We start from the raw sequence: 576,716 nt of genomic DNA, 5'->3' as shown, positions 1-576,716 counted from the left end.
CAGCAACGGACCACCTGCATCCCTTCAAGCTTGATGTCTTCGCCGACGGTGATGTCATCTTTCAGCAGTATAATTGTCCATGTCTCAGAGCCAGAACCGTGACGCTGATATTTGTTTACGCGTTTCGATCATAGCCCATCATCAGAACATCTGCCAAAAACAACTTAATTGTCATGAAAGTACAAGCGCAACTTATAGCTCACATTAAGAGTAAACACTCAAACTCACTGACAGAAATAATTAATAAAATTAATCATTTGTATCTCTATTTGTAATGTATTCATTTGGCTACGATATACGCTTTTACTGATTTCATATTGTGTATTAAAAGCTTAACGACGTTGGTTTGCGTCGGTCGATAGGTTTTCTTTGTATTTGAGTTTTTTCCTACGAAATGTTTTTTTTTCCCTGAGAGACAGAAGAATTTTTGGAATTTTACGTCAATGACAGATCTACGCGTTGCAATCTGATTTTTACGCATACCAAGCAACAACGAATTTACTTGGCTATGATATACGGCTCTGCTTACTGATTTCGCGCTGTGTATTAAAACCTGAAGACGTTGCTTTCCTTCTTTCGATAGGTTTTGTTTATATTCTTTGCTAGGAAAAACGAATTTATTAAATTTTGCTTTGTGATTTGCTTTTTGATTTCGTTGTGTTTACAAGTAAAAATGCCTAATAAACGGTCGAGTCTTTCTGAATGCATGGGATCAGTTAAAAGACTGAGGAGTACACGGTTTCAAGAATACAATCCAGGTCGTGTGGGAAGACTTGCTGCGCCTCAAAAACATCAAGTCTTAAGTCTTAACTTGTTCTGTGAAATCTCCTACTGAAAGGGAGGCGTGGCGTAACTCCGATGGAGAGCATCATGCATTATCTCGCTCCTCAGAACCCTCCACTCGCAGAGGCTTAAACTTACATCTCTCCAAAGTAACACCATAAAGCAGAAATTCTGACAGGAAGTGGCGCAGGTGGGCGAGTTTTTATACCCAAAGCCGACGTATTACTAATAGTTCACCTTTTCGCTTAAAACGTGCACAATTCCCGGTCAGCTTATGCCATAACCATAAACAGAGCGCAAGGCTAGACGCGTGCGTGTTGCAGGCGTGTACCTCAGTATCGGTCGCTTTTTGCACGGCCAGGTCGACATGGCTCTCTCCCACGTCAGTGAAACAAACTAGCCGTTCGCTCATGTCCCCAATCATACTACTTCAAACGTTGTATACAAAGAAGCTTTATAAGCCAAAAATAAATTCCTTGTGGAGTCTTGGACACAGATATAAATAAATACATGGCCAACGCTGGGTTTCTCAGCTAGTCGTGAATATGATCTATGTAACAAGTAGCCCACTTAGGAGCTTACCTTAATCAATAAGCTTCTTTACAAAAGTATTTTTGTGTGAATTCGTGTCGTAAAAATGCGTGCTGTTTCGTTTATCTGCAGTAGTCACCATTAGTGAAAGCACTACTCATTAGTGTACAGAACTACAAAATTTTTATTCATCACGTGTTTTGAAAATTGATATCCTAATTCGTCCTTCGACACAAAACGTACTCTGGTATTCTTCCACTCGGCTCCCTTCGAACAAACCTCAATACTGCTCTCTCTCATTTTATTCGCGGAGCGCGCGTCTGTACGCTTCATTAATGTCGAAATGATTCATCTGCCTTTAGTACTCATTATCACCGTCACTTCCTTCCGCCTTCAGGAATTTCACAGTTCTTTGATTTTCTATAAGGTAGGACGTAACAGGCCTTTCATTTGCCGTAGGTAACTTTTTATAATGGGCGCGAATCTAATTCAGCGAGACGCAACAAAGGTCCCGTCGCCGTCCCTTATGCACGGGCTACATTCTTGCCGATGCAATGTAACCAGGGGCGTAGCCTGCAGAGGAAATGAGGACGGGACGCGATACGCCGCCAGCCGCCAGCCGGTAATGGAAGCCATTCCGCGCTCCGTGCCGGAATCACTGCCTCGAATTACGCCGCCTTTTATTGTCTTCGCCGCTAATTACGTCTGACAATTAATTAAACTACATCGGCGTGCTGGGCTCGCTCCACAGTCTAATTCTGCCCGAGGCGACACTCTCTTACCACCCCTTCCTTCTCCACTACCAACTCCCACCTCTCCCTCTACCTTGTGCAACCCCTGCTCTAACTGCAGGTCTTCATTGAACTAATTTGCCTTTTCTGCCGTTACTGCAGCCCACTAACTGCAAGTGCACTCTTGGAGTCCCCGTGCAGTAAACCGTTGACTGCTGAGTCACAACTCTTACGACGGACATTCACCATGCTGTTCTGCGCAGCCTCTTGGAGCCAGTAATGGTCACATGAGCGTGACGTGCAGATTCTAATATGTTCTCTCTGTAATGGACACTGCTGTTATACACACATTTCCGTAAGTTGAAACATCTTAGGGGTCGACGAAACACGAGATGCGGAGAAAACATCCCCTACCAATACCAATATTTTGACGCGTGGTACAATGATGCGGTCCAAGACGTGCCAGAAAACCGACCAATAACTGTGAGTGACTCATACATCGTGTGATGTCACACCACTGACATTGTACAAACAATTTGATGGCCTCGTAATACAGGGCACGCAATGCATAAAGTAAGCAAGATCACCAGCATAGCTTGCGTTCGCGTTTTCCGTTGCTCGACAAGCACTATTCAGGATGTCCCAGGAGGAATGGTCAATATTCAGAGATCTAACAGGAACGATCACTGGAAGCAAAAAAGTACAGTAAACACGGACTCTAAAATGCTTACCTTAAGAGCTACGAGCACTTCATCTTCGACACTGTGACACAAATCTCTTGTACTGCATATTGCCATTTTTTGTGAGGAAGTAGTATGGATCAAAAAAAGGAAAAAAAGTTCAGTAAACCTGGCCTCTGGAGTGTAGCGCTATGAGCACATCTTCATCTCCGCTACAATGAAGCACCTACCTCGTACTGAACAAGTGCTCATAGCTCTGAAGGTATGCATTTTGGAGCTCATGTTTGCTAGACAATTTTGTCTTGTTTTGGTCAGTACCATCTCCTCCCAAAATTTGGGAAGCAAAGAGCTTGCAGTAGAAGAGATTTATTTTACAGTATCGAAGGTGAAAAAGTACTCACAGCTCTTAAGGTATGTATGTGCAGCATTGTTCCCAGAGTTGATCGGCGTCCTGTGATTTGGAGCCGAGTGGATGGTCTCAATCAAAGGCTTCGTCGACTCTGTGACGGTCTTGACTGCAGATTTCTAGACCTGCGTTATCGGGTGGGGACTTCTAGGATTCCCCTTGGTAGGTCGGTTGTGCACTACACGAAGGAAGCAGCTACTCGGCTAGCAGAGTACTTGTCGAGCGCACAAGAGGTTTTTCAGGCTAAACGGTAATCTGAGGTACTCTGATGAATACTCACCAGTCACACGCAGCAAGGGAAGTCCGTGTTCAGAGTAAAGGCACATCGACTGTCAAAATTTTATCAGTAAACTGTCTTAACAAAGATCCAGAATTTAGTGCCCTCCAGGAAAGCTCCCGCGCTCAAATTATTCTTAGGGCTGACAGCTGGCTGAAACCCGGAGTGGAGAGCTCTGAGATAGTTAATGAGTCGTGGAACGTCTATCGCAAAAACAGATTAGAGGCCATAGGAGAGCGCGTGGTCATTGCAGTTGACAAAAGTATTGTTCTATTGAGGGTGAAGTGGAGAACGATAGTGATGTTATCTGGTCGCGTATAACAGGTGTATGTGAAACCAAGATAACTGTTGGATGTTTTTACAGGCTATTCGATTCTGTTGTGACAGTTCTAAAGTCTAAAGTGAGCAGCACTTAAATACCGAGATCATGCAACACTAGTAGGAGGCGACTTTAACCTACCAAGTATAGACTGAGATGTCTATGGATTCACTGCACGGTGGGTACAAACAGACAGTCGTCTGAAATACTTCTGAACTCGTTTTCTGAAAACTTTCGTGAGCAGCTAGTAGCTACAAATAAGGCGGATCTTATCGACAATGTCAGTATAGAAACGGGGATGAACGATCATGACGTTATTATAGAAACTATGGTTACGAAAGTTAATAAATCAGTCAAGAAGGCTAGGAGAGTGTTTCTGTTAGATAGAGCATATAAGCAGTTGTTAGCATCTCACCTGGAGAATGAACTGACGTCACTTAGTTCCAGTAAGATGGACGTAGAGGGATTATGGGCAAAGTTCAGGCAGACTGTAAATCGTGGTCTGGAGAGTTATGTGCCTAATAAGTGGATAAAGGATGGAAAAGATCCACACGATGGTTTAATAACGGAATTCGGAAGATGCTGAGGAAGCAAAGGCTGTTGCACTCTCGGTTCTTAAGAGAAGGCACAAATGACGACAAGCAAAGGTTAGTATAGATTCGTGCGTTTGAGAAAAGATCCAAGCGCGAAGCAAACAACTACCACCGCCATCCCTAAATTATGGACCTATGTAAAATTGCTAAGTGGGTCTAAGGTTACATTAAGTCTCTTGTTGATCAGTCTGGTGTGGCAGTTGGAGACAGCAAAACGAAAGCTGAAGTTTCAGATTTCGCGTTCAAGAAATCCTTCACAAGGAGAATCGTACAAACATACTGTTATTTGATCATCGGACAGACTCCCGTATGGACGACGTAGTAGTAAGCATCCCTGGCGTTGAGAAACAACTGAAAGATCTGAAAGCAAATAAGTCACCATTTCCCGATGGAATCTCAGTGCGCTTTTACAAAGAGTCCTGTACGGCATTGGTCCTTTATCTAGCTTGCATTTATCGCGAATCTCTCGCCCAGCACAAAGACCCAAGCGACTGGCAAAAGCTCAGGTGACTCCTAAGTATAAGAAAGGTAAAAGAACAGACTCCCAAAATTACAGACCAATATACCTAACTTCAGTTTGCTGCAGAATCCTTGAACGTGTTCTCAGTTCGAATATAATAAATTTTCTTGAGACTGAGAAGTTCATGTCCACGAATGAGCATGGTTTTAGAAATCATCGCTCGTGCAGAACTCAGGTTACCCTTTTCTCACATGATATACTGCGAACTATGGATGAAAGCCAACAGGCAGACTCGGTATTTGTAGATTTCCGGAAAGCATTTGACACGGTGCCCCACAGCAGGCTGTTAACGAAGGTATGAGTACGAGCTTATGGAATAAGTTCACAGGTGAGTCGAAGACTTCTTAAGTTATGGAACCCAGTATGTTGTCCTCGAAGGCGAGTGTTTATCAGAGACAAGGATATCATCAGGGGTGCCCCAGGGAAGTGTTATAGGACCGCTCTTGATCTCTAGATACATATACGGTTTGGCGGAAGTAGTGGGCAGCATACTGCCGTTGCTTGTGATGATGGTGTGGCGCACGATAAAGTGCCAGAGTTGAGTGACTGTAAGGAGATACAAGATGACTTAGGCAAAATTTCTAGTTGTTGTGATGGATGGCACCAGCTCCCAATTTTGGGAAAAAGTAAGTTAATGCGGATGAGTAAGAAAAATAAGCCTGTAATGTTCGTATACAACATTAGTAGTGTACTATTTGACACAGTTACGTCGTTTAAATATCTGGGCCTCACAGTCCAAAGTTACATGAAATGCAACGAACACGTGAAGAGGGGGGTAGGGAAGGCGATTGGTCGACTTCGGTTTATTAAGAGAATCTTAGGAAAGTGTGGTTCATTTGTAAAGGACACCGCAACAGGACGCTGGTGCGATCTACTCCTGAATACTGCTCGAGTGTTTGCGATCCGTACCAGGTCAAATTGTAGGAGGCCATCGAAGCACGTGAGTGTTACGGAGATGCTTCGGTGAACTCAAATGGGAATCCATGGAGGGAAGGCTGCGTTCTTTTCGATAAAAAATATTGAGAAAATTTAGAGAACAGGCATTCGAAGCCGACTGCCGAATAATTCTTCTGCCGCCAACATACATTGAACGTAAGGACCACGAAGATAAGATACAGAAATTAGAGTTCACACGGGCATATGGACAGTCGTTTTTCCCTCGCTCTATTTGCAAGTGGAACAGGAAAGGAAATGACTACTAGTGGTACTGGGTACTCTCCACCACGCACCGTAAGTTGGCTTCCGGAGTATCTATGTACGTGTAGGTGTAGATACTTTAGAGCCCCTTTTTATTTCCAATGATCGTTCTCGTCGCATCCCTAAACGCTGATGTGACGGTAAGTCACATAAATATTGACATTTTTAGCGGTTGTAAATCGTAGTTTACGTATTTTATGAATATAATTAGTGTAAAAGATATAGTTAATGTTCTTGAAACAACTGATATGCAGCGATAGCATCTTTATTTAATGTCTATGAAATAAAAAAGGATCGAAAGAGACGCGATTGTACGGCCGAGGAGGAAGGACGCATTTTATGAGACACACACTGTTATGTTTCGCTATACGGAAGGCAGCCATTGAGCGGCTACAAATATTTTATGTAAGTTATTCGTATTTCCACTTAAATAAACTTGTTATTATTATTAGAAACTGAATTTCTTTGTAATAGTTGTCACCTCAAATGCTCGCAGTGGCTAATTATTTTTAATAAGCATTTTTTCAGTAATTTGCGCTGCGAGAAGCTCATCTTCCGATGCAGCCTCTGGTCGGCCATTACGCGCCGAAATATTAATTTATTTTCCAGTGTTAACAGTAACTGTAAATGCGAGAGATTTCGTTATAAGAACCTTTTTAAATTGCAACAGATAATTAATTTACGTTAAAGTTCATGTTTTTAAACTATACAGATACCATGAGTTCAGTAAGTTTTATCTTGGCCGCTCCACGGCAACAATCGAAATTCTCTCAAGCCTTGCTTTGCAGTCAATAAATAGAAATTAACAAAATTACATTCAATTCAGTTAACGGCAACTATATTTTAGTCATCACGTCCAAAATCTAAAGTTGGTACATGAATAACTGAGAGAAAGAATCATGCCGATGAATTAAAAAATAAAAAATATATAAAATATATACGTAATAATTTCCTTTGTATGTGACGAATCCGAATCCTCAAACTGATGTCACACTGACCACTCTTCCTGACCAGCATCGGTCGGGATGACAGTCCGGATCGACCCTTCGATGCAAGTTAGGATACGCAACCAACACAGTTTCAGTCCACACCAGTCTGCACCAAGCTTCCGTGGAGGTCGGTGCGGCAACAATGCTTCCCTTCATTCCACGAGAAGACCCCTCCGACATTATACGTAATCTTTGTAAACGTTGCCAAAAGTTTGGCCAGACTAACTGACAAGGGGAGTCCGCGACGTTGGGATCACAGATTTACTTCAAACTATGTACACCTTTAGGTAGGCCATTTAAACTACACGATGTGCAAGTAGTAAGTTGCACTACTCTGGCAATTCCAAGAAAATCGCAAAAGAAGTTTTATGTCCCTATTAAGCAGGTTATGGATCTGTGAGTAGGTGCCGGTCGTTAAGAGTTCATGGTGGTCACGTCATTAGCGTTCGAGCTTCGTAAGACTCCCGCTCAAACTTAATTATTAATCTGTTTTTTCATCACGACATATTATTTAATTTATATGATATTTGAGAGGTAATGTAATGAAAAAAACACATGTATTTTCATGAAGTTTCCGTTTACGTTTTCAATATCTGTATGACAATACCATCCTGCAACGTGTGATGACGAGAGCAAATGTACCTTTCTCTTGTGGTATGGCACATTGTGACTTACTATATTACTGATTGTGAATAACGCCATTTGCATCATTATTTGTCGAGGTTTGACGTGGGTTTTCCAAGTCTGTCCCTTGTCCTTGAAAATTTAAATGCAGATAGTAAATAGTCAAATAACATGTGAAATTCACTACAACTTCATGAAAATGACCGTGGTTTTTTTCATTATGTTACCTCTCAAATGTCATATAAATTAAATAATGTGACCAGTGATGAAAAATATAGAGATTAGAAAATACATATTAGCAGGATTCGAACCGTTGTCTCGAGCACGACCTTCTCGTAAACTGCGAACGCTAGACATTCAACCACGGTGACTTATTATGGCCGGTAGCTTCGCACAGATAGATCACTTACTTAATAGACGCGTAAAACTTTTCTTGCGATTTTCTCGGCATTGCCAGAGTAGTGCACCTCTCCACTTGCAGATTGTTGTTTTAATGGCCTACTAATGATGTACAAAGTTTGAAGTAAATCCGTGATCCCAACGTCGTGGTCTCCCCTTGTGAGTTTTACTGTGGATGCAGATACTAGTGTTTGTTTCTACGTTTTGTTTGTTTTACAACATAATTTATCGAATTTTTTGACGTAACCAGTACATAAGTCCACACCGAGCATCTGAATTCAGGACTTGGAAAGCAATCTGCCATGCTCGTCGTCGGGATAAATGAGATGTATTACATTTACGGTTAAATTTCTCTCAGTGGCAGAAAATAAAGAGTGAATAACACATGGTAGAATGAATGGAGGTATCGTACAGACATGTTACCAATTTAAGAGGGAGAATTCATGTCGGACAGTACGTGGAGGGATCCAGATGGAAAGAAATTGTAGAGAAAGAATCCAGATTGTGCAAGATTATCATGAAAAGATTCGTGTCATGGCTAATGGCCCGGTCATTTTGGCTGGCACTATTCGCTGTAGCCTCTTTGTAGACTTGGCAATGTAGAAGGTTCAGACAGCCGACACAAAATACGACTTCTGAGACTCACGACCCACCACCACCGTTTTAGACCTACGTTACATAGAATCGCAATTGTTGATCGTGCTAGTATTTTAGTGCTTTTTCAACTAGACAGCATCGCCAGCATTGTTGTCTGGATAATGAAACCATTCTCAAAGTAAACAAGATAGAATATTATCTGTGCCGCCACAGTTAGTCAACACTTCGCGACGCCAAATAAGAATTTTTGCAGTGGAAACTCAGTTGGAAGAGCATGGCAGCTTAATTCGTGACTTGCTGTAAATTTTATGCCTTAGGCATTGCTGGAGACATGCGTCAGTCCGCAGTAAAAGGTAACAGGGGTTTTCAAACACACCAATCGTTGGAGAGTTGCTGTTTCCTGTGCGCAAGGCCAAGACACGCTTAAATCACGGACTGCCATCGGGGATGTTACTTAACGAAACAGGCGGTAACCCTGACCTGATTCCCACCAGCTTTCTATTTCGCATGCGGAACGCACGGAAAAGCACTAACTTGTGTAATAAGCATTGCAGGGAGAAATTCAATCATCACGACACCATCACCTCCGTTTTAGATCCACTGTATACAGAATATCAGATCAGTGATTTATGGGCTCTTCGAATGCAGGAAGACAAGTGATTCCCAATGCGAAGTAATTCAGTTTTCCTTCTTGTTTTTCGTAAACGACTTTTCCTCGCGCAGGAAGGGAACAGTTCATAGCTGACGTACAGAATGTGGCAGATGAAACAGATGGGAACCCTGTGAAAGGAGACTTCAATTTTGATTGATAAATTACTGCAGCCATTCGATAAAGAAAGCAGATCGTAAAAACTTACGGTACATCAAGAATTATTACCGTTTGTTCTTACCTCAATTGTTCCCCTCACATTTCGTCTGCCTCCCAGATTCACTCCCTATTTTGACGCTGACTGTGTTGTACACGCCCACAGTGTCGTGTCCACTAATTATCGTGCAGCACCTATGTTGTACTTTATTTGTTGACACGAGTACAGTCTCCGGGCTACACATTTGTTAGGAAGAAGAATCTGTTTTTTTTAAAGCTTTCGAGAATGTGTAGGGAATGAACCATTGTGTTTTTCACCTTAATAATTGGTTTGTTCTGCTCTGCACAACATTTGTTTTCTATTCCAAGATGTCGGCTGAGTGAGCAATATATCTACTTTATTGTGATTCATTTTACAGTATTTCCTCTTCTAATGTGTGCTTTGATGGTGATTAGTTTTCTTTGTTTATTGCTCCAGAAGAAACCAAAATACCAACTTTCCGGAGAATGAATCCATCAGCAGTTGCGGAACCAACGAATATCTTTTCGTGAAGCGCTAAGTGAAACCACTTAAAAACCAGTTATCGTATTACGCTGCATGCATCTTGTAGACGACAACGTAGTATCACATTCTCTGCTCCGTTCGGTTAGATCTGCATCTCTGGCTGCGAAGTATTCGTTATAAACTTGCACTCCATAATGCCTTCCGTACTTTTCTTTGTATGACTTACATTATTCATACAGCGCCCTGTACATTCGCCAACTCATGCTTCGATACAGTTTCATCTTAGACACAACAATCTGAAGTTAGTTCTTAACCACCAGCCCGGACTGTGAGCTACTAGTACTGAAACAGTGTATCATTATTGGACCCATCAACACACACGCAGTCCATAACCCTCCGTCGTGTCCACAGTATTACATGGATATCAGCCGCTACACCTACTGAAAAACATGTACGTTGCACATCCGTCTGCCAGATAAATTACAAATATCTAAATGGGGGTTGCACTACTTGTCTTTCATTGTTGCACTTGCCTATATGCTGTTCTATTTACCCTTACCATTACCCTTTGAGTCCGCCGCTCGTGGTCTAGTGGGTAGCGTTGCTACCTCTGGATCCCGTGATCCCGGGTTCGATTCCCGGCCGGGTCGTGGATTTTCTCCGCTCGGGGACTGGGTGTTTGTGTTGTCCTCATGATCATTCGAGACGTGGCGAGAAGCAAATGGAAATATTGGGAACTTGGCTGGCTCTGAGCACTATGGGACTTAACATCTATGGTCATCAGTCCCCTAGATCTTAGAACTACTTAAACCTAACTAACCTAAGGACATCACACAACACCCAGCCATCACGAGGCAGAGAAAATCCCTGACCCCGCCGGGAATCGAACCCGGGAACCCGGGCGTGGGAAGCGAGAACGCTACCGCACGACCACGAGATGTGGGCTATATTGGGAACTTGTTACGGGCACTGATGACCATGATGTTGAGCGCCCCACAAACCAACATCATCACCCTTTGGCTTTTCACTGCGTGTGTGTGTGTGTGTGTGTGTGTGTGTGTGTGTGTGACATGTCTGTCGCGGTTCCTTCCTAAAAACTTACCGGGAAGGCAACATTCGTTATAACGGCACGAAATAATAAACATCCAGTTCTCCAAAAACTTGTTATGTAGGCACTTATTCTGCGTTCTTCGAATCTCTTGCGTTGGTAAACTGTTACCGGAAGCGTTTTTTGTCTATCTGCAATGCTGTCGCCTTCACTGTGCGAATTTTGTCAACTTTATCGCTAACGTAAGAAATGTTCCAAAAATGTATTTTTTCCGTTAATGAACAGACGAGAACGGTTTTCAAAAGTGTGTTCTGAATAAGTTGATAATCTTTCATCTGCATCGGAAAGCTTACCAACAAGTGCTTTCTGTTGCGTCTGGGATCAGATAAATTTTCCGATAAGTATTATACCTTACCTCGTTTAACGGCCAGTCATTACTATTTTTTGAGTAAATATTGTCCTTACATTTCTACCAATTTTAGATTGTTGAAAATATTATAACCTCGTAAAATTACGTTCTGCACTTTCCTTTTTATGGTTCCTTGCCTCAGTCGGTAATGATGAACCCTTATAGAATCGCTTTGTCCGCCTGTCCGCCGACTGTTAAAAACACTTTTTCTCAGGAAAGAGCAGAAGTATCAAGTCGAAATTTATTTCACATACTGAGGTGTACGGCCACTTGGCGGTGTAAGAAATTGAAGCTTTTAAGTCAGTGAAATCAAGAGATGCTACCATTTATGTCATATATTTTAAAACTCGCAAATTCACTCGTCAAAACCTGTAGGGTACTTTCCGTTGGCCTAGAATCATGAAACTTGGCAAAAGGAAGGTTTCACAGTGCAATCAAAGGAAGAATAACGAAAAGTGTATATTTGTAATTATATCACACGAGAAAAAACATTTCTTGCGTCATTTGTTATACAACGTCGAACTTGAAATGAAAACAGTCAGCAGTTCTGCATTCAGGCTGACAGGCTCGCAATGATAACAGTCAAACATCTAGCAAGGAATGACTTTTAGCTCATATTACGGAATATATCCCTCATCGGATATCCAGGAGCGATCTCTTGGTGTTTGACTTTTACCTCTGCTAGTCTGTGAATGTTTGTTTCAGATACAACTTGGAACTCCAAATCTACGTCCAGTAGTCGTCCCTGGACATCTGATGATGGATAAATTCCGAAACACTTCATTTCAGCGATTAAGCCATTCCTTTCTCGATGTTAGTTTGACTTTTACAACTGCGACTCAGTCACCTTGAATGCAGAACTCCTGATTATTAGAATAATGGTCGCCTGGCCCTTGCATGATTTTATGCCACACGTATGTTATTGAATTTAAAACATTCTGGTGAAAATCTTGGAATCTCTGGGACTGATGTCTTTCCAACATCAATGTCGAAGGGTGCCAAAAATGGTTGACATTCTCGATCTCAGAATGGATGATCTGTCTATATAGAAAAGTTCTCGGAATCACCACGAAAGGTCAACGCTAGCGCAACGAGTTGTTTACGTGATATTCATTGGACTGTTGCCTGAAATACGTGCCACGTCAATGCTCTTGGAAGAGAGCTGTGGCGGTGATGTGGTTCTGTTGTCGTTCCCGCGTAGTGATTTGCGAAGACGGAAAAAATCGAGCTTCGAGCAGTGATTAAGTATTTCGTAATGAAAGGTATGAAAGCAAAGGACATTCGTGCCGATTACCAGAATACACTAGGGAACTCTGCTCCTTCATATTCAACTGTTGCCAAGAGAACAAATGAAATTAAATTTGGTCGAGATGATCCGCGTAGTGGTCGCCCAAGATGTGTCACTACTCCAGAAATCATTGTAACAGTGCACAAAATTGTCATGGTGGATCGCCTACTGAAAGTGCGAGAAATTGCTCACGCTTGCCAGATGTCATCTGAAAGGGTATATCACATTTTAACTGAAGAATTGGAAATGAAAAAATTATCTGTAAGATGTGTGCCGCGATCAGAAACGCTTGAGAATGGACATATCAGAGCAATGTTTGGCCCGTTTTAGGAGAAACGAACAAGATTTTATGCTCCGGTTTGTGACCACAGATGAAACTTAGATACACTACTATACCCCAGAGACAATTCCTTCGGCGGGAAAGGTCGTGACATCAGTGTTCTGGAATACGAAGGGGACTCTGTTTGTAGATTATCTCTCCACTGGGCAGACAATTGCTGGAGAATACTATGCTAACCACCTGGGCAAATTGCAACAAAAGATACGCGAAAAAAGGCTAGTTTTAGCAAGGAAGAAAGTCATCTTCCAATCAAGACAAGAGGGCCCGCACGCAAGTGCCGTCGCCGTCGCAAAATTACACGAAATAGGGTATGAATTGTTGCCACACCCGCCTTATTCACCTGATATGGCTCAGTCAGACTACCGTCTCTTCCCAAAACCGATAGTTTTTCTTGGTGGACGAAGATTCACTTCTAACGAAGAATTGATAGCCGGAGTTGACAACTACCTTGCAGGCCTGGAGGAAACTCATTAATCTACAAGGAGACTACATTGAAAAATAAAAAAAGTTTCATTGATGTAAGTACTTTTTTTCTGTTCCGTTCCGAGAACTTTTCAAACCACCCTCGTATATAATATTGTACGGAATCCTCAGAGCGCGAGCCCTACTCACACCTGACCAGTTTCTTTTCCTCGCAATTTCGTTCACCGGCTGCAGTCTTCATTAATTTAATTTTTAAGATGAACGTTGGATTAGTTTTATCCCAGTCAGTAACTTTACATGTGTGTTGTTTCTTAATCGTCGTTAGTTTGAGAGGTTGGAAAAATGAAAATATGAACACTTGTCATCTTCGTTCTCATGAACTTCCATTAGAACCGAACAGTAATTCAGTTATATCCTTAACGTTGACTCCTTATGTTGGCGAAACGTTTGGTTTATCGCGGCGATTTTATAATTTACTTTACTTTCGGTGACGCTTAAACACAAATCAAACGCTTGTCCTTACAATATTTTATACTGCTCTATTTGCTTCTAGTTTTTTCGACTTTAAGTGGTCTTTCATTATTTCACAATTGAACATTTTAAAGGTTAAGAAATCATAGCGTAGTCCAATATAAGGAGAGAAAATTGCAGAATCAGTCACAAATTTTCTAACAGAATTTCTGTTTTTACGCAAACGAGGGAACCCAAGATGAATGACGTAATTGTTTGGATGATGCTCAGTTTTTCTCCTGTATTTTATCACTACAACGAGCAGTAACTTAGGAAACGATGTTAATGGACGCAACGAATCGAAGCGCAATAAAAAATTGTTGTTAAAAAAGTGTTAGCAAACTTTACTTTTACAAGAAATTGTGGGATATTAAAAGTTAAAGACGTGATTGGTAAATAGCGGGCCTACAGTGAGAAACAGTGATGACATTGAGTATGGTAAACGAGCTATAAAAACTACCGAAGTTGACAGACATTAAGACGTAATTAGTAGTGCGTAAGATAACAGTACTAACTGTAATCTGTGGATTCTCTGCATTCGGATGAAAGTGAAATTTAATAATTATGCCACTAACTGACAAAGTGCGTTTACATACTGATGAAACTATCGTAGGATCTCTGTGCCTCACTTGAAAGCAAGGTGGAGTACAAGTAATACCTACAAGACTGCACGTGACGACCAATAAAGTCCAATGTAAAGTTAGTTACATCGGTTGTCAGTCTAAGTACAATAATGTTGTTAGGATATCTTCATAGGTGCATTACGTTATGGGACTTCTACATTTTTGGTTATTTTGGAGAAGAAAAAAAATGAATTAGTGCGTGTTGATGTAAAACTAGGCCCAGCTTTTGAGGTACATGGAAGTCATTCGTGTTCAGCTGATCGAGTTGCTAATTGTTTGCTTCTTTATGTATTTTAACTGCTCTCTATGTCGAAGCAGCGCCATTACTATGAGAATGTTACTCAAATTTGAAACTGCCCTTTCTGGCGTAGTACATTGATGGTAACAAAAAGTGGCAAGCACAACTTCTTGAATAAATGTGAATGAAACACATTCAACAATTTCCCATGAAGAGTTTTACAACTATTATGTTTTGTGTGCTCTCTCTAAGCTTAGTGAATTGCCAATCTGAGCGCGCTCGCACAAGTGGCAACTCTAGCGTAACTGTGTTAATTCATTAGCATTCGCCGCGCGGAAATTGTTCTAGAGCGTCCACGGAGGGACGGAGAACCGTGGCGAAGAATCCGTCCCATTTATACGGCGTAATTAAGCTCTTATTTATAGAGAGGCCAGCTAATGAAAGCAGCTAACGAGTTTCGGATTTCTCTCGAGACTGCGCTTCAGTGGAAATCCTCAGGACGCCAATCAGGAATAACGAGGCTTGTTATTCAAGATGTGACGACGTCCGTTTCCCTTCTCCAGAATCAACACTCCTGCTCTGCGCAGTACACATCCCGATAGTTTCAGTGAAATTTCCTTGATTCACCTATTTATGAAATATACTGAATTGAAATCTCTTTTTAGTCGTCTGCTGCATTACTTGAGATATGCATCACGGTAGCTACCTCATTTCTTGGTTGACACAACGAATCTGGAAGCTTTAAATTTGCGACTGACCAGAAAGAATTATTTACAACAATTTAGTAATGTTAGCTGCATCTTTCACTTGCAGAACAACTGCAGTTCTTGGGTTCTACAAACTTCTAGTACATAAACGAAGGCAGATAGCACCAAATCTTTAACCACACGGCGTGTATCCCTTGTAAAGTAGGTGGACATCGTCTGAGAGCTCTAAGCTAGCGATAAGTAAGAATACACAGGTATCCCATAGAGTAATAGCCGATTTCGGTCCTCTCACGTGGACAACTGTCTGCTAGGTACGTGGCCGTGCATGCAGCTGACTCGGCAGCTACTACCAGCTGAGATTACTGGAATGCTTCAGGATATCTACCCATTCCCCTCTGTGGTGTACCCTCAAAGTACTGACTCATGAGCATAGCCAGAAACCAATAACACACGATTAGAACATAGGCTACATTTACATATGCTCGCTCTAATGTACATAGGACAAGCGGAAGCTCAGCTTGTGCAAGCTGTTCGACACGGTGATTGGGCGTTGATGTTCTTGATGGTCACCCTTTTCAATATTCGGCGATTCTCGTCACTCGATGTAGACAATTACTAGTCCGCTGTTATTCTAAATTGCTGATATGTTGCCACAGCGCGTATGTAACGTGCTTGTCTACAGCATTGATGCTTCTATGATCGTCTTACACTGCCAGTCCTCGTTGCAATCATTTCAGACTGTAGGACCCCCCCCATTTCCCCCCCCCCCCCCACCACCACCAATAATCACTGGTAGAGTTAGAGAAGTTCTCAGTGCTGCTTCGGCTTTGTTGTGCCGTACGAAAGTATATTCACCAAACAACGTTGGGTTCTTTTGTTTGCTCTGGGAGGAGACTGAATGGAACTATAAGATGTAAGATATTGGATCACTTTATTATAATGCAGATATGAATAAATGGTTCAAATGGCTCTGAGTACTATGGGACTTAACATCTTAGGTCTTCAGTCCCCTAGAACTTAGAACTACTTGAACCTAACTAACCTAAAGACATCACACACATCCATGCCCGAGGCAGGATTCGAACCTGCGGCCGTAGCAGTCACGCGGTTCCGGACTGAAGCGCCTAGAACCGCACGGCCACCGCGGCCGGCAGATATGAATATTTACCTTAACTCTGTACAATCCAGTTCCACAGCAATGTTCTATTTACAACTGTTTCTGAATGTTAAAGTATCATTAATGCAGATAAATTTATGAGAATCTTCACTTGAGGAAAACTGACGTAGTGTTCACATTAAGTTCTGCCTCAGACATTTAATACACTGTGGGTCTACCTAAGACGATGGTGTCGTCTTGGTCGTTGACTGACTGCGAACTGGGGCGAACATTTCTCCGCCCAGTCGTAAGTACATCATCAATCGCGGTGGCGTAGCAAAGCTCTAGGAGACGTGCCTACACCGGTGTTTCTCACTGGTCAAAGACTGTATACTTTTCTGTGGTATTGGTGCGAGGCGCCAACCTTGCTTTGCACATCGCTCTTCGGACGACACAACACGTTCATCTGCACATCATATGGTTAACTGTATTGTTACGTGAAGCTGTACAAATTCTACAGTAGAAATGTCTCGCCATTGTCCCATTTCATTGATGTCATCTCCATTGATCTCATTTCACTGAATTTGATTCAACTGATGCATTTCACTGTGGTAGTGTAAGTCAAGGTGCCGTGTTATATTTGTTACGTTGATGTTGCTGTTTCCAGAGGCAGAGCAACCTGTGATTGTTTGTTAGAAAAATAGAAAGAAACTGTAAATGAATGATGGGCCGTGGAGGCACACTCAGACGATATAATTGGTTAAGGCGATTGCTCGAGACCTGGCTTCGAGTTAAGGCATAAATTTACATGTGTCGTAAGGTGTGTATTAAGGGAAAAAGTTGTTAAACTCTGTGCTTATTCCTTTCTTCTCACAGTACTTACATCAGTATTGTATGATCATGCTATTTCAAATGGTTCAAATGGCTCTGAGCACTTTGGGACTCAGCATCTGAGGTCATCAGTCCCATAGAACTTAGAACTACTTAAACCTAACTAACCTAAGGACATCGATTCGAACCTGCGACCGTAGCGGTCGCGCGGGTCCAGACTGAAGCGCCTAGAACCGCTCGGCCACACCGGCCGCCCATGCTATTTCTCCTTATTGCAAGAGACTAATTTCATGAGAAGGGTAGTCGCTTGTAAACTCTTTTCCACTCAGTTTCCAAATCTCTTATTCTCGTGCCAGCTTATTCTCTTCGCTGAAAAGTAGAGGAGACTGCTTAATTTAAATAATACCAGTAGGAGGGCCGCTGTTTTTCAACACTGAATTCCTTCCTCTACTACTTTCCTCAGAAATTATTACTGTTTAGAATTCTGTGACTTTTTTAATGAATATTAGACTTTTTTGAACACTGTAACTAATTCTTCATGAGCGCTTGGGTAACATTTTCCCAAACATAAGAAAAAAGTCACTTAATTTGCAAACAGTGAAAGTCATTTCCAGTTTTTATTTACAGAAGGATAGAAAGAAGCCGATCTCGGGAAAGAGTAGTTTGGGTCCAGAGAAATGTAGGTACACGCGAGGCAGGAGCTTGACTAAAAGAAGGAATCGGTTGATAGCAAACATCCTGCATCGCCAAGTAGTCGTCATTTTGGTAATGGAGAAAAATTTGGGGGGGGGTAAGAACTGTAGAGGGAGGCTAGGGCTTGAATACAGTAAGAAGATGCATGCTGCAGTAGCTGCCCGAATATAAAGAGACATGCGCAGGATAGACTAACGTGGAGAGCTGCATCAAACCAGTCTTCGGACTGGAGATCAAAACACTTTTTACTGACGATGTATCACACGTTTTAAAACAATGAGCGGAAAGAAAATTGGATCTTTGCATTATACAAACAACAATAATGTTTTATTTTGTCTTAGATGAAAGCGCATAATTAATGCCTTTTTCTCTTTGTTTCAGGTAAGGACCTACTTTGAGAACGAATGCAGCGATCAAGACCACATCACAGTCGCTCTTAGTAATATCTGAACCAACGATATGGTAAGATAGTGACTTCCACTACTAAAATCCGTTACGCAAATGATATTTTCGGCAACCACTACACTTTTTTGTAAAATATTTAATGACTTCTTCCAATTTTATAAGCATAAATGTATGCTTCATATTTGAGGTGTGATCAAAATGTAACGGAAATTTTTGTTTCTCTTAACGAATTTTTAATTAATCGTCAACTTTGTCTCATTCAAAGCAATGCACTTGTGCTAGCGCTTTTTCCAATCTTGGAAGCACTTCTGGAAATCACTTTTCGTTATGGTGTTCCGCTCCTTTAGCGAGTCTGTATTTATCCCAGCAATAGTGGATAAATGACGTCTTTTCATGATTCTCTTTAATCTCAGAAATAAAAAGAAGTCATAGGGGTCCATGTCTGGCGAATACGATGGCTGAGGCAACACAACTGCTTAGCTTTTAAACAAAAAAATTACGAACAATGAGGTGTGAGCGGAGCATTATCGTGATACAATTTCCACGAGTGGTTTTGCCACAGTGCGTTTTATACGGATTGCTTCATGCAGACGGCCCAGAATTTCCAGTTGGTATTCCTTATTGACCGTACGACCATAAAGCAGGAACTACTGAAGCACTATCTTATTATAATCGAAGAAAACAGTGAGAAGGACCATATGTGATCGAACTTGTCGAATTTTTTTTTCGGTCTTGGCTCTTCAGGCAGTTTCCACCGGGACGATTGGTGCCTTGTTTTGGGCATCATATCTGTATACCTATGTTTTTTAGAAGTTCTGGATCGTTGTCGGCCTCTTTCAGGAATACCTGAGCGATGTCTACGCGGCGTCATATTTGGTCGAAATTCAACAGTCAAACTTTGGTGCTACACGTTTTATGTTCAAAACATCCGAAAAATAGTTTGGGATGGGCCAAAGGATATGCACACGTCATCAGCTACCTCTCTGATGGTGATTCGGCATTTTCCATAATCCTTTTCTTTATTTCCTCCACATTGTCGTCAGTGATGGATGTGCTACGGCGGCCAGGGTGGTCGTCGTCTTCAATGTCTTCTTGACCCTCTTTGAAACGTTTACATCATTCATAAACTGTTGTCTTCCTCATAGTAGATCCGCCAGAAACCATAACAAACATTTCGAATGCGGTGCTGCACTCTGCTCCATTTTTCAAGAAAAATTTAATGCAGGTTCTTTGATCCATCTTTTTAGAGAGTAAAATATCGCCGAGCATTCGAAAACAAGTATTCCCGTTTCGACTGTCAACAATAAACCAAATACTCAAAACAGTTGAAAATGCAAACAGGTATCAGAAACATGTGTGCTAACGAGATAAAAAATATTTTTAAATATCGGATGTATAACGCTCGAGAAATTAATAAAATGCCGTTATTTTCTGATCACACCTCGTACACCAACCATCATAATATGCGCAACCACTTCGTACAGCATTTTTCAGACATCGGGTTTTCGCACAGAAGGAATAAAATTTGGCCATTACTCCCTTGACATATAATTTATCTCTGGCATAATATTACTAGTTTTTTATGCGCAAAAGGTAGGTTCTGAACTACAAGGAAATAGTGACGGTAATTGGTGGCACCTGCTATGAGTCTCCTACAGCCACAAAGCTAACAGGCATGGGATGTAGTCAAGTAAGTCGTCCTGTGTGAAACGGCACTAAAAGAACTAAAATTTTCAAGAGCACACAGGGAATGAATCAGGACATTTGCTTGAGACAACGGAGATAGTAATATCATGACAGTGATCGAACGATTTGTAAGAGGGGGAAAAAAGATTTTCATTGAGAGTTTCGTGGTGTTGAACAACTGGAACCTAGCAGAAATTTTTGCACCTAAGCAACGGAGAACAGTATCCAACACTCTGCAAAATTCACCACTATTTTGAATTGCAGCCTATGTCACACAGGAACTGCTCTCTGGAAGCATTTAGGCACTTGTGCACTGATGTAATCTTTTGATTTTTATATTTGTCAGTTTTTTAATTTTTGCTGGTACGAGTTGGCAAATACACCATAGGTTTCGTGAAGTATTTCTGCCACAAAGTTTGGATGGTGCTGGTGATGCAGAATAGCGTTACGTGATCATCTGAAAGGTGTATCCCTTGCGTTAACTGTCTCTTTTTGTATAAAACGCGAAGACCTTGAAGCCGAGCGGGTATTTCCAGCTTCTGCTTCACCAGTCTCCTTCTGCAGCCTGCATTCCCTCTGCATCCATGTTTCCGCTACTAAAGCATGTGCTGCATGCACCGGTCTACATTGTTCCGCTTAGCGTGTTACAATTTGCACCAAACAATCCTTAATCTCCCACCTTACACATTCTCTCCCTGAAGGTAGACTTGGAATCTGTTTCACAGCAGCGATAAACTGCACAGAATCGCAGCGCCTACTGGTACGAGACTGACTGGAAAATTGATCTCGCAGTCCTCAGCTGGTTTCCATTACCTGCGGAGCCAAATAAGTGTCGTAAAATATTAAGTTCCTCCTACAAGCAAAGACTGACGGATGAGAGCATAACATATGTGACTAAGCTTATAGATGAAACAGGTTACGTCGTATCATTTTAAGAAATACAGCAACCAGCAACTTTTTTATTGTAATTTATGCAAATACGCATTTCGGGCTTTCACCCATCTTCAGGTGGCGTAATACATATTTCAATCGTCAGTTAGTACATCACTAACACATCGGCACCAATTTGGGTGTGTGGCTGGGCTGTGCGGCATTTAAATTGCTGTCAATGTTTCAACTATGTTGTACCAATGGAAAACTCAAATATGTATTACGCCAATTAAAGACAGGTGAAAATCTGGTCGCGTATTGGCGTCAATAAAAGCACATAAAAAGTGGCTGGTTAGCGTATTTCTTAAAATAATATAACCCAGAGCCACGGAGCTCAACAACGAATAAAATGGATAAATTAAGGTTACGTTCCTGCTTGACTGTAGTCTCGAAAGAATACAGAAATATGGTATTAATTTCATGATTTATTTGTAACCCCTGCAAATCAGATCTCTACGCAAATGTTCTGTTGGAATGAATAAGAGATGACACACCTAAAATTATTATTGTCTCCGAAAACCAAAGGAGGATTGACAGAAAAGTTTACTTGCAACAGTGCACACTTCAGTGGCCTACAAGCTATCTGTTACCATTGTAAACCCGATTTTTATAGCGCTCCGACTGAAATAACTTTGTGATTGACATATTGCAATGGCGGCGGCAGTGCTGTCACCGTGCAGCCAGCCGCGGTAAATAGGGCTTCTGCTTGTCCCTGCAAAACAGGCAAGACAGCGAACACATGACGCTCAAGAAACAGCTACCATTGGATGGCAGCTGCCTCCGGACACTCCGCTCACTGAAAAGTTATTTTACTCGCAGTGTACGGTAGAATCAATGAAACCCTGGAGTAATTTACGTTGCAAACCTAGTCCGTCGCGCCAGAATGAAAAGCCAAACATTCAGATACTGAAAAGTTGGCCTCTCCATCGAGCGCCTGAAATACGTGATGCCTGTACAGTACCTGTTCGCAGCCATTTAACTTTCAGTCTCTCATGTGACGCCGACACTGTAGCCACTCCATCAGCTAATGGTAGTTCTCTTAGTAACATTTGATCTCTGTGTTCAAGTCCATCCGTCAGTGAGCGAGCCGCCCATTCCCTGGCTACGCAAGGCGAAAGCACCGTTACTAAACATGTAGTTATGTTTTTGATGGAGTTATGTGTAAGAATGGTCCAAAACAGAACATTATCTAGAAAAGCGTAGTGCCACCTCTTCCAAACTATTTAAGTAGTTAAAAAAAAAAAGGTGTGGAAGAAAATTTTGGCGTACAGATCGCCATCGACCTTCGTGCGGTACTAAGGGCATTTGGAAGGAAGGCTGACTAAATATTTTGCTAACGTCGAACGACAAAAATTGTAGAGCACAGAAACATCTTAACGTAACAGAAGACCAAAGTCATATTATCGATAGCCGGCCGGTGTGGCCGAGCGGTTCTAGGCGCTGCAGTCTGGAACCGCGCGACGGCTACGGACGCAGGTTCGAATCCTGCCTCGGGCATGGATGTGTGTGATGTCCTTAGGTTCGTTAGGTTTAAGTAGTTCTAAATTCTAGGGGACTGTTGACCTCAGAAGTTAAATCCCATAGTGTTCAGAGCCATTTGAACCATATTATCGATATTTTAGTGCAGCGAGCCGGCCGACGTGGCCGTGCGGTTAAAGGCGCTGCAGTCTGGAACCGCAAGACCGCTACGGTCACAGGTTCGAATCCTGCCTCGGGCATGGATGTTTGTGATGTACTTAGGTTAGTTAGGTTTAACTAGTTCTAAGTTCTAGGGGACTAATGACCTCAGCAGTTGAGTCCCATAGTGCTCAGAGCCATTTTTTTAGTGCAGCGAATAATTTGTACATGATAATCGCATGTGCGGTAAAGAGAATCTGCGAATAAACATTATTCTTTGTAAATAACGAAAATTCGTAATTTGTAGTGCCATTATAGAGACGGTGGAACACGAGAGTGAATGTCGATGCCTCTCCCGGCTCAGTAAAATTTTCGATCTGAATGACACGTCGATCTTTTGGCCATTTTAGAATAGATGATTCGGTGCAAGTTGGATTCAGATAATCACTCAGATAATATGTTCAACACAGAATGAATAATAGCATAAAATTACCCTTGGAGATATTCACATTCTATTTTGCGACGAAGTGCAACTGTAATAATAGCGGCACAACACCGTAACCTTCATGTCGTTCGTTGTTGACATAATGATTATTTGTGACAGGTGAAAAACCTGTATTAATCTGGACTCAGACCGTGACTCCCTTCTCTGCAGAATCAGGAGATAGTCAGGAGGAGCCAGTGGCAAGTTTGTTTGCGGGGTGTTCTCGGGTGGCCATGTGGAGTATCTATTTGCGTTTGAACCACGGTATTTCTCTGTCTTCTACCGTGATAAGGGTTTTCCATTGATATACTGTACTTCTTCCCCCCCCCCCCCCCTCCTCCTTGTCTGTCTATTATCTCATTTCGTAACTTTATTTTTGCACTCAATTTTTAATATCCTACAGCGCTATCAGTTTCAGTTTCTCTGTTAGACAATACTCGTGCACGTTCCTCTTCCACAAAATTCTGTGCTCTAGATGCCCCATTTTCACACCGCAGTTGTAGGCTAGTAGCCAGCACCAGCGAATATCTTTTCCTCGCGTAATCTCTTTTCATGTATTTTTGTCTGAAAAGAGAGCAATACTGAAATTCGTGAACTGTGGGTGTAGCGGTATGCACGTGCAAGATCTGTCAGAAAGCGCCGCTGAGCGGGCGGATGTGTGTCCTCGCACCTTCCGGTGTCCTGGGGGTACGTTAAACGCGCCGAGCCTGGACAGCGGGTTATCGTGTGGAAGCGGCTGTGGTGTTAGGTCCAGCTGCCAACCGCGACAGTTACTGTCCCGCGAGTAATGGCGCGCACGCCCTCTGCGGCAGGAAAACGCTCCTCGTATTTAGTGCGCCGCGCCGGGTGACATCTTGCGCGCTATTAATTACGGCCCTTGTTTGATACAGCTTATTTATGGGACCGGCACGAACGCGCGCGGCTCGTGATTAATGATACGCTATTTACATGGCGCAGCAGCACGCAGGAGTCCCTCCGCCGAACACTACTGCTCCTCGGAACCGAGCGTGAAAGTGTTGAGCGATTAAGTCTCCTAGCAGGAAGCTTGGCGTGGTCTTCACGAGGCGGTCGATGGGCTGAGGGACCAGCTGCGCTGGTGGGTGGCTCTGGGATTTGGCTTCTTGGCAACCGTAAAGAAAAGTAGCTTTCCTCTATGACTGTGAGGAGGCGGGACGACGAACCCTTACTGTATTTAGTTACATTCCCCTTGCTAGTAGTACTGAACAGTAATCGTTTAGAGCCTGACCAGACCGTGTGCGACGTAGAACGTAAATGTCACCATCACTGGCACTAATGATACGTATAATCGACAAACGAAACCGAACATTCATTTACTACGTATTTACTGTTATATAATCTGTTTAAAACCAGTGCATCTACACTGAGAACTACGTAACCTGTCTCTGGACTAATTTTTGCAGCATAGGTAATTGATATGTAAATACTGAAAACCATTTGATACCCACATTTTACTTTCCCTTTCTACGTAGTTGGAAATATCGATACTACTTAACTTTCAACTAGTGGTAAAAATTAAGGGAACATCTCTACATGTTTCGTCTTTCATAGGTTCCAGTAGTATCTCTACATCTTCCAAATTTGTAAATTGTGAACATATACCGTATTTCCCGCTGGCATAACCTCTCCCTCTCGCCAATCCTGCATGAAACTGACTGGCCAGTCCTTGCTGTGTGAAGCTAAAGCAAAGCATTTAAAACGATTACGAAAAGTGTATCTGAATATTACATCATTCTCAGTCTCACTTGCGAAACCACAGAAGTTTTCCTCATTGTATGACTTCCGTGACAGTAACTCAGAATTCCCTACGTGGAGCCAAGAGATAAATTTTCTTTTATTTATCGTTTAATTAATAGAAATAGACCAGTATCAAGAGAAATGTACTATGCAGAGTAAGTTCGCAACTCCATCCGAATATAAACGTGGATGGCTTGAAACAGATTATGAAACAAATATTAAATAAAAAATTGATACAAACATTTCATTTAAATTGGCCATATTTAAAGCACGTCACGTCAACTCAAAATAAAAGAACATCTGATGTCCATACAAGTGCATCCCGAAAAATTTTTCCTTCACATACTAAGCTTACTACGAAAATAGTGAAATACAAAGTTCCAGATGTGCAAATCAGAAGGTGCTTCCTCCCGTGTTTGCACTTAACCACACAAGTGCTACACTGCAATAGCAAAGAGCCGGAAGTGCTCCACTAGTAATTTTGTTTAGCTGTTGATTACTGATGGTCACGAAACGTCGCAGCGGAAGCGACCAGATTGGTAAGAAGCTTAAAATATAATTTTCCTCTTCAATATATCAGTCCCTTGGAAATTGGTGCTCGGAAAATATTAAAATGTAAATGTCGTGTGACTAGGGCCTCCCGTGGGATACAACGTTCGCCGGGTGCAAGTCTTTCATTTGACGCCACTTCGGCGACTTGCGCGTCGAGCCGGCCGCTGTGGCCGAGCGGTTCTAGGCGCTTCAGTCCGGAACCGCGCTGCTGCTACGGTCGCAAGTTCGAATCCTGCCTCGGACATGGATGTGTGTGTAGTCCTTAGGTTAGTTAGGTTTAAGTAGTTCTCAGTCTAGGAGACTCATGACCACAGATGTTAAGTCCCATATTGCTCAGATCCATTTGAAACATTTGCGCGTCGATGGAGATGAAATGATGATGACTAGGACAGCACAACACCCAGTCCCTGAACGGAGAAAATGTCGAACCCGGGCCCTGAGGATTGACGTTCTGTCGCACTGACCACTCAGCTACCGGTGGCGGACTCGGAAAATATTGCACCGTTTTGATGTGGTTCATCGAGTTCTTGAGATGGAACGCCCTGAATCAGCTCCTGCTCGCATTCTGCTTGAGGTTCAAAAATGGTTCAAATGGCTCTGAGCACTATGGGACTCAACTGCTGAGGTCATTAGTCCCCTAGAACCTAGAACTAGTTAAACCTAACTAAACTAAGGACATCACACACATCCATGTCCGAGGCTGGATTCGAACCTGCGACTGTAGCGGTCTCGCGGTTCCAGACTGCAGCGCCAGAACCGCGCGGCCACTTCGACCGGCTTCTGCTTGAGGTGTTACATTCGAAGTATTTCCAGTACCCTCAGTATGCCCGCCCGGTTAGTTGTGGGTCTAATGCACTGCTTTCCAGTCGGAAAGGCGTGCCGGTCCCCGGCACGAATCCACCCGGTGGATTAGTGTCGAGTTCCGGTGTGCCGGCCAGTCTGTGGATGGTTTTTAAGGCGGTTTTCCATCTGCATCGGCGAATGCGGGCTGGTTCGCCTTATTCCGTCAACACTTTCTCCACGTACGCGTACACCATAACTACTCTACCGCGCAAACATTGGGGCCCGAACCGCACAATAACCCTGGGTTCGGTGTGGGGCGGCGGTGAGGTGAGTGGACTGTTGTAGCCCGTTGGGGGTTCTGTACCACTGCAGGCTGCGGCGGGGTCGAAGCCTCTCCGTCGTTTCTAAGTCCCGAGTTCCATACAACACAATACAATACCCTTCGTATTCTCTCCTGAATCTCGAAGCTCGAGCCATGGACGTCCGCTGGCGTACGTATTACCCACATTAATGAAATGTGTGATGATATTTGGGGGTGGGGGTGGCCTTTCCCATGAATATTTAACAACATACTACGCTCAGCTATGCTGATGACGACGTAAAACATTTTGTTTTTCAAGCAGGCGTCCATTGATAATCTTAACTGATAATATCGTGTCACTTCAGTTCACGATCTATGGTTCATATGCTGCGAATAATCGATAAAACACCAGTTGTCCGTACCGGATGAGGTGCAGAAGTGCTTACGGCACTGGATTCTCCCGAACGGAGGAGAGCTCGAATCCACGTCAACACATGCAGATTTAACCTTTCCGTGGTTCTCTATAGGCGAATGCCCGAGTGATTCCTCTGAAAAGATTAAAGATGATTTCTTACCTCATCCCAGTTCAGTGCTAGCGTGTGCTCAGTCCCTTAATGGTCTCATCGTCCATGCCGCGTTAAACTCTGCTTTGTGTTCTCTCAGTTCTTCTTCTCAGGCCCTTCTCAATAAACTGGATCATCAGCTGACCCTGCACGATTTACCAGGAAGGAAACAAAAGGTATATAGGCCTCTTTCTTCAGTAAAAACAAAATAAAAGATCTTTTGCAACGCAAAACGGAAGCACCTGCCAATCTCCACACTGGGGGGTGCGGCATAGTGTAAACAGCTGAAACGGGAAGGACAGTTAAAGAACGTATTAAGTAATGCGAATGCCACATGCCCCTAAAACAAATTGTGGGAGTTGGGGTAACGCAACATCACGAAGACTGTGGTCTTGACACTGATTTCAGTAACATACGTCTGCAGGGTAAGGAAACCAACAATTATAGAAGAAAAGTCCGAGAAGCGACTGAAATAGAGCGGACGGCTATGGGCTTCCGGCTTGGCGGCTCCCCACCATCAAGGAAGTAAATACGCGGCCGCCGTATGCGAGCAATACAAACAGCGTCTCAGAAACCACCTCTCCGGATCATATTATTTTTTGTACACATACGCTCTCTCTGGCTCTGCCCGTTGCGCTTCTATCCAATGACGGTGGCCAACCTGTAGCAGTAAGAAGCATTTTAACTCTTAAACGGCGTGATCGGAAATTTTAACACTAAATGCGCTGCGGAGTCCTGGGGACCCCAAAACAAAACATGTGTATTGTGCCTGGTAAAGATTTTGTTGTTGTTGTTTTGAGACTTACACGTAATCAAAGGCGTACAAGGAAACAAAATTCTTTTTATGTACAACCAGTTTAGGAACAAACCAAAGGGAAAATGGAAATTTTTTGAAATTTGTGGTAAGGTCTTATGGGACCAAACTGCTGAGGTCATCGGTCCCTAAGCTTACGCACTACTTAACCTAATTTAAACTAACTTACGCTTAGGGCAACACACACACCCATGTCCGAGGAACGACTCGAACCTCCGACGAGGGTAGTCGGACAAGGCGCCTCAGACGGCGCGGGTACTCCGCGCGCGGCCCCAAAGCGAAAATAATCGGAAAGTAAAGGTATTGCAAAAAGAGTCAGTTATATTTATTTTCCAAGAAGAGCTGACTAATAAAAATGTCTGAACTATAAGAAAAGAGCACAGCCTACATTTATTTCTATAGGCAAACTGTAAAATGTCCACAACGGTTCGTCTTGACTTTCAGTAACATGTATCTCTTCTTCGTCATCAGGCTTGTCCCCGGAAAGTTCACTTGCTGTTTCGTGATCGCTTGCAATACTTTTTTCGACGGTAATGTTGCCCTCCTCACAGGATCGACATTTTAAGCTGAACAGTCAGCATCACATTCACTAAAGTTAGGATTTGTAGCGGCAACTTTTTATTTATTTATTTATTTTTGCTCAGTAAACTGACAATATTACACTATTCATTCGCCTGTGCACGCAACATGTCTCCCCACCCTAAGAAGGAACTGAATAGGGCATGGTCTGTGATCAACAAATACGAAAGTTACTACAATTTCATACTTGGTTCAAATGGCTCTGAGCACTATGGGACTCAACTGCTGTGGTCATCAGTCCCCTAGAACTTAGAACTACTTAAACCTAACTAACTTAAGGACATTACACACACCCATGCCCGAGGCAGGATTCGAACCTGCGACCGTAACAGCAGCGCGGCTCCGGACTGGAGCGCCTAGAACCGCACGGCCGGCATTTCATACTTCCCTGGAGTCCTACAGACTACGCAACTCCGGTTAACGGTTGAGGCTCTTCTCAAGCGTAAGCGCGGGAAAATTCCCTTTCCATCCAGTGACGATGGCCAACCAACGGTAGCCACAGGAATTTTACCCAATAATCACACTTATTCAGCACAAGCGCAGAACCCGACGCTGCTCCTTGACAGCATTCAGTTAACCGTGGACGCCACGAGATCCTGAAGAAGAGCCCAGCAGAGGGGTCGAAACATCAACAGAATAGAAGAAATCACCCTAGCAAACTAGAAGATTTACCTCCAGTGACAACGGCCACGAAATCCTGTGGACTTACATGGGAACATACTCGCCAGTGAGAGAGCTGGCGTTCCACTATATCAGCTATTCATGTGAGTAGGAAGCGTTCCAGAGTACTGAAAGCAGCGATTCTAGGAGGAATTATCCCGAGACCCGTGGTTTCATTTGGTCCGCCAACCACAGATGTGCTTTCCGTACCGGTCCAAATACTTACTTAGTGTGGTGTCGTCCGATGAGCCAGGTGCCAAGACTACGTTGGTACCTTGCAAACAAACCACAAGTAAACATAGTCGCTGCCAGAAGCAAATACGAAAGACAGACGCCCACAAAAGTATCCATACGCCACCGAATCGGCTCGCTTACTTACGTCTGAGCTCAGTACCATCAGCGATCATCGCTTAAGACGAAAACATCGTCTCGCTACCGAGCCAGCAGTGCATAGGTTCTACTAGAAAGAACTGTCGATGAACGTTTATCGTTAATTGTACTCAGTGCGAAGAGACCAGTTTCGCATTCTGTATCAAGCGATACATTAATGTTCCATGACACAATACATTAATGTTCCATGACACAAATAAATAGCCTATTCATGACACGGTAGTAGACACAAATTGTTACAAAGTTAAGTACATCGTCTTGATTATGTTATAATAAAGTGATCTAGTAAACTGACCCGAAAAATATCGCAACATTAAAGAAAAAATTACTGTAGAGTAATGAAATTTCGGGAAAATATTTAAGTAATTAACCTTACAAAATCACAGGTAATGTAAACGCGAGGTAATCGATTGCAAATGTGAAATGCTGGGACATTAGTAACCCGTCTAACCACCAGACAGTTGAATGCAAACATGGAAAATGCATGCATTGTGTTGCACAGGTGGTGGATGGAAATCCATGCATGTTGCACTTGGTAGGTCAGTACAAGGACGATTAATGCTGTTTGTGGATGATGCTGGAGGTTTCTTGCGATGATGTCCCTTGGGTGCTCGATTGGAGACAAATCTAATGATCAAGCATGCCAATGCAACATGTAGACACGCTGTAGAGCATGTTGGCTTGCAACAGCGGTATGTGGGCGAGCATTATCCTGTCGGAGAACACCCCTTGGAATGCTGTTAATGAATGAGAGCACAACAGGTCGAATTACCAGACTGACGTACAAATTTGCAGTCAGGGTGCGCGAGACAACCACTAGAGTGCTGCTGTTGCCATAAGACAGCGCACCCCAGACCATAACTCCAGGTGTAGGTCCAGTGTGCCTAGCAGGCAGACAGGTTGGCTGCAGGTCCTCAACTGGCCTCTTTCTAACCAACACACGGCGATCACTGGCACCGAGGCAGAACCAGATTTCATCACAAAATCCGATAGACCTCCACCCTGCCCTACAATGAGCTCTCGCTTGACACCACTGAAGTAAAAAAATGGTGGTGGTTTGGGGATCAGTAGAATCCACGCTACAGGGCGACTGACTCGGAGCTGTACTTGAAGTAACCGATTTGTAACAGTTCTTTGTGTCAATATGGTGATGACCGCCGCTCAGATTGCTGCTGCAGGTGCAGTACGATGCACCAGAGCCATACGCCTAACACGATGGTCTTCTCTCTCGGTAGTAACAAGGGGCCGTTCTCAGCCCAGGCTTCTAGCGACCGTGTATCCTCCTGACCACCGCTGGGAGCGCTCATGTACAGTGGCTGTATTCCTGCGAATTCTTTCTGTAGGATCGCCAAAGGAACAATCAGTTTCTCGGAGCCCTATTGCACGACCTCGTTCACACTCGGTGACGTGTTGATAATGGTCTTTTTCACCTTAGATGCGTTCTTACTTACATCAACTCACCACGTACAAACTAACGCTCAACATCGTTACAGCGCGCATTTAAAGCATATCTGATTTGCATCCTCATAGATGCGCTATTAGCGCCAGTCTTATTTGACTGACGCAGAATTTCAATAGACATCATCTGTCAGATGTAAAAACGCGCCTACCAACTTTCGTTTATGTCCCACAACTACTTGTTGGTGTGGCGATTTTTTTTCCGTCAGTGTATCTTATGTGTCGTAGTATCAACTTGACCACTCCAGGAGTAAATCTGAGAACCCATGACTGTATCGACTAGAGTTATTTCGTCCGGTACACACTCAGTTTTCAGATATCCAACATCTTCAGCTTTATTACAAGTTCGTAGGATTCCACGGACGGTGTCGATTTGAATAAAATACTTTTGGGTGTTAGGTCGCGTCCTTATAAAACTCTGAAGCAGCTACACAACCGACGTTTCGACAGTCTTTGCAGCGGTTCTGCTCAGGGAACTGTGTTTTATAATGACGCGGCCGAACGCCTAAGTAAATTGAATCAAATTGCCATAGCTGTTTAAGTTTACAAGTTGCTAATAGTATACCCTCGCTGGCTCTGAGCACTATAGGACTTAACATCTGAGGTCATCAGTCCCCTAGAACTTAGAACTACTTAAACCTAACTAACCTAAGGCCATCACACACATCCATGCCTGAGGCAGGATTCGAACCTGTGACTCTAGCGGTCAAGCGGTTCCAGACTGAAGTGCCTAGAACCGCTCGGCCACACCAGCCGGCATACCCTCGCTGGCCTCCGAGATGTAGTGAAGTGTTGCTTTCCTATCAAATTGTGGTAGCAGACTGGAGTCCCCCCACCCCCTCCCCATTTCGTCCATGGACGCATGCTTTAAATGTGCGATTATTGGGCGTATCTATAGTAAACGATAGCTCTGTGTGTGTGTGTGTGTGTGTGTGTGTGTGTGTGTGTGTGTGTGTGTGTGTGTGTGTGTGTCCGTATTAACGCTAGTAAGAGTTAAGTCTAAGAGTGATGAATATATCCAAGGATGTGCTAACTGTGCACGCGAGTGGAGAAAAAACGCTGCCTCCAGTTTAGAGGTAAAGAAAACTGCTCCTGCTCCGAGAAATTGATATTCTCTGTTCTGATGATGTTTTCCTCCATCATCACGCAGGGACTGAATTTATACTCAGTCTACTGCCGCCTCCGTGAAGTCGTCCTTGGGCTTTGAGGCATCCCCGCGTAGGAATCTGCGGCGGCAGACTTCATCAGATAAGAACGGTCTGAGACTCCGGAGGCGGAATGTTTACACGGTGCTCGAGACGGGCGGCGCCGTCGTCCGCCGCACTCGAGGCTCGGTGGGACTAGCGAGGTCTCTGGCGGAGGTCCCATTTGCATCGCCGGTAATGTAGCCGCCGCCGCCGCCACCGCGCTGGCCGAACGAATTACGAATAAGTCGGGCGGGCGCAGCATTTGCATGCGTCGGTGCGCCGCGCCGCGCCGTCGCTCCCGCACGCTGCTTGCAGGCTGCGGTTAATGCAATTCGGTGACGCGCGCCGGCATAATTCCGATGGCGGCTCGCTCCGGCCTGTATTGTTGTTTGGAATTAGTTCTTGTTAATGCTCGCCTGTCGGTAATTTAGTTTGCAAATTTCGCGCTATAAACCGCGCCCGTACTCGGCTTTCTGTACTTCTATTCTCTCTCTCTCTCTTTCTCTCTCTCTCTGTGTATTACGCTCTGCGTTCGTTTGAGCGAATGAGCGAACGTGGTCTATTGTGTACCAGTCTGCGTCTGTGCTGTGGTCGTGCATGTATGTGTGTGACTCTGTGTGTGTGTGTGTGTGTGTGTGTGTGTGTGTGTGTGTGTGTGTGTGCGCGCGCGCGCGTGCGAGAGAGAGACAGAGAGGGAGGGAGAGTGTGCGCACAGAGGTGAAACGCCTAGAGCCTGTGTATTTTGAGCGACAATAGGCAGCTTTCAGTCTTAGTGAAATATTGTTTCAGCGTAGAGGCAGACGCGATGACTGCGGACAATTATTTTCCATAACCTCAGAGCAGCCTCGGCCTAGTCGATAGCCAGCGCCGCGGCCTGCTGCGTTAGACTCTGCCTGGTTCGCCGCTGGTCGGTATCTGGCCTCTGCATCTTGTGTAACTCTTGCGTTCGTTGCGCGGGATTAGCTGAGCGGTCTTAGGCGCTGCAGTCATGGACTGTACGGCTGATCCCGACGGAGGTTAGAGTCCTCCTTCGGGCATGGGTGTGTGTGTTTGTCCTTAGGATAATTTAGATTAAATAGTGTGTAAGCTTAGGGACTGATGACCTTAGTAGTTAAGTCCCATACGATTTTACACACATTTGAACAATGCTGAAGATGTTTACAGGTGGCGTCAGAGGCGACGGAGACAAAGATGTCGCTATAGATGGCGTGAAGGGTGGGTGGCGGCTGCACATGTGTTAAAGTACCTAAAAAATATACGTAGCACAGTATAGAAAAGACTGAGTCCCATTTATAAAAAAAGCTGAAAGAGGGCAATTAAAATACAAAATATTATAAAGCCTGAACGGTAATGCAAATTCCCTCTTTCACGAATATTATACCGTATTAGTGGAAAAACGCAAAAGGCTGATCTGGGAATCTAAAGACCAATGATAATAAAATAATGCGGCCTATGACAATAAAACACTGGGCACTAGGACTAATGCGTATAGTTTGTACCGAACGCTGCTGTAAAAAGTAAACTCTTAAACTTCCTCCAGCACCTGTTAAAATCAGACAAGTTTGCGTCTTCTTGTTTTTGCGATCTTGAGTCCGAAGATTAGATTTCTGAACTCCTCCACCCTAGTCTGTCCTGTGCAGACCTCTCCATCTCTCAATAATCACTACAACCTACATCCATAGGAGCCTTCTTACTATGCCTAGGACTCCCCTACAATTTTTTACTCCACCTGTTTCCTCCATTACCAAACTGACTATTCCCCCCTCCTCTTTTATTCAAGTTGTGCAATAATTTCTTTTCTCCTTAATTCACTTCAGTAACTCTTCATTATTCTTCTGCAGCTCCACTTTTCAAAAGCTCCTACTAGGGCTATTCGGGAAAAAAAACATTTGAGTGTGCGTGAAATGGAAACTACATCGAAAATCCCAAGAAGCTTAGCACAGATGTGTTGGGCAGTGTCTCTAGTATGCCCATCTTCTGCGTCACGTTGCTCTTTTCAGTTCTGTGCGCACAGTGAGCACGTAAAGATACCTAGAAAACAGTGTCTTCCACCAAGTTTGAGGATCTGGTGAGAGATTTCGCTTGAGGTCATGCACCCTGCGTAACAAAGGTCTCATGCGTTCCCTTCTTCATGACAATATTCTCGGCCGCAGTCTGCAGGGGCAATGAAGATGCCTCTGCAGCGTTTCCGATGGGAAGCGTTTGATCACCCACAATAAAGCCAATGGGTACCCCCTGAGTTTGATCTCTGCTCACATGAAGCGCTCGCTATGAAGACAACATTTTGTATTCTGATACAGACAACGAGCTGTAAACCAGCTTAGAGAATTGACGGAAAGCACAGGCGGCTGCATTCTGTGAGGAGGGTATAGGAAAATTGGTACAACGCTACCACAATGTCTAAGTCGGAGTGGAGACTATGTAGAGAAGTAGCTGGAAGGTGTAGCTCACTGTTCCAAATAAAATATTTCTTATTTTCGCAGTGGTTTCCATTTCGTGACCGATCGGACCGTACTTTCCGAATAACCTCGTGTTATCTTCTTGAGTCAAATGTTTATCGTTCATGTTCAACTGTCATGTCACATGCTGTTTTTCAAAAATGTTTTTGTTGCTATTGCGTCTCAATTTTATATTCTCTTTACTTCGGCTGTCGTCAGTTAATTTGCTGCTCAGGCAGCAAAAATCATCGACTATTTTTGTACCAACGTTGGGATTCGAACCTGGGTCCCCTGCTCGCTAGACAGATACGCTAACCACGACGCCATCCTAGCACCGTGGCTTCGCAAAATTGCACAGACTACCCTAGCATGTCACCCTCCTCAATTCAAATTCCCATTCACGCCTCAGCCCGCTTGAAAAGGTCTCTGGAACCATTAGTTTCATTTGATTAAAGCACCTACGCCTGGGTTTCAGGCAAGATCCCCATTTCGTTCGATGCTGAGGTGCTATTGCAATACAGCTGGAAAGCCTCTGCATTGCGGTTCGAGCTTAGGAGGAATACTAAATCGACTGAGGGGTGAATTGCAATTTGGATTGAGGACAGAGGTGTGCTAGGGTAGCAACGCCACTGTGCCAGGGTGGCATAGTGGTTGACACATCTGCCTAGTGAGCAGCAAACTTTGGTTCGAATCCTCGCCTTGGTGCAAATTTTCATTCATCGCTTCAGCCTGTAATTACACATCAAAATTTTTATTCTTCTCCCTGAACTCTAATTCCCATTCCTAATTTTTTATTCGTTTCCTTTACTGCTTGCACAATTTACAGATTGAATAACGCCAGGATAAGCGACAAGCCTTTCTCATTCTCTTCCCAACTACTGCTTCTTTTCTAAGCCGTTCGTCTTTTACAGCTATAGCCCGGTTTCTGTACAAGTTAACCAACAATTCACAGTCGTACTTTCAGTGTACGCTGGTATGTCAATATGTCTCCCTGCTTGTAACGAGTCTCTTTTAATTCCGGCGATCCAAATTAGGTTAGCTACGTAAACTGCGTCAGGCTGCGATGATTCCTATGGAACGAATACCGCCGATGTCTTTCCTCATCTTTCCAAAAAGCGACGGAACATTCAGCCCTTATCATCTATCCTTCTTCCTCTTTAAGCTGACGCTCATTCAAATATTCCTCTCTTAATCCATCATTTTTGGGCAGGTACCCTGTACTTCAACTTCTAATAAGCCTGTTGAAGCCCTTCCAGCCATCATCTGGGCGGGAAAAGTCCTAACAATCACACAATCCTTTCTTCAGTGCTTAACTTGCAGCTTCACTGGTAAGCTGTATCTTGGCACCGTATCTTGGCACCGTAGAAGAGGTTGCTAACACACGCCAGTTTGGCAGCGTTTGTCTCCTCCGTACCCAACCCCCTGCATATCCTTTTGCTTGGAGAAATTTGATCAAAAATATTTTTCCATCAGGAGCAGGAGAACTACGGTCCAAAATGTGGATCAGCACCTGAAAGAAACACCTGACTTCTACGCAATGTGTCACAGAGTGAAGAGGGCATATAAATCGGATGGAGATGTTAAGCTCGGCGGTACCTATGATGATATTCTAAAACAGTAAGCAGTAAGCTATATACTGGCACCGGTCTTCCCTCCCACTTTTCGCTTTATAGTCAGCAACCAACATTATTTTGCACAAGTAGTCATTAAGTTTCTGGAACCACGTGTATGGTAAGTTCTGTGAGTCCCAAGTAGTCACTTAGAATAACGCGGCATTGATAGGGAATATAGGAACCATACTTTTAGTATTCACGACATTTTAGGCGTACATCTTTTTGAGATCCCGTAGTGGTGTCATGGAACGAGATGGAATGGTTCGTCATAATTTATATTAGACACTAGTCACTCTTCACTTCGCAGACAACAGGTTGATATAACAGATGGCGATAGGTGCTCACGTTTCTGAAGCGCTCCAAGACAAACTTAACACTGTTCAGTTAGTACCTACTGTTTACTTTTGAGGTCATCAGTCCCCTAGAACTTAGAACTACTTAAACCTAACTAACCTAAGAACATCACACAAATCCTTGCCCGAGGCAGGATTCGAACCTGCGACCGTAGTGGTCGCGCGGTTCCAGACTGAAGCGCCTAGAACCGCTCGGCCACAGCAGCCGGCTACTGTTTTTTAAAACATCCTGAATTTCTCTTGTGATACACTCAAGTTCAAACAACTGAGTGTTACCATGAAAAACGTCGGTTCATTGTACGTAAGTTGGCAGCCTGCTAACTGACAAAACGGAAGGAAGAAAGATCACAGTGTGACTTATCATCGATGGTGAGGTCGTTAGGGACGGGGTATAGGATCGTATATAATCAGGATGTGTACGGAAATCGGTCATGGCATTTTGAAAGAACATTTTTCTTAATGGGTTTATGGAAATCGTGAAAAATGAAGTCTCGATATCTCCATGAGCATTTGAAACTGGCTTATTCTGGATTTGAGTCCAACGGTTTAACCACTGCGCCACGTTGACATATCTAACAAGCTTTGAAAAATCTTGCTTCTTCATACTAGTACCTCTCTCGCGTTCGTTATTAAAGAAGCTAAATTGTTTTAAGCACATTTGTTTCACTCCAATAGTAGATGACATTTGAATGTTGCAACGTTGACTGATTTTCCATTCTGCTATTTAAAGGTATGAATATCAAGAATGCTACCCTACCCGGCCGAGTAGTGGTTAAAGTTTTGCAACTAAAGGGATGCATCATCTCCCTAAAACTGTGTCAAATGTTTCGTCGTAGTGCCTGGTGCCTTTTATCCTAAATGGACGCCATTTTTGCGTTATCTATTGTAAAGTCTAGGGAAGTTATTTCCGATTCATCCAAATTGTGTATGGGTATTATTTGTACAGCGAGAGTTCGATTGTCAGTAGTTTAAAACATTGAGAAATAACTTAATTATCTGTTGCTGTAAGGAACTGGTGGTACTCCATTCAACTGTATCGACGAAGGGCGTTCAAATAACGCAACACTTTTTTTTCCTCGGCTAATTTCAGTTGAAAAAAATACGGAATTTGTTGCGGTAAATGGTGTAATATTCCCGCTTCATGAAGTTCCAACAGGTGCCGGCGCTATACGTAGTCTGAAAATGGCTTCGACAACAGATGTGCGTTCCAAGCAGAGAGCTGTTACTAGGTTTCTTATGTCAGAAAATCAGAGCATCGCAGAACTTCATAGGCGCTAGCTGAATGTCTGTGGAGGGCTGGCAGTGAACAAAAGCAGGGTGAGTCGTTAGCGAAGCGTCTCATGATCGGAAGACGGTTGCTTAAACCTGTCCGATCTCCCGTGCGCCAGCCGGCCGCAGAAAGCTGTGACTAAAAAATGCGGACACTCTAGTTCGAGTTGATCGACATATCATGACAACGCAAAGCCTCACAAAAGTCTGCGCACCCTAGAGGAGCTTGACTGTTCTTCCTCATCCACCCTGCAGCCCGGATCTCGCACCTTCCGATTTCCTTTCTTTTTGGCTGAATGAAAGATGCACTGCGATGGAAGCAGTACTTGTACGATGGGGAGGTTCTTGTGTAGCTTTACAGTCTCCTACGTGGACCAGCAGAGTGGTACCACACAGGCATAAAGTCCCTCCCAGTAAGATGGCGTAAGGCCACCGCATTGAACGGGGTTTGTTTTGAAAAATATGGTTTTTTAGCCAAAAGAGTGGGGAATAATATGGTGTATTGGAATCCTAAATAAAACTAACTTGCGTCAGAAAACGATAACACACAACAGAAAAGAGCGTGGAGGTCTGTCTTCATAAAGAGCGTAACCAACAGTGCCGAAGCATTACAAAGAATTTTATTGGAGATGACGCGGTACTGGAAACGAGAAAACTCCACGTCGCGAAGTGTGAAACAGCGCGACAGCCTGGCCGCGCCGTATCGCCCGCATACAGACGTGCGCCACATGGCCGATGTGAAGAATTCGCCCACTGAGAAACGACTGGCGGCAGCATCCGCTCTATTTCGCTCGCTATGTTTGAAATGTAGAGGCGGGTCCTCTTGATAGCCGCGGGCGGCGTTCTGCTGATATATCTCACCCCTGCCGCGGTCCCGCGGGCATGTCTCCGGCGTTATTGGTCTCGTGCATGGAGTCCCATTTGTGATTCGACTGCCGGCGCACTTTCTCATCTCGCCGCGAGGGATGACGGCCTGCGCGCGGCGATAGCAGTCCCGTCAGAGATGTCGCATTTCCGCCTGCCTTCCCGCGCACACGTAGAACCTTTCTGTCGCAGTTGCTGGGGGTCCTGTGCGACTGCAAACAAGCACACCGCAGTGTACTTTGTGTGAAACTGTTATCGTCAGAGTAATTAATCATTCGTGTGTTCTGTGTTTTAAAATCGGATGAGGGAATATCGGTTTGAAATTACTATCTTCGCGTCGTGTTACTGAAGGACTTACGACGTCAATTTTGTTCAAGCAGTTGTGTGAATCGGAAAATCAATACGGCTTAACACGGCCGCCACAAAACACAGACTGCAACACAACAAATATTACGTTAAATTACGTTTTTCTGGGCCCGCAGCGTGATGTAAGTCTCGTAATGACATTATAAGTATGAATCCAAGTCCGCTGCTTCAAATGAATTTCTTTATTAGAATTGCCCTATTTCGGCTGTATTTTTTGTATTTACATGTTATGGCTGTATTGTGTGTGTATACATTGGTACTTACGTTTAGTTATTCTTGATTTCCATTTCACATCGATGGATACTGTCGCTTATCAAATTGCTGTCTACCATTTTGTGATCAATGTTTGTATTTTAGCGAATTTGTGACAGCCTATTTGTCCTTTTTCACATCAGCGGATGCTGTTCAGCGTGTTTTAGTTTATATTTATATGGTAACGAATTTATGGCAGCAGTTTTTCACCATATAGTTTCGTTGATGCAACTGTGAAACTGCTATCAGAAATTCGTTACCAACAAACTAAACCAAAATACGTTGGACAGCATCCACTGACGTGAAAAATGCCCAATAAGCTTTCACAAATCCGCTATTTACAAACAAATATAACAGAATCATAGAGATTAATTTAATAAGCGACAAGGAAGTCAAGAACCACTAGACGTAAGTACCAATGAATACATACCCCATGTGTCAAATGGTTCAAATGGCTCTGAGCACTATGGGACCTAACATCTATGGTCATCAGTCCCCTAGAACTTAGAACTACTTAAACCTAACTAACCTAAGGACAGCACACAACACCCAGTCATCACGAGGCAGAGAAAATCCCTGACCCCGCCGGGAATCGAACCCGGGAACCCGGGCGCGGGAAGCGAGAACGCTACCGCACGACCACGAGCTGCGGACCCCCCATGTGTCCATAACATGTAAACACAAAAAAAAATTTAAGCAAGTAATGTATTATTCGCAGATAGTTTGACAATGGTATTTTTGGTAGGAACGGGCCTTTCACAATAAAGAAACAACTGAAGCGGCGAACGTGGATTCATGTTTACAATTTCATTACAAGAAACACTACATTCGTACTGACGGAAGGTAGGAGCGTTGGAGTTTGTCCCATCTGCATGAATGCCATTAGGGAAGGAGCTGTAACTTAAGTGGAGAACGAGGGGAACAAATCCGTCGTGGTCTCATGGGTAAAACTATCCGAGCATTTGGCTGAAGCGACTTAAGAATACAACGAGCGACTAAATCTGGATGCCCGTTAGACACCTGAATCATGGTCCTGAAGACCAAAGTACTGTACACTCTTGTTCGAAACTCAATTACAACGTGACAAAGATCCATTACATAAGTAAATATGGGTAATTACAGTTGTTTATAAACCCTCTGGAATTTAGTGCGAACTTATAATTTAGTAGTGGTAGGATACTACTATCGAATGTAGTCTGACGTGGTAACTCGTACGCCTCACGCATCGCTGGTTCTCTGGGACTTCCGAAGCAGCGCACTTTTCGTCCGGCAGAGGCATTCTTTGTTTTACCATCAGCATTGTCCACGCGCTACCGAACGCATGCCAGTATGCGAAGACTGTCGTTGTTCCGGTTTTCTGAGGAAGGGCCTACCAGATTAATTGAACAGTTTACTAAAACGATAAATCATGAGCTGGAAGTATTAAATCGATCTGTGGATTAATAGTGAGTTATTATTCGGTTTATTCGAGGAATCTGTGCGTAATTACCTATTGAAATCAATAAACGGAACAGTACTGTCCTTTTTAACCAGTGGCTTCCATTGACGGACATATTATTATTTGTAATGATATAAAGAACAACCTACCGTGGACAGTTACAACACGACAGACTGATTCTGAAAAGCAATACAACAGTAGCAAACCTCAGTGTGAAAGTGGAATACGTTTAAGTTAATACGAGCATGGTAGTGTCAAGGCATAGATAGTGTTACTTGCAAAAAGTCAGTACACGAAGTAGAACGATGAATATTGTTATTCTTTTAAAGCAACATTTTCCACCTGAATTTCAGAAACTTATATTCATAAAACAAAGAGATACTGTTTATCTTTAGGCAACACAGTCGCATTCATTTAGCAACGATGTCTCTGTTAACCATCCCGCACCCATGCCCGATCATCACAACTGAAAATAATTATGAGGAAATGGCGGTTACAGTAGCGATAAACTTCTGTCGAGATACTAAAACCTGCGCCAATATTTCGAGACGCGGACGTCAACAAATCTGCCCACATTTTTGGCACTCAAGATCTGTTCTTGTAAGATATTTCCTCGTTTTCTTTAGTATCATCGTCACATTTCTTTAAAGTATAAAACAGTACTGCGTACTCACACAAAGAAAGTATACACCATAAAGCGAAAGCTATATCTTGGTCTTCTTAGTTCGTTGTGAACTTAGCGGATACTGTAGTAGGGTGCATGTGCTGTTACTGATATTTAGTATCCGTGCCTCTAAATTCACGAAAAAGTTAATAAACGGTAACTGTGGCAAAAATTTTTGAACAATAGCAATATGTCTCGTTACATGAAATTGTGAGCACGCAATGGTGTACTGAAACAACAAAGCGTCTAACTCGTTCTGGTTTTAATCATGGCAAAACAGATGCTAAGGTATACAGGGCAGTATCAAAAGCTACCAGTTTAAGACTCTTCATGACAGTTACAAATTAACGTTAGCACTTCCGATGTAATTCAAACTGAAGGTAAAGAAGCTTGGAATGACCGTCCAACGAGATTACACTAAACAATATCATCGTTGTTTGAGGTAATAACCTAAGACAAAAAGTATATTTTAAACTGTTGTTTTTTAGCTCGTCATCCTACGCTGCATTTGTACGAACTGCTAGAGAGAAGGAGCTGATGAAGCGAACGGAAAAAGCGTCGTATGTGTCTCGCGAAGAGGAAAATTAATGTCTTAAAAGAGTCTCATTTCCTTTCTGCTATACCCTTCACAGAGATAGTTCAAGATCAAAAGCTTTGTCTTTAATTAGTATCACATTTCGAAATTTTTGGGCCGTCACCTACTATTTGATCTTGTATCAGAGATAGCTGTCCTTTATAAGATCTTGGAAACTGAATTCCTTGTTTCTAGTCAGGGAGACATGAATATCTGCTTTCGCTTGTAAAACTTTGTAGATATAACCGAAAATTTACAGTTTGAAGGAAGAAGCATTTATCACAATCCTTAATGATTGACGTGTAATTCCGACTGTATTTATGCTACTCACGATTTCTTACCGATTAAAATTTCGGAAATTATTGACAAAATCGTCTCTGTGATTTTTTTTCTAACTTATAAAATGCGTTTTTACTCTTTATGGTCTATTTGTTAACCAGCTTGTCAATCAAAAGTATCGAAATGTTATCTCACTTATGAATAAGTAACACTATTTACAGTCATTTTCTAAGGAATACATACTGCAGTACAGATCTTATTGCAGGAACAGTGACAATGGCACATCAGAAACCAAAAGATCAACAATAGGCAAACTGACATTTTATATCTGTTATTCAAAAAAATTGTATATCATTATCTTTTAGCTTGTTAAAGTAATTCCATATACCCATTTAGCTAAGCCAAATTTAGAAGCAAACCTATTCTATAGAGGCCAATCACCATTACCTGTTTCTGAGGTTAAAAGTTGGGGATATTTTTACGAACAGTTGAATCGTTATTTTTTTAATTTATAACCTCCTGTCAGGACTTTTACGTACGTCGCCTCTGCTACGACTAAAGTCCAGTGCAGAAAGTCTTTTGATAGATTTTTCTTTCGTCCCAATACACATCCCATGTTCTGTCTTGTAACAGCCCTTTCTTATTTTTGTCATTAAATAACCCAAAGAATTGTGGACTCCAGGTTACAGGTGTGGGCAATTGTTTCTCCTCTACCTCATAGTATGAGAATATGGAATATTTCCGGACAGTACGAACGGTACTCACCATTGGAATTCGCGCTGGGCTACACACAATTCATCATATTTGTCCAAAGCAGGCGGGATACGCACTTAATCCTCGCGGAGTTCGCCATACGTCAATATATGCAATAACTGCCTGACAGGTTAATCCGGGCCGCCGCGAATTAGTTATTGCGCACAATTGGCGACTCTTTTATTGGGTATATGACATCCGCTCTTGGAGAGAGACTAATGCGGGTATGTGAAATGAGAATTTTTGTATTGCGCTTGTATCTCTATGTCGGTGAGCAATACAAAATAGCAATTACTGTGCAAGCCTTCACAGCTGTAGAAACAACTGAAGCGCGTTAGCTAAATTAAAACGTACGGCCGCGACTACATTACATCTTTTAGCATAGTATCCACTTGCAATAGGATTACAATGAGTCTTCACTGAAACAATATTGCAGTAAAATTTATGCACTGTAATCAGTTTTACAGAAAAATAACACAGATGTTCATGGAACGGGACTTTCAGATGTTTTTGAAACCACGAGACGTTCATAAACATATCGTTCCCCATAAAAGAGGATAAAGATACAATCATTAGCTCTTCAATATGTCTCTCAGATGAAGCATTCGATTGTTTATTTTTTATAATATTACGCGATATTCTAAAACCATTTAGTGTATTACGCTTTTGTGAGGAGATACCGAGATGGACAATGCAATGTCAGGCAATGTTATTAACAAAGTTCAAAATATAATTCTGTGATGAATATTTCTGAAAATTTTTCTAATTCAACGTTGTTTATATTTACGTGTCGTTTCATTCCCTTTTTTAAAAAATTTGGGAACAATTGTGCTCATCAGTTCATATCGATGAAATAATTACTACTTCGCACAGTCTTTAGTCCCGAATTTCACATACGTATGCGGCCTCCAGTGAGTGTTTCAATTATGTAAATCTGATACACCTCCTGTGACAGTGGACATCCGGTCGTTTGTGCGTATTAAGGTCCGTTCTCATGCCCTTACGTCGTCAATTAATTACATAGTTTTTGTCTCCATACTTGCCGATACATTTCGAGAGTCGCTATCGTACCACAGTGTAACACCGGTGTAACAGCTGTACAGCATTCATATTCTGTTTACCAACTGAGTCTGCACAATTTGTTTCGAGTAATGCCTTCCCCATTCTTACGTTCTCTTCAGTTTCTGAATTTGTATATCGATCCAGCTGTATCACTTTACAAGATTCTTCCTGCTACACTCAGCGTCAAACTCTTAAGCTGATTTTCTTATTTCTCACTCGATATACATAACGTATAACAGTTACATGAAAAACCTACTATGCAGCGTTTTAATCTTTTATCAGATATTTCTATTATTGAGACGTTTAGTAACTTACAGTCCTTTACCTATGCTACACTCAACATCTCTTTTGCACTTAGATTTTTTCTCTGAAATTATTCAAAGGATTACAGTTCCATTATAGATTACTACAGTACGTCTGATCGAATTTATATAGTTCTCATCTGTTCACAAAACACTTTTTTTCTAAGGTAAGCCTCATTTCTTTTTAAGACACTTAGGAAAAGTAAAAAGTGAACAGTATGAAGCTGTGGTCCCAGACACCGTTACCTAAGTTGTACAATTTATACCAGATGTGAATAATTATAACCAGAGCGTCATACGCCTGTGAATGGATGATCTTGCTCGAGAGTTGCAGTATCTCGCACAGTCTCGTATACCTACAATGAAGTCGTACAGTCGTGCTTACATACGATCATATAAGTTCAAAAATGGTTCAAATGGCTCTGAGCACTATGGGACTTAACATCTGTGGTCATCAGTCCCCTACAACATAGAACTACTTAAACCTAACCAACCTAAGGACATCACACACACCCAAGCCCGATGCAGGATTCGAACCTGCGACCGTAGCGGTCGCACGGTTCCACACTGTAACGCCTAGAACCGCTCGGCCACCCCGGCCGGCGATCACAGAAGTGTCGGATGTCATTTTATAGATGCTGTTTAACTTTACTTGTACCTTTTGTCGTAACTGGTGAATGGATGCGTCTCTACCGAGAGAGAGGACGTACTGTTTAAGACAATGGACTCGCATTCCATAGGACGACCGTTTAGATCTCTGTCCGATCATCCTGATTTGGACTGTCCGTGATTTCTCTAAATCGATTAAGACAAATGGTTCCTTTGAGAAGAACACTGCGGACTTCTGTGTCCTTCCCTGCCTAGCCCGAGCGATGTAATATCATAGTCTTCATTCCTTCCCTTACTGGAATTTTGTACTCAGAGTCCGTCCAGACATTCTAGGAACGGCGACAAAATTGACTTTGCATCTAACCTGTACTGTAGAATGTTCTCGCAACAGATGCCGTAGGTGTAAGAGCAATGGTAGCCTGTGAGTCCGCGCACCACGATGCCAGAAAATGGTCTCACTGCCTAAAACCAGCCGGTAGTTGCTGCTTTGTTGTCCGACGCCACACTAACACATCATCATCACTGATCCCAATGCACACTTTGCTCTAGTCGCTAAACATGGTTTTGCACAGTTCATCGCGAGCTGTTGCGCCTTGCGTCTCACCACCTCACAAGGCAAGCACGGTGATGCAGTTTGAAAGGAAGCCTGCTAAGCGACACATCTCTTCGTAGTCCCCTTTCCAACAGATGGTTCCTTATCTCTTTAACTGACACGCTAGTTGCAGCAGTGATTTTCATGGGACCGCAGCAGAAAATAGGACCAAGCCGAACCAGTCCGAACCGAGCGAGGTGGCGCAGTGGTTAGACACTGGACTCGCATTCGGGAGGACGACGGTTCAATCCCGCGTCCGGCCATCCTGATTTAGGTTTTCCGTGATTTCTTTAAATCGCTCCAGGCAAATGCCGGGATGGTTCCTTTCAAAGGGCACGGCCGACTTCCTTCCCCGTCCTTCCCTAATCCGATGAGACCGATGACCACGCTGTCTGGTCTCCTTCCCCAAACCAACCAACCAACCGAACCAGTCCGACCACGTGTTTAGAGCGAATTAGTCCACGGTTGTAAGGCAGTACAGCAGTGATTCTGCATGACATGAATTCGACAAGGCCTTAATAGTTTTGTGGAGGTATGTGGCGCCAGATATCTAAGCCCAGATCACACAATCCCCGTAAATAACGGTCCGGCGGTTTGTGGGTGTGGAACTGTCGCCAGGTATTGTCTCATATGTGATCCATCGGGTCCAAATCAAGCGAATTTGGTAGACAAGACATCGACGTCAGTTCATTATCGTGGTACTCAAGCCAGTGCAACACGAATTTAAGCTTGTGAGACGGACAGTTGACCTCTGGGAATGTACTATAGCCATCAGGAAAGACATCACTCATAAAGGGATGCTGGTACTCCACAGGTCCACAAGTCCCATGGATGCCCAAATGGATGTCATCAGAGCACAATACTGACGTCAGCGATCTGCGTCTGTTGCACGTTGCATGTTTCGAGCAGCCGTTCGGCTGGGGTGACGGCGTATCCGGACACGAGCATCGACCTGGATTAACAAGTTCTCTTTAATCCAAGATCCAATCGCAATGATCCTGCGCCCACTGCAATCGTAACTAACGATGTCGCTGCCGAACAAGGATTATCTGCTGCGGAGCTCCATGTTCAACAATGTGTGCTGAGCGGTGTGCTACGAATCACCTGTCTCTACACCAGCACTGTACTCTGTCGTTAAATCTCCCACAGATCGCCACCTGCTCTGCTTTATAGAGCAAGCAAACCTCCATCTTTCCATAGATGCTCACGACAATAGATCCGAACAACCGAGCGGCTCCGCCGTTTCCTGAAAAATATTCTAAAGTATTTTTTAATGTGCTCAACACTAAGTTACAAGGAAACGGGACGATACGATACGAAGGGAGCCTACTTTTAGAGGAAAGATAGACATGTTCAAAAAAAGATACTGGAAATCGAGAATTCACTCACTTTGCAAAAATACTTGAATATAAAATGAAGAATCCCGAAATAAACACTGTAAAGTTTTTATGTTTCATATCAAATTTCTGAATATACCCTTGGTTTAGGGGTAGTGGCTTTGATTACTTTCTCTGTCACGGGTTCGAACCCCGCTACCGCTTAAATTTTGAATAAAAATTATCGGAAATGGCGGCTGAAGACTTCCGGGATAAGAACTCGCTCACATCCTGCCAACGGCCTTGCCAAAGAGAGCGGAGGAGCGAAGAGACGTTTAGAGCACTCTCTTGCCCTTGGGGTGGGAAACTGTCCCTAGAGGCGGAACAATCAGCAGTGATCAACGACATGAAAGGCAGATGGTAATGGATACCACTGCATTAAGGACACGTAACGTGTATCCACAGGACATGTGCTCTGTAATAAAAAAGTGCCATAATGATCTCTCCGCTGGCAAAAGATTCCGGAATAGTCCCCCACTCGCATAACCGAAAATGAGAAAAAGACTGAATAACATACGAAAGAGCAATGTTCTACCAGTCGGGGCGTGGAATGTCAAGAGCTAGGAAATCTGAAAAGGGAAATGCTAGAGCTCAATCTAGATATATTGGGGGTCAGTGAAGGGAAATGGAAAGAAGACAAGAAGTTCTGGTCACATGAGTATAGGCTAATATCAAAAACAGTAGAAAATGATATAACGGGGGTAGGATTGGTTATGAATAGGAAGGTCTGGCTGACAGTGTCTGTGAACACTTCAGTCATAGGGTTGTTCTCATCAGAATCGACAACAAACCAGGCAGCCCGCGGTGGTCTCGCGGTTCTAGGCGCTCAGTCCGGAACCGCGCGACTGATACGGTCGCAGGTTCGAATCCTGCCTCGGGCATGAATGTGTGTGATGTCCTTAGGTTAGTTAGGTTTAAGTAGTTCTAAGTTCTAGAGGACTGATGACCACAGATGTTAAGTCCCATAGTGCTCAGAGCCATTTGACAACAAACCAACACCGACAACAACAGTTAACACGTGTACACGCCGACGTCGCAAGCCGAAGACGAAGAGATAATGTATATAAGGATGTTGAACGGGTAATTCAGTACGTAAGGGGAGATAAAAATCTAATAAGTCATGACGGACTGGAAGACGGTTGTAAAGGGAGCAATATAGAAGAAAAGAGTACGGGCTTGCTACTAGGAATGAAAGGGGAGAAAGACTAATTGAGGTCTACAACAAATTTCAGTTATTAATAGCGGATACACAGTTCAAGTATCACTAGAGAAGGGGGTATATTTCGAAAAGGCCGGGAGATACAGGAAGATTTCAGTTGAATTACATCAGAGATTCCGATACCAGACGTTGGATTGTAATGTTTACCCTGGGGCAGATATAGACTTCGATCACAATTAAGCATTGATGAAGAGTAGGCTCAAGTTTAAGACATTAGTCAGAAAAATCAATGCGCAAAGAAGTGGAATATGGAAGTATTAAGGAATGAGGAGACGAAGTTCTCTGAGACTGTAGATACTGCGATAAGAAATGGCTTAGTAGGCAGTTCAGTTGAAGAGGAATGGACATCTCTGAAAGGGGCAATCATAAAAGTTGGACAGAAAAACATAGGTACAAAGAAGGTAACTGCGAAGAAAGCATGGGTAATAGGAGAAATACTTCAGTTGGTCGATGAAAGAAGGACGTACAAAAATGTTCATAGAAATTCAGGAATACAGAAATGCAAGTCACTTAGAAATGAAATAAACAGGAAGTGCAGGTAAGATAACGCGAAATGGTTGAACGAAAAATGTGAATAAACCGAAAATGAGATGATTGTCAGAAGGACTGACTCGGCATATAGAAAAGTCAAACGAACCTTTGGTGAAGTTAAAAGTAATGGTGATAACATTAAGAGTTCAATGGAAATTCGTCTGTTTTAAATGCAGAGAGAGAGAGAGAGAGAGAGAGAGAGCAAAAAGGTGGAAGGAGTACACTGAAGACCTCTTTGAGGGAGAAGACTTGTCTGATGTGATAGGAGAGGATATAGAAAAGATAGGGAATCCAGTATTAGAATCAGATTTTAAAAGAGCTTTGGAAGACTTTCGATAGGACAGCCAACATTCCATCAGAATTTCTACAATCATTGGGGGAAATGGTAACAAAACGACTATTCACGTGTGAAGAAGAATTAAGCGTCTGCTGCATGGAATGAACAGTATAATGAGTACATATTGTGGACTGAGAGTAAATCGAAGAGATACGGAAGTAATGAGAAGTCGCAGAAATGAAAACACCGAGATACTTAACATCAGGATTGATGGTCACGAAGTAGATGAAGTTAAGGAATTCTGCTACCTAGGCAGCAAAATAACCAATGACAGTCGAAGCAAAGAGGACATCAAAAGCAGACTGACACTGGCAAAAAGGGCATTCCTGGTCAAGAGAAGTCTAACACAGGCCTTGATTTGAGGAAGAAATTTCTGAGAATGTACGTTTGGAGCACAGCATTGTATGATAGTGAAACATTTACTGTGGGAAAATCAGAAAAGAAGAGAATCGAAGCATTTGAGATGTGGTTTTACAAAAGAATGTTGAAAGTTAGGTGGACTGATACACTAACAAAAAGAGGGGACAAGATGGTAGAACGTCTGTTAAGACATCAGAGAATAACTTCCATGGTACTAGAGGGAGCTGTAGAAGGTAAAAACTGAAGAGGAAAACGGAGATTGGAATACACCCAGCAAATAATTGAGGAGATACATTGCAACTGCTACTCTGAGATGAAGAGGTTGGCACAGAGGGGCATCTGTGGCAGGCCATCAAACCATTCAGAAGACTGATGACGCAAAAAACGAAAAAATTTTGGCAAAAAATTTGCCGAAAGATTCGAAGACTTTTCAATGATACAGAAATTTTGGGATAAAACGTTTCGGAAAAGTATACAAATGGCAAAAAAACTAGTTTTTATACGTCTATTATGTTTGGCTCCATATAAGTATGTGAAACATTTTTCTCAAAAATGAATTTTTTTAAACATAAATATCGTTCAAGGTTAAAGAACACCCACCGTGATGACGCTCTTCGCTTAACTTGCTCCCCCAAGAACTGAACTTTAAGAAATTGACTCAAGACCGAATATGTAGTTCCTCGCATTCATTTGCTAATCTGTCTCTTATAATATTTTTAAGAATAAAAATAAAAATTAAAAACCTATCTACATCTCTAATATGAACAACCATAAATAGACTAAAGTCATTTTGGCAAACGAAAATTTACCTTCACTTGAATTTTTTTTCGTTTTTCTCTGGACCTTGATAAAATTTTATAAAAGCATCCGGGCCCTAATAACATGTACTTGCCGACGCTTGATTTTATATGATATACATTGATGTGCCAAAACCTTATGACCACCACCTAATTACGTGAGTGTTTCTGTGTGGCAGGGATGAGACATATCCGTATTACGTGTTCGGAGGTATGTGTTACCAGTCATAAACGCAAAAGTCTCGCAATACCTGTTGAATTACGGCATGTTGTTTTTTAGGGTGCAGAGTTGGCTACCAGTGACGTCCCAGCGGTATCAGGCGAATTTGGTGGCAAAGAAAGCAGCGTTAGTTTATTATCATCATGCACCTCAAGTCACTGTAGCCCGATTCTGACACTGTGACATGGACAGTTATCCTGCTGGAAGATGCGAACGCCGTCGGTCAGAAATATGAAGCATGAAACTATGCAGGTGGTCTGCAATAATGTGAACGTAGTCTGCAGCTGCCTTCGATTACTACCACAGTTCCCATGTCAACTCAAGTGAATGACCCATATAGCATGATACTGCCTGCGTCAGTGGCCCGGTGCATATTTTGACAACCTCTTCGCATGCGGACACGACTATCGACCTGGTGTAATAAGAAATGTGATTCGTCTGACCAGGCGTCACGTTTCTGTTGATCTGCTGTCCAATCTCGTGTTCACTGGAACATGTTCTCGCAGCCAATTGTTCAATAGTGTTCGGTGTGCCTGCACCAGCTTTATAGTGTGTCGTCATGTACGTAACGAGCCCGACCTCCACGTGTTGTGTTGTGTGATCGTCCAACACCTTGTCCCCTGCTCACGGTTCCACCGTCCTTCAGCCACCTCCCATGGATGCTCTTCACACTAGCATGTGAACGACCGATCAGCTCGCCGTTTCTGTGATGCTAGTTCCCAGGCGCCGGTCATAAAAGTCTGCCCTTTGCCAACGTCGATTTGTCAGTCGATTCCCCCATTTGCGACCGTATCGTAGCTAGATCGATTCCCCATTCATCTCTGCTCCACTTACACAGGTGACTCCGTGATTATGTTACAAACTTTTTAGCATGACGGAGAAGGGTAAATGTGTCAGTCCGAGGTAACGGACCATGGTCTGGGAACGACCGAGCCTAAGGTTATAATCGTTCTGATACCTGTGACATTGGACCTGTTCTACTGCAAGCTCTGTGCTGTCCACATTTTGGGAGGAGGCTAGAACGGACCAAAACAAGAAAAAATGCCCCGTAAACGTGAGCTCTAAGTGTGTACCTTAAGAGCTATGAGCATCTGCACATTTTCGTTACTTTGAAACATCTCTTATACTGCATAAGCGGTCATAGCTCTTATGATGTGCTCTTTAGAGCCCTTGTTTAGTGGACTTTTTTTCATCTATTGGTCCGTACTACCTCTTCCCAAAATATGGAAAGCAAAGAACTTGCAGCAGAAGAGGTCTGCTATCAGAGGTAACAAAACGATTTTCGCTTATAACTTTTCGACTCGACCGTTTCAAGACCAGGTTCTCTTACTTCAAATTGATACTTTAACCTTCTCCATCATCCGTGAAAGTTTCTGACATCATCACGGAATCACCCTGTATATTTTCCTTACCGCGCGAACAACTCGCAGCGGAATCAGGTGGAATCCAATATCGCGGCGGGTAGTGGTCGTAATGTTTTGGCTCTTCTGTGTATGTAGGATGGATGGATGGAATATATGATTTAATAGCTGTTGGTTTACGTGACAGAAACCAATAAATTTGAAAACCAATATCTTCAGAATATCATCTTGTACTTAAATAAGTGCGGTGTTGAATCTGGTTTCTAATTGCCACTCTGGATGCAATGTGGCCGGAGACTAGCAAAAGCGTCCTGTCTGATGCGGCGGCATGGGACGGGTTTGTATGCGATCTCATCTGTATCTAAGACAACGAGCACGTTGTGCCATTTGTTTGGGCCATACGAAAGATTGACACACACCACACTTCAGTTATATGATCACTTCTTTGGAAGGACCATCCAAACTTCCGGAGGCTTACAGTATAACCGTTTCGAAATTGAGTTGATTACAGGAACTGCTTTCCTTGGGTCAATCGTAGCATGTCCACAACGTTTATCTATTCAGTCCCGATGTGCCTGCTATATTTACTAATCCAGTACAGTCCCCTAATCAACAAGCACTCGTTCAGCAAGTCAAGTGCAGCTGTTATGGGCTCACAGTTCCCACACTCAGTTCACGCTCAACAACCCTTTCGCAGCATAATGCTTCGAAAGGTTGCGTTTCTGTCAGCATTTCAAGAAAATCTGGCTCTGCTACGACACGTCTTTACAAGTACTCCCCTAGAGTAACTTTAAGACATGCTGATAAGTATTTTCTTTAACCACTATAGGTGCCAAATGGTCGCTCGTAAACAATTATGTAAAGAGAATCGAATTGTCTCTGCTTAATTCGTTAGGCATTCTGATACTTTTTGTCAGTTTTGTTTTTGCAGCTCCATTTTGATTGTTATTTCTTACCATAACATTGGCTCAGTGGTTTGGTGCTATTGTTCCAACCGGACGCCAGTTGGGCTGCTTGCGTATCACTGTGATACCCTAGTTATCCAACAGGGGAAAGGGTACCTACAGTTTAACGTGGAATGTGCACTACGTCAGGCCTGGAGGTCCAGCGCTAATTTAGTGCGAGCCTGGAGATCAAAAGATAGCGGGACCGAATCCCTGTCGGACCGCGGATTTTTCAGTTCGCCTTTAACCTGGTATCACCAGTCACTGCTGTGTAGGTATACCAGAAATGGCACGTGGTTCCAATTCTACGTTAAACTGTGGATCCTCTTTCCCCAGTTAGATTACTAGGGGATTGCTAGTCGCCGAAATGTCCTCCAACTGAAATACTTGCACTAGGTAATTGGGCCACAAAAAGTTATTATTGTTACTGTAACATTCACGTCTTTAATATTATAATAGTACTGAAATACTAATTATTTTAATAGTGCGTTGCTGATACTAAGCAGGTGTTTCCCTAACACAGAAAAGCCCCATGTGCACGCCACACGTACTCTGCTACCCGATTAGCTGCTTCCTTTATGTATCGCATGCATGAACTAACCGAGCAGTGTAACGCAATGGTCAGCACACTGGACTCGCATTCAGGAGAACGAGTGTTTGAATCAGCGTCCGCGGCCATCCTAATTTAGGTTTCCCGTGACTTCCCCCACTTAAGGCAAATGCCGGGATAGTTCCTCCGAAAGTGCACAGCCGCTTTCCTGCTTCATCCTTTCCTAATCCGAGCTTGTGCTCCGTCTCAAATGACCTCGTTGTCGACGGGACGTTAAGCACTGATCCCCACCTCCACGCCTAAACTACTGAAGGGAGCTATACAACACTCCACCTGATAGCGAACGTCGAGACATTCGCTTCCGAGAGCGACGCAACTTCGTCTGAGCCCCCGCTTTAGGCTTCCTCTAGGCTCCAGACCACCATCGGTTCTGGGAACGACGCTCCAAATAATTAGGCGTGCTTCCGCCTCGTTCAGGAGACTGACTGGTTGTTTTCAACAATTCAGCCAACCGTCTAAAATCTAGAGGACCCGAGAACAGTCTCAGAACCCAGGAGACAATTATCATTCATGCCGACGTGATTTAAGATTTTTATTTTCTGCAATTGCGAAAGTACACTGTCTTTTATTTATGCAGGTGTTTCTATATGAGAAACTGAACGAAAGAGAGAGTTTTATGAGACTTAGGAGCGTTAAAAGAACTTAAATCCGTTATTGATTCAAATTTTTTGATCGCTTTACTTATTGTTATTTGCAAATATAAAGCAGTGAAGTGGATTCAGCTGCTCAACAACTAATCAAAATGTCAACCACTACCCTCGATGCAGAGAGAACGTGCACAAGTTAGTTAGCCGTCAATTGTAAATACTTGTCCAGTATTTTCTCTCACTCAAATCTCCTAGTTCAAAAGACATACTAACTAATTGCATTAGCAATGGAATAGCTGCTGTTACACCTATCAGAAACTCAAATTTCATTTCAACTTTTCTCGTGAATTGTTCACAGTAATCATTTTTCTGATAACTGTTGCACAAATACGTCGCGCAGTGTAGACAACGCCAGGCCCTGAAGACGACAGTAAGCACGCAGAAACCGAAGTACTGCTCGTAGCGTGGCGTGATTGTGATCTTTAGGCAGACTTATGCGGAATGTATGTCACGAAAGCTCGGCCGCTTCCGCCGTTGCACGAAGTATTTCTGAGTTAAAAAGGAAAAAGAAAAAAAGACAGAGTTGTAAACAGCCTTGTTCTATTTGCTCGACCCGGCGAGCGCACTGCTGCAACTTTACTCGCGCGGCCTCGCGTGTTCCGCACCCATCGTGGCTCTCCGAATAAACCGGTCGCCCTCGCTGAAAATACAACGGAACAGGGAGGAAGAAGCTCCGCGCTTTCGGAATACAATTAACTCATAACGCGGTCACGGTACGTCGCAAGAACATCGATCTGCATAATGCTCGCGCACGTCGCGGCACTGCTAAACACTTTACTGCCTTCGTCACGCAGGTGTAGCCTGCCTCCTATTGCAGGTGCCTGCGTAGGTCCGGTAAGCCCAGAACCCTCAGTCGACTCTCGATAATCTGAAACTAAAGGGACCAGGGAAGAAGTTCAAATTACCGAGAATTCAAACAATCGAGAGGGACGGAGGAAAAACTCAAATATACGAGAGTTTTATTCAAAGTAAATTTTAGTATGTTCATCTTTATTTTAATAATAAGCAAAATAATACGCACAGTCTACATACAGTATATGAAAAACATACCAATAAAAGCGTTACACGTCATTCTGAAAAATAGTCGGCGATTTGCTTTCGAGAGAGCGACTTGCGTCTGGTATTGTCCAGTGAATTTTCGATGGTGGTGTGAGCTGAGAAAAAAATCTTCACTCGTTACCGTTCTCAGGGCGTAGGAGCGTACGGTATGGACAGATGGGCTTGCCTCGCTCTGTGTGACTGGAGTTGGCGGCTGTTCTTCTTTATCTTCCTCGTCCTTATCCTGACAGGCCAACAGTTCGGCATCGGTTAGAACACCATGGACACCGATGTCATCGTCAACACGAACTAAATCCTCAAAAAGATTAACTCGCCACAACCCCCCCCCCCCCTTCCCCCTCCCGACTCTTGTGGCTGTTTCACGCTTTCTTTTTGCATTACAAACCTGCACTTCCTGAAACTGTTATAAAGAATTGTAGGGCTGACATTTTTCCAGGCCTTATCAATCACTGTTGTAGCGATCAAAACTGTTTTGTTTGCCTGCTCACCTTTTCCAGTGCTATTCAGCACAAGCGAAACAATTTCTCCGCCGTGGAGAATTTTAAAATTTTGTGGTATGCCCTATTTCAACGGTTTCAATCTTGATGTATTGAGCGGGGAAAGAATCAATTTCACGTGATCTAATGATGGTGGGTTGTTATGTATTGTGCAGTTATCCAAAAATGGTAGAACTCTGCGTTCCTCCTTTGTCGTATCAATGTTTCCGACATCATCGATTCATTAAACAATTCTGTAGTCATCCACGATTTTTTCGTTCGAGCGGTAACTTGGAGGAAGCGACTTTATTTCCTTGAAGGAGTGTGGTTTCGCAGATTTCCCTACTATCAGTAGTTGCAACTCCTGAGAGCCGTCGAACTTACAGGATAGAACAGTTACTCTGTTCTTGCTAAATTTTCCTCAGAGACACTTTTCGTGTTAGAATGCTAAGGTGCGATCAGGAAGACATTAATATAAAATGTCCGCTTTCGTCTGTGCTGAATGTGTTGCGTTGAATACAAAGGAGACTTCCCACGCTGGCACTCTCTCCGCAGATTTTTTAACATCATGGCGTGGTATTTTTTGACATTTGAGAACCATTTCTGACTTGCCGCAAATCCTTCTGTCACGACAGACTGAGCAAAACATTTGGCGTCTTCTGCAACATGAAACCACCCACGGAAACGTTTCGTCCTCAGCACTGATTTATCCATTTAAGCAAGCATTCCTCAAGACGTGAAAATTCGCTCTAGTTCATGTTTCTCCCTGTGTGAAAGACATTTCCGGTGAAACGATCTTTACTTTTTTAAATTATCTACACATGCACCTGGTAAAATAACGAACTTTTTTGCAACATCTTCTTTTTTTGGAAAATCCACTTTCTACATCTTCAATAACAAGCTTTTTCATTAACTGAAAAATACTTCTTCCTTCTAACATTCGTAGTGTTTCGCAGTTTGAGGAAACACGAATTGACTACTACACAGTTGGAAAGCAGACTACAGACTGAACGGGAAACAGGTCGGAGAAACAAACGACAGTTGGTCCGAGCTTGTACTTGTAATCAGAGAAGGAGGGGGCTTCAAGTTATAGATTGTGCGGGAACTGTGACTTTAAATTACAAAGTGTTGTCGAGAGGCCCTCACCACACAAGTTACGAGGAAACCAAAACGCCTTGATTTCTTTTTTTCAATTTATCAAGTCATTTTCAACGAATTGGGAAAAAATTTCGAATTACTAAGAGTTTGAAATTATCGAGTGTTGACTGTAGTTTTTTTATGCTTCCTTGATTACAATGCTTTTTTTTAGATTTGGAGCAAAAATTGTTTCCGGCTGGTGGTGCTTGTTTTTATCAAGATCTTTTGGCAAGTCTGTCTCGGTTTCCTCTGTAATGGACAGATAACACGAGCAGACTGGGGCGTCGGCCGTTTGCTTACGTTAGTTTTGTACAGCGTTGCTTTCGTAGCAAAATCTCAACTTTCATACCCGTCGCATACGGATTTCCCAAGCTTAAACAGTTAATACGGCTGCTCTCTTGACTCATGCGAACCACAGCGTATTAGGGGGGATAGCGCAGTGAGGAAAATAATTCTTAGTAACATTAAACAAGTTAAGAAGTGGCTAGTTTTTGCTTATAGTGCAGTAGCTACAATTACTCAATATTTAAAATGTTTTATGTCACCTATTGAAAGATAGAAGCGCTTGTGCAAAAATTTGCCTTCCACGACTTTCGAATAAGCCATTTATAAAACACTGGAGACAAGAAAGTGTGGTGTCCTCTATTCCTCCCCGGCCCTCGAAACGGCACATGAATCAAGCTTACGCTTTATTTTTTTCTGTAAAAATATACTTAGAGAGTTTCTTAGTTCTGGACTGTAAAGCGAAAGGAACAGCATTTTAAACCAGCGAACTTCAAATTATCAGTATCAATGAGCAACCGTGGGTCTGTATTTGACACAGCAGGGGTCGTACATAGAAACTGATTATTAGTCCGTTTCATTTATCAAAACAGAGGCCGTATTTAACAATATGAAACGCCTTCTGTTATTTATAACTATAGAGGGAACTCATCTATGCTGGCCGCTGTGGCCGAGCGGTTCTAGGCGCTTCAGTCTGGAACCGCGCTGCTGCTACGGTCGCAGGTTCGAATCCTGCCTCGGGCATGGATGTGTGTGATGTCCTTAGGTTGGTTAGGTTTAAGTAGTTATAAGGTCTAGGGGACTGATGACCTCAGATGTTTAGTCCCATAGTGCTCAGAGCCATTTGAACCATTTTTTCGCTATTTGTTCCCTGTTAAAGAGGAAGTCACAAAAAGAGGCAGCTAGCGATCTATCGTCGCAAACCTTTAAAACTGAATGGGAATCACAGAGGAGAAGGATGAGAGCTCTCAGTATCTGTTACGTAGTCGCATAATCGACGGGTACCGCAAATTACAAGATCATGCAGAAAGAATTTAAAGAGTTAATTGTCGATGAAACAGCTAAAAAGTGTTGCAATCGATTGACAATTTGTACGTGATTCATTGTTCTGTAGATCGACACGCATTTTGTGTTAATTACTTAGGCATGGACATTGTGATGGAACAGGTGGTGTAAGTAGTAAATTTTCTGAAGTCGCATGCATTATTACATCGTCAGTTGCAACAGTTTTTGATGTAAGTGAGACGTTACATGTTAATGCAAAGTACGTTGGGTTGGTCAAAGCACATGTCTGGAACTAGTTTTCGATTTAAGACGCACTGTTTTATTGAATTTATTAAGGAAAAAGAAAAGCAAGGATAGAGATAAGAAGAACCAGAATGGATTGCAGAACTTGCATTTTAAATAGAATTGACTGCAGACTGCCCTCAGTTAGACGTTGCAAGGCGAGAAGCAACTTAGCGGAAGTGAATGCATTTAACAAGAAAATTACTTTGTAAAACAGACAGCTTCTCATGAGGAACACCATTCGTTTCTTTAAGCTCACTGGCAATACAGGAAAAGCAAAATTTGAACAATCCATTGTGGCGTCGAAAGAATAACAGGGATTGCTTTCTAAACGTTTGAGGACAAAGGGACGATTACATCTATTTTCGAGCGATTTTTGCCGTTTCAGTTGAAACACACCTATGAATCTGCAGAAGAAACTGGTCGATCTGTAGTGTAATTCCCATTTAAAAGACAAATTCTATTTTACGTTAAAACTATCCAGGAATTTTGTGCTGTTTTCCTCAGGAAGAGTTTTCGGGGTTCCATATTGAGGTTGCAAACGTGATATCAGTGTTTCTATCAACATATGTGCATAAAAGACAGTTTCTGATTATGTAACTAAGTCATGATTACGTGGCAACCTGAGTGATGAAAGTCTGTGAGTTGTCTCACCTGCCGGTATACGGGCAGTTTGTGCCAGATATAAATTTGATTACGTCCTCAGCACGCCAAAATTAATTAAATAATACTATAAATTCGTTTGGTTGTGGTCTGTGTTGTTGAGAAAAATGAAATATGAAACAAAGCGGCACGCGGTGCTTTCGCAGTTTCCTCTCGCTTCCCCCGCTTTCTGCTCAGACAGCGTGGCGTGGCAGAGGCGGAAGTGAGCACTCGGGCAACAGAGACTGACATGCGGGCAGTGTTTTTGGCTGCCCTGGTTTATATCAACGGCCTTCAGAAACTACCAGTGGCCGGAACAATACAACAGTTCGCAGATGTCGGAACAAGCAGCCAGTTGAGAGACATCCTCGCTTGTGCTGACTAGGAAACGAAGGCCACATTAACTGGAAGGCAATCACCGTGTAGAGCTACTAGCCAAGCCCACAGCAAATACAGTGTCTCCAAAGCTAAGAGCCTCTTTCGCTTGGTTCGCTATTGAAACTTTACATACATTTTGCGGTCACTGTGCTTCATTTAGTCGAAGCAATACCTCGAAATTTTACACTGTGATCATTCTACGCATATATCAGTTTTCTGACCTTGGAATTCGTCGTATGTGAGCTACGGAAAGTAGTGTACCTCTGTGAATATTGGTTCAAATGGCTCTGAGCACTATGCGACTTAACTTCTGAGGTCATCAGTCGCCTAGAACTTAGAACTAATTAAACCTAACTAACCTAAGGACATCACACACATCCATTCCCGAGGCAGGGTTCGAACCTGCGACCGCAGCGGTCGCTCGGCTCCAGACTGTAGCGCCTACAACCGCACGGCCTGAATATTGGTCTGAGTGACAAATGTTACGTAACTTATCGATTATTTCCAGCATTATCTGTACGGACACATCCAACAGTCACCGAATATATTCCGGATGTATCACTCGCTTTAGTGTCTCTATTTTGTTCGGATAACCATATAATCCCTTCAAAGACAAACGTCCCCACAGACTTGGAAGATCCGCTCCTCGTGCTACTGGAGACACGTAACTCTTCAGGCAAATGGAAAACCCACAGATGATAAAATGGCGTGCTTTCCACTAATGGAGGCCAAGATACAAAGTGTGATACGCGTATGGAGTACGGACAACATAAAAGGCGTCGATACGTAGGGGCATAGACGACAGGTAGAAGGAACAGCCTCTGGACGTGTGGTGCATTACTGTTAATTGCGACAGAAGGGAGTGCGGCGTCTTCGGCATAAGGAGATGAGGCTGCAGTCGTTCCCGTCCTCGGCCCAATACTGTTAATGCAGCCCAGAGTGGAGATAGCGCGCGCTTGCCGTAGGGCACAAACACCGACAGAGCAGCCGATGGTGCTCCCGCGTCTGTATCTTACTTCCCTATCTTCCGAGTCTCCTCCGTCCTATTTGCACCGCACAGGAACGTCATTCTCACTCTCAAAGTAGCCTTCCCTTGTTGCCGAATGAGCCTCCTTTCGGACTATTCTAACAGATAAAGCCGTGGGAATTATTTTTTTTTTAGTTTCTGTACCTCATTTCTTCGACTAACTACTGTCATTTTTGTCGAGTTGTTTATACGACGACCATCATTCTAATGACTAACACAAAACATGCATTTGAGTTGCAGCAGTAAGATCACTACTGATGCCAACTGGAGTTGAAGGTTCAGTTATACGTTGTATTTCGATTAGCCACAGCTTTAATAGCTTATGTGCCATGTTCGTCAACTTCTAACTCTTCGATAAATTTCTAACATACACAAACATACACAAAACTACATTTATAATAGTAAGACACTAGTGACCTTGTAGTGTTTAGTAGAAGGTAGAAGATTCATATTTGAGATAGCGGGGTTCAAATCCCTGGTTGGCCAGCAAGATTTAGAATTTCGTGGTTTCCCTAAATCGATTAACAAGGAGGCCTGACAGAGAGAGCCTCTTCGATTTCCTCCACGCGTTAAGATTTAAAGCTCAGTCCCAGGAAGTCAGTACGACGCAATTCACATTTTTAAAAAACCGAAAAAATAGCCTTTGAAGATGACAGGATTTCCGAGTGTTGTTAAGTGCGAACCTTTCTAATGCAATAGAACAGTCGCCGACAGGTGAAAGAGTGTCGTACATCTCATGTAACTGTGAAAATGCCACTTCGATTCTCATTAGTAGCATTTCTTTAAAACTCTCTTCTATATTAATTATCAAATGGAAATGTCATTTAACAAATATTGAATCGTAACTTTTAACACTGACCGTATGAAAATGAATTAAAATTCGACAGACACATCCGAAATTCGCCCCGGCAGGGTAGCCGAGAGCGCTAACGCGCTGCTTCCTGGACTCGAGTAGGCGCGCCGGCTCCGGATCGAATCCGCACGGCGGATTAACGACGCGGGCCGGTGTGCCGGCCAGCCTGGATGTGGTTTTTAGGCGGTTTTCCACATCCCGCTAGGTGAATACCGGAATGGTCCCCACGTTTCGCCGCAGTTACACGCGTCGCAGACATTTGAAACAAGTCCGCACTCTTTCACGATTTACACTAGACGCAGACAGTTGGGGTACACTGATTCCGACCTGGGGGTACGGGGTGGCGGCAGGAAGGGCATCCGGCCATCCCTAACACTAACATTGTCAACTCGTTGTAACCACGCCGACCCTGCAATCACTGCGGGACTATGGCGTAAGCGAAAGAAAGCGAAAGAAGAGACATCCGAAATTCGTTGTTAAATAATTACATAAATAAATATTACTGTTCAATCTCTGGAAATAAAACAGTATTTTATTTTCTATTTGATGCTTCACATTTTTATACAAATTCTTAATTCGTTGTGAATGCTCGCATTTTTCTTGTGATTAGCAGTTGACAATAAAGATGTTACTTTTATCAAAAATATGATTCAATATTTGTCACTTAAAATTTTCGTTCGTATATAAATATGGAATATCAATAAAAATAAAAAAAAAATTCTACTAGCGAGATTCCAACAACTGATTTTCCGATTACTAGACTCTCACACAACGTACTACGTTTGTAAATTAAAAAGTTTTTGTATTTAAAAGCGCTGTGAAATGTTTCTATCTGAAAAGAAGACTTTTTCGAGGCTTTTTCTTTTTAATACTTGCGGCGTACTGTTTTACGAAACTGGTGTCAGCGCACTGAGCCCATAAGTATGAAGAAAGTCGAAGAGGGCCAATGTATAAGGTCTCTTTCTAAGATGAATGACTGGTTCCCCTGAGAAAGACACGGCCCATTTTCTTCCTTATTCTTGCCTTATATGAGTTTGTTCTTGAGACTGAATGGCGTCGTTGTCTACACAGCGTTAAACTGCAATAGCGCTCTAGTAGCACTTGTAATCGCCCTGTTAAATTGTTGGAAGCTTAGTCAGCCGGTGTCGCAATCTTGAAATAAGAGTTGTTATGGTGGTCGCGTAATAAGTATTTCGCGTGAAGCGCCGTTGCGACACAGGCAAAGGTCAATTGTGGAAACTAAGCCACTGGATGTTACAAGTAACGCTATTATAGAATACTCCAGACTGACTCCACAAAATAAGAAGGCACGTACATTCGCGAGTGAGTGGTTCAAAATAAGAATTAATACCGTAAAGGAAATGGGTCGTAAATATAGTTCCGTCAGTACACACTCAGTTGTATGCGAACGTACGATCAGGATAGAGGCACGTACGTTCTAAGTATTATCATTCCCCGTAGCCTAAATGAAAAGAATTGTGATGAAATTGCATTTATTCGTCTAAGAAGGAGAATTATTGGGATTCCAAATTAAATGAAAAGAAAGACTGCAGGTTCTGAATGTCGTGGCAAATACATCTAAACTGACATTGGCGGCCACGAAGGGAAAGAGATGAATACATTCAAGTACCTCTATTGTTGAACAGCGCCGTCGTGAATATCGTCGCCGCCATCTAAATTCTCCATATAAAATTAAAATAATAATGATCTCCCAGAGTTACAGAAGCTGGGATCCGTGGTATCGTAAATCAGAAAATATATTGACTATGAATTGCCTTCATTGTATAACACCATTTCACTTTAAAATTACACAACTCGCCTTATCACCAGGAGAACAACGAAAGGTAACTAACACTAAAACTAATAAACGAAGAGCGTAAAGCTTCTTTTGTCCATCAGTGTCAAATATTTTTCACATTAATCTTTGGTAAGAGAGTCGAATAACTATCTGTCTGTTTATCAATAAGAAAAAAATTATCAAGTTCCTTTACACACTGTCGTTTTGCTCGGTTTTTACCCCACTGCAGTTGACACGCGGTAGAAATACAATCGGTGCCCTTTACATAAAGCAGTATTGTTCTTATTTTACCGTCACGGTGTTCAAGAGAGAGGTATATATTTGAACTATTTAATTAGAGATTTCTGCTACCTTAGAGAGAGAGAGAGAGAGAGAGAGAGAGTCGCCACAGCGAATGGAATAAGTCGTCGCGCCACGTGGCTGTGATGTCTTCTGATCTAGCACTGGCTGTCGGCGTGACAGCGGAGTGCAGTTTCGGCAACTCACGTGGTATCAGCGCATTTGATCGTGATCCGGTAGTTGGTGCCCGGTGCACGGGACACTACACTCTCAAGGTCGGACAGAAACCGGGCTGTTCACATGGCACCTTGTTGATTAGAGAGCGCACAAGGACACCAGCACAGGACGCTCGAACCGTGGAAATCGTCGAGTGACGAGAGGCCACACACTTCAGTGTGACTTTCCGAATAGTTATTACTCTTAGATGTAGATGAGATGATGCGCGTAAGTTTGTTCACCTACCTTCCCCCCCCCCCCCCCCCCCCCAAGTGACCTGTACTTAACTTTCAGCAAGGCAACGCTCCCAAATTTTGTTTCTGAATGGTTTGATGAACACTTGACGCACGTGAGGGTGTTTGTGGAGCAATCCAGGCCACCCGATATCGCACCGATTGGGAAGATCTGAGACGGTATTGAGAGAGGTGCATCTTGCATTCGACTCCGAACTATGGCCGTAGGCTGTCTCTGAGCCGCCTCAACGCTTTCGGAGTCTGATGGAGTGCATGCTTCGACACGGTACCACGGTCACCACGCCACAAATAAGACATCTTTAATTGCTCGTGTTTTTGTTTAGGAGAAAATTACATGTTTTTGACTCTTTTTAGAACGAAATGAACGTAACTTCTTTTGAGCACACTTCACTCTAAATTTCACAATGATAGATAATTCTTAGTGAGCCAAATAGATCCAGTGTAGCTGGATAGAAAATATCTGTAGATCAATTTTACGTACAGTCTTCATTCTCTGAATGTCTAATACAAGCCGCTGCCAAAGGGTGTAAAAACTACTTTTCTTTCAAAAAGTGTTATCAGCAGACTTGGAAGCGATGCAGGAATCACATTATTTTCCACATATTTTGCAGCAATAAAATGAACGTCATAATGACTGTAACTACATAACTTTGCAAGGATTATTAGCTAGTAGTTCTGATTCGATCCGTGAAATGAGCTGAGGCGATGCGATATACGTGTTCGAAACTTGGTTAATAGACTGGTTACGTTGTGACCCCCCTCTTCGTTGCATTTTCGTAGTTGATCATAATATACACGAATATCCTTTATGTGGGAAACTACGTTAAATTCGGCGCAAACTTAGATCGAGCTACGCTATAGAGCAATCCGATAGCACAGCCGTATCTCGCATCCACTTTCAGAGGCTTCGCCAGCTCACCTAACTTAGCTTAAAACCTCGGGCTACGCTACACACCAGTAGGCCTCCGCTGTCACAACAACCAAGGATTCAGGAGAGGAGAAGGGCGACAATATGACACTCTAGCCAAGTACTCAGCAACAGAAGTAGTTGGAAATAGGAGAAGAGTTCATAAACTATTTACTAATCATATTATAGTGATACTGACTGGCCCATGTAGGCGGAATGTCGAATCAAAGCAGGCGCGTTGGGCGTAAGCAAGAGCAGCTGACCTCAGCTGCGTAGCAGATTCGTGTCGCGTCACAGAGTTACGTCGTAGCCCAAACATCCTGTTTCGCGAGCAGAATGGGCGGGCCTGCACGGTGACACACTGGCCGTGTTGCACCAGTTCTAAGTTAAGCGCCGACTGACTGACTGACTGACTGACCTTCCGCCGACGCTAGGCGTCTGCAATAGCTCACGGGCGCGCGGCAACAGAAATGCGGACCAAATCTGTTGTCCGCACTGCTGTGAAAGGACCTTTGCAGCAAGCTGAAAGGTTATAGAACCAGGGACACAAAAAAAGTACACACTATGCAATCACTTGGACGCCTCCCAATACTGATGACACACTATTGGTGAAATGTTGGACCTTATTGTCGCATAATTTCCTTAAGCTGCTTGGTAATCGCCGGGCGACGGTCGTAAACGTTAGCTTTTGGATTCCACCACGCAAAGAGATCAAATGGTACAGTGACATTCTCGAATATGAGCATGGGACGCCTCCGTGGTCGGGATGTACCGTCACTGCTTCGTAAAGCGGAAGTCTGCTGTTAGTGAGGGTTGGAACGTGTACCGGAAAGACAGATTAGACGCCATAGGAAGTGGTGTCTTCGTTGCAGTTGTCTACTGAGGTCGAAGTAGAGTGTGACTGTGAAGTTATCTGGACATAGGGGAAATGAAGTTAATTGTGGGGTGTTATTACCGGCCACCGGGTTCCACCGTGACAGTTCTAGAATCATTCAAAGGGAGTCTACATTCTGTATCGCAGAAGTACCCGGATCATGCTGTATTAGTCGGAGGCGACTTCAACCTAACTAGTATAGACTGGGATGTCTATGGATTCATTACAGGTGGTACAGACAAGCCGTCGTGTGAATTACTTTTGAACACATTATCCGAAAACTGTCTTGAGCAGATAAATCGACAGCCAACGCGTAATGGAAATATTTTAGATCTGGTAGCCACGAACAGACCAGACCTCATCGACGGTGTCAGTGTTGAGACAGGGATTAGTGATCATGATGTTGTCATTACGACTATGGTTACGAAAGTTAAAAAGTCGATCAAGAAGGCTAGGAGAGTATTCTTACTAGAAAGAGCAGATAAGCAGTTGTTACTCCATCCCACTTAGTAAATGAATCGACTTCATTTACTTCCGGTACGATGGACGTGGAAGAATTATGGGCAAATTTTAAACACATTGTAAATCACGCATTGGACAACTATGTGCCGAAAAAGTGGGTTACGGACGGAAAACACCCACCGTGGTTTAACAGCGCAATTCGGAGAATGCTCAGGAAGCAAAGGCAGTTGCACTCGCGGTACAAGAAAGATCGGGAGAATGAGGACAGGCAAAAGTTAGTAGAGATTCGTGCTGCTGTAAAAAGAGCGATGCGCGAAGCATTCAACCACTACCACCGTCATACCTTAGCAAAAGATCTTGCTGAAAACCCAAGAAAATTCTGGTCTTACGTAAAATCGGTAAGCGGGTCGAAGGCTTCCATCCAGTCACTCACTGATCAGTCTGGCCTGGCAACGGAAGACAGCAAAGCGAAAGCTGAAATTTTAAATTTAGCATTTGAGAAATCTTTCACGCAGGAGGATCGTACAAACATAGCGCCGTTTGAGTCTCGTACAGATTCCCGTAGGGAGGTCATAGTGATAGACATCCCTGGGGTTGTGAAGCAGCTGAATGGGTTGAAAATAAATAAATCGCCAGGTCCTGATGGTATTCCAATTCGGTTTTACAGAGAGTACTCTACTGCATTGGCTACTTACTTAGCTTGCATTTATCGCGAATCTCTTGCCCCACGTAAAGTCCCGAGCGACTGGAAAAAAGCGCAAGTAACACCTGTATATAAGAAGGGTAGAAGGACGGATCCTCAAAATTACAGACCAATATCCTTAACATCGGTTTGTTGCTGGATTCTCGAACATATTCTCAGTTCGAATGTAATGAATTTCCTTGAGGCAGAGAAGTTGCTGTCCATGCATTAGCACGGCTTTAGAAAGCATCGCCCCTGCGAAACGCAACTCGCCCTTGTTTCACACAATATCTTGCGAACCATGGATGAAGGGTAACAGACGGATGCCATATTCCTTGACTTCAGGAAAGCGTTTGACTCGGTGCCCCATTGCAGACTCCTAACTAAGGTACGAGCATATGGGATTGGGTCCCAAGTATGTGAGTGACTCGAAGACTTCTTAAGTAATAGAACCCAGTACGTTGTCCTCGATGGTGAGTGTTCATCGGAGGTGAGGGTATCATCTGGAGTGCCCCAGAGAAGTGTGGTAGGTCCGCTGTTGTTTTCTATTTTCATAAATGATGTTTTGGATAGGGTGGATAGCAATGTGCGGCTGTTTGCTGATGATGCTGTGGTGTACGGAAAGGTGTCGTTGTTGAGCGACTGTTGGAGGATACAAGATGACTTGGACAGGATTTGTGATTGGTGTAAAGAATGGCAGCTAACTCTAAATATAGATAAATGTAAATTAATGCAGATGAATAGGAAAAGGAATCCTGTAATGTTTGAATACTCCATTAGTAGTGTAGCGCTCGACACAGTCACGTCGATTAAATATTTGGGCGTAACATTGCAGAGCGATATGAAGTGGGACAAGCATGTAATGGCAGTTGTGGGGAAGGCGGATAGTCGTCTTCGGTTCATTGGTAGAATTTTGGGAAGATGTGGTTCATCTGTAAAGGAGACCGCTTATAAAACACTAATACGACCTATTCTTGAGTACTGTTCGAGCGTTTGGGATCCCTATCAGGTCGGATTGAGGGAGGACATAGAAGCAATTCAGAGGCGGGCTGCTAGATTTGTTACTGGTAGGTTTGATAATCACGTGAGTGTTACGGAAATGCTTCAGGAGCTCGGGTTGGAGTCTCTGGAGGAAAGGAGGCGTTCTTTTCGTGAATCGCTACTGAGGAAATTTAGAGTGCTAGCATTTGAGGATGACTGCAGCACAATTTTACTGCCGCCAACTTACAATTCGCGGAAAGACCACATAGATAAGGTAAGAGAGATTAGGGCTCGTACAGAGGCATATAGGCAGTCATTTTTCCCTCGTTCTGTTTGGGAGTGGAACAGGGAGAGATGATGCTAGTTGTGGTGTGAGGTACCCTCCGCCTCGCACCGTATGGTGGATTGCGGAGTATGTATGTAGATGTAGATGTAGACTCAAACTTTGGGCAGTGACATTGATTTTAAATGTCGTGCTGTTGTGCATATGTCCTACACTGACACCGAATATTAAATGTAAACAATGGTAACGTGCGATGCATGAGAGAGTTCAGCCATCACCACTGACGCAATGGCTGCAAAATGCGGTCACCAGTGCGTAAACTGGTTTGATGCTCCTGTTCAGGATCCACGCGTCTCTCCATTATCACAGTGACTAAAAGCATCGAAAACGTGTAAATCTGTGCTGTATTATTGTCTGCGAGACATCATGGGCAGTTTAAGCCGCCTGTCAGAAAGATGCTCTTTCTCGCTTTGCCGGCCAAATACTAACAGTAAGAATTTCATCCACTAGCAGGTTTGGAACAGGCTTAAGCCCGCTGCTCAGGGGTGCACTAACGACCACGGCTGCTGAGGTGGGTAACTAATCACGATATGTCCTACCAATCTATCGCTTCTTTTAGTAACGCTGAGCGATAAAACTCTTTCCTCCCCAATCGGATTCAGTACTTCTTCATTAGTTCCTCGATAGACTCATCTGATCTTTCCTCTCTAACCCCTTTCAAAAGCCTCTTTCTCCTCTAGCCTATATTGTTCATCGCCCTCGTTTCAGTACCGTATAAGGGCACACTTCGGATAAATACTCGTACTTTGAGAAAAGACTTATATGTCGGCAGATTTCTTTTTTTAAAGAACACATTTATCGGTATTACCAGTTTGCGTTTTGTATCAACTTTATTTCTGCCGTCGTCACTTATTTCTCTTTATACCACTTGATTTAATTGAGCGACAGACAAATACTTTTAGTTTCAAAATGTTCATATGTGTGTGAATTCCTAAGGGACCAAACTGCTGAGGTCTTCGGTCGCTAGACTTACACACTACTTAAATTAACTTATGCTAAGAACAACACACACACCCATGCCCGAGGGAGGACTCGAACGTTCAGGGGGTGGGGCCGCGCAGTCCGTGCATGGCGCCTCAAACCGCGCGGCCACTCCGCGCGGCTACTTTTAGTTTACTTTTTTTAATGTCAGCCACAAAAATTCTGTAATGTGGAGGCATACTGTTTGTGTTTGCATTGCAGATTTGTTGTATATGAATTTCTTTCATTGGTGAACCGACGGTACGCGAAAGATCAAGATTTCCTTCGATGAAATAGGGGCCTATAATTCTGTCCTTCAGAATCCCGGCCGGCCAGAGTGGCCGAGCGGTGCTAGGCGCTACAGTCTGGAACCGCGCGACCGCTACGGTCGCAGGTTCGAATCCTGCCTCGGGCATGGATGTGTGTGATGTCCTTAGGTTAGTTAGGTTTAAGTAGTTCTAAGTTCTAGGGGACTGATGACCTCGGTAGCTAAGTCCCATAGTGCTCAGAACCATTTGAACCATTTTTTTTTTCAGAATCCCACACCATACATTCACCGGCGACGGTTTTTGATGTGCAAGTTGCCGCAGCCAACATGTATTTTCATGTTGCCCCAATAACGCATGTTATGCAAATTAACATTTTCATGTTCCGCGAATGTAGCCTCGTCAGTAAATAAAATTAAATTAATAAATGTGTCATCCCTCTGAACCTGAAGTTGAGCCCATCGGCAGAATTCAATGCGACGCATAAAATCCGCACCAGTTAATTCTTGGCTGTGACTGATATGGCAAGGATGATATTTATGGCGATGCAGAACACAAAGAACACTACTCTGGCTCATGGGATTGGACGCGAACTAACGGAAGGATTTCGAACCACAGTGGCAAGAGTGCCAATTTCCGTTTCCTCGCTAGTAACTTTCCTTTGCCGGGTATCTTCCGATGCGTTAATGATCCAGTTGTTCTGAATTTATCATACACATATTTAAATGTACGACGTGTGTGGTGAGTACGTTGAGGATATCTTTCAGCGTATAAGTCTCTAGCTCTCAATGAATTTCGTTGGCATTCTCCGTAAATGAGAAGCATATCGACTTGTTCTTAAAAGGAATATATCATTCACATTCACCTGATTCGACGATACTAGTCTCATCATTCCTATTAGTGTTGTATTGCGAAACCGTCGAATGGTGTTTACATGTCAATGGCGCGTTAGATGGATACGCTGTGTTCGACGAATATTTACTACTTGCACGAAATACGACAGAGAGCTGTCAGAGCATGTGCTTCGATAAGTGCCGAAGTGATGAGGAATACCACTCAATCCATGAGAAGAAGATTGCAACAGTGCACTGATACCAATGGTCATCATTTCGAACACCTCCTGTAAATGGACGTTCAAGCCACCTTTGTGACTTTCGTTGACCTTCAAAGACCTTACCGTTACACGTCATTGGATTCGTCTCGATAGCCGCTATCAGAAATAAATTCTAAAGTATAGCATCCCATATAAAATTACGAAGTTGACCTTCATATCTCTGATGCGATCACACCTAGCAACAAAAAACCAACGTCATATTAAGGCCCCCGATGTCCCATGCAACATTTGTCCCACAAACCTTTCAGCTGCTATCACACTTTCGGAGTTAGTCTAGGTGGCAATAGTTAGTGACTCACCCTGTATATCTGTAATGGATAAGCTTAATCCACTCCTATTTTTCTCGGAATTTCGAATATCTTGCACTGTTTTATATTGTCGAAAGCTTTTTCTAGGTCGACAAATCCTATGAGTATGTTTTCATTTTTCTTCAGTCATGTTTCCATTATCAAGCGCAACGTCAGAAATCCTCGGCCTCTCTGGTGCCGCTGCTATACAGCACATAAAGGTCCGCAAAGTGGTAAACCAGATGGCGCATAAACGCGCAGTACGCGCTTTACGCCTGCTTTTCACCGCCCGCGAGCCCACTGTAACGACTAGGCATGCAGCGCATAAACAAGACAGGCGCCTACTTCACGCCGCTGCTGGTTTCTTCCGCGGCGAGTAAAGGTCAGCCTGCATAACGTTCTGACCCTAGCATTGGCAACGGTGGCGTGTAGAACCTCCCTGTGCCTTTCCTCATATTTCTCCCGTCTCTGCAAAAGGTGTCAATAGCTTTGCTGTCGTCCTGAGGCGTAGCATTTAATCAGCAGATGCAAATACCGGGTTTGTATTCCACGGACGCCAGACAAAAGTTGCGAATTTATTGACATTCGAATCCAGCAGCTACGAGTGTTGGTATGTTACAGCTACGAGTGTTGGTATGTTATCTACTGTTTGGTCTTGCGCACGCAGATTCGTCGACAGAAGATCCAGCAGTATAGGCTCTTTAGGGAACAGATTTAGTGTCTGCATTGCACGCCGTTGATCAGTCTGTCAGTACACGAATGATATGGTAGCTTTTCGTCTTCCAATAAGTCACAGATGGCTTTCAGAATGTCCGAAGATTCTGAAAACCCTTCGCTTTTCTTCGAGAGAAAGTACGGGAACAAAATAAAAATGTAGAGTACTCCGCTAGCAGGTATGACAGCTGTTTCAGTAATGCGCTACTGAAACAAAGTAATGAGCTTCCCTCCTTATCGTAACGATCCCGGAAGGAAACGAAGGACTTCCAGATAGGGTGATGTTTATGTGTGTGAAAGGACCACTAAAAAATCTCATTTGTTTCGAGCAGCACAAAGACAGAAGCAGTTTTTTTTAATGGCTGAAGCAATTGACTGACGCAATTGGAGATGCCAGCACGCTGCCATCTCTATGATGGCAGCACTCTGCTACAATATAAGGACAATTAGCTTAAAAATGACACTATCTCATAAACAACTCACTGGTTTTTGCTCTGTTCAGGGGCGGAATTCTTTGTAACTACAATGCTTGATCGTGATTGCTGTGTAAATGGGAACCACGTTTAGCTCTGGTAAAGCAGAATGTAGTAGTGAGCGAAGAAACTTTTATTATTGAAATTTTCTATGTGTATGTGTAATTTTGCTTTTTTTTCTAAGTACCCCCGTAATTTCTTGTCAGTAATAGTATGTTTTTGTGTTACCGAAACATAAATGTCAGTTTTTATTTCGGTTTATTATGCAATTTGGACTGATTTTTCCTGTACGGTATTTACGTTTTGTACGCTACAATGGCATACAGCACGGAAAGCAAATTTTGTGTGTGTGTGTGTGTGTGTGTGTGTGTGTGTGTGTGTGTGTGAAATCTTATGGGACTTAACTGCTAAGGTCATTAGTCCCTAAGCTTACACACTACGTAACCTAAATTATCCTAAGGACAAACACACACACCCATGACCATGGGAGGACTCGAACCTCCGCCGGGACCAGCTGCACAGTCCATGACTGCAGCGCCTGAGACCGCTCGGCTAATCCTGCGCGGCGGAAAGCAAAGAAGATTGGAATTTAACATCCCCTTGCCCAAGTCGCGAGACACGGAAGACAAACTAGAAAGGACAAAGATGACAAAGAAAAGTGGTTTTATCGTTTTCAAAGGAAATATTTGCTTTAAATGGTTTAGGGAGGCGATGGAAAACCTACATAAGGATGACTGCACGAGGATTCGAAACTCGGTACTACCGAGTGAGAGTTCAGCGCAGTTCAATAACTGTGTTACCAAACTAGCTCAAAACAGCACAAGAATTCCGCACTTGGAGTTCGCATCGTGGAATAAATTATACGATATAATTCAACGTTGCTAGATCTTTGTTTTTAGTGTGCTGGTTCACTTTTCTGCATTCAGGGCGAGCATATGTTGTCAGGCTGCCCGCAAGGATATAAGTTGGAAGGACATTTCTAAGAAATTGTACTGACGTAGGAGAGATGGAAACTTAGGGGCAAATGTTGTTGCTGCTATCATTATATAAGTTCTCTGGACGCGTTCCCAGCACGGTGAGTCAGCATCTCCCCACTTCCTTGTGGAAGCCCCGCCTTACAAACGAGCATTGATTTTCTGCACCTATATCCGTATTCATCAACTTAATCCACAGATCATGGCGGAGGGTACATCGTACCAATATTACCAGTTTTGTTTCCTATTCCATTTTCGCGTACTGAGCGAGAGAAAAATATTTATCTATCTGCCTTACACGAGCTCCCATCTGTGTTATATTTTTCTCTTATTCCCTACTTGAGATATTTGAAAAGTCGGCGTGGGAAGCGTTCTAAGTGCTAAGTCTGACACTTGACAGGAGGATGAAAAAACAACGTAGCTCTGTTTGTATGTAACTGATTTGTATCCAAAAGACTGAGAAGGTAATCACCACAGAATTATGCTCTGTTTACCGCATCACCGCAAAAAATAATGTGACAAATTAGAAAATAAATAGGCCTACTCTATTAAGAGCGCTCGAAGAGGCAGTCTTGGAAACTATCTGGCTCTAATTGCCAATAAGAAAGTTTTTACTTGCCATCCAGGCGCTGATAATAATGCTATTTATGTACAAGAATAGCACCGTTACCGGTTTTGAACCGACATGTTCATCTTCAGACAGTTCTTCATGTCTACATTACACTTGCTATTGTCTACATTAGTGGTTAGCTGTTTTTTTTCAAGAACTGATGTAAAGAACAACTGTAATATAAACGAGAACAGCCGTCACAAATTGAACCTGACGGTTGGAAACTGGAAATGGCGCTATTTATGTACATAAATAGCATTCTTTAACAGCGGCTTGTTGCTGCTTTCTTCTTTGCAAGAATTAACTTGCATTTTCTATACAACCGCGATGTCAAAAATGTCAGTTTTAGACAAAATAGCAGGAAGAAAGTTTGTGATCCAAGTGCTATTAATACTGAGGCCCTACGTTTTACTTGTAATATTAAAAGCTCAGAATATTACAAGCACAGAAATACAACATTAGCTTTTTCGTTACTAGAAATGTAATCAACAAAAATAACTTTTCGCATATTTTAAATTTTCTAACTCCAGAGCGAAGCACAGCTTGATACAAAGACAATGCGGCATCAACTAATGCATGTTGGAAAGACTTTCTCTATGTTTTCTCACTTAGATCAAGTTTAGGGACATGCAACAGAGTATCTTGAAAATAATAGCACTGAGGAAGCGCTTTGAGAACAAACTGCACTTAGAACGTGTTTCATTTTCCACCTTTCAGAAGACGGCAGCAAAAGAATTATCGCACTGTCTTCCTCGACTAGTAGAGGTATAACTTTGCAACAAGAATGCGCAGGAACAAAGTCGCGTTGCTTCCAAAGTTCTGCGATTATCTCTGTTATATTTTCATACTGTCTACGCCGATCTGTCAAGGTCCTACACAAGAATCCCAAACGCTGGAACGGTGCTCCAGAATCGGTTGCAACAGCGCCTTGTAAGCGATTTCCTTTGCAAATGTACCGCACATTCCCACAATTCTTTCTACAGATCGTCTTCCATGCGCCTTCCCACTACTGATTTTCCATGTTTAGGCCAACATCATTTAGCTTCTTAGTATAACCACTAAATGTATTCATCTTGCAGCGTGCTCACGATTTCACCACGAACCTTATAACTGGATACGATCAGTTTGTTTTTCTTTGCTGTGCTGATTATCTTGCATTTATCCACATTTTGACAGAGCCGTTATACATTACATCGAAGACAAATTTTGTCCAAGTTTTTCTGAATTTCGTCCAAAGACGATAGACAGCTTCTTCAGCGAACAACCTAGCGGTGGTACAGACCAAATCTGACTCCCATCCCCGCAGCCGACGTCGCTGACGCACGCCTGTGTGGTAGCGCTCGATGCGAAAGTACGCCAGTTCGAGTCCTGGAGGTAGACGAAATTTTCACTGCTAATAGGCCTATTTGGCCTACAAGGGAAGGAGAACTGGAGTAGTGTTAATGAAGTGAGGGCATGTGACACTGTTGACGGTGATCCGAACGATGAATGAAAACGTTAAGCTCGGCGGCCCCCTATGTGGTATTCGCGAGGAAGAAGGCGACAAGCTGCTGAAACCACCCCGTGAAGCATCCCAGCCATCAGTACTACACGAGATTTACAATTGTTTACCGTGTATGACAAGTCGTTTTCATATATTTAAGAATAAAATTCAGTCGTCATTGCACAGATATTTTTACTTCGCTTTACCGGTTTCGACAAATTAATTTGTCATCTTCAGTAGCCTAAAAAACTGAAAACATTACCTGTTGTGACGAAAGAGAAATTCCGACATCAACTGCAATCGGGGAGAATGGAATAGAAGAGGCGCTGTAAGGCATGGGGTTGTAGGTGAGGGAGGCAGGAAGAAATGGAGGTTCCTTGAATCCTTAAAAGCGCTGTGTAGATGACGAACGGATCAAGTAAATAAGTAGGCCTGTGTAAGTAGTATCACCCGTCGCAATGCACAAAGTGAATTCGCGGCTACCAGTTCCACAAGGCTGGTGCGGCGCAGTACGTGCAGTATTTGTACGGGCCGGAAGCGGCCGCTCCCGATGTCCCATTGTGAACGCAGGCCTAACTGACAACTGCCCTCTAGCCCAGCGGGCTGCGAGTGCGCAACGCTTTAGCGCGTACCGTGTTTTCCGTCCGTCAAGGATGCCTGCCTTGCGTAACCCGCCGGCTCGTAACTCATTTGTGGCTTTCGAGTGGGCGTCCTTTTTACAAACGGCAAGTTTCATAGCCAGTATTACTTCAGAATTGTGGAGGACGCACGCGAACGCTACAGCCAATGTAACACTGTGCACTGTCGAGCTTTCTCGCCAGGAGTTCGTGCTTGGGTGCCGTTTATATTTAACACAGGAGGCTGTTTCTCGTGTTTTTTTAAACTTTCCATGCGGATCACATTACGCTCTGAAGACATACAAATCCAACATCTGGCATTTTCCCTACTCATTCGTCTCGAACGGTAGCCTTCGGTATACAATCACTTTTATTACAATCACACTTCAGTTACGTAAATCCAAAACCGATCTCGACAAATTCTTTTCTGTGCCAAGTTTCACAATCCTCGCATCTCCCCATTGAATCTGCTTCGCCCGCATCGGTCAACGACATCGTCACAGTAGCTTCAAACTAGTAGAACTCCGTAAGTTGAACGTAGAGGGATGAAGATAGACCATTAAGGCTATCTTACGGCGACTCGGATTAGTGCAGTGCAGTGCAAGTCTGAGAGCAATAGCAGCGTTTTTATTAAAATTGTGTTTAGCTTTGCTCTTTGCTTTTATGAACACATTGAGCCACGAAATGCGTATCTTGATTTTTACGTCTGTTGCGCGGTTTGCACCGCACTGGAAATTCAGCACGACAAGGAACTGCATGCTACTGTATGTGAGAGCGTACTGAAACACGGTTCGGTTAAAGTTCGGTTTTGTGTCCACTCTGCTCAGTGGTCGCACCAATGATGCTTCCTCAGCTTCAAATCACATTGGCGGGTGTCCGCCTGCATGGTAGCTCAGCGTTAGATGCCCTTTGTAATAAAAAAACTGAGTTAATGGATAAATTATGAACTTGAACATCCACCCCAACAAATTGAACGATCAGTAACGAACAAAATGAGATACAAAAAAAGGGCTAGCGTTGCTGCCTGTGGATTCCGGGATCCCGGGTTCGATTCCCGGTGGTATGGGGATTTTCTCTGCTCGGGAGCTGGGTGTTTGTGTTGCCCTCATCATATCATGATCATCATCGTCATCATAATCATTCGTGGCAGTGGCTAAATTGGATTCTGTAAAAATTGGAGACTGTGTAAAAATTGAGACTTCGTACGGGCGTTGATGACCACGCAGTTGAGCATCCCACAAACCAAACATCAGCAAACATTGGCGGGGACTGATATAAGTAGTACACTATAAGCCAACACGACGCACCACGAAGGAATTAGTCGAATGGGCCGGAAATCGATAGATGCGTTGTACATTTACAAACAACCAAATGACTGCAGTTTCAGTAAAATTGGATGATTTCAAATGGTTCAAATGGCTCTGAGCACTATGTGACTTAACTTCTGAGGTCATCAGTCCCCTAGAACTTAAAACTACTTAAACCTAATTAACCTAAGGACGTCACACACATTCATGCCCGAGGCAGGATTCGAACCTGCGACCGTAGCGTTCTCGCGGTTCCAGACTGTAGCGCGTAGAACCGCTCGGCCACTCCGGCCGACTGGATGATTTATTCAAGAGAAAAAGCTTCAAAAATTGAGGAAGTCAGCACTGGTTCACCTCTGGCCCTTATGTACGCTGTTATATGCCTTGGTATTGATTGGTAGAGTTGGTGGATGTCCTGAGGATACTGCGCCTAATTCTGCCCAATCGGCGCATTAGATCATCAAAATCAAGAGCCGACTGGAGGACCCTGCCCATCATGCTCCAAACGTTCTTAACTGGGGAGAAATCCAGTGTCGTTGCTGGCCAAGATTGGGTTTGGCAAGCACGAAGATGAGCAGTAAGAATTCTCGCCGTGTGTGGGCGGGCATTATCTTGCTGAAATGTAAGCCCAGGATGAAGGGCAACAAAACGGGGCGTAGAATATCGTCGACGTAGCGTCGTGCTGTGCCTCGGATGACAACCATAGGGTTGCTGCTATGAAATAAAATAGTACCCGTACCACCATTCTTGGTTGTGGGGCGGTATGGGGCACGACAGTCAGGTGGGCATCCCAGGGCTGTCCGGCGCGTCTCCAGACGCGTCTTCGCAGGTCACCGGGGCTCATTTCTAAACGGGACTCATTACTAAAGAGAACTCTAGCCAGTGAGATTCCAGGCCGAAGACGTGTCTGGAGAAAGACATGCGTGGACGACGGTTTCAGTCGGACGAGGAAGTGCAAGAACGGATGCGCTTGTGGATCCGTCAGCGCGCGACCACGTTCTATGAAATAGGAATTTATTGCCTCGTCTGTCAGTGATATGTAACACGTATGGTGATTACTTTTGAATGGAACCATTCCTCGGCCCCACTGTGGATGTTTTCAATTGAGTGCCCCTCATATGTTGCAGCTGACACCAAGTGGAGGCTAACAGAGCTAATTACTCGCGCCACGTACAGCCGCAGCACTGATAATTTTTTAAGGCCGCGACACGCGCCGCCAGAGCCGCCGCCCGCCTCTGTGCCCCCGTCAGCTGGCGGCCTCGCGCCAGGCGCGCGTCTGCGCCACAGCTGCGGCGGGGAAGCGGAGCGGCCGCTGCTGCGCGGGAGGTCTGAGCACAGCTCTGCCCGCCCCATTCGACCCGACACAGCTGCAGCCTTGCGTACACAGTTGCCTGGTCAGAGAGCCTTACTGCTCTTGCAGTCTGACTCTGTCGCTCATTACCCTAACCGATTTTGGCCTTAGAAATAATATAATATGTAGCCAGACACAGTCACGATTTTATCTGTCCCTCACTTCCTTACACGCGTCTTCTATTGCCTGCAGAACCCCCTGAAGCACTCTATGTAGCAACGGCTGTCGTTATCCTTGCTCGCAGCACTACATCGTGCAGCAGAAAAATGCGTTTGGCGTAACGACACTTGCAACTGTGTGGGGGCCAGCTCTTCCGTCTTATCTCTCAAACTGCTAGTCTAGTGGCGGAATTGCGAAATCCCTCGACTTTTGTTGTACTACTCTCATTCACCTGTTTCAAAGCGCCGTAATAACGATTACAGAGTTTTCATGGTCGGCCGTTGTGGCCGAGCGCTTCTAGGCCCTACAGTCTGGAACCGCGCGACCGCTGCGGACGCAGGTTCGAATCCTGCCTCCGGCATGGATGTATGTGATGTCCTTAGGTTAGTTAGGTTTAAGTAGTTCTAAGTTCTAGGTGACTGATCACCTCAGAAGTTAAGTCCCATAGTGCTCAGAGCCATTTGAACCAGAGTTTTCATGTAACTTCGTAAAACGAGCAGCCGCAGCCGCTAAACTTCCCAATGAATGGATGTAAAATTGACCGCAAACCAGCTATAATTGCGATTGTCACAACCGGTTTCGCCGCATTAAAACAGCATTCTCAGGTGAACTACGTAGGAAGGAATATTTTTGTAAACCATACAAATTATTTAAACCGCCAGACAAAATCAAAATTAAAACGTACTTACAACAGTGTCACATTAGCGCACCAAGACGCCCCCAACGTTCGTAGTCAAAAATGAAACCCCTGGAGAGGGGAAGTCATCAAAGTAAATTAAACAGGACATCAGGGCGAATAGTGCGATGCCGCACTACGAGAAAAATCCATATGTGAGAACAATGAGTGAAAACGAAAGACATGAATAAGGAAAGATTAAATTGGGCCCCCCAGCGATCTAAATAACCAACCCCCCTCTCTCCCTCCCCCACCCCGTCGTTTTCTCACGCCCACCCCCCTTCGCTCTCCCTCACATCATTATGAACAAATGTCAAGATCGTAAGACTGATTGCTCAACAAGCCGTATGGAATCCGTATCTTGCAGGACACTAAATTAAAACCGCAACATACTGACAGTTATTGACACGCTTTTACTGTCAGCCAGACAATATCAACTGAAAGAGCACCTAACGGTGACATATTTAACACAGTATGATAGCAAAGGACTAAGATGTCTTGAAGTAATATAAAAGGAGAAGCTACACACACCCTGCGTTGGTCGCAAGGGTACGGCACAGAAGGTGGTCAGGTGTGTACTAACACAGAATGTTGACATACGACGGGAGACGCCAGTGAGCGAAGATCGCGACAGAAGGCAAACGCGGCGGGATTTTTGAATACGGAAGGCTGAGGAGCGTCCTAACAGTGAAAGAATATATTCAAAGACAGAGCAATAAAAAGGTTAAAGATAAAAATTGCTTATTAAACGAAAGGTAAATATACTGGTGAAAAAAGTAATACAAGTAAAAATAAATAGAATTACAAAGTAGATGAAATTAAAATCCACTCTTTAGGCATATGAATTGTTCATTCAAGGAAAGATAAATGAATAATATAATGATGAAAATAGTAACACACGTACGAATAAGTAGAATCACAAAGTAAATGAAATTAAAATCTAGCTTTTAGATAATCGAAGTTATTCAAAATACCGCAGTGCATTAGTTCCACCTGGTTATTCAGTGCGAAACGGAGATGGGGGATGGGAGGTGTTCTTACAGCTGTCTTCCGGTTCAATTTACTTCCATTCACTATACAGAGTTTTCACCTGCTTTCGATTCTTCAGCTTAACTTCCATCGGTTGCAAGGGATCCCTTAACTTTATACCGTCTTAGACGTCATCTACAGGAAACGAAGATTCGAAATTCTGCGAGAAAAATATGAAACTGTGATTAACTGGCGCTAACGTAAGATTACTACTCTTCTAATTTCGCTGCGATCTACAGTAATTACCAACTTACTCATTTACAGTTCACGAATACTTCAAACTTATGGATAGTCCTATTCTGGGACTAGATCCCAAGTGTTCCTACAGCATTCGAATCCTTCAGAGTTTTCGTGTCCAAAAAGGATTCAGGGTATCTACGGCATTCAGTGGGCCCTTATTTTGTTGGTATCAGCAGATAAAAACGTTACGAAATCAGTAACGATTGAAATTTGGGCTTTAACATTTTGTTGTTATTACTGAGGTGTTACACAACTTACAACTTTGTTTAGTACCGTAGAGCGTTCACTAATCAGTTGACTAGTCGGACATCTGCAACAACCCAATATTTCTCTGAAAGTAACTGACGGTTAACGTAAATCGCTTCAACTGTAATCGATTTAATATTTTGACGGGATAACATTGACTAGTAATTAAAGTCGAAAACCAAAACTCATAATATTAACAAAAAAATATTTTTTTCCGTCGGCACCGTTTTCTCAAAACATTTTCTATTTTGAGGTATGTAATAAATTAAGACGTACTGACAATGGCACATATGTGCTGAAACATGGTCAGGTAAGAAATTCTGGTATTTACGTGATGCAGAAACAGCCTGTCATCTTACTGCAATCACTTTACAGCATTACGCGCGAAAAAACAGTTTTTGGTTGGTTGATTTGGGGGAGGGGACCAAACAGCGACGTCATCGGCCCCATCGGATTAGAGAAGGATAGGGAAGTAAATCGGCTGTCCCCTTTCAAAGGAACCACCCAGGCATTTGCCTGAAGAGATTTTTGGAAATCATGAAAAATCTAAATGAGGACGGCCCGACCGGGATTTGAACCATCGTCCTCCCGAATTCGAATCCAGTGTGTCAACCACTGCGCCACCTAGCTCGGTCGAACAATTTTTCTCATCGCTTTCATCCACAACTATATCTCCAGTGATCCATATCTTGGCTGCATGGCCTCGAAGACGCGTACTGCAGGAAACAAGCTAAATTTTCACGAAAACTGGAAGCTTACTCTTTCTTTTGAGACTAGCCTAAAGACTTGTTTCCTTTAAGACAGAAGGGACGTTGTTTGCCCGTCCGTGTGGTCACTGTGTTTCTGAAAATCTACCAGACGCGTTTCGTGCACTGCCTGCTCAGATAAACCGCCCGACGTCCGCAGCTGTAGATTTAGCTTTGCCAAAGTTTTCTCATACTACAGAAGTTTAATGGGTTTTTGGGACTCCGAACTACGTCAGCGGAAGCAGTGTGCAGCAGGCTTGCGGATTCTCGTGGAAGCGCGCTCACACGAGCTCCGCTTTGCCATGCCAGCCCTTAATACCCTCCAATTAATCATAGCCATACACTGTGTATAACTGCTGCTACGTGCTGTTGTCCAAATAATGCGTCACAGTTAAGTGCTGTAAATAAACCGGCATACATTTCCTCCAAGCTGTCACCCCTCTCTCGTACTCATACGCTGTCTATGTATAATATACAAAAAACCACTTAGACGCGCATAGATATTCATTGTATTTTTTGTACTCATCATTAAGACATTGTTACATTGAAATATACACTAGCATTGTTCCAATGATCAAGAGTCGTTTCTATTACTCTCTCGTTCGATAAGAGGCAGATATAACAAGTGGTTTAGGATCATTCACTTAGTTTTCGGTGCCACAGGAAACGAAATACATCTGAAGTGAGATTATTTATCCTGTTTCGTTAGTATCTCTCTCATTATTCCCATCACTTCTTGCCTCTTTCATCAACAAATATTTTTCGGTAATTAACACTTGAGATGGAATTCTGTCCTCCTCCTGCATTTTGTCTACTCAGTGTCCCATAAAATGCGTCGTTCTTTATTTTTTCTAGTCTCAACACATTTTCCTACCCAGCTCTTTGTTGTTTACGAAATTAACCTTTCCTCATGTATTATTTCTCTTTCTCGATGACGTATCCAGATGGTGCAGTGGTTAGCACACTGGACTCACATTTGAGGAGGACGATGATTGGCCGGCCGGAGTGGCCGTGCGGTTCTAGGCGCTGCAGTCTGGAGCCGGGCGACCGCTACGGTCGCAGGTTCGAATCCTGCCTCGGGCATGGATGTGTGTGATGTCCATAGGTTAGTTAGGTTTAATTAGTTCTAAGTTCTAGGCGACTGATGACCTCAGAAGTTAAGTCGCATAGTGCTCAGAGCCATTTGAACCATTTAGGACGATGATTCAAATCTCCATCCGTCCTTCCAGATTTAGATCTTCCGTCTTTCCCTACATCATTCCAGGCACATGGCGGGATGGCTGCCTTGCAAAGGCACGGTTATTTCCTTCCCCGTCCTTGCAACAATCTGCTCTGTCTCTAATGACTTCGATGTCAACAGGACGTTAAACCGTAATTTTCCTTCGCCCCTTCCTTCTTTCCGATTGACAAGCTTCTACCTTCTACAGACACGCTTGTTAAAATGTCTTGAAAAGTTTTCTTTAGATATTGCGTGCGTCTTTGTTCCAGCACTATACAGGACTACTCCTAACTTCATGTTTAAGTGATTAATCAAGTGTCTACACAGAATGTTGCTTTCTTGAAAAGCGTCCTTCTCTACTACTACGTATGTTTTCAACCGCGCGGTCTAAAGCGTCTTGTTACGGTCCGTGCGGCCACCGCCGTCGGAGGTTCGAGTCCTCCCTCGGGCGCGTGTGTCTGTTTTAGTTTACGTTAGATTAAGTAGTGCGTAAGCTTAGGGGCCAAATTTCCAAAAATTTGTTTTCATATTTTCGTCGCATCTGATGACATTGCTTATTTTCGATTTCAGGAACCTAAAATCGTCTTTCCGATTTACTGCTTAACTCGCAAACAAGAATTGGGAGGTTTATTCAACTCTTTGCCTTGTCGCCAGCATTTTTACCTATATTTTTTCCAGCTTTTATCCACCTCCTTCGACGCACTATTGTTTAATTGTCACTGGATGATAACCAGAGAGCATTTCACAACCACCAGCATCTATCTGACTAGAGCTTGCTTCCGAACAGCTACAGTAACTTACGGGATATGATTTCATATCAACAGGAACATCCGTACCCTTCACATGACGATTACCAATTTGGACCACCCTGAAAGCAAGGAATCGGAGACGCATATGATCAAGAACGTTCCTGAAAACAAAGCTTCGCAGCGATGTTCCAGACCAGTGATAGGATCATTCTGGCTTCTAAAAATTGACGAATTTCTTACTTCACGAAATACATCAAAACACACAAAACACATTTCTTAATCTGACATTTGATGGAGGTAGTAATGTGGTCACAAATTAACATGTTCATCATTAATTAAGCTTTACATACCTGGACCATTGTGTATTAGTTAGTCACATGTGTCATAATTTCTGAGTTTTTCTGAATTTTTTGGCACATTGCTACAGAATCACACTTGTCGCAGAGGCGATCTGTATTTTCGCTTCGAGTCGGGTTTATTGCTCGAACGGTTGGACCCTCGGCCCTTCAAGTGGAGACAGCTTGTTATTACAGCTTTCATTCCTGCTCCCTGACGTTTTAGAGCACTTGGGGGCGCTCACTTTCTGTCTTCTTTCGACTCTCCTGTTAAGAGAGCCATCTTCCCGACTATTCATTATCCAGATAAATAAAACTTTTAACTGTCTCTTCACAGTGAATGCAGCGCTTGTTTTAAACAAACTTACAAAGGAATAAACGCGGCATCACCAACGTTCGATTACTTCGTGATATTTTCTTAGAAATGCAACAGACGTTTACTGTTCGTTTATAGATCAATATATATTAAAACCACTATTTATTTTTCCTTTCAAGATACAAACATTGCTGAAACAACGTGTGAATTCTCTGATCCAAAACGGAAGCGACATTTATCTTAAACAAAGAAATGTACGTTTCAAGACAGTAGTGTAACACTACGCCTTACCTCTTCCATTTACAATTGCCAAAGAAATTTCCAAGAATTCTGAAATTGCTTCCGACGGTATTCGAGTCATTTATGTCATAATGAAACGAGAATATTATGTCACCATTACAGCGTATTAAGTAAACCAGTGTCGTAAGAGGAACGAGTAAACGAAGAAAACTAATTATCCTTCGTTGCAAGAACTAGCCCGGATGCGAATCGAAAGGCAGCATTTAAGTTTAATTGTTCTGAGCAACAGCTATGATGCGAAAGCCATGTAGAACACTAAAAGTTTGTGAAACAATATACGAGTGAACGCTTAATTTCTCTACGGAGAACAGTAATTGTCAGTTACGACATACACGCAAGCTTTCTCTCGTTCAACTCAATATCTAAGCAAATAAATCTGTTAAGTGCCAAATCATTTTCTGCTACGACAGCGTAACGGAAATTAGATATGCGAGAAAACTTGGGTCCTGGTTAACGCATCACCTTCCTGGTACTGTGCGTCGTTCTGAGTTGCGAGCAGGGTCAGGTTGGCTTTCATTCCACGGATTACCACGTGCTACAAGGAACATCCACACCTTTCGAATCGTTTGTTTCCTACTAATGTTTCGCGGAAAATTCATTGCGGCTTATAAACTGGTGTGGTACTGCTTGCTGACGATTTCTTTGGCAAAAGAGGGGGCATAAATTTCTTCTGTTTTTTATTCATGTCTGCAACAGATTATTCGATTCTGATACGATTTTCACAACATATCATAATCATCTTACTCAATAAGTTATTGTTGTTTCAAGAAAGCTTCTGGGGTGTCTTTCCCTATCTGTTGCTTTGTCCTCGTGCTGTCTGTTCCAGGACGAAGATTCAAATAACAAATGAAGGGCGTTCAGTAAGTCACAACACTTGTTTTTCTGTGCCAATTTCGGTTGAAAAAATGCGGATTTTGTTATGGGACATCGTGGGATATTCCTGCTTCACCCCGGTAGTTTGATGAAGTTCGACAGGTGACGGCGCTAGCCATCAGAACGGTGTCTGTAACGGAGGTGTCTTCCAAGCAGACAGCTGTCATTCAGTTTAATTTGGCGAAAAATCAGAGCATCGCAGATATTCATAGGCGCTTGCACAGTGTCTACGGAGATCTGCCAATGAACAAAATCAGTCGGCTACACACAGCAGTGACTCCTGCAATGTCGGATGTTGGAACGTGTGGACAATCTCATTCGAAGTGATCGACGTATCACAATCAAACGCCTCGCTGCACTACTGGACGTCCCTGTTGGTAGTGCTGATACACTCGTCCACCAGTTTGGGTACGCAAAGGCGTGTAGCCCTTGGGTTCCTCGCCGCCTAACAGAGGGCCATAAAGAGCGGCGAAGGACCAACTGTACAGAGTTATTTGCGCGTAACGGGGCTGATGGTAACAATTTTTGTCGAACACCGTCACAGGAGGTGAAACATGGGCTCATCACTTCGAACAGGAAACGAAACGGGAATCCATGGAGTGACGTCACACCACCTCTCCTACGAAGAAAGAGTTCAAAGCCGCACCCTCAGCCGACGGTCTTCTGGGCCTCTGCTATCTGATGACTTCCCTCATGGGGCAAATATCAACTCTGATGTGTTCTGTGCTACCCTCAGGAAAGTGAAGAAAGGACGTCAGCGTGTTCGTCACTACAAAAGTGCAAACGAACTTCGGTTCAAATGGCTCTGAGCACTATGGGACTTAACAGCTGTGGTCATCAGCCCCCCTAGAACTTAGAACCACTTAAACCTAACTAACCTAAGGACATCACACACATCCATGCCCGAGGCAGGACTCGAACCTGCGACCGTAGCAGTCGCACGGCTCCGGACTGCGCGCCTAGAACCGCGAGACCACCGCGGCCGGCAAACGAACTTCGGCCACACTCATGTGTGCGCACGGGAGAGGATCTCGCAAAACTTCAATGAACTGTTCTTCCTCATCCACCATACATCCCCCCCCCCCCCCCCCCGGGATCTCGCATCTTCTGATTTCCATTTGTCTGGCCTAATGAAGGATGCACTCCACCCAAAGCAGTACGTGGATTATGTGGAGGTTATTGATGCAGTAAGACGTTGGTCCCGGCGGTGACCAGTAGAGTGGTACGATACGGGCATACGGACCCTCCCAGTAAGGTGGTGTAAGGCCGTCGCATTGAATGGAGATTATGTTGAAACGTATGGTTTTGTAGCCAAAAGAGTGGGGAATAATGTGGTGTATTGGAATTCTGAACAAAACCAACCTGCCTTCAGAAAAAGTTTTGCATTACTTGTTGAGCGCCCCTCTCTTGAAATTTCTGACTGGAAGTAGGGAGGTTAAGTTTGAACAGTTCGTCAACATCGAGGTCACTGTAGGTGGGATGGGGAAAGGAAGTGGACTAACCATTCCTGAGTTCGCTTCAAGGGATCTGGAAACCCCGGGGAAATCCAGTCGGACTGTTTTAAATTGCGATCTAAAGTTGTGCTTGACGCATGCGTCCATTATGTGAATACTGAGCACGTCTTTTTCACCTCTTAATTTGGTCTTTGCATTAGCTATACAGAGAAAAGAGATGCGCGTAGAACATACTAGCATGGAGAGCTGTCTCTTACGACTCTTCGGACTGACGACCACACAGCCCACTTGTTAAAAATTTATTTATTTTCAAATTTCGGGCTCAACCCATTGCCACATAAGATGAAAGGATCTAATACACAGCGTTGTTTCACGTGATTTCATTGTTAACATTGAGTACGAATGTGATACGCTACTGTTATTAAGTCCTTTTATCTGATGAGCTATGCCAGAAAAGCGTAAACAAAGTGGACTGTTGTTATCCGCGACCAAATAATGCAGGGAAGAGGACTTTCTCAGTATTCAAATCAGAATGACCTCTCTTTCTTGACTAAGCTTACTATTCTCTCTTTCTTGAGTAAGCTTACTATTCGTTAAAGGGCCTCGCCGCGCTTGAAGCAATATACCTAAAACGCGCCACGGCTTGGGTTGATCGTGAAGTAATTGAATCACGCTTGCGCCTGAACAAAATGACTGCCGCATCAATGGCTGTTTCCTGGGCTACACTAGGAAGGGAACGGACGAGGGCGGCGCCGCGGGAGAACAACGAAGATGTCTTTCCGGCGTAGCGGTGACTGACACTACCTGACGGAATACTGGGCAGCCGTGTACAGCTGTGATGAGTCAACGTTCAGCAGTGTGACAGTGGCTCTTCAACGGTGCCGGTGACACCAGAATGGAAACGCTTGCGGGCGGGGAAAACCCATTAGGACTCGTGCGTACACTGTGTCGCTTTGATTAATGTCTGGCAAACACGTAGGGCAGAAATGCGCTTCCGTCGATACGAGAATGGTGCACGAGCTGTAGCCACGAGCTGTCGATCAGCCGTGACAAAGCGTGCCCGCTGCAGGGGGGAGGGGGAGGGGAGGAGCCAGTGTCAGACGCCGCCACCTGCGCCAGCATCGATCACTCGGTGCCAGGCGCCACGGCTCCCAACAGGTCGCCGCGGCCTTCTCTAACTTTTCGCTCCTGCTAACCCCGCACTCTTCCACCAACAACCGAAGGCTACTGCCGCTTTGGAATAACTGTACTGGAACAGGCAGTGCACGGTAAAACTACTTGCGGTGCTGCTCTTGACCAAGATGCGGGTAGTTGTAAAACTTATAAATTGCCTTTATTTCCAAGTGATTTAACACAGACTTCTTATCTTCCCCATCAGCACATATATTTCAAAAACATTATATCGCAGGAGACTTCAGTTTGTTGCTTGACAACATTTTACCCTCAACAATCAAAATAGACGCTCCATAGCCTGTGCCGCGCGGGATTAGCCGAGCGGTCTTGGGCACTGGTCCCGGCGGACGTTTGAGTCCTCCCTGGGGCACGGGTGTGTGTGTTTGTCCTTAGGATAATTTAGGTTAAGTAGTGTGTCAGCTTAGGGACTGATGACCTTAGCAGTTAAGTCCCATATGATTTCACACACATTTGAACCTTTTTCCACAGCCTGTCACTTAACTTCATATTTATTACTGAAGACGAGTTTTGGAGGCTTACGTTCATCTTCAGTGACTTGTTTGCATCTCGGTCCGTAATCATCGTTCTCAGGAATGTAATACCATTAGTTCTTCAATTTAGTCCACTTTCTCAGTGAATTTGGATGAATCTGAAATTCTCACTTCGCCACCTAAACTAGAGGAAAACATTGTTGAAGTAAACGGCAACCATATGCACAAAAGAAATTAACGGTTTCAGGCACCTAGTCCCCTTCTTCAGAAGGCTATACAGAAAAATATACCATAAATAAGTAGAAAAAAGGTAAGAATACAAGTGGCAACTTGTATCAGTCGCGATAATTACACTGAAGCGCCAAAGAAACTGGTATAGGTATGCATATTCAAGTACAGAGATTTGTAAACAGACAGAATACGGCGCTGCGGTCGGCAACGTCTATATGAGACAAAAAGTGCCTAGCGCAGTTGTTAGATCGGTTACTGCTGCTACAATGGCAGGTTATCAAGATTTAAGTGAATTTGAATGTGATATAGTCGGCCCACGAGCAATGGGACACAGCATCTCCGAGGCAGCGATGAAGTGGGGACTTCCCCATACGACCATTTCACGAGTGTACCGTGAATATCAGGAATTGGGTAAAAAATCAAATCTCCGACATCGCTGAGCCGAAAATATCTTCCATGAAAGGGACCAACGACGACTGAAGAGAATCGTTCAACGTGACAGAAGTGCAGCCCTTCCGAAAATTGCTGAAGATTTCATTGCTGGGCCATCAACAAGTGTCAGCGTGCGAACCATTCAACAAAACATTATCGATATGAACATTCGAAACCGAAGGCCCACTAGCGTGCCCTTGGTGACTACACGACACAAGGCTTTACGCCTCGCCTGGGCCCATCAACCCCGACATTGGACTGTTGATGACTGGAAACATGTTGCCTGGTCGGACGAGTCTCGTTTCAAATTGTACCGAGTGGAGGCACGTGTACGGGTACGGAGACAACCTTTTAAACCCACAGACCCTACATATCAGCAGGGGCTGTTCAAGCTGGTGGATGCTCTGTAATGGTGTGGGGCGCGAGCAGTTGGGAGTGATATGGAACACCTGATACGTCCAGATACACCCTGACGAGTGACACGTACATAAGCATCCTGTCTGATCACCTGCATCCATTCATGTCCATTGTGCATTCGGATGGACTTGGGCAATGATTGTAGTGCTTTGTATTCAGTTCCTGATACACAGTTAATTTCTCTACTGCCTGTAACTAATTATCGGAACCTGCCAACGGTCGTAGGTTGAATGTAATTACTTAGTAAGCCACAATTAGTGCCACAATCGTACCATTACCGTTGTAATTAGTAGGGTACACTCAGTAAGTTGCAATTCGTATGTTATTTTCAATAGTTTACAGAAAGTTGGTATAATCATGTAGCAATTAATTATCACGACTGATACAAGATGTCAATGTATTCTTATCTAACTTCTACTTATTTGTGGTACATTTTTCTGTTCAGCCTTCTGAAGAAGGGCATTAGGTGCCTGAAACCGGTAAAGAAATAAAATTTCTTTTTGCGACTAGTTGCAGATTGCTTCAACAAACAGAAATACAGTTGCTGAAGACGGATAAAATTCCGAAAACATCTTTGGCGCAAAAGATATCATATTAAATGTTCTCCAGTTTTCATCAATCAGTTAGACCTTGTTGTGTCTCACTGCAAGTCGGACTAACTTATTTCAGATTAACAGTGGAAATAACTTGCGTAACCCGACAGCAGTTCTGTGTGTAATCGCGTGCCTACTGTCCCCATACATCAGCTGGAGTCTGAGAGTCAGTTATCTTTGCAGATTACAGTATCACCCAGCAGACTTACTGAAATAACATGCCACAGGCTTGTTTTGTGTTACAAAACGTACGCACATATTCAGACTTGTATCAAAGAGAAGGATTTATTTCGTAATGTCAAGGTATTATTCGTAAAAGATGAACTTTGCTGTAGCAGGAATTAACTGCCACGCTGCAGTTAAAGTAGTGTGCATTGTTACTTGGCAGCACAAGCACGGAAGGTGACCGCGGAAAACGTGTTCGCGGCCTGCGCAACGGCACGCAGTGCACGTTATTACATCCGTCGGCGATGAGGAGGCGGAGGGAGTGATCGTGCAGACGGACAAGGCGACGGAATGTGCACCCAGAATACTGATGCTGAGCAACAAAATCGTTTGCAAATTACGAAAGGACGGAAGCGAAGCTGAACGGAGTGGAATTCAAGTTTCTAGGCCACAAAAGAAAGAAGGAGAAGTAAGGGGCTCACAATAACTATTCCATTTACGATATGCATGAAAGTGTTATCAGCCCGCAATTTCTGCGTTAATACGTACGATATGAAGAAATGCGAGAATTATACAGCTCTTGTCACACAGAACAGACTTTCAAGGCTAACAAAGAAACTGTTAGAAAAATAGTTCTGCCAGTGGGATTTGGTTTTAAGGGGTTCCACAAGAAATGTATTGTTACGCTTGAACGAGAGGGCATAATTGCAAAACGTACATATTACAGTAGATTTTTACGGGAGAATGAAGCAGTAGCCGGCTGGAGTGGCCGAGCGGCTCTAGGCGCTACAGTCTGGAACCGCGCCTTCACTACGGTCGCACGTTCGAATCCTGCCTCGGGCATGGAAGTGTGTGATGTCCTTAGGTTAGTTAGGTTTAAGTAGTTCTAAGTTCTAGGGGACTGATGACCTCAGGAGTTGTCCCATAGTGTTCAGATCCATTTTTTGAAGCATTAGAATCAAAGCAGCTAGGGGCTTACTTGGATTGGAACTTGAATTTACGCTCAATGGACGTAAATAAATTTTGGTAAAATGACGGTGTGCGAGTAGTACTGTCGAACTAAAGTGTCGGTCAGAGGTAAATTGATGGGCATGTAGACGGTGACACAGGTTTCATTACGGGTTCGCTTATCATATTTAACTAAAAAACCAAAAAGTCGAACTATCAGAAATTGACAACAAATTTTTAAAAAAGTACACTTTCAGGCTATACCTGATATATCTCCAAGAAGTACTGTCGTTTTTAATTATACTCCATATCATCAGAAGCAAAAAAATTAATCACCTTCCTCTACTTCTCTAAAAAATGAAATGTATGTTGGCTGGCCAATAACAATATTCTGTATGAGTTAGTTCTACGGAAAGCCGAACTTTTGGCATTAGTTAACGAGCAACGGCCGACTCCTGTTTATTGCAAAAAAATGGTTCAAATGGCTCTGAGCACTATGGGACTCAACTGCTGAGGTCATTAGTCCCCTAGAACTTAGAACTGGTTAAACCTAACTAACCTAAGGACATCACAAACATCCATGCCCGAGGCAGGATTCGAACCTGCGACCGTAGCGGTCTTGCGGTTCCAGACTGCAGCGCCTTTAACCGCACGGCCACTTCGGCCGGCTCCTGTTTATTGCATACCGGCAGACAAAATTTTGCAAGACAGTGGATTCGTTCCGCTCCGCTCCGCCTATATCAGTTGGCATTATTTCTTGTCAAGAGTAATTATAGTCAGTGACTGAATCGTCAGATGAAGAATCGACGCCTGACGAACACAACGAGATCATCGTAGAAAGTGGTTCTACGCATACTGCCACCGACGTTTCGTGAGCAGCTGAGTTAAGATACAATTCGTCCTGGATCCGTAAAGTGACGCCAGCTGATGAGCTGGCCGTGCTACGTGCAGTACCAACAAAAAAAACCAGCTCAACAGTTGGGGGTAGGCAGCGTCAAATCGGGCATCTGGATCTGTCGTGAGGGTGTAGTAGACACGTGAGTGTGTAGTAGACACGTGCATGTGCAGCCAACTGCAAAGAGAGCGATTCCCATCTCCTAATGATGGAAATTCATGTGGGCGCCCGCCGACTGTTCCAGTCAGAAATTTCTAGCGCAATGCCCAAGGCATGATAATTACGACACATATTTAGTGACTCCTGCAGAGAAGCGACAAGGAAATTCTGTACTTCTCGAAACAGTCAGATCGATATTCTGCAGAGCACTGGCGTGTATGAAATACACTACGATTATACGGGCTCCCACATTCGGTTTTCTGTGGATCGATTTTCCAATACCGCTTCTGGTCGGCCATGTGAACATGCCGACATCGATTCTGGAAAGACTCTATAGCATTTGAATTGAGATTGGGTTGTCAGGTTGCTACTTGCTTCTTGAAATATTCACTGTTTAGATGATTTTATGTGCAATGAAAATCTGGTGACCATGAAGCCTTTTCTTTATTTTTTTGAGGAGAAACACATTTTATCTTTCTTTCACGAAACCAGGTACACAAATGCTGAGGTCGTCTTCTTTTTCCCTGCCTTTATCCCTTATCTTCACGAGGTCGGCATATCAAATTTCGGGTTTGGCGGAGGGTAATTTAGTAGTAGAGGGTGGCCGGATGCCCTTCTTGTCCCCTCCCCCCCTCCGCCTCACCTTCACCCCTAGACGAAATTTGTGTATTCTAACTGTCTGCGTCTAGTGTTATCCCGTGCGAAATTTTTCGAACGTTTTCTAAATGTTTTCGATTCTAATAGCTGAGGCTGGCGTGGGCACCAGCCCGGCATTCACCTAGTCGAATGTGCAGACCGCCTGAAAACCACATCCACGCTGGCCAGCACACTGGTCCTCGTTATTATCCTGTCGTACAGATTCGACCTGTAGCCGGCGCGCCTCCCCGAATCCTAGGAGAGGTGTGGTAGCGCGCGCGGCTGTCTAATCGGTCATACGAATGCTGAAATAGTTTCTGGATTAGTAAAACTAAACTAACAGACAGCTACCGTTATATACTTCAGAACAGGTTAATTTATTAATTATTATACCCACTTTCTCTTACTGGCAAACGCTCGTCTAAACAATGATTTGCTGGTGACAAAATACTTGCTCTTTCGGTGTACAGGAATAGGAAAATGTCTTCACCCATTCGGAATATTGGTAGGCATTCGAAGAGTCCATATCCAGAACTTTTGCTTACAGTAGCCTAATGTTCAACCAGTAATCACTTCGTATTTTTTTTCTTGATGCACTTGATCTGGCAGGAGTGATAAAACAAAAAGATTTTAAGTTTCTCTTCTTAAGCAACCTTCTTTCTGTATTAAAAGACTTACGAAGGCATTAACAAACTTACACCAATGAATTGGCTAAGTAGGAGCAGCTGATTTACAGAGCTCAATCGTTTTGGGTGACACTGGGAAACCGACGTGTAAACACGACAGCGAACATCGCATTGGATTTGGAAATCAGATTTTGGTTTTCCTCAAGCTGTGTCGCGGGTAACCGTGGTGATAGATAGGCGGCGCGTGATAGAGCCCCGCTTCTAAGAATTCTGTACGCCAGCACCCCCCCCCCCTCCCCCCCCCTCCCACACACACACACAAACACACTCCCCGCCTCCCGACAGTGGCCAGTAACCAGTTTGGTTCTTTGGATGTCGTTTATGTATCCATACATTTAGCCAAACACATATCAAAGAAAAGTATTTGTCTTGTAATGCGAAAGTATTTTGATATGATTTAAGTTTATATTGTCCAGTGACATTAGCGTGACCAACTGTCAAAAACCTTAATAACCACCTATTGCTGCACAGACGGCGGCGAAAAGTGCAGGAGGAGAGTCAACGAGGTTTCGGAAGGTACCGATACGGTTATGCAGCTATGCCGACTCCAGTGCGTGGCCAGCTGTGCTAGATTTCTGATCCATGACGCGAACAGCCAGACCGCGACGTGGTCCCACAGATTGTCGATTAGGTTTCAATCCGGGAAGTTTAGTGGCGAGGGGAGTACGGTAAACGCACCCTGGTGCTATTCGAACCACAAACTTACGCTGCGATCTGTGCCACACCTTGCATTGTCTTGCTGGCAGATGCCATCGTGCCGAGCGAACGCAAACTGCTCGTAGGGATCGTCGTGGACCCCAAGGATAGATACATACTTGTGTTGATCCATTGTGCCTTCGGGAATGACGTGATCGCGCAGGGAGTGCCATGAAAACTTTCCCTAGACCATAACACTCCCTCCTTCGGCCTAGACTCTTCCGACGACTGCGGCAGGTGCTTGCTTTCAGTTATTTCACACCAATTGACGGGATACCAATTCGATTCTACACAGAGTACGCTAAAGAACTTGCCTCCCTTCTAACAGCCGTGTACGGCAAGTCTCTAGAGGAACGGAAGATTCCAAATTATTGGAAAAGAGCACAGGTAGTACCAGTCTTCAAGAAGGGTCGTCGAGCAGATGCGCAAAACTATAGACCTATATCTCTGACGTCGATATGTTGTAGAATTTTAGAACATGTTTTTTGCTCGCGTATCATGTCGTTTCTGGAAGCCCAGAATCTACTCTGTAGGAATAATATGGATTCCGGAAACAGCGATCGTGTGAGACTCGCTTTATTTCCGGAAGGCGTTCGATACAGTTCCGCAGTGTCGCCTGATAACCAGAGTAAGAGCCTACGGAATATCAGACCAGCTGTGTGGCTGGATTGAAGAGTTTTTAGCAAACAGAACATAGCATGTTATTCTTAATGGAGAGACGTCTACAGACGTTAAAGTAATCTCTGGCGTGCCACAGGGTACTGTTATGGGACCATTGCTTTTCACAATATATATAAATGACCTAGTAGATAGTGTCGGAAGTTCCATGCATAGAAAGAAGGATCCTTTATTGTATGATTATAAGATGCGGAACAAACACTGGTAGCAGTTACTTCTGTAAAATATCTGGGAGTATGGGTACGGAACGATTTGAAGTGGAATGATCATATAAAATTTTTGGTAAGGCAGGTGAAAGGCTGAGATTCATTGGGAAAGTCCTTAGAAAATGTAGTCCATCAACAAAGGAGGTGGCTTAAAAAACACTCGTTCGACCTATACTTGAGTATTGCTCATCAGTGTGGGATCCGTACCAGGTCGGGTTGACGGAGGAGATAGAGAAGATCCAAAGAAGAGCGGCGCGTTTCATCACAGGGTTATTTGGTAAGCATGATGGCGTTACGGAGATGTTTAGCAAACTCAAGCGGCAGACTCTGCAAGAGAGGCTCTCTGCATAGCGGTGTAGCTTGCCGTCCAGGTTTCTAGGGGGTGCGTTTCTGGATGAGGTATCGAATATATTGCTTCCACCTACTTATACCTCCCGAGGAGACCACGAATGTAAAATTAGAGAGATTCGAGCGCGCACGGAGGCTTTCCGGCAGTCGTTCTTCCCGCGAACCATACGCGACTGGAACAGGAAAGGGAGGTAATGACAATAGCACGTAAAGTGTCCTCCGCCACACACCGTTGGGTGGCTTATAAATGTAGATGTAGATGCAGAAAACGTGTCGCCATTTCCAGTGTCTTGGCCTACTAATTCCAGCCTTCGTCGTCGACGATGCAGAGGCTCATAGGTAGCAGCGTTCGCTGAACGGTCGTTACGGAGGCACAGTTGGTAGGCCCTTGGTTCATCTGGACGGTCAATTCCAACGACGTTGCACGTCTATTCGCCCGCGACATCTCCGCAGCCGCCACTCACACCCATCATCTAAAGCCCGCGGTGCACCCAAGTTGCCGGTTTTGGATAGCGATGTTTGGCCATGCACGGTATACTTGAACTGCGGTGGCACGCGAACATTTTACAAACTTACTAAAATTAGCTATTTCGGAATTGCTTCCACCCTTGGTCCGACACGCAATGATCAAGCCCTTTCGGGCGACAGATAAATCGCTCCGTTTCTGTATTACGACAACGACCACCCTCCGTCCGCGTTCCCCCGACACCCGTTATGCTGTATACCCTCCACTGCTAACGATGTCACCAGCCATCTTTGAGTGGTTGTTGCCCGTTGACATCGAACACATTAATGTGACTGGACGTCTTTCGTAATACATAAAACCATTGATGCAAATGGTGCCCGCCTGAAGTAGAGATGTTTTTTTCTAAATCGTGAACTCCGTTCGATACGTTTTTCAAACTTCTCTTTAGAATTTCCCGGTATGTGCAAAAGAAGTCAATCGAACGTTGTTGCATCAAATGATCAAAATATGTGGATGGAGTTTTCCTCTGACTTCTAAAACTTGTAACCCTGACGTGCGGAGACATTGAGAGATTAGGCCTCACCAGATTTCACAACGTCATTAATATTGTTATTATTATTATTATTAGTAGTAGTAGTAGTGGAAATGTCACTTTTATTGTTTTCAGTAGGAAAGGATGAGAGGGAAGATAATGACACCCAACAAATCGAAGTAGCAGCACTGTTTCACGTGCGGTAGAACACCTTTCAAATTTTTTGTGGGCTGAAGCGCCACAGTGACGGGGCAAGAGCAGTCGCAGTTGTACACCCAGTTATTTGATGTTTGTGGTTTTTCTAATTGCATTACAATATTTCGTGGATTATATGTGCTTATTGCAAAAGCGTTTCACATTCGGCTTCTCCGCTTAAAAAGTTGTTACACGGATAATATTCCTTACTGACAACTAATCTGGGTCGTTGAGATTACAATTTCCTTCACATAATACCATCAAAATAATCAGTTTCATTCGAAAATGGTCTTGCCATCGGGTACATCAGCATAAGACTTCCATCACATTGGACTTAGTGACTCTATTACAAAAGAACACCTGAGAATATCGTCAATGAGAATATAGTCAAATAAAGAACTTTCCTTCGTGTATTTGCAAATTTGCTCATGTTATTAGAAACCTTTCCGCTGTGTTCTCATGGCTATCTGTATGCTAACAGATCCGCCATAGTAACTGTCGTGGAAAGTTACACTATGTCGATCCATTTGACGTCAAGAAACTTTGCTTTGAAGACTGACAATATTATCACATAATTAAGTCTGTCAGGCTATCCGCGTTGGTTGCAGATGAGCTTCTGGATTGTATGGTCGTGGTCCATGAAAATTTTCTGTTCCTAACGTTTCGTCTAGAGTTGCACTGGACATCTACAGAAGTGCTCCAGATTCGGCAAACATCAACGGAGCCTGGAGCACCTAAACGCAGAAGTTTCATGGACCACGACTGTACAACCCGGAAGCTTCTCCAGCTGATAATATTACGTTAACGTGACGATGGTGCTAATGATGGAAATTAACTGTCGCACTGAACGTTATTCGCATAACAGCATCTTAGAATAAAAAAGACAGTAGGAAGGAAGTAGAATAGAACTCCTAAATTAGAGTTCTACGTCACTTCGACGATGATGTCATTTGAAACGGAGAACAAGTTCGGACGGAAGAAGGAAATCAGATGTAGCCAGGCAAAAATTCAAATCTGGATGTTGTTGATTCCGCAGCAGTAATAATCTGGAACATTTGAAATATTTTGTTATAGAGAAAAATGGTTATAAATTGTTATTACTTCTTTTCTTTCACTCATCTGTTTATTGTTTTCATTTATTTGCTATCAGTGTCGTTGTGGTAATACTGTCTATATGCGGTAATAAGAGAACAGCCTTTACTCGCCATAACAAAACCAAATGTGGATGACTGGATAGGAATTTGAACGGCCCGTAAAGCGAGTCCATAATTTCCGAGTAGTGCTGGAACAGTTGGTCGTACGGTATCAGAAAATAATTATATATAATTTACAAAAAAGATGAACTACATGCATGTGCGGTATCGTTGCCACGTGAAAAGAAGCGGCGACACATCTGAGGTCCCGGGGCAAGCTACAGAAGTGGCATTAATTCTGAAAACTTTGTTGGAATGTTCATTTACTTTAACATCACGAGATGTAAATAAGTTTTGGTATACTAAATTAGTAAATTATGCTTTTAGGTTTTGTTTATGTTACATCTTACTGAATGTTTATCATTTTTAGAGAACGTGATGTTATATTTCTTTATTAAAATGAATAAATAGACGTAAATGACAACGATTAAATAACTTCACTATGTTAACTGCATGAGCAGCTGTTTGTGGTCCGACAAACCAATCAACGGATGCGTGATATTACTGCTTAATCCTCAGAAAAAAGCGTTCTGAACATTGTTGTAATTCGAGAAGCAGCAGTACACTGTTAATTTTGTAGTGTAAGGTTTCTTTAGTGTGATCTGAGTTGAGACGGATAACTGATTCAAAATGATGTCTCCTATAGCGAAACGAGCTGATTGGTCAGTAAGTAAACGGAGTAAAGTATTAACACTCCATGAAGAAGGTTATACGTATGCAGAAATGGCAAAAAGATTGGGTCGAGGCGCTACAGAGTCGGGTGTGAGGAAAATTTGCAACTGATATGAAGAAACTTGGTGGATCAAAACGCTCCCAGAGCCGGTAGAAGAGCAGTCTCGACTAATAAAAACCATCGAAGTATCTGCTGTCTTTCTTTGCAAGGTCGTCGGCGTACTGCAAAAGATGCAAATGCCATATAGAAGACATCAGGGGCTGAAGGTTCTGAACGCACCGTCAAGACAGAAACTTTGCGAAAATGGTTTGCAACGGAAGACTTAAAGGAAATGGTTCAAATGGCTCTGAGCACTATGGGACTTAACATCTGAGGTCATCAGTCCCCTAGAACTTAGAACTACTTAAACTTAACTAACCTAAGGACATCAGACAAATCCATGGCCAAGCCAGGATTCGAACCTGCGACCGTAGACTTAAAGGAAGAAGCGTTATCTGAACAGAGTGCAGGGGCAGAAAGGTGTGCAATGGGCATCAGCACAGAGTGAATGGACACAAGCAGACTGGGAGAGAGGCATTTGGAGTGACGAGATTAAGTTCGTTCGTCGTCGACCATGCGAGGACTTACTGCCTCAGTGCATCACTGACACTATGAAGCATCCCATCAGGGTCATGGTGTGGGGCATCACGGCAACTCATGGCGTTGGGCGTCTGGCACAGTTACAGGGTCACACTACCGCAAAGAAGTACTAAGACGAAGCGTGAGTGTTGAATTTGCTTGTCTCCGTCCGCTATTTCTTTCAAGGTGACAGCCATCAGTCGACTTTTCAGCAAGACAGTGCGCCATGTCATACCGCGAAAATCAATAAAAAATGGTTTGATGACCATCAAATTAGTGTTCAAATGGTTCAAATGGCTCTAGGCACTATGAGACTTAACATCTGAGGTCATCAGTCCCCTACACTTAGAACCACTTAAACCTATCTAACGTAACGACATCACACACATCCATGCCCGAGGCAGGATTCGAACCTGCGACCGTAGCAGCAGCGCGGTCCCGGACTGAAGCGTCTAGAAATGCTGTGCCACAGCGGCCGGCCAAATTAGGGTGCTGCCTATTTCTTGGCAACAGGTCCGACCTGACCCCAGTAGCGAACTTGTCGTCTAGGCTTAAAACGATGGTTTCCCAATGGAGCAGTAACAAGAAGGAGCTCCAAGAGGCCATCGCCAATTCATCGTTCAGAGTGATCAGACCAGAAGATCTTCGACAGTTGGTGGACTCTATGCCGCCCAAATTCGAAAAAATGGTTCAAATGGCTCTGAGCACTATGGGACTTAACATCTATGGTCATCAGTCCCCTAGAACTTAGAACTACTTAAACCTAACTAACCTAAGGACATCACACAACACCCAGTCATCACGAGGCACTGAAAATCCCTGACCCCGCCAGGAATCGAACCCGGGACCCCGGGCGTGTGAAGCGAGAACGCTACCGCACGACCACGAGCTGCGGACCCCATATTCGAGGCAGCGATTAAATGAAAAATATGTCCCACAAAATAAGAAGCAATATTGCAATAAACTTTGTGCCAAATAATTTGTAACTGAAATAGTTGGGTTGTGAGTATTTTGTTCGATTTTTATATTTTTATTTCATGTTTTTTATATTGAATTCTGGTTTTCAAATAGTGGACATTAACGCATGTTTTCCGAAAATCTGTGGTGAATTATTTTGTGTATTTGAAATAGAAAGACTACTGAATGCAGTTTTCAATGAATCTCTACAAAGCGTCCGGAAGTAAGGCTACTGTGTGAGCAGACTGAAGTGTGTGAGCGTGCTAGTAACTGATACATCATGGCAAGAACGCCTGAAACCATTAAGGACCTCCTGCGTTCAACACGAAGTGACGCGGTGAGTAAGCCACTTTACATAGTGGAAACATCGTATTTCTGAGTCACAAACAGTTACGCTTTCGACGTAAAACTAGGAGCCTTCCAGAGGCAGTCGTTTCTGCATGTCCGTCGAAGTTAGAAGGCGCTTCCGTCGCTCTCGGTGTTGGTAGAAGGCGACGTAAATGTTGAGGCAGTGGAGAGGCGGCGCCTGGGACGTATTGGCACTCGCGGCATCCCCGCGGTGCCATCCATCAGCGCGCGCGGCTGATAACTGAGCGGCGCAAGGTGAAGGCCGGCGGTGGTGGGGGGCGCCCCTCCCCCTGCCCCACCTCCTCCTCCCGGCGGGCCGCGCCGCGACCAGGCCGGGCCAACACTTTCACCTGGCGGCCGCGCCGCTGCTCCGACTCTGTGCGCGCTACCAGACGCCGCCGCAGCCCGCGCCCGCTCTCGTCTCGCCGCCGCCGCCGCCGCCCGCGCTAGCGCCAACCATGTTCCGCGCCTTCGGGACCGCGCCCGCCGAGACTCCGACTGCCACCGACCCCTTCTACCCGTGGGGCGGCCTCGGACTCTTCTCCACGACGCCCGTCACAGGAAAAGGTGAGCTCACGCTGCCCGGTGACGCCGAGACGTCTACGAGTGTGACTCTGCGTGTGTAACTGTGTACAACGGGACTGATACTCCACTGTGTACGCGAGTGGTTTGAAACTGGCGCCCGCTCAGGGCGATTCGCCCGAGAGGTGCGCTACACGCGTGCCACGATTTTTGTAAATGGCACGCAGCTAGTAATTTTACAGATACGCGGCTTGTTTATAACGACACATCGCACGCCATTCGTGAATGGACGCACGCCATTCGTGAATGGAACGCGGAAGGGGGGAGAAGATAATGACTCTTGCGGACTACGGTCGTAGATTTAGTCACAGAACGAGTACAAAGCAACGTTTATATTGCTACTTGCACATAAATTACGTAAAATAACTGACAGGCCGCGGAAACATCAAAATCGGTCTTGCTTGGACTATGCATAGCGCAACAATAGCAAATAGTAGAATGACAACAACTCGCGACCGTGGCCATTTTGGAGGATTATGATGTCATTTTTAGGAACATCTGATCTACACTTCTGAATAATGTTGTCATCCTTGCTTAGAGGTGTTATGAAGATGAGTAATATTATTGTGCATCTATGTTTGCCATGAAAAAGAAAACAATGTAACCTGTTGAAAACCCACAATAACATCATCCAGCTGAACTTAGGCGATTGTTGTAGACCAAATACACCTGAAGATCGGTTATTAACTCTCGAAATGTATCGCGCAATACCAATAAAGTAGAGACTGGTCCCGATCCTAATTTTTTTGTTACTATAAAAGCGTAATATTGCGTTATATTAGCATAATTTAAGCACCCTTCTCACAATACAGACATCACTCTTCTCTACTTTTCGCACTCTAGGAAGACATCAAAAAAGCAACAACCACTAATACTTGTGAATATAATATCATACATATTTGATAAGATTCATGTCTCGTAAAAATTCCAGGACATCGTCTGGTAAAGCGAAGAGATCTCACAGTTTCTTTCCTTTATTTTTTTTATTCTCACCCGCAGATGAATTTCATTCGCAGTAGTGTACCAATGAATCAACACTGGATACCTGCTGGCCTACGGTTGAACTCGTGTGATTTTCAAGTCGAGTGGAGTGCTCATTCCACGTGTTTTCTACAGTACTTTAGAAGTAATCACGTCTCTGATTCGCTGCAAGTGCAATGGATTATACGTTTCTATAGATGTAAAGCGACATCAGCTAGACATCAAGCAGTAATCTTGCTGTTTCTGCTGTCAACACGTATTACACGTAACGTCTGTGCGTCTATTTGTTGCGATTCTAACGCAACACGCACTGTTTTTACATTTGGTCACTCGGCTGGACACGTTCATGCACGATGACAGTGATTTGTAATGCAGTGTGAAGTAGCCACTAAGCAAGGCCTGCCCGTCAGTTACAAACTCAGTGGTATTTACAAACAAGCTTAAGGTTGAGCCCGTTCTGGCAGGAAGCCAGTAGCCTTCGCATCAGCTGACTGCCCACACTGCGCGATCGGACAGCGCAGCTGCGCTATATCGCTGAGATATCTGTACTGATAACCCCAGTTCGCGACGGTTTTTGTTCCAAAAACGCTCTCGGAATCGTGCGGGTTTGGTAGCATACGGCTGCCGGACGGAGCAGAAATAGCAGTTGGCAGTTCGTCAGGACTTGGGCCGTGCAGGCCACGGCGCTAACGAGGAGACGGCCGCTTCTCGAGTTAGCGGCCGGTTAGCGTCTCCCCTGCAGGTTACACTTCCACAAGGCCCTGCTGCATGCGCAATGGCACGTGGCTTGCTCGCACCGAGCGCGTAAAACTATTCCGCTCCATTTCCACACGTATCTGCTTCAGTCACACGCCCCCACTTGTACACTTCCACTGAAAAAAATAAGCATAGATGTTCGGAAAGGTCAGAACTTGTTGTTACGACTATAAAAATTTGTTATAAACCTATGTATCTTTTTAGTTCGATATGCATTTGTGCAGAGAGTACGCTACGCATAACAGACATTGCAAAACGTTAGACTTATTCTTATGTTTATTGTGTGTCTTTCAATCGTATCAGAATTGCAATGTACCGAGCTTAGCGGAACAGCGATGGGACTATTTCTGGAAGAAGGATATTCAAGCCCTAGAGCGACGTTTCCGGTCCATGTTCCCCTAATTTATTTAAACTGCTCCCGGGACGGTTCACTAAGTGAGGTTACGTCCAGTCCTCCTGCCAGCCGGCCGCGGTGGCCGAGCGGTTCTAGGCACTCCAGTCCAGAACCACGCGGATGCTACGGTCGCAGGTTCGAATCCTGCCTTGGGCATGGTTGTGTGTGATGTCTTTACGTTAGTTAGGTTTAAGCAGTTCTAAGTCTAGGGGACTGATGACCTCAGATGTTAAGTCCCATAGTGCTTAGAGCGATTTGAACCATTTTCCTTCTGCCATCCTCATCCGAATCTGGTTGTGCTTAGTCGCTAATGCTCAACTCGCCTTGACCTTTCGAAATTCGTTCCGTAAGAGCAGTGCAGTTCGCGTTTCTTGACGACTGCATATGTATGTCTTCTAAGTTCCAAGCTGCAGCTTTTCTGCAGAAGTTTCATTACATATGCTGTCATAAGTAACGAGTGACGAGTAACGAATGACGAGAGGTGCTTGTTATCCAATAAAAGAGGTAATGGCGTAGGACCAGTCCTCCCAGTAATTACCTGGACGTACGGCTTACTGGAAATTTAAACACTTCCTTTTAAAGAAATAAACATTTCTCGCTGATGGTGGAATCTGAATCTGTGAATCACAGCATTCTGCTAGATAAATTTTGTTATCGGATTGATGGTATAGCCAGTTAATGGGTGTCACACCTAACCAAAAGAATGCAGAAATTTGTACTTAGTAATTCAGCCAGTATAGTCTGGGAGCATAATTCTGACTAGGGAGAAACCACGGAAGGGTTTCCCCAACGTTCAATCTTAGGTCCACTATTGTTCCTCGTATATGTAGACGATCTTCCGTCTAGTATACAACAAGCAGAATTAGTTCTTTTGCAGATGACTTTTGCTGATGACACTAGTATCGTAATCAATCCAAACAAATGTACAGAAACAAAAGAAATGGTAAACAAAATTCTTGAAAGTTTTCCGAATGGTCTCACTTCAGTTTTAAAGACACAACGTATTAGTGATGTCCATTTAGAAACATTTCAGTCGTCTAGTTTCCAAACTTATTTTATTTGGCTTCCAGTTTCAGCGATTTATTATGACATCTTCAGGCCCCAGACCGACATGTAGGAAGATTCCACTCAGTTCTGATAAAAAACGGGGCCCACAAAACTCGTATTAGTATATTTCTGCTTGCTGTAGCCATACCTTCAACCATCATCTGTCGGCAGATGATAGTTGAAGATATCGCTATAGCAAGCGAGCATCTGCCGACAGATGATGGTTGAAGGTATGGCTATACCAAGCAGAAATCTACTAAAACCAGCATTTCAGCCCATATTTTGATCAGAATCGGGGTGCAGTCTTCCTACACGCCGGTCATAGGCCTGAAGATGGCGTAGTGAATCGCCGAAGCTGGTGGCCAAATAAAATAAGTTTGCAAGCTAGACGGCAGAAAGGGGATTAATTTGACATCCTGTATCAAACAGCCGAGCCCTGCAACCATCTCCGATAAGACGGACATAAAGAGACAACGTATCAGTTCTGCACATCTCGGAGTACTAACATCATGATAAGTGTAACAAATGGCGAGGAAATAATAAATAGGGCGGAAGCTTCAAAATTCCTAGGTGTCCATACTGATAAGATCCTAAATTTGGAAAAGTACATTTTGGAACTCCTAAAACAACTTAGATCAGACACATCTGCACTTAGAATCATTGCGAATCTTGAGGAGAGACAATCAGTAACTTGACATTTTTTGTATATTTTCATTCAATAATGTCATTTGGAATAATGTTCTGGGATAACCCATTTTTATGAAAATAAGTCTTCATTGCGTAAAAATGTGCTGTAAGAATAATATGTGGTGCTCATCCATGATCGCCTTGAAGATATCTGTTTAAGGACTTGGGAATTCTGACTACCCCTTCACAGCATATTTACTCCCTCAAGAAGGCTGTTGTAAATAATCCACTACATCCAGAATGAATAACGGTGTACGTAATTAGAATACCAGAAGGAAAAATGTCATTCATTACTCCAAATTAAGGTTATCTTTAGCATAAAAAGGGGTTTACAATGCTGCAACAAAAATTTTTGATAATTTTCCAAGTGATCTAAAATGTCTGACAGACAGCAAAGTAAAATTTGAAAACAAACTGAGAAAATTTCTCCTTGTCAACTCCTTCTGTTCTGTAGAATAATTCCTGTTACTGTAATGTGTAGATGGTGGTGGATAGTACTTACTAACTCAGAACATCTGTATGTCTTTCTTTCTTTTGACGAATTTTTTTTTGAAATGTTCAGAATGTAACCATCTGTACAAATTAATTGCCATGTGAATGTAAAATGACTCGTTCCACATCATTACGATCTATCGCAAAAAATTATCCATGGATGCACGGTAGCGTGTTCTAAGTAAGGAAAGATCTGGCGTTCGCTTCCTGTGATATTGAGGGAGTATGGGGACAACTATTGCGAGCAACGAATCAGAAAGTTTCACGAAGAATGAGGTTTAGCTATTACCGGGAAAAGCCAATACGATAAATTTGCGGTTTTGGCCTCTAAGATGCTCGACATGTATACTTTAAGTAGATAAGAAGGAGCAATCACTGCTCTTCCAGAACACGTTATTATAGATCGGACGGTGCAAGAAAAATCATTTGTGAGAGGGAGATGGAGGAAAGGTGAGAGGGAGAGAGTGTGAGGGGTGCGGGTGGAGAGAGAGAGAGAGAGAGAGAGAGAGAGAGAGAGAGAGAGAAAGAGAGAAAGAAAGAAAGAAAGAAAGAAATCGTTCGTTCGTTCGTTCGTTCGGCCAAAGCGATACGTTGCGAATTGTGCCTTGTTTATCGTAAGGAATTGCGGAAGGAAGCGACCGCCGTACTGGTCAACAGTACTTTCCGCTGCCGCAGTATCTGTCAGCCTTGACTCACATCGGGCCGTGACTGCTTAACGACAAGGCTTATCTGCGGTACTCTTTATTAGACAAGCAGAGCCGTGAACTCGTTATCGCGGGGAGTCAGACTCGAGGTAGTGTGCAGATGGCAGCTAGCTCAGCGCACGGTGTGCAGCGCAGCACGCGTGGCGCAATGGCTTTTTTTTTTTTCTTCTTCCATTGCACTGCGTCAGCGGCTCGGGCGCGTGTTCCCCCGCTGCTGCTACTGCTGCTGTTGCCAGCGCCGCTTCGTAAATATTTAGGCGCTTGTCACGGACGTTAAGTATTCAGCAGGCCGTGTCGTCGCCCGCAGGCTAGAGCGAGTTAATGTCGCCAGCCGCCGGTTGGGCAGGGGGCGAGCCACTACCGCTCCTTGTCGCACAAAAAAGGACGGGACCCTTACTGCCTCCTGTTACCCCCGGCCGCGCGCGGAGCAAGGCAACGCTAAACTCCTTCGAACAGACTGAGAGCCACTTGCTCCTGAGGAGTTCAAAAACTTTGTAGGACAACGACAAACCTAACTGGATTTATTCTCTCTAGTTCCATTCTGACATCGTGACTGCAGATTCAACCTCAATTGCCCAGTTGTTTGTTGCTCGCACTTGTTGATATTCGCTGAAGTACCTAGTATGGCTACGAACAATACCAGTCTGTTCTTCAGATGACAGCACCAGACTAGCCTTATTTTCGCTCTAGTTTGGGAACAGTTTCGTCGTGGTTCCACGTGTCAGCTTCACCTCCGAAATCCCGTTCAAAATCGAAAAATAAACTTTATTTTTCTAGCACGATTACATTTCAAACTTGTCAACCGATGTCTTCTAAAAAAAAAATTAAAAAAATAAAAAAAAAAAGAGAGAGAGAGAGGCTCTGAGCACTATGGGACTTAACTGCTGAGGTCATCAGTCTCCTAGAACTCAGAGCTACTTCAACCTAACTAACCTAAAGACATCACACACATCCATGCCCGAGGCAGGATTCGAACCTGCTACCGTAGCGGTCGCGCAACTCCAGACTGTAGCGCCTAGAACTGCTCGGCCATTCCGGCCGGCGATGTCTTCTACATTTCCTTGGCTTTAATACCTCTAAAGTTCCTTATAAGCCAGCTTTGATTATGGACAGTTGAAGTATTCGTTTTTTTAAATCGTGAGTAAGACAATTCTACAATGGCTGGATCTTCTCCCTTTGCTTTAGAAAGGCGAGAAAATATTAATATCGCCTCTTGACACTTTCTTGATACAAAGTTGCCAGCATGAAGCAATATTTGAGAGAAAAGTCCTCCGGTTTTCATACCATTCTACCTAGAGCAATGGAGCATGATACGAGTGCATCCCTAGAGCCTCGAAGTACAGGGTGGTTACATTTAAACATTGACTACTAGAGCCGGTGTAAACGGAAAACTACTGACCGTATGAGTACCCAGCTTTACACGAGTGATGTTCAGACTGTGCGCTGCAGGATTTACGTTGTTATATAGTAGTGTTATTAGCGTCCTGAATTGCGGTTAGGCGCCGCTATACGTACAGTAACGTAAGGTTGAAGCACAAGCATCAGTGTGCATTACAGCTGCAGGTAATCAACGTGGGTCTGGTAGAGGTAAGCAGGGCTTTACTCGTAAAGCTGTTTGATCAAAACAACGGCAGTAGTCTGCTGGTCTTCGCGAGTATCGACGCAGCAAAGAAATACGGAGAGGTCCTCTTTCCGCACCGGGGTTCAAATAAAGTGGCGATTTGGGAATCGCTCCTGGGATAGGCCGACAGCTCACTGCACTACAAATTGTTGAAGCGTTACTGGTGCCATGGCTGAGAATTCTGGACGCTATGTGCGATCTTCAAGCAGGACACGAACTATCACGCAGCTAAACGTTCTCTGGCACATCGTTCGAAAAGTCCTGTGAGATGATACCTGTACAAACTTCCAGGCTGTCGTGGATGCAGATCGAGCAACATTTGTAAACTGGAACGTAAACATGGTATGCAATTTAACACATGTTACAGTCTTTCGTCAACATTAAAATGTGTCTTTCAACCGTTTATTCATTATTTCTCTTCCGCATTTCGTTACAAATGTTTCAACTAAGGTTTGCCATCCTACGATCAACCGGTTTTGATGGGGGCCGTCTGAAGTGGCGAAAGTTTAACTATAACCGTCCTGTGCATCCCGATCGGGTCACTACGTATTATGAACTCTTTTATGTATTCAAATTCTGAGTCTCTTATGAAACGCGTAAAGTCCCAAAGCAGTACGTAACCGCACAGGGCCGGAAAAAGTGCCCTCTTGTAACGCAAGGCGTACTGAGAGTTAGTCCTAGAACACTTTAGATTATTTCGGATGACTTTGGACACCTAGCAGCATTCCAGAAATTATTATGTTTTTATGTATTTTGGCGAAGCACTTTGGCTAATGCCACTTTACGAGACTTTTAATTCCATCATTACCTACCACCGTGTCCTTATTTTGTCCACTCACATCGTAGCACTACGAATAAGAGATCCACTTTCGATAGCGTTTGTAATCTAGGTACAACTGTGAAAAGTAGTACAGATTCGAGTCTCTTTTTTATTGGCAGCATTCTCATCTCTCCATAGTTAGGCAGTCCGCTTGTTGGCAAGGGGAGGAGAAAGTACTGCCAAGTGCAGAATCGGTTGAATTGGGCCGCATCGGTAGTGGCTAAGGCCACTTGGCTACGAACTTTCTTGTGTTACAGTTGTTAAAACTGTAAAACAGCTAAAGCTGTTTTTGGTTTGAATACCGCATTGCTTTACTAGGCATTGTCTACAGGAAATTGCGTGTCGTGCCTTCCTTCGAACTTCGGAAAATAGTGCAGTATGACTTCGTATTTTTCTCATTATTAGAGATGGAAGAAGCAATAAGTGACAAATAATTCTACGTCGGATGAGGGATCGAAATCCAGGCCTTTATCTCCGTTGTCTGCAACTTAACCCTCTGAGCCACAGAGACAAACAGTTGCATCACATATTAAAAGAATAGTATTCATACAGAAACTGCGCAGAGACGCAAGAGCAAACACTGATTGTGAGTGATAAGAGTGCTACTCGAGTTCCAAACAAAGACAATGCGGCGATATTCTACGTTACTCGTCATGTAAGTTACAAGTAATAAGTAACAAATAATTGTTTGTATACGTCGAGAGGAATAATCCCTTTATTCGCGAATATTTTTTTATAAATCATCTATTTATTCTAGAAAGGAACTCAGTGGCATAAGGCTATCTCTGCTACGACCCCATGCACAGTACGTATTACATGTGCCTCGGTATGTAATACACAGATGGAACCTGTGGTTTTTCATGGTAACTGGTGCGATGTTAACCGTAGAACATTAAGGGAGGAAAACGTTACATTGCTGCTAAATCATCATGAAGTTTACTACTTCACATTTATTCAAAGGAAGTCATAAATTATAGATTATGCATTAGATAGTTACCGTTATCAGATCTCTAATATATGTTACATACAAAATGTCCTGTTTTATACCCTACTACAACCATAAATTTTACGAGGGTCTAGTGTTACTGAGTTAATGAGAGATGCCACAGTTCCGCAAGGCCCCAGTGCGATTCTGTTTGATGTAGGCCTGTTTTTGGACACTGCCTTCTCAAGGCCCACACAGTCTCCTCACCTTCTAGGGAGCACATGTAATATGTGGGGTACCCCACTACATAGCAGTTCGTCTCAACAGCAGTTAGAAGAGACCCAGGTAGCATCGGGAGGTTTCGCCGTTTCCACGCATGCATCGTTTCTTGTATGGAGCATCTACTTGGCGACCTACAACTCTGCTGCATGTAACTCAGCAAACAACATTTCTATCGTATATATTCATAAAAATATTCTGACTATGGAAATTACCCCCCAGTTCTTGAAGCACCCTGCACGCTCTCCACTTCTACTCATAAAACTGTGGCGATATCTGAACACTACGCTGGAGGCGTTGGGAAGAAAGATAATCAGACACCTAAACTAGAAACCAGCTGCAGTTAGAAGAATATGTCTATATTCTGACTACGGTGAATCTGAATAACTGAAACGAACAGAAAGCAAAACTGCATAATGTCCACACAGTGTCCCCTCACCCCGCTTCCTCAATTTCCATTAACTCTTTATTTCTCACGATGTACCCAGTAGTTAAAAACTACAGTTACCATTTCGTTTTGTCTGACTCACAAGTGAAATGAAGCTGCTTTGGTTTTTTCTCCCACGTTAAGCCCCAAAGAAGTCGGTAAAACGTTCATCAAAAGGAGAAGTACACACACACGACTCCGATAATAATCGATTAATTACAGCAATGAGTTAATTAAATCAAGTTTGATGAGTCAACATGAGACATTATCTGGCGGGTTGTACAGTCACTCCAGCTAAAACGTTTGTAAGGACAAATTTCTCTTTTTTGACGACGTTACTCTGTACGAGATTAAGTTTTCGTTCATCGCATTAATGTACCAACAATGGATGAAGAGCATCCGTACGATTCTAAAAAGCTGATTCTAAGCGCATTCAATGGCGGTTGTAGTCTTCTGTGAATGTCCGAGACATACTTTGGTTCGCTACTGATGTCCTCCGCGGATGGAGACGATACACGGGATTTCTCTAAGAAATTCATCCTACCGCCGTATAATAGGCCGCAATATATTGACAAGTATGACATGTTCGGCCATGAAAGGTAACATTTTACAGTGTTCTGAGCTGGGGACGAGTGGAAAACAGTTGGGTGCACTGTACAAAACACGCATATCACCGGTCTGGTAGATGAAGCTCGGGCAATCGAGTAATATTGATGTTGGCACAGCACACGTTGCATCCCCCGCCACAAAGGCTGCAATTATATAACCAGGGGCTGTCACCTGCTGCAAGTAGCAAGTTTATACCCTAGTGAAAATCGAGTTCTGCGAGAGATTGGAACCACATTAAATAAAATTTTATTCAATATACACATTATAAACAGCATATGATCATATTACCGGGGCCATACATTTACGGCCAGACAGTTTCGGACGAACGTTTTGGTACTTTGTACAGCCTCCTCATAGGGCGATGTAGTCCCGGTATTGTACACACAGATGGTAAGGGAGGTGTCTAATGTCAGTCTGGGAAGTAGCGTTCCACACCACTCCTACCTGTTGTCGCAGTGGATCAAGACAGGTTGGCAATAATGAAGTGCGAGCCAGCTTCTCCCTCCCACACTTAATACGAGACAGGTCCGGTTGACGAACATCTTGAGACTGCGTTGTGCAAATGCCGTTTCACACGAGCGATTTTCTGGTCTCGATCTGCTACTCGTGGTGAGTGCAGTTTGGCGCTCGTATTCTTAATTTTGAGTATGATTCACCTGAACGTAAACAGTAAGCATAGGGGATGTCACCGTCGAATGGTGCTTGTTCACAGACATATTCACATATCTGGGAGTGTGTGTGCGGGGCGATTAACGTAGAACGTTGGCATAAAAGGAACTGTAGGGAAGGCAGATGTCAGAATGAGATTGATTTGTGTAGCGAATAGAGACTACACACGAAGGATATACATTTCGTCACAGGTTAGTTTGGTACGCGCGACAGCGTCACAGAGATTATCATTGACCTCCAGTGGTAGACGCTAAAAGAGAAGCGTTCCGCTTCCAGGTGTGGTTTACTGTTAAGATTTTGAAAGCGCCCTTTCGTAGAAGAGTCTATTAACATTTTGCTACCTCGTACAAATATCTTGCGCAAACGCCACGATGGTAAAATTAAAGAAATTCGTGCTCGTACTGAGGATTATGAACAGTCGTTCCCCCCGCGCAGGGTTTGAGAGATGGCAGTCGCCCACGTGCAAGTGTCCGCCCCATCCCCACGACAGGTTCGCGTGGCGCATTTGACACAGCGTACCAGAGTCCCGCAGGCGCGTGGCCATCCGAGTGATCTGCACGTGGCGGCGGCAGTGAGCGAGAGGGTGCCGCTACACTTCGCATTGCTCTGCTCCCACTGCAACTAGTGCACAGCTCAGCTCACATCCAGCGTTTTAGGAAACTCGCTGGAGTGGTCACGCAGCCTCCTTCACCCCCACGTTACGACACCTCTGAAATTAATTTCTACTTTTTTTTTCCGCAAATGTCATGACCCCCAGATTCATCAGCAAGTCAGTTTCTACCACGAATTCCCGTATTCGGCACAACGCAACTCGCTAAAGACTCGGCGACACGGAAGCGTCCTCCACAACGATCGCCGTACTATTTACATAGGTAGTCTGTCGCTTGACAACAGTCTGTTTATGCCGGAGACGATGTCCGCTGCGCGGGCCATACCATTTGCCCAATGTCGCAGACGCGAAATGGCGTCGAGGCTACAACGGCACTGCGCATGTAGTGAGTTACAAGCGGCTGGCTTAGCAAATGCGGCGCTGTTGCCACGCGGTGCGCAGATAACGCGAACGTTGATGAGTTGTTGGTTTTCCTGGCTGGGTGCGGAGTGCGGACTGCTCGGCCACAGGCCGCGAGCCCAGAGTCAGCGCCTCTGTTCCACACATGTCGCAACTCCCGTTGCTTTGGTGGCTGCAGCACATCTCTGTTGCTTGGCTCCACCAGTGTACAACAATTCACAATGACTTTAATTCGGCACATAAGTTTATAGACAGCTTGTATCGCCTGATTAGCACTACACCAATAAATATTGCGCTACAGATCGGTCCAAAACCTCTGACCTCGGGAGAAGACACCAGTTTATTTGAATTGCCAACAGAGATAAGCATTATCACAGCGAAACTGGTAGTCTTACCCAAGGAACTATACCTCTCGAATGCCCACCTTCAAATTTTATGCTCTGTGATTAACTTTCTGCTCAGACCAACTGAAAATAGCTGCAGCGATCCCGAAAACCGTGTTGCGAACTTGACACACAAGTGTTGCAGGATGCGGGAACGCAAATCTGTTAACTTCGCTTCGGTGAAAACACATGATAGCATTACCGGCAACGAAGTTGTTGACGGTATAGCCAAAGGAGCTGCTACGGCTGGGCACACGTAATATCGAAGTAGGGTTTACGTATAAGTGTTATTTGGAAGAACGATAGAAGACTGCCAGCGACATTGGAGGTGCACAACGAGACCAAAAAAAGGAAAGACACTAAAAATTCACTCATCGCTTACCAGAATAACATAGACATTCAGTCTTAGGCAACTTTAACAGCTAGACATAAATTTAATCAGTGGCGTTTTCGCCAATCACTTCATAGGCTTTAAGTGGTAGACACACCTTTCTGTATTTGCAAGTCCCAGATGAAGCGAATTTGCTGCAGTCGTCTTACACGAATTTGCGCGAAGCTTGTTGATCGTATGGGCTTGTGTGGCGACTCTCTTAATGTCCTAGGTTTAGAGAATTTATGATGTGCTATTCAGGCCGCGTCCACACTTGACGTGTCGCGTCGCACATCGCAGAACTGCAGAGAATGGAACAGAGTGTTCGCGGGTGCGCAGCAATTTCCAGGGTGCACAGTCGCGCGTGAACGCCTTCCAGACCGAGCCGCGCACGAATGAACCATTTCCTTTGAGGTAGGCTTACCGACACAGGACGGAACTGGTTCGCTGTCGCGCAGAGTGGTGCGGTTTGACGTCCATACCGGCTGCGCCAAACGTCTTTCCTTGGTTTTGGGCGTGTGCGCGGAGCGGCCGGGGCTTTAGATACACTCGCTGGCTGTATCCTCAGTTAATGCCAATATGAGGTCGTGCAGAAAAACAGTGCCTCCGAATTTGTTAAGAGCAAACTCTCAAAGCGTTTTCAATAAAGCAAATGGTATTAACATTCTACATCTTTATTCTGCATGTCTGTACATACATTATCCTGACTACGAACACAATTCTCCCAACGAGAGACCAATTTGCTGATGCTGTCAGTGTGGGAAGCTTGACTTTGTTGACGGAGCCACAACCTCACGTCTGCTTGCACCTCTTCATCACTATGAACTGAAGTCCTCGAAGGTGTTCTTCCAGTTTTCGAAGCAGATGAAATTCGGATGGCTCCAATTCAGGACTGTACGGAGGATGATCGATGAAAGTGAAGACACGGCATCTGATTATTGCATATGTCGCAGCTTTCGTGTGAGGTCATGCTTAAGGGCGGGATGCTCCATGTGTGGACGAACACTTCTAATTCGAAACTCGATTACAGTACGCTGTTCTCACGCACAGACATAGTTACGCTACACACTGCCGTGTTACACGTTACAGTTCGGAGCCGTCTAGGGCCAGAGGGCTGCAGATATGTAACTATGAAGAATAATGATGTAGAATGTTAAAAAAGCTTCACATAAGAAATTCGAAGTAATTACTTTGCAGTATGCCCTCGCATAATGCGGTCAAAAGGGTGCTAAAAATAGTTTAATATTAGTTCAGTTAGGAATCCTCAGATCGTATTGTTTGTTTGATTAGTAACTTACCAGTATGAGTAATCTGGCGGCATATCGGATGCTAAAAGCCAATAAATAAAATGGGAACGTCACAGCTTTGGCTTTATTTCTAGCCGATAAGACAGCACGTGTCCGTGGTCGGGAAGAACATTTTCAAGCTACTTCCCATGTGCGGGGTGCTGCCTTCTTCTCAGCAAACGTCAGCGGATGGAGTGGTTTTCTAAGCCTACTCCAAAGATTGATGTAAGCACTCACAGAATATTACCAGCAGAGCTTCTGGGCTGTCCAAGGCGTCGGAGGACTGCCAGGAAGGCCTCAAGGTCGTTGGGACGTTAAGCCCTAACCTTCCTTCCTTTTTTGCTTTTAAAACTTTTTACAATGATGTGACAAAATTATGCCGGCTAAAGGTCATTGCAGGAACGAGCTTTGTAGCTAGTGGAAGGTGGAGTGGCGCTGATATGAACGTTAATTTATAAGGCAGAAATCAATAGCACTGCAAATGCAGTACTGGTTGGTTAGAACGCATGTTAAATAATCTTCGGGAGGCGCTCATTTTCGGGCTTTGCGAAGAGCGGTGACAATAGATTTTTGGTTGTTCTGTTTCTTTGAAGATCAGAAATCTGCGGAAAAACATTTCAAGAGGATAACGTGTACAGGAAACAAAGGTTGGGTTAGTTTCCCGGGTGCAAGGGCTTCTGAAGAGAAAACAGTGGCTAAAATGGCTCTGAGCACTGTGGGACTCAACATCTGAGGTCATCAGTCCCCTACACTTGGAACTACTTAAACCTAACCAACCTAAGGACATCACACACAAACATGCCCGAGGCAGGATTCGAACCTGCGACCGCAGCAGTCGCGCGGTTCCGGACTGAAGCGTCTAGAACCCCTCGGCCACACCGGCCGGCTCTCTGAAAGATTTGATTGTAAAAGGGCTAAATAATGTTTAGGATTTAACGCCTTGACGGTGAAGTCAATCATTATGGACGGAAGATGCGTTGAGATTGGACACTGATAAGGCAGGAATACGACTGTGTCTTCTTTATGGCAACCATCTCGATAACATTCGCCGTAAGCGGTGTAGGGAAACCAGTGAAGAAAATTGGAAATTTGTGGTAAGGACTACGGGACCAAACTGCTAAGGTCATCGGTGCCTAGGATTACGCGCTACTTAATCTAACTTACACTAACTTACGCTATGGACAACACTCACACCCATGCCCGAAGGAGGACTCGAACCTCTGATGGGGGGAGCCGCGCGAAACCATTGAAAACATGAATCTGGATGACTAGGTAGGGCCTTGAATCCCACTATTACCGAACTGCCTTAAACAAATTGCAACTCCCTCCATAAAGTAGGTTGTGTTTTAGTCTAGTTGAGCGTGATGTTTCGGCTGACAGCCTTTTTCGGGTTGGAGAGCTAACTGCTAGCTGGACAAACTCGAACAAAATTCAGACTCGGCAATGAAAATTTGACTAAACTGATTAGCCCATTACTTTCGTGTAAACAATCATGTTTACATTTAAGTGGTTCTTCTCTCTCATCCTGTTAACTTTTATTTACAGAAACTGAACGAAGTTTCGATTGATATTGCTATTCGGCTAAATGGATACTGCAAGTGGTGATAAACTTCCGCTTCAGTGGGCAGATAGCTACAGAGTACACATGAGTAGTGGAAAACTTGTGACTAATTAATCTTCTCTCTCGGGTAAAAGCGAGCCTGTTGATCCTTATTAAAATAATTTAATGGGCACAGTAGTGGGCGTGGTTCCGGAAGCGATAAAAAAAGTGTTTTCTTTGACGACGCGAGGTAATTACGTCGCCTAGCCGAAAGGCGAGCATAGCACATCGCCTAGACCCCCAAGGGTTACGGCTGCGAAAGGGAATATTTTAAACTTACAAAATAATTGCGGCAGCGAATATTCTGCCAGCAGCGTGGGGGATATGTTTGTTCCGATCCTGAAAATGTCGTTTTCTGTCGGAGGTGTGTGCTTGCTCGCGTGTAAGGTCATAAAACACCTAATACTGTTTTTGGAACAATTGAAAAATGAGAATTATATGTATCTGAGGTATTAAATTTCAAAATACCAAAATAATGAACATACAGACTAGCAGTGTACTTAGTTTTCCAACACTCAATAGCGCCCAAGGAAATATGGGATATTAAAAAGTATCATTACAGAATTCGCATGGCGTGATCTGGGGGATAAAATAGGATACAAACTGTAGTAGCTGAATCAGATTAACATTCCTGTAATCTCCTTACAGAACAGTTCTCGGCAGTTTTCTCCAGCTAAATCTTCTAGCCTGTCAGGCATTCGTAGTTCTCAATTTAGCTTAGAGTCATACAATCGAACAAGCTTAAACTACTCACATGTGAACAGTATAGTCCATTATTCGTCATATTTAAGTGAACACATTCCCACAAAATTCCTCGTTTCCAATGAGGTTCGTGCGCGGTAGTGCTATCTGCATAACTCTCATTTCTAGTTGTATCACCAACGTACTCCGGATCATCTAGACAGTCCGAATTTCTTCACTGCGTGGAGAAGATGGCGGTAAACGCAAAAAAAAATCCCTAGAAAGCCTCCTGGCTCTAAGAACATACTACAAACTCCTTGCGATAGCGAGTACAAGATTCGATCAATTGCAGCCCGTACAGGGGCTTTTAAACAGTCATTCTTCCTGCGCTCCATACGTGAATGGAATAAGAAGAAGGCCCAACAACTGGTACAATGCGACGTACGGTCTACCATGCACTTCGCAGTGATTTGGGGAGTACGGATGTAGATGTAGATGTAGGAGTTGATCGTCTGCGAAAAGAGAGAGACAGCGTCCGTAAGGAAGATAAAACAGGGCAACTTGGCCAGGAGAGTAGAGTCAACGTCTGGAGGTTAGCTTCAGTTAATAAGGAGCAGGCTATAGCGGGGGGTGAGGGAGTCGGGCGCATCTGTCGGGGACGTGGCAGCAGCGCGTTGTGCTGTCGCAACGAGTCGGGCGGGGGCGACCTTGGCGCAGTCCCGCCGACGTGACGTGACGTCACGGCACGTCACGCGCAGTGTCACGGCCAGCGCTGCACCCGCTCTCGTGACAGGCCGCGCACCCACAAGCCGCCTCCGAGCTCCCTCGTACTACGTACCTCTGGGGCAGAGCGCCAGCACACTGCACCTCTCTCACCTTCCTGCGTCTGATAGCAAACGTTACGTCACTTGGCTCTGCTCCCACACGCCAGAGTGTCACTACACGTTACAGTGCTGACGACAGTGTAGGGCACCCGTTCCGGCCATCCTAACTTGAGCTGTTCGTCGTTTCCCTATATCACGTAAGTGCGGATGGTGGAAAAGTTCCTTTGAAAAGAATACGACCTCTGTCCTAACACTTGAGTTGTGTTGCCCGGGTTCCCGGGTTCGATTCCCGGCGGGGTCAGGGATTTTATCTGCCTCGTGATGACTGAGTGTTGTGTGATGTCCTTAGGTTAGTTAGGTTTACGTAGTTCTAAGTTCTAGGGGACTGATGACCATAGATGTTAAGTCCCATAGTGCTCAAAGCCATTTTTTTAAGTTGTGTTGCGTCTTAAGAAACGGAAGCTGAACCGGAACCTTCCTTCCTACTACGGAAGACGGTATTTCTCTGGCTTACCATCGCTAAAAGCGTCGAAGGCTTCTATCCAGTCACTCGCTGATTAGCCTGGTGTGGCAATTGAAGATAGCACGAAGAAAACTACCACACCGCAGGATCGCACATACCGGGTGATCAAAAATAAACCACGGAATAGATAGAGAGGTAAAAATTGACACACATGCTTGGAATGAAATAGGGTTTTATTAGAACAAAAAAAGTTTACAAAATGTCCGACAGATGGCGCTGGACAACAAAACGTCAGTGACTGCACATGACAATCGTGTTACAGAATCGCATTATCCCCAGCCTCGTTGATAAACACCTGCTGGAGCGTACGATGTTTATGCAGGATGGCGTTCCACCCCATATTGCTAGACGCGTGAATGATCTCTTGCGCGCGTCGTTTGGTGATGATCGTGTGCTCAGCCGCCACTTTCGCCATGCTTGGCCTCCCAGGTACCCAGACCTCAGCCCGTGCGATTATTGGATTTCGGGTTACCTGAAGTCGCAAGTGTATCGTGATCGACCGACATCTCTAGGGGTGCTGAAAGACAGCATCCGATGCCAGTGCCTCACCATAACTCCGGACATGCTTTACAGTGTTGCTCACAACATTATTCCTCGACTACAGCTATTGTTGAGGTATGATGGTGGACATATTGAGCATTTCCTGTAAAGAACATCATCTTAGCTTTGTCTTACTCTGTTATGCTAATTATTGCTATTCTGATCAGATGAAGCGCCATCTGTCGGACATTTTTTGAACGTTTGTATTTTTTTGGTACTAATAAAACCCCATGTCATTCCAAGCATGTGTGTCAATTTGTATCTATCTACATTATTCCGTGATTTATTCAGTTTTCAAATTTATACTGACTTTTTGATCAACCGGTACATGCAGTCGTCTGACCATCGCATAGACCCCCGTATGGAGGACACAGTAACAAGCTTCCCTGGCGTAGAGAAGCAACTGAAAGAGTTGAAAACAAATAAGTCGCCAGATCGAGATGGAATCCCAGTTCGGTTTTACAGACTGTACTGTGGGGCAAGGACTTAATCATGGCCTTTTTAGATGAGAAGGCGTATGACAGTATCTGTAGGGACAAGCTCTGGGATGTGCTGAACGCAAAAGGGATAGATGAAGAGATAACACGAAAAGTCAGAAAAATGTATGAGGGAAGTGAGAGTTGTGTGAAAGTGGGGAGGGAACGTACTGCATGGTTCAAGCTGGAAAATGAGCTGCGACAGGGAAGTGCACTTTCGCCTTTATTGTTTATTATTGTTATGGATGAAATCCTACAGCAAGTATCAGATGCAATTGGAGATCATAAAATGAAAGCAGTGCATTTTGCCGATGACCTGATGTTATGGGAAAATTGCGAGAAGGAGGTGCAAGAGCAGTTAGATGTATGGGAGGCAACGGCAGCATAATATGGAATGCATTTCTCTGCAAAGCAAAGTGAAATAATTGTCACAACAAGGAAGAAGAATAGGCCAAATGTGGATATAACTTGCGGAGGGGAAAAACTACAAGTGGTAGAGAACTTCAAGTACCTGGGAAGCATGATTGAAAGTAAGGGGGGAAACGCAATGGAAATAAATGAAAGGTGCAGAAAAGCAGGGCAGTTCTACAAATGCATTAGAGGGCTTATTTGGAGCAAGGAGGTGCCACAGAAATCCAAGGGAATTATATACCGAACCTACTTTGTCCCCATATTGGTATACGGAAGTGAGACATGGGTAATGCACAAAAGCGACAAAAGTAGAATACAGGCTAGTGAAAGGAAGTTCCAGAGGAGCAGGTTGAGTGTAACAAGACGAGACAGATTGCGAAATGTGTATGTGAGGGAAAGACTAAAGGAGGAACCAGTACAGGACAGGATAGAAAAATCAAGACTGCAGTGGTATGGACACATGAAGAGAATGGATGAGGGAAGAATTCCAAAGAGGATGTTTGATCTGCAACTGGAGGGGAAGAGGCCCAGAGGAAGACCAAGAGATAGATGGGTGAAGGGAGTGAAGGAATGTGTGACGAGAAGAGGAGAGAACTGGACGAAGGTGGAAGAGGGGGAATGGTGGAAAGACAGAACACGATGGAGAGGCTTGTGTTCCCGACAGACCCAGCCAGTGGCTGGAAACTGTCCAGGATGATGATGATGACTGTGGGGCATCGGCACTTACTTAGCTTCCATTATCGTGAATCTCTCGCCCAGTGCAAAGCCCCAAGCGGCTTGAAAAAGCGGCGATGACTCATGTATATAAGAAAGGTGAACTCAGGGGTCCGCAAAATTATAGACCAGTACTCTTCACATCGGTATGCTGCAGAATTCTTGAATATATTTGCAAGTCGAACATAAATTTCCTAGAGACGGAAAAGAGTCTGTCCAGAAATCAGCATGGATTTCGAAAGCATCACTCTTGCGAAACTCAGCTTGCCCTCTTCTCGCACTATAACCTGCGAAGCATGGGTGAAGGACAAGTCAGACTCCATATACCTAGATTTCCGGAAAGCGTGTTATATTATGCCCGACTGCAGACTGTTGAGGAAGATACGACTACACGGTATAGGTTCCCAGATATGTGAGTGGCTCGAAGACAAAAAGTATTGAGTCGTTATCATCGACGTCGAGCGTTCAAGGGTATCGTCAGCAGAGCCCCAGGGAAGTGTGACAGGGTCGCTCTTACGCTCTGTACACGGTAATGACGCGACATACACGATGAGCAGCAGTCTGCAGCTGTTTGCTGACGACGCTACGGTGTAGGGGAATGTGTTGTTGTTGAGTGACTGTAGGAGGATGTAAGATGACTTAAAAATCGGAAATTTGTGCTAAGGTCTTATGGGACCAAACTGCTGAGGCCATCGGTCCCTAAGCTCACGCACTACTTAATCTAACTTCAACTTACCCCAAGGATGACACACACACCCATGCCAGAGACCGCGCGGCTATCCCGCGAGGCTGACTTAGATAAAATTTATAATGGTGTGATGAATGGCAGCTAGCTCAAAATGTAGAAAAATGTAAGTTAATGTGGACAAATAGGTAAAATAGTCCCGCAATGGCCGGCCGGAATGGCTTAGCGGTTCTAGGCACTACAGTCTGGAACCACGCGACTGCTACGGTCGCATGTTCGAATCCTGCCTCGAGCATGGATGTGTGTGATGTCCTTAAGTTGGTTAGGTTTAAGTAGTTGTAAATTCTAGAGGGCTGATGACCTGAGAAGTTAAGTCCCATAGTGCTCAGAGCCATTTGAACCATTTAGTCCTGCAATGTTCGTATGCAGCATTACTAGCGTGCTGCTAGACAGTCACGTCGATTGTACATCCAGGTTTAACTCCGAAAAGCAATATGAAATGGAATGAGCACATACATAATGATGATAGTAGGGAAAGTACAGAATGACAATTATTCAACTACATAAAAAAGTAAATTAGTTATAAACAACGGCGTGTACACACGTTCTTCAACATGTAAACGTTAATAAAGGTATTTGGGATTCGGTTATGACATGTGCGATATGCCTGCCATCATTGGCGATGATGTGGGGCGCAGATGAAGAGCGAAATTCCGCAGGACCCTCTGGAGTGTGGGAACATAGATGCTGTCGACGACATCTTGAATGTCTGTTGTAGGGGTTATTGCCGTACATCTCGTCATTAATAAAGCCCCACAAAAATGAGTCGCCTGTGTTCAGATCCGGAGAGTATGGCGGCTGATCCAGGGCCATGCCAGTGGCCTCTGGGTACCCAAAAACGAGAACGCGGTCCCCAAGTTCTCCTCCAGGATATCATTCTCCTGCTTCAATGGGGTCGAGCTCCGTCTTGCATGAACTACACCTTGTCGAAATCAGGGTCACTTTGGATAATGGGAACGAAATCATCTTCCAAAACTTTTACGTCCCGTTCGGTAGTCACCGATTATTGGTAACTGGACACTGCGCACCACACAGTCACTTGTTGATGATGGAGAGACTTCTCGATCACGAAATGCGGACTCTCTGTGCCTCAAATGCGCCAATTTTCCTTGTCGACGAACCCATGAGAGTGGGCTTCGTCGCTAAACCAAACCGTGCAGTTAGGTCATACTACCGCCATCCATTCAGAAGTTATGACGATTTTATTTCATATATTCAATAAATGTAGCCCTTTAAATGATCGATTTCAGTTTATTGGGAGAATTTTAGGAAAATGTGGTTCATCTGTAAGGGACACCGTTATAGAACACTACTGCGACCCATTTTGAGTATTGCTTGAATGTTTGGGATTAAAGGAAGACATCGAAGAAACTCAGAGGAGGGCTGCTCGATTTGTTAAGGGTAGGTTCGATCAGCGCGAAAGTATTACGGAGATGCTTCGAGAACTCGAATGCGAAGTCCTGAAGGGAAGACAACGTTCTTATTGCAAAACACTATTGAGAAAATTGACTGCAGAATGTTTCTACTTCGCCAACGTACATTTCGCTTAAGGACCACTAAAATAAAATGAGGAAAATTAGAGCTCGTACAGAGACGTAAAGGCAGTTGTTTTTCCATCATTCTGTTTGCGAGTGGAGCAGGAAAGGAAACGATTAGCAGTGGTACTAGACACCTTCTGCCATGTACCATACTGTGGCTTTCGAAGTATGTACGTAGATGTAGAGAAACGTCTTCAGTCTGTGTGTAAACCTGTTATCTGCACACATTTCACTATTGATCTGGTGTATGTTACAAGGGTAATGCCAGAATTTCCCAAAATATTGGAATATAATCGCAACAAAAATACGATTACTGAAGTACCATTTTTGACACAGATATCGCATCGCCACTTAATTGTGATGCTGCGCGGACGGGACACTAGAAGCATCAGTTGCGATCTAGTCACGTAACGATATGGGACTCTCAGATAGCGATCTTCGACAGTTGAGCGTTGTTGATCGGATATATTCCGTACGTAGATTAATATTCAACGATTATATGAACAGCTTGTGCCTCTCGCACAACCCAGGGCTACAGTCGAAAATCGCTTCCATGAGTTGGGAAGTGGAACGAAGTCCTTCAAAGATTACTCGCGCTCTGAACAACCGCAATTACGAAAGGGAATATCGAAGTTTAGAAGTAAATATTACAGAAGATCCACTTTTATCGTATATTGACATCCAAAACGACTATAAATATTACTTAAAAGTGCAGATCTAACGATTTTCACAAGCATTTACCTCACACTAAGCGGTGTACCTGCTTGGTGCCAGATTCAGTGGCAGTGTAGTAAAAAGCCAGGCAGCTGATGCAGTTCTTAAATATCAAACTAAGAGGATCCGAACGCGAACAAGTTGTTGGTGTTCGTAAGGCGGATGCTTCCGTAACCAACAGAGCCGAAGTGTTTCGTGTTTCAAGAGGCACCGGTATCGTAGATTTATATATCATCCGCTAAGCCACAATGCGAACAAAAGTGTGTGTTGAGTGATAGTGAGGGACTTGCATTGAAAAGGATTATCACGAAAAATAAAGGGACAAAAGTCACTGGATGGCTGGATGTTGCACTCGCGAACCCTGTCAGCACCAAAACAACACGAAGGGAGCTCCATAAGCAGGAAACTGCAGGACCAGCCGGACTTCCAAAACCTCTCGTCAGTAATGCAAATGACCGTAACGGGATAACGTGGTGCCGAAGCCATAAGACTTGGAGTACTGACCAATGGAAAAAGTCACTTGGTCGGATGAGTAACTAGATTGTCAGTACTGAAAACGTGGCGAGGCTGTTTGTGCGTGTGCGTGTGTGTGTGTGTGTGTGTGTGTGTGTGTGTGTGTGTGTGTGTGTGTGTGTGTGTGTGTCGCGGTATTAAGGGGTGGAGGAGAGTTTGGTGAGGTTCTAGATCGCGCTACAGTAGTTTTCCATACCTCCATTTTTATAGTGATGAATTCCTAGAATCTAGATATTGTGCCATTTATACTGGTTATTCTCAGAGATACTCACTCCTTCCCACAAAGGTCTTCTTCGGAAATAGAAGTATATCTTCAAAATCTCTACTGAGAAAAGTAGTTTCTCGTCTGTCTGGCAGGTCTCAACAGCAATCAGAAATTTAGTGTAATACTTTAATTCTATTTTGTAGAAGAGAAGATTTGTTAACATCAGGTATTGATTTAAGTGTTAGGAAGCCCTCTCTGAAAGTATCTGTATGAAGTGTAGCCATGTATGGAAGTGAAACATGGACGAAAAATAGTTTCGACAGGAAGAGAATAGTAGCTTTCGAACTGTGGTGCTACAGAAGAATGCTGAAGATTAGATGGGTACATGAGGAGGTACTGAATAGAATAGGGGGGATGAGAAATTTGTGACACAACTTGACTAGAAAAAGGGATCGTTTGGTAGGTCACGTTCTGAGGCATCAAGGGATCACCAATTTAGAATTGGAGGGAATGGAGCATAAAAACCATAGAGGGGACCAAGAGGTGAATACACTAAGCATATTCGGAAGGATGTAGGTTGTAGTAGTTATTCCGAGATAAAGCGGCTTTCACAGGATATAGTAACATGGAGAGCTGCATCAAACCAGTCTCTGGACTGAAGACCACAACAACAACAACAACAACAGTTAGTCACCTTTGTTTAGCTGGTGCAAATAGAGAAAGTCTAGTTCTAGCAGTGGCAGCAGGAGAATACAGCTGCAAGAAAGTAAGTTTTTTGCTCGTTATCGTTAAACGGGTGTATGATTAAATTTAATTATTTGCTACTGTTAAGCCTGTTTATCGAATACTTCGAGCGTTATGTTATAGCTCAGCAGTATCGATTTGGGCAGTTCTCGTCTAACTGTAGCCATTGCTTCATTTACTATGAAGTTTACGAAAGCGTGGTACACATTTATCGTGAGTGTCGATGAAGAACTGTCTTATAACTTTAGCACAATAATTAAATAACTTAGTTTTCCACAATTCTTCTTTGAAAGGTATCGCTTCAGACTTTCTTTCCTTTCAGTAGTACCTGAGTGGTATCTAAGAAAACTATACGCTTGCTAGTGAATTAACAGTCTGCTCGCTTATTTGAAGAAGAAGTTGATATTGATGACTGCACAAAAAACAACTGTAGGTTGACAGTATGACTGACTCTCGAGGGTTCTGTACAAACTTAAATATGTATTTATGGATACCTATACTGGCAAGATATCCGTCCCGGGAATTCCAAGACTTTCGAGAATGTTTTTATTTTAAGTTTAAATTTTTTGTGGAATTTCACATTCGCTATTATGAATTTGCAATTATTTTATTGATTTTGGAGTTGTATTGATATGCTATCCTAAATGGCAATTCAAAATGCGTTGACTTCGTCTGCCCTCGCCCCTGTTGCGATTACTGGTAATACTGGAGTCTCCAGAGAAGAAAGCAGTTCAGCTGGCCATAGGTTCAAAAATGTTCAAATGTGTGTGAAATCTTATGGGACTTAACTGCTAAGATCATCAGTCCCTAAGCTTAAACATTACTTAACCTAAATTATCCTAAGGACAAACACACACACCCATGCCCGAGGGAGGACTCGAACCTCCGCCGGTACCAACCGCACAGTCCATGACCTGGCCATAGGGCTACTGTCTTTACGCCATGCCGAGGTGTTCTGTGAAATATTTCAATGGATATTTTATGTGATATTGGAATCTGATCCCGAAAAATGGAACTGCAATGCTGCATCTATTACCGATGTTACTAGGCTTTGAAACATTACAGTTGCTGCACGCGTCACAGGCATAGACTGTCAGGTAATGTTTGTGTGCAGAATGTGCAGTTCGTAAAGGATCTGCGATGCAGCGCCAGGGTGCTGCGGTCGTCGGGTAGCCAACACCTATCACCGGTAGACGGCAAAGGTGTCGTTTTCACAGCGCCAGGGAAAACCAGGTCAAAATCCTTACACTTGCTCCTGAGATTTTTGGCGGATTACGAATGCAATGTAAGTTCGTCGTGGCAAATCATTTTGTGTGATATAATTATAAAGTAATAATTTTGGGATTTTTTCCTTATTTTATACTGTAAGAAAAAAATTGTTCAAATGGCTCTGAGCACTATGAGACTCAACTGCTGAGGTCATTAGTCCCCTAGAACTTAGAACTAGTTAAACATAACTAACCTAAGGACATCACAAACATCCATGCCCGAGGCAGGATTCGAACCTGCGACCGTAGCGGTCTTGCGATTCCAGACTGCAGTGCCTTTAACCGCATGGCCACTTCGGCCGGCTCAGTACTGTAAGACCTGATGATTCTAGGTAAATGGGAAGTACCATATAGGTTTTGATGAGTGAGTTTGAAAGTAACAAAAATTTGCCGTATATTTTAATTGCACTGGCTTAGAAGCTTTCATTTTTCGCACCGCCTAACGTCAGTAGACCTTAGTATGTGACATAAATCTCAGGTTGGTACCTCTACCTGTTGCTCAGAAAAGACAGACGCACAACAGAGTGATCCTATAAGGGTTCCGTTTTTACACACTGAAGTACAGACACTTAAAAAGGTAACATTTTATACTAGAAGAAAGCTTGTGATGAGCTGCCACTGAAATGGCAAAGTAGAGGTAGAATTTTAGAGCAGAATGTTGGAGTGAGGATTTTGGTGAGCAGCATTTAAAAGTCGAGAATCAACGTCCTAACACGGATAGTTTGGAGCTTTCCTGGAGGTATTCCGCTTTCAGGTGGTTGCGACGATTGTCCGACGTTCACTGTTTTTTTGTTGTGGGAGAAAAAGCTGTCGCTTTCACGTGAAGTCCGTTGTTGACGGCGTGCGCCGAATCGACAAGAGTGAGCTTCGGAGCGGGCTGATGCGGCCGCATCCGCAGCCTGGCTCCGGCCGAGCTGCCACTCACTTTCCACGGCGCCGCTGCGCTGGCCGCTCCGGCGGACCGTGAACTTTGCGGTAGCGCCGAGAAAAAGCGCGCCGTGCCGGTTAGAAAGGCCAGCGGGAGGGTCACTCCGAGCGTCCAGCCACCGCCGGCCTGCTCTCGCGGCTCATCTCGCCTCGACGCTCAGTCTGTGCAGTAAGGTTATGTGGGGAAAGCGCCTCCGTACCAATAAAATCTGAGTGGAATGGTCATTTCGTCGGCGCGTCGGAGCTTCCGTAGTGTTGCGCGAAGTCACACTCGAGATCGGCGGCAGAGTTGACGCCCTTTCGGCGCCGTGTGGCGTGCGAGACAATCACGTGACCTACTGCTCCACGGATTTAATCGGATATTTTATTGGCGAACCCGAATTAATTCCACGCACTGTTACACGTGTAAAATCTGGATCGCCCTCCTCGCTTCCCTCCACTACAGTCAATAATTTAATGGTTCAAATGGCTCTGAGCACTGTGAGACTTAACTTCTGAGGTCGTCAGTCCCCTAGAACTTAGAACTACTTAAACCCAACTAACCTACGGACGTCACACAAATCCATGCCCGAGGCAGGATTCGAACCTGCGACCGTAGCGGTCGCGCGGTTCCAGACTGTAGCGCCTAGAACTGCTAGGCCATTCCGGCCGGCCAATAATTGAATGCACTCGAAACTATGCTTTTGGAGTTGTGACTGAAAAACTATGGTTAAGGAAGCTGTTTCTAAATAATCTTGTCTCTTAAGTCGAAAAGAGCATGAGGCTTCTACCAAAACAATTTCTCAAGCATAGGACTGTAGAAAGTGGGTCAGGGACCACAGATCATATGAGAACCATAAGGGCCTGAAGCACACCGTCGTCGATATTGAGACTGCAGCATATACGCGTGCTCCTAACATCTGTTGATCTTATGGTGAACCAGCTTCCTCATTGCTGTACCCCTACTCACTCTCTCTATATGGCCGCGCGCTATTAGCCGAGCGGTCCAAGGCGCTGCAGTCATGGGCTGTGCGGCTGGTCCCGGCGGAGATTCGAGTCCTCCCTCGGGCATGGGTGTGTGATTACCTCAGCAGTTAAGTCCCATAAGATTTCACACACATTTGAACATTCTCTCTCTCTCTCTCTCTCTCTCTCTCTCTCTCTCTCTCTCTCTCTCTCCGGGAACTGCAGGGACGGATTCGTAACTGGAAATAGAGGCAAAAAAGGGTCCTGTGAACATGTGTCCGGAAACGGACGGTGCGCGTGCTACGACAACAAATCGTCTCGGAAAGAGCACAGAGCTGTATCGCATCCACGTCATAACAGATATTCAAAGTGGACTCAGTGGGATGCAGTGCACGCGTTTCACACGCTGCATGATCGACTGTCACATTCTTTCGCACTTTCGCTTACAACATACTGGCCGGCCGCTTGCCTCGAGCTTGTACTAGGTCTCGTGTCAGTATCGTATAGAACTCGGTTCACCAAATCTGGTGTACGCACATTCCGTCGCGCCTCCCTGCACGTTCGTCTGTCTGAAAGGGCTCAGGATCACACAAACGCCCAAAAAGGTTCAAATGGTTCTGAGCACTATGGGACTTAACATCTAAGGTCATCAGTCCCCTAGAACTTGGAACTACTTAAACCTAACTAACCTAAGGACATCACACACATCCATGCCCGGGACAGGATTCGAAGCTGCGACCGTAGCGGTCGGCCGGTTCGAGACTGAAGCGCCTTGAACCGCACGGCCACTGCGGCCGGCCTCAAAAAGGGCTTGAAACGTGTGAAGTGTTTGGTGTCTATGAAGGAACTTTGTTTTGGTTCAGCCGCGATGCCTCTCGACCTTTTCCATCTGCTTTGCCGTACGCAAACACCACTTTGGCTTGTTCCCACGATAATACCGGACCATTCTGCGCCTTACAGCTTGCAACACGCGATGAACACACGGCACCTAATCAGAGGAACTTGTCGGGTGTCAACTCCACCATCTCAAACCACTGGCCCGTAAACAGCAGGATTGCTTGACTTGCGCGAAAGTTTCGTGCCACAGACCACCGGAAACGTTATAAGGATTTCTTTAATCCATGCCACGCAGATTCATTGATGTACTATGTTCTAAATGTGAATCTACACGCTATAAAACTGCGGTCATAAGATTTTCGACTTCCTGTGCATATCTTGTATACTAGGAGACGACAAGTAAATTTTATTAGGATCCGCCATACTTTTGTAAAATTTTATCAAAATCTAGAGAAAAGAAAAATTCATATACAGGTAAATTTTAGTTTATCGAATAGGCTTTGATTCATTTATAGACGCTTGTATTACAAATACAGATAGGTTTTTAACTGTTACTTTTACTCTGAAAAGTAATAAAAGGCACACGAACTATATTCATTTTTTAGAAAAATTCATTTTTGAGAAAAATATTTCGCAAATCAATGTGGGGCCAAACTAGAAAGTCATAAAATAGCCAGTTCTTTTGCAATTTGCATACTTTTCCGAAACATACGAGTATTTAACCCAAAATTCTTCAGTGGATGCATTTTTGTACATTTGCAAGGAAATTTGTTGTTGCGAGTCGATTATCTCCATTTGAATTGTAGGCTTTATAAGATGAAGAACTTTGCACCTCCATCAGTCCATTCTGCTCCGCTAGAGAAACATCATACAGCGTTTTTAAAAATTGCGATAGCTATTGTATAGGCTATTTGCATATTCTTGGGACCAAATTCCTAGCCATGATCTGATATAAAACAATGCAGTGTCAACTTATGTATATTTCTTTTTATATTATTGTTGGAAAATTAATGAATTCTTAATTTCCAATGTCTTTTTAAATGATATCCCGGAAAGCAGACGCACTTTGTACCATACCAAATATTAACATCCGATTGCCTTGAAACTCGGTGTGAGCGCATTGAAATATCTCAAAATGTCTTCCAGAAAAACCATAGCTATCAGTCTGCTAGAAATTCGAAATGTTTCCTTGAGAAGTATTTCCTTGCTTCTTGCGTCCAAGTCTACCAAGAAAGAGATTACCTGTTGTCTTATTTGCCAGCATATACTTAACTAATGAACATTTTTGTGTTGTCTTGTTTGCCAGCTTTCACTTAGGTAATGAATATTTCTGTGCTGCAATGTCAGAATACGCCGATGCACATTCAGACACTCCTTGAACTGCCTGTGCTGAAGAGCCCATCATCACCGGACAAACCTGAAAGGGAAGCCACTGTATCAAATCAAAGTTTAGTTTTGTGATGAAGTCATCGAAACTCTTAAACATATCTCTTCCGTGAGTCTTGCGTTTGATCGGCAATAGTCCTAGTAACGCATCACTAAACACTTCATTTTCAATGTCATAAATTGCTCAAAAACTGACATTAGTTCATCATCAATGGTGTCGTTTCTTCAAGTGTAATGGTGTAGCAAGGTGCTTTCTGTGTAAGTTCTAGCAAGCTGCATTTGTTGTCAGCAGCCAAAATTTCTGTTCTTGTATTTCTTCTTGCAGACAATGAAATACCTTGAATAGCGATTAAATATCTTGTATAGCGACTCCTCTTCTCTTCAGAAAGTGCCTTGGCCGCTTCCAACACACACTCTTTCAGTATCTGTGACTCTGAAGATGCCTCCTGGTTCCTATTAACGTTCCAGCATACACACACGCAACACAGCTTCCACAGATTTATCTTGCTAACTCATTTACCGAGTTAGTTTGAGCATGCTTTTTTTGCAAAACGTTAAATATGCCTGAAGTTTTATCTCGACGCGCTGCACTGTTAGCGGGAAAGTTTTTGTGGAACTTTCTGCTGACGAGTTGTTTCGAAGAGTCACTTTAAATTACCGCTTTTAACAGTAGAGAATATTTTGGTTGCATAGTATGCAAACTGGAACGGCTTTACTCCTAACAGTACAGTTAGGTCCACCCAGTCTGACACTTTCCATTTTCGGTATCAATTCTACACTTGATCCATATTGATTAACGTACAATGCTCACCAACATCTGCCCCTGCAGGCGACAGGTTCGCTACCACCAGCAGGGCAACATACACGTTCTTAACGTCGCGCCATTCCTGTAGGCGCTGCCCCATTCAACTGCTTCCATCTGGAGCTGCAACCAAAATGCGTGCCACTTGTCACGCCACGTGCCGCTTTACTTGCGACGTCACTCAGGTGAGCGACCTGCCTAAGGGTCGAAACATGCCAAATAAATTTCAACATTGCTGACGTTAAACTGAAGTAAGAAATAAACAAACTTAACCTTAGTCCCGAGAGCCTCAAAGAAGATGATCGAGCATGATAGCGGTGACGCTTACTGGAATTAACGTTGTTTGTTTCTGACATTATTTTCAACGCCAGCAATGTTTAAATTTATTTCCGGTCCGAAATCGAATGCATATATGCTCGTCGAGCACACTCTGCTCTCCTCTCCACCACATGTCTGTGTCGGGCTTAAGGCTTCGGATGCCAACACCAGAGGTCGCACGATAACATCGACCGACAGATTGGTCACACTGCCACTCATCCCGTTTGTCAGTTTTTGTCATTCTCTATGTTATGATGCTTCTGTGCTTAGCTCGGAGTCCTACATTCCGACTTTTGCTATTGAAACGACACCGAATGCATTGAATGAGTTATATTCATCGCGAGAGGAACGTGCCGAATACCATACTTTCTTTCTATAGTTACGCAAGAACCAGACAAGCTTTACGAATATATGACAACGAAGAGAAAAACGTGGTACTCCACACTCTAGATGATTAGTGATACCAGTGAGAAGTAATCCAAGTTCAGCAAACTAGCGTCTTCAGAACATGGATTACATTTCTCATCCTCAGGATGTCACAAACACTTTTACTGTACTAAACTTACACAAACTGATCAAAAGAATCTGTACACCAATTAGTGGACATTAATAAAGTTTGTCTGCACACTTCACCTTCATGATGGCCTGAACTCTGCTGGGGACAGTTTCGACGAGGTGTCTCAATGTCTGTGGAGGGATAACAGCCCATTCTTCGTCAGAAGCCGAAACCAGAGAAGGTAGCGTTCAGGCCAGGACTCTGGACATATCAGTCCATTTCTGGAATGTTATTGACCATAAACCATTGCTTGACAGATGCTTTGTGACAGAGTGCATTGTCATGTTGATACAAACAACCATTGTCCCCGAACTGTTCCTGTACCGTACGCAGTGCAGAACGCTGTAAAATGTGTTCAGATTGTTACGCATTTAGCGTTTTCTTCCGCGCAACGAATGTAACACCATCTCCTCCGTACTTTACTGTTGCCTCTACACATGACGGCAGGTAACTGTCTCCAGGCATTCGCCGAACCAAAATCCGTCTATCGAATAGCTACATGGTATCAATGTGATTCATCTCTCCAAATCACTCGTTTTCAGCCATACACTGTCCAGTGGCGTAGTTTAGCACTGACTACAGAAATGTATTGCTTACGAGAAGCCGCTCGACCGCTGTACGAGATTCTTTCTAACTCTCTATGCAGATTCATAGTGCTAGCTGGCTTGATGGTAGCAGTTTGGAACTCACTAGTGATTCCTTCCGCTGATTTAATGTCACTTTATACAACCACCTGGCGCAATGCTCGCGGTACGTGCCCATCAGTACGCAATGGCGGCGCTGATATTCCTTTAGTTGTGGTCGTTCCTTCGCGTTTCCACTGCACAGTCACATCGTTAACAGTCGAATTGGGCAGCTTTAAAAGGGCTGAAATGTGTCGCTGATGGCTTGATTTACTCAGGTGACGTCCAGTGACTAGTCCACATTCGAAGTCACTGAGATCTTGTGACTGAGCCATTCTGCTGTTATTGCTGCTGTACTGTCGCCTGTCATGACACATGCACTATCTGGCCAGAAGTATCTGAACACCCCTGTGTAACGCGGAATTGATCACTAGGTATCTCGCAATCAATGTATCTCGTCTTTCGTGTGATGACGTCGTCCGAGTTGACCGAAGGATCTTTACACCAGGGTGTTCACACCGGCTGCACTGTAAGCGCGCACATACTGATGGACTGATTTGACAAGATATTCTTCCGCGCCGGTCGCCGGCGATATCGGCGATGTTGTTGGCACTGTGACCGCAATCTAAGCCAACATACGACTGATTTGTCGCCGGATGACCGCTTGGAAATTTTACCGCATGTGCAAGGTGAGACAAATGTCTCGTGGATTTAAATTGGGTGAGAAATTAAAGTTTGAAGACGTTGTTCGGTGGTCTAGCTTTGAACCTTCAGTGTCCATTTGTGACTACATACAGTGATCTGATTGTCGTCGTGTGGCTACACTCTAGGAAATGGATGCTTGACAGTCTAATTTAGAACGTTAATCGCCACTTCCATCGTCAGACACATAGCCGGCGGAGCCGACGGGAGCAGTCCGGTGTGTGTGGCATTCCAGGCCCGGCAGCGTGACAGGGCGACTAGCGTCCGCGGTCGGAATGCTGCAGGTGCGACAAACTGCGAAACACGCGGAAGGACGGGCCCGCGACACAACCGGCGGCCGACACGCCGCTGTGGCACGCGCCGCGACTAAACAGTCGCTGCCAGAACTGAAGTATCTATCAAAACATGCGGTGCATGTTAGAAGTCTGTTGTGTAACTAAGCTGAAGTCCTCAGTGATACAAATTTACGTGTTTAACGATAGAAGTATGGTGGAAATGCAATCAGTGACAAATCTGAAGCGCTCAATTATGCGAGTTTATTTGTGCAATGATGTGAATGCGGCGAACTACAAACGTTTTCTGCTGAACGAAAACTATGAAAACAAGTACTACAAACAGACATTTCACGATAACTAATCAGTAAAAAAACGCAGCACATATTGTAATGAAAGCATAAATGCCGTCTGACGATCGTAATGATTCGAAACTGGTAACGGTAAATGAACTTAAAATAAATTTGTGGCTGGATGCTGTCTCAACAACAGCAACATAAGTTACACATGTCGTCCCACTCTACGATCATTGCATAACACGGGCGCCGCACTGTCAGAAGAGACTAAAGGTTCTGGGATTCCTGGAGGCAGTTTTACTGCAGTACGGATAAAAGGTGCATCACTGCGTGGGAGCGAAATTCCACAGCAAATGGAAACGTACTCTACAGGTGAAAAACGTGGTTCAGTACGACCCTTGTCCATAAAACGTCCAAACTGCATGTGGAAAGTTGCCAATAATTTGAGCAAACCCGCACAAACATGGGAAGGAAGGCCGTCTACATTGACCACTGACGTCGATGTCCATGCAGCGGAGGGCCTGATTCGTAGCGGTCGCAGATTTTCCGATGACGAGGACATTCACATAGCGGTTCTCGAATGATTCGGTGACCAAGGAGAGGATTTCTGTAGTCGAGAACTCACCGAGTGGTAGACCGTTCCGACCCCTATTCGTTGAAAGGTAGTGTCATGTATCTGTGTCGCTCTGAAGTGTAGTGATGCGTTCAATGAAAGTTACTTGGCCTTCCATAATACGTAATCTCTACCTTACTTTTTGAAGTCATCCGTCGTAAGAGGCCAACGGAGAATGAATTCCGTTATCTTGTCCAAAGAACATGGTGCGTTCGTAATGTACAAACAGTTCAGATGGGCAGGCGTTAATAAACTGAAACTCCGTGCTGTTCTCTGGGACGTGCTCGGATTGCGTAAGGGGTAACGTACTGTTCACGAAAGGCAGTGATCAGAGTTCGAATCTCAGGCCAGTACGTAGCTTTAGCTTGCCAGACTTGCTTGTTGACTGAGAACGTTATTTGGTTGCATAGTTTAGCGTGTATGAGCTTCGATCGTTAGACAACTGTTTTAAAAACGGCGTGAGAAGCATGTCCTAAACCATTGATATATATATCGGCTCACTGCATGGGACAAGTTAAAACACGTTTCGTAGAAGATTTCAGGTGAGGCGGTCTCAGAAGTGGAGTGGCTCCTCATTTTTGTGCTTCAAGTTCAACGAAACCAAGAGGGCATAGGCCCGCAATAGTCGTTTAACCACTCATTCGCTTTAATGCAGGAGTAAAAGGAAGCAGGATGTTACAGCTTATTTCCTGTCGGCGTAGTGGTCTCAAACGACAACCAATGACTTATTTGGACAAGGATGGAGAAGGAAATCGCCCACAGTCTTGTTTAAATGGCCGTCCCTAGGTGATCTGGGGAATTTACGGAATGCCTCAATCAGGATGTAGGTTTGAATATCGCCACCCTCCCCATGATACTACTTTATTACCTTCACCTTATTGACAACTCACTCTTGTGTACGAGCTCTGAAGTGGTATCACGCGAGGCAAGCATCGGTTTGACTGCTGCCTGTATTACTTCGAACCATTCAGACCAGGGCACGTGAGCGTCTTTTAAATATTCTGTAAAGGAAATGGGGTTGTGTCGACCACTAAGTAATGTTTTCTCGTATATTTTTATACCATACAGTTTTACCAATGAGTTTTCTTATGCATGTTCCATCCGCATCAGTTCCTTTTTAATAGTGCTCAGGTGTCTCAGAAACAATGCTCCCAGTTGACGTGGGATGCGAATTTTGACAGCCGGACGAATTCCAGTGTGCGCTGATTCTGCATGCTATGCTTCTCTATTGCTGAGTGAAGATAATCGACATTGATACTCCCTTCTTTACCTTCATCGACATGCATGCTTCACAAGCCACCATACGGTTGTGGCGGAAGGTACTTTCGCTAGCCAGTCCCTTTCCCGTGATGCGAGGGAAAAAACTACTGTCTACACGCGATCGTACAAGCTCTGCTTTCTCTTGTCTTGTCTTCGCGGTCCTACGCGAGATATATGGTGCGATCAATAGGATTTTTCAGCAGTCATTCGCAAATGCTGGTTCTCTAAACTTTCTCAATAGCGTTTCGCGAAAAGGACGCCTTCTTCCTCCCAGGGATTCCTATTTGTGTTCACGGGGCAGTTATATAATAAGAAGTCGACTATTCACCTTACCTACACCTGATTTACGTGCTCGTTCTGTTTAATACTGCTTTGCAGTGTTACTCCTACATATTTGAATGTCGTCACAGCGTCATGCAGCACAAAACTAATAGGGCCCTCACACGCTCAATATTTATTGCTCGATAATACTGTGCAAGTGCAAGTGCATGGCAGAGAACCGTACAATATTACTGCGCAGTATTTATACCCGGGACGCGTAACTTGGAACATGTCGGCGCTCGATAACGTAGAACTAGCGAGTATTGCGATTGCGATCACTACGTTTCGCAAAAACAAAAGCAAGAGGAAGTGATGATGGGTGAAAAAGTGGCTTGGAAGGCGCTCAACACACGGCCATAGTAAAATGCTAAGAGAACTTGCAGCAGAGCCAGATGACTATCGGACTTTTTTAAGGATGAACAAGGGATCTTTCAACGAACTGGTTAACTTCGCTGCACCTTGTGTACACAGAAAAGATACTATTCATGTGTACAGAAACATATGTACACCCGTCGGGTTTCACTTTGCACAATGCTGGAAGCGATCTATCAGCCTGAAATGAGTAAGATACATTTATTGCAGAGGATCGGCAGGTAGCGCCGTTATGTATTTCTTCAGTAAATAACTGAAGCTTCTGAAACGAACAAGTAAGCAGTTTCAGTGTTATTTCCCTGTTCTGAAACACTCAAATCGAATGGTTCTACAGCTAATTACAAAATAAGTATTAAATATGTAATCAAATTACTGCCCTGAATGAACTTAACCAGATATTCCTTTCATCCGTCTTTCATGAATTATTCGCATACCGTCACTGTATTAGTTGTTTGCACGTCCGAAAATCACGTCGTCTGGGCAGAAACTGCCAGGAATTGTACAATATATCACTTACACGGTACAATACATTGCGCAGTAATTGAAGCAAGCGTCAGTGTTTTAAAAGATCTGCAGTCTTCATTATATTGCACAAACCAGCAATACTGCTCTCATATGGTCAATACTGCTGTGCAGCCCTCGGTATTGTGCAATACATATTGAGCGTGTGAGGATCCCCCATTCCAGGCTGTTCCAATGCTGCCTCGTAGGACTCGTGAAATCGGCCGCGGGCACGCGCATGTAGTGTAGGCTACCCGCCAGACGTCCAAACTGCGCAACCTGATTCGCCACCCGTGGCTGCCTGCCTGTCATATTATTCCAATATTATAGGAATGTTTTCCCTGCTCATCTGCGTTTTAACATTTTCCCACATTTAGAGCAAACTGTCACTCATAACACCTTCTCTTACACTAGAGTGTCACCAAAAAACAGTCAATGCAGCTCACCCTCTACGTCAGTTCGTTTATGTTTGAACAGAGATAAAGAGCAGTCCTATCACACTTCCCTGGAGGTTTTTTTTTACCGCTGCTTTATTCTAACTGAAGTTTATTTTTATTTTGTGAAACACAGTTTCTACCTCCGTTGCTAAATAAAACGTGTCGGGGTACTTATCAATTTATCTTTCTCCCCGGCAAAAACTGCGGACACTTTGAGGCGTAATGCATCACCAGTGTCCGGCGCGGACCTGTGTATAAAAGATGGCAGCGTGTAAAGTTAATCACTCGGGGGAAATCTAGGTGCAGGCGGCGGCGCAGGTCATCCATCGTAAACGCTACGACGTCCGGCTCCGACCCCGAGGGCCCTCGCACGTGCCCGCCGGTGGACACACGTGGCTGCCGCTGCCGTGGGGCGCGAGGCCGAGTCTACCACCCGGCGTTGCGTAGTGCCTTACAACAACCCTTCCCTCATACCCCAATACAGCAGTCGTACGAGGGTCATCTAAAGGTAAAGAACGTTTCTCCCCCCCTCCCTCCCCGCACCCCATCGCCGCCGCAGTCACATACACCTTCCTTACCGTTGGCGCCAGTCTGATACCAACAGCGAACTGGAACGATCGTTTGCTGTTTGTTTGAACTATTTTAAAATGTGTGACGAAGTTAATAAATCCTCCAAGGGTGAAGTTCGTAGCGTAACGGAGGATCTGAAAGCAAAGGAAGTCCGCCAGGCCGGCCGGTGTGGCCGAGCGGTTCTAGGCGCTTCAGTCTGGAACCGCGCGACCGCTGCGACCCGCATATTAGGAGATTTTCGTCTGTGTCTACAACCTTGCCCTGTGGACACAGTGGAGTATCCGTCATTTGAACTGTATGTAACCTGGAACCAGTCACACATTACCCATTTACTACCCGATACCACAGTGCGCGCTTGCCCGTATCAAGGTGTCAGTGGCGCACTGTACGCCATACCACTGAGCACGTCACTATTGGCTGCCGCCTAGAGACAAAGTGGGATATACACTAAGTGATCAGAAGTATCCGAACATCCCCCAGAACATACGGTTTTCATATTAGGTGCATTGTGCTGCCACCTACTGCCAGGTACTCCATATCAGCAGTAGTCATTAGACATCGTGAGAGGGCAGAATGGGATGCTCCGCGGAACTCACAGACTTCGAACATGGTCAGGTGATTGGGTGTCACTTGTGTCATACGTCTGTACGCGAGATTTCCACACTCCTAAACCTTCCTAGGTCCACTGTTACCGATGTGAAAGTGAAGCGACAACGTGAATAGACACGTGCAGCAAAAAACTGTGCAGGCCGACCTTGTCTGTTGACTGACAGAGATCGCCGATAGTTGGAGAGGGTCGTGATCTGTAATAGGCAGACATCTATCCAGACCATCACACAGTAATTCCAAACTGCTTCAGGATCCACTGCAAGTACTATGACAGTTAGGCAGGAGGTGAGAAAACTTGGATTTCATGGTCGAGCGGCTGCTCATAACCCACACATCACGCCGATTAATACCAAACGACGCCTCGCCTGGTGTAAGGAGCGTAAACATTGGACCATTGAACAGTGGAAAGACGTTGTGTAGAGTGACGAATCACGGTACACAATGTGGCGATCCGATGGCAGGGTGTGGGTATGGCGAATGCCCGGTGAACGTCATCTGCCAGCGTGTCTAGTGCCAACAGTAAAATTCAGAGGCGGTGGTGTTATGTTGTCGTCGTATGTTTCATGGAGGAAGCTGGCATCCCTTATTGTTTTGCACGGCACTATCACATTGATGTTTTAAGAACCTTCTTGCTTCCCACTGTTGAAGAGCAATTCGGGAATGGCGATTGCATCTTTCAACACGATCGAGCACCTGTTCATAATGCACGGACTGTGGCGGAGTGGTTACATGACAACAGCATCTTTTTAATGGACTGGCCTGCACTGAGTCCTGACCTGAATCCTAAGAACACCTTTGGGATGTTCTGGAATGCCGACTTCGTGCCAGCCTCACCGAGCGACATCGATTCCTCTCCTCAGTGCAGCACTCCATCAAGAATGGGCTGCCACGCCCCAAGAAACCTTCCAGCAGCTGATTGAAGGTATGCCTGAGAGAGTGGAAGCTGTCATCGGGGCTAAGGGTGGGCCAACACCATACTGAATTCCAGCATTACCGATGGAGGGCGCCACGAACTTGTAAGCCAGATGCCCGAATACTTTTGATCACATAGTGCATATCACGTGCCGTTGCCGTCCTGGTGTTTCAGTTTGCCCATCTCTAGTAACGGCAAATTTGTTTATTGCTGTAGAGTACAGCGGGTCCAGCAGACTGCTCTGACAATATGAAACAGAAAATGTTATGATATATCAATCAGGCAACGTCCAATAGAAGGAGGTTAATGTGTGTCATAGTTGGTAGTTCCTATGTACATAACGGAGTTCCACAAAACGAATTTGTATATGGGCACGCGATGGTGAGATGTGAGCCACTGCTACCGGTGCCAGACGAGAAGATGTTGCCAGTTCGCCTATCAGACTTGTCTGGTGTCGTGTCCATATCTTGATTATTGTGCTTACGTATATAATCACTGTTCGGTCGCGGGCGTGGTCTAGCCCAGCCCAAGACCTCCACGACTACTAGGGGGGATGAGGGTTTCATATCCGACCTTAAAAAGCAACCCTGTGCTCACAAAATATCCCAATACTGCGAGGATTGGATTGTTTGGTGTGTTTGTATGTATACATTTTCGCGAGTAAATAAATGTAGACGTTTTGATATGTTTGGACGACGCTTTACTTATTCTTTCAGTTCACAGGTGCGTGTAGTATATAGCATACGATCTTTGTTAAGTACGTCCACTGTAAATTTTCCTGCCACGCGGGATTAGCCGTGCGGTCTTAGGCGCTGCAGTCATGGACTGTGCGGTTGGTCCCGGCGGAGGTTCGAGTCCTCCCTCGGGCATGGGTGTGTGTGTTTGTCCTTAGGATAATTTAGGTTAAGTAGTGTGTAAGCTTACGGACTGATGACCTTAGCAGTTAAGTCCCAGAAGTTTCACACACATTTGAACATTTTTTGTAAATTTTCCTTTGGTTCTTATTTAACTTAATATTGCTTGTACCAATGTTCTGTTACTACTTCTCGATTTTTTTCGTAGAAAGGATTGTCTCTTATAACCTAACTTTAACCGTTTAGGTTCCATACTGTATAGTAGACAGCTCTCACAGCAGACGCAGTTTTGGAGCTGACGTGTAAAATCTAACTTTAACTAACTTACGCTATGGACAACACACACACACACACACACACACACACACACACACACACCCATGCGCGAGGGAGGACTCGAACCTCCGACGTCGGGAGCCGCACCGACCGTGACACGACGCCTCATACCGCGCGGCGTGTAAATGAAAACGACCACTTGCAGTAGCAAGCAAGACTAAGTACAAGAGTAAAACGACAGAGGGGCTGCAGCCGACGTCGGAGCCGCACCGACTGTGACACGACGCCTTACACCGCGCGGCTACCCTGCGCGGCGTGTAAATGAAAACGACCACTTGTAGTAAGCAAGACTAGGAGTACAAGAGTAAAACGACAGAGGCGCTGCAGCACAGTCACTTGTCACGAGTAGTCGATTGAGACAAGAAAATGCTCGTGCTGAAGGCGCTTCAAATCTCACAAGCTGTTTCTACTTCTTCAGGCGTGCTTATGGTACTCCAGTGCCAGAAGGGTAGACCAGTTTCCTCGAGCCGAGAATCGGAACAGAGGAGCGAGGCGAGACACGGTGCGTTAGCCCTTTCACAGGCGCATTTGCATACATAAAGCTAACAGTTGGCGAGTCGCTACTCCGCCGTGCACGGGAGCTGCGCAACTGTGCGCAGATAATGTGCGTAGTTAGGTGGCGTGCCGTAACGAGTGCGCCGACATGCGGCCGGCACGCGCCTCGCAAGACCCGCGGCCGCACAGAGTGCCCGTATTCAGCGTGGCGGAATTTCAATAGCGAGGACCGCCGCGTGCCGCGGAATGACAAGTAGCTCCTTTGTGCGTGCCAACAATGCCTGCCGCCACTGCGCGCATTGGGATTCTCTGATTTCTCGTGTTACACCCCTCTGTTATTACCGTCTCAACAATCGCTTAAAGGCGAGACTGTACCGCCCACTATTAAGTGCTCAGTTGCTCGAAGTGTACGTATTCCGAGGCAAGGATTGAGCGAAGACTTTTTTTTTTGCGGCAACCTGTTCATCTCTCAGCTACTACAAAACGCTGTTTTGGAGATCCAGCGGGGGGATTTTTAATAAAGCATTTGGTGCTGGAGATATTGCGGCGCTCCTGTCTCCTTCTGTAATGTATGATACACAGTTTCAGGAATTCACCCCAAACGATACCGTGTCGCTGATGTACTCGTACTAGAGCTACAAACACGAAAACGTCTTGCAGATATTACTGTTACACCACGAGAAGCTTTTGCAGGTTCAAACGGTTCAAATGGCTGGCTCTAAGCACTATGGGACTTAACATCCGAGGTCATCAGTCCCATAGAACTTAGCACTACTTAAACCTAACTAACCTAAGGACATCACACACATCCATGCCCGAGGCAGGATTCGAACCTGCGACCGTAGCGGTCGCGCGGTTCCAGACTGAAGCGCCTAGAACCACTTAGCAGCACCGGCCGACAGATCTGGTAATCAAGCACAGGCACAGGCCTAGGCCTACATTGATATTTTAAGCACCTTCTTGCTTCCCACTGTTGAAGAACAATTCGGGAATGGCGACTGCATCTTTCAACGCGATCGAGCTCCTGTTCATAATGCACGGCCTGTGGCGGATTGGTTACACGACAATAACATCCCTAAACGTATGCCAGCATTACCAATGGAGGGCCGCACGAACTGTAAGTCATTTTAAGCCAGGTGTGCGGATACTTTTGATCACATAGTGTACCATACGGTACTCACGTGTGTATATAAAAACATGTGCATATTCGTATGCAACGTTGTGTCAAAATTTCAAAGCATTCGGTGACCAACTTTGGAGAATCTCGATTTTGTAGAAACGGAACATATGCCTCTATATAAATAAAAATATAAATTTCCGTTTATTCAAAATCTTAAATCTCCGAATGTTCGTCACCGATTGCTTTGAAATTATGACGCGTTGCATTCAAATACGCACATGTTTTTATATACCTATTTTTAGCCGGCCGAAGTGGCCGTGCGGTTAAAGGCGCTGCAATCTGGAACCCCAAGACCGCTACGGTCGCAGGTTCGAATCCTGCCTCGGGCATGGATGTTTGTGATGTCCTTAGGTTAGTTAGGTTTAACTAGTTCTAAGTTCTAGGGGACTAATGACCTCAGCAGTTGAGTCCCATAGTGCTCAGAGCCATATGAACCATAGAACCTATTTTTAAATATATGTAGTATACCAATGAAATGAAATGTCGTGTGACGAGGGCCTCCCGTCGGGTAGACCGTTCGCCTGGTGGAAGTATTTCGATTTGATGCCACTTCGGAGACTTGCGCGTCGATGGGGATGAAATGATGATGTTTAGGACAACACAACACTCAGTCCCTGAGCGGAGAAAATCTCCGACCCAGCCGGGAATCGAACCCGGGCCCTTTGGATTGACAGTCTGTCGCGCTGACCACTCAGCTACCGGGGGCGGACAGTATACCAATAAATATGTGATAAATAAAGGAGAAACGTTATTACCGAAAATCACGAAAAGTTAGTCACACACTAATGTGTGTCCTGTCGGCTTGTGATTGATCAGAGGCACGGGAGGAAATGAAGGTAGAAAGCGGAAAGGAGGAGATGCATCATGGACAAAGGGGCAGGAGAAGGTTGACGGAGGGAGGGGGGGAGAAGATGGACACAGGAAGGGGAAGGGGGTGATGGACAGAGGTAGGGGGGAGAAAGGGACAGGAGGAGATGGTGAGAGAGGAGGGAGGAGAAGATGGTCAGAGAGATGGAGGAGGAGGAGGAGGAGATGGATAAAGACAGGGGGAGGGGAAGAAGGAGAGTAGTACTCGTATCCAGTTCCCGTAGATGTTAAAAAGCGTGCTTTCTGTTTTCTTTCCTTTCCATGTAACTAGACTGAACAACAGCAACTCGTGGCCAGGAAAAGCTAGTGTTTAGTAAGAACGATAGGAAAGGAACGTGTCGTTTCTAGTGGAAATGAGCGTATTGCACAGTTACTGTGTATCTACGTTCATGAATGCAGAAAATGGTTCAAATGGCTCTGAGCACTATGGGACTCAACTGCTGAGGTCATTAGTCACCTAGAACTTAGAACTAGTTAAACCTAACTAACCTAAGGACATCACACACATCCATGCCCGAGGCAGGATTCGAACCTGCGACCGTAGCGGTCTCGCGGTTCCAGACTGCAGCGCCAGAACCGCGCGGCCACTTCGGCCGGCATGAATGCACAACTCTGTCGATTATTCTCCCTCAAAATGACATATAAATAATATCTGCAAAACTTGTAATTATTTTTCCTTATTAAGACACACACACAGTGCCCCTTAACATACTGGAAACATGAATGATTAGAAGAAATTGTCTGGAAGATATGATCTAGCAAAGAGTACCGCTGTATTATTACTAGTGACTGTTCGTTCTTAATTCGTTTCTATGCATCTCATGCGCAAAGCGTAAAATGACATTAATCGCGAAGACATTTTTTGGGGCTTATAGCAGCGTAAAATGGTACAATGTAATCTGCATGATACTGTGCAGAACTCACACTTCCTCCGCACTTCTGCTGTTAACGGTGAAGGATGGATAATGTCATCGCGAATTTGGGGTGCCACACAGGGATGGAACTGACCTTTTAAAACCGATACCGTTATTTTAGTCCTGAAGAAACGGCATTTTTCTGCATTTGTTTAGTTTCGAAACGAAATATCAGTTAGCCATAGCAGCAGTGCTAAAATGTTTCGTTTTGAAATAAACCTTATTTTAAAAAGGAGTAATTTTTATTCCTAAACATTGCATTGGTTTGAAATACTCCGTTATTATAGAAAACAGAAACAGGGAACAGCGGCATTTTAATAACAGTGCAGACACAAACAATAACAAATATATGGAATAAGAATTGGTATTGTATTTCTGAGACAATGAAATCCCTGTTACGTGTGTCGTGGCTTAAGGTACGCGTGTACGTGCAGTGAGCAAGACTTGCCCCCACCTGGTCTCTACGATAGTTTCTCGCTGTCGTCGCGGGATATGCGCTGTATTTCAGAATGGCGCCAGTCATAGTCCGGAAATATTTTTACACAGTCACGTTGCAATGAAACGCTTCATTTGCTTTAAAAGAATAAAAATTTGTCTCCCATTTCCATGAAATAATAAAAGAGGAAAGAAATTATGATAACTGTAGTAAATTAAAAACCTAGCAACGATTCAATCTACAGTAAAAATAGGAAGTAGCTGATCTCCTGCCTGTTTCTACATATATGCCCTTATCTGCTTTTAGTCCTTGAAAACGGGCAAGTAACACGAAAAGTAGCGTTCTTGAACCTGAGTCTTCACCCTATAATGCTGACTATTGGTAATGCCCAAATAGTGGTACGATCCCCGATAAAAACGTGAGTTCTGAGCAGAGTTTCGAAAAAATTAGTATAATTGTTTTTTTGTAGAACCACTTACCACTTTTCGAGAAAAGCAGCGAACCGCGAAAAAACTACGTTTTCCTTTATTTGCCTACTTAATATTTCGATTCTATGTGTCTTGGAACTGAGTGAGTGAAACGTTCCATTTGTACGTTTATTACAGGAAATAATCGGAATAAAAAACCGAAAATCGGCTATTTCAGATACCGGTTATTTTGAGCGGTTTTAACAGTCAGGTTAAACTGGCGTGGGAAAAAAGCTATATGACCGAAAACCGTTTGCTTCAGCGATAACCGCCATCCCTACTGCCTTACCGCTCTTGTGCGATTTGTCAGAAGGCCCAGCCACCAGAGGAGAGACAACGGTTGCTGAAGAGGCAGGCAAAAAGCGGCGAGGAAACGTGCTCGGCTGCAGGGCGATCGCGGAGGCGACGGCAGCCAACCGCAGTGAGCTCCGTGCCAATCCATTCGTCGCCGCTGATGACTGTCTCCACCGCCGCTCGGCGACGCTTTCTCCGCGGCTTGCCACCGGCCGTTCTCACGCGCTAATCCCCAGCGTGCAGGGCTCTCCTTAGTCTTGTAAAGTCTGTGCTGTCTTGCTGACAAAGAACGCAGCACCAGTTTGTGCATGCTGTGTAATAACGGGCCACGCACAGTACTGTCCAGAGCAAAATTCGGTGTAAACTATACTCATGCTCATAAATTAAGGATAATGTTGATACATGGTGAAACAACGCTCTGGTGGACGGTTTGCGGGTTTAAATCACCTCGGGGTATGACCATGCGGTGGCGCTGGCAGCAGTCCACATATGCAGAGGTGTGTTGGTGCACGTCAGAGTACGGTGCAACGAGTAAGTGTGCAGACGTTTCCAGACGTGCTAATGGTGGCCGTGTGTTGAAAATGACTCAAAGAAATATTGCTGACGTTATGAGGGGTAGAATACTAGGGCGACTGGAGGCTGGTCAAACACAGCAGGTCGTAGCACGAACCCTCCGTGTGCCGCAAAGTGTGATCTCAAGATTATGGCAACGGTTCCAGCAGATAGGAAACGGGTCCAGGCGCTACGGTACGGGACGTCCACAGTGTACAACATCACAAGAAGACCGATATCTCACCGTCAGTGCCCGCAGACGGCCACGGAGTACTGCAGGTAGCCTTTCTCGGGACCTTACTGCAGCCACTGGAACAGTTGTCTCCAGACACACAGTCTACAGACGACTGAATAGACTTGGTTGTTTATTCGCCCGGAGACCTGCAAGGTGCATTCCACTGGCCCCTGGTCACAGGAGAGCCCGTAAAGCCTGGTATCAAGAACACAGTACATGGTCATTGGAACAGTGGTCCCAATTTATGTTCACGGGCGAGTCCAAGTGTAGTCTGGACAGTGATTCTCGCCGGGTTTTCATCTGGCGTGAACCAGGAACCAGATACCAAACCCTTAATGTCCTTGAAAGGGATTTGTATGGAGGTCGTGGTTTGATGGTGTGGGGTGGGATTATGATTGGTGCACGTACACCCCTGCATGTCTTTGACAGAGGAACTGTAACAGGCCAGGTGTTTCGGGACGTCGTTTTGCACCAGTATGTCCACCTTTTCAGGGGTGCAGTGGGTCCCATCTTTCTCCTCGGCCCCACCGAGCTGCCATCGCGGAGGAGTACCTTGAAACAGAAGATATCAGGCGAATGGAGTGGCCTGCCTGTTCTCCAGACCTAAACCCCATCGAGCACGTCTGGGATGCTCTCGGTCGACGTATCGCTGCACGTCTTCAAACCCCTACGACACTTCAGGAGCACCGACAGGCACTGATGCAAGAATGGGAGGCTATACTCCAGCAGCTGATCGACCGCCAGATCCAGAGTATGCCAACCCGTTGTGCGGCCTGTGTACGTGGGCATGGTGATCATATCCCATATTGATGTCGGGATACATGCGCAGATGACAGTTGCGTTTTGTAGCACATGTGTTTCGGGACGGTTTTCTCAACTTATCACCAAACCGTGGACTTACAGATCTTTGTCGTGTGTCTTCACTATGTGCCTATGCTATCAGCGCCAGTTTCGTGTAGTTCTGCAATTATCCTTAATTTATGCGCATGTGTGTAGTTTCTATAATACGAATGCGTGGTGTCATTTCCGAAAGAACGAACACCAAGATTTCAAATAATTGATTCGCTTCGATGGGCAATTTATCCACAACATTCAGTGCGGATGCACATTTACGTCCAACAACCAGCGGGAATCTTAAAGTAGCGAGCACGGAAGACGTGGACGGGGGCGGTGGATATGTGGCGCTAGTTGGCAGCGTGGGTCAGCCAGGAAGCGTGCTGAGACATACCGCGCCTTTGCGATAAACACTGTGTCCGCGGGGCGCAGTTGTTAACGTAACTGTCTAAGCAGCACGGGATCATAGGTTCGAGTCCCGGTCCGGCACACATTTTTACTTTTCGGCGATGATTGCGCATTAGGTCCCGACGGAGCTGATATCATTAGTTCCTTACCTTACCTTCCCTTTCCTTTCTCCCCTCTCCACCTTCAATTTAAATAATAGTTTCTATAAATTACTAAAATTTTATACAGAAAGCAGTAACAATGCAAGAAACGATAAAGTAGACATAAAAATTGTGTCTGTTATCGTCGCCATAGTGCCGCACAAGACTTCTACAGGCACACCCGTGAGGGCGCAGTCAACATTTGTAAACAGAACAGGTGTCGTAAGACAAAGCACATCTGTTGCTTTGTGAACTGTTCAAGATACCGGAACCAAGTTTGTGGCTGACAGTGGTAAGCAAGGTAGCACGTAATTTTATTAATGATTAATACTTTCATATTAACGGAGATAATGAAGCAACTAGTATTTTTTGTGTGAAAGTATACGTTTTTGACAGCATTAGAAAGGCCTCGGAGAGATGACAGGTATACAAGGCTTGTTAATACGGGCTTTGAAACTTTACGCCGAATCATGTGAGAAATTTTCCAACGTTGCGAATCAAGGCGATCGAAATATTACTGCGCTTGTTGCATAAAAACATGGAGCTTGTCGGAAGAGCCCCGTTTGACGGTGTTAACAGCGTAAGAGCACATACCGGCCACCTTGACGTTCTATTTCAGCGTATATCTCACATACTTTGGCGAAAAGTTTCAATCCAACATTAACGTGTGTTACATCACGGAACTTATCTTACCCAAAACGTTCTAAGGCCGTCAAAGAAACTGTAATTGCTTAAGTATCTCGTTGATTGAAAGGATAAGAATATTAACAAAATCAAATGTCCTTTGCGTTCGGTAATTTGCTGGAAACCTCCATTAGATATCTTGAACCGTTCACGAAATAGAAAGGATACAATATTTTTATGGGACTACCCTCTAAATCAAACAACTGTGTGTATCGGAGTAGTTTGGTGTAACCACACCCCATATCGAGGTTACTTGTACGCCACCATAGCTTAATTTCAAATACGTTCAAACTCGTACTGAAACTCAGTTCTGGTTTTCAATTTACGTCAAGTCACACCAAGTTCCATCACGACACAACGCTTCCTGTTATCACTGTTATTGTGAATTTTTTCTTCGGTTAACTGAAGTCAGCAATCTAGTCGGTGCCTATGTGGCCCAGAAGCCATTGCGAGATTGGCTACCTACATTCAGGTTGTTGTTTACATAGAGTCCATATGAAGATGCTTCCCATCTTCCCTCGACAGCTAAAATGAAGGGCATCGCTCTTTGCTAACGAGCAGCTGATGTGCTCACAGCTTGTGACAAAGGGAATCCCACGGTAGGGAAAGTTCAGATGTTTCCCGTTAGTAAAGAAGGAAAAAGAAGAAGGAAATGTCAATACACCACGAGACATTTCCTGTGAATGATCTGGAAGCATTTGTGATTACATACCGTTTCATTCATCAACTGCGTAAAAAGTAATGGTAATTTAACTGAGAGAGGTGAGGAGGAGACGGGAGAACTCCGATTAATTGAATGCTGTCGAAACTGTTTGTGTGGCAATAAAAGCAACCGCCATTTCGCAAGCGTTTTAATTTGGTCGGCATTGCGTTGACTGCGAAGAGCTTGCATCGAATTTTCAACCAAGATGACGACATTACGAAAGATGTGAATAAAAAATTTGGATTAATATATTCAAGCGCTTACTGATAAACTAACTGCCATCACACTCGTAGAATAAGGAATAAATGCTACGAAACGACGAAAAGTTGATAAAAGCTGACGATGGCATCTTTGAATTATTTGATAACATCATCCTCTTGAAAAATGTATGGGAAAAATATGAGAGGGACAGGAGAGAGTGACTATGTTCGAGCGACGAATATACTTAGAGTAACAAAAGGCCGACCTCAACTGTTGTAGTAACTAAGCTCGTGCATGAATAGAGTGTGCACCAAAGGCGGTTTGTCATGTAGCTTACAACAGAGGAAGCTGAAATCTTGATGTCACTGTTGTTGACAATAGCTACGCAGTAACAAGTTGGAGATCCTGTAATTGGCATATAAGGGCGTGCATCGCTGCGGACTACTCTTTAGCCGTTTAATTCTGCCATATGGTTCATGTGCTACACTCCTGCACAGTCACGTGTATAAATTACAACGCGTACCTGCCTCCCCTGCTGTACGTTTAGAAAATTTTCCGCCAGAAAAAGGGCAAATGCAGGAACACAGACTTTCACTTTCACGCACTGACGATCCGTCAATCCCGTCGCCACCGAATTTTAAGCGTGGCTTGCGGTTTTTGCGCTCTTTCGTGCTGACTGCACATCGGTGCTCGCAAGCTGCTAACCGTTCCGGCACGCTGACAGACGCCGCAGGCGCACGTGAAAACGTAAACAGGGGGCCACGGCTGGTTGGTATCACTCGCGCGCCGGCGTGGCGCCAACCGCCCGTCTCTCTGCAGGTGAAACGAAGCTCTGACCTCTCGTCAGCAGCTGACGACTCTTTCCTTCTTCCTCCACAGCATTTCACAAACGCGTTTTCCTAAGAAGTGCGTTAAAATCATCGTTTTGGTGGCCGCTGTTTCGGCATTTGTTTGGACTGACAGGTCAAAGGGACAAGAGTTCAAAAAAAACATTTGTTGTTATAACCGATTGCTGTCATCTGTTGTGAGAAGAAAGGAACATTATGATGTAAAGTCCCGTCGACGACGAACTCACCTGAGAGAAAAAAAAAGATATTATGAGTCGCTTTCTCCACCTCCCATTTTCTTTTATTGGTCCACAGTGATTTTCGTCATATTCCTGTTCATCCTCTAAGACTAATTCTTCACTCTGAGCCGTAGAATCATACAGATCTTCTGTGCATCCCTTGCAGACATCGTTGTTCTCTTCAGTATTCGTTACTACCTTCGTTGCCGGCCGGAGTGGCCGAGCGGTTCTAGGCGCTACAGTCTGGAACCGCGCGACCGCTACGGTCGCAGGTTCGAATCCTGCCTCGGGCATGGATGTGTGTGATGTCCTTAGGTTAGTTAGGTTTAAGTAGTTCTAAGTTCTAGGGGACTGATGACCTCAGAAGTTAAGTCCCACAGTGCTCAGAGCCATTTGAACCATTTTTTCTAGGGGATTGATGACCTCAGAAGTTAAGTCCCGTAGTGCTCAGAGCCATTTGAACCATTACTACTTTCGTCCGTTTTTCTAGTTTTCCCTGGTTGATGATTTTTCGCGGTTCTCTGCAGCTCTTCACATTTCATATATTTTTCTCTGCCTTTCTAATTGTTGTATTTCCTCACATTGCTCTTTCATCTAATCTTCTCTAACGTTTTCAGTTGTCCTCCTCTGTTCAAATATAATCATTTATTATTTTAATTAGCAGCTGAAGGTTCTAGTCAATTCCTGCAATATGTGTTGTATTTTTCGCGTGAAGCAGTAATCGCTTAAATGAAAGTATAAGGACAACAGTATAGCTCATGAAATGTATTCGGAATTGCGAATACGAACTATTGTGTTAGCAGAAGAGCCAACACCGTGTTACGAGTGGAGGCCGAAATGCACGCGTTTTAGCTCACGCAGGCTAGAGTGAGAAGAGAAGAACTCCACTGACGTGAGGTCTGGAACATAACAAGCAATGAGAATTCAGAAAGCGGACGTAAATAGTTTGATACTTAACTTTAATCCATTAATGATGAACGTCGCTCTTGACGGTACATGATTCACAATATTATTATAGTAACTGAATATGGCGCCTCGCTAGGTCGTAACAAATGACGTAGCTGAAGGCTAAACTGTCGTCTCTGCAAATGAGAGCCTATGTAGACACTGAACCATCGCTAGCAAAGTCGGCTGTACAACTGGGGCGAGTGCTAGGGAGTCTCTCTAGACTAGACCTGCCGTGTGGCGGCGCTCGGTCTGCAATCACTGATAGTGGCGACACGCGGGTCCGACGTGTACTAACGGACCGCGACCGATTTAAAGGCTACCACCTAGCAAGTGTGGTGTCTGGCGGTGACACCACACGAACAACCATCAGCTGTATGAGGGAATAACGTCAGTGAAAATCTGTGACGGATCACGACTCGCACCCTGATTCCCCGCTTTATGGAAGCGCTCGCCTTAACGCTTCGGCTATCCGTGCACGACACACGGCCAGAGGCTGCACTTGTACACATTATGTAATTCGTGTAGAGGGGGAGAACATTTTTAGTTGAAAGTCGTTTCCCGGTATCGCTGGATGCGTGCATGTCGTTCTTCTTAACAACACAGGCACTGCAATAGCTGGTTCCGCCTGCCCCTCCGCGACTCGCCACGGCTGCGAGCCCCCAGCTGTCGGCGTGTGGTCAGCGAGCCCCAACAGAGTGCGCACCGGCCCGTGTTCGGTGTCCCACTCGCGGCACCAGTTGTTAGCGCCGGCCCTCTGCGGTCGCCAATCCCACGGCCGCGCGTGTTTGCGCCCGCGACCGATCTCCGATGATGTAGACTGCGGCCATTTAAATTCAATTTGCGGCGCCGCCATCTATATGGGAAGGAGGCCGTGATTAATGCGCCCGCAGCGTCGCACCACGATGGAGCCATACGCCGCGCCACAACTCGCCTCATTTGCAAGCGCCATTTCCATATTAATACTTTGCTCCGCGCCGTGCACTGCCTCTGACAGTGCCCGAAGTAAAGCGATGGCCGCCGGCCATTTCCTGGTGTCAGTCGCCCGAAAGTCACTCATTTCCCGTCGGCGCTTTTTCACAACTGGAATGCCGAAGTGACAGTAATCCTTCTACGCTGCATCGGTTACGGGTGCTAGTTAATATACGTTTCGGCATTCTTCGACGGCCGTGCGCCAAACGGTGCAGTTTAATTCCGATGTACTATTTTCCAATCTCGCTGGCGGAGGAAATTTCCATTTCTGCAGATTTGACGACGAATGTGTCGGAGGAGTGCGTAATTACTGTCCCGTCGTTAAATCTTGAATTACTCCGTACTGTATTCTGGAACAGAGGAAGAGAACAAGATCTTTTAGTGGTACAGAGACATGTATGGCGCTGATCTGCTGGTACTCTGCACCAAACGAGGTAAAAATGGTTCAAATGGCTCTGAGCACTATGGGACTCAACTTCTCAGGTCATCAGTCCCCTAGAACTTAGAACTACTTAAACCTAACACACACATCCATGCCCGAGGCAGGATTCGAACCTGCGACCGTAGCGATCGCGCGGTTCCAGACTGAAGCGCCTAGAACCGCTCGGCCACACCGGCCCGCCCAAACGAGGTAGCGCAGCAATTACACACTATACTCGCATTCGAGATGACGGTGATTTAAATCACCGTTCGGGAATGGGTTGTCCGTGGTTTCCGTGAAACTCTCAAGGGAAATACCCAGATTTTTACTTTGAAAAGAGCACCGATGATTGCCACCCCAGTTCATGCCTAGTCTGAGCTTATACTACGTCGTCAACGGGACTTAAAACTTAAAGTTTTATAGGTGCGGTTCTCTGCGGCAAGCGCGAAACTCAGGAATTCCATTTTTGATAAATTTAATTTGATATCAGCTGTGTGAGATTTACTGTTAATATTTTTTCATGCTGGACGTGTATGGGGCTAAATGCCCGTGCCAGTCCACATGGGGCCTAGCGAAACTAGTGTGCCGCTGAAGTTGAGCATGTTGTCAGATACTGGTACGGCATGAAAAAATTTGAAAAAACGTCACCTACAGCCGATATCGAAGTTTATTCGGCACAGTGAAGAGCGTTAGAACGTAATTTTCCTTCTCTTCCTTGTGGTACATCACGTGAAAAACGGGCCTGGTATGTGAAATCTGTGTTTTAGCAGTAGCCGTGCTTTAATTTTGATTCATAATTACACAAACATAACATCATACGTTCCAAATTGTACTTCACCAGCGTTGTAATGATGAGACGTGATTCCAGTGCAGTGTTAACGTTTATGTGTAGTACTGTTTACCTCAACCTCTTCCCAGGGTGTTCTCATACGGTGGCTACCACGTGAAGACTATTGACCTGACCAGTTTGCTTGTCGCCTTCAGCCGCACGACTCAAGTTTTCATTCGCAGTGAACATATTTCTACTCCTACGTCCCCTGCTTTGGTTCAAAATGGTTCTGAGCACTATGGGACTTAACATCTTAGGTCATCAGTCCCCTAGAACTTAGAACTACTTAAACCTAACTAACCTAAGGACATCACACACAACCATGCCCGAGGCAGGATTCGAACCTGCGACCGTAGCAGCCCCGCGGTTACGGACTGAAGCGCCTAGAACCGCACGGCCACCGCGGCCGGCCCCCTGCTTTTTGAGTTGAGTTTATCACTAAAGAGTCTCACGGCTTTTTCGGTTCGTAGACAGCAGTGGAGTTTCTCAAACGTACATTGTCTCAAACCATCAAGCATAGATTGTGTCTGCATTAAAAAAAAGCGCCACCCAAGACAATATCACATTAGCAATGCAACCATAACGATTGCAAATGAATAGAGAAGGAAATCGTCGTCTCGTATTAGATGCAAGTGTACCTGCAGATAAGCAGGAAGCATTATGGAGTATCCGTACAAGAGCAGAAGAGATGTACTGTCGCCAAGAAAGTGACGGACGTAGTGACGGGCAATCCTGCCTAAACGGTGGCTTCGTTAAATAAGGGCAAGCGACACGAAACAAAAATATGACATGAGAAGATTGCGCATTAGATGTTCAAATGGCTCTGAGCACTATGGGACTTAACTTCTAAGGTCATCAGACCCCTAGAACTTAGAACTACTTAAACCTAACTAACCTAAGGACATCACACACATCCATGCCCGAGGCAGGATTCGAACCTGCGACCGCAGCGGTCACGCGGTTCCAGACTGTAGCGCCTAGAACCGCACGGCCACCCTGGCCGGCGCATTAGATGTACTTTCCGTTCGAATGTATCCACGATGTGTGAGGAACATGTCAGAAAAACAAGAATACACAATAAATATTTGTCTAGAAAAACAAATATACGGGGGTCATTTCAAAAGTCCAACACACCGCGCATGCGCGACCGTTAAGGTGGCGTGATCGAGTTGACGTTCAGTTATGAACGTCACTTTATGGTTCAAATGGCTCTGAGCACTATGGGACTTAACATCTGAGGTCATCAGTCCTCTAGAATTTAGAACTACTTAAACCTAACTAACCTAAGGACATCACTCACATCCATGCCCGAGGCAGGATTCGAACCTGCGATCGCAGCTGTCGCGCGGTTCCAGACTGAAGCATCTAGAACCGCTCGGCCACATCGGCCGGCCGAGCGTCACTTTAGGCGCGACGGTTGTAAATGTGTTTGCTGAGTCCCATGGCTGTGTCGTGAGTAGTTTCATTTTAAAATGGAAGCTAAAACTGAATCAGGTCTGTTTACACGCAGTGACCATCGTTTCTGCATCAAAATCAAATCCGTACTTAGGAAGAACCCAACGGAAATTTACAACGCTTTGAGAGAGGGGTGGTGAAATAGTGTAGTGGATATTGGACAGTATCAAGGTGGTCTGCTCGTTTTCGTGAAGGTCGGGTAAGCACTTAGGACAACACAAGAAATGGAAAGCCATCAATTGCAACAGCTTACACCGCTCATGTTACTTTTAGTGACTTTTGGGAGAATATTGACGAAAAATTCTGATGAATTTGCGTATGAGGCCGTAATGTCTGTCATTTTAGTTTACAGAATTGTAACTTAAAAGTTAAATATGAGGAATGTTGCTGCCAGATGTAGTTCGTATGATCTGAGCGCAGAAAGCAGGTCGCAAAAGATTCGCAGAAGAATTGCTTCAACGTTATCGAACAGAAGGATAATAGTTTCTGAAAAGGATTGCTGCACTTTATGAAACCGGGATACGAGATTTTGAGCCAGAACTGAGGTCTCAGACGTCACAATGACAAAGTTCCAACTCTCCACGCCCAAAAAGTTCCGCTGCCAATCATAGATGAAACTGATTATGATCTTTGCGTATGACACGAATGGAGTCATATCTGCGAACAGAGTGCCCCAGGGGACGTCTCTTGTAGGCGCATACTACAAGCTGTTTCCGAAAAATGTTTTGCGCCCGAAAATTTCGTCAAAGAAGGCCTGACATGCTTGCAGTTGGTGTCCTCATTTTGCACGATAATGCAGCACCGCATACTCCCTTGCCAGTGAGAAAAACGCTCGACAAATATGGATTGGAAATACTTCCCCACCCACCACAAAGCCCTGAAATGAACCCACTATACTTTTATTTGTTTCCAAAATTGGAGAAACAACTCCATGGAAAAGGTTTTGATACAATTGATGAAGCTTCCAACGATGAAGGAGCCCTATCCGGAATACATAAGTTGCCAAAACCTTGAGGAGCTGTCATAAGGAAGAATGCAGACTATATTGAAGGCGTGCAAAGGCATTTTGTAAAAAAGAATTATTTTCTTCATTTCTGTCTTACAGTGTGCAGAACTTTGTGTATGACCCTAAACTATGAACCTTCCGCAGATCCCAAGTGAAATAGTCACCATGGATGTGTAATAAGAAAAAAAAGATCTTAAACAGATTTTTATATAAATGGTAATAAATAACTTGTCATAAGACGTACAAATGTCCAGCGAGTAAATGAGTCCATGAAGACTCCTGTCACTTAGACGTAGACGATAATTTTTTTTCATAAGCACATGTTTTCCTCAGTTGCGTGTTCACGTGCTTCATGGTTAACCCATTATTCCAAGCTTACAGTTGCTACACGATTTACGACAAGGACGAGAAGAGGGTGAGCGTAAGTTGGCGTTGAATAACCGCGCAGTTTTGCATTATGAGACAACTTCGACCGTAGTTTACGCGCTTCATAAACATTTTTACTGCTGTTTAAATGCGGCATTCGTAAACCATCCTTTCACGACCGAGGCACGTGGCAGTCGGGCACGAGGGCTGTGCCTAAGGCGCCGAGTAAGTTCAGGTCACTGATGCTCAACAAAAATGATGATATACTCTTCTTCCCACCGGCTGGCGAAGCACCGCGCCTGGCGCCATTCTCGTCGCGACGCCTCACGCCAGTTTACGACCCTCGCAGGAGCACACCTTAGAATGCCTCTCCATCGAGCGCGGGTTCAAAAAGCGGCAACCGAGGGCGTGCCGCAGCTCTTGGCCACACAGCGCGCGCCCTTCGTGGCCGCGAACGATGAAAGCTGGCTCGCTAACGTGAATGGGCTGAGAGGCAGCGCAGGGGCGTGACAGCGGAGCTTCTGGCGGAACTTCTCCCTGAGGAGTGGTTCCCTGCTCACGAAGTCACCCTACACAAGTCAACTGTGCCGCGGAAGAGGGCACTTTGAACATATCACTGCTTCTCTGCCCTGTGCCATTCGCGTACTGAGCGGCCACTATATACATCCTAATCTGTCTTCTCTTATTCTCACGCTTCTCTGTGAGATATGTGCTACTGCTAACAGAGTTGTCTGACAACCTCCCTCGAATACCTTGTGTACGTAGGTTGGAACTTAAATAGTGACAACACTGCTGTGGAGACACTAGGCAATGGAATCTACTATTGTCGCTGATAGCACACGTTGTTGACATACCTACACTACTGGCCATTAAAATTGCTACACCACGAACATGATGTGCTACAGACGCAAAATTTAACCGACAGGAAGAAGATGCTGTGATATGCAATTGATTAGCTTTTCAGAGCATTCACACAAGGTTGGCGCCGGTGGCGACACCTACAACGTGGTGACATGAGGAAAGTTTCCAACCGATTTCTCATACACAAACAGCAGTTGACCGGCGCAGCCTCGTGCAACGTTGTTGTGGTGCCTTGTGTAAGGAGGAGAAATGCGTACCATCACGTTTCCGACTTTGATAAAGGTCGGATTGTAGCCTATCGCGATTGCGGTTTATCGTATCGCGACATTGCTGCTTGCGTTGGTCGAGATCCAATGACTGTTAGCAGAATATGGAATCTGTGGGTTCAGGAGGGTGATACGGAACGCCGTGCTGGATCCCAACGGCCTCGTATCACTAGCAGTCGAGATGAGAGGCATCTTATCCGCATGGCTGTAACGGATCGTGCCGACACGTCTCGATCCCTTAGTCAACAGATGGGGACATTTGCAAGACAACAACCATCTGCACGAACACTTCAACGACGTTTGCAGCAGCATGGACTGTCAGCTCGGAGACCATGGCTGCGGTTACCCTTGACGCTGTATCACAGACAGGAGCGCCTGCGATAGTGTATTCAACGACGAACCTGGGTGCACGAATGGCATAACGTCATTTTTTCGATGAATCCAGGTTATGTTTACAGCATCATGATGGTCGCAACCGTGTTTGGCGACATCGCGGTGAACACACATTGGAAGCGTGTATTCGTCATCGCCATACTGGCGTTTCACCCGGCGTGATGGTTACACGTCTCGGTCACCTCTTGCTCGCATTGACGCCACTTTGAACAGTGGACGTTACATTTCAGATGTGTTACGACCCGTGGCTCTACCCTTCATTCGATCGCTGCGAAACCCTACATTTCAGCAGGATAATGCACGACCGCATGTTGCAGGTCCTGTACGGGCCTTTCTGGATACAGAAAATGTTCGACTGCTGCCCTTGTCAGCACATTCTCCAGATCTCTCACCAATTGAAAACGTGTGGTCAATGGCGGCCGAGCAACTGGCTCGTCACACCACGCCAGTCACTACTCTTGATGAACTGTGGTATCGTGTTGAAGCTGCATGGGCAGCTGTACCTCTACAAGCTATCCAAGCTCTGTTAGACTCAATGCCCAGGCGTATCAAGGCCGTTATTACGGCCAGAGGTGGTTGTTCTGGGTACTGATTTCTCAGGATCTATGCATCCAAATTGCATGAAAATGTGATCACATGTCAGTTCTAGTATAATATATTTGTACAATGAATACCCGTTTATCATCTGCATTTCTTCTTGGTGTCGCAATTTTAATGGCCAGTAGTGTACCGTACCTCCGAGCAAATGGGACTCCCCCGTGTTACGTCACCGGCATGCGCACAATCGAGGGAAAAACAGTCACTTGTGAGCGAGAGGCTCTAACGTAACGGTGTCTTCGAAACAGGAACAACGGAGTTGGATCAAGATTGAATGTGCCAGAGTTGGATCAAGATTGAATGTGCCAGAGGCCGTACAGCACGACAGTCTCATCGAGGTCTTCAAGGGGCGTGCTGGGAATCGGCATTGCCGTGCAGAACAGTGGCACGTTGGGTAAAAGCCTTCAACGAAGGTCGGCAAACTATGGCAGACAAGCATGGGGCAGGTCGTCGTAGTGTCTCTGAAGAAGAAATGGATATGCTGTTGCCACATTAGTGGACAGTGATGGACGCCATACGACTCGTGAGCTCGCCCAAGAAGCAGGATTAGCCCATCCGACTGTGCTTCGCATCCTGCAGGAACTCCTGGGCACGCGAAAAATTGCATCACGATCGGTTCCGCATGACTTGACGGGAATGTAGAAATGGATGCGTTACGACGCTTCTCAGACGCACTTGGAGCGCTATGAGCGCGAAGGAGAGGCTCTCTTATGCCGTATCGTAACACTAGATGAGACATGGGCCACATCGTACGAGCCAAAACTGAAACGCCAATCCAACGAATGGCGTCATAATGGGTCGCCGCGAAAGTCGAAAGTGCGTCAGGGCCCCAGTATGGTGAAAGTTATGGTGATTCTCCTGTATAACTGTGATGGTGTTATCCTAGCACATTACGTTCCTCCACGGCAGGCAGTGCACATATTACTGTTCATTTTTGGAGTATCACCTGCGGCCAGCTTTCCGAAAGAAGCGGCGATACTTTCTGCGCAACCCACCCATCATTTCGCACCACAATGCGTGAACGCATACAGCTCAAGCTGTGGTTGCTCTGTTCGGTCGATGGACTGGGAAGTACTGTACCATCCATCATACTCCCGGGACATAAATCCTTGTGACTTTGATTTGATTCCGAAGATGAAGGAACCACTTCGTGGCATTCGATTCAGAACTATTCCAGAGATTCGACAGGCAGTAGAACGCTCCATTCGCACCATCAACAGCACAGGCTCTGTTAATGGTATACTACGCCTTCCACATCGCTGTCAACGGGGTCTACACACAGCTGGTGACAACTTTGAAGGATAGTAACAGGTGCAAACATGTAAATCTTTTGTATCGGTTGTGAATAAATAGTTGCCACTATTTAAGTTCCAACCCTCGTATAAACTTACTCGACATGGTTTCACGAGAAAGAGGTCGACTTTCTTCCTAAGATTCCCATTTCAGTTCCCCGACCATCGCGTCAGAAGTTGAGTGGTCACTGTCATGGACATGAATATGTCGTATATACGTATGAGACAGCGTTATCAGCATCTGACATTATTTCTGAGTCTCCATTTGGTCGACTGGTCGAGTCGTGGAGTATTTAGATTTGTGTGGTATTCGGGTGTCCCTGTAACCTGATATTAGACTGCATGGGAACATTAGGGCAGGCATATTCGTCCTCAAGTTTGCGGTCAGCCACGTCTGATCACCACAAGCTCTTTAACGGGAACCGACCTTTAAATTCGTCTCTTGAAGTGGCGCGCGCCCTCTCGCCACACCAGCAGGAAGTGCAACTGCCGCCCCAGCGAAGCTTGGTGGCGCCGTACAGATACGAACGTATCATGTCCTCTGCTACTTAAGTGCGACCTATAATACAGAGAATGAGCGCACCGACAGCTACAGACGTCTTCCCGTTTTCTCCATTAAATGTTACTATCCACCTATCACTACTGCTTTCATACGTCTACACGACGCCAACGCGAACTGCAAAAAGGAAAGCGCTAAAGCGGTTAGTACACTGAATCTCTCTTTCCATCCTCTGTCTAGCAATTGAACGCTGCATGATCTAGCTTTCGTGAAAATTTGATGAAAGTCTTGTGTAAACCGAAGAAGTCAGTATTCATGGAATATTCCCTCGGTTCTTGCAGGAATATAGACATATTAAAAACTTGAATACACAGTATTAATGTTCCGCAATAATATTTAAACTAGTACTTCATTGTGAACCGCCTTTTGGCCTCTTAAGCCGTAATCACATAACTTTATACTAAACAGACTGTCCACACAACTTCAGCGAGAATTCGTAGCTGTACAAAGGATTGTCGTACAAAGCTATGAGACATTTTATGGCTATATAGATAGAATAGTTTGCACAAGAAGAGAATAGCAGCTTTCGAAATGTGGTGCTACAGAAGAATGCTGAAGATTATGTGGGTAGATCACATAACTAATGAGGAGGTATTGAACAGAATTGGGGAGAAGAGAAATTTGTGGCACAACTTGACTAGAAAAAGGGATCGGTTGGTAGGACATGTTCTGAGGCATCAAGGGATCACCAATTTAGTACTGGAGGGCAGCGTGGAGGTTAAAAATCGTAGAGGGAGACCAAGAGATGAATACACTAAGCAGATTCAGAAGGATGTAGATTGCAGTAGGTACTGGGAGATGAAGAAGCTTGCACAGGACAGAGTAGCATGGAGAGCTGCATCAAAACAGTCTTAGGACTGAAACCACAACAACAACAACAACAACAACAACATCGACAGAAAACACAAGCATAATGTAGTACACAAAGAGACTCTGAACAAATAAATCTTATATTACAGTTTATTCTAATATTAAATTATATGAATGTATAAGGCAAATATTTGTTGTGGAAATGAGTAATGGCACAGGCTTCTATGGGATATAGACAAACTGGTGAATGTGATGAACAGGCCGGCAAAAGGGTGCGAGGGGGAGGGGGGAGAAAGAAGTCTGTGGAACGTGATTGTGGAGCAGTTATAACAAGCTTATTATCTAATGACGAGAGAAATAATAACTAGTTACTGCTACTTTAGTAAAGGTAATAATGCAACTGTGTTTGGTCATTAGGATCAGGTCACGATTCTTTGCTATATGTTTATTAATGGCCACTTTCATCTGTTGCCAAAACTTAAAGAATACCTTCTAGGACCTTTGATAGAGATGAAACGGTGCAAGCAGAGGTGAAGTTGTGGCTCTAAAGTCAAACATTCTACAGTGACGGTATCAACAAACTGGTCTCTCGTTGGCAGAAATGTGTTCTCACTAGGGTGACTGTGTTGAGAAATAAACATGTAGATAAGTTTGCTTTATTTAAAAAGCTTAAGAGAGTTTGCAGGTAGAAAATTCGGAGACATTACTTTTCAGTACGCCTTTGTACATGATCCATTGCTTCATTTTGACTTCTCTTAGTGATCTGCGCGTGTGTCATGCTGTTACTGAATAAGCATTCAGTTTTAATTATGTACTCATAATAGCAAAGGATTATCCGCCAGTGACTATTGCTTTGGGTGCCTGTTGCAGTGTTGATATTCACTTAGCAAGCATAATTCATTATGGATTTATCGCATCAGCATGCCAGGTAATTCACACCAGAAAACAAGTAGGGAGAGCTTACCCATCCATCAAGCTGCAGCTAAACACGCAGAAAGCTGTTTTCAGCAAAATGTCTCCGTGGTTGCCTGGCTGGAAGCGACAGCGTCGTAATCCGCACTGCCCGTGCAACTTGTTAGCCGGCCGTTTAGTTAATAGGCTAATTTTCTCTCCTCCGCCGGCTGACCGCCGCCTATCCTGTTTGGGCGAGAATATTCACATCTGGTTTGAGGACTGACTGGCCCACTGCCATTACGAAATGCCAGCGCGCTCCACTTTCAGAAGTCTGGGAACCTCCACGGAATAGAAGCTGCCAGATTCCGGTACCTCGACTCGCAATATTCTCTTTCGTAAATCGCCCATCAGATTATTTCAGTCGTCGACCTTTTATAAGCAAAATTAAGAGCCGGCAGTGCTATTACATTAAGAACAATGGGCACAAGCAACGATGCAACAGAAGCCAGGGAGAAATTACTTTTAAGACTCAATACAAGTCAGTCAGGCTTTTACAAAAGAGATGAAATACTTGTTGCACATCTCGGTAATATGAGAGGAACAGTGTTTCTATTACGGAAACATTGATTAGTGGGCAGAAAAAGAATTTAAAACTGTCTAGGACAGTTTTGTGAGTGATTGCTCATTGTGGGAGTTGCGAGAAAGCCGTGCGTTTGCGTTTTCTTATACTGAGCTGCCTGTGGAGATGCGCGTGAAGATGGCATCTGAGGAAGCAATCATATTTATGTTGATCAGTGGTACGTGTGTTATTTAACATATGTTAGAGACCGGATTGCTCCCAGCCATCAGAACATATGGGCAATGTCCACTAAGGTGAGAAAAATCATGGGATACCTTCCAATACCGCGTGGGACGTCCTTTTTCTCAGCGTATTGCAGCAGCTCGACGTGGCATGACCCACCAAGTCGTTGGAAGACCCCGCAGAAATACTGAGCCATGCCGCTTCTATAGCCGTCCATAAATGTGAAAGTATCGCCGATGCAGCTTTTTGTGCCCGAACTGACCTCTCAATTATGTCCCATAACTGTTCGATGGGATGCATGTCGGGTGATCTGGATAGCCAAATCATTCGCTCTAACTATCCAGAATGTTCTTCAAACCAATCGCAAACAATAGTGGCTTGGTGACATTGCGCATTGTTATCCATAAAAATTCCATCGTTGTTTTGGAACGTGACGTCCATGAATGGCTGCAAATGGTCTGCAACTAGCCAGTTCAGTTAGACCAGAGGAGACAGTAAATTCCATGTAAACACAGTCCACATCATGATGGAGCCACCGACAGCTTGCACAGTCCCCTGTTGACAACCTGGGTCCGTGGATTCACGGAGTCTGCGCCATACTCGAATACTATCATCAGCTCTTACGAGCTGAAATCGGGACTCCATGTGACTAGGCAACGGTTTTCCAACCGATATGGTCACGAGCCCAGGAGAGCCACAACAGCCGGTGTCGTGCTGTTAGCAAAGGTACTCGCGTCGTTCGTCTGCTTCGCGTCGTTGGTCTGCTGCCACAGTCCGTTAACGCCAAATTTCACCGCACTTTCCTAACGGATACATTCGTCGTACGTCCCACATTAATTTCTGCAGTTATTTCCCGCAGTGTTGCTTGTCTGTTAGCACTGACAATTCTACGCTAACGTCGTTGCTCTCGGTCGTTAAGCGAAGGCTGTCGGTCACAGCATTGTCTGTGGTGAGAGTAATGCCTGAAATTTGGTATGCTCGGCACATTCCCTTCGCGCGGCCATAATCACGTCGGAACCTTTCCACAAGTATCGCCTGAGTATAAATGGCAGCTGCACCAATGCACTGGCCTTTTATATCTTGTGTATGTGATACTACCGTCATCTGTATACGCGCATGTCGCGGTTCGATCTCACGGATTCTGTGTACGTTGGTTGGGTGCACGCCATATGAATCTGAAAAATCCCGAACGGGCTGACAAGGAGAATTTACTGCTTGCATTTCTCTTCCAATTTAGTATGGAAACTCTACCCAGGGAGACTGTCGACAGCTAACCTCAGAGTGTGGGTATTAACGCTGTCGAGCTCCGGAGAACATCGTTTAATTTTCTGTTTGGGTTTCGTAGATGTAAACGAGCAGTCAATAAACATCCACACTGTTGTTTTCGTTAGCCACGGTTGGTTGCACTGCTGTCTGAATGTTTTAGGCAACAAAACACGGCTCCCGTGTCTGAACTTCGTCCCTCAGTTCGTTGCAGCTGATGCAGTAGCACATAAGGCCGCGCTGTTCGCATTTCGAGTTGTTGAAACTCGTCGCTCCGTTCTCCGGATTTGCAGCCGGATGTCCGAGGCAAATTCATGCAGTGATTTGTTGTGAAAAAGTGTACACTCAGATTTTTTAGGGGAGTGGGGGGGTGGGGGGGAGGACGAGAATAAAGTCAACTGCGGAAGACCAAGAGAGAGAGGATTCTCCCAGCAAGTGAGTTACTGACGACGATGCTAGCAAATTCCGGCTATGGTACTGAAAAACGATTATCAGTGAAGTGGTATGTGCTTACGATTCAGCACAGACTCTGACTGTGAGGGCCAGAATAATTACTAACTAGATTCATTCTGCGATTATGCATTGACGTCAGCTCTAAACGACACATGAAAATATCTACCGGACCAGTACTCGAAGCCGGATTTCCTGCTTATAGCGAGTGGTCGCCTTGACCACTTCGACTATCCGAGCACGCCTCCAGGACCGATCCAAATTTCCGTATGGCACACAGTCACAACGATTATGGGCGCACAATTCGTTATTCCCGCACAGGGAGACAAACATTACATTGTCACTTTAGCCGGTAGAGGCTAAAAGAGCTCGTAATGACACACGTACCAGATCGGGCAAGGATATGTGTGTTGTCCACAGCGTAAGTTAGTTTAAGTTAGATTAAGTAGTGTGTAGGCTTAGGGACCGATGACCTCAACAGTTTGATCCCATAAGACCTTACCCAAAATTTCCAAAAAAAAAAATGAAAATTACAAGTGAGCTATATTTGGCAAAATGCGCGTTACAATGAGGTGACGCCCATTAAACTGACGCTTAAATCGTACCGAACGTCGATGTTTGCTGTTAGAAGGTACTTTTTTGGCAGCGTGATCACTCACCCGCGAACGCATTGTTGAAACACTTCAGTAACTGGGCTCCGAGGTTCTAGAACATCCTGCTTGTGGTTGTGAGTTCACAATATTGCCTGTTCGTTAAGACATGTGCTATGTCCTGTTGATCAACTTGTATATGACGAACCTCATTTAGTGCTGTGCAATGAATAAAAAAAATTTCTTAAGCTGTATTGCGCTAGAAAATGAGCATCAAAAATATAGTGACTACATTGAAAAAATACTGCGACTGTACCGCCTCTAGCGCTATTCAAAATATAGGATCACAGTGCAAACATTTCATCCTCATAAAAACCAGTTGTCTATTACTATTCACTGGAGAGGGGCACTCTCCGATTCGTGGGACGCAAGGTGGTGAGAATAGACACGAGCGTAAACATGATGCTCGCAGAGCAGCACATGGTGCAGCCTACCTCCGGCACACTACTGGTGTTCCCCAGAGGGCAGGAAGGCAATTAATGTGTGCTGCCGACGCGTTGATTGTGCCGGTGTCCACGATAATTACCTATCGGCTGCGTGGACAAAATGACGCCGGTCGGTGAATTCGACTGAGGGATCTCGTTGCGGGGATCGTTCGTGCGCAGGGCGATCTGGCTGCGTTTCCATACATGTCTCGCTTGCACGCTGCAAATTCGGAGAAAGATATCTGTAAATAAATACGTATATATATCGTCTATCGTAACGCATTTAAACATCTATGCAGATAGCACCTGCCCGTAGTTGAGATGGTGATTGTATATCCTGAACTCAGTTCGGCACGTTATGGAAACTTCTCTTTAGAATTTTCCAGTATATGCTAAACAAGTCAGTCAAACGATAAATCACAGTATAAGATCAGATTTTGTAGGGGGGGGGGGGGGGGGGACTCACAGTTGTATGTCAATTGCCGCGTCAAGACAGTAATAATTTGTCTCGTATATCTGCATAGACACAAATACCTGTCGATCCCGTCCAAAAACCGTATCTGTAATGGATGATTTTCCAGACCAGTAAGACTCTCTATTAAGTTCTGAATCTCTCGGTGATAATTACTTAATCTCAGAAGATTCCTATAGTATCAACGGAAGAGATCTGCGGTTGTTAGACAGAAAACCGTGACAGTGTGAGGGTGCATGAGGTAAACGGTTACACTGAATCAAACGCGTTCTTAAGTAAAATAATTTGAGAGAGTGAGTCGCAGTGCAAAACTACCGTTGGTTTCACAATGACAACTTTCTTAACTGTCTCTTTTGATCCATTGTAGACGTGGGACAGCGGCTTGTCAAATATTTAACAAAGAAATTCGCCAAAGAGCTACGCACCTTGATAAGTTATTTTATTTTGTTTTCGCTACCAGTTTCGGAAATTCAATACGCCACCTTCAGGCATCATATGCACCTCGCAGAAATTATCGATATTGGCGTACTGTGGCCATCTGTTTCTGGATATCGTGAATTCTCAAGTGCCTCCTTCGTAGACACTTAGAGCTGTAGTCAAGTCACGACATTCAGAAACAGATGGCCCCAGTACGCCAATATCGATAATTTTTGCGAGGTGGATACGGGGCGTGAAGATAGCGTACTGAATTGCCGAAACTGATAGCGAAACCAAAATAAAATAACTTCTCAATTTGCACGGCTGTCTGGCGAATTTCTTTTTTAAATAAAGAAACTTCCTTAACTGGTTCAATATTCTTCTGCGTTTACTGTCAATTTTCAATAACATATTCTGCAATGCTTTTTTCCAATGCTTTTCCAATGCTTTTTGTGAATTATCCTCCGCAGTATATAATGGCGTACAGCAAATGTGAGAGGATTAAAGTCTTAAGTACTTGTCCCATTTTTATCTTCTCTTGAATTATGGGAAATGCTATATGTCTACAAAAGAGACTGCTTACGAATCACTCGTATGACCCGTCCTAGAATATTTCTCTAGTGTGTGGGACCCGTAGGAAATAGGACTATGAGGGAATATTGAACGTATACGGAGAGCGGCAGCACGAATGTCACAGGTTTGTTTGACCTGCGGGAGAATGCTACAGAGCTATTGAAAGAACTGAACTGGCAAACTATTGACGACAGACGGAAAGTATCCCGAGAAAGTGTGCTAACGAAGTTTCAACAACTGGCTTTACACGACGACTCTGGGAACATACTGCAACCCCTTACATATCGCCTCCATAGAGGTCGTGAGGACAAGATCAGATTAACTGCAGCACGCACTGAGGCATCGGAACAATCATTCTTCCCGCGTCCCGTACGTGAAATACTCTAAAAACTGGTACAGTGGGACGTAGCCTCTACCATGCACCTCACGGTGGTCTGCAGTGTACCGATGTAGATGTAGATGCAGATGTAGATATTCAAGGAGGAAAGAAAATTATAAATTCCATGAGGCCCCCTTCCAAACTGACAGATGCAAACACACACTGAATCAAAGAACACAAAGCATAGAGTCTCCTGCTGTCGTCCGATCGTGGAAGTTATGAGCACCGTATTGTTGATTGCGAGTGCATCGTTTAAAAATTTGCAAATCGGTGGAGGCGTGTCGATTTTCGCAACAGTCCACTAAGTTCGCCGAGCGTATTAAATTGCTTAGGGAGCGGAATGCCACGAAACTCCGTCCCTTGTTAATCGCTAACTACGGGCGTGGGAGTGTCTATTGAATTGGATGGACATTAGTTCGCAATATTAATTGGTAACATCGACGATTCCCAGCCGAGCGAAGCGAGCAGCCTTCACGCAGTGTTTCACGAGCTATCTGTCCACGGCTGCATCTCTCTCGTACGGTATCTGCGGCGAACCATAAACAACGGAACTGTACGAAACAGTGCTCGTGCGAATCAAGTGGTCTCCCGTGCCGCAGCGAATTACCGGTGTGCGGAGTTCATCTAGCGCGGAACGGCCAGAACAACGGCTGGGAACATACGGTTCCGCTCCCGCCAGCTTTTATCGCGATTGCAAAACATTCCCGATAGCCATTATCTTGCCGCTCGACTGCGCGGGCCGCGTAATTGGAGCGGTGAGACGCGACGCAGTTTGATGAATAACGTTGCGTCCAGCGGCAGCTCCTAATCACCACGTAACGAGCCCATCACGATCCGCTAATGGCGCCACGTGCCTCCACAACCGCTGCTGCAAAGCTCACGCGCTGCCCAGCGGGGATGTACCTCAAGGCTCGTCTGTCTCGTGCTGCGAACGAGACTGACTCTCTTGTTCTCAATTATGATATTTTTAATCACATTCTAACGAAACAAAAAGCGGCGGTAGGCGGAGAGTATCAAATAGCGATGCCCGCCATGAGCTTTCTCGTGCCGTTCGGGAATGGACCGCGGACGGAACTACTGTCTGTTCGTGAAATTAAATATTTTACCGTTAGAATAACGGCATACGAACTAGCAGCGTCTCCTTCCTGCTTCATTTTACAATACTGGCCATTAAAATTGCTACACCACGAAGATGACGTGCTACAGACGCGAAATTTAACCGACAGGAAGTAGATGCTGTGATATGCAAATGATCAGCATTTCAGAGCATTCACACAAGGTTGGCGTCGGTGGCGACACCTACAACGTGCTAACATGAGGAAAGTTTCCAACCGATTTCTCATACACAAACAGCAGTTGACCGGCGTTGCCTGGTGAGACGTTGTTGTGATGCCTCGTGTGAGGAGGAGAAATGCGTACCATCACGTTTCCGACTTTGATAAAGGTCGGATTGTCGCCTATCGCGAGTGCGGTTTATCGTATCGCGACACTGCTGCTCGCGTTGGTCGAGATCCAATGACTGTTAGCAGAATATGGAATCGGTGGGTTCAGGAGGGTGATACGGAACGCCGTGCTGGATACCAACGGCCTCGTATCACTAGCAGTCGAGATGACAGGCACCTTATCCGCATGGCTGTAACGAATCGTGCACCCACGTCTCGATCCCTGAGTCAACAGATGTGGACGTTTGCAAGATAACAACCATCTGCACGAACAGTTCGACGACGTTTGCAACAGCATGGAATATCAGCTCGGAGACCATGGCTGCGGTTACCCCTGACACTGCATCACAGACACGAGCGCCTGCGATGGTGTACTCAACGACGAACCTGGGTGCACGAATGGCAGAACGTCACTTTTTCGGATGAATCCATGTTCTCTTTACATCATCATGATGGTCGCATTCGTGTTTGGCGACATCGCGCTGAACGCACATTGGAAGCGTGTATTCGTTATCGCCATACTGGCGTATCACCCGGCGTGATGGTATGGGGTGCCATTGGTTACACGTCTCGGTCACCTCTTGCTCGCATTGACGGCTCTTTGAACAGTGGACGTTACATTTCAGATGTGTTACGACCCGTGGCTCTACCCTTCATTCGATCGCTGCGAAACCCCACATTTCAGCAGGATAATGCACGACCGCATGCTGCAGGTCCTGTACGGGCCTTTCTGGATACAGAAAATGTTCGACTGCTGCCCTGGCCAGCACATTCTCCAGATCTCCCTCCAACTGAAAACGTGTGGTCAATGGCGGCCGAGCAACTGGCTGGTCACAACACGCCAGTCACTACTCTTGATGAACTGTTGAAGCTGCATGGGCAGCTGTACCTGTACAAGCTATCCAAGCTCTGTTTGACTCAATGCCCAGGCGTATCAAGGCCGTTATTACGGCCAGAGGTGGTTGTTCTGGGTACTGATTTCTCAGGACCTATGCACCCAAATTGCGTGATAATGTAGTCACATGTCAGTTCTAGTATAATATATTTGTTCAATGAATACCCGTTTATCAACTGTATTTCTTCTTGGTGTAGCAATTTTAATGGCCAGTAGTGTATGATTAAACAAATCTATCCATTAATCGTGCATCTCGGCTGTGGATCCTCCATACATCTGTATTACTGCTATCTGACCAAGCCAGAGAATGAAGCAGAACACATCTGAAAATATTTAACACTATAAGTAGTAAATATCACATTTTGAACAAGTTACTGAGTCCCACACGCGAAGTCCAACGCAAGATAATGCATCGTTTCGCGAACGACGCTCATTACGAAAACAAAACCTGACTACACAAACAGCTTCCCGTACCTATTTTACATTAAATGTATTCGCAGTTGCGAATGTGGACAACTCTCAGGTGTAGACTGGAATGACGACAATGAAATTTCTGCCGGTCCGGGACTCGAGCCCGGATTTCCCGGTTATCTGGCTATCCATACACGACTCACGGCCAGACCTAAACTTCCATACGTTGCCCACCACCCACCTACACCCTCTACTCCTGGTTCGAGATCCGGTCTGGAACAAATTTTGTCGTCATTCCATTCCACAGCTGATGGCTGTCCATACTCGCAACTGCGAATACATTTAATATATTTCATAACGGCTGTAAGTCGCCGCAGTGCCTGTTCCTTTCGACATGCAAGAATGTCCAAAGGAACTTTGCATCGTAATTCAGAATAGCACAGGTACTGCAATATCGTACTTTATTTTAATCTGCTTTTACTACTTGTCTCTCCTGCGATCCTTGTAAATGCAACGTTCGCACCAGCGAACTCTAGCTCAAATGATGAGTAACGGCGTGTATGTGCTTTTGTCCTGTGATGTGCAACGAACACTTCAGTTCTATCCTCCAGCAACACACGCCAAATTTCTCGAAATGAAATCAGTTTCAGACTTGGATAATTAAATAAACAAGCAAGGCGTACAGCCATTTAAAACGCTTCAAAAGGGATAAGCTTTTTGATTAAATACAAGGTACGTTCCACATTGATTTACACTTTATTTTATTCACGTCAATGTCTGTCGGTGTCGAGTACATCACTTCCACTTGGCAATACAGTTTATAGCGAGGGCTTTCGATGTTGATTTACACTTTATTTTTTTCCCCATCGCTCACGATGCGCCATTTGACTCATTACATTTGCAAGTGTGTAGTACTTTGCTCTAAACGTAGATGGCAGGACTGTCACTGCATTGTACGGCACTACTTTCCTAAGTGCTGTTGTTACATTAACGGACAACATGGAGTGTGATCACCAAGAACAGCGCTCGACGGAGAAGCTTCTGTGGAAGGAGAGTGTGAACACAGCAGATATTCACACGCAGTTGGTGACATTATGTGGAAGGTGTGCACCGTCACGAAAAGTGGTTTCCCAACACGAAACGGTCGTCTCCATAAGAATCGCAAAACAACGCCTGCCATCGCTGAAATGGGGTTCCCGGTACTAACTACTGTGAGCCCTCATCGAACCACTTTTCTGGAGTCTGTCACACCCATCGCAGGACAGCTACTCGCATTTCCTGAAAGTCTGCGAAATTATGTCCGCGTAGAAGTTTCTTCGTAGCTCGGAACAGATGTAATCAGAAGGGGGGGGGGGGTAGAGGTTTTTTTTCCGACTGGATGTGGGAACAAGCATTGTCGTGTTGGAAAAGAACTTTTCGTGACGGTGCACACTCTCTACACACTGCCACCAATCGCATGCGAGTATCCACAGTGTCGACGTTGTGCAGCGCTGTCCTTGACGATCACACTACAGCTTGTCTGCTAACGTAATGACAGCAGATGGGAAGCTGGGCTGTACAATGCAAGGAATACCCTTCTAATGATTGTCCTGCCATCTACGTTACTGCATACTTGCAACTGTAATGATGAGTCAAATAGCGCATCGTGAGGGATGGGAAAAAAACTGTTAATCAATATGGAACGCCCTCCCAATAAACTGTATTGCCAAGTGGAAGTGATGTACTTGACACCGACAGACATTACGTACTATCAACATATTCAGTGGTTCAGAAACAGCTCGAAGACTAAGTGATAGCACAAAATAATTTATTAACTGAGAACAAATGAGAATAGCGCAGACAAACGCCGACTGCGAAACCTCAACGCCACCAGGACACATGGAGGGAATTAGGACCCATTCACCTACAGGTTGGCAAACCAGCGTTGTTGCTCAGGGACTGATTACTATTCTGAAACAACCTACGCTTGGATAGAAAGAGGATCCTTTCCACGTAAGAATTCATTTTCCACAAGCGTCTATAGGACAGAGCCTGATAGGAACGCTGCTTGCAAATCATGGGACACACAAAATCTCCTTTCCAAAATGTTTAGAGCAGGTATGGAAGCGTAATACGAATGCGCCACTAGTGCGGATATGGAATACAGTCCCCATGGAGTCGAGACAAAGACCATGGGATTCCAGGCAAAGCAGTTCGGTAAGAACTCTAATGTTTACCTTATGGCGCAACTATACACAGCATTTAATAACGTAAGCTATAATATAAGGAATGATTTTACAATGCCTACCATTTTCAGCCACGGCCTTTGCAGATGTCTGGTTACGGCGCGTATGAGAAATTAAAGCGCGCCCTACCGAATCTGATGTTCTTACTTTATCTTAAGTCAAAATTATACACAAAACTTGACTACTTTCAATAAAATCAGGTGATCTGTTATGGGTGGTACGCTCAGAGGGTGTTCAGTAATATAGGAATATGTCGAATTCTTTCAACTGAGAGGCATACTTATTTTTTAATTGAAAGCATGGCGTTTGGGGGCACCGTGGTCACTTCTACTATAATCAAGAAAGGCGGACTCCGTCTGAGTCACTTTTTATTTTGATTGGGATAACCGGTTTCCGCCTTTGTTACAGGTTGTCTGTAGATCCATACCTAACTAAAGAAGAGAAAGGTAGTATAGTACAAAGATGATCGTAACGTGGCTTGAAAGTACACATAGAGGCAGTATACTAAGAAAAAAATACAACGTCATAAAACATTTTAATACATAATTACCACAAATCGAAATTAGTGAACAGGGGGAGCATTCAGAAGTTGTGCAAACTGAACTACAAGGAAAATTAAGCGAAGTAGACAACATACTGCAGCGTCTTCATACAGTAAATGCCGCTATGTGTATTTTTGTGTCACACAATCAGCTTTGTATTACCGCGCCCCCTTCTTTTATTTTATTAGATGTGTATCTGAATATGCTTTGTAACAAAGGTCGAAACTGGTAATCGGAATAACAGGGAAAGCCGCACGGACGGTGTCTGGATTTCTTCAATACTCTCATTTAGGAGGCATTCAAAGAATCGTTGTCCTTGCGTTCCCTATCCTTGCCGCATTTTTGTTCCTTGCACTGCTTAGAAATGTCACGCAGGAATCTTTGCTTTTAAAGAATATGTCGTGATAACTGAAACGTTGTGCCAGGCTTCTAGAGGTAAGTAGGAAATCCTTTTAGAATCCCAATTTGGTACAAATTTTCAAATGTCACAACAAATTAATGACATTGCAAGTTTGACGCATCTGATCGGTTTGCGGTGATATCATTTCATGCCACTGCATCCTGACAAATTTTATCCCCACGGATCTATTTAATTCATTTCAGAATGTTATCTGATGAACATCACAGAGCCGAGCACTTAAACATGAATGTTCACGAAACTCATCTCTACCTTGTTTATCACGTACCGCTTTCCTATATTTAAAGAGAATTACGAGTCACTTAAAACAGTATTAATTCTCTGAAAATCTTTCACGGACTTTCCTGGTGACAGAATATCTCCTTAAATAAAAATGCTGCTAGCGAAGAATCTTCAGGCGATGGTAGCGAAGTGTTTTGTGTATAGCGTGGTCTACAGAGATCAGAATACGTAGGCGTACATACTGTGTAGTGGAGGTTAATAATGACTTTCTCCCATCTCCAACAATACACAGAATTCGCACTGTAAAAAGCAAGCATAATTAGATCTAATCGGATATTCTGGAGGATATTCCGCAAGAATGCATCCTGTTTAGGGCCGACTGAAAAACTGAACTAAAAAAAAACACAGAATTCACCGTGTGGAGAGAAAATCACAATACTTCCAAAGACAATCTTCAGAGCCTAACGAGAAGTCATACACAACTTTGAGTGATATTGGTCTATAATTTTGAACATCCCTGTTGTGCACCTTCTCGAAACAAGTACATAGACCCACGTGGTGTTCTGCCATATGGAGCGCTCCGCTTTTCCGGTAACTTGAAGCAGACAATAGCTGGCAGGGAGCCCTACGCCGCTGCATATTCATTGTACAAACTGCACATGAATTAGCTCTCCGGCTGTTGCAGACAGACTAGTCGCTACATTGTGAAAGGCTTTCCTCTGGAATCATGTCGGAATTCAAGCGAGGATCGCTACCAAATACAGCACACCTTTTTTTAAAACTGTTGGTTTGTTCTCCATTTTATATAGTCACAAAATAAAGAGAGCCGTCTTCCCAATTTTAAAAGATGAAATTTAATCACTTTCTACGCGTAATGCTGCAGTCTATGAATCTAACTGACGTACATGGAATTCGTTAAAAGCAATTGCTGTAGCACTTGTCAAGAGAGAGTGAATTTAAAGATTCACAATAGGTCGAAAATGTGTATGAAGACAATGGCGGAAGATCTGTGGTCACACAGACTACTTGCGAATTCTGCAGATACAGGCAGGCAACACAGCCCAGCATTCGCCTTATTCCATTTATGGAAACCACGGATAATCTATACGCACGGCAGCACCTTACACCGTTTAGGGAAACCGCGGAAAATCAATATGGACTGGGGAATGGCAATGACACAATGCTAAACACTGTCCCATATTGCACGGGCTCGAGTTCCAGATTAAGAGGCTGCCCATGTATACTCTCTCAGGTAAAAGAAATGCAAGCTGTAACTTTGATGGGAAAAGTCGTGCATATATTTCTTTTTCTGCTCGTGGATGCATGCCACAAAAGGAATCGGCATTAATTGTAATGTGCATATGCTAAGCAGAAAATAATTAAAGCGTTTTATTTCATGAATGGCTAAAGATATCGAAATGAGGTTTGCAGCAAATCGTAGGAGGCAGAAGGGCACCTAATTTTGCTGTATGGGTAATGCCGTTAACTCTTATATCAAACATGCTTCGGAAGAAAGCATTTTTTGTTGTTGGTAATTTCGCACAAATTAGAGCCAAGAGGAAAAACGTTTTTTCTTAGCATCGTTGGCCTACCTTCTTGCTGCATATATGAACGCAGCGTGGCTTGAGAGCCGATACTGTCGGAATTTACACTGCAATAGCCGATCCCCGCCATCTTGCTTTTCAGGTTCGGCGCACTTCTCAGATACTTGCCGGCCAGGGTGGCCGAGCGGTTCTAGGCGATTCAGTCTGGAACCGCGCGACCGCTACGGTCGCAGGTTCGAATCCTGCCTTGGGCATGGATGTGTGTGATGTCCTTAGGTTAGTTAGGTTTAATTAGTTCTAAGTTCTAGGCGTCTGATGGCCTCAGAAGTTAAGTCGCATAGTGCTCAGAACCATTTGAACTACCTCAGATACCTAAGAGAGAATTTTCAACGCCAACATTAACGAACATTATGTCACTGCACTCGTCGTTTCAAGAGCTTATCGAACGCCGTTAAAAAATATCATTCCATTTGGAAAAAAACATACTGCACTATCTATACTGGTACAAAGTTACGGGTTTTACCCATGAAACAGAATCATGTTTCCTTCTGACCACTATCATCTGCTGAAAACTATCATGTGCGGAACACTTTGATTCGAATTCCTCAACTGTTCGCGAACTAAAAGTGCTGCAGGTTTCTGGTGATTCGATCTACTGTATATATACACAATAGCCTCTTCCCTCAGGCTTCGCTTGCATATGTTTTTCGCACATATATTGCGCATTTCCCCTCCTCTCTCTCTGTGTTCACCTGTTCCTCCCCTCATCTCTCTTTCAGTCCTGTCAGAAACCCACTCTCTGTCCATCTCCTTCTCCCTGTTCTTGTCCATCTTCCCCTCTCTGTCGATTGCCCTCGTCCTTCCTCTCTCTCTTTCCACCCCCCCTCCCCCTTGCACTCTCTCTTCCTGACCATCATCTCCCCCACCTCTCCCCTTTCTCTGCCAACCTCATCTGCCCCATTTCTCAATATCCATCTCCTGTCCCTTTTCTCACGTCAGCCATGCCCATCCGCATGTGTAGCCTTAGCAAAACAGGTCGATAAAACAGGACGATACTTTTCCAACACAGCACACATTTGAGGCTGGGCAGCTTACATATACTATGTGATCAAAAGTATCCAGATACCCGGCTGAAAAAGATTTAAAAGTTCGTGGCACCCTCCATCGATAATGCTGGAATTCAATATGGTTTTGAAATTCAATATGGTTTTGGCTCACCCTTAGCTTTGATGACAGCTTCCACTCTAGCGGGCATACGTTCAATCAGGTGCTGGAAGGTTTCTTGGAGAATGACAGCCAATTCTTCACGGAGTGTGAACTGAAGAGAGGTATCGATATCGATCGGAGAGGCCCGGCACGAAGTCGGCGTCCCAAAACATCCCAAAGGTGTTCTGTAGGATTCAGGTCAGGAGTGTCTGCAGGCCAGTCTATTACTTGTGACCACTCTGCCACAGGCCGTGCATTATGAACAGGTGCTCGATCGTGTTGAAAGATGCAATCGGCATCCCAGAATTGCTCTTCAACAGTGGGAACCAAGAAGGTGCTTAAAACATCAATGTAGGCCTGTGCTGTGATAGTGCCACGCAAAACAACAAGGGGTGCAAGCCCCTCCATGAAAAACACGACCACACCATAACACCATCGCCTCCGAATTTTACTGTTGGACTACACACGCTGGCAGATGACGTTCACTGGGCATTCACCATACCCACATCCTGCCATTGGATCGCCATATTGTGTAACGTGATTCGTCACTGCACACAACGTGTTCCCACTGCTCAGTTGTCCAATGTTTACGCTCCTTACACAAAGCGAGGCGTAGTTTGGCATTTACCGGCGTGATATGTGGCTTATGAGCAACCGCTCGACCATTAAATCCAAGTTTTATCACCTCCCGTCTAACTGTCATAGTATTTGCAGTGGATCCTGATGCAGTGTGGAATTTCTGTGTGATGGTTCTGGATAGATGTCTGCCTATTACGCATTACGACCCTTTTCAACTGTCGGCAGTTTGTCAGTCAACAGACGACGTTGGCATGTTCGCTTTTGTGCTGTACGTGTCCCTTCACGTTTCCACTTCACTATCACATCGGAAACAGTGGACCTAGGGATATTTAGGAATGTGGGAATCTCGCGTACAGACATATGACACGAGTGACACCCAATCACCTGACCACATTCAAAGACCGTGAGTTCTGTGGAGCGCCCCATTTTGCTCTCTCACAATGTCTAACGACTACTGAGGTCGGTGATACGGAGTACCTGGCAGTAGATGGCAGCACAATGCATCTAATATGAAAAACGTATGTTTTGGGGGTGTCCGGATACTTTTGATCATGCAAAAATGGGTAAATTCGATACAGTCGCCTGATAAAGTAATAGCCTACGGAATATCAGACCAGCTGTGTGGCTGGATTGAAGAGTTTTTAGCAAACAGAACACAGCATGTTGTTCTTAATGGAGAGACGTCTACAGACGTTAAAGTAACCTCTGGCGTGCCACAGGGAAGTGTTATGCGACCATTGCTTTTCACAATATATATAAATGACCTAGTAGATAGTGGTTGCATGCGGGTTTTTGCGGATGATGCTGTAGTATACAGAGAAGTTGCAGCATTAGAAAATTGCAGCGAAATGCAGGAAGATCTGCAGCGGATAGGCATTTGGTGCAAGGAGTGGCTACTGACCCTTAACATAGACAAATGTAATGTATTGCGAATACATAGAAAGAAGGATCCTTTATTGTATGATTATGCGATAGCAGAACAAACACTGGTAGCAGTTACTTCTGTAAAATATCTGGGAGTATGTGTGCAGAACGATTTGAAATGGAATGATCATATAAAATTAATTGTTGGTAGGGCGGGTACCAGGTTGAGATTCACTGGGAGAATCCTTAGAAAATTTAGTCCATCAACAAAGGAGGTGGCTTACAAAACACTCGTTCGACCTATACTTGAGTATTGCTCATCAATGTGGGATCCGTACCAGATCGGGTTGACGGAGGAGGTAGAGAAGATCCGAAGAAGAGCGGCGCGTTTCGTCACAGGGTTATTTGGTAAGTGTGATAGCGTTACGGAGATGTTTAGCAAACTCAAGCGGCAAACTCTGCAGGAGAGGCGCTCTGCATCGCGGTGTAGCTTGCTGTCCAGGTTTCGAGAGGATGCGTTTCTGGATGAGGTATCGAATATATTGCTTCCCCCTACTTATACCTCCCGAGGAGATCACGAATGTAAAATTAGAGAGATTCAAGCGCCCACGGAGGCATTCCGGCAGTCGTTCTTCACACGAACCATACGCGACTGGAACAGGAAAGTTAGGTAATGACAGTGGCACGTAAAGTGCCCTCCGCCACACACCATTGGGTGGCTTGCGGAGTGTAAATGTAGATGTAGATAGTGTACCAAGGGCTGGAAAACAATTACTGCCCCTGACGTGTAGGGCACCCTGCAAAACAGGTTTATTAATCTGGCCTATACTGCTTCCACACAACACTCCTGTCGTGCACGGCAGCCTATATGCCAGAGGCTTAAAAAAAAAACATTTTCCCAGTATCTTTGCTTCTATTGGGTCTAGAACTTCCGACAGTGCTCATCCGTGAGTGCCCGTCCCTGAGGCTTGCTATTTCTATGCCAAATTTGGTTGAAATCGACCCGGGGTTTGGCGGGAGATCACAGGCATACACACATACATATACTCCGCTTTATGTATGTAACAAATACACTGCTATTTTTCTGCACACTATTTGTTAAATTATTTTGTAAGCATCAAAGATTTGCAACAAAAGTTAACCCTTAAAAAGGCGTCGTGAATTTCCTTTGAATTAGCCCCCATATATTTGTTTGATGCGAAACAGCAGTAGACCAAATTCTATATCATTACTTTAGGTACTGCGGCAGCTCATATTCCAGTTTACCCAGCGGCAACTCATTTTTAGCATGTGGAAATGACATTTGTTCTCACGTGTTGCACGCTCTTCTGCTGGACGTCAGTTCCCGCGGAGCAGGCTGATCCGCGCGCTTAGTTTAAGGCCGTGGCCGCCACAGGCGGAGCAATGAATATTTATCTTCGCGATCAGTGCGGCAGCGAAAGTGGCGGGGCGGCCGTGGCTGCAGCGGCAGCGGCGCGAATTTGCTTTCTAGGGGCGCGTCACACATGTAAATGTGTAGCAGCCGTCGTAAGGCGAGCCCGGCCCGGTTCGGTTCCAGTTTTACTTTCGGCCGCCAGCCGGAGAAAGCGACCGTTCCAGAACGCGAACTCGCCGTCTTTTATGCCGCGTCAGCAGGTCGTGTTGCGCGCCGACCACGTGTCGGATACTGTTGCAGGCCGGCAATCCTAGACACGCGCCCCTGCTGTCACGCTTTCATCGCGCACCCGCGCCGGGACACTGACTCCCGTCTCAGTTCGGATTTTAGCAAACGTTTTTTGTTTGTTAATGACCCCGCCCTTTTCATTCACAACATGTTGCTCTTCCCTATTTACAAATCCATTGTCAAGGATTAATATTTACCTTTTATAAACGTAACACTTGTTGCAGTTTATACCCAACATTACGTGAACGATATAATTTTTACTTTGACGCGAAAAAACTCTCGGATTAGTAACCAAAGAAAGAGTTTCTGGAACGTAAACTGTCAAATAACAACGCGTATCCTTGATTGCTATACTTTCTGGATCGGTTACTTACAGGTTCTCGATCTGGCTACTGCTCTTTAATCCCTTGAGTCCCAATAATATAAAAAAAAGAACTTTGATATTAAAATTTTCACTAAACTGACCATTGTCATAGTAAGCAAAGAATACAAGAAGAAATTGGCAAAACGCAAAGACTCAGTAATTTACTGTGGTATATAATTTTAAAATTTTTCACAAAATTAACCTTTACTTTCGTAGTAAGTAACGCATAAAGGAAGAAAGTTGCAAAACGTAAATAGTCAGCTGTTTCAAAGTTGTGATTTCAGTTTGGAACCACTGGGACACTGTTTTAACCACCCATTATTTTATGAATTGTAGTTCAAAGAATTTCGCATTTTTCCTTGTCACAATACCAAATCTCGAATTTTTGCATGAACTCATGGTACCTAAAATAAATTATAGTCGTACATAACAACCAAAATCAGCCCACATTTAATAAATTTATGTCAAAACTACATACTGTTCCAGTGGTTTCATTTCGAAACCACTCATAAAATTAGTAGTACAGACTCAAATTTACGCTACAATAAATTTAGATATACTTAGTTTCCCTGTCAGTGATCTACTCAATATCATCACTATTAAAAAAAAAAGTCACTCTCCTACAATCATGTAACACTCGACTGTTTGAAAACTGTACTGTTACAATGCATTACATTCGTAGACGTACCTTACTGTATGGCAAAATGTCTCTGTCTTGCAATATCATCGGTGGTTTCATGTGAAAAGCTCTGGTATTTCAAAAAATTAATAAAAGAATATTTATTTATTTCATCTGATTTGATTAGGGCAGTCAGGTCCTCTCTTAATCGCTCCAGGTTTTCCACATACAGTACATTTTTTGCATCACAGTTACTAAGGAATAACAGTTTTTATACGAAAAACAATATTATAATGATTTTAGAGTCAGTAGAGACAGTGTGAGTAACGTGAACTAAGAGCTAATAAAGTTAATACTGGCAGAAGTTTCACTAATATTTTTGTTGCTCTGCTGCTGTCATTGATGATAATAATAATAATGACAATAATAACGATAATGATAGTGGCAGATATAAAAAGAATTTATAAATATACAAAATATATGTTCGGAGATTTAAGGAGACTGCACCAGCTACTGGGAAACGAGGAAGATCTGGTCGGAAAGAAGGCTAGAGAGTGGTAACGAGTGCGTGCAGGAGCTACGGTAATCATGCCCGCCCGGCTAGCCTCGCGGTCTAACGCGCTGCTTCCCGAGCGGGAAGGCGTGCCGGCGGATTAGTGTCGAGGTCCGATGTGCCGGCCAGCATGCGGTTGGTTTTTATGGCGGTTTTCCGTCTGCCTCGGTGAATGCAGGCTGGTTCCCCTTATTCCGCCTCAGTTACACTGTGTCGACGATTGCTGCGTAAACACTGTCTCCACGTACGCGTACACCATAATTACTCCAGCACCCAAACGCTCGTTTGGTATGAGATATTCCAGGGGGGAGGGGGGGAGGGGGTTCCACTAGGGAACGAACCGCACAATAACCCTGGGTTCGGTGTGGAGCGGCGGTGGGGTGGGTGGACTGCTGTGGCCTGTTGTGGGGTTGTGAACCATTGAGAGCTAAGGCGGGATGAAGCCTCTCAGTCGTTTCTAGGTCCCCGGTTCAATACACAGATACACACACGGTAATCGTTATTGTTGTTTCAGTAGATACGTCATTAACTACCGCCTGAAGCTGGAGGTGTTACTGAGTTCTCTTAACACAATGCGGTAGGTTATTCAGAGCTGGGTTCCTACAACTGGGAAGACTAGGAGAAAGTGGCTAAATAATGGAATTGGTTCAAATGGCTCTGAGTACTATGGGACTTAACGTCTGAGGTCATCAGTCCCCTAGAACTTAGAACTACTTAAATCTAACTAACCTAAGGACATCACACACATCCATGCCCGAGGCAGGATTCGAACCTGCGACCGTAGTCGTCGCGCGGTTCCAGACTGTAGCGCCTAGAACCGCTCGGACACTCGGCCGGCAAGGAATTGCACAGAAAGGGTTTTGTTCTGATGGGAACGGTGGGTGTATCAGCGACGTTGTTGAGACAAAAGCGCAAACGTCGAGGAGATAGATGAGGGACATTGTACGTTGATAAGACAGTAGGGAGAAGAGAAACGGTATGGAAATCTCTGCGCTGCCAGGATAGTTGTGCGTATGTTAGTGAAATATGATCGAAGGATCGAATGTCACAGATACTTCGAACACAGGCAATGATAACCAGTTCCAGGCGCCTTGAGCTTTCCTGAGAAAGACCTTGAAGATTAACATCGCTGTAATCAATAATTGGAAGTATAAGTATTACTAAAATGATGGTTTCAGACAGACACCACTAGTACTGAAGGGTTTAATAAGTCAATGCACTATCGGAGGTCGCTACATAAAGCAGAACGCATCAGGAAATTCTAATTGCGATTAATGAATTACGCGTTTCACGCAAGACCGTTAAGACCGTTTTAAGGCTGGACTCGTATGTTGAGAAGTACTTCCACATGATTATTCCCCTTTTTTTTTTTTTCTCCCCTCCCCCCCCCCCTCCCCTCCCCCCCCCCCCTCCACCGTTCATCTAAATCACTTCAGATGAATGCCGGGAGAGATTCTGCAGTTAGGCTGCACACTGTTTTCTGAGATAATGTTTTCCAGCAAAGCCTGAGTTTCTTTCCTAACGACCTCTATGTTTACTTTTGTATATCTGTACTTGGAAAGCCATCGTGCGCTGTAAGACTGAGGATACATGGCGTAGCAGCGTCATTCTTCCCCATTCCTGTTCCATTTGCCGATGGTTAGAAGGAAGAGAGGCTGTCGCTAGCCATCTGTATTCTGTTTTTACGCTAAATTCTTTAATATTACCCGCATGATCATTATGCAGCAGAGGGAGACCACGAGATGAACACACTAAACAGATTCAGAAGGATGTAGGTTGTACTAGTTATTCGCAGATGAAGAGGCTTGCACAGGATAGAGGTGCATGGAGAGCTGCACCAAACCAGTATCTGGTAGACAACAACAACAACAACAACAACAAGTTGTAGAGAGCGACATCTTTATTGACTCACATTGCAGCATGGGCCCTCGTAGTTTACGAAGTTCTCACCGTTGCGCAGCATTTCTGTTATATTGCATTATATTTTGTTGCGCACTTCTGTGATGTTCTCCCGTAACAAAACGCACAGCTCTTCTTTGTACCTTCTCTGATTCTTTCTTTAATCCAAGTTGCTAAAGAGAGTTCCAGGCGACGAATAATACTTAGAAATTGATCGAACGTTTACTGAAGTTCCTTTCGTAGACTCATCTACTGCTTTCAATACAAAACTGACATTGCTTTCTGTATTAATTCACCTCGCCCCACATTTTATATTTTTAAAGCACGCGATTAATTCCGATACTTTGGATATTTACTGTCACTGAAACCATGCTCAGGAAGCTGACTTACTTTGGATATTAATGTCATTGAAACCATGCTCAGGAAGCTGCCTTCCGTGGTCTACAGACAATATCTTTCTCAACCCCTTTAAAAAAGTTGATCGTTTTTAATGATCGGAACAGTAGCAAATAACTGTTCAGCGCTGCATATAATTACTTAGAAAACGCATGAGGGCCTACACATTTATGGTTAGTAGTACCAGCAGTCCATCCGGGCTTTCTAGTAACCACAAATGATAGTGATCAGGGCGTGCACCGTGCCCAGTGACTAGGAGCGTCAGTCGCAGAAAATACGGAACGTTTCGTAGCACTGCTGAAAACAAACATAAAGTCTCTCTCATCCACCGGAAAACACTTCATTCCCCCTAATTCATCCCAAGTGGCAGGAGCCTCCATAAATTATGCTCCCTGCAACTGGTGAACTATTTGGTACTTTATTCCAGCAGCTGAAATCACAAACTTTATTTCAGCACCATGAGGGAATCATTGAAGGTGTTTAAAATGTAAGTCATACGTGGCTAAAGTTGATACAGTTGAATTTTTAAAATTACAGAGAAATCCTAGAATATTATTAGAGTAACATCAGTGTTGCGTGAAACACAAAAGGTATCTACGTCAGTGCATCGAATCAGAGGAGCTGTGGTATTGCTAATGCGATTGTTTCCATCTGAGTCTAAGTTTCATTTATATTGAGCGGCCAAATGGTAAACGTCACATCGGCCAATACAGAGGCACAGCTTCATCGAAGCGGGATTTAAATGTATTTCCTGTTATCTGAAGAGACATCGTTCGTTGCAGTGCTCCAGAATACAGAAGGTAAAATGACGTCGTCACTGCAATCCAAAGCCGGCATGGGCAAACTTCGATGACCTGCGGACCGGATTCACGTAGTTACTTAAGCTCGCGGGCCGTATCGTCACTATGCAACAGTAACGCTCCTAACGCATAAAGTCAAAACTGTAACGAGAATGACTTTAATGTTTATGGGATAACGCAATTCATATCGAATGGCATTCCTTTCCGGGCGAGCCAGCCCTCGCGCTTTTGAGAAAACGTTCATTTTAGGTTTACTCGGACTGTCTTCCGCGTGCCGGATTGAAGCTAAACGAGGGCTTGATGCGGCCAGCGGGCCGCCGGTTGCCCACTTGTGGTCTAAAGCATAAGTGCCAACTCTTAAGTATCAATGGAATCATTCAGAAATGATTTTGTATCAGAACTGTGTGCTGTCGACTTGCGGATATCCAGTAGTATGAAAAAATTCTAGAGAACGCAGTGCGCTGCATTACTGGTACAGTCGAGATGCCTCTCAACTCCCGTTCAGAACTCTACTGTTCATTGCACCAACGAATGGAAGTAGTCATATGATAACCGTATCGTTACACCATTTGCGAGAAACATTAGCACAACACAAAAAATTGTCCTTCATGTAGGTCCGAAGTGTAAGCTTACATTTCGAACTTTGTTCCGTTGCAGCTACCTCCAATTAGCTGTCACATGTGAAACCTGTCTATTTACCTCCTGCATCCTGTATTATCGCATTGTGTCCATCCTGAAAGGGCCAAGTTCAGAGCGCGTTCGTTTGGTAACGATACGTGTACGGTGAATGATACCGTGCATCGTTATTCAACATCGCCCTGATTCCTTACATGCGGAATATTTTAGTTCGCTTAGGTATTTCTTTATTTAACACTTACTACCATTACCTGGTTTCAGGTATCAGAAACCCGAAGAACAGTGTAACTGTAGATCCTCGTCCATCTGCAGTGAGGCAGTGCGTTGCTTACGTAGGAGGCTATTCGAAAACGTCAGTCTCCTCCAGCGGTACCGTTAAGGCCACAGCGAATCCGACGAGGACGCCAATGAGTGGCCGAGCCCAGGATCGTACCAGGCAGACCTGGAGGCCCATCTGGCACGAATCGTGCACCTCTGGCGCCGAGTGCGCCAAGGTCGGCGCCTTGAGCTTTTACACATGGTCGCTTTCGCGAGCTTCCATCTGCGCTGCCGCTCCGGCGCACGTCCGACGTCCTCGCTTGGCGATGGGTCGCGAAAGCGATGCCTCTCCAAGGAAACAGCCCCAGTCGAGCAGCACGCCGTACGTGCTGTTTGCCTGTCCAGGGCCCCCTGTTGGCTTTACGTCCAGCCGACCAAAACGTCTCCGCGCAGCCGACCTCGGCAGCCACAGTGTTGTAAACTAAGTGGGCAAAATCACCTCCAAGTATTCGCTATAGTTAACAAAGCGTCACATTTTTTTCTCAGATGAATAAAGATGTAAGGCCAAAACGAAGTAGTTCATAATGACTCAACTGTTTAGTCACTGTTTCTAAGTTACTTATTGTTGAGGCTTTCAGTCCTAGACTGGTTTGATGCAGCTCTCCACGGTAGTTTGTCCTGTGCAAGTATCATCTCGGCATAACTACAGCAGCACACACCCTCTTGAATCTGCTCACTGTATTCAAGCCTTGGTCTCCCTCCATTACTAAACTGACACTTCCTTGATGCCTCAGCATGTGTCGCATCAATCGATCCGTTGTCTTAGTCAAGTTGTGCCACAAATTTCTTTTTTCCCGAATTCGCTTCAGTACCTCCTCACGCGATCTACCCCATCTAACCTTCAGCACGATCTGCAGCATCACATTTCAAAAGCTTCCATTCTCCTCGTGTCTTAACTGTTTATCGTCTACTTCCGTACAAGGCTGCCCTCTAGACATATACTTTCAGAAAATCTTTCTAATACTTACAGTTACATTCGATGTTAACAAATTCCTCTTCCTCTTCGCGGTGTCGTCACAAAATGAATTCCATAAATTTACTAATTTTTCTTACAGCTTTTCAAAGTACTAGTACGTTGTGAGGGTGCTACTACACAGTCTCCAACTTTTTAACTTCAGTATATATATATTTTTTTAATTTTATACATTTCTGTCAGTGTTTCTTCCGTGACTGTATTATTTTTCTAAAGTAAAGAACAATTGCATTCAGTCACAATCGTCATTTTACTTCAATGCACGATGATTTCGAGCCCTGGGGGGGCTCATCATCAGGTGCTTTGACAGTCTACATGGATCTTTTCCCCCACATTTAGGTTAATTCTGGTCCTGCTAAGATTACATTGGTATATTACGAAGCGGGCACATTGTGAATGTAAGTCTACAAAACTAATACAAATCGAAAAATAAATTACTGTTCCCAATATTTTCTCCAAGTTGAAGCACAATTCTTAATCTTAATAACAAATAAATAAATTGAAGTGAAAATTACGTCTTAGCCACTTAACAGCAACATAATCACTTAGTATCATACAGTTTAAAGTGTGTGACATCGTCTCCACGATCTGCATTCTAACATTACGAGTGCGGTTGCGCATATGTTCTGCAAATCCACATATTGTCAAGTAAGTACTTTGTACAAGTGGGAGAAATTGCGAATATGGCCTGGGACAGATTTTCTTTTTAAAAATATCTAGAAGCATCGTTTTCCTTAGTCCCAGCGTGATTAGACATTAATTTCTGCTCAGGGCATTAGCCAATGTTACTCTAGCCTTACCAGTCAATGGTCGCGGGATATGGCAATAAAAAAAACAGAAGTATCTTGAAATTGTCTGGCGTAGTATCGAAGTACAAGAACAGTCTTTTGTAACTCATAGTCAACTGTAGCTTGCTAATAACACTCTCTAGGAAAATTAAATTTTACAGCATTGTCCGTTCACTGACTGATCTGTACCTAATGTTTGTTTCTCTTTGTTTCAGGTAAGCCAGGACGGATGATTATTCTACGCTAAACTACAGCGATCGAATTCCTCGGATAAACGAGTATAGCCCAGCAACACCTACTGACGTTAAGCTGTTCCAGTCAAGGCAGCTACACAGTGACTTAGCTAATGAATTTAATTGGATTCAGAGGTTTCAGCGTGGTGACTGCGACATTCAGGACCAGCCAAGTACAGGCAGACCCTTAACTAACTCTCACGATTAAACGAATCGCTCATTAATGACTAGGTACCTTGCCAAGCAGACAGTGCAGGTCGTAGAGAACGGTTGTTATATTTTTCGAAGTTTCTATGGGTAATCTCCAAAATACTCTTACAGTATCATCACGTGTTTCATTTTTAACCTGAGAATATGAAGACAGACGATGGAATAAATGCATTCAGGATCTTCGCGTCGAAAGAAGCAGCGTCTTACCTGATCAGAAAACGTATTGGTGACGACATTCTTCGCAAACACGGAATGACATCAACGACGTCATGCTTCCTTATTGGACAAAATGTAGTTTGCCGTATGAACAAAGAGGTGGGAAGTACATGCAATGGATATAAAGTTGCAACACGATAACGTACAATGTCATTTGGACCCTTACAGTTCAGAAGATGGTCCATTTCGGAATGCCAGTGGCACAACAGTTACATTCGATTTTTAACTTTTTGGGCTGATAAATGCTACTGAAGGAGTTCGAGATAAGAAAACCATTTCGTGTGTGTAAAAGTAGAGTGATCGCCAACCTTTTGAGTTTTAGTAACATTCGTGCATGCCACGCGAATACAAATAGCATCAGTACAGTACGCCAAACGACCATATTTTCAGGGACATTTTCGAAGAGTGTAAGGACCTGTGTTTCCACAGAGTTCACCATAAGCTAGTTAGCTAGTTACAGTTAAACTGAGCGTTGCTTTGTATTTTCAACGAACAAATTCAGCGCCAGTCCATTCAGGCTCAGGACAACAATAGAGCTGGTAAAGAGTACGAGGACGAGCGACTGATTATACTTGAGGGATGCGATAACCAGGCAGAGGCGGTGCCTCAGCTGCAGGCAGGGTAGGTCCGGCTGTCTCGTCGCGGCCTTGGTGGTCTTCTCGCCGCAGGAGAAAGCGAGCCAGGAGTCGGCACTTCCGTGATCTTTATCATTGCTGTCAATCGAGCGAAACGCTCCACCGGCTATCACACCAGATCAGCAGCTGGAACCCTGTTGTTGACAACGAGTCAATCACCTTCAGATGTTTGGAACTGTAAGACACTTGTGCCACCTCCGGTCCTGCTGTCGTCACTGGTTCAACACGAACCACATTAATGGTCAGCGGTATTACCGTGCAAGTACATGTGGCACAGCCGTTTTTCGTAAGTCAGTGCGAAAAGTAACTGGTGATTCTTAAACCTCAGAATATTTTCACATTGGTGGGTAATGCTACACAGATAATTACTACAACAGACATTACTTTTATTGCAAAAATACCGAATCGACGTGCCCGCATCTCGTGGTCGTGCGGTAGCGTTCTCGCTTCCCACGCCCGGGTTCCCGGGTTCGATTCCCGGCGGGGTCAGGGATTTTCTCTGCCTCGTGATGGCTGGGTGTTGTGTGCTGTCCTTAGGTTAGTTAGGTTTAAGTAGTTCTAGGTTCTAGGGGACTGATGACCATAGATGTTAAGTCCCATAGTGCTCAGAGCCATTTGAACCATTTTTGAACCGAATCGACAATTTCCGAATACTGTTGAATATGTAACATGCACGGCGACGCTGTCGTTTATGATGCCCCAGAGAAACAATAAGTTCAGTCATAATACTTGTCTAATAGGCCCATTCTTTTGCCTTCACCTTCGCTTACATGTATTCACTTATGAAATTTGTTATCAATAGTCGATCTGAGTTTGTGGGTAAATACAAATATTTACAACACTACAAGGAAAAATTATCTGTAATGCTCTTTCAGGAATCTCACTTTGCCACACAAAGGGATGAAAATTACAGCTATAAAACTCTTTGACAAAATGGCATTGAAATAGACTATGTCAGATAACAGAGGTGTTTTCAAATGTAGATTAAGATTATTTCTCCTTAACAATCCCTTCTATACCACAGAGCAATTCACGAATAGAAATATTCTTTTTATACAGAAAAAATAGTAAATGGTCAGCATGTAATATTATAAACATTTTCCTCGACTTTGTGTGTGTCGTCTATCTTTGTTGCGTTGCCATTTTTCACATCATGTTTATCGTGAATATGATACATGGTTGAGGTAACTAACTAACTAGTTAAGTTTCAAATATTCGTTACACACGGTGATCAGTACTGGAGCCGTCCCATTCGAAGAGAAGCGGATGACCGTACTTCCTGAAATCTAGGTACACAAAATTCTATTTACTTAGAAAACAACTCGTACGCGAAGCATGATAGTTACGTCCAAACTATCTTTACCATCCCTAAAAATTTAGTTATTGTAGAATATGTATGTCAAGTCCACGGAGATACTCCACATCTCAGTGAGGTACCCCGTCTTCAGCCATGCGCTCAATAGAAAAAATGTTTCAAAGGGAAGTTTGAGTTCCACAGATTAGGGCTTTTCCTCGTTCTATTCACGGACTGGCTGAGAGAATAACGAATACTTGTAACCCTCTGCGTGAGCTGTACTAAGTTAACTTTGTCTTGACGGTCTTCGCAGGAGCGATGTCAGTGGTACCGAAAAGTACTGGCGGCCGGCCGGAGTGGCCGTGCGGTTCTAGGCGCTACAGTCTGGAGCCGAGCGACCGCTCCGGTCGCAGGTTCGAATCCTGCCTCGGGCATGGATGTTTGTGATGTCCTTAGGTTAGTTAGGTTTAATTAGTTCTAAGTTCTAGGCGACTAATGACCTCAGAAGTTAAGTCGCATAGTGCTCAGAGCCAAAAGTACTGGCAGAGAACGAGTTTATGAAATTACTTAATTATGTTTCCCGATGGGTATTGCACGTTTTCACGTTGTGTATAATTTTCATTACATTGCGTTGTGTTGAAAGCTAGCCGTTCACCATTCACATCGCCCTTTGTCGTATATGCTCCAGGTTCACTGTTAGTTCAATCTAATATGGATCCCAAGCACTTCTGCAGTTTTCCAGAAGTGTAAATCTCTCAGAAAACCTCACTTTACCAAGTGCCTGGCAATAAATCGAAACCTGTAATTTGTTTGTTCTATAACTGTGCTAATGTCATCGTTCACGTCCTAACCATGCGCACTTTTACTCAAAAGCATTTGCAGACACACAGACGCTAGTTGTGACCCATTACACATGTGATTAAAGGCTGTTATTTTTTGTACGTTAATAAGTACGTAACTTAATATGTTCAAACAACTGCAAAAGGCCACACAAGCAGGAGCGTGAGCGCCGTAAGCGCGCGCCTACACACACACACACACACACACACACACACATACACACAGTAAAAAAAGAAAAATAACCAACAACACTAGCGCAACAACACAACCAAAGAAGATCAATGCTGCAAGTTACCGACAGTTAATATCAGTTACCAACTGGTGAGCAAGTAGTTAAAATATGCCTTTTTGATCAGGAGGGAGAGCAGGATTCCATTCAGAATTTAAGCAAAAGCTTCCGTATCTGTTTATAAGGTCAGTTGCTAATTTAATCCCAGTTGCTGCCTTAATAAAAGGGGCGATCAAAAAGTTTCCGTTAGAAGGCCTACCAGCAAAATCACCGTGAGTACTGAGGCAATCATACCATCGACGCACAAGGTTGAAGATATCCATTTGCTAAAACACCGTGTTCTGCTGCGTGAAGAAGTCCGTAAGTGTCTGCTGCACATCCTCGTCCGACATGAATCCTCGACTCTTAAAGACCTTTTCTAAGGGACCGAAGACCTGAATATCGCATGGACAGTGATGATGACTATAGGGAGGGTGCTCGAATGGCTTCCATTTTAGTTGCCATAACGTCTGTGTTAAGAGATTTACGATATGGGGACGTGCGTTATCATAAACAGTACCTTTGGTCGCAGTTTTCCTGGATGTTTCGCCTTGGTTCAAATGGCTCTGAGCACTATGCGACTTAACTTCTGAGGTCATCAGTCCCCTAGAACTTAGAACTACTTAAACCTAACTAACCTAAGGACATCACACACATCCATGCCCGAGGCAGGATTAGAACCTGCGACCGTAACGGTCGCTCGGCTCCAGACTGTAGCGCCTAGGCCGGCCGAAGTGGCCGTGCGGTTAAAGGCACTGCAGTCTGGAACCGCAAGACCGCTACGGTCGCAGGTTCGAATCCTGCCTCGGGCATGGATGTTTGTGATGTCCTTAGGTTAGTTAGGTTTAACTAGTTCTAAGTTCTAGGGGACTAATGACCTCAGCAGTTGAGTCCCATAGTGCTCAGAGCCATTTTTTGTAGCGCCTAGAACCGCACGGCCACTCCGGCCGGCTGTTTCGCCTTACTTGGCCCCAGACACATTCTTCACTCTCAGATGGATGTCCACCGATGTTTGTCCTTCGCAGTCAAGAAACGAATAACGACACGTTGGTCCTGTTATGACGCATTTGGTGATAACGTCGTCTTATTTCGCATCTCCGCATTTACCGCATGCACGTCAGAGAGACACGTACAGGATTATCTCTATAGCTGTAAGTTCACGTCTGAATCTTCGGGCTGTTGTACTCCATAACACAACCGGTTCCAAGGCGATGGTCTACAGGTACCAAGGCAATGATCTGCAATAGCAGATTTTATCGACTGTTGTAAGCGTGTGTGTGACGCTTATGCTCTGTTCAACGGGCCTTCACGGCCCTGGTGGTCAACCCACAGTATCGTGTGATGCAACTGCAAGGGATACGATAGACAAACGTCTAACGCAAACCATGATCATTCTCTACAGACCCTAGACGGAACACTAATCTTAGATGGTCGAAAAACACATCTCACACCGTGTTTTCGCACAGTACGACCAATCCTGTTAGAAATGGTACCTGCGTAAGGCAAAAATGAAAAAAAACTGAACTCCGCTCGAACAGGCCACGAAGGCCCAACGGCCGCCGTGTCATCCTCAGCCCACAGGCGTCACCGGATGCGGATATGGAGGGGCATGTGGTCAGCACACCGCCCTCCCCGCCGTTTTGTCAGTTTACGAGACTGGAGCCGCTACTTCTGAATCAAGTAGCTCCTCAGGCGAGGCAAAAATGTCAAGGACTTAAGCTCTATCTCGTTATTTTCATCACTCGTTCGATTCACGGTTGTCGAAGACGGACCCAAGCTGCCGTGTTTATCGGATAAAAATTCGACGTAAGTGGCTGCGTAGTCTATAAGAAGTCTGAGGTTGCAATTAATATTATTTCTTAAGTCATTAATGTATCAAGGACTTTAGCTGCCACGTCCCATTTCTTAGGATGATACTACGAACTTCTCCTGGGTTTGTCGACTACTCTATTTAAGATAATTCGCTGTGTTCTGCCTCTGAAGAAACTTTCAGTCCAGTCGCGTGTTGACTAGGTATTAGCCAAAAAATCCTATATTAATTATGGCTGTGGCGTAAGGTCCCTGATGAAATAATCCACGGATGAACAGTCGGATGTCAGTGTCCAACAGCGATAATATTTTGGCTAGCGACCACGTTCCTATCATCAGATGCACTGATGAACTGACCGCTTTATGGCCGGCGCAGCGGTTTTACTTGTTCGTCTCCACCCTCCGATCTGCCGTTCCATCCGCCAACCTCGACTAGCATCTCCTCCCCCACTCCTCCAGCTGACACATTGCCGGTTCTCGCCCAGGTACATGTGCTGGCATTAGTTCTGCCGTTCCCCCGTTTGCCCTCGAAGTCATTTCATTGTTGGGTATCTCCATACTCTTCTTAATCGTGAATTAAATGGCAGCTCATCGTTAACCAGTGAACTATTTCTTCACGAAGTACGCCGGGAGAAGCTGAGAAATCACGTAAGTTCCCTGTTCGCATATCAGCCAATAATCCCTATCAACATGGTGAAGATTCCTCCCAGTTCAGCCTCGGTGATCTCGTAAAACTAGTCTTCAGTCATCGTGGGTCTCTGCTGGTTGACCAGAGAGGTCCAGAGTACACGACGAGGCCAGCAGGTGTGAACAGGTCTGGGAAACATCCCGCCTCGGGCGAGCTGTCTGTTACGCGGCGCGCTGCTCCTCGCAGGCCGCTCTAAAACTTTTATTGAGACATTCGCTCGGATTCCGGCTTTACGCGTGTCGCGCGAAATAATTACCCTCCGCACTTACAACCGGCCCTATCCTCTTTATCCGTATGCTTAGCGTTAATTGGAACTAGGCGACGCCACGCGTTTAAGTGCATCGTAATTTACTCCGATCCGAAAGGCGAGCGATCCGATTTCGCATCACTCGGAATTTGAGCGGGAAAATATTAGCCTTACGGAAGACACGGTGGCTTCCTTTTTCACTCAATCAGGAGGGTGGGTAGGGCGGAGGAACCCGTCGTGAGGGTGGGAACCAGGGGAAGGGGGGGGGGGGAGCAGGGGTGCGCGCGCACGCTTTACGGCGCCGTAAAACGCGACCCGCGCTCCGCAGCTGCTGATTATGGATTTCGACCGCCAGTTTATCACCCAGTAAACGTCTTTATTGTGGTATTAAGCCGTACACCAGACGCCGAAAAACGTGTCCAATTTTAAGGGGCACTGATTTCATAACGACGTGCTCCGTTAACTACGCGTACTGCGGAAGTCGACGCCTCGGTCTTCCCGGCGGTGGCGTGTCGGCGGCAGCGGTGGAGTCACATTCCGAACGTAGCCTCGTGTCTGCCTTTACAAGCGCCCCGTCATTCGCGGGTGAGTAGGTACACTCAAGTACACCTACAGCGCAGTCACTCACTTTGCACTGCCCCACGCACGCAAGACACACATGTGCGTGCTACATTTATGCTTCTTTTTATTATACTGCACAAACATTTTTTCAGCTGTTGAGTTGAGTTGACTTTCGCGTGGAAATCTACCGTTTCAGATCCTCTGTTCAGTCTTTTTTCATAGCTTGGAGTTTGGATGCTTTTGCTCCAACATCAAGTCCTTAGCGTTGTCTAGAACTTCGAGCACAGTGTCAAGGAGAGGTGGGATACAGAGTGGTGTGGCAGCTGTCATCGTAGGAAAGCTGGACAGGAGCAAAAATGATTAGCGAACAAGCACAACAAAAAGGAGATTTACTTAAGTGTACGAAGACTCGTAGCAAATAATGTAGCAAGAAATAAGAGTTCAGCTCTCAGTGTCAACAAAGAAGAGACTCTATGTACTAAGGCAAAAACGATGGTGTCACAGGGAAGAGACTCCAAGTGCGAGTCAATTGAGTGGCTACCGCCGGCCGTCTTGTTTTGCAGCGGCAAACGGCGCTCGTGGAACGGAGCCACTGGAGGCGTGGCTCAGCTGGTGTGCTCCATTGGGTCCGCCGAATCCCGCATGACCACTATTGGCATCTCACGGAAACTTGCTATTCCGTTAAAGACGCCTGTCGCGTGATGTCGATATCTGATACCAGACTTGGGGATCTGCCTGAAAACAACTGAAAGTTCTACAATAGCCTGCTCTGTCTCCACCATAGAAAATAGCATATTTTTTTAAAATCCTTTTTTGCCAAAATGTCTGATATTAACATACACCCATCCGGTCACGAAAATTGGCAAAGGCCGTGAGCGCGGTGTACTGACCACTTCTTCCTCCATATGCGCATTCAGTGACACCTCTGGGCTGATGTGAGGATGACACGGCGGTCGGTCGGTACCTTTGGGCCTTCAGAAGCTTGTCCGGACGGACTTTCGTATTTAATATACACCTAAAAGCGACGACGTTTGGTAGTGGTAAATATATTTTTGAGACACATATTTCTTGTTAATGAGACAACAACATAGCCTTTATAATAACACACATACTTAATATGTAACTCTTTCTTGATACGGAACTCGAAAGCGAAAAAATTCCTGCTCGATTTTTAATAAGTGTTTTTACTTCTAAGTTACCGTTTTGCTTATTCTTCTTCTTCTTCTCCTTGTAGCGTGTTACTCTTTTTAGTTAACGTGTCATATTCTAGTCGCGTGGTAAGTCTGCCAAAATGCGACGAGAGTTTCTGAGAATCCATTATAAACTCGGCTTCAGTAATTTAACAGTAATAGTAACAAGAAGCAGTCTCTCCAACAAGAGAAAAGAGTCCATTCCCGATATTAGGCCGACATGTTAAGGAGTACCATCTCTGCACCTCGCTATGGCAATGTTTACTCCATGTGCTGTACGTGTTAGAGGCAGTTTAGTAATTTGAAGGCATTAACAGTGGAACACAAAAACTTGCTGCAGAAATTACCATTTACAGGAAGGAAAGTGATGTTCCTTAGTCTGTTCTGTGTGAAGAATAGAGATCTCACAAGCTGTACAGATCAATGAGACACTCTTAAATTAGAACAATAAAAATAATACTAATAACGCATACATGTTATATGTATTTATGTGTACATGTATGTTTATGTGTGCATATTCCGCGTCTCCTCGCAAGCCACTGCATCGATTTCAGCCAAACTTGGAGCACATATTCTTTGCTGTCAGGCAACAGTCGCTGTGGGGGTAAGAACCACCTACCTGTCATAGTTCAGGAGATATGATGCCGTAAACAGTGAGATCGTGAAAAACTGCCACATCATGAATGACGTTGAAATTTATTACTACTGTGCTACTGGCCCTACTCGCGATAAATTTCGCAGATAGTATCCACATATGACGCTAACTGCACCTACTCAGTTATATCATGGTACCACACATACTTCAGGATATACGACGTGTAAACAATGAGACACGTGAAAACTTCCTCATTGTACATGACGCTTAAATTTATTACTTCTTTAATATTAAATCTATTCACAACATATTTTGCAGAAAGCGTCCACGTATTCCCCTGAATATCCCTACAAAATTATATCACTGTATGACGCGTAGGCCGGCAGATGTGGCCGAGCGGTTCTAGGCACTTCAGTCTGGAACCGCGCGACCGCTACGGTCGCAGGTTCGAATCCTGCTTTGGGCATGGGTGTGTGTGATGTTCTTAGGTTAGTTAGGTTTAAGTAGTTCTAAGTTCTAGGGGACTGATGACCTTCAGATGTTAAGCCCCATAGTGCTCAGAGCCATTTGAACCATTTTTGAACCATGACGCGTAAATCAGGCGATATGACATCATAAACTCTGAGATGCGTGGAAAATGCCGCATCATGCGTGAAGTTTAAATACATTTACTGTTTGCTACTGAGACATTCCTGCAGTCGGGTCAACTTCAGGAAATCCCTGACACCTAGCAGTGCCTTTGACATCTGTCAACTACGAAGCGGAAACGTTTGTAGGCGGAAACAACAGTCATCTATAGAGCTATGAAGAGGCGTTGCCGGTTTTCGTAGAGACATTTACAAAATCGCGTTGTAGAAAAGCGAAGCAGTTGCGCCCGGAGTACCGAAACTGTCAGGTATCATCTTACATGGAGCCTACTGCAGAAGTGAAGTACAATTACGAAATCTGAAAAATGAGTAGTCGGGCAATGTCAGCTAGTAATAACAATTCCAGCTAATAATAATAATATAAATAATACGCTTTTCCGCCATACCGTGCGTATAGTTATGGTTGGGTTTGGCTCCATATGTGGAGCTAAACAAAGATCAGTGAACTGTTTGGAACAATACCGTGTTTTGAAGATGGCATGCACTCATCATCAGGTGAAGAAGGAAACTCCAACAATGACTACGACGGAGCCACAAGAACTGCAATACAAAAATTAGCACGCACACACACACACACACACACACACACACACACACACACACACACTGTGCGCGCGCAGGAAGGGGGGGGGAGAGGCTGACATTCCCCAGGGAATGTACAGTTCTCTAACGCTCTGACGGGGGTGGGAGGCGGTTTAAGCTAACTGGGTCTATCGCGACGCCCTTTGAAAATCGGAAGGCATCTGAGGTGCAACAGCCGGTGTAAGGGAGTGGGAAGTAAATGAAGCGACGCGGCCGGAGTATCGCTACGCGGGCCACGTGCCAACGGGCGCTGCCTCGTGGCTGGTGCTCGGCGCCTGCTCGCAGCTGGCGGGACTGTGTTTCTCTGTAGGCACAAGTCACCATGCTGGCTGGCTCCACGCCTGCACGCCGCGCGTTCTGCTCCGTGTGACTGCTAACAAGCGCGACAGATCCAGAGTGCGCCCGCAATCACACGGTCTCCTGGAACGCTGCTACGGCGAAATGACGACAGCGGTGTTCCAGGAAATGCGGTTGGTAGCAGGCAGGAGCCTGGAGCTCTAGCGCTACGTCACTGACGCGGCGCACTCCCTCGGGAAGGAAGCGACTGGTTCAGAAACTGCCACTCGCCTTATTGTAAGACTAGCTATCAAACTCGGCATTGCTCGAGTATTCATTTTGCCAGTTTTCTATTAGAAACGAAAACAAAAAACGAACTGCGTTTGTAGTCTAATATCGAAAAAATTTCATTCCCAAACTCTTGCGAAATTATGAAACAGTTTTACAAATAAATACGCATAATGTACAAACGTATACGTACAGCTCTTTCACGAGTCTACAACGCGATTTTCTAAACGTCTCTATAGCAACCGGTAACACCTCTTCGTAGCTCTATAGATCGCTATTGTTTTCGCCTACAGCCATTTGCGCTTCACAGTTTAAAACTGTCAAAAGCGCTACCAGATGTGAATGGTTTCCTTAAGCTGACTCGACTGTAGGACTGTCTTAGTAGTAAAGAATAAATGTATTAAAATTTAATGCATGATGCGATATTTCTTCACGATTCCCGGTGTTTATATCGTCATATCTCTTGAACTATGTGCTGCACAATGATGTATCTGTGCAAGTACAAGGTGAACAACTTTGCTTCCGCCGTTTGCCGATAGGTAGCGACGGCGGTAAGTAGCGGTCGAAAGAAAGAGATCGCAAACGTCAGGCAGCTAGCTTGGACCTCTGTCAACATAACCTCATTCAACCATTAGTCTACTTGTGTCTGCATCATAAAGTTGTTCCTGATTGAAAATGTCAGTTTACGAGCCTAATTCTCGTCATTTCCGGGAGGTGGTTTTTTTTTTTCAACATAAAGAAAAAAGCGGCTCTCATCGAATGTTCTCAAGTACGTATGGTAAGGACGCTATTAGTGAAAGAATGTGTCGTGAGTGAACGCTTCAAGAACGGTGATTTTAACGTCGTAGACGGCCATAGTGGTGAAGAGAGAATGTTTTCGAAGATGCAAAATTGGAGACATTGCTGAGTGATGACTCGCGTCAAACTCAAGAAGAATTGGCACGTGTAGTGGGAGTGACACAGCAAGCCATTTCAAAACGTCTCAAGGCTATGGGCATGATTCAGAAAGAAGGTACTTGGGTCCCATGTGAGCTGAAACCAAGAGACGCTGAGCGGCGTTTGTGTGTTTGTGAACAGTTGCTTCAGAAGCAAAAACGGAAGGGATTTCTGCATCGCATTGTGACCGGGGACGAAAAATGGGTTCATTACGATAACGCTAAATGCAAAAAATCATGGGGATATCCCGGCCATGCTTCCACGTCAACGGCCAAACCAAATATTCACGACTCCAAGATCAGGCTTTGCATTTAGTGGGACCAGCTCGGTGTCGTGTACTATGAGGTGTTAGAACCAAGTGAAACAATCACAGGTGCTCGTTATCAAACGCAGTTAATGCGTTTGAGCAGAGCATTAAAAGACAAACGGCCGCAATACAGCGAGAGGCACGATAAAGTGATTTTGCAGCACGGCAACGCTCGACCCCACGTTGCAAAACAGGTCAAAACGTAAATGCTAACGTTAAAATGGGAAGTCCTACCCCACCCGCCGTATTCTCCAGACTTTGCTCCCTCTGACTATCACCTGTTTAGATCAATGACGCTTGGCCTGGCTGACCAACACTTCCGATCTCATGAAGAAGTCACAAATTGGATCGATTCGTGGATCGTTTCGAAAGATGAACAATTTTTTCGACGCGGGATTCGTACATTGCCCGAAAGATGAAGGAAAGTAGTGGCCAGCGATGGAAAATGCTTTGAATGATACATGTGTAGCCAATTTGTTTCATTAAAGCCTCAAGTGTTGAAAAAACGGCGGAAGCAAACTTGTACATCTTGTACATTCAGCGGCATATGTGAATATTATCTGCGAAATATGTTAGTAGCAAAGAAGTAAGAAATTTAAACGTCATGCATGATGCGGCAGTCTTTCACGCATCTCACTGTTTATGACGTCATATCTCCTAAACTATGTCCCCTACCACAATATAGTTTTGTAGGTGCATTTAGCGGCGTATGTGGCTACTGTCTGCTAATTTACCGCGAACTGAGTTAGTAGCACAGAAGCACTAAATTTAAACACGATGAATAATGCGGCAGTTTGTCAAACATCTCATTGTCTATGATGTCATATCCCCTGAACTATGAAAGGTAGTTGATTCTTACCCCCACAGCGACTGTTCCCTGCCACTAAGGGATACGTGAGCCAAGTTTGGTTGAAACTGGTCAGTGGTCAGTGGTTTAGGAGCAGACGTGCAACACACACACACACACACACACACACACACACACACACGTTTTTATAACACCAGTATAAGTCTCAGATCATTTAGAAAGCCACGAGAAAACCAAATCAGATCGATGGACACGGGAGGTAAACGCTGTTGCTACTGAACGCGAGTTCGGCATATTTTTTTAAGTACTGATTTTGCCTCATATTTATCATGGAGTCGGTGCTTCCTTACAGATCTGACATTTCGCATCGGAACTAACGTAAACATTACACTGACATATAACATTATGATTAGAACGTTAGCGTAAAAACCTGCCAAATAAAAGAAGCTAATATGCTGATTTGTTTAGAAATACAATTCTTAAATACATAGAATTTTGTAATGCGGGCAGTCGCAGCCGTTGAACTTCATAATCATTGTGAGTAAATTGAACTGAAAGACAGCTGTAATTAGTGATTTGTTTATTGTCACAACCGGTTTCGCTGTATTAAAACAGCATCGTTGCTTGCGAACGATGGGAGCGTCTTGGTGCGCTGATGTGACGCTGTTTTCACCTGAGGATGCTGTTTTAATGCAGCAAAACCGGTTCTGACAATAAAGAAATCACCAATCACTGTTGTCTTGCAGTTCATTTTACTTTGATTCATTACGAATTTTAAATAAATTGTCTGAGAAAAATTTAGCTCCCAAACTATGTCTCATGGCAGTACAATATCTATGATTGTGTACTCGGTACGATAAATGAATCAACATCCGTGTTTACTTTTCAATAATGTCACTTCTACAGTCGTAAGGGGTGTCTACATTAACCAGACCAACCGATTCGGCTCATATTTAGCAGGTCACTTGCATGCAACCTAATGTGAAAGACTCTTGAGATATTTTGGGTAAATACCTCTTCGTTTTCGAGAAAACCACCCCTAAATTTCATGACGCACAATAGACTAAACTTTGACAGGATCGATAGATAATTGAAAACTGAGAATTTTCCATCATCACATGTGGGAGGGGGGTCCGCAAACGCACATTTTCCTATAAAACCAGGAAAGAAACCGTTAAGACTGCCGCTTATTTAACCAGACGCTAATCGCTGTTCGTCGAAAGCGCCGCTGGCGTAGCGACCAAGGCATCTGGCTGGGGAGAAGGGAAACTGTGTACTGTTAACAAATGCATTCTGCATTTTCTCTTATTTGTACTTTTTTCGTATCGAAATAGGTCGGTAAGTAAATCATTAAGGAATAATAAGGTAGGCAAATAAATTTCTCTAACGACTTGGATTAGTAAATGATGAATATTTTGAACCTTTTGTATGAAAACAATTTCGAGTAAAACAGCTGCGATTTTGTTACGAGGAACCACAGACAGTGGATTTTTCAGACGATGTTATTGTATGCGTGGTACTCATCGAAATTAATTCCCGAAAAAGAAGTATTTTGAAGTGTAAACCATGTCGGTTTTCCACCGAATCTTTGGAAGGAACGATGTAGTTGCGCGAAGATTGCGTTCATTAGACGATTTTGATTCCGCGAGTATGTATGATTTGAATGTTTATAAAGGGTCTTTCATGAAGAGTGATACTTTGAAAAATTTGAGAAAAATAAAATCCACTCAACCTATCAAAGGAAATTGTGCTTTATTTTTAAGCTTAGGCACTTCAGTTATGTTCTGAACAAAATACCGTTCAAATGTTCACCACGATTCTGTACACACTGACGCTCACGATGGCTCCAATAGACTAAAATCATCCTGTCCGACACAAGTGGTTTCAACTCTTAAGTGAGTACAACATTGCATGGATGCAGGCCCAAATATTTTCGGAAGATTTGCTAAGCTGATGTCTCAGGTAGCCGCAACGGTTGAGATCGTCTCGAAACATTCGGCTCTTCCTCAATACTGGCCGCTGCTGCTTCGATAATGTCCTAAATTCGCGATTTACGTTGTGTTCTTGGTGGCTTCTGGTCTTGTAGCGTGAAATCCCGCTCAAAGTTACCCAAGTACAAAAATATACTAGAAACTGCAAGAAGTATCACTCAGTGAAAGACCCTGCCAGCCATTTAGCCGCTCGAGGGGAAGTGAGGACATGTCACAGAGTAAGTGAAAGAGCCATTGTGAAGGAACCAGGATAAAATTTTTTAATTCGTTACTAATCCAAGTCGTTTGACAGATCTATTTCTTTAACTTGTTATTATTATACTTCATGAGGTCTTTTCGAATGAATCAGTCTCGCATCTGCCTTAGCCACTTCAAAACACTCCGTACGCATACCCTAGCTATTTTACGGATGTGACTGCTTCCAGTGATTGCTCTGCAGCAGGTCTGATATTCCGTACGCTCTTATTTTGTTCATTAGGTGGTAGTGCGGAGCCGGCCGCTGTGGCCGAGCGGTTCTAGGCGCTTCAAAAATGGTTCTGAGCACTACGGGATTTAACTTCTGTGGTCATCAGTCCCCTAGAACTTAGAACTACTTAAACCTAACTAACCTAAGGACATCACACACATCCATGCCCGAGGCAGGATTCGAACCTGCGACCGTAGCAGTCGCGCGGTTCCGGACTGAGCGCCTTAACCGCGAGACCACTGCGGCCGGCCTAGGCGCTTCAGTCCGGAACCGCGCTGCTGCTACGATCGCAGGTTCGAATCCTGCCTCGGGCACGGATGTGTGTGATGTCCTTAGGTTAGTTACGTTTAAGTAGTTTTAAGTCTAGCGGACTGACGACCTCAGATGTTAATCCCCCAGTGCTTAGAGCCATTTGAACCATTTGGTAGGGCGGAAGTCAAGGAACACGGTTTCAGCGTAAATTGTTTGAACTTCTTAGGAAGTCATCGTCAAACGGTCTGAAAATGTTACACAGTAAATCGTAAAAGATACAGAATATGGTGCTTTAATGAAGTGTAATGGCAAATGGATGGCGTTTGCACGTGTACTGGTGACTCAAGACGGTACTGATTACTAAATGTTCATTCGCCGTAGCTTCTTCTTAGTAAAACGGGCATGTCGTCTACGAAATTGCTGACTAACTGTTCACTCCTTTCTGTATCAAAGTTCTCGAGCGAAATGGTGCAGTGGTTAAGGCAGGGGTTTTGTATTTTGGAAGGATAGGCTCCGGATCTTCACCCGGACGCCCTAACTTGGATATTGTGTTATTTTCTTAAGTCACTTGAAACGAAAGTGGGGGTGAACCTTGTAGAACGTCCTGGTGCTATTTCTACGCTCTTGACCAACTCGACGTCTACTCTGTTAGTTACAAGGAACTTCTCTCTGGCCTTTCTATTTTTTCCTTTATTAGCCATTGTTACGGCAGCTGTCACGACGTGTCACTTGTGAACAGAAGTTGTTGACGCATTGACTCAACAATACGGCGGATGTGAGTGCGATGTGTTGTGAATCAGAGATTGTTTTTAGGGTGCACTCGTCTGGCACTGCAACATAATAACCGAACAAAGATGCTAAGATTCATCGTGTAGATTGATGACTACGCCTAGATTGATGACTACGCCAGAAGTCAGATGTTTTTACGTGCAGAATATTCACTGTGCGTATCGGCACTCTGCCGGATCTGTAATCCACCGGAGTCGCCGCAGTTTGGATCCGCCGCGCACATATGTGGAAACAAACAGACGGAATGGCAGGGTGCGTGTTTAGCATGGGCCGCCGCGACACGTATATCAACAGCGCTGATGGGTCGGCTGCTGCGGAGTGGACAAACAGCCCGTCCTCCGTGTACCCGCGGTCCGCGCCACGGGACAACAGCGCTGATGTTGCCGCCTGTTCATGGACCGCACGCGCTCTTCCTCCGCCAGTACCAAAGAAGCGACCAGCGAAGCTAGTAGTCCGTATTGTCCACTCTTCACGAAAATTTCATTTCCATTTTTAAATATAAATTTTATAAATAAAATACATGCCAATAAATTCTGTCAACTACTACGAGATAAGGTCCAGTCGGTCGCGAAGGGAACCACTGTGAAAATCAAAAACGTTGTATTTGCGCACGTGGCTACACAGTCCTGTTACTTTTCTACATAGTCGTCGCTCCGACTTGGACATGTTTCGTAGCGCTGTACCAACTTTCGCAGAAGGCAGCCGTCTGTGCTTTCCGTCAATTCTCTGTGGTCTACAACACGTTGTCTGTGCCAAAATGCTGTCTTCATGCCCAGCGGTTCAAATGAGCAGAGATGAAACTCAGGGTGAGCCAATTACGGGCTTTATCGTGGGTGATCAAACACTTTCCATCGAAAACGCTGCAGGAGCATCATTGTTGTTTTTTCATTGCCCTTGAAGAGTGCGGTCGAGAATTGTAATGAAGAAGGAAACGCATGACAGTTATGTTATGTGGGCCCATGACATCAGGCGAAATCTCTCAGCACGCTCTCATACTTAATGGGATGCACTATTATCTACACATCATTACGTGTTCACAGGCGCTCAAATATGAAAAGAACGACGTGACGCGATCGACGGGCATATTAGAGGCACTGCCCAACACATCTGTGTAAAACTGCATAGGATTTTCACTGTGGTTTCCATTCGCTCCCAATTGGACCTTACTTTCGAATAGCGCTCGTGTATCGAGCATAGCCGCGGCTGCTTGATGTAATGCACAGACCAGGAAGTAGACTATTTTTTTTTAAAGAAAAGGGAACATCTCTTAATACAAAGGTAACGAGGCGGCGCTGTGGTACAAATCTAGAGCGATTCTAAAAGGGAATGTACACTGACGAGCCAAAACATTATGACCACCTGCTTAATAAATTATTGGCCCATCTTTGGGAGGCAGTACGTTACCGATTCTGCCTGTGATGGATTTGACGGTTTGTTGGTACCTTTGTGGAGGTATATCGCACCCAGATGCTCACGCACATGCCATGTAATTTCCTTAAACAGCGGGGTCGCTGATCTGTATACGCGGTGATAGCGCCCCAGATGGGTTCCATTGGATTCTCACGAAGCGAATTTCTTGGACAAGACATAAACGTGAGCACACTGCCATGCTTCTCAAACCACTGTAGCATGGTTATGGCTTTGAGACAAAGGCAATTATCCTGACATCGCCAGCGGGGAGGACATCAAGTATGAAGGGGTACATGTGGTCCACAGCGTGTCTTCGTTTACTACCTCAGGTTCCATGCGAGCGGAACAGAACGTTTCCACCGCATCATACTTCCCCCACCAGCCTGTGTCCTTGGGGCAGTGCACATTTCGAACCGCCGTTCGCGTGGATGACGGCGTTTGTGGAGACGACCATCGATCTGTTACAGCAAAAACGTAATTAATCCGACGAGGCGACAGATTTCCATTGATCCATGGCCAATCTCGACGATCTCGTGGCCACTGCAATCGTAACTGACGATGTCGTTGGCCCAGTATGTGAACACTTAGGGGTCGTCTGCTGCGGATCCCCACGTTCAACAGTGTGCTCCGAAACACTTACGCGTGCACCAGCATTCTGCTCTTTCGACGGAGAAGTCCCGGATCACCACCTATCCTGCTTTACAGAGCAGGCAAGCCTTCAGATCCCACGCCCTGTGAAGAGTCGTGGACGTCCAGCCACATAATCTCCCAGTGATGGTTTCACTGTCGTCCTACCACTTTCCATATAGATGCTCACTGTAGCAGGACGTGAACATTCGACCAGCTACGCCGTTTTCGAGATACCCGTTCACAGACTCTGGGTAATAATAATACGCCATTGTCAAAGTCCCTTATGTCAAGAGATTTTCCCTTTGCGGCCCATGTCATCGCTAGAATGATTCCCCACCCGTCTTTTATCCACTTACATACTTCACTTACCGTGTCTCGCAACGCCACCAGGCTACATTCCAACCTCACGGTGAACAGTGGTTATAACGCTTAGGCTTATCAGTGTACACCCATCCACAGTGTACACTAGGGTCGCATTCGAGAGGACGACGACTTAAATTCGCGTGGAGCCATACAGATTTGAGATCTTCCTGGTTTCCCGGAATTATTTGAGACAAACACCAGGATAATGGTCTCTAAACGAGCAAATCCAAGCTTGTTGTCGTCTCTAATGATCGTTTCGATTCAAATGGCCCTGAGCACTATGGGACTCAACATCTGTGGTCATAAGTCCCCTAGACCTTAGAACTACTTAAACCTAACTAACCTAAGGACATCACACACATCCATGCCCGAGGCAGGATTCGAACCTGTGACCGTAGCGGTCACGCGGTTCCAGACTGAAGCGCCTTTAACCGCACGGCCACACCGGCCGGCGATCGTTTCGAGCGTTATATTGCATCCTTCAATAAGGTTGCGGCTATGATCAGTTTTCTTGGCTATGGTTGGCTTTTTAAACACATCCCTAAAGAATGCAGTACAGCATAAACTCGAGTAGCTCATTCTTCTCCCAACATTGTGGTAGTTAGCGAATGAATTATGCAGCCAGTGGTGTTTCACAAAGGCACTCTCACCCATTGATGACGTAAAATGACAAACTTTCCAGTATATGTGAAGAGATGCAAGAGATGAAAAGCTCATTATGTCCGTTCTGAGAACAAGCTTGTTCAATTGTGGCAGAAGACATCACGGACAATCCTATAGAATTCAATTTGAATAACAGAGAGTCATCATAATATAAGGTCCTTTTATAGCAATTATTTGAAATAGTGGTAAAATTTTACAGTTTCTGTGAAAAGCCGCCGCTACCTTTTCATAAATAGTTCGCTTAACTGACCTTTCGAAATGACCTGAGTTACGTTTATCACCACCATGATTTCGACAGTACATTGATCTCCAACATTCCATCCTGTATACCTCCACCGTAAAAGAGGGTATTTTCACATATGGTCATATCAATTGCTTAGATAAAAGTACTAAGCTAATAAAGACGCGCTAACGTTCAGTAGTTGTAAAGGGTGTGCTTCACCACCAGAAGGATGAGCAAATAATGTTCGAGCCGAATATTCTGTGTCGAAAGGTGACGAACGCACTCTTAAGACATGAGCATTTCTAACAGTTTCGTGCAGTCTTCCAACCCGTCACAGTTTATGATAATCGTGTCGTCTTTGAATACCTAGTACATACAACACAGGGATTCAGATCTAGTTTTCGTTTCTCGTTTTTTGCCGTCCACGTAATTTTTAAGTTCATTCTGTGCCACTTTATTTCGCTGTTTTGTCAAGGTACACGTTTCAGGTCCAAACAATACCGTGCTGGAGAAATGCAATCCCAGGAACATTTCTCTCGATGATATGATAGTACTTCAGAGGTATCCTTACTCCCTTCTCTTTTTCTAAAGTGTCTTCTAAAAACTTATTCGATCGACATTTCAACCTGGAAATGTAGTTTTACGTCCGTTAGTTGCAGTACGAGAGACCGCCTTATTCATTCTGAAGAGCATAAATATGAGCAGGGTTTTGAGAAAAACGTGTCGGATCGCAGAGAACTGGAGTGTACTGCCTTCGTCGTGAGGCTTAGGGTAAGCGGGAGAGGATAGGGAGGGGGGCTGAAATAATTCCAGAATCCGAGCGTAGTATGGCACTCTGGAGAGCTTTCAAAATGCTGGAGTTTTAGGGCTAGCCTAGTCCCGACCGTTACAATCAGAGGGTTTGCCACGAGCTTTTCTGCTCTTAGTTTGCAAAATTCTGTTTCGTGTTTGTTCTGTTAGGCGGCAGCACTCAGTACAGGGTTCAATATCAGCTGCAGAATGGACTGAACGAATGGGAAGGCCCTCTGACGAGAAACAAGCCAGTCATTGTGTAGCTGCAGTGGGGCCTGACTAACGGGCCTCAAATGTTCAGACTTTGTACAGTTGCCGTGAACTTGAGAAATCGTAAGTCGGTCGTAGCGGGAAGTAGCAGGTTCGGCGGAAACTAGTTGGGGAAGGTTGTCGGCCGCTGTAGCGTGGTACATTTAACTCAGGCGCCCTTGACTTCGCGGTAGCAGCTTCGGTCCAGTGGAACTTTCTTGATCGGCAGTTGAGATTTTCGAAATCCAGGCTACTGTATCCACCTCAAGCTGGCGTTACTATTTGGTCGCAACTTTGTATGAGATCAGTGAGATAACAGACGGTTGGGGTCTTGCTGTTTCACTGACTGCAGTCAGATCAGTACAGTCTCGCTATTGCAGCTTGTATGACGCATGACGCAGCTGGGAAGTGCTTTCGCGACAGTGTGTAGCTACAAAGAGAAGCGGATTCTCACAACAGCGCTTCTGCACCTACTATGTAAATCTTCAACAACAGTAATATCAACATTATAAGAAAATAACAATACTTAGTTTAACCAAGACGGTGAATAAAACAGTTAAGTAGTAAATAAAATGATCAATATTGACGGATATGACAGGAACGACCATGCGAAGAAAAAAAGCTACTAAACGCCAAAATGCATACCTTAAAAGAAACGCCAAAATGCATACCTTAAAAGCTGATCATTTGTTCAGTAAAAAAAATGTGTTTCACAATGGCGACAGCCGGCCGCAGTGGCCGAACGGTTCTAGGCGCTTCAGTCCGGAACCGCGCGACTGCTACGGTCGCAGGTTCGAATCCTACCTCGGGCATGGGTGTGTATGATGTCCTTAGGTTAGTTAGATTTAAGTAGTTCTAAGTTCTAGGGGACTGATGACCACAGCAGTTAAGTCCCATAGTGCTCAGAGCCATTTGAACCATGGCGATGATAAACAAGTGCTCATAGCTCTTAAAGTATTCATTTTAGACATCATGTTTACTGGACTTTTTTTGTTTCGAATGATCGTTCCTGTCATGTCTCTAAATATTGACCCTTAATAGTAATGGGGAAGAAAATTGCAACCAGCCACACTGTTCTTGAATGAATAATTTATTTCACCGTAATTAGTTTCGAAAAACTACACACACCATCAGACTGAAATCAGACAAACGACGATTTATCGCACAAGTGCCTCAATTTTATTACGTAATGTGAGAGAGTACACGTGACTTTGTGGTTCACAAAAGCTTTTACCCTATATAATTACTTGACTAAACAATTTCCTTATTTATTAGAACACAGAAGTCTGCTTTCTATGTGTGTGACATGTACGAAGCTGAGCGTAACATCGCGTACACACGTGTGACATGCGTCTCTTATCTTTATAACTAACGTCACGTCACTGATATTTTCGTGGTGTGGTAACTAAGATTCTATGGGACCAAACTGCTGAGGTCATCGGTCCCTACGAGAAATTCGCGGTGTCCTCAAACCATAATGGAGTTAAACAGCAAATATATGGGTGTGTTGTTGAATGGATAATTGTCTGACTACAAATAGTTGGGGTTGGTCGCGAGTACGATTCTTTCACCTGTGGCAATTATTTGTTGGGGTGGTTGGGTGTTGATTTTAAAGTGCAGATCCCGCTATAACCAGTGGGTCATTTCAATCGTCGGAGAACGGGCTAGCTATGCAATCTCCAGTGGGCCCATGCCTGCTAAAGCACCGTGTGCTTCAAGCCAGCCTTCGGATTGTGGGCTGTTTTACGGTAAATGAAAATCTCTTTCGTGAGCATTTCAAGATTCGGTGGCGATATCCAATTCCCACTCATGGAAAAATATTGACCTGGGTAAGAAACTTCCGTGCGACTCCCAGTGCATCGAACAGAAAGTCAACCGACCCTCGGAAAATCGTCCGAACTCCCGAGAAGACCGTACTTGTGCGTAGCAGTTTACAGGCAAGCTCTCATCGTTCCTTAAGAAAACTTGGTTCCAACAAGACCGCGCGACATGCCACACATGCAACAAGATCTTGCAAGCATTTGGTAACCGCTTAATTTCCAAGCGCCCCTGTGTCCAAAGGCCGCACCGCTCGCCTGATTTAACAGTGCCAATCTTTTACCTTTGTGTTTATTTGAAGGCGGCCAACGGCTTTGCCGCAGTGGTAACACAGGTACCCGTCAGATCACCGAAGTTAAGAGCTGTCGGTCTGGGCTAACACTTGGATGGATGACCGTCCGGTCTGCCGAGCACTGTTGGCAAGCGGGGTGCATTCAAACTGAGGAGCTACCTGATTGGGAAGTAGCGGCTCCGGTCTCGTTAACTGACGTATGGCTGGGAGAGCGACGTGCTGATCACATGCCCCTCCATATCGACATCCAGTGATGCCTGTGGATGAGGATGACACGGCGGCCGGTTGTTACCGTTGGGCCTTCATGGCCTGTTCGGGCGGAGTTAAGTTTTTTTATTTGAAGCCGAGAGAGTACTCGGACTGGAGGAGATGCTCGCAAGAGTTAAAATGTCGAATTCGCGATGAAATTTAGAATACCTCCTGTAGTTAAAGATGTGCTCAAAAACTGGGTGAAACGAAACTAGTATTGTGTAGTCGCGAATGATCGTCATTTGTCCGATGTAGTATTTCATAAGTAAACTTGGATAAATGTTGTACCTTGTGTAAAAAGTTCAACTTTGTTTCGCGATTAGTTTTGTGTTATTCAAATTTGAAATCGTCAAAACATTGCGAAACACCCCTTAGAGGCTAAGTAGCGCGCTTACAGTGAGGGTATATAAGCACCGACGTATAGGCAAGGGATTAGTGTGGCATTCGTGTCTTCGCAACGTGTGTGCGGTAAATGCGGAAATGTGAACTATGGCGACGTTATTACCAAATATTCCCAAACGTGATGTTATTATTTTCTTGGTAGCCGAAGGAGAAACACAAGTAGACATTCACTGCAAAACGAAGAATGTGCATGGGGCAGCTTGTGGAATTCGGCTCCAAGTTCCGTGCTGGTCGCAATTCGACACAAGACGCCGGTCGGTCTGTAACGCAGAAGTTACCCCAACTCAAGGGGGAGACATTCGAGGATCAGCCCTGTGGTCCTGACCTCTTCCCAAGGCATCATCACCCCTTCGGTCCCTTAGATTAGGCCTTAAAGGGTCGACGATACCTGCCAGACGAGGATGTGCAGCAGGCAGTCACAGACTTTTTGCACAGCAGGGCATAATGATTCACCAAATGGGTATCTTCAACATGGTGCGGCGGTGGGATGACTGCCACAAAGCTGAAGGCGATTTTGCATGATTCGCATACCGATTCTGGGCTGTACGGCCTTCCCCCTTGTACATCCAGCAGTTCGCAGGAAATACAATTTCCAGAGTTTCGGTAATTAAGTTCGAACAAGCAATAGGTTTGAAAACCGAATATGCTAATGCGACACTTGCTGTGGCCAATGAATCATATAGGATACCACTTATGCTCCTCTGCAATGGACAGCGGCACGGCAACGGGTCACAGTCAGAGACAGGTCCTCTTCGTTTACGTCACGGCACCGAGCATAATCCCTTGGATTTTATCTGCACAGCGACAACAAATCAGTGTCGTATACTATCTACAACAAACACGCAGGCTACCTTGTTGTTAACAACTTACGCTGCGAGATTGGACTGTGTTTGGTGTTTGGATAGGTTTTTAGTAGCTGTACGACAGAGGTGGGCTTTATTCACAGCGTTCATTCTATGCATAACCGCAGCCAGCCAGAAGTTTGCGTTTTGCATCGAACTCTCAACCCGCACTGAACTCATAACCGGTGGTTTTGTTCAAATAAAGGAAACGGCAACACCGGTCCATATAAATGTACAGTCAAGGAAATCAGTACAAAGTCAGGGTCCTACCCCAAATGTTTTCCACGGGGTTCAAATGCAAGCTACGGCAAGACATCGGTATTTTTATCTTCAAACCAGAAATTACATCTTGCCAATAATACTAAAATCCATCCAGCCCATCTAAATTAAAAGTCTTCTCATTACTGAAGCGCACTTCATCCGATTATAAAGTCCATGATATATGTTTCCCAGCAAACTCCAATCTAGTCTGTTTATGTTTGGGTGTTAGAGTAGATTTCTGCAGTCATTTCTTGAATGTAAGATGTTTGTCATCTGCTAAAATTTTTCGTAGTCTTTTGCCATTTACTGGCAACGCAAAACAGCAACAGGTTGAGAAGCATCACGGTTTGTGACCCTGGCTTTTCTTCTTTGCCTTATATTTTTCGTCCTGTCCATATAGTACGTTCAATCTAAAGATATTTTCTATCACTGTACTTGAACAGTTGAGCTCCTTGGAGAGTCTCATTCCTTGTATTCACCAATTTTTGCTTTTTCATCATATGATAGCTGTTTTGTGTATGACATTGTCACAATCACGTTTTATGTGCACAACATGCACACTCACTAATGGTGTCTCTCTTTAACTGTTCATGGCAAACAAATACTACACAGCTGTAAAATACTTTATTGGCCGTTGTCTTGCACGACAGAAGTCACTAAACGCTACCACGGTTTCGGGGTCTTAGCCTCTTATCAGGTGTATCTGAGATCGGATTAAACAATTAAAGATTGACATTTATAAATTGTGAAACAAATAAAACTATTGAACAATACAAACAATCCTGTCGGAAGAACATCCGCAACTGAGCATTAGAGAGGAGGTTGAAAACACCGCTTCAGTTGTAAATTTCTCTGTTTTCACACGACCGGTTTCGGACTGTTATAAGCCCATCTTCAGGTGTCGTAGCTGTACCTTGGGCTCCGAGCGCCGCGTGTACCAGGCGCGGTGTGCTGTCCATGAGCGCAGAACAGCATTTGGTAAGTGTTGGCCTCGAATGTAGGCGTTTTTGGTGGCTTGTCATATCAGGTTGTAAGCTGAATTGCGCTTTCTCGATTTCTGTAGCGCAAGGTCGTTATTTAGTTCAGCATTGGTTTAGCGCGTGACTTCCACCTACTGTCCTACGATGGATTTATTGTTATGACATACAGGCATTCCTGGCGGCAATTTTGGGACAAGAGGAATTTTCCCAGGCTGTAGTTGAAACTTCCTTGCAGCCACAGTTTGGAATGTTATTTGACGGTACACCTACAATAGTTTGCCTATCAGTTGTTAGGCACTGTCATGACGTCCTACTAACTTCTAGGTAGGATATTGTTCGTTTTATTTGTTTTTCAGTTTCTAAATGTCAGTCTTTAATTGTTTAAAAAATTCTTAATTACCTAATGGAGTAGGTTACAGCTGTTGTTTTACTTCAGATTTCAGATACATCTGATGATGGGGCTAAGGCCCCGAAACCGTGGTAGTATATAGAGACTTATGCCGTGCAAGACTTCGGTCAATTAAGTATTTTACAACTGTGGTGGATTTGTTTACCATGAGCATTTTGCAGAACAGTTGTGGATGTCCCACAAATAAAATTGTAGTCTCTCAATTTGCACTAAAGGCACGTACTCACACACTAAAACCAAAGAGAGCGGACTGCCTTTTACCGAGTTCCACCTGCTATCACCAGAATCATTGATGTCTTGTTATATACTGTATTACTGACATGAGACGCACGCAGTCCCGCTCGGCAATCTGCCGGAGTGTCGGGTGCCACCCGGCCTTGTGTCGCTGACCTGCCGTCCGCTGCGTGCAGCCCACTTCATTAACAGCCGCTCCCTCCTAGCTGTAACCACTTGCCCGCGTCTACCTCCAGTTTGATTACCGCGCCCTTTATGAAATAACCGTCTGCGGTGACTACACGGTGACCGAGTGCTCAGCGTACACACCGTGCCCTCGCCTCCACCGCTATGAAATTAAGCGTTACCTGCGGCGCAATTCGGGCTCACGAAATGAGAAAGCTGTCGTCAGGGAGAGGAGACGAGGTGATCTGGATGCGGCACAGCCAAGGCTGTCCCAGTAAACGCTACCAAACTGGTTCGCGCTGGCAGTATGTCCGAGCCCTAACGGAAGCAAGCGGGTGCTGTCGGGCCCCGATGCATATGTTTCTCATTCACTCCTGTCGAAATCTGACCCGTTTTTAATTTGTAACGTGCGCCATACACATCTGTGATCGTACTACAAAGCAACCGTGCTAGATGCAACATCGGACTGAAACTATACCAACTGCTCTGCTCAATAGCACAGAGGTTTCATGTTCCCATTAGATGCGTGGATCACTGTCAGAAATGCAGTGTGACCTAATAATCACAAATTTAAAAAAATATGGGAAAAGTTTTGCAATGATTGACAGTCTGCTCATTGAACACTGTACGTAAGCTTTTACGTTTCGCTTGCAGCCAAATAGCAACGATGAAAATGCTTCCATTGACATTTACATCTACATACATACTGCGGAAGCCACCGTATGATGCGTGGCGGAGGGTGCCTCGTACCGCCATTAGTCTTATCCTTTCCTGTTCACTCGAAAATAGAGCGAGAGAAAAACGACTTTCTGTGTGCCTCTGTATGCGCCCTACTTTCTCTTATCTTATCTTTGTGGTCCTTCCGCGAAATGTACAAAGGGCGTTCAAAAAGATTTGCACAATCGTCTCTAATTTTTTTTATTTTTTGCAGGAGGAGAATGAAATTTTTTGTAAATTGTGTGTCTCAAGTAACTGCACACTGAAACAGAAAAAGGAGTAGCTAGAAATAAGTGTTGAACGTGTCACCAACGATTTATGTGTAGAAGTATATCCTTTACCTAAATTACTCTGTTAATGTCGTGCTTGCATTGATAGAGCTAGTAGAAACTGTGTTTGAAGTACATCTGGTAGAAAACAAGAAATCAGATAATTCTGCCACCATTTTGACAGGTCACGAGGTTCAAAGGGTCAGTTTTCTTCAGAGATGCTGGTAAATGCTGTACACGTTTAACCTGCAGACACAGAAGGATAAACCGAAACTCGAAAACACTTATTTTGCTGCCACGGGAGAAAGATGTTTGACCATTGTAGCAGTATCATTAAGTGGTACCAATTACATTCATCATTCATCAGTAATACAGAAATCTGACACAGCGACTGCTGCGATTCAGAAGAGGTGCGTAACGAAAAGTCACAAAAGGTCAATCAATCTGTTTTGACTAAGGCAAGACATTGTATTCTACCTGACGTTCACGATCAAACATCACAAGAACAGGATGAGGAAACTGCAGTTCAATGACACTGAAGACGTTTAACCCTCTTTGAGTCCCAACAATATGAAAAAATATAACTTACAATTTTTTAACATTATTAACCTTCATTATCACAGTAAGCAAGACGAAATTAGCAAAAAGTCAACAATCAGTTGTTTTAAGGAGGCGATTTAACTTTGGAACCACTGGGTCATACGGTTTTCACCCACCTGCCATGTCATGTGAAATATTTGAAACCAGTTCCACATATTTCCTAGATAAATCCTAAAATCTCGGAACTTCCATGAGCTCATAACGCCTACAAAAATTACAGTTCTTAAAAACAAACAAAAATACGCCTAAAACTTAATAAATTTTGTAACATAACTACATACTGTGCCAGTGGTTTCATTTCGATAATACTTATAAAAACAGTAACAGACACTCACATTTACGTTAGAATAACTTAGGTATACTTACTGTCATTGTCAAAGATCTCCTCAATATGGCCACTGTAAAAAAAAATCGCATGTCAGAATCTACTACACCACAATCTCCGCGCCTACTGTTGCTTTGAACATTTCGACTGCTACAGTGCACTCCATTTGGTAGCGCAGAAGTACCTCAGTCCACCACTGAAAGTCTCTGTCTCGCAACAGCATCAGTGGTTTCATGCGAAAGGCAGTGGTGCTTAAAAAAATAATAATAATAATGCAATGGTGGTTTCGGGGCTCAAAGGCTTAAAGCGATTCGATCCGCTAGCACAATAGTGCTTACGAGTTTTCCCTCTACATTTCACGAAGAATATTGTAGCGACGTTTTAAAAGGCAGTAATGCGTCTCAATGAAGGTGTTCAGTTAATCGATGTCAGGGTGCGATATGACTTCACGAGAAAAAACGTACATCCTCATGTAAAGAGAAAAAATGCGATTTAACCTTCGACAACTGTCTGGATGATTTACGTCATTATGAAGAAAAATGAAGTGATGATTTACGTCATTATGAAGAAAAATGAAGTGGTAAATTCACTATATAAAGAAGCGTCCTTTCTCTTGGCATGTGAAGCGAAAAAATAAAAATTATAAACAATTAAAGATTCCGAAATGCTTTTATTTTTATTCTTATACAGGACGAAATAGAAATTTCTAGCATGAATAGTTTGAACACTTAAGAGATTTTGTTGAAAAACAAAGCTGTGGTATGAAAGTTTAGTTTTGTACCTACACAGTTACTCAGTGGTGCTATCGTAGCATCTCAGCAATTCTGCCATACAGCCTTCTTTGGATACGCTATAGTCTACATTTTTTTCCTTACGTGTTGGTCGACTAGGAATCATTTGACGATTTCAGTTCCTTGTCATTTGAATCCTTCTCATCTTTCCATGTAGTTTTATCTTTCCAACCTTTTTTTTCTTTCTTTAGCTTTTATGTTACGTACTTTTAAGTTGTTTAGCTTTTCGGACCTTGAATATACGTAACAGATCTTACTAAATTAGAAATGGCACTAGCGTCTCGACACACCAAACAGGCAATAGCAATGGAATGACATAGCTTTTGACTCACCGCAATCCAATTTGTGAGCGTCACAAAGCCGTGCATACAGTTCCTATCGTTTGTGGAGAAAGCAAAACGGGGTGACAGAGCGAAGTACGCTGGCTGTGTGACAGACGGAGAAGGGTCGGCTTTTTATCTCGGGAACAGCTGAGTCCCGCACGTCGCGGTCTTGCGCGAATCCCGCGAACCTCGCAGCATCCATTTGTCATTTCGCTCTCGTGTTTCACGTAACGCGAGCTAATGAATCAGGCGGCATTCTCCGCGCCACGTAGCGCCGTGGAATGCTGGAACTTCAAAGGCAGGATGTTAATTATGTGCCGAGCGTAAAGCAGCTGCTGATACGCAGACTCAATTCACTTGCGGAGACAGGCGAGCGGCGGCCCCAGGTTACCCACGGCGCACCACATACCTGCACGGATGGACAAGCTGCACTCGGCTGCTGGTTACTTGGATCAAAGGCCCGTTTGTCATATGCGGCAGCAGTCACAAGCCGACAGCCTACGCCAGCTTCAGCATCTGTCGTCGTATGCGTGGAGCAAATTAATTACAAATTTCCCGATTGAATCTTAAGGGTGTCCATAGATTCGCCAGTCCATTTAGGGACAACCACAATGCACCCAGAAAACTTTCATTAGGAAAATGTGTTGACTTGTGTATCGGTGTGCCTCAGAAGAAATGCTGAGTTTGAGTTGTTTGTCTTGGGCGGTGTTCGGTATAAAATGGACAGTTCTCCTTAGACTTCCGCAATCATGACAAAGAACGTACATGAGATGTCCTCATAATTTCGGGCGTATGCAGCAGAGGTGGTCTCGTATTGCGACGTGAAATCTGATGGCACCGGTCGGTGGTAGAATGAAGCAGGCTCGCGAATCATCAGTAGTGCACTTTGAGTGGGGCCAAGCAAGAAGCCTGTAGCAGGGCGACTGCAAATGCTGCAACAGACTCCTTCAGCTTATGTGGAGACGACTCCGTTATTTCGACGTGGAGAATGTTGTGTAAGAAGAGAACACTCCTGTAGGTGCTCCGTTCATACCATGTAGGGAATGCTACTGTCAAAAATATACACACCCATCATTACTCCTTCCTTGGACCTTTTTCCCTGCGAGCGGAATTATTATTCTAATGGAGTAACCACAACATGGATGATCGTATGTAAAAATATACGAAGGCGAGTCAATAAATAAGTCGCAAACTGCGATAGACATTAGAGCCACGTGTACAAACCTCAAATTTATTTTCCTTTGCAACATACTCTCTTTGTAAACTTAAAACGCTTATCTCATCGTTCGACAAGGGGTTAAAAGCCTGCAGCATACACACTAAAGAGCCAAAGAAACTGGTACACCTGCATATCATCATGAAGCCCTCTTCCCCTCCCCCCCCCTCCCCCCAGAGAACGCAGAAATGCCGCAACACGACGTAGCATGGATTCGACAAATGTCTGAAGTAGTGCTGGAGGGGATTGACACCATGAATCCTGCAGGGCTGTCCATAAATCCGTAAGAGTACGAGGGGGTGAAAATCTCTTCTGAACAGAACGTTGCAAGGTATCCCAGATATGCTCAATAACGGGGAGTTTGAAGGCCAGCGGAAGTGTTTAAACTCAGAAGAGTGTTCCCGGAGCCACCCTGTAGCAATTTTGGACGTGCGGGGCCTCGCACTGTTCTGCTGGAATTGCCCAAGTCCGTCGAAATGCACAAGGGAATGAATGGGTGCAGGTGATCAGACAGGATGCTTACGTACGTGTCACCAGTCAGAGTCGTATCTAGACATATCAGGGGTCCCATATCACTCCAAATGCACACGCCCCACACCATTACAGTGCCTCCACCAGCTTGGCTAGTCCCCTGCTGACCTCCAGGGTCCATCAATTTATGAGTTTGACTCCATACCTGTACACGTCCATCCGCTCGATACAATTTGAAACGAGACTCGTCCGACCAGGCAACATGTTTCCAGTCATCAACAGTCCAATGTCGGTGTTGACGGACCCAGGCGAGGCTTTGTGTAGTGCAGTCATCAAGGATTCACGAGTAGGCCTTCAGCTCTGGAAGTCCATATAAATGATGTTTCGTTGAATGGTTCGCACACTGACACTTGTTCATGGCCCAGCATTGAAATCTGCAGCAATTTGCGGAAGGCCTGCACGTCTGTCACGTTGAACAATTCTCTTCTGTCGTCGTTGGTCCAGTTCTTGCAGGATCTTTTTCCGGCCGTATCGATGTCGGAGATTTGACGTTATACCGGATTCCTGACATTCGCGGTACACTCGTGAAATGGTCGTACGGGTAAATCTCCACTTCATCGCTGCCTCGGAGGTGCTGTGTCCCATCGCTCGTGCACCGACTATAACACCACGTTCAAACTCACTTAAACCTTTATAACCTGCCATTGTAGCAGCAGTAACCGATCTAACAATTGCATCAGGTGCTTGTTGTCTTATATAGGCGTTGCGGACTGCAACTTCCACCTGTTCACACATCTCTGTATTTGAATACGCATGCCTATACCAGTTTCTTTGGGGCTTCAGCAGTCCTTATGGTTTCGTTCTCATCTGATGAGTGACCTCTGTGCATACAAGTTTATTTGGTTCCTTAAATTTCTGCAACCCACAAGACCGTCGTGTTGTAGCGGTTTCGAAATACCCCTATACGGGGAAGGAATGGCCCATCACTGGATAACCACAGTGACCAGGACGGTCCTTGATGGTGACTTTTTCTCGTCCTTTCCTGAATTCCTATATAAAATTGAACACAAATTTCCATGAAATACATTTCTAAACATATACGGGACGAATTTCGCTTTGGACATTGTCTGCGGACAGTTCCTCGGCTCACAAAAATCGCCTTGTTCTAGACTGGTACACAGAGCACACCTGCTATCTTGGCCCAACTGTAGATCATTAACCGTTGGGCGCGTAATACTGGATATCGGCAACCTTCCACGCGATACGAGGTACGTACAGGCGCGAAATTTGTAACTATATGCAGTATTCTGGCGTTTGTGATTTACTTATTGAGTCACCCTCGTATTAACTGTCTGTAAACAACGTGTCGTAGCGGCCATCGCAGCGCGTGCGCTGTTACGTTGACATAGGCATTGTTCTCATATTTCAGAGAAGCTAATGAAGGCCGCGCTATGCTGTCGAATCCATGTGTAATTGATCTTACATGGAACCCAGGCGCGAAGTTCGCTGTTTTTAAGTGTCGATTGTTTCGGGCAATTGTTGCAGGTTATCAGAAGTCGCACTTTTATACCAGCAGTCATTAGCCCCTGACCTGTCTACGACATATGATTATATCTTTCGCGTAGGTCGTAATATACTTGTGTCATTTTGGTTCAAGTCTTCATAACTTTAAAGATCCTACCCGTTTCACATCGTCTAGCGATAAGCAACCTCGTGCGTCTTAGATGGATGCAAAGGTGTGATTGTGGCATGTATGCGTGAGTATGAATCGTTGGACACGTAACAGCAATTCACCGTGCCGTGACCTCTGTCCGCTTGGTACTTTATCCTGCGGCCAGTGAGAGAAATAAATTGACGTACTCAACATAAAACGGGGAAGACGAATTATGTATTATACACTACTCATGAGTTAAGGAAAGTTTCAGAAAACTTCGTTCATCTCGCCGCACTGGCGTATGCATAGTACTTAAGAGCGCAGCAGCCTTCTTACCATTAGCACCAGTAGTCTATCGCGCTGGCGAGCAAGTACTAGAATAAGAAGTACTACGTTTCACATCATTGTGGTACACGAATGAACGTACACGCGGAAGTAAGAGATAAGTGGCCATGACGCCATCCGCCTTGGTCCTACGTAGTTTTGGTCACCGAAAGGAGCAGGCTATAATTTTGACGTTGCACAGAGCAGCTGAGGAGAGTTTTATAGTCGTCTTCCTCGCCTTTCCGTACGGGTTTTGGCAATGTTAGTGATAGGTGGTAGCGGAACAGCGTTCCTGACGCAATCGCTCCCCACGGGACGGGTTTTTATGTACACCATGTTTCTGCTTGTTGAGTGTATCTCATGTTCAAACATGAGAGCGTTTTTTAAATATTTGCTTAGCGTGTGTCTGAGGCAGGACGGTGGTACCGGCACTTTGTTGACCTAGTTGGATGTGGGAAACAGCCTATAAACCACATGCAGGCTATCCGGCTCTTCGTTAATCCGCGGGGCGAATTCGATCCGGGGCCGGCTTATCTCCCCGAATCTTAGAAGCGGCATGTTAACGTGCTCGGCTATCTGGGCAGGTAAGGACAGTCTTATAGTAAATTTTGAATCAGCAAGACTTACCAAATGTTCATCATCATTAATTTGAAAGTTTTCTAAAACGTTATAACATCACAGTAATATATTTCTCGTCAGACAGTACACGTGAAACTATGAAGTTAAGTCAGAGATGTTGCTTAAGCGCTGGTCATTCGTCTCCAGAGGATATCTCTTAGCCGTTAGGAATAGTGAGCGCGATTGGTGTCCCTGTTTTATGAGTACAAAAGTTAAATCAGATTTTACAGCGAAATTAACTTAGCGCTTCAAAATATGACGATAAATTTTATAACGTCACCGTGTAGGAATCTTTATTGTATTTTTAAGGGGACCGAGACAGTTTGCTCGGCGTCTTTTTGTTGGGATCAGTCTTGGAATTCATAAAGTTAAGTTTCAAAAGTGTTTTTCTTTTGCCTGCCTGCATGAACTTCGAATACATGAACTAACGCAATAACTGTCAAAGTCAGGTAGCAAAGTACGGAGCACTAGCATTTACCATCGTCTAGATGTCGGGCCGGGTAGTAAGGCATGTGCTTGGAAAGCGAGAGGTCGTGGTATCAATCCCAGCCGGACCATAGAAATTTTCAGTCTGCCTTTAATCTGGCCATCACTAATCGCCGATGTCAGGAGTCGCAAAGACCATGAATGACACGTGGTTCAGAATCCACGTTGAACTGTAGGTCCCCCTTCCCCGGTTGGATAAATGGGGCAGATGAGCGACACGAATTTCGCTGAAATGGCGCCCAATTGAAAGATTTGAATGTGGCCATTGAGCCATATGAAATTATTATTATTATGCTCTAGATAACGTGCACCTGAGCCTAGTAAACAGTGTTTTTCTTCCCCCTGAGACTATTTCTTAGCAAGCGAGTGCCAAGTAACGTGGATATTTTATAAATTTATAAGTAATTTAGTAGGTTATGAGTTGTTATGGTGGTTTTCAATCCGAAGATAGTGTGATGCAGTTAGTTTATTGTATGCAAGCCTCTACGTCTCTGCAAAACTACTGCTACGTGTTTATTGTACTAAAGCGTTGGTCCCCTTCTACAGTTTGTATTCACCACACTACCCTCCGTACTCAAGTAGACGACTGCATAATGTATAACGGACTATCAAAAATTTTCCTCTAAGGGCGTTGCTGCAGTATATATGCAACGTAGCGCGACTCCGGTGCGGGTTTATAAGCACCGACATGTAGGCAAGGAATTAGTGTGGTGTTCGTGTCTCACGGACGTCCGTGCGGTAAATGCGGAAACGTGAACCCCGGTGACGTTATTACCAAATGCGTCCAAAGAGGACGAACGTGCTATTATTCTCTTCATGACTGGCCAAGGACAAACACCGTTAGACATCCATCTGAGAATGAAAAATGTGAATGCAGCATGTCTGTTGAAAAACATCGTTGTGGAATGGTGCACGAAGTTCCAAAAGGCCTTGAAGGGTAGACGAGGACGTGCAGCAGGCAGTAACGGACAGTTCACGCTGCAGGAGACGATGTTTTACCAAACGGGTATCTTCAATCGGCTGCATCGGTGGGATGATTGTCACATTGCTCACAATGTATATGTGTATACCTATTTGTATACCTATTCTGGACTGCATGGCTTTCGAACGGAAACGTTTTTATGGCCCCTTACACCAACAACTCAATCCCTTTAGTCAAGTTGTGCCACAAATTATTTTCCTGCTCAGTTCTAATCAGCACTTCCTCATTATTTATTCGAACAACCCTTCTAATCTCCTACATTCTTCTGTAGCACCGAATTTCAAGAGCTTCTGTTCTCTCCTTGTCTGTACCGTTTATCTTTCGCGTTTCTCTTTCGTGTAACGCCACACTCCAGACATGACAAAAATTTTCAGAAAACAGTTCCTAACACTTGAATTCATATTCGATGTCTTCACACTTAAACTGATATTCGAAGTCAACAAATTTCGATTTACAGAAACGTTTTTCTGCTTATTGCTACTTACATTTTGTATACTTTCTCTCTGCTTAGGTCAAAAATTTCGTGCCCAAATGCATTACGTATTCACATCGAAATCAAATTTCAATTAGTGCACTTATCTCGTGTCTTGTTTTTTGTGTGACGTGTCAGACTCATGTGCAGAACCAGGGAACTTAATATCGCGTCGGTATCAGAGTGGTGAAGCACTGTATTTGAGAGAGATGAGCAAGTAGTTGGCAAATGTTGGTACCGCTGATCTACGTTCTGCATGAATGATACCTTTCGAGAAGCGGTTCACCTTTTACACAATGTTCCTGCTGGCCAAATGGCTGTAGCGTAATGAAGCGCTTGTGCCGAATGCCCGTAGGTACTTTCCTCTCGTTATACGTCCGCAAAAGAGAGTCACGTGGCCTAGAAGGTTGCGCAAGGAGCGCGTAGCAAGTGAAATCTAGCCGCGGTGCCATTAGTTCGGTTCTCGTGACGGCGCGCTTCTCACTGAGCGACGATGATTGCGGAAACCGGCGAGGTCAGTGAGTCAAGCGCCGAGCTTCCCCACGCTGCCGCTGCCAGACCCGCTGCTACTGCAGTCACACAGTGGCTTACTGTAGCGTCGCAACGATGAGGTGGCGCACGGGATCTCGAGCCGCTCCCGCTTACCGGAGGATTGGCTTCCAAATATCAGACGCGCCATTCGCGTCTAGACTATCAGAGCTTTCTCTAAATCGATGCAGATGAATTCCGTGATATTTACTAAGACAGGACACGACCGATTGCCTTCTGCATCCACCATCAGTCCAAGCTTTCCTATTTATGTGTTTAGCGTTTGATGTTCTTAGACAATCACAAGTTCAGTAACATTTCCGGTAACATTCATTTCACATGACTTCCTGCACACGTGACGTCATTTTGACTTCACACGCAATATCGACAACCGCTATCGACTTTCGTTAACGTTCGATGCGGGCCTCTCTCGTATGGATAACAGTTCACACATGTTGTTAGCGACAGAAACATAACAATCGGAAGTGCCACTGGTTTGCAGGATGTCTTGTGACACGAGCGCTGGCCGCGAAATATTTGTGTGAAGGAAGAATACGAATGTTACTGTTTATAGTGTCACTCGCAGCCATTTGAGCTGTCCTCTTAGTTCCCTTCCTGCCACACAATCTGAAATCGTCACATATTCAGAAATAAACAGCGAACAAGGAAGAATATGAATTTTTCTGTCCTCTCAGGTTCCTGTCTAACCACACACTCGGATATCGCCACATATTCGGAAATAAAGAGCCAAATGTTTGTGAGAATATGAATTTTACTGCTCCTCGTTTCACTTTCAGCAGTTTAAGCTGTCCTCTAGGTTCCTGCTTAACGGCATACACATCGAAATCAAATACTGCAGAACATACTTGTATTACACTCATAAGAAATGTTACAGAATGTTTCAACAACGCTGAAATGAAAAAAATTAGCATGTAGCGGAATGCGAACCTACATTCCTCCCGTACTTACACCAAGAAATTTTCAAAACGCTAGACCTTAGTCATGTGATTTTTGTGTCATGTGTTTGTTATCATTTGTTGAAAACTTAGCCGGCCGGTGTGGCCGAGCGGTTCTAGGCGCTTCAGTCTGGAACCGCGCGACCGCTACTGTCGCAGGTTCGAATCCTGCCTCGGGCATGGATGTGTGTGATGTCCTTAGGTTAGTTAGGTTTGAGTAGTTCTAAGTTTTAGGGGACTGATGACCGCAGATGTTGTCCCATACGGCTCAGAGCCATTTGAGCCATTTTGAAAACTTATATCCTTGAATTGATATTAACTGACATTTAATGATAGGGTGACATGTTTGTGATACATTTTAAGTGCGACGTTGCTTTGAAAGGTCGTACGGCAAGTTATAATACAAAACAGCTAAATATCCCAAAATGAATAAGGCGACTGCCCCGCATCGACGACATTATTGCACATGACTTCAGAGTGACGTCACTTTTGCAGGAGGTATTGTCAGATGTGTATTACCCAACATTCACAATCAAAGAAATTATAAACAACCAGTTCCATAAACAAAAGCAAAAAATCAGTGTCCAGGTTTTCCAACACCTCAGTTGCTTTAGACCTAATTCTTAAAATAACTGACGAAAGTGCTTAATGGGCAGGTCTGAACAATAAACGCGTTGCACTGTCTGCATCACGTGGCCTGCCGTTGCAGCTTGGAGGGTCTCGTTACCCTCGTCTGCAAAGATTAGCGGCGGTACTTCTGGTTCGATTCAGTTTGCGTTAGGCGACGCGACGAAGATTGAAGCCAGGGAGTTCGGTAGTAGGGTTTTCGACTGGCAATAAGCGTTGCTGCAGTAAAGATATGCATTCCGATTTCGGGACAGCCACAGGATTGACAGCGCTGTCTAACAAGGCCATGACGGTTCTCTAGGATGGTCGGCGGGATTTCGATCGGATTGTAGAACCTCGCTGAATGACAGAGTGTATGGGAAGAGACTGATTCTTCTCTATTCTTGCCCGTAACCGAAGGACAGATTGCTGTCTTTCTGTATCCGATAACCTCGTGTGCCAGAGATTACGTTGTCAGAATTTGATAATGCGGACAGGCACATATGAATAACGTTAATCCAGTGAGTTGCTGCTTACCTCCCCTCGCCGAAGTGGAGTAACTCAGCTCCCTGAAATTTGTGGATCTACCGCTGGTTCAAATGGCTCTGAGCACTATGGGACTCAACTGCTGAGGTCATTAGTCCGCTAGAACTTAGAACTACTTAAACCTAACTAACCTAAGGACATCACACACATCCGTGCCCGAGGCAGGATTCGAACCTGCGACCGTAGCGGTCTCGCGGTTGGTCTACCGCTGGAAAACACAAAATTAATCAGTACAGTGATTTCCACAGTTATACAAAAAAGTATGGTATAGTTTCTAAATAAAAAAATGCAAGTTTTTACTAATGAGTTGGTATTAGAGACGATAAGTTTCGTACATATGTAATATTTATGACATTGAAGATGTACGCTTCTTACTTTTGAATATCTTTCACATTATTCTTGAAATCAATGTAATTCTTATACTTCTAAGCCCTTCATGCACGTCCATTCTGTACATGAGCAAAAACACATCAACTTTATAACTCGCTTGCTAAATATTCGCGGTAATACTCTTACATGGTTCGTCCGGTACAAATCACTGATTGTTGTTGAAATACTGTTAGTGTTCACAGCCGCTGTTGCTGCCATGTTCTCGCACTGCTGGTCTCATAATGCCCAGTTTCGGGGGACTAGTCAACTGTTTCTTGTTTTCTGTAATACGTAGCTGTGCAAAAGCGTATCACTGAACGGGGTGATGCAGATGCCCCTACCTACGGATTTTAGACAAACTGCAACTTGCTCGTGGTATTTGCAAGTGTTGCGGGTTGCATAAAACCCAAGACAGGTAAGGAGAGTTGACTCACTTTGTATGTACATTACAATCGCAATTTGCACGAGCGAAATCTTCTCTATCTTTCATGTACCATAAGGCTATTTTTGCTTTGTACCTACTGTTTGCACGTTTTCGTTGCGTCTCTATAGTGTGGGATAAAATTCGCTGCCTCCAATATAAACCGATCCCTCTAAGTAGAGCAAGGTTCCTAGAACCTCCCTTTACAACAAAGCACCCATGTCTAGAGGGCGTCAACTGCTAAGTCATTTCACACTAATTTCACTTAAAATACTGTCCTGAACGCCATCTCCAAATAAATGACGGAGGTTTCAAGCCAGTTATTAGGACATCATCATCTTTTGCTTAGCACTGGATCCATCTGCTATGCAAACTCTCCACCGTCCAGATGCACCATCTGTAATCACGTCATTGTCGACGGCACGTTAATATCTAATCTTCCTTCTTTCGTCCAGTTGCCTACATGTCATTGAGTGGCTATTATTATACTGAAACTTTTTTTAGTATCTGTTCCTACAGTATGTGAACAGACGCTTCAGTCTAAGTACTAAGCAAAAGAGAAGTAACTGGACGGTTGACATTTTGTATTCTGGCTGCTTTGCGGATAAGGAAAAGTCTGAAAATGACTTCAATAACTTACTTTAAACTAGCAATGTTTATGTGGAAATTGATGTTTCGAGTGTATCTTCAATAAAATTCTTTATTAATTTCCAATTGCTGTAATTACTCAAAAGGCATTATGTCTCAAATTTCTTCGTTGTGAAGTAGAACAACAGAAATCGTGTATGCCACTTGGGTCTTCTGCTATTGATTAAGCGTCCAGTTGATCATTTGCGGGCCGGCCGGAGTGCCCGTGCGGTTCTAGGCGCTACATTCTGGAGCCGAGCGACCGCCACGGTCGCAGTTTCGAATCCTGCCTCGGGCATGGATGTGTGTGATGTCCTTAGGTTAGTTACGTTTAATTAGTTCTAAGTTCAAGGCGACTGATGACCTCAGAAGTTAAGTCGCATAGTGCTCAGAGCCATTTGAACCATTTTGATCATCTGCGGACTTTACATGCACGTATTATGTCTCCATTTTATATGGAGAGTATAGGGAGTGTTTTTATTTTTTTTAAGTGTGCTCCAAACTCTTTCAGGTTAAAACTTGGAAGACAAGTCCTATCAATACACGTTCAGGAACAAACAGCTGTTGGGATGTGCGCCATTATGTCCTGTCATAGTCATATATGTGGTGACACTAAAGCCGCTGAACGTGGTCACCACTCATTCTTAGAATTTCTTCAATCCTTATATAATTTCTTCAGTCCTCATAGAATCAGTCGTGCGAACATACCGTACTGCCGTCAGATTTAGTCATGTAGTTCGGACACGTTCCTATAACGTGTCAACGTTATCGAAGGACATGATTTACGTCGATATCTTTAAATGTCCTTTTAGTCATAAATGTAAGAGATTAAGGTTAGATAAACGGGGAGGTCACGCTACCAGACCTCACAGACCATTGCATCAGCCATTAAAAAGTTTGTGTTATGCTCTGTTATACGATATGTAGAAAATGGTGTCATGACCCGTTGCGCAGAAGCAACATGCGCTGTTTTTAGAAGGTGTAACGCCGCGATTTGTCTCGGAGATATTGGTGGTATCTAGCACGTATTAATTTGTAAAATGTCCCATATCTCAACAAGTGTATGTATCCTACTACATGCTTCTACAACCTTTTTTCTCGTCTTCGCCAGTACTATATCCTGTATGAAAATGGGACACTATCTTTAACACCCTGTGTTTTAGTTACTCGATACCCTACGTAAGGTGAGACGTGTCACGGGTTGGTGACAAACGTAAGGGCTCTCGTTGCTGTTCAGGTGAGCTGCAGCATATTTAGATTAACTGCTGCACGGAGTGTGCAAAGTAGCACGCGGAAAAATAAACCAGTAGCGGAACAGCGGGCTGCACGCAATCCGCTCGGCTTACGCAACGCTGGCAGCCGGGTTCGGCCTCTGATAATCCGTGTGCGGCGCTGCAAATGTTTGTTTACCGCTAGTCTTACGCAACGCGGCCAGGCGCGCCGCTGCCCTGCGAGCTATGGAGTAGCCGACAAGCTGGTTACGTGCCGCGAACTTCCTGTCGTCTGCAGGGACGCCACAGCGTTCCCACGGACCTCGACCGCTTAACTGTCTTTCAAGTCGTCAAAATTCCACAACCTTTAAACAGGATTGCATCACATTGTTATGACTACCTTCAACATGCGATGGCTCTCTCGAGTACTTGCTTGATGAATGTCACGTGATGAGTACTGCCAAAGTATATGTGTAAATGGACTGACTGACTGTCTGCACAAGGCGTATGAGAACTGTAATGAGACAGATTTTTTTCTACCAATGTTTTTATTTTTTTTCGAACAATATCGTCCCATCTAAAGTAGTTTCCTTTGGCAGCTATAGACTGAAGAAGTCGTCATTCCTAGTGTTGGTACCAGCGCTAGGGCCATTAACATGTCGGTCACATTCTTTTGAATGTCCTCCAGAGTTGAAAGATGACGTCCTTTTAACACATTTTTCAATTCTGGAAAAGAAAGTCACGAGGACTCAGATGAATGAGGTGGGGGGGGGGGGAGGGGGGGGGGGCTGTGGAACAACAGGAATGCCTTTTTGGGTCAAAAATTGCGTGATATAAGTGGCCGTGTGACATGGAGCGTTATCATGATGCAGCATCCACTTGTCTGCAATGTACAGCATCCACTTGTCTACAATGTGCACTCTCATGTGCAAAACTTTCTCTCAAAATTTGATGTACTACTGTGAAAGTGTTTAACAGGTCACCCGTCACCCCTATTGATACAAAAAAATTGCTCTGAGCACTATGGGACTTAACTTCTGAGGTCATCAGTCCCCTAGAACTTAGAACTACTTAAACCTAACTAACCTAAGGACATCACACACATCCATGCCCGAGGCAGGATTCGAACCTGCGACCGTAGCGGTCGCGCGGTTCCAGACTGAAGCGCCTAGAACCGCTTGGCCACCGGCGGCCGGCTTATTGATTCACGACGCTCTAACTTCACAAGAGTACGTTACACGTTCGACTTATTCGTCGGTTTTTGAAGTTGAAAGTCTCCCTCAGCAAGGTTCATCTTCGACATGTTCTCGGTCTTCCAAAAATTATTTGTTCCAACGAAAAACTTTTGCTCTTGATAAGGAATGTTCCCCAGAGACGGATTTCAACTCTTCGAAGGTCAAACTCGCGAATTCCCGAAGTTTAACACCGAACTTGATGGCAAAACTTTGCTGTTCCATTTTCGGACACACAGACAACTTCACTGATGACGCTCTCAAAAATCACATGATGGCTGTACGGAGCTGAAGCTCGGACTGAGCATCTGGATGGGATGAAAAAAATGGTTCAAATGGCTCTAAGCACTATGGGACTTAACAGCTGAGGTCATCAGTCCCCTAAACTTAGAACTACTTAAACCTAACTAACCTAAGGACATCACACACAACCATGCCCGAGGCAGGATTCGAACCTGCGACCGTAGCAGCAGCGCGGCTCCGGACTGGAGCGCCTAGAACCGCACGACCACCGCGGCCGGCGATGGGATGAACACACCGGTTTACACAAGCAGAACAACACAGCGTTGCCAAATCGATCACAGTCTTACTAGTCTCATTACTTTTCTCACACATCTGGTATATACAACCAAGTCTGCTACCATATGGCTAACGGAAATTAATCATTCGAATTGCAAATGAGGTTGGTGATCGACTGCCTGGCCAAGAAAGCCAGATCTCAAGAGCAGTCTAGGTATACTGATGGGCTACAGCAAAAGAGCCTCAGGGTCGACGCCAACATGTCCCAAACGCTGTTTCGTGCGAAACTGGGAAGTGGACTGACGGTATTGTGCCCCTGTGTATCGACGGAAGAAGCTAGAAATTACTCGACAGTATCGAAACGAGATTGCTGTTGACTGGCGACTGGTAGCTTTCTCCGAAGCGTCACGTTTTTTGCTAAGTTAGAGGGGTGGACGATAACGCGAACGCGAAGAACAAACGTTCTGCAAATAGCGCAGGAAGAACACAAGACGGCGTAGTTCAATAGTCTGTGAAATGCTTTCGTGACGTTTCCCGGTACCATTAAACCACGTAAAGAGGCACTCTCGACTGATTTTCTTTCGGATCCTCAGAGAAGACGATATCATTCAGCAAGATAATAAGCCTTGCTGGACGGTTATAAGTGTCCATAAATAGAATAGCGCGACCAAGGCTTCAAATCGAGTTGCAAGGCTTTCACGTTCTACGAGATGGACCTAACTGAACATTTGTCCATCACAGTTCATATGATTGTTGACTATCCTTCAAATTCTGAAAAACATCGTACGGCCTAAGAGAAGGATGCCAGGTACCAACATGAATAGGAATTGCCGGCCGTAGTGGCCGAGCGGTTAAAGGCGCTACAGTCTGGAACCGCACGACCGCTACGGTCGCAGGTTCGAATCCTGCCTCGGGCATGGATGTGTGTGATGTCCTTAGGTTAGTTAGGTTTAAGTAGTTCTAAGTTCTAGGGGACTTATGACCACAGCAGTTGAGTCCCATAGTGCTCAGAGCCATTTGAACCATTTTTTGAATAGGAATTTTTTCTGTGAACAGCACTTATTAAAATGTGGAGAGTTTTAGCCTTATGTACAAAACCTTTGTTGCAGTGCGTACGCAACAGTACCTGAAGAAACTCTGCAACACTCTCGTTCTTTTTTACCAAATCATGTACGAATTCTCTAAATGTCTCCGATGTGAGTGACTAGTGAATTAAACAAACCTACATTTAAGCTATGTCTCAAATCAACCACCTACTAGATTTCTGTATTTTGTCGTACTGTGAACTGGATGCCAATAATGGCGGCATGCGGTGATGCTAAGTTACAGCAAGACTTCCTGTTTTCACAACCATTTACTATGGGTCCGTCTCCCCGTGGACAAAGTTACCGTCTGTGAACAGTCTAGAGATATCTATGCGATAAAATTCTTAAGTGAACTCTGTAGCAGTGCTTCCATCAAATTTACCGGAGGTATTCGTTACGCAGCGGTCCATTGTGATACTGAACTCCCGTGTAGAATGACGTGTGGAACTCTGTCTGTCAAAAAGTTAGTAATCCACTGTCATATCTGGTCAGGTATGCGATAAAGACGAATCTTGTTTATCGAACGATAGTGGGGAACTGTATCAAAAGCAAAGAAACACCCAAGCCATCTGGCCACCCTTCTTGAATCACGCGTATCACGAAATACATTTGCGCTTGACATGATCGCTATTTGCAAAATCTATGCCGATTTAAATAAAGAAGTCTTGTAGTCAGACGTAAGTCAGCGAACTAACAGCGAACTGTATGGTAAATCGACAGTATCAAACGTGTATGGAGTCCTACGATAAGAAGTAACTCTACGGGAGAGCACTACAGCTACGTTTTTGATACGTAACTTCTTAAGATGTCCACCCAGTTAAAACATTTTTCCTGTATCTAGCGACTCCAGTTGATTTTTGTTTCGTCAGACAGTTATTTCCATAATTTTTGTGTTCATCGACATTCAAACTGGGTGTTTGTTAAGGTCTCCTTCGGCGAAAGCGTCTTATTACAGTGAAGAAACGCAGAAAGTGGCCGCAACAATGATGTTTCTATTGCTCTCTTCATGCACAATGTAGGTGAAACATGGGAAGTACTAAGTATGTAGACAGTAATGAAATTTATGAAAAGCAGTGAGAAATATTTAAAAAACGGATGTCAGTTCTCGATGAGGTTTCTAAAATATTTCTCAGTAGTCTACATCATACATGTGGAATGAGCTGAACAATACAAGCAGTCACGTGCCGCAGCTGCCCATCCTGAATACAGCGAACGCTCATCTAAGAATTCTGCCGTACCAAGTGCATTATGACATAAATTTCCGAGTGACACGGAGACTAGAGATCTAAAGTTGTTCTAAAACCAAAGGTTCATTTGAATATCACAGTTCTATTGCAGAAAATACCTAGAAGTTGATACTCATTTTCTGTTTCATTTACTTTGCACATTTCTATGCTGTGTCTCCAATCTTAGCAGCAATTCCAAGTTAGTTTTGATGAATTTTAGTATACGTTTTTCCGTGACTAACTTGTATTTTTCTCGATGTTACAAATGATGACCGTTAACCGTCCCCGCCTATTCTGTATTCAACGTTTCATTTTAACACAGGCTGTGTCGTTCGAAATTAGAATAAATTTTACATCACCCAGTTTCCATTGTCAATATAAAATCCTCCCGAGAGCCGTTCCCGATAATACCGTTACGACGCAATTTTAAAATTTATACGCCATGAGAGTTCTTATTTTACAAACAGCATCAGCTATGACACAGCACTGTGACTCAATATTTGTCAGATGGAATAACGGATCGGTTGTGGCGCGTATTATCCTTCATGCTTGCTGACGTTCGGTGGAACCATTGACAGTATATGAATGATAATGACAAATAGTAGGCGCTGTCGGTGTTACATCACTATTGATCAAATAATGATACGTCACTGAATTAGCAAGGCAACCACAATGTGTCTACATTCAGTCACTCTGTTAAGTTACAATTTTTCACTTTTTAAACAAACAGGGTGGGAAGTAGGCCCCGGGTTTGAAGATGTAATGACGCCGGTATAGAAAGCTGCAGATAATATAAATTAGGGTGTGCCCATCAGCAAGCTACTAAAGGCTTTCACACTGTCAATTCCAAGGTACTCCCATATCCGAAAACGTGTAACCTATCAGATCGGTGCAGTGGCTCACCGTTTTTAATAAGCGGAAAGAAGAGCACTACGGCTTTCATTTTTACAGTATGAAATTGTTACTGCTGTAGTCGTACTCAGCTCATTTTTAGAAAGTGGTGTGGTGTGTTAGAGCGAAATGCTTGGAATCCCTGCACATGTGTAACTGTCAGAAGTTTCATTGTTGTATGTCTGTTAGTTATTGTCCAGTGCTGTACTGAGTAGAACGTTGTGTTGCACAGTTTGCGAATTTCGAGATGGAAGAGATAGCGGAGCAACGCGTCTGCATTAAAGTTTGCGTGAAACTCAAGGAAACCTTTGTAGAGACACACCAAATGATTAAGGAACACATGATGAGTGCCTAAGCCGTACTCTGTGGTAGGCCTGATTCACACCGTTTAAAAATGGTCAAACGGAAGTTAACGATGACACTCGTTCAGGACGCCATTCGACGTCTACCGGCGACGCTAATGTCAATAACGTAAACGAAACTGTGCGTACCAATCAAAGGCTGAGATTGCAGGAGTGTGTAACATTTCAGTTGGGTCATGTCATCAAATCCTGACACAGCATCTTGCAATGGATCGTGTTGTTGCCAATTTCGCCCCACGGCTCATGAGTCAAGACCAAAAAGACCTACGCCTCGCAATCTGTAAATAGCTTTTGGATCGAATGAGAACGAGATGTTACTTAAGAGAATCGTAACTGATGATGACGCGTGGGGGTGCGGTTATGATGTCGAGACCAAGGTTCACTCTTCACAATGGGTCGGGAAAGTTTCTCCAAGACCAAGAGAAGCTCGTCAGGTCAGATCAAATGTCAAAGCCACGCTAATAGTTTTCTTTGACTTTGAAGGATTAGTTCATCATGAAGTCGTGCAAGAGGGACACACTGTTAATCGGTGGAACTGTCGGGACGTGTTGCGACGTCTGCGAAAAAATGTGAGAAGGAAATGGCCTGAAATGTGGCGAGACTATTCATGGTTATTGCATCACGCACATTCATCCCGTTGGTGTGTGACTATTGCACAAAAATCGAAATAACTGTGCTGCCTCATCCCCCGTACTCTCTCCGTTGAAAGGAAGAAGGTCTTCAGTGATAGACGATATAAAAGAAAATTCGCAGACGGCGCTTCGCGCGATCCAGCAAGAGGCGTACTCAGACTGCTTCCGAAGGTGGAAACGGCGTTATGAGCGGAGTATCAATTGTGGAGGAGAGTATTTTAAAGGAGACCATGCACAATAACTAATAGGTAAGCGTAGAAAAATTTTGTGGACTAAGTTCCGGAATTTTTGAACATACCTCGTATCTATCATGCTAACTGACAATTGCAGATACGTTCACTTCGTCTGCTCTCGTCCCTGTTGCGATTACCGGTAAGATTTGACGCAAGTTTCCAGGGAAGAATACATTACATCTGGCCATACAACTATTAGAATGAAATTTTCACTCTACTGCGGAGAAGTTTGGAAGGTGGGAGACGAGGTACTGGCGGAATTAAAGCTGTGGAGGACAGGATGTGAGTCGTGCTTGGGTAGCTCAGTTGGTAGAGCACTTGCCCGCGAAAGGCAAAAAGGTCCCGAGTTCGAGTCTCGGTCCGGCACAGAGTTTTAATCTGCCAGGAAGTTTCATACAACTATTGTTCTTACGCAAATGACAAATTTTCAGTGGAACGCTTTAATGGATATTTTGTGAGATATCGGAACGTCATCCCAAGATATGGAAGCGTAATTCTGCATTAGTTACCACTATTACCTTGTTTTAAACGTTACAGATTCTGTACGTGTCACAGGCATAGACTATCAGCGCTGTTAGTCGGGCGACCATACTCCTATCACTGCTAGACGGCGAAACCATCGTTTTCACAGCGTCAGGGGACTTCACTGCATCGTAAGTCAGCCGATTACCACGAAATATTTGTAAGTTATAAACCTTCCTCGTGAATCACTGTACGTATTACGGAAAACCCGATTAGAATCCCTACAGTAGTTACTGAGATTTTTAACAGATTATGAATGCAACATAAATTTATAATGCAAAAATATTTTTTGTCTGCTTGATAACAAATTAACACTATTCGGATTGTTTTCTTTACTTGTACTATGAAATCTTGCTTCGTACCACATTTCATGTTTCTGTGTCAACAGGAAGCACCACATAGATTTCAAATGGTTGAAATGGCTCTGAGCACTATGGGACTTAACTGCTGTGGTCATCAGTCCCCTAGAACTTAGAACTACTTAAACCTAAGTAACCTAAGGACAACACACACATCCATGCCCGAGGCAGGATTCGAACCTGCGACCGTAGCGGTCGCGCGGCTCTAGACTAAAGCGCCTAGCACCGCTCGGCCACTCCGGCCGGCACATACATTTCGATGAGTGAGTGTGCGAGTATCAAAATACGTGACATAAATTGCCATATCTTTTGATCGTATTGACTTACGAGCTTACGTCTTTTACTCCATCAAAGGACCGTTGACTGTAGTATGTGACATAAATTTCAACTTGATACTTGTACTTGTTACTGATAAAAACGGGTCTTAAAAGTCAGTCGGACAGACATACTGACAGACAAATGGACAACAAAGTTATCCTATAAGTGTTACGTTTTTACCTAATGAGGTACGGGACCCTAAAAATACAGAAATTATGCAGTTATTTCGATATCTTGTGGTGTTTACTTCTTGAAATTTTGTAGTTTATCTGTAACACTATATGGGAGTAGTAACTGTATTATCGATTCCAACCATCTTCGTTAGTGTACGAGTAGGGCCAAACCCCTTTTACATATCACAGCCAGAAACTGAGGCATTAAATTTCAGTTGTCTGAACAGCCTTTTGTACGTCTCCATTAAGTTCGTCTCAGTAGATTAAATAATTTGGGGTGAAAGATCGTCCTTCCGTGAATCCTTAAAGAAACTCTGAGGAGCATGGTTTGAAGATACCAAAGAGCTGTATGCACTTCACGGAACTTTTACTCAAAAAATTCGATATGCGACAGATCAATGAATCCAGCCACATTTGGTATCTATCTAACATTGTTCGACTCTCGATTCGCTTATCGCCGAAAGCTATGATAGATACTGTATCTGAAGCAACGTCGCCAAGTACAAGCGTGTTTGCAAAGAGCAATGTTATCTGATAACGTGAGTCTGGAAGCCCCACATGTTTAACGTCAAACCTTTCCAAGCGGTTACCTGGTAACGATCATTTGTCCTTTGTACAATAGGAAAGCATCTGGCAATACGAAACGATTCACGTAATTATATGCACTAACATGGCGAGATCGCTTCGCAGTGCGTGTTTTCCAACGCTTATCCAATGCAACGGATATCCAAAAAGCAAATGCATTTTATTTTACTTGGTTGTGAGCAAACTTCGCAACGGTTACTTGGCACAACTCTTTTATTGGTTGCAGAAACTTGACAGAAACAAGGGGCGTGCGAGGTACTACGTCATTGGACTGGAAGACACGCCATCGTTGTTGCTTGGCTTACGCACATCGCTTCAGTGAATTACCTACTGCAAACATTTAGTCCCGCTGGGGACGAAGTGACTTCAGTTCGCTTTACACATTATCGCCTGGTACCGTGCGATGTGATGCATGGGATGACAGAGCTCGCGTTCAAGAGGAGCTGAGTTCACGCCTCCGTCCGGTCATACAGATTTAAATTTTCCCAAATCACTAACACAAATACTATGCTGGTGCCTTTGAAAAGGACACAGACGAATTTCCTCCCAGTTCTCGCCTAGATCTAGCTTCTGCTCCATTTCTAATGTCCTCGTTGTCGATGCGACTTCTTAAACTCTAATCTTCCTGTGTTGCATGGCAATTGCGATGTACCACACAGCCGGAGACAGGAAATACATTGGTGGAAGGCCCTATGGCTGGCGTCCACGGCTTCATAGCGTAATTTAAGGATGGCTGATGCGAAGAGACACGTGACATAAGCTAACTTTCTGTCAGCACCGAGGTCATCAGGGTCTGATCAACACCGGCTTCGTTGCGTAGTTTCTGTGGGTCACGCACCTAATGGACGCACATAAATTACTGAAAGCAAAGAGAGTAATAATATTAACCCTCTCAGTATCAGGCGAGGGAGGGAACGTACTTTTATGCCCTTCTTTTGAAAATGTAATTTTGGAAAAAATATTGTATTTAATGAAGTCTTGTATCAGTATCCCTAAATTTTTAAAATTTTCAGTTAAAACTGTGATTTTTCACATCGAATGTCTTATTCAGTATTTTCAGATTCAGGACCCTAATCACACATCAGTAACTCTTTAAAAAGTGTGTTGTGAGTAAAAGTCAACAACAATTAACGAAATTTGTAGTTTTCTGTGGTGCTCGTAAAATACCCTCACCTACCACCTTGGTAGGAGACGTCGTTGAAAGTGCGTTGGGATCGCTAACAGTGTGCTGAAAGATATCTTCAGGTTCTGGACTTTCCTTACGCATCAGTACCTCTTCTAAAATAATGTCGTTAATATAAGTCAACAATAATCAACGAATCTTGTTTTCTAAAATTTTTCAGGGTGGGCATAAAGTACCCTCCACCCCCTTGGTAGCACATGTTTAATGGGTTGGTGCTGCGAGAGTGAAAACATTAAAGCTAGAATAGCAATGACAAGGAAAACGGGAATGCCTTTTCAGTTAACAAAAAACGTGTACCGGTATAACAAGAAATATTTATCCAAGAATGCAAAACTCTAGCGCTACACCACTGTAGTTAGACCAGAATACCTTTATGACTCAGAATGTCTTTCGTTAAATACAGCCAAGTAATTAGCTGAAACAGAAAACAAGGAAAGGAAAATTGTCATTAAAATCTTGAGACCAAAATATGACAACAGGAAAACGAAATTGCGAAGTAATAAAAGAGTTTATGAAAGAATAGAACGATTATCAGACACAGTAAAGAAGAGAAGAGTTGTATTCCATGTATATCCAAAAAGCCTAAATGAGAAAAGAATAACAGTAGCAAATACGAGTATTTCGAACTGCTGTGAGGTATTCCCTCTACTCGTCGCCTACAGAGCCACGCCTGGCCACCGAGGGCTCGAGATGGAGAGCAGAAGGGCGCAGATATATATATATATATATATATATATATATATATATGAAAGTTTCATTTTTCCCGAAATCTTGTGAGCCTTTTGATAAAGCTGAATGAGAGAGATCATCAAAACACTAACGCCCGCGAAGTAAGTAATGCCGTACTCTCGATAAAATTTGTTTTCCAAGAAAACCACCAGCCAAATGTTTGTCGTGCTACACTCCACTTCTCGTTAGTAATTGACAATGAATTGTGGGGAGATTCCCCTAACATGATAATCGATTGATGGCAGAAAAACCGCAAACAGTCCGGGAGAGACTGTGGCAGCCGTGATGTGCGAACCCGTTGCTTTTCTGTACTTTCCAAGCAGCAGTGCGGTTTCCTTACGTCACCGTCCTACAACCACCTGCAACAGCGTATTGATGGCTTGTGTAGATCCTGTAAGAAAAAGGTGCGTCCTCCAACATTCTGAGAATCATAATTCACCCCGCCCCCTTCCCCGCTGCCCGCCGTTTCCTTCACGGAATGTTAGCCCACCTCCCATTTATTCCTCACTGTAGCTTCTAGCTTCTCGGAGACGGGTTTTTCCGGTCACTGTTACGTCTGGATTACATCTCATTTTTACTTCTGCGTCTTAAATCTGAATAGAACTAACCGTGGTGCACGCTGCTAGGTGTATTACCACTGTCTCATTTCTCAGTGTTGCTCCCCTACTACGGATTCCAGAACTAATAGTAGTACGTACCTCTCGACAATACTAGGAGAGGGGGAAGAAAAGGACGCATAACTATATTTGTAGCATTTCCAAAGAAAATCAGAGTTTAGGAATGTGGTTTTGTTCTGAGTTCTTGCGGAGTAACCTGGCACAGTACAGCCTTGTGGCGGGACCTAGACTCGAACCAGCAGGCCATGTTCTCGCGGACGACGCTCTTACCGACTGAGTCATCCGAGCACTCTTCTGGAAACGCAGAAGGGAATGCCAGGACGGGTGACACTATAGACATGTGCAGGTTCGACTGCTGGTGCGGTACGGTTTTAATCTGTCGAAAACTTTACTCGCAGCGTCGATGCCGCAAGGGAATGGCGTACTGAATCCTATAAAAAATTGAGCATTCGCCTGCAAAGAAAAAAAGGGCGAGTTTGTGTGTGTGTGTGTGTGTGTGTGTGTGTGTGTGTGTGTGTGTGTGTGTGTGTCTGTACGTATGAGAGAGAGAGAGAGAGACAGACAGAGAGTCATTCGCATTTTCCTCTCGAATATTATTATTATTTTACCGAATGACTCCACCTGAAACCAGAAGTAGTACTTTAAAACTTTGTGTTCTGCCTTACGGCAGGTCTTGTCGTGGGGGAAGCCTCGTCAGAGAGATCCATCTCATGAGCGTCTAGGGAAGTGATTCCAGTGGTGGTTTCCCGTTGCCTTCCACTGATGATGATCAAATGATATTGAGGACAATACAACACCCAGTCCCTGAGCGGAGAAAATGTCCGACCCAGCTGGGAGTCGAACCCGGACCCCTTGGCGTGACAGGCCGCCGCGCTGACCACTCAGCAGTCGGGGCGGACAGAGGTAGTGCAGGGCTACTATAAATGATTCGTTCGTGTCCAGACCTCTATATTTTCCCAAGTGTCATATGTACAGGTATGACTGGTGCTTAAATAGTACCATAAACGCACCAAGTTTGCATTCTCGCTCTACAAAATTAGTAAATTTATATGAGTACCCCTGTGGTCATTCGACACACGTCCAAGTGGTAGTCAACTTCGTTCCATACCTCATGCAGTAATATTCTGTTAATGGTCATCAGTGTTCTTGGCAGTGGGAGTACGTAAGCACAGTGGGTTCTTAATGTGCCCCCAAAGGAAGAAGTACGTTAGGTCAGGCAACTTGGGAGAGACGGGAGGGGGGGGGGGCAGTGGTCAAGGGAACAGTGCCACATCATCCTTTTCCCTACGGCTAGTCAAGCGAAGCGGAAATTCGTCGCTAGGTCGCGACAAACATCGATTCTCCAATGACAGTTTTATGGAAAGACAAAATTCTCGGAATCACCCAACCAGTTGTAAAACAACCACATCTGCAACATTTCAAGGTCAGGAGCAACCCTCACAGTCTTCTCAGAGAAGAAAAACGGCCCATACAGCTTCATCTACGACAAAGCACATAAAACATTAAGGCTGTGGCTAAGCCATGTCTCCGCTATATCCTTTCTTTCAGGAATGCTAGTTCTGCAAGGTTCGCAGGAGAACTTCTGTAAAGTTTGGAAGGTAGGAGACGAGATACTGGCAGAAGTAAAGCTGTGGGTACCGGGTGTGAGTCGTGCTTCGGTAGCTCAGTTGGTAGAGCACTTGCCCGCGAAAGGCAAAGGTCCCGAGTTCGAGTCTCGGTCGGGCACACAGTTTTAATCTGCCAGGAAGTTTCATATCAGCGCACACTCCGCTGTAGAGTGAAAATCTCATTCTGGCACATAAAACATTAATCATCGGCGAATGCAGTTTACGCCGCCACAATTTCGTGAGCATTTTCAGTGACTCTCACTGTCATATGGTGGCGCTTAACCTTTCCAAATAAATAGAATGTTGCTTCATTGTAACTAGTAAACATCTCACATATTCCTATTCACAGAAACCCTTTCCTTGTTTTGTCGCCATTTTGTCACGGCGCTGCGCTCCTAGCTTCAGCCGGTGGGCACAGTATTCACTTCGTGAGTTTACAATTCTGTTCATGCATCAGTCATATTTGTACATGTAATACTCTGGAAAATATAGATCTTTGAAAACAACGCCACGCTCAATTTCATCCTCGATTCTGTCCAGAAACAGACTTCATGCCCCGATGGTACTGAAAATCTAACGTGCAGAAAATAAATTTTCTTAAAAGGCTTCCTAAGTTACTGCTTTGCGTGACATCAGTTTGTGCGAGATATATTGCCTTCCCCGAGCATGAGCGCAAAAACCATTGTCAGGTGGACCGCGGATAAGTGATCCTCGAAACGGAGCACCTATCTGCAGCCGCAGCGCGGCGACTACCGGATTAATCCGGTGTCTTCTTGGTCGCCCAGTAACCGACCGGCTGGCTACAAGAGGAACCGGTAGTCGCTTCTCGCTCGTAGCAATTTAAGGAAAGCAGCAGCGTGGCTCTTATTTCGTGGTACTGCCTCGCTAATGCTTGTGACGGGTTCACAAACTAGGGTCCGACTGGAAACAGACCCAGAACACGCGTAGTATGGTTTACTACCAACAAATAGTCAAAATTGCGAAGATATGTCATTCACGCACGCCCCGCAGTGACTCTTACATGACCGTAACTGTCTCTGTTATGTCTAAATCGCTCATAAAAGAGACGTCAGATGAAGTGGAAGCGAAAAACTATACGGCCAGTATCCCTAGTCGACGCCAAAAGACTTAATACCAGCCTAAAGGGGCTGGCCGACCGAACGCCGTGAAATGAATTCGTCTCACTATGCCTTTTTGACTAATTTTATGCACTGACAGATGTGATAGAAGAAGGTCTCGCGAAGCAAAGAGCGCTGTCTGAATAAGCTCTGTGATTGCAGCGTGAGGCGACCTGCACCTACACCCACATCCATATTCTACAAATCTCTCTGAAGGGTACTTCCCACTGTAGCACATACTAGGGTTTCTGCCCGTTCCATTCGCGTATTGGGTAGCAGAGAGAATGACTGCTCAAATGTCCCAGACCGCGCTTTGTTAGTCCACTGTCATCTGTGCTGTCCAGACGCGGGCAATACATAGGGGCTGTAGTAGTATACTACTAAGATTACTCACTCAGTACCGATTCTTGAAGCCTTCGAGGCATAATAACCTCTATCTTTGAATGCTCACCAATACAGGATTTCCAGCGTTTCCATGACAGTCTCTCATGAGTCAAACAAACCTGTGAACACTCGCGGCGCCCTTCTTTCTATAAGTTTAATATCCCCTATTAGTCCTATGGTACGATTACCACACACTTGGATCGCACGAGTATTCTTCTCACATTTACTGCATTTTCGCTGTGTCCACTCCGTTGGCTTTGTGGGTCAGTGTGTCACTGTATCGGCTTTTGTTTTCCAGAAACGAGAAATTCCTCACACTGCAATGTGCACGTGAAAACCGTCGCTAAAGAGCTGAGCTGTAGACTGTTTTGTACTGACACATTTGATGATTAAATGCGCAGGACTTGGAAGAGGGAAGCTTGCAAACGTTGGCCTGCACGTTTGGCCATAACTCAGGCCTGCGATGTAACTGTTAGGTACATAATTTCTTTCGGTTTTTCAGTAACGTTTGTTGATATTATGTCAACCTCACAGAACTCGCAGGACAGCACACTCTTAGTATAGAATAAGCCCGTATCAGTTTAGCTGTTTCACGTATGTTGGCGAAAATGGAACAGGTAGATGATGAAACATGGAAACGGAACTCTGAATTTTAAATAACGGGTAAAATGGCGTTTAAGGCTGCGTTTTCTTTTATATTTTAAATATCGGATCAAGAAATCAAAAAGTTCTGTGTTTTTAAGTTGTTAAGTGGCGTGATACGGGCCCTGTGTATCATTTGCACAGTCGAAAATATATTTGAACTACTACTGGAACCAAATCTTGCTTATTGCAGAGAATCCAAAGCAGTTACATCTGAAGAGAGTACTGAATGTAACGCAATACGACGGACAACGAAAGAGATTCATTGAAATCGCAGTACATGTATCACATACAATGACAACTATTTGCAGCCATCGAAGTGCAAACGCAAAAAACAACTGTAATGCATGCAAAAGAAATGAACGAAACACTGAGAAAGGGCGAAATCCTCAAACTAACAATGAAATTACAGCAGACAATGCTGTAAATCACAAAATGGCCCAACACTATATTTTCTGTCGAATTCCATTTTTCACTATTACCTCCGAGCTTTATTATTACAACATTATTATTACTATTATGCCCGCCCAGTTGGCCGTGCGACACGAATCCGCCCGGCGGATTTGTGTCGAGGTCCGGTGAACCGGCCAGTCTGTGGATGGTTCTTAGGCGGTTTTCCATCTGCCTAGGTAATGCGGGCTGGTCCCCTTATTCCGCCTCAGTTACACTATGTCGGCGAATGCTGCGCAAACAAGTTCTCCACGTAAGCATACACCACCATTACTCTACCACGTAAACATAGGGTTTACACTCGTCTGGTGTGAGACGTTCCCTGGGGGGGGGGGGGGGGGGGGGTGTCCACCTGGGGGCCGAACCGCACAATAACCCTGGGTTCGGTGTGGGGCGGCGGATGGGTGAAGTGGACTGCGGTAGTCGTCGTGGGATTGTGGACCACTGCGGCTGCGGCGGAACCTCTCCGTCGTTTCTAGGTCCCCGGTTAACATACAACATTACTATTATTATTATTGCAGCTGTTAACATTATTGGCACTGTAATGTCGAACAAATACCTTAAAGCCGAGCCAGTTTACACTGGCTTAGACTTCAATTTTTGGATTAGAGGCTATAAACACAGTCTGTTCGGATAACGTAAAAAATTCTTTATGATATAGTTTCCGTATTTTCGATTATAGTGAGGTTTCAGTTGCAGACTAGGACTGTTTTGAAACTGCATCCGCATCGGAAGGAGCTGGGAAGAGAACCACATTCCCATTTTCCGTGGTTTGCCAAAATCACATTAGACGAATGCTAAGACGTTGCTTTGGCAGATCCAAACTAAATTTCTGACTCCACATTGTCGAATCCGAGAGTGTGCCCCGTCCCAAATCACCCCGTTCTCGACGAGAACTTAATCCATGCTTTCGGTTCCTTTTATCGTTTCGGGGAGCTTGGACTAATGACTGCTTTCCAGTACTTCCTATACAGATTTGCGCCAAAACTGTTTTTATGCGACGACGACAATCGTCGATTTAATAAATTAAGACACTGAGTTTGACAGATGTATGTGACACATGCTGACAATAGTGATTTAATTTTTTTTCTGCTTGTTCATTGTGTATCCGAGAGCAAAAAATGGGTAAACTGTTGGCATGGCCTTACTTATGGATGGAAGACCACCTTGAAAAGATGCGCGGGTTGGCCATTCGCCGCTCAGTCAGAATTTTTCTTTACCTCCGCTAAGTCTGCCTCCGCTTCCCACGTGCTGCAGGCGAGAGGCAACTTGCACGAGTTTGTCATGCGTTGTAATTACGCCACTCCCGTTAAAGGAAACGTTAACTGGTTACTAGGATCAGCTTCCTACACACACCTGTATCTATGAATTTTTTTCTTAAGAGTTGTCAGAACCGCTTTCATACGCGGATCTATGTTAAATAATTACATCTCTTATTCATATTATGCCGGAAGAAACCTGATTGCTAGTCAGAGAACTAAATACATCCGACCACTGGACACTGCTTGTCGCCTCCAATTAACCTTCCATTGCTACTTCACTAAAAGCACTGATAAACTCTGGAAGAAAAGGTCTCTGGATAATAATAAAATGGCTCGAGAGTCAAACGTTTATATTACGTCAGTGTGGTTTCCCCCGAATCAACACATAATATTCAGTTTAATCCAAGCTTGCCAGATCTTATCTTTTCAACTATACCCACTCCTACTGGCAGTTATCACCATGCTTGTACATACTTGTGCCGCCGAGATGTATCTCGCCGTTGGGCTGAATACAACCGAGTCTCTAACAAGCTCCTTGCACATTAGGCGTCGGCGGAAACGACCGCAACCACTACTTCACCAGCCGACAGGTCGCTCTGGGCCACGAATACGACTTTCAAGGGTCGCAGGGCCACCGAAATATTGTCGTCCCGCCTCGCCTAGAAACACAGTGACGTAGTCTCAGTATGACGACACTCGTGCTCTGCTCCTCCCGAAAAACAGACTGTCACGATTCCCGAAAGTCGTAAAACACTTCTACCTTTTTTTATTTTTTTGTTTTTCTTGTTTGTTTTTTTCTATTTTTTTTAATAAAAATGGGCCTCCTTCCTCCCCTGTAGCCCTACCTTTTCCTCTCCAAAAATGCCGCCATCCTCTAGTGTCGACGCAGCACGTAAAGCAAGGTGCTGTTAGTAGCAAGACTTATTGCCATAAACCGAAAATAAAAGCGGAGGCATACTCTGCTATGCCTCAGGGGGGCGACGACACACTACTCAGAAATACACCTCTCTCTGCAGGTGTGAAGAAAGTGATGAGTTTAGAAACTAAAAAGGAAGAAATAAATAAAGACAGAAATGAAGGCAAATAAAAAAACAGGGATGGCAGTATACACAAATGAAAACGAAACTGGCGAGATAATCCCATCGCCCATAGAATTAACGAAGTAATAATTCTCTAAGATAGATTACGTGTTTTCTTTTAGTCAGTCAGTGCCTCAGTTGCAACTTGACTGACTTTTACTTCAGTCGTTGACATCACCATAGTTCGTGAACCCTGTTTCAGCGACTGCGACCCTCTGTAGGATGGCGCCTCCTGACAGGACCGCCCTTGCTATAATTTACCAGGCTAATGGCTAGAAAAGTTGCCTGATGTAATGGGAAAACTTCTAGACAAACAAGTAAGTTTTACAAGAGCGCTGCGAAAGAACCTATGGCTAACTTAGTGAAAACAAGCGCTCCTCTGCGAAAGAGAACATCCCAGGTAGAACGACTTCCGAAACTCCAGTCACACGAAAACATTCAGACTGCGAAGGTCTTTCGTGCCGCTTGCTCGTTACGACAAATCTTTACAACAACACGGAACTAATCGCTGGCAATGCGAGTTAAATGGTTCGCTTTGATTTTGACTCAGGCTTTTGTCCTGCAAACTTCAGTTACAGACGTTGCTGTAACACGTACAGTACTGTTTGTGAAAACTGTAACTAACGATAAAGATTGCGGAGAGGTAGCGAGCACGTGGGCCCAGCAGCGCCCTCTTTTGTGTGAACCGATAGGTCAGTGTTAGGCCACGTTCAGTCCGTGCAGAAGTGTCAACCAAAGTCAAAGTGCAGACAAATGCCCTGAGATGGCCCGTGGTGGCTTCACACCGTACTGAATTTTCTCGGTCAAAGTACATTTACAGTTCCGTAATTCAAATCATTTGTACAGTGTTCCATCCCTAATATGTGGAACAAATTTCACTATCATCACATGTCTCGTTAGTGTTGCAATTTTCACAAACAGTTGTGTACTTTACTACGTACTTAATCTCGCAGAAATAGAGTTGCGGTCTACAAAAATTACGGTTTGGAGTTTTGGTGCACTACATAAATGACGCAGTAAATGGTATACAGTCAGTATTCGTATAGCTCTAGTATTGGTAGAATTGGTAGGGAAAGGAAAATAAATAAATGTGTTAGAGACAAAATGGGAGTCGAAGACTTCTCTTTGTTTTTTTGTGTGCTTGTTTGTTTTGCACATAGAACCATTCGCTGTTAGTCCACTGCGTATTATATATCCTTACAGAATATAAATTGAATTTTATAAGTGATAAAAATTAGTTGATTGCTTCACTTCTGTGCGCTTTTACATAACCAAGCAATTACTTTGGCTGTAATATATATAGTTGTTATTTTGTACTCAATACAATGTTCTTCGTCATGACTAAAGGCAAGAGTTTCTTTTTATTACCGATTTATGCAAAGTTGTTTATGACTAACAAAAACATGTTTTATGTCATTTCGACAAAGTATTGGAGCGATGTTTGATGTATTTATATTGTTTCTTCGTAAGTAACGAACAGGTGGACAACAAAGTAGATAAAACTGTTCCGAGACTTACCCGGCCCTTATCCTCACTCGGTTTGTAGATGGTTCACCGCTTCCAGTTTTTAAGGGAATCTAGTAAGACAGTGATCATGTACGTAAAGGCAGAGACCGTTACGAGGTAACGCCCTATAGGTATGCAACACACGCAACGTATGCATGTAGGATTTAAGAGGCCAAAGCTACTACGAGTAGTACATCGTCTACGCTTACTAACGGTAGCCTACGCTAGTTTTACAACTCTAAGCAGAAAATATGAATAAATTTTGATCTGTGTAATTCTCTCTACGTTGTAAACAGTCCGCCACAGAGAGAGTACATGGAACATAACTCAGTGTGCTGTGTCTGTCCGACAAGGCAGGCCCACCGTAAAAACGCATGCAGTGTGCAGGCACAGGGGCGCGGAATTTCACAGGCAGTGCCTTTCCTCGGCGGCGCGCCGGCTGCGTGCCTTTGTCAGCACGCATCGTGGAGCAGTCGTGATAGCGGGTCCCGGGCGCCGCTTTCAAGCCGCCTGTCGCCTTTCTGCGCGTCGCCTCATCACGATAATGGCAGGCGCGGGCCATTAAAGCGTGATACTCCTCCGCTCGTGATTACCTCTCTGTCCGCGCCGGGCTGGCGCCTTGCTCCCTCGGCTAATGGAGCGACAAGTCTTCTGTTTCTGTGGCCATCTTGCTGGCAGCACTCTGGGAACGAATTAAACAGCCACTTCCGTGACACGCACTGCGCGATATCACCATCAAACGGAGCGTTCGCATTTTCTCCTTTCCATTTTCCAGAATGTCCGTCTACTGTCACTTATTTCCTTGCGTTATTGTACAAAAAGTTAACAGCCACCTAATCACTGTGACAAAACCGTGCTTCCAATGGCGACCCAAATAAGTGACATCATATGGTGAAGACGTTTCCGAACCGTGTACCTGTATCATCCATACTTGTCAAAAGAGAAGTTCGATGTTTCGAGCTGACCATAGCCTTAATTAGTAAATGACGGCAGTAAGCACAGCAGTGGCAGTATGAATCTGCCTTAATTATTTAAAAAAATCGCGGCTTCCTTAGGTGCTCATAGTTTATACAACTAGGAACTTTTGCAGTGGAACGAGTTAATTTTCTGTCAGATTGTATCCGCTAGGTTCAGAATTGTGATGTATTTAGACCAAAAATCGGAAATAAATGCGAAGGGTTCAATAAGTAAATGCAACACTTTTTTCTGAAAGCAGTATGGTTTTAAAATGTTTCAAATGGCTCTCAGCACTATGGGACTCAACATCTGAGGTCATCAGTCCCCTAGAACTTACAACTACTTAAACCTAACTAACCTAAGGACATAACACACATCCATGCCCGAGACAGGATTCGAACCTGCGACCGTAGCAGTCACGCGGTTCCGAACTGAAGTGCCTAGAGCCGTACGGCCACCACGGCCGGTGTATGGTTTTATTCATGGTTCCAGTACAACATATTAATCCCCACTCTATTGGTTACAAAACCTTATTTTTCAACATAATCGCCGTTCAATGCGACTGCCTCTGATCACGTTACTGGGAGATAACATGCTACCAGTCAACGTCGGAGCCAACGTCTTACTCCATCAATAACCGTCTCAGCATCCACGTACTGCTTTCCGCGGAGTGTGTCCTTCAATGGGCCAAACACATCGAAGTCGGAAGGTGTGGGATAGGGGCTGCAGGGTGGATGAGGAAGAACAGTCCAATGATGTTTTGTGAGGTCCTCTCGGGTGCGTAAATATGTGTGAAGCCTTGCCTTGTCATGAAGATTCGTCGATCACCTCGAATGAGACTGTCCGCACGTTCCAACATTGCAGGAGTCACAGCTGTGTACCACTGGTCGACACAAGGGAGATTCGGAGACAGGTTTGCGCGACCTCCTTGCAATGATCACAGACGCCTCGCCCAACGACTCACCGTGCTTTTGTTCACTGCCATGTCTCCGCAGTCAGTCTGCAAGCGCTTGTGAATATCTGCAATGCTCTGGGTTTCCTCCATGACAGCTCTCTGCTTGGAACGCACCTCCGTTACGTTACAGACGCCATTCTGAAGGCTGCGTATAGCGCCGCCACCTATCGGAACTTCATGAAACTATAGGGGCTGAAGCAGGAAAACTCCACCGTGTCCCACAACAAATCCTGCGTTTACTCAACCGAGACGGGACGGGAAAAATAAACCTAAACTGGAAGAGAAAAATAATGTGTTACATCACTTATTGATCATCCCTCACATAAAGCGTATTGGAATGTCGTTAATGTACAAGAAAGATCGTTTGTATCTTTGCGCTTTTTCGAAATATGAAGACTCGTCTGTTTGCCTGCAGTCTCTGTTCAAAAATATCTAGCAGAGCTAGTCTTACCACCGTGAATTCTGCGAAACTGCTTATTCTAAAAATATGACTTCAATTTTTTTTAATACGTATACCAGTTACCTTTACAGAACAATTTTAGAAAAGTGCATATCGAATTTAAAAGATGACTAAGCAATCTGAGTGTTTCACAATGCGGCCAATGAAGATTAGAAAAATCGTTGTTGAGTACAGGAAGCAACTGATGGAGACAGTTTGCAGGAGGAGCAAGTGCTGTTGTAAAAACCCACAGTTGTTTGAAACACACGCCCACAATATCGTTTAGGACGGCGCAACGAACTGACTCGTGATGAACTTTAGATAAGAAGGTAACAAATTGCCGAAGTGAGATTCCTAATTTATTTTTATGGGAGATTCCTTTTAGTAAATGAAATCGTAAATCCGGTCGCCGATCCGGCGTTGCACATTTACTTCTATTTTATACTTCAGTTTGAATTCTTAGGCTGATATTTTTGGTTCCAGACAATCAGTCTTTTTCTGTATACGTCAGTCAACTTGAGTAAGTTTTCGTCGCACCATTCCATAATTCTGAAGCACATCCGGCGTTAAGCCTACAGACGCCAGTGGATAACTGAAAATAAACGGGTTTATGCAGGACGTGCGCGCCCAGACTAACCGGCGTTTGCCACCCGTTTTGAGGTAACGGCGTAAGAGTGGCGGGTGAGGCCATTGCGTACCAAGCGTATAAACGTTGCGGTATGGAACAGTACTAAGGGAACTGTCCGCACTGACAAGCAACGACGATGGGTTTTGCGGATGCTAAAAGTGTGACGCCGTCTCCTGCTTTCTAGGATTTTATTGATCACTAACATCATGAAACTTTAACTGTGTGAAAATACATGTGAACTCTCGCTAAAAGTAACAGCAGCTAACAGCCACTGTTAATTATTCTAGTTATTAGAACAGAGGCGTTAACGGCGTCGAACTCACAGGCTCGTTATTTTATGTTTTTTACGTAGTGCTGGTGACAATACGTCGGCGCTCTCTCACTGTAGTGAAACTTTATAATAGTGTAATGGTGCCCTGCATTACGCTTCTTTTCCCTCGGAGCATTTTGATGCCATACACGAATCTCTCAAAAACGATGTTACTTTCGACGTAAGCAGCAACTAAACATCGCACCAGAAGAAAATCGGTTTTGTTGCCGTTTGCCGTAATTAGGCCTGATTTATAAGAAAAACATCATTTTTCTAAAAAAAAAAAAATAAACTGGAAACTGTCCATAACTTTTCGTGCGTACAGTGTGAAAAACGAAAAAATAGGATGTGTACAGCCCCGTGGGAATGAATTGCTCTGTTCTTAATAAATAGGATGTACCCTTGGCTGGTGACTACTATTACTTTCAGTGAAAATTGTGACCTGTGTTAGGCATTCGTTTTGGATGTCATGCATTGTTCTTGCTTTCTTATGATCTGATAATATAGTTAACAGCAACTGAACTTCTTAGCTCTTGTAAAATAATTGGAACTGGGTATCTGTGAAATAGGACACTTCTAAATGGAGAAAAATATAACGCCTGAAGAGAACGGGAATGAGCTCCATTGTGAGCGCCAACCGTCAACAGTTGTTGCAGAATACTCTGCAACATACAACGCGTATATTCTTCTTCGTTTTCCCTTTTTTAAAGTTTCACTTATCCCGGACGCGAAAGCCAGGCCATTTGAGACTCCAAAGAGCAGGGAATTGCGCAAGGGAGTGCCAAATGGAAATATACGACAGGTAAATTTTCCCAACAAATTACGAAAATCCCTGGAAAACTTGGTCGTCGGCACTAAGGGTATTTGGACCTAATTTTGTCTTGCTGACGCACTAATACCGTCACACGAGAAAATTGAGTTGCCTGTTGTATATTTCCCAGTTTTCTTCTGTCTTTGTGGACACTGTCTTCGACGAATTTCTCGACTTGTATTGAAGTATATCTGTTAGATGTGTAGTCCAGTGCCTTGTGCTGCGTGAACCAGCTTCCGACGCTCATTTGTACGCAGGCTACGGAACATACCGACAGGAGAGTACGCAGCGATAGTAATACGCATCAGTGTCTGCGAGAACATTAACTGCTTCTGCATAATACATTTGTTCTCGATACTTCCGTCACGAGTATGTTAATGCTGTTCCTTTCGAATCTCAGACATGCTTTGGCTGTATGTCGCCTACAAAGCAGAATTCCAAGTACCCACCACGACACCGCCGACGTTACAGTTTCATTTCCCGCTCGCTGCATGGTCAGAATGTGAATCGCCGTGCTGTCAAAGCTCGTGTAGGGTAACAGCCTATCATTGTCTTGGACTTCAAATCATGCGCTTCTGTACTTGCTGCCTTAAGACGTTCATCAGCGTCATCGAAAATCTGCAGTGTACCTTTTTATGAAAAATTCTTTGTGCAAGAATTTAGAAGATATATTCCTCGTGGTTACAGGCCTGACATGACATGTAGCTGAATAATACACCGTTCAGGAAATCCACGGCACAGATCTATGCTAGCTTGCGTTATTGTCCGGAGGCTTCATTGCGAAATGTCATGATGGATCCATTGCAAGCACACTACTTTTCCCTCGCGGAACAGTTTCAAGTCTCCGAAGAAACTCTACTTCGTTATGGTACGTTATTCCCGCTAAGAAAGAAAAACGTGCATAATTGATCAGACAGATTGTTAAGCGGTGCGGTTCGAGCAGCGACTTTCTTCAACTGCCCTACTTGCTCGCTGAAGAGCTGCCCTTGTTCCGCTTTTCTGTGTTTCTTTTTTTCGACAAAACTTAATAGAATAGAACGATCCATTCTTTCTGTAGTAGCAGTGGGGTGTGACTAGTTAAGAATGACTGGCCGGCTTTCGGACTCATTGTCAGCTAACGCTGTGCAATCCGCTTGTGGCCTCGCTGTTTCTTTCGTTTAGCATCCGATGACTCGCGTTTGTCGAAAGCTTCCGTCGAGGCGTGGGTTAGAGAGGGATTTTTTTGTTTGTTTGCTTTCAGCAAATGCATCTGTACCAACAATCTGCCTGACGAATGAAATACAGCCTGACTGGTTCCTGCCTGTACATGTATTACAATAGTGTGCTTCACGGAAGCCAGTAATTCTAGCCTGGCAGTGACGCAAGCATCTCGTCTCATTTCCTCATATGCATGAGGAATACCCAACTGACACATAAGCAACATTCTCGGAACTGTATACCACGCCTCGTTTTATAGTCAACTGAGTTTTTGTGATGCCGGCTGAGATATACTGAGGCACTGAAAGCTAGCCAGGAAGGCGAAAACAGTAAACTAGCTTGCATTTTCGCTTACGATCATGATTCCGTGTTTCAGGACATGTGGTCGTCGGTGGTAGTGTCTTGAATTGTTATTTCTATGTGTTATTCACTTCTTTCATATAACGTATTCCATACTACAGTTGCAATCTAATACTCGTTTCTTAATATGTTTCTATCCATTTTATTTCGTTGCAGTTTGTGAATTTGTAGCAGGGATTATTTGGTGCTTTAGCTATCTCCTTCCATTTTTTGTATCAAATGAAATATAAGCATTCTGAAATTATAGTTATTATATTACTTACATCATAAGATAGAACATTTAAAGAGACAGTGATGCATACAATTTTAACAACAAATTACAGGTGTGGAACCAACAATATTCCGTTAAACAGGGCGTGGAAAAGAGTCTTTGGATTGCAGAGTAGTTCACTGAAACTTATTTTTGCATCCTGCGATAAAAGGCACATTTATGCCTGCATGTACTACGAGATTCTAAGGGAATGCACAACGAGCAAAGAAATGTGTGATGTTGTCACTTAAATAGCAAAAGTTATGAAATGCTAAAGATCGCCGCAAACTCTCTTTTGCTACTCTGTGACACAGTCGCTCAGAAAATTAGTGCGTGTATAAACTGCTGTGCTTTATTTCCCCGGAAAATGTGTTATTTGAAAACCACGTACGTGAAATGAGTAAATCCTCTAAGAACCCATGAGTTGTCAGGAGTGCTGAGCATCATAACACGTGTCGTCATCGGCCTGCCTGTCTGATACCTGACACTGTAATTAACGTAACGGTCGTTCCTTACAAAATAAAAACAAGTGATAAGAAGTATGAGTTTCTCTTGTAACATAGGGAAATTCAGCAACTGAATTCCGCTCCGTATCTTAAATGACAAGGCCAGAATTCAAGATTGTAACAAAGCTGCGTGGAACTGTCGTAGAAGCGGTAGGACGGGTTATCCATGCCTCACAGATTCACCTGTAGTACGAGAATGGCTTTAAATCATGGCTGCAATGGTGAGAGGAGTATGAACTTTTACAGCGAAGTAGATAATTATAGTGATTATCATACTCTTTTGTAAACTCTAGAGAACCACTGTATTCAGTTACTGCCTCCCTTTTCTTCAGACTCCTGTTATCTTCGCCAGATTTTCCATTATTAAGTAAAACGGATTGGGTCGCTACTAGAAGTACTAAACGCTTCAGGTTCCGCTGCAATCAACGGCTGGTAGGCTCGTCGCGCGAACAGAATGTAGTTCTTAATCTTCTTTCCCTGCGACAAGAAGTAGGAAGTCTGCAAAACAAGTAAGCACGGAGTTCGCAGTCGTTTTCGTCGTTCTTCGAAATTAACCAAGGCCTTGTCCCAGTTTCGCCTGAGGTGACAGTGCATGCATGCATGCAGTTGGATACACGAACAGTTGAACAAAAGCCCCCGGCTCCATCCAAGCGCCTTAGGGATATCCCCTCAGTCGTTAAGCAATTGCCAAAACTGTAACCCTCTCTCGAATATTTCCAACTGGTAAGAAAGATGTACCGGTGCAAGCAAAACAGTGAAGGCGGATCGTGAATCTTGTATGGATAGCTCATACAAGACAATGGTCCTTGGTTCGAGTCCCGATCCCGCTCGCAGTTTTTATCTTCCAGGAAGCTTCGAATCACCGCACACTCCGTTGCACAATGGAAATTCGGTCGGCAGTGAGTTCGAACGTTGATACTTCCGGACTACGCGACCCTGGAGTTCTGCCTCCTAAGTCAGAAGTCATGGATTCGATTCCCGTCTTGGGCGTTGTTCCGTAGTGCCACTATAAGAAAGTTGAGATAATGGGAGAGGTCCCGAAGTCAAATTTAGGGAATTACAAAAACTAAGGTACTGGAGTTACAAGGAGTCACACGGACGAGGTCGTCTGCATGCTACTGGTGTTTCTGGCACGCGACGCAACACATTACCTCATCGCGCACGTGCTATTGTGAAAACAGTGGCTGACTCGTCGTGTGACATCAGCCAGCCAGTACGCGAAGGGACGTTGTAACTGTATTGTCAGTGGTGCAATACGGGATTAAATAAACAGATCAATCCTCCCAAACTTTGGAGCAAGTTATTCACACTGAAGTTTTTCCGTTTTCTTCTTTGCGTGACATATTCTGTATCTGAGCTGAATCCAATGCGTGGAACTACAGCAGAATGCCACAAACTATTATTTTCTCGGCCTTCGAAATAATTTCCTGTACACATTCTGTAATGTTCTAAAATACTGCACTAGTAACAATGGAAACCTTGAATCAGCAAAGCAAGACGGCGAGGTCTTAACCATCGAGGGTCGTTTGGACACGTTTTGATTGACATTTGGACGCTGCTATGGAGCTATCCATCACATTCACTAAGCATTATTCTTAATGATTATTCTCCTATGCACTTCGTCAGTTGCTGTTTACAAAATCAAGTTACAATCGAATAAATTATTGATGTATGACACCACTAGATGGTACTTACAATATGATTATACCATGATAATAAAAAGAGATTATGGCATCATACAAAAATCTACACATCATGTACATAGTCAGATCACAAATATTAAAGTGGTTGAACATCGCATTTAGTAGTAGAGCATTCTTCTTGGGTTGATAACAACACTGCAGCCAGTTTTGGCAAGATTTCAGTCTCACTGGAGGCAGCAACTTTCGTGAGTACAAGTAGGCAGTACGTCGAGTACAGAACAGCGATACTTACCCAGGTAAGCTGAGTGCGTCAGAATACGCCAGTCAAATAGAAGTCGCTAAAATGAACCTCGTTCTTCAAAAGGGATATTATCTCGGGTTTAGGTTTATAAGACCCGTTTAGGTGACAAAATACCACCGTCAAGGATAAACATCTTTAGTTTTTTTTAATAACACATAATTTGCGCCTCATACCATCATTTCTTCCTCAAGTAATATGTACCTCGATCACGTGCCTGCGCCCCGAGTGAAGTACATTCCTTAATGCGAATGTCGGTTTGGTTTCAATGAAACGGCATTGCCAACTTCTGTCCCCATTCTTTCCCAGCTTGTACTCCGGTTTTGATCACCTCGTCGTCGATGAAGTGCTCAGCTTAATCTTCCTTTGTTCCTTTCAGTAACGCTTAAGAAGAAATATAACAAATAAATGCTCGAATCTTGCTTAATTCTCATGTAGTATGTGGACTCCCTAACAAAGTTGACAAGCCAGTGGGTCTATTATTTGCTGAAGCCATTCAAGTATTTAATTTTCCTCGTGAACAGCAGTTGATTATACGCTTTTCACTATTAGGATATGTATTATAATAAGTCCGTATGTTCCAAAACGCCGCGCATTAAAACGGGATTTTTCCAGAGCTCATACTTCGGGTTCTATCGGTGACGGAAATGTAGGATCAAGTGCTTTGGGTAGCCCTTGAGCTATGGACCATTTGTATACCAAACAGAAGGATCGTCTTACTGTAATTACCCTACAGAGCAAGGTCGAAGTTTGAATAACACACACTTCCTCCAGCTTAGGCAAGTGGAGCAAATCGGTTATGTGGTCTATGGTACGCCAAAAGGGGCTTATAGAGACACCATTTAGTTCACGAGAGATTCTTGAAGAAGCCCAAAAAACATGATTTTTGGATATCAAAACCGTGCCGCGGATTCCCAGACAGCAATGCACAACAAATGGCTGAATTTTTTACGATCTATCCTAAGACCCAGATCTCGAGCAATCTTTGAAGTTTTATTGATATATTTTTCCGTTTCCGAGATGAAGAGGTTCAAAGTTTCGCTACTTGTAGACGTAAAATACGTACATAAAATCCAGTTAGAGGCGAAACCTAAAAAAAACATAGCAAATTACTCAAAATTTAACGGTATATTTAAAAAAATATTTACCCGGTATTGAGAAGCATCAGTCAGAATCTTTTAAAACAGGAGCATAATTGCATTTTCTGTACTCCGACCGGAAAATTTTTCTGTGAAAATAAGTTTGAAGATAGGGTCACTGTCGAATCTCCCGCTTCACGGTACGCACACCAGCTGAGAAGAGTACTCTGTCGTCAGTCCCTGTTGTGATTATGACAAGGCGTACCATTTTACAACGACTGCGAAAACTGGTAGGTTCACAACTAGGATGGGAGACTGCTATGCTCCACGGACGCGCCGCACTCTCAACTTTGAAGACGATACACTTCGTCACGCAGAAGATAACTCGACAACGAATACTCGAACCGCTGTCCATGTCGTGGCACACAGATCAGAACAGATTCTGTGCGCTGTGTGCCTACAGTGAATCGGGAGATCTGGTAGTGCGATATTCAAAGTCCCCTTTACAACTTCTAGAAGTCTGTAATAGGAATTGTGAAACAAAAAATGGTTCAAATGGCTTTGAGCACTATGGGACTCAACATCTGAGGTCATCAGTCCCCTAGACTTACAAGGGGACCTCCCCATCGCACCCCCCTGAGATTTAGTTGTAAGTTGGCACAGTGGATAGGCCTTGAAAAACTGAACACAGATCAATCGAGAAAACAGGAAGAAGTTGTGTGGAACTATGAAAAAAAAGCAAAATATACAAACTGAGTAGTCCATATGCAACATAAACAATACAAGGATAATGTTAGATCGGGAGTGCCGTGGTCCCGTGGATACCGTGAACAGCTGCGGAACGAGAGGTCCTTGGTTCACGTCTTCCCTCGAGTGAATATTTTACTTTCTTTATTTTCGCAAAGTTTTGATCTGTCCGTTCGTTCATTGACGTCTCTGTTCACTGTAATAAGTTTAGTGTCTGTGTTTTGCGACCGCACCGCAAAACCGTGCGATTAGTAGACGAAAGGACGTGCCTCTCCAATGGGAACCGAAAACATTTGATCGCAAGGTCATAGGTCAACCGATTCCTCAACAGGAAAAGACGTCTGATATATTCTATACGACACTGGTGACGGCATGTGCTTCACATTACAGGAATATGTTGTCGACCCACCTAACTTGTACACTTGGCGAATGGGTAAAAAGATTCTTCTACCTTGCCCGATTTAGGTTTTCTTGTTCAGTTCATGTGATAATCACTTCCAAAAAAGTGATCGCATCGGTCGGACGGACGGACAGATAATAGTTGTCTGAAAATAAAAAATTAAAACTTTTCACTCGAGGGAAGACTTGAACCAAGGACCTTTCGTTCCGCAGCTGCTCACGCTAACCACGGGACCACGGCGCTCCTGAGCTGACATAACCCTTGATGTTGCCTATCTTCTCATGGACTACTCAGTTTGTATATTTTGCTTATTTTTTTCATAGTTCCATACAACTTCTTCCTGTTTTCTCGATTGATCTGTGTTCAGTTTTTCAAGGCCTATCCACTATGTGAACTTATAACTAAATCTGAGGGGGGGGGGGGGTGCGGGGGTGCGATGGGGAGGTTCCCTTGTTAGAACTACTTAAACCTAAGGACGTCACACACATCCATGCCCGAGGCAGGATTCGAACCTGCGACCGTAGCAGAATTGAGAAACACCCTGTAAACATTTATATGAATGTCTGTAGTATAAAGTACAATCGGAGTTTTGGGAGAAAGAAAGGTTACAGCTTCACGTCCCCGCTACGTAGCGGCCATTAAAAACAGAATAAAAAGTTTTTTGGAATAGGAATGGAACGAAGATGGGATTTAAAAGTTCTGTCGACTGGGCGTAAACGACGGAGCACAACTTCAGACTGAGAAAGGGTACTGAAGGAAATAGGCCGTGCCCTTTGAACGGAACCATCTCGGCATTCGCCACAAGCGATTTATGGAAATCACGGGAAACCTAAGCCTGGATGGCCGGTCGGGATTATGAGTCGTCCGTCCGAATGTGGGTCCACCGTCTTACTACAGCGCCGCCTCGCTCGGCATCGACGATAGGAAGGAAATTGACCATCGCTTTTTGTGAGAAGGGGTACGAGTGATTTAGGGAAACGACGGAGAAGCCGAATCTGAAAAGTTGGGTGGACGTTCGAGCCCCGCTCCTCTCTAAAGCTTGGAGTTAGATGGCTCGATTTTGTCGGAAGCGAATCAAACTCTTGTTTTTCGCAACGGCTGTGCGGTACAGCTGAGGACGCATTGCAGAGCGTACGTGTCCGCGGCGAGGCGGGCTGCGCGCATGCAGATGAGTCCGCCGGTAGGCGCCTCACGTAGCGAGCCGGCTTCCTGGACCGCGCCGGCATTCAGGCCGAATTCTTCCTGCTGCAAAACAAGCGGCGCGAGGTGCCGCCGGCTTCTTCTCACTCACCTCTCACGGCCGCCGCTGTCGCTACTCACTGCGAACGCTGTATGTTTCATCGCATTAATCTACGAAATAGAACCTGGAGCTACCAAGAATTCTTTTCTTACGGCTCTAATTTCGATGGTGGCACGTCTTAGCTGCCTCTGCTACACACGATTTTCAGTGAACTGGCCAATCGTCCATGCCGAAGCGTTACGTTCAGTCGGGAGTGCAGAAGACGCTTCCCTGTTCGATCACAGTTTCTTCTAAGTCCAAAAAAATGTTCAAATGTGTGTAAAATCTTATGGGACTTAACTTCCAAGGTCATCAGTTCCTAAGCTTACACACTACTTAACCTAAATTATCCTAAGGACAAACACACACACACACACACACACACACACCCATGCCCGAGGGAGGACTCGAACCTCCGCCGGTACCAGCCGCACAGTCCATGACTGCAGCGCCTTAGACCGCTCGGCTTCTTCTAACAAGGGAACCTCCCCATCGCACCCCCCTCAGATTTAGTTATAAGTTGGCACAGTGGATAGGCGTTGAAAAACTGACCATAGATCAATCGAGAAAACAGGAAGAAGTTGTGTGGAACTATGAAAAAATAAGAAATATATACAAACTAAGTAGTCCATGCTAAGATAAGGATAATCTGAGCTCAGGAGCGCCGTGGTCCCGTGGTTAGCGTGAGCAGCTGCGAAACGAGAAGTCCTTGGTTCAAGTCTCCCCTTGGGTGAAACGTTTTTCTTTACTTTCGCAAAGTTATGATCTGTCCATTCGTTCATTGACGTCTCTGTTCACTGTAATAAGTTTAGTGTCTGTGTTTTGCGACCGCACAGCAAAACCGTGCGATTAGTAGACGAAAGGACGTGCCTCTCCAATGGGAACCGAAAACATTTGATCGCAAGGTCATAGGTCAACCGATTCCTCCACAGGAAAAGACGTCTGATATATTCTATACGACACTGGTGACGGTATATGCATCACATGACAGGAATATGTTGTCGACCAACCGAATGGGTAAAAAGATTCTTCTACGTTGCCCGATTTAGGTTTTCTTGTGGATGTGATAATCACTCCCAAAAAAGTGATGAAAACATAAGAGCTTGTCACATAAACTGCAACAGATGAATCCAACAGTTTCACAGTAGCACACTGTTCCCAGTGCTCTGTCAAAACATATGTTTTTAACGTTTTCAAATTTTTACGTGTGTAGACCGTCAAATCCTGCATATGTCCAACAAATCTGAACATGTCTTGGAATTTCGGAGAGCGAAGTTGATTATGTGTGAGTGCCTGAACTTTGATAATTGTCTGAAAATAAAAAAATTAAACTTTACGCTCGAAGGAAGACTTGAACCAAGGACCTGTCGTTCCGCAGCTGCTCACGCTAACCACGGCACCTCGGCGCTCCTGAGCTCTGATTATCCTTGATGTTGACTATCTTGCGCATGGACTACTCAGTTTGTATATTTTGCTTTTTTTTTCATAGTTCCACACAACTTCTTCCTGTTTTCTCGATTGATCTGTGTTCAGTTTTTCAAGGCCTATCCACTGTGCCAACTTATAACTAAATCTGAGGTGGGTGCGATGGGGAGGTTCCCTTGTAAGTAACAGGATACGGTTCATACGTGAGAGATACCGAGTGTAGGCTGTGCGTGAAATTTGTGTCGTTTTGATTTGGGTAAAGAAACTGCCTCACAGTCAACAATGCGTGAAAGGGAGCGTTGCTATAGAGAGGTAGCCAATCGTTTGATCGCCACATTTTTTTGTAATTTTTCGATGCAGTAGTTTTAGCTACCGAATGTAGTAACACCACTTAATAGTAGTAATTTGGGGACCAAATTCATATCGAGAAACATGGTTTTCCCGTTCGTTCTCTAAATAACACGTAAATCTACGGCCGGTGTGGCCGTGCGGTTCTAGGTGCTTCAGTCTGGAACCGCGTGACCGCTACGGCGGCAGGTTCGAATCCCGCCTCGGGCATGGATGTGTCTGATGTCCTTAGGTTAGTTAGCTTTAAGTAGTTCTAAATTCTAGGGGACTGATGACCACAGATGTTAAGTCCCATAGCGCTCAGAGCCATTTGAACCATTTTTGAAATCTACGAAGGCGTGCTGAAACGAAATTTTAAGTAAAACAATCATTATTGGCTGTCTACATCTTTACTCTTCGTGTCTGAATATTTATTTTTCAACGTAGTCACCCTTGCCCGACGAACACAATTCTCCCAACGAGAGATCTGTTTGCTGATACCGTCGCTGTAGAATGTTAGTTTATGGGGTTACGTCGTCAGCGCTGTTTGCACCGCTTCGTCACTATAAAAGTGAAGCCGTCGAAGGTGTTCTCAAATTTTGGAAACGATGAAAATCGGATGGGGGCAAGTCGGGACTGTATAGAGGATGATCGACACCAGTGAACCGAAGGCGTCTATTGTTGCAGAGGTCACAGCGCTTGTACGTTTTCTGGCATTGTCATACCGAAGAAGAAGGTGCTCAACGTGTGGACGAACTCTTAGAGTGCGAAACTCGATTTCAGCACTGTATTCCTCATGCCACGACATAGTTACGTAAAACACCGTCACGTTACACGTTGCGATTGGGAGTCCTCTAGCGGCAGAGGGCTGCAACTATGTAGATACGAAGAATAAAGATGTAGAATGTCAATGACGTTTGCTTTATTTAAAAAGCTAAAAGACTCTTCCTATAAAGTTTCAGAGACATAGTTTCTCAGCACGTTCGTGATCTCAATCTTAAATCTGCAAGGCACCTTATGATGCGTTGGAGGGTACTCCGTGTATCATCACCCTTTCCTATTCCAGTCACGAATGCTGAACGCACTAATGTGCCTACGAGAAATGTCACAAAGTAAACTGATCATTGCGACACGTGTCGATAAAGTGTATAAAGGAATCTGAATATGTCTCCCGTATTGACAGTTAATGTTCGATACTTTAGCCGTATAATAAAAGTTTTTACTATCGAAATAAATCCCGGCCGGCAAAACCTGCTGTATTGGATATAATTTTTTGTGTATTTCCCTGGTGTTCCGTGGGCTAGTGGTTGGAGGGTTGAAGTCGCAGGCTGTTGACTCGGATGTCTTGTTTTAGAGCCCAGTGACCACCTCAGATGTTTCTGAAATCGATCGCTCTATGTCCAGGGCCATCCAACCTTCGTGGATCACATGGGAAATTAATTTAATAAATAAACCGCCACGGGTGCGTCAAACAGACGGCTTATACGAGACTGGGAGCCACATAACATTAGTGTGAATCATCAGTTAGTCCTTACTCCTTTCCTGGCATTCATCGCGATTTTCATTTCTGAAAATGTGTGAAAAATGAAGTTTTGTTCTGATCTAGTTTCCATGTTAAATTGTAGCTATCACAGTAACTGCCTGGATGATCCAGTTACCTGGCGAAGGAAGGCTAACGCACGCCACCTCCAATAGGACCAGGCCCATAAACCACTATGGTGATAAAAATATCTGGAGTATCGAAGTAAAAAACCTAAACACCCAATATCTCTAATTATAATTTCATTTTTGATAACCGGTACCAGCAAATCTAAGTTGCCATCATCGGATCTTATGCAAATACATCTGTATCATATTCGTGATGTATCGTGTCCAGTCCTTATGCGTCATTGCAGGAACATGAACAACGTGGCTTGACACGATATATTGCACGTATGATGGAGATGGACTGAGGTGTGTTTGTATAAGATCCGATGATGACAACTTAGATTTTCCGAAACCGGTTAATCAAAAATAAAATTACTCTTGGCTGTCGAACTTTTTTACTTCCGTATTTCAAGTTACTGTAGGTCGCTCCCACACTTGGAGTAACAGTAAGGATAAACCGAATCAGTGGAGGCATCGAGAAAGTGACTGACGGAAACTAATTTAACCAGCAGGCAGTGTAAATTGCATATTATACATTTGTGTCCAAGAATGCGAATACATCGACAGAGACAATGAATATGATTTTTCGGCGATCTGTATTGACCTGTCAAGAAAAAAAAATCTGTGTGACGTGGGTACGAAATGAAACATGAGGTCGGGGGTGGTGAGCACGATTGGATATAAATATTGTTTTGCTCTAACACGGGTCCAACAAGTCGTCGAATGACTGTAAACTATATCTCACGTGTTAAATGTAAATGTCACACCTTTCTCGCTGTGAATCCTAGGTGTGACTCGTAAGGTAACAGTTCAAGTTACTGAATGACAGTTTTATAATAGAATCGCTTGGCCGATGCTTACCTGTCCCAAAGCTTGGTAATTTTAATGTTGGAGTTGTCTCCCTCAGACGAAGTGGCACTGCGTTTTGTTTCTTCTGGGTCACTTCAGGTCTATCGAGTTTCTGAGAGATTACCTGAAATTTTCTATCGGAACTCGAATGCGGGTCCCTATTTAGTTCAATCCAGACACGTTAGTTGGTTACCCAGTTTCGTATTGTGAGAACAGTTTGTCGCTGAACTTGCCCAGGTTCCTCAGAAACATTTCTGTGGAAGCTACTGTGTACTTAACCACGGCATGGCCGCGCTACCTTGTAGGTATTGTGCTAGCTACTGTGGGAATCAGCACCGGCACAAACAAGAAAGGAGAGACGTTGCGATGGCCGGTGACACGAATCCAAAAAGGTCTGTATATTGTATTGTATGTTAACCGGGGCCTAGAAACGACGGAGAGGCTCCGTCCCCGCCGCAGCCGCAGTGGCCCACAACCCCACGACGACTACCGCAGTCCACTTCAGCCCTCCGCCGCCCCACACCGAACCCAGGGTTATTGTGCGGTTCGGCCCCTGGTGGACTCCCCCAAGGAACGTCTCACACCAGACGGGTGTAACCCCTATGTTTGCGTGGTAGAGTAATGGTGGTGTACGCGTACGTGGAAAACTTGTTTGCGCAGCAATCGCCGTCATAGTGTAGCTGAGGAGGAATCTCTGTATATCACATTTCAAGATTAATTTATTTATTTATTTCTAAAAAGAAAAGAAACTTAGATTGCTTCGTGTATCTCCTACATACAAGTACTACTCGCGGAACGCAGGCTAAGTAACGCCTTCGTATTGCTCAGTAGTGATGTTCTCCAAGTCTGCGAGCGAACTGGGCCCACTAGCGATGGGCGTCGACAGACGGCGCTGAACTCTGTCTTCCCGGAGGAGTGGTGCTGCCTGCCCTGTCCATTGACGCGCGGGTCAGTGCCTTCTTGATCACGTTCCGCAGCGCTGCGGCGGTCGGTGTGCAGTCGACGCTTTACGATTGCACAGCAGGCGTATCGATATGACTGAAAGAAAGCGTGACTGTCCCTGAGGCAATGTTCTACTGCTAAACTTAAGACAAGTACGATTGGAGCACTTTAGATATTTTACACGGAGTGAGTATTTTCCGGATAAGGAGTAGCAGCAATAGTGATAACATCTCGCAGCCGCCTCCGTGAAGAGCAGACAGTATAGAAACGCAGCATCGGCAGTGAAAGCGCGCTGTCAGGTTTGTGACAGGGCGTTGTGCTTCCGGCGACAGTGGCGGTGCGAGGGCGTTTACGATCCTTGTTTACGGCTCCGGCGTTTTCATTTCCCCCAGGCGTCGGCGTCGGCAGCGGCAGCGTTTACTGGCCTTCCCCAAGGCCGCCTCGCCGCCACCCGCCGCTACGTCTGGGCCCACTTCTCCCTGATCGTCGTTAATTTCCTTGACTCGATCTTAGGCACGGTCACAATGACTAAGGAGTAAAACTGTGTAGTCTTAGTTCGGGGCCTTCGGTCCCACCTAATAATTTAGTTAACAAAATCTTATTGCACAAACATCTATTCGGCAAATTCGCGCAGTCATCCGATGGCAATGTTTTTTTTTTCCTTTTTTTAAGGTCTGAAAATACAAATATGTTTTTGTTTCGGAATAAGTTTTGAGTGAAAAACAAGGCCTAAATTTCTTATTTCTGCTGTCAATTTTACCTTATTCTCTAGAAGATTGGCCTTCATTAAACTGTTCCATAACTCGTCACCTGAACAATTTGATGTTTGACCAGAGTATGTGCGCACACATACTGAAAGAGTAGTATTGTAAGCTGATAAAGAATAGTATCCTTGAAGTGTCGCCAAATGAAATTTATCTATTATGAGTGAGGAACCATGTAAGCAGCTACTTGATTCTAATAATGATTCAGTACAAGGGTCACCAGACGCCTGAGCATCAATGATTAATACAAAATAAAGGAATATATCCTAAGCCGTGTAGGCTGTTCGGAAGCTATCATTGTTATGTAAAAGAAGTTTTGCGTCATGGAACTGTCATAAGAAACGATGTCCCTCACGAAAGTATGGCTGACGGCGTTGGTTAATCTATGTTCAAGTGACATGGGTTTAACTTACTACCGTATATCAAGAAGAATTCGATTACTGCAATTTATATCACAAAGGTCTACACACATGAGAGCAACCAAACATGACGAATGTCTTTGTTTAAAATAATGAGAAACACACGAAGGGTTAAACTATGTTAGTGACAAGTAATACGAGTATGGTGGGTCTGCAAAACACTGGGAAATAGTACAAAAGGGGTGTTACTTCCAGAGATCGCGACTGAATCGACTTTAAATGAAATGCAGAATTATTTGCTTTACACTTGGTATCAAGCAGAGGTTAGACATGCAGTGCAACTAGTACAAGCACTCGACAAGTAACGAGCATGTCATGGTAACAAATGGCTCTAAGCACTATGGAACTTAACATCTGAAGTCATCAGTCTCCTAGACTTAGAACTACTTAAACCTAAATAACCTAAGGACACCACACACATCCATGCCCGAGGCAGGATTCGAACCTGCGACCGTAGCGGTCGCGTGGTTCCAGACTGAAGCGCCTAGAACTGCTCGGTCACCACGGCCAGCTGCCATGGCAACCCATGATTCCTTGTGCCTAATGATGAAACATGGAAATGACAAAATTAAGGATCGCCACTACGGCTGTAAAACGACTCTAACTTGATCGCAAGATACCTAACCTCCAAACGATGCTAATATCAGTTAAATCCTAACATCACAGGAAGAACATTTACCATTCGGGTGCAGTATCTGATCTTGAACGAACACCAACTGCTCTCCGCCGATCTCAGAACCAGAAAAGCCACTGTCCTTCACCACTCTCCAAAATCGAATACTCTCTACACAGATCTCTGACACCGAATACCTTCTGTACTTTTCCTTTCCGTAATTCTGCCGTAAACAACAAAAATAATTCCACCACAAACCCGTGTCAGCCAACTAGAGCTTGTGATTCTTTGTTGACCCACTGGAACAGAGAAAATAAACCTCGACTCCACTCCTCTCATCTTATGAGCCTCAAAAAGATCACACACTAGCGGTCAGTGAGAGCTCTTGTCTTGGCATTAGCCTATGAGACACGAGCAAATACATCTTCTCCTACTATGTAGACTGTTTTCGAAAGCGTCTAACTAAACCACGAAAGTTCTCGTCTTTATTGTAATCACCTTTGGTGACGCTAAGTCTGGTAACTTTCTACGCAATCAAAAGACTGCCAACTCTCGGTTGCCATTGGCAAGTCTGTCGTGGACGTAACCCATCGTAAATTTCACCTCGCTGCTGTCAAATGGCTCTGAGCACTATGGGACTTAACTTCTGAGGTCATCACTCCCCTAGAACTTAGAACTACTTAAACCTAACTAAGGACATCACACACATCCGTGCCCGAGGCAGGATTCAAACCTGCGACCGTAGCGGTCGCACGGTTCCAGACTGTAGCGCCTAGAACCGCTCGGACACCCCGGCCGGCTCGCTGCTGTCGCCAGCGTGTCTCCAGGAGCGAATTGCATCGTTAATCAGGAGTAAGTCCACTTCAGCACATTGGACCAAAATCCTGGCGTGAAGGACCCCTGGCGAGTTTGAAAAGAAATCGCACCCAGTGAAAACGGCAGAATGTTCTGTATACATTACGTGAGGGACTTCCTTGTCTGGGAGACACCGAAGGTCACTCAGCCCTTAAAGACACCCGAGTGGAGTGAGAAGTCGAAAAATACTGTTATCTCAATAAAATCTGACTTGCTTATTCCTTTCCCTGTTAAGAGTAACGAATTATCTACGTAAGCTCTATTAATAGGAGCTAATTACTATGGTGATTGCAATTACTTCGCCCCGCTTGTTCTCACACTGAAATTATTGCTGCAAACCAATCTTAAACGACTTTGAAATACAGCAGGCGTAGTGCAAGTAGTGAGCCACATACCAGTATCTTCTTACATTCCTTTTATTAATTTACTTTCTTGTCATCCGTTGTCAGACCTGTTTTTCATATTACCTGGAAAGGAGTCAGAAGAGCGGACCAAAATTACAATTTCTCAGACATGTAAACCTAACGAAGACAATAGGACACTTCTTTCCGAGATGTTGGTCATATTTGCAAACTTTTAGGAAATGGCAAAAGCCAATGAACAGTTTGTAAAAGAAAAAAAGGGATCTGACAGATATTTCTCAACACACACACACACACACACACACATACACACATAGGGGGAAGTGGGACAGCAAAAAGTATGAAAGAATTTCAAATGTTATGCCAGACACGTAAGGACAATTGCCAAACATCAAATGGAACCTATCACGCAGTAGGAATATAAACGTCATTTTTTCGAAGTAAAGTGGTTTAACTTGTGTGTGTTGTTCAGGTTTTTCGTGCTCTGTCTACGAGAGAGGTAGGTGTATGTGAGGCCTACGTCAAGGTGATAAACTGCAAGTATAAAATAGTGTCACGAAATAGCTCGGCACAATGAAGTAAGAGAAAGCCACCTTCATAAAAACACTGTGTCTTTGCAGATGACAAGCTATATGATCATTTAGTAAAGTTCCTACAAAGTGTAACCTTCTACAAACTGAGGTAAAAACTGGAGTGGCTACAAGAAATGTTTTCAGGAATAATTTTTCACTCAGAAATTTTTCAGTTAACAATTTTCAGACCTCCGCAAAAGCGTACCAGTCGTATGCACAATAAGGCATAATTCGTATACTGTAATTTATACTGCAAATATGGCTGGTTCTAGACAAAAACCAAATGATAATGACTATATGGCCATGTTGTTGAGAAACGTAGTGGAGTACATTTAGATGCGTAAGCGGTAAGACTTTCTTCCTGAACTAACATTTTCAGCCTTTCTTCGGGAAGTGTAAGTTCTTTGTCCCAAGTGTAACTTTTACTGAAGATCTAGTACCGTGTGTATTGCTGATGACAATGATAGAGAAGGGAACCGAACCAACTACATTTGCGGAGGGTCTGGCAGTGCAACGTAGCCATCTACATTCGGATTAAAACTCTTTCCTGATGGTAGGAGGCCTGCCACCGGCCGATCGTAGTTCTTTCTCGAGCGCCGCGTCCTTGCTGTGTTGCCTTTTCTTACAGGTTCATGCAATGCCTTGCTTAGCGCGGCTGACCACATCCTGGCAACAGCTCCCCCGCCACTGCAGCCTCTAAATCAAAAAGTTATTTTAATCGGAATATAATGTGTAGGTCACCATCACCAGTATATTATCACCTTTGTCCTTATGGCACTGCGGAGAGGTTTGAAATTTAACCCACAACTTTGATTATGAAGAACTGTACTATACCTCCTATTCTGTCCTTGCTATAATTTTTCCCACCGGCGTTTTACGTTTATAATGTTTGCTTTCAGAAGTACTAAAAGAGAACTATTTTACGTAGCCGTTCAACGTTACCGTGTTTACTGTGCCTTTAATGCGGTAGGACATGCCATGTTTATTCATATCTGTTCTGCATACTAGTTATATACACTGTAGATTCTGACTACGTGACTATGTCAAGAACTATCTGGAACTATTCAGGTAAGGCCAGAGGTTTGGAATTTGTCAGTTGCATTATAAAGACTTGGACGCTATCTGCTGAAAACTATTTCAGTGTATTACGTTATTTTTATTTATTTCGCTTGGCTTTTGTCCTACATGCCATGCAACCAAGTCTTAAGTAATCTGCCACCTTAGTATTTCCATTGTTTATTTCTGGAGAGAGTCAGCTATCGAAATGTATTAAATCTAATTTATTGCAGTCACGTGCAAAATTATTGAATTTACATAGTTCCATTCATCCTGAGACATCATCTGAAAACAAACTCTAAAACACAGTGCAGAGAAAACAGAATATAATTAAGATCTGTCGCTAGTAAATTATCGAAGTACACAAATTTTCATATTTTCACTCTTGCTTAACTCAACTGTACCGTTGCTTGACAAAGACGCTGTCGCTCTAACTCCATCTGTAAATAAATGTATTGCGTGTCTAATAAAAGTTATTTAGTAACACTGGCACTTCACTATGCTCTAATACGGCCAGCTATGGTGGAGACAGAGGACAGCCGAATTGTATGTTGCTTCAGACTGAACTTCACTCTTGCCATGTCAAATAAATCCATAAATATTGTAAAAATGGCTGTGTGTGTGTGTGTGTGTGTGTGTGTGTGTGTGTGTGTGTGTGTGTGTGTGTTTCGTTACACATCACCTGCCAAACCACTGGACCGGTTTCAACCAAACTTAGTACACATAACCCTTATTGACTGCCAACAATTGCTGTCGGGGTAAAAAAAATCTATCAATCATAGTTCAGGAGATATGATTTCATAAACAATGAGTAGCTTGAAGAACTGCCGCATCACAAATGGCTCTGAGCACTATGGGACATAACATCTATGGTCATCAGTCCTCTAGAACTTAGAACTACTTAAACCTAACTAACCTATGGACATCACACAACACCCAGTCATCACGAGGCAGATGCCGCATCACGCGTGACGTTTAAATTTATTATTCTGTGCAACCAACTCCATTCGCAATAAATTTCGCGTATTATATCCGAATATGCCGTTCAATCTGTACAATTAATACATGGTACCACTTATAGTTCAGAAGATATAACGCCATAAATACTGCGATAAGTGAAATACTGCAGCATCATGCATGACGTTTGAACTTATTACTTCTTTGCTACTAACTCTATTTGGAACATTTCGCAGACAGTATCCACATATCCCGCTAATTGTACCTATACAAATACGTCATTCTAAGACATACAATTCAAGAGATATGACGTCAGAAACACTATGACGAGTGAAAAAATGCCGCATCATGCACGAAGTTTTAAAACGTTTATTCTTTACTGCTAGGACTCTCTTGCCGTAGAGCCAACTTGAGGAAATCTCTGACACCTGCCAGCGATTTTGACAGCTTTCAAATACGGAACGCAAATGTCTGCAGACGAGAACAATATCCATTTATACAATTATGAAGCGGCGTTGCCACATAGACGTTTACAATATTGCAGACACGCGGAACAGCTGTAGTTAAACTACGTTGTGCTTATTTCTTTGTACGACTGTTCCATAATTTTATAGGTGTTTTCGCGAATACTAGGAAATTAATTTTTTTTCGATATTAAACTATAAACACAGTACAGTTTTTCTTTCCGCGGAAAATTATCAAAATGAATACCGGGACAATGGCACATTTGTCAGCTAGTAAATACATAAAAATCCTACAGTTTGCTGTTTATTTAAAACTATCGCATATTAATCTAAGAAACGAAGAGCGTTAAGTAACTGTGTCTTTAAAAACACGATTTGCGAAGAAGAAGTAACGCCAGCAACCATGCGAAGTCTCTGACAACACCGCAAGAGTTGCAACAAAGATCAGAGTTCACGCTTATGGCGCCAGCTGCCTGGAACCGACGCCGTTACTGCCTCCCTGTACATAATGCTCGGAACAAAATGCGCCGGGCCGCCGCTCAGAATTTTAACGCGCGCCGTAAATAATTTGTGATTCTCTTTGACGACTCGGCCCGGCGGGCAGTACGGGCACTTAAAACTGTATCTGCTCCGCCGCAGCGCTCCCGACGCTCTGCGCCGTATTTTGGGACCATGAAACGCCGATGACGGCACTTCGATTATCGTAATTCGAAATAGCTTGTAGGCGGAGTATCATATTACACGCTTGCGTTTAATTTATTGGTGGGCCACAAGTGCAGCCGACAAACGCTGTTGGTGGATGACGCGCGCTTAGAAGAAAACCCTAGAGCGCTGTGGCGCTCTCCATCCACAAAGAGGGGCGACCTGTACTATGTGCGACGCACTTCGGGAAAAAATAAATGCGGACGCTCCTTTGTTGCACTGGTTCCGAAAGAGCATCGGCTGAAGGGCTGTCGCCTTCTTCTTTACTTTTTCACTTCGTGGGTAAGACTGTTATGCCGGTTCCGTCATCACAAAATATTTCCGTCTCTTCTTGGGTCCTTCTTAGGCACTCCTTGTTTATAATCTACAGTGTGTTCACGTTAAACATACAAAATGTAATAACTTGAGACGTAATTAATATATTTATTGGCGGTTTGCTTCGACAAGTATGGTAGCTCCAAATGTTTTCGGTGCTTGTTTGCGGCAATTGATACTGCGTGCGCAAGCATAACTATTTCGTTCACGTAAACGTGCGTCAGTAGCCACCCCACAGCAGAAAGTGTTCTTTGTCCTTTCTCTAGCGGAGTTGAAGACTGTTGCACAGGCACGACGTCGTTTTCGGGGTGAGTATGGACTAAGACCGACCTGACGATCTTTCCAGTGAAGTAACAGTCAAGAAATGGGACAACCGGCTTCAGCAAACTGGGAGTTTACTTTCGATGTCGGGCCACCAAGCCAAGCATGCAGTGACAGAGGCTGCTGTTGAATTAATTCGTACGTCTTTCCATATCGGAGCCCTCGTAAGTCAATCCGACAAGCAACTAGGCAGTTACAGTTACCTAGTTCGACAGCACACGATGTCGTCCGTAAGAGGTTGCGCCTACGGGTATACAGACTGAAGGTTCGCCACAAAATTAACCCTGAGGACGCGCCGTGACAAGAAGGCATTCACGGAGACAGTTCCGGCAAAAACGGGTGAAAACGAGTCATTCGTCGATTTCGTTTGTTTCTCTGACGAATATAGGGAACTGAACGTCTCCACATAGTGACAGGAGTGCGAAAGTGACTCTCCGAAAGCGAATGTATGGTATGGACTGTTGAAGGAAAGGGTTATAGGTCCTTTCTTCTTCGCGGAGCCTACGGTTAATGCAACAATGTATGTGTACATGTTGGAGGTGTATGCTGCGCCACAACTTCATCGTGACGTAGTCTTTCAACAACATGGCGCACAATTCCATTCTGCGAACACTGCGAAGGATTTCTAGATCATGAGTTCCCAGATCGTTCGACTGGGAGAGGTAGTTCATCGATTACTTGGCGCCCTAGAAGCCTATGCATTATGCCACATGATTTTTTTTTCCTTGTGGTGGTACGTCAAGAATCAAGTGTACCAGACACCACTTTGTGATCTATCGGATCTGCGCCATTGCATTCTGCAGTTATTCCCATGTTACGCCAACAATGCTGCAAAGCACATGGAGAGAAGTGGAATAAATCTGTCGCGCCACTAATGGTGCGCATATCGGGGTGTATTAGGCGTGTAAAAAAAACATTTTGATGTACCATTCTTGTAGAAACATACCGTGAATAAACATTTCAATTATTTCTCAAATTATTACGTTTTATGTTGTTGTATGTTTAACCCGAATACTCTGTACATTACTAAACAGCTAAAACGGCGCACCGTCTCCGTTGCAGGTTGGCCGTCTAATGCCTTCCAGGAGCAACAAATTCTGATTTTCAGTATTTCACATAATTAATGACAAAATTTCAAAGCTGAAAATACTGTCTTAATCTACTCATTAAGGTTTAATACAGTAACATGAGTAATAAAGTTAGAAACTGTATACGGCTTGACGCAGCATAACTGACGGCGCCCAAATTACCCTGACTGTATTCATCCCGTATTTAGGAATCAGAGACTTTCAACAAATCTTAGACATAATTTCAAACCATTTCGAAATGTTTTCTAGCTGACATCCCTCACAAAATAATGAAATGAAAAATGCTTATCAGTTATTACATTTTCGCTGTTCATGTGGTAGAACTTCGGCATCTGTCATGACATTTTAATCAAATAACTTCTTTACTACTACCTCCATTTGCAACACATATTGCAGAAAACGTTCACATATACCGTTAAATGAACCTACGGAATTATATAACTGTACAACACATAGTTCAGGACATACGGTGTCATAAATATTGAGAAGCTGATAAACTAGCATCTGTTTAAAGTTGAGCGCGAATTACGGAGACTATATCTATCGAAATGAGAGCACTTAGCAACTTCCAACAAACTTCAATCGTATTTTTAAACCTTCTCTAAACTTTTCCATTAGAATATGGGTGAGTAACCCAAAGGTAATGAAACGAACATGATTAGGGTTTTGCGTCATCGACTGTTAATGTTTTACATGCTTAACAACGATTATTTTACACATTAACTCATTTGTAAAGTAATCAGACGTTTCAAGATGTTTTATATGGGCCTATGGAGTTCGATTCTTTAAATAATCGGGCGATATCTTTTATTGTGCTCTCTTTGTAAATCTCCAAACCAGTTGTTGCGATACTTCTCTGTTTTCTCCTGCAGTGCCTCAATCTCTACTTATTGCAGTGTTGTCTCGTTTCTTACATGTTCTGTTTTAGCGGACTCTTGTGTTCTTCCCAGAAATTTCATTTTCTCTCTTTGTATTCGTTTTGATGGTTTTATGCCACAATGTGAACTGGAAGTCGGCGTGACAGCCACGTACAAAACACTCAAGGTGTGCTATATGAACTTCTGATCGTGGCCAGATCGCGAGTGCTTGAGGGGTGGGACGCCGGCTTCGATATCGTGCAGGCACTGGGCTTTTCATTTGCCACCATGACAAGGCTGTGCCGCAAATACATCGATCTGGGTAAACGCACTGCCGCCAGTCATCTACCGTAGATAAGAACGCAGCGATGAAGGAGTCTGTATAACTATTGTGGACTACAGCAGCGGGTAGATTAATCATGGTGCAACCAACACATTACTCGCCAAATTAAACTGCAGCTGCTGAGCAGTTGTTCAAACTAGAAGCACTTCCACGGTACGGGATGGGGAAGCCACCCCCTCACATGTCTACGTTCGCTCGCCACACGGCAGGTGGCTCAGGGGTTCGCGAAGGCGCAAAACGCCAGCACTGGACGTTATTAGCATGGAAAGACGTCGCCTTGACTGATGACTCGCGTTACTAGCCGGTCGCAGGTTATCAAACCGTCAAAAACGGTTATCTTTATTTAGTAAACATTACACAAATGCGAGGAATGTGATCCACAGCTAAGCGTTTCGGTAGCCAAATTGCCATCATTTGACCGTAGGGTTAAAAGCAGACAGCCAGACGATGGGAGGTATACTCCCGAAACGTCTAGCTGTGGATTGTATCCCTCACATTTGTGTGTTGTACGCTACATACCGATAACGATTATCTTCATAACCGCTTCTCCAATCATTGAGGTAATGATGATCATCATAACAGCTCCTCCTGTCCTCGAGAAGGAAAATATTAGAGCCCCAGGAACCGCATGAGCCAATGCATCTCGCTGTCAGGACACCTTCCACGCAGTTTGTGGACGTAATTTCGTGTGCATATGGGTGGTTGGAGGGGTTGGTGCGGGGTGAGGAAAAATACGGGAACCTTATGTACGAACATGTGCATCCGTTTGGTTGACTACAGTATCTCGCAGGCTACCTGTACCTTCAGTAAGACAAAGTACCGCTCCATCGCTCCCGAAATATGTCTGAATGGTTTGAGGAACACTGAGCAGACATGAGGATCCTGGGATGTACCTCCAGCTTTCGGAGCACATATGGGGCTCCGTAGAGCTAAACGTACGTCCCTGGGCCTCAGCTCCTAACAAGCTTCGCGAACTGCGGGCTGCAGGGTTCAGCAGTCGCGGATCAAGATGTCTACCCAGAATTTATGATGTGTCGTGGAGTCCATTTCACGACGCTTTGCCACCGTTTCGCTGCGATAAGGGGTGCCGTACGTTGCTAACTCTCAAAATCAAAAGCTCATGAGCGTGATTACAGTGAAGGGGCTTCTACGGACGTTCTCAGGTTGATAACAGTTAAGGTCTCTGGGATTTCTCTCAGAACTGCATAAAAGGAAGTGAAAAAATAGTGCCCCGTCTGTTCCACTCTGGCAAATTTAGATTAGTAGCTGACAACATTGTCACAAGCAAAGACGAAATTCTTCATTTCAGGCGGTTGGCGTGTGTTTACTATGGTATCCAAACATTTCTGTTAATATCCAAATTTCTCCGCCGTGTAGTGTTAAATTCTGATTGCGGATAAAATTCCCGTGAGGCCATCTGGATTTAGGTTTTCCGTGATTCCCTTAAATCGCTTAAGGCAAATGCTGCGCTGGCTCGTTGAAAAGGACACGGACAATTTTCCTACCCATCCTTCCCGCATTCGAGTTCGATCTACTACGTTAACCACAATCTTCCTTCCGTCCTTCTAACTGGTAATATTTTCGTTCCAGTTTCCTCTTAAAAAAATAAAAGTACAAAAATTCATACCAGTGCACCTTCTTTTCACAGTAGACCTGGAAACACGGGCTCATATAGCGTAACTACGAATATGATGATACAATAAAAGTAACTTTCTCTTACCTGCACGTTAAAATTCACTCGGTCTGCCGATACCGCTCGCTGTGGATCATCCATCTGTAAAAGAAGAAGTACGTTCAGGATGTCAGCAATTCTCGTTATTTATACTAAACAAGAATGAACCGCGCCTGCGCCCTTCAAGCCATTATTTACGCGAAATTCAGAGCCACATTTGTCAATATTAGACCACTAGTCATAAACTTTTTCGGCAGTGCTGTATAAACAGATTTATAAAGCTGATGTAACTTTGTTTTTTCCTTTTTCCTTGGCACTCACTAGTAATGTAATCTTTTGATCGGTATCGCCTAATGTCATCCTCCCAGGGACCATTATTTCGCTTAGAGTTTCGCACTCCACTTCATCATATTGCGACAGCCAACGATATCCCCTGTGGGACTTCATTTGCATGAATAATGGCTGCATCGCTTTATGTTCTTAAGGTTTGGAGCTTCTGGTCCACAATGTAAGATATTCACTTCGTTACTGTAACTTTTCTATGCTCACCGTCCGTCGTTTTCGTGCTATTTATTGCCTCCTGTTTTCATTAATTTCATAGTTATGCTGTTTGTGAGGCTCTCCTGTAAAATTGTTCTATTTTCCGCTGCAATAGCTCAAAGCACTTCTTGCGTTAGTGTAATACACGGAAGTAGTGTTACTTTTGATGGACCTAAGTTTGATAGCCTTCATGTTAGTGTAGAATGATATTTTCATCTTCTTCTACCAAACGTGCTTAATTACTGGAATTTTTTTTTCACAAGGCATTATATTCTAAGGACAAGATTTTTAAGTTTAATTCTATTGGTTGAATGAAGACATTATTTCCGCCAGGCTCATTTAATGAAAATAATCCCGATTTCGGCTATACGACTATTTTCAAGTGGATTAGATTGTAAAAGACCTTGAATAGAAGTCTTACGGCATACGACCACTGGGCAGATACTTCCATACGTTAACAACCATGGCATCGAAACGTGACATGAACGGTACGAATGTTAGAAAAACGCTCCGTGGCCGAAGATTTGGTAATACTGGTATAATGAAAGACTATTTTCAGTAACTAAACAGTCTTGCTGGAAATAAATCACATACTTTAAACCAGAGATTCATACAACTCAAAAGTATTTTAGAGGGAGGACCGGGAGCGTGGATGGGCGGTGGTGGGGGAGAGAGGAGGGAAATACCAAGAGGGAGCAGGGTCAGGAGGCTGGTATATCGGCTAACCTCAGATGGCCGTAAAAAAAGTGCTTTTTAGCATTAGGTTAATCACTAGTTTTAAAAAATACGAAGCGATATTCTGCAAAATCAGCTAGATGAATACAACTAACATTTAATACAGTACAGTCACATTTGTTTAGCTATTTCTAAAAAATATGTTTGGTGTAGTAATTAGTATTTGAGGGCTTCCAACTTGGATTCCCTTTCAGTCAACCTAAACGCAGTCCTCTGATGGGTGATATTTTTGCTTATTAATGTTTTCGCCCACTGAGGATAAATACGTAATGTCGAACATTCCTGATCGTACAGTGTCGATCTTCCCACACACCAATCGCGACTGGAACAGGACGAGGCGGAAATCATAGGAATACCAAAAGTATCCTCCGTTACATACCGAAACACGACTTGCTGTGTGTAAGTGTAGGTCACTGGTTCCCATCCAGGGGGTAAAAGGTAAAAAGTTTTTTTCTCTGGGGTAAAACCAAAAGGGTTTAATTGTTTTTTGGCCACGAAACTAAATTATTTTTAGAAGATCACTACTATTAGCACTACTTCGAAAGACTTTAATTCTGGTTCCGTTAAGTTGGCAATGATTAGTGTTTTTCATATGCTAGCATTAACGCTTAACACCATGTAATGTAGGTTATAGTATCAGAAACATATGTATAAACAACATCTCCCTCACTTAGCCCGCCCACTACAAGTATACTCTGTACCGTTCATCTAAGACAGTAAAATTGAGGCATACACATCACATATTCTTAAATGCCTTATAAAAACGCCTCCTCCGAGTTGAAAGTACTTCCTGCAATAGACTAGAAATTGCTTCATTATTCACTTCGCAACAATAAACGATCTATGATAAAGACAGTAACTATGGCTACTACGCTGCTATAGGTCCTATACTGTATTATTATTATGATTGTTAGTGGTTCAGAAGTAAGGTGTCGAGCAATCAAGTGACTAACAAACAGTAGACCTAAGTATCGTGCACAAATTCTAAGTTGATTGATCTTTAATGTCGATGCATAATGTGGGTGATGCGAACTGTCGCTAGAGGACAGGAGTGGCCTTCAGAAAGCATGTTTCTGTAACAAGTGGGTACTCAGCTTTGTTTTGAGAAAAGGACTTCTAGGTACCACTTGTGATGCATTGAGAAATGATTTATCATTCTGCAATAAAATTTTGTTAGAAATAAGCAATACCAATTGGCTCGTTGGCGCATTAGTTCGAGGTTGATCACACACTTACAAAAACTTAATCTTACGTTATTGAAAAATGAAAGTGAGCAGAGAAAATTCTTTTTCATTCTATACCTTAGTTAGACGCTTATGTTGATGACGGTGGGAGCAGGGTGGGCGCGGGAACTATCTCATATCTCACGGAACCATTGATGTAGATTAATATAATGTTACAGAACCAAAGTGTCGGCAGATATACGAACGCAATATGTTACAGTGTATGCGCCTAACAAATAATATGATAAATGTATGTAATTATTAACTGGGCCATTTCCTAGGTCTTTAGCTGAATAAATCCGAAAGCCTTTCTTTATTCTCTTCTATGACTTACCTCTGCGAAGTATAGGTTTTGTATCTGTAAGTGTGACTGTTAAATGTAAGTTACTGCGACAAATGCTAGTGGAGTGTTGTTGCCGTATCAGTTGTTCTTGAGTATGATAACCATAAAAATGAAGAAGGAGAGCGAATGGCAGTGCTAGCACCCAGCCTGTAGTATAACAGAGCGCAATGCCAAGCTGAACTTACAGACCAATTGTCAGTTCATTGTAAACAGTGTCACAGCCCTTGAGGAAGGATCTGCAATTTAATCCGCAACTTCGACGCAAAACCTTTTGATTAGGTATGTTGCACCATATGCCATATTTGCCGACCAAATACTGAAGGTGGAAATTTTTCCATCGCCAGAGATCGAAGTTGCTACCATCAAGCTGAGCGCCAGATAGGGAGGTGAGTTACGTGACAGGAAAGATGTACAGCGTTTAGCACAAAATTTCATAAACTGCGCCTACTCTCTCTACGTAGTTCGGTTGTAGAGCTTATTTGAGATGAATGCGGTTATACCGAAGGCAAACTCCGGCGTTAGTGGCTAATGGACTATGTACGTGAATATCCTCTACTAATTTATTATTATTTATTGCTGTATTTATAAAAGCCGTTTGCTTTGTTACCTAAAAAGCACTGAATTGCACGCAATGTGTTTGGAAAATTTACGCTGTATAAGTACTTACGGAACTTGAAAAGGAAAAGACTTATAATACCGAGGAGTGAAAAAACATAATTAGAAACCTAAATCTAAAAATCAAACTTGTTAATACAAAATGAACTACCCATCAATTAAAAAAAAAAAGAATTTAACTTACGGATTCCCACCAACAGTCCACTGGTTATGGGAGTGATGGAGGAACAAAAAATGATCAACATCCATGCACTGCACGCCACTCTATGGTGTGTGTCAGAGGGGACTTTGTGTACACCTGCCATTTCTCCCTTTCTTGTTCAGACATGAATGATCCACGGGAATAACCACTGTTGCTAAGCCACCAAGTGATGTCTCTGATTTTACCTTCATCGTCTTTTCAAGAGACGTACGTAGACGGAGACAATATATTGGTTGACTTTTCTAGGAATATACGCTATAGGAATTTTAATAGTACACCGCTTCAGGTCTGCTCAAGCGTCATCAGGGGCCAATTCCTAGAGTTGGTAGCAGTGACTACATCTGTTATTATTAGTACTGATTAGAGATCAGAAATGAGTTGTGTATACTCGCCAGCGGGTCCTATGAAGTCATCTCCGAATTCACCCTCTCCGTGTCCTCGGAGATTCGACTCGCGAGTCTCCGCCGCTGCCCTTTTAAACGAAAACTCATCACTTGAGTCAGTTGCCGGATACAAGTGGACTGTACCAGCGTAGAAAGGAGAGTCAGTACAGGAGTTCGCAATTAGAACCGAGCACTCACGGCATTGCCGTTACATTCGCAGTCGTTGGGCAGACGAATATTATACATTAATTCAAGGACTGATCGGTTAGCAGTGAACGTTGTTTCATTTTCACACACACACACACACACACACACACACACACACGTACTGATCGGTTTTCAAGAAGGAGCCCATATCCGAAAACGCACGGCTTGGGCGGTGGAAAACGTCGAAGTCTGAGCTGGGTGTGGGTTCCACATTACGTCAGTAAACCCAATATCAGTAGTGTCTTCATTACGAACTGGTTTCGAACTGCGTACCTCGGACGTCAATGCAGAGCCTACATCGGAGATGCTGGGGCTCACGTTCGGGTGTTATTGAAGTGTTTCAATCACTCCGTGGACTCGAGCAACAAGGCCCTCCGCTGACGTTACAGGTGTGCCAAACCGCATACTCTTCCTATACCCCACAGAAAATAGTCGAGAGGTGTCAGATTTGATGACTGTGCCGGCCATGGAACTGGTCCACCTCTGAGAGTCGGTCGATTCGGATATGCGACGTTGAGGTGATTCCGCACATGGCCATCAAAGTGTGCTGGAACTCCATCGTGTTGCAGGCACATGGCCATCCGAACATTTAGTGGCACTACATCCAATAACAGGGTAGGCAAAACATCTCTAGTAAACGTGAGGCAGATCGGACCTGTTAGTCTGTTGGTTGATTGGTTGATTTGGCGGAGGGGACCAAACAGCGAGGCCACCGGTCGCTGTTAGTCTGTTTGGCAGTAGATATGGCCCAATGTTAGGGCCACCAATTATTCTGGCCCATATGTTAATACCAGCTCTGTGTTGGTGATTTTGAATCACCTGGACACGCGGGTTTTCGTCCACCAAAACATGCATGTTGTGCAAGTTTAATATGCATCCTCTTGTAAACATGCATACATCTATGAATAGCGGCAAGCTTGAGAACCCTGGCTGAAGTACGCACTGTTGTAAGTAACACCGCACAAACTGTATTCATCGTGGGCAGTCCTCCTCCCACATTTTCCGGACTTTCTGCTGATGGTACGGACGGAGCCAGAGTTCATGGACAATGTGGCACTTTTACTCATGAGCACCGCCAGTGCCACCTGCCGGGTACTGGTGGCTGGGTCCTCTTCGAACGTTGTCAGCACATCTTGCTCCAGCTGTGGTGTTCGAGCCGAGCGTGGACGACCCACCAGAGGACAAACAATAGACTGAGGACAGTAGTCGCAAGTACCAAGCGCAAAGTGCTACTACTGTACTCTACGAGAGACACACCTCGTGCACAAAATATTTACGTGCAACGTTCCGGCTTGTCTGAGCCGTCTCTCGATGGCCGCAAACGTGGACTGATGTGAGGTGCCGGCCGAAGTGGCCGTGCGGTTAAAGGCGCTGCAGTCTGGAACCGCAAGACCGCTACGGTCGCAGGTTCGAATCCTGCCTCGGGCATGGATGTTTGTGATGTCCTTAGGTTAGTTAGGTTTAACTAGTTCTAAGTTCTAGGGGACTAATGACCTCAGCAGTTGAGTCCCATAGTGCTCAGAGCCATTTGAACCATTTTGATGTGAGGTACGTCTGTTTTGGAAAACGTTCCGCATTCAGTCTTGCAGCAGCTCTCCCACTGCAGTCCGCCTTACCATGTGAAAGCACGATGTCGGTTATTTCCGCAACTGTGTACAAGTGCATTCCGCACTTCTGACAACGTCATCACCCCAGTCCCGCAGTAGGATGGGCACAAAGGTCGTGTGGACGAATATGTAGCGCATGGAATGTTATTAGGCTCAGGTCGTCCATCCGCAGTACACAGTTGGCTAAAGGGTTGCATACCTTCCGTATTCAGACACCAAAACGACTCGGAACATCCCGCCACAAACTTTCGTTTTCAGACTTCGACGCTAGCCAGCGCCCAAGCCGTGAGTTCACGGCTGTGGGTTCCCTCTTGAAAACCGATGAGTTTGCCTTCCGGCACAAGACATTAAGCGTTGTCGGGACACCCTATGTATCAAAAAGGTATGTGCAAGACTTTCAGGAAACATTCCTCACAGTATATGAACACGTGCCCGGAAACGCTTTATTTCCATGTTAGAGCTCTGTTCCTACAACTCTTCACCATATTCATCGTGGGAAACACAAAAGAAAAGAACTCACCAGCACAGTATAAAACACTGTCCTGTGGTTGAGGGTTGACACATTGTTGAATAAATCATTCGCAGAAGTGTACCCGTGCAGAAAAATCAGTTGTTGATAGCACCTACACAGCAGGTTCTCATTTAGTAGCACTTTCCAGACCGTCATGTGGTGAACACTACTTGTTGCAGTTGATTCTCTTACGCTGACGCGAGAGTTATCGTCTTTCAGTTGAGATGTCCTCGTCCTTGGGTAGGCCTTCTCCAGTCGCGAGTAGCAGGCTTAAGCTTCCTACACGCCCAAAGACGGCTATGAATTGCTTCAAATTTCCTCCTATCGCGATACCGTCGTTCTGGAAATCTCTCTCGATTCAAACTTTGAGCGCCACGGTCATTACCATCTGCTAATTCGTATAGCAAATGGACATCTGCCGACAGAATTTAGCTTCCTTCAAGTAAGATAAAAGGTGTTCTTTGTAATGTTAAAGCGATCTAGGTCTCCGAAAGCAGGGCGTGTATCGCATTCCATGCGAATGTGGCATATCTTACGCTGACCAGACAATCAGAACAGTCGAAGAGAATTGCAAGGAACTTCTGCAACACGCCCGACTAAAACAACCAGGCAAAACACCTGTCGCCGAGCAGCGCCTGAAATATAGTCAAGAGATGAAACGCGATGAGACCAGTATCGTGATGCAAACGCCAAGATTCTGTGTCAGTATAACTAAGGAGGCTATTGAAATAAAGGATGTCAGAAAACCTAGTAAAAAGAGATGGGGGTTTGAATTTAAATAACTCCTGGATTCCAGCACTCAAGGTTTCAATTTAAATAACGCTTGGCCTCCAGCACTCAAGGTTTCAATTTAAATAACGCCTGGACTCCAGCACTCAGTTTATTAAAATTTCGCCGACCATCATCTTCACCAAATTCTCGGGGAACTTGCAAGAAGTATCAGTGCTTGCACTGTAAAACAAAAGAGCATCAGACGCCGTTCGGGAATCGAACTTTGCTGTAAATGGCGGCCCGAGACCAACAATACCTCACAGTCTGGTTGTAATCCAGGCAGCGAGTACACGCAATAGCGAAATCTACAGCAGCTGAGGAAGACAGCTGGATCGGTCGTCGAAATACTGTGTATAATATGGAAGTAACAACTCGGCAGAACGACCGGAAGCTCAGTATTAACTAAACTGTTACTGCTACACATCAGATGCTAGAAGAACAATGAGGTAAGTCGCATGTCAGCGTAAGCAGTGAAGTGAGAGCTTTATCTTCGTTCCATTCGAACGACAAACATTGGCGGTGAACCTAAAAATTACAGCTTACCATACGTTATGAGGAAATGTAAACAAGAGGGTATATTGAATATTTCATGTATGAAAACGTTTCATGTGATGTTAGTACATTCTGCTTCTGTGTGTTTCTCATGATTAGTGTGCTTATGAAGAGAAGAAGAAAATAAGCTCTAACACGAAAATAATGCGTTTCCAACTCTAATGAAACACGCTGTATTGGGCCATGTGGAATACCCAACACAGCAGGTTTCGTAGTATGCGATACACGGTAAAACAAATGGTTCAAATGGCTCTGAGCTCTATGGGACTTAACTTCTAAGGTCATCAGTCCCCTAGAACTTAGAACTACTTAAACCTAACTAACCTAAGGACATCACACACATCCATGCCCGAGGCAGGATTCGAACCTGCGACCGTAGCGGCCGCGCGGTTCCAGTCTGTAGCGCCTTTAACCGCTTGGCCACCACGGCCGGCACGCTAAAACAGATGTGGGTAGTGTATAAAGACACTTTGTGAAATAATTGTAACAAAAATGTTAAAACTGTGTCACTGGTCAGTTAATGTATGTTCTTAGTCAGGTAAAGTGATGTACAGTTAGGATAAATGGTTGAAATGGCTCTAAGCACTATGGGACTTAACATCTGAGGTCATCAGTCCCCTAGACTTAGAACTACTTAAACCTAACTAACCTAAGGACATCACACACATCCATGCCCGAGGCAGGATTCGAACCTGCGACCGTAGCAGTCGCGCGGTGCCGGACTGAAGCGCCTAGAACCGCTCGGCCACCGCGACCGGCAGTTAGGATAAGTCATTACCACTTTGATATGAATTTCGAAATGTTTTGAAGAAAAAGAAAAAGTTCTGAAAACAGTGTTAATAGTGTATAAATGTTAGTAACCTTTTTCATTCAGTTTTGTAATTATAATTCAATTTGTAAAAATTCATTGTTTACCATAACGCAAATTAACTTTGTAAACCATTAATTTTGGAAAAGCTTAACATTTATGTATCTTTGCAAGTCAGAACAACGTAATTCTTACGGAAATCACCAACTAAAAATCTGTAATTAAGCTCGTAATTAATGCTTCTGGAACATTCTATAGAGAAATTCAGTGCAATGTCCACAAATTACGAAAACAAGAGAAGATTCGTTTAAACTGGAGACATAACCTGATTCAGAAAGACGATTTGTATCATAAATGATGTTAGAAGAACGATTCATTAATCTTTTGTAACACGATTTAAAGATTTTGGGTTGTACGTAATTATTTTAGCCTTCAAATGTTATATAAAGTCATTTTAAACGTTTGAATTGTAGTTTTGATGTTGTGGAAATCTTAGAAGCTCTAAATTGTTTCATAAAATCGCATAATGAATTAAATTGCGTAAAGGTACTCGAGAATGTTCTGGACTGAATAATAAGAACCGTAATGTCAGTTTTTGCTGGGGTAACTTACTGCAATTGTAACGTCAAACATGAAATAACACAATAATGTCAGAGAATGTAATTGTTAAAAGATGTATAAATACACATTGTCAGAGAGCGAGAAGGAGAGAGGCTGGAGTACTAGCTGGTGTGTTCCGGTGCCTGTAAAGTAGTGACAAAAAAAAAGTGTTGCTAACAAATTAATTGGTTACTTTGGAATACATAAATTGTGATCAAGACTGTTTATAATAGTAAAAATTAATTGGTGTACGTCTGATAGTGACCAAAGCAGGGAAGTTATCACCTCCAAAAATGTAAAATATGCTGTGCTTCTGGATCTGGTTACGTTAGACAACCCATGTCTATACGACACATTGTATTGCTCTGTGAAGGAGGAATGTTTCCTGAAAGTTTGGTCACACCTTTTTGTTACACGCGGTATGTATGTGTTTATATATGTGTGTGTGTGTTTCCGCGTGTGTACGTGTATAAATTATTTTATGCCCGTTGTAAATTTAATTCATCTCTATCCAACTTCGTTAAATGGGCTATATTCACCCAGCGATCGGTCATACTAAGTCACGACTAGCCTTCTCTTTGGCAGTTCAGGAAGAGAGAACGAGTCGACGAATAGGAAGCGACCGCGTTGTTATCTTTTCAGACTCATCGTACTCTGTGGAGCTACGGCGGAAGACGGAAGTAAGTCATTACAGCACTGACGTGATAGCGGCGGCTTGATTTCTAATGTATGCAACCCGCAACGTACGATTCGTAATCGCTCCGTTTCTGATCTATATGTTAAGTCTTCTGCTAGCAAAAAAATGGTTCAAATGGCTCTGAGCACTATGGGACTTGACATCTGAGGTCATCAGTCTCCTAGAATTTAGAACTACTTAAACCTAACTAACCTAAGGAGATCACACACATCCATGCCCGAGGCAGGATTCGAACCTGCGACCGCAGCAGTCGTGCTGTTCCGGACAGAAGCGCCTAGAACCGCTCGGCCACCGCTGCCGGCTCTGCTAACAAATCGGTGGAATTTCCAAATGGTTTCTAACTACGAGTCTACTTTACGATATTTGTGTTTCGTAAGTTAACTAAATAGCTGTAACGGAATTAAAAGTACTAGAACATTAAAAATATTAGTGCTAACTGCAAACATTCAGGTTGACGCTCAGGTGACATCCGCTGCACTGTGGGCGGCGCTGCTGCGGTCACCAGAGCGCACAGCCGTAACTCCCCCGCGCAACCACACCCCCGGCGCGACGCCTCCCGGGACTGGAGCGGCAGCGGCGCCGGTCGCCGCCCGACGGCCGTGCATGCCGCAGATGCGACACGTTTTACGATCGCAGCTCACGCCACGACTGCACAGCGCGCGTAATATCGCGACGCGGCGCCCGCCAGATAAATCTCGGCCGCTCTCCTCAGTATTAAGTTTTCTCTTCAAATAAAGAGCGAGCAGCTGGCCAGGCGCCTAGCGAATTTACTGCCTCGCTCTCCACGCAATTTTTCCGTGTCACGCCCGCCTGCTCCGCGACTGGAGATAAATTCATCTCGAATGTCCAGACGAGCACCGAGAAAAGTCAAAACTGGAAGTAGCCCCACCACTAAGACGAAGCCACATAACTAGTGCACTTGTACCACTGTTACGATACCGTTCTTTCGCAGACCTAAGTTAATCCTCGATGTGGACACGACTTGAAGAATGTTGTGAAAAACTATTATAGTGCTTTTCCTGCTTCAGTAAATGCGATTTCCTGAATCTACATCTATACTCGGCACGCCACCTTACGGTGTGTGGCGGAGGTTACCTCTAGTACCCCTAATCTTTTCCCTCTTACCTGTTCCATTCGCGAATGGTGGGTGGGGAGAACGGCTGTCTATAAACTCTGATTTTCTGGTCGCGATCATTCCGAGAGACATATGTGGAAGGAAGTAACATGTTGCCGAATTGTTCTGCAAACGTATGCTTTCCGAATTTTACCACTAGTCCTCTCCGAGATGCACAAAACATTTCTTGCTGCGACCGCCACTGGATTTGTTGAGCTTCTCCATGACGCTTTCACGTCGACTAAACGATCTCGGAAAATGCCCCCTTTCTTTGAATCTTCCCTATCTCTTCTGTTAATCCTACTTGGTACGAGTTCCAGGCTAATGAACAGTTCTCAACAAGTGTTTTGTTAGTCACTCTTTACGAGGATGAATTCCACATTGGTGTGAAAAGCTTAAGGCCGAAAGTAACTTTCACATGATGCGTCACTGCCGTTTAACACAACTCGATGAAACTTGGACTATAGATAGAAAGAACTGCAGCAGTATAGTACAGAAGGTAACAGAAAGAAATAGCCAATGAGACGAACTGAAATGACATAAATTCAAATGGCAGACAGAGATGAGCACGCTTGCACAGGGTAAACTAGCGTGAGAAACTGCATTAAACCAATCTTCGGACTGAAGACCACAACAACAAGACGAGATAGCGTTTCTCCAGTTGTCTCGGATGTACACGTATGTGTGACGGTGTCTTGTAGACGGTTAATAGATACTCGTTAAGTATAGCGTCGTGAATATTTTGCAATGAATTAATACGGAGGTGAAAGGAAGACAGAAATTGATACAAGATGCCAAAGCGTTGCGTAGTCTCCTCAAAACTCACAACGTCGATCCAGAGGTTTAACGTTTCCATCTCGAGGTCCAGTTAGCAACTACCTGTCGCATCTGAACCGTGTGTGCTCAAATGGCTCTGAGCACTATAGGACTTAACATGTGAGGTCATCAGTCCCCTAGAACTTAGAATTACTTAAACCTAACTAACCTAAGGACATCACACACATTCATGCCCGAGGTAGGATTCGAACCTGCGACCGTAGTTGTCGCGCTTTTCCGGATTGAAGTGCCTAGAACCGCTAGTCCACAGCGGCCGGCTGGACCGTGTTGTGTTTGGATGCTGAGTAACAACACAGAAACGGAAAGTTACTCAACCAACTGTCGTCTTGCTTGAGTCTGGAGGTCCTCCTTTCCCCACACGGCAGCCCAGACAGGAATGCGATTGCTCTGGAGAATTATGGAATCATGCTGGAACCAATAGTCATCGGGGAACTGAAGCTGAATTGACTGTAGGATGTGCCTGCGGGGCTAAGTCAAACAGCATGTTGTACTTTCACAGTGCGTCCACACGCAGCAGAGAGGTCTGTTTTGACGTAAGACGCGTATCAGAGGTGGGCCTCGGAACGTCACTCACGCTTGGGATTTTGAAGACGTTCCAGAAAATGCCCCGGACCTGCCCGCCAGCGGAGCGCAGTAGACCCGGCTAGCTCAGCCGGCATGAATTATTGAAGGCGCCTGTGGCCGCGGTCGCGACAACAGCCGCCCTGAATGCAGGCGGCCGGCGCCTGCATACACATGAGAGCCAGCGCCCCCGGCTCTCAAAACTGGGGCTTCATCCCCTGCACTCTCGCTGCCTCGCGCGCTAACTTCGTGTTACCAAACACAATCCCCAGTAGGCACACGTAGGTGTTTCATTAGCTACCACATCGATACGAGTCATTTCACTGAATCACAAGTCTAAACTGCGGTTCAAAGCTACTGTTCTTATAGTGAGGACAGCTGTTAACAATGTGACTGTACCAGCTGGTGGTAGTTGCCACTGTGTGTACGCAGGCAGTTGCAGTGAGTCGCGGACGTAGGGCAGACGAACGGCATTCCGAATATTAGAAACAGGTAGAAGATATATTGCGCACTTTGCCTTAGGTACAATGTTATCCAGAGAAACTTTCAGTTATAACATTAATTCCCGTTGTGACACGTCCGTGTTTTTTTATTAATTTTTTTAAAGGTGCGACATGAAGTCGCGGAGGAAGAGTTCGGTAATTCACTTCTGATGATGCGTTAAAAAGTCATAACCAACAGAGTAACAAAGATTTTCAGGATCACGATTAACAAAAATTTCCTGCATGCATGTCCGAAGGAATACTGGTTCAAATGGCTCTGAGCACTATGGGACTTAACATCTGTGCTCATCAGTCCCCTAGAACATAGAACTACTTAAACCTGACTAACCTAAGGACATGACACACACCCATTCCCGAGGCAAGATCGAGCCTGCGACCGTAGCGGTCACGCGGTTCCAGACTGAAGCGCCAAGAACCGCACGGCCACACCGGAAGAAATACTGCGTCGTACTTCTGAACAACACAGGTACAGGAATATCGTACAAAAATCTTAGCCCATTATCATTAATCAGTCCCTCCCCTGCGTAATATGATGGCTGGGAAAGCCTGTTGTTTCACGCCGTTCAGTGTATACGCAAGTACCATATTCCCTATGGCCAAAAGAACCACCCATGAGTGTTGGCTTAATGTACAAGGCGTACGGCTTTAGAAGGCACTGAGAATTGTTAGAAAGATGAAGCGTGGCGCTCTATAGACGTCTTGAGCACAGAAGATAAATGCGTTATCCTCTTTCCAGGGATATAATAACTGCGTTATGCCCATCTTATATTGCTTCAGGAACTTCTTCCTAACATCTAAGAAAAATAATGTTGTAAAAAAAAAAATCTCTCACCTTGTGACGTCAGGTTACGCATCCGAAGCAGTATGCGTGCATGCAGTTGACGTCAACACAGACGTTTTAAATGGGAAAGAAAGTGTACTGAGTATTCAGTGACTGCGTTTCATTGCAGAGGACTTTTTGCACGTACGTAAGATACATTTTACAGGAATTTCATTTAGACAAGTCAACTTTTAGCGACACTGTTGCCAAGTGGGAATGTCACAAAGTCGTCACTCTGGTAGGTCCAAGAAACTGACAGCAACTACCGAACAAGTTTAGTGAACTAGCCAATCGCCTGACATCCTTATCAATTATTCCAGAATGCTTCCGTTGCAGCTCATAAACACAGAGACAGAACGATAGGTCGGTTTCCGTGGTCATTCTGCTGCCCAAATGCCGTTGATTACCAGAAGGAAACCGAACTGTTGCATAGAGTGGTGCAAACACACCGCCATTGATGTACAGAGCAGTAGGACAGTAGTAACTGACGATAAGGGGTGTAGTGCTCTAGTGCCTAGCGAAACGCTGCTCAGCAGAAACGGCCCGACTGTTTCATGACGTACGTGAAATTTGGTGTATGTGTTGTAGTGGTCCGGCGCAGTCCTCCTGGTTTCAGCTCAAAACATTACCGCAGCTATTTATAGAAAGATTTTAGCCAACAGCATTATTGTCTCAAAACGGCAATAATTTAGAAACGGTCCACATTCCTAACGGCAAAGTATTCCGGTCCACAACGTCTGAACCGTTGCATCGCGCTTCGAAGAAAATGAAATTGATGTGTGGGACCGGTCTACAAAAAGGCCCGGCCTCAATGCCATTGTATATCTTTCACTATTAACCAGAGCGCAGGCTGAGTCCTCGATCAGCAAGTCGGCTATAATTATTCACCGTTCTGTAGGAAGAGTGAGAACTAACATCGCCGCCATTGTACGACAACTTAGTGGAAAACCTTTCCCAAGGGTTACATGCTGTAGAAGTAGCTAAGGGAGTTCCCACAGACGTTTAGGTTATCAGGAGCTTTTTTTTGTAAACATCAGTCCAGGGACTAATGACGGAACAGACAATGCGTTCATTACACAAAAATTCTCGGTAGAAAGGTGTAGCTTAACAAGCGGAGGGTTCACTGATTCTAATGAGTCTGAAAAGGGGGGGGGGGGGGGGAGAGCAGAACCGTAGTATACATGTACATCAACACTCTGCAAACCACTGTGAAGTGCATGGCGAGGATTGCTTCCTGTTGTAACACATATTACCATCTCTTCCAGTTTCATTCGCTTATGGAGCACAGAAAGAACTGCCTAAATGTCTATGCGCACTGTCGTGTCTGTGCGGTCCCTGGGCTACCCTCTTCAAACGACTGTCAGCTAACGTTTTTCAAAATTTTCGCGACTCTCTCCTGTCAGTCAAACTAACCTGTGCCATCTCGTGCTGTTCTTCCTTTTATGGTACGTTCAATGTTCCCTGTTAGTGCTATCCGGTATGGATCCCGCAGACTTTAGCAATAATCTGGCAAACCCAGTTTCTTTGTAGAATGTCTACATTTTCGCAGTGTCCTACGAATGAATCGAAGTCTGAAATCCGCGGCACCTATGATTCCTTTTGGTGTGAAGATTTTCGAACGCCAGCAACGAGTCCAACGAGTTAACGACTCGCGAAAATGCAATCGTTATACAACGATAAATATAAGCAAGACAAAAAACCTGTAGCATTGTCATATGACTTTTTAACTACACTGCGCAACACAATTAAACGTTCACTTTTCGAAACCCGGTAACTGTCTTCATTGCGACGCAGAAGTTTAAAATTTGGTTCAAAGATGCGTGCATCGTTCCAATGTAAAGGCGCAAAAGCATGGTGCCCTGTGACGTCACTCTCGGGCTCGGTGACTCTTCAAAAATCAAGGTGTTGACTCATGCGAAAAACAGGCCACGTGAGGTGAGATAATGATGTTGTATACTGTGCGAACGTCGTCACACCCACTCTCCCACACGTATCAAACCTTCTGCGATGGAGACCAGATCTGAATATAGTTAAAATCACGAGGTTTTGTTACGAATGGCCGAAGAAAAGATTGCAGACAAGCTACCGCTCAGAATAGACACGAAAAGGCCTCAGGAGATGACACAAAGGGCATCTATGACACCACCACTTCACTTGGGGTGTTGATGCTCACAAATTTCACAGTCGGAAACGACAGTTCGCAATACGATGACCAACAGGATGGCGTTCTTGGCAATTTCTGACACTGCTGACATTACACCAGACGATTCAGCCCATTCGACGGAATTTGGAAATGATCCAAAGCAGCAAAAAGTAGTTCGCGCTTATCCAGTCCTACTTTTTAGCACACGTCTGGGTGTGATCACGGGGAGATCCACAACTCCGCAACACCCTCAGTACCACTTGTGCACCATTGTTGACCACATTAAAAATGTGCCTGTACGTAGACTTCGACAACCATTCCACTGTGTGGCACTCTGCCGTTGCTGCAGCACCTGCTTCCGGGCACACACAATCTAAGGGGTGTCGAAGGCGTTGCCTGCCTTCAGGTGCTAGAGCGCCACTCAGTTAAACCAGTATCGAAGTCTCTTTATGGCTACACATTTTAGTGCTCGATAAAGATGCACGAGTGGCACTGAGGGTACTGCCGAACTATGGGGCTTACAGACGGTCTCTTTGCCGTTTTATGCAACAGAAGAGAAATGCATTAACACCCTTTAGTGCTTCGGATCACGATTAAATTTCGTCGAATGGTTTTGAGCTGTCCCTAGTGGCTCCAACCTGTATACCAGAGCAAAAATTGCGGCCGCACTACACTCCACAGAGATGTGATGAAGTTCAACGGGTTGCAGCCTCATGATGTCCCTAGAGAATGGTTGAATCGTCTGGGAGTGTGAGCAAGAACGTCCTCATTGAAGGGGTGGACTCGTTGACGCCCCTTGTGCCACCTCCAGAACCCTTTTCGTGTCGATTCTGAGCAAAGATATGTCTGAAATGTTCTCCTCGGTCATTCATAAGAAAACTGCGTGATTACAACGCTGGGCGATTCTGATCTGCAACGCAAAGGCGTCAGAAGAAGGGTTGAAGTGTTGGGAAGAGTGGGTGTGAGGATGCTCTCATGGTGTGACATCATTAACTCACTTTACACCTGATATGAACTTCTGAGCTGTGGTGCGTCGACACCCTGCTGTCTGAGTGGATGACGTCACAGGACGCCACGCTCTCGCAGCATTACGGAGAAACGTAGTACCCACATCTTTGAGTGGAACTTCTAACTTCTGCGTCGCAATGGGAGACAATTGCGGAGTTTCAAAAAAGTAACCCTTTAACTGTGTTCCGCAGTGTAGTAAGCTGTTTTACGACAATGCAGTTGTCTGCAGCTACAGTAATCCGATGTTATCTATCAAATGCCGCAACCCACAAACGATGCGCTGTACAGGCTGCGAACGAGTGGTTCCATCGCTCTCCGGTTCCTATATCGAAAAAGCGTAGCAGCGTCAGAACCAGATGTGCTGTATCTACTTACTGCAGCACTGATTCATATTACGTAAGTAATCTGTACCACGACTTGAGCGATTCTCATTTTTGTTGCAGGTTTCATCAACTGCAACACGAACGCGCTGCAGTCGCTGGCCCAGCTGCATGGTGAGTACGCCAAGTTATCTGTCTTCTGCATCACGAACAAACAATGTACGCTGCGCTCACTACGTTTATCTTGATCGTCGATTTCCCTTTAGCGGTGTGTACTATGTTGAGATTAGCACTCCATCTACTGTGACTTTAGTATCCTACATTTTGCGTGGCTACAGAAACGGGAAACAAATGGTAGATCAGCGATGTACACTATGATATCGTATTACAATGTTTGTCAGTGAGACTGTGTGAGACATTGAAACAACGATGCAGATTCAACAGGGTCTTTTCTCTCTCTCAAAAAAATTCGTTATTTATCATTAAGTCAGTACTGGAAATCTGCTGTAACGGTTTTCGACGAACGGAAAGGTAATGAACGTATGGATTGTTGTGCTGAAAGTAGCCAAATAGCTCTGTATACGTCTTTTAGTTATATATTAAGAGTCCATAACGCAATTTCCTTTGCGTACTAAATGGTAGTCGATGACAGGAAGCATACAGACTACCAGAAAAGACAATGATTTTTTTTAAACGTAATCGAATTTTGTAAAGAAGTAAAACAGCAAGGAGAATGCTTATTTTTCCGTCGTATTTCGAATATACGCTGCCATATTACGTGAAAGAACAAGACTTCGTCGCATGTTTAGCTCGTTTCCGTGCTGATAACACGCCTTTGAGTCCCACCTTTAAGTTCGAAACGAGACGTACCTCCTTCGGTCAGTTACTACGTTCCTTGGTTCTCTCTGTAATGTGTAAACTCTTAGCCAGTGCTGTGTTTCTAGGCAGACACTCGCAGCTGTGAAGGAATTTTGCTGGGGCATCTTGTGAACGACTTATCTGACGTAGCCTCAGGTGCGAGTTATTGCAGCAAAAGTAAAATCACGAATTGAGTTTCTTTACTGTCGATACAAGTCAGTGGATCTCGATGTTACGAGCTGAGAAGTGCTATATCGTTCATATTCTTCCTTAGAGAGAAACATGAAATAGCAGATTTCAAACTCAATGGATAATTCATCATAATCATCTTTCAAACGCTGTATTTCGTCACTGCAGCCACTTTTCTCTATTTTGACCTGGCTTCTTCATTTCTTGGTAATTTTAATACTTTATTATTTCTAATAAATCTTGCACTATTATATTTCTTCGCCTCCTTTCGGTTTCTTCCCGAAAATATTTTGTACCAGTATGCCTTCTTAAAATTTTTATGTTTAAATAAATGTCCAAAAGCTTTTGTTTCCCATTTTCGAATAATTACTGTATGACGTCTTTGCTGAGCAACCTTTTAAAAAATACTTTCATCCAACGTTCTTTGTTTCAGCTGGTCTTTGTTATCCTTGTCCAGTGCCACATTTTCATCGCTTCTATGCGCTTCAACAGTGTCTAGCTTTCATAGCCATTAGGAGCACACTCCAAGTCAAGCTCTCCATAAACAATTTCTTTTATTTTCGGTACTAAATGATTTATTCACTAGTACTTCGCTTCCTTCACTGAATGCAAGTTTAGCTGTTCAATTCTTTTTCTGCTTTCTGTGCTGCCTCTGTTGTCTTCTATAATTAAGAAGCTGAAATAACTAAATTTATTAATTTCATCTAATTTGTTTCGGTTTTCATACCGTGGTCCTTCATTTTTATTTACTTTTTATAACCATTTTGCGCAATACAATTAAAGGATCACTTTTTCGGAACCCCATAACTGCCACTTATTACGAAGCAAAAGCCTGAAATCCAGTGTGTCTACAACCTTCCTCATAGAGCAAGGTATCAACAACCCAGAAGCTCATGGGACGTATAATGTGGGTTTATGATGTCACATTGGCACCAAAATTCTGCCCAGGACCACTATGGATTTGTTACAAGATGGCAAGGTTCGATAAAAACAATACCAATAGCCGTTATATAAATTTATTTATAGGTAGCCAGTTTCGACGTTACACTACGTAATCTTCAGGTCTAAACTGCTGCATTCCAGGCCTGAAGATGACGTAGTGTAAACCTATATAACGGCGATTGGTATTGTTTTTATTGTACATTGAACAGCCGTAGTCCCATACTCCACCAGAAGATGGAGTTACATTCATTGAAGATGGCAAGACCGTCACAACCCCTTTCACCCACATTTCACACCTTCTTTTGACGCCTCTGCGATGGAAGTCAGAACCGCGACGCCCAGAGTTGAAATCACGCGGTTTTCTTATGGCTACCCGAAGAAAATATTTCAGAGACACCGACACTCAGAATCGACACCAAAAGGCTACAAGAGTGGCATAAAGGTCGCCAATGAAACCGCCCCTTTCGCTGGGGCGTTGACTCCCACACCCCTCGCGGTCGAAAACGACAGTTAGCATTGCGATCAGCAACAGGAATAAGCCGCTGACCTCTTCGACACTGCTGACACCCCTGGACATTTCAGCCCTTCTCTAAGTGCGTTGTGGTGCTACATCCTCACTGAACGTGATCGCACCCCGTTGGAGTACAGCGCGGCCTCAATTTTTACTCTCGGGTACAGGTTGGGAGCACTAGGGACCGTTCAAAACCATTTGAAGAAATATGAACGTAATCCAAAGCAGAAAAGGGTTCTTATGTATTCTAAGCTTTTCTGTTTCACGCCCTCCTGTGGTGTAATCAGGGGGTTGGGGGCGGGGGCATGGCGACATTGACACATGCGTGAATTAAACGGCAAAGGGTCACTCTACGACCCTCAAGTTCCGCAATACCTCCGGTGGCACCCGCCCATACTTATTGAGAATTTTTTAAAAAAATGCCTTTACAGAGAAAACCTCCTCCTGCAGGCAGGCAATTCCATGACACCCCTACGATACCAGTTACCTCCATGCAGGCATGTGTGGCTACTTTGCAGTTCTCTCTAAAGAGACAGTTTTAAAATTCGCAATAAATGTGAAGTGTGGGCTTGTGCCACTAAGGGTATTCCCGAACTGCGGGGACCCTTTGCCTTTTTATGCACTCTTATGTCAATGTCTCTTCCCCCTCCCCCCCCCCCCCCCCACCTTGATCACGCCGAAAGAGGGCGTGAAAGAGAAGAGCTGAAAATGCATAAGCACCCTTTGCTGCTTTTGACACGTTCAAATTTCGTCAAAAGCTTTCGAACGGTCCCTAGGAGTTGCAACCTCTACACGAGAGCAAAAATTGCAGTCGCGCTCTACTCCAATGCGGTGCGATCACTTTCAATGGCGATGTATCCCAACAAAGCACTTAGAAAAGGGTTGAAACGTCCAGGGGTGTGAGCAGTCTTGAAGGTTGTCAACACAACAACGTCGTCCTGTGTCTCATCGCAACGTCGTTTTAGACGGCGACATGTGTGGGAATCGATGACATCCTTAAACTGAAATGCATTAAGTGTGGATTTTATTACGAGTCGGTATAACTTGCTAAAACATGCTGCCGTCAGAAAGCGATTTCCTTCCTAGCAGAAGGAGGCGATTGTGCCAGAGTATGGCTTTCTGGGAGGTTTCCTTCGGACCAAAAACGTGTCACGAACGCGCCTGTGGGAACTTTTCGTAACGGCGTCCCACGGCCGACTTGCGGCGAAGGCGACTGACTGCGCCTGCCGCGCACGGCCACAATGTGCGCCTGCGCGTGTCGCCGGCCCGTATGGCACAACACCTGTCCCTGTCCCTGTCCCTGTCCCCGTCCCCGTCTCGTACACAGCGAGGCGAGCCGAGGTGCTCGCTGCTCTAAGGTTACAACCCATTACCATGTCCGAAAGGGCGCCGCTGCCGCTTACTTTGGTCGTCCTGCGTTCAGATCCAAGTCCCTGCATTATTTGCTGTCTGATTTGCTCCCAACATAATTAAAGTGCAGCTACTCACAGAGGTCCAGCGTGTGCTGTCATTATCATATGGCAGCGAAACTCGGTAGATATACGGAGGAACTGATTTACACTGGAAAAAATTAGTTCCAATTTTGGCCATCAGGTGCAAACCTGGCGCTCTACAACATCCCCTCGACGTCACCGGTGCTCATACTGAAGAAATTGTGTAAGCGGCATTCAATATTACCAGTATTATGGCTTTCTCACTTGTTTGACCTTTTCCGCCCACATTCCGTGCCTAATCCATCACATATGAAAACATTTCTATCTTACGTCTTTCTTGCATTCACAGCGCCAGATCTGCATCTGGTGGCAAAAATTGCAACAATTTTTTTTTTTCCAGCAAATATCGGTTTCGCATTAAAGCATCAGAATATTTACCAACTTTCGCTGCCAACTGTAATTACAGTCAACAGTGGAACTCAGTGAGTAGCTGCACTTTAAATATAATCACCCAGAATCCCCAGGGCTTCAGAAGGCGACTGTGCGAAAACTATAAGGCATACTGAAAATAAACACACATCGGTGGAATGAGCATGGCCCCAAGTTTCGATTCGTAATATGCGCGTTGACGTGGTTGCACTAGGCGACGGGCGTGTCAGAATATGTACACAATTTATCCGCTATGTGTTATCGCATCTAATTAGTTCGCGCCGGCAGATATTCGACTCAATGAAGAGATTCGCAAAGCGGGCTGCTGGCATTGCGCCTTCCCGGGCAACGGCAGGACCGACTTAGCGGATTGCACGCATGTGCTCTTCCACCTGTTTGCCACGTCACAAACGGTGTCACGCTGATCACCTATAACCTGAGTTAAAAACATGGAGGCATGCTCCATCCACTGCCTATTTTCTGTATGGCTTGTAGATTTCGGCCAGGTGTCTGCTAAAACCCCGGACGTATTTATGAACAACGCTGTAGGGTTACATAGTGTGAGGGTATTATATCCCTAACCCTGGTAAATCCAGTCTTCTGAGGGGCCATGGTTCCTGTAGGTGATTAGTCACCGAAAGCAACAAAAGTAGCGCTCTGGCTGTTGCAGATAGATGAAGCTGTTGGCCCGTTGCTCTTAAAATCTTTTTTTCTACGCACGTCTGAAACAATATGTGATGGTTTCTTCCTTGAGCTATTTCCTGGTACAATTGTTATTACGTCTATTAGCTGAATCACAGCTATCCATCACTGTTACTGCCATGTAATCACGTGGCTGGTTCATGCTACTGGACCCGCTCTGCTTTTTCCGTACATTTCTGTTTTCACTAACCCCTCGTAAAAGCATTACTTCAGATTTTTCACTTCTTTCGTGAGTTGTCGAGATTTTCAACGAAAAGCTTCTGTTTCAAACCTTTATCAGTTCTATCATGACCAAATTCGACATATTTGTGTTGCAGTAATGAAATTTTTTATAAAGCTAATACGTTTATCAAGAAATATTGTAATTATACTCCTATTTTCACTTGTGACTTTTCATTATAGCCCAACGAAGAGAAGTGTGTCTCTAAAAACGACCAACGTGTCGCATTTTAAAATTGCTTGAGGTCCACTACATACAGATAGTCCTCGATCTTCGATCAAGAGATGGCACTATTATGGTCAGCAGAATGATATACTGCGTGTTCCATATACACTGTGTGTTTCCCGTTTGTGTGAAAGTACACAATAACTCCACGTGCTTCAGTTCCAAGTGTAATAGGAAGTAGCTTTCTTGATTCAGTTGCAAAACGGTGCTCACACGTGCAAGCTTATCACATGACCGGCATGTGGCCTGGAAAGCACCAGAAAGTTGTACTGAACAGCTTATCCAGTAAGCAGGAAACCTAACTACCGACGGAAATGAAGAAGTACAAATTCACCATTCGCTAGAACTTGCGAACAGATTTCGTAACAACATTCCTACATTGCTGAATGAAAGTAGTTCCAAGCTCATAAATCCGCGCAATCGGATACTTACAGATTAAAACAGTTGTCACTCCTTGCTTCCATTAAGATTTCATTTTACTGCGGAACTTTACTCATTAGTCAGCATTTCAGCCTGAGCCTGGCACAGATCTGGTACACATCGTAGGGAATCGTTTATTTTTCACTAAGATTACCATATGTTTTTTGAAGAATAACTTGGTGGGTATTTACTCAGAAATATACAAACAGCTCTTGTGACAAGCAGTTGAGTCCCATTACTTTTTTCACTCTGTTAATATTTCTCTTTCTCGCCTTAAATGTGTAGGATAAGCTCTCGAGTCTCCCGCAATCACCAACAATCCTGTGGAGAACGAGTTGCAACGAAACATGTTCGCTAGTCCCTCCCGTTTTCTGACAAGGCCAGACATGTGTAATTGGTAAAACTTTTGCAATATCACCTTTTGCCACCACCTTTTCTGATGAAGTGTAGTACCACAAACCTTTACTTACTTCGTTCTCTTTTCCTGAATTTAGTAACTAGGTAGATCTTGACAACAAGTGTGCGAAGCCACCTTATACTTAACAAGTAGCAAGTAAGTTTGCAGTTGTACCTGGCGTCAGGACGGCGCATCTCGGTTCAGTAGTGCTGCTGATATGTTGATTACCTGAAACAGAAATCCATATAAAAAGGTTGGTTGTATAATTTTTTAACAGTATAATATTATCACTTGCTCTACACTGGACAGGTGGGGTTGCGTGTTGCGAAGACATTTACGTGACGGGTTCAGTGCCAGCTGACCTGAGTGGTAATACTCGTTGGTCGATAACGAAGAAATGTCAGAAACGATAATTTCAGTTCCCTTAGAAAAGGTGTCGCAGAAAAGTGAAAATCAGTGTTATTGTTTTCGCAGAGTTTAAACGCAGTCTGTGAACGTAATCAGCTCAAACACGAGACCATACAGTGCAATAATGTCAAAGTTCTGGGCGTAATGTAAAACGATAGCTGCGTATTACACATTGCTTGGCTTTGCCAGGCGCTCAGATGACAAAAATTAAGATTCTTGTAGGCCTAGTTACTACTGAACAGAAAAAATGTCGATTTTTGGGTGGCGAATGTGATTCGATCGTGATGGTTCAGTTAAAAAAAAAAAGACACTGGATTCGCATTCTTGAGAAATAAGGATCAGTTTATAGTACGACCACCAAATTTAGGTGTTCTTAAGTTTCCTCGAATCATTTAGGACGAATGCAGGGAAAGTTTCTTTAGAAAGACCAAGGGCTTGTTCTACCCGAGCTTGTCCGATGTTTCTTCGTACAAACATAACCTCAGCATTAGAGATGCACGAAACATTCAGCAGCTCACATCCTCGATATAGCCGTTACTGTACTGAAATCTTTGTCAGTTCGAGTTACCGTTGTTGTCAGAAGTCATGTTCAATTGAGACATTCAGAATCCAATGAAGCAGAGGTTGGAAGGACTCGCTTGTATTTCCAGCACTGAACTTCTTAGCTTTGCTTCCATGCTTGTGAACATTTAACACGCACTCGCTGACAGCTTTTAAAAGCAAACCTAACTGTTTTAACCTTCTTGTCTCCATATGCTAACACGATATGGCGTAATCCTGTCTGCGTTACATGTGCCAACTGAAGGGCATGTTCTGATTTCATTGGCGAGGGGCTATCACGGTAACGACGTCACTCAATCTGCGAAACACGACCCTGCTTGTGGCCACGCTACGTCTCGTGGCACATGTGATTTGTAAAAAAGTCCTTGTAAGAGCAGTTAAACGAAAAAGAAGAAAGAGCGTTAACACAGGCACCTAGACTGCGAACTCAGACAATGGGTGACAGTACATTCACCTAATGTTCTTATCTAAACTGGACCTCTCTGATAGCACGATACCCCACATTTTGCATCGTCAATGCGACAAAGACTTCAGATAAGCAATAATTACAGTTTTTCGCTCTCTGCTATCATTCGGCCCGCAACTATCGCTTAGGTTAGAGAATGAATATGTTTTTTTTTGTTTTTCTTTTTTGTGTCTTTGAGAAGAACTACAGCTTTACGCTGTTTCAAAATATGTGTCGAACTCTCTTTCGCTTGATTCTGACAGCGATATAAACGTTTGGTTTTTCAAAATCTAGTCACTGAATGAATCACATGTCATTCCTATTAACGATGTCCCGTTGCCTTTGACTTACTAACCAATGTGCCAGCACAAAATTTTGGTACATATTCACATTTTTGGTATTCGTATATAGCTTGCAACCTCAAGATGTCTGTTATGCATTTGTCTTTCTTCAATATTCCGGACTAATAAATTGACAGCGAGGACGACATAGTTGTGTTCTGTGATGTACATTATATACAGTCTGTACTCTATTGTAGTGGGAATTACGGTGAGCAGAATAGTCGGTATCAGAAAAGAAGGAAATGAATTGTACCTTGTGACTAGCAGCTGCAAAACTCGGTGGACGATCCACCATATATTACATGAACGCAGCTTGTATGGCGTATCGCAGCACCACAATCGTATCCTGTTCACTCGGTGGAACTATTACCAAACATAACGTGGCCGTCGCTGCCTTGTGTGTGTGTGTGTGTGTGTGTGTGTGTGTGTAACTTCCCACCAGTATGGCGCAACGACGCTCTTTGAAGGCCTTTCCCACATGCAACCGGAAAGCGGACATCTACTGTCATACGTCACCGCTTACCGCATACCAGCTCTGTTCTCTTTCATGTACAGTCTGTGCCACAAATAGTGCTACGTAAGCAGCTAGACTGAAGTGTCTGCGCAAGGAAAAGACGCTTAAAATAACACAACCATTATTTAAAAACAGCTACCCTTGAGCGCTTGTGCTAGTTTATGAATAGGTGTTCTGCAAGAGATCCACAACAGTACACATTGATATTTTCTACTCCATTATGACGTTCTCCACTCAATCATACAACTCGTACGTGCATTAGCAGACTCAGGGTGTGTATTTTTCGAACTGTATGAGGAATCTTCAGTACACCTGTAGTCATTTCGAATGACATGACCTTTAACAAAAGCACACGTGTTCCTAGACCTGTTCTTGAATTCCTGTGACTGCTTAGTGGAATAAAGCACACAAACTGATCTGCAAAGGCGACTGGGAGGAGGTTGAGGGTAAATTATAATCTTGTAAACTCATGCATAGTCGCAATTAACGTTTCCAGAGATAACGTTGACAACAAATTGTATGTTTAGCTGAATTAAATGTAGAAATACAGAGTAATTTGCTCCGCTTTCGTAAGTGTATGTAAGTGTATTTTCATAAACTTCTTCTCTCTGTAGTCTGTGCCGTTCAGTTTGCTGGAGAAAGAGCAGGATGGTTTTTTACAAAATTTAAGCACGACACGAATCCAATATTATATCGCAAGATACAGGTAGTATGGATAATAGTTGCAATTCTCGAAGACGGGCGTGCATCGAAACAAACACCGCGGAGCCTTAATTTATTGTTGAACTGTACGTTTCTGTACTTCTATGATTTTACTCACTTGCCCTGCAATATTCATCTAATTTCATTTAAGTTCTATGAGACTTTCCAACTGGAATGAGTGTTGTCTCGCGTGTTTACCTATTGTGGAGTTTGCGTGCACAATCCCCGAATAAGAGGCAGTTTGGCACTTCTGTTCGTGGTATGGTTTCATTATTTTTCACAGAAAATATCATTATTTTTTAAATTGTTACAGCCAAAGACTCAACGTGAAGGTAGTAGAAAGGTAAAGTTGTCATCGACCAGAAGATTGGTTCGAACATCACAGTGTTCAAAAACGTTCAGATGTGTGTGAAATCTTATGGGACTTAACTGCTACGGTCATCAGTCCCTAAGCTTACACACTACTTAACCTAAATTACCGTAACGACAAACACACGCACCCATGCCCGAGGTAGGACTCGAACCTCCGCCGGGACCAGCCGCTCGGCTAATTCCCCGCGGCCATCACAGTGTATAAGTCGTTGTCAGAGGTGAAGGAGTTGATAACTGACAGAAAAGTCCTCAGATATATTGCAGATCGACCTAGAACCTTTGGATTCGTAGAGTGGCTGTTATTCTAGGAACGTAAATACATCACTAGTTACGAAACTGGAGGCCGGCGTATTATTGAAGACGTGCTACTGGAATAAAGCGTTACAGGCTACGGGTAAGCGGATGTCGGAACAGTTCCTTTAATAAACTACGGACGACTCGTTCCCCCATTTTCTTGCGGCCGAGTTACGGTTCTGTTTCTCGTCACTTCAGGATCGACATTTTTTGAAACCAGGTCCCGTGTTCCCTTTATACATCGCTTGTCGCCAGATTTTTATTTTTGCTCGATGTTATTCGTCTGCTTCAACGAATTCGCTTGCATCGGTCGCGCCGCAGCAAATGTAATTGTGCAACGGCGGGCGGGTAGCGAGCGCTCCCGCCGCGGAAGCGCACAAATATTTGCGGTGCGGCGGCGCGCGTTGCGCGCGGTCGCCGCCAGGGGCGCCGGTAACACCGCGGAAACACGATCCGCCAGCTCCTCGCCCGCGCACTCTTCCTGTTCCCAGCGTTCGCTTTTTTTCTGCTCGGATCGCACTACAGCTAATGGATTTATGGACTAATACCCTGTCATTCTGACAGCTGACGTGGCCATAGCTGTACGGGAACGGCCGTGAGGGAAAATGCGGAGAGAAAAATAACTGGAAATTACTACTCGCTACGTAAATAAATGAGGATATGAAGGGTTGCTGATGGCAGGTGACAGTGAACAGAGGCGTGAACGCGCAGACCACCCCCAGAGGCAGGAGCTAAGATCGGCACCTGCTACGCCCGTCGACGGCCGTGAATAACGCATAGCGCCGTACCGCTTCCTGCCACGTGCAATATTGACGCGGCCCATTCCTCACTTCATTTGGATGTTCGTCTCCGCCGGTATCCTCACTTCTGCGACATGAGTGAGGGCCGGTTCGTCACCAGACACACTTTCCGGGCCTCTTCCAGCGACAGACTCTCTTTCCTCCACCCCAGTTTCCTCTTCTGGATTCCGATTCGGCGACCACTTGGTGGTCTGGCCATATTTTGCTGACAGGGGCTCCTAACTATTCCCCACGTGTTAAGGCGTAGGCATAGGTAGGTGGCGCGGTCAGTACACCGGACTCACACTACGAAGGAACTGGGTTTATATCTCCATAAGGCCATTGACAGTAATGTGCTTCGACGTTTCTGTAAGGGGTCATGTCGATAACAGTTATATTTTCGTTCCATACTTCCATACTCTTGACTTGTAACACTTTCGACATTGCGATTTTCTGTCAAAAATGATTGCCATTACGTAAAGCACTATTAGAAATAATATTTGTTTATCTGTGAATGTTTTATTATAACAGCCTGTCTACGAAGTGAATTTTGAATGCAAATTTGGTTTTCAGTGGCATTACGTGGGGCATCACGCGACTAATATCACTCGCACTGTGCCAGGAGTTCCGCAACATCCACAGAATTATGTCACCTCTCACATTTTATAGACTGGAGCAGTGGCGACCAGTTATCAAGTGCTAATGTGCTACAGCACTAAAGTTATGCTACTTCTCTCCGAATGAGAACCGGAAACCGCACTAAAATTATGCCACTTCTCTCCGAATGCATGCTCGTCTGCAAATAAAATGGACGTAAACATGTTTCGTTGCGCTCACTCCGTGGTAACTGGAAACTAGTGTCAAGTGCTGAACTGATGGTCATCCGTGCTACCATCAACTCAGAGAAGGGACTCAGCTGTTTGTTTTCGACTGCACATACTCTGATGAGACGTTATCCATTCCGGCACTGTGAGTACCACGTCGCTCACAACGCCAGGTCAGTATTTCTCTTTGAAAGAGCGTGTAACGTGCAAGCGTAGAGCAAGAAGGGATTCTTCGGAGCAGTTCAAGTAAGGGCACCGATTCCGACTGGTCAAGCGCACTGATTCCCAATTCATTGGCTTGGTTCGGTTCCCGTTGCTACTATCTCCTTTTTTTAATTTTTAATTTTTTTATTGCCGGCATTGTTAAACGATTAGTTATGAAATTTAAATTTACTTAAACAATTCAATTTATGCGCATAAAACTGACGTATTTCGTTCATTATGATTACTACCATTGTAAGTCAAACGGCCACACTGATAAAATTGTGCACAAGTCGCCGCTTGTTTGTGATATACAACATATCACTGTTGATTTAATCCTTAAAGCAAATAATGATTAGAAGAAAAAATATTCCTTGTTTTCTCATCTATACTCCAGACTATAAGATGTCACTCATAATATAATTCACTTTCAGTGATATCAGACGCATGACGCCCCAGGTAATAGTACCGAAAACTAAACGTACACTCAAAGTTCGTCTCGTAGACAAACTGCTGTAGTAATTGCACTCTTAGTGACAAATAAATACAATTTCTAATACCAAATGTCGTTCATTGTCGGCATAAAACCCCAACGTTTGAAGTGTTATAGATCAAGAATAACCCACTCTGAAAGTATGGCATGAAAAGGCCTCCTGCTTACGCCCAGGTCCACTTAAATCAATTAAAACCACAACGGTAGGAGACTTGTTCTTTTATAAGCTCAGGGTTGATTTGCTAGCCGTCCTTATCCAATAAGAGTTTCTGTTCCGTCTCGTTATCGACGGAACGTTAAACCATACTCTCTCCGTTTCTCTTCAGAATTCACTCAATTCCACTAACAGAAATTGTGGTTAAATCTCATCTGTATCTCTTGATTGTATATGACAGTAATGGGTGTCTACATACACTGAGATGACTAAAGTCATGGGATAGCGATATGCACATAAACATATCGCGGTAGTATCGCCTACATAAGGTATAAAAGGGCAGTGCATTGGCGGAACTGTCATTTGTGCTCAAGTGATTCATGTGAAACGGTTTCTGTTGTAACTATCGTAACGGAAGTTAGCAAACTTTGAACGCGGAATGATAGTTGGGGCTAGACACATGGGACATTCCGTGTCGCCGGCCGCGGTGGCCGAGTGGTTCTAGGCGCTTCATTCCGGAGCCGTGCGACTGATACGGTCTCAGGTTCGAATCTTGCCTCGGGCATGGATGTGTGTGATGTCCTTAGGTTAGTTAGGTTTAAGTAGTTCTAAGTTCTAGGGGACTGATGACCTCAGATATTAAATCCCATAGTGCCTAGAGCCATTTGAACCATTCCGTGCCGAAAATCGTTAGGGGATTCAGTATTGCGAGATCCACAGTATCAAGAATGTACCAGGAATACCAAATTTCAGGCATTACCTCTCACCACGAACAACGCAGTGGCCGACCACCTTTAAGTAACGACCGAGGGCAATGGCGTTTGCGTAGAGTTGTCAGTGCTAACAGACAAGCAACATTGCGTGAAATAACCGCAGAAATCAATGTGGGACGTACGACGAACGTATCCGTTAGGATAGTGCGGCGAAATTTGGCGTTAATGGGGTATGGCAGCAAACGAAGGATGCGTGCGCCTTTGCTAACAGTACGACCTTGCCTGTAGAGTTGGTTCAAATGCCTCTGAGCACTATGGGACTTAACATCTATGGTCATCAGTCCCCTAGAACTTAGAACTACTTAAACCTAACTAACCTAAGGGCATCACACAACACCCAGTCATCACGAGGCAGAGAAAATCCCTGACCCCGCCGGGAATCGAACCCGGGCGTGGGAATGCCTGTAAAGCCTCCCCTGTGCTCGTTACCATATCGGTTGGAACCTACATGGCAGAAAAACCGTGACCTGGTCAGTTGAATCCCGATTTCAGTTGGTAAGAGCCGATGGTAGGGATCAAGTGTGTTGCAGACCCCATGAATCGATGGACCCAAGTTGTCAACTAGGCAGTGTGCAATCTGGTGGTAGCTGCATAATAGTGTGGACTGTGTTTTTGTGGAGTGGACTGGGTCCTCTGGTCAAACAGAACAGTTCATTGACTGGAAATGGTCGTGTTCGGCTACTTGAAGACCATTTGTTTCCAAAAATGATAGAATTTTTATGGCTGACAATGCGCCTTGTCACCAGGCAACAGTTGTTCGCGATTGGTTTGAAGAACATTCTGGACAATTCAAGCGAATGATCTAGATCCCCAGATCGCCCGACATGAATGGCATCGAACATTTATGGGAGATAGAGAGGTCAGTTCGTGCATAAGATCCTGCACCGGCAACACTTTCAAAATTATGGAAGGCTATAAACAGAGCATGGCTTAACATATCTGCAGGGGACTTCCAACGACTTGTTGAGTCCATGTCATGTCGAGCTGCTCCACTACCATGGGCCAAAGCTGATCCGACACGTAATTAGTAGGTATTGCACGACTTTTGTCGCCTCAGTGTGGTGTGGTGTCATGTCTGTGTTGTATTACGGTGAGACAAGGGGAGAGTGAAACCTAGTTCCAGCCGATAGCCTGCTCCTCTCTAGTAGCATCAAGTGGGACGCCATCCGTATCCGTCCGACGGGTCACCATCAACATTGTCGCATGCACTCTCTTCATCAGACACTTCATACATATTGGAAATTTAATTAAGGGCACCGTAGCAAATTCTGGCGCTCAGGCGCTTTGCATTACCACCTCTTCTATTCTTATCGGCAAAAGACAGGTGGTTAACATTGCTTATCACGCCACAAGATCCGAAGAGGTTATCTACGAATCGTGCGCCACCGTGGAGGGCTGTGTTAACAATCTCAGCTGCGGAGGCGGGTTTCTATTTAATCCGATACAAAACCAAGCATGGTTCTTCGAATGGTAACACGTAATATTTCCGTTTCCTCATTGGACGTGTAAGTTCTTTGGCTATCTTCTTCCGCAGCAGCCCGCATTGGCGACTTTATTGAAAAACCACGAACGTGACATATTCAAGAAAGGTAGTAGGAGTAATCCACTAAATTATAGGCCCATATCGTTAACGTCGATATGCAGCAGGACTTTGGAACATATATTGTGTTCGAACATTATGAATTACCTCGAAGAAAACGGTCTATCGACGCACAGTCAACATGGGTTTAGAAAACATCGTTCCTGTGAAACACAACTAGCTCTTTATTCACACGAAGTGCTGAGTGCTAATGACAAGGGATTTCAGATCGATTCCGTATTCCTGGATTTCCGGAAGGCTTTTGACACTGTACCACACAAGCTGCTCGTAGTGAAATTGCGTGCTTATGGAATATCGTCTCAGATATGTGACTGGATTTGCCATTTCCTGTCACAGAGGTCACAGTTCGTACTAATAGACGGAAAGTGATCGAGTAAAACAGAAGTGATTTCTAGCGTTCCCCAGGGTAGTGTTATAGGCCTTTTGCTGTTCCTTATATATATAAACGATTTGGGAGACAATCTGAGCACCCGTTACCGATTGTTTGCAGATGACACTGTCGTTTACCGACTAATAAACTCATGAGAAGATCAAAACAAACTGCAAAACGATTTAGAAACGATATCTCAGTGGCGCGAAAAGTGGCAGTTGACCCTTAATAACGAAAAGTGTGAGGTCATCCACATGACTGCTAAAAGGAACTCGTTAAACTTCGGTTACACGATAAATCAGTCTAATCTAAAAGCCGTAAATTCAACTAAATACCTAGGGTTTACAGTTAGAAACAACTTAAATTGGAAGGAACACACAGAAAATGTTGTGTGGAAGGCTAACGAAAGACTGCGTTTTATTTGCAGGACACTTAGAAAATGTAACAGATCTACTAAGGAGACTGCCTACACTACGCTTGTCCGTCCTATTTTAGAATACTGCTGCGCGGTGTGGGATCCTTACCAGGTGGGACTGACGGAGTACAGCGAGAAAGTTCAAAGAAGGGCAGCACGTTTTGTATTATCGCGAAATATGGGAGAGAGTGTCAGAGAAATGATGCAGGATCTGGGCGTTTTTCGTTGCGACGGAAACTTCTCACGAAATTCCAATCACCAACTTTCTCCTCCGAATGCGAAAATATTTTGTTGACACCGACCTACATAGGGAGGAACGATCACCACGATAAAATAAGGGAAATCAGGTAGTATCCATGTAGATGTAGATGTAAGATCATTACCATTCCACTGGTATGAAATACGCCGCGGAAGTAGATGCTGCACGATACGATGGGGAGCAGCAGTTGTCTGATTGTGCACAGGCTGCAGACCGAACAACGCGAGGAGAGCGTTGACAACGCAGCACGTGTACCCGTAGCAACGCCGGCGATAAGAGCAAGCTGCTCTGGGGAGGGAGAAGCCATTTGTCCGCAAAGACGGGACAATGGCGGCGTGCCTGCGATTGCGGCAACCCCGACCAGTTCGCTCGGCGGGTGACATTACAATTCGCTGCGCGGCGCGGCGACTGCTCGTCAAACTGGCGTCCCGTGTTCGGCAGCTACTGGCGACGTGTGGCGCGGTGTAATGAACGTGTTTACTGCTCCCCGCCTAGGTCACCTTCCGCTCGCGACCGCTCTGACACAAACAAGTGACACTCGCTGTCTTCACAGAGCAGTCCTCTCCTCTCCCTGGCGCAGCAGCAAACGCGGTCACAAGAAGTCAGCGTCGGAGAGTTTCTACAAGGGGAACTGCAAAGTAGTCGCTTCCGTTCTCACACGGACAAATCCAGAAAGGTGTTTGACACGGCTATCTAAAGGATGGTTATAGTCTTTTTCAGGAGGTCACCCTAGACATAAGAAACGCGAGGGGAAGCGAGTAGTGATTCCCGTCGTCTACAGGGACAGAACAGCTTTTCTATAAACAGCTGGTTTTCTGCTTGGTCGTACCCAGGTCCGAAGAAGCATATCCAAAAATGTGCCCAATGTCACTCAAATGCCAATTATTATACAATTTCTGTCACACGACAGTTTTGGCGATAGTGGAAATATTGTTAGGCCTAGACAATGGCAGAAGACGTTACACCCTCTTAACGACGACGACGACGATCCAGTAGAAAACTAGTTCGGTGAATTTCAGCAATCCACAACCGTTTCTGTAATATTTGTACAACGAAGGTCGGTTCGATAACTTGTGGACTGATGGCTACGTATTGAACGTCTTGAACAAGGCAATCACGCACCTTAATGGCCTAATGATTGAGGCGCGACGCGCATCCTCGGTTTTCCTAAGCCACCTCACGCAAATGCCTGGATCGCTCATTTCAGAAAGTGACTGCTGATTCCTGATTTCTCCCACCATCTCTTACCATCCAAACTAGTACGCTGTCTTTAATCATCTGTGGGCAAAATGTTAAGACTGAACCTTCTTTACTGAGGCAATGTAGTTATGCTTGGAAAGAAACGCCCTTCGTAAATTGTCTCGTACTATTTCTCTCTGTCCAGCATCTTACTCTGATCGTGGCTGAGGTCTTAACTTTAGCCGAGGCGTTAGTGTCTGCTATCATACTGATTACGAAACACTAAACCCCAAAGAAATATAGACAGAAGCAGAATATATTATGAACAAGGTATCTAGTATGGAGTGCACGAATACAGTTTGTTGCACTGAAGTGAATAAATGGATTGATGGGGGTGAAATAAACGAAGAACCAAAGGAATGAAACGAATCAGTACAAATTGTTTGGAAATGCTCAACTGTAATGTGATGAATGTCTTCAAAACTGAAAATGTATTACAGACTGGGATGCGAACTCGGATCTTCTGATTCTGTGAGCAGTCATGTTAACCATCAGGCAGTCGCATATTGGAACAAACAGCTGTCGGGAGATTTTCTGATTGGTTTTGATAGGGTGCGGCCAAGAGCCTATAGTGTGTTTCAACTGCCCCTACTTCAGGGTTTTATGCAACCCGCAACGCTTTTGCCCCTACTGCAGGATTTTGTGCAACCCACAATGCTTTTAAATACCACACGCTCGTTACGCACAAACTGCTAGTCCTACAGAAAGAATTGAAAAGGGCCTTCATCTAGGAAATTTAATGTACTTTAATTTTGCACTGGTATGCGTTACCACTAGAGGCCATAGTTTTCGAATTACTCGAGAAAAACGTACACAAGTGACCGTCGACCCATAGTCGTCGAATAACTCGAAAACCGTTTACTGCAGCAAAAACGTATCCCAGTACTAAATTTAACTAAATTTCCTACAAAAAGGCCCAGTTCATTTTGTTCTGTAGGACCAATAGTTCGTGTGTAGAGAGTGAGAGAGTATGAAAATCTTGCACATGGTATTTTGAGGCATTGTGGGCTGCGTAAAACCCAGCAGAAGGGGCAGCTTAATGACCCTGTAGTATGCTCCAGATAAAGTATGCAAGATTCGTTCGAAAATGACCGCCAAGTAGCTCTACCAACCAAACCTGGGGAGGTTCTCTGTTTCTAAAATTATGGTCCCGTTTCGTTTGCTTCAATAGCGACACTTTTCGCGCGTTTTGCGACCACCAAAATGCTTCGTTTAGACGTAAATTTCTTGGACGAACATAGACATTTTAGAAACTTGAATGCATAATATTGTCGCTTCAGGTTTTAGTAATTATTTATGTATTTATTAGTTACTTTTATATCCATCTGACTTATCGTTTGTGAGCTGCATAAAAGGACTGATAGCTTTGTAAATATTGATTTGCAAGAAAAATGTTGCATAATTTTCAGTTTCCTATCAGTATTATCTGTTTGTTGACGTCCAGCGAATGCTTCCCCCATATGGCACTTTTTCCACAAGCATATGGGAGAACTCATGATAGTAGTGTAGAGACAACACTGAGAATGGAGTTTTGCTTCAGGCGTTGTCAGGTCGCTTAAAGATTCAGGAGACTGCTAGTAAAAGTAGAATATCTGGGTTCATTTTCCAGTCTGGCACAAATCTTCTACAGTCACGTCAGTTTCATTACAGTTATGTTGGTTTGCTATTTCATTACAATTATGTTGGTTTGCTATCGCGCTCAATCTCATCGGGTGTTTTATTGGTTTGGTATACGGTAGTGCGGTTCAGGTAAAACTGCAGAACAGAGGAACTGAACGTTAAAAATGCATTGATCCGCAGTTCCGCTGTCGGACTGTGAGGGACAGCTGTTGTGGCCAGGCTGAGCGGGAGACAGGTGCACGTGTGCAGGCGACGCCCGATCTGCATGGAGATGAGCTGTCGCCGCGCATCGCCTCTGTCAACAGCGCACCACGCACGCTTCGGCGCTCAGGCGCTGCATAGGCTCCCACTGGGCCCGAGTACCCCGCTACAGTTACGTCTACGTCTACATCCACACTCTGCACGGCGAGGTGTAACTCCCAGGGTACCACATGTCATGGTCCTCTCCGTTCCACTCACATTTACAGCATGGCAAGAATGACTGCTTAACTGCCTCTGCATGCATTGTAATTAGTCTAATCTTGTCTATTGAATCGATACTTAAAGGACTGTAGTGAATTCCCAGATTCACCTTTAACGTTGGTCCTTGAAACTTACGAGATAGGCCTTCAAGTGATTGAAGCAAACTATCCTGAAACGTTTGCTAGCATAGTTTTTTCAGCATCGCTGTGATACTCTCCCATCAGTCAAACAAACTTGTAGCCATTCGTCCTGCCCCTTATATATTCAATACGTCCTGTTAATCCTATATGGAACGGATCCCACACACTTCAGAAATATTTTAGGATGGGTCGTACAAGTGTTTCGGAGAGGGATTACGTTTTCGCATTATCTTATGAATGGATCGAAGTCTGCCAGCTGCTTTATCTGCCTGAATCTACACTCCTGGAAATGGAAAAAAGAACACATTGACACCGGTGTGTCAGACCCACCATACTTGCTCCGGACACTGCGAGAGGGCTGTACAAGCAATGATCACACGCACGGCACAGCGGACACACCAGGAACCGCGGTGTTGGCCGTCGAATGGCGCTAGCTGCGCAGCATTTGTGCACCGCCGCCGTCAGTGTCAGCCAGTTTGCCGTGGCATACGGAGCTCCATCGCAGTCTTTAACACTGGTAGCATGCCGCGACAGCGTGGACGTGAACCGTATGTGCAGTTGACGGACTTTGAGCGAGGGCGTATAGTGGGCATGCGGGAGGCCGGGTGGACGTACCGCCGAATTGCTCAACACGTGGGGCGTGAGGTCTCCACAGTACATCGATGTTGTCGCCAGTGGTCGGCGGAAGGTGCACGTGCCCGTCGACCTGGGACCGGACCGCAGCGACGCACGGATGCACGCCAAGACCGTAGGATCCTACACAGTGCCGTAGGGGACCGCACCGCCACTTCCCAGCAAATTAGGGACACTGTTGCTCCTGGGGTATCGGCGAGGACTATTCGCAACCGTCTCCATGAAGCTGGGCTACGGTCCCGCACACCGTTAGGCCGTCTTCCGCTCACGCCCCAACATCGTGCAGCCCGCCTCCAGTGGTGTCGCGACAGGCGTGAATGGAGGGACGAATGGAGACGTGTCGTCTTCAGCGATGAGAGTCGCTTCTGCCTTGTTGCCAATGATGGTCGTATGCGTGTTTGGCGCCGTGCAGGTGAGCGCCACAATCAGGACTGCATACGACCGAGGCACACAGGGCCAACACCCGGCATCATGGTGTGGGGAGCGATCTCCTACACTGGCCGTACACCACTGGTGATCGTCGAGGGGACACTGAATAGTGCACGGTACATCCAAACCGTCATCGAACCCATCGTTCTACCATTCCTAGACCGGCAAGGGAACTTGCTGTTCCAACAGGACAATGCACGTCCACATGTATCCCGTGCCACCCAACGTGCTCTAGATGGTGTAAGTCAACTACCCTGGCCAGCAAGATCTCCGGATCTGTCCCCCATTGAGCATGTTTGGGACTGGATGAAGCGTCGTCTCACGCGGTCTGCACGTCCAGCACGAACGCTGGTCCAACTGAGGCGCCAGGTGTAAATGGCATGGCAAGCCGTTCCACAGGACTACATCCAGCATCTCTACGATCGTCTCCATGGGAGAATAGCAGCCTGCATTGCTGCGAAAGGTGGCTATACACTGTACTAGTGCCGACATTGTGCATGCTCTGTTGCCTGTGTCTATGTGCCTGTGGTTCTGTCAGTGTGATCGTGTGATGTATCTGACCCCAGGAATGTGTCAATAAAGTTTCCCCTTCCTGGGACAATGAATTCACGGTGTTCTTATTTCAATTTCCAGGAGTGTATTTCATATACTCACAAATAGTTACACCTGTATATGAAGTGACTGATTCCAATTATGACTCACTGATATTGCAGTCAGAGGGTACCACTTTTCGCTAGAATTTCAAATCCGCATGTGACGCTGTAGAGCGCTTCTTACCGCACGGACGTGTAGCTACGCATACGTTCCGCTATCTGGTAGCTGAGAGGCCACGACTCTTTAAATTGATTGCAGCAGACGTTTTTTTGTCTTCTAATAGATGTGCCAACACTAATACAGCTTTTCACACTTACAAAGCCACGTAATATGAGGTGTTGGTATGGCAGGAGTATAAGTGCACATATTTATATTAATGACTGAGGACAGGGTACCGAATAAAGTTACATCGGCAGTTACTTCATTTGCAGATTAATGATTATAGCCATTTAGCTAAAACAAGAAGCATGTTTTTAGGTTGGTCCGTACTTAAGTACTCATGTCACAAGGCAAGCCATTAATATTTATTTTCACCTGGGCGGCAGGACAGACATTGAATTGTTGACGCCTGGACGCTAAGTGGACAGTCTATACTGACAGGCGGTGTAGTTATGTCAGTGCAGAAAACATCAAGCAATAAATTATGTGATGTTTTTGAGGAAAGAGTGTTAGATGCAGAGGAAAAAACAAGTAACACAATGAAGTGGGTACATATTAAGGTACCAACGCTTATAATATCCGTACTTACACCACTAACTCGCTGAACGTTGATTTCCCCGAAGTATTTATATAAACGAAGACTCAAGAACATATTGGTCTCCTTACGTGCTTCACGTTAACACATTAAGAAGTGTCGCATTCTACCCTTCGGTATTCTGTATCAATATCACAAAGTATCAAAAATCAGTTTCATACGTTACCAAGTAGCATGCTTTACTCGCTTACTTGTAATTTTCCTCAGTACGTATGAAACAGTTTATATCTTTCATGCGCTGAAGTTCCTACTTTCTTTTATTGTTTTCATCTCTGACAGCACCGCGGTATTTCTGAATTTAGATACACCAAGAATTAAAAGGGAGTACTAAGACTCAAATAATAATGGCGGAAATTGACGGAGGCGGCAAGTCAGAATATGTGCAATACAAAAGTATCTCAATATTTTTAGATTTTCCCGGATTCGCAATTGCTTGTACCAGAAAACATAAAAATTTTTGAATTAAGGTATGGTTATCAGTTGCGGAAATTAGGGCGTATCTTAACATGATTGGTTTTAAATAATAGCCTCAATGCTTACAAATGCAGGACATCCTTACAATCGGAATAAAAGGTATGTGCGAGACCTCCTTATGCTGTACACATGACTCAGTAGCGAACCATACCATGTGCATTTAAGATATTTTTAACGTACACGGAATCGACAGTTTGTATTCAGTACTAAAAAGTAGTTTGTCGAAATACTCGTTTGACAGAAGTCATTTCCAGGCTTCACAGTTCAATTCTTCTGCAATACGTTTCGACGACTCTCCTCCTCATCGTAGTTACGCGCAACGAACCGCCGTCTTCTATGTGCTGCAGACAGTGTGTACTTCACACATCATCGCTGAAACACTTAACAACAAAGACCGAGTCACCTCCGAATTGTTGTGTAGAACAATGGAATCGTAATTCCTTTTGGGCACCCTGAGTACTATGAACTAAATTTCGAAAACTTCAGAAACCATTATTTGGTACTTCAAATTGGGTTATTGCTTATCATAACTTGTGGTAGAAGACGAGAAGTTCTGCGGATTTGATGCTGTGTAAGCAGCCCTTTCCCACTTAAACCATAGTAAAGTTTGACGGGGCTCCGATGACGATGTGCGTACTGTTTGTGGTACAGTAATAACGTGAAGTAATATCGTGCCTTTTGACTGGAGGGTTTTGTTGCCTTTACTTTGCTCATTAATTCGAGTACACGGTTCACCGACAAAATCTGGTATGCAACTGTCCCATGCCGTGCCGATATTATTATTATTATTATTATTTTATTTACTTGCTGGATCACAACTTTCGATAGCTTGAGAGCACTATACTCGTACGGCCTAAGAATTAATTTTTAAAATTTTACCTCGTTTATGAAACCTGAGTTTCTCTCGGCGTATGAAATGTTCCAATAACTTACGGGAATGCAGCCGGGTGGCGTCTTCGAAAACCGCCTTCTTCCTGCACTTCCTCCTATTGCGTCTGCCGCCCCCCCCCCCCTCAAAAAATATGATAGTCGCAAATTAAACCCGTATTCTCATACAACATACATGCAGACGTCCATGATGTTTCCTCTCGCTTCAGGAACCTATTGAAATATAAGGGGCAATCCAATGAAATCCGAACACCCGCCACAACGGGACCATGGAATGGCTTCATCAAAAGTAAACATTATACGCATTAATACATTTATCCAACGGAAAACGAGACGATTAAATGCTATTTCGTAGAAAGCGGTTGTCCGCTGAGGGATCCACAACCGCACCCACTGATCCATTTCCTCGTCCGACTGAAACCGACGTCCACGCATGTCTTTCTTCAGGTCGCCAACGATGTGAAAATCATGCGATGAACGATCCAGCGTGCACAAAGAATGCTGCAGTGTTTCCCGGCCAAACTGCTGAACCGTAGTCTTCGTGCTATTGGGGTGTGGGGGCAGGCTTTATCAGCAATGATGATTCTGTCTGACAGCATTTCTCGGCCTTTTGACGTTGCGGCAGCTTATGCAAAGTGTCTTCAGAGCGCTGCGCATTGATTGTGGTTCGACGCTCGAGGAACTCGACGAGCAGTGCGCCCGTCCAGTCGAAGTTGCACCATAATGCACGCCCCCACACTGAAGGCTGCGCTTCAGCGATTTGATTGGGAAACACTACAGTGTCCTCTGTACAGCGCTGATCGCCCGCCAAATGATTTTCACATCGTTGGCGAACTGAAGAAAACGATGCGTGGGAGTCGGTTTCAGTTGTACGAAGAAATGCAGGAGAGAGTGCGGTTGTGGATCCGTAAGCGGCCGACTGCGTTCTAGGAACTCATCGTCTCGTCTCCCTGTGGGATAAATGTCTTAACGCGTGTGTTTTGAATGGAACCATTCCGTGGTCCCCTCGTGAACAGTGTTCAGTTTTCATGTAACTGCTCCTCATAAATATATGGAAACTACACTACTGGGCATTAAAATTGCTACACCACAAGGATGAAGTGCTACAGACGCGAAATTTAACCGACAGGAAGAAGATGCTATGATATGCAAATGATTAGCTTTTCAGAGCATTCACGCAAGGTTGGCGCCCGAAAGTTTCCAACCGATTTCTCATACACAAACACCAGTTGACCGGCGTTGCCTGGTGAAACATTGTTGTGATGCCTCGTGTAAGGAGGAGAAATGCCTACCATCACGTTTCGGACTTTGATAAAGGTCGGATTGTAGCCTATCGCGATTGCGGTTTATCGTATCGCGACATTGCTGCTCGCGTTGGTCGAGATCCAATGACTGTTAGCAGACTATGGAATCGGTGGGTTCAGGAGGGTAATACGGAACGCCGTGCTGGATACCAACGGCCTCATATCACTAGCAGTCCAGATGACAGGCATCTTATCAGCATGGATGTAACGGATCGTTCAGCTACGTCTCGATAGCTGCGTCAACATATGGGGACGTTTGCAAGACAACAACCATCTGCACGAACAGTTCGACGACGTTTGCAGCAGCGACTATCAGCTCGGCTGCGGTTACCCTTGACGCTGCATCACAGACAGAAGCGCCTGCGATGGTGTACTCAACGATGAACCTGGGTGCACGAATGGCAAAACGTCGTTTTTTTCGGATGAATCCAGGTTCTGTTTACAGCATCATGATGGCCGCACCCGTGTTTGGCGACATCGCGGTGAACGCACATTGGAAGCGTGTATTCGTCATCGCCATACTGGCGTATAACCCGGCGTGATGGTATGGGGTGCCATTGGTTACACGTCTCGGTCACCTCTTGTTCGCATTGACGGCACTTTAAACAGTGGACGTTACATTTCAGATGTGTTACGACTCGTGGCTCTACCCTTTATTCGATCCCTGTGAAACCCTACATTTCAGCAGGATAATGCACGACCGCATGTTGCGGGTCCTGCACGGGCCTTTCTGGATACAGAAAATGTTCGACTGCTGCCCTGGCCAGCACATTCTCCAGATCTCTCACCAACTGAAAACATGTGGTGAATGGTGGCCGAGCAACTGGCTCGTCACGATACTCCATTCACTACTCTTGATGAACTGTGGTATCGTGTTGAAGTTGCGTGGGCAGCAGTACCTCTACACGCCATCCAAGCTGTTTGACTCAATGCCCAGGCGTACCAGGACCGTTATTACGGCCAGAGGTGGTTGTTCTGGGTACTGATTTCTCAATTCCTATGCACCCAAATTGCGTGAAAATGTAGTCACATGTCAGTTGTAGTATAATATATCTGTCCAATGAATACCCGTTTATCATCTGCATTTCTTCTTGGTGTAGCAATTGTAATGGCCAGTAGTGTATTTGCTTTCATCCGGAATTTCTCTCCTTACAGTGAAATAATACATATAAATTTCATTGGCTCTATTCCCTCTATTAAATACATTCTAGGTACTTATTATAAAGTTGTAGCAACGAAACTAATGATCCGACCTCCCCTTCCCTTCCTCCCGCTTATTCGGCAGTACCCAGAGGCGTATATGTCCCCCCTCTCCGGCTGTCACGCTAGACTGCGATTCTGCCGGGCAGCTGTACAGCGATTTTGGCAGCGGGCCTCGCGTGCCGCCGCTACTGGCTGCCCCGATTTCTCCCGGCCCTTACCAGCTGGTCGGTCTGCGAACGAGTTACGGACGCGTGCGTGCGCCCCGCCGCAGCCGTGCCTTCCGGCCGCACCGCACCGCGTTGCGTTACGTCACACCACTTTCGCCCGCGCTCTGTTCGGCCGCGGATCGCCGTCCGTCTACCAGGCGGAGGGCCTAGCTTACGCTTGCTCCGATGGCTCCGCACTCTCAACGGAGGTTACACTGTTGTCCAAAAAATAAGTATAATGCTGCGGCAATTAAGAGGAAGAAAACAAATGGGCACCGAGCGAGCTAGCGCAATGGTTAGCACACTGGACTCGCATTCGGCAGGACGACGTTTCAAGCCCGCGTCCGGCCATCCTGATTTACGTTTTCCGTAATTTCCCTTCAGGCAAATGCGGGGATGGTTCCTTTGTAAAGGAACGGCCCACTTCCTTCCCCATCCTTCACTAATTCGACCGGACCGATGGTTGTTTGGTCCCCATCCCCAAATCAACCAACCAACAAATTAAGCACACTGGACGAAAAGGAACTGCACCATAAAGGGTGCACTAGAAAGAAAGATGACTGGGAGGAGGACGATAAGAAGAACTGGCATTATCATTACTTTAAAAAATACGGCAACCAGCCACTTTTTACGTATTTTTAATTTCGCCTATCAGCGTTCCGGGCTTTCGCCCATCTTCAGTTGGCCTAATACATGTTAAAATCCAGAATTAGCACATAATTAAAAACATAGATTGCAATTTGGATGCTGCAGCTGCCTGTGCAAAATAGCAATTTTGTTTACCTAATACGCTCCGCGAGTTGCGCATTTACAATGTAGTACCTCTTATGGATAAACACTTTTTCTTTGTAGAATGCACAAAAACAGCGCAGTACGCGCCACGTTGCCGACTGACATGTTTGTTTATATCGGAAAAGTTGCACTTTGCTCACGGATTCTGAAAGTACGTGGCTGAAAATGATCGCAACACCAAAAAATAATTAATGAAGAATAATGAAATTTCGGTAATACATTTCTCTAGGTAACATATTTAAGTAATTAACATTCCAAGATCACATATTATTGTAAACGCGATATAAGCCACTGCAAATGTGAAATGCTGGTATGTTAATAATCGATGTACCCTCCAGAATGTTGAATGCAAGTACGCAAGTGTGCATGCATTGTGTTGTACAAGTGCCGGATGTCAGTTTGTGGAATGGAGTTCTATGCCTGTTGCACTTCGTCGGTCAGTAGAGGAACGGTTAATACTATTTGTGGATGATGCTGGAGTTCTCGTCCGATGATGTCACATATGAGCTCGATTTGAGACAAATCTGGTGATAGTGCAGGCCAAGGCAGTATGTCGACACGCTGTAGAGCATGTTGGATCTCAACGGCGATATGTGGGCGAGCGTTATCCTGTTGGAAAAGATTCGCTGGAATCTTGTTCACGAATGGCAGAACAACAGGTCTAACCACTAGATTGACGTACAAATTTGCAGCCAATGGCCGGCGGTGTAGCCGAGCGGTTCTAGGCGCTACAGTCTGGAACCGCGCGACCGCTACGGTCGCAGGTTCGAATCCTGCCTCGGGCATGGACGTGTGTGATGTCCTTAGGTTAGTTACGTTTAAGTAGTTCTAGGTTCTAGGGGACTGATGACCTTAGCAGTTAAGTCCCATAGTGCTCAGAGCCATTTGAACCATTTTTTTGCAGTCAGGGTGCGTGGGATAACCACGAAAGTGCGCCTGCTGTAATGCGAAATAGCAACCCAGACCATAACTTCAGTTGCAGGTCCAGTGTGTCTAGCACGTCGACAGGTTGGTTGCACGCCCTCTACCGACCTCCTTGTAACCAACAAACGGCCGTCACTGGCACCCACGCAGAAATAGCTTTCATCAGAGAGTACAACAGACCTCCATCTTGCCCTCAAATGAGCTCTCGGTTGCTTCTGCCTCGGAGCTGTCGTTGAAGTAACTGATTTGTAACAATACTTTACGTCAGTGGGAACGCTCACGACCGTTACAGCGTGTATTCAGAAAAAACCTCATTTGCTCCATAGTGGCGCTGCTAACGCAACACTTAAGCGACTGACACGAAGTATACCATCGTCTTTCAGATATAGGAACACGCTTACCAACTTTCGTTTACGCCGCACAACTCCTTCTTGGCGCTGCGATTTCTTTCTGCCAGTGTATTTTCAATTTACGCATCTTAATGACTAAAAATGCGGAAAATAGGAGCACAATATGGAGACAGGTAATATATTGTAAATACACAATTCGCGAAGTGTACTAGATGAACAAAATTGTTATTTTTCACAGGGCAGCTACAACATCCAGACTGTAGTCGTGTTTTCAACTACGTGCTAACTGTAGATTTAAATGTATATTACCCCAATTGAAGATGGTGGGATGAAGGAAGCCAGAAAATCTTGTCCTATGTCGTCTTTCGTCTCGATGCACATACTTCAATCTGCCTCTTAACATCAGAGGACAGAGCAGATAATTTAACTAGCACATAAATGACACAAATACTTTGGGAGAGAATAACCTACATCTCCTGGTTGCTTCCTAAATGTGGCATGCAACATTTCGTATGTTTATTTTAATGAGTTAAGATGCTACATAAAAGAATGAGTGATGGCGTCTAAAGACGTACAATACTTCTAAGCCAACGAGAGATTTCAGTTTCAGTTTGTCCTCCGTTATGCTAAAACTGTTTCTTGTAGAAAAGGAAGATGGCTTCTTTCTTGCCTTCCCAATCTCAACTTCATAAGTTACTCCTTTCATATAAATTAATGAACCCCGAATCATTAAAGAGTTGAACTTCCTTATACAGGTATATTCAGTAGTATATATGGATATTATCTGCAAAATGTGTTGGGAATAGACTTTGGTATTGCAGGAGAGATGTTTAATTTTCATGGAAGTGAAGGAAGTAGTAATCTGAATCAAAATGATCATTTAGACACACACATAATTTCCAACGATTTAGTAACCGCTTGTAAGCGGTTACCATAATTAAAAGGTTTTTAAAGCTTGTGAGAGATTAAAACTATATAGCGCAGGGCGTAGTGACTTGGACCATTGTTTATCTTGCTGGTTGTGGCGACATCCAAGGGCGGCTCACAGCTCACCTGTCCCGCGGTTAGATCACCGGTCGCGAAAGACAAAGAGTCCGGATTCCAGTCCCGATGAAAAGGGAGAGATTCATTCTGGAATTATTTATTATCATACGTTAGTTACTTTTTTTTGTCAAGGAACACATTTACCACACAGAAAGCGGCATTTTGTCGCAGGAAAAGTACCTGACCCGTTTCATTATTTGACGATCAACACTGTCTACGTGTCGTTGTGTTAACTGTTATTATCTGTTTCACATTTAACAGTGAAATGCAAGAGTGTGTGTGCAACAGCGTCAGCTGGCATGCGTCGCTGTGTTGTAGCGGCGATTGCCAGCTGACGCTGGGTGTTAGCAACAGTCCTGCATTTTACTGTTAAATCTGAAGGTGGCCTTATTAAGTAATAACACTTAATAAAACGAGATATGGACTGTTCTGTTCATTAAATTTTCCAAAGATCGCAGTGTTCAAGCTCACGATAAATGTAAAAGGGCATCATCAGCTGCAATGAACGTCTGTACTCCGAGCAGAACAAGTTACGCTGCTTGCCTTAGTGCATCTCTACGTTCCCCATGAGGTTAGCAGTGTCCCGCTCATACTGAGTAACTACCATTCTGACGTACACTTATTTTTAACCCAGTCCCACGACTTAACACCTTGCAGTATTAAATCTGAATATTTTGATGGTCAGATAATGATCCTAGCAAGACCAATACCCCAACCAGGAAAAGTGCGGGAGACCTGTGGAAATATGTGCCTGTTGGAATAGGGTTCATTATACTGCAAGTACAGAACAATCCGTGAAGCTGTCGGAGCGCCCTCCAGTTGTTCAAGCTGCATTGTCATTGTGAGATTTAAAACTTTCCCGGCATACATATTGTTCCACAAAATTTCGGGCGAACTGCCGGATGTTTGCAACTTCCTGCCACAATATTTCGACGCAGAGTCTTCTGGCCATCTTCAGGTGATAGTGGCGAAAACTCCCTGAGCACCGTCATTCATTGCCTAAAAATAAGGTGCGGTTACTATAGTACGAAAAGAATATAATACATTTTCTCTTTCGGAAACCGTTCGGCTTAGAGCATATGCGTACTTGAACTATTCTACTTGAAGTGAGCGGTTGCGTAACCTCTATGGACATTTCCCCTCGTCAGCATCGTTACCCAGTCCGATCTCGCGCTCCGTTTCTGTAGGACTACACTTCGATGGAACATAAAACGCAAATCGTCCTTCGCATGGAATGTAGCAACAAGCGTGTCAGAGACTGATCAATACCGGGCCGTAATACGGAAATTTCAGATGACTGGCGTTCACAGTCGCACAATGTCTGCGGGTTGGTGATGAAGGCAGGGGGCCATTGAATAGCGAGGGCAGCGCTGCGTGTCGGCGTACGTGCAGCGGCGGGGCGGGCAAGTGCAATGCCGCGCGAGTCGCCGGTCGCCCGTGTTCCATAACGGCGCGCTGCGCTGTCCTAATTGAATCAGATCAACCGAATGTATACGCGTCCTAATTAATGTAATAATTACACGTTAGGCTGGCAGCCGGCTGCCGGCGGCCGGGCCATATTTAATTAAAGGGGATCCGTTCTGCGAACACAGCCCTAAATACGTGATTACGCTGAGCCGGAGGCTGCATTGTGGTCTCGGCTGCGGGCCCTCTCCCTCCTCTCCTACCTGTTGTGGCACTCGTTATGCGGCAGTCGCCTCCTGTGCGCGTTTCCAGGCTGAACGCAGGTCAGCACTGGACATCATAAGAAATAAAATTCAGTCTGTTATGTCAGCTAAAGACAAAAGAAAACAAAAATTAAGAAAATAAATACATTTCCACTTGATAAAAATCCTCACAACAGACTCAATGGCAAACTGCAGTTTCGTATCACTGCCATCTTGCATAACACTGTTTAAGCAGCAACTGGCTCTCCTCGTAACTAGAGACACTTTTGAATGCAGCGAGGCACACTCGTTACCAAATTGTCCAGATAAGCATGTTATCCCATTCCTGCACAGCTGCCTCTATGATGATCCTGTGACGTCTCTTGTGGGCCACGACGATTACAAGCCGCTGGTTTTAGCGCGGCCCAGTACAGAGCTGGAGGCCATTCCATCCGACTGATTCTGTGCCCCAGTAGGAAGGTGCTCACAAGATTGTGACGATGCGAATGTGCATTGCTGTCCATCAGCCTGAATCACGCTCCAGTATGTTCACCAAACGGAGCCACAATGCGTGCAAGGATGTCGTCCAAATACTTCACCCCAGTCGTCCTCCCACGTACTGGAACAAGGGCTTCCCTAGGCCATACATGATTCCACCCCAAAACAAGACTTAATCGCCTCGATAAGTGTGGTGGTCTACAATACAGTTGGGGTGTAAACGTTGTCCTCTTTGCCTCTGCAAACGGATGTCAGTAATGTCAGGGTGGAGACTGATGCGGGTCTCATCAGAAAAGAGCCTTGCATCCCACTACTGCCTAGTCCACGGAGTGGTTACGTGCCCATGCAACACGAGACCCTCTCCTCTGGCACGTAATCCCTGCTCATGGAGCCTATTTCGTATCGTTTTTGTTGACACCTGCACTGCAGTAGCTGTATGGAACTGCCTCCATAGACGTGTAGCACTGTTTTGAGGGTTTGTTCTTGCTCTCATACGCAGATATCGGTCCTGCACACCTGCTGTTTTCTCCCGCGACCACTTCTGTGAAGATGCTCAAATGATTCTGTCGTTAGAGACCTATTCCAGATTCTAGAGACACGCTTTTGAGTCAAAGCAACATTCACTGCGACGTCCACCACTCTCATTCCGTGCCTCATTAGTGAGATTGTATGGTATCTCTCATCGTACGTTATTGTTCTCCGAATCATCCTAAAGCAAAAAAATCTCTCGTAATTACACGCAGCACAAGTACTGCAATGTCTACACGTGACACGGTTGCCTTAGTGCAATGTCTATACATGACACGGTTGCCATAAACTGTACTTACTGCCTCCCCCCCCCCCCCCCCCAAGGTAGATGGTTCAAATGACTCTGAGCACTATGGGACTTAACATCTGAGGTCATCAGTCCCCTAGAAACCTAACTAACCTAAGGACATCACACACATCCATGCCCGAGGCAGGATTCGAACCTGCGACCGTAGCAGTCGCGCGGTTCCGGACTGAAGCGCCTAGAACCGCTCGGCCACACTGGCCGACGCGGAAACAGTGAAAAGCAGTAGCTGTGGAGGTAATAAATATTCCTTTCACACATTTGTAGCAAACATATCGTCAACAGGAAAACAAAACGTCAAAAACAGCATTTCTCAACTGTTAGCTCAATTCGACATTCCGCAGTCTTAGCGAATTCAGTATGATCACAAGTGGAGAGTTGTAACGGAGAAAAGCAAGGTTATGAGTTTACGGTTAACAAGGCGTACGTTAACGAAAGGGGGCTAAGATTTTCGAATGTGGAGCTACATGTTCAAGCACAAAATATCAGAGTTATTTTTTTGGAATCAAAATAAACGCACCAGCTGCACTTTCATTTTCCTTTTAACTGCCACGCCCAGTTTCGGTCCCCAAGGTCATATTTTAGTGGCTACATTTTTATCGCCGTGACACACAGACAGAAACCGGTCGTGGTACTTAAAAGGATAATAAAAGAGCAACCGGTGCTTTTATTTTGATTCTAAATCGTTACTACAGTTGCTGAACCTGCCGCACAATGTTCCGTACGATGGACAAGAAATTTCTTAAGAGTTTTATACCAAGGTCTTTGCTTAGCATTTCCTCTGTCTTCCCCATGCCTGGTTGACATAATAACTGCATACTTTACCACAAATCGAATTCGATCCCGCAGTATATTTATAATGGACGAACGCTTGCAAGGAACATGGATCGTGTTGCAGCCAGGAGATTCTGCAGCCATTTCGCCTGCGTGCAATTGATCTGCATGTTGAGTTCCAACTGCCTCGGTTGCCATTTTTTTCCACGATATTTCAACAGCTTCCCCTAGCTGTTTTTGTCAAGTGTCAGCGCAGATTCAGTTCCTCGCTGTTTGAACTCCAACTGCAATTGTAAATCCATAGTCTTGGAAATCAAATATTCCGGCGAGTAAACCTGAAATATGTGCTTGTTACGGAATTTCGAACGACGAATCAGACTCTGAACGGAAAATTTTACTATCATCAAGGAGCTATCAGCGCCGATTTACGACACTCAAAATAGTTCAAATGGCTCTGAGCACTATGCAACTTAACGTCTAAGGTCATCAGTCGCCTAGAACTTAGAACTAATTAAACATAACTAACCTAAGGACGTCACACACATCCATGCTCGAGGCAGGATTCGAACCTGCGACCGTAGCGGTCGCTCGGCTCCAGACTGTAGCACCTAGAACCGCACGGCCACTCCGGCCGGCTCGACACTAATGTTTTTTAGCTAAAGTGTACTGATAAATACACTAACGGTGGTGGAGGGCTTCACATACTGGAATCGTATTCAGTAAAAATGGGTAAAAGCAGTTCACTCATCGTTAATATAGATTTTCCCTGCTTCCCCTCAGTCATTACATTGCACGCGAGTGTGAGTGGTTGTTTAAACTGGCGTCGGTTGAATGCTTCCCACAGCCTTCTCCAACTTCCCAAAACTCTGTGTTCAATCCTCTAGTCGTTTGTATCTTATGCAACATTTAATTATTGCTTTTGGAAACCTACTCCTACATTTTCCCAGTAAGTAAAGCAGGCAGGAAGAGTTGAGTTTATGCTGGAATCATTAGAAACGAAGTACCACCCCGAACTGGACGTGATTTGGGAACGAAAAGAGGGTGATCTTCTTGGAGAAACCATAGCATTGTTGCCTCAAGTGATTTGGAAAAATAATTTGAAGAAACCTTGCAAAACCTTGGCATGACTAGTCGCAGGACTACAGTAACCAGATAAATGTAACTTCGTCATCGGCTCAAGAGCGTGAGACAGCGGCTGGTCGGTGAAATGTAAAAGTATTGTACAAACGGCCGTTATTTTGATATTGCTTTATTAGGCAACCAGTTTCGACTTTCCAATCAAGTCATCTTCAGGCCTGTCCATGAATGACACCAAGTACCATTCGTGCATATATAAGACAAGGCACCAATATTCCTACCTGGTTCTGTGGATATCCGAACTTCACGAGCATGTATGCTCTGCACACATGTGACGGCAACCCACAGCTGTCACACGTGTGAAGACCACATATGCTTATGAAGTTCGGATACTTATGGAACCAGGTGCGAATATTGGTGCCTTGTCTTATATATGAACGAGTGGTAACTGATGTCATTCACGCGACAGACCTGAAGATGACGTGACTGGAATATAGAAACTAGTTGCCTAAATAAACAATATCGATGTAACGGCTATTGGTACAGTACTGCTACACTTGAATTAAAAATGCAATACCATAAGCCTTTCAACGGCCTGCTCATATAGAGTAACACGTAGCGTGATAGTTTGCGAGCCACGGAGATGAGCCATACACGGATGGAACCCGCGATGGGGGTTAACAACCGTGGTCTGGTACACCAGCCAGCCAAAGTGTTAATTTTAGGAAGTTTCACAAGCACGTTTAGGCAAATGCTGAATTGCTCCCCAAATACCGCTTCAGACAATAGATACAGAGACTGTTAAAGCACGATAACACACAGAACAAAGATTACGTGATCAGATGTTAAAATCCGCTACAGTTGTAAAATTATTTATTTCTAAAAGGGATAGCACAACCCGGTTTCATGACCTGTGTCCCATCTTAAGGTGCACCTGCATAATTATAAATTATTAGTAACACCTAAACACATTGTTAACATAATAAAACAAAACAGAGCCAACAGAAATTCTTAGAAAATATCCATGTACGTACATTTTAATGCAAGTGTATAGACGATGCATAATTGAGGTTAAAAAAACGTTAAAACATGTTAAAACAGTGCACCCCAGGTACATGCTGTGAAACAGGATATCCTCTTCAATCCTAAACCCGTCAGAAAGTCTCGCAGAGAGGGACCTACATAAATGGACAAAGATCCCCAATTAGAAGAGCTGAACTACCGTTAAATATGAAGTATTAACAGCCCGACATCCCAAATCCCAATTACAAGACTGCGGATTCACACTTTAATGTACGTACAGGGGTTCTTTTTCTACGAATTTCTGTTCGTTCTGTTTAGCGATTGTTATATTAACAATGAGCAAAATTATTATTTTTTATTTATAATTTCGCAGACGAACCTGAAATGAGCCACAGTTGTTGTAGCGGATTTTATCATTGATGATGAATATCAACAGTTACGGATGACCCGACAAGAGATAAAGATTACACGATTCACGCACAAATGGCGCCCATCGGTCACCTAGACGACTACGACGTCAAGACGCAACAGCGTTAAATAGTGAAACAATTTGCCAAATACTGACAAAGCGGGCCGCTTGCTAGACGAGATAGACGTTAGGGAAAAGAAGAAGAAAATAAGAATTCGACCGCGAGAGAGCTACTGTCTCTCACGCCGTCGCTAGCACGCGGGGCTTTACTTCAGATAATGGACACTTCGGCGCTCAAGTACTTCGTGCAGTGTCCTACGAGAAGGAATATCTCGATGGGCTGTAAACGTGTATCACTAGCAAAATCATCGCTCGAAGAATGATTTACGATTGGCGAACAACGTTGCTGGCGGCTCCTCACTCTGGAGGGTTCTCTCCGAATCCACTGCATCAGAATCCGTTGCTGAGCGAAAGCAGCGTACCTCACGCCAGAGTCCCCCGCGCTATAGGGCTGAGGTCCTACGCCTCAGTCAGAATACGTGGGTACAATCCGTCAGAAGACGTGTACGCTTCTGCTGGTGACGGTAGCGCTCACGAGCGACTGGGGCGCTGTTGGTGTAGGAGGCAGAGAGCTCGCCTGGCCGCAGGCTATAAATGTGTCCGCCGCGAAACCTTCCGTGTGGCTATTCGGGGAGCCGTGCACTCTCTAGCCGCGCGCTTAAAAATACTCGCCTCGGCGGCGAGGTCGCGCCTGCAGCGCCGGCCGCCACCAACATTCCTGGAGCGCCACCACACTGGGTCACCACCTGCCCACCGTCAACTGGCTTACCTCGCCACAGCTCTGCACTCACGTCTCGGAAATACGGGTCCAAATGGCCATTATTCTAGTCTTTAGTAGTTAGTTGCTGGCGAAGTGAGCAATAGTAGTCACAACTTGCTCGGCGTCTATACGGGCGAGCCATCGCTTTAAACTCCTGAGGATCACAACTACGACAGCTATATGTGGTGGTTATAATTAAACTTTTGCTTACTTGAGAGCATCCGCATGAAAAATGAATGACCGTAGGGCACTGAAACTGTATGGAAACATTTGTAAGGACATGAGGAAGAGAAATATCGAATAAACCATTCAAAGAAACACGTTTTAATTTCCACATCAGAGGGTAAAATTTGTTACTTGCGTATCATGTTTACGTTCCAGGTTACACGCGTTGCTCAATGTGACGACCATCTGCATCCACGAGTATCGTGAAGTTTGTACGGATACATTTTACAGTTGTTTGCACTATATTTCGAATGGTGGACCATTGATTTTTCAGCTCTCGTGACACAGCTTGTGCACCGCTTAAGGTTCGCACATTGCGTCCAGCATTCTCAGCCATGGCAACAGTAACTTGTTTAACAATTTGTGGCGCATTTGCCCGTCGGCCTTCTCCAGGAGCAGTTCCCAAATTGCCAATTAATTCGTACATCCGAATCATGTTCTTCAAACCAAGTACGGTGCCTTTAACGCGTCGATACTCGCGAAGACACCAGCACTATTGATGTTATCGAGTAAAGTCCTGCTCACCTTGTCCAGACCCATGTTGATCGTGCAGCAGTAACGCACACTGACGCATGTGTTTCGATCCTATGTCGCTGTTCAAATGGCTCTAAGCACTATGGGACTTAACATCTGTGGTCATCAGTCCCCTAGAACTTAGAACTACTTAAACCTAACTAACCTAAGGACATCACACACATCCATACCAGAGGCGGGATTCGAACCTGCGACCGTAGCAGCAGCGCGGTTCCGGACTGAATCGCCTAGAACCGCTCGGCCACAGCGGCCGGCCATGTCGCTGTAGCAGTATCGGTGCCTAATGGGAAGTCGCGAGAGTAACACCACCAACAACGCAAATCCAGCAGCGAGCAGTCTGGACATCATTTTTATAAAGTTTGGTACCCATGCGGTAAATAGCATTCCGTCTACACTGGTCCAAGTAGAATTATAACCACCCTGTTAAACAAAGAAGTAATTCTGCTGGTTACCAGAAGGTTTGTATTTTCGAAAAAAAAAGAACTGTTTATCATCTTCTGTAAATTTTATGCGACGCATTTACAATTTGATATTTGTTTGACTTACATTTTGAACGAAAGTACATGTGTAGTTGGACATACAGTCCTGTAAAGGTCGAATACAGTATTAGAAGTGCGCTGCGTGACACAGTCACGTCGGTCAAAGCTCTAGACGCACACCGTCCGTTGTATGGAAAGCGAATGGTCTTCTATTGGGAGAATTCTAGGAAACTGTAGCTCATCAATCAAGAAGACAGTGTAAAAAACTTGGATGAGCCATTCTTGAGTACTGTTGGGGTGTATGGATTCTCTCCACCAGTTCGGACTAAAGGATGACAGAATCGCCTGCCGGTGTGGCCGAGCGGTTCTAGACGCTTCAGTCTGGAAACGCGCGACCGCTACGATCGCAGGTTCGAATCCTGCCTCGGGCATGGATGTGTGTGATGTCGTTAGGTTAGTTAGGTTTAAGTAGTTCTACGTTCTAGGGGGCTGATGACCTCAGATGTTAAATCTCAGCCGGCCGGAGTGGCCGTGCGGTTCTATGCGCTAGAGTCTGGAGCCAAGCGACCGCTACGGTCGCAGGTTCGAATCCTGCCTCGAGCATGGATGTGTGTGATGTCCTTAGGTTAGTTAGGTTTAATTACTTCTAAGTTCTAGGCGACTGATGACCTCAGAAGTTAAGTCGCATAGTGCTCAGAGCCATTTGAACCATTTGTTAAATCTCATAGTGCTCAGAGCCATTTGAACCATTTTTTTTATGACAGAGTCAGTTCTGAGGGAGTGTCGTGCTGCTACAGTTATTTCCGGTAGGTTCAACCAACACGCGAGTGTCAGACAAATGCTCCGTGAAATCAAACGGGAATTACTGGAGGGAAGAAGGCATTCCTTTCTCGAAACACTATTCAGAAAGATTAGACAACCGACATTTGCGGCAGTCTGCAGAACGATCCTCCTGCCACCAACATGACGTATAGCGCAAACACCGCGGAGACAAGATATTAGGGCTCACACGGGAAAACATAGTTAGTTATTTTCCCAAGCTTTATTTGCGAGAGGAACAGGTAATGGAATGACCAGCAGTGATACAAGGTACCCCCCGCCATGCACAGTTTGGTGGCTTGCGGAGTATGTATGCAGATGTAGACCCCTGCATTTTTATTTTCCACCGTTATAGTAATCAATAAGCTGTCGCACATCATTATATTTTCTAGTTATCGCATGTTAACGGCTGGAAAACACGAAAAAATATTTCGTTTTTTTTGCGTCTGATAATACGGAAACAGCCTCTGTCCGAACGACGAGCAATTAACGTTAAACGGCTTAATAAAGTGCCGCATTCATATTTTTTCTAGAATTCTGATGGGTCTAATTCACGAAAAGTGCATCTATTTCACGACAAATATGGTTCCTCATTTAAATGACAAGCCCAAAAAATTACGAGTAGAAATATATGTGAAATATATGGTCGTATGTTTGATGGCAATGACTTACAAGCTTAAATTATTTACATTGTCAAGGGACGTAGACATTAGTATTTGACACCATTTCAGCTTCATACGTCCACACGTTCCTGAAAAAAGGAGACGAACTGGCAGACAAACAGAAAACAAATGGAAAGCAACAAATATTTTTAATGTGATTAATTAAGTTACAAGTTAACAATTTTCAGATTTTTTTGCTTTATTTGTACTGTGAAATGTTGTATCTTCCCACATTTTATGATTCTAGGTCGTCAGGAAGTATCCTTTAGGTTATGATTAGGGAGTCTGCGAGTATCGAAGTATATAAGTTACCGATCTTTTGACTGTACTGACTTAAAGACTTCAATTTTTCTCACCACCAGGGGACGGTAAACCTTAGTATGTGACATTATTTTCATCTTGATATCTCTACCCCTTGCTGTGAAAAATGGGTCTTAATAGTCTCGTTGACAGACGGATGGACGGACGGACGGACAAGGAAGCGATCTTTTGAGGTTTCCGTTTTATCGTCTGGGGTACCCTAAAAATGGGAAATTTGAGCGAAACGAGATGTACAGTAAATTGCGTTCGTTCGTATTCCGTAAATAACAATACAGAAAACAAAATATTCTTAAAATTATTAACACAATTTTATACACGATGGAAATATGATCTGACAAAAACCGTCTGTGTATTGCCGAGTACGTAGAAAGACGCAACAAATCAGGTAAAAAAAAATTGCACAAAAACTGCTTTGTTGCATCGTCTACCGATATTTATTTTGTTTTGTCGTGTGCGATATAAAGTCACACTCACATTTTGTTTTTTCTTATCACTTCTTGAAAGCGCAGAGTTGTGCATGAAGCCCGAATGCGGTAGATAACTAGTTTAACTTTTCAGAAAAATTTACTTTAATTTAGTAGTCACAAACAGATACGATGAAAATGTCTTGAAGTGGTAATTTGCTCCTAGATCGCAGGCGGTATTCGAAATTGCTGTAACACTGAAGCGAAAAGGAATCTCGAATGTTTATATACGTCCGCGTTGTACTCTTCGTGTATTGGTGGCTGCGCAGCGGGTTGTATTCCTCCGCTACCCGGCTGCGAGGTATTTACGCAAGGGCTGGCATCGGAGAAAAAGCGTGCACTTCGCGGCGGCTTGTTACGGTAGCTTCTCGTATTTTCAGAGTAATTACGGCGAAAGATAATTACTTCTCGTGTCTCGTTTTATTGCACCCGAACACGTCTCTGGCGCATTCTGATAGCTTCATTACCGAACGCGATTAAAGTTATTATAGCGAAGACTAATTTTCAAACCTGCATAAAATTAACACGGGGGAGGGGGTGGGCGGCTCGGCGTGACTGCGGTCTGTCTCGGGAGAAATTTTCGCGGCAGCCAGCCGTTGTCTCCGGCGCTGCGCCGCGAAACGCGAGGCGGAAATGCAAGTCAGCGTTACCTGCCGATGCCGAAGCGGCTGACTCACAGAACTAACCTGCGCCACTACTGACACCAATACGCGGTGCCGCGCGCAGCCGGGTCACACTAGTCGGCGGCGCGCATTTGTTCTCTGGGGTGCAAAACAAACAAAAGCGGCTCCAAGCAGCCAGGCGTGTTTGTAACCGAGACACACAGCATGCTATCGTGACTGAAGCGAGGATTTCGAACTGCTGTTGCCACAGCAGGAAGATTAACTGCATTACGAAAGGAAGGAAAAGCACGCAGGCTGAGTGGAAAAACGGGCTTTTATACGCCTTCAATTGTCGACAGGGATCAAACTGACGAAAATCGAGGTCTCCTTCACGAAACTGGCTGCAGGTGCAGCTACGAAACTATTTACAGATTCTTTTAAACATTGGTGACAGCAGAAGTACTACGGTAATTCTTGGACAAGTTCTGACAGACGTGCTGGTTTTTATTATATTCGGCGAAGCTGGGACGAGAAACTATCAACTTGCATTTTCGTCCTGAGCACTGCAACACGGTACTTTAACTTTGCTTTTAACGGAAAATATGTGTACTGTAAATAACGTCTGGCGCTTCTTCTGAGTGCAACAGGTTAGGCAATGATTGAACAGAAATAAGTGGGGGTATATACTGCACTCGCGAAAAGCACACATGTTTCGAGATTTAATATATATAACGGCAATCATATATGATGCATTTAGTTTGGTTTACTTTCAGCTTACACATTTTATCACCTTTCGTGCTGTCTGAATTGAGTATCTATTTACTGCCCCGAAAAGTTTAAAAGTAAGAGTTCTGTGATGTTTGTGACAGGAATTTAAACTATAAGGATTTTTACAAACCGCAATTTGTGCTTATATAATTCAATTGATGAGTTGTAAAAGGGGTCACGTCCATTTTTCCCCCTAAATAACATTTACCGGAGATAAAAGATCCTTTTATCTGTATGCATCGTTTGGTATAACAGAGGATCGTGTCCCACCAACAGCAGTGCTTCTTAGAAGGATGCTGAGTTAGAGAAGAGACGATGTGCATCTGCAATAAATACCTGACAAGCAGAAACCATTTGATAACAGTATCTGCCAGAGCCAGCGAAAGATGGACGAGATAGAGATGAAGCATACCCACCAACGTCTGCTTTGCTGTGTTTTGCTTGTGGTTGTATTTTGGGTACATTGTGGGTAATCTGTATGATCCTAACACAGTCTTTTATTGCTAAAATGAATATAAAGAATATAAACGTGCATAACATAATCATTCTGTTGCAAACAGAAAGCCAGTTGTACGCTTTCAATAAAATTGTTCTGGTCTGTTGACCGCATTGACAGTATATAAAATTGTCCGACGTTTCGACCACTATTTCAAGTGATCTTCCTCAGAGCTGAGCTGGGTCAGCTCAGCCCTAAGGAAGGTCACTATCAATGTTGCCTGGAACGTCGCACAATTTTATATACCGACAATGCCGTCAGCAGCCCAGAACAATTGTATTGATAGTGACAACGCCTGCGGAAGCCAACACTTATAGAACGCTAGTTGCCTCATCAACATCACCAGATCCGAAAATGGGTCTTCTCCAGTACTTTCAAAGTGGATTGCAGATCACAGTTGTACTGTTGTGTATATTGTTTCATCCTGGGGCCAACAGCTACGTGGCAACTCCACGACACCATGCTTAAACCCGTCGGTAATAAACAGTTTTCTGTGTATCCTGAAAAATTTACTTTCTGAGACATGACGCCTTTTCCAGCTCACCGATTCAATTGTGTTTTGTATAAGGTGAAATTTCCTAGCCAATTTTCCTCGCTAGGCTGAAACGGAAAGGTTTTAATACCCATAGGAGTGCTGCAATACGATGAACATTAGACGTCCCTCATTACTGTCGGTAAGTGTCTATGTCTTTGTTTCTCTTCCCGCTTATTGTGATCTTTTCTGCGCGTACGTAGCTATTGACAACTGATGTCGAACTAATTGCTAAGTGATACCCTATTTTGTGACCTCGTGCATCCGAAAATGATTTTCATTGTTGCGTCCATTATTTCGTCAAAGGCGCATTGCTCAGTTTCGTCCGTCATGTGCGAGTCACCACAATTTTGCATATACCGAAAGTCCTCAACAACGTCTTTCTCTTTTCCAGTAACTTACTGACCACATTACTTGATGCAATTTGCAAATAATAGATATAAACTGTTACTTAATGCCAGCGGGTCTTCCGTCTTTTCACGACCTCCTTAATTTAAATGTATAGAATCTGCATATTTTTCGCGATGTAGGACTGGATTCCGTTCGCTCTACTATCATTTTACATCTCGCCAATTCTAAAGCATCAGATCTTCAATTAGACAGCCCCCAAACTTAATCCAGCCCTGAATATCACTAATATACACGGTCTACCACACATTAATCAGAAGCTAAAATGTTGCAGTGCGGCTGGTCCCGGCGGAGGTTCGAGTCCTCCCTCGGGCATGGGTGTGTGTGTTGGTCCTTAGGATAATTTAGGTTAAGTAGTGTGTAAGCTTAAGGACTGATGACCTTAGCAGTTAAGTCCCATAAGATTTCACACACATTTTTAAAATGTTGCAACAAGGGTTCAGATGCGGAAGAAAGTAGGTACGGAGACGTAATGCGATTTTCCATGATTTTATCGGTAATAATTGTAATTAAAGTTAATGGTCTGATCGGATACTCCCGTTCCGTACTTCAATATAAATGAACAATCGTGACAAATTCCGTCTTATTTGGAGAAGGGATAATATCATCTTATCGAGAATTAAAGTTATCTCTATTTTTATTACGTTCTGTTGTTTTGTTTGACTGAAGTACTCCTTTTGGGTTTTGTGTGGCGTTGAGTTCAGTCGAGCTGCGCCTGACGTCATCAAAAGTGCAGCAAAGACATCTCCGCGCCGTACGCTGCTCCATGGAATATCGATGACCCGAACTTCCGACGGACAATACTGTGAAATATTGTGTTCTGCCAACTCGTCTAATATAGGGTGGCTAGAAAGCTGTTTTCTCGGATCGCTAGACAACAATAAAAGCAAATCGTATTAATGGAGTTTATTACAGTAAGTTAAATCGACAAAATACTTAACTTTGCTTATTCACAAGGGTGTCGCAAGCAAATAGCAACATGCTATACATTTCATTGCAAACAAAACAATACAGTTCATGAGTCACTGCTGTAACGTTTGTATAAATAAATAAATGTCGTGTGACTAGGGCCTCCCGTCGGGTAGACCGTTCGCCGGGTGCAAGTCTTTCGATTTGACGCCACTTCGGCGACTTGCGCGTCGATGGGGATGAAATGATGATGATCAAGACAACACATCACCCAGTCCCTGAGAGCAGAGAACCTCCGACCCAGCCGGGAATCGAACCGGGGCCCTTAGGATTGACATTCTGTCGAGCTGACCACTTTTTTTATCACATTTTGTTTTATATTGTTCGTTGAATTTGTTCGGGACGGAAGTCCGATGGCATCCGTTCAGGTTGTTCGTTGATCTTTTCACTCAGTTTTTTTTTATTACAGAGGGTAGCTAACGCTCTGACAGAACACGCTGAACTACCGTGCCGGCTCACCACTCAGGTACAGGGGGTGGACAGAGTTTGTGTGACGGTTCGTCTTCCACTCTGGCCGCGCCTAGGCCCTTATATTCTCTCCGTGTAGAGGCCACTCCTGCCTTGGGGTCTTCCTAGTCAGCGTACTATTGGCTGACGTCGTCTCACAACCCTCTCTGCTCTTCCGTTCTTGATCTTCGGGCGGTGCTTGTCGTCCGAACATCAACTGCATTGATGTTTCTGTAATGAACTTAATTTGATAACTAATATGTTAGACTCGGTACAAGTCAGTCACTGTATGATAAGCTGAAGGTTATGGCCTGCATTTACCATCTAGTTGCTGGACTACTCGTCAGCAGAGTTGCTAACTTAAGAATTACTAAGGAATATCTGTCGGAGACTGTCGATTGTTACTGAATGCGGAAGCGTTTCAGCCGGGGACTCTCGCAATACTACGGATTAGCGAATATCAGGTAAACTGTCCTACAGTAAATATTATTAATCACGGACATACACGCGGCAGCGTTAGAACAATCTTGTCGCGGAGAATAACACTGATTTACTACTTCATTTGCCTCCGTTATTAGCTCGATTGCGCTTGTATATTGACAGCATTAGCGAGGAGTGATGAGGATGTATTGTCGCGACCTGGTATTCCCATGTGTGCGTGTGGGCAGCCGCCCTAAATCTGGAACCACGCGGCACTTGGCAGTCGCCCGCAATGCAGCGGCTGCGGCAGCGAATAATCACCCCTAACTGCAGTTAAATGTGCTCCGCGGTGGCCGTTCCGGCGGAAACGTATTACCGGCCAAGATTTACACGAGTTTAAGCATGCGCGCAATGCCCCGCGCATGAATATGCATCAGAGCATCAGCGAAAGTCGGGGACGTGCCCGTGTCGTTAAATGCCGCGAATATCGCCTCTCGTTGTCGGGCGCGGCTGGGATTTCGGTCGCAGCGCCGCCCGCCGCCCGCAGTGCGAATACAAACCGCGCCGGATATCGCCAGGTGATAATGCCGTGCCCTGTGCCGTGCATTCCGCCTAAGTGCGTGCGCTTTGCCGTTAATGGTTATTTTGTCTCTTCCAGTGAATTTCTTTCTACCCGTACCGCCGCTGCACTGCGCTAAAAGCGATAACGGACATCCTGTTTACGAGCAGAAGTCGTTAAAGAAGCAGGAATTTTTGGAACGTACTCACCAGCTTCGCGACACCGAAGAGCCACTTGTGGGAGAATAGCTTGTACTAAAAATAGAATGCGGCATGCCAAAAAGAAAGTTACATACGAATACAACCTAATAACCACGTATGAAGATTACATTTAATTGTCAGACAAGGAAAAGTTTGAAAACTACCACCCTATTGCTGTAAGGATTGTATTCGCAAAAAGTTCACAACAAGAATCGAAAAAAAAAACGGTAAGTAATTTATTCGCTTAATCTCTATATATAAAGGCAATGCCCCAACTGACTGACCCAGCCCAAACCACTACGGAGGGAAACATAAAATTTGCAGGTGTTGATCTTGACTGTAGGCATCGCTTAAGAAGGGATTATTCGAAATTCCACTCCAAAGGGGGTGAAATACGGGACGAAAGGCTCTCTGAAACCGTGACACTACTAAGCAGTTTTGAAACTAGATCTACGTAAATCGGTAATTGGTTTCTTATTCAGAAATAAAATATTAAAACTTGTGTTTCAGTGTTTCTTGAAAATTCAACCATTAAGAGCATAAAAAAAGGGTGAAAGTTTTTTGAAAATAAATAATTCATAAAAAACTTCTAAAGTACTTTCAAAGCTAGAAGTGGTATTTGACTTCCTTTAGAAATAAAAAATGCACCATTCTAAGTTTTTGAAATTTCCTCTAATGGAAGTGAAACAGGGGATGTAAAGTTTCATGAAATTATTTCATTATGAAAGCATTTTCAAAGCTAACTCTATGAAAATTTGTATTTGGCTTCTCTGTTAGCAATAAAAAAAGGTGTTTCACTGCTTTTGGGAATTCAGCTCCTAATGGGGTGATATAGGAATGAAAATTTCTACGGAAAAATTTCGTTATATTAAAAAAAATTTTAAAGCTAAATCTATGAAAATTGATATTTCACTGTCGTAGCTATGATGCCATGGCTTGCGGTTAGGCGCCGGTACTGGTACGGCTACGTAAAGTTGAAACACAAACATCATCAGTGCATTACAGTTGCACACAATCAACATGCGTCTGGACAATGTAAGCTGGACTTTACCCGTAAGGCTGTTTTACCAAAACAACAACAATGTGGTGCTGCTCTACATGAGTATAGACGCATTAAAGAAATACGGAGAGGTCTTTCCACACCGGGGTTGAAGAATGCGATTCGGAAGATCGAATTAATTGCCGATTTGGGGACTGCTTATGGGAGAGCCCGAAGGCCATCTGCGCCACAAATTGTTAAACAAGTTACTGTTGCCATGGCTGAGAATGTTGGACGCAATGTGCGAACTTCAGGCAGTGCACCAGGTGTGTCACGACAGCTGAACAATCCATGGACCACCGTTCGAAATGTACTGCGAACGACTGTAAAATAATATCCTTACAAACTTCACATTATTTGTAGGTGCAGATGGCCATCACAAAGAGCAACGTGTGTAACAAGGAACGTACACGTGATACGCAGTTAACAAATGTTAGCATCTCATGTGGAAATTAAATCGTGTTTCTTTCAATGATTTCTTCGTTCTTTCTCTTCTGCACGTTCTTACACATGTTTCCACACAGTTTCATTGCCGTACGAGCACTCGTTTTTCATGGGGGCCTTCTCAAGCAGCGAAAGTTTAATTATAGTCGCCGTGTATTTTGTTGTGGTTTCTTCAAACATATCTTTGATATTATTTCCTCGTTGCCTGCCATAAGACGATTGTTCTGACAGCGGTTTCTGATCTACGCTTGATTCTCTTAAGGTTAAGCTGCGACACCATATTAACAGTTATTACTTTCCCCTTAAAATAACTCATGCTCTAGCAGTACAGAAGAAAAGTAATGACACAGAAGAAACAAAAGACCGGAAAAATGGAAAAGAAATACATTAATAAAAGAGAATAGACAAAATTATGAAAGCAGGTCGAGGTGATGCCAATTTCGATTTTAAATATCTTATTCCTGAAATGATTCTCGTTATCGGCGGCGATAATATACACAGTTTATCTTTTTTGTTAGTGTCAGATATCTTAAAGCCCCAACGGTGAATTGTAATAAGTTCGGCCGAGCGGTTCTAGGCGCTACAGTCTGGAATCGGGCGACCTCTACAGTTGAAGGTTCGAATCCTGCCTCGGGCATGGATGTGTATGATGTCCTTAGGTTAGTTAGGTTTAAGTAGTTCTAAGTTCTAGGGGACTGATGACCTCAGAAGTTAAGTCCCATAGTGCTCAGAGCCATTTGAATCATTTTTTGTAATAAGTTCACGTTTCCATTTTTTCCTCAGAACGACTTCGCCACCTTGTTTACAAATACCGTGCTCTACGTTCAGTTTCCGTTTCAAACAAGGCTTCGGATCAGAACGCAAGATTATTGGAGCAATATCGATACTATCGATTAGTTTTTCGTTGCTGCCCGAGTATCAATGCGTTCCCTTCCTCCACGACACGTTGTAAATTCCCGGCCGGCCGCGGTGGTCTCGCGGTTCTAGGCGCTCAGTCCGGAACCGCGTGACTGCTACGGTCGCAGGTTCGAATCCTGCCTCGGGCATGGACGTGTGTGATGTCCTTAGGTTAGTTACGTTTAAGTAGTTCTAAGTTCTAGGGGACTGATGACCTTAGAAGTTAAGTCCCATAGTGCTCAGAGCCATTTGAACCATTTTTGTAAATTCCCGCTCCGTCAAGCATTAGATAGTCAGCAAGCTGTTTTGGTCGTCTCTGAGTAACAGCAATGCGTTCAGGCTTGAAACCCTCAGAACAACCGCATTAAGTGGTGTAGGATAACGTAAATAAGGACACAGAGATTTGAAAACAGTCTCTTCATTATACATGTTTAACGCCTCAGTCATTGCATCGCCTTGCTCGCTACTCTTTTTGATGGCTTTACACATCCTTTCGATTGTATAGCAAATTAACTTTCTTCACCAACATATCACTGTATCTGACAGCTTCACCAATTTGAGCTTTCTCTTCGAAGTTCCTCTGACATCTCAATATATGATCGGCACGGCTTTCCCCGTGAAAAGCATTATTTCCTTATGAATACGAAGGCCGATTTCACTAGCTAGATGGTTATCGCTTGATTCATAATGCGTTCCTAATACTTCCCAAACCGCAAATTGGAAGAAAAAGCAAGTCATCGAGGAGAATAGCGTTGCTAATGCGTTTTACGATGCCTTGGATCATCTCACCACAGCTTTGGCATAAACTTGCTTTCAATAATAACAAGTAAGTTACTGTTTTTAAGATGCTGCACAAATGTGTAAGAAATATTGGTGAAGGGGACGAAATGTTTCTCACGAAAACGGTACCAAAATCTATTTCTGTAATGTTTTTGGGGCATACAACAGGTCTTCCCCACATCGCTCTTTTGTGAAACAGTGTCTATAACCGTCTTCCACCTAATCATCTTTGCTTTACCCCTGAGTGCACATTTTATTTAAAAGTAAATTCAACAGACCGTTTGCAAACCGTTAGTTTCGGCAGAAGGAAAGAACTGTGTGAGAATCCTGGCATTCTGGACGAGTTTCTCTGAAAAAATCCTCAATGAAAAGGGAATATCGTCGTCTCGACGCTCGACGCAAGGTTTCATTATGTTCCCCACTCACCTTTAGTTATCAACTAAGAAAAGGGTTACTGCCTAAGTATCGTATCTCACGACTGTCGAACCACATTTCGTCTGCTGTCTGCGAAGTTGTATAGTTTTGTGAGTTCTAGTCATCTCTTCTTCGACAATTTCGTATCCTTTTCGGAAACTGAAAAAGAGCGAACAGCGTTTATTCGTGTGGCTAACGGTCCAGTACATCAAATTTGCAGTTAATCTGCGATTGTTCCAATGATCTTTCTGCGGTATTTGATGTAACTTTCATCAGTAGCGAAACTTTATGGAACTGAGAATGTTGAAGTGCAGAACTTCCTTCTTTTCTAATGGTTCGCTAACGGGAATGCATTCCCTCTGGACTGCATTATGTGCAATTGGCTAATGTCTATGATAGAGATGATGAGCCTGTGCAAATTTGTATTTGTAATGTGGACTTTGAATGATGACAGAAAATAAGTAGTACAAAGACCGTGGAGGGGCCTAGCCCGTGCCTCTTGAATGCCAATAGGTCGCCGTGCATAAGTTCCACGATTATTCAACAACACTGTCATACGACGTTACCCCAAGAGACAATGCGAAGCGTTTGAGATTTAATTCAGAACACTGAAGTATAATCCAGTGGCCAGGAACTTTACGTTATCACCGTTGCATCCCTTGCAGGCCACGCATCGTAGCACCAAAAATTTCCTCCACCACCAGGTTTGGACCTTGTGTGTCAAATACCACCGTACAGTCCGGCGTTAACGATCTGATCTTGGCTTTAGAGACGTATTCCTCGACCAACTGCTGTCAGTAACTCCCTTCTCGTCACACACACAAACTCACAATCACACTCACACACACACACACACACACACACACACACACACACACACACACACACTACTGTCGAGTGCATGAATGGAAGGCTACTGTCCTACGAGCATATCCAATTCCCCACTGATTACAAAGAACTGAATTTCGTTTTGATAATTTAATATCGACCTTAATAGGTAGATATGAAAAAATGGGAAACGCCTTTTTGTTTTAGTTGAAAGGGATAATGTATTCAAAAAGAGACGCGATCGCTTTCGTGATTTTTTTTATTTTTTATTTATTTATTTATTTTGCTGCATTGCAGCCACAGATCAGCAGCTCGAGTGGGTGTTTGTATCGCGATGCGTACTTTTTCGTCGGCGTCGTCTCTTTCAGACAGGTGGACATCTCATTTCCAGCTCAGAGTTCCGCGCCTTGTTATCTTGCATTATTTGCTATCCACTCGCTCTACGTTAACAGCACTGCAAAAACTTCACTGCTCTTTCTTTTTCTGGTCATCCTAAATTAGAGTGTCAGATATTTTGTAATTTTGTCCTAAATTAATTTCCTCTGCCCGCTAATAGCTCTAAGAAGAAAAAAGGGAGGAATGAACTTTAAATGAAAATTCCATCTAACCGCTGTTAGGATTACCTTCGCGGACTCGTAACTGCTACACGAAGGAAATATGACCACGTCTCGTTTTATCCTTTGTCCCCCAATGTGCTTTCAAGTGGAAATTACACGAACTTTACGATTCTACTGTTGTAATTAAGGCGAGGCCGACATTTATGCCCGAGTTATGCTGAACCCTTTTCATTGTACTCCGCCAGCATTGTACTCTCGACTGAGACTACAGGGCTTCCAAACGTGTTCGTTACATCCGAATATTCCGATGTCATAGTCAAAAGAAAGTAAAGGCACTGCTTAATAATCGTCTTCTTCCGACGTAGTTTCTGTCACATAGCACGAAAGGGACGAGGTCATCAATTTGAAAGCCTGAACGACAATCTGTCGAATATATTACAAACCGGCACCATTGTAACAAATACATCCACTACTGTATTTATGTATTTTGTATGACGTTTTAGGTTTGGTTAAAAATTTTCTGCATCTAGTCACCAAAAAACTAGGACTGATGAAAGACAATTCAGTCAAAACGCAAAGATCAGTATTTCATGCACTGACGAAAAAAATGGAACACCCTCAAAGACAGTTTTCAGTGGCACCAGAGTGTAATATGTGCATACTGAAGGCCTGCAGTGTTAGTGAGTCATTTGCGACGGTCATCGTTGAGCAGATGGTACTCTGGAGGCCTGTCGGTGCACCATGTGCTTTGACTCTGCAGGCAGTAAGTGTGCGAGTTCAGAAAGGTGTTTGTAACAGACATTCTTCGGACAACCGTGCCCTGTCGAAGGGTACGTACTCCTGGTGAACAACTGCAACCATCTGAACCAGTGTAGTAGGACTGCCGCAAGACGGTGGACGCATCGACAGATTCCTGCACATGTTGGGCACAATGTGTCGCTGCTTTCAGCAGTGGTCAGCGCAACATACCCACACCTGTAGACCAAGCTCTTGGCGTCTGCATAGTACCAGACGCACGTCAAGATCGACGCATTGAGCGGGCAGCGGTGGCCGACCGAATATTAATCCGTGGACGAAATTCTGGAACATGTAACACCTGCTGTGTCACCAGGGACTTTTGGGAACCGGCTGTTTGCAACAGGATTACAGCCACATGTGCCCCTGAGCAGGCTGCCACTGACTCCTCGACATCGCGAAGTATGTCAATGGTGGTGTCGTGAAAGAGTTGACTGGAGAGTGGAATGGTGCCCTGCTGTATTCAGTGATGACAAGAGATTCGGCCTTTATGCGAGAGATAGACGTACACGTGTATGGCGTAGGACTGGTGATCTGCCTATTCCCGAATACATTCGTCCATAGCACACAGGTGCCACGGTCCCGTCCCAAGCTTCGTGGTGTGTGTGTGGGGGGGGGGGAGTCAGTCAGTCACAACTCGCGCTCACATTTGGTGTTTCTGCAACGCAGTCCCCGCTACATTGCACAGATCGTTATCACCGTGCCACTGCCATTTCTTCGTTAGGAAGATAATGCGCTTTTTCAGCAGGACAGTGCCCGTCCAGACACGGCTGCTGCGAGCAGCGTGCTCTTCAAGTTGTACAACTGAACTGGTCGGCAAGATCATCAGATCTTTCGCCCACTGAACACGTAACGGGGCAGGATGAAGTAGGAACTTCCTCTTTCTCCAGGGCATGCAAGACGCCTTGCCTGGTTTGCATGGAAAGGAGCAAGGTGCTTGTGACAATCGATAGCAGGATGCCATTTGGGATCTTTATGATAGTTTGCAAGCGTAATTACACGCCTGCTTGTTGCCAGAGAGAGATGCACTGTGTAGTGAAGCGACTGTTTCGGCAACCTTCACTATCCATAAATGTTGACAAAATAGTCCACGGAGAGCAGCGACCTGATACTATATTTAAAAATGAACAGTCGAGATCGCAATAAAGAAATATTGTTGGATATGGACTGCTCATTTTTAAATTTTACAAAAACCTTCACTGTGATATACAGGACATAAAATCCCGTGTGAGGCCTGCGATCATTTTTATGTTAATAATTGGCAACCAGTGCTGTACAATCGCAATAAAGTCTTGAGATGTTCAGTTGACTCTTTTATTAGAACATGTTACGCGTTTCGGGATTACACCCATCTTCAGACACCACAAACTTCAACTCCTTCCTAACCAACCAGGCGTACAGCCTTGGCAAATCAAAGAAAGTGTCGAATAACAAATTACTGCGACACAAGCAGTCTTGAAGCAGAGCGAAATTACACGCCTGCGTTGTTGTCGGAGAGAGATGCGCTGTGTAGTGAAGCGACTGTTCCGGCAACCTTCACTGTCCATAAATATTGTCAAAATAGTCCACGGAGAGCAGCAACCTGATTCTATATTTAAAAATATGCTTCAAGACAGCTTGTGTTGTATCTGTTTATTATGTACACCTGCAACGATGAACTTTCTGTCAGCTCCTTTGTCAACAAATGACGTTGTCCATAAGGGTGTTGCATATTTTTCCAGCAGTGCAGTAAAGTGAAGTTGCCATCAAACCGAAGATTGCTTTACTGGGCGTGGTCCTGTTAGAGATGGTATGCCCTTGCCTTCTTTCGACCCTTGAACTCGCTTGTACACCCAAATATAGGGAGACCTGAAGTTTGTCGTGGACTGCGAGTCACGGTGCAAATAAACACTGTCAGATGTGAACGAATTGATGGATCCACAGTCTGGCACTTTATTACTGAGCCATTGTTTTCTCTGAGAACTCCACGTAAAAATAAAAAAAATAAAAATAAAAAGACAAGTTCATCTTCGCCTTTACAAATGGAAATCACTTACGAGAATGTATTCTATCTTCGCAACTGTAAGTTTGGAAATGGCACCTTTTCGTCGTATTGTTTTCAAGCGCTGAGGCAGAAATAGCTATTTTTAAAAGACTCGGTCATACGAAATCCATGGAGCCAAATAAGCGTAGAGTTCGTTATGTAGTGAAACTCGTCAATTCCTAAACATGCGGCAAGAAATAAGATTAGTCTCCGCTTAAATGCTTTCGAGGACATCACGATTCTTACGTTCAGCGCCGCTTTCGACATCAGACAATCTCTCCAAAGCTCTGCCTTCTTACAAACGACTAAATTCCCTTTCCAGAAGCTGATGAGTCCTCTGGCGTTTCAAATATCGCAGCTCTGCTTTCTTCACGAAGCTCATTTCAGTGTGTACAGCGTGGCGGAGAAAAGTAATTGGCACAAGCCACGAATCGCTATTTTCGTATACTCCCACTTTCCTTCTGTTTACTGGAGAGAAAACGCATAACAAATGGTGCAGTTACTACTGATTCCCTGCCTCATTCTTACTTCTTTAGAGTGTAAGTATGTATATGATGCTGTAAGAAATATGTGCAAAGGAACGTTCTTATTTCAGTACAGTTCTCTTTATGTGACATTGCCGTCGTAAAACTGTCCATCGGTTCGGCCACAATTGCGTATAACTTTCTCAGTGTGACGACGGATACTATTGTGCCTGTCTCAATTTTTCCAGTGAAATCTGAATCAATCGCAAGTATTCACCCCAGCCATGACGCCAATAAATTACTTTCACCGATCTAAAAACATGATGATGAAGAAATCTTACGTAGACCGAGTTCATTATCACGCTTTTGAAGAAAAAAGGCAATAATGGCCGAAACGGTAGAACGTTTTACGTTATTCCGCTATCATACACTAAGAAGAAATTTATTGACACTAATCTCTGCCGTGGAAGCCACCGGACACACAACGTTCTTACCACTTCCTGTGTAGACGACTATTTGAGTTGCGAATATTAATCGAAGGAAAAAAGAAATGCCAATGCCACCTGTTGCATTTTATTTAATGATGAAAATTAATGAAAGTTGGCAAAATTTGAAGCGATTTTTGGAATGATTCCTTTAGGTCATATATACCTGCACCGTAATTTATATTGTTGGTTGACAGCTTTTAGATTTCTGCAAGCGAAATCTTAATGAATGGGTTTTATGGGAGAAATGTAGTTCGTAAGTCGCCACGCCATTTTACAGAATGGATTAAAGAGAATTTATCACAGAAAACGAAGATTTGTCTATGTTCCTTTACCACGTGCTATTTCAGGCGTAATCCAGAAATGAAAATCTGAAATTATACACCATGTTTCGTGTTGAAAATAATAATTCTGAATCATTCAGGTGATGCAGTTTGCTTTTCCGTTGCTTGTGATTAATTAGGACGAGCAAACACAAGAGACTATCTTCTGAAAATGGAGAATCGAGGGAGTAAAACGAAGCTTAACTAATCTGTTGTAGGCGCTTAATTACATCTTAGTGAGTATTCAGACAACCAACCAGAGTCGATTATACATAGAGGACGAGATGCGTATGACGTTTTGATTTCGTTAACCGTTTAAGATATCGATACGAAGTTTTCTTTAAAAAACAAAAGGCATCGTACTCTTCTATCGTTAGAGAAACTGAATCCGGCATTTTACTTAATGGTACACTCCTGGAAATTTAAATAAGAACACCGTGAATTCATTGTCCCAGGAAGGGGAAACTTTATTGACACATTCCTGGGGTCAGATACATCACATGATCACACTGACAGAACCACAGGCACATAGACACAGGCAACAGAGCATGCACAATGTCGGCACTAGTACAGTGTATATCCACCTTTCGCAGCAATGCAGGCTGCTATTCTCCCATGGAGACGATCGTAGAGATGCTGGATGTAGTCCTGTGGAACGGCTTGCCATGCCATTTCCACCTGGCGCCTCAGTTGGACCAGCGTTCGTGCTGGACGTGCAGACCGCGTGAGACGACGCTTCATCCAGTCCCAAACATGCTCAATGGGGGACAGATCCGGAGATCTTGCTGGCCAGGGTAGTTGACTTACACCTTCTAGAGCACGTTGGGTGGCTCGGGATACATGCGGACGTGCATTGTCCTGTTGGAACAGAAAGTTCCCTTGCCGGTCTAGGAATGGTAGAACGATGGGTTCGATGACGGTTTGGATGTACCGTGCACTATTCAGTGTCCCCTCGACGATCACCAGTGGTGTACGGCCAGTGTAGGAGATCGCTCCCCACACCATGATGCCGGGTGTTGGCCCTGTGTGCCTCGGTCGTATGCAGTCCTGATTGTGGCGCTCACCTGCACGGCGCCAAACACGCATACGACCATCATTGGCACCAAGGCAGAAGCGACTCTCATCGCTGAAGACGACACGTCTCCATTCGTCCCTCCATTCACTCCTGTCGCGACACCACTGGAGGCGGGCTGCACGATGTTGGGGCGTGAGCGGAAGACGGCCCAACGGTGTGCGGGACCGTAGCCCAGCTTCATGGAGACGGTTGCGAATGGTCCTCGCCGATACCCCAGGAGCAACAGTGTCCCTAATTTGCTGGGAAGTGGCGGTGCGGTCCCCTACGGCACTGCGTAGGATCCTACGGTCTTGGCGTGCATCCGTGCGTCGCTGCGGTCCGGTCCCAGGTCGACGGGCACGTGCACCTTCCGCCGACCACTGGCGACAACATCGATGTACTGTGGAGACCTCACGCCCCACGTGTTGAGCAATTCGGCGGTACGTCCACCCGGCCTCCCGCATGCCCACTATACGCCCTCGCTCAAAGTCCGTCAACTGCACATACGGTTCACGTCCACGCTGTCGCGGCATGCTACCAGTGTTAAAGACTGCGATGGAGCTCCGTATGCCACGGCAAACTGGCTGACACTGACGGCGGCGGTGCACAAATGCTGCGCAGCTAGCGCCATTCGACGGCCAACACCGCGGTTCCTGGTGTGTCCGCTGTGCCGTGCGTGTGATCATTGCTTGTACAGCTCTCTCGCAGTGTCCGGAGCAAGTATGGTGGGTCTGACACACCGGTGTCAATGTGTTCTTTTTTCCATTTCCAGGAGTGATATGAAAGCTTTTCCAAAGACGAGTCAGAAATGTAGCGGTTGTTAATGTGGTTTTGGAACGGTTTGCAGAAGTATCTAAGAAATATATTTAAATTCAGAGACAAGGCGGCCGGAATCCACTACAGCGCTGCACATAACGACGGAACATGCCATTACAAAAAATGGTTCAAATGGCTCTAAGCACTAGGCCTGGCGCTAGAGAGCTCCGAATTGTAGCATGTAACATGGCAGTGTGTAACATAACTATGACGGTGCATGAGAAACAGTGTACCGTTAGCGAGTTTTGAATTCGAAAAGTTCGTCCACACTTCGAATATCTCCTCCTTCAGCACGACAGTGCCAGCCCACACGCGAGGTCTGCGACATCTGCAACACTGTAATCAGTAAACCTCCATACAATCCCGACTTGGCACTATCCGATTTGCATCTGTATCCACAACAGAAAGAACACTATGAGGACTTCACTCTGATAATGATGATGCGGTGCAAGTAGAGGTGAGGTTATGGCTCCACCAACGGAATCAAACCTTTTCTTTTTGTTGCCGAGTTGACTATGTTCAGAAATAAAAGTATAGACATGAAGAATAAAGATTTAGAATGTTCAAAGCGTTTGTCTTATTTAAAAAGATTTCAGTGCTTTCGCATAAAAAATCGGAGGCATTAAGGCATTTAGAAATCTATTTCAAATATTTTCCACAAAAGCGGTATCTTTAGCTCATCAAATGCTTTCTCGTAATCAAGACATGGCAAATGCGTCCAGGCCAAACTGTCAACATTGTTTCAATATTCTGTCTTATTACAAATTAATGTTACGACCGTACGAACGCGTCTTCCTGAAGAGGTTGCCTGCAGAATTGCTGAAGAACCAGCAGTAGTAGTAGCTTTCCCCCCGCGATGCGAAGGTGTGTGCGGCTGGCCTTTTCTCGCAGGTGCGGTGCGGTCGGCACTTTGTTCCCGGGGTGTGCAGCACAGAACGTCATACGCGCCCCGGGAGACGGCACGCAGCGCGTAGCCACGTCGGGAGAAAGCTGTGGGCGCGTCGGTGGGCGGACAAGAAGATTCCTGCCGTCACTTTATTGTCAGGCACCCACGCCGTGACCTCTGCGCTATCCATTACGGCTGCCAGCTTGCTGTGCATTACCCTCTCCACTTCGACTCTCAGTGAGGTCCGTAAATTTACTTTTTCCTCGGCGAAGAAACTCGGGGCACGCCTTTCAGCGTTCTTATGACGTACGGGTACTTTGAAAGTGCTTCCTCGGTAGGAGCTTTTCGTATGACATCTTAGTAAGTGTGATTACGGGAATTTGTCTGCTTGTAATCACAGCGAGTCTTGCTGGCCAGTCGTTTTGCGAGTCCCATTCCTCAACTCATATGAGACAGAATCTCTGTCGGTCAATCGGATAAAGAGACCGGAATTTCAACCCAAGCCCACTGAATAACCTTTCACCAGATTATTTCGGGCTGGCAGCGCGATGTTTTCTTCAGCGACGCCATAAAGCAGTCGTGCTCCCGTTTTTTCTTCAGTAAGTAGCTGGCGCTCATCAACATTGACGAGAATATCTACCAAGGGTAGCAAAACTGAAGTAGCTCGGTTCTACAGTCTCTAGCGATGGCCATCTTACAGACGAGGTCAACGCCAGGACGCAGGCAGCCTGGGTGAAGTGGCGAACGACAACAGGCGTCACTTGCAGTCGTCGGATCGAGGATAATCTGGTGTCAAATATCTACCAGACTGTCATCCGTCCTTTTGCTCTCTACGGCACCGAGTGCTGGCCAGCTACAGACGAGGCGAAACGACGATTTGGAGTCATGGAGACTAAGGTGGTTAGATGGACAAGTGGCATCACTCGACTGCATCAAGTTTCGAACGACGCCATCGGGAAACGTGTCTAGGTAGGATCGATCCACAAGAAAATGCGAAAAAGTTGTCTGCGATGGTTTGGACACGTGCCGCGCGCAGAGGTCGATACCACTGCAAGAACGACCTACACCGCCATCGACCGACACTCTAGTTAACTACGTGAAGGCTGTAAGTCTTCATCCACATATGGCCCACGATAGAACAGAACAGAGACAGAGGATTTACTCGGCGGACTCTGCCACTAGGCAGGAAAAACGCTACAGGAAAAGGAGGAGGAGCTGATGCTCAACTTCACTCTCGGTGTACCCCACTGTCGACACATTTTCTTCCTTTCAAATGGTTCAAATGGCTCTAAACTCTATGGGCCTTAACATCTGAGGTCATCAGTCCCCTAGACTGGGAACTACTTAAACCTAACTAATCTAAGGACATCACACACATCCATGCCCGAAGCAGGATTCGAACCTGCGACCGTAGCAGCAGCGCGGTTCCGGACTGAAGCGCCTAGAACCGCTCGTCAACAGCGGCCGGCTCATAGGATTTGTCAACCTGGAAACAACGTTCGACTTTGTCAAATGGCACAAGATATTCGAAATTCCGAGAAAAATAGGGGTAAGCTTAGGGAAAGCCGCGTGAAATACAATATGTATGAGAAAGAACAGGACACAATAAGAGAGGAAAGCCACGAACGAAGTGCTCGGATTAAAAAGGGTGTAAGAGAGGGATGTAGTCTTTCGTCCCTACTGTTCAATCTATACGTCGAAGAAGCAATGAAGGAATTAAAAGAGAGGTTCAAGAGTGGGGTTCAGGATGAAAGGAATCAATGATGCGATTATCTGATGACATTGGTATCCTCAGTGAAAGTGAAGAAGAATTGCAGGATATATTGAATGGAATGAACAGTCTGATGAGTGCAGAATATGGATCGAAGAAAGACGTGAGTAATGAGAAGCAGCAGAAATGAGAACAGCGAGATACTTGATATCAGAATTAGGGTTCACGAAGTAGACGAACTTAAGGAGTACTCACAAAAAATTTTATATTCTGGGCACTGGCAGCTGTTGAAATGGAATTCTGCTACCTAGGCAGCAAAATAACTCATGATAGACGGAACAAGGAGGACATAAAAAGTAGAATAACACTAGCAAAAGGAGCGTTTCTGGCTAAGATATGCGTACTAGTATCAAACATAGACCTTAATTTGAAGAAGAAATTTCTGAGAAAGTACCTTTAGAGCACAGAATTGCGTGATAGTTAAACATGGATGTGGGAAAACCGAAACAGAAGAGAATCGAAGCATTTGAGATGTGGTGCTACAGAAGAATGTTGAAAATTAGGTGGACTGATAAGGTAAGGAATAAGGAAGTTTTGCGTATAGTCAGTGAAAAACATAACGTATGGAAAATCCTGTCAAGAAGAAGGGACAAGATGGCACGACAATGTTAAGACATCAGGGATTCACTTCCACGGCATTAGAGAGAGCTGTAGAGGGTAAAAGCTGTAGGAAATACATAGATTGGTATACATCCAGCAGATGATTGAGGTCGTAGGTTGCAATTGCTACTCTGAGATGAATGAGTTGGCACGGAGGAGGAAACCGCGCGGGCCGCATAAAATCAATCAGAATACTGATGACTCAAAAGGGGGGCAGATTGTCGGTGATATAGGATGCAGCATTTATGCTGAAATGACGTGGAAATCGAGCAAGTCACAATATTTGAGTTGAACAACAGCGAGTGTGTTCAGGTATGTACGTATCTAACGACGTTTTAATGACGGAATTCGAAAACAACAAAATATCTTTGCCCAGAATGGTCAAACTGATAACTGCAGGCAAAGTGACACCAACAAACTATACGAACAGTAGTGCAATGGTTACGGAAACTAGCACGAATCAAGCTCAATAAGAAACATGAGGTGACCACGAAAAACGTAGACTCGGAACACATCAGAGTGTGCTTCATCGCTGGTTATGACGACCATGATCACGACAACGACGTCGCTGGCAGTGACACCGAAGTTCAAACAAGCTAAAGGGGCAAGGAAGGTGTAAATAAATATAATCCGACTGGGTCATAGTAACGTGAATGGAGACAAGTGCGAGACATAGCCTGTCCTAACTGTCCCTACAGATACAGCCTCGACAATTTGTGTCTGAACAAGAAAGAAGCCCGGGAAGTGGTCCAATGTTGGGCTGAGGGCGGAGTAAAACGACGACGGAGATTACAATGATTCTAGGACGACGGTAGGGGATTTAAACAATTTTCCGGGAATGTTAAAGCAGAGTTACATTCAATAAACTCATGCGTCGCTCAAATTAAATATCTTCGACGACAAATGTGCAGGATAAATAGATATAAGAGATGGTGAACCGCTGACTTGCAGCTAGTCCAGTAAGTACAGTACCTCGTCTAAGAATGTGGGCTGCTGCACACACACGCTGGCAGTGCGTTGCCGCATCAGGTCTCAAGCGTCAGCTACGGTCGCCGGGCAAATAACTTGTGCGCGCGTCGCCGTGGATAGAAGCCACGGTCGGCCGGCCTGAGTAGATTACCTCATATGCATGTGCAGCTCTCCAAAGGGCACCCGGCGCCGGCGACGCTCTGCAATTTATCTAATATGCAAATGTCCGCCCGCGCCGCGCCGCTGCACACTCTTCTGCCCTTTTTTCTCTTCAGACTTTCTTCCCTCTCTCTCATTCTCTCTCTCGCTCTCGCTAGCCTTCTTCCTCTTTTACCCGACATACTCACTGAGGGACGGCCATCCTGATTTTTAAGTACACTACAATTCATTCCGCTCTAGAAAATTCTGAATTACAATATGAATAGGTTGGTTCTTTCGCTCTTCTTTTTTTTTTTTTAGTCTTTTCCCTTTCCTCCCTATTCGCCTCCCGCCTCTAAACGGGAGCCAGCGAGCAGCTCTCGGCATAAACGCCTTTCAGCGCCATGCCATCACTGCAGAGCAGACGCTGTAAGACCCCAGCCCTGTCTTAACTTCCACTTTCAGACGAGTCTCCACTAAAAAATTTTTCGGTACCCTTTGCTTCCCAGTTTCTCTTTGGCGATCATAAAAAAGTCCACCGAGCGACGGTGAGCGACTTGGGAACGTCGCGATTCAATTGTTGGCAAACGTTAAAACTCGAACCACAGCTGCAACTGTTGGTGCCACACTCGAAGTTGAGCGTTCACTATACAACTCAGAAAGAATAGTCCCACTACTGATAAATGCTAACGGAAAAGATTTACGAATAGTGATGTTGTTAAAAAAGAAAAGAAAATGAAAAATGGTTCAAATGGCTCTGAGCACTATGGGACTTAATTACTTTGGTCATCAGTCCCCTAGAACTTAGAATTACTTAAACCTAACTAACCTAAGGACATCACACACATCCATGCCCGAGGCAGGATTCGAACCTGCGACCGTAGCGGTCGCGCGGCTCCAGGCTGTAGCGCCTAGAACCGCATGACCACTGCGGCCGGCAAAGAAAATGAAGCTCAGAGTTACACTATGTAATCAAAAGTATCCGGAAACCCTCAAAAACATACTTTTTGATATTATGTGCATTGTGCTGCCACCTACTACCAGGTACTCCATATCAGCGACCTCAATAGTCATTAGACATCGTGAGAGACCAGAATGGGGCGCTCCGCGGAACTCACGGACTTCGAACGTGGTGAGGTGATTGGGTGTCACTTGTGTCATAAGTCTATACGCGAGATATCCACCTTCCTAAACATCCCTAGGCCCAATGTTTCCGATGTGACAGTGAAGTGGAAACGTGAAGGGACACGTACAACATAACAGCTTACAGGCCGACCTCGTCTGCTGAGTGAAAGAGACCGCCGACACTTGAAGAGGGTCGTAATGGGTAATAGGTAGACATCTATCCAGTCTCAAACGGCGGTGGTGGTTTGGGGTCAGTGGGATTCACGCCACGGGTAGTGTGTCTCGCAACTGTCTTTAAGGCAACCAATTTGTAACAGTTCGTTGTGCCATTGTGGTGCCAATTGCTGCTGCAGATGCAGTATGATGGGCTAGAGCCCTACGCCGAACACGATGGTCTTCCCTCTCGGTAGTGCCACGTGGCAGTCCGGGGTCCGGTCTTCTAGGGAGCGTACATTATTATGGCCACTGCTGCCAGTAATCATGTACAGTGGCTACATTCCTGCAAAGTTTTTCTGCAGTATTGTCGAAGGAACACCCAGTTTCTGGTACCTATATTACAAGACCTCTTTCAAACTCAGTTAGGTGTTCCTAATAACGTCTTCTTCGCCTTAAAGGCATTCTTGACTAAAATCAACCCACGACGTCCAATTTCAAAGGTAACTAACGCTTACGACCGTTACAGCGTGTATTTAAAGCAAATCTGATTTGCATCCTCACAGTGGCGCTACTAGCGCCACTCTTAAAATCACACAACACCTCCTTGGTAGTTTTTTTTTTTTTCCGTCAGCTTAGTAAGGGGCCATGTACCGAACCCTGCGGTACTCTTGCTAGGATTGGCCGTGCCGTGGACAGTGAGCCTGTCGTGTGGAGTTAGTATCCCCCAACAAAACGTTTGTAGGGTAATTCGTATGCCACAGGCTTGGCACATAAAGACAGCTAGGAACGGCAGTAATTAATTGCTCAGGAAGCCTGCGAAGCGAGGGCGACCACTGGTCTGGCCGGCGGTGGCTGGCCCGTGCTGGGCGCCGCTTTGTCGGCCGCTATGCAAATCCCGGCCCCAGTGATTATCACCGTCCCCGTTTACTGGGCGAGACCTGGCGTCAACACCGCCTCCCTCCGGCGGCTTCTGCCGCACGGCGCGCCACCAGAAAGCAAAAGATGAGGAAAAAAAATGTGCAAAGCGCGGGCGGGCGCGCGTTGGCGGCATAGCGCGGCTGGCGGAATTACCATTGTCTGCTCCCACTGACGACGTAATAGCTTCCTCACTCAGGCGGAGAGTCTATCGTGCTGTTTGTTCACCTCTCCGCTCCTGTTTGCTCTTGACAGTTCAGGGGGAGGCAACAAGAACTGCTTTGCGCTCAAACTGATGAGATTTGGGGGGGACCGGGAAGGAGGTGTCATCCGGCTAATGACCACTGCCTTGCTCCCTCGCAGTTTGTGCAGATAAATCTCATTCGTGTTCATTCTCACTGCGCAAGAACCGTTCCTGCTCCCCTTTCCGTGTTTTCCTACTGCTCTGTCTGCAAAAATGATGACGTCATGACTTGTATGTGAATTCAAATGTTATTCTGCGATAATGACGTATATTAACGAATTGTCACGAAGATGGATTACCAGTCGAATACAGATGTGATAAAAAATGAAGACATTCATCCTCATACAGCCCATACCAGTCTGGGCGAAAAGTGCGCATGTAAATAAAGTAGACACCCAATTGAAAGAGATGATGAGAATTATATCAGGCACACTTAGGGCTATCCCATGTGACTGGCTCCCAGTCCTTGCCAACATAGAACCCCCTGATATAAGGCGCTCCATGGCGACCTCAAGAATATATAGGAAGATCGTACACAATCCAGAACTCCCTATACACCAAGACTTATCACCCATCAACAGGCTAAAATCTAGGTCCCCCTTTTGGAAGATTGGCAGGGAATTACAGGACTTCGACCCAAAGCTAGCCTGGGGGGAATCATGGCGCAAAGGGACACACAAGAACCAAAAGCTTATCGATGACCCCAGCAAGAAGGTAAATGGTTTTGATCTCCCTCGGAAGCTCTGGGTTGCCTTAAATCGCCTTAGAACAAGCGTGGGAAGATGCAAACATCTAATGAATAAGTGGGGACTTGCGGAGAGTCCCGTGTGTGAATGTGGTGAAATCCAGACAATGGACTACCTACTGGTGTGTGAAGTGGTAGGATATAGTGGTGAACTGAAGGACATACATTACCTGCCTGACCTAGCCATAGATTGGCTCAAAACTATAAGTAGCATTGTGTATGGATTGTAATGACACTGTAATATTTGCCTTGTATATGCCGAACGAATAAATAAAATAAGCCCAGCATATCTAGAAACACAAATCATGATCATTTTTACCTTGGATTAGGGAATGTGTCTTGCTACATTTTGGCCCATCTCCTTCTGTGTTGTACAGTACGTTCGTTTTGGCGGTGCCTGTTACGTAGTCAATAGGGGTACGTGATGTTGACTCATTCTCATGACATGACTGATCGATATTCGCCTGTTTTATGTGACGGAGATAGGTATATTTTTTAATAGCATCAAAATTTGAGAATTTAAGGATTTATTAGATGATGTAATATCGTGTATAGATTTAAGTGTCAGGAAGTCGTTTCTGAAAGTATTTGTATGGAGTGTAGCCATGTATGGAAGTGAAACGTGAACGGTAAATAGTTTAGACAAGAAGAGAATACAAGCTTTCGAAATGTGGTGTTACAGAAGAATGCTGAAGATTCTATTGAAGAATGCTGAAGATTAGATGGGTAGATCACATAACTAAAGAGGAGGTATTCAGTAGAATTGGAGAGAAGAGAAATTTGTGGCACAACTTGACTAGAAGAACGGATCGGTTGGTAGTGGATATTCTGAGGCATCAAGGGATCACCAATTTAGTATTGGAGGGCAGCGTGGAGGCTAAAAATGGATGTAGGTTGCAGTAGGTACTAGGAGATGAAGAACCTTCCACAGGATAGAGTAGCATGGAGAGGTGCATCAAACTAGTCTCTGGACTGAAGACCACTACAACAACATTAGATGACGATCAATTTGGCTTTATTGAAGGTAAAGACACTCAAGAGGCAGTTCTCACGTTGCGCTTGATAATGGAAGGAAGGAACAAAATCAAGACAACTTCGTAGGATTCGTTCCACAACTTAAAATGGTGCTAGATGTTCGAAATTCTGAGGAGAATCAGTGTAAGCTATAAGACTGGAATGCCAAGAACGAAGTCTTTGGATTAGAAAGTACTTAAGACGGGAGTGCAGTCTTTCGCCCTTACTGTTGAATCTATACTTCGAAGAAGCAATGGCAGAATAAAATAATGTTACAAGAGTCGGATTAAAATTTGGAGAGAAAGAACATCAATGATAGCTGATAAGATTAGTAAAAATGGTTCAAATGGCTCTGAGCACTATGGGACTCAACTTCTGAGGTCATTAGTCCCCTAGAACTTAGAACTAGTTAAACCTAAGGACATCACAAACATCCATGCCCGAGGCAGGATTCGAACCTGCAACCGTAGCGGTCCTGCGGTTCCAGACTGCAGCGCCTTTAACCGCACGGCAAAGATTAGTAGATGACGTTGTTATTATCACTGAAGGTAAGAAAGAATGGCAGGATCTGTTGAATGACATGATCAGTATAATGAGCACAGACTTCGGACTGAGAGTAAAGCGAACAAGATGAACGTAACGAGAAGTAGCGCAAGTGTGATTAGTGATATACTTAACTATCTCTCGATCACATTTCTAGATACTGTTCCCCATAGAGATATTCAACATGTCTGATCCGTTCTAATTATCTGTTGCATGTTCAAAAACAGCAGTGTCACATATGTAACATTTGCGAATTCAGTTTTACGGCATAAGTAAAAACCTGTTCTTACGTTGTCTAGCACTCTACGAGACGCCGAAAACTCATCTTCAAGAATAGCAATATCTCTGGAAGAACACCTAGATTCCCTTACTGTGCAGCGTAAATAAAGCGTCTATTTGAATCAAATCATTTTGAGATATTTCGTTTCGTGGCCGCGTAAACTCACTCACTTCTCTCTCTCTCTCTCTCTCTCTCTCTCTATCTGTGTGTGTGTGTGTGTGTGTGTGTGTGTGTGTGACAGAGAGAGAGAGACAGACAGACAGACACAGAGTGCGCTCGATTTGGAATGGGCATCGAGAACTGGCGACTGGCATGGTCACGATGATATCGTATCGGCATGAAGTGTTATTCCTATCGCCGGAATAGTACTGCGAACACAGTAGAGCGACGCGGAGCTTCCTAGATAGCAGCACCGTCTTTCCCGTATGTATGCGCCGAGCTGATGGCCGACAGCTCCGGCTCGTAATCCGCTAGCATCGGCGGCGCCCGCAGAGCGACCGTTCGGCCAATACGGGCGCCCGCTAGACGGTTATCGCAAACGACAATGGCCGGGGGCCGGGCGTCGTCGACCGCTGACGGAGCCAGTGCGGCGACCTCCGGTGACGTTCGGCGGCTGCCTGGGCACTGACATCTGTTGCAGACCTAATCTCACTAACATTCGGATGCACCGTTTACAAAGACTTCTGTACAGTAGCGGAACCCTTAGTCAGAATATTAAAAAAAATACACAGCACAAAAGTAGTGGCACATCAGCGCCACGAGACAGCAGTCCCAACGCGACGTCGTCAGCTTACTGGAAAGCCGATAGACCAGCTGTCAGTCTCTTGCAGCGGCGATCCTCCAGTACGAGACTGATGTTACCTTCGACTCGTCGATTACTGTCTAGGTCCCATCGACGCACGATCGCCTCGGTTACCCCGTAGCCTCTCTGCAGCATTTGGTCTCCAACTATTTCACAGGCTTCATACGAAAATTTCTCTCGAGTTCTCTATTCCACATCTGTCGTAGTTGTTGCTGATTGCTTCTTCTGCCTCAAGGAAAAGTTCAGGCGACGCCGAAACAGTTCTATTGGGCGGCAACCGAAAAGTAACGATGGAAGATCTAGGTCGCCTGATAGTTCAACGAAATCAGTGACGAGGGAGGTCACAGAAAATTGTTACGGTTATACGGAGCGAAGGGGCGCAGTGATTTAAAGCACTGAACTCGCATTCGGGAGGACAGTGCTTCAAATTCCCGTCTGGCCGTCTGGATTCAGGTTCTCCGTCATTCTTCAAGCTGAATAAGTCAAATGTCGGTACAATTTTCTAGATAGAACACAGCTGTTTAAACGGAACACCAATACAATAATCGAATATGTTGTTTACCATAACGCCCTCCCGAGCAAGGATAATGCTGATACTTACCTCCTCCTACATTCGTCCATCATTGGTACAATACCGCTCCACAGGTACCTTGAATGGCAGGTGCTATCAGAAGTACTTCCACGTTGCTGCCGCTGTCGAAAGAATCCACACAGTTCGGGGCAGTGGATTCCCTTACCATCGCAGCAGACGTTCGTCCTATGCGGCGCTTGCTGCCGTGGTAAAGTGGAGCCATACTTGATAACGATCTAAGATTATTTCATAATATACTTTGCGACTGTACAATATGTCGAGTCACCACGTGTGACTTTCATGAAACACAACGCATCGAAATGGATAGTGATCAATAAGAAAACTTTAATGTAAGCATGTGCAGTGGATACCATAATAAAGAGAACAACGTTCAATTATTCGCACAGTAAATGTTCATAACAGCTGACGTCCCCAATTCCTTTCAGAGAGGTGGAAGGTGTACGGTGTGACGCTGATTAGTGCATTCGGGGATACGCTATTTATAGCTAAAGTGTTCTTCATCCATCACAAATAGAGGCGATAGCCGGTACGTCGCTAAGTTAGACAGCCTCTCGAAGTGCTCCAGCAGTAGCGAGAGCAACTGAATAAGTTCCCACAGTCCATATCAAACATACTACAGCGAAGAGTGAGCTGGTGGTTCTGGAATGTATAGGACGCATAACAGCGAGGTTATCAGCGTCTGTACTCAATCGATGGGAGACGAATTCGGTTTTGTATTGTAAAAAGTATGCAGTACATGGTAAAACATAAAATGTTATCCTCAGCCACCCCGAGAAACTCTATCCTACTCACAAACACTTCCACACAAAACACCAAAAAATGTATGCCTCAGGGCAATTTGTGATTGAAATACGTGACTATAACTACACAACATCTAAAATACTGTAACAGGGAACTTGGAAAATAAAAGCTGCAGCCTTTTTAAGTGCCCCGAGGGTACCGAGAGAAACTGAATACCTGCTCGCAGTCCACGTCCTGGAAACACATTAAAAAATTTTCAAATTATGTAACAATATTATGAAAAGGCTAATTGCTACTCATCGTATAGCGGAGTTGCTGAGTCGCAGATAGGCACAACAAAAAGATTGTCAGAAAATGAGCTTTCGGCCGACAAGGCGTTCGTCGGATATAGAACATACACACACATACACAAACGCAACTCTCACACATATGAACGCAAATTATGTAACCTTGTCATACGGCGACAGTTGGTGTTGCTCAATGATAGTGGTGTCATAAGGCATCGTTTACCGCTCGCAAAGAGTGGCACACGAAGTTAACGAAGCTCTTTAGTAAAGTTCATAGAGCGAAGCTCACTCCGCGCACTGACTTTAGCTTTCTGTGCCTTTATTATTTACGTGGGATACACTAGTATAAATGTTGTGCCAATTTTATCCCCGTCTCTTGGTATTGCAGTTTTCATAAGGTTAGTGGATAACATAAGTTGCTACAGAAATATTTACCTGCAGCTAATCTCTAGATATGGGCTATGCTTTTATCTACGTTTGGTTAGTTGAAATGAACGCTAAACTGATCGTTGGTATATTAAAAATGCAGTTGATTCACTTTCTGTTAAAGATAAGTTGTTTCTATCGAATGACATAATGCTTAACATGTGTTATGGTTACGATGTGAGCTTCATGTAATTAACACGACGTGGGCATTATGTAATTAATACGACGTGAGCTTTATGTAATTAATATGTTAAATTTTCCTCGCTGCGCAGCCCTTAATAAACATGACTGACTTATTGATTTCCTTTAAAGATGGAACTGCAAAATTCATCAAATTTGTTTAACCCTACAAGAAGACGCACGAATAAGTCAGTACTCGGGAAGTAATATCAAATGCTGTTATCTATTTGTTCATCAAGTACATAAATCCGAACGATTTTGACAGCAGAGTGATATCTCAATTGTGGAGTCATTTTATGACACACACTGCCACAAAAATAATTTCAGCTTCTCAGAACCGGGGCGTTATATGTACGTATCGAGGTGATTATGGATTCATTGGACAACAGGCCATATTGAACAAAATGATCTTCGTTTTAGACTCACTACCAAGCATAACCCAACTCACGCTCGTCGTGATTGTTCTGTGGATTCAGTTATTCAAAGCTTTGATTCAAACTGCGCACATTCCTGTTACAGAAGTTGCGTAATTGTAGGATAAATAGACAAATTGGAAAAGAAGTCGTTCGTTAGGTAGGCTATAGTTTGTTATCGTGGACCAAGATCCACCGATAGACTGGTTTAACTTCATGTGTCTCCAGAGAAGTGCGGTAACGGCCATTGTTAATCGTGTTATATATTAATGATTTGTAACATTCACTGCAACATTAGATTTGAAGCAGATGTTTCATTTATCTGTGAAAAAATTTCTACAAATTTACATCAAGGTTTCTGTAAGTCATGAAACCTGGTGCAGCGACTGTCAGATGACTTTTAACGTACAGATACATAAACTTTCAAATGTCACTTAACGCAGAAATGCACAATATCCGAGTCACAGACGACCTTAGTCCTTTCTGAGTGCATTTCTTGCAAATATTTGTGTCTATTATCGCACGAGTTTATAGGAGCGAAGGGTATATCAATTTAGTTGTGGGTAAACTAAATCCAAAGCTCCGATACATTCGAGAACATTGGAATACTGCTGTCCGCTTCGAAGTATGTTGTTTATATTTGCATAACTTGTGCGGTTTTATGATCGAGTTTGCAGTATCGGTATCACGTGTGTACAGAGCTTATTGAAAGCAGAGCAGGGCATATGAAAACAGATTTGTTTGGCTCACGGGATATTCGCTGAGAGAAGTTAAAACTCCGAAGATATCAGTACCGCTGTGTAGAAAATTCTAAGGAAAGTTTTCAAATTCACAGTATCGTTTTTATCTTACAACTACTCCCAAAGTGTCGTTGCAGGTTGAAGGTGCGTAAGCCGTTCTTGTTTGAAAGACGCCTCAGTCATTTCACTTGTCGGTAGTTCGCCACACACGGTTTTCCCACCTTTCCGACATTTGACTGTTCACTGCTGCAAGTGAACGCAACTTTTCTGGCAGGAAACTATCCTTTCCTGTGCAGCGATATTAGAGTTTGTTAACTGTACCTCCTCCTCACAGCAGGTCGGCTGCATTACGTTTCTCTCTTTTTCGAGTCCTTTGGAAGAATTTAAACCAATCAGCGCGAACTTCGCAGTGCGAATTTTCCACTCGAAGAAATCTTAATCGTATATTCCGAGAGGCAGTCCATTAAGACTGCTTTTAGCGATGTTCACAGCGGGATGGTGCGCCGGTGAAACTCGTACTCTGCAGACCTGTGACTCGAACCTTTCTCTCCAGTTTGATATATATTTTCTGAAGCTCACTAACTGTTTGACTAGGAGAATGTCGGAATAGTTCCTCATTCAAGGTCGTAGTTCCAGATACTTGTGATTCCTCGAACTATTACACTTTTAACGCTCGGGTGATAAAGGATCTCCTTCATATATCTGCTCATAGTTCTTTAGCGATTCTGCTGCATTATTCATAATTTTACGCTGACAGCCAACTAACCAATGTTATCACAGTAAGGACGAACGGAAAACACTGTGTTAGCGGGACGCATTAGGCACTCGACGTTTCTTCTTGCACTGACGGTCGCGTACTGTTTCAATTGTTTCAATGTTTATTGTCACTTTATTAGCTAGCCGCGAGTCAGATGGCGCATTAGGTAAGGCACAGACTTGCATTCGGGAGGAGCAAAGCTTAAACGCCAGTCTGGCTCGCGCATTTAAGATTCCTGCGCGTTCACTACATTCCTTGAATTGAGTGCCGAGATCATTTCACATTGTGTAACACTTCGTTTTAACTGTTCAGGACATCTCCTCTTATGTTATCTCTTTTCTTACCAGTAATAATGGAGCGATGTTAATTTCGCTTGTGCCTTGTAAAACATTTGCACTAAAATGCCTTAAGGAGACTGAAATTATCAAGAGAAGTGAATACGTAAATAGAATACGAAAATTACCTTGTTATTTCCCCAACGTCCTCGTATAATGATGATTATAACAAATTGACGTTATTACAACTTCGCGTGCAAATGAGTGGAACTGGCCACACGGCTGTGCTCGCTTTTCGTCTTCATCCAAGTGAAAGAAGTTTTTATCTCTGATTTCTTTTGTCTTCGAGTTCTGATGACATCTGAATGTTACGCAGACAGCGGAATTAATTTCTGAGGCGAGCTCGCTGACAACGGAAAAAGATACCGATAAAAAAACGAGCAAAAGTATGAAGGTCTAAATCGAAACTGAACGGGAAGATGTACGTCATCGGTAGGGGATATGACTTTACAGACCATTGCTAGAGCACGAAAGTGCATATTCGTGAATATGGATTCCCACTTAAACTATCGCTGTCTACGCTTACTAGGAGTTACAACAGGTGTTTTTCGAATACTCTGCTTTGTGAAGCTATATTGTTCTTCAGAGGACGGCTCCCGTCGTCTGTGACACCTGGTGTCGTACACAAGTGTTTCCCGCGGCGCAGCGTTTGACCGCAGTCAGTACTTTCCCTTACCGACGTTTTCCTCGTTGCCTTTTTTTTTACGAGGCTGACGACGCATGGGCAGACGTGTGTACAGAGGGACAGAAACAAAGACAGCACGCAGTGGGCCACACCCATTCCGGCTACGCCACGCGCTTTCCCATGTGGGCGCGACGTGCAGTTCGGGTGCCTGTAGGCAAGTTGCTTTCCTTTCCATTCCTTTCCGCAGGTGCTTTCCCCCTACCGTTCTGCCCTACCTCCGTAGTCTGTTGTTTCGCTGGTTAATCTGCACGCGGATGACGCACAGTGTAGGCTAACGGAAACTGCTAGTTTCTTTTGATTTCCCTTTCCGGAATGAGATGACGTGGTTCAGTTGTGCTTCGTAATTGATTGATTTAGAAAGCAGAATATCACATGCTTCATTTAATGTCTTTTCTTCCTGCCAACGTATTGTACAGATTCAGATTGGTTTCGGTTTTCAGTTCTATGGAAGACATGGATATTTACGTAACGAAACTATGACACACATAAGCACCGGTGCAGAAACTTTTAGTACGTTTCTGAAGAGGTACTTGACGAGCAGAACAGAAAGAGGACTATATACCCATAGCTATCACTAACAGATACACTTCAGTCTCGGCAATACCAGATACCAGCAGTGTAAATAAAATAATTAAAAAAAGGTCTGGTGAAAAATGTCCTCCTTCAAAATTATCTATTTGGACAACATTAGTTTAATATTAGTAATTAACGTTTTTGGGAAAAAATTTTCACCATAACGTCTCTTCTGATCAAATGGTCCTCGACGAATCAATCAGACATGTGCAAAAGTTAAATGATCTTAATCGGTCGATATAGGAGAGAGAGAGAGAGGCAGGCAAAAACACCTAAAGAACACAATTGTAGCGATAGTTGCAACTATAGGTTAGTTATTTCTTAAGAAGGATGCATGACTGGGATATGTAAGCGTACTAATCACTTATAAACGAAGGTGCTTAATGGTTTCCTATCCTTGCTGGTACGATAATAAACCGTTCTTGGCGGTGTGGATTGTATGCCTCAACCTCGCTCGGGACGCGTTATATTCACCTGATCTTATTAGAGTGCATTTTTCTGGAACACGTCACACGCTTTTACACAACTGAAACCACTTAATAAGTAACGCCACGGTGCTTGTGTGTTGTGGCCATCCATCCGTATGATACATACGCAGACTCACCCTCGCCCGGACTGCTGCGTGTAATCGTTGACAAAGGTACAAAACGCGGTGACGATGCGCAGCTACACTCAACTGAGTGGGTGCGTAACTTGAACGTTCAAAGATAGCTACGTCAGAACGACAATGTGCCTACAAGTTTAACGTTCCTTTGATGATGAGGTCATTGGAGCAACGCAAGCTCGGATGTGACGAGGGATAAGGAAGGGGCAGGACAAAGATCCGTTCATCACTGCATTACTTTAAGTGATATACAGAAACAGCGGTAGAAATGACCTGGGCGACGAGATGGCGATTGGACGCCCGCTGCTCCTGAAATGCCTGTTACCTTTTAGCGTGACACGTTGGTGCCAACAGCAGCCCAACTACCATTTCCGGAGCAACAGAAACCCACGTAACATAATTTTACATTGTCAAAAACAGTTACTAACAAGAATCTTCTGAGGAGAACTTGCGGCAACGCTTGAAATCGGCGCCTACACAGTTTGACTGGAGATTAGGGAATGCTGTAGAAGTTGTTTGTCAGAAGCTACCAGATAGGGCCTTTGGCGCGAGATTGTGGCGAAATCCCGCACCTCTTCCCTTCTACAGCATAAAAAGATTTGGAGATCATCACTTGGCTTCTTAACCTACAGCTGTGAGAAAGGACGCGCCTGGAGTCCAGCTGCAGGGCTCTCTTGTGGACTCTCCGTGGTGGTTGCCAGCTGCACAAGTCAAGAAATGGAATGAAAGCATACGTACGTCCTTGATGAACGACGCCACACATAGAATTTCGTTTTCCTGTAGGAAAAATAACGCTGCTGTTTCGCGGTGCGATACTCTCGGTTTGTGCAATCGTTAAACAGAAACTTCGCCAGTCTTTTGCGGTGAAGGGTAGACTGACGTTACTATCTTACTATTTTCTCCACTGAAGGCAGATACAGATATTTCAATACAAGACAAGGATTTTTGTCAGCGATCGACCAGGCACATGTATCTGTTTACCTGTAGTGTTGTTCTCTTATCAAAGTGCAATGAGATCACATGATGATTTGTTGATTATTTTGATTTTTGTTAGTAACATATTGTAGGTTGCCCTTCACCACCCGTAACATCAGTTGTCCGCTATAGAAAGCTTCCAACGATGGTATAGGCTGCTATGGAGTCGTCCCAGTCACAGTGAAACACAAGCAGAATGAGTGAAGAGAAAACGATGCTAGGATCTTTTATAACATATACTTTGTGCTTGTATACCGGTTTGCACTTAAGCCGGTTCTTGCCAGGAGGATTTGCCGGTAGCCCATGTCCCCAGAAATTTATATGGTGTTCCTTCAGGTATGCCACATACAGCTGAAGCCACCCACTAGTGTTCACATCTCGCAGAGATATCAGATTGGGGGGATGATGACTGCTACGCGTGAGCGGGCCATTCGAGGCGTGATAGGACGCTTGAGTGTTCGTCAAACCAGGAAGGTTTGCATGCAGCCTTGTGGACACAGTTGTTCTCATCTTGGAAGACGTGAGTGTCCACGCCACCCACGTCGTGAAGACGTATAAAAAAGGGCAATTAGTTATCGAGAATTTTGATATAAGCATCCTGTTTCATGTTCACGGTAACCTGAACGAGTAAGCCTAAGTCAAATACGAATCTATCTTCGTCGGCATGATGACAGGACAATGCGAAGAGTTACACAGCTCTCAGTGTACACGCGTGGTACGAAGAGCACCATGATGAGTTTGTCTTACTCCCCTGGCCACCAAACACTCTAGACTCAAACCCAATTGAGAATCTGTGGACCACCCCGATCGGGTTGTTCGCACTTTGGGTCCCCAACCGAGAAAACTAGTGCAGCTGACCACGGCAAACGGGCCGACATCGCTTCAAACCACTGTCGGCACCTTCCAGAATCTCATGACTCTCTCCTGCACGTCTTGCGGCGGTTCGCTCTACAAAAGCTGGTTACTGAGGTTTTTGGCAGGTGGTCACATTAACGTGACTGGACACTGTAGATCGCCGTAGATTAGGTGCGAAATGGGAGAACCGGCTCGCTCTGGACGTTTGACTTGGAAGGAGGGCCTTCTTCGCCCTTCTAAAGGCCAGCATTGCCAGATATCTTTAAAACTAATATGTTGCACTAGATTCGATCACAGTAAAGTTGCCAAAAAGAGTTCCAGGTTCACTAAGTAGAAATACTGACAACCAGCATAGGCGCTGATAGCGAGCTGTTGCCCGCCTTGATGCCCACGCCACGACCATGAGAACCGAGCGAGGTAGCGCAGTGGTTAGCACGATGAACTCCAATTGTAGAGGACGAAGGTTCATACCCGCTTGATTTTCCCATAGTCCGTAAAGCAAATGCCAGGATAGGTCCTTTGAAAGGACACGGCCGCTTTCCTTCTCCATCCTTCCCTAATGTGAGCCTGTGCTCCGCCTCAAATGACCTCGTTGTCGAGGCTCGTCCGGTGTACACTAATGACGGTGCAGTGACTGGCCGAAGTGCCGGCGTCCCCGGGGCACGATCTGCTGCCGCCTGATGCAGAGGGCCCGGCTGTTGCGTAAGCCAACAGCCAGCCGCCCCGGGAGAAAGGGCGTCGCCGGCCGCAGCCTCTGGCTGGCTTTCATTCTTTCCGTCCACTTTCCAGCCCTGCCCTGGTCGCGAATGTGGACGGCGCCCGCCCACCTCACCACCTGCCATCTCGACACTCGACTCATATCCCGACACGCCGGTGTAATGCAGAATTCCCCACAAGAAGACGCGTGAGGCGTCCGCTAGTATCAAAGCGACAGGGAATATGGTGTTGTCAGAAGAGAAGTAGTAACAGCAAAATCGGCCTGTGACTTCGATCATGAATGTCATCTGGGTAACACATACATCAGGGACATTTAAACTCCTGTTGAGCTGCTAAAGTCGACTGCTGGGGATGTGGTTGTGACGTGTAAACGCGAAGGAACAACCACAGCTGAAACAAGACCAGGCAAGCTTTGTGTATTGATGGACAGGGACCATCGAGTATTGTGAAGGGTGGCTGTAAGGAACAGTGTTAAGTGGAAGAAATCACTCGTGAGTTCCAAAGTGCTACCAGCAGTCCAAATGGGGTACTGAGGTCAAGCAGCTTCTCATAAGCCCCGCATTTCTGTAGTCAGTGCTAAGCGACGCTAGAGGTGGTGTAAAGGGCGACGTCGCCCGTCAATGGATGACTCTATAAACGACTGGTTTGGAATGATGAATCGCGTTATGATCTGAGGCAATCTGGTGGAAGGATTTGGGTTTGGCGAATGCCTGGACAATGTTACCTGCCATAACGCGAAGTGCCCAACAGTGAAATAAGGAGGAGGTAGTGTTACAGTATGGGGATTTTTTGTTTGGTAAGGTGTGGCCCAATTATTACGCTGAATATGGAAGGAAGTGAAAACATTTTATAGCGTTGTGTACTGCATACAGTAGAGAAACAGTGCGGAGACGCCGAGTCGTTGTATCAGCATGACGATGCGCCCAGTCATAAAGCACCATCTGTGAGGCAATGGTATGTGAGTAATAACACACCTGAAAGAGCCAGAGCCCCGACCTGAACCCAATGGAACACATTTGGGATTAGTTAGAAAGTCGACTTTGCTCCGGAGCCCAGCGTCCATATCACTACCTGCTCTGCTTTCGGTTCTTGGGGAAAAATTGGAAATTTGTGGTAAGAACTATGAGACCAAACTGCTGATGTCATCGATCCCTAGGCTTACTCACTACTTAATTTAACTTAAACTAACTTACGCTAAAGACAACGCACACACACACACACACACACACACACACACACACACACACACACACACACATGTCCGAGGGAGGACTCGGAACTCCGACGGGGGGAGCCGCGCGAGCCGTGACAAGGCTCTTGGGAAAGAATGACCTGCCCATTTTCCTCCGCAGACATACAGGGAACTTATTGAAAATATCTCCAGCAGAGTTCAAATGAAATACACGACATTTTTTCCAGGTAATAGTTGAATGATTGCCCAGCGTTTTAGCTTGCTGGGGTTGGCAGCGACCGGGCACAAAACACCAGTGTTCCGAAGTATTTAGACTTCTACCGATTCACTGGTTAAGAAAACAGTGGCTGCGCTGCTGTGTGTCGATATACACGTTCACAAACCGTTGGGTACTGTATAGACTTCATAGGGATTATTGCAATGAGAAGGAGAGGGTTGACATTCCATCGATGTTGAGTGCATTTGGGAAGGAACATCAGCTCAGATTTGAAAAGGCTGCGCCACCTCCGAACACTGACTTTGTTTAGTTACAATATACAGTACTTATTTCTTTCTAAATATTCAAGTCAGTCTGCCGGTTTTCTGTTCTCCTGCGAATACAGAGGAATTAATTTTTGGCATACACTGCAAATAATATCGAAAAACTAGGTTAAGGCTCACCATTTTTACCTGAATTCCACCGGAAAAGAAGGAACGTATTGGACATGGGTCGTAACATCAAACCCACATAGTATTGGTATTGAGTGATTCAGCAACAAATTCCACCCCATCCTTGGTATCTTAACTCGGCGTTGAGTAGAAAAAAATGTTGCTATTGACAGGTTAACACCGGGGCACTTGAATGGTAATGAGGCGAGACATTTGTTAAGATTAACAGTCTCCAAGCTGTGATTCCTGCCTTATTTACAAAGCTACTGTACACAAGCTAACATAATGGCATCACCCAAGAACAAATATACTGTACAATATTTTGAAAACCAAGGATTATTTTTCTCTTAGAGTAGATCTTAGTTACACACACACACACACACACACACACACACACACACACACACACACACACACAAATAGGGTTTAAAATTAAAAATTTCTGGCTTCTGTCGTAATTGTGCAGTCATGCTAATGTACTTTGCTCACTATTTATCTCGAAGGGTTATATTTTATATTTTGTGACGAAGTCAGACAAATATCCAGTTTCCTTCATTACATGACATAGTTGTCTCTCAGGATACGGGATTTGCCTGAATCCCATAAATAAATAACTAAAACAGAAGGAACGATTTTGGAATATTTTAATTACCTGCCTAATTTGTGCACCTGTCTTCGTGAGGATACATTTTGAACGCTGTTGCATACCACTGTTATTTGTTCTGAACTGGAACTAGTAAAATGTACGCAACAAGACGGCAGGCTATGGGGACGGAATAAAGTGTGCGAAGGAATTCCGTAAGACTGCAGTGCCCCGGGCGTCCCCACCCTGCGACACGACTCCTGTGCGGCGCCGCTGGCAACTTTCTCTGCAGTCGCAGCGCAGAGCTACGCAGCGACGTCCAAAAAGGCGCTGCCGAGCGCTAACGAACACCAGTCATTTCGCTTCCTTCATTGCTTCATATTCAATTGCTTTGGCGAAACACACAGCGCCAAAGCTGTGTGACGTGGAATGAAATATTTTCTGTAATGTTGAACGCATCCCGCACATTGCTTGCTTCTGATATTCTTGTATCACTTTACCACGAGGCGATTGTTCGATTTCTTCCCCATTCATTCATCATGTCCTGCAGACTCCATCAAGAGGAAGTAGCTTAAGCGGTGTGGAAGTTAGTCAAGGGAAGCGATTCTTAGATAGCATATGCTTAATGCCTTTTCAGCTTCCTCTAGCTAAATTTAACCAGGTACGTCAGAAGCAAAGCTGCTATTTTTAAAGCAGATGATGCATCTTCAGTTACATTAAGTACCAGCTTTCTATTCGTAGCTTAATTTACTTGATTACAGTATCATTTTACAGAGGAATTACTTACCCTAATCTTTAATAATAGAGGTCCGTTTGCAGTAGTCTACTGCCTGTCGTGCAGTTTTACAGTGAACAATGCTCCTTGTTATGCATCTAATAGAACTCAATACAGTATAGGTAATTATACTGTTGTTATCGTCATACCGCACTTTTTCTTACGAGATAAATATGTCACAAAAAACATCACGTGTTGTGGTATGGTATTAACCAGTTATACAAACGAAGAATTGCATACGTCTACAAGGCCCAGTTTGTTCAATCCATTCTTTCCCCTCTATTTAGAATACGATCCAAACCCCCTCCCTCCCTCCCTCTCTCTCTCTCTCTCTCTCTCTCTCTCTCTCTCTTAAACACACACACTCGCTGCAATAGGGATCAACATAAACATCATTTCCGCCCTTTTTATTGCTCTAGAAAACCACACATTGCATCTTGTACCACCATACAGCGAGACCTTCAGAGGTGGTGGTCCAGATTGCTGTACACACCGGTACCTCTAATACCCAGTTGTATGTTATCTTGCATTGATGCACGCCTGTATTCGTCGTGGCATACTATCCACAAGCTCATCAAGGCACTATTGGTCCAGATTGTCCCATTCCTCGGCGGCGATTCGGCGTAGATCGCTCAGAGTGGTTGGTGGGTCACGTCGTCCATAAATAGCCCTTTTCAGTCTATCCCAGGCATGTTCGATAGGGTTCATGAATGGACAACACGCTGGCCACTCTAGTAAAGCGATGTCGTTATCCTGAAGGAAGTCATTCACAAGATGTGCACGATGGGGGCGCGAATTGTTGTCCATGAAGACGAATGCCTCACCAATATGCTGCCGATATCGTTGCACTATCGATCAGAGGATGGCATTCACGTATCGTAAAGCCGTTACGGTGCCTTCCATGTCCACCAGCGGCGTACGTCGGCCCCACATAATGCCACCCCAAAACAGCAGGGAACCTGCACCTTGCTGCACTCGCTGGACAGTGTCTAAGGCGTTCAGCCTGACCGGGTTACCTAAAAAGCACGTCTCCGACGACTGTGTGGTTGAAGGCATATGCGACACTCATCGGTGAAGAGAACGTGATGCCAGTCCCGAGTGGTCCATTCGGCGCAGGTCTTGGGCCCGTCTGCACCGCGCTGCATGCTGTCGTAGTTGCAAAGATGGACCTCGCCATGGACGTCGGGAGTGAAGTTGCGCATCATGCAACCTACTGCGCACAGTTTGAGTCGTGGCTGCACGAAAAGCATTATTCAACATGGTGGCGTTACTGTCAGGATTCCTGTGAGCCATAATCCGTAGATAGCGGTCATCAATTGCACTAGTAGCTCTTGGGTGGCCTGAGCGAGGTATGTCATCGACAGTTCCCGTCTCTCCGTACCTCCTCCATGTCTGAACAACATCGCTTTGGTTCACTCCGAGACGCCTGGACACTTCCCTTGTCGAGAGTCCTTCCTGGCACAAAGTAACAATGCGGACGCGATCGAACCGCGGTGTTGACTGTGTAGGCATGGTTGAACTACAGACAACACGAGCAGTGTACCTCCTTCCTGGTGGAATGACTGGAGCTGATCGGTTGTCGGACCCCCTCCGTATACTAGGCGCTGCTTATGCATGGTTGTTTACATCTTTGGCCGGATTTAGTGACATCTATTAACAGTCAAAGGGACTGTGTCTGTGACACAACACCCACAGTCAACGTCTATCATCAGGAGTTCTGGGAACCGGGATGATGCAAGACTTTTTTTGATGTGTGTAGTTTGCATTATCCATGAGATGTCCTATAGTGAATACATTTAACAGAGAAATTATGTAAACTGAAAGTGGAGGAGGAAGCAAGGAAAGAGAATGCACAGCATCGGGACTTTGTGCGGAATAGGTGGCCAGGAATGTAAATGTCTGCCGGACAGCTTACTAGGCAGTTGCGTTAACCACGCTAATTTTAGATTCCCGCTGGAGGTCGAACGATTTTGTGTGATGTGGATTCATTGTACATCGAAAAATAACAGCATTTAATGTAAGTTGCATATGCTACTCGCAGAGTGAAGAATTATTAATCATTACATCTGTCTTTTAAGCAAAATTGCTTAACATTATTGTTTCCTATAGTCCAAGGGAGATACCATAATAATTTTGCTTATTCCAGTTTCCTTGCATTGTATTTTTTACTTTTCTTTGATCTTTTTGTCACGTAAGAGCTATCGACTTTAACACGATACATATATGAGATAAATTTAAAAATAAAATTAAGAAGTACAGCTTGCATGTAAACTGACTTTCACTGGAATGAAGAAATGACAGCTGATAATGTTATTTTGTTATATGTAAGAGAGACATAGCCAATCTGCGGCAATTGGTGAATGTTTCACCAACAAACGTCAACATGACTCGAAAAGGAAGATCCGTGTTTAAAGCATCATCGCCAACGCGAGAGGGAGGACAGGCTCGGATTAGGGAATGACGGGCAAGGAAATCGGTCGTCCCTTTGAAAGGAACCTCCCGCCATTTGCCTTAAGCAATTTAGGGAAACCATGGAAAACTTATATATGGATTTTCGAACGGGGATTTGAACCGTCGTCCATCCGAATGCGAGTCCAGTGTTCTCATCAGTGCGCTACCTCTCTCCGTAATATAACTCGACAATCATTGCAGGTTAATGAGACTTCCTGGCAAATTAAGACTGTGTGCCGGACCGAGACCCCAACTCGTGACCACGAGTTTCCGAGTTCAAGTCTCGGTCCGGCATACAGTTTTAATTTGCCAGGAAGTTTCACGTTAGCGCACACTGTTGCAGAGCGAAAATCTCATTCTGGAATGTAGATTGATATTACCCACGAAACTCCTAAGACGTCCAAACCTAGAATATGCCTCCTCTATTATAGCTTCGTTGTTGACGGACCGTAAAACACTTCTGTCACGGTGCAGATTTTTATTTTTTGTTCATGAAGTGTACCTAAATATTTCCAACGCTTGTTTCTTCTTGTGTATAATTTCGTAGCAATCAAGACTAAATGAATGCTTCTTCAAGGTGGTTACATTCAATCCACATAGATTTCGAGGTATGTGCGTTAGTTAAAGGCAGATATAATGCGCCAACAATTTCTCTTTGAGAGCTCAGGCAACACGGTCGCTTTACGGAAATCAACGGAATCGCAAAGCACATCATTTTATCGCAATGAATCCGAACCGTATTACTGCCCACAATCATGGATTGTATTTGCACCTGAACTGAAATAAAATCAGCCCTATCGAGCTTCAGGTTTTACGAGCGGCAATAATTTTCGCGCTATCTACTTTCGGAGGGAACCGCGCTGGCGTCGTGCGCCATTGCACTAATTGCGGTTCGTTCCCGCTACTGCCGGGGCATGCTACGTAATTGATTCTTTTATTTACGAATCGCATTTGTTTTCAGCGTTTCGTGATTAATTGGTTGCCGCTCGTGGCGCTTTTGGAGCGCTGTAGCGCAAATGGCGGACCGATTATTTAAATTTCATTAATCAGCGCCGTAATCAAGTTATTTGTGCTGCGCAGCTCGGCGACAGCATCGGAACAGTGCAGCGACCGGGGAACGGCGCGAGCCAAAGGCGGGCGGGCGGGCGGCGCGCGCTGTGGCGAAACCCGGCCGTGGGCGGGGCGCGCCGGCCGACACGTGCTTTCCAATCCGCGTGCCGACGTACGTCTATTGCGCCGGGTGCAGCGCTCGATTTTGGGGCAACGGAAGCATGCTAAGCGCCTAAATATGCTGCCACCTTACGAGTACAAAACTTCTCGCGGCGGCTTTGTACTAGGGGAGTCCGAAAAGAAGCCGAACTAATTGTTTGGTAGGCAGAGCTTTTGTAGTACAGCGTCTTGCCGCTAGGAGCGCATAGAGTGAACATTTCCTAGAGAGCCTGTATAGGGAGAGAGTGGCCAACCGGACGATACGGCGGCCATTTTTCTGCCAAACTGCGGGCGGGACTTTTGAATGGCCAGTAGTGGAGTACACACTAACCGAATCAAAAGCACAAGATAATATGGCGAAATCATTCGTTAAATGCCTTTGTTTATAAGAATAATGTGTTATAGTAATTTTCACACAGCCAATTTACAGGTCTGTTTTCAAATTTAACTATGTATTTTGCAAGTTGTTTTATATGTAGTAAAAGGCAAAGACGACTTATTTCGCATAGATAAGAGTACTTGGTTGGTTTCCACAAGGCTCCTGTTTGATTTATATCAGCCCTGTTGACTGCGACTGCCCACTGCTTTCGTCTTTCTTTATTGCGTGGAAATGCTAACATGCGAAATCCACCTTCGCCTCTATTGGAACAACCAAATGCAGCACAACCTAGCATCGTTTACGAACGTCTGCAGAACGAATTACAGATGTCAAAAACAATACTGCACAATTACTAACGTGTTTACTTCAAACATGTGGGCCTACCGACTTCATCACAAAACGCATCATTATTACAACTCGTATTTAAGATCGCAAACGCTTATTACGTACTAAAAACGACGTACAACTAAATCGAACATGCATGCACAACGCATAACAAGTCTCTCAATAATTCAAATACCTTTTAATCGTTTCCAAAAGTCCTCTGAACTTCAGTTCATCTCAAAAGCACAGCGAACATAGGAAGCGGGAGAGACGTTTGGCGCCATTTTTCTGCGAAAGCTAATCAACCAATCACGCGCAACTTCACCTATGGCCACTCTCTCTCTCTCTCTGACATTTCAGAGACACTTTGCCGAGTGCCGTCGCTGAAGAAGGTGTCGTTTCTGCAGTGGTTGATTTTCGTGCGGCGGTGAACACTCTATTTTCTGCAGTAGATCATTCTCTATAGAATAACCTTAAAAGCACGGCTAAAACATTTTATTTTTCACGCAGAATTTTCACTTAAAAAAACTCTAGAACGTAAGGGTCGACTCATTATATTTTCGGCTTTTCTGACGCTTCAAATTCGATTAAATTCCGACATCTCGGTGACCTCCACCTTCGTCGTCAGCAGTAGCAACTCATTATCGGCTGATAACCTGAGAATAATTCATCAGTGGAATACGCCAAGAAAGACTGAAATCGCATAAAATGATACTCCTGTTACAGCCCTCTCGCTTTTACACCCAGAATAGTGAAATTCCATGTATACTCAACTACATAAGCTTGAATACGTTACGCAATAACTTAGACGAGTTAGTATGTAATGTATGCCCGCCCCGTTAGCCGTGCAATCTAACGCACTGATTTCCGGGTGGGAAGGTGTGCCGGTCCCCGGCACGAATCCGCCCAGCGGATTAGTGTCGAGGTCCGGTGTGCCGGCCCGTCTGTAGATGGTTTTTAAGGCGGTTTTCCGTATGCCTCGGCGAATGGGGACTGGTTCCCCTTATTCCGCCTCAGTTGCACTATGTCGGCGATTGCTGCGCAAACACTTTCTCCACGTACGCGTACACCATACTTACTCTACCACGCAAACATTGGAGGTTACACTCGTCTGGTGTGAGACGTTCCCGAGGGTGTCCAGTGGGGCGCGAACCGCACAATAACCCTGGGTTCGGTGTGGTGCGGCGGTGGGGTGAGTGAACTGCTCTAGCCTGTTGTGGGGTTGTGTACCATTGCGGGCTACGGCGTGGACGAAGCCTCTGCGTCGTTTCTAGGTCCCCAGTTCCATGCAATACAATGTAATGTATTCAAGTGCGTGCACTGAGACCGCAGATTTGTCAGTTTGAAAAGCGGCTGTGAGGCACAGTTTTTATCAGGTATTAATTGTTTATGTCACTAAAAACTTACTTCTCAATGCTGATCATTAGCTCCTTATTTTAAAGTACTCAAACACCAACAGTTTCTGTTAAGATTACCGTAGCTTTTACCGATATCGTTTGAAACAACAAGTTTACGATTACCAGTCACAGTTCATGTTATTTCCAAGCCGCGTGGGTTACCCGTGCGGTCAAGGGCACCTTGTCGCGGTTCGCTCGGCTCCCTCCGTCGGAGGTTCGAGTCCTCCCTCGGGCATGGGTGTGTGTGTTGTCCTTCGCGTAAATTTAAGTTGGGTTAAGTGGTGCCTAACCCAAGGGACCGATGACCTTAGCAGTTTGGCCCCACAGTCCCTACCACAAATTTCCAAAATTATTTCCGCTATGCGTTACAGAGGTTTAAACCTCGGTCATCTACTGCAGGGTTTATCAAACGTTTTGCTCACACTGTAGACTGCACCTCGGCGGCATGTGTACCGATGTTATTAATTGTTGACCTACGTAAATCAGTATGTTATGAGCCGTCAATAGAGTAGCTAAAGTAAGGACTGGATAGTTGGCCGCTGGCTCCCAGTTACTGATCGTTGAAAGGCGGCGCCAGTCGGAGCGCTTCATGTCGACTGTTCACTGTTTCAGATTGTTGCCGTTCTCAGCAATTTGCCTGACGAAGTGCTGTTGTATTGTCTGTGTGAGCAGATTTTTAATTGATTAATATCAGTAATTGTACATATATCTAAATGCATTATGCAATACGAGACACGATCATAAATGTTCACTAAACGTTTTGAATGGAACTTTTCTTCTACTCACAGTGTTACATCACAACAGCCTTAACGTAATACCATATTCTTTACCGTCTCTATAATGCGCATTCACGAATCCGGCTTACTTCCGTGTTAATATGTATAACGTAATAGCTGATTCGCGCGCGTCCGTGAGTTGTCAGAGGAAAACAAGCAGTAGAACATTCCCTCTCTCACATCTTGCAGATCCGGAGTGGCTGCCCTACTTATCCCTTTGCTACTGAGGTAAGCGACCAACCTTATTTATCTAACGGGCGAACTCACCGGCATCAATTAAAATTAAGTACATCTTAAAATACTGCTGTCTCACTAAGGTTTTTTGTTTCTTACTGAGCAGGAAAATTACACTCATAAGAAGCTCTTAACATTAACAGACGTTTCTGGATTCGGCTGTTAGTTGCTAGCTGCGCCTCATTATAAAACAACGGCATACAACCGCGGACCACGTGAATACATGATTCGGGACGCATGCTTGACGACCACTGATCTAGTGGATTGTGGGGTAACATATGGCATCGGCTCCGCTGGTCACAAGCTCATTTTTTCTCTCCTGTTTATGTGATGTTACATGACAGAAGAAGGAACATGTGTCCTAGACGCAACGGATACATGTTTTACTAAACAACATAAATCCACTTGATGATGCAGGTTCTAATGCTTGAGAAGCATAATGGGAATAAAATAACTTACTGGAATGCAGCCGCGTGACGTCGTTGACAAGCGCCGATATTTGGACAGGTGACCACACTGCCATTTTCGAGGTAAAAATGTAGCACGTTAGCGCTGCGTAAGGGGGTTTTAAAACCACGGTTTACCGAGCAGTTTCAGAATACGACTTCATTCGTGTGGAATCAGATCTTTGAGATGTTTATTTTATTTTCCACTGGTATACTACTGTTGCCTCTGAGTGTACAGATTGTCGGCCTGGCCGAAAATTGAAGTCGACTACATTAAACTTGTCGAGTAAATCGTAAAGTTAAGGTGCGCTTTTGTGGCCGTCAGAGTTTTTTTGACTCGGTTACGAGGGTCCCACGCTATCGCTTTGTTACGCGGTCCAGCTGAGTCAAGTGCAGGTTAGGGAGCGGCGGGGTCCTTTTATGCCTCCAGCGGTCCTCCAGCTGACCGGCGGCCGCCGCTATCGCCCTGAGCTGAGCTGCGCTGGGCTCTGCGGCCCCCGAGGGAGCCGGCAGACTCGCAGAATAACGGGCCCAGCGCGCCGCCTCCACCGCCTCTTTATCCGAGCGCGAGCCCGCCCCCCGCCCCCCCCCCCCCCCCCGGCTCGACGACGTTTCGCGGCGCAGAAGCCGCCCCTAAATGCGCGCACATTTCTCCGCGGATCGTGTACTCGTAAATTATCAATTCTGGAGCCAACAGCGGCGGCGGCGGCGCCTTTATGGGACGGCGCCTTAATACATTTTGATTGCCGCCCCCTGAGGGCGCCTTGCCCGAACTGTGCCGTGCTGCGGCGCGGCCGGCCGTGAGAGAGCACCTGCTTGCCTTTCTGAAAAGAGTGCCAAATGCGACAGTAAAAAAAGGGAGAAAGGAGAAAGACGTTGTCTGCAGGAAGTAGCGCCTCTCGGGGAACGCCACGCCACGAGGGAGGCAGGCGCATCATCAGTGCTAAATGTTTCTTGTCTGCCAGTGATACAATATTTTGATGAAGAGCAAAATACTTACAATTTTAGAAAGCGCTGCTAAAAGAAATTTTCATGAACATCAATAAACGCTTACTACGATGGGTGTTAATAAGTAATGCAACACATTTTGTTGTGATAGCAGGTTGGTGTTATTCATGTTTCCAATACACCATATTATTCCCCACTCCTTGGGCTACAAAACCATACTTTTTAACATAATCTCCTTTCATTGCGACGGCCTTACGCCGCCTTGCTGGGAGGGCCCATATGCCCGCACGGTAGCACTCATACGTTCCATATCGGAGCCAATGTCTTGCTGCATCAGTGACCTCGCCATCATCCACATACTGCTTCCCAGAGTGATTAGCCTTCATTGGGAAAACAGATGGGAGTCGGAAGGTGCGAGTCCAGGCTGTACGCTGGATGAGGAAGAACAGTCCAGTAAAGTTTTGTGAGCTCCTCTCGGGTGAGCAAACTTGTATGAGGCCCTGCGTCGTCATGGAGGACGAGAAGTTCGTTTGCATTTTTGGGCCGACACACACCCTTGAGTCGAACACTGTAGGAGTCACAGCTGTGTGCGGCACGCGGTAGATTGGACAGGTTTGCGAGATCTTGTTGCGATGGTGACTGACGTCTCGCCCAACGACTTGCCGTGCTTTTGTTCACTGCCAGATCTCCGTAGACTTTCTGCAAGCGCCTATAAATATCAGCGAGTTTCAAAAGAAACTCAATGACCGCCCTCTGCTTGGAATGCACCTGCGTCACAGACGCCATTTTGAAGGCTACGTATAGCGGAACTTCAGAAAGTTATAGGGGCTGAAGCGAGAATATTCCACGTTGTCCCACAAGCAATTCCGCATTTTTCAACCGAAACTGGCCGAGAAGAAATTTTTTTGCATTACGTATTGAAGGCCCCTCGTATACAAGCACCATTCGAACAGCGCTTCATCACCTAACAACATGCTACGGGAAAATTTAAAAAAATGGACAGTCTGAGTTATAAAAAGAACCGTATTGAAGCAGAAGAGACATGTTGGCCGCTGCTTTTCGCAGGACGCATGTCCTGTAAAAGATAAAGCCAGTCTCAAGAAAAGCTAAACTCTAGCACCATAACAAACCGATCAAAACCGAATGTCTGTACGCAAGTAAGTGCCACAGAATGACAGGAAAGGCTGCACTGAAAGAAGCCGAGAAGCTTGAGCGCAGCATCGTTCGGAAAATAATGGGTCAAAACTAACAGGTTATCACTACACACTGCAAGGAAGAGAAGCTTTATACAAGGGTAACCAATAAGGAAAAGACGATTTAAGTTGTACGGGTAGCTGTTCAGAATGGATGCAACGTCACTAACGAAGCAGACTGTTTGATGTATTAGACAATAGACCTAAAGTCTCCCATAAATGGTTCACAGAAGTAAGGAAGGACTTCAGTAGCATTGAACCGAATCAGGAACACATCTCTAACCGAACAAAGTCAGATCACTGATCAGCAACTTTAACGGCTTCCACACGATGAGCAGAAGCAGAGCGGCGGCTAGACAGAGAAGAGAAGGTAGGCGGCCATAGAAAGACTGTTGTCCAGTCGATCCTAGGATTTTTTTTCTGTTACTTGTACCCCATTTTACCTCTAGCAATGATCCGTTAATGTCAAAAATATCAAGTTGCGGCGTGGTTCGAAGTCAATGTTAAACGATAGGTCTCCCTTTATTCGCCGGGTAAGTGTGTTCAAAGGGCATACCACTTCGAATAGAACAATGCCCAGTCGAGCACTATTGTGTTCAGATCAACGTTTCGGTTGCTGACGGCGAGTCTAAATGCGTATAACGAGAATTATTATCGACGTGAGTTCAACAGCTTTCTTCATTCACCTGTTCAAAGCACTGGACATATTAACTGTAAAATTGGTCGTAAACAGTATGCTCCCTTTTTCAACCAACAGAAAGAAGAAAAACGCGTTTACTTGCATCAAAGAAAGATGCCCATAATTCAGGACCACAAATTTTCAGTAACGCATCAACAGTCTTAAGATTTCCTCGCGATATAACGTGTGTATCATCATCTTAGTTGCAGAATAATTCCTGCAACCATAGAAACGTCGAAAAACTGCGAAAAATATCAAGATGTCGCTTCTTATTACAAAATGTTATAGACTTTATTCTACCAACCAGTACTGGATAGGTCGTCTTCTACACGGAATATATCGCATAAACTCGCGCTAACTCCGTGAATTACAGTGAAAGTAATGAAAACTAGCTTACAGGTAAATTAAATCTTCCTAAATTTGTGACTGGCGTTAGACACTGTTGGGAGTCATTAATTAATAATAATCCGTCAAGGGTCACAAATTTTAATTTAAAATTGCTACCCAACGCGTTTCGGAGCTACAATTCCATTTACAAGAACTGTTCGGATATACTGAGCATTGCATCTGCTCAGGTTTTCGTGTCACATTGACAGAACGACTTAAACATTAGATTTAACGAAATAAACTTTATCTCTTGCGGGATTAATGAAATAAAGCTATATAAATGAGAGAAGTAAAGTTTGGTAAGGTATTACCTGCGTTTAACAACACAACTTTCGTCTTCTCCATTGGTGTAACACTTTCACTTTTGCACTTACGTTTGAAACGATTTAATACGTTTATTACAGTACTACATTACTCAAATGGTGCGTATTTTACCTAAGTCACTGTGATGTGATGGAGTATAGAGTTATTATTTCCATTTACATAACTGACGCAAAAAATTCTAAATTAAAAACTTACTTTGAGAACTGACAGTTAACAATTTTAATTTTACTTGCTTACATATTCAAAATGACTTATCCAATACAAAATCTGAGGTGCTTATTATTACATAATCATTGCAGTTTATTGCTTCTACTGCTAAGTATGTGATTTATACATCTTGTGATTGTGACTTCGCATTATTTTAGTTATGCATAAACGAAATTTCCCATAAAATGGTAGTGAGTACGTCCAGGGGCTTGATGGCGGAGAGAGAGAGAGAGAGAGAGAGAGAGAGAGAGAGAGAGAGACCGTAATTATTTTTGAGCCAGCGGTAAGAAAATTGTATTCATTGTTTCTTCTGAGACTGTTGTATTAAGAGACAATCATCACTGAATTCAGAAATCAATCTGTTGTATTTATTACCTGTCCGTTTTTTCAGAATGTCTGTGGGAGGTGGGTAGAGTCACGGACAGCCCCCGACTGCGCCTAATTACGTTAAGACACTGTACTGCCTTTCAGGTAGAGTATCGCGGTCCCTAGATGATTAGAAACAGCAGAGTTTGTACAGGGGGTACGACGTCACTGTTAATGAAGCACACAGTTTAACATTGTCCATTTATTTACAAAACCCGATAGTGGTGACAGTGGTCAAGAACAAATCCTAAAGCGTCCCAAACAGTTTCGCAACTAAATACGTAATGGACTTCCAAAAATAAACAATCTACCGATCATCTAACAACTGACCTGATTTCGCTAACTTCTGCCAAAGGCCGGAGCGTGCGATGTTGTTATAGGCGCTTTAGTCTGGAATCGCGCGACCGCTGCGGTCGCAGGTTCGAATCCTGCCTCGGGCATGGATGTGTGTGATGTCCTTAGGTTAGTTAGGTTTAAGTAGTTCTAAGTTCTAGGGGACTGATGACCTCAGATGTTAAGTCCCATAGTGCTCAGAGCCATTTGAACCATTTGTGCGATGTTGGTAACGCACTGGATTCACATTTGGGAGGACGGTAGACCAAATATGCGTCAGTTGGGCCATCCAAATTTACGTTTTCCCAGAGTCCCCTGTGGAGCAAATGCCGGAACGGATTCCTTGAAAGACCACGGCCGATTCGTTTTTCTTATCTTTCCACCAAAGCCGCTTGTGCTCTGTCTCTAATTCCCTCGCCCATTTTCCTATCCAGAAAGCTTAATATGTGCACCACAGAGTCCAGTAACACCCCGCAGCATCTGTAATTTCTGTCGTATCATCATGCAGTCTCGAGGATTTACCTTACAGTACCCGCGGCATGGTCCTGCTTTTCAGTGTATGCGATTCAAACAATTTTAGTGTCGTTGCCTGCCGACCTCTCTTAATTCTGATATAATCCACCTCCACTCCTTCTTCTCCCCCACCCCCACAATCCTTTTTTTATGCTCGTACTGTTTTTAGCGTATACGGCATTTTGCCATGCCTCTTGAACATCTCCTTGTAACAAAACTTCGCCTATTGCTCTGATGGCCTCTTTTCTTTTCTGACAAGTTGAAAAAATGTATGATGCACCGACACAGACTATGCACCGAGTTTGTGCGGGCAACGCTCTTAAATTCGAGTCATTCGTCTCACTAACCGATTCGTAGCTTCAGTGACAACTAATTGCTCACTAAATAGTCGTTCAACTCTGGGTTTTCCCTTTTCGCTCAGTTGTCGCTGGTAGTATGCTGCAGACTTTCTGACATATGACATACACTGGGGTGGCAGAAGTCATGGGAAAGCAAAATGCACATATACAGATGGCGGTAGAAAGCGTACACAAGGCGTAAAAGCATAGTGCATTAGTGGTGCTGTCAGTTGTACTCAGGTGAAAAGGTCTCCGACAGGATTACGGCCGCACGACGTAATACACGGAATGGTAGTTGGACACATGGGACATTCCACTTCGCAAATCTGTAAGGAACTCAGTATTACGAGATCCACAGCGCCAAGAGTAAGCCGAGGATACTAAATTTCAGGTATTACATTTCGCCACGGACAACACAGTGGCGGCCTACTCTGAACGACCGAGAGCAACGACGATTCTGTACAGTTGTCAGTGCTATCAGACAAGCAACAGTGCGTGAAATAACTGCAATGTGGGACATACAACGAACATATCCGCTAGGATATTGCGGCGAAATTTGGCGTTAACAGGCTATGGCAGCATACGGTCGACGCGAATGAATTTACTAACAGCACGACATCGCTTGCACCGCCTCTCCTGGACTCGTGACAATATCGCACGGACTCCAGACGACTGGAAAATCGTGGCCTGGTCAGATGAGTCCCGATTTCAGTCGGTAAGAGCTGATGGAAGGGTTCGATTGTAGCGCAGACTCCACGACTCCATAGAGCCAATTGTCAAAAAGGAGCCTTGCAAGCTAGCGGTGGCTGCATAATGGTGTGGGCTGAGTTTACGTGGGTTGGACTGGGTCCTCTGAAAAAACTGAACCGATCATTGATTGTATATATTGTATGTATGTTAACCGGGGACCTAGAAACGACGGAGAGGCTCCGCCCCGTCGCAGCCGCAGTGGTCCACAACCCCACGACGACTACCGCAGTCCACTTCACCCCTCCGCCGCCCCATACCAAACCCAGGGTTCGAAAATGGTTCTAATGGCTCTGAGCACTATGGGAGTTAACATCTGAGGTCCTCAGTCCCCTAGAACTTAGAACTACTTAAACCTAACTAACCTAAGGACATCACACACATCCATGCCCGAGACAGGTTTCGAACCTGTGACCGTAGCGGTAGCGCGGTTCCAGACTGAAGCGCCTAGAACCGCTCGGCCACACCGGCCGGCTATTGTGCGGTGGACAACCCCCCCCCCCCCCCCCCCAGGGAACGTCTCACACCAGACGAGTGTAACCCCTATGTTTGCGTGGTAGAGTAATGGTGGTGTACGTGTACGTGGACAACTTGTTTGCGCAGAAATCGCCGACATAGTGTAGCTGCGGCGGAATAAGGAGAACCAGCCCGCATTCGGAGAGCCACAACCGCCTAAAACCCATCCCCAGAATGGTCGGCTCACCGGACCTCGACACAAGTCAGCCGGGCGCATTCGTGCCGGGGACCAGGCGCTCCTTCCCACCCCGGAAAGCCGTGCGTTAGACCGCTCGGCTAACCATGCGGACGATCATTGATTAGAAATGATTATGTTCAGCTACGCGGAGACCATTTGCAGTCATGCATGGACTTGATGTTTCCAATCACGATGCGCCATGTCACCGGGCCACAGTTCTTCGTGATTGGTTCAAATGGGTCTTAACAGCTGAGGTTATCAGTCCCCTAGAACTTAGAACTACTTAACCCTAACTAACCTAAGGACATCACACACATCCATGCCCGAGGCATGATTCGAACCTGTGACCGTAGCAGCATCCGGTTCCGGACTGAAGTGCCTAGAACCGCTCGGTCACCCCGGCCGGCGTTCGCGATTGGTTTGAAGAACATTCTGGACCAATTCGAGCGAATGATTTGGCCACCCAGATCGCCCAACATGAATCCTAGCGAACGGCACATAAACGCGCGCTCAGTTGGTGCACATCCTGCACCGGCAACACATCGCAGATGCAGCACGGTTCAGTATTTCTGCAGGTGACTTCAAAAGCCACATCGCGATGCTGCACTGCACAGGGCAAAAGGAGATCCGACACAATATTAGGAGGTATTGCCATGACTTTTGTCCTCTGTTTGTTTCTCAGTCGGCACTGTGTTGACGGCGGCGTTAGCCGCAAGGTGGCACCGCTGTCCGCGTGGTTTGCGAGCAGTGAGGCGAGTGGCTACCGTGAACAGAGTGCGAAGCCGCCCGCCGGCTGGCGCGGTGGCCCAGTTGGGGGCGGTGCGGCGCGGCCTGGCATTCTGGCCGCTTGCGACACGGCGCAGCTAGCGGCGGCCGGCCTTGCCTCGTCTCTCGTCTGCTGCACGCCCGCTACCGGCACTGCCAAGGCTGGCCTTCTCCTTACTGCACACACGCTTACGTCCGACCAAAACCTGTCGCTCTCCCCCTGTGACAGGAAAGGCTGTTGCAAAGTCTTTCCACCTAACGTTAGAGACGACTGATCACGCCATGGGAAACAACTTCTGTTGCAAACCATATGTTCGCCGATCTTCCCAGGGATGCCTTCAGTATTCGTTGGCCCTGCAACGACGAGATTTCACCGAACTAGCTCGGTCTGCTAACCAGGTGTCCTGCATATCGCCTACCACCAGGAAACTGATGGAGTGATTTTCAACAATAAACCTTAAGAATGACTGTTTCTAAGTAGAGGAAGATTTTTAGAGGGAAATCAGGAGCAATAATTTTACTCTGCCTACCCTCTCTCATAAGGAGAGATGATTGGTTTATAGGCAATATACAGGCATATACACGCTACCTGCAGCCTCTCACGGGCATAATCTATACAAACGAACGCGTGTGGAATCGCCGGGAAGTGTATCTAACAAAAGTTGTTGACCATGCGACGAACTATAACCACTAGACCATCGCTGCACGACTTTGAAATACCCTTTACAGGGTCCCCCCTTCCCCCCTCCCAAAAAAATACACACAGACAAACTTTAGGGGCAGATTCCTTACAACAAAACAAGGAAAAGTATTGGTTAAAAACAGTCTTGGTTCCAGTTATAGTTTTTTTATTTTTCAACGACGCGTTTCTCCTTATTTAGGCATCTTCATGTTATCTACATAGAAAACAGAGAACAAATACTATTTAAGAATCGCGATCGCGTTGTGCAGATTGGATAACCTATTGAAAGAGCAAATACCTTAATTTGGTATTTCTTAGAAGAATCCTTTACTCAGTGTAGCCAAAGGGCATCGTCAAATATATCAGGTCAACATCGCCTTCGTTAAACTCAGTAAAAACTAGAAATATAAAATAGTAAAATCATTACCTTTTCGAGATGGACGCGAGTGGCACCAAGATCTGCATAACGCGTTCCCGTTTACAGGAGCGAGTAACAGAGTAAGATGGGGGCTCATGTAGTAAGCATAATGCGCCACAGCGTCGTGTAATTGGAAGAAAACAAGGAAAAAATGTCTAGCAAGCATAGGTTCTAAAACGCGTACCTTAGGAGCCATGGGTACTTGTTCATCTTTTATACTCTAACACAGAACTCCTCTATCGCAAAACTTTTAAGTTTTCTATGTTCTGGGAGAAGGCAGAATGGATCAGACCAAGAAAAGATGTCCAGTAGACAGGGAGACTAAAATGCATACCTTAAGAGCTGTGAGCACTTGTTCGTCTTCGCTAGTGTGACACACATGTCTTCTACTGAAGAAGTACTTTTAGCTCTTACGGTATGCATTTTACAGCTCATGTTTACCAGAGATTTTGTCGGCTCTTTTTTTGTTTTTGGGTTGGGGTAGCATATTCCGTATACAGGTAGAGCAGCGTGTAGGTAGCCACGTAGCCATCGAAATTTAAAGTGGAATAAACAGAAATAAGGGAAGAGTAACACCACAGTTACTGTAAAATTAAATTAAGTTGTTATTATCTTCTAGGAGATGTTATCCATCTAGGCAACTAAGTCAAAGCCTGTTTCTATTTACGCCATACGCGTTTCACTTCATTTTATTTATAAAGCACCCTCAGTGGCCTTTAATGCACTTTTGCTCTATGAACTGAATAATTATGTTGCATAATGTTTCGAGATCTGTAACTATTTTCAGCTTTTTGGTTCTTCTCTTATTGTTCGGTTCTACTTCGATTTTGCAGTACGAGAGAATCGAAGAAACTGTAATATAGTAGTATCTTGGTATCCATCATGCAATATAATTATTATATACAGCAAACACAGTCGTATATTACAGCCCCCCCCCCCCCCCCCCTCCGTCTCCTCTGGCGACCACTAGTACCTTCAGTTCACTTTGAGGATAAGAAAATGTATGAGATACTTCTATATGATTACGTGCATTACTCAACGCAAATGATTCTATCAAATGACAAATTAATTATAAGGCATCGTCTATTTCGATTTTTGCCAACAGAAAAATCTCCATCAGGTTTTTTGTTCAACGTCTTACCACTCACCTGGATTACTAACAGAATATTTTTTATTAATTAGTTCAGAGCACGAGGTCAGATGGATGAGGAAAAATCTGTAACCCACAATCACGTCAATTTTCTAAAGCGACAAATTCGATTTTCTTAGTCATAAATTCTACAGTTCCTCCACACTGGAAAGCAATACCTCCATCCCAGTGTTACAAATGGTTCAAATGGCTCTGAGCACTATGGGACTTAACATCTATGGTCATCAGTCCCCTAGAACTTAGAACTACTTAAACCTAACTAACCTAAGGACATCACACAACACCCAGTCATCACGAGGCAGAGAAAATCCCTGCCCCGCCGGGAATCGAACCCGGGAACCCGGGCGTGGGACCCAGTGTTACAGACAACCGTCATTACTTCATACTGTGTGGTAGTGAAATTCCCAGGTGTTCTCTGGCGGCAAAAAAAGAATAACGTCCACTACTAGATAGTATAGGGAGTAATTTTGTCTTGTTCATTCTGAACGTTCTTGAGTAGAATACCTGCGGCGAAAATAGAAACCATGTCTGGGGGGAGCAGTAACGAGTCGGGATTTCTTGTCTGGAAAAATATTTTTGTTTTCTTTTGGTATTTCTTTAGAGTCGCTGCATGTTCATCAGACCGTAAGTACTTATGAACACGTATTTTAGAACATTGCGAAAAATATGGTGTACCGCTACAAAAAAAAAAATGTTTATTTTACTGGACATCGAACAGCGTACGCAGAATTTTAATGTCATTTCGCTGACCTGTATTGTTTTCACCACCGCCACAACCCTAGCGATCATATGCACAACAATTAAGAAAATTGTTTCCCCCCTGCGTAGAATGAGCTTAAAATTGTACTTAAGCTGCTATGCATGTAGTTGTTCCGTTTACGAAGCACTGCAGTTAGGAGACAAAAGTCGAATATGACACCTGTCTCCGAGCTAGCTGGAAGAGCCTTCCGCAGGGCAACACGGTGCACAAGAGGTTCAACGAGGTGCGCCCCCGCCAGCGTTGACACCTGCAAAACAACTTTAATTAATTCTCAATCTGGCTCCCGCACAAAGCGTTTTCCCGAAAATTAATCCTCGGCGGCGCGCTGAGCAAACACCTGTTAATTTGCTCTCGCCCCAGACCTTCCACGGCGGCGGCGTACCGTATGCAGAGTCCTCCCTTACCGCCTGCGACCCTCGGAATCTCCTACTCTCGTCCGTAGCGTTTTACAACAGAGAAGCTCACTTTCCTGTTGCAGAAGGAATATCCATTGGTAAAAGTACTGTTACAGCCGCTACTGTTGATTCCGCTGACGACAGCCTGTGAGATTTCTGTGAGCCTGTACAACAGTGTCGCATCGTAACCTCTGAGTAATCTCTCTGTTTCCCGTTTGAAGTAGAAAAAATGTGGCGTATTTTTCCTACTCTTGCATACTTTTGGGTGCTTATCCTTACACCAGACACATCGCATTTGTTGAGAGGTACGAGTATTTCTGGCTGTACAATGTGTTTAAAGAACGCACGAAGACCGTATTATACCAGCAGTACAACTCAGCACTTGGCGCGCACTGCGCTGCGAACGGAATACCACGCATCGTTGTGTAAGCTGAAGTGAAGCATTGTGGTAACGATTACATAAATGATTGTATGTAGTTGAAACTGACAAGTTATTGCCGCTAACTACAAAATACAAATATACAATGTCAGTGCGAACAGTATTGTCAGAGATAGAACGTTGCTTCTATTCCCTGTATTTGAACCAAAACGAATTGTTACAATTTCCTTACAGGTTGAGACTTCGGTGCACAACACAAACTTCTAGTTGGGTGCTGTTACAAAACGAATTAACACTGCTAATCACTCCAAATGCGTGATTACAGGCCAAAGTCCATCGTACTGTTATGAGAAATCCAGTCAGAATCGAATACCAAACGTACTCCAGGCTCCCAGTGTAGCACGTCAACAAGCGCGCACGCTCTAAGCGTGTAGACTGAATACGACAGTAGCTTCCTGTCGCTGTGCTGATAGCTTTATCCATCTCCGGAGACCACTGGATCACTTGGCGTGACGTGATGTGGCCTCAAGGCCCGTTACAGCGTGTCCACTGCCTATTGTGGGTAGCTTACGTGGCGCCGCCGTTTACGGGAGAGAGGAAACAAAATAGCTGTATGAGTCGCCCGCTAAATCAGCTTGCCATGCCCCACATTACAATGAAAAAAAATTCTTTTTATATAAAAGCTTTTTTTATCAAATCTGTGACGGCGTACTGGGATACGTTTATCACATCTTTTATAAAGGTTAGAGCGTGGGCAAGTTTTTATAATAGCATAGCTGCAGTGCCCGGCCTTGCCCCGGTTGTCTAATATCTTCCACACAAAATGATGGCCCTGTGCCCCTTATTGATACTCAAAAGCGAAAGCAACCCGCTTGGAAAACCGCAGTTTAGTGACTTTTCTTGGTACTACACTACTGGCCATTAAAATTGCTACACCACGAAGATGACCTGCTACAGACGAGGAATTTAACCGACAGGAAGAAGATGCTGTCATACGCAAATGATTAGCTTTTCAGAGCATTCACACAAGGTTGGCGCCGGTGGCGACACCTACAACGTGCTGACATGAGGGAAGTTTCCAACCGATTTCTCGTACACAAACAGCAGTTGACCGGCGTTGCCTGGTGAAACGATGTTGTGATGCCTCGTGTAACGAGGAGAAATGTGTACCATCACGTTTCCGACTTTGATAAAGGTCGGATTGTAGCCTATCGCGATTGCGGTTTATCGTATCGCGACATTGCTGCTCGTGTTGGTCGAGATCCAATGACTGTTCGCAGAGTATGGAATCGTTGGGTTCAGGCGGGTAATACGGTACGCCGTGCTGGATCCCAACGGCCTCGTATCACTAACAGTCGAGATGACAGGCATCTTATCAGCATGGATGTAATGGATCGTACAGCCACGTCTCGATCCCTGAATCAACAGATTGGGACGTTTGCAAGACAACAACCATCTGCGCGAACAGTTCGACGACGTTTGCTGCAGCATGGACTATCGGCTCGGAGACCGTGGCTACGGTTACCCTTGACGCTGCATCACAGACAGGAGCGCCTGCGATGGTGTACTCAACACGAACTTGGGTGCACGAATGGCAAAACGTCATTTTTTCGGATGAATCCAGGTTCTGTTTACAACATCATGATGGTCACACCCGTGTTTGGCGACATGGCGGTGAACGCACATTGGAAGCGTGTATTCGTCATCGCTATACTGGCGTAACACCCGGCGTGATGGTATTAGGTGCCATTGGTTACACGTCTCGGTCACCTGTTTTTTCGCATTGACGGCACTTTGAACAGTGGACGTTACATTTCAGATGTGTTACGACCCGTGGCTCTACCCATCATTCGATCCCTGCGAAACCTTACATTTCAGCAGGATAATGCACGACCGCATGTTGCAGGTCCTGTACGGGCCTTTCTGGATACAGGAAATGTTCCGACTGCTGCCCTGGCCAGCACATTCTCCAGGTCTCTCACCAATTGAAAACGTCTGGTCAATGGTGGCCGAGCAACTGGCTCGTCACAATACACCAGTCACTGCTCTTGATGAACTGTGGTATCGTGTTGAAGCTGCATGGACAGCTGTACCTGTACACGCCATCCATGCTCTGACTCAATGCCCAGTCGTATCAAGGCCGTTATTACGGCCAGAGGTTGTTGTTCTGGGAACTTACGTCTCAGGATCTATGCACCCAAATTGCGTGAAAATGTAATCACATGTCAGTTCTAGTATAATATATTTGTCCAATGAATACCCGTTTATCACCTGCATTTCTTCTTGGTGTAGCAATTTTAATGTCCAGTAGTGTATATTTGCGACCTGCCTTAGCATTTATACTCCACTGTGGATTTTAATTAAAAAAGGGTATTTTCATGTGTAACAACGGCAACTAATAGTAAATAAGAGTTTCCAATTATGCTTCTATTTAATTTTCGAGCTTTCGCCCGAATACCAAATTACAGGCATTACCTCTCACCACAGACAACTCGGTGGCCGGAAGACCCACAACAGCGACGTTTACGTGCAGGTGCCCGTGTTAACAGACAAGAAACACTGCATGAAATAATCGCAGAAACCAATGTGGGACGTACTACGAAGGTATCTGTCAGGATAGTGCCGCAAAATTTGGCGTTAACGAGCTATAGAAGCAGACGACAGACGTGAGTGCCTTTGCTGACAGCACTACGTCGGCTGGATCTCCATACCGGATGGACCCTATACGATTGGAAAATCGTGACCTTGTCAGATGAGTCTCGACTGCAGTTGGTAAGAGCTAATGGTAGGGTTCGAATGTGACGCAGACCCCACGAAGCCACAAACACAAGTTGTCAATAAGGTTCTGCGCAAGCAAGTGGTGGTTCCATGAAGATGTGAGCCGTGTTTGCACAGAACAGACTGGGAACCAATTTGCCCCATTCATGAAATTCATGTTGACAGACAACGATGGAATTTTTGTGGATGGGAAAGCACTATGTCACCGGGCAACAATTGTTGGCGTTTGATTTGAAGAACATTCTGGACGATTCGAGTCAATGATCTGGCCAACCAGATCGCGCGACATGAATCCCATCGAATATTCGTGGGACTTCATCAAAAGGTTTGTTCGTGCACAAAATCCTGCACTGGCAACACCTTCGCCATTATGGACGACTATAGAAGCAGCGCCGGCCGTCTGGCCGAGCTGTTCTAGGCGCGTAAGTCCGGAACCGCGCTGCTGCTACGGTCGCAGGTTCGAATCCTGCCTCGGGCATCGATGTGTGTGATGTCCTCAGGTTAGTTAGGTTTAAGTAATTGTAAGTCTAAGGGACTGATGACCTCAGATGTTAAGTCTCATAGTGCTCAGAGCCATTTGAACCATTTGAAGTTTTTGTCAGCTTTGTATATATTGAGCAATTTCTGACGAGATAAAAGCGTTCTGTACACTGTCCTGAAACTGCACCTGATCTGGCTGTGCAGCTACCGTATTGTCCGCATAGTCAGCGACTTTCACTTCCGCGGGCACATTCTCGTTGCGAAACGCTGTAGTTCGGAGAGCCTTACACAACCACAGAGAACTGATTTAGTGCCGCGGCACGGCAATCGGTTTCGGAGAGCGCTCTTTGTACGGCGTTCATGTACTCGTAGAATTTGGCAGAAGCCGGGAACCCGGCTCGGTGGCGCATTTCTCCTGGGAACGCGGCCACTGTGATCGGTGTAGCGGCTCGCGGGTGAAGGTTGGTAAACCGCGGCGCCGGCTGTCACGCTTTCGTTGGCCGGCTACTGTTGTGGTGCGTCCAGGCTGCAGGTTCCCACAGCGGGCACCGGCAAAAGCCAAGAGCCCACTCTGCTTTCCCTTTCTTGTCACTCTTCGCCTCGCTTTCATTGACTGTACGCGCACCGTACGTGCTGTGGCGTATTCCAGTTCACGGTTTTTGATTAGCTGACTACCGTAAGGTTTTTTTCTCATTATGGTTTCAAAAAATGGCTCTGAGTACTATGGGACTCAACTGCTGTGGTCATAAGTCCCCTAGAACTTAGAACTACTTAAACCGAACTAACCTAATGACATCACATACATCCATGCCCGAGGCAGGATTCGAACCTGCGACCGCAGCGGTCGTGCGGTTCCAGACTGTAGCGCCTTTAACCGCGCGGCCACTCCGGCCGGCTTTATGGTTTATCGCAACGTGAGCAGAGACGATGCTTCACACGTCCCGTACACTCTGAGATAACAAGAAGAGCAAATTTTACAATCGAGTACTGAGTGATATAAAAATTGAATTTTTTAATACGGTTTTTCTTAATATCCCACCGCTTCAGCGATATGAAATCCTTAATTTCGTTCATCATACTCATTGTTTTTAGGAAAACCTGCAATTGTGTCATTTGTGATTTAAATAATCAAAAACTGCATTGTCCGTTTTGTCTTTTTGCGACGTGCTAAATTATATGTTCTCGTTGAGATGAGGCCAGCTGCCGCCGGGGTTACTTGAAATGTGAACTGTTCTGATATCGTGTGTTGCCACGCCGCCATAGTTGCAGGTCTGCGGAGTAAGAACTACTTCGCGGATCGAGTCCTGCTCCGATGCGGATAATTGCGCGTGTACCGCGGATGTCGGCATTAATTATTATTTTGTGGTGAAATGGTAAAGCGCAGTGTCGGTATTACGATTTACGTATATGTACAATGCGTGCTCATAAATAATGTTTAGTGAAAACTGAGAGATTGTATCATCATTCCTCTGACATACGTTCACGAGCACTCAGCGCAACGCTTTTTGCATTGAGTATTGTAGCATGTTAAAATGATTATACTGTATTCTTAATTAATGTACTTTTTATAAACGAACTCAAAAAATGGCTCTGAGCACTATGGGACTCAACATCTTAGGTCATAAGTCTCCTAGAACTTAGAACTACTTAAACCTAACTAACCTAAGGACATGACACACACCCATGCCCGAGGCAGGATTCGAACCTGCGACCGTAGCAGTCCCGCGGTTCCGGACTGCAGCGCCAGAACCGCTAGACCACCGCGGCCGGCTATAAACGAACTAAAAGACGGACAGTTAACAGTGTGCAAAGGATAACTACGGCATCTAACGGTACTTTATTACACTTACCAGTGTTACAGAAGTGTTACACGCAAATTTCAGAAAAACCGTTTCAGTAATTACGACAGAAACTTACGGAACGTACCAATAATATGAGCGGTTATGTGACTGACTGCCAGCTGCTAGCTGCTGCTCAGAGAGGCCTTGCCCCCTATGAATGTGCTAAGCTCTGTTTGCTCGGTGGCTGACGGTTTTGGAAACGGGTTTCCATCTTTTGTATCCCGCCTTGAAAGCGGCGCGTGGGTCTGCTCCTGAAAACTGAAGGGTAGGCCGAATGTAGGAAGCTAGGAGGAGCAGGTGAGGTAGAACTCTCGGTACTGCAGTGTGAATTTTAATCACCTTTACTTTAGCAAGAAGATGAATACATAACTTTGCACTGAGGAGCAAATAGGTGCGAAGCCGGATGTCTCAAGCTCACAGAAGTTACACAGGCAAAATCTATAGTGGTTCGCCCACTATGAGATAGACACAATGTTGCTTGGTCGTCTACTCGGAATCAAATGGGCTGAATTTGGAGCGGCTCTAGTTAGAGCTGCACAGCGCCGGCTAGAGGGCGCTGTCGTCGGTGTCGGTGTCGTAGTGCCAACCTAGGAACGTGCACCTACGCCGTGGCATCCTAGCTATCGGTACCACAACATCCGCAGTTTATTTTTCTTCTGGAACCCTCCAAAATCTCGAATGCTTTTCGGTGTACTGGAGAAAAATAAACTGCGGTTGGAAACGTGTTTGAAACCGTCACACAACGCAACGGAGCATCCCATTAATAGGAGACAAGGCCAGTCTACGCAGCAGCTAGCTCCATCATCTTCTCCACTGGCGATCGTGGCGATCAGTCGCGATCATTGAATAACAAACAACATTGCGAGACGTTCCGTCTACGGTCTGTCAACGTAGAAAGTCACGTTTGCTGCCGAAAGGGTGGCATACGGCAGGCGCCAGCGCCTGTAGCTTCGACGCTCTGTAGCGTAGTTGGATGACGTTTCTGGCCGCAGGTTGCTACCCTCAGTTTGCTCCTCCGGCATCCTTTATAGCCCCTCGAAGTTCGTCGGGATCATTTTGGCCTGTATATTAAAATGCGGTCATTTACACTGTAATTACGAACTCCGACTTCGGGAGGCAGAAATTCAGGCTAGGCGCAAGCCGATCGTCGGATCTCAGTAGTATTGAATGGTTTAAAGTGGTTTATAAAGGTCCAATAATCGCGGATGAGAATAAAAGATTTGCACCTGTGGATTGGAATAAGGGACTAACGGGTATGAATATAATTTCTCTTATACACGCAGACGTAGCCGCAGTCTACTTCCATCTAGGTGATCAATCTCAGTACAAAAATTCATCGTTACCGCGACGGTTATTCACAGTTGGCCGCCGACAACCTCGTCGCTGAGCGCTCCTAACACACACACACACACACACACACACACACACACACACACACACACACAGCCGGCCGGGATGGCCAAGCGGTTCTAGGCGCTCCAGTCTGGAACAGCGCGACAGCTACGGTGACAGGTTCGAATCCTGCCTCGGGCATGGATGTGTGTGATGTCCTTAGGTTAGTTACGTTTACGTAGTTCTGAGTTCTAGGGGACTGATGACCTCAGAAGTTGTCCCATAGTGCTCAGAGCCATTTGAACACACACACACACACACACACACACAGTTGCTCCGTAACGCCAATCAAGGTTCCCTTCAGCCACTGAGCCGCCCTTCCCACCGTCCGGACCCCAATGTGCATAGAAGGAATTCAGCCACCATATTTATCTATTCCTCCAGTCGTTATAAAGTTACATCTGTAAACCTCACATTTCGGAGGCGTTGATAATGGTATCGGAGAGCAGCGCAAGCAGTGCTTGGAGCGAACTCTGGCTACTGCAATTTGTTCGCGAACAGCATTCGTAGCTTGTAGCGAGGGACGGGACAAGGCGAGGCGGGGTGAGTGCTGCCACGTGCCGGCAACGCGCATGCGCGGCCGGCCAGCCCCCGCCACCCCCGCCGTCGCGGCGCCCGCGTCTCATCGATCACGGCGCGACGCCCGCGACACAAAGGAAACTGCCACGGGCCCAGCACCCAGCGCCAGCGCCTGTAATGCGACGCTTCCGATGCCCCCTCTGTGCGAGCGCCGCGTCCACACATTCCAGCGTCCACACGTTCCAAATGTGGCTCTTCCGTATTTCAGCTAGCCTATCTTCGTTCGAACTTCGATTCCACTGAATAGGGAAAGGGTGGAAGATGTATTTTCTTATGCATTTATTGCACAAAAATCACGCACAGTGATATACTCCATTACAGTAGGGGTGATCAGTAAATCTTAATTATCACCTCGAAAGAATTAAGCTACGACCATGAAACTCGATGGCAGTAGCCCTGCCTATACATTCTCCCTTTAACCCAACACATGTTTTTCAATGCCGATGACTTGACGGGGCGCAACCTCGAAAATTACCTCGTCATCGGTTGTGAAACTTGCTCCCACGCAATAATTCATTCACACGATGGAAACAGGAAGACCTCACCGTCTGATATCAGCATTACATGGGACGTGGAAAAGGGGGGAGGAGGCAAAATTTGACAACAAAGAAACAGCAGGAGCGTTGTCGTGTACCAACATCACTTTAGCCGACTTCCCGCAACGCTTCGTCTCGATAGACTCCGATAATCTCGTCAGGTGATTTCGGTAGGATACTCCGTGATGATTTCCCTTTCACGCGCATAATGTTTTGGCACCACAGCATGGAAGTAAAAAAAATAAAAAAAACGTTGATGTTTGAGCCTTTGGCCTTTACCGCGGTGCGAATCCATATGTTCCCACTGCTTGCTTTATTCCTTGGTCTATGGGCCACCCAGCAATCTTCCAAGGAGATAAGTCGAGTAAAGAAGCCGTGTGGATTGATCTGTCACTGCTACAAGATTTCCGTTGCGTAGTCGGTTTGGGGGCCCTCTGAATGGGTGTGAGTGGGAGCTGATGAAAATGTGGCAAGACGACGAAACCTCATCCATGACAGATTTTCAATCTTTTCACTATCGCCTCGATTGTGATACTCAGGTCTTCTAACTATAGAGCCTCCACTTCTCTTTCGATTCCCGGTTCTTCGCAGAGAGATGGTCTGCCGCTTGTTCTTCGTCATTCAGACTTGTTTCGCCGCAGTGTAGCCGTCGAGGCTACCTAACCACTGTGTTATATATTGGTGCATTGTTGCCGTAAAATTTCTACAACTCCACATGGATTGTTGCAGCATTTTTCCCCTCCGAATGCAAAAAAACTACAGGGCCATCCAGATCCCCCACCATCGGTATCGCAATCATGCCAGTTAGCTCCTTCCCCCGTCGCTCTGTGAACAGAATGTTATTGCCGAGTGGACATGCGTCTTTGTTCTGTCACCTATCGAAATAGCGACGCCCATTGAGAATCCCGCCAAATGCGAAGTAAGTAGTGTCATTCGTTTCCTGAATGCGTAAAATGTTCTTCCTATCGAAATTTATGGGATAATAAGTAATGTTTATGGTGAAACCGCAATGAACGAGTCTTCAGTGACGTGGAATGTTGTCGGCAAAGGCCACACACGCATGAGCTCAACACAGCAAGGTCTACAATGTCGTAAGAGGGAAATTTTGGACATTCTTCTTACAGCCCTGACTTTACACCAAGTGATTGTCACTTATTTCTGTAACTAAAGAAATTTTTGGGTGGAAAACAGTTCGCAAACGACGAAGATCTCAAACAAGCAGTGACATACTGGCTCAAATCTTTGGCGGGTAGAGGAGTACAACATGGGAATTGAAAAACTGGTCTCACGTTACAATAAGTGCCTTGACAGTTACGGCGACTTCTTGAAAAATAGACTAAGGTACTGTAACTTAATAAATAAACTTTTGGGTTGATGTCTTTCGTTTTTATTTGGTTATGAGAAAATGTTCTTTTCTTTCAGCACGATCCTCGTAATTCCCACACGATGCTCCGATTTCTCTAGCGGCGTGCTACGGTACTATGGACGGACCTTCCAATGTGTACCACGACGGCAGATATGTGCCATATAAAAAGAGAATAGTAATTTACGTATTTTCATTTTTTCAACATGATATTAAAACTTTGTGTCCCTCGTAAAACATTCAATAATTAATATACTTTTTACAATTCTCGCTGCAAAATTGATCACGCACCTTCTCTTTAGCTCATACACTGGGTTCAAACGCATAAACAGTCATCTCTTCATCGATACGCTTTCCGATATCAGTTTTTCATGTCCTGACGCATCCTTTTCTCTCTCTCCTACTATCTGCTGCAGAATTGTGAGTGAGACAACTTTCGTTAATTTTGTAGCTTTCTGTCTTACATAAATGAAGTTGTTCTTGCAACTGCTTTCGTATAGGGAAATGGTTGCATTTAGTTATGTTAATCTTTTGAGACCACGTGCAATTAAGCAGTTGTCTTCTTTCTTTTTTTTATGCACGCATAATCATTCTTTTCTTTATCTTGATTTTTCGCCGCAAAGGAGATTGAAGTTCTTCCTTCCTGCTGATTGTTTTCACCATTCACCAGCATTTTAACATATTATTCCATTACTTGTTTTTTGATAACTTCAGAAGCAGTTTTAGAAACTAAAAATTGCTATTTTTTAAGTAAGGAAACGTGGTTCTGCCTTGAGAAAATATAGTTTTTCTTGTTTTAGCACTTAAAAATGTTACAGAGAAGTTTTTCCACCTTCACTGGGTTTATTTATTTTCTGTTAAATAATGTATAAAGAATTTGTACATTACAATACATACTTCAGATTATAATGTGTACTTTAATAAAAGAACTGACAGAAATATGAACAGAATAAATAGATACAGGCGTATACCTTAGTATTACACATTGGTGTTCACGTGGCTGTTGGATATTTCCAGTACAGCTATAGACATTGCCCTCCAGTATGTCATCTGCAGTTAACAAGCGTTTAACAACGTTTTGTTACGTAATTTGACAAATTTTACGCGTAATAGGAATTTGTCGATGTTTTTTTCCTTTTCCAGTGTGGAACCGGGCAAGCGCTACGGTCGCAGGTTCGAATCCTGCCTTGGGCATGGTTGTGTGTGACGTTCTTAGGTTAGTTAGGTTTAAGTAGTTCTAAGATCTAGGGGACTGATGACCTCCGATGTTAAGTCCCATAGTTCTCAGAGCCATTTTTTCCTTTTCAATTTCCTTTTTATAGCACTATTGTCAAAAATGGTTCAAATGGCTCTGAGCACTATGGGACTCAACATCTTAGGTCATAAGTCCCCTAGAACTTAGAACTACTTAAACCTAACTAACCTAAGGACATCACACACACCCATGCCCGAGGCAGGATTCGAACCTGCGACCGTAGCAGTCCCGCGGTTCCGGACTGCAGCGCCAGAACCGCTAGACCACCGCGGCCGGCATAGCACTATTGTCATTATCTTATTTTTTGCTGTCAACAAAGATTCGCCATTTCACTCCTGACTAGCATTTTCTTACGTTACAGTACTAGTTTTCGAAAAATGTGTTGTATTGTATGGTGAGTGTTATTTTAATTACTGGCCTCTTTAATTAACGTTCTTTTTTTGTTTTTTGTTAAGCGTCGTACTATCCTAGAATGAACTGTTTTTCATTTTCTTTGTTAGCGTATCGACTTTTTCTTATGTACATGGGAAGTACCACGTTATTTCTGAAGGTACTAAATATTCATTCGAATGGTTCCCGTAGCAACTCGAAGAGCAGTAAGAAAAAATCAATTAGTAAATTACTTGCTTTGAGGTGCTGTTTTCGGTCATGCAATGCCTATATTTCGTCGTTAAAACTCCATTTCTGTCGATGCAAGTTTCAGAAAATAAAGACTCAGAAGTCAACACTCTATGATTATTCCTGACCTCTTTTTATGTTTCGATTAGTTAACGCGACGATCAGCGAATGAATGCACATTTGCGCGACGCCATGAACATATTTCTTTCAGTATTAAGCGTTTCTGCACCGCACATGTCCCGCTGCCTCGCCAAACGTGGAAAAGGAAAGGAGTGTGCGTCTTTTCACGAATGTAAATCTAAACTGTCATAAACGTTATCTTTCCAGCAACTTCACCATTTTGTCCGATTTCTACAGCAAAATACTGTATTTAGATTTCTCTGTACGTCCGCAGCTCGTGGTCGTGCGGTAGCGTTCTCGCTTCCCGCGCCCGGGTTCCCGGGTTTGATTCCCGGCGGGGTCAGGGATTTTCTCTGCCTCGTGATGACTGGGTATTGTGTGCTGTCCTTAGGTTAGTTAGGTTTAAGTAGTTCTAAGTTCTAGGGGACTGATGACCATAGATGTTAAGTCCCATAGTGCTCAGAGCCATTTGAACCATTTCTCTGTACGGTCACTTTCAATCAGCCACTAGTATTCTATATCAATAAGTATCCATTTCGGGAGAGGTTGATTTTATCGTGCTTTATACAAAATTCAGTGTTCTGGGACTAATCTTTAGTCGTGGAAATTTCCGGTAACTTTTGTAAGAAATATGGGAAGAAAGGAGAGGTTTGTGTGAGGTGTACCGTCGCCACGCGGACTATCGTCCTGTGTCGCGTGCCTGTGTATACGTTCTCTGTAGTTTCTGTGTCTGGGTTGCCTCATTTACAAAGATGGAGTCTCGCCACGCCACCACGACAGCCGTAGCTCTTTGAGACATCCTTTACCGTAAACAGCCGCACCCGCGACGCGGTCACTCGCCCACGGCAGAGTACGTATTCGGTATTCTCTCTGTGCGGAAGGCACCCGGTCTCTCGTTTGGAAAAATCGATAGGCGGCAGGCGGCACGGGTCCGCCGAGCTTTGAGAGGAGAGGAGATAGCGCGGCCCATTCAGGGCGCGGTTAGCATCTCATTTGCGCGTCGCCGACATCCGATCCCCGCGACGCCCCCGCCTCTGACAAAACGGAGCCCCGCTGAAGGGAGAGAGCCGGGCCGGGTTGGGCTATCCGCGACACGCCGCGACGCGACGCGCGAGATATCCGTCTAAATGTCAACGAGCCGATAAACACGCTTTCTCCGAGGCCGCCTCGCCTCGCCTCGCGTGACCCCGATGCATTCGTCGCGGCCCGCGGGTCAGCGTAGCTTGCTTTTTACGCCGCCGTGCAGCTTTACCTGAAAAGTGGGCGCCCCTCGCGTAGCGCCAGCGGGCGATCTGTCAGGGCGAAATTCTGCGGAGGTCGAGGATAAAGCGTTTCACTTTCTGGAAGTTTCGCTTCTCGCCGCGTCACACATCATCTTGCTCAGCATCTGTTACGCCTCCAAGGGCTTCCTCAACACTTCGTTAGTCTTGCACCGACGTTGGGTAACTGTGTGACGTGGAAAATTATTTATCGAGTATCTCAGGTACCTGAATAGCGAAGTCCGCTGGATCTCCGACCTGCTAGAACCACACGTGATTCATTATTCCCTTGTCCTCCACCTAAGGTATTAACAACGTTTGCAACAAGTTCAGATAACATTTTCCATTCACCTACCCTTCAAAAAATTATGGTATCTTGATGACATCACAGCCCATATCGCAATATGAAGCGGGTTCCATTCCAGCTCTTGCACATAGTGGAAATTTTCCTTACTGTTAGAACATAAAACCACATTCCTTTTGCATGAAATACGATATATCGTACATGTATCACAAAACAACACAATTGCAAAATGATTCAAATGGCTCTGAGCACTATGGGACTTAACTTCTGAGGTCATCAGTTCCCTGGAACTTAGAACTACTTAAACCTAACTAACCTAAGGACATCACACACATCCATGCCCGAGGCAGGATTCGAACCTGCGACCGTAGCGGTCGCGCGCTTCCAGACTGAAGCGCCTAGAATCGTTCGGCCACCCCGGCCGGCACACAACTGCATTTGAGCTTTGTTCCCATGCCTGCAGAAAGTAATTAACCATTAAAACTGTCCGCCTTCTTGCAAGAACATAATTTTGTTTTATTTCACAAACGTTGCTATTCCCAGCAAATGCGTGAAGATAGTTCAAACTCTATTTCGGTAGTTTCCACACGATACCAGACGTTTCCCTCGAACTGTGTTGCATATGGCATGCTGTATTATTATAGACTTGCGCTTTATTTCGATTGACAGCCACAGGGCACGTAATGCGATTTCCAACCGCCATGTGTAATCTAAACAACAGTAGATCTAGTGTCAGCATATTCCTAACCTACTTAAAATTTTGTACGTACATCTTTCAGAATAAAAGAAAAACTCACTGAAGGATTTGCTTGCAAATTCCGCTGACAAAGCACGAGACGCTGCACCTCACTGCTCCAAGTCGTTGTCTGTTAATTCATTCATAAACATCCGCCTAATCCATTTTCAAATCTTTTTCCCTATTGCCATGTATTGTTGACTTTGCGATCGATTTCACTGTAGAACGACTATGGCACATGTTTCCTCTCAGGTTCTGTTGCACTAACAGTCCTGTGTTTGACACCACCTCAAACAAAAGCAGCAGTTTGTGGATCACATGAAAGCTGTACATACCTACAACAAATTTACACTCATGATGGAGATGTGCTACTCGAGCGCAAGGCAGATAGTTGGCTCGGTCACTCGGTGTACAGAAAATTTACCCACATCGATAGTTATGTGAACGTCAACAGCTTCCGCCATCTTGGGTACAAGAACACTGAGGGCTGTAGCGATCTCCGAGGACCATATCAGGAAGCTGTCATCAACAAGACGGGAAAGGCGGCGAGGACTTGAGAGCTCGTTTCACGAATGTTTCCAGCATTTAGTTAGACACACCTCTGTGTCGACTTTGTTACCAGCATGACACGTAACTGCAACGATTGGGGAAGTTCACAATCCAGTTATGTACTGATTATTTCTTCAAACGGCTGTAGTGTGTAACTATTAGGCCTACTTCAACTTTCGTTGGGCAGTCTACGGAGCCCGTGAGTGATACTTTACCGTTCCGTATAGGAAGTTCATTTTGATTATAAACACTCTCACCCGGAATCACTAGTCGCGTATTATAGACGAATCTCCCGTAAGTATGCTGCAATGGTTCATCACGACCGTTGCTGGTTCTTCAGCAAACATTAAGGAAATCGGAGTTCGTCACTTTTCTTAAACTTATGACTTCTCCCCCCCCTTTCTGTCTTCCAGAGCGAGAAAACAGAGAACTCCTATTTGGATGAGAAAGCAACCATTTTTCGTCAGCTAGTTCGCTTGGTGTATTCGGAACAATTCCTCAAGTATCGCTAGTGTTATAAAGAAGAGTGCGCCATCTGAATTCAGCTGAATTTGTAAATTTTTTTGTAGATATCAACAGAGTTAATTTATGAATGGTCGTTTGGACACATACGGATTTGACGGAGAGCATATGGCGGCGGTGGATGCGAGCGACTTGCTACGCCTGCGAGTTAGGCAATCAAGACGTACTGGGACTACATTTGGGCGCCAACATTCTGTAGGGGTGTAGGCCGGAACTATCGTTACTGCCTTACCGACTGTTCTGAACCACTGGTGCAGATTAATACTTACAGTCTCCATGAGTTCAAAGACCAACTCTCAACTAGGACTATAAGTAACGTTTGTCTTTTGAAATGAATGCATAACGTAAAAATGACTTAGCACAAGGGAATTGTCACTGGAAGATTGTCAAGTTTTCTAAATTTGTTTGTTCTCCTTTGACTTGGTATTAACACTGACATCTCTCACACTTCGCTCTATTTTGACACTATTCACTGGGAAAAAATCGAGAATGTACTGTTTTATTTCACTTTCATGATAAGACGATTACACTACTAAGTAAGAAAATTTGTATAATTGCCATTGATATGGAGCTGTACCATTATTATAACAATTACGTGATCGAAAAATATTACTTAACAATTGTGCCAGTTGAATTTTTACGAGCTAAGTGAAGAATGCCTGTAAAACTTATCCGAGACGTACCAATTTCACTAGCGGTTTCGCCAGCGTGTGGGTGCGGCACACTGTTCAAATCTCCTCCTGTCCCCCCCTGTCCATCTCCTCCTTTCTCTGCCTACCCCATCCCCTCACTATCCGTCATCATCTCACCCCCTCTGGTCAGCTGCGCCCATCCGCTTATACAGACTATGGGACGCTTTCCAATACTAAGAAGGCACCGTGTTTCGCATAATGTGTTTATTTAAGAATATGAAATATGCCACTATGTCAAAGCTAGATTTTCATCGCTTAGTGGAGCTCTCGATATCAAATTTAACAGTTTTACTTCTTTACGCAAATTCTTATTGATGTATTATAACTTTTTTTCTCCTACCACTGCTTCGTCTCTTAAGTTCAAGGGTAAAATATTCACAAGAGAAACCAATTTAACTTTACTCTCTGGGAACAAAAATTTTCTTTTGGACGTATCTATAGGTTTTAGTTCCCACTTTTCCCACACTACTATTTCCGATGGTGACGAGAAGCAGCCGTGTAGTAGTGGCGTACAGTTCTATTTTTTCGATTCATATGCAGTATGCACACGCAAAAAGGGTGTATGGAATTTGTACGATTGCAATCCCGTACAGCTGATGCGCATTGTCCACCATTTGCATTTTGTAATCTTAAGTTGCGGAAATCTTTAGATTTTGTCTCAGACGTAACTGTATATTGCTTATGAATTCTGCACTCGTAGTTAAAGTTATACAGAACTGACTGGATCCAGAGTGAAGTCACCTCTGATTTCTTAAAAATCTCAAGCTCGTATTCTGGAAAGTTAATAACTCTTGAGAGTGCCAAGAACATAAAGGCTACACTTAATTCAAATATCTTCAGTCAGTGATTCAGTATAAGAAAAGGGCTTTCAAATACCAGCTGACTCTAACAATATTTTATTATTTTTTGCTTCTGAGAAGTGCCTTTAGGACTACAAAGTAACACGCACATAATGATACAAGGAAGGTATTTGTAGAGAGTACCTGGAGGAACGTATTGAGTATAGGAATCCAAAGCTACACCAGCGATGAGACAGTTTCGGAAATTCGGACTTCATTTCTCCCCGTTGACCGGACTTATTTCTCTGCGTTCACTTGAAACGTTCGTGAAACCCCAGCGAAGTGAGAGGAGCATTCAAGTGGCAGGGCATATGCAACTTAAAGAATGTGTTCAGTTTATAGCGAATGCGACATGCGTGCTGTGATTCTGGAGGAAACACGTAAACCCTTCATATTGATGATGAAGATGGTAAGTATTGCTCTAGTGATCTACCAATTGACGTTGGATGATTTCGATGCTCGGTAGCTTCCTTGGGTTAGGTTCCCTGGCATGGCTTCCTATGCTCTGTGTGTTCCTCAAGGCACCATCCCAAATACTCCAAATTTATTAGGCGTCAATGCGAAATAATTATTTCTCAGATTAGCCTTAATGCCTACGCTGGAATGATGGTATTTTGTATTTTTGTCAGGAGTTGAGAATATCAGAATAATCGCGAGGAAAACGAACTCGTTAGGGATTTATGGACCTTCCCCGTATTAGCGTCTAAGGAACGAACCACGGGAAAGACATTGAAAATTATGGTTGGCGGAACCAGGTGTTGTGGGAAAATTAAACGATTTATCACCGTGCTAAATTTCTCTAGGAAACCTGCGGCTTCGATATAATGTTGGAAACCGCACGTAATATCGGGCAGCGCCCTCTGGGGGTAGTCTTAATAACTTTCACCGCGGGGGAGGTGCACAAACTTGCCCCGCCAACGTTCACATCACACTTCTGAAAGGGAGTAATTCTTGTCGTTCACTTCCGACCCTCTCGCCTCAGAGCACATGAACGTTGCATGTTTTCGTAGCAACATTTCTCTGAGTTGAAATGCTTCTATGAGAGCATATTAGTCGTACGTCTCCCCTAAAAGCTGAAGTTACATCTGCCTTCATAGTTCACTTCAACTACGGCTGCACTCCATTACACTTCGACTAAGTCTTGAATTCGCTCTTTGACACTCACAAACAAATATACTTACAAACACTAGGCCAGTTAACTTTTGACAGGGACAGTACTTATTCGACAATTAAATTAAAACAGATCAGACCCTCCTATTCAAATCAAGGCAGTGAAGAGGATCTCAGTGGTTATGAAAGTATATGATAGAACTGGAATTCCCGTCCCAAACAGTGCAAAGTGGGAGGACGCTTATCACACTTTCATTTCGTTGGAATCTGTCTGAAAAGACACTAGAGTTAGGTGCACACCTGTTCAAAACAGAAAAGAAGGTATCATGTTCTGTGAATTATCAGGTGCTGACTAATTCCGAAAAATTTTCGCTACAGAAGTGCTAGGTCCGTAGCTTGAGGACTATGGCTTGGAACCTCGATTGTTCGTCTTAATTTCTTTTGTTTTGTTTGTCTAAACCGCGACGAATGGTTGGTCACGCATATTTTTTTTATCTTAGTGACAAATGAGCTGTTTTTTCCTTCCCTAACGATCTTCCGCTCGATAGGGTGTCGGCTCTTCCCGTTTATGGCGTACATAACTAATATTTCTATGTTTGCAAGCACACACTGAAATTCCCACGCCACGCTACAGCAGCCGCTAGGGAGGCAAAACAGTGTCGCAGCTCACTAATAAAGTGAGGCGTCGTATGATAACTGTTTTTGGTAATAGCGGAAGTATAGAAGCAGTGTCCGACCAATCCAGGCGGGTAAAGAACTCATCTGGACTGGCCTAATAGCAACATTTCCGCTGTAGAGTGTGGAACTGTAACTGTGCCGCTGGGATTTCAATGTGTATCCGAAATGCAGACATTTATCTGTAAACAAACAAAAAATTAATTAGGTAACTTCTTTTAAAGTGATGATCAAAACTTTATGTCTGCCCCTCCAGAGAATAGACGCGCGCTCTTATAATTGACGCGACGTGTTTGTTGTATTTTATACATGCAGTTTGAGGCTGGCACGGGGGATGCCAAAACTAGAGTACAGCACTTGGTTGTATTTGTGATGTTTGAGACTTAATGATGGCAACTGGAAGTCACTCCCGTTTTAAGGTAGGTGAATGTCATACCTGCTAGTACTCAGAAAGGCCGTGCATCGTCTCTCTTCATCGGTATACAGCAAGCAAACAAAAATTCTTAATAATCCTAATGATAATGATCAGTTCTAGAATAGACAGCTCTATTCTTAGCTACTCATATCAAAATCCTTTGTAGCCAGACAGTTTGACCTAAACACGTGCATACTTTTCCGCACATGTATAGCTGGTAGTTACGATGTTCCCGGTGGTCTACATTAGGTTTCTCAAAACAGACGTTATCTTTTCAGAAATAATGAGATCTTGTCTGTATTCTCTCCTGTGGCTCTTCAGTTCGCGCTGTAGGCTGCACAGCGCGCGCATTTGGGACAAAAATTACGCAGCTTTCAGAACTCGTCAACGGCATACGGGCATTACAAGTTGACTCCACAGGAAAACACCCGCCTTACAGAGTTAAAAAGCTCGCGACGACTGCACCGAGCGCATTTAATACTGCTGCTCCTAATGGTGTTTATTATGACAGTCATATCACTCCAGTTACGCGTTCAGTTCATCTGGCCTTTTTTTAACTGCAGCGCACTGCAAACAGTGTATCAAATGCTGCCAGCAGTGTGCAGGTATTTATTTCGTTAATTAATTCGCAAGTGCAATTTACTAATTTATAAATATAGTATATTTTATTACCTGGCAATTTGCCGCAGACAGTACACATCAAAATTAATCAAATATCAGCTACATCTGAAAACATCGTGCTACCACGCGGAATATGCATTAACATATATTAAAACCAATGTGAGTTTGAGCGTGTCTCTAGTTGAGTGAATGTGTTGGTGGCAGCGAAATTATTGACGACAAGACATTTAACAAACTGTAATTTAGACTGAGGCTCAAATTGCGGCCGACTATTCCGTGTCTAACTTAGGAGGGCGTTTGAAATGTGAGAACGTCTGCCTGCACCTTGTAACGACTCTAGCCACGTAGAAGCAGCTGGAGGCAGCCGGCTTCCGTGAGGCGCACGGGGCACAGCCGACGTTGCGCCGCCGTAGAGGCGCCAACACTATTGCGAAAGCGTCCGAGCTTGCGAGTCGGCTGTACGTGCGCTGCAAGTGCCTGACAGCCGCGGGCTAACTTTCCTCACGCGTAGATCACGTCGTCCGTAACGTCCGACGCCAATATTTGACCTACGCAATGAGACGCAATGCAGTTGCTGTGTGCGGAAGGACAAGTAGCAGAAAACGATGGAAGGAGACACCATGGCGGAATGAAAAGAGTCAAGGAGATAGTGGCAGGGAAGAAGAAAGCCTTCAGACAGTTGTTCCAAGTAAGGAGCGAATTAGCGAGAGAGGATATAAGAAAGAGAAGGAAGAGGCAAATAAGACAGCGGCTGAGGAGAGAAGAAAGGTGATGGAGCAAGAAAGCAGAGGAAGTAAGGAGGTACTATATGTAATGGTGAAAAGTAAGAGGAGACGTTTGAGGCAGATTGAAACAATGATGGGTTAAAATGGGAAAGAGGATAATAACAAAGAGACACTGAAAATAGTGTGGAAAGAGTGCTTTGAGCGCTTGCTAAATCCGAACGGCCTTGGAGAAGAGGATAATAGACTAAAGAAGGTAGAAATTCTGGGGGAGGGGTGGGGTGGGGGGTGGACGACCTGTCATACAAAGAAACGGAAAATGCCACTGGACGAGATGAAAGGAGGAAGGGCACTACGTGTGGACGAAGTAAGTGTCGATATGGTGAAGGCCCTGCTGCCTTCAGTGGCAGATTGTTGTGAAACAGTGACTTTATCGTCTGGTGAGACCGGTGTGGTAAGAGAAGAAGACTCCAGAAGATTGAAAGAGGGCATTAATTATCCGTATATTGAAGAAAGATAGTAGGAAGGATTGTAGAAACTACAGGGCGGTCACACTGATACCACACTGTGACAAGGTATATGAAAAGGTCCTAGAGAACAGAACCCAAGATCGACAACAAACTGAGAGAGAAGCAGCATGGCTTCAGACCTGGGAGATCAAGTGTTGGCCTAATATTTGCAGTGAGGCAGCTCCAGGAACACCACTACGGTTCTGGAGAAGAACTTGTGATGGCCTTAGTCGTTACAGAAAAGGCATTTGACAGCTTGGAGGAGATGCACTGCGGAAGTCTGAGTTGTGTGAAAAAATCTGATTGGTTCCAGGAAACAATGTGGTGGGAAACAGGGTGGTGCATTGTCATCTCTCCTCTTCATTGTGATTCAAAATGGTTCAAATGGCTCTGAGCGCTATGGGACTTAACATCTGAGGTCATCAGTCCCCTAGACTTAGAACTACTTAAACCTAACTAACCTAAGGACATCACACATATCCATGCCCGAGGCAGGACTCGAACCTGCGACCGTAGCAGCAGCGCGGTTCCGGACTGAAGCGCCTAGAACCGCTCGGCCACAGCCGCCGTCTTTCATTGTGGTATTCGATGAAATAATGTGTAAGATGGCAGAAAAATTTCGAAGTCTGAGTTGTGTGAAAACAACTGATTGGTTCCAGCAAACAAGTGGTTCGAAACAGGGCGGTGCATTGCTACCTCTAAAGTGTTCAAATGTGTGTGAATATCTAAGGAACCAAACTGCTGAAGTCATCGTTTCCTACACTTACACACTATTTGAACTAACTTATGCTAAAAACAACACACACGCACACACACCATTGCCCGAGGGAGCACTCGAACCTCCGGCGGGAGGGGCCGCGCAATCCGTGATATTGCACCTCTAACAGTGCGGGTACTTCTCCTCTTCACTTTGGTCTTGGATGAAATAATGACTGAGTAGAAGAAAAAACTGGAGAAGACAAGATGAAGGCAGTGGTGTTCGGGGATGACTTAAGATGACCTGGGAAAAGGAGGAGGAGGAAATTCAGGAACAGCTGGATGCGTTGGGTTGGGTTGATTTGCTGGAAGAGACCAAACACCTGGGAAGTGTGACACAAGAAAGTTGAAGAAATGAGAAAGAGATCAGTACGCCTGGCAGACAGGCAGAAGCATTCCTACGAGGTATTAGGAGCCTGGTTTGCAACAAATACGTCCCACAAAAAAAGCAAAGAACTAATATATAGAAGTTATTACATCCCAATATTGATATATGCATGGGTCATGAAGAAAAGAGTCCGCCCGGGTAGCTGAGTGGTCAGAGCGACGATATGTCATGCCATGGGGCTCGGGTTCGATTCCCGGCTGGGTCGGAGAGTTTCTCCCGTCAGGGACAAGGTGTTGTGTTGTCCTAATCATCACCATCTCATCCTCATCGTCAAAGTGGCGTCAGCTCAAAAGACTTGCACCAAGCGAACGGTCTACCCGACGGGAGGCCCCAGTCACACAGCATTTCATTTCATGAAGAAAAGAGAGGTAGACAGATTACAAACATGCGAAATGAAGTTGCTCAGCAGTAGGGTAGGGGTAACAAGCGGAGGACTAGATAAGGATTGAAAAGGTAATGGGAATAGTGAAAGAGGAATCCTTGCAGAGCCGGCCGGAGTGGCCGTGCGGTTCTAGGCGCTACAGTCTGGAGCCGAGCGACCGCTACGGTTGCAGGTTCGACTCCTGCCTCGGGCATGGATGTGTGTGATGTCCTTAGGTTAGTTAGGTTTAATTAGTTCTAAGTTCTAGGCGACTGACGACCTCAGACGTTAAGTCGCATAGTGCTCAGAGCCATTTGAATCCTTGCAGAACGAGATAGAAACAGCAAGATTAAGATGGCATGGGCACTTAAAGAGAGCGGAAAACAAGGGGATTCCAGAGAAGGTGCATGAAATGGACATGTGAAGCAAACGACCAAGAGGAAGATCAAGGGATAGGTCACTGAAAGGTGGGGGAGAAAAGAAGCGAGGACGGGACCAGAGTGAACACAGAAAGATGTTGGGAAACAGGACTAGATGGAGAGGCTTACCTTCCCACACTGTCGAATCTGATCGTTTCGATGGTCCATGTGTTCTGGTATTGGAGGGGGGGGGGGGCCACAATGTTGCATGTACAATCTTTGAACACGATGCACGCACCAGTCAAAATAATGTGACATTGTATTCCTATCCCACACACATGTTTTCAGGGGAATATTCGGCCCTAGCTTCATTTCCATGGATGACAGTGCGCGACCCCTTCGAACAGCGGAGGTGGAGCAGCTCTTGGAACGGGAGGATATTTGTCGAATGGACGATCATCTTAGTTCCTTTGACTTAAATCCTATAGAACACGTGTGGGATGCAATTCAGAGACACTGCACCAACGAGAATCCAGCAGTTACCAATAGAGCTGGTGGATGAATGGAACGCCTTAGCAACATTGTGGACAGCACAGGAGCACGTTGCAGAGCAAGCACTGCCGTCCGTTGTGGTCGCACACTCTATTAACAACCATGTCCCGCCTTTTGTTATGTCCATGGGGCCATCACGAAGCGCCGCGACTTCAATGTCATTATTGTCTTTGAATTAAAGTATCATTCCTGTTCGTGTCTTTCGGTTAACTTCTGCATTTCTTTCTGTACATGGTCCAAGATTCATTGAGCTACGGTACTTTGCTGTGACACATCATGCGAAAGTTAGTTTCGTCCTTAAGTTTTGCACTGATGCGTTCATCGTATCCCAGAGAGTATCACTGAACTGAGCTGAAGGAATATGCGAGACGACTGGGTGTTAAAACTTGGGTGGCATATTTCCAGGGAAACTCCAGAGGTGAAAGAAGGGGTGCAATGGTTAAAGCACTCGACACGGATTCTGGAGGCAACCAGTTCAAATCACCATTTGACCGTCCAGATTTACATTTTCTATGCCCTAAATAACTTAAGGCAAGTATAGCTTCGAAACGGGCATGGCTGATTTATATCTCTGTCCTTGTTCTACCCGAGCTAATGAGCTGGTGGTCAATCGGCGTAAAACTCCTCTCATTTTGCGATACGTCCTTGCTGTACAGTAAAAAACGATAGTCGGGGCGAGATCGAAAGATTTACAGTCCTCATTGTCCTCAATCCGATTTCCTATGAGTTTAATCTGTCGTTCAGCGGGAATGCTGGTGCGGTTTTCTGAGCAGGAACACAACCAACTCCTTTCAGTGTCGTCGTCAAACATTGCTGTGCTGTGCCGAACGTTAACGAGTAACGAAAACAAAAAGGATTCAGCTACCTCCCATCAGTATCGTTTTTGCTTTAGTAGCTGTATCATGGTTGCGGCGACCGTAGCAACAGACTGACTCTTCGGGATCTTATCCGACTGTTGTGACGCAGACGACACTTTAGCGAGGAATTCACAATAGCGAAAATTACGCTGCGCCCCCTATAAACTCGTGCGTGCGAAACACTGAAACAAAACCCGCGCAGTTCGCGTTGCTCCCCTTTGCCTCCTTTTTTATAGCTCGCCTCGCTTAGTTACCCCGCAGAGATTTCAGCAATGCGTTGTAATTAAGGTTTGCGTCACTCCGCGTAAGAAATTAACTGAAAATTTAATACGCCCCGCTTTCTGTGACGAGCAGGCGAAGCGTAGAACACGCGGAACCTCTGGCGTGTGTTGAGTGAACCTGGTAATTAAGCATCCGCCTTTGGCCAGTCGGAATTGCCTCCAGTGTTCACAGTAGCCCTTTCTGTCTTTCTCCATATTATTATCTCGGATTCGCTTTTAAAATCTGACGAATGGTTAACGAAGCCTATTACTCTGTGTTTCACTGAAGTGCGTAGTCATCAAAGGCGTCATTAATGATGCCAATTCGGACGAACGGGAACAACCAGCCATCTGTCGCACTGTCTGTCATACTTAAGTGTACACTCACAGCTATGGTACTATTTATCCTATATGGGATGCAGGTTTCGGTTTGCCGACAAGGGTCTCGCCAGTTTGTAATAAAGACAAACTTTAAGAATAGTAGGACATCCTTTCAAATCCCCTGGGCTTTACCTACGCCTCTATAATAACATATGTGACTTGTCCGATTTAGGATCATAATATAAGTGGGAGAAGAGCATACTGTCCCCATCTGCTAAGCAGGATTGTGTGTGTACTGTGGAAACTGAATAGATTTACTGAAGCTGAATAGTTTTATGTATCTTAGCACGGACCAGATGAGACATATTTCGAAAGCAATTACTTGCTGACAAACGCGGCACTGCCCGGGTATTCATTTTCCTATCCGCAAAACTCTGTAACTGAGGCCGGTCTGTACCAAAATATTCTGTCAAAATATTAGCGAGAGCACTTGCAACAGCTCACGCAATCGCGCCAGCAGTATTGCTTCACAGTAGTACCTAACGTCTGATGAATCAGTCACGCCAACACTATGAGTAAATAGGACGGAAAAGTACCGTGATTCATTGCGTTAGTATACCCACGATTTTGCCCATTTGTTCGTGGATTCCTTATATACTATAAAAACGGATGTGTGTGTGTTTTCCACATTTCCTCCTAAACCACTGATCTATTTCAACCGAACTTGATACATATATCTCTTACTCTTAAGTAACAATCGCTGTCGGGGTAAGAACCACCTGCCCATCGTAGCTGAGGGCATATGACGTCATAAACAATGAGATACGTGAACAACTACCTAATCATGCATGACGTTTAAATTTATTACTTCATTGCTACTAACTCTATTAGCTACATATTTCGCTGACAGTAGCCACATATGCCAATGTATGTACCTGTATAAATACATCATTGTACGACACACTGTTCAAGAGATATGACGCCATAAACGCTGAGATGCGTGAAGAACTGCTGCATCACGCATTTAGTTTTAACACATCTCTATTCTTTACTACTGAGACACTCCTACAGTCGAGTCAAGGAAGTCCCAGGCACCTGCCAGCGCTTAAGACAGCTTTCAACTGCGAAGCGCAAACAGCTCTAGGAGGAAACAATGGCCGCCTTTAGAGCTATGAAGAGGCGTTGTCTTAAAGACGTTTAAAATCGCGTTTTATACACGCGAAGCAGCTGTACTTATACATTTGTACATAAGGCATATTTATTTGTACGACTGTTTCATAACTGCAAAGGTGTTTTCAAGAATATATGGAAATTAAATTTTTTCGGTGTTACATTATGAAAACTGTTCATTTTTAATCTGCATTTCTAACAGAAAACTGGCAGAATGAATACCCGGGCAGTACCGTGTTCGTCAGCAAGTAATTGCTATGAATCTTGTGGCACTGTACTAGGCGTCAAGCCTAGGAATGCAAACATCCGTTGTCGGTCTTATAATAGTAATACGACAGTGATCAAAATGTAGCGAGGGAAAGAAATTTTGAACAGGAAGTGTTCTTAAGTCATTTTAATGTATTTTACCCTTCCTTATGTTTGTGTCAATGGCTTGAAGGGAAGAAATATTGCAGTTCTCAGAAATTTTAATGTAAATTTACAACAAAAAAAAAGAGGTTCAAATGGCTCTGAGCACTATGGGACTTAACTTCTGAGGTCATCAGTCCCTTAGAACTTAGAACTACTTAAACCTAGCTAACCTAACGACATCACACACATCCATGGCCGAGGCAGGATTCGAACCTGCGACCGTAACAGTCGCACGGTTCCGGACTGAAGCGCCTAGAACCGCTTGGCCACCGCGGCCTTCCGTCCCTGGATAGCTCAGTCGGTAAGGCAACGTCGTTGGTTCCAGGTGGCGATCCGGCACATAGTTTTTATCTGCCAAGAAGCTTCAAGAAGGCCCAAACTCCACTGCAGAGTGAAAGACCTTTCAAGTACTTCGAACGTATATATAGAAGAATTTTGTTGAGAGCAAACATGGTCTCACAGCTGCTGGAAAATCTGTGACTGGAGGCAACTTTATCTGGGGAAAATGAAGATGCCGTACGAGATACAAGGATTTTTGTCGTAGTAGCACACTGAGTGATCTTTTTTGTTTTTCGACGTGGAACTGAAACAAAACACGTCCTTCATTTTGCATTCGACAGAGGCACAGGGCCCGTAAATGCCACAGAATGGCAGTTGTCTATAGGCAAAGCATCGGGGTTTTAATTTAGCTTGATCCAAAAACAAATTTAAAAAACCCTCCAAAAAACAATAAAACCCAACTATATTTAATTACGAAAATTAAATTAACATTTAGAAAGTTACAAACTTGGTATTACTTAAGTAAAAAAGAGCAATCACATTTATCGCAGGCAACTATTTACCGTCAAATTAACATACAAAATGTTACATAGTCAGCTTTACACAAATCAAAAAGAGCCATCACATTTATTGCAGGCAACTATTTACCGTCAGAAGAATTTATTTTATTAATACTACGTTTTGTTTCTTAATTTTGACCAGACAAGCCTGCAGGTGGAGAAGTTACTCTCAATCGATGCAACAAATGAGACGCGAGTAAAGTGGTTATAAGAACGGGATAGGGTTTTGAATAAATTAAACATAGGAATTTAAACCTAAACATTTAATGGTCGATAGGAAAAAAATCCCCCCCCCCCCAAAAAAAAAAAATTAAATCCATAAATACCCTATTTTACCAACTTTTTTTTGTTTTGTTTAATACTAGCTTAAAGACAAACACACGCACTGGAGCGGTCTTTACACATTGTATGTGTGACATTTTTGGTATTCGTTTGCTTTGTAGTCACTTCAGCTACAATGTTGATATACTGTGTACAGCTCGACGCTTAGAAGCAATTTTCCTTAAAACCACTGTCACTGCCATCTGATACTGCATGTGGACTGCGCATTCTTTCCATTTGGACTCTACACACAGCAAAGAAGCGAAAACGTTAAAAAAAAAATCTGAAATGAATCGGTCACTGAGCTCCCACGTACGACTCTGTTACACCACAAACTTTTGAAATATATGCAGATAATATTATCCGTCGAAATTCTGGTAAACTTTCAGTTACCTTTGTCTAGTGTTTCAAAGTATGTAGTGACGCTCCTAACTGTCGTGCATAAGTAAGGTTAAAGATGGCGGAGGCGGTATCTTGGGCCGCGTTCTGTACAGGAGGCAGCCGGCTCTTGGTGTCCACTGTGTACACGGCGAACGCAGGGCTAAGCTGGTTAGTCGGGGAGCTCTAAAACCGAGCCCGATTAGCGGTTGCTCCGGCTGCAGCCGGGCTCTCCTCGCAGTACACACACACGAGCGCGCGCACACACACACACACACACACACACACACACACACACACACACACACACACGGCACAAGCTTGCCTACCTCGTCCTCCCTGCAGTCGCAACGTTAATCTGCAAATGTGTTTCCAGCATCGCCGTAGGATTTTCACTTGCAACTCCGATTTAGCTCTTCTAAGGCGCGACCAGATCCTGTTGGCGCAGAGATAAAGTTAGGCGCACTGTGAAAACAGCTAGTGGACTTTACTGGAGAGAGGGAGGAAATCCTGGAGCCAAGTTCTAGAAAGGAGGATTGCATCCTGATTCTTTTCAAAATTAAAAACAGCACACGAAAAGATGACAGTGTTATTAGGAGTTTTTACAGGGTCAAGTATTTGTGGATCCAGACGTGGAAACAGTTACAGGAAAACAAATGTAACTGTAGGACAATAATAATTCTGACTATATCCATACATATTATAAAAATGGATTTGTCTATATGTGTATGTTCCACGTCTCCTCCTAAACCATTGGACCGATTTCAACTAACCTTGGTACATATATCCCTTACTGTCAGGCAACAATCACTGCGGCGGCAAGAACCACCTACACTCATAGTACAGGACATATCACGTCATACCTAATGAGATGCGTCAAAAACTGTCGCATCATATGTGACGTTTAAATTTATTACTTCTCAGCTACTAACTCTATTAGCACAATATTTTTCAGACGGTATTCACATATGCCGCTGAATATACCCACACAAATGTATCATTGTACGACATATATTTCAATAGATATGACACGATAAATATTGAGATGCGCGAAAAAACGACGCATCATGCACAAAGTTTCATTGTTTATCCACTAAGACACTTCTACAGTATAGTCAGCTTAAGGAAATCCCTGACGCGGGGCAGCACTTTGGCTGCTTTATCCGCGCGTCGCAAACAATAGCCGTGTTTGCAGGCACGAAGTGGCGATGCTATAGAGACGTTTACAAACTCACGTTGCTAAGCGGCTGCGTCCACAGTACAGAAACTGTTCTGCATCTTTGCACGACTATTTCAAAGGCGTTACCACGAACATAATTCATTTTTTGTTTTCGTATCTAACAGGAAATTGGCAAAATGAATAGCCGGGTTTGGCAGCTAGATAACAAATGGAAGAGCTGTAGGCCATCTTGCTACGTACAAAGACAAAGAAATCGTTGCTGCTTTTTCCGGGTAAGAATGCACTAAGTTTCCTCCCTCCCCCCTCCCCCTCCCCCTGGTTCTTCTTGCCTCTGAGCACTATGGGACTTAACATCTGTGGTCATCAGTCCCCTAGAACTTTGAACTACTTAAACCTAACTAACCTAAGGACATCACACACATCCATGCCCGAGGCAGGATTCGAACCTGCGACCGTAGCAGTCACGCGGCTCCGGACTGAGCGCCTAGAACCGCGAGACCACCGCGGCCGGCGTCCCCCTGGTATACTAAATTACACAACTGTATCGTATCATGAGAAAACTAATTATTCTACTCCATGCAATTATGGCAAAGCAAGTCAAGTCGGCCTAAATGTTTGCCGACGGCATGCTTGCCACAAAATTGGGCATATTCCAGATTGCATTATGCAAACGGCATTGGAGCTTGAGGCAAGAATTTATGGTACACTACACCTTTAAAAATCGAAGAAAACGTGAGGATGACCTTCATATTTGACACCTTAGTCAAACTTTTTTTAGCCTTGGCGACACAGAATACTGGAAATACTGAACCTTAGTTTTGACGTCATATTCGTGAGCCTCTGTTTCATCACGCATTATGACCCGTTTCAGTGGTTCTGCTTCGCTATTGACTTCATATAACGACTCCTGAGCAGCTTGCAATCGCCGCTATTTTTGTCAAGAATCCAACAACTTAGGAACAAATTATACAGTGACATCACACCGAAAACACACGAAAAATTTCATGGTATGAGCCAACTGACATGCCAAGGTCGCCATAAAGTTATCTGATTGTTATTGTGGGGTCGTTTGTAATCATTTCTTGCTTTAAATCATTTCTTGCATTTTTGACACGGTTTCATCGGTTGATACTGTGCTAGGGCGACCGCCATGTTTCACACTCTTCATAGAGCGTTACACCACTCGTAAACCTTTGTTATGCTCGTAGCGGACTTACCTAAGGCAATGTTTAGCACTTATAAAATTTTCGGCACTTACAGAAAAATTTAAGACAAATTCTCGGATTTTTATACAAAATAAATAATCGCCGATACTACCAAAGCGCATTTAATATTTTTGAAAAGTATCAACATAGTAAATATCCACTGACCAAATACTTTTCTGACGTGTTTGCCAACACAACAACGAAAAAAATCGGTCGAATCGGACTAATACAATACGCAAAGTCACAGAACTCCCGATGCTATTCGAAAATATCCTGTATTTTACGCTATACTTCTTAGAACAATGCCTTGCGTTTCTTTTTCAAATTAAAAATTTTACGTTTCCGATGGCATCAAAGGTTACTTCCGTGAATGCGAAGTACATAAACGTATGTTCCAATCTCTGTCATGCAACATAGAAACAGTAGCACAGGAGGTATTTGATTTTTCGATGATGTGGCCATAAAAAGGTAGCATACTTGTTTTTTGGTTTTCTAAGCTGAAGGAAGCTTCGTTTCATTTTACATGTAATGTATTTTCGTCACGCCGTTACTAAATACAAATGAAAAAGCAAAGCCGGCCGCGGTAGCCGAACGGTTCTAGGCGCTACAGTCTGGAACCGCGCGACCGATACGGTCGGAGATTCGAACCCTGCCTCGGGCATGGATGTGTGTGATGTACTTAGGTTATATGGTTTAAGTAGTTCTAAGTTCTATGGGACTGATGACCTCAGAAGTTAAGTCCCATAGTGCTCAGAGCCATTTGAACCATTTTTGAAAAAGGAAAAGCACCTATTGCGAAGCACCGACCCTGTGTCTCCGTACCATTGGCTTCCGCCAATTTCTGAGGAATCGTGAACTTGAATAGTAGAAGACTACTCGGGGGGTAAACTGTATCAAATATTTACTCGTGAGTGACCGACAGGTAAATAATAGTTCTGGGCCATTCAGTAAATGCAGTCCCTTTCTCTCAAGTACTTAATGTATTTAATGGCTCACACACAGTTATGATAAGAATCGCCTACAGCGTTAGCCAGACTTGCCTCAGCAAGATTACAAAAATGGCTCTGAGCACTATCGGACTCAACATCTTAAGTCATAAGTCCCCTAGAACTTAGAACTACTTAAACCTAACTAACCTAAGGACATCACACACACCCATGCCCGAGGCAGGATTCGAACCTGCGACCGTAGCAGTCCCGCAGTTCCGGACTGCAGCGCCAGAATCGCTAGACCACCGCGGCCGGCAGCAAGATTACAATCTCTGTCTCTTGCTAACGTGTCCAGCACTTTGGTGGAGTTTTCTCTTTTTGTGACAAAATTCGTGTTCGGGTCAGTTTCAGGACAGTAACGTTCGCTGTGTTCGCTATTAATTCTCCTTCATTAGCTGTCTATATGAGGCACATCCTCTATACCGATTGTCGCAAATATTTCCAAAATGAGACGTGCAGATGATTCAGAGGTATTTTTTGTCTTTTTATTCAAATTATAATTACACGCAAAAACTTGCAAAGTTAATCCTTTTAGTGGTTCCAACAATAATGACAACGGTGTGCATTAGATATACATTCGAAATCGTAGATCCCAACAGAGAAATAATAGCCGTGGAGAAATTTGCTCCTGTTGCAGTAGAACAATGCCGTTTTACTGCGGAAACCGATGTATCAGATTGGTATTATTGCAGTTTTCTCGGTCCATTCGTAAGATGTTTTCGTAGTCTGTGAGCCTTCTTCGCCCATAAGACATAGGACTAGAACGTCATCTTTGTATACAAGAGCAGTCTGCGTTTGCATCTCCTGGATGGAAATTGGTATAAAGGCATCCATTGTCCTGTTGTGTTACTGCATGGTTAGTACTCTGTTCAAAGCCCGTTCTTCCTAATTACCTCAAAATTTCTCTTCGGCATTAGTATTGTAGATCTTGCAGTTTGTCTCCCACTTTTCTCGTATCGCTCTTTTCAACTCAGATACGGCCTCAAACTGCCTTCCATTGCGATAAACACGCATCGCAAGCATTCCACAAAAGTTTACGACGGGGTTCAGATGCTGGCTACGGTTAGGCCAAGGCGAGATATCGATATATCTTTATCTTCAAACCACTTTTTGGTCGTAGGAGAAACATATGCAGATACATTTGCTTTTTGAAATATTACGTTCTGCTCTCCTAGGCCCTCATACATTCCAGTCAATTCTGCCTCTAGCGTCCCATTGTACATGTTAGAGTTCATTCAGAGTTCAGCCAAACAGTAGGTGACTTACCTTTAGCGCAGAAGGCTGCTCAAATCATAACATTTCCACCATCAAAATTTCTGCTCATTTTTACCTGCTACTCTGGTCTGAGAACATCACTCATACTGAAATCCATCCGGACCATAAATTTAAACTTCTTCTCATCACTGAAGATCACTTTCTCAAGTCCTTCACATCTGTTTGTTCAGTAAATTCCAATCTATCCTATTTATGTCTGGGTGTTATGGCAGGTTTGTGCAGTGATTTCTTGAATGGAAGATGCTTTTATTTGACAAAATTTGTTGTACACGTCTGGCAGTTACTGCCGTAGGTAAATCAGAAACAAGATGAGAAGAACAACGTTTTGCAACCCTTGATTGGTAACTGTTTCGTTGCTTCAGATAATTTTCTACTTTGCATTTCCGTTCTGTCCATATTATTTACCGAATCTAAGGAAATTCTAAATCACTGTACTTTAACGGTACAACCTCTTGGCGAGTCAACGATTAGAAAGTCCCATTTCCTTCTAAGCAATGAGTTTTGCTCTTTCATCACATAATAACGCTTTTCCGCGTGGGTATGTCACATTCGTGGTTTATGTGCACAATACGCACTGTCAGTAATAGCGTCTGTTTCCTATCTGAGGGAAAGGCGCGTATGCACACACTAATACCGCACAGAGCCGATTGCCAGTATAGAGTTCCAGCCGCTAACACCAGAATCGTTGATGTCTTGTTATATACTTTACAACTGACATCAAATGCGATAACATTTGACTGAATTTGTCAGCATACTGCATCTCACACTATTGCGTACACACTGTGCGCAACTATGCCAAACGACAATGTTAATTTTCCTACTAATATCCATGTCTCTATTCTGATTTCCGCTACTGTATGCGTCCTTTCACCGCGCGGATTCGGAATGATGGCCATTAGCGGCACTATACGCGAGTAACAAGCTTTGAACATTCTGCACAGGCTGCTTTCATTTGACGTTTAACATCATCTGCTGTAGCAGATGATATGTCTTCGCAAACTACATCTTGTGTTGTCAGATCAGGAGAATGATCTGCACAGCTTACAGTCCTCTTCGACCAACCAGAGAAGGGTAATCTTTTATTCAAGACAGCCTGATTGACCCCTATAAGTTGTGCAGCAGTGGGCCTGTTAAGACGCGGTGTCGTAGGCCACGCGCCGACCTGAGGCAGCGGCTCCGAGCATTATGTCGCGCAGACACTGCTGCATTATTCATGGCGGGCCGCAACATGCCGACTGCTGGAGAAAGTGCTCTACCATAAACAAAGGCAGAGGCACGCGCTGTTAATGACCCGCTGTATGCAACGGCGCTCGCCGCCACTGCCGCCGCCGCCGGCGTCACTTCCGCGTATCACCGCTTCCTCTTCGGTCCTCCGCTGCACAGGTAACCCAGCCTGGCCACGCACAGCAAATGAACCGGGCTTCCACTGGAGCGGCGCCACTCCACGGCACATCTGCATCTATCCGCAAGACACCTGACTGTGTGCGGCCGAGGAAAATTTTGGCACTACTGCCTTTTCCACTCTTCCCACTTTCATTCGCGAATGGTGCCCGGAATGATCGTCAGTACACGCTCTAATTTATCTGATCTTCTCGTTGTCAACATTTCGTGGGACACATACGGGCGGAAGTATGTTGTTCGACTTACGTTGTAAAACTACCGTACACTATCGTAAGTTAGCGTAGACTACGGTATTTTCGCAGTTGCTTTGATCAGATAAGATCGTAACCGTGTTACCTGTACGTCACGTATGTTGCACACCTTTCGGGTATTACCGCATTTGGATCACCTTCTTTGCCTATGCGAACAGTCTCTTATTAAGTTCCCCTAGAAACCGCCGGCGATTAACTGTTAGAAACTGAATGACGATATATAAAAGGCCGCGTAAATTACGGGACATTTTTATTCTACATAGTTATCCTCCTCTCTGTCACTAAAAAACAGTATCCATAGCGAAATTAAAATTGTCAATGTTTAATTCAGGTTTTATTCGAAAATTGTTGATTTGTAACGTGAAACGGATGGTTGTGATAGTGAAAATAAAAAATGTATATTTACTACATGGCGCTAGAAAACGCAGTTTCCTCTATAAAAAGGTAAAATAAAAAAAAAACAGAAAACAAAAACTCGTGGAGGTATGCACCGTCTATGCAACTAATTGAAGGCACTTTCTTTATTGCCATACGTGTTCCGCTTCTTTTATTTGGCAAGGATCATCAGTGGCCTGCAATAAACGTTTCCCTTTATACAAGTATAAAAGGAAACATATATTACAGGCCACTGATGATGCTTCCCAGATAAAAAAAGCGGAACACGTATGGCAATAAAGAAAGTGCCTTCAATTAGCTGCATAGACGGTGCAACCGCCACGAGTTTAAAGCAACTAAGGGAAAGACGGAAAACAGGAAAAATTACGACAAAACAAAAATATTTTAAACCTCGCTTCAGTACTTCGTCGAGCTTGTATAAAGCATGTTCCTGTTATTCATAAACACCTTCGCAATTACCAATAATAGCAGGAAGCTCTTGCCTTTGATCATGATGAAACACGTTGTATTTAGTACACAATAACACTAATTGTATAGATTCTTTTATGTTCGTGCATGTAAACTGTATTTGCATCAAAAGCAGTAGAAGTGCTAAGGTTAAGCGATCAACCAATTTTTATTACCTATAAAATTCAATTTATATTTTCTAAGGATATAAACTACTCAGTGGACTAATACTGAACGATACGTGGTTCAAATTACGAACAAAACAGACAAAGAGGAGTCGTCGGCACCCAGTTTGTCTCTCACACATTCACTTATGTTTCTTTCCCTACCAATGCTACCAGTATTACCGGTAATTCCGCCATTTACTACGTCATTTATGTACCGTACCAAAACTACCGAACCGCAGTTATATAGTTGATGTGCAACGCATCTCTTGTAGCGTCTGCAACTGAAGTTTGTAAAGCATCTTCGTAACGCTCTAGCGTAGATTAAACTATTCCGTGACGAAACGCGCCGCTATTTGTTGGATCTTCTCTCTCTCTTGTAATAATCCACCCTGGTAAGGGTCCCAGACTGACTGAAGAACAATACTCAAGCCTCGGTCGAACAAGTGTTTTGTAAGCTACTTCTTTTGCGGATGCATTCCATTTTCCTAACATTCTTCCAATGAATCTCAGTCTAGCATTTGCTTCCTCACAGTTGTTTTTAATGTGGTCATTCCACTTTAGGTCTCTCCAAACTGTTACTGATACTTATTTTAGAGTAGGTAAAGCTTCCAGCGATTCGTCACCAGTAGCGTAAGTGTGCAGTTCTGGAGTTTTTGTCTACTGATGCATAATAAGTTACATTTATTTAAGGTCAAAGTCAAGTGTCAGACCCGGTACCAATTACACTTCCTCTGTAGATCTTCCTTCAATTCGCTACAAGTTTCTGGCGTAGCTACCTTCTTACAGACATCCGTATCATCCGCGAACAGTCTTCCGGTTTTTCCTACTGAATAATTTGTTGATAATAGAGATATGTGGAAATACAGGAGGTACTTGATGCAGTGCTTACAAGATTCGCTAATGAGAGTTGATGCCGGCCGGAGTGGCCGAGCGGTTCTAGGCGCTACAGTCTGGAACCGCGCGATCGCTACGGTCGCAGGTTCGAATCCTGCCTCGGGCATGGATGTGTGTGATGTCCTTAGGTTAGTTAGGTTTAAGTAGTTCTAAGTTCTAGGGGACTGATGACCTCAGATGTTAAGTCCCATAGTGCTCAGAGCCATTTGAACCATTTGAGAGTTGATTGGGCCTGTGACGTAGAAGGTGATACGTCAGATATAACTTAGGCTCAAGACTGCGCAAACAGTTTAACGAATTTTGAAGAAAATGGTTCTAGGAAATACGGTTTGTTGCGGCAGTGCCAAATAATCGGACGTGCAGTAACAGTGATGATAGTAAACCTCTGGAGCGTGGCCTCACTACAGTGGACCAGGCGTCGACTCGTGTCGTAAAGTGACGTAGTGACAGTCCCAAAAGTATGTCTCTGTACGCAGAAATGTAGCAGTGGTTTTCCTCTGCATTCCTCTCTGCCGTGTCGGCGCTCAGCCGCTCCCATCTGCCATCGCGCACCCTATTTCCCTGCTTTTCCCTTTCGAGCACATGGATTAGGGCTTCTCCAGTGCCAAAGCAGCGTAGTACGTGCTCGTCCCCCACGCGTGCGGTTTTTTGCACGTTTTCAGCCGCGCTGAAACTTTCTGCAAATAGCGGCTGTTATTGGCTGCGCCTGTGCGAACAGGACGCACGTGTCACGTGACGGATGAGCGCTTGCCTCGCATCGCTGTCAATACAGGCGGCGGTTGGACGGACGCGTCGCTGCTGCTGCCGACGCCACTTCGCATTCTTCTTTTGTGTTCTGCCGTCTCTTCGCCCACGCGTCCCGTGCGTACCGGGCGCACTGCGGCACGCCCCAATTTGTCAGATGGGCTCAGCACAGAATCTATCGCGCAAACAACAGTTTTTGCCAATAGCGTGTGGATTTCACGGCTGCTGCCGGAATACTCTTTCATCACCTTTTGACCTCCTGCTTTGAAAATTTTGTTTCGGTGGGCTATGTTACGGGTTTTTCTTGCAACACAGTTCTATGCTTATGGCATATCGTTACTGGTAGATTGTTTTACTACAATGTAGATTTTGGCTGTGTAACTCCTCTCTAAGATACAGTCCACACACTCACCTATTCAAGATTTCTTGTCGCTGGATTTTTTTAAAGGCCTCTGTCAGATTCCAGTGTAGAATTTCTCCCTTCTTGGCAATCAAGTTAGAGATCCCCAACAATACTGCACGAAACCTCAGTGGAACTATGAAGTAAAAACAGGGCCTTAGGTGGGAAGTAAGGAATTATTTTAGCCGTAATAGAAGGTTAGCCACCTTTCGCAAGTCCACAGATCGGTGATTAGACACGTGAAAGTTTCTGCTTTATAGAAAGATTGAGGAGGAGAATGCCCAATGATTTACGAAAGGAACTGTCCTACCGTTCCCCAGAACTGATCAAGAAAAGCCACGGAAAATCTAAATTAGGTTGGTCGGCCTTTGATAAGACCAAAACACGAGTTAGCTCAGTAAAGCCTCAAACCGCGGTATTTTATACTACTGCGTGTTACATACCTTTCATTACTATTTTATTATATTCATTTCACTCGCTCCAGACGCCATAGCAATCAGGCTAATGAATTTACCTTCATTCAATATAGAACACATGCACTACCCCACAATGTGCTTCAAACTTGCCGGGAATGCTTTATCATACACTAGCTGATCAAAAGTATCAAGCCACCCCGATGTAACGCAAAATTGACGACTAGCTGCCATGAAAGGTGGACCTGCCAGTATAAGAGGAGGAAGGGAGAAGTGTTGTCAGCAGGGAAGCGGCAACAGCAGAGTGAATTGGTCAGGAGGGCTCATTGACTTCGGACGTGGACTAGTCATCGGATGTCACCTGAGTACAAATCCATCACGGACATTTGAGTCTTTCTAACGCTGCGCGATTCGACTGTTGTTGAAACGGTGCAGAAATGCGGTGGAACAATCGCAGCTAAACAAAGAGCAGGCGGACCCATGTACCGACGGACATGAACCGTAGAGCACTGGGGAGGGTGGTTGTAAAAAATCGCGTGAAATCACCAGAAGGAATCATTCGAGAGTCCCAAAGTGCCGCCAGTACTCCAGCTAGCACAATGACTGTGTGTATGGAGTCGAAAAGAATACAGTGCAATAGTCGAGCGTCTCCTCATAAGTCACACGTGTCTGCAATCAATACTAAGCGATACTTTAGGTGGCAAAAAGCGACAGCTGTGGACGAATGGAAACGAGTGACTTGTGGGGTGTGAATCACGCTATACCCTGAGGAAATCCGCACAAGGGATGAGTTACAACGTCGATTTTGCTCGAGATCCCAGCGTCTAACATCACTACCTTCTCTGCTTTCGGCTCTTCAGGCAGAATGGTCTGTCGTTTCCTTAGGGACATTCAGACACCTCACTGAATGTGTCCCTCAGCGGAGTTCAAGCCAGCGTAAGAAGGCGAAGAGTGGACGCCATGTATATTACTGTCCACGAACAGACTGAAAGCACACCGTTGGTGCGTCTGTCCGACGTTTTAGGAACCCCCCATCGTACAGAAAAGAGGTCCCAGACTGTAACGATCTGTACTTTTTTGTACGTTCATAGAATCTCATGCAACTAGTACAAAATGTGCTTAAAAACTTTCGTTAGGTTAAGCACGCTTGGTGTGAGGTCGCTTTTTGCTGAAGACAGTGGACTTAAAATTTAGGAGGAAGGGTTAAATCTTCCTCTAGTCACACTAATTTCTGTATTTGATGGTTTTCTTTCAGAATAGTATCGCGTCGCTCCCTCTAATCGTGCCACGTCAGGTTCCTTTGCCTGTTCTGCTCACCGGTATTCTGCCTCCCTGTGGAAGGGGCGTTATGTCTCAATTGAAAATATAACTACTTACGTACTGAGATGCCATTTGAAGGTATTCCGAGTTTGTTGCTACTGTAGCAATACGTTCTGCCTTAGCACGGGCCCACTTATTAACAATGCCAGACCAATTCTGTTCCGACTTGTAGTCTGTTTAGGCACATCAATCTAAATGAAATTTAGTTCAGCATCTTAAAAAACGAAATAGAAAAGAATATTAAAGTGTAACAACCCGCTGTCGACAAAGTGGAGCATTTGCTGGGAAAGAGTAAGGACATGAAGGGATATCGGTCGTATTCTTTTAAAAGGAATCATCGTGTCATTCGGTTTACTCGATTTAGCGAGACGGCGGAAACAAAAATCTGGATCCGAAACCCGCTCTTCCCAAATTGGTGTCCATTGTGGCAAGCAGTGGGGCACCTGTCTCGGTAACCTGTTCACGAAGAAGATGGCCTGTTTCTTCGCGTTATCTGGTGGAGTATACTAAGAGCGCCCAAAACTACCTTAATGCTACTTCATTATATATACAAGTGTCACTATTTTTGTTGTGGTTGGCAGGAGAGCCAACACCGGGTTACTAGAGGAGGCCGAAAGGCACGCGTTTTAGCTCACGCAGGCTGGCGTGAGGTCTGGAACAGGACAAGGAAATCAGAATTTAGAAAAACGGACGTAGCTGGTGGAATACTTAACTTTAATCCATTAATGGTGAACGTCGCTCTTGACGGTACATTATTCACAATATCAATAGTAACTGGTAATGGCGCCTTGCTAGGTCGTAGCAAATGACGTAGCTGAAGGCTATGCTAACTATCGTCTCGGCAAATGAGAGCGTATTTTGTCAGTGAACCATCGCTAGCAAAGTCGGTTGTACAGCTGGGGCGAGTGCTAGGAAGTCTCTCTAGACCTGCCGTGTGGCGGCGCTCGGTCTGCAATCACTGATAGTGGCGACACGCGGGTCCGACGTATACTAACGGACCGCGGCCGATTTAAAGGCTACCACCTAGCAAGTGTGGTGTCTGGCGGAGACACCACAATTTTATCTATTTTGGTTGGAGAACACCGGAGCTACTTTTGTAAATTACACTGTAGGAAATACTGCAACCAGCCACAAGCCTTTTTAAACGATTTTATTGTACCATTACTAGTTTCGGGAGTGAGCCCATTGTCAGAGGGTAGCGTTGACCGCTTTGCAATTGTTACATTTTTTCCCTAAAATGTAACAACCTTTTTGTGGTACATAATTTGCAAAATGTTTTAAATTTTCATCCTAAAATATAAAAAAGTTTTTGCGATTACATAATTTTACACTTACGCATGCTCTATACATTGTACTCACAATGCATTTCAAAAACTTTGTTACACAGGTATTTTACGACATAAATGGAAAACGTGCAAAGCACTCAACGTTACCATCTGAGGATGGGCTCAGGCCCGAAACTAGTAGGTTAATGATACAATAAAATCATTCCAAAAAGTTTGTGGCTGGTTGCAGCATTTCCTTCAGTATAATAAACAATTGTTTTGGCATGAAGAAAGTAATAACAATTTTTCGCAAAAAGAAAAAATTCTCAACACATTATCGATCGAGCACAATGTACTTCTGCTGAAAGTGTTTTCCTCAAACCTTCAGAAAACAAATTTGTTTCTACCTCTGTATAATATTCGTTAACCATACACGTTACGTCTTTACTGGACAACTTTTTTTTTGCAGTAACAAATTACGTCATAGGAGTTTGAGAGAAGGGAGGTTTGAGAAAAATTTTGAACTTCAACATGTCTACTTTTAACAGCACAGTAGCCGATGTATGAAGAGTACGTAATCTCCTGGTACTGAAATGTTTTGCGTATTTCTCTTTATTACTTTCTGTATACCTCACGATGGAAGCGCTCCACGGACATTGGATTATAACACTGTCCTATCATTTCCCCCACATAGTCAATGGCTCTATTATGTATGTCTTCAAGTGCAGTCCCTTATATCTTTCTCGGTCACTTTATCCAACTCATGGTTTTGATTGCCGTTTTGTGTCTAGACAGGAGCCACATTTTGCCTGGACTCTCAAACGACGCCAGAAATTATTCGCATTGTGCTTCACTTTTCCAAGCATAATTTTTAAATGCCCTCCTGAGTTGACAAAGGTGACATTAGCTAAGCTTTCAGCTTCTTCATTTGAAGAACTTCGTTCGGGATTCTCAATATGAGATCCCTAGCGTCTCTAGGATATTACGAATCTTAATACGAGTATCTGCTATTGTATTACAGCGTGACAAGACGAAAGGTTGAGACGGTCGGTGAGGCGTGTAAGAATTGCAATATTGGTAGCTCACTGTACACGAAAGTCAGGGATAAGGTTTCTAATCCCGATGTGGCACACACTTGTATGTGACAACCAGTCTTTACTTCACATCTAATTTTATTGACGATTTAATCAGAAGAAATTTAAACCTTCCGCGACGTGCCGTATCTGCAGCGCCCACAGAGCCGAGTTTTACCGTTAATTTTCTAGTCTGATAGGACCTAGAGTATTGATACGGTGTCTTTAGGAACTTTTCTCCACTTAGTTTTTACCTGGACCATAGGCTAAGATTTAAATAAAAGTATCGTCGCTGTTCAGTACACGCAGGAGGAAATGTGTGACACCGACCTCGTAAGATAGCTGCCACAAACGACAGGGCGTTTCACGTGATTGACAATGTGAACAAAACCTCCACAAGAATCAAAGTACTGCGACATTCGTCGAACTTTTCGAGGTCACCATTTTTATCACCACACATCGACGTCGTTACCAATCATAATCATCGTCCTATTTCCGAAGACCGCGCGCAGATTTAAAACCTTCCACTACCTCCTTCTTATAATCTATTTTAGACAGTTTTCCATCTGAGCCTAGGGTCTTGGCTGCCTTTTGGATGTGTTTTTCGTGCGTCTTCCTCGATCGAAGGTACGGACATTGTCCTTTCAGAAATTTTAGCATACGAGCAGCTCTCAGCATTCCTTCGCTTCTCGAGATGTTTGTTATCAGCGGTCCGCGCATCATTACACAAACTTCCTTGTTTTTTCATTCCGTGTCATATCTCTTCCAGCGTAAATGGGGACAGAGATTTCACTCTTTGTTCTTTCGAAACTGCATGTTTCTTCCCATCAGACTTCCTAGCTGTCCATGTGTCGGGGCCATGAAGTACAAACTGGGTGAATGGTAGTAGTGTAGTTCATTACCTTTGTTCGTTACGATTGGACTCCACATCACAGTGTATTTCAAAGATTAAAAAAAAAAAAAAGGATACCGCTTGTACAGTGTGTTTTAAATCGAAGTCTACTACAGAGCGTGCTGTGAATTCCACCGAGGTTCAAGTCGGGAAATAAAAGACGCTTACACCTTGTTAAAACGCCAGGTAGCGATGACTAAGCAGTTTAACATTTATAACCAGAATGCCGTCCCGATATCGACTGCCTGTCGTTCGCCGCTCGCGACTCCCGGAAACTCGACAAACACTTTACGGCGGACGGAGAGTTAATCCTCCAGCGGGAATCTGCGCTCGAGGCGAGTCGCCCGCCGGAATATGCGGAGACGCCATTAAACGTTAACAGCAGTGTGCCAGTGTACACCCCCTCCCTTCCCCCACCGCCCGCTTTACGATGGGATCTCGGACGGACGGAGGCTGGCTGGAAACCTCTTTAAAGGCCCGTCTTTTACAACGCCGTTAGGCGTTATTGCTGGGTCACAATCCCCGTAACAAGCGTTCGCTGTGTGTACAGTTGGAGATTTTTCCCTGCCGCCGTTATCCGTCCGTCTGGGCAGATTGGCACTGGCGCTCCAACTTCTCCGGAACGCCCGCGGCCCCATTTCGCAGCCGATTTCCGGCAGACCGAAGGGCTGGCCCACGGCCCGCTTTTTCAGGAAGTCGCCTTGATTAAAAAAATCCGCCACTGGAAAACTGTAACGGCCTTTTACTTAACGTGCTCTCTGTTTTACTTTTATTGACGGAGGCACAGAAATGAACATCTCAGCGGAGGGAATGACACGTCTTGCAGACGTTCCAGCAAGCAACTTAAGATTTACCAGAGCGTACGCTTCAATTTCCGCCTGGTTTGTCTCGTCACTCCCGAGATGCAGCATCGAAACTCATCACTCGACTCTACGAAGAGCTTGAGACAGTAAAAGGAGCGCTTTAACCACGAGATCCTTGAAATCTGTAAGAAATGGTAGAACGGTACGTAAATGTAACAAAAAGACTGAATGAGCTCTGCAGATGATTACAGAGCGTTCGTTAAAGATTTCTCTGTGACTGTCTCATTTCCGAGCTGCTGGTTGCCACCGCACGCTGGAGGAGGTACGCCCGTTGTGAGGTTACGAACACAGACTCGAGTTGGTGAAAACTGCGGTATAACTCGCGACATGACAGCACTGAAGGCGAAAGCCGTGCTACTCGGTACGATCGTGACCCCGGGCATCCTCCGCCAGCTCAGTCAGTTATGGAATCGTGCCGTCTCCATGGCTGCCAGGGAGAAACAAATTGCACCACCAACTCGGTTTCTCTCCTTGTATGATTGACTTTCTATCAGAGTGTCTCTGTCGTGGCATTATCGGTATTAAAATCGTCTTCTTTTTCTTGTGTCTTTGTCCCGTATCGGCGCTGGGTCAGCACGGTTCTTTTACGGACTTGCTGAATAGGTCGCTGAGGGAAATGTCATTGACCGAATGCATAACGACTTTATTAATCCAGTATTACGCGTTTCATCATATTGTGGAACTTCAAATAACCAGTGGACATAATAGTTACATGTAACTATCGCCAACGCGTAACCCCACGGGACGGAATGTGCGTACTCCACCTGCATGCTTGTAGTGTTATGCACGTCAAAGAGAGTGAAATTGTTCTAAATGTTAGCGAATCGCGAAACTGAGGCGGGACGGGTTCCGGAACGGTATTCACCCAGTGGCTTGTGGACACCGCCTAAAAATGGTATTTAAATCATCTCTATCCCAAAGTCACAGAAGTTTACCTTTATCAGCCGTCGGATTCCGCTCCCCGTGAGCGCTGTAAGAGTAAGACATCTCCAATGCAACACATTAGTTGCAGGATATAAAACCAGCATATTCCTTGCATTAGCAAACAAAGCAGCTCTAACGCCGCACTGTTCTCTCAGTTATTAACTTTGATCACTCCTCTCTCCTTCAGTTACAGAGCTGTGATTTCCTTCTTCGTCTCTGCGTCAGTGCGCCTATGGAGACCATACGAGTTCATCTGAAATTTGACAGAGGCGTGCGCCATTTATTGTGAATTACAAACACTACTGGCCATTAAAATTGCTACACCAAGAAGAAATGCAGATGATAAACGGGTATTCATTGGACAAATATATTATACTAGAACTGACATGTGATTACATTTTCACGCAATTTGGGTGCATAGATCCTGAGAAATCAGTAACCAGAACAACTACCTCTGGCCGTAATAACGGCCTAGATACTCCTAGGCATTGAGTCAGACAGAGCTTGGATGGCGTGTACAGGTACAGCTGCCCATGCAGCTTCAACACGATACCACAGTTCATCAAGAGTAGTGACTGGCGTATTGTGACGAGCCAGTTGCTCGGCCACCATTGACCAGACGTTTTCAATTGGTGAGAGATATGGAGAATGTGCTGGCCAGGGCAGCAGTCGAACATTTTCTGTATCCAGAAAGGCCCGTACAGGACCTGCAACATGCGGTCGTGCATTATCCTGCTGAAATGTAGGGTTTCGCAGGGATCGAATGAAGGGTAGAGCCACGGGTCGTAACACATCTGAAACGTAACGTCCACTGTTCAAAGTGCCGTCAATGCGAACAAGGGGTGACTCAGACGTGTAACCAATGGCACCCCATACCATCACGCCGGATGATAACGCCAATATGGCGATGACGAATACATGCTTCCAATGTGCGTTTACCGCGTTGTCGCCAAACACGGATGCGACCATCATGATGCTGTAAACAGAACCTGGATTCATCCGAGAAAATGACGTTTTGCCATTCGTGCACCCAGGTTCGTCGTTGAGTACACCATCGCAGGTGCTCCTGTCTGTGATGCAGAGTCAAGGGTAATCGCAGCCATAGTCTCCGAGCCGATAGTCCATGCTGCTGCAAACGTCGTCGAATTGTTCGTGCAGATGGTTGTTGTCTTGCAAACGTCCCCATCTGTTGATTCAGGGATCGAGACGTGGCTGCACGATCCGTTACATCCATGCGGATAAGATGCCTGTCATCTCGACTGCTAGTGATACGAGGCCGTTGGGATCCAGCACGGCGTTCCGTATTACCCTCCTGAACCCACCGATTCCATATTCTACTAACAGTCATTGGATCTCGACCAACGCGAGCAGCAATGTCGCGATATGATAAACCGCAATCGCGATAGGCTACAATCCGACCTTTATCAAAGTCGGAAACGTGATGGTACGCATTTCTCCTACTTACACGAGGCATCACAACAACGTTTCACCAGGCAACGCCGGTCAACTGCTGTTTGTGTATGAGAAATCGGTTGGAAACGTTCCTCATGTCAGCACGATGTAGGTGTCGCCACAGGCGCCAACCTTGTGTGAATGCTTTGAAAAGCTAATCATTTGCATGTCACAGCATCTTCTTCCTGTCGTTAAATTTCGTGTCTGTGGCACGTCATCGTCGTGGAGTAGCAATTTTAATGGCCAGTAGTGTAGTTTATATCTTATGAGACCTCATATTTCGATTGTTTGTACACTGATGAACCACGACATTACGATGACCTGCTTAATAGCAAGTTAGTCCTTCTTTGGAATGAAATGTAGCAGCGATTGTGCGCGGCATTAATTCCACAAGTCCTTGGTAGGATTCCCGAGGTATGTGGTAGCAGATCTCTACGCACACGCCATGAAATTTCCGTAAATTACGGGCTGGCAGTTTATATTTACGGAGCTAGGACTGGATAGCGACCCAGACGAGTTCCATCCGGTTCACATCAGGCGAATTTGGTAGCCAAGACATGAGATAATTATCGTGCTTCTTAAACTGCTGAAGCACGAATCTGGAGCCGCGCGGGATTAGCCGAGCGGTCTAAAGCGCTGCAGTCATGGACTGTGCGGCTGGTCCCGGCGGAGGTTCGAGTCCTCCCTCGGGCATGGGTGTGTATGTTTGTCCTTAGGATAATTTAGGTTGTGTGTAAGCTTAGGGACTGATGACTTTAGCAGTTAAGTCCCATACGATTTCACACACACATGATTCTGGCCTTGTGACACACACAGTTATCCTCCTGGAAAATGACATCACCTTTGAGGAAGACATCAAGCACGAAGGAATGCGAGTGGTGCACACTAGTGTTCAAGTAACCCACAGCTGCCTAGGCGTCGAGTCAGACGGAAGCTCAAGAGAAAGTCCCCACAGCATGACACTGCTCCTACCGGCCTGTGTCCACAGTGCAGTACCTGTTACCGGCATCCGTTAGTAGGTATGACTGGCGTATCTGGACACGACCACCGATCTGGTGTAACTAGAAACTTCATTCATCCGACCAGGCGACATGTCTCCATTCACCAGAGTCCAGTCTCAGTTATCTGTCAAAGTTGCTTACAACAGTGGATCGCCACATTTGCGGACTGTATCGTCGCTAGAATGATTCTAGATTCGTGTATACTTCTCATGTAGACAGTGTAATGGATATAAGTGCAGATAGTTTTACACATGGTACCTTAGTATGTACAAATATCAATGTATTGGTTGTTGTTTCTCTGTGTCGAACAGTCTTCCCACAAACATGCCACAAACTTTACGACCTGATGTTTTCTGTATGATCGTACTGCACCACTAAGTTAACTACGCCTGTCAGTAGAGACTAACCATTTCGTGTCCACGCGTATACACTTTAACATCTGATCTGCCACCCAGGGGAAAATAAGCATTAGTGGCTTGCTGTTGCGGCACTATAGATCTAATATAATTAAGCAGTGACGATATAAGAAGGGGAAAATAAGCTGAAGATTTAAAGTGTTAAGTTTGTGTTAGGGAGGGCATTGGACAAGGATAGTCCGTGCAGGCTTGTTAGCTGTAATAGCTAGTATACCTGCCTAGTACGCAAGGAGACCTGGCTTCAAGTTCTGGCCATGGCACCAATTTTAGTTCATTTCTTGATCTCCCATCATTACTGTAGCTACAAACATAAGACTTGTAATGGCTGTTGCAAATGACGTAAATACTGATGCAATGCTGTTCATCAATAGAAATCTCTGCACTTATACCCGTCACACCCTGACTACACTATCCTTATTGCGTCACGTGCCTGCAGTGCCACCAGGCGGCATTAATCTCGTGGTGGTCATTGACCTTATCATAATGTTTTGGTTGACGAGTTAAGTTACTTAGATGAAAGCAAGGGACGAGCACAGTGTTTTCCTAAAGGTGTAGGCATGTTAAACCACTTTACATTCTATTCGTGCTTCGTGCAATGCAGTCGACACGCTGTGACGACGACTGCCTCAGACAACACGACAGCAACAGCAGGACCAACATAAAAAACAAAAGCAATTTAGAACCGCCCTGGTGCCAGGTATATTTACAAATGATGATCAGCATAAAGTATGGAGGCAGTATGTTGAAATAGAGCGGAGCTATGTATTTGGTTAATGTAATTTGACCCAGTCTATATAATTAGCCCTACTGAAGGAACTGATATTTCGAAAATCAGTTTCGCTTATTTAACGTACTACCAGAACAGTACTCACTGGCCACTCATTTCACATTGTTGGCAACAGGTTAAACAACTGTAATTTTACCTTAATACCTCTCTGACTGTCGTGTACATATTTAATAGTGCACGAATTGACAAGATATTGAAAAATTAAATGAATCCCAAATCTCGAATATCGAAATAAATTCGTTTTAGAAATTATGTCTTACCGTTTGTTGCCATCATTATCTACAACACCATTATGAAACTCTCAATCATTGCATTCATGTGTTCGTGGGTTCCCTGTGGCTTCGTTAGGTCTCGGGAGTTCCTCTCTGTGTCAGAATAATAAATAAACAGAGAGAAGCAATGAAAAAGCACTTCATCCGGTGTTAAGAGATGTAAGTTTAGATTTTATCTAGTTATGAAACTGTCATAAGAAAAGAATTGTGGAGTGATGCCGGATCCGTTCTCTGTATGGACGAGCTTTGGCATACTGGAACGCACGTGGATGAAACAGGCATATCCCCATTTTAGTGGGACAGTTGCGGGAAGCTACTCTTTGACCAGCGTGGTCTCCGAACTTTTGTAAACGTGGTGAAGACTGTGTTTTTTGTGAAGTTTTGTAAAGTATCAACGCCTGGAGCGCCGAAATACAGCGGTCGATGTTTTGAAATAGAGGAACCCCATTGTTGAGAGGAGGGTTTCCACGGCGGGTACGGCACGGTGAGGCAAGCGGCCGTGGTATCCAGGACAACGCCGGGGATGGTTGGCGGGGGCGGGGGGGAGGGGGAGAGACAATGGCCTTGCGCAAGGGCCGCACCACAGCAGGCCCAGTGAGTCAGTCACGGTCGCATCACACTGCGCAGACTACACCGGAAACTGACGTACCCTCTCGCACTGTTCTCGCTGCAGTCAAAAAGTCTTGGCAGATTTACTGCAACATCTTTGTGTAACGGAAGTACACGTTCCATCTCAAAGTTCGTACGTTCGGGAGACAATGTCATTTATGGTCCTTCGAAGAAATGTGCTTAAGTTTATAGTTGTTACAAACTGCATCTACTTCATTCTATTCTGCCAATTCGAAGCACGCCCCTCTCCCCCCACCCTGCTCCCACCATGAAGTAACGAAGCAAAAACTTCATAAAACTTCCTCCCAGATTAAAACTGTGTGCCGGACCGAGACTCGAACTCGGGACCTTTGCCTTTCGCGGGCAAGTGCCAACTAAGCTACCCAAGCACGACTCACGCCCCGTCCCCACAGCTTCAATTCTGCCAGTACTTCGTCTCCCACCTTCCAAACTTCACAGAAGCTCTTCTGCGAACCTTGCGGAACTGGACTAGCACTCCTGGAAAAAGTGCTAGTTCCGTAAGGCCCCGATAAAGGCTGACATAATTGGAGTGCTTTATTTTAATCGAGCCCACAGCAGCTGTACGCTCGAAAAATAATTTTGTTCCACGATTGCCAACCGGGATCATTTTTCAATAGAAAGGAACATTCCCACACTCCCTTAACGTAATACACACCTTACCTGTCACTTCGAGACAGCAGAAAGAAGAACGGTAACGTTCACTATGGTCACCGCGAAAGCCTAACTCGACTCAGTTTTCTTTCACTAGAGGGAAGTTAACGAAAAAGCGTTTCGCATACCTGTGACCGATATTAGAGAATTCCGTGATAGGATTACGGGGGCCGTTATGATATCACTAACACTTTCGAATATGCGGCAGGTGATCGATTATCGTTTGAACACGATACGAGTTAGAGATGAGGAGCTTCCCAATGATGTCTGGTGAAACGGTGTATGTTCTTTCCCTCATCTATTAAAATTATAACGTAACACAGGAAATAGCTTCAAAAGAACGAGTCCTTATAAAGTTGTCGAGCCTTCGCGCCGCTACTTGAAGCGTTGCCTGTTCGTGCTCGTCTAGGTCTTGCGTGCGGCCATTTAGTGGTTTCTCTGACATGTCGCCAGCACAAGTGGCTAGCACTGTCAACGATTCAGCCACAGTGGAGGTCTGGCCACAACCAGTGGGGGGTGAATGTTTCACAATGCTAATCCTCGTGCTGGAGAAACGTCATAAAAACATTGAACGACTGTCGGCCTAAGTTCCCGAGACGGGCGCCAACAGGTAACACGTCGTACCAGTTCTTATTTTGTATCATTTCAGTTCATTCCTGGAGAACCTATACACAGCTACTGTTTCCACATATCAAGGAAGTTTACGTCAGATAAACAAAAGTAATAAAACTCATCGACTTTTCACGAGGAACCGGTGGCTTATTCCTTCCACATGCCATTGGTTTCCTCTTCTGATTAAAGATATAATACTCTCCAGAAATTGCAGAGTTGGTGCGGCGCTCCTTTTCATTCTGGCGCAGAGAATTCACAACTTTCCTTGCTTCTCACAATTCTAATTTAAACAGGTTGGTGCCTCTCTCCACTATCTCAGTGCCATCTAACCGAAGTGGATGGCATCATCCGTCTCTCGAGATAGAGAGCTGGCCTCTTTGTTGCAAGATCGAGGTTGTTACGTAGACTTGATAAACGCAACAGGCTTTCGTAATCACTAGGAGGCAATTAGCACATATCTCATTATCTCCGTAACATACTTCGGTTCAGTGCCACTTCGTTTCGAATCGCGATGCGTGTCTCGGTAATTCACTGTTGGTGTCACAGCCATAGTTACAGCAGACCGTTCCCAATAATTCCTTGTCATCTAAAAACACAACTTGTTCTTAACAGTAGTTTCTGCTATGATAAGAATTCCTGGTTTCTCTTCCGCTCTCAGTATACGTGTGACATCTTAATGCTTTTTGTATTAGTGATACAAACTGATGGCATATTTAATGTTTCTTTTGGCTCGTTCCTCATACTGCCCAGTTTTGCTTCAAAGCGGCGTCTGCTTTATTATTTATTCAAGTCTTCAGTACCCACTTCGCAGTTATCTTGGTGCAACACTACTTCCGAAATTTTCATTTTGCTATGTGTAAAATTTTATGAAAGCTACACAACACAGTTGACAATAATAGACAATATGGTTCAAATGGCTCTGAGCACTATGGGACTTAACTACTGTGGTCATCAGTCCCCTAGAACTTAGAACTACTTAAACCTAACTAACCTAAGGAGTCATTCCACTGCGCAAGCAGCGACACCGCTACGACGCGGAGCACAAGACAGGTTAACGGCTCCACGTGTGTAGTGCTTTATTCATTGCAGGCCTGTACTGGCGTATCGTACAGCTGTTATACACTGCAGTGAAGCGAAGTACAGTGACTTATGCTACAGTAATGCGAACTTATTTATTTATTCGGCCCTCAGCATGGGCACTCTGTTTAGCCATAAACAGTAACACTGATTAGCCTTCAGTTACACTATTCATCCACCGACAATTACAAAAAGTCTGATTAAAAAAAATAACTATACATATTATTTAAAAATAACCAAACAATATTTCTCACTGTTAGCAGAAAGTGAATAAGCTTCTTAATTTCTAAATATAGTAGCAATAATTAAATGCTCGTTGACAAAAAATTTACGGTCAATATTGTACAGTCACTGCTGTTTGAGGTACAAAGTATTACGTTCATTAAACATTGGTGGTCGATGAACCCTCTGCAGGCATTTAAGTGTGATTTGTAGAGTATCCATGCAGATATAGATGGAACACTAAAAATGGTGATTGCACCATCCCTCTATGTCTGAGATCAGATTTTAAAACAGCTAACAGAAATAAATCTTATAAGACATCTAAGAACCGCCTTGTCATTCTGTAGTAAAGTAGCAGTAATGCTTTGCAGCGAATGGTGCCTTGAGTGTTTTCCGTTCTGCAAGGAATTGTGCTCTATGTGACTGGAACTCGGAAAAAAATGAAGATTAAATGATTACTGTCTCCAACATCTGAGTATTGCAATCACAAGACAATGCGAACCATTTCGCTGGTTTCACGCGGAGGCAACCAAATAATTCACAGAATTCTGGAGCATATTACGTTGCTAGGACTGGGACGTTGTAACCTCCTGCTCGTAATTAGTACACTGGTGTACAAAACTCGAAGACGAAGTTACCTTTCGTATGATGTGGCACTACCAAGTAACACAGCTCGGTGAAACTTGGGGACCATACATAGAAAGAACTGCTACAGTATAGTACAGAAAGTAACTGAAAGACACGAACAGAAATGACACTTTTACTGGGAGAGAATAATTACACTAAAGTCACCGCGATTCCCGATGGTACCCTGGAGATTACAACATGCTTCTTACACATCACATGGTTCTTAATAGCACGTGTGAGCACCACGGACGGCGATGCGTGCTCTGCAACGTGCTGCCGCGGTGGTCACAAGATCGCTGAGGAGTTCTTGTGGTAGGGCGATTAACAGATGCCGCATGTGGAAGTGCTGCAATACTTAAGTCGGGGAAACGGCCAGGCTAGGCCATTCGCCGAATACCCTGTCGTTCTAAGAGCTTTTCCACCTACATTGTTCGATCGGCCGCGCTTTGTTATCTATGAAAATGAAGTCAGGGTTGAAAGTAGCCATCAAAAACCGCATATGGGGAAGAAGTACAGTGACACAATAACGCTGACCGGTGAATGCAGCGTGTTCAAAGATTTGGAGGACAGTGCGAGCATGCAACGTCATGCCTCCCCACGCCGTGACACTTGGTCTACCAAAACGGTCATGTTCGACAATGTTCTTGGGTGCACAACGTTTTCCCACCTCTCGCTATGTGAGGGTGCGTCCAGCATAACGAAATTGATCCGCACTTTGTGACATGCAAATTTGTGTCAGACCGGAACACGAACCCAGATTTTCCGCTTATCGTAAGCGGTCCTCTTAACCACTTTGGCTATCCGACCACGCCCCCCAGGACGGATTCAAATTTCCTTACGTCACGCGGCCCACAACCATTACACTCGCATATTTCGTGATTCCACAGGTAGAGACAAATATTTTACCGTCATTTTAGCCGGTCGAGGCATGGATACATCATTGATGTGCATGCTTGCACGCATGCCTAAAGGACATTGTAATGTGAAGATACAGACACTGTAACACAGACATTGTAACAAACAATGATACACATCCAGCACTGTCGAATATTGTCGTTTTGGTGGTATAGGTGTTGTGGTGTGGGCATAATGTGTGCGTAACGCTGGATCATTGCGTATTTCTTTCAGTTACCTTCTGAACAGTACTGTACTGTGTTGTAAGAATATTTGTATGTATCGTTTAAGTTTCACCGAGCTACAGTATCGCTCAAAAGTATTTTGTAGAGATAACTAACTCGGAAAAGAAATTCTTTAGGAGAAAAATTTAAATGAAATAAGTTAATCATCAAATCTTTATAACATGTACTTTATTTTCTTCCACATATTATACGAGTCTAATTTTTGCATCAATAATAAAACACAAACGAACAGATTTCGTACGCTCAAAAGTATTTTGTTAAAACCAAGCAGAAGAGAAACAATAAATAAATGTTGACCAACAATGTTCTTGGCTTCAAACTTGGTTGCATAGTCCTTTGCATGTATTACTACAGCACGCCTGGATAGCATAGAATCCATGAGTTTGGCCAATCGCACCTAAGGAATCTTCTTCCATTGTTCACGCAATTATTTGTAGAAAGCCTGCTGTGCAATTTTGTTGGCGAACACCTCGAACCAGCTCGCCTCAAAGATGTTCTACGGGGTGTAAGTCTGGACATTGGCTTGGCCATTCGATAACTGTTGCTTTGTGTTGCTTCAGAACTATCTTCACAGGGCCAGAAGTGTGCTTCGGATCGTTGTCATGCTGGAACTGCCAATCACGAGGCATATTTCGTCTTCCGTTAGGTAGCATATGGTCCGTTAATATTTCATCATACTTCAAACTATCCATCGCCCCATGAATTTCGGTGAAATGGTTCAAATGGCTCTGAGCACTATGGGACTTAACATCTGTGGTCATCAGTCCCCTAGAACTTAGAACTACTTAAACCTAACTAACCTAAGGACATCACACACATCCATGCCTGCCCCAAAGGCAGGATGCGAACCTGCGACCGTCACGCGGTTCCAGACTGAAGCGCCTAGAACCGCACGGCCACAACGGCGGCAATTTCGGTGAGAGGACCTACACAACTTTGTGAGAAACAACCCCACACCGTGGTACTTCCACCTACATTCCGTCATGGTGGCTATTTGGTACTTTGTCACTCCTCTCGTTTTTCAGCCATCGACCGTACTGTGTACCGTCTGAGGAGAAGATATTAAACTTGCTTTCATCATTCCATAGAATTTCTGACCAGTCTTCAGTGGTCTAAAGCGTGTACCTCCTAGCGAGCTGTAGTCTGGCCTTCCTAATTTTCTCACTTCTCATAGGTCTTCGAGAAGGTTGCCTGCCATTCAGATTTATAGCTGCTAAGCGATGTTTAACTGTCGAAACATAGAATTACACCCCATGTTTTACATGTAGATCATCACTTACTGCTCGAGATGATTTTTCTGGATCAGCCACCGGTTGCATTCGGATGATCCTGTCTTCTCTTTGGGTGGTTTTTCGGGACCGACCACGGCGTGTTCCTTTTTCTGTCGTCCCCCTTTTCTTCTGAAGCCTAGCCCAGCCAGTCACAAGTTGCTGTGAGATGCCAAACACCATCGCAACGAAGGACTGAGTTTGGCCTTTGACTTAGTGCGGTTTAGACATGTTGTCTGCAATCTACTGAATATTCTAGTTTAGGGCATTAGCGTAATTAAATAAAAACATTAAAAATAGATTTGCTCTACGTAGTTAGATTTTTTGCAGTCTTTCCGTTCTACAAATACTTATGAACCCCTCGGAAACACTGTTTACGGGTAAAGTCCATGCTTACCGGCACTTAGCAGTATGTGTAACCGCGGCGAGGTCAAGCAGTCTTCTGTCCGAACAACCGGTTTATTTTGATTCCGCTTAGCAACATCATCATCATCATCAGCCATTTAAATCATTAAATGATGTGGCCTCTTCGAGTCGTGGATTGAGGTAGGCTTTCAGCAGTCTTCTCCAAGTGGGACGGTCTTAGGCAGATCTCTGCCAGGTGTTACGAGCGATCTTCTTGATGTCTTTGTCCCATCTGTCTGGTGGTCTTCCTCTAGGCCTCTGGTGCTCTCTCGGACTCCACTCCAGTACTAGCTTCGTCCATCTGTTGTCTTTTCTTCTTGCGACGTGGCCAGCCCACTGCCATTTCAAGGAACCTACTGTCTCTAAGATGTCATTAACCTTCGTCACAGACCGCATGTCATCTGCCCTTTTCCTATCCTTTCTTGTATAGCCCAGCACTGATCTCTCCATGGCTCTCTGTGTTGTCCTAAGTTTCCCTTTTGTAAATGAGTTCAGTGTCCATGTCTCGCAGCCATACGTCATCACAGGAAGAATGCATTGATCAAATACTGCTTTCTTCATATTTACTGGCATTTTTGATCTGAATACTGTTGAATTCTTCCCAAATGCTTGCCAGCCAAGCTTGATGCGTCGATAGATTTCTGGCCTTATGTCTCCCTTCATATTTATAATCTGGCCAAGGTAGACCTATTCACTGACCTCTTTCAGTAGACTGTCCTTGACTTTCACATCTCGAGCTGGGACCCATCTGTTGCACATTACTTTTGTTTTGGAAAGGTTCATGTTCAAGCCAACCAGCTGACATTCCGATGCAAGATGAGTAACTAAGTTTTGGAGCTCTGCGAAGTCTTTGGCCAGTAAGGCAATATCATCAGCAAATCTCAAGTTGGTAAGCCTTCTTCCATTAATTCTAATTCCCTTACCTTCCCAGCTCAGCTTTGACATAGCCATTTCCAATACAGCAGACAACAGTTTTGGGGAGATGGGATCATCTCGCTTGACACCCCTCATGATGCGGAATTATTGAGTTGATTCGCCGATGTTAACATAAGCTGAAGAATTCTCGTAGATTTTCCTGAGCACTTCAATGTATGCTGCTCCCACTTACATCGCTAACGGAGTCAAATGCCTTTTCAAAGTCATACAGGGTGTTACAAAAAGGTACGGCCAAACTTTCAGGAAACATTCCTCACACACAAATTAAGAAAATATGTTATGTGGACATGTTCCCGGAAACGCTTAATTTCCATGTTAGATCTCATTTTAGTTTGTTCTTCCACCTACGCTCAATGGAGCACGTTATCATGATTTCATACGGGATACTCTACCTGTGCTGCTAGAACATGTGCCTTTACAAGTACGGCACAACATGTGGTTCATGCACGATGGAGCTCCTGCACATTTCACTCGAAGTGTTCGTACGCTTCTCAACAACAGATTCGGTGACCGATGGATTGGTAGAGGCGGAACAATTCCATGGCCTCCACGCTCTCCTGACCTCAACCCTCTCGACTTTCATTTATGGGGGCATTTAAAAGCTCTTGTCTACGCAACCCCGGTACCAAATGTAGAGACTCTTCGTGCTCGTATTGTGGACGGCTGTGATACAATACGCCATTCTCCAGGGCTGCATCAGCGCTTCAGGGATTCCATGCGACGGAGGGTGGATGCATGTATCCTCGCTAACGGAGGACATTTTGAACATTTCCTGTAACAAAGTGTCTGAAGTCACGCTGGTACGTTCTGTTGCTGTGTGTTTCCATTCCATGATTAATGTGATTTGAAGAGAAGTAATAAAATGAGCTCTAACATGGAAAGTAAGCGTTTCCGGACACATGTCCACATAACATATTTTCTTTCTTTGTGTGTGAGGAATGTTTCCTGAAAGTTTGACTGTACCTTTTTGTAACACCCTGTATAAGTACTAAATAATTTTGAGCGCTATTGTATATTACTGGGCAATGATACATCGCGTGAAACTTACTTTCGTCCTTAAGTATTGTACACCAGTGTAATTTATCCCATACGTAATCGTTACGCTATACAAACGCTTCGCAGTGCGGAAATTTGTAAAGCGTTTGAGGACGTCTGTCTCCGCACACAAATTGTGAGCGGAGAACGACAGAAGAGATACGAGCAATATTTTCTTGCGTTGGTAGAGTTGTAGAGCAGGTAGGCGGGTGCGGCGGCGAGCGACGGAAGGGAAGGGCCATGAATGGGAGCGGCCGGTGGCGCAGCGTGGCGAGGCACGTGCTGCGGAGGTCAGTGACCGGCCCTCCTGCACATTGATTCACAGGGCGCCGTGTTTACGGCACGCAGCGTGGCGACTCGCGCAGCGCAGCGCCGGCCGGCCCTTACCGCAAACAGCAAAGCGCCGCGTCATCTCGCCGCCACTCGCGTCTCGAGTGACGCTTCACAGTCGCTGACGTAGCGCTCGCCCTCCCACCCCCGCCCGCCTCGTCGCTGGCCATTAAGATAGCGACACCGCGAACGCAGCTCACAACAAACGTCAAACTGGCATCAGGAGTACCACATGCTTGGGTGTTCACAGGTGAATCGAGAGGGGGAAGGCGGGGGGAGGGAGGCGGCGGCGGCTATGAGCTGCACCCCCCCCCCCCCACCACATAACTACACTTTCTTCTTAATTAAAAAATTCTTTGCAACGCAGCTTTCAAGCTTAATTAACAGTCTTCACAATTTTCTCGATCTACATCTACATCTACATGGATACTCTGCAAATCACATTTAAGTGCCTGGCAGAGGGTTCATCGAACCACCTTCACAATTCTGCCGGCCAGGGTGGCAACCGCGCGACCGCTGCGGTTGCAGGTTCGAATCCTGCCTCGGGCATGGATGTGTGTGATGTCCTTAGGTTAGTTAGGTTTAAGTAGTTCTAAGTTCTAGGCGACTGATGACCTCAGAAGTTAAGTCGCATAGTGCTCAAAGCCATTTGAACCATTCACAATGCTCTATTATTCCAATCTCGTATAGCGCGCGGAAAGAATGAACAGCTATATCTTTCCGTACGAGCTCTGATTTCCCTTATTTCATCAAAAATGGCTCTGAGCACTATGGGACTTAAATTCTGAGGTCATCAGCCCCCTAAAACTTAGAACTACTTAAACCTAACTAACCTAAAGACATCACACACACCCATGCCCGAGGCAGGATTCGAACCTCCGACCGTAGCGGTCGCGCGGTTCCAGACTGTAGTGCCTAGAACCGCTCGGCCACCCCGGCCGGCCCCTTATTTTATCGTGGTGATCGTTCCGCCCTATGTACCTCGGTGTCAAAATATTTTCGCATTCGGAGGAGAAAGTTGGTGGTTGGAATTCCGTGAGAAGATTCCGTCGCAACGAAAAACGCCTTTCTTTTAATGATTTCCAGACCAAATCCTGTATCATTTCTGTGACACTCTCTCCCATATTTCTCGATAATACAAAACGTGCTGCCTTTCTTTGAACTTTTTCGATGTACTCCGTCAGTGCAAGTTATAGCATTTAAGCGCAACCGCACAGTGTAACGCGGTCCATATCCTAAACAGGCAGTAAACGCGGTCTGTATGCGACGTATCACAGTGGTGTAGGGGAAGTTGAGACGAACAGTGTGTTATAGGACACTTGTGGTCTGTCAAGCCGTGGAATAATCTCAAATTCCCTTACAAACGTCACCCACCAAAACTATAGCACTTGCGCTCCGCGCGAAATTTTGAATACCGTCTCATTTTGTTACGCGACCGACGTCGGATATTTCGGTAACATTATAAATCTAAATTCTCCAGTGAGGGTGATGAAAGAAAAAGGATTTTTGTAAACGTTATGCAAAAAGTACACACGTTTAGAATTCGATATAAACTTAATCCTTAAAAACACAGTAGTTTCGTAGTGAGAAATACAGACAAACAAAAGGAGTTAATTGTTAATTTTGTGCTGTTAAAATTCATAATATTTTGTGGTAAAATATACACAAATATCAATATTACATTTTATAAGTCCAGTAACGAGCTGCTTTTAATATTCAGTGACGATTTTAGCCAAAATCGTCGCTCGGCAGTCATGCGCTGCATATTAGGTGGCGTTTGTAGGCCAAATTCAGGCTGTTTCCCGGCCTCACAGACCATAATTATCCTATATCAATTTGTCTGTCTCGGCTTAATCTATAACACTGTGGTAGGTTGTTTACAGTTATCGTTTACAACCCGCGTACAGGGTGGTCAGAAACGGCCTGAAAAGCTTGCAAGGTGTTGCAGGGTAAGTCGTGCTGATAAATAATTGTTAACAAAAGAAATTCGATACGTCGCGCCGTTTCCATGTTAATTAGCGTGGAAGTTAGCCAATCAGGCCGTTGCGTGCGCAAATTCAAGTGGCCCGCCACACACGGTGTCGCCAAACGTGTTCTCGGATTTGTTTCCTAAAACTAAACACCAGAGCGATACACGAATCGGACATGGGACGGTAGTAAGGATAGAACGCGAGCCAAAGGCTGAGCTGTCTCGTACGCTATCATCCACGCTACGAGGCCAACTAACACTAATTGTATCTGGCGGGCAGCTTGACTTTGCACTCGACGGCCTCATTGGCTAACTTCAGTGCTAATTAGCTCGGAAACAGCACAACATATGGAATTTTTTTCTTAACAATTATTTCTCAGCACACCCTACCCTGCGACACTCTTACAAGCTTCTCAGAGTGTGCCTGACCACCCTGTATAAAGAAGCATCCACAGCGGGTTTACGCAGCCAGAAATCGCAACTGAATGTTGGTTTGGTTGTGAGAAGACCCTGATATGGCTCCAGCAAAGGTGCATTTACACCTGCGCATTTTGCGGCTAGTCGCCGTGCGGCAGTAGCTTGCCCCACGCAGTAGAAGTGCCCGGCGGGAACACAGGTGTGAATGAAATGACCCGCACGAACATGTTGAGGAAGTGGCATGCGACCCACACGCGTGCCTCTACTTGTGGGAGGGGCAAACACAGCCGCACGGCGACTAGGTGCAAGGCACACAGGTGTAAAGGCAGGTTAAGAAAGAGAAACGTAAATAATGACGTGTCGGAATTCCAAGGCGGGCTCGTTGACTATCGGGGAGACTGCCATTTGTCGCTCCTCGACATTGCTGCTCGCGTTGGTCGGGATCCTACAGCTGCATTCCGAATGTGGTTTCAGGAGAGCCGTACTCATGAAGGATCTTAACAACGCCATTCGGTTAGCGCTCGACAGAACAAACATATGGTTACTTCGGCCGCGCAGGTCCGGACACGGTTGCAACAAGCCAAGTACACACGGACAGTGCGACGACGTCTCGAGCGTCACGGACTGTCAACATGTGCGACCGCGGTTGTGGCTTCTCTTCATGGACCGACAGCGGTGCATCCCAGCGACTACACTGGACACAGCAGTAGCAGCACGTCGTCTTTGGAATGTTTTTCGTGCCTATCCGGATTACCACGAACCAGGATGTTTATTTCAACACACTCGGTTACCGAATGTTGTCTTTCCTTCTACGTCTTCATTAGGAGTACGCTGTGGACACACGGCAGAGCTCACAAGGCTGCACGCATACATTCGTGGTTTGACGAAAACTCAGACATCGCGTCGAACTCTGACTGGTCCGCAAAGTCATCCGATCTTCACCCCACAGAAAATGTCTGTGGCTATTTGGAAGAAACGTACAAATTGCTAGCTCTTAGGAAGCTAATCACCAATAAGTAGATTGCGCCTGGTATGGCATGCCTGAAGAAGCTTCTGAATTGTCTTTCTAGGCGAACTGAGGCCATAAACAGGGTTAGGAAGTGTTACTCGGCATTAGCGTGACGTGTACTGTTTTTGCCAGGCGTTCTTACTACGGCAGCCTGTGGGCGGTGCGCGCCTGACTGTGAGAGAGGCCCTGTTCTGTCGCTGTCGCCACAGTCCGGTCCAATCAGTGTCGGTTCCCGAAACGAGGCGCGAAGCCTGCCAGTCAGCCGTACCTCGTTACGTCGCAGCGGCGCAGAATCCCAAACAAAGCACAACACCCCGACCGGGCTACGGCCGGTCGTTCGCTGCACGCCAACACTCCTCGATTTCCATTCGCCGTTGCTTACTGACTCCATGACGTACGATGCGTGCTCTAGCGGCAGTTTCAGCACCAGCACCTGCCCTTTCTTTTCCAGTGACTGCAGCCGGCTAGTAATTCAGCTGTGTGATGGACGGACTGCAGTGGTGGGGGACAGTGTTACCGGCGTGCAGCCAGCCATGCTAGACGAGGCTCTGCCGTGTCCCTGCATAAAAGCCGCCACTGAGAACACATGGCGCGCGAGAAAGAACTACGATTGGTCGCTCCTGGTCACTGTCACTCGACTCGCTGGAACTCCAAGCGCAAAGTAATGTCAGTCCACGTATCACCACTCCTGTAGTCCAGATGGAATAAGTAGATCCCTGACAGCTCGTCGATCTGTTGTCAGCTATCAACTGCGAGGCGCTACCGGCTGCAGGCACAGAAAGTAGCCGTCTACAGAGCTGTAACAATACTCAGGCGTTGCCATAGAGACGTTTATAAAATCGCGTTACGATACTGACTGAGATAGGCCCGCGAAGCTACTGAGCCTAGCCCACAGCGATTTTCAGAGATCAACTTACGCCGATTTAAACTTAGGTAACACATTACGGCCAAAAGTGTTCGGAAGGCCTGTGTTTTGTATTACAAACGGTACCTTTTCAAATTTGCCAACCGCCTACTACTGTCAACATATGTCAGGTTCCTTCTGACGTATAATGCATCCGTCGATTCATGTACGGCAATTTGCTGTCATCTCCTTCTGAATGGTGCTAAGTAAAAGCGACTACAATAGCTGGCATGTGATAAATCGATCATCAGCCCGAAGATCATCGAAGTACCACAGAACGTAGTCCAGTTAAGTGCGACATTCAGTTGATTTCTCCTTACTAATGAGACAGGTTATCCAGAGGGTTGTAAGGAGCGCCTATAGTCCTATTTTTCACACTCACAAACTGTTTAGAAGACGAGGTAGAATTTTATGCCAGAATGGAATACTGTTTCGATGTCACCATTATGGACCATTCACGTAAACAAATCACCGTGTGACGCTGCCATCTGTGGTCACTTTCGTTGATACTCCCAGATATTGACAAAAATAGACATTTAAAAAAAAAATTAAGAGTGTACTCCATCTGAAGTCAAAATGGTGGCAAAATAGTGCTCGTCAAAGTTTTTGCAGGCTCAAACAAACGCTCTGTTCACTGGTATTGAATTGCACGGTTGTATCTTGTCCTTTGCTTTATCGATGTAACGCGAAAAAAGTTTACATGTGAATTTACTTTTATTCTACCGCTAAACAAAATAATCATTGTCGTGGCGCGATGTTGTGTTACATTTTGCTTCTGAAGGCTGATCATTTTTGATACTGAATCCTACCTAGGTTAGGTAAGCAATAAAGTTGTCGTCAATCCGAAGTTGAATTACAGCCCCATAGTAAGTTAATAGGCATGACCATACTACAGGTAGTATTATCTCGTCTCCTCCCAATTAATGCAGCTTCCATGACAAACAACTGTCGAAACGTGTATGGATAAATACTAAGGAAACGAAAAACCATGCGTTTTAGCAGAAGGTGGAGCTTCTTCTCAAGAATCGAACTTTTCTGACGGAGCTTCTTCTCAAGAATCAAACTTTTCTGTACATCTAATCGTTCTCTTGTTTTTCATTGTTTTTAGTGTTCTCCATTATTCTTTGAATGCAGTGCGTATGACACTAAAATTTGTAATTAGTTCTGTATTCATCTGATGGCCGATATAAAAACACCCTAACAAACGAAAATAATGAATTTTACTTGCAAATTATAATCAAATAGTAATGCAGTAACCAAAATAAATATAAGAAACTAATAAAAATTTTGCTAACAAACTGGAATATTGTCACTGGCTGCTTCAAAAAATATTGCTCAACTCACTGTTTACATCAACCGAGACCTTCTGTTTGTTCGTCGAGAAGCGCATACATCACGCCCGTATGGCCAAATCTGTTTTCATTCGTTTTTAAGGCTAACGGCTCTCAAGCACTCTGCCAGATGCGCGAATTTTTCGACTGCCTGTGTACATTATTTATATTTTCGCAGTCTTCTAAGGAGGCAAGTCGCAGCCGCCTATTCCCCGTTAATTAACGCCACGAGCTGACTAACAAACAGCGGCGCCGCTGCAGAAGCCGGTTTGTAATTGGCAAAGTGATGCCGTCCTCCAAAGCGTCGCCGACTCGTCGACTCACTTGTTATTGTTTCCGGAAAAGTCGCTCTCAGCTGATACAAAGGCGAAGTTGTGTCTGTCCGTAAGGAGACTAAATTGAGAATATCGATTTTCGAGGTACAGATATTACTAGCTGCCATTGGTTAATTCGTCATGAGATATGGACCAGAACTCATAAGTGTCTCTTTTCTCAGGTCATTGTAACTATAGAGGTGTTAGAACAACGTGCTAAAAAAATTAAAGAAAGCCTCGTATGGGATTGTTGACCGGAGACTACCGGAGCGATCTTCCTCCACGCACAATGGTTCCTTCTCTTCTCGCGTGCGTTAGTGACCTCCGATACAGTATAAACATCAAAAAAGGGTACGTTGTATTTGTTTTGGGATTGCAGTCTCCTGAATTTTTTAGATGACGTCATGTTCGTCATCGACTGCTCTATTTATTATAATTTTCGGAATAGCAATTCCGACGCTTACGTCATTTTGAAGTTGTTAAGGTACTCAAAATGCATCAATGTCTATATTAGTAGTATAAGTGCTTCCCGCGCCCGGGTTCCTGGGTTCGATTCCCGGCGGGGTCAGAGATTTTCTCTGCCTCGTGATGACTGGGTGTTGTGTGATGTCCTTAGGTTAGTTAGGTTTAAGTAGTTCTAAGTTCTAGTGGACTGATGACCACTGATGTCCCATAGTGCTCAGAGCCAGCCAGTAATATAAGTAAAAAGGATGTGAGCCTATCTGGTTCATATCAGCATGCATCACATATAACATCGGTACGTAACAGATGGTACAGATGGTATGTGACGAATGTTGAAATGAGCCGTATAGGCTCACATAATTTTAATTTACTTTACTAACACAGACTGCTGCTGTGTTTTCAGCAACCTTAGGCATATGGAAATAACTTAAGACTCGAAACAGCAACTGTGAAAATTATGAGAGACAGAGCACTGGCTGACGAACATGTCATTTTAAAAAAGGTTATTGTGTTAGATCACAAATAAAAGTAGTAGTATATTGCAGTGCCCGTATTTTTACGGCGTACTACGCAATGACCTCAGACATGCATGCATATCTGAAGCACACTGCAGAGCATACAGGCGCTGTAATATAGTATTTCATGAGACAAGGCCGCGACAGTAATTAAAAGTCTCTTCCTGTGCGGGTACAGCAAGCAGACACACGGTGACATATGGAAGTTTGGGTCTGTCCTGGAGGCGTGATCGGATGGCCACAGCGTTTAAGGCGACTGTTCACGTAAGTCGGGAAGTCCAGGTTCGAATCCCTGTCCGGCACAAATTTTCACTGTCACTAATAATTGTCCAGCTGGGGTTCGATCATATTCGCAGCTGCGAATGTATTTCTTTTACAAATACAAAAGTCCTGTTTCAGTCGCCTTTGCTTTTTACCATTCTTTTTTCATCCCTGGCACTGATAAGTTAATGTCAAAAATTCGAAGTTGCACTTTGGTTCAGAGTCCTGTCTGTAGGTGCCCCAACAATTTCCAGGCGAAGTCAGTTAAAAGGCTGAAGGCAAAGCAAGCAACTGCGCCCTCTAATAGGGAACGTGCCTATTTAAGCGCTGAGGTGTTGAACACTAACATCTTGAAGACGTTGAGCAGCACTATTTCCGTTAACCTGGTATAGAAGCACTCTGTCTCTAGCATTTGAACATACGAAGACAGCAAGACTTTGTGACCGAAATGTAGGCTTACTCCTTGTGTATAATATTACAGTAGCAGTTTTTATAGACATGATATGTAACAAGTCGCTTTTCGAATCTGATACCATTTAATGCACCACCGACTATTTTTCGAGCAACCGCAGGCTCATCAAATGGGGATGTTATTTAGGTGCGCGCGCTTGTGTGTGTGTGTGTGTGTGTGTGTGTGTGTGTGTGTGATATTAAGATGCAATGTAATCACCATGGCCCTAGCGTCTAGGTGCAAAGTTGCCCACAAAATAATATTACCTATGAGCACTTCCATCTGATGAGATTGCAGTGGATCGAAAACTGCTTAATGCTACAATAAATTCGAAAAGCGACTGGTTGCATATCACACCTATAGAAATAGCCAATTTAAATCACATTCCTGTTTGTCATCAACAATGGATATAATGATTAATATTACTACTGTCTGCCGACGAAATTGCGCCACATACATTTTGACTGCGTGTGTGAAAGAAATCTTGTCGGTTAATTCCAGCTCTGAAAATTTGTGATCATTTCGGTCTCCTCTTGGGTCTGACAATGGAGCCCACACAGCAGTGCTTTTTGTGTGTGTGAATATATATGGGACCAAACTGCTGAGGTCATCGGTCCCTAGACTTACACAGTATTTAACTTATGCCAAGGACAACACACATGCTCATGGCAGAGGGAGGACTCGAACCTCTGGCGGGAGCAACGATTTTTGTAATTTGTTGTATATTAGTACACGTGAAGTTCAAATGTCAAATATATCTCTCCGAATAGAATTCGAGGCAAATCTCAAAAATACTCGAGAAATCGACTTTGAAATTTTCAAACCATTTTAAACATGCTAAACGAAGGTGGTGTTCCTACGACAAACAGCGTGGCTGTGTGTGGGTTCGAATCCTGGCGGAATAAAATTTTTGAACTGAGATGCATGTACTACGAGCATTTACGCGAAGCGTAAAAAAGAAAGATTAATTTCTATTTATTTTAATTGTATGATGTTGATTAACAATCCCTTATGAAAGATAGGTAATTAAGAATTTTTGTTTGGAATGAAAACTGGATTTTTGTTTGCAGTATACAATTAAAAATAAGAAACTATCTATTTTTCATAAAAATGACAGATGAGTTAATTAGATTATATTTGATAAATGTTAGATTTAAATCACGTAGATATTCGAAATGAACGGAAAGAAACGAAAGAAATAATGATTTGAGTGACCCTCGATCTAGCGATTACCATTCTCGTGCTCTTTACGTATTCTACGTGTCACGGAAATGCTAGTAGAACACGCAGCTTTGTTTAAAAATTTGATTCCACCGAATCGGACCCAGGCCCTCCACACATCGAGCGAGCTGTCTACCGCAGAACCATACTGCTCGTCGAAAAATTTTACCGTATTAAACGTGGTTGGAAAACCTCAGAGTCGATTTTCTCCAGAATTTTTGATAGCTGCATGAAACTGCTTTGGGAGATGTATATTTGTGTTCTGAACTTCACGTATCATGAATATACAGAATATTACAAGAACCTGATTGCCGTGCGTTGCCCTATCGGTCAACGAAGCTCGTTTGTATTACGGAAACGGAGTTTCCACGCTCTTGTCGTCGTCTCTTGTTTTTAGATAATGTTATCGAGTAGTGAAGGGGTGGCTCGCTCCGCTCCATTTCAACTTTTCCTGCACGCATATCAGAACAGAGTGCTCTGTCATGTCCCCGAGGTAATTTGTAAAGCGAATGCCTCGTAAGAGACAATGCGAGCCTTTATGGCCCTCCGCTGCCAAGTTTTCCGCCGATTCAATTACTAGCCCAGGTTAAATCTAATAATCTCTTCCGAGTGCCTAGTTTGTTGAGGATGACGGCAATTTATAACAGCCAAGTTGGAGAAACCGACGACGTAGGAGGGGGAGGGGAGGGGTCGTCCTTAATTACGGAAAGCCGTCGTGCTGCATGTAAGTTATACGGTATAATGAAAACTGCCGGCGGACTAAGATGGAAAACGTGCAGCTGACGCTGCGGTGCCTAAAAGTCTCCTACGAAAGAGCGCTGGAGACGGAAGTTTGTCCGCTTTATGCCGCGGTGCGCGGCCAGCCGGGGACAGGGGTGGGGTCAGCGACCCCGCGCGGCGCGGCGATATGGCGGCGATACCGCACCCCTAGCCGGCCGCGACACGCCACGCTGGCTCCCATTGTGTCCCTCCTGCCGTGCAGCTGTTTTCTGCGCTATGACACGGCGACTCGGTTTTCTCCCGAGCTTCCACGCAGCTAGCTGCAAACTAACGGCAGTCAAGTTCCGTACATACAGTTAACGTGACGGCGTTTTCAGCGATGTTTATCATAAATATTTTCTTATCATACAAGGTGTTCGGAAATTCCCGTTACCAACTTCTTAGAAATCGTAAGGCGTAGTGAGTGGATAATATTTTGAATTGAAAACCATATCCAGAAACTTACTGTCTTCGTGCTACACCCATTTGAAAACGCGGCTACTTTTACAAGTAATTGGTTAGTCGTGGCACAGTAAATGACTTATATTACAACTCCATTCATTAATAGCCAAAGAAATTATTCGTGTACTCGTTGACGGGTTTTCTTCAACTTATTGCAGTATGGCCTCTTCCAAGTTATGTGTGCGGCGTGTCCTTGGAGCACCACAGTCACACCTGATGAAGGTGAAGATACCCCCTCTCGAAACCGTTGCATAATTGTGGCGAAAAGGGTATGCAGTACATCTACATTTATACTCCGCAAGCCACCCAACGGTGTGTGGCGGAGGGCACTTTACATGCCACTGTCATTACCTCCCTTTTTTGTTCCAGTCGCGTATGGTTCGCGGGAAGAACGACTGCCGGAAAGCCTCCGTGCGCGCTCTAATCTCTCTAATTTTACATTCGTGATCTCCTCGGGAGGTATAAGTAGGGGAAGCAATATATTCGATACCTCATCCAGAAACGCACCCTCTCGAAACCTGGGCAGCAAGCTACACCGCGATGCAGAGCGCCTCTCTTGCAGAGTCTGCCACTTGAGTTTGCTAAACATCTCCGTAACGCTATCACCCTTAACAAATAACCCTGTGACAAAACGCGCCGCTCTTCTTTGGATCTTCTCTATATCCTACGTCCACCCGATTTGGTACGGATCCCACACTGATCAGCAATACCCAAGTGTAGGTCGAACGAGTGTTTTATAAGCCACCTCCTTTGTTGATGGACATGTTCTAAGGAATCTCCCAATGAATCTCAACCTGGTACCCACCTTAGCAACAATTAATTTTATATGATCATTCCACTTCAAATCGTTCCGGAAGCATACTCCCAGATATTTTACAGAAAGAGAGTCGGACCTTGTGAAGATCGATATTGAGAATGGCGACGAGCTTTACCGTGAGCTTCGCCATTCAGAAGGAAACTGTCGCTGTGCTCTCAAAACGTATACTCAACCATGTTGCTCTGACACTCACAGACATGTGAATAACGCTCGAACTAGGTCATAGCGGTAGGATAGACGTCAAATGATACCAAACGATACCTGCCGATCCGACATAAGCATCCCCCACAATGACTACCCGGTCGCATACCTATCTAGCAAACATGTTTCCGAACGGTTGTAGCAACGTTTCCGGACATGGGAAACTATTCCAAATATTACGCCTCACTCCCCTGCACAAGTCCTAGAATTTTGTAACGAGAATTTCTGAACATCCTGTATACGGTGTCCGATTTATCTCTACCAACCCAAATAACTTCGTGCCTACGAGCCGAGGCTTCATGTGCGGCTGTCACCCACCCGCTGCCTGGTGTTCAGTATGTCGGTTAGCTGATCTGACGGGAGGGGACGAAACAGCGAGGTCATCGCTCCCATCGGATGAGGGAAGGATGGTGAAGGAAGTCGGCCGTGCTCTTTGAAAGAAACCATCCCGGCATTTGCCTGAAGCGATTTAGGGAAACCCTTCATCTGGATAGCCGGACGCAGGTTTGAACCGTCGTCCTCCTGAGTACAAGTGCAATGTGCTAAACTACTGAGTCACCTCGTTCGGTGGTGTTTAGTAGGTAGCGACCACGCGCCTCGCGGTTCTTGTACACCAAAAGATAGGGTTACAATCGCCCGAAACCGGTCGTGATTGAACCGATAGAACTATTTACGACTGAAGTGATTAAATATCTGATTCTACCACGAAAAAAAAATGTAACAAGCAAATATTTAGTTATCAGAGGGACACTGACAAGCATGACTGCCATTCTTGTAATTACGAAGATATGGACAGTTATTTTTTTTTATTTCCGTTCTTATTCCGTAGTCTACTTCCTCTCCTCAGGACTGTTCAGGAACATATTACAGTGTACCGTTCACTTAAACATGACGTTTTTAAAATCGTAAAATAAATTGACATTGGCTCTCCTGTAGTACCTCACTGGGGTAACGTAACGTAATTCGTCCACTTGGCGGAGCTGACAGTAAACAAGTAGAAAGACAGGGAAAATGAACTTCGCCTTCAGCTGAAGGTTTGCTCGGGTACCGTTTAAACCAACGAAAACATGTAAGTTAGCAGAACAGTACTTGCAATAATGTATTCTTATTTATAATACGGGTAGATGTTGCACAGTACTGTAGCAGAATGAGATTTTCACTCTGCAGCGGAGTGTGCGCTGATATGAAACTTGCTGGCAGATTAAAACTGTGTGCCCGACCGAGAGCTAGAGCACTTTCCCGCGAAAGGCAAAAGTCCCGAGTTCGAGTCTCGGTCCGGCACACAGTTTTAATCTGCCAGCAAGTTTCAGTACTGTAGCACTTTTAAACGATATTTTGTATACAGTAAGGACAGTCTTTGACTGAAATCTGCATCATCATTACTGTTCTCTTATTATGACTGAAGATAGGCGTAACCCTACTCCGGCGGAGGAATTTTACAACGAGCGATATCCTGACAAGGACCCACTTTCCCGATGTATTGTTTTCTCGTCTCGTGACGCGTCAGCTAACGGGAACTTGCATTCTTCGTAGACGAGTAGCATTTTTATCGTTTCTTCGTTGGTGTTAATTTACTCACACAAACTTTCAACTGAAGACGGTTGACTGTATGTGCGATATGAATTTTCATTGTTTTCCCACCTGTTTACTGTCAACTCTAACTCCGGGCACCCGCACTCTGTGCTACAGCAGGAGAGTCAATCTCTTGAGTGCGAGGCCGCAAAGGACCAGTGATGTTTTCGGCATTCGGTGCCCCACATATTGAACACCATGCGACCACGACGGTGAGCACAGCATGTGGCTACGGAGCGTAGCTGAACTGCTTAGTCGAGGAGTGACTCACAACAGTGCTACAGTGCCAGTCGTGTCGATACCAAGCAGAGCAATGGTAAAACACTTGCCAGAGTTGATATATCGTCACAAAGGAAGCCAGGGAATTCCGCAGAGTGAGAAAGAATACTAGCGTTTCTGCAAGATGAGTCTGTGGAATGTGTAGTGTGTGCATGAGGGGTGCAATGAAATGCTAAGTGCTTAAAAAGCGAAAAAGTGATATTGAAACCACAGGCGATCCATGTACATCATCATCCTTGTCGGACAGGGAGCCACAAATCCCGTCTGCAGTTAAACTTAGTAAATGACAATCGTTGTCTCAGGAGCGGGTACTGAACAGAATTACAAACATGGAAAATCATCCGCAACATGGCAAAAAAACAATTATGAATAGATTGCGAATAAGCCCTCGGCAATACATCAGTGTAGTGCCTAATAAAACTACGGATATTCAAGGTAGGACAAGGCGCACTTGCTACAAAAACTAGTGTTTGCGCGTTTCAAGGATGCTCGGTGCAATGTACAGGATGTGCTCGATAGTGACCTACTACGTTACGCTCATCAATTTGTGCAAGGCATACACTACTGTGATTTCAAGGGAAGCAGTGGATGGTTGCATAACCTCAAACAGCGCTACAGAATTTGGAGACGTAAGATAACGGAATTTTAAACAAAGTGTCACCTTGACGATGCACAGCAAACTGCGGAATCAACCCGGAAATTTGCAGATGTGATACGCAAACTTATCCCATCGCTCAGTAAGGAATTTGTTTTCAAGTCCGACCAATCGAGGTTTGAAGAGGAAATGCATATGAAAGAAATCCTAGAAATAAGAGGTGCCAAGAGATTTGTATCACGATCAACTAATATCAATGCCGTAACGCATTCTTATACAATTATACCGATTGTTAATATGGATGGTAAATTGGCTGGAAAGTTATTATCGTGCTGCGGGAAGTTGGAGGTGCTCTGCCCCCTACGATTCTTTCTCTTGTGCATGGTCTTGCAGAGGCAGTGGGCAACATTTACGTCACAGCAAGCAGGAGTGGGAAAACTGACGAAAGAGAACTACAACTACACCACGAGCATTGCTTTTGGCCAACAGCTGGTCAAAATAACTTGCTTTAGCTTGATTCCTGGTTTGTGTATAAAAATCACACTCCTTTTGAGCAAATTACCCCTCCTAAAAAGCGGGTGACATTGCAGTACATACTACCTGGAACCACTGGACAAATTCAGCTGCTGGATGTTTGTATTTTCCGTGGCTATAAAATTTTTCGTTCCTATAAAATATATGTGGTTCATGGTGTGGGTTCCTGTAGTCATGTCCTAGTTCATGAACCACGGGCAGCGTATGAGTGGCCAAGTAAGTGGTCCCGACAGTCGGGATACCAGTTACTTTGGAAGAAGGCTGGGCATCTCGGACATATTCTGAGTCGTGGTCACCTTTGTGCTCATACGGTAAAGACTATCAAATCCACCGGTTAGTCCCTCAACCGTTAGGGGTAAAACCCAATGGGAGTCGGGGCAAGTAAGGCTATCAACCTGCTTCCCTGGTACTTTAAAAATGATGCTGGTAACAATCAGAGCAAAATGCCTCGGACCTTTGGAGGTGATGGAGTCCCACCTCTAACTGACAAACCAGGGACTCCTAAGATACACTTGGCAAACAAATGGTAATGAGATGGGGAGCTATTAATATCAATGGGGGCTACTCTGGGAAGAAGGTAGAGCTGGCAGAGGCTGCAAGTAAGATGGGGCTGGACGTTTTAGCTCTTAGTGACATTCGGGTAAGGGGTGAGAAAGAAAAGGAAGTGGGAGAATACAAGATCTACCTGTCAGGAGTCAAAGCAGGAATAGCACAATGGGGTGTAGGGCTTTACATCAGGAAAGAAATGGAACCCAGTGTAGTTGCAATAAGGTATGTAAACGAACGACTGATGTGGATAGATTTGACAGTGTCTAGCAAGAAAATTAGGATTGTGTCAGTATATTCGCATTGTGAAGGGACAGATCAAGATAAGACGGATAGTTTTTATGAGGCACTCAGTGATGTAGTTGTTAGAGTAAAGGACACGGACAGTGTTCTGCTCATTGGGGATTTTAATGCCAGGATTGGAAATCGAACACAAGGGTATGAAAAGGTTATGGGTAAATTTGGAGAGGATATGGAGGCCAATAGGAACGGGAAACAACTCTTGGATTTCTGTACCAGTATGGGCTTAATAACCACAAACTCCTTTTTTAAACATAAGAACATTCACCGGTATACTTGGGGAGACAGGGGAACCAGATCTGTCATTGACTATATAATAACAGATCAGGAATTCAGGAAGGCTGTGAGGGACACACGTGTATTCAGGGGATTCTTTGATGACACTGATCATTATTTAATCTGCAGTGAAATTGGGGTTGTGAGACCGAAAGTGCAGGAGGTCAGGTCTGTATGTAGGAGGATAAGAGTGGAGAAACTTCAGGATAAGGAAATCAGGCACAAGTACAGCGATCTCAGAAAGGTACCAGTTAGTTGAATGTAGTCAATTACAGTCACTGGAAAAGGAATGGACAAGGTACAGGGACACAGTACTAGAAGTGACTAAAGAATGTCTTGGAACAGTAGTGTGTAAAAGTAGGATGAAGCAAACAGCTTGGTGGAGTGACACAGTCAAGGCAGCCTGTAAAAGGAAAAAGAAGGCGTATCAAAAATGGCAACATACTACCCTCAGGTAGACAGAGAAAGTTATGTTGAAGAAAGAAACAAAGCCAAACAGATAATTGCAGCATCCAAGAAGAAATCTTGGGAAGACTTTGGAAACAGGTTGGAGACTATGGGTCAAGCTGCTGGAAAACCATTCTGGAGTGTAATTAGCAGTCTTCCGAAGGGAGGTAAGAAGGAAATGACAAGTATTTTGGACAGGTCGGGAAAACTGCTGGTGAATCCTGTGGATGCCTTGGGCAACTGGAGGGAATATTTTGAAGAGTTGCTCAATGTAGGTGAAAATACGATCAGTAATGTTTCAGATTTCGAGGTAGAATAGGATAGGAATGACGATGGAAATAAGATCACATTTGAGGAAGTGGAGAAAATGGTCAATAGATTGCAGTGCAATAAAGCAGCTGGGGTGGATGAAATTAAGTCGGAACTCATCAAATACAGTGGAATGTCAGGTCTTAAATGGCTACACAGGATAATTGAAATTGCCTGGGAGTCGGGACAGGTTCCATCAGACTGGACAAAAGCAGTAATCACACCAATCTTTAAACATGGAAACAGAAAAGATTGTAACAACTACAGAGGTATCTCTTTAATCAGCGTTGTGGGTAAAATCTTCTCAGGTATTGTTGAAAGGAAAGTGCGAGTATTAGTTGAGGACCAATTGGATGAAAATCAGTGTGGGTTTAGGCCTCTTAGAGGTTGTCAGGACCAGATCTTTAGCTTACGGAAAATAATGGAGAAGTGTTACGAGTGGAACAGGGAATTGTATCTATGCTTTATAGATCTAGAAAAGGCACATGACCGGGTTCCTAGGAGGAAGTTATTGTCTGTTCTACGAGATTATGGAATAGGAGGCAAACTTTTGCAAGCAATTAAAGGTCTTTACATGGATAATCAGCAAGCAGTTAGAGCTGACGGTAAATTGAGTTCATGGTTCAGAGTAGTTTCAGGGGTAAGACAAGGCTGCAACCTGTCTCCACTGTTGTTCATATTATTTATGGATCATATGTTGAAAACAATAGACTGTCTGGGTGAGATTAAGATATGTGAACACAAAATAAGCAGTCTTGCATATGCGGATGACTTAGTTGTGATGACAGATTCGATTGAAAGTTTGCAAAGTAATATTTCAGAGCTAGATCAAAAATGTAAGGACTATGGTATGAAGATTAGCATCTCCAAAACGAAAGTAATGTCAGTGGGAAAGAAATATAAACGGATTGAGTGCCAAATAGGAGGAACAAAGTTAGAACAGGTGGACGGTTTCAAGTACTTAGGATGCATATTCTCACAGGATGGCAACATAGTGAAAGAATTGGAAGCGAGGTGTAGCAAAGCTAATGCAGTGAGTGCTCAGCTATGATCTACTCTCTTCTACAAGAAGGAAGTCAGTATCAAGACTAAGTTATCTGTGCACCGTTCAATCTTTCGACCAACTTTGTTGTATGGGAGCGAAAGCTGGGTGGATTCAGGTTACCTTATCAACAAGGTTGAGGTTACGGATATGAAAGTAGCTAGGATGATTGCAGGTACTAGTAGATGGGAACAATGGCAGGAGGTTGTCCATAATGAGGATATCAAAGAAAAACTGGGAATGAACTCTATAGATGTAGCAGTCAGGGCGAACAGGCTTAGGTGGTGGGGTCATGTTACACGCATGGGAGAAGCAAGGTTACCCAAGAGACTCATGGATTCAGCAGTAGAGGGTTGGAGGAGTCAGAGCAGACCGAGGAGAAGGTACCTGGATTCGGTTAAGAATGATTTTGAAGTAATAGGTTTAACATCAGAAGAGGCACCAATGTTAGCACTGAATAGGGGATCATGGAGGAATTTTATAAGGGGGCTATGCTCCAGACTGAACGCTGAAAGGCATAATCAGTCTTAAATGATGATGATGATGATATAAAATATATTATCGTACTACGTGCAGCTACGCCTTAAAAGTATAGCCTGTGTCACGATAAGCTCCACGATAGAATGTTTCGCACTCGGCTGCATGCCATCACATTCCATCAGTTCTCATATCCCGTTACACCACTATGATTCTATATGCATTCATTAATAACGGGTACCTTGCTGACGACCTGCACGGTTTATAACTTCCGAGGAGCTCGCTTTCGATCTTGATGGTGCGAACCCTTGTGATCACTGTGGCGCCCCACTTTTCATTCGACGTTCAAGGTGCAAGTTAGTGGTTTGTTTTGAATATTTATTGAATGTCGACGATGTCCTTTTCGTGAATTATATTACGTACAACCCATAGAAGGTTGATCTCTCCCCTACCGCACATTCATTTTCTGTTGCCCTCCTAACCGGTCGTTGTGGCCGAGTGGTTCTAGGCGCTACGGTCTGGAACCGCGCGACCGCTACGGATGTGTGTGATGTCCTTAGGTTAGTTAGGTTTAAGTAGTTCTAGGTTATAGGAGACTGATGACCTCAGATGTTGAACCATTTTGTTGCCCTCCTGATGCACATGGTGAGTTATTAGCAGCTAATATTTTTTCCATAATAATTGTTAGTACAGAACTCACTAAAGGCTGAACTTGCGACATGGCACTCAAGGAGTTGTACTGTGGTGTGTTGGCGATCAGGTCCTGGGGAGAGGAAGCGGGCTATCGAATAAAAAATATAAGGTACTACTTAAAATAGACGTACTACTGTTCATATCTTCGTAATGAAGAAAGTCACAAAAAAGAAGTTATGGTGGTTAATGTGCCATTGATAGCTTTACACCATTTGCTTGATACATTTTTTATTTTGCTGCCGGTCGAGAAGTTTTTTAGGGTGATCAAGATAAATGGGACACCCCGTTTATTTCAGCCTCAGGTCACGTGAATATTATCAAAACCACTTTGGACTTAGTACCAAGTAGTCATCATATGATGTGTTTACAAAGGAAGAAAAAAGGTGATAGTACAATACTAGGAAACTAAATTACAAATCACGCTAACTTGTATATACAAGTATAAGCACTTGAGTAGGTTTCATAGTTACTCGTCAACTGAAAATTACAACTCAAACTAACTTGTATACACAACTATACGCACTTGAGTGTTTTTCGTAGTTACTCGTCAACTAATAAGCCCAGAGAGGCGCTCGCAGTTTGAATCTATCTGCTCTCTGATTGGCGGAACTGAGGCTAATAGTATAAAACACCTTTCACAAAATGAAAAAGTAGTAAAAAAGTACTACTATTGGTGTAGATAAGCTAGACGTGCCGTAGAAGTAGAACATTCGTAGATGACGGCCGCCTGCAGACAAGCGCTCGTCTAGCAAACCGTTGGCTGGCTGTCGCCAAGTGTACCCCAAATAGCCGGAGAGAAACATTTGGTGAATCAAGCTACTGTTAGACAATAGCGAGTCGTCAGAAAAAAGGAACCCAAACAAAAGTGAAGGCGAAAAACAGGGAGAAGAGACACTACAACAGATGAGAACATTTAAGGCTACTTCCTCTCTCTCTCTCCCTCCCTCACTCCCCCCCCCCCCCCCCCCCCCCGTCTCGTATTGTTTTTTGTTTTACGTTCCCTTCTGGAACAGTTAATTTTTCTGCCGTCTCGCACTTACCTAGTAGTAGTTAGATATACCAGTCTTCTCGTTCTGTATGTTCATGCAGTTCACAGTGGTTTTGCAGAATATGGATGCAAATGTCTCGCCGCTAAGTAGTTGAACTAACCTTTGATAGAAACAGCAAAGACGATCTCTCGGACCTCAGCTGGGGAACACAATTCGTGACGAATGTGCTCTGCAGCTCGCACGAACCTCAGAAACTTCATTTTCAAGCCTAAAAGTCGACATCGGTTGCACAGGGAAGGATGCAGGCGAAATCGACATTTAGTCATAAGAAAAATGAATGTCCTGGCGTTCGTGCGAATTACAGAGGAACGAGTGTATAAAAAAAAGCTACGGGTAAATTGAGCGCAATAGAGGGGCAAGCAAAGTTTTTAATGCCTCAGTGAGTGGGTAGAGTCAACCACCCATCTCAGATAAAGTGGCCTTTATGTTAATGACGAAGAATATAAAAACTGTATAGCACAACACAGAAGATCTTAAACAATGGGATCCCATAAATGCCAAGCTTAGCCACTGCTATACGGTTATCTGATTTGACACTACAAATGAAAAAGGTCTGCAAGAATAACTTGAAACTTGAGCAGGAGGATTCTGAGAAAGATCTTGCGTCCAGTCGAAGAAAAGAAGACGACGCAATCATGAGTTATACTGATATGTAGAGAAAATGAGATTTCTTTCTATCATCGTCTGAAAGGAATGAGAGAAGGTGGGTTTGGATTTTAATTTTTCTCCCCTTTTTAAATAAATACACCAGAGGTGTCAGTTTCACGAGATGGAGAAAGTGGAAATGAATTCCAACGTTTTCTCTATCGTTGGCTCCAGAATGGCGTTGTTTTTAGGAAGTGACATTTTCAGAATAGTTGTTCGGGAACAGCTAGGGAATCAGAACAAGAAAAGAAATGGAAGTAATCTTCACAGTAACTCTGTGGCATTTTTTTTTTTTACTGTGCTCGGTGCCTCCCTGCGTCTCGTTCTAACAAGGGAACCTCCCCATCGCAGCCCCCTCATATTTAGTTGTAAGATGGCACAGTGGATAGTCCTTGAAAAACTGAACACAGATCAATCGAGAAAACAGGAAGAAGTTGTGTGGAAGTATGAAAAAATAAGCAAAATATACAAACTGAGTAGTCTATGCGTAAGATAGGCAATATCAAGGATAATGTGAGCTCAGGAGCGCCGTGGTCCCGTGGTTAGCGTGAGCAGCTGCGGAACGAGAGGTTCTTGATTCAAGTTTCCCTCGAGTAAAAAGTTTAATTTTTTATTTTCAGACAATTATTATCTGTCCGTCCGTCCGTCCGATGCGATCACTTTTTTGGCACTGATTGTCACATCCACAAGAAAATCTAAATCGGGCAAGGTAGAAGAATCTTTTTACCCATTCGTCAAGTGTACAAGTTAGGTGGGTCGACAACATATTCCTGTCATGTGACGCACATGCCGTCACCATTGTTGTATAGAATATATCAGACGTGTTTTCCTGTGGAGGAATCGGTTGACCTATGGCCTTGCGATCAAATGTTTTCGGTTCCCATTGGAGAGGCACGTCCTTTCGTCTACTAATCGCGCGGTTTTGCTGTGCGGTAGCAAAACACAGACACTAAACTTATTACAGTGAACAGAGACGTCAATGAACGAACGGAAAATAAAGAAAGCAAACTTTTCACTCGAGGGAAGACTTGAATCAAGGACCTCACGTTCCGCAGCTGCTGACGCTAACCACGGGACCAAGGCGCCCATGAAGTGAGACTAACTTTGGTGTTGCCTATCTTACGCATGGACTACTCAGTTTGTATATTTTGCTTATTTTTTTCATAGTTCCACACAACTTCTTCCTGTTTTCTCGATTGATCTGTGTTCAGTTTTTCAAGGCCTATCCACTGTGCCAACTTATAACTAAATCTGAGGGGGTGCGATGGGGAGTTCCCTTGTAAGAGATAAACACGTCCATGCCCGGACTCTGCGGGATTAGCTTAGCAGCTCTTCCGCGGCAGTCGCGGCGGAGCTTTCGCCGAGGTGTCGCAAACGGGCGCGGAGGCCGTGCCAAGGCCGCCTCTTGGGCAACGGCTCAGCCCGCAGGCCTCGCCGACAACGACCGCAGCGCCGTGTTTACAAACCACACCTCCACCACTCGCCGGCCTGTCCACACTGCAAAACAGCGGCCTGCTAGCACTACCGTGTGGCACGTACGGGTATCGGTGATCGCTTCATTGTGACCGACGTGTTTTCGTAACTTTATCCAACACCGAAGTGAAGCCATCACATCGACCCTTGCTGTTTGTAATAGAGCTAGCATGTTTTTTCCGTTCCAGTATTATACTCGATGGGACGAGTAGCACGTAATTACTGTAATTCGTAGGCCAGAGACATGTCTCTGTCTGTGAGTAGCCGAGACTACAGATTAACACTTTCGCTGCAGCATCGGTGCAGGCGCGCAACTCTCCAGTGCGGCCCGGCAACGTGCGAGTGGGGGCCGGTGACACTCTGAAACGGCAGGTACCGCTCGGAGCCGACGCTCCTAAGCACACCTGAGCTACAGGCTGACGTCAAGACCTTGTAAGATCTGTAGGATCATGTTCTATACCGACCTAATGATGACACCTTAGTTGCATTACTTCAAATAAGCATCGACTGTATGGTGGTCTTGTTTTAAAGTCTGTCTGCTAGTCTGCCACCTATAGGGGACACAGGCGTCATTCAAATGTTCGTGATTTGTTGATAATGTAACAAAAAATACAATTCAAACAAGCAACAAATCCACTGCATTCAGGAAAAATTTGGATTCCAAAACGCAAATTCTGAAGAAGGAAAAAAGAAAGGAAAAAGGAAACTGGATTCATTTGAAATTATATTTCCTTCAAATGCGCATTTTTAAGATTGACTCTGATAGAGGTCGTCAATTTAGTAGCATGTTTGCTCCTGGTATGAGAGAATTAGCCGTCTACATTTATCATAGACGCCCAAGGGATGCCCGGATGTGTAGAAATTAGTAAGCGAAACACACCGTACGTGGAGGCTTCTCTCGAGTCCCCCATCGTGTCCACGCTATCATCACTGTGCAATTCATCTGCAGCCTCTAAATGACATTCTCCGTGGTATGGTTCAAACGATTCAAATGGCTCTGAGCACTATGGGATTTAACATCTGAGGTCAACAGTCCCCTAGAACTTAGAGCTACTTAAACCTAACTAACCTAAGGACATCACACACATCCATGCCCGAGGCAGGATTCGAACCTGCGACCGTAGCAGTCGCGCGGTTCCAGACTGAAGCAACTAGAACCGCTCGGCCACTCTGGCCGGCTCCGTGGTATGCCTAGTCCCCACTACACAGAAAATCACTGTCGTCTAGTACACTAAGTAATTGTTCCTCTGTCAATTTAACACTTTTCCTGCTCCTTTTCACATTGGAAGGTCCAGGTGTCGGTTCATTAGCCGCCATTACGAACAATATACGTTCGATAACTGCCCACCCAAAACAGAAGTTTACACGCTTCGATGCTAGCTTAGACGCTGCAACTAGACTGAATAATCCGACAGTGAGCGCAGACGCTTATAAGCGTCAGCCGCACTAGCTCGTGGCTTGTTGTGACGCTTATAAGCGTCAGCCGCAGCAAAAGTGTTAACTGCGTATTGTCATTCGAAGCGCCGGAGTGAAGAAAAGTGGAACTGCTGTTTAGTTGGTTGCTACTCGTACTATAATTGCTGTACGTTTTGCGCAATGTAATTGCCTTGCTCGAGATTAGACTGATAGCACTCCTAGCGATGGAGAGTCACTGCTGTGTACCTGTTTATGCAGTGCATTAACATCGAGTGGTGTACAGTTCAACGCTGCAAACGTCAATAAAAGAATGCCGATTCGAAACAGACTGTTACTCCGTCATTCCATGTCACATCAGAGAAACAGATACACCGAAGACTAAGCTTCATCGAAAATCCCAGCAGCGGAACGATTAAACAGCATACTTTTACATGAAAACAAAACCTAAAAAAGATGTCTTTACTCTTCCGTCTACTCAGTTTAGGAAAACATACCGGTTGCAGCTTCAAGAGGAACTTACGTATATTCGTTCAGTTGAAAACACGCCATTAACGTTTTCGTTATAATTACAGACTGTCAGCAGATAATGAGGGTACTTACGAAGGTCTTCTATTTGATAAAAACAGAATTAATTGAAATAATGTCCAGTCAGATCTCGGCAAAAAAAGGCTTTTCTGTCATCTCATTTATTTTAATAATTTCAGTTCTGCTGCAGCTATGATTAACCGAAAACACATAAAAATATTCTAATAGTTCAAGACCTCAATTGATTTGATATAAATCTCTGGAAACTGTAGCAACTATTAATAATAAACTTACGGATAAAGTTATATACATCAGCTGGCGTATTACGAGGGCGTGCTGAAAACTAAAGCGTCTGAATTTTTTTGTCTTAAAGCCTTTTTAATAAAACAAACGTTATTAATATTCTACATCTTTATTCTTCACGTCTACATAATTATCTTTCACCATTGTCACTCTGGCGACGAACACATTTCTCCCGACAAGAGTCCAGTTTTTTTGATACCGTCACTGTGGAATGTTTGACATTGTTGACGGAGCCACAATTTCATTTGCACCGCCTCATCATTATTACAGTGAAGTCCTCGAAGTCGTTGTTTCGGTTTTGGAAACAGGTAAAAATCGGATGGGGCCAAGTCGGGACAATGTGGAGGATGATCGATGACAGTGAACCAAGGAGTCGGATTGTTGCAAAAGTTGCAGCGCTTGTGTATGGTCCGTCATTGTCATTCTGAAGGAGAGGAGGTTCCAACTGTGGACGAACGTACCGGTTTCGTGCTTTCGGAAACTCGATTACAGCACGCTGTTTCTCGCGCACCGACATGGTGACGTTACACTCCGCCATGCGACACGCTGCAGTTCGGAACCTTGTCACGGCAAAGGGTTCCAGTTTACGTCAGCACAGTGGAAAAGTCGACGGAGTAATATGGATAGCATGTAACACTCCAATCGATATTGATAACAGAATAAAAAATACGGAAGCATGACTTTCCAGCACGCTCTCGTTCTTGATAGTCCACTTCTCCTTGTACTCTTGTGTTTTATAGGCCATAAAGTGTATCGTCTTTAATGGAGACAAATACGATACATTCTGCTTTTGGCACTTTCGACCAGAGATAAATTTGACGAGCGGCGGTTCAGTACTCATGAGTGTTTTCTTGAAAATTGACATAGTAAATCTTTCCTCAATCCGAGGGTTGATTGTAACATCACGGTGCCTCTCTTATCCATCGGAAGTGATGCGCCCTTTCGCTTCAGTGACCTTCGAATTGACATAGTTACCAGTTACAGGGTTAGTATAATTAAAGGCGGATTACGAGCGACCTTCACAAAGCACTGCCAGAATCTGTGACGGGAAATAAAATTTTGTCGGCTCTGTTTAAATCATTTCTTTCTTCGGTAAGATTTTTAACAAGTGGTACTCAGTTGGATAGAATACAAGGACATGGCACAGAAAAAAACTGTCCTGTCAGTGGTACAGGCAACCCGCTCTTCAGCCAGTGGAGGATCTCGAGGGACTTACAGAACTTGGGAGGGGCGGATATATGTGCAACATTTGCACAGCAAACGACCGGGCGGATTAGGGATTTGTACGTGTGACGAACAGTGTAGTCCCATGTTCGGTTGGTTAGTAGTTTTGGTAGGGCTTTCTGTTGGTGGGGTTTCCACTTTAGTTGCCGGTCGAAGATTAGTCCAATGTATTTTAGTGTGTTGATTAGTTGAATGGAACGATCATAAATGGTGAGGTAGAAGTCATGGAGACAGAAGGTGTAAGTAGTGCGTCCTATAATTATTTCCTGGGTTTTGGATAGGTCAGGCTTAAGGAGCCACTGGTTACATCAGGAGAGAAACTGAGGTGGATTTGGAGGGATCGTTGGAATTTCTAGAGCATAGGGTAGAGGGCGAGGAAAACTGTGTCATCAGCATACTGGAGGAGATGGATGGGGGGAGGTGGTTTGGGCATATAAGCAGTGTATATGAGGTGAAGGAGTGGGAGGAAAGGGTACCTCGGGGCACTCCTGCAGCTGGGTGGAAGGTACAGGAATTGGAGTTGCTAACAATGACATAGGATCGGCGCCTGGAGAGGAAGGATGCAATAAGGCGGACGTAGTTGATGGGAAGTGCATAATTCTGGAGTTTGAAAAGAGCAGCGTCGAAAAATACATATCAGGTTGTAACGTTGTAGCTTTAATTTGCTATGAAAGCGGTGCTGATTGACAATAAAAGCGGGTTAAAAGCTGTGAGCTGTCTGGGGAAGTTAACCTTGCATTACTGAGCAACTGTTTCACCAGGTATCCAGTCTAGCTTACCAAATTCCCAACCAGACTAACGTTAATTATAATCTTGTAATAGTCATACGACAACCGGTGATTATATATATATATATATATATATATATATATATATATATATATATATAAAAGAGAATTTAAATAAAAAGAAATAAATCAGTTTATATTTGGAAATTTATTTTAACATTGATCATTGAAATTCCAGCATATTAAACGTGAGTCATAACTAAGCTGGTGCCTTATTTAGGACTGTGAAAATGTGAGTTTGTAATCTTACGGAACACATCAAATATGGAGCCAAGATTGGGAGACTGCATACAACACTGCATTCATAAAATAACACACGAAGAACGTTGAAACATATGCAAGAGGAAATTAACCACAACCAACCGATTCAGTTTTCCCCAAAGAAGTTACGTTCGTAGCGCAATCCTGTCCGTCATGTAATTACCACACACTGGTACACTAAATTCATACTAACTCTCTGTGAAATCTTCCCGAAAAGAATAGCTGAGGGCTACTTTGATGATTACACCACATGCTTCACGTGGTCAACTTGGTTTACACAAAGAGTGTAACTCCACAATAATTTTGATAACTAAAATAAATTAGATCGAAAAGCAATTTAGAACAGAAAAACCTCGAACTGGTTACTATCGTCTTACTATTAACCTGATGGGTCAAACAATTGTAAAGCACGTGGTACTGATCTCACAAAGTACACCCCACGTAGGTTGAACATAAAGAAAAGTTGCTATATTGAAAAATATTGTCAAGACGAGACGTTATAATCTTACGCACATTCACATTGAAGATTGATGATGCTAGTTAGAGTTACTGATCAACACGTGGTTCCACTTTACTCACAAAGTAGTGACAAAGCGACTACCGGAATATATTCTGAACTGTGCACTCGAATCACACTGCGTTGCAATTTAAGATAACATTAGATATTTTAGAGCTAAACCTGAAATAAAGGTGATTAAATTTTCAGTTAGGCTGAACTTAAGAAATCCATTGTCCTACGGACTTAGCAGAGACGCCCTTAGCCGGAGATCTTACCACTTCAGACGCTCGCCACGGACAGACTGACCTGGGCTCCTACAAAGGGTGCTTCCGTATACAAAACGGAAGTGACCAGAGAGGCAGCTTCCTATACCAACATGACAAGGGACGGACAGGACCATACTAAGCATAGAAACCTCTCTGCTTTTAGAAAGCGTAGCTACCTGTTCCGACATTGGTCCTACTGTTCTCTAGCAGACAGGCTTGTCTGCTACCATCCAGCATGCAACTACAAATACATTTGCTCATTCATCCTCTCACACAGAAGGGAAGGGGTATGACAGTATTTTATCATATACAGTATATAAAAGAAAGCGGATGTAGGTTCTGTATGAGACTGTGTGACATGAATTACATATAAACTGTGTTTTAAAGTGTAGTAATGTGACAGATCGTTCTTGTTTATGTGTAAAAGTAACACGTTTCACTGCTCAGTCTCCTCCCAGATAGTCAGAAACACCACAGTAAATTTAGAAGAGGAATTTATGCCGTAAATGACAACAGATTTAAGAAATTAACATGAAAGGAATCCAACAGAAACCTTTCAAGGTTACATGTACCAGTTGTCTCTTAAGTAAGTGTGGGAGTATATCTGCGATACGTAGAAAGGCTGAAAACCTGCATGTCTGGCGAATGTAGTGAAGTTGTGTCGTAAATTAGGCGTCCAAAACACATCGTTTTACTGTATGTAAACATGAACTCAAACCTGTTACTTGGACGTCTAATCTACAACACAGCTTCACTACATTCGCTAGACACGCTGATTTCCAGCCCTTCTACATATCGCAGATATGTTCTCACACTTATTTATGAAACAAGTGGTTTATATAATCTGACATATATTTTTCGACGATGAAATGTGTTTCACACAAATCAGATGATTTTTGACTTGAAAATGGTCTAACGCCCAAATCTAAATAGTGAAATGAACACATAATATACAGTCTGATTATGGTAATATCCGTTCGAAAAAAGAACTTCAAGCTGTCTGAGGAATTTCGTGCAACGACGAAGAGCACGGCGTTGTTTCTTCCGGCTGTCCCTCGACATGGAACAAACTTAATTATTTTTATACTCTCCTTTCTGCGCCGTGAAAATACTGGATGGAACTATTTAGCTGCCGGCAGCCAGTTGTTATCTCTGAAGCAAATGGCGAGGACGACTTAATTATTCGAGGTGTCTCGCTGCAGCGTCCCGTCTAGCAGCGGACGGACTAAGTGTTTCAATTATGCCGGCTGCTAGGAGAGGAGTGCAGTTCGGGAAAGGCGAATATTGCCCGGAGCGCATCCGGAACCGGCTACAGCGCTGCCAGAGAGAAAAGGAAGGAATATAGGAATATATAGCGTACAGAGAGAGAGAGAGAGAGAGAGAGAGAGAGAGAGAGAGAGAGAGAGAGAGAAGGGGTCGTTCGGGTCGTGTCGGCTCGGGTGCACAAAAAGGGAAGAAGAGCAGCCGGTGTGCATTTTATGCGCCCGTGTCTGCGGAGCCGTAAAATAAATTGGCGGCGACTGAGTCGTGGCGTGGGTGTGGTGTGGGCGGCGTCGCCCCTGGCCGTCGCAGCCCCCCGGGCCAGGCGCGGCCCGGGGCGGCACAGCTCGGCGCCTAACGCGGTTAGGCCCCGTGCCTGCCCGGGCAGCGATAATCGAGTGACGGCGCTCATCCACCTGCTAGGCCGGGGCTCTTTGACGCGGTCCCTCGCTACAGCTTTCTGGCGCTCATTGCATTAAAATCTCTACCGGCCTTAGCCCGCTGTTAGTGCGTGACGTCTTTCCTAGTGCTCGGTTCACAACACTATTTCGAATCCTTACAAGCACCAAAGCTCCTTTTACACGACCACGTTTCTTGTCTCAAAAGGGGATCGTGCAGGCTGCTCTGCCCTCAACAGTTCACATCATACAGTATTTAAAGCCTGGACACGAATTTCCTATAAAAGGCAATGAAATTCTCAAAAACACTCGAAAAAAATCTTTTTAAAAATACAAGGATTCCGACCGTTAACTGTGACTAGTGACAGCTCGCACAAAGTTTTGCCTATGTAGCACAAGATAGCACTCGTAGCGCAGCAGAGCACGCGCAGTCGAAAAGATACAGCTGCGTCCCTTCTCTGAGTTGATCGTAGCGCGGCTGATAATCATTTCAGCAGAAACTTCCTGGCAGATTAAAACTGTGTACCGTACCGAGACTCGAACTCGGGACCTTTGCCTTTCGCGGGCAAGTGCTCTACCAACGAGCTACCCAAGCACGACTCACGCCCCGTCCTCACAGCTTTACTTCTGTCAGTATCTCGTCTCATTCTGGATCATTTCAGCAATTGACGCTGGTTTCTAATTATCGAGGAAACATGTTTTCGTCCATTTTGTTTCCATACAAGCACGCATTCGAAGAGTAATCGCGTAATTTTAGAGCGATTTCAAGCTCACAAACTGAGAGGAATGTCATCATTTTAGTGCAATATTTACAGTGTGCAGTGGCACATTAGCACATGATAACAGGCCGTCACTTTTGTTATTTACCTGGTCTTGCCGATAGCTGAGAGCGTATCACAGATTGTGTAATCGTATGCCCGCTAGTTCGAATTCTCACTAAAGCAACTTGTTTTATTTTTACTTCAGTTGCATATTTATTATCAAATGCAAATGTTGAATAACGAATTCTGAACCAAATTTTTAAATAGCTTATTTTTATTTTTAATCACCAACCGAATGAAAATATATAAAAATTTGATACAGACATTTGAAATAACTAGGTTAAATGAAAAATTATATATATCAATAACACCGTTCAATTTCTACAAATTAGAAAGTATGTCATTCCCTATTTCATGTTTCGCATTTTCCACTAAACTTCAATTTCTTGTGAATATTGGCATTTTCATCCGATTACTCATTTAAACTAAAAAATGTTATTTTTATTAAAAATGATCCAATACTTTTTTTAAACACTCCCACCTTTATATATATGGAGTTCAAATAAAAGTATAAAAATGTTGCTACTAGCGAGATTCGAACCAGTGACGTTAGGATTACAAGCCTTTACCGCTGTACACTTTTTTACCCGCGCCAGTGTCAGTTACGTAATAAATGTAGTGTGCTCAACAACCCTCGGAAATCTTTAATTTTGAATGCAATTTTTTTCGAGATTTTTGAGAATTGAGTGGCACTGCTATAATAAACTAATGTTTGTACACTGACTTCCAAATCTTATAAGTATGAACAAAGTCTAAGAAAGCAGAGCAGGCCGTGAGGTCTCCTGGTCAATCCAGTGAGAAAGCAACAACATACAGTAGTCAATCCGTCCTCACAAGCAATGTATTTCTCACCGTTGAGCACGCCGAAAGTGGTTTTTAAACACTCGCTCAGAAACGAGCTGGCACATTACACGAAACGTGCTCCTCAACGTGATATGCAATCGCAACGTTCTTTAACGGCAGTTGTCGACGTATCTGGCACGTACACCTCACAGTTTGTTAATGTAAATGAATCGTCAAAGATAGGCGGAGAAACTTACAATAAACAAATGTTACGAATATTTAAAATCTTTATTTGGTATTCCTAAGGAACCGTCAACTCCGGCCTAATGCATTTACTTTTTCAAAGACGAGGGGAAGAGCCTTGGCTAGGCAATGTTTATGGTTGCAATTGTTCCTTCTAACATTATGCTAAACTGCTCCTCATCCACTGCGTCTATTAAAATGCACATTTGCTCCTTTGTCGACGTGCTTGTCATGTTCTGTCTGTCCTGAATTGCGAGGGATCCGCCAGTGCCATGTTCTGTAATATTCGCAAAATCGAATTACCTCGCTCCTGAACGAAATTGCTCTTCTTTATACATAATATCGAACGTTGCAGAACATATTGCAGTTAAAATAATAAGAAAGTTGTAGAATTTTTCACAAAACGAGAAAAATGAGGAAAAAACATTTTAGAAAGCACACGAGCCGGCAACCTTTTACATTCCAACTCACTATACTACAGGAAACAGACATCTGACTATATGTTTTTCACTTTGTCGTGTCCCGGTGGCTTTAACTGCAGATTTACAATTACCTCATATTTCATAATAACGTGTGGAACCAAACCAACGCTTTTTCAACAAATATTCAATGCACTTGTGCCTTAAGCCGACGTACTTTCATAGCAGGCAAGTTACGAGGTTGGAACTTTAATAGTGGCAACTATTTATTTACAGCTCGTACAAAATAGATACGTGTTTCAAAGTTTTACTGACCTTCAGAGTAGTCACCAGCATTGTGTATAACCCGTTGCCAGCGATGTGGAAGTCGTAGGATATTCTTAGCAGTGCCAGTTGTGTTGACAGTTCGAGCGACGCGGTCTATTGTCCAACGAATTTGTAGCAGTTCTGAAGCGAATGCCGTGAAATGTTTCCTTCAGCTTAGAAATCGAGTAGAACTCACGAGGGCTTAAGTCAGGGGAGTGCAGTAGGTGGTATAGAACTTAGCAGCCCCATCAGTCAAACAAATCAGTAACAGTACGTGCTTGAGCATTGTCCTGCAGGAAGTGTCATCACTTCTGTCCCTAAGCTGCTCGTAGGTTGTGTTCCAAAAATGAACCTCGTGGGATATATCAACTCATAATGACAGGTGACTTTTACATTTTGTCTCTCATGCGAGGACGGCTATAAGCGGTAACTCCCGGTTTCGTGGCGAGGGCCTCCGGAATATACCTCCCGCAATACGCCGCGCAGTGCCGTAATGCCGGCATGTATACGCCGAAGGCGCGAGTTGTTGTTCTCGCTATCGACAGTGGAGATGCAAGACGAGTTGCCACAAGTAAAATTGGCCATAGAAATGACGATTGATTTTCTGCTCTTAGATGTAGAGTCAGCAACAGAAAATTGTTTTACCAAATGTTCTGTGGCTGTTCAATCAGTATCTTTATAATTCATAGCAATAGTAGATCGAGATAACTTGATTATCTTGCTACCGATAGTATTCCGTTTGCCTCTTCGTCATTTCCAATCAGTAAGTACTGCAATATGAGCTGTGAACACACCACTGAATGAGTGTGAGTCGAGCCCCAGATAGCGTTGCTTTTCTTGTTTAGTTTGATCTTGGACCGGAAATAGAGCCTAAACGTTTTTAGTTCTGCTGATTAAAGCTTACGAGAGAAAGAAATTAAGTCTTTTCAGCGCTCACTTGAATTCACTTGTGGCTGATGTTGACACCAGCACACTTATTTTAGCGAAAAATTTCTTGTTTGCGTATGCTGATATGCTTCTTATGTCCTTGCTGCTTCGCCCATCAGGCATTAGTTTCTTACAGGGCGTGCTGGAAAATAATGCCTCCAAATTTATTATGTGAACACCTTGTAAGCTTTTTACGTAAAACAAACGTTGTTAACATTCTGCATCTTTGTTTTTCAAGTCTACATATTTATTTCTCAACACAATCACCCGCCGGCCGGAGTGGCCAAGCGGTTCTAGGCGCTTCAGTCTGGAACCGCGCGACCGCTACGGTCGCAGGTTCGAATCCTGCTTCGGGCATGGATGTGTGTGATGTCCTTAGGTTAGTTAGGTTTAAGTAGTTCTAAGTTCTAGGCGACTGATGACCTCAGAAGTTAAGTCGCATAGTGCTCAGAGCCATTTGAACCAACCACAATCACCCTGCCGACGAATACGTTTCTCCCAATGAGAGACCAGTTTGTTGAAACCGTCACTACAGAATGATTGACCATGTTAACGGAGCCACGGCTTCATCTCTCCTTGCGCCGCTTCATCACTAAGTCCTCGACGGTCTTCTTTAAGGTTTGGCACAGACGGAAGACCGATGGAGTGAAGTAGCGACTGTAAAGAGGACAATCAATGACAGTGAATCCGAGGCGTCTATTATTGGAGACGTCGCATTGTCATGCTGAAGGAGAGGGCGCTCCATGTGTGGAGGAACTCTTCAAACTCCAAACTCGATTACAGCACGCACCGGTATAATTACACTACTCGCCATTAAAATTGCTACACCAAGAAGAAATGCAGATGATAAACTGGTATTCATTGGACAAATATATTATACTAGAACTGACATGTGATTACATTTTCACGCAATTTGGGTGCATAGATCCTGAGAAATCAGTACCCAGAACAACCACCTCTGGCCGTAATCACGGCCTTGATACGCCTGGCCATTGAGTCAAACAGAGCTTGGATGGCGTGTACAGGTACAGCTGCCCATGCAGCTTCAACACGATACCACAGTTCATCAAGAGTAGTGACTGGCGTATTGTGACGAGCCAGTTGCTCGGCCGCCATTGACCAGACGTTTTCAGTTGGTGAGAGATATGGAGAATGTGCTGGCCAGAGCAGCAGTCGAACATTTTCTGTATCCATAGAAGGCCAGAATAGGACCTGCAACATGCGGTCGTGCATTATCCTGCTGAAATGTAGGGTTTTGAAGGGATCGAATGAAGGGTAGAGCCACGGGTCGTAACACATCTGAAATGTAACGTCCACTGTTCAAAGTGCCGTCAATGCGAACAAGAGGTGACCGAGATGTGTAACCAATGGCACCCCATACCATCACGCTGGGTGATACGCCAGTATGGCGATGACGAATACACGCTTCCAATGTGCGTTCACCGCGATGTCGCCAAACACGGATGCGACTATCATGATGCTGTAAACAGAACCTGGATTCATCCGAGAAAATGACGTTTTGCCATTCGTGCACCCAGGTTCGTCGTTGAGTACACCATCGCAGGTGCTCCTGTCTGTGATGCAGCGTCAAGGGTAACCGCAGCCACAGTCTGCGAGCTCATAGTCCATGCTGCTGCAAACGTCGTCGAACTGTTCGTGCAGATGGTTGTTGTCTTGCAAACGTCCCCATCTGTTGATTCAGGGATCGAGACGTGGCTGCACGATCCGTTACATCCATGCGGATAAGATGCCTGTCATCTCGACTGCTAGTGATACGAGGCTGTTGGGATCCAGCACGGCGTTCCGTATTACCCTCCTGAATCCACCGATTCCATATTCTGCTAACAGTCATTGGATCTCGACCAATGCGAGCAGCAATGTCGCGATACGATAAACAGCAATCGCGATAGGCTACAATCCGACCTTTATCAAAGTCGGAAATGTGATGGCACGCATTTCTCCTCCTTAGACGAGGCATCACAACAACGTTTCACCAGGCAACGCCGGTCAACTGCTGTTTGTGTATGAGAAATCGGTTGGAAATTTTCCTCATGTCAGCACGTTGTAGGTGTCGGCACCGGCGCCAACCTTGTGTGAATGCTCTGAAAAGCTAATCATTTGCATATCACAGCATCTTCTTCTTGTCGTTAAATTTCGCGTCTGTAGCACGTCATCTTCGTGGTGTAGCAATTTTAATGGCCAGTAGTGTGCGTTGCACACCGCCATTTTGCACATTACAATTCGGAGTCTCCTAGTGGCCGAGGGATGCATGTTTACTGTTAATCACATTCAATACTTCAAAGCAAAACAGCAATACTAAGGGAAAAGTATTAGTTACTGACCCATCACAACTTCATTTTAACTGTTCTTTGTTTAGAAGCTTCGCTATTCCAACAAATGGACAGGCGATCTAAAATATTAATCATTATAATTACCCATTAAATTTGCGACGCCCTGAGGGTGACATTATCAACATACTAGTCTCTCTTTAGGAGATATGCGTTTGTCACCAGGGTAACTATATTGAGGAACAAATACGTAATATGAAGTGTACTATATGCGTGGATACTCGTATGCAAATGATTGGCATTTCAGCGCAACGGCATAATGTAGTGAGGTCTGCGCTGTCTACATCATAAATGTCTAGTAAACATGGGCTCTAAAATGCAAACCTGATAAGCTATGAGCGTTTGTGTATTTTTCTCCTTCCTCTTGCTCACTTATGGCGAAAAGACTAGCGGTAAGAACGCATAGACAAGGTATAAGAGTACAGTCAATTGGCGGAGCTGTCATTTTTAGTCAATTTCAATTGGCTCTGAGCACTATGGGACTTAACATCTGAGGTCATCAGTCCCCTAGACTTAAAACTACCTAAACCTAACTAACCTAAAGACATCACACACTCCATGCCCAAGGCAGGATTCAAACCTGCGACCGTAGCAGCAGAGCTGTCATTATTACTCAGGTGATTCATGTGAAAAGGGTTCCGGCGTGATTATAACCGCACGTCGGGAAGTAACAAACTTTGAACGCGGAATGGTAGTCGGACCTAGACGTATAGGATATTCCATTTCGGAAATCGTTAGAGAATTCAATATCGCGAGATCCACAGTGTCAAGAGTGTGCCGAGGATACCAAATTTAAGGCATTACTTCTCACCGTGGACAACGCAGTAACCGACAGCCTTCACTAAACGACTGAGAACAGCGACGTTTGCATAGAGTTGTTAGTGCTAACAGACAAGCAACTCCGCATGAAATCAACGCAGAAATCAATGTCATACGTACGACTAGCATATCCCTTAGGACAGTGTGGTGAAATTTGTTAATGGGCTATGGCAGAAGAGAACTGACGCGAGTGCCCTTGCTAAGGGCACGACATCGCGTGGGGCAGCTCTTCTCGTCTCGTGACCAGATGAGTTGAATCCTAGGCGGCTGGAAAACTGTGGCCTTGATTTCAGACGGTAAGAGCTGGTGGTAGGGTTTGAGTGTGGCGCGGACCCCAAGAAGCAATACACCAATGTTGTCGGCAAGACACTTTGCAAGATGATGGTGGTTTCATAATGATGTAGACTGGGTCCTCTGGTCCCACTAAACCGATTATTGACTAGAAATGGTTACGTTCGGCTACTTGGAGACAATCTGCAGCCATTCATGTACTTCATGTTCCCAAAAAACGATGGAATTTTTATGGATGACAATGCGCCATAGCAAAGGAATTAAAGACATTAGCTTCCCGTGACTATTCACTTATACCAGTCGGGCAAGTTGAAAATTTGTGGCGGATCGGGATTCAAACCAAGTCTCCTGCTAATTAGAAGGATGCGCTGACCTCTATGCAATTCAGAAACAGTGGTCACCACAACCGGACAATTTACACTACCATACATCTCATCAGATCAAAATCCTGAATTTATACTACACTGCTGATGCTTGCAGCATCTCGCCGACTCCCATAAGACTTCGAACCTGCTGTGCTTCTTCACTCAAGGCATCACTGTCCGTCATTGCCTTAAAAATATATATGTGGTGCCTGCTCTGCCAGATATGAACTCGTACGGGAATCGGCGAGATGCCGCAGTAATGAGGCTAATGAGCAGTAGTGTGTGGTATAACTTGAGAATTTGGGAGGCGTCGTAGGGTAGTCATTGCGGCTGTGGTGACCAATGCGTCTAGGTGGCGTTGTGGGCAGCGCATATGCATACTAACCAGTAGACTCAGCTTCGAGTCCTGATCTGGCACAAATTTTCAACTTGACCTTTTAATGTAAATCCGTGTCCACTGGCAGCTGCTAATGTCTTTAGTTCCTTTGTGCCTTAATTCATAGTGCCTGTAGAATCAAAACAGCGTCTGTTCTTTTGGACATTTCCGAGAGAAGAGGCACATCATACAGAGAAAACCACAACGATAATTCAATGAGAATGACACCAAAAATCAAGTGAATTTAGCAGGATAATTCTGTGCCTTGCAGGAAGTCACTCGTCGGTGACAGAATTGCCAAACTTAACCTGCCACAACTGTTCGTAATTGGTTTGAAGAACATTCTGGGCAATTCGAGCGAATGATTTGGCGACTCATCGGACGTTTATGGGACACATTCGAGAGGTCAGTTCGTGCAAAATATCGTGCACCAGCTACAGTTTCACTACTACGGACGGCACTAGGGCAGCAAGGGGACTTCCAACGACATATTGAGTGTATGCCACGTCGAGTTGCTGCACTACGCGAGGCAAAAGGAGATCCCCACACGATATTTGGAGTTATCCCACTGCCGCGCGGGATTAGCCGAGCGTTCTAAGGCGCTGCAGTCATGGACTGTGGTCCCGGCGGAGGTTCGAGTCCTCCCTCGGGCATGGGTGTGTGTGTGTGTTTGTCCTTGGGATATTTTAGGTTAAGTAGTGTGCAAGCTTAGGGACTGATGACCTTAGCAGTTAAGTCCCATAAGATTTCACACGCATTTGAACAAGCTATCCCACGACTTTCGTTACCTCAGCGTAAGGAAACTTCCTGGTGCTGCAATTTTAATCAGCGATTTCGCCGAACAAAAGAAACATTGCTACCAGAGCCTAGGTTTTTGGCGTGGTGTTTTTAGCGCGCAGGCGGAATGTTGTGTGTGCCGGGGAGTGGACGAGCCGCGGCAGGGGGTGCGTGCACTAGGCGTGGCGACGATTACTCTCCATCTGCGGCGACACGGTGGCCCTCCGTCTCAGTTAGCGTCGCGTCGCCGGCCTCTCCCGCTCTCACACGCGCTGGCCTGCCGCGGCCAGCCTCACAGGCGCGCCAGCATTTCTGTCTCGACCAATCATCCTTGTCGCAAATACCTTGTCCGACCATTTCTCCTCCTAACTGTGGACTCACGCGACAACGTGAACCTTCTCACGTTTCTATTCTTTTTAATACATCTTTGACGACGCAGGGCCCCCCAAAGGTTACTTTGCTTTGTACGTGGCTGAAGAGCAAAGTTGCTGAAAGCCAAAGAACGTATGCCTGCCAGAGTGGAAGCTGTCGTCAAGGCTAAGGGTGGACCAACACCATACTGAATACCAGCATTACCGCTGCAGTGCGCCACGAACTTGTAGTCATTTTCAGCCATGTGGCCGGCCGCGGTGGCCGAGCGGTTCTAGGCGCTGCAGTCCGGAACCGCGGGACTGCTACGGTCGCAGGTTCGAATCCTACCTTGGGCATAGATGTGTGTGATGTCCTTAGGTTAGTTAGATTTAAGTAGTTATAGGGGACTGATGACCTAAGATGTTAAGTCCCATAGTGTTCAGAGCCATTTAAACCATGAGCCACGTGTTCGGGTACTTTTGATCACATAGTGCATTTTTTAAAACAATGATAACTTACTTCGTTTGACAGGTTGGCTTTTAGTTCGAGGATTACTGCTTTGCATTCTTTCTTGACGTATTTCTCCTTGTCGGTCATGTGCTTTACGACATAATGCCTTTAGAATTGAGTATCTTGATACGGTTTGGTATTTCAAAGCGCACTGGTCATTTCACATAACAATCTAAATCGGTAAGAAGATTTAAATCCTTTCCTCCAGTATTAAACATAGCTCTGCCATCTCGCGATGTACTGAATGAGATCCGGGCCAGGGGCTGTTCCTTCCCAGGGGACTGATGACCTCAGAAGTTAAGTCCCATAGTGCTCAGAGCCATTTGAACCATTTTTGACAAGGACTTTTTCCTTGTTGGGAGGACCAGATTAGGCACTCAGCCCGGTGATGCAAACTGAGGAGCTATTTGAGTGAGAAGTAGCGGCACAGAGACCTAAGGAACAGTCAACTGTCAGGAGAGCATTGTGCTGACCGCACGCCTCTCCATACTGCATCCATACTATTCCTTTGGCAGAGCACGACACGGTGGCCGGTCGGTGCTGACTGTTTCGTCAGGGTCAATATGGGTAGATGGTTACGTACGGCAAATGCAAGTGGCTGTCGTGTAATGTTAACATTCACATATTGAACCCACCGGTTTGGGAAGTACGCTTCTAAAATGAATTTTCGGATACTACAATTTATAAATGGCCCAGCTTTCGATGTTCGAATATAGCACCTTCTGAAACGTTACCGAATGTTCTACACAACGCTTAACATTCGCAGTTACAGTAGTCGCAGTTCGTTCTTCGAAAGGAGAGATCAGGTTAATTCATTTATATTGATTTAACAATCTGTAGTGCGCCCAAACGCATGCAAACAACAATAAGAAATCTTTCCGAACGGCAACTGTGACGGATTTGTGACCGTTCGCGGTATGTACACCTTCATTTAACATTTCCTCAGGCTTCGATAACAACTCTCGTCAAATGTAATACACAAACTTTGCCTTCGGACTGTGAACAAAAGTGTGTCACAATTAATACCAAAGAAATTACTTCGGATGACTCTTTGAGCCCGCTACTTTTGATGTAGTCATGGACGAGGTGATAAAGAAGGCACTGACCTGCATAAACTTTTACATATATTTAACACAGCAGCAAAAAAACTAAATATAGTCATATTCTCTCAGAAAACCAAATGTATGATGCATCTGTGGAACCAATTAGATGCAAACTGGAAGTGGACGGAAAAATTATTCAGCAGGTAATGGCATTTTAATGACATTTAAGGATCTTGACATTGAACTGTGCAGGAGTGGAAATGTCGAAACTGAAGTGATTGGACACGTAGAAAATGCAAATAAAGTGGCAGGGTGTTTAAATGATACTATTTAAAAAAAAAACCAATGACGTAGGAAAAGATGCAGAGTCAAGGATATACGAGACAGTAGTGAGACGAATTTTGACATACACAACTGAGACAAGACCGGAAACATCAAAAACAAAAAGATTTTGGAAACCAAGGAAATGAAAATTCTACGAAGGATTACAGGAAAGACACTGCGAGACAGAGAAGTAGAAGCATTAGAAAAGGATGTTAAGTGGACTCCGTTAATTAGTGGGTATATAAGAGAAGGCAGAAATGGAACGAACTCATAGACCGGATGGATGAACGAAGGATTGTGAAAATCATAAGATACAAATTACCATCTGGTAAAAGACATATTGTCCGTCCAAGGAAAAGATGTAGGGACAACCTCAGGGTAGATTGAGGGATACTGGAGGAAACAGACTTTAGCACGGGAAGAAAGGAAAAAGAAGAAGCATACATTAAATACAAAATATGATCCTTACTACAATCAACAGTCGCACGTTATCATCTACGCCGAACTTTTTCCCACTATGTTGTTCTTTGTAGAAGCAGTCTTTATATGCAAGGGGGCGGGCAGTGCGCATCTAGGGAAGTGATACTTTCGGAAGTCAGTTTGCTTACGTTATTTATGCCTAAAGCATAAAATTCAATAAAACTGTAACAGATGAACGAAAATAACGAGTCAGTAAGTTGAAGAGAGATTCTGACGAACGTTGCGTCTCCTGAATCATTTAACAGCAAAATGAGACCCCTCTGTTTAGCACAGCTGGAAACTGTAATCGTGGGCTTCGTGTGATTGCCATCCGCGAGGACTCGCGCGGCGTCATCCGTGCGGTGAAGCGAGCGACCGGCCAGCTCAATTGATTTTGGGCCATTCGTGACATTCGCCCGGGCAGTGCCCTGCATCCACCCCAGTTGCATCTCACAGCTCTCCCGAACAGCTTTTCTTTGCTTCTTTCACAAGTGACATCTAAAATATTTCATTACAAAAGGTCGGGCGTGAGAACTATGCATTAGGAGAAATGACGCCTGTTATCTGTTGAAGGAGCCACGGACCTTAATCTCCTCATCCAGTCGTGAGACCACTGTCAGCAGTTTCACGCCTCTCGCTTCACAGGAGCTATGACTGTCAAATACTGTTGAGTGGTCAAAGCACCAGGCTCACACAGGAAGAACGTGTAAAATACCGTGTCCAGATAGTTAGATTCTAGGTTGCGTTTTTTCGTGTTTCCACTACACCATGCCAAGGTGGCCGTGGCCGCTTCCTTACCCAGTTGAGCTTGTACTCCGTCTCTGATGGTGTCGCTGTCGTTGAATACGCCATCCTCCTTCCTTGCTTCCCTAGGGTCGAAATACTCTACTCGAAATTTTTGCCGAGTGATTTGGCGTACGGGTTTTTGCCTACCGTTCTCCCAAATCATGCGATGCTGAGAGAATTATATTATGAAATGCGAAACTAGAAGTAGCAGATAAGCTTTTGTTATTATGGCAGCAAAACAACACAGGGTGGCAGAAGTAGAGAGTACATAAAATGCCGCTCGAGATTAGTAAGAAAAGCGGTTCTGAAAAAGGGGAATATGCAAAAATCTGATTTAAATCCAAGCATTAGCAAGTGTGTTCTGAAGGTATTTGTCTGAAGTGTTGCCTTGTACAGAAGAGTAATATGGACGATAGACAGTTCGGACAAGAAGAGAATGGACTGTGGTAGATTATATAATTGATGAAGAGGTACTGATTCTAATTGAGGATAAAAATTATGACACAACTTCGTTAAAAGAAGTTGACTCAACACATCCTGAGGCATCAAGGAATCGTTAGTTTGGGTGTAATGGATGGATTGGGGGAGGGGGGGGGCAACGCCTCTCCTGGGCTCTTGACCGTATCGATTGGACCCTAGACGACTAGAAAACTGTGGCCTGGTCACATGAGTCCCGATTTCAGTTGGTAAGAGCTGATGGTGGAGTTCGAGTTTGGCACAGACCCTACGAAGCCATGGACCCGAGTTGTCAACAAGACACTGTGCAAACTGGTGGTGGTCCATGGATCACTGACCTGCAATGATTATGCTTGGATACTTGGAGATCCTTTTCAGCCATCATCGGCTTAATGTTCCTAAACAACGATGAAATTTTTATGATAATGCGCCGCGTCAGACGGCCAAAACTGTTCTCGATTGGTTTGAAGAACATATTTGGCAATTCGAGCGAATGATTTGGCCACTCAGATCGCCCCACATGAATTCCATCGAACATTTACGGGACTAATTGAAAGTTTCGTTCGTGCTCAAAATCATGCACCGGCAACACTTTCGCAATTATGGACGGCTATAGAGGCAGCAAGGCTCAGTATTTCTGCAGGGGGCTTCCAGCAACATGTTGAGTCCCTGTCACGTTGAGTTTCTGCACTACGCCGATACAATTTACGAGTCACTGCTCCAGCATTTTGACCGTATCAGAGGGACTAGCTTGTACTTGACTTCTGAGATGACACAAGACAGGAAAATTCAGAGGACTGAGGACGGGTGATCGTTGACATCAAGAAGTACCCCTGCTCGACCTACCCGTCTTTAATCATATAGGCGCGTTAGAAGTCGTCTTAAATTAGCACCAGCATGCATGTACCACATGCGCCATCTGTGAGTAATGAGTGAAATTTGGTCTCGATCAGAGGGGCACTTAAACCACAAATTTACATCTCAGGTACAACTGTACTAACTGGGACAATATTTCATAGTGAAGCCAGTGTCGGCTCGTGACCTGTTACTCGCAACGGCTCGTTAGCGAACTCATCGTTGCTAGATCGTTTTAGCCGCTTAACCTGGTAGTGATGTGACCTGGAATTCTAACGCTGGTGGTGCGTGGGGTGTAGCACATCCCTTCTAGTTTTTTACAGGTTTCAAACATTTTAACATTGACTTAGTGGTTTAATCAACTGTAAGTTATTACTATGGGTTAATATTATTGTATAGTATTAATACACAGTGACAGTAATAAAATAGAATATTATTTATTAATTATTAGTCACGTACTAGTTACAAAAATTGTTTCATACGCTTCTAATTTCTCATCCAGTGTAACATATTAACTAACAGAGCGAAGAGCTCCTTAGAGTTACAAACTGGTTACGAACGTCTCTAACTGGAGACAATGTTTGTACTTCCTTCACGGCTGTTCCAGTATCTCGGTCATCAAAATGAGCACAGCGGAAGAGTAATCTGAATCTTTGGAGGGACACAGTAGCCCAAAAAATCTTTACCCTAGTTCCATCAGATGCCCCAAAGGTATTCCAAATTCAATCTACTTGCCTTGTAGGGTGCTGCTAAATACAGGAGCCCACTACCATCATCTCGTGCTTCATTATAAGTTTTACTGCGTTTTCTTGTGAATACATCCTTCTCTGACTGTCTGTGCGCTTATTTGTAAACAAAACAATTTCTTCAATGATATCAGTAAACGTAAAAACATTGCAACACTTTAATGGTGTAACTCTTTGTTTGGCATCACCAACGACACCTGCAAGATGGGTAATAATATGTGACCTTCTGAAACGACGCCGTGAATATTGTTATCCCCATTTTCTAGTTCCATCTTTTGCCAGGTAATAACTATCACAGACCGCATCTTCATCGTTTTCATCTCATTCCTGCTCTGACGATATGTCGTGATGACTGACAAAAACATCATCCTCTTCATCTCCGTCAACGAAATCAATTGCCAGCCGGCCGAAGTGGCCGTGCGGTTAAAGGCGCTGCAGTCTGGAACCGCAAGACCGCTACGGTCGCAGTTTCGAATCCTGCCTCGGGCATGGATGTTTGTGATTTCCTTAGGTTAGTTAGGTTTAACTAGTTCTAAGTTCTAGGGGACTAATGACCTCAGCAGTTGAGTCCCATAGTGCTCAGAGCCATTTGAAATCAATTGCCCCCTCATCATGTACGTGATCAATCAATGATCGGACGTTGTCCCCTTCTGGCCCATAACAATCCGTATATAACAATGTCTGATATTCGTTGTCCGATCAAATATCATATCTTCCGCAAAATACATACCTTGACCTTTTCTTCTTAGTGGACGATAGTGGTGCCCCTAGCATTCTCAAAGTTGTTTCAACAGTATCTCACGACGTCCTACTCTCAACTTAAGTTAAAAAAACACACTTATACCACTCTACCGACATCTCGTAGTAGCAACCTGGATCCACAAAGCAGTGTCACATGTCATCTAGCAATTAAATATAGAAATCAGCACGGCTTTAGAAAGCATCGCTCCTGCGAAACGCAACTCGCCCTTTTTTCACATATCTTGCGAACCATGGATGAAAGGAATCAGATGGATGTCCGCCCCAGTAGCTGAGTGGTCAGCGTGACGGATTGCCGTCCTCTGGGCCCGGGTTCGATTCCCGGCTGGGTCGGAGATTTTCTCCGCTCAGGGACTGGGTGTTGTGTTGTGTTCATCATCATTTCATCCCCATCCGGCGTGCAGGTCGCCCAATGTGGCGCCGAATGTAATAAGACCTGCGATATGGCGGCCGGACCTGCCCCGCGAGGGGCCTCCCGGCCAATGACGCCAAACGCTCATTTCCATTTCCATCAGATGGATGCCATATTCCTTGACTTCCGGAAAGCGTTTGACTTGGTGCCCCACAGCAGAATCCTAACTAAGGTACGAGCATATGGGATTGGTTCCCAAGTATGTGAGTGGCTCGAAGACTTCTTAAGTAATAGAACTCAGTACGTTCTCCTCGATGGTGAGTGTTCATCGCAGGTGAGGGTATCATCTGGAGTGCCCCAGGGAAGTGTGGTAGGTCTGCTGTTGTTTACTATATACATAAATGATCTTTTGGATAGGGTGGATAGCAATGTGCGGCTGTTTGTGGTGTACGGGAAGGTGTCGGCGTCGAGTGACTGTAGGAGTATACAAGATGACTTGGACAGGATTTGTGATTGGTGTAAAGAATGGTAGCTATCTCTAAATATAGATAAATGTAAATTAATGCAGATGAATAGGAGAAAGAATCCTGTAATGTTTGAATACTCCATTAGTGTGTAGCTCTTGACACAGTCACTTCGATTAAATATTTGGGCGTAACTTTGCAGAGCGATATGAAGTGGGACAAGCATGTAATGGCAGTTGTGGGGAAGGCGGATAGTCGTCTTCGATTCATTGGTAGAATTTTGGGAAGATGTGGTTCATCTGTAAAGGAGACCGCTTATAAAACACTAATACGATCTATTCTTGAGTACTGCTCGAGCGTATGGGATCCCTATCAGGTCGGATTGAGGGAGGACATAGAGACAATTCAGAGGCGGGCTGCTAGATTTGTTACTGGTAGGTTTGATCATCACGCGAGTGTTACGGAAATGCTTCAGGAACTCGGGTGGGAATCTCTAGAGGAAAGGACGCGTTCTTTTCGTGAATCGCTACTGAGGAAATTTAGAGAACCAGCATTTGAGGCTGACTGCAGTACAATTTTACTGCCGCCAACTTATATTTCGCGGAAAGACCACAAAGATAAGATAAGAGAGATTAGGGCTCGTACAGAGGCATATAGGCAGTCATTTTTCCCTCGTTCTGTTTGGGAGTGGAACAGGGAGAGAAGATGCTAGTTGTGGTACGAGGTACCCTCAGCCACGCACCGTATGGTGGATTGCGGAGTATGTATGTAGATGTAGATGTTGAAATTCGTCATAAGGGATGTACCACACTCCTACACACTGCTGCCGGGTTGAAGATGGTCAGAGTGAGCTTTCGCTATTAATTGTGATACGCCTTGTATAGTTTCGGAAGTGCACGAAAGCGACTTTTTCTTCACCGCGCGGTGCTCTTCTTCGGCCAGTGAAGGCGACAGATACAAGACTTGAAGAAAAAACGTGCATGTTGGGCGACAGCACTCCAGTCCAGATGAAGGCGCGTGCTGCTGAGAGCACTCCGTAGGATGACGTGCCGGGTCTCTCAGCGTAATGAGAAACACGGACAGCCAAGTGCGGCCAGCTATCTGCGGCCGGCCATAGCTCCGAGCGCCATCTTCCACCGAAAACACGAGATGAATGTCTGCGTCCCTTATCGGCCCTTTGTCAGAGGCGCGCCGGGGTAAAAGCGTTGGCACAATTATCATTTATCACCCCCCCCCCCCACCACCGAAATACTTCTGGCGCTCACTGCGCTCCCGAAATTGTACGGCCAAGAAGCCAGCGCCGGCCCGGAAGGAATCTGTGCGCTAGTTAAAGTGCCGTTTGCAGTGTCCCATCTCCCGCCTGCAGCTACTTCCTTTACGGGCGTAAACAGCGCTCCCCTCCGGTCCCTGCGACAAATCGAAATGTATCTATCTGCCGGGACTGCGGCGATGCCATTACTGTCCTATTGGCCTACGGGAGGGAGAAATATAGCTGTGTCTTACAGTTCTGGCTGACGTGACGTCCAATGACTGAACGCCGCTCCTAGAAGAGATATTCGGAGCGTAACGGTAGTGGCCTGCTAAAACTGCGCCAACAACTCGTTTCCCAGTTGCGTTTCCTACCCGCGTCTCCTTCATTCCCCCCCCCCCCCCCCCCCCCCCCCAGGCATTCGCCCCGCGTCACCAACGTCGCCCTCCCACCAAGATATAGCCGGCTCGTAGCTCGGCACATACAGAATCCGTAATCGATGGGAATATCTTACGATATGAGTCAAAAATATTCGTAATTATACCATAAAGGAATCCACTGGGGAAGGGCGGAAATTATACCGTAAATTTACTCCTCATATTTTACACTGGGATTAGTGGAATACAGAACGGAGTATCTTCGCAAATATACGAGGGCATGCTGAAAACTAATGCCGACGATTTTTTAATGTGAAAACTCTTAAAGGCTTTTTAAGTAAAAGAAACGTTATCGTCCAGAACTAGATTTTCACTCTGCAGCGGAGTGTGCGCTGATATGAAACTTCCTGGTAGATTAAAACTGTGTGCCGGGCCGAGACTCGACCTGGGGACCTTTGCCTTTCGCGGGCAAGTGCTCTACCAACTGAGCTACCCAAGCACGACTCACGCCCCGTCCTCACAGCTTTACTTCTGCCAGTCTCCGCAATATCCTTTCTTTCAGGAGTGCTAGTTCTGCAAGGTTCGCAGGAGAGCTTGGAAGGTAGGAGACGAGGTACTGGCAGAAGTAAAGCTGTGAGGACGGGGCATGAGTCATGCTTGGGTAGCTCAGTTGGTAGAGCACTTGCCGCGAAAGGCAAAGGTCCCGAGTAGTCTCGGCCCGGCACACAGTTTTAATCTGCCAGGAAGTTTCAAACGTTATCGTCGTTGTACATCTTTATTCTTTATGTCTACATATTTATTTCACAACACAGTCACCCTGGCGATGAATACACTTCTCCTATTGAGAAACAATTTGTTGATGCCGTCACTATAGAAGGTTTGAGTTTGTTGACAGGGTCAACCCTCACCTCTGCTTGCACCGCTTGAATCACTATCAAAGTGAAGTGCTCGAACGGGTCATTGAGGTTTTGGAAGCGGATGAAAATCAGATGGGGCCAAGTCGTAGTCGTGACTGCCTGGGGGATGATTAGTGACAGTGGACCCAAGACGCCGTATTGTTGCGGATATCGCATCGCTCATGTGTGATCTGGCATTGTCATATTACAGGAGAGCGTGCTCCATATCTGGACGAACAATTCGCATCCGTGCTTTCCGTTTTCTGAGGGCCTCGCAGTACCTTCCAAAGTTTGTGGTGGTGGCGTTAGGCATGAAGTACAAGTGCACCACACACTGAACATTGCAGAACGTTGTGAGCTTGACCTTGCTTACTGATGGCATAGTGTTGAAGCTTTTGGGCGTCGGTGATGCTTTGCGGCGGAACTCCATTGGTGACCTCTTGTTTTCGGGGTCAAAATGGCGAAGCCAGCTTTCGTCACCTGTCACAGTGTTGTTGAGAAACTCATCACCTTCATGCTCAAACCGCGAAAGAAATTGTGGAAAGGTGTTCAACCTCTTCTGTTTCATGTCACGAGTGACGAATTCGCGACAACCACCGCGCACACAGTTTCTCTGTACCGCTGCTGACCTGTACACGATTTTCTCTGATGAGTTCATCATTACGATTCCGACGAGTCTCATCCGCCGCTGTACGTGGTCGTCCACTCTGAGCTCCGTCACACACGTTTCCTTCATTACGAGCACGAACAACCCAACCTCGCACGTAACTGATGCCGATACAATTATCACCAGTGCACAGCTACAATTCTTCTATGCGTTTCAATTGGAGGCACGTTTTCTGCGCTTATAAACTCAATTACAGCAAGCTGTTTCTCACGTACCACCATAGTTACTTTACACATCGTCCTGTTAAACGCTACAATTCGGAGCCATGTAGTGGCAGAGGGGTTGCAAGTTGCATCAGCGAAGCAGAAAAGTCGACCGAATAATATCCATGAGACGTAATACCTCAACCGATACTGAGAACAGAATTAAAAAATTTGGAGGCGTTACTTTCGAGCACACCCTCGTGCGACTGGCTCCACGAAGACCAACAGAATTCATTCCCTTATATTTGACGGGGAATATTGTGCAGAAGCGAAAGTAACGTCGATTACGCGTAAAAGGAGCGTTATAGGACGTCTAATGTTCGTGTATATTGTGAAACAGCATTATAAAATTGTTCGTTGACATTGCTGTTATCTACACGAAAGTATTAGGCATTCGTAAACAAGCGCAGAAAGACTTATACGAAATTTCCGGTTGGTGTAATGAATGGCATCTCTCTTTAAATGGGGATAAATGCGCACGGAAATGCCAATAACAAAGAGAGAAAGTACCGGATTACTGCTGAACATCTCGAGCACGTCAGGTGGAATAAGTATTCAAAATGGTTCAAATGGCTCTGAGCACTATGCGACTTAATGTCTGAGGTCATCAGTCACCTAGAACTTAGAACTAATTAAACCTAACTAGCCTAAGGAAATCACACACATCCATGCCCGAGGCAGGATTCGAACCTGCGACCGTAGCGGTCGCTCGGCTCCAGACTGTAGCGCCTAGAACCGCACGGCCACTCCGGCCGGCTAATAAGTATTCAATGGCTAATACTAATAAGGGGTATCAAATGGGACTGAGTCCTAAATTCAGTATTGCGCTAGGCGAATGGAAGATTTAGATTTGTTGGAAGGGTTCTGGGGAAGTGCTATGCATCTGTAAAGAAAATTGCATACGTGACGCCAGTAAAATCAGTTCCCTTGTGTTGTTCCATCGTCTGGAGTCCTTACCAAGTAGGCATCGAACGAATTCAGAGGCGCGCTTTTATGAACGTAACTGCTCGGAATATCACATAAGAAAGTGTAACAGGGATCCTCTGAAAATTTAAATGACAATCTCTGGAGGAAAAGTGACGTAGTTCTCGCACAACGATAGTACTGATACCAAGGTCCCTTTGCCAAGCAATTAACAGTGATTTGAGGAGTACGTGTGTACATGTAGAGCCACACAGTAAAAGAAGCAAAGGTTTATTTGGTAAACAATTTTGGCCATTGTGGTCGTGACATAGTTGTACATTAAATGAATGTCTTTGATGAAATTCGCGCCACGAACTGCTTTCAAATCATCCTTTAGTTGTACAAAACTCATGAACACTCATTTGCAAACCTTGCTTGGCACTTTTTCATGTGGCGAATAAAGGAGGCATATTTATGTATTTTGAGCTGTAGTGAATCTGGATACTACTTCGTTCATTGGTATTGGTATCAGACTGATATGGTGAGACTTCGTCGTGATAAATAATACGTCCCTGGCCTCAGCAGACACAATACCATGCTTTCGGAGGTGTAAGAGAAACACCGAAGAACACCCATTCCGCAGACAAACTCCCGCTACGAAACCTATATACAGCACAACGCTTCAGACAACTGAAAACTATTTAGCGAAATATAACGCTGCACCCGCGGCAGAAGTTCAGACTACAGTTCGCGTGTGTGAAAGGCAAATGCTTTGTTTTACAGTGTGTGTTACTATGCCTTGTACTGAAGCTGAAGTATTGTATTTCTTAATATTTACAGTACAATGATGCCCAGGTCTCCAACCAAGTTTATGTAAAAGGGACTACGATTTGCACATATACAAGAAATGAGCACACCTACGATAAATATGCGGAAAATTCTGCGACTGTAAATAAAAACGATAAAAAGTAAGCTTGTGACGGTTTCTTATGACACTATCCAAAAACCCACTCGGTGTGATACACCGGCTCTGTTGGCTGGTCTCCTTCTGTTCAAACATGAAATTAATGACGTCACACTCACTTTGGGAACACGATGGAAACAGCATTGTGACGTTTTGTGTAACAAACACATGTGCCGCAAAACAAGAAATTGTTATTTGCTGTCTGTGCTGGGATCAGGTAAACTTTTTTTTCACGTCCGTCTCTCACGCTGTAATAGCCACTGTGCATATACTACGAGCGGACCTTTGTTCTCTTAGTTTACAGCTCCATTGTTTACGATGGGTATTACCAGGCTCACGTCAGAGCCTCCCTGCGTTGCAGGTTCTATAAGACAGACACGACCTCTCTTTCGAAACGTTTCAACACTCCTTAGCAACAATATAATACATTGCAGCACAGTGAACAGTTCTGCTGTCCATCTTCAATGTGTTCCACGCAGTTCAACGCTGTGTTCGCGCCAATTTTTGAACAACGTGATTATAATTTGAACTGCATTTCCTCCGTTCGTGGCCACACCATTTCTCGCTCAGCACTGGCGATATAGTGCTGTAAATTTATAATTCGGCTTCTTCTGACACGACACTCCGTATGGGAGTGAAAACTTCGCTTTAAGTCGTCGTAAGGAAAGAGCAGTAATTGGAAAGTGTCGACACCGAGGGGCGAGTCAGTAAAACAAGGTACATACTAACCGTTTACTCGATGAAAGCTCTCGGGGCGGTGGCTGACGGGTCAGAAGTCGAGTGGCCTCCGTCGGTACCGACAGCCAACTTAAACAGGCAAAGATACTCCGTTTAGTGCGTCAACGCACTCTTAAACGAACGTACGTTATAAGTATCAAATATTGGGCAATAGATGTCACAGGACGATGTTTACATAGAACCAACATGGATACAATAATATCCGTGTATTAGCAAACAGTATTGAGAGCTAACGTTCGAAATATAGGTCCGAACTCTACACCGTCTTCTGACTCCTACCGAAACAGCTACTGTCAGCCACCGCGCCGAGAGCCACGTTGCTCTGCCGGTTGCACCGACTCTTACCGATCTTAACTTCCCCAGCATTCGCCATTAATTGTTCTCTAGCTTCTCGTGAGGCCTCCGATCTGTTTATTTTCTACGCTGAAGGAAAACCGCGATAGAAGTAATGTAGGTTGACGATGGGTGTCTTATTGTACAATACAGAGCCATTGCCTTGCAAGCAAATAGTGACGTGTTCCGCATACTCCACGGATATCGAATTTATTAGTATTTTCTTGCACAATGTTGTGTGAAGAAGTCATGAAATGAAACAAAAGTAACATTAGAAGTAGAATATTCTGATTTTTCTCGCAGCGAGTTACTATATTCATCAGTTTTTCTTCTTTCGTCCAGGTGGGACAATAAATAAGAAACCTTGAAATCTGTTGAGTGTCAGGATGATCCCTGTAATGGTTATGGGCTACTTTAATAATAAGGCTCATAAGATCCTTGCTGCACAGGGGAGGAGGATTACGATTTAGCATCCCGTCGGCGACGACTTCACTAGCGACGTAACACAAGAGTGGGGCAGGTAATCGGTCGTTCTCTTTATCAAGGAAACATCTCGGCATTTTCCATAAGCGACTTACGAAAAACCCCAGTCTGGATGGCAAGAAGGAGGTTTGAAATGCTGTCCTCCCTCTTGCGAGTCCAGTGTCTTACCAATGCGATACAACGCTCGGGGCTTGCCACAGACGTGAGAATCGTTTGCTCAGGCCACACAGCAAACATAAATATGTATCTTTACAACGTATCGTACTAATTATACATAAAATAACTCCCGATCAATGACAAACAAAGAACATTTACCCTTCGCAGCATAGGGAAAAAATTTAAGCCTCTCAGCCGAGGTTAAATTGTTATTCTATAAAATTATTGCCTCGACTGCGGGTAAACATTTCTTGCTGAACGGTCGTTTTCGTGAAGTTCTGGATGAGACGCCATTAGGTGAGGACGATATCTCACGGAACATGAACATTTTTTTAATCATAACGCCGGAAACGGGGAATTTTGATTGTGTATCAACTGATACATCGGCTGTGCAAGCACTGTGTTCTGGAAAATTATATTATATAAACATATTTCTTGTTGCATTCGTCACGTTACAGTGAGAAATTTTCTATAGTTCTCATTGTTGCGTTTTGACAACAATAAGAAATTCCTGTCTTCTAGTGAACTTTGATCATCTTTATGCTGTGCCCAATATACTAACATCAGCGTATTTTCTTTCATGCAGCAAGAGGCTTTGGACGTAGACGAGGTAGAATCATGCGCACGTCTTAAATTCACTGCTTTCTCCTGCTTGTGCACATAATAAGCCACCCGCATATGAATAATGCCCGTACCACAAATTTACAATCTCTAGACATTAGATTTATTTATTCCGCCTCGCCAATGCCATTGACAGTGTGGCACTCAGTGAGTACATACTTCGTTAACTTATTTTGTCATTAAGTATTAGTTAATTTCAAGGCCTTGTCTAAAAAGAAAAATCTTTAGCATGGACATGACGAAGCCATCAACTACAGCAAAGATTTTAACAACAATACGTTACGTTGCACTACACATCGATAAAATTTTTATGAATTCATTTCGCAAAATACGAAGTGGAACGGAGCTCAGAACTTAGTTTATGCATACAGCAATTAAGCCCATCTTTATACTTGATCTCTTGCTCAACGGAAAAAGTATACCTAACTGTGAGAGCGGCAGCAGAGGGGGACTGATAAGAAATTTTATCACTTGCTTAGAAATTTTCGCCATAGAGTTGCAAGTTGTCTTCGTATGTCATATTGTTGCTGCACTATGGAGCTGTAGCTTTAACGGAAATGTTAGGCCCAACTATAAGCGCGAAATTTCATAGGAAAATTTCTAATTTAAGTTAAGCCTCATTCTTCGGAAAAATAACCCTGCAGCGTGACTCTCCGCGTCCTTTTGTTCGCGTGCACACAACAGTGTACCACCGTTACGTGATCGTTCCCCTTACTTTTTCAAATATCTCTACCACTATAACCCGTGTTACATATTACTGCCAGATTTAGTGCACTTTCTTGTCACTATGACGGGAAAGTCGATCTTCGCACTTGCAGTTCTTAACTGCTGCAGTTACTCACCAAACAGCTATATAAACAAATTAGTTTCTTATCAGAAAAAAATTAATGAGCGTAATTTAGATATGAGACGTATAATATTCAATGTCTTTAAAAAAGATTAGAGGTGTAGGCCCTTAACATTAACTTACAGTAAAAAAATATAGAACCCTGCCTTGTAACAAATACGTTGTTAACTATGTAGCCTGTTCTCCTGTATTCGAACGTCATCCGCTATCATTCTCGAAAGTCTGCGAAGGCGTCTTTTCTGTAATGCTGCCTCTCGCGGAAGTTGTTCGGTTACGATAATGTCTTTGATGAAACTGCAGAATGAACACACGGAGAAATCGTAACACAGGCAGCTTTCATCTGTGCTTCTCGCACGTTATATTCTTTGAGGCAGAAAGAGGACGATCACTTCGATAGCATTTTGTATAACAATTAGAAAGTAGACTGAATAATTTCTGTAATAATGGCGAACATTTTCGGAAGAGGACATCGCCTTACTGTTATCAACTTTAGATGCAGAGACTGCTTAAAAAGTAAGTACCCGAGTACTACAACATATATATTCTTCAGTCAGAGACGAGATTTAATGTGTTGGCCTTCGCCGTCAAACTCTCAAAGACAACTAGCTACGAGTTTGAGAGACCGCTACAATTTCTGCGTACTTCTTGTAATTGAGGTTCGTTATCGTGTTACTCGTCTTTCCTACTAGCATCCGAAGAAAAATATTGTTTTATTGTCTTTTCAGTTCTCCTCTGCATGCAAATACTCACGTTCATAGTAATAATTTCTTGCACAGACATTAGATTTTGGCTTGTACCACGTTTGAACAATAATATCTGCATGTTTTTTCCTAATCGATAGCTATGCGGTATAGCTATTTCTTAATTCAACGTTCTGCCACAGTGTTCTGATGACTTTCTTAGAATGTGATTCTTTCACCTGTGTATATGCTATACCTAATCGACTAGGCAATGTAGGTACAGGATCAACTCGTGCTGAGTAACTAATCATCAACAACTACTACTCGGTGATCTTTCGTGGATGGTTCAAAAATATTGTTAGACAAATATAAGTGTCGATTTAATCGTGTGAATTTTCGTATAGTAACAAAATTGAGAGATCAGTGTCTTAAGTTAGTTTCGTGTGAAGGTTGTGTGTAAGACTTAACGATCGCTAAGGGTAGTGACTTATCAATGAAACTAAAATGATAAAAAAAAAGGCAGAAAGAGGAGAAACTGCGCTTTAATGTGTATGCAAAAGTTTTATTTAGACACTCCCATCAGCAGTTCCTCGAGCGTCGAAATGGTTGATATTTATTATGTTCTTACAGAGAACAGAAATGCACAAATCGTAAAGACACATTTAAGTTGCTATTCTGAAAAGTGCACAAATAATGTTTGAAGAGCGGTATTATTCGATTTCAGTAGAATGTGAAGCATGCAGAGGAGTGTGGCACACTTGTTTCATGTCTCCTCCGTCGGAGGTTCGAGTCCTCCCTCGGGTATGGGTGTGTGTGTCGTCCTTGGCGTTAAGTTAGATTAGGTAGTGTGTAAGCTTAGGGACCGATGACCTCAGCAGTTTGGTCCCATAAGGCCTTACCACAAATTTCCAGTTTTTTGTTTCATGTCTCTACCTCTCTGAGGTACGATTTACTCGGTAATACAGTTTTTATTATTTATTTTCAACAAGCAAAGAGCCCCTAATAAAAGCCGAATTTGATTTTTCATTTTTGCACTACGGTTTTTCATCGTTGTTTTTAAATTGTGCAGACTTCGGGAGGTCTATTTAGTTCAGAGGAAAGTATGACGTTGCCCGAGACTGTTTAGTGCGTGGGTGTCGCCGCAAACCGTTGTTGCGCGCGTGGGGGAAGGTTCTGTCGACATACTCTATTTGGAAACGAAGGCCAGTAAAAGATCTAATTGAATATCGTACTGTCCGCAGTTTGTTACACCAGAATCAGATAAAAGTAAAGACAGGCTCAATAATGGCAGACCTTTTTGTTTACGGATCCATAGTCGTTCCGTTTCCACACAAAGAGACTTTGAAAGATAAATATTTTACGAATAAAAGTTCGTCGACGAATAAAAGTCCGTCGACTGACTATTTCGGAACGACAGCTCCGTGCTCAGGGATTCCAAGACTGACATGAGCTTTTGCGTCAGGACATAGTGAAGTAGTCGCACATGACAGATGATATGTTGTTATGAAAGTACAAAAACGTATGGTCGCTAAGAAAACCAAACTACAGCGCTATGGAAATGGAAATGCCGTGTGAATACGGCCTCCCGGCGGGTAGACCGTTCGCCTGGTGCAGCCAAGGCAGTTGACGCCACTTCGGCGACTTGCGTGTCGATGAGGATGAAATGATGATAATAAGGACAACACAACACCCAGTCCCTGAGCGGAGAAAATTTCCGACCCAGCCGGGAATCGAACCCGGGCCGGTAGGTATGACATTCCGTCGCGCTGACCACTCAGCTACTACAGCGCCATAAAGTACATACATACTGCGAGAATCTACTTCATTGGTGGCGCATGGCGAAATTCATCTTAACTTGTTTGGTTTTCATTGCGAATACGTCGTCCACGAAACTCCTGCAGGTATGAAAACATTGAAAATAAACATCCTTTCCGATCAAAGAAACTCGCATAAAGTATTTCTGCTCTGTGGGTACGATAAATTGGAGAACAAGAGGCCTGTCAGAAGTGTTAATTTTCCCGAGAAATACGTAAATCATAATGAAAAGAGATACAGAGTGTTTTTACCATTTTTAGATTATCTTAGAAGTAATAGAACAAGGTAAGATGAAATAAGATCTTAAAATTTGTGTTAGTTATGATTTATACAATTATTCATAGTAGTACGAAAATTATTATCAAGTTGTATAGGTTAACTGCCGTCGTTAGCAACTGTAATAAAAGTCTTAACGAGACCAGACGCAGTTCACTTTCTTTTAAAGCATTTTTAAGTGGCCAGGTTTTGTGTTGTTTATAAAATTCTTCTTCGTCTTCCAAGTGTGTGTGTTGGGTTTTTGTACATAGCACTTTCACTGCACTTAATATATTCACGTTTCTGTGTTGGAAGATATCACTGTCGTTTAGCCATTTCGTTTGTTATGCTGTAGCAAAAACAAAACATGCGAAATGGCGAGAGGGCAGTGATACTTCCCAACACAGAAACGTGAATATAATAACAGCTGTGCAAGTGTGCGTGCAGAAACCCAGCACATACAAGTTAAATACGGAAGAATAAAACAAACAGCAAAAAACAAAAAAGCTGACCACTCATGGTGCTTTATAATCGAGCGAAACGCGTCTGTTCTCAATAAGACTTTCACTACAGTTGCTAACGACAGCAGTTAACCTGCACAACTCGTTTATGTGCAACTACCGAAAAAAAGAGGCCGAAAAAGAAAGAAGATAACAGATAAATTATAGTCTTTAACAATAATCTCGCTTCGTGAGTTATATGCCTGTTGTTGTGGTCTTCAGTCCTGAGACTGGTTTGATGCAGCTCTCCATGCTGCTCTATCCTGTGCAAGCTTCATCATCTCCCAGTACCTACTGCAGCCTACATCCTTCTGAATCTGCTTAGTGTATTCATCTCTTGGTCTCCCTCTACGATTTTTACCCTCCACGCTGCCCTCCAGTACTAAATTGGTGATCCCTTGATGCTGAGAACATGTCCTACCAACCGATCCCTACTTCTAGTCAAGTTGTGCCAGAAACTCCTCCCCAATTCTATTCAGTAGCTCCTCATTAGTTATGTGATCTACCCATCTAATCTTCAGCATTCTTCTGTAGCACCACATTTCGAAAGCTTCTATTCTCTTCTTGTCCAAACTATTTATCGTCCATGTTTCACTTGCATACATGGCTACACTCCATACAAATACTTTCAGAAACGACTTCCTGACACTTAAATCAATACTCGATGTTAATAAATTTCTCTTCTTCAGAAACACTTTCCCTGCCATTGCCAGTCCACATTTTATATCCTGTCTACTTCGACCATCATCAGTTATTTTGGTCCCCAAATAGCAAAACTCCTTTACTACTTAAAGTGTCTTATTTCCTAATCTAATACTCTCAGCATCGCCCGACTTAATTCGACTACATTCCATTATCCTCGTTTTGCTTTTGTTGATGTTCATCTTATACCCTCCTTTCAAGACACTGTCCATTCCGTTGCCGGCCGAAGTGGCCGTGCGGTTAAAGGCGCTGCAGTCTGGAACCGCAAGACCGCTACGGTCGCAGGTTCGAATCCTGCCTCGGGCATGGATGTTTGTGATGTCCTTAGGTTAGTTAGGTTTAACTAGTTCTAAGTTCTAGGGGACTAATGACCTCAGCAGTTGAGTCCCATAGTGCTCAGAGCCATTTGAACCATTCCGTTCAACTGCTCTTCCAAGTCCTTTGCTGTCTCTGACAGAATTACAATGCCATCGGCGAACCTCAAAGTTTTTATTTCTTCCCCATGGATTTTAATGCCTACTCCGAACTTTTCTTTTGCTTCCTTTACTGCTTGCTCAATATATAGATTGAATAACATCGGGGAGAGGCTACAACCCTGTCTCACTGCCTTCCCAACCACTGCTTCCCTTTCATGTCCCTCGACTCTTATATCTCCCATCTGGTTTCTGTACAAACTGTAAATAGCCTTTCGCTCCCTGTATTTTACCCCTGCCATCTTTAGAATTTGAAAGAGAGTATTGCAGTCACCATTGTCAAAAGCTTTCTCTATGTCTACAAATGCTAGAAACGTAGGTTTGCCTTCTTTCTTCTAAGATAAGTCGTAGGGTCAGTATTGCCTCACGTGTTCCAACATTTCTACGGAATCCAAACTGATCTTCCCCGAGGTCGGCTTCTACCAGTTTTTCCATTCGTCTGTAAAGAATTCGCGTTAGTATTTTGCAGCTGTGACTTATTAAACTGATAGTTCGGTAATTTTCACATCTATTATATACCTAAAGAGTATAATTAACATACGCGAATATCCTGGGCCACACACGATGTTTATTTTCAATATTATCAAAGCTACAGTACGTTTGTTGACGACGCATGTGAAGTGAAAACGAAACAACTTACAGTTTCATCTCGAGCAACCAGTGAAGCAGATTTTTAACAACATGCCAGTACTTTTTTACCGTCGTAGCGTTTTTTAACCAGTGACTGTACCTTTTTGCTCTTATATAACACCGTATCATTTCTTAGGTGCGACTGCTTCACCAGCTTCTGACGGAAAGCTCGAAGAAGAGAATTTCACTTTAAAATACCAATCGGAAAAATCCGAATAACTAAAATCCGTGCAGCCGACGAACGTCGGAGAAATTGTGTGACAGGTTGTGTGTGTGTGTGCGCAGGCAAGTCGCCGTTCTTCCCCGGGCTGGAGGAGCAGGCGGCCCTGCTGGAGGAGTCTGGGCCGCACCTGGTAGACGGGCAGGTGCTGCCGCCGCCCGCGCCCTCCCTCAGCTCGCCGTCGCGCTCCTCGCCGCACAGCCAGGGCTCCGAGACGGGCGAGCGCTACTCCAGGAAGGTCTTCGTGGGCGGCCTGCCGCCGGACATCGACGAAGGTAAGCGCCAACTACTTCTGAATCGTCGCCTCTTGCAAGGGGGTTTGTTGGGGCATTATTAAGTGATGCATATCCGGAATATGTAGCGACTTCCGAGGTAGTGGTTGCGTTGGGGACTTAAGTTCCAGCGGCCTGGGACCACACTGCAAACACGATCGCTCAGCCTCCGAGCCACCCCATGGTTCTCCGATCGTGTTATCAAATAATTCTAGTTCTCTTTTATTTATTCCTACCTGATCTAAGGCTGTCTCTTGTATAGTCTAGATCAGGGCTTCCCAACCTTTTCAGCCGGCGGACCCCTTCTTCACTCGAAAATCCATGGCGGACCCCTAGTCAGTCAAGAGCACAGTAACTTTAAATTTCAGAGCGAAACCCATGGGAACTGAAAGCTTCTTAATGGAAGTGCCATGTTCCCAATGACCCCCCCCCCCTCCCCCGAAGTATCAATAGTCTTTGGTTTAGAGATGAATGAAAACAACTTGAAATTAACGACCCAATTTGAACTCCCACTGTATCCAAACACTTACTAGTGGATTTACTCCCTTTGTTTAACACACTATAGCCTGATTAAAATTACTTAGTAATTGAAATTTCACACGATGGAGCTGTCTTTCTCAAAGAGCAATCAACGTTACGTCCGAACTGTTCGTTGTTGACAAGCTGCCACTTATGGTCTGTTCACTTCCACTATTTGGCTACTGTTGTGTAAGGAGCATGCATATTTCGTAACAGTCATGTGTGTGTGTGTGTGTGTGTGTGTGTGTGTGTATGTGTGTGTGTGTGTGTGTGTGTATGGTTTTTCGTGAAATCCGAAGAAAAATGTTCAAGTGTATGTAAAGTCTTCCTTTGATAAAGTCTTCCTTTGGTCGTCCTCCCTCCTCATTCATTTCAACTGGAAACTTCCCTTGTTGTGAAGGCGATGGAGAAACTGCACCCTTCTTCAATGATCCTGACTTCAGCCACCGATCCATGTTAGAAGTAATAAACTGGTCAAAAATCGACTTTTGAAATAGGTAGTGCACTGACAAAGCAAGTTTAACATTTAATGATGCCTGGGGCCGCATACGTGCCAGCGAGCGCTGTGATTGGTCGACAAAGCTCGCTCCGTGCATGCGTAAAAGGCTTCAGCGCATCTAGCGCCGTGAGCTGGGGCACAAACGACCCCCGTATTGTTGCTAAACAGTCGATCGGAGAAGCCGCATTCTCCGGCACTAAACTGCGTATACGTTCTCACTTAGGAACCGCAAAGGCTGCTTGGGGATACGACTTGAAATAAAAGTACACATGTTTTTCACACGAAAAAAAACAGTGATGAATTAGATTTTCACATTTTATTCAATAATTTTACTCATTATTTTACACGATTTGGTGAAAGGTGGCCGCGGACCCCCTAGAAAGAGCCAGCGGACCCCTGAGGGGTCCGCGGACCACAGGTTGGGAAGCCCTGGTCTAGATTTTTGGACTACAGTAGAGCGTCGATTATCCGAACGTCGGTCAACCGAACGACCGCTTAACCGAACTGTGTACTCGCTCGCACCTGTTACTCTCCCACCCTACCGTCCATCATCCCCCTCACTCCCAAACCAAGTTTCCCACAGTAGTCGCCGCACTGGGCCACCGCTGGCGGAACATTGCTTCTAATTGTGCCTTCACAAGGCGCTGCTGACCGGTCAAACCGCCAGTCGCCGTGTTTCAACAATCAGCACATTTCTGTCGGCTTGGCAATGACAGTAGCAGTAGTGGCAGTATCAAAGCTGTTCACAGCAACAGCTGCACCAGCTTAGAGTTGAGGCATGCCGCTCCGCGCAGTTTGAAGGATTGCGCGCCCCCAAGAAGAGCTTCTCACGGTGCAAACAGTCATCTTCTGTTCTCTGTTACGACCACTTGTGTGCGGCAGCGTGACGATACAAAATGCTTAACGTAAACGTGTTGTCCTTTCTATGAGGGACAAATACGAGATTATTACTATATATTCCTACTGAAGTTGCCTTTGTATGTTACTTTGTAATACTAAGAGAGATGCCTGTTTTTATGAATAAATTTATTGTACAGTACTTCTTTTTGGCAAATAAACATGTACAGTTCGATTATCCGAAGAAACCAGTTTTCCGAACACCCATGTCCCCCAATTACTTCGGATAATTGACGCTCTACTGTACTTCGCATTTCTTGCAAATCCAGGGCTCTGGGAGTTGATCTTCGTCAGCGGTATCATCCTAACTTACGACCTGCATTTTTGTCGTACAGGACGTATGATGCCACTGCCATCACTATGGGCAGTATCGACATAACGCTCAATGTTCTCATCACAACATTTACGTTTTGAAAACATTTTGTGGCTATACGTCCGTAATATTTGGGAACATATAATTCGACATGCGAACGTGACTGAGAAAGAATAACATGTAACTCACAAGGGGAGGGCACAATGTCGGGTTCACAGATTTACTACAACCTTTATACACCTTCAGTAGGCCACTAAAACAACATAGTGGGCTACTAGTAAGGTGCACTACTCTGACAATTCCGAGAAAATCGGAAGAGAAATTTTACGCGTCTGTTATGTGTCTTATGTATCTGTGCGTAGGTACTGAACGATAATGTTAATGGTGGTTAAGTGGTTAGCGCCCGAGTTTCGTCAAACGAACGTGAATAAGGCGACTTGTGGCGACGGTTCAACTCCCTCACAAACATAACCTTTAATCTATATTTTTTTCGTCACTGGTCGTATTACATTTGAAAGGTAACAGTTAAAAACACCTACGTTTATTTGCATGAAGTTTCAGTGAATTTCATATTATTTGACTACTCCTTATTTTTAAATACATTTAATTATTAGAACAAACATATTTATAACCATCACAAGTAAACGAAAAACGCATAGAGTTTTCCTGACAATGTATGCCTGTCGTGATCGAGATGCAGACACAGAGGCAGGCCCCATTTGGCAGTTAAACAGCGTAGTGATGAGACTTTGCTAATGTACTAAGAACAAATAGTGTAGGTGCAATTTTTTTTAATATCACAGAATTTACATTTGTAATACACAAATGAAGGTGACTCACTGTTCTTCGACTACTGCAGATAACGAATGTCATGGCAATTCAAACTGTCGCCTCGTCCGCGACGCTCTCGCAAAGCGCGAACGCTGACCACTTGATCACACAGATTTCTTACGGCCGGCACCTTCGCACAGATACATCAGTTACATGACAGACGCGTAAAACTTTTCTTGAGATTTTTTTCGGAATTGCCAGAGTAGTGCACCTTCACTACTTGCACATTACGCTGTTTTAATGGCCTACTAAAAGTGTATCTTACTACTTCCACATTACATTGTTTTAATGGCCTACTAAAGGTGTACAACAGGGCTTCCAAACGTGTGGTCCGCGGATCCCTTAGGGGTTCGCCGGCTCTTTCTAGGGGGTCCGCGGCCACCCTTCACCAAATCGTGTAAAATAATGAGTAAAAGTATTGAATAAAAATGTGAAAATCAAATTCTTCACTTTTTTTCGTGTGAAAAACATGTGTACATTTACTTCAGGTCGTATTCCCAAGCAGCCTTTGCGGTTCTTAAGTGAGAACGCATACGCAGTTTAGTGCCGGAGAATGCGGCTTCTCTGATTGTTTCGCAACAATACGGGGGTCGTTTGTGCCCCGGCTCACGGCGGTAGATGCGCTGAAACCTTGATTTCATGATTATGTTCGAGGCAGTGCTCGGTGACAGATGATTTTCTGGGTTGTTTTACTCGGGTGTGTCGCTGACGTTTCTTGCAATATCTCCTAGCCTGTTCTGAAAGCATGCGCGGAGCGAGCTTTGTCGACCAATCACAGCGCTCGCTGGTACGTATGCCGCCCCAGGCATCATTAAATGATTAAATGTTAAACTTGCTTTGTCAGTGCACTACCTATTTCATAAGTCGATTTTTGACCTTCAAATTGTTTTCATCCATCTCTAAACCAAAGACTACTGATACTTCGGGGGGGGGGGGGGGGGGGGGATCATTTGGAACATGGAACTTGCCTTAAGAAGCTTTCAGTTCCCATTGGTTTCGCTTTGAAATTTAAAGTTACTGTGCTCTTGACTGACGAGGGGTCCGCCATGGATTTTCGACTGAAGAAGGGGTCCACCTGCCGAAAAGCTTGGGAAGCCCTGGTGTACAAAGTAAATCCGTGATCCCAGCGTCGTGGCCTCCCCTTATCAGTGTGATACGGCCTGTGCTGTGTGTGGCGAGACCCATCACAAGTCTCGACCGTCGTATCTCGGGCCAGGGTCGTGTATTTTACATTTCGCTCGACCTATCTACCACGTGCCAGGCTCGTGATAGCCACATTTGGCCCGAATATTGAACCACAAGTCTCACTCGTGGTTTACATTCGGCACTTCTTTCGGAATATAGTATATCCCCGTGACCGAGGTGGTTAGATTGGTACCTAAAGCAACACAACTTAACTTTAACTGCATATTTCGCTGTATATCACGTCGAACAGATTTAGATTTCATTATACCGCCGTGTATTTTTCTTCGGGTACGTCAGTTTATCAAACGCAGCTTTTGTCACTGGCAAAGTGATCGGTCAGCATGACCCATTCCCAATTGCTATTCCATATTTAGCATATTTTTCTTAAAAAATAATTTTTTGCGTACGGTTCAAGAAGTTTTATGATTTTTAGTAGTAGATATAGTTCTTCTCTACATTTCAATATCACATACGTATCATGAAAATAATAAATTGCTACTCGCCGTATATTAGAGACTTTGAAACCGCAGACAGGCACAAAAGAGACTGCTAAACAAGTGAGCTTTCGGCCAAAAGGTGTTCTTCGGAAAACACACAAAACACACACACAAACGTTCACGCAAACACACACACACACACACACACACACACGACACACACAGGAGTTTGTGTTTGCGTTTGTGAGTGCGTTTTGTCTATTTGAGAAGAAGGCCTTTTTGACGGAAGATAACTTGTTTGGCAGTCTTTTTGTTGTGCATGTCTGCGACTCAACGTCCTCCACTATATGGTGAGTAGCAGTCTATCCTTTTCATAATATTGTCATTTTCCAGCCCGGATTTTCGTTGTTTCATATATATGTATGCAACATATGTCATTTTGTATTGAATTTCCGACGCCTGCCAAAATTTTATCAACAAAGTTATCTAAACACTACCGCTTCTAAACATTTCCGATGATTAGCGGATGATAGGTGTTACAACTTGTCTCAACGCTATTTCCTCTTGCTACAGTTTTAAGTCATGTTGCGGACGCAGTATTGTGTTAGCAAGCCTATCTTGCTAGCGCCTCTGCCGAAAAAATCCGACAGTTTGCAGTTGCTTATCGGTTTTTATTTTTTTATGGTTTCGCACGAAAATTAGGTATTATTTGGAAGCAGTGCCAGCCATGAAGCAGCTCCCACCTCATTCTGAAATCACATATTTTTAGTGCGTAGAAGTATCTCGTTTGGTAGTCTACAATAAACTATTCCACAGGAATGCTGGAATCTACAGTATGTAATCAAAAGTATCCGGACACCCCCAAAAACGTATCAGGTACATTGTACTGCCACCTACTGCCAGGTACTCCATATCAGCGACCTCAGTAGTTATTAGACATCTTGAGACAGCAGAATGGGGCGCTCCACGGAACTCAGGGACTTTGAACGTGGTCAGGTGATTGGGTGTCACTTCTGTCATACATCTGTACGCGAGATTTCCACACTCCTAAACATCCATAGGTCCACTGTTTCCGATGTGATAGTGAAGTGGAAACCTGAAGGGACACGTACAGCACAAAGCGTACAGGCCGACCTCGTCTTTTGACTGACAGAGACCGCCGACAGTTGAAGAGGGTCGTAATGTGTAATAGGTAGACATCGATCCAGACCACCACACAGGAATTCCAAACTGCATCAGGATCTACTGCAAGTACTATGACAGTTAAGTAGGAGGTGAGAAAACTTGAATTTCATAGTGGAGCGGCTGCTCATAAGCCACAACATCACGCCGGTAAAATGCCAAACAATGGTGTAAGGAGCGTAAACATTGGACGATTGAACAGTGGAAAAACGTTGTGTAAAGTGATGCATCACGGTACACGATGTGGCGCTCTCATGGCAGGGTGTGGGTATCGTGAATGCCCGGTGAACGTCATCTGCAAGCGTGTGTAGTGCCAGCAGTAAAATTCGGAGGCAGTGGTGTTACGGTGCGGTCGTGTTTTTCATGGAGGGGGCTTGCACCCCTTCTTGTTTGCGTGGCACTATCACATTGATGTTTTAAGCACTTTCTTGCTTCCCACTGTTGAGGAGCAATTCGGGGATGGCTATCGCACCTTTCAACACGATCGACCACCTGTTCATACTGCACGGCCTGTGGCGGATTGGTTACACGGCAGTAACATCCATGTAATGGACTGGCCTGCCTAGAGTCCTGACCCTGAATCCTACAAAACACTTTTGGGATGTTTTTGGAGCGCCGACTTGGTGCCAGGCCTCACCGACCGACATTGATACCTCTCCTCAGTGCAGCACTCCGTGAAGAATGAGCTCCCCATTCCCCAAGGAACCTTCCAGCACCTGATAGAACGTATGCCTGCGAGAGTGGAAGCTGTCATCAAGGCTAAGTGTGGGCCAACACCATATTGAATTCCAGAATTACCGATGGAGGGCCCCACCGAACTTGTAAGTCATTTTCAGCCATGTGTCCGGATACTTTTGATCGCATAGTGTATGATCTCCCTGTTACTAATCACTCGTTACAGTTGATGGTTCTAGATTCAGTGGTGGGAAATCGCATTTTTCTTTTATACGACGAGATGTGAACAAAAGAATAGATTACAGGACAGCCTGCAATCTTCCTGAAACGAAACGAGGTACTAAATATCGACACCTATCTGACATATAAAACTGATGATTTTTTACTTTAAAACAATCCCTGCATTTGACAATAAAGAGAAATATCTGTTGCTTTTAGTACTAGTTTTAAATAAATAAATTAGTTTACATGCGAGTTTTCACGATAAACGTTTACGTTTTTCAGGAGACTTAGCAAAAGCAATTGTCTTGGCCGCATCTGAAACTATACCTCCGTATTTCCCGTATGAAATGTACTCCAAAGCAACAGCTAGAGCGGTATAAGATAGCTTAAAGACAAATAGCTGAAAGATAACTTTGCATCATATATGAGCTCTTAGTGAAATAAGTTCACTCTTAAGACGAAAGTTTATAGTACTTTATGCATAACACATCCTTTTTCTAATTCATATAGTGTTATAAGTAGCATCACAGTCCACCATTTAAACTTTCAGATCGTGTCAGTCGCTGCTAACATTCATCCACCAATTTGCAAACTGTTTACAATGAATAAAAGCCAGCGAAAGTAAGGTATAAAATTTATACATTTATTTAATACGTTTTCACGTACTAAATGCATTTTCACGTTAGCTCTCACCAACAAAACGTTGCATACCTGTACTTTTACAGCATTTACACAGTATGTCGCTGTATCTGATTCATAACACACGAGCAAGTTCCATTTGTCAGCCGAGTATTCCGCCCGTGGAAAGTCTAATTTCTGTTTCGTCTTAACATGACTCCCGCAATAACTGTCGTTTGGCGCTAGTGGAGGCACATTCAATTTCCGATCCCCTTCGAATTTTGGTTAGTATTCTTTCAGGACACAGGAATGAAAAAATCAGGCGAATGAATACATACAGGATCTTGTATTTTCACTTTGCCTACTCCTTTTTCGCATTACTGATCGTTCTATCTCGCGCGTTTTACTACTTTATCGTGACATCTTTTTCGCGGAGTCTTACCTACCTACACCATACATCCACAATAGAGCTTACCCTTAACAGATGCCGTGTATGTTTGCTCCGTGTTATTTAGATTCACGTTTTCTTTTTAATGAAATAGAACTCCTGCCGAGGAGCACCAAATTTTCATACCGCACCAAATTTTCATACCGGTACTACGGATGATTGACGTGCCAGTAACTGATACTGAGCCGACGTGAATCAGACACGAGGAATAAGTAGACATTAACTGCCAATAAGCTTTCTCTACTTTATGTACCTCGCGCTGCTTTTTCACTGTTTTTTATCGCTGTGTTAGCTGCTATTCAAATTTTTACATGTAAAGCCAAGTCAGATTAAAAATTCAGCCTGTTAGAAACTGATAGGGTGCATGAAGAAAATATAGCTCCTGCACGTAGTACAAGTAATGACGTAACAATGTTGCGTATCGGTACACTCTCATATCGCCCAAGTAACACACAGCTGTAGTAAATGATTTGTTTCACGTATTGTAACCAACAAGTCGCGTTTGTGTGTTGTATGATTACCGGTCGCACGCATATTTTTTAGTTTCACCAGAAAGTAATTCTTAAATATTCTATGTTTCCAAAGTTCGTTCCTGGTAATCGATGTAAGCAAACAATGAAACAAGAAAGTAAAGGTTTGCAACGCAACATTGTATTCGAACTCTGCAGTTACTGAACATAAAGGCTCTGATTATTACTATACTCACCAAAAAACCACTCGTTTCATTTGAAGAACGCGATCCGTTACGATGACGACTGGCGCAGGCGCGTGTCAATGTTTCACACGACGACAATGAGCAAAGTACTTACTTGCTCTTCTAACGTACGGAAAATCCGAATCACTTGTAATAGTAAGGACTCGATAATCTTTTCGTCACCTTCATTCATGATGTTATCAGAATGTGTACTAATATCAAAGAATGTAATCTCTATGAATATATTTTGTTTTAGCAACTAGATAACCGGCACACCTCAGAAGCCAATGATGGAGACTTCCGTTATGGTAATGTGTACTAACTTTTTTAGTGTGTTCGAATCTGAAGATCGTGTTCCCATGACACTAGCAGAGGTAAAATGTAAAATCGCACTACGGTGCTCTCAACCCTTTTCGTTGTTTGCTGCCGAGGAAAAACATTACTGGTACATCAACTGTTGTGCGTTAATGATAAACACATATATGAATAGATTGTAAGCATTCATTCATATTAATGGATTCTTCGTCGCTTCTTGCTAGAACACAGAAATTATAAATGTAAAACACAGTATTGTGTTCTTCATTTACAACATTTATTTACTCCAGTAGTAACTGACGATTTTACTGGTGCTGCCAGAAGCGGAGGAAATTGGCACTAGTTGGAAGATATTCATATTTCTCCGAGTCGTCTAAGGCTAGCGTTGCTGCCTCTGGATCACGGGGTTCTGGGTTCGATTCTCGACCGGGTTGGGGATTTTTCCTGCCCGGGGGACTGGGTTGCCCTCATCATTTCACAATCATCATCATTCGTGACTATGGCAACATTGGATTGTGAAAAAAATTGGACGTTAAGGTGCCCATAGACGCGATGAATTACCGTGGACATTGTTTTGAGTAACGGTGCCAGGACTGCGGTTACAGCAGACGCTTCCTTCGGCTCACCTTTACTATCCCCTCGCAAAGCCTTTGCTTTTCGCAACAGCCGCTGCACGAATCGTCAACTTACTGTGGTGGACTAACAGTACTGACTGCAACCAGGGCCGGTTCGAGAACATTACCCCATCACAAGCAACTCATTGGCACCTCCCCCCCCCCCCCCCCCCCCCTTGTCAGTTTTCGTTACTAATTGTGATACGCACTATTTAGAATTCGTAGCAGCTGTGGCCCCTCGGGCACTCCTCACAGCTTGGTGCCCCTAGTGGTGACTTGTGTCACTTTGGCCTTCAACCAGCTCTGACTACAACCTGTTATAATGCACATTCTGTAAATCTCAGTGCAAGACAGCATTTTTCCAGAACAATGCACATCATCTTACTTAATACGAAGGTTAGTAATGCATGCATTAGTTAGCTGTTATTACAAAATCGTACAGGAAAAGTTGTGATTCACATTTACAGAGTTGTGTATATGATGTGTCACCATCCTCTTAAAAGTTTTAACAGGTGAATGGGCTATCAGATAATCAGGAGACTCCAGTGGATGTTTTGTGGATAGGATGATAAACAGTCTCCCTAGTTTCATTACTCTTTTGTACATACTTTAATGATTTAAAAAGGACCACCAGTTAAAATTTGTACCTGTAGATGTGTTTAAGAACCCAAAAGTAATGATAGATAAGTTATGACATAAATATAAGACACTAGAAATGATAAACACTTTCCATTTGCTTTACCAAGGGAAAAAACAGGAATATGGCAACTAGGCATAATTATTGGAAATGACAGATAATTACATGAATATCCTTCCATGTGAGAGACAGTATTTATATTAATGTAATGTTTCTGTTTTCAGATGAAATCACTGCTAGTTTCAGACGGTTTGGTCCACTGGTTGTTGACTGGCCACATAAAGCTGAAAGCAAGTCCTATTTCCCTCCAAAGGGATATGCCTTCCTTTTATTTCAGGTAAAGTTTGATAAGTAATTTTTGTGATGTGATGTGTGTGTGTGTGTGTGTGTGTGTGTGTGTGTGTGTGTGTGTGTGTGTGTGTGTGATGTATGGGTTCAAGAAATGCTATTTAGTGGGTAACTGTGAATAATATATTGAGAACTTGTATGCAGGCGTTGACAGATATTCCAATGAGGATAATGGATTACTTCTTTGAACCTAATGTGGACTCAGGAAAAATGTGGATCTGTTTTACTTCTATCGTTTTCATGCTGTTAACATTAAAACAGGGTTATCAGACAGGGAAAGTTTGAAACACCAATATTTTTATGTTTGCCAAGGAAACTGTCTTAACTCACTACTCTATTCTTACTGTAATTATTTCCTCACAGACTATGCCACGTTAAAAATAGTTATCAGTAAATTTGACATAACACATTTATTATCATACTATTTTGTAATAATGGAAAGGTTATCAACCTGTGATTTATAAAGTAAAAGTTAAAAGTCCTGTCTATGGTGTCCAGTTGATGACCTCCTCATTGAAGAACTTACCTTTAACTGTTGGACAAAAGCTGCTCATCTGATAAACGTAAAATTTGGTGTGTGTTACATTAATGCAATACAGATAACTGTTCAAATGACATTTCTTTTATTTTAATTGGGCCTATGTATGCACACAAACCAAATTTTGAGTTCATAGCAAATACTGGCAATATCCAAAGTCCCTGATCATTGGTATATCTGTGAACAGCAATAATAAGAAAATACTTTGTCATTTTTTAAAATAATACTTTATTATTAATACTGTGCTCCTCTTTACAGGATGAGAGCTCAGTACAGCAATTAATTGATGCTTGCATCCAAGATGATGATAAACTGTACCTGTGTGTGTCTTCACCGACAATAAAAGACAAGCCTGTGCAAATCCGGCCATGGCGTCTATCAGATGCGGACTTTGTGCTAGATGCCTCGATGCCACTAGATCCTCGTAAGACAGTATTCGTTGGGGGTGTGCCACGTCCTTTGAAAGCAGGTAACAGAATTTGTTAGTGCTTTTCAAGCTTTTCCTCTTGTATAATTCAAAATTTGTCTCTTTTACTATCCACGTATTTAGTTATAATTAAAAATTACATACAGAATGCTAAATGAGAGACTATGATCACAAGTAACAAAAAATGAAATTGTGCTCAAAAATACATTCATGAACTTTTTTAATATTTATTATGCATACAGTGTCTCAAATGAAGTGATGCATGTGTGTAGCAGTGGACTGAAATTTGGGAAAGCTTTGTTCAGATTTCAGTTCAGTTCGTGTTTTCCTGTGCTTTCTTTTTTGAAAAATCTGATGCTTGGATGTGGGTACAAGATGTACATCATTACTGCACTTATCCAGTGACTGCTAGTTTTTGTAGGAGTGCAGTAACATTTTGAGATGCTTATGTAATACGAAAAGGGAATCTCGTCTGAAAACTTGTGCAGCCAGACTGGACTATCACTGAAGAGGTAAATGGAATGTCTGGAATTACTGTCAAAATATCAATAAAAATAATCCATTTTTGAAAATATAGATATATAAAAAAATATTCAGAAAACAGCTTCAAGAGAAAAACACACAAAAGTAAGAAAATATGTAAGTTTTTGGAGCCAGTTGCTCCTTGTGGCTGAAGGCTTGAAGGGGAAGAAGGAAAAGGAGTGGTGAGGTTTAGGAAATTGGGAAAGTTGCAGAAAAGTCACCGAGAAGCTTGTGTCTGGTAAGCCTCCCATGATGACAGGTTCTGGGCAACTTTTCTGTGACTCTCCTCATTTCCTAAACCTCACCAGTAACTTTTCTTCATCCCTGTTCCTTCCTCTTCAACCCTTCACCCTGACTCCAAAAGCTTGCACTTTTCTTTATCTTCAAATTATATTATATTCTGGAATTACTGTCAGATTTACTTATAAAAACTCTTAAATCACTTGGTGAAATGAAGCTCTCCAGAGAGTCAAGACTGATAAATAGCTGTAGACGTATGAAATGTCATGCACTTTTACACATCACTGTATCATTCTTCAATATATTCCATTTTATCATCTTGAAAACAGAGGATTAAAAAGATTTGTTGCTGCAGAAAGCAGTTTTTACAACATTTGTTTGGTTTATGCCAAAACTTACAGTTTCTGGTCACATGTTTTTCACCAGTGCTGTAAGAAATGCCAGAAGATACCATCGGAGATAAGCTATCCATATTGTATGGCCATCAAACCTTTAGAGTCCTCACTCTCTTCTGATATGGAATTAGTTTCTGAGTTTGTGTCTTTCTCTGTTTACACAGTTTTTTTGGGAACTTGAAATTTTCCTGACAGTTGAAAACTTTATGCAAAACCAAGACTCGAACTCGGGACCTTTGCCTTTTGAGAGAAGTGCTTTACTGACTGAGCTACCAAAGCACAACTCACAACAAGTCCTCACAGCCTAACTTCCACAACTACTTCATTTTCTACCTTCCAAAATTCATAGAAATTCTCCTTCCAAACTTGAAGGACTAGCACTGCTGGAAGAAAGGATATTGTAGAGACATAGCATAGCCATCCCTGGGGGATGTTTCCAGAATGAAATTTTCACTCAGCAGCACTGATATGAAACTTTCCTGGCAGATTAAAACTATATGCCAGACTGAAACTCTAACCCAGGACCTTTGCGTTTCACAGATGCTAAATGCTCCACTGACTAAACTACCCAGACACTGCTCATGACCCATCCACAAAGCTTTCCTTCACCAGTGCCTCATCTCCTACCTTCCAGTCATCTCCTACCACGTCAGGTACTTGTGGAAGTAAAGCTGTGAGGACAGATTGTTAGTTCTGCTTGGCTAGCTCACTCATTAGAGCTTTTCCCCTTTAAGGGCACACAGGGCACAAGTTCTGGTCATGATTCAGCACACAATTTTAATCAACCAGGAAAGTTTCATACCAATACACACTTTGCTGCTGAGTTAATATTTCATTCTTCTCGATTATATAACTACATTTACATATAGTCTTCAGGAAAACTTCTCATAAACAGTAACTGTGCCATTTATCTTTAAAATTATGCCCTCCTATGCTAGCTTACTTACAGAGATTTGTGTTCTTAGAAAAATTAGCAACTTGAGGAGTGTTTTCTGGTAGCTACAGTTGTAAAATTAATGTTCTTTGTCCATATTTGTGAATGGAAAGATGTATGTCAGAGAAACAAAAGAGGAAAAAGGAGGTAAATAAACAAGCACTTGAAACAGAATACAGAATGATGTTAATGATTCATGTTCCAATGAAGTCAGTAAATATTTAACTCACATAGCAGTACAAAACACTCTTCACAAGGTTCTGTTAAAGATGAGACAGGAGAAACACTGTAGAACACTATGTCAAATAGTGGTTTTGAGACATCAGAAAATACAGAGATATATTCTCTGCTGAAAATTATGTCAAACAATTACATTTAATAACACCATACCTCAACAATTGAAGAAGACAGATGTATTGCAAAATGTATCTATAACTTCTTGCAAAAGACAGCAGTCAACCTATACGACTTGTACCTTTAAATTTTATGAAACAGCCTGTCACAAGCTTTCACAAGGGGGAAGGGGGGGGGGGTCAGGAGAGTGCGTGCGAGAGTGGGGGGGAGGGCAGTGTGGGGTGGCAGTTGCTCTTCTGGGATTTGGGAAGTAGACTTCTTATTCACACCAGAATTCTTATGCATTTCTATGATTGTCTATGATTATATTTAGCCAATAGGTGAATTATTCTGGCATCATGTTGCTGGAAGTAATAGGAAATATTATGGTTTTAGCATTTGCTGTACAACTTAGGTTTCTGTCATTGTCCTGTTGTTCATGGAAAATTATGCGTTTCCCTTGGCTCGGTAATGGTTTCTGCGCTACTTTACATTCAGTCTTTGCAGAACATTGCCAAAACAAAGTGCTCAAACTTTAACTTTTCTCTATTGTCTGCTTGCACCGCCCTTATCGAACTGGGACTCCCAATGTGGAACCTGATATCAATCACCAGCTCATTGCTCTCCACACTCACCAGCAGAACATGAATGTGGCTGGAATGTGCCTGGCTGTCATCCCTCCAAAAATCACTCAGGGACACTCTCCCTCCATAGCACAACTTAATTTCAAAAGTGGTTCACCATTTGTCTGTGGACAAACTAGATCTGTGACTTCTTGCTGACTTATGACACTCACTTTTAGATGCAAGAATGATTCCTCTGTAGACCCAAATTGCAACAGCTGGAAAGAGAAAATATTTTTTCTTTACTAGAGAAGCAAAAAAAGTGGGAATTCATGATTGAAACATATCCTCTCCAGAAGCTGGCACCTATTCAGCGTCTGTGGGGTGCAACATGCAGTCATAAAGTATTTCTCTGTCACACAGTTGGGGCACGTCTTCAGAAGAAGATGCCAAACAAGGAAAACGAGGAAAATCTTTGTTCAATCCTAGGCTGTTGAGGGTCAGTTCTACTGTGAGTTTCAAAGTGGTTTTGCGTTTACACCCTCATTTAGTTGAGCATTGGATCTGGGATTCATTTTACACAAAACACCTATCACATCTGGTTATGCCAGTTGAGACTAAAATGTGGAAGGCATGAAAATAATGAAATAACTCAACCTGATCAGACTTGTTGCCAAAGTTAAATAAATTGTTTTCAAAATAAAATTCCTGTTCGCTCACCGTGAGGTTTAGTCATTCAGATTTTTTCCTCCATTTCAGATTTTCAATTTTCAGCGTCAGTCTGCCATTTCTGCTATATGAAAAATCATCTCTATTGAATATTTTTTTGCTTAATTTTTTTAACCTACTGGGAGAGCTGTATCTAATCAAATAATGATGTAATTTCAGATCATTAACTGAAAAAGGTAACATCAGCATCATAATTATTACGTAAAAAAGATGCTCTGTGCATTCTCTAAGGAAATATGCAAAAATTTTGGGTGTGAAAGTAATCCACCTCAAAAAATAGTATATGGACAGTTATAACTCTTTTGAGATAACAATGAATGTTATGGGTCTCCCACAAAATTAAGTTATTGGGGCATGACATATCTTCAAAATCACCAGATCAGTTACATACCTAAAATGCCAATTTTAGAACCTTGACTGCACTTGAATATATTTTTGTGGATGCCTATATACTCAGGTGTTGACAGATGTGAAAATTACCGAACTATCAGTTTAATAAGTCACAGCTGCAAAATACTAACATGAATTCTTTACAGACGAATGGAAAAACTAGTAGAAGCCAACCTCGGGGAAGATCAGTTTGGATTCCGTAGAAACACTGGAACACGTGAGGCAATACTGACCTTACGACTTATCTTAGAAGAAAGATTAAGGAAAGGCAAACCTACGTTTCTAGCATTTGTAGACTTAGAGAAAGCTTTTGACAATGTTGACTGGAATACTCTCTTTCAAATTCTGAAGGTGGCAGGGGTAAAATACAGGGAGCGAAAGGCTATTTACAATTTGTATAGAAACCAGATGGCAGTTATAAGAGTCGAGGGACATGAAAGGGAAGCAGTGGTTGGGAAGGGAGTAAGACAGGGTTGTAGCCTCTCCCCGATGTTGTTCAATCTGTATATTGAGCAAGCAGTAAAGGAAACAAAAGAAAAATTTGGAGTAGGTATTAAAATCCATGGAGAAGAAATAAAAACTTTGAGGTTCACTGATGACATTGTAATTCTGTCAGAGACAGCAAAGGACTTGGAAGAGCAGTTGAATGGAATGGACAGTGTCTTGAAAGGAGGATATAAGATGAACATCAACAAAAGCAAAACAAGGATAATGGAATGTAGTCGAATTAAGTCGGGTGATGCTGAGGGAATTAGATTAGGAAATGAGACACTTAAAGTAGTAAAGGAGTTTTGCTATTTGGGGACCAAAATAACTGATGATGGTCGAAGTAGAGAGGATATAAAATGTAGACTGACAATGGCAAGGAAATCGTTTCTGAAGAAGAGAAATTTGTTAACATCGAGTATAGATTTAAGTGTCAGGAAGTCATTTCTGAAAGTATTTGTATGAAGTGTAGCCATGTATGCAAATGAAACATGGACGATAAATAGTTTGGACAAGAAGAGAATAGAAGCTTTCGAAATGTGGTGCTACAGAAGAATGTTGAAGATTAGATGGGTAGATCACATAACCAATGAGGAAGTATTGAATAGGATTGGGGAGAAGAGAAGTTTGTGGCACAACTTGACCAGAAGACGGGATCGGTTGGTAGGACATTTTCTGAGGCATCAAGGGATCACCAATTTAGTATTGGAGGGCAGCGTGGAGGGTAAAAATCGTAGAGGGAGACCAAGAGATGAATACACTAAGCAGATTCAGAAGGATGTAGGTTGCAGTAGGTACTGGGAGATGAAGAAGCTTGCACAGGATAGAGTAGCATGGAGAGCTGCATCAAACCAGTCTCAGGACTGAAGACCACAACAACAACAACATATACTCAGTACATACAAGGTGGGTTCCATAAGTAAAGTGACCAAGTACATAGAAAATCATTTACTGAACATATTCATACGAGTCAAAAATTTTCAAAACACTATGCGCCTGCATTGATACACTTCTGGGGGAAATGTTTCCAGGCGTGGGGGGACTCCACTGTGATGTCCGTTAAATCCAATGTGACATGAGCCAGGGTGTTTTCAATTGTGTCCCAGTGTTCTCTTTCAGGCCTCCTATTAGGAAAAAAAAAAGATCTAGGGGAGCCAGGGACTGTAGAGAGGATGGGGAAGCTATGGGTTGTGGGTTCTGGCCAGAAATTCATTGACAATGAAGGAGCTGTGGCCTGTCATGTAGTTACAATGCAGATTCCACTTAGCAGTGTGCAGCTCTTCTTTTTAGTCTGGTGAACACTTTCCAGTAGAAAGCTGCTTTCACATTGCCCCCCCCCCCCCTCCAGCTATGAATTCATAGTGGACAATGCCTCTTATGTCAAAGAAGTCAGTGAGCTCAGTTTTGATCCCGGACTTGTTTGTGAATGCTGTCTCAGGGCAGGGCAGTGCTGGAGTGTACCACTGTAAACTCTGCCTTTTTGTCTTTGGGCCATGCTGAAAAATCTATGACTCATCACTGGTGATAACTAAGTTTAAAAAATTGGGATCTTTTTCATGCATTTCCGAGAGTCGTTGGTACCAGGGAACTCACATGTCCTTTTGTTTGTTCATCATCATTTTTGGGATTAGTTTGGCATACACCTATCTCATGTTCGAATGTGATAAACAGTTCTTTTCATCATGTTTAAAGTTTCTGCTATGAACTGAAGGCTCAACCGTCAATCAGAATTCAGAGAATTGTATCACATTTTTGTCAATTCGGGGGTCGATGGAAGTCAATTGCTGGATTCGTCAGTGACTTCCTCTGGCCCTCCTTCAATGACTTGTGTCACCAAAGAACTTATGATTTGGACAAGCAATCATTCTCGAAGGCCTTCTGAATTAATGGAAATGTTTGGTGGATGACTTTCCATGTTAAACACAAAATTTGGTAGCATAACATTCCTCCACAGAATGATCCATCGAACCATGTCACTTAACCTCAAAATGACGTTCATAGGAACGCATGTCCTGACACTCTGCCAGCGTGAGGTGATTGAGACCAGATGTGTTTTGAACACCAACAAGCCCAGCTGGTTGAAACACACTGCATTGCATCAACATGTCAGGAAAAAATTGATCACATTATTTATGGAATCCACTTTGTATGGGTTTAATAAATTCAAATATTTATGCAAGATTCACATGATGAAAAAAAGACTTGGATAATGGTTTGTCAACTTTTTGCAAGTAAAGATATGCCTTTATGAATTAATACTTGTCAAGTAATTCTTTTAAAAAGATACAATTTTTGTCATACTATTGTTTCTAATGTGTACACAACAGTTTGCAGTATTTTCAAGTAAATATTGGTGATATTGTATCTACCAACAACAGGGTGCAATGCTTTTGGCTTGGTGTTGGACTGGATGATAAGAATCTGGATCTTTCATCTTTTCTGTTACTGTCATCTCCAACCTTCTTTATTTTGTTACATGACAAAAATAGTCTACTTTGCTTGCTTGCCTCACAGGAGTTAAAAATGTTGCAGGCTGAGCCATACAATGCTCTGTGAAATGTCTGTATGTATTTAGAGAATGAGAAGCTGTTATCTAGCATCCACTCTGAAAGTTTCCTTTCAAATATATATGCTGCATCTTTATACTCACATTTTTCCATTCCAGCACAATAAATAATGATACACACACACACACTTGTAACTAGTTTAAACTTTGTTTTAGTTGTAGAGGCAACTGATAATTAATTTTCTAGTGTATCCTTCATGCAGCATTATGTTTGCTACTTAAAGATATACACTTGCAAAAGTGAATGTGTTGAAACTCTCAAGGTGTGATGACTTTAGTGTTAACTTCTTGTAGGTTCCTTGTGGAAAGGCTTGTTTCTTTCTACATTAACCTTTTGTTCAATAGCCTGACAAGAGAAGTACAGTATTATTTTGCTGGATAACTGAGCCATATGCAGAGAACATAGCTGGAAATAAAACATCAGTTTCCACACTGCATTTCAATTCCAGTCAGATAAGAAATGCCATAAAGTATGGACCAATACATAATTTATTCAATAATAGTCCTCATTCAACCGCTTATCCGTAGTATTTAATAGCTAACTGATGCAAGGTCATCCACTCGGTAGCATATCTGAAGGCTTCCGAGGGGGAGGGAGGAAATATTATTTTCAGTATTTCCTATAATTATTGACTCAATGTAAACATTTAAAGTGCTTTCACAAACTACTCAACAGGAGGTATAATCTCATTAAAGATTTCACACAATAAGACAAGTGTTACAGTTAGAAATTGTGTATAAGTCTTGAGGCAGCATAGCTCATAACCTACAAATTGTCCAGACTATATTCATCCATTATTTCAGAATGAGAGCATCTAGTGACTTCAGGCAAATTTTACACATAATTTCAAACAATTGCAAACGTCTTTTCATTGATACCTCCTGCAAAATAATGACAGGAAAAGAGGTTATCAATGTTGTTCATGGAGTAAAACTTCAGTATGGAACATGACATTTAAATGTATTTCATCTTTACTACCAACTCTATCAGCCACACAGTTTTTAGACAGTATCTACGTATATCAGTTAATGAAGCTGCCATTGTCATTGTATGACACAGAATTGAAAAGAGAAGACATCATAAACATTGAGATTCATGAAAATCTAGCTTTTACTTGAAATAGAGCTCAAATTACCAGGACTATATTCATCCAGTGTTTCATAATGAGAGCACTCAGTGATTTCCAGTAAACTTTAAACATAATTCCAGATATTTTATAAACTTTTCCTCACTTACGTGCATAATGTCAAATATTTAACACATTAACTCACTTGTAAAGTAATCACACCTTGAAGCTGTTTTATACATGAGAGATTGATTTTTTAAAGGATGAGTGTTTACTGATACTGTAATAACGCAGGAGCCACAAACTAACAACACATTAGCTGAAGATGTGATGGTGCAGGGAATGGTGAAAGGCTGGCCATGAAATACTGTAGATGGCCATTTCTTTTCAGACAATGAAAGGAAAACTCTTGAACGTATTTTATTAATTCATCCAGTTGCACAACTTGTTTAAAATATGTTGAACAATGAATATAAATTTTAAATATGCCAGGTTCTAACCATACCTGTAATGAAATATGGCACTCGTGTAGGTTTCATAATTAAATAAGAATGAATAATTATATAGAAACATGGAAATACACAGTTTATTATAATTATATGAAAATGACTTTGGAGTTACTGAACAGTTTTTTCATGAAAATCGTACACTTACGTAAAGTAAAATTTGCGACTCATTAAATTTTCTAAGACAGTACCTGGCCATTAACTGGTTTATTCCGAGGATGGTATTGAGTGACCAAAAAAATCAGAATCTGGAAAAATTGTAAAACAAAGTTATTTTAATTCCTATTGTTGCTCTGCAATTGTGTATTTGCAAGAGTGTAGGAGGACAAAAATCTGTATCATTTGATTGTACTGCAACATGTGTTACATACCACCACATAGGCGTAAAATTTGTCTAATTCCCCTATTTTTTGAGACATGTAAGTTGCTTTTTGTGTACAATAGAGTGACAAAACCTCTTAAGTGCACTTAGCATTCTAACATAATTTTTTTCTCTGCAGTGGAACTGGCCATGATTATGGACCGTTTGTATGGTGGTGTCTGCTACGCTGGTATTGATACTGATCCTGAACTAAAATACCCAAAAGGTGCTGGCCGTGTGGCTTTCAGCAGTCAGCAGAGTTACATTGCAGCTATTAGTGCACGCTTTGTTCAGCTGCAGCATGGTGATATTGATAAACGGGTAAGTTTTAGAGGTCTTTGTAATTTTACATGTGGAGAAGATCAATAGAAAGTGATAGACTTCCGTAGTTTAAGATAAGCAAACTGCCAGTAGTGCTCAACAGTACATACTTCAGTATTCAGGAGAAAATGTATATGAATTATGGAAAGATAATTGTAAGTTCAGAAGAAGAAAATGGTAATTGTTTATTAAAAGTCAAGAGAAATAGCAATGTAGTGATAGACAGTGTAATTGAAAGCATTGCGTTGCATGATGTATGCGTCTTTGAAGTGGAGGAATTCATGACATAGCAACTTTGGATGGGCGAACCATAGCCTACACGTTCCGTTTCTTGGACTACGGCTTTCTTATCTGTGTTACTAAATGGCTAAAACAATCACCCAGTCCTAAGTTGCAGAGTGCCTATCCAGTAGGTACCATGGGCAAACATTTGATTTTCAGTATTTAATATAACTGTTGACTGAATTTAAAAATTTAAAATGCTGTTGTAATCTACTCTTAAGAGGTATAATATTACATTTAAGGTTTAACACAGTGAATCAAGTATTGAAGTCTGAAAATGTGTATATGTCTTGGGGCAGCATAACCCACAGTGTGCAAATTACCCAGACTGTATTTATACATTAGTGATTTCCAACAAATTGTACCCACATAATTTCAAATGTGCACAAAATTTTTTTTTGCTGACTCCTCCACAAAGTAATGAAAGGAAGAAATTTATCACTTACTTCATTGTTGCTGTTCACAGAGTAAAACTTAAGCATCAGGCATGACATTTTTAATTCATTACTTGCTTAAATTCTATTCATAACACATTTTGCAGGCAATATCCACATATACCACTTACTGTACCTACATAATTATATCATTGTATGACACATAGTCCGGAGACATGATGTCATAAACATTGAGATACATGAAAAACTCCAGTGTCTTCAATAGTAAAGGATTTGCTTGCTTAATGTCAAATATTCAACACATTAAGTCATTTATAAAGTAATTGGACATTGGGAGCCATTTTATACATGAGATTTTGATTCCTTAAAGAATCGAGGTGAAGGTTTACTTGAACACATTAATCTGGAAACAATTCTGAATACAGAGAAGTGTGTTGGCACTTTATCTTATATTTGGGTAAAATTTTTTGAGGTAATTGGAAGCACACAGCATAACATAATATGTAGATTACATTTTTCACATAGAAACAAGAAACTGAGACAAGTACTGAAATAAAAAAAGAACAGAATTTGCAGTGTTTTATTTTTGGTTGTTTGGCACCCAGACTTACAGTTCCAATTTATCTGTAAGTCTCACATTTATCCACATTTTTCTTTTTTTGAGTCATCAGTCTTCTGACAAGTATGTTGTGGCCCACCATCAATCCCTTTTCTTGTGCCAGAACTCTCCATCTCAGGCTACACTTGCACCAACTTTCTCGGTTATTTGTTGGATGTATTCCAGTCTCTGTCTTTCCATAAAGTTTTCATCCTCTACAGTATTCTCTGATGTCTTAACACATGTCCTATCATCTTGTCCCTTCTTCTTGTCAGTGTTTTCCATATGTTTTTTCCTTTGCCGAGTCTGTGGAGAACCTCTTCATTCCTCATCTTATCAGTCCACCTGATTTTAACATTTTTCTATAAAATGGGATTGCAAGCACTTAGATTCTTTTCTGATCCCATTTTCCCACTGTCCATGATTCACTACCATACAATGCTCTTCTCCAAATGTACATTCTAAGAAATTTCTTCCTCAGATTACGGCCAATATTTGATACAAGCAGACATGTCATGTGCAGGAAAGCCCTCTTTGTCTGGGCTAGCTGGCTTTTTATGTCCTCCTTGCTTCATCCGTCACATGTTATTTTTCTTTCTTTAGTGCCCTTACATTTCCAAAAGGCAAACTGGTCATCGTCTAACAGATACTCAGTTTTCGGTATATTATTCTTGTCAGTAACACGAACATAGGATCCACATATTAGTGCCCAGGTACTAGTGTTCCTGCCATTCCTGATTATGTAAACTTCTTTGTTTTATTGTGATGTTTTGTAATGTATTAGTACATTATTAGACGGTATTTTTAATTTTATTTAATTCAACCATGTTGTAATACCCAAGAGCAAACAATTGCAAGATATGTGTGATAATGATAAGTGAAATACTGATGGTTTAAAATTCTGAAAGAGCGAGTAATCTTTTGTTATCTTCTCAAATCCTTCTGGACAGTTATTCATGAAACAGTAGGGAACTTGAAAGCAACAATCTGACAGCTTATGGTGTATGCGTTCTTTAAACTTAAAATATATTCTGCTGAGTTTAGAGTACATTGCAACAGCACTGCTTAACAGGAAAAAAGTGGCAGTAGACGAGTATTGATACTAAACATCAACTGCTAACATTTTCATATTAAAATTAAATTTATGATAAAAATAGAACTTCTTTGTACCATGGAAAAGCAAATGTAGACGAAAACAAGAAAACTATTTCTTTTCTTCCTTTGGTTAGCCTTGTGTTAAAGAAGAGCTAATTGGTATGTCTAAGAAAGAAAGATGAAAGCCATATTAGGAAGTGACTAAAATGGTCACCTGGTCCCAGTTGTAGGCTGTGAATCCACCAGCTTCCAGGGGCAACAAAAATTTGATACCAGTATTTTATATAGCCAACAGCCTTGCTGCAATGGTAATACCGATTCCCATCATGACACCAAAGTTAAGTGCTGTCGGGTTTGGCTAGCACTTGCATGGGTCACAGTCCAGGTCTGCCAAGGGCTGGTGGCAAGCGGGGTGCACTCAGCCCCTGTGAGACCAATTGAAGAGCTACTTTATTGAGAAGTAGCGGCACCAGTCATGAAAACTGACAGTGACCCGGAGGGCAGTGTGTTGTCGCATACCCTCCGTACCTGCATTCGGTGACACCTGAGGGCTGAGGATGACGTGGTGGCTGGTCGATACTATTGGCCCTTCGAGGCATGTCAGGACAGTGTTTTTAGTGTTTTATATAAGTATTAACTGAATGTAATATGCTAAAATCTGTACATTAAGAGCTATACTCTTAACATTGAAAGTTCAGCATAATAACTCAAGTATTAAAACTAGAAACTGTGTACGTGTCTTGAGACAGCGCAACTCACAGAGTACAAATTGTCCAAACTATACGAAGGGATTGTCAGAAAAAAGTGCGGACCCACAGCAGTTTATTTTGAGGTACTTCACTTTATAATTTTGGTTATATTTTAGACAAATGCATAAAAGCAATAATACAGAGGAATTAATGTAGTAGACAGTGTTTTCAAGTGATGCATAAGGAACCACTTGTTAACAGAATATGGTGCACTCAAAAACCCAACAAACCAAACTGATCTTTGCTAAACTGAGGGCTAGCACTCCCTTCCACCAGCCGCTTCATATTCATCCAATATTCGAGAATGAGAGCACTTAGCAACTTCTGACAACACAATTTCAAACTCTTCCAAATTTTTTTTCTTTCTGACACCCACCACATAATAACAAAAGGATTAAAGTTGATCACTTACTACGTTTAGACTGTGTATGCAGTAAAACTTCAGCTTCTGACATATTTTAATTTACTTCTTCTTTAGTACTATATTCACAACACATTTTGCAAACAGTATTCATATACACACTGAATTTACCTGCAGAATTATGTTGTATGTGACGTACAGTTCAGGAGACACTATGTCGTAAACACTGAGATGATTGAAAAAATAGCTTTTGTGAAAGTGGACCACAAATTACCTAGACTAAACACATCCTCTGTTTTATATACCACCGAAGACATCCATGTGTGATTTAAAACTAATAAACCCAACACAATTAGGGTTTTGCATCTTCAACCATAAATGATTTACATACGTAATGGTAATGAATTTAATTGATGAAAGGAGAAAATATAAAAATGCAGTAAGTGAAACAGGCAAAAAGGAATACAAACGTCTCAAAAATGAGATCGACAGGAAGTGCAAAATGGCTAAGCAGGGATGGCTAGAGGACAAATGTAAGGATGTAGAGGCCTATCTCACTAGGGGTAAGATAGATACCGCCTACAGGAAAATTAAAGAGACCTTTGGAAATAAGAGAACGACTTGTATGAATATCAAGAGCTCAGATGGAAACCCAGTTCTAAGCAAAGAAGGGAAAGCAGAAAGGTGGAAGGAGTATATAGAGGGTCTATACAAGGGCGATGTACTTGAGGACAATATTATGGAAATGGAAGAGGATGTAGATGAAGATGAAATGGGAGATATGATACTGCGTGAAGAGTCTGACAGAGCACTGAAAGACCTGAGTCGAAACAAGGCCCCCGGAGTAGACAATATTCCATTGGAACTACTGACGGCCGTGGGAGAGCCAGTCCTGACAAAACTCTACCATCTGGTGAGGAAGATGTATGAGACAGGCGAAATACCCTCAGACTTCAAGAAGAATATAATAATTCCAATCCCAAAGAAAGCAGGTGTTGACAGATGTGAAAATTACCGAACTATCAGCTTAATAAGTCACAGCTGCAAAATACTAACACGAATTCTTTACAGACGAATGGAAAAACTAGTCGAAGCCAACCTCGGGGAAGATCAGTTTGGATTCCGTAGAAACACTGGAACACGTGAGGCAATACTGACCTTACGACTTATCTTAGAAGAAAGATTAAGAAAAGGCAAACCTACGTTTCTAGCATTTGTAGACTTAGAGAAAGCTTTTGACAATGTTGACTGGAATACTCTCTTTCAAATTCTAAAGGTGGCAGGGGTAAAATACAGGGAGCGAAAGGCTATTTACAATTTGTACAGAAACCAGATGGCAGTTATAAGAGTCGAGGGACATGAAAGGGAAGCAGTGGTTGGGAAGGGAGTAAGACAGGGTTGTAACCTCTCCCCGATGTTGTTCAATCTGTATATTGAGCAAGCAGTAAAGGAAACAAAAGAAAAATTCGGAGTAGGTATTAAAATTCATGGAGAAGAAATAAAAACTTTGAGGTTCGCCGATGACATTGTAATTCTGTCAGAGACAGCAAAGGACTTGGAAGAGCAGTTGAATGGAATGGACAGTGTCTTGAAAGGAGGATATAAGATGAACATCAACAAAAGCAAAACGAGGATAATGGAATGTAGTCGAATTAAGTCGGGTGATGCTGAGGGAATTAGATTAGGAAATGAGGCACTTAAAGTAGTAAAGGAGTTTTGCTATTTGGGGAGCAAAATAACTGATGATGGTCGAAGTAGAGAGGATATAAAATGTAGGCTGGCAATGGCAAGGAAAGCGTTTCTGAAGAAGAGAAATTTGTTAACATCCAGTATTGATTTAAGTGTCAGGAAGTCATTTCTGAAAGTATTCGTATGGAGTGTAGCCATGTATGGAAGTGAAACATGGACGATAAATAGTTTGGACAAGAAGAGAATAGAAGCTTTCGAAATGTGGTGCTACAGAAGAATGCTGAAGATTAGATGGGTAGATCACATAACTAATGAGGAAGTATTGAATAGGATTGGGGAGAAGAGAAGTTTGTGGCACAACTTGACCAGAAGAAGGGATCGGTTGGTAGGACATGTTCTGAGGCATCAAGGGATCACCAATTTAGTATTGGAGGGCAGCGTGGAGGGTAAAAATCGTAGAGGGAGACCAAGAGATGAATACACTAAGCAGATTCAGAAGGATGTAGGTTGCAGTAGGTACTGGGAGATGAAAAAGCTTGCACAGTATAGAGTAGCATGGAGAGCTGCATCAAACCAGTCTCAGGACTGAAGACCACAACAACAACAACAACAACGTAATGGCAGACATTTAATGCATTAACCTATTTGTTGAGTAACCAGACATTTTAAGCTGTTCTATATGTGGGAGTTCGACTCTTTATAGAATCAGGATGGAGGAAGGGATGGGGTTTACTGGTGAAATACTAATTTGCTAACTTGTAGCAGAGATCCTGCTGTATCATCTCTCTTGACTTGAGTTGCTGAGTGGCATTCCTGCTTAATCTCCAAATAACCTTGTTACCTCCCAACTGTTGTTGCTTAGTGAGTGGAAGATTCTAGTCTGGTTTATTTGATTGATTGCATTATTAATTTTTAAATCCTTTTCTTTACACTTATTTACAAATCATAAATTTCTTGCCTTTTCTTGGGGATAGCTCAAATCAGTGTATTTCATGTTCAGCAGTTATATCAGACGTATACACATGAACCAGTTTTATCAAATGCTAGTCATTTCTTCAAAGAAAACTGCAGGCAATGATTCTTCATATTCACAGTGAATGGTGCAAAATAGGCATTAGTGTTTTGTCTACTAATACATAGGATGGGGTGACAGATTCTTGTCATGTTTATTCTATAGCGGACAACTGAAAATTCAATACAGAAGATTTTCAAAGTGCTTCCTTCTGCAGGAGTGAGTGTGTAGAGCCCTGAACTGAAATCTGTGATCACTTTCTGAAGAAAGTAACATGCCACTCTGGAGATGTGACTACACAAATCTTTCTGGAAATTGTAGTACGGGTATGAGAACAGGTCTATAAGGAGCCATTACACATCATATACAGTGAATGCTAAGGTGTTTTGGACAACAATCCGATCTCTGAATATTGCTTGAAGGAAACTAAAGACATCTGCAGCATGGTGTGAATGTCCTTCATCCTCCATGAATGAGCAGTTTCAGAGCATTAGGTGGCAGCGCAGCATGCAGCCAGTACATATTCATATTCCAGCACTTGTCTGGATTCATCTCCTGTAACAGATCCCCTCAATAAAACTGGGCCAAGTAATGCTTTTTGCACTAAACATTGACCATGTGGATTCACATTACCCCAGTTGTGCCAGTTTTGTTTGTTGATGTACCCATGGAGATGGAAGTGTGCCTCATCACTAAACCAAATCTGATCCTTATTGATTGCCCTAATTCAAAATCCTCAGTCCTCTCATTTCTTGTAGAAGAATATCGACACAACAAGTCCCTGTCTTTCAAAGGTTGGCAGCCTGAATTTCTCTTTCATTACCCTCTGTAGAGACTGTAGTGGCATTCATATTTGCTATGCTGCAGGTCTTGTTGATGTATGGGCTCCTCATGAACAGGGTTCACACTCATTCCACTTTCTTCAGGGTTACGACTGAGGCCTATTGTCCTGAGTGGCTTTTCCTGGGCTCATGTATGAGTCCATTCTCTTCAAAATGTTTCATCAGTCTGTAAAAAAAAAAAAACAAAAAAAAAAAAACAAAAAAAAAAACAGGGAAAACATCACACAAAATCTGCGTCAGAGGATTCTTAAATTTTGTTATCGCAACTGAACTTCAGTTTTTTCCTGTCAAGCCTTCTGCCGTTGGCTGTTCACATCTCCAGAATGGCATGATACTTATTTAGCTTTTCCTTTATTAATAGCATAGTTCTTAAATTTTCTGTGTGTTTTTCTTTTTAAGAAGTATAATCTAGTGTTTTGTTACTGTAAGTGTACATTTAGCCAGACTGCAGCACAGTTTTCGTTTCCTCTGAACAGCTTTACAACTCATTCAGGCATCAGCATCTACTGGTGACACATCACGAGGGTAGCAATTTGCACATCTAGGTTTGTCGGTTTCTATAGTTTACTTCTTCAGAGTTTTGCGGGGGTTGGAAGGATGCAGGAGTAGCTGGCCGCAGTTTGTGAACAGCTGAATGCACTTTTGGCTGTGGTCAGCCGCCTTCAGGCCACTGACTTGGGTTGCAGCTGTGGCAGAGAATCACATTTCACATGGGACACCCTGTGTGTTGCTTGTTTTGCCCTGGGCTCTGCTGCCGAGACACCTAGGGTACCTGACGCAGTGGATCCACCCTCACAGCACAATGACTGGCAGGTGGAAATGTGTTGCACTCGAGGTGGAGGGCCAGTTTGGAGGTTGACAGTCTGGCCTTGCCTATTCACTCTGTGAGTGAACATGTGGCCAATCCTTTAGCAGGATCTGAGCAGGCACACATGGGCAGGGGTTTGCTAGTTATTGGAAGCTTCAGTGTTAGACACATTAAGGAGCCCCTTAGGAAGATAGTGTTTGGGGCTGGAAAGAAAGCCAATGTGCATTAGTATGTCTGCCCAAGAGGGGGTAGGGGTGGGGGAGAAGGTCTCATCAGAGATGAGGAGGTGGCCTTGCCTATAGCTATTGAGGTGCAGGGTGCAGTCATCTGCAAGTTGTGGCTCGCATCAGCACCAATGACACCTGTTGTGTGGGTTCTGAGATCACGCACAGAGTGCAAGCAGAGCTCACAGTTTGCAGCATTGTTCCCAGAGTTGATCGGGGTACTTTGGTTTGGAAGTGAGTGTAGAGTTTCAACCAAAGGCTTTGTTAACTCTGTGACAATCTTGGTTCAATATTTCTAGACATGCATTGTGAGGTGGAGATTTGTAGCATTCCCTTTGATAGGTCAGGGGTGCACTAAACAAAGGAAGCAGCTACTTGGGTAGCAGAATAATTGTGGAGCCCACATGGAGTTTTTTAGGCTAGGCAGTAATTTGAGGTTCTCTGATGAATGCTTGCCAGTTGTTAACGCAGAAAGGGAAGTCAGAGCACTCTCAGAGTAATGACACTTTGGCTATCAAAATTTGATCAGTAAATTGTTGAAGTATTTGTAACAAAGTTCTCGAATATACTGCCTTCCAGGAAGTTCTCGTGCTGAAAGTAGTCTAGGGAACAAGAGCTGGCTGAAACTGAAGAAGAAAGTCCTGAAATATTTAATGAGAAATGGAACGTTTATCAGAAAGACAGATTAGACACCATAGGAGGCGTAGTGTTCATTGCAGTTGACAAAAATATTGCCTATATTGAGTTTGAAGTTGAGTGTGTCAGTGAAGTAATCTAGTTATTTACTACGGGTGTAGTTGGAACAAAGTTAATTGTTGGATGTTTTTACTGGCCACCCTGTTCCACTCTGACAGTTATAGAGTCATTCAAAGAAGCCGAGTTCAGTAGCATGTAAACACCTAGATCATGAAATGCTACTTGGAGGTGGCCAAACCTTATCAACAGCTACATTATAGTGCCTGGGATTAGCAATCATGATGTCATTGTAGCAACTGTGTTTATGAAAGTTAATACATCAGTCAAGAAGGCTAGGAGAGTGTTTCTGCTAGAAACAGCAAATAAGCAGTTGTTAGCATCTCATTTAGACTGTGAACTGATATCATTTAGTTCCATTAAGATGGACATAGAGGAACTATGGGGACACTTTAAACTGATTGTAAATTGTGATCTGGAGAACTATGTGCCTAGTAAGTGCATTTAGGACAGAAAAGATCCAAAGATACCCCATGGTTATCAACGAAATTTGGAAAATGCTGAGGAAGCAAAAGCTGTTGCACTCTCAGTTCAAAAGAGAATATGCAAATGACAACATAAAGGTTAGTAGAGATTCAGGCATCTATGAAAAGTTCTGTGCAGGAAGTATACAACAATTATCATTGTCATACCTTAGCAAAAGATCTTGGCGAGAACCTGGCAAAATTCTGGCCCCGTGTCACAGTCATTTGTTGACCAGTCTGGTGTGGCAGCTGGAAGATAGCAAAATGAAAGCTGAAGTTTTAAACTTTGTGTTTTAGAAAATGTTCATATAGGAGAATTGTACAAACATACTGTCATTTGACCATCAGACAGACTCTCATATGGATGACATACTAATAATCGTCCCTAGCCTAGAGAAACAACTGAATGAGTTGAAAACAATTAAGTTGCCAGATCCAGATGGAATCCTGGTTCAGTTTTACAAAGAGTACTTGTCTTTCATTTATGGTGAATCTCTCACCCACTGCAAAGTTCCAAGTGATTGGAAAAAAGCTCAGGTGACTCCTGTATATAAGAAGAGTAAAAGAACAGACCACAAAAATTACAGACCAATATCCCTAACATCAGTTTGCTGCAGAATTATTGAACATATTCTCAGTTTGAATATAATAAATTTTCTTGAGACCAAAAAGCATATGTCCATAAATCAGCATGGAATTACAAAACTTTGCTTGCATGAAACTCAGACTGTCCTTTTCTCACATGATATACTGCAAACTATGGGTGAAGGGCCACAGGCAGATTCCATATTTCTAGATTTCTGGAAAGCATTTGACGAGATGCCCCACTGCAGACTGTTAATGAAGGTACAGGATGTGGAATGAGTTCCCAGATATGTGACTGGCTTGAAGACTTCGGATGTAATTGTACCCAGTATATTGCCCTCGACAACGAGCATTCATCAGAGACAGGGTATCACCGGGAGCACTACAGTATTTGATAGGACCACTATTATTTTCTATATACATAAAAATAATCTGATGGACGTGGTAGGCAGCAATCTATGGTTGCTCACTGATCATGCTATGGTGTATGGTAAGGTGCTGAAATTGCTTGATTGTAAGAGAATACAAGATTCTAGTTGGTTTAACGAATGGTAGCTATCTCTAAATGTCGAGGAAAAAAAAAGTTAATGTGGTTTAGTAGAGGAAACAAACATGTAATGTTAGGATACAGCATTAGTAGTGTCCTGCTCGACACAGTCACGTCATTTTAATAGCTGGTTGAAGAGAGTGCAAAGAGATATGAAATGGAACAAACGAGCATGTGAAGATTGTGGTAGGGAAGGCATATGGTTGATTTTGGTTTATTGGGAGAATTTTAGAAAGTGTGTTTCATCTGTGAAGGAGACTGCATATGGGACACTAGTCCAATCCATTGTTGCGCACTGTTCGACTGTTTGGGATCTGCACCAGGTCAGATTAAAGGAAGACATCAAAACAATTCAGAGGCAGGCCTGCTTGATTTGCTACCAGTAGGCTTCAACAACACACAGGTATTTCGGAAATGCTGCGGGGACTCAGGTGGGAATTGCTGGAGAGAAGGCAATTTTCTTTTCGAGGAACACTATTGCGAAAATTTAGAGAACTGACATTTGAAGCTGACTGCAGAATAATTCTACTGCTACCAGCATACATTTTGCATAAAGATCTTGAAGATATGGGAAATTAGGGCACATATGGAAGCATATAGATAGTCTTTTTCCCTCGCTCTGTTTGTGTGTGGAAAAGGAAATAAAATGAGAGTAGTAGTGGTACACGGTACCCTCCACCACACACTGTATGGTTGCTTGTGGAGTATGTACATAGCTGTAGATGATGTAGATGCAGATGTACATGTACTGCTGTTTCACAAAGGAATGGTCATTCTGAATGGTGCTGTTCTTGGGTCAAATCTACCAGTACAAGACACTCACTTTAGTACATTTCACAGCAATATTTGGTTCATTTATGACTTATACTGGTCAACAACTGTTAATTTGCTTGTCCAATGCTTACCTCTTCATCTTTATCTCCCTTCATACCACAGTAATATTTTTTATCAGAAATTATGTTTGTTGTGGAATGATTGGTGCAAAGGAAAAATTTATTATAGACGCTTCTGGAAATTTATAGCTGCTTAAAATGATTAGAACTCAGTAATGAATTAGTGCCAGCTGTTCAGGCTTTCATTGAATTTTGTGGAAAACTGGTAATAGTTCTAATTTTAATTGCTTTATCTACCATTATGCAGTGTCCTGAAAGGAGGATATAAGATGAATATCAACAAAAGCAAAACAAGGATAATGGAATGTAGTCGAATTAAGTCTGGTGATGCTGAGGGTATTAGATTAGGAAATGAGACACTTAAAGTAGTAAATGAGTTTTGCTACTTGGGGAGCAAAATAACTGATGTGGTCGAAGTAGAGAGGATATAAAATGTAGACTGACAATGGCAAGGAAAGCGTTTCTGAAGAAGAGAAATTTGTTAACATCGAGTATAGATTTAAGTGTCAGGAAGTCATTTCTGAAAGTATTTGTATGGAGTGTAGCCATGTATGGAAGTGAAACATGGACAATAAATAGTTTGGACAAGAAGAGACTAGAAGCTTTCGAAATGTGGTGCTACAGAAGAATGTTGAAGATTAGGTGGGTAGATCACATAACTAATGAGGAGGTACTGAATAGGATTTGGGAGAAGAGAAGTTTGTGGCACAACTTGACTAGAAGAAGGGATCGGTTGGTAGGACATGTCGTGAGGCATCAAGGGATCACAAATTTAGCATTGGAGGGCAGCATGGAGGGTAAAAATCGTAGAGGAAGACCAAGAGATGAATACACTAAGCAGATTCAGAAGGATGTAGGTTGCAGTAGGTACTGGGAGATGAAGGAGCTTGCACAGGATAGATTAGCATGGAGAGCTGCATCAAACCAGTCTCAGGACTGAAGACCACAACAGCAACAACCACCATTATGCAAGAATTTTTTTGTCCTTTTCGTGTTTTTGATTGTAATCAATTCAGCTTTGCCACTCGAGTCATTATCTATCTCCATAGCCAAGGTCACTAACATGTGCTAATGTGGTAGTGCTCGATTGAAACATAGTTGGTTTGAATTCTTTTGGTAGAAGAAATTTTCATCAGTATTTGGCTATCAAGGGGATGAAAGTGGTGTCATATAGTTTCTGATTGTCAGTCTACCAATGTCATCATCATCATCATCTTCTTCTTCTTCTTCTTCTTCTTCTTCTTCTGCAGTTTCCAGCCTCTTACTGGGACTGTTTGGAACATGTGACTCTCCATCTTTTCCTTTCCTCTCACCCGGTTTCTCTCTCCACTTTCTGCAAGTTGTCTCCTTTCTTCTTCACACATTGCTTGATTCCAATGATCCATCTGTCTCTCAGTCTTCCTTTAGGTCTTGAGTCTCCTGTCATCATTTCATGAGCCTATCTTGATATCCTGCATACTACATTCACTAGCGTGCATAGTATACTCCCTTGCTTCAGATATTTTTCTATTCTAACCAGTTTGTGATTTCTTCTCCTACTTTTACACAACTCAAACTTCCTTGATGCATTTCCTTGCATCAATGTCCTGGATTGAATCCCAAACTTCTCCACAGTGCTTCACAGAGTGAGGGAATTAATGGTATTGATGGATCACTCTTTTGATTGGTTGACTGGGGGTGCTAAAATTGGTGGTTCTTGTGAAGCCATTTGGGAGGAGTAAGCTATGTGCCAGCACCGGATTTTACTCTCTCCTTCTACCTTCTCCTCCTCTCCCCTCCCCCTCCCCCAATCTCCCCCACCCTCTGTCTACCATCAGGAACAACTCGAACATGACAAAACCATGCATGCACTAAATGCCCAACCCTTTCATTTCACGAAGGAAAGCTACCATTGTGTTTGAAGAAATATCATGTCCAATCTGACAGTTGAAACTTACCTTCCTGGTTTCCCAACCAGCTATGTGAATAACTATCTCACTTGAGTCATCCTTCTTATATTTAATAAAGTGTCACTGTGCAATCTTAACTATATTTAGGGCATTATTTGTTCATTCACTTGTTTCATTTTATTTACTCGGTCTACTTTGCCTGAGAAAAAAGTGAAGCATCCAGAAAACATGGTCATATGTCAATGTAACTATGTACACATGCACACTGTTGGCAGGTATCTAAATAGAAACAGTTGCAATTCTCTGTGACAGGTAGACAGGCCACCAGCGTGCATTAGCATTGTTTGTGTTTAGAGTTGTTTCCAAGCATGTTAGAGTAGTAGCTGCACACCTTTGCTGAGCTGCTCTGTAATCAGTTGAAGCCAGCTGACTTTGTGCCTCCCTGGAATGTTTACACTCGTTGCCAACCTTGGCTACAAAACAGTATTGTGTGCCTTAAAAATGAGTAACCATTGTGAATATAGTGTTGATTCATGTGCGGTGCTGTGATTGTTAATATTATCTTCAGAAATGAGTAAAAAGGCTGTACCTGGACCTTCTAACAACTGGCCATCAATTTTTGTTTCACTTTTGTGATGCATTAATCCATTACATTTTCATTTCTCTTATAAGCTATAAAGAGGCTGCTCTGGGAAAAGGAGGCTGGGCTTGTCTCAGCAGCCAGTGTGCTATGAAACAATCACAAGTTTCCACTCTCAGCAGCATCCTTCCCTCAGGGACCAAGTAAATGTATGCAACCTGTAAATAGAGGGTGTTCTTGGTGTCATATGGAGAATGATCACTGTGAAGGGGCAGAGATGCTGCGTACTCGTATGAGACTGCATTATCAGCTCTTGACAGAATTTGAAAGGGACCTCATTGTGGAACTCCATTTGGCCAGCAGATTGAATTGTGCAAATCCAGATTTTTGAGGCATTCGGATGTGACAGTAGCCTGACATTAGAGTGCAAGGGAATGTGAGGGCAGGCATAGTGTAGGATGCTGTTAACAATACAACACAAACAGCCACATTTTGAGTGGTGCTGGGAAGCACGGACTGCCAATTAATGGCATCGCATTATTTTCAACAATGAATGGTGGTTCTGCACTACTCCGGCACTGGACTTGTGTTTGGGAGGATGACAGCGTTAGGTTTTTCTATAGGTTGCTCTAGGCAAATGCTGAGAGAGGTCCTATGAAAAGGGGAAGGTCAGTTTATTTTCTTTTCCTTTCTTAATCCAAGTTTGTGCTCCATCTCTAATGACAACACTGTTGATGGGGTATTAAACTTTAATCTTCCTGCCTTACATTCTTTCCACTTCCCCCGGTGACCACCGTTGCCAAGTCTGACTGTGACCCATGGAGAGGTCCCATTCTTCCAGTGTTCTGGAGAGGCACAGTGGTGTTACTGCTGGGATTTTGGTGAGGGGAGCCATTGGTATGACTTCAGGTTGTGGCTGATAGTGACTAAAGGAACTCTGATGGCAAAATGATAAGTCACAGAATTCTGCATTGTCACATTTTACCTCTCATGCGATAGTATCTTGCTGCCACTTTTGAGCAGGCTGTTGCTTATCCACACATGGCATGTAACTCTGTCAACTGTACCCATGGTGTAGAGGTATTCCATGGCCAGCAAGAGCTCCCACATCTGTCCCCAATGGAACATGCGTGGGACCATCTTAGATGTCAACTCTGTCCGACTATCAGTATTCGGGATATCAAGGACCATTTAAGACAGTTACAGGCCAGCTTGCTCGAGGAGAGGATGCAGTAGCTTTATGACACACTTCCCAACTGAACTGGTGCATTTGTCTAGCATAGAGGGAGTGCAATTTCGTACTATTAGTGGGCTCGTAGTTCCAAGTTATTTGTAGATTTTAGTTGATAGTGTAGTCACTGAAATAACATCACATACCCTCTCAATCCATAAAGTATCATTTTGTTTTCTTATTCCCTTTGTATGGAGTTTACTGACGACCTTCCAGCCTCGTCCTCTACAAGTCTGTGTCATATACTAGGGTTCCTTTAACATTCATGCTGGCTTACCAAAAGTGAGCCACACAGACTAATGCTAGCATTAGGAATGAAATATTAATTACAACTAATGGATTTAATTCTGAACAGGCACGACTCGTGGTTTCCATAATGGGGAAGGCTACAACATTTATCAATCTACCTCGGGCTACAGTATAGATCAGTCTGTCACCACAACCAAGATTTCAGGAGGGCTGGGGCGCAATATCACACTTTGGCCAACATTTAAATATTGTATCTTCTTTCCGTTTCATAATCAACTACTAAGTAATGTCAAAAACTAACTCCAAAATAAAAATCACATTTCCTGACAGTTTTACCCAACAAATTGTACTAAAAGATGTGTTTTGGAGAGATTTTCAATGTGGTGTATGTTACATCAGCTGCATGCTTAATGTTTTTGCTATTTGCATTTCTCAACTTAAAATGTTTAGTGCTTTGTGTGCTGAAACTGCAGTGTTTGTGAGCTTGCACTGTGAAACAGTGATGTTTCCAAGATGTCACAGATCTTGTGCTGTGATTGAGTGGCATAAGCAACCCGAACAACCACCATAGGAATTTACACACCATATTGGTCATATTTATACTTGCATGTAACAAAAATATGTGACGAAACACACACAATGATTCAGATGTATTTTTATATTGCTCTGTTAAAACTGCATGTATGCCCTTCCCAGGATTTACACAGTTTTTGTTCTTGATTCATGTTTGCATTGGGTTTTCGAGCAGTAAGTTCCTTTACTTTCATCCTGACCACATGTTCCAAAATTTTACCTGATAAATTGCACATTGAATTTATATTGTGTTGTTTTCGCACTCATGTTATGCTGCTGTTATTTCTAAGAATCCTCACTGAACCCATGAATAACACACTTAAAAAAAGAAACTTGCTAATAACCCACATTACCCGCAGCCATCAGGCAAGGCAACTAAAGTAAGAGAACATACTTCGCTCATGAGGTATATTTCACACTGTTTTTCCTCTAAACATTTGTGAAAATCTTGGTAGGCAGTGATATTTATGCTACCATAATCTGGTGCAGTCTGGCGAGACATTTGCAAACTTATTCCAATGGTGGATAGAATAGCCAAGGGCAGAAACAAAAAATTTTCTAAAGCACTATGAAAACAAAAATACTAATTATCAATTAATGCTGCAATTAAGCATAATAGAGACAAAAAGAGACAGGGATTCAGTAGTGAAGTTTCAGCAACTGTTCATTCCCTTTTCATGTAAGCAGTGGAACATGAAAATTGTGTGCGGGTTGGTAGGACACCCTTTCGCTGAAACACCAGAGCCTTTTGGACAACCAAATTAGAGCTGTACTCTGAGGAAGTCATGCCCCCAAACCTGTGCTACATAGACGTGAGAGGCATTTCAAGGCACAGCCTTAGACTGGCTACTACTTGTTCGAAAATATCGCTTGATATCAACTGTTGACCACCGTTATTTAAATCCATGTGGAAAGCATATGAAACGTATTCTGATAATTTAAATTCTGTAAATACATTATTGGAAATATTTTTAATACATACTTTGGGGCAGTTCTGCCTCAGAGCCTTTGATTAAGAGCTGCACATCATTCTGAAACAAGATTTCATTCAGCAAAGTAGTAATTGTTTCTATTAAATAATTAAAAAAATATTGTGTGTTGTGGAGTTGACATCTTCCAGTAATTTCATGTTCCTCATTAAAATTGTAGAGATCAAATTAAGCTGAAACAAAGTTGTTTCATGCAGTTTTTCCTGTTACAAGACACATTTATTGGGACTTTTTAATACTATCTGTGCTTTCTCTTGACCTGAACAGATTCCCTTCCAATAAGGATAAATTTTAGATAACAAATTCCTAGTTTTTTTTCTACATTGCATCTGTTAAATTTGGTGCTGCTTTAAAATATAAATTGTTATGCATTGAATTGAGTTTACAAAATGATGATAATGAAAATAATAGTATCTTTTAACTGAACACTGTTATTCCTTTTCATAATGCTAGTTCAGAATTGCCACAGTTGTTGTATTGTGTTTGTTTCTTTTTTCCTCATTTTTGGAGACTTCTGTTGGTAGTTCACATTCAGATGTTATTATATTGTTCATTAATGTGAAGTTGCAGATGATGTAATTATTTATTATTCCATTCCTCTAGGTTGAAGTGAAGCCATATGTTCTTGATGACCAGATGTGTGATGAATGTCAGGGACAGCGCTGTGGTGGAAAGTTTGCACCATTTTTCTGTGCTAATGTGACATGCCTTCAGGTAAGAGCAGAATCACAAATAATACATACATAAACTACAGAAATTGTTTCTTGAAATTTTATTAATTACTAAATCAACAGTTTACTAAAAAAATATGTATTTGTGCTTCAAGACCTGTTTCCTAGCAAATTTAATTAGTTCACTGTGTTTAGATATTCAGTCCTTATCTCCCTTAAAGTCCCCAGAACTTCTGTCCTTATATTTCAAATGTTCATGTACCACTTTCTGAAGATTTCAAGCATAGTGCAATAATGAGATTTACATTCTGTGAATGTTGTTAAGAACCAGTCACACTCCATTGTCATATGATGTTGTGTCAGTTTCCTCCAAGTTTTACAATGATTTTTTCTTAAACAGTTGCTGAGTTTGGCACTCAGAATCCATCTAAAGGAATCCTGAGGAATATATCAGTATATAATGAAGTAGCTTAACTTCCTGCTACACAAAGTCATTGAGTTGTTTCACCAATTCTGGTTCACACTGTACACTGTACTCACTTGTTGATAGATTGTGAACCCCCACTGTTAACTCAATTGAACTGATGCAACATTTCTTCAGCCATCACTCTTGTACCAAAGATTTTTTAGTTGTATGGTACCACATGTGAAGGTGTTGCCTCAGATACACATGCAAGGCTTCAGAGACCTGTAGTAAATGGATACTGAAGATTTTAATTTCTATAAAGTACTTGCTAATCATTACATCCTTTGTTTCAACATTAACAGTATTTTGCCTCATGATTAACGTTAGTAATCACCTGAAATACTTCCTGCTTCAATCAATGCATATTCATAGAATAATTTACAATTTATGAACTCCTGTGGAATTTAAAAGAATAACAAGGGAAACCACAGAGTGGATCATGTCTGCAGTTACCCAGTCAATCACTAGTGGCATACAAAGATTTGTGTATTGACTGTTTTTAAGTTCTACTGCCAGTGCCACAACTCCCTTCCTGTCAGAAATGGGAATTCTAAATTAAACTCTTTTTCGGCGGCACTGAGCTACAGTCATAGAATGTTTTTTGAAAGAATCTATCACCATTTGACTATGTATTGGTCTGTTTTGCTTCTGTACACATTATATTTCAGCTCACATACTATTATTGAGTACAATGATCTAAGAACATCGTACTCAATAATGGTATGAAAGCCTAGATCTAGATTGTACAGAAGAAAAATACAGTAATATACAGTGAAATGGCAGTGTATCCTTTAAAAATTAATTAACTCAGTTTATCCTTTAAAAATTAATTAACTCAGTTGGCGTTAGTAATCGAATACTGCAAAGGGATATGCAAGCCACTGAAGCGGTGTCCAACTGGAAGACTTGCACCAGGCTGTAGAGGCACACAGATTTATTATTGTTACTGTAATATTCTGTGAAGTATCTTGACAGCTTTTAGTATTATGATTTACCTTTACTTCTTGCCATTTTTAATTATTGATTTTTACCTCTTGCCTTTTTCTAAGTATTGACTGAAAATGTAAGATTTGGAGTCTAAATTACTAATCATCAGAAGACTTGCAACTATTTTTCAGTTGTGTAAACATGATCATTTTTTATTTTACATATTTCCTGCTTAATGAAAAGACATTGTTTTTGGTCTTTCTGCCAGGGTTCTGGCAGTCTAAACTCACAGAAATGGTACACCTCATATAACAATATGAATTATTATAGATTGTTATTCATCACATAGGGGAGGTGATGAGTGGCAGACAGACATATTTAAAAGTGAACTGTGGCCAAGTGTATGCATGTGTGTTACCCCCACCCTAAACAAGTAACTTAGTCCAACTGCATAATATTATAATCCTACAGCCTATCACTATTGTTTCCCACTTTCTCAATTGTATACCCAATTTCAGCAGTTTCTTTTGAGAAGGTGTTTATAATGATATACTCATTAACATTACAATTCTTCTTTCTCATTAGTTTAAGCTGATAAGCTGTAGGTCCTGAAAATTTGAGTGTGTCATTTCTGAAATATAGTGAGTTTTGTTGCATTTCTTTTTTATTATTTCTTGATAGTTTCATTGAGACTGGGCAAATTTAATTAAAATTCAGCCACACTTTGTATTGCTAGAACAGTGTGTGCAAGCCAGTAAAAGTGTTAAGGCAAAAGTAGATTTCACCAGAAAAAGACCACTGCTTTTGAGATGTTACAGTACTATAGTTCTTACTGATAGAAATCAGAGCTTCTACTTCACAAATTGCACGTGTGATGGGCAAGGAATGTGACACTGGGAGAGGTAATAAGCAAATAAAATATTGTTTTTCTCCCCCTCTCTTTTCTTTTCCTTATGTAATGGGAAGCCATTAAATAGAACAAAAACAAACATAGGAATCAAGGGAAATCTTTTATAAAGGAATCACTGCTGCATAATATAATAGGGTTAACGAGGAAGAAGTTTGTTGAGCATTAAATAAGACTAGAGTAATGAATAATGGAAAGTCATGTTGATGCAACATAAAATGCACATATTCATATCTAAATACTTGCAAATTATTTTCCTTAGAGTTGCAAAAAGTACTTTTAAAGAAGTGCCATGACTGACTTTCTTTTTTTTTTTTTAATGTGTCTTTGGAGTTTTCATAACACAAAAGTGGAACACAAATCATAAAGAAGTTACAAGTAATGAAAGACATGATAAAAAATATGAAAATTGTGAAAATATATTTATACATGTGAACAAAAGTTAAATTAATTTGATTTTCAGAACTGCTATGTGAGAAAAGGATTAACAAGGAAACTTAGCAAACAAGTTACTAAAAGTTATAATTTCTTTTTTCAAATACATGGTGTCCATAAAATAGAGTCCCAGATATAAACTTTAAAAGTGTCAGCTGTAAGAATTGTAGAGTTCTGGTTCAAGGTCACAGTTAAAACGAAATTGTAAATATTTTTAGATAGGCACATGGGCTGAGTGTAAAATTGTTGTTGTATACTTGCACCACCACATGTACCATATTTGTAAAATGGCAACTGCTGAGTGTAAAGTGTTCTGTGTTCTGCTATTTGCCAAGAGTGAATCTGTAATTTCAGTTCAATGTGTGTTTCATTTGAAGTTTAACTGTAATCCCCCATATGGCAAAAGCACCTGCCAATGATACAGTCAATTTGTATGTAAAGGGAAAAACACAGTATGACCGAAAGTGTCTGAAGTGGATGGTGACCATGTCAGATCATTGTACTTTAATAATCCTAAGAAGTCTGTTTAGAAAGCAAATCATGAACTTCAGTTGACAAAGATTACAGTGTGGAAGTTTTTAAGCAAATGCTTACACATGCATCCACACCTGTTATGGTTGGTACATGCTGTAAAGACAAATGTCTATGTGTACATCATAACTTTGGAAGTGAAATGTTGCAGCAAGATGATGAATTTCTTGATCATGTGCTTTTCAGTAATGGGGCAACTTTTCATCTAAGTGGGAAGGTATATACCCATATGTTCATATCTGGGGTTGGAACATCCTCATGAACTTGTACAGTATCAAAGATATACCCCAGAATTAAACTTTTCTGGACTGTACCCTGACATCGAATAAGTGAAGCTACCATAAGACAAGTGGCTTTTCTTAATATGTTACAAGAATGTCTCTTTCCCCAATTAGAATGTGAACCTGAAGACTTTACTTAGCAGCAAGATGGAGCCCGTCCCCAACAACATCTCTTTGTATCAGAGTGGTTGAACGTTGAAGTCCCTTATTGTTGGATTGGTCATAATAATGGTCAATGTGACAGAACTGTTTTCCACTGACCTCCATGTTCATCTGATCTCACGATTTTTCCCTTTTGGACTTTATAAAAGGTCGTGTCTATGCTATTCCATTCCCTAATGATTTGCCATAGTTGAGAAACAAAATTGAAGAGGCTATTGCCTCCATTACTCCAGACTTGTTAATCAAAGTATGGAAAGAATAGGATTTTCATTGAATGTGTGCTGTAAAACTAAAGGTGCGCATATTTAATATTTGTAAGAAAAATTAGGTTAGTTTACCTTCAGTCAAATGTATGATTTGTTGTAAATATTCTAAATTAAAATCCGTCAATCATAAAATCTGCCACAGTTGTAAAAAACTGTAGTGAATTTTATTATTGGTGATGAATATTAATAGTTGTAGATGTCCCATCAAGAGAAACCTAAATCAAACTGTTATAACATACCACAGAAATTGAGACATTATTTTACAGGCACGCTGTTTATGCGTAATGTACACTGTGTTGATCTTATACGTATGTGATATGTTAACAATGTGAGAAAGTGGTACTTTTATCCAAATTGCTGGCTTTTTCAGTTAGAGCGGCACCCATTTCACTACCCAAACATATCCCAGTCACTGATTCAGCAGCTTCAATTCACCACAAGCTTCTCACCAGTCCATTGAGCCTCTGTAGAGGCTGTTCCATCTTGCCTTAGGTCTAGCACCTCCCAGATTTAAAGTAATGGACACTACACGGGAAAAGCAGGAATCCAAACTAAAGTCCTAGCCCAGCATGGCAGTTTTAACCTATCACTTGTAATCCACTCATTTATTTTTCACATTTGTAGCAAAGTTTTTGCTAGTTATCTGGCAATGAGAAGACAATAAAAGACAAAAGTTGTGTTGATATCAGGGATGGAATACACAGCTGAGAAATTAGGCCATGCTGCTGTCTGTAGATAGTATTTAGTGGAATTAAAACTGATACAGGAACAAGAAAAGTAAAGAATGCTACCTCGCACTAGTTGAAAGATATATGTTGTTAGTATGGCATTTGTATTACACAGAACTTCATGTATCATTTATCTGCTTTTCCTGTGGATTGCCCTTTACCTTGTATGCCTGTGAGGTTGAAAATTTTATGAGTCTAAACGTTGTTATGGAATCACTTGTATCCTATTTCTGTTCAAGAGAAGAGGAGCTAGAGGTAAAGTTTGTAATATTTATTACCTTGCATGCTTAGTGAATGCTTTTGAAGATAACTGACAGAATCTTCATCCGTAAAACCATTTGAAAAAAACTAAACATGGTTTCTTTTGTAGTACTACTGTGAACACTGCTGGGCTACAATCCACTCAAGACCAGGACGTGAATTCCACAAACCTCTAGTGAAGGAAGGAGCAGATAGACCGAGGGCTGTGCCGTTCCGCTGGTGTTAACGTTGGAGCGCCCTAGCTCTGTGTGTGACGAACGGCTCTGATGTGGCACCCACTTCACTTCACTGCACTAATTACTGGGCAAATACGGCAAATAGAAAAATTCTGTAGCAAGTGTGTTGTCGCGTCGCAGGAGACCACCGTCGTAACAACTGTAGGCTAGCTGTTTTCATCGCTGTTTATATATATATACATAGACATACAATTATATAGTAAAATATATATATATACATATACGGTATGTAACCACACATTCTTAAATATCTTTTTTAAAGAATGAGTCCTTCACAATGTAGCCCGATCGAACGGATTGTACATTGGACAACTTACTCTTTTTAATTACTCGCCAGTTTGCATGAGGCAAAAAAGAAAGAAATCCCTGTCGTGGCCACTGATAATGTCGATATAAAATGTACGTAGCAGGTGTAACAGTGTGATTTCTTAGTTTCTCTGCCAATATTCGTGCAGAATTTTTGTGAATTTTCAGGGTATTTGTAAATATGCATTGATAGTTCAATCAACTTTTGTATTTGTCGTACAAAGTGTGTACAGCCTGTTTAGAAAGCAAGCTTGCCCATCTCCTGGTCTATTTCCTGCTTTCCCTTATCCTTGTGATTTTCGTATATCCTGGTGTAAATAGTCACTGTAAAAATAATGTAGTATTCTTGTATTAATTTGTTTCATATTGAGAAGTGTACCTTTCATATTTATTTTTTAGGTCTCATTTTTGTACATAATGAATTTTTGCCACCAACAGACACTTACCGTTAAAAGTCTCGTGTCACTATTTGTCAGTGGATGAAAGTCCTCGACTGACTTTTTTATACGTGTCCTAGGTATTGTACTACATACCTTACATATTGATTACAATATTTATGATGTATTTAAGAGAAGATATTGGCAGAGAAACTAATTTAACTTTTGTAGCTTTATCATGCACACATTTTTAAACTACGTATATCGTCAGCTGATATACAAAATATATATTTAAATATACATATATATTATATATATATATTTATCTTGGCTTTTTTGTCATCCAGTCACCTTTCAGAAATGCTACTTCATTTCAACAGTTTTAAAATTTTCTATTTATGAGCAAATTGATGGTAAAAGCTTAAAACCAAAAGCAGAGAAAATTCAGCGATCCAGTAAATGGTGTCACAGCCATTTTGAATGTGACGTGCATACATAATGCTATGTAGTAATTTGTATCCTTGGTAGATTTTATGGAAAATTATACAGAAAAATAGTCCATATTTTAGGTGTCATCCCATAGAAATGCTCAGGCTGTTCCCCCTCAGTGTATTGTAAATGTCATAGGTGTACCAACATCATGTATCATAGTATGGGTAACTCTTGCCAACTGTACCTTCTGTTTAAAGACTGGTATAGTGCACTTGAAGTGGGCCTACATTGATGGTCAGTGACATTATTTTATTCTGGCGTAGTTGCAGATATATGCCCGTGTGTAATTGCTCATTCACTGCTATATCTGGCCAATGTTTAGTCATCTAGTTGCCTTCAAACAGAGGGTGTGGATGCTACTTCACTTGCCAGGCACGGGTTACCATTTTATCCAACCTCTAACTCACTCGAGTAGAACCTCGATGTTTCCATGTTGTGTGTCTTACCTCAGTTCGTGGACGGTGCAGGTAATTTCCGCATTGATTCATGAATGCTATGTGCATTTTTGCTCTGCATATGGAGAGCCAAATGTCAATAACTAATACCCTTATATGGAATGGGACTCACCCTTCTTTTTAATAATCCTTTGTTCAAATGTGTCAATCAAGCATTGTTTGGAAGGGCTTGTTTTGTATGGAAAAAATGTTAGTTGTAAAGGGCATTTTACATAAAGAATTGCCCATCTTCTCGTAATCTGTGTGATAAAAAGTGTAATAAGTCATGTAGGTACTTTGCACGAATGTAGTCTTTTTCCATAGATTTGTATTTTTGAGTGTTAAAGTTTTTTATACTGCTGTTGTTATCTTAGTTAAGGGTGTGATGTAAATGTGTGAGAAAGAAAATTTGGAGTGGCCCGGCAGGAAATGTAAGACCCTTTTAGTTTTCTATTTTTCTTCAATTTTTAAAATTAGTCGTTCTCTGTGCAGGTGGAAGAGACGAACTGCTGGCATTAGATTGACCTCCCCGGGAGGAAAAAAAAAACCCATATCTATAGTCATTTCTTATCTTATGCCAGAGGAGGTCAAACCTCTGTGTTTTGTCTTTTCCTCTTAGCGCACCTCCTTATCTCGACGGAGAGACGAGTGCTTAAAGCAAGCAGAGGTAGTGTATATTCTCACTTTCCTTCTCGTGTTTACAACAATTGCACGTGATCTCCCCATACCAAAGAAAATGTGAAACATTAATGTAAAGATGCTCCTTCTTTCGTGAAACCCACTGCATTCTTCGTCGGGTGGATCGCTTTTCTATACAGATATTTTCCTTTTTTAATTTACATAGATAAAATATAAATATAAATTGATATGTTTTTCAATAGTTGTTGTCTAATGTAGTGCAAAACGGTGCAAACTGCAACCTGTTTATGATACTTATTGTAGTCATGTACCAAAGTTTGGTGCACTTTATTCCAACGCTGCATTGGGTTATGGTTGTTACTATGATGCCCTTTTTCACCAGTTCTGACAAGATTTATAATTTCAAATCCAGCAAATTTCTGTGTAAATTTTAATTGTAGCACTTGTGCACATTGGGTTTGCCTGGTTAGTTCTCTAGTCATTTGTTGGGGTTAGTATTGGGGCAAGCTTTGGTCTTGGTGTAGAAACATACTGGTTCCTACCTTGGGAATATTGGTGACAGTAATTGACATAACCAACTACCATTTTGGTACAAATAATTATTCATTTTATATCACATTGTTTGTAAAAGATATATAACTTCCCCCTTTTGTACTGTTTATAATGCTTCAAATTCCAAGGGATTACGATAATTTTGCATAATGAAATATGAATGAATGAATTTCTAAATACGTCTCTTGGAGTTTTAGGCTCATATGATAGCCCTGTTAGCTGTTGTAAAATTCGTTGTAGGTGTCAGGGAAGAAAAGTGTTAATTTTTTTATTGTTTGGTGCCATCAATTTGGGGTGTGGGAAGATGTACAGAGTTTTAGTTTTGTAAAAGAAAAGAGGCGTTTCAGCAAGCAATATTACCTTGCTTATTTTTAGATTTCTCAGTGACCTTTTTTAATACTGATTTTTAACTGTTAAATAGTTATATGTGTTTGAAATATTTATTCAGTTTATTGATTGAAAAGATTCTGTATTTTAACTTTTTTACTTTCCTAAACTAGTTATGTTGCTCTTCGTTTAATGAGTTTTATATTGTAGATGTAATTGTTTCTTTTTGTTTTTGTTTGAAATGCATATAAATGAAATGAACCTCATGATATGCATGGCAAGATGTGATCCTAGAGTTTATTTGTTGTTGTGACGACCATTAATAATTGCTGCTTAGCAGCCAATGTCTCCTTGGTCCATGGCAGTGTAATGCTGGGCTTTCCAAATTGAAAAGTGAGGCAAAGGGTTGGCAGGTAGGAAGAATATACATAATAGATTGGCTTCAAGTTTTATACTTGTTTTTATACTTGCATAAATAGAGTAATCCTACTTTGTCTGTGGCAATCTTTAAAATTGCAATGAGTACGCTTGGGACCCTTGAGGGAAGTTAGCCATTCACCCAACTCTTAAAGGAGAGAAAAATGGTCAGATGATAGGCTGGCCTAATATACTGTATCTTTTCTACAAATAGAATACCGCAATTTAAATATATAAAAAAAGAACAGTTGATGTTATGTGATAGTTGTATTTAATACAAAATCTACACGTGATTATTTTGTAGCCTTGGGTAACTTATTTAACATTTAGCACTATATTTAACTTTTTTAATAAGACTTCATAAAATTGTATAAAATATTCCAGTGTGATGATTCCATGTATTCTAATGTAATCAATCAATAACTTTTATAGGTTTGCCTCCTAATGGTAGGATATGCCTCAGCAGCACAAACACCAAAAGTACAGGTTTCTGTGTGAACATAGGAATATAATAACAGACATGCCACTAAATTAAGTAATAGTGTCATGGAGGTAAACAAAAATTTTAAACTATATAGCAAGTAGAATCTGGCGCATTATCAGCAGGTCTGACAGTTTGATTTTCTACCATCTTTCTTGTTAAACACAGAGGCTTTTTGGCACTCAAATGAGGACGCTTTATCAAAATGAGCATATAGTGATTGATTCATTATCCTGTTGTTAGTTTTAGAATTGTAACAAACTGGTTTGTGCTGTGTAAATGTATGCATCATGAACTCCTCCTGTAATAATACTAAGGTTGGATGTTACATGCTATATTTTGTGTTCCAAATTGGCTGTCTGGGTTATCATACGTTCAGTCTCAGTACGAATGCTGTCAGTTCTGTTTGTATAGCAATACATGTGGAATGTTAAATTACTGAGCACTTTCACAGTGAAAGGTGTGTTGTAGACAGGGTATGTCACCTTTTACATCTGAAACATGGAAATGAAATTTATGGTTGTAGGTAAAGAAATTGTAATGCTTTACTTGTTTATAAAGTCTACTTTTGGCCTTACAAAGTGCTACTGTGGAAGTGTATGAACTGTAGGAACTGGTCAGATAACAAAGGTGCTGAGTAGCTGCATGAAAATGGGATATATAATGTTAAAATTGTTTCCAAGTTACCTGATTAAATGGAAATTTCATTCAGTAAAAGGCATTAACATTATTGGATACTCAAAATGTTGTCCCATTTTCTTGTAGTTTAGAGAGAGGTTTGCATATCCTGTATGTACACAATTCCAATAGCATTTCATAATTCTGGATTATAAATGTGTATATCTATTTTCTTATCCAAACATAAAAGAGTTGTTGAAATACAGCTACAACAAAATTCAATTTTTGAGTAACAATTGTAAAGAACTGGACATTGAAAGAAAAAAAACCAGTCATGTAAATTTTTGTCCTTTCTATGTCCTGTACATGTTTTATCTAATGTATTAGTCGATACAGAGGTTATATTCATCCAAAACTACATGGTGCTTCATTTTTAGATTATGTATATTTTTTATTTTTTGTACATTTGAGAAGAAAAAATTGTTAATTTCACACATAACTCTTGATATAAAATAGTAATACTATGCATCTCATGAGCAGGAGAATATATAAAGACTTTTTTTAAGTTTCTTGTTACACTTAACCTCTAGTTATTACTACTGTGCAGTATTATTGTATACTGAATTATTCATACTATGTGAAATAGTCCTTTTCTGGGTATACGTGAAAATTTCTGTATGGTTTGCAGAGTATTACCCTGCAATGCCTCCACTATCCCCATCCTTTTCAGGCTGCAACAGGATATTACCTTCGTCCTAATGCTATTGGCATTGGATGTATACCCTAGACTTGTTGGAAAATTTGGAATATTTTGGTTGAAAGACGAGTGAAGTTTAGTGGCTGTTTTGCTGAGAGGAGAACAAACCACATATCTCCCCACAACAGCTTGTGATAGAGATCTCTTGTTGTACAGTAATAGATAATTATTTTGATTGTGATAACCCAAAGATCCCTACGCTAAGCTATTGAACTTTGTATGCAGAATAATGCAAATGACCACTATTCTCCATTATTACTGTCTAGTGCAATACTGTAAGAAATTCCCTCGGCAACATGTAAGTGTGTAATAAGTGACATACATCTTATGCAATTTGAATTCACTTTGTTAAGGTATTTGGTGGATTGTTACCATCTTCATAACTCGTGCTAGCTGCAAGAGCTAAAAGTGACTCCCAAAGCTGTCCATGTCCAACAAGCCAAGGGAATAATCTGTGGAAGACTTGCCCTGTGACATTAGGACAGTTGTGGCAATAGGATGGGAAAAGTACCCCTCAGTAAATCGAGAAATTCTGTAGATAAGCAGGGTTTTTAGTGGAATTAACTGAGTTTTGCAGCCCTTGCTGTGTTGACTGTAGAATCCCATTGCCCCTGAGGGTATCACCTAACTGTTCTAGTTCACTTTGCTAGGTAAACAGAAAAGCACTTGTTAGTATTCTGATATTAATATGGGGTACTTTGTGTGCATTTCATCCACTACCTACTACTATTTTTATGAATTTTTGTACATTTTTCTAATTTTTGTATGACGTACTCTGGGTGGCGGGAAGTGGCTGTTAATGCTAGCTCGCCGCTTGGGAACTCATTTGTTGCCTGCCCTTCGCTCACTGTTTGTTTGCACCAGGGACTCAAAAGAAAAAAAATTACCATCAGCCACTTCCTGGTGCCTGGCATTGCTTATTTGTACCAGGGGAGTTTTTCCTAGTTATATTTGTTGGATATCAAACTTTTTATGTTTTATAAAATAATTATAAAAAAATGTGAACTGTGTTTATTTGATAAATATTGGTGTTAATTCTTCATGGCAAAGAGAGTTTTCATGGTGAATTCCCATTCCCCATCCATTTCCTTCATTCCATCTTAAATTACGTTTCTGTAAAATACACACTGAAGACCTGTTACACACACAGTTATTGAACAGATCTAAAGACTCTATCTGCAGCTTACACGTGGTACTCAGTCTGTGAATTAAAAAGTAAGACCCAAATTAGGACACATTTTTGTTCATGTATTACAGTACAAGACATCATAGGTTGCAAGTAAAACGATGCACAACATGGTCTTTACATTCAGTGTGCATCATATTAGATCAAGAAACCAAATATAATACTCATTTGGCTCTTCAGAATTAGTGCACTGTTGAACATGGTCTTGGTTCAGACCAGTTGAGGGAAAAAAAATCTTAAAGGAGAAAACATAGAAACAATGTCCTGGAAAGAGAACAGAAACTTGAGAGCCCTGGAAGACCCTAATGCTAACAAGGGGACCACTCGAAACTCTCCTCACTGATTTGATTCCTATTGACAGGGTATGTAGAGCACAACTAAGACATCAGCATATCTAAATATAAAGAGGCGACTCTCGCCCATTTTCAAGAAAACTAAGATTAATAATTTTAGGCATGACTGTATACTTTGTTCATCACTGCTATTCAACAATTCTGTAGCCGAGTCAGTAAGTGCTTATTTTTGTAAGCACGAGATCTCTGCATTGAATCTTGATGCTTGTACCTTTTTTTTCATTCCCATGTAATTCTAACAACAGTTTTATTATGACTGTGTAAATTATCAATATTTAATGATTCACTTATCTACTTTAATAATCTTTATCCAGGAAAAAGTAGAAAAAATTGTGAGGAGATTTGAAATAAAATTAGTATAGTCATTATATTTATATTATTGTATCTACACTTGTTACAAGTATAATATATAACTTATGGAGCACTGAATGAATCCGAGTGATACTGACTTTAAAAACAAGAGAAACAGTAATTATTATTACTACATACAGCATGTGTAATGGCTTATAATACTAAGTGCTTACCCATTCAGCTGTAGAATCCTTGAATACTAATGATTATACAAAGTGTATAAGCATGCCTAAAATTTTAAAACTCAATTTTCTCAAAAATGGTTGAGAGTTGTGTCTTCCTTTTTAGATGTTTTATGCTCAAGTACTAGTCCTGCAGTACAGTCCCTGTCAATATGAATCAAATAGGTCAGAGGCAGTTCATATGGTCCCCTTATCAGGTATGGAGACTTTGGTGTGTACATAGATTATTGTGTGTGGCAAGAACAGCAACAAAGAATAGTATTTTGAAGAGTGATATGCAACATATAAACATAACAGTGTGTGTGTGTGTGTGTGTGTGTGTTTTTACACTATAAAGAGAGCAAGTGTAAGTTAAGTCTCTGTGCTATCGTGCTTGTACGTGTCACAAATCAACCAGCTACACTACACTGAGTGGTCCACTTCTCTCTCTTTCAGAATGGCTCTGAGCACTATGGGACTTAACTTATGAGGTCATCAGTCCTCTAGAACTACTTAAACCTAACTAACCTAAGGACATCACACACATCCATGCTCGGGGCAGGATTCGAACCTGCGACTGTAGCGGTCGCGCGGTACCAGACTATAGCGCCTAGAACCGCTCGGCCACCCCGGCTGGCCTCTCTCTTTCTCTCCCTCTCTTCATCCTGGTATTACCATTGTTGTGGTTCTTTGAAATAAAATTTTTATTTCTCAAAATCATATCCTTTGAAATCTACATTCTTTTTCAATGAGATCATCATGTTTATCAAGGGTTAAGATTTACAGCCTATTCAATATCTAACATTTTCTTGCCCTTCAGAGGTTTCGTTTTCCACTAGGTCAGCATTTCCAACCTTTCACAAGGAGTGAGTTCTGCAACATTTGATGTACCCATTTACATTCTCCATTAATCACACTCTCTTTCTTCTTAAATTTCCTAGAATACAAGGCATTCCACCTTACTAATCCCTTCAGAGGTTTTGTTAATTGTACTAAATATTCTGCTTTGGAAGCAATCATGTCCTTGTCTGATGAAAGTTTCTCGCTAATGAATGAAATTTTCAAGCTAAGAAACAGAAATAAAGTGACTTGAGACTAACTTGACAGAATAATGTGAATCTGGAAACAATGTTGATCCCAACAGATTTTCTCAGTTTTGATCCCAACAGATTTTCTCAGTTTTGTCTGCTGGCGTGATGAGTGGAGATTTCTCCAGATTAAGGTGCACTTTCATGTGGCCAATCACATTTATAATAAACTGTTTTAAACAATCAAAAATGAAAAAAAACATTTTTCTGTCTTTGATGAACTCTCACAACTTTCTTACCAATGACTTTGATTACTGCTTTAACACTGAAATATAATGATGTTTCAAATTTTTATACTGCATTGTTCAGTTGAGATGTCTGCATACCAACTAGCTTGAGCACATTAATTTTGTATTCTTTCAGAACTATATCATGAAGGGTTTCCCGGGTGATGACCTCGCTAGGAGTGCACTTGTACCCTGTGCTTGTGTCCCTACTCATTGATTCAGAAGCAAATAGTCATAATACCACTGCAGACTTTGTATAACCTTGATCATGTTTTTCATGTGTTTCATAGTAGTATGAAACTCATCTTCTGTGCAAAACTGACCATTTCAGCTAGCTGATAACCATAAACACGATGTCAAATCCATTTGCAACTCCTAACAGAGGTTTTACGAGAACCATCTACATCTTCATCTACATAGATACTCCCCAAGCTACCGACAGTACATGGCAGAGGGTGCCCCGTACCACCATTAGTTATTTCCTTTCCTGTTCCACTCTCAAATAGAGTGAGGGAAAAACGACTATCTATATGCCTTCATGTGAACCCTAATTTCTCGTGTCTTTGTAGTCCTTGCATGCAATGTATGTTGGTGGCAGTAGAATTATACTGCGGTCAGCTTCAAATGCCGGATCTCCAAATTTGCTCAATAGTGTTTCTCGACAAGAACATCACCTTCCCTCCAGGAATTCCCATTTGCATTCCCAAAGCATCTCCGTAACACTTAATGAGTTGTTCGAACCAAACAGTAACAAATCTAGCAGCTCACCTCTGAATTCCTTCAATGTCATGGCAGCGCCACTCGCACAATTTAATAAAATTTACCCGGGTCATTGCAATAGAATAAGGTACAGTAAGCTGGTGTGAATTCAATCAAGAACAACAGTTCTTTTTAAATGTCATCCATTTACCGTTGTGATACTGCAGTAAAATTTTGAAGTTTCAACTGTTCAACCTTGTTGACCGTGTATTCAGTATTAATTTATTTTTAATCCATAACTGCACTTATCATTAAATTGATCAGTTTCACCTCGCAAAGTGGGGTGACTCCGATTACTAATTTATTTTGCATTTAAGAACAGGATCAGACTTCCACTGTAGCAAATCCAATCACTATTTTGAATTGTAAAAAAATATATTGGTGTATTTACAACAATGTATTAGATTTTATAGCCAAAATAAGTTTTCATAGGTGTATTAAATTCCAACATTACTCTTATAAAAACACTTGCACCCAGGAAAGTTGACAAACAATTTCGGTAGTTTTATGACACTATCAATGTGAAAGATATTTCCTCAATATCATAATTATCTATCACTTCAAATATATATTTACCTCACCTTCGTTCTGGCAAAATTAAAAATTTGGGCTGTTTCTAACTCAATTGCATCCTCAGTTTCCAGAAAGACAAAGTAAACATTACCATCAAGAACTTACTTTCTCAGAAATGTCATTTCATTAGAGATGTTTCAGTTTTACCAGTAAAATATCTTAACCTTATTTTCATAGTAAATGTCACTATGATGATATCATTTTTGTTGAATTGTTGGCTGTCTTTGTCCTCTGTTTCCATTTGTTCATTTGCATTTGACTCTTGCTGTTCTACATGACCGTTAGGTGTTCCAGAGATAGAGTCAATATCTCAAGATATGACTCCCTGCTTTCAGCACTGTTATTATCACTTTTCTTTGAGGTACCTGACAACAGAACATTTGCGTGGAGTTGATTATTTTTGTTTCATCAGAGAGAACCTATTTCAATTGCATTTCAAAGGCTGCAGTCCAAGAAACTTCTGATGAGTCAGTGGCATGTGTATCTGTTCCTTCTGAAATCTGTGAAATGACTTTATCGGGCAGAAAGGAAAACTTCCTGCTTTTCCGAACCTGGATACAAACTTTACATTTAGAAGTGAAAGCTATCTTTGCAAAGGCTCATTTCAACAACCTAGGAAATCTGGAGTTTTCAATTAACACAATATTCTCCTTTTCTCAGTTATCTACCACATTTCTCCATGAAAGTTTTAGACATCTAGGGAAGGCCACACAAAGTGGCTGACACTAGTGAGCAGAGTTAGATGGTAGAAGCACAAACTGAATGTCATGTTCCTGGTACAGTTTAATCACATTAAGTGATAGATAGATTGACACCTTTAATCACTTTCGGTCCATGTAAATGCCAAACAGAAAGAAAGACAATGTGGATAAACCACGATTCAAATATTGCTTGGTCAAATCATCACTTTGACTCCAATTATAAACTGGACCTGTTACACCCCCTTGAGCCCAAGTACCTTATAGTGTTTTGCCCTATAAACTGTGTACAGTGAGAAGACTGTGCCATCTGCAACCACTGCTAGCAGTACAATCCTTTTGGGACATCTTGTACCTCACTTCATTATAACTTTCACTTGTCCAGGATCATCACAAATGTTGGTCTGGTCTTAGTTTATAATGTTGGAGGGAGGAACATCATTCAAGGACACTTCAAGGTTCTTAATATAATCACTCACTGTTTCTCAAGTAACTGCTGTTCTTGCCCTCTTTACATTTTCATTCACTGTAATTCATTTCTTATTTTTAAAAAAATAAAAAATAAATCTACCCACTTGTGACCACACTGATGGCCATGAGATCTTTTTTCACTCCACTCTGCTCAATGAAGGTATGCCTATACGATGTTCTTAACGTAATTATTCCTCAAAGGAAACCAAATTCGCACAACATAATATTCCATCAACCAGATTTTTTCCTCACTATTGATTAATACTGTTTTGTCACCTACTTTATATTTGTATTTGTTCTTAAACTTGTCATTTAATGTTGTATACAGTACTTGCATATTGTTCTGTAGCTTTGCAAATTCTTAATTTTCCTGATTTGTCAGTTTTCACAGCATTTAGAAGAAATTCTTGGATGAAGTTGGATTTATGGGTTTGCTGTAGAATCATCTTGTATTCTTTCATGATTACATTCACCCTACAAAAATGAAATTTTGCAATTAGGCATACATAGTGTCTAAGCAGTATTAACAATGAACAAAAAATGAAACATAGCACTTGAGATGATCATATGCAAGTAAAAATATTACAGCATACTAATTATGCACTGGAAGTTGTCATGCTGATGTATTTACTTCATGATTGTGGCACATGAACTGTATTTCTCAGACAGTATCATTTGTTGGTAACCTGCATTCCAACATACCATTATTACACATAAATCAGTCAAGAATTCACAAAAACAGTCAGACGCAGTGTTCTTGTTAAGACATCACATTCAGATATCCAAACACTGAACAATATGTAAATGTTCGGATTCAAATCATCTGATAGGATTCACCTCATTTTATGGAATTCTAGAAATAGTAATAACCACTAAAAAGGTGCTGGCTCAATTGGGTACAATTTTTAAATGGGCCATTTCCACTCAGGTTTATGTGATTTACTTGCAATGGCATGAAAATAAACAGCTGCCATTCCAGCGTATAACCTATAACAAACCACAGTACAGTCTCAATACAAATAGGAAGCATATTCTGAATGTAAATAAAATGCTATAGACATGTTCCTTTTGTTTATACCATAATATTTCCAAATTCTGCATCAGTTCATACTGCAAGAAAAACAGAGCAACTACTAGGACTTCAAACAATTAAAAAACAAACAGATCATTGGTCACAGATTAGGGATATCCGAGGAGTCAGCATAACATACTGGGGATGCTGCCAATGTCAAAGCAGAATTGTTAACACAACTTTAGTAATGATGTATATGTTTTCCACTAAGACCAAAACTTTAATATTGTATTTACTTGTTCTGGTTTTACACATTTACATATTAGCAATGGCAATGATGGTAAATGTTGCTGCTATAGCTTCAAATTTAAATATGTGAAAGGAAAACATGTATTTTTCTTAAGTAGATACCACAAAGTGACATGAATTGGGGAGTAATGTATACTGGTGAAAGAATCCTGTTCTGCACATCTCATGTTCACTCCATGGATAGTCTTACCCTCTTGTCAAGCCAGTGACTTTCTCAGACGAAATCTATTCTGCAGCAGTTTGTTGTCATAGTGTGGGGCCACTGTTGTTGTACATCCTTTTCATTACATTCTCAAAGCACATTAACAGCATACAATGTAATTATATGAAATGAAATGTTCAGGCTATTTACCAAAAAAATTATTTCTTCTTTTAAAAACATTAAGGCTTACTTTTGAACATCTTAAATAATTATCAGTGTAGCCACACAAATGTGATGGGTGTGTCAACTTAGTCCAACTTGCTCTAGGTACCTGTTTTAAATTCTTAATGGTTGTGTAATAAGGAATGACAACAGTTTTATTTTACTCTTTGTGAGAATGGGGCCAGCATAAAGCTAAGGAACATACAAGTGGAAGAGGTAATGTATAGTACTATTAGAATGTTGAAAAATGCAACTTGTATCAGTGGGATCTGGTGCTTGAGTGGTAAAGCAAGTGCCTGGAAACTGACAGTTCAGGGGATCAGAATCCCAAACGAGAAATTTACAGTCTGCCTTCAATCTAGCTTTTATCTTTCGATGAGGTGAGGATCTGCCAAGAAGAACATGTGGTTCGGATTCCACATTAAACTGTGGGTCCCCTACCCCCAGTTAGATACCGGGTGAATTAAAGATATGCAAATTGCTGAAGTGGTGTCCAACTGAAAGACTTGCACCCAGCCATTGAGTCACATGAAATAGTGTTATTATCTCTGCTAGAGAGGAAGCTGTGAAAAACTAATAAACAGTAGCAGCATGTCATGGACATCAACTATCCACAAACTTTCCTTTCAGCCCTGATAGTGTTGGCTGCATGGCTGGAAATCTGCAAGGAGCAGAGGGAACACACTCTTGACTCTCTAATGTGTTATGAGCAACGACATACCAAGGGAACAAATACACTTTAATATTTCAAACAAAGCTGTTACATTTGCTTTATCCTTGCTGTTACACTTCAATACATATTAATGTTATAAAGGTGAAAGTAACTCTTCATCTGTTACACTTTCATGACAAAACCAGTTTTGATGAAATTTGGTGTGGAGGTAGCTTGAAACTCAGAAATAATATAGGCTACTTTAGAAAGAGTGTACAACAAAATATTTTCTGATTTAAATTCAACTCCAAATATGGAGACATAATTATTCTTTGAAAAAAGCTATTTACTCATTGACATTTTAACTTTATCACATTTGTAGAAAGGTTCTACAAAATATGACTCAGTGTACTGAATACAATGCTTACACAATCCTCAGTGTGTTTAATCCATACTTCCATACTAATATCACCCAAAAACACATTGCATTTTACCCATTGAGCACCAAGCATCTCTTATAGTTTCTGAGACACAAGAAGATTCACAACTACAATGTCGTTTAAATGTTGTACAACAGAGAGATGTCATGCCTTTGTTGTACAGCATGGGAGGGTTTTAGTGAGGCTGCATTTAATTACGACATGCAAGTGCAGCTACAGGTAATCAGCAGACATGTGAAGGCAGCTGACATTATTGCATGTACAAATATAATAAAATTTGCGAGGCACAGAACTACAAATTATTTATTTTCTTTCTTCATTAGTTTAATGCCATTTAATAATTTTAGAAATTCCACATTTTATTTTTGTGTCGTCACCATCACTCATCATAATAAAGCTACTGATATGTGTCAACAGCTCATTGCCTTGTGATCCAATCAACATGTCACCACCAATATTCATAAATGATGCAGAACCCCCTCTGCATTATGTGCAGGCACATTTCTTACCTGGAGGAGGAATCCTTCACCATTCTACAGCTTTTTTATACCAAGTTTCTACACCCACTATATAAGACAGACTGGAGCAGAGGTTGACCAAATGTTTATCATAAATTCCTACCATCAAATGTCAGATCGCCTTGGTTGGATGTAACCTATTGGAAGACATAATGTACAGATCCCCATGCCCCTCCATATGTATCACTCAGCTGTGCTGTGCTTACCCAAAAAGGCAGACACATGTGGACAGCTGACATTGTTCCATGCACAGTAGCTTACTTACTCATGATCATTTATCATTATGTGAGTGCAGCTGTGGGTAAAACAGCTAGTATTTTATATAACTGAAGTTCATATTTCATTACCACGTAATTTCTGTAACATAAATATCATTTTTTACAAAAATTAAAAAGAGAAATTTTGAACAAAGGCATTTTGTCTGCTGAAGTGCCAAGGCAGTATTTGACTGTGGAGGTTGTAATTTTGGGGCTGGCCGGAGTGGCCGAGCAGTTCTAGGCGCTTCAGTCTGGAACCGCGCGACCGCTACAGTCGCAGGTTCGAATCCTGCCTATGGCATGGATGTGTTGATGTCCTTAGGTTAGTTAGGTTCAAATAGTTCTAAGTTCTAGGGGACTGATGACCGCAGCAGTTAAGCCCCATAGTGCTCAGAGCCATTTTTTTGTAATTTTGGCGTAGATGTACTGTATGCCAGAATTCTTCAGATTTATACATACTCGAGCCTAGGGAGCTATAGGCTCATGAAAAGGTCCATGGAAGGTGTTAATTGAAAGGCAGAAAAATGAACATATTTTTATAACTGTGACAAATTTTTGGGAATATAATGTAAGAAATGAGTATTTTCTCATAATGATACTCTGAACTGTCAAAACTCCTGGGAGAGACATCGAGGGAAGGGGGGAGAGGAGGATGTTACCCTTTGGATTATAATGCTGTAATAAAATTGCTTCAGATTTGAAAAATAAGAAAAAGGAGGGGACGGAAAGAGGAGGAGGAGAAACAACAAACAAAATGAAGCTGCTAGTGTTCCTCATAATAAAAGAAAAACACTGTTATAAATGCTATCATCATTGTAAGAAAATTTTAATTTCAACATTAATTTTAACTCAATTTCAAAAGTGAAAAAGCATTATTTTCAGAGGCTGTGGCTATATGGTGCAGCAGTGCCAAAAGCCAAATAAAATTAAAAATAGTTAACTGCATATGATGTTTGGAAACAACCTGGCAAAAGAGAGCTCACTTTCACAGAAACATGCTCTCCAATCTTGTCCACATAAGTTTTGAAGCATAAGAAAACTTAAAAATGAATAAATTATCATCAGTCATTGTTTACCATCATCCCACAATAAACAGGTTTGTCGCTACCCATATCTGGATGACAGGTAAGCTTCACTGTGGGCCCCATCACCAACATAGGGGTGACGTTCTTCTTGTTCAAGTTAACAGGATTTGGAGTTGGAATTTTCAATGGAATTTAATGGAACAAGCACTGAAATACAACTACAGGATATATAACATAAACATACAAACAGTATACACATAGTACTATATGTTTTATTTATTTATATTTATGATACTATATTACATTATCATATGATGCATGGTGTTCATTAAAACATGCTAAACACATCTGAGGTGATTTTGGACAACTGGAAAAATAAGCTGTAATTCTTTTTACATTTTTCTTCACTTACTGGTGTTCGGCAGTTTGCCTCTTCTTCTGGTAACATGGGGCACACATGCTTCATGCGGGCTTGTCCTGCTGATTCTTATGACACACTAAATGGTGGGACAAATTCCTTGTTTTATTTCTATTACTGTCAGGCATAGCATTTTCTGTGGTCAACCATTCGGTAACGAAACATTCCTGAAGTTTTCTGTTTTCCTATTTGTGGCCTTCTGTTACACAATGTGAGCATTTACTATAGTTGTCCTAAAAGCAAATGTAGTGCTAATTTATGATATCCATATTGTTGTGGCATATGATACCATATGGTTGCTTCTGTCAATCCCAGTTTTTCCATTATTATATACCAGTATTGCCAATGGTTTCTGTTTTGGAGGACAACCATGATGCATAGAATCTGAGTTAGGTGTCATAGTAGGCACATGTTCCTTGATAATATCCTAACATCATGAACACCCCTCCATTTTAGCAACCACAATACCACTGTCATCTTTACATGCTATTGTTTCACCTCTCTTCAGCGGGTATAACATTACAAAACATGGCATAAATTTTTTGTTGATCATTGTTGAGCTTACAGATCCAACAAAATGAGTTTTGAATTTTAGGTATTTGACTGCTAATTCATAGCTCATATAGATGTTGTTGACCAAGAAAGTTTGTCCTTACTTTAGCAATTTAGCTGCAAGTTCAATGCAGAAGTTTTCAGTTATGCCAACTTGCTTTCTTCCGCTGGTATCTCACTCAGAATATACATTCACAGACCATTTATACCCTTCAGAGGAGCACGGTTTGAAAAGTTTTATCTCATATTCGTTGGTGTGTTTTGCCTGAAATTTAGTTGTCCCCTCCAGGGAACCACTGTCTTGTGACGTACAGTATCTTCACCTGGTGAAAAGACTGTTTGATAATTGCCTGTCAATATGTTTAGGAGGTGGTCAAACTTTTACAAGTCTGCTGCTCTTGTTTACTGTTTCATTATTTGCGAAATGCAAGTTTGCTAACAGTATTTCAAAACAATTATGGAAAATCCTGCTGCACAGAAATGGAAAGTTGTAAACAGAGTCCACTGGCCAACATCCAATGAGTGGTGTCTGTGCTAGACCTATCTAAATCGTCAGTCCGATGAAATTTGTAATTTCCTCAGATGTGGCGGGTTTCCATATGTTCAGCTATGCATGTTCAGTCTTTTCATGTTGATGCAGCTTTTTTTCTCCATATCTATTAGTCTTTGTGACTAAAAGGCTTAGTGCTTTGTCATCTAAGAGTAGCAAAAGCACTTCACCTGTTCTAATATCAGACAGTAAAACCACCAGAAGCCCATCTTTTCCAGTGAACAAAAATGGCTGTTGCCTGTTAGCAAATATGTTCCACTGGATATTGTCCAATGAATCGCCAACAGAGTTTAGTTCTTCTTCATCTGCAGCAAGTTCTTTCAACATGTGAAACATGTCATGAAGGTCTTCACTTGCATATGATTCCTTCGTATTGGGGTCTGGACTTGATGAAATTCTGTTTATCACTTTTTGTCTGAAACTCACTACTTTCATCATCACTATTCTTCTCACTTTCAATTATTCTTTTATGCCATCCAAGGAACACTTTGAGGTTACAAAGGTGACTGATGTGCATCTCAAACACAGTAGGCTTCTTCGACTCAATGACAGATCTGGGATAACAGCGATGAGATCATAGGCAGTCCTACAGCCTTAGTGCTTATCGCTTTCCTCATTTTTGAATTAAACATTTTATTCTTTGTAGTCAACTGAAGGCTTTGTAGCATTAGATCATCAGTGAAGCATGGGTCTACTAAAGTTGCATCATTATGTTTCAATGCTCTAACATTGAGATCTGGGCCCCCCATGACACTCAGTTGAGTTGCACTGGGTGACAAACATGTTAAGAAATTTTAAAAACTGATAAAAATGAACTAAAGGCATATTTCAGATTAATATTTCTTCCATTAACTTATTCTTCTGTCACTTCTTGGTAGACCAACTTCACAGCAATGTAACCATTTCACAACATTGCTCAATTAATGTCTGGTGATGGTCTTGTAACACAAAAACCAGTTAATTAAATAAATTAATTCTGTAGAACATAATATTTCTTATTCTGAGCACATAAATGTTGAAATTATAACCAATTCCATAATTTCATGTTGCTTGGCGTTCAGTAACACCATATTTGTTGAATGATCATGTTGCCAGAGGCAAAAATTGAAAATACTTAGTATGTCTACAGTAAAATAGCTATATAGATATGGGTGATGGTTGATCCCAGAGAAAGACAGATGAACTGCAAAATGGAGACAAGGTTTGTATGAGCTCGTATAAAATGTTGAAAAGATGAAATTACTGCAAGTCAGGGCAACTGAATTAGAAATAGGTATATTCTTGCTTACCTGAGGGAAAGAAAAACGACATACTACATATGGAGTTAAATACAGTCTTGTCTCCATGATGACATATTGATGGTGGCATTTCCTCTTTACAGATATTTAACAACAGACACTGAATTCTCAAAGGAACATGTGATTCCATTAAATTTTTCTTACAGTAAAAATAATTATTCTGAGAAACAGAAAAAGAATAAATGTACCTGTGGGAAGCACTGACTTGAATATAGCATGTGAAGTGTATTTGATTTTACCTTGGACAGCAGACAAACAGTGTGTATTGTTTACTCTTCGACATCATAATTTTAACAGTGCCGTGATGATTTTCTACTTGACTCTTGTGTCAATTTTGCATAAAAATACATTGAATCAGAAATTTTGTTTCATTGTGTCAATAATGTAGGACGGAATGGAGAATTATCTACAAACTAGTGATCCCCAAAATACCGAAGGATGTGAAAACCTCAGTGACTGTGCAAAGACATATGAGATGTCAGACTAATTCAGATGATTTGTAGAAACAAATTTATCAATCCAAGATAAAATTGAAATGCAGAAGAATGTGGAATTATCTACATGAATAATGAAATATAACATATGCTTGGCACACAATTTGTCCAGCAAAGATGAGACGGAACTTAGTCCATGAATGGAGGTACAAATTCTGAAGTTCCTGCCAGAAAAAACTACAGTTGTGATTTATGATGCTGGAGTTAGCATTTTCTCAAAACAATGTTACCAATGGTCACACAAAACTTGCAGTAACAGTGTACAGTTGAGACACTATGGCAGCCGAAATTGCCTAAGATATTATATTGAATCCACCTCAAGAATGGCAGTATCTATGCTCAAGAGAGACATTAATCAGCTGATTGTGCAAATCATTGGAACAAAGTGTACAATAGGTTTAATATAGTAAACATATTGGTGATAGGACACTTTATGAGTTCTGGTGGCACCTAAGAAGAGAGGAAGAAATGTCTGATGCAATGTTACAGCAACTCTCAGTTGCAGTGAAGGCAACTGTAGTGATATACGAGAGAACCAACATCAGTTTGTAATCACAATAGCAGACAAGTGTATGCAACAATAGAGTAAGGAAGTGCATCAAAGATGATGAAGACCGTCAACAAAATTGTTTCAAGAACAGCATCTGGTATTCGGAAGGAGCAACAAATAGACATTAGTAAGCAGATCACATCATTGAAGAGCCAAAAGGATGCACTGCAAACACAAGTGTTGATACTGACAGTGGACAAGAGGGCCCCACCCAGGCAAGAATAGAGAATATAGGAGGAGATCATTTAAAAAAAAAAAAAAAAAAAAAAAAAATCAATCAGTTAAACAAATGACACAAGAGAGGCAACAAACTACAGTGCACTGGAACCATGGACATTTTGATGAGTGGGCTACAAGTTGCATGCCCCATTGTACATACCCAAACAGTCTCAGGAACTAGCAACAGGCACAGCAGGCTGCAAACTCTGCAAGAGCACCAAATCCAAACATAAGAAAGTGACACGAGTCCCAAAAGAATCAACAATCATGCAAGCAAAGTTCAACAGGACACTGTGTTCAAAATTAGCCCAGAAATCAATAACAACACACCCATATACATTGAGAGCTAATCAAGCTTGCTTTCATTATTGTGGTGACTGTACGTAAGAGACAGAAAAGTGAACTGTTGCTTCCTAGTCAACTTGGGGTCAGGTGTGAGCATGTTATAGTCAGACAAGTCAATAATGTAATAACAGCCATGCTCATTCATCTTACAACAGCCAACAGTTTGCCAACAGCTACATATGGGAACTTGAAAATTGAAGTGGGTCTGGGCTTCAGTAAGAAGTGCAAATGGAGATCCGGCTTGCAGATGTGGTGGAGACCATATTAAAAGCAGACTTTATTAATCAGCAAAACTAGAGGTAAATCTCACTAAAGCACAAATTAAGATGGGCAGGGAAGTCATAACAGGTTTTGTAGCTGAAGTGCTCTGAACTCTACCTGCCCACTCCACAATTGTACAGGAGAACTGAGTAAGGTGGGGACCAGATAAGGAAAGTATTGCGTAATACATTTCAGCATATTAAGACATTATCTGGCATCCCGGTCTTCTGGTGGGCGAGAAGATTAGCACCAGACTACTACTGTTCCACAGCAAAAGTGGAGTTTGAGGAGATGCTGCAACTGGAGGTTATACAAAAATCAGACAGCCCATGGGCATCACCACCGCATCTGGTCAAAAACAATGATGACACCTGGTGGTTCTGCATAGGTTAACACTGCAAAATTACAGACCAATATCTTTAACATTGGTTTGATGCAGAATTCTTGAACATGTTCTCAGTTTGAATATAATACATTTCCTAGAGAGGGAAAGCTTCTGTCCACAAATTAAAATGGTTTCAGAAAGCATTGCTTGTGCAAAACTCAGCTTGTCCTTTTCTCAAATGAGATCCTGTGAACCATGGATGAAGGGCAACAGGCAGATTCCATATTCCTAGATTTCCATAAAGCATTTGACATGGTACCATAGTGACAACAGTGAACAAAAGTACAAGCATACAGAATAGGTTATCATGTGTGTGAGGCTTGAAGACCTCTTAAGTAACGGAACCCAGTATGTTGTCCTCAAGGGCAAGTGTCAATCAGAGATAACGGTATCATCAGAAGGACCACAGGGAAATGTAATAGGACTGCTGTTATTTTCGACATACTTAAATGATCTGGCAAACAGGGTAAGCAGCAGGGTGCAGCTGTTTGCTGGTGAAGCTGTGGTGTACAGGAAGGAGTCATCTTTGAGTGACGGTATGAGGATACAAGATGAAAAATTTGTAGTTGATGAGATGAACAGCAGATAGGTGTAAATGTAGAAAAATGGAAGTTAATGTAGATGAGTAGAAAAAGTAAACCCACAATGTCCAAATACGGTATTAGTAGTGTGCTCCTTGACACATTTACATTGATTAAATATCTAGGTGTAACACTGTGAAGTAATATGAAATGAAATGAGTATGAGCAGGAAAGACGAATCATTGACTTTGGTTTATTGCGAAAATTTTTGGAAAGTGTGGTTCATCTGTAAAGGAGACCACTTATAGGATACTGAGAAATTCATTGTTGAGCACTGTTCGACTGTTTGGGATTTGCACCGGGTCAGATTGAAGTAAGACATCAAAACAATTCAGAGACAGGGTGCTAGATTTGTTACCAGTAGGTTTGAACAACTCACAGGTATTACAGAGAACTCAAATGGGAATCACTGGAAGGAAGGCGATGTTCTTTTCAAGGAGCACTAGTAAGAAAAATTTGTTTTCCACAAGTGATGCTTTCTAAAACAATTTTAATTTGTGGATAGAAGCTTCTCCCTCTCAAGGAAAGGTGACAACAGTGCACAAGGAGTATCTTAGAACAATGTCTGACAGAATATGCAAATATGGTATATATGCACTCTGTAACAGAAATAAGTGACATTCCTCAATCAGGTAGTTTCAGTGGCCAGTAGTTGTCTGTCAAAAGACGAGACTGATGTCATCGGGGAAATGTCACACTCATTGGATTATCAACAATTATGAAGATTCCTTTGAGCTGTGAATTTTTGCCATTGACACCCAGCGAGAGTAGCAGAGATTAAAACACACCTGATGGAAACATGTCAGGTAATTACACAATGCACCAGTGTCCTCTACCATGGACACCAGAAATACAACAAGCCTTTGAAAAGGTAAAAGCTAGGTTGCAAAAAGCAGTTCTTTTGGCCCACGCAATTTGTGACGCACTGTTAATGATAGTCGTAGATGCTAACCAGAAGACAATTGGTGCAGCTCTTCAGCAGTATGAAGGAAAACATTGCCTTTAGGCTTTTTCTGTCATAAACTCACAGAGGTTCAAACCAAATGAAGTGCATATAACTAGGAGTTATTAGCCATTTATGAAGCTGTGCAACACTTTTGCCCTTATGTGGAAGAATGTTAGCCAGGTCTTTCATAATCTTTACAGACTCTAAACCTTTTATGTGTCCCTTTAGCAAAAATAAGGATAGCTGATCCATAAAATTTCGGGCATACAGCCACATAAATTCATCTTTTTCTTCTAATATTTTGGCTGAATATTGTCCAGCCATCTTCAGAGTTCGCCAAGGTGACTCATGATCCAGCACTTGTACATAAGGAAAGCTGTTCCCCATGACAATTCCACCAGCTTGAGTTTATTGGTCTGTTCATTATGAACACAAGGCACACAAAGGGGGTGGAGAAGGTAGTATCTAATTTTTTCTCACATATCAAAGCTATTACATGCAAAGTTGATTACAAGCAACTCAGCACAGCACAGGCCACTGATATACTGCTGCAGGAATATTTACAAAGTGTTTCAACAGGGCTATAGCTTAAAGAGGTGTGGCTATTAGGAGCTAATGATATGATTTGGTGTGATGTTTCCAAAACTAGCTCTAAGCCTTTTGTGCTGAAAAAGTATTGTAAAGCAGTTTTTGATAGTATCCATAACCTAGACCACCACAGCACAAAAACAAGCATTAAACTGTTGACAGAAGCGTTCAGTGGCCCAGCATAAAGAAAGACTGTCTCCAAAGGGCAAGAAATGCATAGTGGCAGACATGTACACAAGCTTGTGGGAGGATAACCAGAAGTGAGAGGTTGATTCTTCCACATACATATAGGTATTGTGGATCAAATTCCTTCATCAAAAGAATGTTGCTACATATTTACCACAACTGACATACATTCAATGGGCAGAGGCAGTCCCAGTCACTAACATCCCCACACAGACAGCAGCAATAACTTTTTTAATGGCATGGATATCAGAGTTTGGCTGTTTGTCACATGTTACTAAGGATCAAGGATGGCAGTTTGAATTGACCCTGTTCTTGAAGCTGTCCAAGTTGTGTGGATTCCAATGCCACCACACAATCAGGTACCACCCGGCAAGCAGTGGCGTGATAGAGTTCTGGCTTAGGACTTCAAAATCTGTGCTCATGTGTCTTGAAGACAGTTGGACTTCTGCACTATTGCTGGTTTTATTGAGCCTCCACACTACACGTAATCCAGACACAGGGGCATCAACAGCAAAGATAGTCTATGACAAGAAGTTACACCTGCCATCAGATTTTTTTTAGCACTGACGCAGGCAGAATTGCCATATTTGCTAAAGCAAGTGAATGCTCAGATATCCAAGCTATGCCCTTCACCAGCATCATGCCATGGGGAACATAACATTTTCGTACATGGATGTCTGAAAATAAGCATTTAATGTTAAGGACCATTACAACCATCATACTGTGGTCTGTTAAAGGTTTCAAAACGTGACAAAAATACAATACACATACAGGGTGACAATTATTGAACTATATCAAATAAATTCATCATAACTTCTGAACGATTTGCGTTAGGATATTCAAACTGCATGGCTGGCCGTCAGTCATGATGGAAATTACTTTGGTTTGGTTTAGTGACAAAGTCCACTTTCATTTGGGTGGGTTCATCAATAAGCAAAATTGGTGCATTTGGTTACTGAGAATCAGCATTTTGCAGTTGAGTAGTCTTGTTACCCCCAAATGGTGCCTGTGTGGTGTGCAAAGTCCAGTCAAAGAATGTTGTTGTTGTGGTCTTCAATCCTGAGACTGGTTTGATGCAGCTCTCCATGCTACTCTATCCTGTGCAAGCTTCTTCATCTCCCAGTACCTACTGCAACCTACATCCTTCTGAATCTGCTTAGTGTATTCATCTCTTGGCCTCCCTCTACGATTTTTACCCTCCATGCTGCCCTCAAATACTAAACTGGTGATCCCTTGATGCCTCAGAACATGTCCTACCAACCGATCCCTTCTTCTGGTCAAGTTGTGCCACAAACTTCTCTTCTCCCCAATCCTATTCAATACTTCCTCATTAGTTATGTGATCTACCCATCTAATCTTCAGTATTCTTCTGTAGCACCACATTTCGAAAGCTTCTATTCTCTTCTTGCCCAAACTATTTATCGTCCATGTTTCACTTCCATACATGGCTACACTCCATACAAATACTTTCAGAAAAGACTTCCTGACACTTAAATCTATACTCGATGTTAACAAATTTCTCTTCTTCACAAAAAGGTTTCCTTGCCATTGCCAGTCTACATTTTATATCCTCTCTACTTTGACCATCATCAGTTATTTTGCTCCCCAAATAGCAAAACTCCTTTACTACTTTAAGTGTCTCATTTCCTAATCTAATTCCCTCAGCATCACCGGATTTAATTCGACTACATTCCATTATCCTTGTTTTGCTGTTGTTGATGTTCATCTTATATCTTATATCCTCCTTTCAAGATGCTATCCATTCTGTTCAACTGCTCTTCCAAGTCCTTTGCTGTCTCTGACAGAATTACAATGCCATCGGCGAACCTCAAAGTTTTTATTTCTTCTCCATGGATTTTAATACCTACTCTGAATTTTTCTTTTGTTTCCTTTACTGCTTGCTCAATATACAGATTGAATAACATCGGGGAGAGGCTACAACCCTGTCTTACTCCCTTCCCAACAACTGCTTCCCTTTCATGTCCCTCAACTCTTATAACTGCCATCTGGTTTCTGTACAAATTGTAAATAGCCTTTCGCTCCCTGTATTTTACCCCTGCCACCTTCAGAATTTGAAAGAGAGTATTCCAATCAACACTGTCAAAAGCTTTCTCTAAGTCTACAAATGCTAGAAACGTAGGTTTGCCTTTCCTTAATCTTTCTTCTAAGATAAGTCGTAAGGTCAGTATTGCCTCACGTGTTCCAGTATTTCTACGGAATCCAAACTGATCTTCCCCGAGGTCAGCTTCTACCAGTTTTTCCATTCATCTGCAAAGAATTCGCATTAGTATTTTGCAGCTGTTGCTTATTAAACTGACTGTTCGGTAATTTTCACATCTGTCAACACCTGCTTTCTTTGGGATTGGAATTATTATATTCTTGTTGAAGTCTGGGGGTATTTCGCCTGTTTCATAAATCTTGCTCACCAGATGGTAGAGTTTTGTCAGGACTGGCTCTCCCAAGGCCGTCAGAAGTTCTAATGGAATGTTGCCTACGCCAGGGGCCTTGTTTCGACTCAGGTCTTTCAGTGCTCTGTCAAACTCTTCACGCAGTATTGTATCTCCCATTTCATCTTCATCTACATCCTCTTCCATTTCCATAATATTGTCCTCAAGTACATCGCCCTTGTATAGACCCTCTATATACTCCTTCCACCTTTCTGCTTTCCCTTCTTTGCTTAGAACTGGATTTGCATCTGAGCTCTTGATGTTCATACAAGTGGTTCTCTTATCTCCAAAGGTCTCTTTAATTTTCCTGTAGGCAGTATCTGTCTTACCCCTAGTGAGATAAGCCTCTACATCCTTACATTTGTCCTCTAGCCATCCCTGCTTAGCCATTTTGCACTTCCTGTCGATCTCATTTTTGAGACGTTTGTATTCCTTTTTGCCTGCTTCATTTACTGCATTTTTATATTTTCTCCTTTCATCAATTAAATTCAATATTTCTTCTGTTACCCAAGGATTTCTACTAGCCCTCGTCTTTTTACCTACTTGATCCTCTGCTGCCTTTACTACTTCATCCCTCAAAGCTACCCATTCTTCTTCTACTGTATTTCTTTCCCCCATTCCTGTCAATTGTTCCCTTATGCTCTCCCTGAAACTCTGTGCAACCTCTGGTTCTTTCAGTTTATCCAGGTCCCATATCCTTAAGTTCCCACCTTTTTGCAGTTTCTTCAGTTTTAATCTACAGGTCGTAACCAATAGATTGTGGTCAGAGTCCACATCTGCCCCTGGAAATGTCTTACAATTTAAAACCTGGTTCCTAAATCTCTGTCTTACCATTATATAATCTATCTGATACCTTTTGGTATCTCCAGGGTTCTTCCATGTATACAACCTTCTTTCATGATTCTTAAACCAAGTGTTAGCTATGATTAAGTTATGCTCTGTGCAAAATTCTACCAGACGGCTTCCTCTTTCATTTCTCTCCCCTAATCCATATTCACCCACTATGTTTCCTTCTCTCCCTTTTCCTACTCTCGAATTCCAGTCACCCATGACTATTAAATTTTCGTCACCCTTCACTATCTGAATAATTTCTTTTATCTCATCATACATTTCTGCAATTTCTTTGTCATCTGCAGAGCTAGTTGGCATATAAACTTGTACTACTGTAGTAGGTGTGGGCTTCATATCTATCTTGGCCACAATAATGCGTTCACTATGCTGTTTGTAGTAGCTTACCCGCATTCCTATTTTCCTATTCATTATTAAACCTACTCCTGCATTACCCCTATTTGATTTTGTGTCTATAACCCTGTAGTCACCTGACCAGAAGTCTTGTTCCTCCTGCTACCAAACTTCACTAATTCTCACTATATCTAACTTTAACCTATCCATTTCCCTTTTTACATTTTCTAACCTACCTGCCCGATTAAGTGATCTGACATTCCACTCTCCGATCCGTAGAACGCCAGTTTTCTTTCTCCTGATAACGACATCCTCTTGAGTAGTCCCCGCCTGGAGATCTGAATGGGGGACTATTTTACCTCGGGAATATTTTACCCAAGAGGACGCCATCATCATTTAATCATACAGTAAAGCTGCATGCCCTCGGGAAAAATTACCGCCGTAGTTTCCCCTTGCTTTCAGCCGTTCGCAGTACCAGCACAGCAAGGCCGTTTTGGTTATTGTTACAAGGCCAGATCAGTCAATCATCCAGACTGTTGCTCTTGCAACTACTGAAAAGGCTGCTGCCCTTCTTCAGGAACCACACGTTTGTCTGGCCTCTCAACAGATACCCCTCCGTTGTGGTTGCACCTACGGTACGGCTATCTGTATCGCTGAGGCACGCAAGCCTCCCCACCAACGGCAAGGTTCATGGTTCATGGGGGGAGGAGCCAAAGAATAATCACTATGAAATTCCTTGATTGTATGTATGGCAATTACCGAATTGTATGTGAAGGTTTTGGAAGATGATTTCACCCTCGTTATCCAAAGTAACCTTGATTTTGACAAGATGTGGTTCATGCAAGATGGATCTCGACCCCAGAGTTTGATGATGTCCTAGAGGAGCACTCTGGGGACTGCATTCCATCTCTGGCATACCCAGATGACACTGGCATTGGCCTCAATTGGCCACCGTATCCTCCAGATCTGAACACATGCAACTCCTTTTTGTGGGGCTATACTAAAGACAAGATTACAGCAATAACCCCAAAACCATTGTTAAGCTGAAAACAGCCATTCATGAGGACATTGGCAGCATTGATGTTCCGACAATTCAGCAGGTCATACAGAATTTTGCTATTTGCCTGTGCCACATCGTCGCCAATGATGGTAGGCATATTGAACATGTCATAACCTAAATTTGATATCTGTAGTGATGTTTACTTGTTGAATAAACTGTCTGCATGCCGTAGTTTGTGTCTAATTTACATTTTTTTTCATATAGTACAATAATTGTTACCCTGTACAACGTAATGACAAAAACAAGAAAGCTGCACCTGCAACTCCGAAGCAAACTATTGGAGAGACTTGGCAAGCAACCACAGCATCACCCTCAGCACAGCAAGTAAACTGGGAAGAAATGCCAGACACCAACAGGTTACACCAGAGTAGGCCAGCAAGTGTGGTACAAGTACAGTAGAGAGTCGATTATCCGAAGTAATTGGGGGACATGGGTGTTCGGAAAACTGGTTTGTTCGGACAATCGAACTGTACATGTTTATTTTCCAAAAAGCAGTACTGTACAGTAAATTTACTCATAAAAACAGGCATCTCTTTTAGTATTACAAAGTAACATACAAAGGCAACTTCAGTAGGAATATATAGTATGTGGCACAGTTTATTAAACAAAAATGTATACATATTACATACGCATTTTGCATGAACAATACACACAGTATACAAAATTAACGTTTAAAAAAATCCTTTATTTTGGTCTGTCTAAAGCAAGCCTACACACTTACAAGCAGCTAAGTCATGTACTTTTTTCATTACAGATATCTGAAACTGGTCACTTTCATCTTGGGCTTCAAACCATTGCAAGGCAGTACCTAAACAAGTGAACGCCTCAGAAGCTGTTGGTATACTTTCATCTTCACTTTCTGCAGCATTGATCAATGAGATGCTAGCGGCATCATCTTTATCAGTGACGACATTTACAATCTCGCTATCCTGCATGATTTGGTGTCCTAGATCTGCATCATCGATATTCATCCATTCATGAACGTCTTCTTCATCACATTCGTGGCAATCTATTTCTTTTAGCATACCGAGAATTTCGGACATATCATTCTGTTTGTCATTTTCAATCATACCTTGTGAATTTTCTTCTGCGTCCAAAATTTTATTCCAAGCTTTCTTCAAATTCTCTTCCTTTACACTATTCCATGCTGTGCTGATCATGTAGGACACATCTTTCAAGTCAATATTCTTATGATTTCTTAAGAGACTTTCTTCTCCATCCTCTTCTCTTTCTAACAATAACTTACGCAACAATTCTTTCCAGTAATATCGTTTGAAAGTCTCAATAATGCCTTGATCCATGGGCTGTAATAAGGAGGTTACGTTAGGTTGAAGAAATATTACCTTTATGAACTCGTCTTTTTTGTTTAAAATATCACATGACGGATGAGTTGGTGCATTGTCAAGGAGAAGTAGTGTTTTCTCCCTCTTCCCATTCTTTAGCTGATGAGCTTTTACAGAGGGTACAAAAACGTCCAGAAACCACTTCATAAAAATCGTACTATCCATCCAGGCACTCTTTTGTGAGGTGTACACAACAGGCAAGGCTGACATATTAACGTGCTTTGAAACAACACGGTTTTTTACTTTTACCAATGATGAACATAGGCAGTCGGTGACATCCAGTAACATTAGCACAAGCAAAAGCTGTAATACGGTCCTTGCTTGTTTTAGGACCAGGTGCTGCTAATTCATGATGTGAAACAAGAGTTTTTCTCAGTAAAGCTTTCCAGTTAAGTCCAGTTTCATCAGCATTGTAAACGTTTTCGAGAGCATAATCTTCTTCCCTTAATACTTCCCTTAGTTTGACTTTGAAAGAATCAGCTGCTGAAGAATCAGCTGACAGTTTTTCTCCCTGTGTTGTAAGCTCATGAATGCCATGTCTTGACTTGAAGCGTTTTAACCAAACCGTGCTCGCTTTAAAGTTCGAAGTCCGTCCAACTTTTTCATTGAACTGCATTGCCTTCTCACACAGAATGGGACCTGAGATAGGTTCTCCTTCCGATCTCTTTTGTGTAAACTACTTGTAAACAGCATCATCTAGATCTGTGTTAGTGGCGAGCTTCATAGTTTTATGGCTTGTTGATCCATCAGTAGAATCAAGCATAGCTATAAAATTTGCTATGCTCGTCTTTTGTTTTTTTATATCTGTAATTGTTGACTTCCCCACCTTGTACTCATTGTATAAAGTGGTTGCAGATTCACCTTCTTCTAACCTTTTAATAATCTCGTACTTGTCCCTCATAGAAAGGACAACAAGTTTACGTTTAAGCATTTTGTATCATCAAGTTCACTTCTTCACGCAGCAGCACATAAGTGGTCGTAACAGAGAACAGAAGGTGACTGCTTGCACCGTGAGAAGCTCTTCTTGGAGGCGCGCAATCCTTCAAACTGTGCGGAGCGGCACGCCTCAACTCTAAGCTGGCGCAGCTGTTGCTGTGAACAGCTTTGATACTGCCGCTACTGCTACCGTCATTGCCAAGCCGACAGAAATGTGCTGATTGTTGAAACACAGTGACTGGCAGCTTGGCCGGTCAGCAGCGCCTTGTGAAGGCCCAATTAGAAGCAATGTTCCGCCACCGGTGACCCAGTGCGGCGACTACTGTGGGAAACTTAGTTTGGGAGTGAGGGGGACGATGAATGGTAGAGTGGGAGAGTAACAGGTGCGAGCGAGTACACAGTTCGGTTAAGGTGTTGTTCGGTTGACCGACATTCGGATAATCGACGCTCTACTGTACCTGCAAATTCCAGGAGCTCCACACAACTGTGGGAGGGAAGGGGGGGGGGGCTGCGTGGAAAGCATTATGTGTTTTGGACAGCAGACACACATTAGTGTATATCATTTACTCGTTGACGTTATAGTTTTGAGGGAATCCATTGAACACTGGAACATTATAATTTTGACAGTTGACAGTGATGATTCACTTTTCAAGTGTTGTATCAACTAATCTTGCTCAATAAAACAGGTTGAATTCAGATGTGTTGATTCACTGTGTCAATACATGAAGGACAGAATGGAGGATACCTACATATCTGTTGATATATTCTTTAGTTCAAAGAGCAGTTTGGTACAGGTCACCATGCTGGCGTATCAAACGCATGTCTTCTTATCTCAGTGTAACTACTGAAAGCTATATCCATCTCTATCTGTACATGTAAACCTAGGTCCATTTGGTTAAAGGTCTTCAGAACACACTTGTGCCAAGTGGATTGACCGCGTAGTTTAAGGGGCTGCGCGTCACGGATTACGTGGCCCCTCCCGTCGGAGGTTCGAGTCCTCCCTCGGGTATGGGTGTGTGTGCTGTTCTTAGTATAAGTTCGTTTCAGTTAGTTTAACTAGTGTGTAAGTCTAGGGATCAATGACTTCAGCAGTTTGATCCCTTAGGAATTCACACACATTTGAACACACTTGTATTCATACATTTGTCATGTTTGAAATGTTTTTGTTGATACTGTTCTTAATGTGACAAGCTTCTCTTTCAGAACTGTGAATCTAAAATCGTGGCAGTGGAAGTGTGTTTGTATTTGAAGTTGTAGGCGTATTAATTAAAAAGCAAGGACACAAGACATTTTTATCTATGGACAGCTTTTTTCCCACAAAATATGTAATTATTTGATGATGCCAGATACTAATCACTGACACAGTCTTCAAATACATACACTAGAATAATATAACTAAAAGGATAGTTGGTACCCACCATATAGCGGAGATGCAGAGTTGCAGAAGGGAACAGCAAAAAGATTGTTGGAAGTTAGCTTTCAGCTGACAAGGCCTTTGTCAAAAATAAGCAAATACACACACACACACACACACACACACACACACACACACACACAGACACATGCAAAGGCAACTCACTCACACGACCACAGTCTCTGGAAGCTGGAGCCAGACTGCGAGCAGCAGCACATATGGGAAAGGTAACCAGGTTGGGGTACAGTGGAGGCTGGGGTGGGATGGGGAAGAGATAGCAGGGTAGGGGTAGGGTACAGTAAAGTG

At 43.7% G+C, this 576,716-nt stretch overlaps 1 protein-coding gene across 1 annotated transcript; it reads left to right on the top strand.

Moving 5' to 3' along the window:
• The first annotated feature begins 100,259 nt into the window (after nt 1-100,259).
• LOC124796114 (translational regulator orb2) lies at nt 100,260-551,260 on the top strand. Its single transcript, XM_047260203.1, has 9 exons — nt 100,260-100,316; nt 100,819-100,894; nt 291,213-291,263; nt 501,114-501,323; nt 511,631-511,743; nt 512,551-512,761; nt 521,951-522,132; nt 539,544-539,654; nt 544,685-551,260. The coding sequence occupies exons 1-9, from the start codon at nt 100,260-100,262 to the stop codon at nt 544,799-544,801; spliced, it is 1,128 nt and encodes a 375-aa protein (XP_047116159.1). The 3' UTR covers nt 544,802-551,260.
• Nucleotides 551,261-576,716: the final 25,456 nt, after the last annotated feature.

Source organism: Schistocerca piceifrons, chromosome 4 (genome assembly GCF_021461385.2).
Source record: "Schistocerca piceifrons isolate TAMUIC-IGC-003096 chromosome 4, iqSchPice1.1, whole genome shotgun sequence".
NCBI classification, from domain to species: Eukaryota; Metazoa; Arthropoda; class Insecta; order Orthoptera; family Acrididae; genus Schistocerca; species Schistocerca piceifrons.
This window is presented reverse-complemented; position numbering and strand designations above follow the sequence as displayed.

Excerpts from the sequence above, each read along its gene's own strand:
- LOC124796114 (XM_047260203.1), top strand. The coding sequence starts at position 100,260 with ATGGCAAGAACGCCTGAAACCATTAAGGACCTCCTGCGTTCAACACGA. Across the intron at positions 291,264-501,113 it reads GTCGCTGGCCCAGCTGCATG|GCAAGTCGCCGTTCTTCCCC; the intron begins GTGAGTACGCCA and ends GTGTGTGCGCAG. Across the intron at positions 522,133-539,543 it reads ATGGTGATATTGATAAACGG|GTTGAAGTGAAGCCATATGT; the intron begins GTAAGTTTTAGA and ends CCATTCCTCTAG.